This window comes from Oncorhynchus masou, chromosome 5 (assembly GCF_036934945.1).
Source record: "Oncorhynchus masou masou isolate Uvic2021 chromosome 5, UVic_Omas_1.1, whole genome shotgun sequence".
NCBI classification, from domain to species: Eukaryota; Metazoa; Chordata; class Actinopteri; order Salmoniformes; family Salmonidae; genus Oncorhynchus; species Oncorhynchus masou.
In genome coordinates, this window is record NC_088216.1 from 63,799,955 (window position 1) to 64,295,644 (window position 495,690).

The 495,690-nt window shown below is 42.4% G+C and overlaps 5 protein-coding genes and 1 pseudogene across 6 annotated transcripts; 3 read left to right on the forward strand and 3 right to left on the reverse strand.

The window, feature by feature from the left end:
• The first annotated feature begins 69,153 nt into the window (after window positions 1-69,153).
• LOC135540078 (immunoglobulin superfamily member 21-like) lies at window positions 69,154-366,854 on the forward strand. 2 transcript variants are annotated; one of them, XM_064966417.1, is made up of 10 exons: window positions 69,154-69,554; window positions 189,234-189,346; window positions 251,776-251,897; window positions 263,534-263,652; window positions 338,607-338,722; window positions 353,845-354,340; window positions 359,249-359,355; window positions 361,665-361,857; window positions 364,199-364,237; window positions 365,516-366,854. In XM_064966417.1, the coding sequence occupies exons 1-10, from the start codon at window positions 69,416-69,418 to the stop codon at window positions 365,596-365,598; spliced, it is 1,527 nt and encodes a 508-aa protein (XP_064822489.1). In that variant the 5' UTR covers window positions 69,154-69,415; the 3' UTR covers window positions 365,599-366,854. The 2 variants fall into 2 exon arrangements, with proteins under 2 accessions (XP_064822489.1, XP_064822490.1); XM_064966418.1 differs by having other exon boundaries at window positions 359,249-359,334.
• A 5,709-nt stretch (window positions 366,855-372,563) lies between these two features.
• Window positions 372,564-375,582, forward strand: klhdc7a (kelch domain containing 7A). Its single transcript, XM_064966420.1, has one exon. The coding sequence runs from the start codon at window positions 372,695-372,697 to the stop codon at window positions 375,050-375,052; it is 2,358 nt and encodes a 785-aa protein (XP_064822492.1). The 5' UTR covers window positions 372,564-372,694; the 3' UTR covers window positions 375,053-375,582.
• A 1,284-nt stretch (window positions 375,583-376,866) lies between these two features.
• cfap107 (cilia and flagella associated protein 107) lies at window positions 376,867-378,893 on the reverse strand. The gene is made up of 4 exons (XM_064958268.1): window positions 378,762-378,893; window positions 378,044-378,154; window positions 377,658-377,832; window positions 376,867-377,283 (listed from the first exon to the last, which is right to left on the reverse strand). The coding sequence occupies exons 1-4, from the start codon at window positions 378,891-378,893 to the stop codon at window positions 377,003-377,005; spliced, it is 699 nt and encodes a 232-aa protein (XP_064814340.1). The 3' UTR covers window positions 376,867-377,002.
• A 588-nt stretch (window positions 378,894-379,481) lies between these two features.
• Window positions 379,482-382,856, reverse strand: LOC135529651 (arylacetamide deacetylase-like 3; annotated as a pseudogene).
• A 21,495-nt stretch (window positions 382,857-404,351) lies between these two features.
• Window positions 404,352-411,809, forward strand: dhrs3b (dehydrogenase/reductase (SDR family) member 3b). Its single transcript, XM_064966421.1, has 6 exons — window positions 404,352-405,027; window positions 409,738-409,881; window positions 410,245-410,364; window positions 410,781-411,019; window positions 411,113-411,238; window positions 411,332-411,809. The coding sequence occupies exons 1-6, from the start codon at window positions 404,833-404,835 to the stop codon at window positions 411,414-411,416; spliced, it is 909 nt and encodes a 302-aa protein (XP_064822493.1). The 5' UTR covers window positions 404,352-404,832; the 3' UTR covers window positions 411,417-411,809.
• A 33,610-nt stretch (window positions 411,810-445,419) lies between these two features.
• On the reverse strand, window positions 445,420-473,637 carry lrrc38b (leucine rich repeat containing 38b). The gene is made up of 2 exons (XM_064966422.1): window positions 472,050-473,637; window positions 445,420-449,508 (listed from the first exon to the last, which is right to left on the reverse strand). The coding sequence occupies exons 1-2, from the start codon at window positions 472,675-472,677 to the stop codon at window positions 449,261-449,263; spliced, it is 876 nt and encodes a 291-aa protein (XP_064822494.1). The 5' UTR covers window positions 472,678-473,637; the 3' UTR covers window positions 445,420-449,260.
• Between the last annotated feature and the right edge of the window lie 22,053 nt (window positions 473,638-495,690).

Genomic DNA, 495,690 nt, shown 5'->3' on the forward strand with positions numbered 1-495,690 from the left:
AATATATACAAGGGGGTTCTGGTACAGAGTCAATGTGTGGGGGCACCGGTTTGTTGAGGTAGTATGTACATGTGTTTCGAGTTCATTAAAGTGACTATGCATAGACGACGACAGAGAGTGGTGAGGAGAGTGGAGGGGGGGGGGCAATGTGAATAGTCTGGGTAGCCATTTGACTAGATGTTCAGGAGTCTTATGGCTTGGGGGTAGAAGCTGTTTAGAAGCCTCTTGAACCTAGACTTGGCCCTACGGTACCGCTTGCCGTGTGGTTGCAGAGAGAACGGTCTTTGACTAGGGTGGCTGGAGTCTTTGATAACTTTTAGAGCCTTCGTCTGACGTCACCTGGTCCTGGTCCTCTAGGTCCTGGATGGCAGGAAGCAGTACAGTGATGTACTGGGCCGTTCGCACTACCCTCTGTAGTGCCTTGCGGTCGGAGGCCGAGAAGTTGCCATACCAGGCAGTGATGCGACCCGTCAGGATGCTCTCGATGGTGCAGCTGTAGAACCTTTTGAGGATCTGAGAACCCATGCCAAATCTTTTCAGTCTCCTGAGGGGAATAGGTTTTGTCGTGCATGCTTCACGACTGTCATGGTGTGCTTGGACTATGTTAGTTTGAACTCCAAGGAACTTGAAGCTCTCAACCTTCTCCACTGCAGCCTTGTCTATGAGAATGGGTGTGTGCTCGGTCCTCTTTTTCCTGCAGTCCACAATCATCTCCTTTGTCTTGATCATGTTGAGGCAGAGGTCTCTGACCTCCTCCCTATAAGCTGTCTTGTTGTTGTCGGTGGCCTTCCACTGTTGTATCATCGGAAAACTTAATGATGATGTTGGAGTCGTGCCTGGCCGTGCAGTCATGAGTGAACAGGGAGTACAGGAAGGGACTGAGCACGCACCCCTGAGGGGCCCCTGTGTTGAGGATCAGCGTGGCGCTTGTGTTGTTACCTACCCTTACCATCTGGGGGCGGCCCGTCAGGAAGTCCATGGTCTAGTTGCAGAGGGAGGTGTTTAGTCAACAGGGTTCTTAGCTTATTGATGAGCTTTGAGTGCAGTAGAGACTGCATCATCTGTGGATCTGTTGGGGTGGTATGCAAATTGGAGTGGGTCTAGGGTTTCTGGGATGATGGTGTTAAAAGGCTGGTCATGGCTCACATCAACACACTTCATGGCTACAGATGTGAGTGCTACGGGTCGGTAGTCATTTAGGCAGGTTACTAGGAGCGCCGGCTCTGGTTGAGCATTTTCTTGTTTGCTTATGGTGAAATACAGCTCATTCAATGCTATCTTAGTGCCAGCCTCTGACTTTGGTGGTATGTAAACAGCTACAAAGAATATAGATGAAAACTCTCTCAGTAGGTAATGTGGTCTGCAGCTTATCATGAGAAACACTACCTCAGACGAGCAGTAGCTCAAAGACTTCCTTAGATATCATGCACCAGCTGTTGTTTACACACATACGTTGACCACCGCCCCTTGTCTTACCATACACCACTGTTCTATCCTGTCGGTACATCGTATATTTTATTGGGGTGGCAGGTGGCCTAGTGGTTTGAGCATTGGACTAGTAACCGGAAGGTTACAAGATCAAATTCCCGAGCTGACAAGGTTCTGCCCCTGAACAAGGCAGTTAACCCACTGTTCCTAGGCTGTCATTGAAAATAAGAATTTGTTCTTAACTGACTTGTCTAGTTAAATAAAGGTGTAATTAAATTTAAAAAACAGCCAATTGTTATTGTTGTTGGTTAGTCATGACTCCATGAAGCAAAAGTTTTTAATTAAAAACCTCTTTGGGCTAGGGGGCAGTGTTCGGAAGTTTGGATAGACTGACATACCCAAAGTAAACTGCCTGTTACTCAGGCCCAGAAGCTAGGATATGCATATATGTATTTGTGTATTTGATGTAAAACACTTTGAAGCTTCTAAAACTGTTAAAATAATGTATGTGAGTATAACAGAACTGATATGGCAGGCGAAAACCCGTGGAAAATCCATCCAAAAAATGTGTTTGAGCACCCAGGCCATTCCTATGTTGGCCTGTTGAATTTCCAAACAAATAGGACCCAGATTGCAGTACCCATGGCTTCCACTGGATGTTAGTGTTTATAAAAGGTTTCAGGCTTGTTTTTTGTTTTTAAATGAACAAGTAGTTGTAGTTAATCCAAGGTGTCCCTCATTAGGACACTAGTCTTGTGGCGCGCGTGAATGAGGGCGCACTTCGTTATTTATCTCCGGTATTGAACATACTACTTTCCGTCTTAAGTTGTATTGTTTATTTACATATTAGGGTACCTAAGGATTGATTAGAAACGTTGTTTGACTTGTTTGGACGAAGTTTACCGGTAACCATTGGAATTCCTTTGTCTGCATGATGAACGAGTTGAACGGGTGGATTACTGAATCAAACACGCCAACTAAACTGACTTTTTTGGGAAATTAAAATGGACTTTATCAAACAAAACAACCAGTTATTGTCTAGATTGGACCCTTGGGATTGCAAACAGAGGAAGATCTTTAAAAGGTAAGTGATTTATTTTATCGCTATTTGTGATTTTTGTGACGCATCTCCTGGTTTGAAAAATATTTTCTTGCGGGGTGTATGCGGAGCGCTGTCCTCAGACAATCAAACGCTATACTTTCGCCGTAAAGCCTATTGTAAATCGGACAAAGCGGTTCGATTACCAAGATTCTAAGCTAAAGAATCATGTATGACACTTGTATTTTTATGAATGTTTAATATTATGATTTTTGTATTTTGAATTTCGTGCTCTGCAATTTCACCGGATGTTGTTGTTGTGGCACGCTAGCGTGACAGCAAGTCCAGAGAGTTTAATCTTCCCAATAACTTAATAATTGCATGTTTGCGAGCAGAAGGGGAGTGGGGGTTTATTCAATCGCCTCCTACACCTCAGAAGGCAGCCCGCCCTCCGGCCTCTCTTCACCTCCTCTTCAAGCAGATCACTGGGGTCAGAGGGCCTGTTCCCGAGGGAGCCGTATATCCTCCACCTCTGGCTCATCAGAGTCGTGAAAGAAGATGTGATTAGAGAGGGACTCAGTGTTTTAATATCTGTTTTGAGCTGTACTTTAAAAAAAACTGTACTTGCCATTGGGCATGTTGTTAATGTCCCCTCTCTTTTGGCAGACAATATTGAATACCTGTAAGGACGTGAACAAAACATTGGTAATGCAGGTGTCCCTCAGTTCACACAAATACAAGGCCTTGCCCCTGGCAAGTGTGGCTATGGAAATCCACTCAGACCTTCCTTAAGATTAAACAATTGAACTGTCACAGAGTAGACTGTAGAAACAGAGGGACCAATATGGCTACGTCTCATTATGGTGTGGGTTGAGAGGGTTGACCCAGGTTAACCTCCAGCACCTCTCACTGTTGCCCACCATTTCCAGCTGACACTTTAATCAGTGTCACCATGTTAGCAGCAGCTGTAGCACCAGCAGAAAGTCTGGACATAGAAGTTAAGAAACTTGCCTGATGGGGATCATTTCTTCAGTCAGGGGTAAACAACTTAGTACAAAGGGATGCTCCTGCATTTAAATACTTCAAGGAATCATTAATCATTCCTTTTGTATAGAATTCTCTTCTAGCCACCAAGTCCTAACTTGAACCTCTAATAACCTAGTATGAATATTGACTTTTAATTAGTCTCATCCAAATGACTAATGTCAAAAGAAAAATAATCATGTCTACAAAACATGCGACAGATGACTGTGATGTATGACAGATGGCAGTGAAGTGTTTTTATTTTATTTCATTCGATCCAATGAGTGGAACAATATTTCTGTGACTTTTACTCCTTCTGACAGATGTGTCACTGAAACAAACACGGGGGACGAGGCCCAGAGGGAGAGAGCTATGTCTCTGGCTTGACTGACTCATTGATTTCCTTTTTCCTTTTAACCGTTTCATTTTAACTCGCAGGCCCATGCGTTAGCTCCCTTGGTCGCACAATCATTTCTCTGAGTCAATACGATCCATACAGCAGCTCTGTATGGACACCAAGCCTATGTAATTACTGCCCAGAGCCAGATCTATCCAACCATACTCCCTGTGTTCTATCACCTGACTGACGACTGCAGGGGGATCACCAGTCTAGTGGGCCATTACTCATAGAGGTTGGTACTTGTAATAGAGCCAAAGCTCTACAGAGTGGAGAAATCTCATTCTTCAATAAAGGAACATGGATTGATTCCACCAGATGTTGGCAAACTCATGGATCATTCCAACCCAACTCTCCACTTGTGTCTTTTACTTGCCTTCAAATGTTAGGATCCCTTATCTATAGTTTAAATAGTTTGAATTACTTTTGGTTGCCGGGACCAAGACAGATGTTTCAGACAATTTCAAGACCTCGTTTTATTAGAATGGAGACAAGGAAAGGTGTCTTTAAAAATACAGTTCCATACAAGCAGAGATTACAAGCAGAGACCAGAATTGAAAAATGTAAGAAAGTAGATTTATATCTGTGTTTCCAAGATAAATGACAAAGAATGATATATGCCCAAAGAATTCAGCCTGAAAAGGGGACTGTACCCAATGGTGCTTTGATAATTTATTGAATTATTTTGACATAATCAATGGAAATATACACACTGTACGATCTGTATCTCTTTGATCTGCAATGATGTGGAGCCCTTCTTTAAAAGCTCTTAACACTTCCACAGTGATTCCCACATCTTGCATGGTGGTGTGTCACGGGATGCCATATAAATTATATGGACAAGTTACCAATGCAATGGGTGTGAATTAAATTCAAAGATGATATACTAACATGACAAGCAAACAATAGTATGCATTTGTACCGCAAGTAGTATGTATGTACGAATGTACTGTAGCCTACAGTATGTATACCCCTCATCAAAAATCCTTCAATTTTAAATATAGATATTTTAGCCACCCTATCCTGTTATGGTTACAATCCCGATACCGGGATCGATATGACAACTACCAGTGAAAATAGAGGGCGCCAAATTCAAACTACAGAAATCTCATAATTACAATTCCTAAAACATACATGTGTCTTCTATCATTTTAAAGCTTTTCTCGTTGTTAATCCCACCAAAGTATCCAATTTCAAATAGGCTTTTCAGCGAAAGCACTACAAACGATTGTTAGGTCTCCACCAAAACATAATAAGCACAACCATTTTCCAGCAAAATATAGCATTCACAAAAAGCTGAAATAAAGATACAATTAATCACTAGCCTTGAATTATCTTCATCAGATGACACTCATAGGACTTCATGTTACACAATACATGCATGTTTTGTTTGATAGATTTCTTTGATATAAATAGGAACTTTGAGTTTACATTGCTGCGTTAGATTCACTAGTTCCAAAAACATCAAGTGATTTTGCATAGCCATATCATTCAACAGAAATACTCATCATAAATGTAGATGATAATACAAGTCATACACATGGAATTATAGATATACCTCTCCTTAATGCAAACGCTGTGTCAGATTTCAAAAAAACTTTACTGAAAAAAGAAACATATGCAATAATCTGAGACGGCGCTCAAAAGTAAAAACAACACAGCCGCAAAGATCAACATAAACAAGAAATTATATGATAAATATTCCCTTACCTTTGATGATCTACATCAGAAAGTACTCCAGGAATTCCCGGTCCACAATAAATGTTTGTTTTGTTCAAAAATGTCCATTATTTATGTCCAAATACCTTCTTTTGTAATTGCGTTTGGTATACATATCCAAACGCTAATTCTGGTTAGCGTTATATCGGACAAAAACTTCAAAAAGAAATATTACCGGTTGAATAAACATTTCAAACTAAGTACAGAATCAATCATTAGGATGTTTTTAAAACAATAGCTTCAATAAAGTTCCAACCGGAGTATTCTTTCTTGTCTTTGTGAGCATTGGAATGCAAATGACTACCGTGAGGAAAAAGTGGGATCACAAAATGGCTACTTGATGGACATCTGATATATTCTACTCTCATTCATTCCCACAACAACATAGAAGCCTCATTATAATTTCTATTGATGTCAACCATCTAGTGGAACCCCTAGGCAGTGCAATATCATTCATATCTCAAGGGGATGTCATTGGGGACTCTGGTGAATACATACAAGCTCAGATTTCTGACTTCCTGTTTTGATTTCAACTCAGGATTTTGCTTGCCAATATGAGTTCTGTTATACTCACAGACATCATTCAAACAGTTTTAGAAACTTCTGAGTGTTTTCTATCAAATAGTAATAACAATATGCAAATATTAGCAACGATGACGGAGGAGCAGATTGTTTGATATGAGCACCTTTCATACAAGCTACTCAATACTGCCCCTGCAGCCATAAGAAGCTATTATCCATGTTGGTAATTTTGGGGGTGCTCAAGGTGGCCTGTGAACAAATGAAACATTAATGAAATGAGGAAAGCCATCTGCAACCAGATACATTACTCTGGATGGCAGCAGGAATTCCATTCAATCCTGGCAAAGGAGGCTGACACCCATTGTCTGAGCCAAAGAAAAGCGGCATGAACGTTGAATGTGTCAGTGGGGAAAATGACACCCATCAAGGTATTTTTGGCTAGAGGGAGTTTTGACAGTCTGTGTATCTGTAATTGAATAGAAAGGCATTAGTCATTGTAAGCCAAATTCATATCTGATTCCAAAGCATAATTAGACAGATTTAGCATCAATGAAATTGTCTTTTTGTCTTTTTCCTTTTTGTTCATTTATCATTATTTCAGTGTTATTTGTGACGGTGCACTTTGTTAACTGAAAATGTATGTATTTATTTTATCCCTGAGATGTTCTGTGATTCTTATTCTATTCAAAACATTGTGAACACCTGTTCTTTCCATAACATTGACTGACCAGGTAAATCCAGGTGAAAGCTATGATCCCTTATTTATGTCCCTTGTTAATTATATCCACTTCAATCAGTGTAAATGAAGGGGAGGAGACAGGCTAAAGAAGGATTTGTAAGCCTTGAGACAATTGAGACACTGATTGTGTATGTGTGTCATTCAGAGGGTGAATGGGCAAGCCAAAATATTTAAGTGCCTTTGAACGAGGTATGGTAGTACAGTAGTTGCAAGGCACGCCGGATTTTGTCAAGAACTGCAACTCTGCTGGGTTTTTCAAGCTCAACAGTTTCCCTTGTGTATCAAGAATAGTCCACTACCCAAAGGATATCCACCCAACTTGACACAACCATGAGAACCACCGGAGCCAGCATCCCTGTGGAACGCTTTTGACACCTTGTAGTCCATGCCCCAACAAATTTATATGGGGGGGGGGAATTCAACTCTGTGTCACTTTGGCTCAACCGAGACGTGAATAGACCCAATTTTTTTACCATTAAGACATCAAAATGGCATGGCATATAGTCATACAAGACAATATTATCTTGTGTAATTACGTTGACAGCGCAGGTGATAATAAACACATTTTCTGAACATACACTACAGACTAATGTAAATCAAATCTAACACCACTCACACTATGAAAGTATCCTGTGTTTCTGAATGGTGTGTTTTATTGAGGCTTTTTGCAGAAGGCCCACTTTTAAACAATGGTGAGTGGAGGTTATTACTGTATAAGTAGCTTTACAAAACTCACCAAACACAGAATGATCCTGCTTTCACTTATGTGCAATTTAAAAGAGGATTTAGGGAAAATTGTTCATATTGTGTAACTCTGTTTTCTATAGACTTACACTACTGTTCAAAAGTTTGGGGTCACTTAGAAATGTCAATTTTTTTGTCCATTAAAATAACATAAAATTGATCAGAAATACAGTGCAGGCATTGTTAATGTTGTAAATGACTAGCTGGAAACTGCATTTTTTTTGTTGATATTCCATAAGCGTATAGAGCCCCATTATCAGGAACCATCACTCCTGTGTTCCAATGGCACGTTGTGTTAGCTAATCCAAGTATATCATTTTAAAAGGCTAATTTATCATTCGAAAACCCTGTTGCAATTATGTTAGCACAGCTGAAAACTGTTGTTCTGATTGAAGAAGCAATAAAACTGACCTTCTTTAGACTAGTTGAGTATCTGGAGTGTCAGCATTTGTGGGTTTGGTTACAGGCTCAAAATGGCTAGAAACAAAACTTACTTCTGAAACTCGTCAGTCTATTCTTGTTCTGAGAAATGAAGGCTATTCCATGCAAGTAACTGCCAAGAAACTGAAGATCTCGTACAACGCTGTGTACTACTCCCTTCACAGAACAGTGCATACTGACTCTAATCAGAATAGAAATAGGAGTGGGAGGCCCCAGTGCACAACTGAGCAAGACGGCAAGTACATCAGAGTGTCTAGTTTGAGGAAAAGACGCCTAACAAGTCTTCAACTGGGAGCTTCATTAAATAGTACCTTCAAAACACGAGTCTCAACGGCAACAGTGAAGAGGCGACTCCAGGATGCTGGCTTTCTAGCCAGAGTTGCAAAGAAAAAGCCATATCTCAGACTGGCCAATAAAAATACAAGATTAAGATGGGCAAAAGAACACAGACACTGGACAGAGGAATTCTGCCAAGAAGGACAGCATCCTGTAGTCGCCTCTTCACTGTTGACATTGAGACTGGTGATTTGTTGGGTACTATTTAATGAAACTGCCAGTTGAGGACTTAAGAGGTGTCTGTTTTTATATTTGAAGACAATTAGGAGACTTGAGGATATGCAGAACTTTTTGCAGAAATCTGTCTTGTTATGAATAGGCTCATCCCAGCATCTTCATTAATGGGAGCTTTTGCAGCTGACCCTGTTCTTTCAATGGAATCCTATCCAGAAAATAATCAAAAGCCCGAAGACCTGCTGAATGCAGTTAATAGCTTTGTAGTGGCATGAAACCAGAAACGTGAGTGAAAAACTAAAATCAGAAAGTGTTTGTATGACAGCTAGCTAAAGGTGTACTAATTATGCTTAATGAAGACATTGAATATAACGCTATCAGGGTGATTTTCTGAGGAAAGCAAAATAGTGTATGTGTGAAGTTGCAGTAAAAGTGCAAAGGAATACACTTTTGGCACCGTTAGAAAGACACACAAAGGACAATTACACTCATCTCCTTACTTTTTCTGGCAATCAACCTGACAGTCATTTATTAGTAAAAGATACTTTATATCCTTCACCTTTTTAAACACTTGATATAAATGTGTATACAAAGTCCCTTGGGCACTGTATTTCAATTATTTTGTTTGGAAAACTCAGAAATTAACAGTGTAAATACTCTCTCAACCTTTTGAAGTATATTTTCAGGTGACAAACCTACGGTGTCTTTCTTCTCCACTCTTTAGGACATTGAAGTGAACTGTGTCATGCCCTGGTCTGTTTCACCTGTCCTTGTGCTTGTCTCCGCCCCCTCCAGGTGTCACTTATTATCCCTGGTGTATTTATCCCTGTCTTTCCTGTCTCTCTGTGCCAGTTCATCTTGTATGTCAAGTCAACAAGTGTTTTTGTGTCTCATGTCGTGTCTTTGGCATCATTAAACTGAAGAATGTTAGTTTTTCAAATCCATTCTCCGTAACTATTATTACGTGATTAACTAACCAGATAAATGTAATTAACTAGGAAGTCGTGGCACCAAGGAAAATATTCAGATTACAAAGTTATAATTTTCCTAATATTATTTTAAGATATTTTAATATCTGATCAGTTAGTCTCCTAATTAATTCATTATTCTTTACCTCATGCTAGTCTCATTCCAAACGTCGTAAATTGTTGGTTATCTGCACAAACCCAGTCTTCCCTAAGAATCATCCATACATCAATTGTCTCAATCATTTATTTATTAACTAACTAAATAATCACAGAAATGCACACACAAACAAAGTAGATATGGTTACAAGGAAATGATAGGGGATGTGCCTTAGTGGGCTAAACCGGTATGGCGGCTTGCTGGACAAAAGGGAAGTGGGTGTAGACTGAGAAAGGCGGGAATTACGCAAATGAATCACTGCACACTTGATAATTCTAACAATTGAAATGATAATCCTCACTAATTCTGGAATAATTGCAATTAATACATATATTTACGCTCAGTGTGTCGTCGTGATCTCTGTTGGAAAGTTTGTTTCTGTTGGAGAGTTTGTCCAGCCTCTCTCTCTGCCGTGATTAGAATGGATAGTTCAGAGTAACATTCCGAAATGTTGTTATAGATTCGATGTTTCGGTGGTTGTCGTTCCTCGCATTCACATAATTTCTAGCTGCAGACTAGTAATTAGTATCGAAGAGTAGCTCTTATTCTGTCAGATCAATAGTCTGAGTTTAACCACGTGGTATGGTTAAAAGATTCAGCAATCTACTCAAACCTTAACTTGTTATGGCTGCAATCCCCCTATCAGGATAAGTGTCATCAACAACCGCTGAATAGCATAGCGCTACATTCAATAAATATTACTACAAATATTTATATTCATGATATCACAAGTGCAACATAGGAAAACACAGTTTAGCCTTTTGTTAATCCACCTGTCAGTCAGATTTTGAAATTATGCTTTACAGCGAAAGCAATCCAAGCGTTTGTGTAAATTTATCGATCGCACGACAAAACATTAAGTACACTTATAGCATCAGGAAGCTTGGTCACGAGAATCAGAAAAGCAATCGTTTACCTTTGATGATCTTCGGATGTTTTCACTCACGAGACTCCCAGTTACACAAGAAATGTTCCTTTTGTTACATAAAGATAATTTTTATATCCAAAATCCCTCAGTTTATTTGTCGTGTTATGTTCAGAAATCCACAGGAAAGAGCGGTCACGACAACACAGATGAAAATTCCAAATAGTCTCCATAATGTCCACAGAAACATGTCAAACGTTTTTTATAATCAATCCTCAGGTAGTTTTTAAAAGAATCGATAATATGTCAACCGCAAATGTCTTTCACAGTAGGCGAGGGAAAAGCAATACCTATCCAAGCTCTGTTGCGCGAGCAAAATTCATGTGACCACTTGACGCGATGTTATTGTTCTGACTCATTTTTCAAAATAAAAGCCTGAAACTATGTCTGAAGACTGTTGACACCTTGAGGAAACAATAGGAAAAGGAATCTGGTTCATATCCCTTTAAATCCAGCAAAGGGAGGCTATGGAACATGTAGTTTTCAAAATAGAAGCCACTTCCTGTTTTGATTTCCCTTAGGGTTTCGCCTGCAATATGAGTTCTGTTATGCTCACAGACAAGTTTTTGACAGTTTTGGAAACTTTAGAGTGTTTTCTATCCAATACTAATAATAATATGCATATATTAGCAACTGAGACTGAGGAGCTGGCTGTTTACAATGGGCACCTTTTCATCCAAGCTACTCAATACTGCCCCTGCAGCCATATGAAGTTAACTCCCTCTGTGATGAGGTACTGGTCTGAAGGGAATTCTTCCCGTTGGGGGCTATATTTGTAAAACGGGGCTGTGCCATGACTCCAGATTAATGTCTGTGCTCATTGGGCAGGCCAATGATTTAGTTAAACTCCAAAGGGAATTGGAGTTTCCTTCATTAAACATTTAAAATCACATTACATAATTTCACAAATAGTTTAACCTTTACTCATTCCTTTTATACAACAATTAGATGCAAGGTAATGTGGCTGTATTGTCTTTCCTGAGGTCACCAAATTGTACAAAATGGACCAGTTCGTAGCTGGCTACTTCACCGACCGTTTATACCTTCTCCAGAACATGGATATTGTTCAGTTCTCAAGTTCTGTGATGTGGAAGAAGTTCCTTTGTTCTCTCTATGAAAACTCACTCTCTCTTATACTCTGGCCACGAGGAGAGAACTCCTCTAGGAATTTATGACCTGCCTAACAGAGCCTGTTGGTAGAGGGAAGAGAGAGAGACGTGGTGAGAGAGGTAGGGGGATGGAACAGAGAGAGGGGGATGGTACTCACAATCCCCAAAGAGGGCAAAGTCATGACACTCAGCTCCTGCTTTTCCCAGACCCTCCTGGTTTTGACCCTTGCCTGTTCTGACTCTGAGCCCACCTGCCTGACCACTCTGCCTGTCCTGACCTCTAGCCTGCCTATCGTCTTGCACCGTTTGGACTTTGACCTGGTTTATGAACTCTCACCTGTACCCTACCTGCCTTTTGCCTACCCCTTTTTGTTATAATAAATATCCAACCATCTGACTCCTGTGTCTCCATTTGGGTCTCGCCTTGTGCCCTTATGATCTTAGATTCTGCTTCTTTGACAGGAACAACGTTAGGGAATGCTTGGGATGAGAGAACCTCAGATTTCAGCCCAAGCACTTCCTTTGCTTTTCAGGGTATATTGAAATAGATTTAAAACAACACGATAGGGAAGATTTATCAAAAGTTTATACAGGGGACATGGGCGCAAGAATTATAAGCAACATAAAATTTGCTATCAGTAAATACTATCAAATCAGCCTTTCAAAGCACTTCATGGCTACAAATGTGAGTGCTATGGGTAGGTAGTCATTTAGGCAGGTTGCCTTGGTGTTCTTGGGCACAGGGACTTTGGTGGTCTGCTTGAAACATGTTGGTATTAGAGACTCAGTCAGGGACAGGTTAAAATGTCATCGAAGACACTTGCAAGTTGTTCAGCGCATGTTCGGAGTACACAACCTGGTTATCAGTAATTAAAAGTAATTTCCTCTCCATCTTAGATAAGCATGCCAATTCAAAAAATGCAGAACTAAGAACAGATATAACCCTTGGTTCACTCCAGATCTGACTGCCCTTGACCAGCACAAAAACATGCTGTGGCGGACTGCAATAGTGTCGAATAGTCGCCGCAATATGCAACTGTTCAGGGAAGTCAGGAACCAATACACGCAGTCAGTCAGGAAAGCCAAGGCTAGCTTTTTCAAACAGAAATTTGCATCCTGTATCTCTAACTCCAAAAAGTTCTGGGACACTGTAAAGTCCATGGAGAACAAGAGCACCTCCTCCCAGCTGCCCACTGCACTGAGGCTTGGTAACAAGGTCACCAACGATAAATCCATGATAGTCGAAAATTTCAAGAAACATTCCTCAACGGCTGGCCATGCCTTCCTCCTGGCTACTCCAACACCGACCAGCAACTCCACCCCCCCCCCCCCCTCAGCTACTCGCCCAAGCCTGCCCAGCTTCTCCTTTAACCAAATCCAGATAGCAGATGTTCTGAAAGAGCTGCAAAGCCGGGACCAGTAAAAATCAGCTGGGCTAGACAATCAGGACCCTATCCGCCGCCACGGTTGCAACCCCTAATACCAGCCTGTTCAACCTCTTTTTCGTATCGTCCGAAAACCCTAAAAATTGGAAAGCTGCAGCAGTCATCCCCCTCTTCAAAGATGGTGACACCCTAGACCCAAACTGTTACAGACCTATATCCATCCTGCCCTGCCTCTCTAAAGTCTTCGAAAACCAAGTTAATAAACAGATCACTGCCCATTTCAAATCCTACCATACTTTCTCCGCTGTGCAATCCGGTTTCCGAGCCGGTCACGGGTGCACCTCAGCCACGCTCAAGGTACTAAGCGATATCATAACCGCCATCGATAAGAGACAGTACTGTGCAGCCATCTTCATCGACCTAGCCAAGGCTTTCAACTCTGTCAACTCTGTCAATCACCATTTTATTATCGGCAGACTCAATAGCCTTGGTTTTTCTAATGACTGCCTCGCCTGGTGCATCAACTACTTTGCAGACAGAGTTCAGTGTGTCAAATTGGAGGGCATGTTGCCCGGACATCTGGCAGTCTATATGGGGGTACCACAGGGGTCAATTCGGGCAGACTCTTTTCTCTGTATACATCAATGATGTCACTCTGGCAGCAGGCGATTCCCTGATCCCACCTATATGTAGACGACACCATTCTGTATACTTCTGGCCCTTCCTTGGACACTGTGCTAACTAACCTCCAAACGAGCTTCAATGCCATACAACGTGGCCTCCAACTGCTCTTAAATGCTAGTAAAACCAAATGCATGCTTTTCAACCGTTCGCTGTCCGAACCCGCCCGCCCGACTAGCACGGTTCTGACCTAGAATATGTGGACAACTATAAATACCTAGGTGTCTGCTTAGGCTGTAAACTCTCCTTCCAGACTCATATTAAACATCTCAAATCCAAAATCAAATCTAGAATCGGCTTTCTATTTCGCAACAAAGCCTCCTTCACTCACGCTGCCAAACTTACCCTAGTAAAAGTGACTATCCTACCGATCCTCGACTTCGGTGATGTCATCTACAAAATAGCTTCCAATACTCTACTCAGCAAACTGGATGCAGTCTTTCACAGTGCCATCCGTTTTGTTACCAAATCACCTTATACCACCCACCACTGCGACCTGTATGCTCTCACTACATACTCGTCGCCACACCCACTGGCTCCAGGTCATCTATAAGTCTATGCTAGGTAAAGCTCCGCCTTATCTCAGTTCACTGGTCACGATAACAACGCCCACCCGTAGCACACGCTCCAGCAGGTATATCTCACTGATCATCACCAAAGCCAACACATCATTTGGCCGCCTTTCCTTCCAGTTCTCTGCTGCCAGGGACTGGAACGAATTACAAAAATCGCTGAAGTTGGAGACTTTTATTTCCCTCACCAACTTTAAACATCAGCTTTCTGAGCAGCTATCCGATCGCTGCAGCTGTACATATTCCATCTGTAAATAGCCCACCCAATCTATCTACCTCATACCCATACTGTTTTTATTTACTCTTCTGCTCTTTTGTACACCAGTATTTCTGCTTGCACATCATCTGCTCATTTATCACTCCAGTGTTAATCTGCTAAATTGTAATTATTCGCTCCTATGGCCTATTTATTGCCTACCTCATGCCTTTTGCACACACTGTATATAGACTTTCTTTTTTTCTTTTGTTTATTGTGTTATTGGCTTGTTTATTGTTTATTCCATGTGTAACTCTGTTGTTGTCTGTGTCACACTGCTTTGCTTTATCTCGGCCAGGTCGCAGTTGTAAATGAGAACTTGTTCTAAACTACCCTACCTGGTTAAATAAAGGTTAAATAAAAACATTTTAAAAATCAGTCTGCTACTGCACCTTGTGAATGTTGACCTGTTTAAAGGTCTTACTCACATCAGCTATGGAGAGCGTGATCACACAGTCATCCGGAACAGCTGATGCTCTCAGGCATGCTTCAGTGTTGCTTGCCTAAAAGCGAGCATAGAAATTATTTAGCTCGTCTGGTAGGCTTGTGTCACTGGGCAGCTCGCGGCTGTGCTTCCCTTTGTAGTCCGTGATAGTTTGCAAGTGCTGGAGCGTCGGAGCCGGTGTAATCCTCAATGCCATCGAACGAATCCGGGAACATATTCCAGTGTGTGCTAGTAAAACAGTCCTGTAGCTTAGTGTCTGCGTCATCTGACCACTTCCTTATTGAGCAAGTCACTGGTACTTCCTGCTTTAATTTTTGCTTGTGAGGGAGAGATTTGTACTCGTCTCTGTGTGTGGAGTAAAGATGGTCTAGAGTTTTTATTCCTCTGGTTGCACATTTATTGTGCTGGTAGAAATGAGGCAAAACAGATTTAAGTTTCCCTAGTCCCCGGCCACTTGGAGCGCCGCCTCTGGATGAGAATTCTCTTGTTTGCTTATGGCCTTATACAGCTCGTTGTGTGCTGTCTTATTGCCAGCATAGGTTTGTGGTGGTAAATAAACAGCTACAAAAAAATATAGATGAAAACTATTGGTAAATAGTGAGGTCTACAACTTATCATGAGATACTCTACCTCAGGCGAGCAAAACCTTGAGTATCAGTATCTATTATTAAGGTTTTTGCTGCAACAAACACAAGATAATTGAAGGATCTTGATTATTGTGGCGTGTCTGGCATATATATTAGTTATATAGTATGGAATATCTGCAGATCTGTATCGTAGAAACATTTGGTTAAAAATGAGCTTTGGTAAAAACGACATTAGCCATGATTTGGATCTTTTGTAGTGGGAAAACGTGCATTAATTAACCATATACAGGCTTGATGCGGTCATTTGTTGCACACAGATAGAATGCAAATGATAAACAGTTATCAGAAAGAGCCTAATGGACACCACTTGAATACAGTAACACTTACAAATTGTGAAACATGACAAACATGGATCCACTTCACATTTCAATTATTTCTCCCAATTATTGATGCACTTAATATCCAGCTCTCTCATGCTGTCACCTATACTGTAGGAATATATTAACACTACATCTTCAAAGGGTTGTTCTGAACAGAAGTACACAGTACAACAGGTTGGACATTGGCCCAGGATAAGGGGTGTGTATGGAGTAAGAGGATTTTTTAATTTACCTTTATTTAACTAGGCAAGTTAAGAACAAATTCTTATTTTCAAAGACGGCCTAGGAACAGTTGGTTAACTTCCTGCAGAACGACAGATTTGTACCTTGTCAGCTCAGGGGGTTGAACTTATAACCTTCTGGTTACTTGTCCAACGCTCTAACCACGAGACTACCCTGCCTAGATACAGTTAGTTAGAGCATATGGGACTCAGTTCTGAACATTTCTACTTTCAGGGGCCAGTGCTGTGTAAGATATTTTGGATAAGGAATGCATTATGATCAGCTTTGCACAAAAAAGGTTATCTATTGTACTTACTGTAAAGGCATAGATCAAATATGTGATTTAGTGAGTTATTTTTTGTAGATGTTTGCACATTTTGGGGCATAGTAATTAGAAGAGAAAAATGAAGCCAGTGTGTTCTGGCAATTAATAGGTGATTGTGAGAGTCTTTAAAGAGGCTTGTAGCCAATAGGACAGTTGAGTAGTACCAGAATAAAGCCCCATAATTACTAATTAGAAGTCTGGCACACTCAGTCACACCCTCAATCATCCAAAGATTGCATAACTTCCTCTATCTTCCTCAGAACTTCCTCTGCCTTCCAGCAATCACAGTAGATCCCAGTGGAGAGACTGATGCTCATGACAATACCCTGGATGGTGACTATACAATGGCCAGGAAAAGTGGACACAATGACACTGAGGGAGACTTTGTGTGTAGAAGACTAATAGAGACCATGAGTTCATTTTATGTAGCCTAAAGACTGTACGATCTTGGACTGTTTACATATTATTACCTAATACACTAAACATTTGAAGAGTTTAATTCCAAAACACTTTATTACCATTTTCATAAATGCTGGGCTATTAGCTTTTATTGTTTAAAGACATTATGAGTGAGTTTTTTCACTATCTAATCATGTTATGGAGTTCAATGAGAGACATGTATTTGTTTAAAATCTCTCACTTAATGTTTTCCTTTCACACTGTTGTCACGCTCTGGGCGTAGTGGGTGCGAGAGTGTACAGAGTAGTGCACACACGGCGAACATAAGCAACCCCACAAAACAGTGGGCGCACACAAAACAAATGCCCCAAACACGGGGACTCAAACAGTCCGGAGAAAAGCCCACGAACGAAAACACGTCAACCTCAAACGTGCACAGTAGCAACACAAAACAATCCCTCACAAAGAGCAGGCGGGCCTACTGGCTAACATAGCCCGACAAATCAGCCTACACACAAAACAGGTGAAACCAATAAACAGAAAGAGGAATTAGTGGCAGCTAGTAGGTTGGTGACGACGAGCACTGAGCGTCACCCTTACAGGAAGGGGAGCCCCCCCCCGACGCGCTGACATCGGCCTCGAGGGCGACCCGGAGGGCAAGGCGCAGGGCGATCTGGATGGAGGCGATGGAAATCCCCCAACAGTGACGGTCCAAGATGTCCCCCACCGGTACCCAGCACCTGTCCTCTGGGCCGTAACCCTCCCAATCCACATGGTACTGCAGGTCCCTCGTCTGTCCAGAATGGCACATATTGTGTACGCCGGGGACCCCTCGATGTCCAAAGGGGGCGGAGGGACCTCCGGCACCTCACCTTCTTGCACGGGACCAGCTACCACCAGCCTGAGGAGAGACACATGAAACAAGGGGTTAATACAATAATAGAAAGGGAGTTATAATCTGTACCACACCTCGTTTATCCTCCTCAGGACTTTGAAGGGTGCCACACTCTGCGGCCCCAGCTTCCGGCAGGGCAAGCGGAGGGGTAGGTTTCGGGTCGAGAGCCAGACCCTGTCCCCCTGTCAGCACTCCTCTTCTGCCGTCCACCGGCTTACTTGAGGGATTCATGAACGGCTCTCCAGGTCTCCTTGGAGCGCTGCACCCACTCCTCCACCACAGGAGCCTCGGTCTGACTCTGATGTCATGGTGCCAGGACTGGCTGGTAGCCCAACACACACTGAAATGGTGATAGGTTCGTAGAGGAGTGACGGAGTTAGTTCTGGGCCAACTCCGCCTATTGGACGTACCTAGACAACTCCCCTGGCCGGTCCTGGCAATACAACCGCAGAAACCTACCCACCTCCTGGTTCATTCTCTCCACCTGCCCATTACTCTCGGGGTGATAACCGGAGGTCAAGCTGACCGAGACCCCCAGACGCTCCATAAACGCCCGCCATACCCGGGACGTGAACTGGGAACCTCGAGCAGAGACGATGTCCTCTGGCACCCCATAGTGCCGGAAGACATGTGTAAATAGCACCTCAGCAGTCTGTAGGGCTGTAGGGAGACAAGGGCAACGGGAGTAGATGGCAGGACTTAGAAAACCGCTCCACAAGAACCAGGACCGTAGTGTTCCCCTGGGATGGGGGAGATCGGTCAGGAAAGGAAATCCACTGACAGGTGAGACCATGGCCATTGTGGAACGGGGAGGGGCTGTAACTTCCCTCTAGGAAGGTGCCTAGGAGCCTTACTATGGGCGCACACCAAACAGGAAGAGACATAGAACCTAACGTCCCTAGCCAAGGTGGGCCACCAGTACTTCCCCTTGAGACCCTGCACTGTCCTCGCCACACCAGGATGACCCGAAGAGGGTAGTGTGTGAGCCCACCGAATCAATTGATCACGAACACCAAGCAGCACATACTTGCGACCTGTCGGACACTGAGGAGGCGCAGGTTCCACCTGTAACGCCCGCTCGATGTCCGAGTCCACCTCCCATACCACCGGTGCCACCAGTGTAGAGGCTGGAAGGATGGGAGTAGGATCGATGGGCCAATCCTCCGTGTCATAGAGACGGGGCAGCGCGTCGGCCTTCGTGTTCAAGGAGCCTGGTCTATAAGAAATGGTGAACCTGAATCGGGTGAAGAACATGGCCCACCTTGCCTGACGCAGTCTCCTAGCTGCCCGGATATACTCCAGAATCTGGTGGTCGGTCCAGATGAGAAAAGGGTGCCTAGCCCCCACAAGCCAGTGTCTCCAGACCTGCAGGCCCCTTACCACCGCTAACAACTCCTGGTCCCCCACATCATAGTTACGCTCCGCCGGACTGAGCTTCCTCGAAAAGAAAGCACAGGGGCAGAGTTTCAGTGGCGTACCCGAGCGCTGTGATAGCACGGCACCCACCCCAGCCTCGGACGCGTCCACCTCCACTATGAATGCTAAAGAGGGGTCCGGGTGCGCCAACACGGGTGCATCGGTGAACAGCGCCTTCAACATATCGAAGGCTCTGTCAGCCTCTGCCGACCACCACAAACGCACCGGCCCCCCCTTCAGCAGTGAGGTAATGGGGGCCGCTACCTGGCCAAAACTCCGGATAGACAGCTGGAGCATTCTTTAATCCACACAGCATGACGAGGTACTCATAATGACCTGATGTGGTACTAAATACGGTTTTCCACTCGTCTCCATCCCGAATATGCACCAGATCATACGCGCTCCTGAGGTCGAGTTTTGTGAAAAACCGTGCTCTGTGAAATGATTCCACCGCCGTAGCGATGAGAGGTAGAGGGTAACTAAACCCCACCGTGATGGCATGGCATTTAGACCTCCATAATCAATGCATGGTTGCAGACCTCCCTCTTTTTTTTCACAAGAAATAAACTCGAGGAGATGGGTGAAATGGAGGGCCGAATGTACCCCTGTCCCAGAGATTCCGTGACGTATGTCTCCATAGCCAACGTCTCCTCCTGCGACAATGGGTACACATGACTCTTGGGAAGCGCAGCGTTTACCTGGTTAAGAACATCTGCTAAATTACCAAAATATCAAATGTAAATGTTTTATATACATATCTCATATTACTGTAGATATAATGGGATTTGATGTAATTGTATCTGTTGCCAATGGCCTTGAGTCTTCTTGGGTGGACACTTCTAATGTAACTCTATGACAGCACCCAAGGGGCTTGAATTTTTGAGCTCTACCCTTAGATTTGTCTGTGACGTAGTGTCCCCATGAGTGACAGAACACTGAGCCAATCACTCCACAACTAGAGAGCATTACCAATCCCTATGCTTCCTATTTTCCGCTGGCTGTCCCACCACCACAGAAAGCACTGAGCTTGGCTGAAACCTGCATTTTGGAGCTGCCTTACTCAAGAAAGACAAAAAGAGATCATGTTTCTATGCGGCTTTATTTACTCAATGATTATTTGTATATTTTTTGCAAACTGATATGTGACACAATAACATGCAAAACTGGCAACCCCCCCACCTGCCCTGAAAAGATGGGTCGCCACTGCTGTTGATAATGATGTTGCTCCCTCATTAATACTCTAATTAAAAGAAACATTTTCACATACAACGACAGGAATGTTATTAGTCTCATATCACTATGACCTGACATGTACATTTGTAGTAACCTTTGGCCTATTATTGCAACAAACACGTTATTAGAGGTGGTTAAAATTGGAAAGTAACAGATGATACGTACTTGATACTATGCAGGTGTAACTATAATATATGGTGGTAATTCATTGACACGATAAATATAGGCTATCAAGTACTTGACTTTAACTTTGTCACACCTACATCATAACACTATCACTATCGGCAATCATTTTCATCAATTCAATTATTTAAAATATAAAATAATGTTACTTTAGCCATGCATGCACTGCAATGGATGTATATGCTATTTGAAAAATGGGTACAACACAATCCATCTGTCGTATCGATGTAAATCTATCCTAAATCTCTTCATACACTGTTTTACACAAAAGTGTTATTAAGAAATAATAGCATAATGGGTGACATTGCTGTCCAGTTTCATATACAGAGCGTATTATATTGTTAGAAGCCACTTGAAGAGCCATTTAGTAAATGCCAGAAGGCAGCTCTGATTCCTATTTGTCAGCAGGACCTAATAAAAGTGTCACATGCAGTGTTTCTGAGACGTATAGTAGCTTGGTCCCATTAATGACAGTCACTACTGATTTAGCTACTGCAAGCTTCCTAATTAAGCAGGCAGATGATTTTCAGGTGCTCCCCACAACTATGACAGCGGTAGTGGGGCTTTCTGTGGGCATAAGAGAAGGGGATGGAGGCATCCCTCCACACAGTCAGCTCCTTCAGTAACAGTTCTTATTATGCACATGTTATCCTCTAGTTCTGCACTCATTATAGACACCTAAAATGTAAACGCTTTACATATCACATTGACTGTAATTTACACTGTGGTGCTGAATATGACGTAAGGGCAGACTGAGATAAATTAGTATGGGGGCAGCCTGATCACTGGAAATAGACTTTGATTAACCACTCGGAATGAATGTCTAAACTGTTAACTTTTTGAGTTTGTTTCTGTTTAAACCCTGTAACCACACAGAATTTACCCTGTAACCACGCGGAATGAATGTAAAAAATAGACATTCATCCATAAAACGTTGAATTTAAGTCTCAGTTCCACAAATAAGATGCCTTGTTATCCTGATTGTGACCACCTCAGCTGAGGACATGGAAATCTGCTTCAAAACTGAAACAATTTCTCTCTTCCCCATGTCGAAATGGGTAGAATTGCAGGAAATTAGTTGTACAACTGCAAAAAAATATATAGAATACTGATACTACTGACTGGGCTCATTTTGACCATATATTTTTTATCATTGCCCAACAGTGGTTTATAAAATTCTTCAAATTCTTCATAAAAACACCTCAATCCACCTATAGTAATTTGATAGATAGGACCTTTATTTGAATCTAGGTTACTCTGGAGACATAATAAGAAGTCATCCATACCCCCAGAGGGTGGAAGGGGACCTGTATCAGTGATTTTGACCAGATAGACAGGTCATCTGCAAAGATTTAGTTCCCCATGTACCTTGCCCAAGATTGGACCTTTTCTCTACCATGTATCGTATGACTGTACAAAAGCATAATTTGGTGCATATAAAAATATGGCAATTGTATACAAAATATGCCAATGGTTTTCAATAATTGATAAAACTTCATAACTAAAATACACTCTGAATCTACAAAGAGAGCAGTATCAGTGTGTATTCTGTGAAAAGTAGTTATTTTACACTCTTGTAAAAAAAGTTCCAAAATGGTTCTTTGGCTGTACCCATAGGATAACTCTTTTTGATTTCAAGTAGAACCCTTCTTGGTTTCATGTAGAACCCTTTGTGGAAAAAGTTCTACTTAGAAACAAAAAGGTTATCCTATGGGGATACCCAAAGAACCCATTTAAGTTCTAGATAGCACCTTTTGTGGTGTAGAAAAACATATATATACAAATTTGAATCCAGGTTTGTTTGCAGACTTAATATTAAGTTATACATATCCTCAGAAGGTGAGGGAGACCTGTATCAATGATTTTGACCAGAACGACAGATCACCTGCAGAGATTATGTAATTGTTATATATAATTGGCTATAACTAGGTGCGGCCGAGTACAAAATCAAAACAACCTGACATTGTTTTATTTTATTTATTTTTTATTTCACCTTTATTTAACCAGGTAGGCTAGTTGAGAACAAGTTCTCATTTACAACTGTGACTTGGCCAAGATAAAGCACAGCAGTGTGAACAGACAACAACACAGTTACACATGGAGTAAACAATAAACAAGTCAATAACACAGTAGAAAAAAAAGTCTATATACATTGTGTGCAAAAGGCATGAGGAGGTAGGTGAATAATTACAATTTAGCAGATTAACACTGGAGTGAAATGATCAAATGGTCATGTGCAGGTAGAGATACTGGTGTGCAAAAGAGCAGAAAAGTAAATAAATAAAAACAGTATTGGGATGAGGTAGGTAATTTGGGTGGGCTATTTACCGATGGACTATGTACAGCTGCAGCGATCGGTTAGCTGGCCAGATAGCAGATGTATATCGATAGCGGATGACACACAGCTGTACATTTCAATGAAACATGGTGAAGCCCCAAAATAGCCCTTGCTAAAAGCATGTGTTTCAGACATAAGGAAGTGGATGGCTGCAAACTTTCTACTTTTAAACTCGGACAAAACAGAGATGCTTGTTCTAGGTCCCAAGAAACAAAGAGATCTTCTGTTGAATCTGACAATTAATCTTAATGGTTGTACAGTCGTCTCAAATAAAACTGTGAAGGACCTCGGCGTTACTCTGGACCCTGATCTCTCGTTTGAAGAACATATCAAGACCATTTCAAGGACAGCTTTTTTCCATCTACTTAACATTGCAAAAATCAGAAACTTTCTGTCCAAAAATGATGCAGAAAAATTAATCCATGCTTTTGTCACTTCTAGGTTAGACTACTGCAATGCTCTACTTTCCGGCTACCCGGATAAATCACTAAATAAACTTCAGTTAGTGCTAAATACGGCTGCTAGAATCCTGACTAGAACCAAAAAATTTGATCATATTACTCCAGTGCTAGCCTCCCTACACTGGCTTCCTGTCAAAGCAAGGGCCGATTTCAAGGTTTTACTGCTAACCTACAAAGCATTACATGGGCTTGCTCCTACCTATCTCTCTGATTTGGTCCTGCCCTACATACCTACACGTACGCTACGGTCACAAGACGCAGGCCTATTAATTGTCCCTAGAATTTCTAAGCAAACAGCTGGAGGCAGGGCTTTCTCCTATAGAGCTCCATTTTTATGGAACGGTCTGCCTACCCATGTCAGAGACGCAAACTCGGTCTCAACCTTTAAGTTTTTACTGAAGACTCATCTCTTCAGTGGGTCATATGATTGAGTGTAGTCTGGCCCAGGAGTGGGAAGGTGAACGGAAAGGCTCTGGAGCAACGAACCACCCTTGCTGTCTCTGCCTGGCCGGTTCCCCTCTTTCCACTGGGATTCTCTGCCTCTAACCCTATTACAGGGGCTTGGCGCCCCCCCTTGGGTTGTGCCATGGCGGAGATCTTTGCGGGCTATACTCAGCTTTGTCTCAGGATGGTAAGTTGGTGGTTGAAGATATCCCTCTAGTGGTGTGGGGGCTGTGCTTTGGCAAAGTGGGTGGGGTTATATCCTTCCTGTTTGGCCCTGTCCGGGGGTGTCCTTCTCCGGAAGGTGGTGATTGACTCCGCTGTCCTGGCGTCGTGAGGGAATGTACGAAGGGCTATATAAATAAATTTGATTTGATTTGATTTCAGAAATAGAGGGTGCAGATTGTCAAGACCAGCAGATTTGTACGGGTCCAGGTTTTGTAGCTCTTTCAGAACATCTGCTATCTGGATTTGGGTAAAGGAGAAGCTTGGGAGGCTTGGGCGAGTAGCTGCTGTTGGCTGAGGTAGGAGTAGCCAGGAGGAAGGCATGACCAGCCGTTGAGAAATGCTTGTTGAAGTTATCGATTATCATGGATTTATCAGTGGTGACTGTGTTACCTAGCCTCTGTGCAGTGGGCAGCTGGGAGGAGGTGCTCTTGTTCTCCATGGACTTTACAGTGTCCCAGAACATTTTTGAGTTAGAGCTACAAGATGCAAATTTCTGCTTGAAAAAGCTGGCCTTTGCTTTCCTGACTGACTGCGTGTATTGGTTCCTGACTTTCCTGAACAGTTGCATATCATAGGGACTATTCAACGCTATTGCAGTCTGCCACAGGATGTTTTTATGCTGGTCGAGGTCAGTCAGGTCTGGAGTGAACCAAGGGATATATCTGTTCTTAGTTCTGCATTTTTTGAATGGAGCATGCTTATCTAAGATGGTGAGGAAGTTACTTTTAAAGAATGACCATGCATCCTCAACTGACGGGATGAGGTCAATATCCTTCCAGGATACCCGGGCCAGGTCGATTAGAAAGGCCTGCTCGCAGAAGTGTTTTAGGGAGCGTTTGACAGTGATGAGGGGTGGTCGTTTGACTGCGGACCCATAGCGGATGCAGGCAATGAGGCAGTGATCGCTGAGATCCTGATTGAAGACAGCGGAGGTGTATTTGGAGGGCCAGTTGGTCAGGATAACGTCTGTGAGGGTGCCATTGTTTACAGAGTTAGGGTTGTTTAGCTGCAGTCAAAACAGCTCATAAAAGTCTGTCAGTGGTATGAATACCTGTTAGAACTAATACAGAAACCAGCTACCCTCTAAATGTACTCATAATGCTGTACTAGTGTGTATTCTATGGGAAATGTTACATAAATACCAGAATTCCTATAATGTCCTCCAATATTCTATATGTGTAACTTCTTATGGTATTTGGGTTGCTATAACATTTGTGACTCAGGATTTGGGCATGAAGCCTCTTTCCATAGGCCCTACCATTCCCATTGTTCTCTAGAAGTGATGCTAACGCTGGCTGTGGGGTAAGTGAATAAAGAAAACAAAGCCATATTATTGATCATTGTCTCCCAGGATCAATGTATTGAAATACGTTTTGTCAATAATATGAAGTATACTTAAAATGTTGGTGTACTGGCATTTAAATAGCAGTCGTTTTATACCACATAAAATATTTGAAATAACATTATTTACATGTGTAATGATGTTTTTTTTAAAGAAATAAGTTGATATTTTGCTATGATTGTTACTTTTTCCAATAGTTTCCTCTTGGGGCCAGTTGGTAATTGTTAGGGGATTTTATATGAATAATGACTAAATGATGTATACATTTAACATAGAATTCTAACTAACAGAATTCTACCCTGTCTTTCTAGTAGTGGTAAATAATGTTTGTTCATTAGGAAGGGGTTATATGGCATGGACCTAGGAAGAAAGGAATGTATGTGGGTGTAGAAAGAGAATGAAGAGGGGCATTAACCTATGTTTGAACCGACCTGACTGTAACTCTGGAGAGATAAGATAGGACAGGGAGAGCCCCTCCAGAGCTCTAGTATCTGGGGGAGACTGGAACTGTCAGCTGAGTGGTTATAAACTGTGGTGAGACTCATGAGAAAATCACTATGTTGATGTGTATGTATGTGCGTAGGTTAGAATGTTATAAAAGGAACGTATGTGTATGCACGTCAGAGCTCTCGCAAATGAACTTGGATCTGATCAATTGTGAACTGGGAATTCTGTCAGTTTTATTTAAGACCAGAACTTTACAACCTCTGGGTATCAGACAGATAAAGATCATTTGAATTTATGAACATTGATTACAAAATTACTGAACAGTAATCCAAGTATTTACATTATGTTGGTAGTGTGAGGGTTAAAACTGAAATGTTTTTCCAGCCTTCAAGAGGGGGCCACCAAAATGTTTTGTCCCCAAAATGGGGCCCTAAGCATTGAGCAAAGGAAAAATATTAACAAATCATGTGCCTCAGTCCTAAAGGCATTCTTTCATATAGTGGGATTAATGAGTCGCTCCTACTCCCTACACTAGGCTGTGCTGTTCCAGACGGTGGGACTCTGCTCTAACCCATCCCACTAAGCATCGGTGCCACATTTGGCCCAGATACATAGGTGGCCTTAATCTCTGCCCTTAGCTGAGACAGATTAATCCCGACAGTGCTGACATTATCTCCCGTTCTACACAGTGGCACTGGACACTGGAGGACACCCCAGCATCCTCACTTCTCCAAAGCAAAGATCTTCACTGATCCAATTGTGTCCAGAACCCCATGGAGAACCATCCAGCTAGTCCAGAGCCCAGTCCATCGTCAGGGCCTTCGGTTATCAATGACTATTCCAATTGACATTCATAACATATTATAGTAAATCTATTGATTTATTTCAATCCTGTCCAAAACAATCTGATAGTGATCATATATGTTTCATACAATCCAAGACCGTGTGAAAAACAGACAAAGGAAATGATTAGTGTGTATAACCTAGTTGAGGTGGTTCAAGGCTTTTGCTTATCAGAGTTTTACTTGTTTTTCTAATAATGACATGTAAATTATTTCTAAAGCACATACATGTCAGATGTTTGTAGTGGAAGGGAATTTAGTATTGAGTATTGGAGGATCCCCCCTCCTTCTTTTTAAGTACTTTGATCCCATGGGCTGAATCATCCCTACATGAAAAGCTTGTCAAGTGGGCTGATTAAAAGTATTCGGTGATAAATGATTACCTCCCTGTGTGACTTCCTGTGGCAATGATGTGGTTGAAAACAAGGAGCCTGGAGGTGCTGCTGCAGCCGTACTCTGACGAAAGATACATTATAAATAATCTTTATAATTTATAAGCCAGGAGCTGTTTGATGCACCGTGACAGATTGTTATAATAAAGATGGAGCACAGTGGACGGAGCTGCACTGGAAAGCTTGTTTTATTAAAACAAAGCAGGCTCTTCTCCTTTACCATGGTAACAGCAACTTCAAAGCAGACTTCATGCACTTTTAAATAATAAACTATTAGCTTCTGTTCCAGAATTTATTTCCCCTCAATCTGTCAACCACAGAGTGTTTTGCCAGAAATGCAGTAGGCTGTGTGCAGAATGTAAATAAAATAGGCTGAGAATGTACAGTAATGGTGAGCATTTTGAGACCTCATGGCTCTTTTGACCTTTTCCTATCTCAGCACAGTTACACCACCTGGCTTTTAGTGACATTAACAGGATCTTAGAAGGTCAAAGAGTCCATTTTGACTATGGATACAGGTCTTTTAGAAATCTGCCTTGACTGGAATCACTTTCACACTTTCACCACAGTTGTATTATCATCATACTTGGATGTGGCAAAAGGAGACAAGATTTATATTTAAAAATATTTTGCACAGATTCTTGTCAGACATGCTGCTGTTGGTGGTGCACAATGTCCACACTCCATGATCTACTGTATCTCTGTTCACTGAGACTTTCGGCAAAGCAGTACAATCTGTAAATCAAGTGGATTTTAGAACATGCTTTGCTTGCTGCTGGGTCTAGTAATAAAAACACCTCAGCCCACTCCCACCCCAGATGAGCATGCATCTTTATTAACCCCTATAACAGAGACTCACAAACACTGCTGAGGGAGGCCTTCATCTCGTCCTGGCCACACAGCCATTCCTGTCACTGGACTGAGAGATAACCGGCTTTACTAAGCTTGTCCTTTATGTGGATGTCAAAGTATCCATGCAGGGGCCATGACACATCAGTGAGAGTCACTGTAGTCCGCAAATAACCCTGCTTCAGCAGCTAACTGCCTCCAAGAGGGAGCGCTTACACTCCTCAGTTCCTTGGCTAGAGCTCGGCCACCTATGCTGGGTGTTAGAGTACATATAGGAGCCTACAGGAGCAAAATAGAGACATTGAAAAGTCTCCCAGAAAATCACATAGAACATTTTAGGTTTCCCATTCTCTCAATGTCTGGTTAACTTCTAACTTTATATGGAAGCTTCCAGGGAGTTGAAGTTTGCACTTTTAATAAAGTGAATTTTTTTGCAACCAAATCACAATTTCTGATATAAATGGCATGTTATAGAAGAGTATGGGGGCCCCGGAAAAAAAATGAACAAAAGGCTCAAAATCACCCAAATGTGTCCTTTTCGTTTGATCAATGCGCCTTGGCATAGATTCTTAAAGGGTCTGGAACTTCCTGTGTGGAAGCACCCCATGCTTTCAACCTCTCGGCCCCTCATTTATTGAAGTGTTTCCTTTACTTTAGCAGTTCCCTGTAGAATGGAGGGAGAGGTGTCACTCGAGTCGCAACAAAATGGAATATAAAATTGTAGATAAAGTTCAGAATTACACAATTTCATGTGTACAACATTTAAAGACCTTCATCCCTATACTGAGAGCTTTGCGATTTCTAAAATGACATATTTTTATGTTTTTGGAGCCTTTATTCATGTGTTTTTGGTGGGCCCCATATTACATAATGACAACGAGGAAGTGATTTGCTGTTTTAGGAAAGTTTCTCTAAAACGTGAAATCACAAAATTTGTGTCTGGATCCATTCCATTTACATCAAAAATAGAGATCTGGTTGTAAAAAATTAAAACTTCTCCTTTAATCATCTGGTCCAGACGGTACTCATCGATCACCACTCTATCACGTTAAACTCAAGTTGTGGGTGTCAACCCGGACAGTTCTCCATCATTCCATTGTCAAAGTCACAAGCCGGCCACCCGGGATTACATTTATTTAATCAGTTGCTTTATCCTTGGCAAAAGCAGTAGACAAAATCATATTGGAAATTACTGAAAATAACTTACAGTTGAAGTCTGAAGTTTACATACACTTAGGTTGGAGTCATAAAAACACATTTTTCAACCACTCCACAACTTTCTTGTTAACCAACTATAGTTTTGGCAAGTCGGTTAGGACATCTACTTTGTGCATGACGCAAGTAATTTGTCCAACAATTGTTTACAGACAGAATATTTCACTTATATTTCCCTGTATCACAATTCCAATGGGTCATAAGTTAACATACACTAAGTTGACTGTCTCTTTAAACAGCTTGGAAAATTCTAGATAATTATGTCATGGCTTTAGAAGCTTCTGATAGGTTAACTTACATCATTTGAGTCAATTGGAAGTGTACCTGTGGATGTATTTCATGGCCTACCTTCAAACTGCACTGCCTCTTTGCTTGACATCATGGGAAAATCAAAAGATATCCGCCAAGACCTCAGAAAACCAATTGTAGTCCTCCACAAGTCTGGTTCATCCTTGGGAGCAATTGCCAAATGCCTGAAGGTACCACATTCATCTGTACAAACAATAGTCTGCAAGTACATACACTATGGGACCACATAGACATCATACCGCTCAGGAAGGACATCTGTTCTGTTTCCTCGAGATGAATGTACTTTGGTGCGAAAAGTGCAAATCAATTCCAGAACAACAAAAGCCCCTGTGAAGATGCTGGAGGAAACAGGTAAAAAAGTATCTATATCTACAGTAAAAAGAGTACTATATCGACATAACCTGAAAGGCCGCTCAGCAAGGAAGAAGCCACTATTCCAAAACCGCCATAAAAAAATCCAAAATACAGTTTGCAACTGCACATAGGGACAAAGATCATACTTTTTGGAGAAATGTCCTCTGGTCTGATCAAACACAAATAGAACTGTCTGGCCATAATGACCCTCGTTATGTTTGGAGGAAAAAGGTGGAAGCTTGCAAGCTGAAGAACACCATCCCAACCGTGAAGCACGGGGGTGGCAGCATCATGTTTTGCGGGTGCTTTGCTGCAGGAGAGACTGGTGTACTTCACAAAATAGATGGCATCATGAGGATGGAACATTATGTGGATATATTGAAGCACCAGCTCAAGACATCACTCAGGATGTTAAAGCTTGGTTGCAAATGGGTCTTTCAAATGGACAATGACCCCAAGCATACCTCCAAAGTTGTGGCAAAATGGCTTAAGGACATCACAGTCAAGGTATTGGAGTGAACATCACAAAGAAATCCTAAAGAAAATTTGTGGGCAGAACTGAAAAAGCATGTGCGAGCGAGGAGGCCTACAAACCTGACTCAGTTACACCAGCTGTGTCAGGAGGAAGGGGCCAAAATTCACCCAACTTATTATGGGAAGGCTCGCTGAAACGTTTGACCCAAGTTAAACAATTTAAAGGCAATGCTACCAAATACTAATTGAGTGTAAACTTCTGACCCGCTGGGAATGTGATGAAAGGAATAAAAGCTGAAATAAATAATTCTTTCTACTATTATCCTGACATTTCACATTCTTAAAATAAAGTGGTGATCCTAACTGACCTAAGACAGGGACGTTTTACTAGGATTGAATGTCAGGAATTTTGAAAAACTGAGTTTAAATGTATTTGGCTAAGGTTTATGTAAACTTCCGACTTCAACTGTAGCTTTCACTTGCTATGTAAATAATCTTCAGTTTCCAGCACAAACTCCAAGGTTCATATTCAGGTTGTGGGGGAAATGTATACGAGAGCAGCTCATCTCCTCTCCAACAGTTGTAAGTATGCTGATGGTCCAAACCAAACAGCTTATATTGCAAGGTCATCAGACTGTTAAACAGCCATCACTAACATAGAGAGGCTGCTGCCAACATGCAGACTCAAATCACTGCCCACTTTAATTAATGGATTTAATAATGGTATCACTCGTCACTTCAAGTAATACCACTGTAATAATGTTAACATATCCTACATTACTCATCTTATATGTATATACTTTATTTTATACCATCTATTGCTTCTTACCTATGCAGCACGGCCATTGCGCATTCCATATATTTATATGTTCATATTCTTATTCCATCCCCTTACATTGTGTGTATAAGGTAGTCGTGGTGAATTTGTTAGATTACTTGTTAGATATTACTGCACTGTTGGTACCAGAAGCACAAGCATTTCGCTACACATTAACATCTGCTAACCAGGTGTATGTGACCAATTAAATTTGATTTGATCAAATTTGATTTGATTTGAATCTACTCAGGTGCAATAGCAGAGATACTTTTCATTAGAACTGAGATGGTCTCGCTAAGTATAATATAAAACATTGTATCATTCAGATTGCTGATTGAGGATACAGGCATAATGAGAAGAAATAATGACGATGGCATCACTGTTGATTTGCAAAGTACTGGAAGTGGTACTGTGGGTACAGTATACTCTCTGGAGGCAAGGCCTCCCCTGAGCTTGGCGAACCCTTGCATCCTGCAATAAATATTTCAACATTTGGCAGAAAAGGTCAGTTTTAAGGCGTGACTGACATCCGGTTTAAATAAAGTCTCTAAAGTACTGTGACGCATCCAAAGGCTCCCAATGGAGCCTGAATTAAAGAATCCCAAATATTGACTGAATTTATCAATTCAAAATGTAAAGTCATTTACTTTACAAAAGTTACTCTTACTACATTCATCTCCTTTTCTATGTCATTATAAACTATGCATAACAACAGTACATTTTCTAAACCACAGAAGTATAGGTTGTGGGCATTTTAAGTGGGTTAAATTGGCATCTTCCCTGGGCACACCTAGAATTAATCCAATTGAAGGGTTTAGCTACACAGTATTCACTCAAACTTCACCACATTCCACCCACACGCTCGCATACACACATGCTCACATGCACACCAACTCTGTAAAAAGATCCTGTTGTTTTACAGTAACTTACTGGCAGCCCGTTACCTATAAGTTATTGTAAAAAGTGTATTTATGTTACCGTAACGTTTAACAGTAATGTACTGTTAAACCAAAGTTTCTTTGGAATTTTCGGTAACATACTGTTACTTTTTTAAAATGTTTTTTAAAGTTCATGTCATAGGTTGACAGGAGACACAAGGAAGTGTAGTAAATGTGGCGCACCTGTAGCATATTGAGCCAGCTGAAACCGGAAGGGAACTAGGGATAAATAGAAAGGTTATTCCTCATGCTCGGTCTGGTATAGTAGGCAGGGACCGAGAAGCTGAACACTTTGCAGCAACCCTGGATTGGAGAGTGTGAGAGAGGGAGAAGGTTGATTGCCTTCCTGCCTGCCTGCCTGGTGTGAGCTTCAGGTGATAGAAATCTGAACACACTACCAGCACTTTGAAAAGATGAAGTAATTTTACTTTCCTTTGGATATATTTTCCCACATTCCTACCTCCAAAAGGACCAACTTTAGTTTTTCTTTTTTTATTGAACCTATATGTAAGGCAAGTCAATAAAGAACAAATTCTTATTTACAATGACGGCCTACCCCGGGCCAAACCCTAACCCGGATGACACTGGGCCAATCATGGCCGGTTGTGAAACATCCTGGAATTGAACCAGGGTCTTGATGATCCAAGATGGCGTAGCAGTAAGACGTGTCGTGTCCCTTGTCCCGTGTATATTTTGTCTTTTACATATTTTTTCTTCGCATATCTTTTAAAACATTTTGCTAAACCTCAGCTTCCAAATATTCTCCTTCAACCCGCCTCACCCAATGTAGCTATTTTTTTTCCCCTAAAGTATTTAGTATTTATATTTACTTCGGAACCGGAACTCCTCATCTGAAGCTAGCCAGCTAACTACCAGCTATGCTAGTGGTCTTCAGCTAACCTTTAGCTCGGAAAGCTCTCGCCAGTTCGAAAAACGCGACTCTAACCAGAGCATAACGGACCTATTTATTTTTTATCCCCGGATTCCCGCCACAAACGGAACATCTTTCAGTTGGATCTTCACAACTAGTTATTTAGCTAAACCGCAACCCTGGACAATTACTGCTGGCTAGCGCTTCCACCCACTTAGCCTGAAGCTAGCCCCGCCAGAGGACCTGTGCTACCACCGTAGCATACTCCTGGGCTACAATACCTACCACCGTAGCATACTCCTGGGCTACAATTACCCGGACCCACGACCGGTCTATCGATGTTACCACATGAAGAGGAATAAACAGACTCACCCCATCGCGACGTCCCCCAAAGGCTAACTCTCTAGCCCTTGCTATTTCCTTGCTTGCTATTTCGGCCTGCTAACTGCCAGCTTGTTTAGCCCCGGTCCGCTAACTGCTACCTTGTTTAGCCCCGGCCTACTAACTGTTAGCTTGTTAGCACAGGCCTGCTAACCGTCTGAATCACCTCGTCCTAAACACTCACTGGACCCACATTTACTCTCTTATCTCTTTTCGATTTTTAATTTGTTTATACCTTCCGGTAACCTGCCTCACCCAATGTGATACGGAATCGCTATTATTTTTAATTTTTAGAACACACTCAAGAACCTCCAGAAGCTAACTAGCTACAAGCTATTTAGTCATTGTTAGTTTTTTTAACCTGGATAACACTCACTAATCCAGCTTCCCTGCCCCCTGGACACTGATCACTTGGCTACATAGCTGATGCACACTGGACTGTCCATTAATCACGGTACCTCATTCTGCTTGTTTATGTTTTATCTGTCGGCCCCGTTGCCTAGTCAACACCATTTTACCTGCTGTTGTTGTGCTAGCTGATTAGCTGTTGTTGTCTCACCTACTGTTTTAGCTAGCTTTCCCAATTCAACACCTGTGATTACTGTATGCCTCGCTGTATGTCTCTCTCAAATGTCAATATGCCTTGTATACTGTTGTTCAGGTTAGTTATCATTGTTTTAGTTCACAATGGAGCGCCTAGTTCCACTCTTCATACCCCTGATACCTCCTTTGTCCCACCTCCCAAACATGCGGTGACCTCACCCATTACAACGAGCATGTCCAGAGATACAACCTCTCTCATCATCACCCAGTGCCTGGGCTTGCCTCCGCTGTACCCGCACCCCACCATACCCCTGTCTGCGCATTATGCCCTGAATATATTCTACCATGCCCAGAAACCTGCTCCTCTTATTCTCTGTCCCCAATGCTCTAGGCGACCAGTTTTGATAGCCTTTAGCCGCACCCTCATACTACTCCTTCTCTGTTCCGCGGGTGATGTGGAGGTAAACCCAGGCCCTGCATGTCCCCAGGCACCCTCATTTGTTGACTTCTGTGATCGAAAAAGCCTTGGTTTCATGCATGTCAACATCAGAAGCCTCCTCCCTAAGTTTGTTTTACTCACTGCTTTAGCACACTCTGCTAACCCTGATGTCCTTGCCGTGTCTGAGTCCTGGCTCAGGAAGGCAACCAAAAATTCTGAGATTTCCATACCCAACTATAACATCTTCCGTCAAGATAGAACTGCCAAAGGGGGAGGAGTTGCAGTCTACTGCAGAGATAGCCTGCAAAGTAATTTCATACTTTCCAGGTCCATACCCAAACAGTTCGAACTACTAATTTTGAAAATTACTCTCTCCAGAAATAAGTCTCTCACTGTTGCCGCCTGCTACCGACCCCCCTCAGCTCCCAGCTGTGCCCTGGACACCATTTGTGAAATGATCGCCCCCCATCTAGCTTCAGAGTTTGTTCTTTTAGGTGACCTAAACTGGGATATGCTTAACACCCCGGCAGTCCTACAGTCTAAGCTAGTTGCCCTCAATCTCACACAAATCATCAAGGAACCCACCAGGTACAACCCTAACTCTGTAAACAAGGGCACCCTCATAGACGTCATCCTGACCAACTGGCCCTCCAAATACACCTCTGGTCTTCAGCCAGGATCTCAGCGATCACTGCCTCATTGCCTGTATCCGCTACGGAGCCGCAGTCAAACGACCACCCCTCATCACTGTCAAACGCTCCCTAAAACACTTCTGTGAGCAGGCCTTCCTAATCGACCTGGCCTGGGTATCCTGGAAGGACATTGACCTCATCCAGTCAGTTGAGGATGCCTTTTCATTCTTTAAAAGTAACTTCCTCACCATTTTAGATAAGCATGCTCCGTTCAAAAAATGCAGAACCAAGAACAGATACAGCCCTTGGTTCACTCCAGACCTAACTGCCCTCGACCAGCACAAAAACATCCTGTGGCGGACTGCAATAGCATCGAATAGTCCCCGCGATATGCAACTGTTCAGTGAAGTCAGGAACCAATACACGCAGTCAGTCAGGAAAGCTAAGGCCAGCTTCTTCAGGCAGAAGTTTGCATCCTGTAGCTCCAACTCCAAAAAGTTCTGGGACACTGTTAAGTCCATGGAGAACAAGAGCACCTCCTCCCAGCTGCCCACTGCACTGAGGCTAGGTAACATGGTCACCACCGATAAATCCATGATTATCGAAAACTTCAACAAGCATTTCTCAACGGCTGGCCATGCCTTCCGCCTGGCTACTCCAACCTCAGCCAACAGCTCCGCCCCCACCGCAGCTTCTCGCCCAAGCCCTTCCAGGTTCTCTTTTACCCAAATCCAGATAGCAGATGTTCTGAAAGAGCTGCAAAACCTGGACCCGTACAAATCTGCTGGGCTTGACAATCTGGACCCTCTATTTCTGAAACTATCTGCAGCCATTGTCGCAACCCCTATTACCAGCCTGTTCAACCTCTCTTTCATATCGTCTGAGATCCCCAAGGATTGGAAAGCTGCCGCAGTCATCCCCCTCTTCAAAGGGGGAGACACCCTGGACCCAAACTGTTACAGACCTATATCCATCCTGCCCTGCCTATCTAAGGTCTTCGAAAGCCAAGTCAACAAAACAGGTCACTGACCATCTCGAATCCCACCGTACCTTCTCCGCTGTGCAATCTGGTTTCCGAGCCGGTCACGGGTGCACCTCAGCCACACTCAAGGTACTAAACGATATCATAACCGCCATCGATAAAAGACAGTACTGTGCAGCCGTCTTCATCGGCCTTGCCAAGGCTTTCGACTCTGTCAATCATCATATTCTTATCGGCAGACTCAGTATCCTCGGTTTTTCGGATGACTGCCTTGCCTGGTTCACCAATTACTTTGCAGACAGAGTTCAGTGTGTCAAATCGGAGGGCATGCTGTCCGGTCCTCTGGCAGTCTCTATGGGGGTGCCACAGGGTTCAATTCTCGGGCCGACTCTTTTCTCTGTATATATCAATGATGTTGCTCTTGCTGCGGGCGATTCCCTGATCCACCTCTACGCAGACGACACCATTCTATATACTTCCGGCCCGTCCTTGGACACTGTGCTATCTAACCTCCAAACGAGCTTCAATGTCATACAACACTCCTTCCGTGGCCTCCAACTGCTCTTAAACGCCAGTAAAACCAAATGCATGCTTTTCAACCGATTCGCTGCCTGCACCCGCATGCCCGACAAGCATCACCACCCTGGATGGTTCCGACCTTGAATATGTGGACACCTATAAGTACCTAGGTGTCTGGCTAGACTGTAAACTCTCCTTCTAGACTCATCTCAAACATCTCCAATCGAAAATCAAATCAAGAGTCGGCTTTCTATTCCGCAACAAAGCCTCCTTTACTCACGCCGCCAAACTTACCCTAGTAAAACTGACTATCCTACCGATCCTCGACTTCGGCGATGTCATCTACAAAATTGCCTCCAACACTCTACTCAGCAAACTGGATGCAGTTTATCACAGTGCCATCCGTTTTTGTCACTAAAGCACCTTATACCACCCACCACTGCGACTTGTATGCTCTAGTCGGCTGGCCCTCGCTACATATTCGTCGCCAGACCCACTGGCTCCAGGTCATCTACAAGTCCATGCTAGGTAAACCTCCGCCTTATCTCAGTTCACTGGTCACGATGGCAACACCCATCCGTAGCACGCGCTCCAGCAGGTGTATCTCACTGATCATCCCTAAAGCCAACACCTCATTTGGCCGCCTTTCGTTCCAGTACTCTGCTGCCTGTGACTGGAACGAATTGCAAAAATCCCTGAAGTTGGAGACTTTTATCTCCCTCACCAACTTCAAACATGTGCTATCTGAGCAGCTAACCGATCGCTGCAGCTGTACATAGTCTATTGGTAAATAGCCCACCCATTTTCACCTACCTCATCCCCATACTGTTTTTATTTATTTACTTTTCTGCTCTTTTGCACACCAATATCTCTACCTGTACATGACCATCTGATCATTCGCCTACCTCATCATGCCTTTTGCACACAATGTATATAGACTCCCCTTTTTTTGTACTGTGTTATTGACTTGTTAATTGTTTACTCCATGTGTAACTCTGTGTTGTCTGTTCACACTGCTAAGCTTTATCTTGGCCAGGTCGCAGTTGCAAATGAGAACTTGTTCTCAACTAGCCTACCTGGTTAAATAAAGGTGAAATAAAAAAATAAATAAAATAAAACAGTGATGCCTCTAGCACTGAGATGCAGTGCCTTAGACCGCTGCGCCACTCAGGAACCTAACTGGATTGACAGCCATTAAATAATGTAATTTTATTCAACATTCTGGCTTGTAGAGGTCATGAGAGGAAACATTTCTGATTCCAATGCTCATTTCTGCCCGACATAGAATTCAATGCAATTCTACATCAGTTTTCCAAGCAACATCTGATGCAGACAGTCCAACAACTGCAAGATTTACTGATACGGCTACACACCAAGACACAGAAAAGGGATGTGATAATGACCTTATTTGTGTGCTTATGGGGGATCCTCTGCTGGGTTAATTATATTATCTGTTTTGCTGTACCTGACCAACAGGGCTGTAATGGAACAGGTTGAGAGCTTAACGTTCCTTGGTGTCCACATCACCAACAAACTATCATGGTCCAAGCACACCAACACAGTCGTGAAGAGGGCACGACAAAACCCATTTCCCCTCAGGAGACTGAAAAGATTTGGCATGTGTCCTCAGATCCTCAAAAAGATCTACAGTTGCACCATCAAGAGCATCCTGACTGGTTGCATCACTGCCTGGTATGGCAACTGCCTCTCACCGCAAAGCACTAGAGGGTAGTGCATATGGCCCAGTACATCACTGGGGCTAAGCTTCCTGCAGTCCAAGACCTCTATACCAGGCGGTGTCAGAAGAAAGCCCTAAATATTGTCAAAGACTCCAGACACTCTAGTCATAGACTGTTCTCTCTGCTGCCGCATGACAAGCGGTACCGGAGTGCCATGTCTAGGTCCAAAAGGCTTCTCAACAGCTCCTTCCCCCAAGCCATAAGACTCCTGAACAGCTAATCAAATGGCTACCCAGTCTATTTGCATTGCCTCCCCCCTTCTTTTACGCTGCTGCCCCTCTCTGTTTATCATCTATGCATAGTCATCTATGCACCCGCACATTGACTCTGTACTGGTACCCCCTGTATATAGCCTCACTATTGTTATTTTACTGCTGCTCTTTAATTATTTGTTACTTTTATTTCATATTTTTTACTTATGTATTTTTTACTTAACACGTATTTTTCTAAAAACGGCATTGTTGGTTAAGGGCTTGTAAGTAAACATTTCACTGTAAGGTCTACACATGTTGTGTTCGGCACATGTGACAAATAAAATTTGATTTGGTTTGATAACTGAAAGCAACGCCGGTTGACGCAGTTGTTTATGGAGCAGAGGCGGACCTGGACGAGGCCAAAATCAAACTTTATTTGTCACATGCGCCGAATACAACATGTGTAGACCTTACCGTGAAATGCTTACTTACAAGCCCTTAACCAACAGTGCAGTTCAATAAGAGTTAAGAAACTATTTACCAAATAAACAAAAGTAAATGATAAAAAGTAGCACAATATCATAACAATAACGAGGCTATATGCAGGGGATACCAATACCGAGTCAGTGTGCGGGGGTACAGGTTAGTTGAGGTCATTTGTACATGTAGGTAGGGGTGAAGTGACTATGGATAGATAATAAACAGCAAGCAGCAGCAGTGTTCAAAACAAATGTGGGGGGGGGGCAATGTAATAGCCCGGTGGCCATTTGATTAATTGTTCAGCAGTCTTATGACTTGGGGGTAGAAGCTGTTAGGAGCCTTTTGGTCGTAGACTTGGCGCTCTGGTACCCCTTGCCATACAGTAGCAGAGAAGGCAGTCTATGACTTGGTCCAGACCCGGCACAACCTGAGATAATCCACACCAGGGGCCGGAGCTCAAGATTTCTCACTTCTTTATTTATTTTTATACTGAACAAAAATATTTGCGTAAAGTATTGGTCCCATTTCAAGAGCTGAAATAAAAGATCCCAGAAATTTTCGATACACACAAAAAGCTTATTTCTCTCAGATTTTGTGCACAAAATAAAATAAATAAAAGGCCACTCTAAAATGTGCAGTTTTGTCACACAACAGAATGCTACAGATGCCTCAAGTTTTGATGGAGTCTGACATGCTGACTGCAAACCATGTGTAACCATGTCAGCCAAGGACCTCCACTTTTGACTTCTTCACCTGCGGGATTGTCTGAGACCAGCTACCTGGACAGCTGATGAAACTGATGAGTATTTCTGTCTGTAATAAATCCCTTTTGTGGGGAAAAACTAATTCTGATTGGCTGGGCCTGGCTCCCAAGTGGGTGTAAAATCATAGAAATGGTTGCATATTGCATTTATATTTTGGTTCAGAATTTAAAAAAGAATTGGGATACGGTTCTCTTCCACAAGTGTGGCCAGTTGAATGAGAGGGAAGAAAACGTATCCCCATTATCCCTAAAGTGTTTGTCCTGTGTGTCTGTGTGCCTCAAGGGCTTTGTCATTTCTACTGGCAGGGTGGGGTAGGTTACTTTTTAAATGTAATCCTTTCAATTACTAGTTACCTGTCCAAAATGGTCATCAGTGACATAACTTTTGGATTAATCAAACTCAGTAATGTAATCTGATTACTTTCAGTTACTTTTAGAATATTACCATTTGAACGACATCTATTGCAGGATAAATCAATGTTAGAATTTACATAGCTGGCCATAAATGGATGTTGCATTTTACTATATGGGTTGGTTATGTAGACGTCTTCTAACCCACTGCTTTCTACTTCAGGTAATAATACTGTTAAGCTTTATCTTTACATTAAAAAACAAAATATGTCAGATTTCCAGTCATTCCAATTAATTGAATACCACTTGATCTTCAAGAATAGGACTTAGAAATATAGATGAGCCATATTGTTTTACCTGAGCATAACCCAAAAACAAAGGATTTATTAGCCTACTCTGTTGTTTTTTGATGACGTTGTCATGGAGGACTGATTAGGCAGGTTGAGTCTTGTCCTTGAGCCAGAACTGAGGGATTTCCACTAGATGGGCCAGCTGCAAAGTCAAAATTTGCTATATTGTGAAAACAAAATGTGCTTTTTGGTCTTCGTTTAAGGTTAGGGTTAGGCATTATGGTTAGCAGATTGTATGACTTTGTAGCTGTTGAGCTAATAACCACTGCAGTACTGCCTCCTGAACAAGATTCATGGCGAAAAACGGTAACCTGCACTGATTGGGCTCATTGCTTCGAGTTGAAAATGAAATGCTGCTCTCATGGAATGGCATGCTTTGAGGACTAACGTAAAGTGCTATTTGCATGAGAAAATGTATCCCATATGCTGCATTTGCTATAGGCTTATTGTTTATGTTTTTGTTGGTGACCATAATTTGTAAATGTGTAAGTCCATCAGAATAGCACTAGTGTGAGCATGTCTGTTAGGCCTATGGAATGAATCAGCAAGAATTAGATTGAGCAATAAGAGCCTCACTCATGGTGTTCTTAAATTAAAAATGTTTTTGACAGTATGGAGCACAAGACCTCGAAGGAGTTTAGAAGGGAGAACCTCTCTCAAACTTTTATTACATAGAGTGCAAGGAGTGCATTTTCACTGGCTGTCCACTGGTCACTGAAACAATGATTGATAAGCGGCTTAAACTTTTTCAATTCAACCATTATTGGGTTAAAATAAACATAAACATTTGTGAACAGCCATCCAAAACAACAACCATAATCTGTAAGGCGCAAATAGTTAAATGAGAGACCAGCAGTGTGATTCACATCCATGCAATATATAGATTTTAATGATAAGGGATATCTGCACCGCCTGTAGACTACACCACTGCTGTCGTCCCTACCTCCAAGCGTTTATTTAAATTGGATAATCTTTGGATGCTGGCCTTCAGTCGCACCATTGGAAGACATAGAAAAGCCTATATCTGCTCTTTCCCACGATCCATCAAATGCATTTGGTGTGTCATCATCGTGTTCTCTGACTTGTGGTCAGACTCGCTCAGGTGGAACAAACTTAAATTTGGGCCTTTTTTCAATGCTGATTTGAATGTCATTGAGAAAACAGAAAAGTGTCAAAGAAATTGTTTTCGCAAACATCCTTTCTGAATTTAAAAGTAATTGTCATGCCCTGGTCGAAATATATTATGTTAATCTTCATTTATTTGGTCAGGCCAGGGTGTGACATGGGTTATTGTGGTGTGTTTTTGTCTTGGGGTTTTGTGGAGTGTCTAGCATAGTCTATGGCTGCCTGAGGCGGTTCTCAATCAGAGTCAGGTAATTATCGTTGTCTCTGATTGGGAACCATATTTAGGTAGCCATATTCTTTGAGTATTTTCGTGGGTGATTGTTCCTGTCTCTGTGTTTGTAGTCTTCCAGATAGGGCTGTTTTCGGTTTTTGTATGTTTGTTATTTTGTTAGTTTAATCGTGTATAGTTTCCTTATTAAATAAAATGAATCACAACTACGCTGCATTTTGGTCCGCTCCTCCTTCTACAGACGAACGCCGTTACAGAATCACCCACCACAACAGGACCAAGCGGCGTGGTAACAGGCAACAGCCGCAGCAGGAGCAGCGTAACAAGACTTTCTGGACTTGGGAGGAAATCCTCGACGGGAGAGGACCCTGGGCTAAACCAGGGGAGTGTAGCAGCCCCAAGGTGCAGCAAAGAGAGGAGTGGACATGGGAGGATGAATTGTTCGGAGAAGGACCCTGGGATCAGCCTGGAGAATATCGCCGCCCCAAAGAAGAACTGGAGGCGGAGAGAGCTGAGAGGCGCTGGTATGAGGAGAAGCAACAGCGGCAGCAGGAGCAACAATATCGGGACTACACTACTTGGGTGGAAATAGACAGGTGGGCGGTCGACACAGGGAGAGTGCCGGAGCCCGCCTGGGATTCGCTGGAGCAGTGCGAAGAGGGTTATAGGAGAATGGAGTTGGAGAGACAAGCACGGTGGCGCGGAAGGAAGCCCGAGAGTCAGCCCCAAAAATTTCTTGGGGGGGGCTCAGGGAGAGTGTGGCAGAGTCAAGAGTCAGACCTGAGCCAACTCTCCCTGTTTATTGTGAGGAGCCAAGGAGGAGACCAGAACCAGAACCGGTGTTGGAGGTGAGCGAAGCAGAGACTGTGAAGGAGTTAATAATGGGGAAATTGGAGGAGAGAGTAATGAGGGAATTGCTGTGTCGGTGCTTTAAGCATGATATTCGCCTGACGGAGCGTGTCGGGGATTTGATGGCACCTGGGTCAGTGCTCCATACTCGTCCTGAGGTGCGTGTTAGTCGGCTGGTTAAGATGGTGCCAGCCTCACGCACCAGGCCTCCTGTGTACCTTCCTAGCCTTACACGTCCTGTGCCAGCACTGCTCTCAAGATCTCCAGTACGCCTTCACGGTCTAGCCCATCCTGTGCCACCTTCACACACCAGCCCTCCGGTGACAGCTCCCCGCACCAGGCTTCCTGTGCGTGTCCTCGGCCCAGTACCATCAGTGCCAGCGCCACGCATCAGGCCTACAGTACGCCTCGCCTCTCCAGCGCTGCCGGAGCCTTTCTCCTCTCCTGCGCTGCTGGAGTCTCCCGCCTGTTCAGCGCAGCCAGAGCCTTCCTCTACAGCGCTGCTGGAGTCTCCTGCCTGTTCAGGGCAGCCAGAGCTGCCAGTCTGCATGGAGCAGCCAGAGCTGCCAGTCTGCATGGAGCAGCCAGAGCTGTCAGTCTGCATGGAGCAGCCAGAGCTGTCAGTCTGCATGGACAGACGAACGCCGTTACAGTAATTCTAGATGTAATCACCTAGTTTCTTCAAAGTATCTGTAATCTAATTACAATATTTTTGCTGGTAACATAAGGGATTACACTTACCGTTTTTTTGTAATCAGTTACATGTATTCCCCAACCCTGTCTAATGGGCCATTATACTCCCCCCAAAAGCAGTACAGTGGGTCCCACTAAGTCAGTGGTTATTCTGGGGCGGGGCTTTTGTTTGAGAACACCATTGAAACAGTTTTCAGTGACAGAGAACCAGTCAAACAGTTTGCAGTGACCGAGCAAGATCTTTATACCGTTTGCAGTAGATTGTGTTTTTCAGCATATTTATTCCTCTTATCAATCTAATATATATTCATACTTTGTGGGCACAATGATTTCTCCCTGAGCCAGAGTTTTCTATTGTCCTGGAAAGGGTAAAGGTTAGCCAGCGGGGGTGGTATACAGCCGTGGAAGCAGGAGGCCATACATATTTTCTGTAACCCTATTAATTTAGGCAATAAACTACTTTGGTTGTTTTTACCTTTTGTCCTGATCTTCTGTGTGTGTTGGGAACTCAAGGGATAAAGTCCTGCATGGGTGGAGTATTCAGAGTGGTTGCTGCTCTTGAAGTTTCAAACTGTGACACTGACATACACACAGACACACTCACTCATACATGGTATTAATGGTTAATGCCCCATGATGATGATCTCATGTCCTGGTCATACGTTCTCTATACATGCGGAGAGCACTCTGGACATTGAAACAATAACTTTCAGTCTGATAAATCAAATGTTACCCGCTCACCCTGTAGTACAAAGTCCATCTGTAGAATGTATCAATGAAGTTCATTGGATTTACTGCATTTAATCCCAAATGACATCTACAATCTAGAAGGTTGTGTTAAACTCTCAGGTCAGATGCATGATCCATCTGTTGGATTAGAAAAACAAAATCATCCAAGCTGATTATTTTTGTGTCTATTCCCCATCCTAATGAATATTCCGTGGCTATCCTCAACGACTGTGTTCTCTGAGGGGGAACATGGGTGGATAAGGATCTGTACATGAAACACAAATGAATGAAAGTGTAGCGTGACTGTCTCCAGGGCCCTATACCCCCATCTTCAGCATCAACTCTGCCTAAGGGCAAAACAACTGAGAACGGCACACTGAAGTGTGCAGACGAAGGTTACATTTCTTCCAACCTGGTAAACATCCATTACTACTGTATACAACATGGAGGGGGAGTGAGGTGTTCAAGCTCGTTTCCCTGGCATTTAGTGGCCTAAAATCTATCGTATCAACCTGAATGTTTAAATGGCATACGATTGTTAATCTGTTGGAGGAATTGTGTCCCTGTTGTCGTTATACTGTTCCATCTGTCCCTTGGGATGTGTTGTATGTCTAGTAAGCAAGAAATTAGATACCAATCCAGCAAAATACTTTACAATGAATTAACAGCTGAAGATTTGTGTTGTAACTAGCTTACCTTTGAGCCATGTTTGAGTCATGAGTGATTCTAATTTATTGGTCAAAATAATACATTTGGACTTCAAGGACACTATGCAACTTCCTTGATTAAATCATAAATGGTATTCTTCCCCTCAGTGTCACCTGGAATCATACTGAAAACTGAAAACACTCCTATCCACTTCCTGTTTACAGGAATGAATGATACATACAGGAATAGACTGACTGTGGCTGATACTTTGTGGTTTACCATTGCTCATAATGACGTTGACATTAACAATACAATACTAAATTGTCTACCCTGTGTAAGGTTCTGTATTCATGTTCTTGGTCAACCTTGTGTTCTGTTTCGTTGTGTTCTTGAACGTAGCCCTGTTCCTTTGTGTTCTTGAACGTAGCCCTGTCTTTCATTTTGTTCATTGATTTCACCTATGTTAGTTACTCACCTGGTCTCATCAGCTCCTTATTTAGTTCAGTTCATTCTGTTGTGCCTTTGTGAGGTATTGTTTGTTTTGACTATAGCCTTTCCATTCCTAGATTTGAGTCACATTCCTGTTTGCCTACTTGTGTATGACCATTGCCTACCTGTGACCACGATTCCTGCCTTCTGTGAAGGTGAAATAAACACCTGCCACGCTCTGCGCATGAATCTACACCTTTTTCTCCCTGAGTATTTATTACAGAATACCTAATCTAAAAGCAGAATGATTCAGTGGAGCTACAGCGGCGCCTAAACCCAGCAAGAGGAGCATATGGAGGAAATCTAACGTCTTCTCCGCCAGCCTACTCCTCCGATGACAGGTATGTAACCCATAGCCTTCCATTCATATCCATGCCTGGAGAATATGACGGTTCACCTGGGAAATGACAGGGATTTCTGATGCAATGCATTGAGCACAACCCCACTTACTTCGCCACCGACAAGAGCAGGGTGGATTTTGTTGTCTCTACTCGCAGGCAAAGCCCTGGATTGGGCCACCGCCATATGGACTGCCAACAGCACAGAACTCTGATCCGAGACCCATTTCCACATCCTCTTCAAAGAGGTATTTGATCACTCTCCTTCCAGTCGTCCAATACGAGACCTCCAAACAACAAGGACGCAATTCAGCTGCCGATTATGCCCTCGAGTTCCGCACCATGGCTGCAGGGAATGGATGGAGTGAGACTGCTTTACTTACCGTCTACCGATGAGGGCTCAACAGGGAACTTCAGGCGGAGCTGGCCTGTAGAGGTGACCTTCAGGATTTAAATCATTACATTCATATGTCCATCGACCACCTCATCGCCGACCGCCAAAGAACTCTGCCACCCAGGAACCTGAAACCTTCTCTTTCCATGATTCCGTCTCCCGTCTGAGTCTTCCAGAGCCCATGCAGTTGGGCCAAGCTCTTCTCCCGTGTATCGAACGTCAAAGGCTGATCCAAGAAGGGCTCTGCCTATACTGTGGAGGGAAAGATCATCTTCTCAGCCATTTCCCTGTTCGCCCCCCACGAAGAGAAGGGTCCCCTCCGCTGCCATGCAGGTAGGCGTGTCCTTATTTCGAAATATCTCCCCGTCGCAATTCTCCATCCCGGTAGTGATAACGGCGAAGGGGGTTGCTAAGTACGCAGAGGGCTTGATAGATTCGGGAGCAGCAAGTAATTTTATTGAGCACCAGCTAGTACAAGAGCTTGACATTGAGCTAACACCTGTCACCCCATCTACTGGAAGCCCTAGGAACTGCAATCTGGGAGGTATTCCATTGATTTTCCCATAGACAGGAATTTTAAATGGTGTCACTTCCCCCAAAAAAAACAATTTTTTGGGATGGATTCTCCTTGGGGGATTGTGAAGACTGGTTTTTGGCCAAGTTTTAGCCCCTTATCAGAGGCAACCAGGTTTTTGGTAAAAATGTCCAGGTTCTGAGTAAAGTTCATGATGCTGTTGACCTTAAGTGCCCCAGGCACACAAGTGGTGGGTTTGACATAGAAATATGGATGCAGAAAGTAACCCCATAGTGTGTGTGTGTGTGTGTATATATATATATATATATTATACACACAGACACCACTTTTGTTTTTTTTAATTCAATAAATTCTTTATATTTTTAAATTGTACATTATAACATGACATCCAGACAAATTAGCCAACATGGCACACATACAGTCAAATCATATCATAAGCTTCAAAACATCCTTTCAGAAACGTAGCAGTAATGTACATTCCCAAACTGCATGTGAAGCTGTCCCAGTGTCTTTTTGGCATTTCCAACAGAGAATTGTTGGTCAGCACCATCTTATGAAGCCTTGTTGGGGTACAATTAAACCTAGGTATCTTATTGAGTAAGTTCACCTGGCATCGCTTGTCTTCCTCCCTGAGTTGGACAAGATCTTTAACCAGGTATCATCCTCAATATCACACTTAAGGTCAGTTTGAAATATTGTTCTGAGGTTTTTAGTCTTTACTCTGCAGATGATTAAATATTAAGTAAAAAATGGTTGCTTTATGTGTGGGTAATTCCAAATGCTCCGCTATTGGGTTTTTTCCTGGATTTTGTTCATAGCCGGTTATATATTTACAGAAATGTCCCTTGTTTCCCACATCTTTTGTACCAAATCTGAGTATGACATTAAACACCTTAATTGTACATATCACCTACTGTAGAGTATGAATTCCTTTCATTAGCCAATGTTTTTGGTACACAGACTTTTCTATCCGTAGCTTAGGATTGAGTAACCTTGTTTTCGATGTGAAATTCCACATATCTTGTGTACTGTTCTCCACACCTCTTGAGTTTAACAAAATTGGGTTGGGAGTTTAAGGTTACATCCTTATTAAGAGGGGGAGAGAGAGTACTGCAGCGCCAGCTGTGCCATCAGAGTCCCTGGGTTCGCGCCCAGGCTCTGTCACCGGCCGCGACCGGGAGGTCCGTGGGGCGACGCACAATTGGCCTAGCGTCGTTAGGGAGGGCTTGGTCGGTAGGGATGTCCTTGTCTCATCTCCGGCACATTGGTGCGGCTGGCTTCCGGGTTGGATGCGAGCTGTGTTAAGAAGCAGTAGAGCTGTGTTAAGAAGCAGTACGGCTGGCTGGGTTGCGTATCGGAGGACGCATGACTTTCAACTTTCGTCTCTCCCGAGCCCGTATGGGAATTGTAGCGATGAGACAAGATAGTAACTACTACAACAATTGGATACCACAAAATTGGGGAGAAAAAGGGGTAAAAAGAGGGAGAGAGAGAGACTCTGTGGTCCATTACATCCGTTTTGATTAAAAAAATGTTTTTGAATGATATTTGCAGTGCTATGATTAAGAGACATAAGAATTCAGTTGAATTATTTTTTAATTAATGAGGCTTATAATTAAGTCGATGTTCTAAACAAAAATGTAATTCCGCTCCCTCTCAACCACATACCAGTTTACTTAAATAGAAAGTCTTACTTTCATGGCAACTATGAATGCTCTTAGTGCTTACTTAGCAATCACATACATATGCATGTACATACAGTGCGTTAGGGAAGTATTCAGACCCTTTGACTTTTCCACATTTTGTTACGTTACAGCCTTATTCTAAAATGTATAAAATAATTGTTTTGCCTCAATCTATACACAATAACCCATAATGACGAAGTGAAAACATGCTTTAATAATTGTGTGTATCTATATAAAACGTATTTACATAAGTATTCAAACCTTTGCTATGAGCGACGAAAATGAACTCTGGTGCATCCTGTTTCCATTGATCATCCTTGAAATGTTTCTTCTAATTGATTGAAGGCCACGTGTGGTTAATGATTGGAAAGGCACACACCTGTCTATGGTTCCACATTTGACAGTGCATGTCAGAGCAAAAAACCAAGCCATGAGGTCAAAGGAATTGTCAGTAGACAGGATTGTGTCGAGGCACAGATCGGGGGAAGGGTACCCAAAATATTCTGCAGTATTGAAGGACAACTATCTCTACAGCACTCCACCAATCAGGCCTTTATGGTAGAGTGGCCAAACAGAAGCCACTCCTCAGCAAAAGGTACATGACCGCCCGCTTGGAGTTTGTTAAAAGGCACCTAAAGGACTCTCATACAATCAGAAACAGGATTCTCTGGTCTGATGGAGCCAAGACTGATCTCTTTGGCCTGAATACCAAGTGTCACATCTGGAGGCAAAATGGCACCATCCCTAAGGCTATCTCCCTCTCTCAAAGAGTGCAGTGTATAAAGTCAGAACATCTGCCTGCTGTCTCAGCCACTGCTTGTCACCAAGATGGTACCCCAAGCCTCGATCCTAGGCCCTACGTTCTTCTCAATTTACATCAACAACATAGCTCAGGCAGTAGGAAACTCTCTCATCCATTTATATGCAGATGATACAGTCTTATACTCAGCTGGCCCCTCGCCTGATTGTGTGTTAAATGCTCTGCAACAGTTTTCTTAGTGTCCAACAAGCTTTCACAACCCTTAACCTTGTTCTGAACACCTCCAAAACAAAGGTCATGTGGTTTGGTAAGAAGAATGCCCCTCTCCCCACAATTGTGACTACTACCTCTGAGGGGTTTTAGAGCTTTAGGTAGTCACCTCATACAAGTACTTGGGAGTATGGCTAGACAGTACACTGTCCTTCTCTCAGCACGAATCAAAGCTGCAGGCTAAAGATAAATCTAGACTTGGTTTCCTCTTTCATAATCGCTCCTCTTTCACCCCACCTGCCAAATTAACCCTGATTCAGATGACCATCCAACCCATGCTGGATTACAGAGACATCATTTCTAGAATGGCAGTGCTCTCGAACGGCTAGATGTTCTTTACCATTGATGTTCATTCGGCCATGCTCCTGAAAGGACACATCACTGCACTCTATACTCCTCTGTAAACTGGTCATTGCGGTATACCCATCGCAAGACCCACTGGTTGATGCATATTTATAAAACCCTCTTAGGCCTCACACCCCCCCTAATCTCAGATATGTACTGCAGCCCTCATCCTCCACATACAACACCAGTTCTGCCAGTCACATTCATCCCCAAAGCGCACACATTGTCACGCCTTGGTCATTGTATTTTGTGTTTTCGTTATATATTTGGTTAGACCAGGGTGTGACATGGGTTATTGTATTGTATTTTCATATTGGGGTTTTGTAGTAGTTGGGATTGTAGCTGATTAGGGGTGTGTGTGTGTGTGTGTTAATTAGGTTGGCTGCCTGAGGCGGTTCTCAATCAGAGTCAGGTGCTTCTCGTTGTCGCTGATTGGGAACCGTATTTAGGTAGCCTGTTTTTCGCTTTGCATTTCGTGGGTGATTGTTCCTGTCTCTGTGTAGTTTGCACCAGTCAGGCTGTATTAGGTTTCGTTCTGTTTGTTGTTTTTTTTGTATTTATTTAGTTATTCGTGTTAGTTCATTCGTTTTGTCTTCTCTAAATAAACATGAGTAACTTACACGCTGCATTTCGGTCCGACTCTCCTTCAACACACATCCATGGGTGGCTCGTCTTTTCAGTTCGCTGCAAATAGCGACTGGAATGAGCTGCAACAAACACTCAAACTGGACAGTTTTATCTCAACCTCTTCATTCAAAGACTCAATCATGGACACTCTTACTGACAGTTGTGGCTGCTTTGCCTGATGTATTGTTGTCTCTACCTTCTTGCCCTTTGTGCTGTTGTATGTGCCCAATAATGTTTGTATCATGTTTTGTGTTGCTACCATGTTGTCGTCATGTTGTGTTGCTGCCTTGCTATGTTATTGTCTTAGGTCTGTCTCTATGTGATGGTATGTTATCTCTTGTCGTGATGTGTGCTTTGTCCTATATTTATATATTTTTAAATTTGTATTTTTAATCCCAGCTCTCATCCACGCAGGAGGTCTTTTGGTAGGTCATTGTAAATAAGAATTTGTTCTTACTTGCCTAGTTAAATAAAGGTTAAACACCGTAAAATCCATGGAGAATAAGAGCACTTCCTCCCAGCTGCTCACTACACTGAGGCTAGGAAACACTGTCACTACCGATAAATCCACAATAATTGAGAATTTCAATAAGCATTCTTCTACGGCTGGCCATGCTTTGCACAGTAACTCGCCCAAACCTCCCCCACTTCTCCTTCACCCAAATCCAGATAGCTGATGTTCTGAAAGAGCTGCAAAATCTGGACCTCTACAAATCAGCCGTGCTAGACAATCTGGACCCTCTCTTTCTAAAATTATCTGTGGAAATTATTGCAACCCCTATTACTAGCCTGTTTAACCTCTCTTTTGTATCATCTGAGACTCCCATAGATTGGAAAGCTGCCGCGGTCAACCCCCTTTTCAAAGGGGGAGACACCCTAGACCCAAAATGCTACAGACTTATCTATTCTACCCTGCCTTTCTAAGGTCTTTGAAAGCAAAGTTAAACAGATTACAAACCATTTCGAATCTCACCGTACCTTCTCCGCTATGCAATCTGGTTTCAGAGCTGGTCATGGGTGCACCTCAGCCACGCTCAAGGTCCTAAACGATATCATAACCGGCATCGATAAGAAACATTACTGTGCAGCCGTATTTATCAAATTGGCTAAGGCTTTTGACTCTGTCAATTACAACATTCTTATTGGCAGACTCAACAGCCTTGGTTTCTCAAATGATTGCTTCGCTTGGTTCACCAACTACTTCTCCGATAGAGTTCAGTATGTCAAATCGGAGGGCCTGTTGACCGGACGTCTGCCAGTCTCTATGGTGGTGCCACAGGGTTCAATTCTCAGGCCGACTCTCTTCTCTGTATACATCAATGATGTCGCTCTCGCTACTGGTGATTCTTTGATCCCCCTCTACGCAGACGACACCATTCTATATACCTCTGGCCCTTCGTTGGACACTGTGTTAACTAACCTCCAGATGAGCTTCAATGCCATACAACTCTCCTTCCGTGGCCTCGAACTGCTCTTAAATGCAAGTAAAATTACATGCATGCTCTTCAACCGATCGCTGCCCGCACCTGCCCACCCGTCCAGCATCACTACTCTGGACGGTTCTGACTTAGAATATGTTGACAACTACAAATACCTAGGTGTCTGGTTAGACTGGAAACTCTCCTTCTAATAAACATCTCCAATTCAAAATCAAATCTAGAATCATTTACAAAATAGCCTCCAACACTCTACTCAACAAACTGGATGCAGTCTATCACAGTGCCATCCGTTTTGTCACCAAAGCCCCATATACTACCCACCACTGCGACCTGTATGATCTCTTTGGCTGGCCCTCGCTTCATACTCGTTGCCAAACCCACTGGCTCCAGGTCATCTACAAGTCTCTGCTCGGTAAAGCCCCTCCTTATCTCAGCTCACTGGTCACCATAGCATCACCCACCCGTAGCACGCGCTCCAGCAGGTATATCTCACTGGTCACCCCAAAGCCAATTCTTCCTTTGGTCGCCTCTCCTTCCAGTTCTCTGCTGCCAATGACTGGAACAAACTGCAAAAATCTTTGAAGCTGGAGACTCTTACCTCTCTCACTAGCTTTAAGAACCAGCTGCCAGAGCAGCTCACAGATCACTGCACCTGTACATAGCTCATCTGTAAATAGCCCATCCAATCTACCTCATCCCCATACTGTATTTCTTTCTTTTCTTGCTCCTTTGCACCCCAGAATCTCAACTTGCACATTCATCTTCTGCATATCCTACCATTCCAGTGTTTTAATTGCTATATTTTAATTACTTTGCCACCATGGCCTATTTATTGCCTTACCTCTCTTATCCTACCTCATTTGCACATGATGTTAATAGATTTTTCTACTGTATTATTGATTGTATGTTTGTTTATTCCATTTGTTACTCTGTGTTGTTGTATGTGTCAAACTGCTTTGCTTTATCTTGGCCAGGTCGCAGTTGCAAATAAGAACTTGTTCTCAACTAGCCTACCTGGTTAAATAAAGGTGAAATAATTAAAGAAGTAAATAATAATAAATTAGGTAAACATGGTGGTTGCAACATCACGCTGTGGGCATGTGTTTCAGCAGCAGGGACTGGGAGACTTGTCAGGAGGGAGGGAAATATGAACAAAGTACAGAAAGATCCTTGATGAAAACCTGCTCCAGAGCGCTCAGGACCTCAGACTGGGGTGAAGGTTCACCTTCCAACAGGACTCTAAGCACACAGCCAAGACAATGCAGGAGTGGCTTTGGGACAAGTCCATGAATGTCCTAGAGTAGCCCAGTCAGAGCCTGGGCTTGAACCCGGTCTAACATCTCTGGAGAGACCTGTGCAGCGATGCTCCCCTTCCAACTTGACAGAGCTTGAGAGGATCTGCAGAGAAGAATGGGAGAAACTCCCCAAATATATGTGTGTCAAGCTTGTAGCGTCATACCCAAGAAGCCTCGTGACTGTAATTGCTGCTAAAGAAGCTTCAACAAAGTACTGATTAAATGGTTTCAATGCTTATGTAAATGTAATATTTCGTTGTATTTTTTTTTCATTTGCAAAAATGTCTAAACCTGTTTTTGAAATGTAATTATGGGGTATTGGGGTGTGTAGATTTGATGTGGAAGAAAACATTTAATCAATTTTACAGTAAGGCTGTAGCGTAACAAAATGTGGAAAAAGTCAAGGGCTTGTATAGATTTACCCTTTTGAGGGTTCTGTAAGTGCCTGTATAGAGTAATAGATCAAGTTTTTCCTCAAGGATCTCAGTTGTATGCTAACACTATGCTTAGTAGCAAAGTTTTCATTATCAAGCATCTTAGCGCATTACAGGGTGGAAACTACTGTAGAGTTCAAGTCTAAAGAAAGGCGCAACAAGCTATCAGAGCGTGTTATGTTATTACAAAAAGTATGTTGGTAGAATGAATGAATAATCTAATAAAAGCATGAGCTGGCGCGCACACCCAGAGAAAATTATTTTGTGCTTACTAACACCAAATAAACTGTAAGCTTTTAAAGTAAATAGAGTCGCGCACTCTACATATAAACTCCCAGTAATTTATTTCACTCTCTTTATTTTGTGAATAATGCCAAAGTGAAAAGGAGAAATACTTCAGCATGGGTAACAGCGAAACAGACGAAAAATGTAGTCATTCAGACTATAATAGTGTATGTCGGACATTTCGCTTAAAAAATCATAGAAATACATTAAAACTTCCTAGAATTGATTGACACACCCATGAGTCAATCATTTAACATAATAAAAAAAAATCTCAATCAATATCCATCTGTTTAAGATAGTGACATGTTTTTTTTGGTGTGGGCTGCATCTCAATCCGCCCCATCCGCCTATGTCGGCCTTCTGCATCTGGTGGTGGAAAGTGGTAGAGCTACAATGCAGTTTGTCAAAATCACTCCTTCTCACGAAACCGTCTGTAGCTTCTGAACGGTTTGACTAGCATGACTCTATGAGAAGGTAAGACTCTCACGAACACAATGGTGTTGTCCATTTTGTTCTGCGACCCTCACAAGTGTCACAGGACTAGTTTGAAGGTAACCCAATTCTAGTTTTTAAAAATTATTGAAGTTGGAAGTAGTTTTGTGGCCCCCCAAAAAAGGGGTTAAATATTTGTAAAAAAATAAAAATCCTGAGCTTTCTCATACAGTATCTCCTAGATATAGGACAGACACTTCACAATCTTTTTCCTTATGATACATTTTTTGGACTGTCTGTTTTGCAATTTATGAATGTGTATATAAATGCTTTTCTATGGGCTATAGTGTAAAAGGCCAAATTCAATATTTTATCAATCTACAAGGGTCTTAACATTCTAAATCAAATAGCTAAATGAACCATGGTATGACCATTAAAACAACTCCAATGTCAGCATAGACTTTTAGGGGTTAAATCACCAATTTGTTTCTTCCTATAGTAAATAAACGGACCATATAGAGACAGAGTTGAAATTATCACTTTTTCAAAACAGCAACAATGATTGAGTAGATAGTCAAAGACCCCACTTTTCCCGTTTCCTATTTCTAGCATTGTATTTTTTGTTCTGTTATGAGTCATTGGACCTGTTGAGATGAGAGGATGCACATCTATATGGAGAGAGCGCTGTTGGAGTAGGCTCTTAGAGAGAAATTAGCAATCATGGCTTGTCATTGTCTGCCTCTCCTCATTGGGCTGACCTTCCATTGAAGTACCATCTCATCGCTGCACATCAAAAACGAGTGAGGAGCCTGAAGACTGCACCATTTATCATAGAGACTGAAGATCATATTTAAAGTTTGAGGAAGGTATAAAAGTAACCCGGATGAAGGTATAGGCTAACTAGGGTTGAGGCCTCAGTAATTGATGGTCAGATTGAGGCTAAAACACAAATTGGAGTAATTATCATATCAAATGTGTAATACAAAAGTATAAAAGGAAAGTGATTTCAACCACACACAGTTCTATCCCTGCATCACATACCTATTCTAAACATAGGATTCATACATTAAAATGTTCCAACAGCTAATGAAAAGCTAAATAAGTCCTATTTGAATTCCCTAGCAGGGAATTGAGTGATTATGTGCCCTGGCTGAATTTAGCAGAAAACTATGGGAGGTATTTATAATCCAGCCCACGTGAGGGTCTTCTATTCAGTAGGCAACGGCATGAGCTTCCCATGACTTTTCCAATCAGGTCATGGGATGTGTGACAACCCTTATGAGTGGATTAGATATAAGGTAGTGAAGCAGGTTGCAGCAATTAATTGGCAGTATTTTCCGACACACACCATTTTCAACTCCACTCCCCTGCAGAAGAATGTCTCACTGTGAGACACAATGGCTAATTGAGTGAGCCTTCTGATGATAAAGGCATTTCATTGCACACTTACTATCTTTTCAGTGATATTCAATGTGCCATTACGAAAACTCAATTAAGGAGAGAAAAGGGTAATAGGTATGTGAAAAATGAGCAGTCATTAAAAACGTTCACAGCAAACCAGTGGCGTAGAGCAGTTTCGTGGGGCAACCTCTCAAGGTCTGAACAATATATACACTACATAACCAAAAGTATGTGGACACATGCTCGTCGAACATCTCATTCCAAAATCATGGGCATTAAAATGGAGTTGGTCCCCTCTTTTGATGCTATAACAGCCTCCACTCTTCTGGGAAGGCTTTCCATTACATTTTGGAAATGTCCATTTCATCTCAAAGGTGATCGATGTGGTTGAGGTCAGGGCTTTGTGCAGGCCAGTCAAGTTATTCCACACAGATCTTGACTAACCATTTCTTTATCAACCTCGCTTTGTGCACAGGGGCATTGTCATGCTGAAACAAGAAAGGGTCTTCCCCAAACTGTTGCCACAAAGTTGGAAGCACATAATTGTCTAGAATGTCATTGTATGCTGTAGTGTTAAGATTTCCCTTCACTGGAACTAAGAGGCCTAGATCAAACCATGAAATACAGTCCCAGGGGATCTTAGGCTTGTGTGCGGCTGCTCGGCCATGGAAACCCATTTCATGAAGCTCCTGATAAACAGTTCTTGTGCTGACATTGCTTCCAGAGGCAGTTTGGAACTCGGTAGTGAATGTTGCAACCGAGGACAGACTATTTTTACGTGCTACACACTTTATTTATTTTTTTCTTTATTTTTACTATTTTCTACATTGCAGAATAATAGTGAAGACATAACAACTATGAAATAACATATATGGAATCATGTAGAAACCAAAAAAGTGCTAAACAAATCAACACATATTCTATATTTGAGATTATTCAAAGTAGCCACCCTTTGCCTTGATAACAGATATGGAAACTCTTCGCATTCTCTCAACCAGCTTCACCTGGAATGCTTTCCAACAGTCTTGAAGGAGTTCCAACATATGCTGAGAACTTGTTGGTTGCTTTTCCTTCACTCTGCGGTCCAACTCATCCCGAAAAATCTCAATTGGATCGGGTGGTTGTGTAGGCCAGATCATCTGATGCAGTACTCCATCATTCTCCTTCTTGGTCAAAGCCTGGAGGTGTGTTGGGTCATTGTTCTGTCGAAAAACAAATGATAGTCCCACCAAATGCTAACCAGATTGGATGGCGTATCGCTGCTTAGCCATGCTGATTAGCCATGCTTAGCCATGCTGATTAAGTGTGCCTTGAATTCTAAATAAATCACCCACAGTGTCACTAGCAAAGCACCCGCACACCATCACACCTCCTCCTCCATGCTTCATGGTGGGAACTACAAATGCGGAGATCATCCGTTCACCTAATCTGCGTCTCACAAAGCGGTTTGAACCAAAAATCTCAAATTTGGACAGATTTTCACCAGTCTAATGTCCATTATTTGTGTATCTTGGCACAGGCAAGTCTCTCCTTATTATTGGTGTCATTTAGCAGTGGTTTATTTGCAGAAATTTGACCATGAAGGCCTGATTCACACAGTCTCCTCTGAACAGTTGATGTTGAGAAGTGTCTGTTACACGAACTCTGTGAAGCATTTATTTGGGTTGCAACTTCTGAGGCTGGTAACTCTAATGAACGTATCCTCTGCAGCAGAGGTAACTCTGGGTCTTACTTTCCTGTGGCTGTCCTCAAGAGAGCCAGTTTCATCATAGCGCTTGATGTTTTTTGTGACTGCACTTGAAGAAACTTTCAAAGTTCTTGACATTCTGCAGATTGACTGACCTTCATGTCTTAAATTAATGATGGACTGTCGTTTCTCTTTGCTTATTTGAGCTGTTCTTGCCATAATATGGACTTGGTCTTTCACCAAGTAGGCGTATCTTCTGTATATCCTCTGCAGCAGAGGTAACTTTGGGTCTTCCTTTCCTGTGGCGGTCCGCATGAGAGCCAGTTTCATCATAACGCTTGATGGTTTTTGCGACTGCAATTGTAGAGACTTTAAGTTCTTGAAATTTTCCGGATTGACTGACATTCTTAAAGTTATGATGGACTGTTGTTTTTCTTTGCATATTTGAGCTGTTCTTGCCATGATATGGTATTTTACCAAATAGGGATATCTCTGCCTACCACCCATACCATGTCACTATACAACTGATTGGCTCAAACGCATTAAGAAGGAAAGACATTCCACAAATTAACTTTTAACAAGGCACTCCTGTTAATTGAAATCACTTCCAAGTGACTACCTCATGAAGCTGTTTGAGAGAACGCCAAGAGTGTGCAAAGCTGTCAACAAGGCAAAGGGTGGCTACTTTGAAGAATCTCACTTTTGTTGAACACTTTTTTGGTTACTACATAATTCCATATGTGTTATTTGAGATTTTGATGTCTTCACTATTGTTCTACAATGTAGAAAATAGTCCAAATAAAGAAAAACATTTGAATGTGTAGGTTTGTTCAAACTTGACTGATACTGTATGTAATGACCTTGTAACAGGTACAGGTTCAGGTAAGCAAGTACATTCAGGTACTTAGCATTGTTCATTCTGCTTTCCACAAACAGAACCAAATATGTAGTTTATAATGTACTGCATGTACTTGCTTGCAACAGGGAAATTGTGTACATTTTCACTGGGATATACTTTGGTATACTTTGAACAATTCCTGTTTTATATAATTATCGTTTGTTGTTGTTGATGTGTTATTATGGGTGGCTTCATGAGGATAAATCATGATTCTGCTGTTCTGGAATCTGAGGGTTTAAATGCTGCGGATGGAACGATGACCTTTTCATTTGCTCCATACAAGATCGATTACCTGCAAGTTGCTTGACATAGTACAGAAAGTGTAGTTGTTAAAGGCAGTACAGGACCTCAGAGTTAGCAGAATCAACCAACCTCCAAACTCTCTTAACTGGTACAGAGGCCTTTTAAAGTGGGCAATTGGTAACTCCTATTAAGTTATACTGTACTTCGACTCTATTTTGTGATTCCTTCCCCTGTCCATCTCTCCCCCAGCTTTTCTTCACATGCTGTTCTAGGCCCTGGCATTTCAACATGACCCTTGAAAAACATTGGCTAATTAGTTCCCAAGGAAGCCACAATCCATCTTCCTGAGCTAGTGCTGTGTCCACCTCCCCATTCATACTCTCTCAGACTGAAATTAGAATGTCTCAAACTCCAGCCAGGGGCCTCGCAGAGAGAATAGACAAAACATTCTCACCACTGGACACTGAGAAAGCTTCTGGTCAGGTAAGATACCAAAATAAATAGTGTAAAAACAGAGAAATAATAGTAATACTTATATATTGTTTTACAGATATATTGTTATTCTGACCAAATGCTTTATTACAAATACACCACTGAGCGTCAGCTGCAGCCATACATTCTCCTAACAAATCCTATGTTGGTCCATCCCCTATCATAATTTTCCAGGATTCTGTGTCAAATGAAGTAGCACTGGGTCAATATATTTCAATAGCTTTTCAAACTAGTATACCATATAGTATATCCAAAACTGCAGATACAGTAGGCTGGTAGTTATTTTTCCTGGAAGACTTACCCATTGTTCTCATGATTCATGGAATGCCTACCTGTCACGCGCTGGTCGAAGTATTTTGTGTTTGTCTTCATTTATTTGGTCAGGCCAGGGTGTGGCATGGGTTTTTGTATGTGGTGTGTTTGTATTGGGATTGTAGCTTAGTGGGGTGTTCTAGTTAAGTCTATGGCTGTCTGAAGTGGTTCTCAATCAGAGGCAGGTGTTTATCGTTGTCTCTGATTGGGAACCATATTTAGGCAGCCATATTCTTTGAGTGTTTCATGGGTGATTGTCCTTAGTGTCCTGATGTCCTTGTTCTTTGTTTATTTACACCAGTATAGGCTGTTTCGGTTTTCGTTACATTGTTTTGTAGTGTTTGTAATTGATTCGTGTTTTACGTTTGTTTATTAAACATGGATCGCAATCTACACGCCGCATTTTGGTCCGACTCTCCTTCCCACCTAGAAAGCCGTAACAGAATCACCCACCACAACAGGACCAAGCGGCGTGTCAACAGGCAGGAGCAGCAGGAGAAGCAACAGCAGGAGAGGCAGCAATGTCTGGAGTATACGACTTGGGAGGAAATAGACAGGTGGGCGGTTGACCCAGAGAGAGTGCCGGAGCCCGCCTGGGATTCGCTGGAGCAGTGCGAAAAGGGTTATAGAAGAATGGAGTTGGAGAAGCAAGCACGGCGGCGCGGAAGGAAGCCCGAGAATCGGCCCCAAAAATTTCTTGGGGGGGGCTCAGGGAGAGTGTGGCAGAGTCAGGAGTCAGACCTGAGTCAACTCCCCCTGTTTATCGTGAGGAGCCAAGGAGGAGACCAGAACCAGAGCCGGTGTTGGAGGTGAGCGAAGCAGAGACTGTGAAGGAGTTAATGGGGAAATTGGAGGAGAGAGAAATGAGGGAGTTGCTGTGTTGGTGCTTTAAGCATGGAATTCGCCCGACGGAGCGTGTCGGGGATTTGATGGCACCTGGGTCAGCGCTTCATACTCATCCTGAGGTGCGTGTTAGTGGAGCAGCCAGAGCCACCAGTCATGGAGCAGCCAGAGCCACCACGGTCAGCCAGACTCTTCCAAATTCCGCGTGTCAGTCAGCACCACGCATCTCTTCCAGATCTGCCAGTCTCCTGCCTGTTCAGCGCAGCCACTCTTCCAGATCTGCCAGTCAGCCAGACTCTTCCAGATCCGCCAGTCAGCCAGACTCTTCCAGATCCAGACAGCATGGAGCAGCCAGACTCTTCCAGATCAGCCAGTCAGCCAGGAGATCCCCCAGTATGGAGCCTGACTGTTCTGCAGGATCCGTCAGTCTGCCAGGATCCGCCAGTGGAGCAGCCAGAGCTGCCAAGCTGCATGGAGCAGCCAGAGCTGCCAGTCATGGAGCAGCCAGACTGTCTTGCAGATCTGCCAGTCTGCCAGACTGCTTCCAGATCCAGTCTGCAGTCAGTCTGCCATGGAGCTCTTCCAGATCCAGCCAGTCCAGTCTGCAGGATGCCAGAGCTGTCAGTCTGCAAGCCAGACTGCCAGTTCCAGATCCGCCAGTCAGAAGCCACCAGAGCTGCCAGTCTGCATGGAGCAGCCAGAGCCGTCAGTCTGCCAGAGCCGCCAGTCAGCATGGAGCAGCCAGAGCCACCAGTCAGCCAGACTCTTCCAGATCCGCCAGTCAGCCAGAATCTTCCAGATCTGCCAGTCAGCCAGACTCTTCTAGATCTGCCAGTCAGCCAGACTCTTCCAGATCCGCCAGTTAGTTATATGTTACAGTTATATGCTGCTACAAAAATTATGTAATATGAAAGGGAGATAAAGCCCTTGCAAGGGAGATAAAGCCCTTAAATTCAATTAAATTGATATTTATACTGTAGCTAAGAAATAAATACTTAGTGTATGTTGTGTAGTAAGCTTTTAGTAGCACATGTGCCTCTGACTTCACCTCTTAATTTCGCCTAATGTTACTGTTTTGGCTCAATGGTGCACATGTAGCCTTTAACTTGTTTTTGAGAAATGTAATCATTGCATATTGTAAGAGCTTTCATTATCTGGTTATATGCCCCCTTTATTTATCCTACGGTTCTGACTTGGTGTACAGGGAAAACACTGAGAACGGCCCATGTTCTGAATTCTGTCACTGTACATTTCAAAAGCGCTGAACATAAAGATATATTGACTACGCCTGTCCTGTCTCCTTCATTAATGTCTTAATCGAAATTATGGATTTCCTCTTGTCTGCTTGCTGTCCCCTTTTGCCATAGTTTGTACATCTCAATTGTCACTCAATTGGCACTGTTTGTCACCACAATTAATGTATTGTTTAGTGTTGTGTTGTTTAGTGACTTTGCTGGCATGCACCCCACTTAGATTTTTTTTTGCCCCACCAAGATTCACATGCTAAAATCTTCACTGCTTACCATTGACCAAAGCCTACAGTGATTTAGAAAAACATGATATTACTGTTACTGTGTCATTCATACAGTTCGGCAGATACAGGGAGAAATTTATATTTATGAATGCAAAACGACCATGGCCATGTGTTTTTGTAACGCTCGTTGTTGTAAGAATGGTCGGACCAAGATGCAGCATGTGGTAGGTTAATCATATTTATTAATGAAAACCAGCAACAAAACAAGAAAGAGAAAACCAACGAAACGTACAGCCTTGTAGGGCTCAACAGCAACAATACAAAAACAAGATTCCAAACAAAACAGGTGGGAAAAGGCTGCCTAAATATGATCCCCAATCAGAGACAACGATAGACAGCTGCCTCTGATTGGGAACCATACCAGGCCAACATAGAAAAGCAAAAACTAGACTACCCACCCTAGTCACACCCTGACCTAACCAAAACAGAGAATAAAAAGGATCTCTAACGTCAGGGTGTGACAGTCTTGTTACCTGTAATCTGAGAACTTAAAGTGTCCCACTGATCCTCCTGTATTTCCATGAGTAAATGTGACATGCTATAGTAATCTGTATCATTCATTCAATCAATATGATGCTTTGTTTGTCAACATGGCCGTCATCATGTATTTTCAGGTAGACAATTTTACACAACACAATTTTGCTAAAATTCTAAATCTGGAACAGCTCTGTATGTATTTTTCCCCCTTTCTCTCCTGCAGTGCACTATAACTTTTGTTGATTCGTATAGTGTTCTGAGACTGCCTACTGTTTTTGAAAAAGTGGTTCCCTCAAAGCATCACTTACATACAGTACCCCTCATTCATTCCCTTTACAATACAAGAATATCCTCTGCAAAGTACATTTTGTAAATAAAAACAATCAGATCTTAACATGACCACGGTATAATGTGACTTCTGTCCCATTTCCATTTCCATAAATATTTCCTTTATTTGGTTGTAATAACATTGCACAGTATGGGTGCCCATTTAACGTGAAAATAAGCTTTAGGCCTATTAAGTATGGCTTACCATTATCTCAATTTGTCAGTACTGGAAAATTAAAGAAGCATGCAGAATTTGCAGAATGCTTTGTTTGGATTAATGGTGCTGCAGTCCAGTGCACACACATTCATGTGGTTATTACTATCAATAAGAAGCTGAGGGTAGCGGGATAAGTGGGTCTGGTCCCTTTAGCCCATTTAGTCTGATAAAGTCAGGCAGAGACAGCGACAGGGTTATGGATAGAGATTCCATGATGGAAAGCAGAGGAAGATGAAAGAAAATGTAGGTCTGTGATGTAGGCAAGCAACCAATGCTGGCAAAAGGCATTACCTTTTAATGTGCATAGTGGGTGGGGGATCTTCTCCTGTAAGAGCTTACCAACTACATTGTGTCTCAATTGTTGTTTTCAGCATAGTGAAAGAACAACTTAATGTACTGTATGGGTCTACACTGAGTGTACAAAACATTAGGAACACCTTTCTAATATTCAGCTGCACCCCCCTTTGCCCTCAAAACAGCCTCAATTCATCTGTCATGGAATATAAGGTATTGAAAGCGTTCCACAGGTATGCTGGCCCATGGTGACTCCAATGCTTCCCACAGCTGGATGTCCTTTGGGTGGTGGACCATTCTTGATACACGCGGGAAACTGTTGAGCATGAAAAACTCAGCAGCGTTTTAATTCCTGACACACTCAAACTATGTGTAGCCATAAAAGGTGGTTGGATGAATTATCAGCCACAACCTCTTCCCATGATCACTGACTAAAACCCATGGATAGTATGTACTTGGCAAGTTTCACAGTCTTCAACATCTTGAAACAGCAACACTGAGGAAGTTAAACATTTTTTCAAGGGGTCTGTGGCACTATTAGTGGCACCATGGACAGTTCAGCACCATGGACAGTGTCGTGCAATGCATTGCTACTGAACAGATCCAAGTTCATGTACATCACAGCTCAATGCAGCACCACTGAGGAACAGCACTTCTGTCCAGGATTTCTAGAAGCCCACTCATTTCCTTAGTCATAAATCCTCTCTGGGATAGGGTCTAGTTTCCTGAATTTCCGCCTGACTGACGTGCCCAAAGTAATCTGCCTGTTACTCAGGCCCAGAAGCCAGGATATGCATATCATTGGTAGCATTTGAACACTTTGAACACTTTGAAATTTCTAAAACTGTTAAAATAATGTCTGAGACTATAACAGAATTGATATGGCAGGCAAAAATCCAACCAGAATATATTCATTTTGAGGTCCCAGGCTTTTCTAATGGAAAACTATTGTTCCTATGTAAATCCATCTCCCATATTGCAATTTCTATGGCTTCCAATAGATGTCAACAGTCTTTTTTCAAAGTTTCAGGCTTGTGTTTTGAAAAACAAGCAAGAATCTGGAGTTTTGGTGAGAAGAGCACCGGAACAATAGTCTTTCGGCGGGCGAGGGAGAGGGTGTGCGCTTACTAATTTTCCTTTCCTATTGAAGATACTACTTTCCGAATGAAATATTATAGTTTATTACATTTAGAGTACCTGAGGATTAAATAGAAACATTGTTTGACTTGTTTGGACGAAGTTTAGCAGTAGCTTTTTAGACTCCTTTGTCTGCATGTAGAACAAGTGGATTACTGAAACTGATGGTGCCAACTAAATTGGATATAAAGAAGGATTGCAAACAGAGGAAGATCTTCAAAAGTAAGTGATTTATTTAATCGCTTTTTGTGATTTTAAGAAGCCTTTGCTGGTTGAAAAATATGTTGATGTGGGGCGCCATCCTCAGACAATCGCATGGCATGCTTTCGCCATAGAGCCTATTGTAAATCGGACAACCCTGTTAGATAAACAAGAATTTAAGCTTTTTAATTATATAAGATACTTGTATGTTAATGAATGTTTAACATTACAATTATTTATTTGAATTGTGCTCCCTCCAATTTCACCAGATGTTGTTTGGCTGGTGTCCCTCAAGCATTACATTTCAGAAGCTACATTTTGTAATATTCGGAAGAATATTGTCTGAGAAAAGATTTGTACAGTTGTTCTGTCAGGTTTCCGGTCCTGTCTTCTGTCCTTATTGTCCTTGTTCAGCATGTGACACTCCAAGTATGTGAGTGTATCACAAAGTTTGTCTAGGGACACACAATTCTTGTTGTATTTTTCAAATATCAAATAGAGTGCTCAGAAGTAGAGGAAATATCCAACAAATTCATAGAATTTGACTCAGAATTTTGCTTGCGACAAGACAGACATCTGAGAAGACATATGAGCCATGACATTGGGAGAAATAATAGGCAATAAACATAAATCCCCAATAGGGGGATGTTCAGTTCACTTTTCTTAGGTATTTCTCAACTTTAAGGGTTTTCTGTGCCCAGTGCATTTTATTTTGTTGTCCAGTTCAGGATAATTCAATCCATTTGAATGGACAGTGGGCCACTGTTAAGAGGCACTCAGTGAGACTAATGTAAAGTGACCTTCAGGAAAGCTGGTCCGTTGGTCAAAATCCATCTTGTGATCCAGGTTTATTTCTGGCTGGAGCCTTGCTAGTATTATCTTGCAGTGCATTGCGCACATATAGAAGATGTGTCCTACAGTTAGTTATACGCCTGTTGCGCACATATAGTTTAGCAACACAAGTTGTGTAAATACTATGTTTCTAGTGGATCGCGTCTAATAATTTATGACATCTATTTAATAATGTTAACCGCACAACATCAATTTCCTGATGAAATAGCAGTTAGCACCTTGCAAAGATGCATTGGGAACATCTTAAATCTGACCAAACACCCTGTGAGGCATGGTGAAACACATTCAGTTAAAGATTAACAAATGACAATTAAAAAGAATATCAAACCCATCTATGCCTAGCAGCGTTGCAGTTCTTGAGACACTTAAACCAGTGTGCCTGCCCCATTCAAAGGCACTTAAATATTTTGTCATCAAATCATTCAAATCATTCACCCTCTGAATGGCACACGTACACAATTCATGTCTCAATTTTACCGGTCTCCTCCCCTTCATCTACACTGATTGAAGTTGATTTAAGGTAACATCAATAAGGGATCATAGCATTCACCCGGATTCACCTTGTCAGTCTACTGTATGTTATGGAAAGAGCAGGTGTTCCTAATGTTTTTTACACTCAGTGTATATATTGTATCACATCCACTCTGAGCTCAGCTGGCACTGTGAGCTTAACTAAGGGCTCAGTTCAATCAAACCAACATTGTCATTTTTTTGCTTTTTTGCTTTCCCCGTAGACAAATACATTGGTTTTGTTATTATGTTTAAGACACTATAAAAACAGTACATGGACTCCTCTCACATACAGTTGAGACCTTCAGTTGTCAGAGTGAGAAGTGTATGTGTGCAAACAGCTGTTGTGTAAACAAAGGCACTGAGTAAACATTGCTATAGTAAGATTGATTGAATCTGGCCTTAAGAAAGCCCCTCTGCCTTCCTCTCCAACCCCACATGACATCACAAAGAGATACATGTGATCTTGAGAGTCCTCATGTAGGCCAACCCAACCAGGAGGAGTGGGAGGCTGATCCAGTGACACATCCTGTGATTCAGGACTTTAGCATTGTTATTAAGACAATAACATTATGTTACTATAGTACAGCATGTGCTCAAGTGCATCTGTAATTCTTATAGTACCTGTGAATGCTTTTTAAAGATCTAGATCATCCTGTAATATTTCAAATTCCTAGAGGTCTTACAAACTAATTCAGTTGGCCAAAAGGCCACAGCTCAATCAAATATACATGACTATAGCACAATATCTTTCTACAGGTCGTGAGAGGTAGCATGTGAGGTAGCAGCTCTAGGAAATACCTTAAGCTGACATCAAGGTTTTATTGTCTGTACCTATTCAGGCTGCATGACATAAAATGTTGCAGCTCCAGCATGTCTACAGCAGGTTTTAACCTGGTCAACCCCTCAAGCCTGTTCTCGTCCCATTTTCAGAAATCAGCCCTAATCGGTGGGGATGGTAAGGGCACATTTCAATGTGTTTCACACTGGAAGACTTCTGAGTCGACTCCCATGCATAATATCCATGCAATTCTGCCTCAGACAGATATGTGCTGTAATCTCTTTGAAAATGAGCACTTGCACCATATAAGAACCTCAAACCGCTGAGTTTCAGGAATAAGAGGGAGGAAAGGACAGAGCCATATTGTACTGTACACATGCCCTTGCTTTTGAGCATAGAATGTGTTCTTTGGTGCAAAAACCTAACTATTATTATGTTCCAACCAGCAGCAGAATATCATAATTACATTTACAAGACACTCTTATCCAGAGCGACTTACCGTAGTGTGTGAATACATACAGTACTTTTTTTCCATACTGTTCCCCCAAAGCCCTGTCGTTGCAAGCATATTTTTTTTTTTTTTTTACCTTTATTTAACCAGGCAAGTCAGTTAAGAACAAATTCTTATTTTCAATGATGGCCTGGGAACAGTGGGTTAACTGCCTGTTCAGGGGCAGAACAACAGATTTTCCTTGTCAGCTCGGGGGTTTGAGTCCATCGTTTAGCTCAGGGGTTTGAGTCCAACGCTCTAACCACTAGGCTACCCTACGTCCTGCCGCCCCAATGAACTGAGCCATGATGTTCAGAAACCTTGATGTAACTGCTTAAAGAGATTGACTGGGATCTTAAGCACTTACAAATTCGTAACATACCAACTGCACAACAAAAAATTTTGCAGGACGTAACATATCATACAAAATGGATGACGTTGTACACAATTGTGCAACATTTATGCTGACCCGTTTTTGCTCACGAGCGCTACTTTCATAACTACTGGTAAAAAATGGGGCGGCAGGGTAGCCTAGTGGTTAGAGCACTGGACTAGCAACCAAAAGGCTGCAAGCTCAAGTCCCCAAGCTGACAAGGTACAAATCTGTTGTTCTGCCCCTGAACAGGCAGTTAACCCACTGTTCCTAGGCTGTCATTGAAAATAAGAATTTGTTCTTAACTGACTTGCCTAGTAAAATAAAAATTATGCAAAAGCTCTGTACCATCACCTTAAACAGACCCTGGAAACAAATCTTCCTTACTGCAATGTATTTTCCTTTTTTTCTGTCCTGAAGCAAAACAAATGTGATGAGTGGCAAAGGATGGTATGACAGGCTATTGCATGCATGTAGTATACAGTACAAAGTGCATTTTTAGTACACGTGTCAATGAAAACAGAGAATGTCTACCGACGAGTGTAACGTAGTTAAAGATAGATACAAATAAATACTGTGGAAGGTATCTGAGACAAAATAAAAGAGGATTTAGACTCAAGCCTATTTACCTATCTGCCTCTGTGTCAGTCTGACTCTCCCCTGCTGTCCTTCAGTCCACAAATAAAGGAATAAACACCATTTACGGTTTATCGAACCAACGGCATCCCTTTGTGTCCCCTAACTTAATTTCTGTTGGTATGAAACCTGTGCTGGCCACACCATACATGACAACAGTAGAAGATGTGTATCCCCTCGAGACTGCAAACCCCTCTTTGTTCATGGGGCAGGTGCCATATGGCAGGAAGACGTTCAGCTCTGTTGCCTCAATAAATTGTTGTTGACACTGCCCTCTAGAGATGTGTGATAGTGCATTAGTACTGCAGACCTTATCCCAGACAGCAGTCTTCTGCACTGAGGCCAGTTCCTCTACAGCAGTGCAATTAAATGCTCCAAGGAATAAGACTGTCTTTAGCCATTTATGACAAATTTTTCCTTCTATTTTTCTATTTTTTATGTGATCTCTCTCCTTGTTTTATAGGCAAGGTCATTCAAAATACAAATATCTTTATACAATCCACTGACCAAAGAGAATCAAATATGCCACCATTTGCTCCAAATCCATTGTTGTAAGCTACTGCTATTTATCTAAAAATCAGAGTGCATACTTTATACTCAATAATATTGGGGATTACAACCTGGTCTGTGGGTGGAAGGGAACATAGGATAGGATAAACCCTACAAATATTTTGCATTATGTGAACATTGAAGCAACTTCAGGTGTCTGTGTACAGTGAGAAGATAGAATTTCATCTTGATTTGTTCCAGTAGCAACGCTGTCTCTGAGTTCAAAATCTAACTCTGCTGATTTGATGACATTTTGTGAGCACCTGCAGTGAGTGCATAGAGGATAACATATGCATATGACTTATTCAATCTATTGGGGTTGATTTTCAAGAATTGGCCAAAGGGACAAATGCAGACCTTACAATTAAAGTATGTGTGGACACTAAATTCACAATAACATCCATACCTCATTTGTATTTGGTCATGGGACATACTCATGATAAAGAGTAAAGGAGAGAAACTGACATAAGCCTACACTTGCATTAGGAGCTTGGCGCAGGCTACTAAAATGTGAATATTGGGGCAAAGGGTTTAATGTTTTTTTTAATAGAGGGGCAAGGTGCACTTTGGGATTAATTCATAGTTTTTCATGGTGATGACGCTCATGGTTTTGGTGCTATAGTATAGTGCCAGCTAAAGATGCTGAAACTATCCAGGTTCATTGCGTTAATGTACAGTAGAATAAGGCGTTGCAGTATTCAGGAGGTTATAATGATCTTTAAAAACCTTTTCGCTAAAGAAAAACAAAATCCTGCAGAAATAAATCGGTTTAGTGGACAGAATTAGAGGGGAAGGGTTTAGAGCCAGGGTAGGATTAAGGAAAATTGTGTGAAATAAAGAGCGAGTGATCAGGAGTGACTGTGTGTTTGCGTGTGTGCTGGAGGGCGGGGGGATAGAACGCGCGGGTGAGAGAGAAGAGCATTGACTGAGAAGCATAGATTTTCATCCAACCTATATCATTTTTTTCTAATCATCGACTGCACTGCTTAACGTTGATTGTCGAGCAGGAAAATATTTTTCTACGTATTTGAGGAACCGTTTCAGTTGACGATTATTGGTCCTCTTTGCTGTAAATTAAATGTTCTTGGAACGAATTTATCATATTTCTATTTATACTTGAACTGCATCATGAACAGTTTGTGGGCACCTCTCGATCTCACACCTTTGGAATGGTGGGGATTACGCAGCCGACAAATGGGGAGCATGTAAAAGCAGATGGAGTTTGGGATTTATTGCAAAATAAGGGAAAGATGACTGTCTTCTCTTTGTGTCTCCTCTTGTTCGCAGATCTGCTGGATTTAGCCGTTGGTAAGTCATCATTTATGCATAAACACAGTATGTGAGAGTTGAATAAGAAAAAGCCTCTCGCATTTTAAGAATTCGTGAGGTCATAATTTCGGATACACTGTGGAAGGCAGATGGCTGAGTCCATGTACATTTGAAACAGTTTAAATGTTGGCCGCTCATATTATGAACCATAGCATTCAATATGTATGCACATAGAATTTCCTAAACTTTTCCCCATTCCGATAAAGTCAATGGTTTCCTTGAAGACCCTAGAATGGTATTCCTCCGCAGCTTCAGTTTTGACTGCTGGTATCCTCAGATATGGTATCGTTGGGTACTAGGGTTTGGTGATGGAGGAAGTGTGCGTCACACATCATAGTATTTCTTGCAAATGGTCCATAAACTTTACAGTGTGAAATCAAGTAATTATCTTCTTCTTGTTATTTTATTACGATTGTTATCATTACTACTTCAGATCGCTAACAGATTTGCTGTCTATGAGTTCTGGCATTCAACTACCGTTATGTTTCGAGCTCCTCGGCGACTCATATTGAATGCAGCCTTAGCTCAAGTGTTCTCCACAGCCCATGAATACAGCCAGGACCAGACTTCTAATAATAACAAAATATCTGTAGCCTTCTATCTGTGAATGAAGACAATTGATACATTTACTTATCTCCTACATATAATAGTTATAATGGAACTTTAAATGGAACTACTGGAACTTTCTCATAAGATCAAGGCATTGTGTACTGCTGCATATTTTTATAAACAATGTAAGGCTATTCCATGGGCTCCTGGGGTCTTGCATTAGTCTTACATTTAAGATGTAGATCAATAACTTTTATTTAGCCAATCTAGGCTACAGCATAGTCACTGTTAGAGTAGATTTTGGTTATTTGTCTGACACTCAAAGATCTGACCAGATTTTACAGCATTGAAGCACACATTTTTCCGTAAAGCAGCAATATGTAACTTTTTAGGCCACCTGACTAAAGTCACATAGAAATGTGATTTATATATACACTACCGTTCGAACGTTTGATGTCACTTAGAAATTGACTTGATCTGGAAAGAAAATCATTTTTTGTCCATTAAAATAACATCAAATTTATCAGAAATACAGTGTAGACATTGTTCATGTTGTAAATGACTATTATAGCTGGAAATGGCATATTTTTTATGGAATATCTACATAGGCGTACAGAGGCCCATTATCAGCAACCATCACTCCTGTGTTCCAATGGCATGTTGTGTTAGCTAATCCAAGTTTATAATTTTAAAAGGCTAATTGATCATTATTAAACACTTTGGCAATTATGTTGCACAGCTGAAAACTGTTGTTCTGATTAAAGAAGCAAGAAAACTGGCCTTCTTTAGACAAGTTGTGTATCTTGAGCGTGAGCTTTTGTGGGTTTGATTACAGGCTCAAAATGGCCAGAAACAAAGAACTTTCTTCTGAAACTCGTCAGTCTATTCTTGTTCTGAGAAATGAAGGCTATTCCATGCGAGAAATTGTGAAGAAACTGAAGATCTCATACAATACTGTGTACTACTTCGTTCTCAGAACAGCGCAAACTGGCTCTAACCAGAATAGAAAAAGGGGTGGGAGGCCCCAGTGCACAACTGAGCAAGAGGACAAATACATTAGAGTGTCTAGTTTGAGAAACAGATGCCTCACAAGTCCTCAACTGGCAGCTTCATTAAATAGTACCTGCAAAACACCAGTCTCAACGTCAACAGTGAAGCGGCTACTCCGGGATGCGAGTTGCAAAGCCAAAAAGCCATATCTCAGACTGGCCAATGAAAATAAAATATTAAGATGGGCAAAAGAACACAGACACTGGACAACTCTGCCTAGAAGGCCAGAATCCCGGAGTTGCCTCTTCACAGAACACTATTGGCAATCTCTCAACCAGCTTCACCTGGAATTATTTTCCAGCTTTCTTGAAGGAGTTCCCACATATGCTGAGCACTTTTTGGCTGCTTTTCCTTCACTCTGTGGTCCAACTCATCCCAAGCCATCTCCATTTGGGTTTGAGGTTGGGTGATTGTGGAGGCCAGGTCATCTGATGCAGCACTCCATCACTCTCCTCGCCCTTACACAGCCTGGAGGTGTGCTGGGTCATTGTCTTGTTGAAAAACAAATTATAGTCCCGCTAAGCGCTAACCAGATGGGATGGCACTTCGCTGTAGAATGCTGTGGTAGCCATGCTGCTTAAGTGTGCCTTGAATACTAAATAAATCACAGAGAGTGTCACCAGCAACGCACCCCCATAAACTCAAAAATAAACCAAAAATTGGAACCAAAAATAAAACATTTGGACTTATCAGAACAAAGTACAGATTTCCACCGTTCTAATGTCCAGTGCTCGTGTTTCTTGGCCCACGCAAGTCTCTTCTTGTTATTGGTGACCTTTAGTAGTGGTTTCTTTGCAGCAGTTCGACAATGAAGGCCCGATTCACGCAGTCTCCTCTGAACAGTTGATGTTGAGATGTGCCAGTTACTTGAACTCTGTGAAGCATTTATTTGGGCTGCAATCTGAGGTGCAGTTAACTCCAATGAATGTATCATCTGCTGCAGAGGTAACTTTGGGTCTTCCTTTCCAGTGGCGGTCCACATGAGAGCCAGTTTCATCATAACGCTTGATGGTTTTTGCGACTGCACTTGTAGAAACTTTAAGTTCTTGAAATTTTCCGGATTGACTGACATTCTTAAAGTAATGATGGACTGTCATTTCTCTTTGCATATTTGAGCTGTTCTTGCCATCATATGGTATTTTACTAAATAGGGATATCTCTGCATACCACCCATACCTTGTCACTATACAACTGATTGGCTCAAACGCATTAAGAAGAATGAAATTCCACAAATTCACTTTTAACAAGGCACTCCTTTTAATTGAAATGCATTCCAGGTGACTACCTCATGAAACTGGTTGAGATAATGCCAAGAGTGTGCAAAACTGCCAACAAGGCAATGGGTGGCTACTTTGAAGAATCTCAAATATATAATATATTTTGATTTGTTAATCACTTTTTTGGTTACTACATGATTCCATGTGTGCTATTTAATGGTTTTGATGTCTTCACTATTATTCTACAATATAGAAAATAGTCAAATAGAGAAAATCCCTGGAATGACTAGGTGTGTTCAAACTTTTGACTGGTACTGTATATTTAAGATTCTCATTGATAGATCTGGTAGATCTGTTCTTTGTGTGCTATTTCTATGTTTCATTCTTAAATTCAGTTTTTGCTCTTTTACCCTTCGGTTTTGTACACGAGCTTCAAACAGCTGAAAATACAATATTTGGGGTTATGGAAAATATATATTTCACAGCAATTTAGATGGTACAATGATTATCTACACTATACTTGCTTGTTTTATCACATAAACAGAAATAAGTCTAACTATTCTAATTTTAGCAACCAGGAAATGGCATAGCAATTTATGCATAGTGCATCTTTAATACCTAGATGCAATCTATAGGCTGCCCTTTGACTGTCCTATTCCATTCATAAAAGGTTTGAAACATGTAAGAAATTTGAAATACAGTGATTGAGCAGTCTAATCAATTGGTCACTGAATGCAAAGGATGGAGGCAAAATACTATAAGTCATTAGTTTTCATTTGAAGGAAAGGGAATTGAGGTGAAGTGAAAAAATGTGGGCAGAGTAAATTGATTCTGGTGGGTGGAGTGAGGCGAAAAGGTTAAGGAAAGGGAATGCAAATCATCAATGATGCTGCTGCACCTTTAACCAATTGAGGGAGTGAAAGCTTTGACACTTTCCTATTCAACCAAGCATGACACTGATTTTGAAGTTGCATGCAGGGCTACCTCATCAAGACAACATGAGCCTGGCTCATGTCCTCTACATATACCCCCTATGACCTCCTACCCCATGAAAGACCGTCCCACAGTTGGGCGCCATTGTCACGGGTGGGATCGGAACCCTATTCTGCCACATGAGAAAACAACATCATGACCATTAGACCAAGAAGCAACTCCCTCAAGGGCTGAGGGTGATACTAATTTTGAAGTTGCAGGCAGGGCAACCTCATCACGATTTCATTAGCCAGACTCATATCTGCTACAAAATATCAGGGGACAACTCTGTTTCTAGCGAAAGCGTAGTTAGGAATGTCGGGCTAGATCCATGCTGCCCTGAAAATGCAGTGCATATGCCTACATTGCCCACTGCATTCTAAGCAGCATCAACCCTTCACTTCCCACTCCACTCAAGTCAGTGAGCCCTCCATTGACGTTTCACTGACGCTTTCCCAAGGGAGCTCTTATTGTTCGAGGGTGAGAGAACGAGGGGAAGGTGTCATAGTATCTTAGATTATAACAGCCCTTTAGTCTCTCTTGTATTATTTTGTGTGTGTGTGTGTGTGTGTGTGTGTGTCATAACCTGACATTGAAAGAGTAATATTGTTGACAAGGACAGAGTCTGGCCACAATTGTGTAACAATATAAATCAATTATAATAATACAGACATTTATATAGTATTTTTCAATGGATCTAAAAATCTGTACACTGAGAAACACCACATCCAGCACCAATGTATAGCACCTACCTGGGTAATGCATGACAGCCATTTTAAGATACTACTCACCTCACATCAGCTATCACAGTGGAGAGATGAGGGAGAGATGTTCCATTATTAGATGGCCTTGATTATATGAGGGTCCAGGTTGGAAGTTTTCCCACACATGTACTAAAAACACATTCTGTTTTACCCACATAACAATGGACATGGTATAGATACACAGCAATAGTTTCTCATTTAGTGCAGCAGGTAGTCCATCGGTTAAGAGGTTGGGCCAGCAACCTAAAGATTGCTGTTTTGAATCTCTGAGCTGACTAAGTTAAATCTGCCGATGTGCCCTTGAGCAAGGCACTTAACCTTAATTGCTCTGGATAAAAGTGTCTGCTAAATGAGAAACAAATTTAAGAATCTACTCCTTTTGCATTCCAATGCAGCTCTGTCTTCAATGTTTCTTGGCAGCATTGTCCAACTATGGGCATGTGTGTTCTCATTTAAACGTGTTGCTCTCTTTTGTTCTCTGTGAGTCAACTCTGCCAGAGCAGCTGAATGCCTAGTGGTTGTTTATATGTCTAGCTGGGCACTCTTTGTAAGTACCCCCATATGGAGAGATGTTTTTATTCATCTATATGGATGTGCACATTGTGCTGCCACAATGTTGTCTCTTATTGCTGAATCTCAAAAACTTGTATTTAATTACTGTCCCTGTCATGTTTTGAGTCTGTGAATAACACACAAGCCTAAGGATATTTTGTATTGATTTATAACCTGCTGTAATGTATTCCATGTCAATTATTCAGGTCATAGAGCAGAGTTTAACTTTCTACAATGAACTACAGTAGCTAGCCATAATCCTATTTCCCCACATTGCCCTCTCCTCCACAGGGTCAGGGTCTAAATGCAAACAGAATAAAAAATACATGAGAAACCCAATATCATTGCAGAGGACACATTTTGCCAGCATACATTTTACATGAGTGATGCGTTTTTTCATGCTTTATACAATTTCCTATAAATTGTTTGTAAATACCACTAGATAGATTCATTAGATATTGTTTTGTAATATAACATCCTTATTATGTGGATACATGGTCTTGGTAAACCAATATGAAAAGGAAATGAAGTTCAAATCTCAACTCTAAACAGCTGGAAATGGGTTCAAAGGGCAACGTGGGGAGAACAATGTCATGTGTTTTGAATTGAATCAGGAAAAAGGATGTGGTCTCATGATGTGTTGCTGGTGTTATCTGATAGGAACATCTCTCCATTACAGGGATAAGGATAGTAATAATCGCTGTTCAGGCACACCAGGGTCAGAGGGCATAGGGATACTGAACATCATGTGTTATTCCAAGTCCACGACACAAATACTGTGTGGTGGTTAAGCACTGTAGTTGAATTTCGGATCTGTTATAGGCCAATGTGCTGATTTAGTTTTAATCAACCCACATCTCGTGATTGGATAATGAAATATTTGATATTGTAGTTTTACATACATCGTTCTTTTTTGGTTTGGGCTTTTAGTCTGTTTAGTCCCTTTCTAGATCAGTATAAGTCGCTATCTTGGACGTTTACTTTGATGGCTTGCTTCGCTTCATGGCAGGCTGTCCAACATGCAGTGGATCATAACAGTGGGGGGAGATTTAGTGGGGAGTTAAAAAGTTATGTGTTGGAGTTGATCGGAGGCTTTCCTGTTCACTGTCCTCGTCTGCTAGTGACAGCTGGGCTTGACTCACAGGAAGTATGAATAGATATTGGCAGGAAAGTGGGCTGTGGTGGTCCTCCATCAACCAATCACCAGGCTTTATTTCAGCAGTTATATAAAATGATTATGAACAAATCTAAAGCCGACCCTCTGTGTTTTTTAATTTGCATTTTATTTCGCTATTGTGTGGTCAGCGCAGCTACCTTATTCATTTGATATGTGTCTTTTTTACATGCAGGGTCATCAACCATGCATTGTGTTTCCGGAAACATGTTTGAGATAAGAGCGGGCATCTGTTACGAACAATATCCTGAACAATGTTTTAGTAGAGATGTTTGTGTTCCGCCTAGAGTATAGAACAATAATTGCCTGTTGAATTGCCAGTGACTATTGTCCACAGAAAGTTAATTTTGAACTTTTTTAATCTTGCAATTTGGACCTTCTGAAGCCTTGTGACGCCTTAATGTCAAAAGAGGGCTGTACAAATCCACAAAGAACACTGTGACTCACATATTACAACTTTTCTTCAAGATTTTCAACGTTTCCCTCCATGTAAACCTATAGCGTGCAAGTTATTCGGCTGTTATAGAACATCAAACTGACCTTACATTGCCTTTGTAGTATTGTGTAGCTCAATATGCTGTCCCCCAGTTTTGTGTTCTGTCAAATGAAGAAGAGAGAATGAAGAGGAGAGAGGAGGTGGGGCTTGAGCCTTCTTCCTAATTAACTGTAATGTGTTGTTTAGATTCCACCAATACACAATGTTCCACTCTGCTGCTCAATTATGCTGCTCAGCTGCCGTATAAAAACACTAGTATAAACCGGTGTGTACTCATCTGGTTTACTCATTTTCCTATCATCAAATAGACCCTACAGAGTTTGTCTTACATTGCCACACTCAAGAATGTATGCCAGTATTTTTGTATACTCTCTTCTTCAGATAGTGGTATAGTTTGGGAGGAATGGCCTTAATTTAGTTTTTAGTTCCTAATCACAGATTTTTTAAAGATTCATGTCATGATATGGCAATATATGAATCTGTTTTATATTTTATGGCACTATATTGAGCCACATGTTAAGAATAAACTGAGGAAACCACCAAAGCCCAGAGGGTATTTGCATTTGTCAGATCTATTTGCTTTTCAGGTAATGGGTAAACCATGCCTCTAACATTTTGGGACCAGCTTAAAATGCTCTCTTTGTTAAAAACAGTATTTGTAAATCCATTAAAGGAGGAGTTAGCTTTTGTTTCACAACCAAATATAAATTCTTGATGTAAATGGGATGTAATAGAATGGTCCAGACAAAAACATATTTTTTAACTTACCGCAACAAGCGATTAATTTCCTCATCCTCGTTGTGCTGTACATGGGCTCTGAAAAAAAACAATGTGTCATTTTAAAAATGGAAACGGTCTCAGTATAGTGATGCAGGTCTTTGGATGTTGTACACATGAAATTGTGTTTTTTTTGTTGTTGCTTATCTGCAACGTTATATTCCATTTTGTGCAATTTGAGCTGCTTCCCCTATCCAGCTGTTCCATTGTATGGGTAGCCTGCTGCTACAGGTAACTGCAAAAATAAAGGAAACACCAACATAAAGTGTCTTAATAGGGCGTCGGGCCACTATGAGCCGCCGGAACAGCTTTAATGCTCCATGGCATAGATTCTACAAGTGTCTTGAACTTCCTGTGTGGAAGCACCTATTTTCAATTTATTGTTTCTTAGGGTGGCAGCGTAGCCTAGTGGTTAGAGTGTTGGACTAGGAACTGAAAGGATGCAAGTTCAAATCCCCAAGCTGACGTGGTACAAATCTGTTGTTCTACCCCTGAACAAGGCAGTTAACCCACTGTTACTAGGCTGTCATTGAAAATAAGAATTTGTTCTTAACTGAGCTAGTTAAATAAAGGTAAATAAAATAAATATTTTCGCAGTTACATGTAGACTAGATCAAATCAAATCAAATTTTATTTGTCACATACACATGGTTAGCAGATGTTAATGCGAGTGTAGCGAAATGCTTGTGCTTCCAGTTCCGACAATGCAGTAATAACCAACAAGTAATCAAACTAACAATTCCAAAACTAATATCTTATACACAGTGTAAGGGGATAAAGAATATGTACATAAAGATATGAATGAGTGATGGTGCAGAGCAGCATAGGCAAGATACAGTAGATGGTATCGAGTACAGTATATACATATGAGATGAGTATGTAAACAAAGTGGCATAGTTAAAGTGACTAGTGATACATGTATTACATAAGGATGCAGTAGATGATAGAGTACAGTATATACGTATACATAGGAGATGAATAATGTAGGGTATGTAAACATTATATTAGGTAGCATTGTTTAAAGTGGCTAGTGATATATTTTACATCCTTTCCCATCAATTCCCATTATTGAAGTGGCTGGAGTTGAGTCAGTGTGTTGGCAGCAGCCACTCAATGTTAGTGGTTGCTGTTTAACAGTCTGATGGCCTTGAGATAGAAGCTGTCTTTCAGTCGCTCAGTCCCAGCTTTGATGCACCTGTACTGACCTCGCCTTCTGGATGATAGCGGGGTGAACAGGCAGTGGCTCGGGTGGGTGTTGTCCTTGATGATCTTTATGGCTTTCCTGTAACATCGGGTGGTGTAGGTGTCCTGGAGGGCAGGTAGTTTGCCCCCAGTGATACGTTGTGCAGACCTCACTACCCTCTGGAGAGCCTTACGGTTGTGGGCGGAGCAGTTGCCGTACCAGGCGGTGATACAGCCCGCCAGGATGCTCTCGATTGTGCATCTGTAGAAGTTTGTGAGTGTTTTTGGTGACAAGCCAAATTTCTTCAGCCTCCTGAGGTTGAAGAGGCGCTGCTGCGCCTTCTTCACGATGCTGTCTGTGTGAGTGGACCAGTTTAGTTTGTCTGTGATGTGTATGCCGAGGAACTTAAAACTTACTACCCTCTCCACTACTGTTCCATCGATGTGGATAGGGGGGTGTTCCCTCTGCTGTTTCCTGAAGTCCACAATCATCTCCTTAGTTTTGTTGACGTTATTGTCCTGACACCACACTCCGAGGGCCCTCACCTCCTCCCTGTAGGCCGTCTCGTCGTTGTTGGTAATCAAGCCTACCACTGTTGTGTCGTCCGCAAACTTGATGATTGAGTTGGAGGCGTGCGTTGCCGCGCAGTCGTGGGTGAACAGGGAGTACAGGAGAGGGCTCAGAACGCACCCATGTGGGGCCCCAGTGTTGAGGATCAGCGGGGTGGAGAGGTTGTTGCCTACCCTCACCACCTGGGTGCAGCCCGTCAGGAAGTCCAGTACCCAGTTGCACAGGGCGGGGTCGAGACCCAGGGTCTCGAGCTTGATGACGAGCTCGGAGGGTACTATGGTGTTAAATGCCGAGCTGTAGTCGATGAACAGCATTCTCACATAGGTATTCCTCTTGTCCAGATGGGTTAGGGCAGTGTGCAGTGTGGTTGAGATTGCATTGTCTGTGGACCTATTTGGACGGTAAGCAAATTGGAGTGGGTCTAGGGTGTCAGGTAGGGTGGAGCTGATATGGTCCTTGACTAGTCTCTCAAAGCACTTCATAATGACGGAAGTGAGTGCTACGGGGCGGTAGTTGTTTAGCTCAGTTACCTTAGCTTTCTTGGGAACAGGAACAATGGTGGCCCTCTTGAAGCATGTCGGAACAGCAGACTGGTATAGGGATTGATTGAATATGTCCGTAAACACACCAGCCAGCTGGTCTGCGCATGCTCTGATGGCGCGGCTGGGGATGCCGTCTGGGCCTGCAGCCTTGCGAGGGTTAACACATTTAAATGTTTTACTCACCTCGGCTGCAGTGAAGGAGAGACCGAATGTTTCTGTTGCAGGCCGTGTCAGTGGCACTGTATTGTCCTCAAAGCGGGCAAAAAAGTTATTTAGTCTGCCTGGGAGCAAGACATCCTGGTCCGTGACCGAGCTGGATTTCATCTTGTAGTCCGTGATTGACTGTAGACCCTGCCACATATTGTGTCTGAGCCGTTGAATTGAGATACTACTTTGTCTCTATACTGACGCTTAGCTTGTTTGATAGCCTTACGGAGGGAATAGCTGCACTGTTTGTATTCGGTCATGTTACCAGTCACCTTGCTCTGATTAAAAGCAGTGGTTCGCGCTTTCAGTTTCACGCGAATGCTGCCATCAATCCACGGTTTCTGGTTAGGGAATGTTTTAATCGTTGCTATGGGAACGACATCTTCAACGCACGTTCTAATGAACTCGCACACCGAATCAGCGTATTCGTCAATGTTGTTGCCTGACGCAATACGAAACATGTCCCAGTCCACGTGGTGGAAGCAGTCTTGGAGTGTGGAATCAGCTTGGTCGGACCAGCGTTGGACAGACCTCAGCGTGGGAGCTTCTTGTTTTAGTTTCTGTCTGTAGGCAGGGATCAGCAAAATGGAGTCGTGGTCAGCTTTTCCGAAAGAGGGGCGGGGCAGGGCCTTATATGCGTCGCGGAAGTTAGAATAACAGTGATCCAAGGTTTTGCCAGCAACAATGAATGCAGCCTCTGGATGTAAGGATTCCAGTTTGCAAAGAGTCAAATAAAGTTTGTTCAGAGCCATCGATGTGTCTGCTTGGGGGTGAATATATACGGCTGTGATTATAATCGAAGAGAATTCTCTTGGTAGATAATGCGGTCTACATTTGATTGTGAGGAATTCTAAATCAGGTGAACAGAAGGATTTGAGGTCCTGTATGTTTCTGTGATCACACCACGTCTCGTTAGCCATAAGGCATACACCCCCGCCCCTCTTCTTACCAGAAAGGTGTTTGTTTCTGTCGGCGCGATGTGTGGAGAAACCCGCTGGCTGCACTGCATCCGAGAGCGTCTCTCCAGTGAGCCATGTTTCCGTGAAGCAAAGAACGTTACAGTCTCTAATGTCCCTCTGGAATGCTACCCTTGCTCGGATATCATCAACCTTGTTGTCAAGAGACTGGACATTGGCGAGAAGAATGCTAGGAAGTGGGGCACGATGTGCCCGTCTCCGGAGTCTGACCAGAAGACCGCCTCGTTTCCCTCTTTTACGAAGTTGTTTTTTTGGTAACCGGCTGGGATCCATTCCATTGTCCTGGTTGAAAGGCAGAACACAGGATCCGCATCGCGAAAGTCATATTCTTGGTCGTACTGATGGTGAGTTGACGCTGATCTTATATTCAGTAGTTCTTCTCGACTGTATGTAATGAAACCTAAGATGACCTGGGGTACTAATGTAAGAAATAACACGTAAAAAAACAAAAAAACTGCATAGTTTCCTAGGAACGCGAAGCGAGGCGGCCTTCTCTGTCGGCGCCGGAAGTACATGAAGTACATGAAGAGGTATCGCTCGAGTTAAAAAAAGAAAGTAATATAAGGTTGTGGATAAAGTTTTGAATGACACAATTTCATGTGTACAACATGTAAAGACCTGCATCACTATATTGAGAACTTCTCCATTTCCAAAAGGACATATTTGGGTGTTTTTGGAGCATTTGTTCATATTTTTAAAAGCCCCCATACTGCACCTCAAGGATTAGGTAATCCATCTCTGGTTGGGGTAAGTTTCTCAAAAAGATTTGAAATTGCAAACAAAGTGTCTGGACCCTTCTTTAAAGTAACGTTTACATCAACTGTAGAGATTTGGTTGTAAAAAAAAGCTTAATTAACCTTTAACATATTTTATTAACGGAATCCACATAAATGGGTTCTGCATCCAAGATGACTTGTTGCCAAGTTATCTTAGGTCCTAGGGAACACAAAAGGGCTTACATCTCCCCCAATGTGAATAATGCAACAGAATCTGTAGCCATTATGCCAAATTGATCTTCCCTCGCTGCCATAATACCCACCTCTTGTGTAGGGTAGTTGGAAGAAATAAAAGAGAAAGTCCTGGCAGATGAACTTTAAGTGGCCTGTATGGATGCAATGCAGTCTGCCATCCCAGTCAATGGGATCAGTCAATATGATAAAAACTACGATGAGTGGAGATAAGTAAATGCCAGGGGCAAGAGAGTTCAAAAAGCACTGTAACTTCCCTCTCTGCCCTGAAGTCCTGCACTGATTTGAATTGAATTGATTTGATTTTGGACTGTGTTGAAAAGAGCTAGGTTGCTGCTCTGTTTGACTTGTGTGAGATGTTGAAGGTACTCTGATTCCTCTAGAAGCTGTTGGTGCAGAGATAGGTAAACAAAGGATAGGCTTGGCTCTCGGGTTCAAACAGTTAAGCATAATATTTCAAATCAAATCAAATGTTATTTGTCACATGAAATGTTTACTTACAAGAAAATATTTATTAAATAAACTAAAATAAAAAATAAAATAATAAGTAACCCCAAAAAATTACATAACAATATTTGTTGTGGCCTCTTTCCATGATCTCTATAGAGCACATGGTGGAATTTAGAGGTAGGTTCCATCCCTTGATAGAAAAATTGCAAAAATCCTGAGATCTTTGGCAGTATACAATAAGCGTCACCCGTTATAACGTGGTATGTGTGAGTCGTTTGTACATGAAAGCTTTGTGCCTTGCTCAAAGTAGCATAATACCAGTCGCGATTTTAGCATGTAAATCTTGGTGGGGCAAACGAAAAATATGTTTTTAGATGCATACCAGCAAAGTCACTACACAACACAACACTAAAAAATACCTTAATTGCACTATAACGGTGACAAACGGTGCCCACAAACTGTTAAGGCCTACATAAAGCTGTCCCAACATCAGAGCTTTCTTTTCAGCAACATGGAGTGAATCCTTACCACTGCTACACCTGGCTATCAGCGGAGCCTTGTCTGGCTGTGAAACAGTTCATTCAGTCTCATTTACTACCTTTAAAAAAACATAGATGATATGGCTGACTTGCTTAAACAAATGTGGTTTCTACTGACAATTGAGATTTACAAACAATGTCATAAAGGAACGATGACCGGATAAGAGGCAATCCATAATTTCGATTAAGACATTAATGAGCGAGCTAAGACAGATGTAGTCAATATAACAATTTGTTCAGTGCTTTTGAAGGAAAAAGGAAACGGCACACTGCTCGATAGTATCACTGATATTTAATAAGCCTCACGGCCTTTGTCAGAGCTTTTGTGATTTTTTTTCACCCTTATGTAGACCTAGCACCACCCACATCCGTTCCACGCATTGAAAGGGGTTGGAGGCGAAGGAAAAACAAATAAGTGCTACCAAATATAACAATATGCATTTCATAAATATTACAAAAGTGTGTAAATAAGACGTATTAAACACGTCTGTAAAACCACAATGAGGACATAGCAAGTTTTCATGATTCATTGGGTACATCGTACGAAAAACATCAGAATTATCTTAAATAGGGACATAATTCATGTTCAAATTCACAACATAACATACATACATAGGCATTTCATCATTAAGTCCTTTAGGAAATAATGTCTGGAGGGTGAAAATCCCAAAACATTCTCTTTTACTCAGAGTATTATTAATTTCACCTCCCCTGTCTGATATCTTAACTTTCTCTATGCCACAAAATCTAAAGGTAGAAATGTCATGCTTTAGGTCATTAAAATGTACTGTGACTGGATAATCCCTGTCGTTTCTCCTGATTGAACGTTCAGCACTTTTGAAATATACAGCCACAGAATTCAGAACATGGGCCGTTCTTACAGTATTCTTCCTGTACACCAAGTCAGAACCATAGGATAAATAAAGGGGGTATATAAGCAGACAATGAAAGCTCTTACAATATTCGATGACCCCATTTCTCTAAAACAGCCTATAGGCTCATGTGCACCACCAGGTCAGAACAGTAGGCTAAGTTATGAGAGGGAAATGGACCAAATTATTAGGGTAAGGCACGTGGGCTACTAACATCTTACTACACAACATACACTGAGTATAACTTTTTTTAGCTACAGTATACATATCTCCCTGGCATATACAATAATTTATGCAGCAGCATACAATCAATTTCTAGACTCACAGTTGTGCTGTGCTCACTTGAACAGGAAGGTGGCGCGGCAGTCCTTCTTGTGAGGAAACTTTGTCATAAGACTTTGCCATCAAAGTCTGGCATTCTCTGGATTTTTTGTTCTTTCAAGACAACTGGGAACGAGAGAGAGAGAGAGAGAGAGAGAGAGAGAGAGAGAAAAAAGGGTGAATCATGACATCAGTTATCTTCCAGTCGGAGCCCTAGAAAGAGGACCGAGTTCCCAAATTGTAATTCCAAGTTGGGAGACTTTTCAAAACATATTTTCCCAGTCAGAGCTAGTTTTTTTCCTGAGTTCCCTGTTGTCTTGAACTCACTGAAGTCTGAGATTCCCCAGTTATGATTTTCAAGTTGTTTTGAATGTGGCAGAAGTCATGCTGACTTGACAGCATGGCCAAGGTATTCAACATTTTCTGGGCCATGGTGTTGCTTGTGAATATTATCCTTTTTAGCTTGGAAAAGAGACTCTTGAACCCAGATTTGAGTTTTTTTTTAAACCCAGACTCCACCGAATAGCAGGCAGGGGAAACAAAATAGGAATTGCATTTGCAACATTTGCAGTTAGCCACTGATTCCTTGCAAACCACTCATTGCTGAATTTGCATGACGATAACTGCTTGTCTAGCTTGCTAGCTAAGATTTTGAAAGTATGATGTTGACATGATCAGTCCAATCAAAGCTAATAGATATAACCTGATTTGACTTCATTTTATCTGTGGCCAATGATCTTGAGCCTTCTTGGATGGGCACTTCTAATGTAAATCTATGGCACTACCCAAGGGGGACTTGAACTTTCAAGCCTTCCTTGTAGATTTTGCGGTGACGTAGTGTCCCCATGAATGTCAGAACACTGAGCCAATGAGCCAATCACGGCGCAACTAGAGAAGATTACCAACCGCTACGCTGTGTGCAAAGAGTGTGCAAAGTTGGGCTACTTTGAAGAATATAACATATAAAAGACATTTTGATTTGTTTAACAGTTGTTTGGTTACTACATAATTTCATATGCGTTATTTCATAGATTTGATGTCTTCACTATTATACTACAATATAGAAAATAGTACAAATAAAGAAAACCCTGAATGAGTAGGTGTGTCCAAACTTAAGACTGGTATATATATATACACATGCATACACATACATATACACACACACACACACACACACACACACACACACACACACACACACACACACACACACACACAGTGCCTTGCGAAAGTCTTCGGCCCCCTTGAACTTTGCGACCTTTTGCCACATTTCAGGCTTCAAACATAAAGATATAAAACTGTATTTTTTTGTGAAGAATCAACAACAAGTGGGACACAATCATGAAGTGGAACGACATTTATTGGATATTTCAAACTTTTTTAACAAATCAAAAACTGAAAAATTGGGCGTGCAAAATTATTCAGCCCCCTTAAGTTAATACTTTTTAACGCCACCTTTTGCTGTGATTACAGCTGTAAGTCGCTTGGGGTATGTCTCTATCAGTTTTACACATCGAGAGACTGAAATTTTCCCCCATTCCTCCTTGCAAAACAGCTCGAGCTCAGTGAGGTTGGATGGAGAGCATTTGTGAACAGCAGTTTTCAGTTCTTTCCACAGATTCTCGATTGGATTCAGGTCTGGACTTTGACTTGGCCATTCTAACACCTGGATATGTTTATTTTTGAACCATTCCATTGTAGATTTTGCTTTATGTTTTGGATCATTGTCTTGTTGGAAGACAAACCTCTGTCCCAGTCTCAGGTCTTTTGCAGACTCCATCAGGTTTTCTTCCAGAATGGTCCTCTGTATTTGGCTCCATCCATCTTCCCATCAATTTTAACCATCTTCCCTGTCCCTGCTGAAGAAAAGCAGGCCCAAACCATGATGCTGCCACCACCATGTTTGACAGTGGGGATGGTGTGTTCAAGATGATGAGCTGTGTTGCTTTTACGCCAAACATAACGTTTTGCATTGTTGCCAAAAAGTTCAATTTTGGTTTCATCTGACCAGAGCACCTTCTTCCACATGTTTGGTGTGTCTCCCAGGTGGCTTGTGGCAAACTTTAAACAACACTTTTTATGGATATCTTTAAGAAATGGCTTTCTTCTTGCCACTCTTCCATAAAGGCCAGATTTGTGCAATATACAACTGATTGTTGTCCTATGGACAGAGTCTCCCACCTCAGCTGTAGATCTCTGCAGTTCATCCAGAGTGATCATGGTCCTCTTGGCTGCATCTCTGATCAGTCTTCTCCTTGTCTGAGCTGAAAGTTTAGAGGGACGGCCAGGTCTTGGTAGATTTGCAGTGGTCTGATACTCCTTCCATTTCAATATTATCACTTGCACAGTGCTCCTTGGGATGTTTAAAGCTTGGAAAATCTTTTTGTATCCAAATCCGGCTTTAAACTTCTTCACAACAGTATCTCGGACCTGCCTGGTGTGTTCCTTGTTCTTCATGATGCTCTCTGCGCTTTTAACGGACCTCTGAGACTATCACAGTGCAGGTGCATTTATACGGAGACTTGATTACACACAGGTGGATTGTATTTATCATCATTAGTCATTTAGGTCAACATTGGATAATTCAGAGATCCTCACTGAACCTCTGGAGAGAGTTTGCTGCACTAAAAATAAAAGGGGCTGAATAATTTTGCACGTCCAATTTTTCCGTTTTTGATTTGTTAAAAAAGTTTGAAATATCCAATAAATGTCGTTCCACTTCATGATTGTGTCCCACTTGTTGTTGATTCTTCACAAAAAAATACAGTTTTATATCTTTATGTTTGAAGCCTGAAATGTGGCAAAAGGTTGCAAAGTTCAAGGGGGCCGAATACTTTCGCAAGGCACTGTACATACATATATATATATATATATATGAGAGGGAAATGGACCAAATTATTAGCGTAAGGCACGTGGGCTACTAACAGCTTACTACACAACATACACTGAGTATATATTATATATTAGCTAAACAGGTGGGTCCCAAAATGGGTTGTGCTCTGACATCTCTTCATCAGCAATTTCACTGTAGTCTTTCCTCACTGTTTCCTACATCCTAATATGGATTATGTGGTTTTGCTTATTGTGTTCAAACATGGCTGCTGAGTAATAACAATTTCTGTGCCACTGTGTGCCCACATTAGGCCCCTTATTAGAGGCTTGGTAAAGTGTCTCAGCGTACAATAGTGTTCCACTTATATCTGGGTTCATGGTTCATCACAGTGGGCTTAAGCCTCTAAGAATAGCACTCCTAAGCACTGGCGATTTCTCATCTCTGTCAACACCTTAACTCATTCTTATCCTTTTCACTTCTGTCTGCCATTCATACAATGACATTCCTAAAGAGAGCCAGAACATCTGCCTGCCAGGCAGCGCTAGATTTATTCAACGTCACCATGACCTCAGCTTTAAACCGTAGGCTTCTGCTTGTCCTTGATGCGTGCTATATCAAGGTTAGAAATTCACATAATAAAGTATCAACACGGATTCCATTAGCATTTATAAAGTATGTCAAATTTGAGATGATAAGACGAAAGATATGTCTTCACGCTGCGGTGCCTGTTCTAAAAAATGAAATATATAAGGAAGCACAGGCACATTTACTGGCAAAAATATTCTTCAAAGATCATCCTCAATGATTTGGTCTCTGTGGCAGGGAGCGTCTTGCTTGGAGTAATGAGCGTGCACATTTAAATGTCTGAACTGTACTGCTGGTGCTCTCAGCCATTGCAGTCCCAAGCCCTCCCGTGCAATGAACCCAGCAGAACCCTATAAATGTGTGTGCCAGTGTATGCAGGTGCTTTATCTTTCTTCCTCTGCCTTCATCTGACAGTGATACCTGCCAGCACTGACAGTGATACCTGCCATTTTCACCCTATACCATCTGCTAGGACCCCTCCTCCATCCTTGAGGGTCTGTTTCCTTAAGGCCTCCTTAGCTACATACATGTAGGCATGTATCCTTTATCTGCATTTCCATCAACATAGCATTGTTGTCTGCAATAGCCTAAGATTCTACCTGCAAATATTTTTTTATTTGACATGATGTTTGCATAGTGAGGGACTCCAGTTACTTGCATCTTCAGTTACAGTATCTAAACGAGTATTCCCTACAGTGAATGCACCATCTTTGGGTTTCATGAAAGTCCAGCTGTCAGATTAGGTGAGGAAAAAAAGAGGAGAAGCATCCTAATCTGCACTTTGACGTCAGTCTGGATGGGCCAGAGCTGTGCAGGCGGGCGGGGATGAGGGGGGGATTGTGTGGGCTGTGCATTTTATGACAACAGATTATTTCCCATTATTCATGGCAACTTCTTCCCTCTGAACCACAGACAAGGCTTTTTTTCCTGGAGATTGCATTCCTGAGGTGTAACTGTCGAGCGGGAGACAACCAAAAATCATAAAGACGTAATTTAGCCAAATCCTCAGCCACTGGAGGTCTTAGCCAGAGTATTTGGGAAGAGTTCCATTCATCAATTTCATTGCCCCTATATAAGCACTACAGTACATAATCAACACATAACATCTGTAATATAGAACAACATTCACCCAGCTCGCTAAAACCTTTGATCCATCGCAGGACTTGCCACACAAATTCACTGAGTTAATTTCCCATGTCCCCCCCAAAAATAGATCGTAGTGGCACTCGGTTAATAAAAGGCTGCCATGTGTTGGATAATGATAATGTGCATACTCTCAAAGCTTTCTTCAGCTTCTACTGATGTGTCACTACTTTTATAGGACCAGCAATAGTTGTGGAAGTAGATCTAGCGTGGAACACTTTGTAGTAAACATCATTACGTTTTTGAAGTAAATCGATGCAGGTTTATGTGAGTATTTGACAGCATTGCAAACACTGTCCCCCCCCCCCAAAAAAATCAGAATTAAAATATCATCTTCAAATTCCATACCCAGCAACTCAAAAAACAGTCCCTGGGTTAGAGCATCAAAGGAATTTATAGAAAGTTTATACCAAAAAATATATGGAGTTGCATAAATTCACTGCTGGAGATTAACATAAGAGTAAAGACTTGCCCTGCATGACTACAAAATATCTAATAAGTTACCTGTAAACTTTGTCCGAACATTTCAAACAACTTCCTAATCCAACTTTAAGTATTTTAAAACTTAAATAATCCATACATTTTTAAGGTAGTGAAATAAAATGTTGCCCTCTTAGAGATAAATAGATCAATTTAGATTAAATGTCAGGTAAATTGTGTGGCTGAGGTTTTAAAACTTCTTATGGATCAAATCCCACTAGCGGGATCGATTTGACAACATCCGGTGAAATTGCAGAGCGTGAAAATAAAATATAAAAAATATTCTAAATATTAAATTTTTACACATTCACGCGGGACGTGGAACCCACTCTATAAATGTCTTAGTCCCCCCTCCTCGCGTCCTAGGATAGTCCACCTTCGCCGCCGACCATGGCCTAGTAGTCCTCACCCAGAACCCCACTGGACTGAGGGTCAGCTCGGGACTGAGGGGCAGCTCGGGACTGAGGGGCAGCTCGGGACTGAGGGGCAGCTCGGGACTGAGGGGCAGCTCGGGACAGAGGGGCAGCTCGGGACAGAGGCAGCTCGGGACAGGGGCAGCTCAGCACTGAGGGGCAGCTCGGCACTGAGGGGAAGCTCGGGACTGAGAGGCAGCCCAGCACTGAGAGGAAGCTCAGGCAGGTACTTGGCTCTGGCAGATCCTGGCTGGCGGATCTGGAAGAGTCTGGTTGACTGGCGGATCTGGAAGAGTCTGGTTGACTGGCGGATCTGGAAGTCTGGCTGACTGGCGAATCTGGAAGAGACTGGTTGACTGGCAGATCTGGAAGAGTCTGGTTGACTGGCAGATCTGGAAGAGTCTGGCTGACTGGCGGATCTGGAAGTCTGGCTGACTGGCGAATCTGGGCAGACTGGCGGCGCTGGGCAGACTGGCGGCACTGGGCAGACTGGCGGCACTGGCGGCGCTGGGCAGACTGGCGGCGCTGGGCAGACTGGCGGCATGGCGGCGCTGGGCAGACTGGCGGCTCCTTGCAGACTGGCAGCTCTGGCAGCTTCATGCAGACTGGCAGCTCTGGCTGCTTCATGCAGACTGACAGCTCTGGCTGCTCCATGCAGGCTGGCGGCTCTGGCTGCTCCATGCAGGCTGGCAGCTCTGGCTGCTCCATGCAGGCTGGCAGCTCTGGCTGCTCCATGAAGGCTGGCAGCTCTGGCTGCGCTGAACAGGCAGGAGACTCCAGCAGCGCAGGAGAGGAGGAAGGCTCTGGCTGCGCTGAACAGGCGAGGCGCACAGTAGGTCTGATGCGTGGTGCTGGCACTGGTGGTACTGGGCCGAGGACATGCACAGGAAGCCTGGTGCGGGGAGCTGCCACCGGAGGGCTGGGGTGTGGAGGTGGTACTGGGTAGACCGGACCGTGCAGGCGCACTGGAGCTCTTGAGCACCGAGCCTGCCCAACCTTACCTGGCTCGATGCCCATTCTAGCCCGGCCGATACGAGGAGCTGGAATATACCGCACCGGGCTATGCACCCGCACTGGGGACACCGTGCGCACCACTGCATAACACGGTGCCTGCCCGGTCTCTCTAGCCCCCCGGTAAGCACAGGGAGTTTGCACAGGTCTCCTACCTGGCGTAGCCCTACTCCCTGTGAGCCTCCCCCAATAAATTTTTGGGGCTGACTCTCGGGCTTCCTTGCCAACCGTGTTCCCTCATATTGCCTGCTCCTCTCTCCGGCTGCCTCTGCTCTCCTCGCTGCCTCCACCTGTTCCCATGGAAGTCGATCCCTTCCCGCCAGGTTCTCCTCCCATGTGTAGCAACCCTTGCCATCCAATATATCGTCCCATGTCCAATCCTCATTGCGCCGCTGTTGCTGCCTTTGCTGTTTCTCCTGTGGCTCCTGCCTGTTGACACGCTGCTTGGTCCGTTTGTGGTGGGTGATTCTGTAACGGTTTTCATGCGGTGAAGGAGAGTCAGACCAAAATGCAGCGTGTAGATTGCGATCCATGTTTAATCAGCAAACGTAAACACGAATCAATACAAATACTACAAAACAAAGAACGCAATGAACGTAACGAAAACCGAAACAGCCTATACTAGTGTAAACTAACACAGCGACAGGAACAAGGACACTAAGGACAATCACCCACGAAACACACAAAGAATATGGCTGCCTAAATATGGTTCCCAATCAGAGACAACGATAATCACCTGACTCTGATTGAGAACCACCTCAGGCAGCCATAGACTAACGCTAGACATCCCACAAAACCCCAAGACAAAAACACACCACAATAACCCATGTCACACCCTGGCCTGACCGAATAAATGAAGAATAAACATAATATATTTCGACCAGGGCGTGACAAAATTAAAGTTTAACTTGTTAATCTAGCCACCATGTCAGATTTCAAAAACGCTTTACGGCGAAAGCAAACCATGCGATTATCTGAGGACAGTACCCCATCAAACAAACACATGACAATCATATTTCAACCCGCCAGATGCGACACAAAACTCAGAAATAATGATATAATTCATGCCTTACCTTTGAAGAGCTTCTTCTGTTGGCACTCCAATATGTCCCATAAACATCACAAATGGTCCTTTTGTCCAATTAGTTCCATCGTTACATCCCCAAAATGTCCATTTATTTGGCGCATTTGATTGAGAAAAATACCGGTTCCAACTCGCCCTGCATGACTACAAAATGTCTAATAAGTTACCTGTAAACTTTGTCCAAACATTCCAAACAACTTTCCTAATCCAACTTTTAAAACGTAAATAATCGATACATTTTAAGACGGGATAAACTGCATTCAATAGCCGGATAAAATGAAAGTGGAGCGAGCTTCAGGTCACGCCTCCAAACAAAAGAGTACACTTGGCAAAACACCCAAGAAAGGAAATGGCTACTTCTTCATTTCTCAAAATAAAAAATCTCAACCAATTTCTAAAGACTGTTGACATCGAGTGGAAGTTATAGGAACTGCACGCATATTTCTATTAAAACAGGTTTGCCATAGGTAAACCATAGATTTACCTAAAAAAAGAATCCCTGGATGGATTGTGCTTGGGGGTTCGCCTGCCAAATCAGTTCTGTTATAGTAACAGACATTATTCAAACAGTTTTAGATGAGTCAGAGTGTTTTCTATCCGAATCTACTAATAATGTGCATATCTTAGCTTCTGGGCCTAAGTAGCAAGTAGTTTACTGTGGGCACGAATTTCATCCGGATGTGAAAATCCCGCTCCCTATCCCCGAGAGGTAAATAGCACTGTGTGTTTTTTGAGGGAGAAACAGTGGTAGTAATCTGCTCCTCCTCTCAGTTGGTTTACAGTAATTTCCTCAGTTAGACTGACCTATGTTTTCAGATATGCAGATTACCCATGTGACTGCTTGGCTCTATTCTAGGAGACTGGCACATGAGGGAAGGCTCACATTAGTCCTGGTCACAGCTGACTGAACATCACATTCTGCAGGGTTCTGAGACCTTGAACATGTAGCAGCAGCATGCTGGAATGTGAAATGCCAGTTAAAGAATGCGTTAGGATTGTAGATAACCGCATCAGCCATATTGTTTTCTATATTATCCATTCCCCCAGACCACGCTCATGAATATTCATCCACACGTTTCACAGTAATATGAATAAATAATGTATCATATTGTACTGTATATGTTTGTAGCTTTGATCGTATTTTGGGTAATGTTGGTGACGCTACAATAACAACAAGACCACTGTGATAAATAATACTATAATTACAAATAACCTAGTTTATTATTTTGATTCCATTCTATAAAAAAAAGGATGGGCAGCCCTGCACAAAGGAGCATCCAAGCATGATTAATTTCCTGTTAGGCTCACCCTGAGACCTTTTTCTGGATGGAAGAAAGGACCAAAGGTCAGTGCCCCAGATTCCTAGTGTGGCACAGCAGAGATGCTCTACACAATATTAGAGTTTTAACACCCAGTTTCAAATATCTGCCTGAATGTTTGTAAATGCTGCAGAGGCTAAATGTCACAATAGCCAGCAAACTTTAAAATGGCGCCGGAAGTATTGGCAGCAGTTTTACGGGCGCCCAACCAATTGTGCTATTATGTGTTTTTTTTCACGTTATTTGTAACTTATTTTGTACATAATGTTTCTGCAACCGTATCTTACGACAAAAAAGAGCTTCTGGATATCAGGACAGCGATCACTCACCTCAGATTAGACAAAGATTTTTATTTCAACAAGCAAGACGCACAGGACATTATTCGCCAGTGAATGACGACATGGATATTCAGCTAAAGGGATATACGCTGCACCGGCAAGATAGAACAGCATAATTTGGAAACGAGGGGGGTGGTCTGTGCATATTTGTAAACAACAGCTGGTGCACGAAATCTACTGAAGTCTCTAGATTTTTCTCGCCTGAAGTAGAGTATATTGTGACTAATTGCAGGTCACACTACTTGCCTAGAGAGTTTTCAGCTATACTTTTCGTGGCTGTTTATTTACCACCACAGACAGATGCTGGCACTAAGACCGCACTCAGTCAGCTGTATAAGGAAATAAGCAAACAGGAAACCACTCAACCAGAGGTGGCACTCCTAGGGGCCGGAGACTTTAATGCAGGGAAACTTAAATCAGTTCTACCAAATTTCTATCAGCATGTTAAATGTGCAACCTGAAGGAAAAAAATTCTAGATCACCTGTACTCCACACACAGAAATGCGTACAAAGCTCTCCCTCACCCTCCATTTGGTAAATCTGACCACAACTCTATCATCCTGATTCCTGCTTACAAACAAAAATTAAAGCAGGAAGCACCAGTGACTAAGGTCTATAAAAAAGTGGTCAGATGAAGCAGATGCTAAACTACAGGACTGTTTTGCTATCACAGACTAGAACATGTTCCGGGATTCTTCCAATGGCATTGAGGAGTACACCACATCAGTCACTGGCTTTATCAATAAGTGCATCCAGGACGTCGTCCCCACAGTGACTGTACGTACATACCCCAAACCAGAAGCCATGGATTACAGGCAACATTCACGCTGAGCTAAAGGGTACAGCTGCAGCTTTCAATGTGCGGGACTCTAACCCGGAAGCTTACAGGAAATCCTGCTATGCCCTGCGACGAACCATCAAACAGGCAAAGCGTCAATACAGGGCTAAGATTGAATCATACTACCCCTGCTCTGACGCTCTTCTTATGTGGCAGGGCTTACAGACTACAAAGGGAAGCACAGCTGCGAGCTGCCCAGTGACATGAGCCTACCAGATGAGCTAAATCACTTCTATGCTCGCTTCGTGGCAAGCAACACTGAGGCATGCATGAGAACATCAGCTGTTCCGGACGACTGTGTGATCATGCTCTCCGTAGCCGATGTGAGTAATACCTTTAAACAGGTCAACATACACAAGGCTGCGAGGCCAGATGGATTACCAGGGCGTGTGCCCTGGGCATGTGCTGACCAACTGGCACGTGTCTTCACTGACATTTTCAACATGTCCCTGATTGCGTCTGTAATACCAACATGTTTCAAGCAGACCACCAGTGTCCCTGTGCCCAAGAACACGAAGGCAACCTGCCTAAATGACTACAGACCCGTAGGACTCACGTCCATAGCCATGAAGTGCTTTGAAAGGCTGGTCATGGCTCACATCAACACCATTATCCCAGAAACCCTAGACCCACTCCAATTTGCATACCGCCCAAACAGATCAACAGATGATGCAATCTCTATTGCACTCCACTCTGCCCTTTCCCACCTGGACAAAAGGAAGACTTATATGAGAATGCTATTCATGGAATACAGCTCAGCGTTCAACACCATTGTACCCTCAAAGCTCATCACTGAGCTAAGGATCCTGGGACTAAACACCTCCCTCTGCAACTGCATCTTGGACTTCCTGACGGGCCGCCCCCAGGTGGTGAGGGTAGGTAGCAACACATCTGCCACACTGATCCTCAACACTGGAGCCCCCCAGGGGTGCATGCTCAGTCCCCTCCTTTACTCCCTGTTCACCCACGACTGCATGGCCAAGCACGACTCCAACACCATCATTAAGTTTGCAGATGACACAACAGTAGGCCTGATCAACGACAACGATGAGACAACCTATAGGGAGGAGGTCAGAGACCTGGCCGGGTGGTGCCAGAATAACAACCTATCCCTCAATGTAACCAAGACTAAGGAGAATATTGTGGACTACAGGAAAAGGAGGACCGAGCACGCCCCCATTCTCATTGACGGAGTTGTGTGGAGCAGGTTGAGATCTTCAAGTTCCTTGGTGTCCACATCACCAACAAACTAGAATGGTCCAAACACACCAAGACAGTCGTGAAGAGGGCACGACAAAGCCTATTCCCCCTCAGGAAACTAAAATGATTTGCCATGGGTCCTGAGATCCTCAAAAGGTTCTACAGCTGCAACATCGAGAGCATCCTGACTGGTTGCATCACTGCCTGGTACGGCAATTGCTCGGCCTCTGACCACAAGGCACTACAGAGGGTAGTGTGTACGACCCAGTACATCACTGGTGCTAAGCTGCCTACCATCCAGGACCTCTACACCAGGCGGTGTCAGAGGAAGGCCCTAAAATTGTCAAAGACCCCAGCCACCCCAGTCATAGACTGTTCTCTCTACTACCACATGGCCAGCGGTACCGGAGTGCCAAGTCTAGGACAAAAAGGCTTCTCAACAGTTTCTACCCCCAAGCCATAAGACTCATGAACAGGTAATCAAATGGCTACCCAGACTATTTGCATTGTGTGCCCCGCCTAACCCCTGTTTTACGCTGCTGCTACTCTCTGTTTATCATATATGCATAGTCACTTTAACTATACATTCATATACATATGTACATACTACCTCAATTGGGCCGACCAACCAGTGCTGCCGCACATTGGCTATCCGGGCTATCTGCATTGTGTCCCACCACCCACCACCTGCCAACCCTTCTTTATGCTTCTGCTACTCTCTCTCATCATATACAGTGGGGCAAAAAAGTATTTAGTCAGCCACCAATTGTGCAAGTTCACCCACTTAAAAAGATGAGAGAGGCCTGTAATTTTACACTTCAACTATGACAGACAAAATGAGAAGAAAAAAAATCCAGAAAATCACATTGTAGGATTTTTTTATAAATTTATTTGCAAATTATGGTGGAAAATAAGTAATTGGTCAATAACAAAAGTTTATCTCAATACTTTGTTATATACCCTTTTTTTGGCAATGACAGAGGTCAAACGTTTTCTGTAAGTCTTCACAAGGTTTTCACACACTGTTGATGTTATTTTGGCCCATTCCTCCATGCAGATCTCCTCTAGAGCAGTGATGTTTTGGGGCTGTTGCTGGGCAACACGGATGCAGCCGCCACCATGCTTGAAAATATGAAGAGTGGTACTCAGTGATGTGTTGTGTTGGATTTCCCCCAAACATAACACTTTGTATTCAGGATCATAAAATCATCCTTGCCACATTTTTCCAGTTTTACTTTAGTGCCTTATTGCAAACAAGATGCCTGTTTTGGAACATTTTTATTCTGTACAGTCTTCCTTATTTTCACTCTGTTATTTAGGTTAGTATTGTGGAGTAACTTCAAGGTTGTTGATCCATCCACAGTTTTCTCCTATCACAGCCATTAAACTCTGTAACTGTTTTAAAGTCACCATTAGTCTCATGATGAAATCCCTTAGTGGTTTTCTTCCTCTCTGGCAACTGAGTTAGCAAGGACGCCTGTATTTATGTAGTGACTGGGTGTATTGATACACCATCCACAGTGTAATTAATAACTTCACCATGCTCAAAGGGATAGTCACTGTCTGCCTTTTACGTATACTATATATATATATATATATTTATTTTATTTAATTTCACCCCCTTTCTTCTCCCCAATTTTGTGGTATCCAATTGTTAGTTGCTTTTTATATTTTTACCAATCTACCAATAGTGCCCTTCTTTGCGAGGCATTGGAAAACCTCTCGTCTTTATGGTTGAATCTGTGTTTGAAATTCACTGCTCGACTCAGGGACCTTAAAAAGAATTATGTGTGTGGGGTACAGAGATGAGGTAAAAAATCATGACTTAATGACTTTAAAAAATCATGTTATACACTATTATTGCACACAGAGTCCATGCAACTTTTTCTGTGACTTGTTAAGCACATTTTTATTCCTGAACTTTAGGCTTGCCATATCAAAGGGGTGGCAAAACCCACTGATTGATGCTTATTTATAAAACCCTCTTAGGCCTCACTCCCCTCTATCTGAGAAATCTACTGCAGCCCTCATCCTCCACATACAACACCCGTTCTGCCAGTCACATTCTGTTAAAGGTCCCCAAAGCACACACATCCCTGGGTCGCTCGTCTTTTCAGTTTGCTGAACCTGGTGACTAGAACGAGCTGCAACAAACACTCAAACTGGACAGTTTTATCTCAATCTCTTCATTTAAAAACTCAATCATGGACACTCTTACTGACAGTTGTGGCTGCTTTGCGTGATGTATTGCTGTCTCTACCTTCTTACCCTTTGTGCTGTTGTCTGTGCCCAATAATGTTTGTACCCTGTTTTGTGCTGCTACCATGTTGCTGCCATGTTGTGTTGCTACAGTGTTGTTTTCATGTTGTGTTGCTTCCATGCTGTGTTGTCATGTGTTGCTGCCATGCTATGATGTTGTCTTAGGTCTCTCTTTATGTAGTGTTTTGTTGTCTCTTGTCGTGATGTGTGTTTTGTCCTATATTTCATTTGATTTATTTTTATTTTTAATACCAGTCCCAAATCCCCGCAGCAGGCCTTTTGCCCTTTGGTAGGCCGTCTTTGTAAGTAAGAATTTGTTCTTAACTGACTTACCAAGTTAAATAAAGGTTAAATAAATTCAATAATTATTAAAAGGTGGTGAATACTTATTAACTCAAGACATTTCAGCTTTTCATTTTGTATTCATTTGTAAAAATGTCTAAAAGCATAATTCTATTTTGACATTATGGGATATTGTGCATAGGCTCGTGAGACAAAATCATAATTGAATCCATGTTAAATGTAGGATGTAACGCAACAAAATGTGGAAAAAAATCAAGGGATGTGATTACTTTCTGAAGGCACTGTAGGCTCGACCCTAATTTATGTGCTTTCACCAATGGCCCAAGACAATGCCTAAGGGTCAGTACCCCTCCCCCCCTCCACTGTATGCAATTGTCCTCTCAGGAATGTGTTTTTATCGCTATTGTACCCAGTCCACTCCCTTCTCAGGTCATCACACATAGATGATTGATATTTTCTAATTTCCTAGGCTTCTAGGCATCTGGTCTAGTATGCTTCTCTTAGTTAATTATTTGTCTTGTAATTAAGTTTAGAATTTATATGCCTAGAATTATGCTTTGTTAATTGCTTAATCTTATTATGGGTCACTATGAGGTATGTATAATATCATATATATGATGTACGACCACACTACATAGACATCTGTCATCACTGAGAGCCAGGCTATGACGACACCTCCCTCGTCATCGTCCCCTTCCCCAATCTCTCTCTGTACTGTGTGAGGTCCTCGGATGGCCATGTAGGGGCAAGTCTTCGAGGCATGATAATATCGCAATACACCTTAAAATGAAATGCAGCATGTCCCAGCCTTAAGGTATAATCCAGTCAATCCGGAAAATGAAATTCGATCACCGCATATGTGGTTTCCACCGTGTGATGATGATGTGATGGTGTGGGGTGCTTTGCTGGGGACACTGTCTGTGATTTATTTAGAATTCAAGGCACACTTAACCAGCATGGCTAACACAGCATTCTGCAGTGATACGCCATCTCATCTGGTTTGCACTTAGTGGGACTATCATTTGTTTTTCAACAAGACAATGACCGAAAAACACCCCTCCAGGCTGTGTAAGGGCTATTTGACCAAGAGTGAGAGTGATGGTGCTGCTTCAGATAAGCTGACCTTCAATCAACCCAATTGAGATGGTTTGGGATGAGTTGGACCGCAGAGTGAAGGGAAACCAGCCAACAAGTGCTCAGCATATGTGGGAACTCCTTCAAGAGCTGTTGGAAAATCATTCCTCATGAAGTGTAACGGCGTTCTTCTTTAGTAGAAAGAGAGTCGGACCGAAATGCAGCGTGTAAGTTACTCATGTTTATTAGGAAGACAAACGAACGAACTATACACGAATAACTAATAAATTCAAAAACAACAAACAGAACGTGAAACCTATTACAGCCTGACTGGTGCACACTACACAGAGACAGGAACAATCACCCACGAAATACAAGGCGAAAACCAGGCTACCTAAATACGGTTCCCAATCAGCGACAACGAGAATCACCTGACTCTGATTGAGAACCGCCTCAGGCACCAACCTATTTAACACACATACACACCCCTAATCAACTACAATCCCAAACACTACAAACCCCAAAACGAAAATACAATACATAATAACCCCATGTCACACCCTGGTCTGACTAACTAATAAACTAAAACACAAAATACTAAGACCAAGGCGTGACAGAACCCCCCCCCCCCTAAGGTGCGGACTCCCGAACGCACCTCAAAACCATAGGGAGGGTCCGGGTGGGCGTCTGTCCATGGTGGCGGTTCCGGCTCCGGACGTGGACCCCACTTCATAAATGTCATTGTTCCTCCCCTTCGCGTCCATGGATAATCCACCCTAACCGCCGACCCTGGCCGAATAGTCCTCACCCAGAACCCTACATAACAGAGGAGCAGCTCGTGACTGAGGGGCAACTCGGGACTGAGGCAGCTCGGGACTGAGGGGCAGCTCGGGACTGAGGGGCAACTCGGGACTGAGGGGCAGCTCGGGACTGAGGGGCAGCTCGGCACTGAGGGGCAGCTCGGCACTGAGAGGCAGCCCAGCACTGAGATGAAGCCCAGTACTGAGAAAAAGCCCAGTACTGAGATGAAGCCCAGCCAGGCAGTTGAATCCGGCAGATCCAGGCTGACTGGCAGATCCTGGCTGACTGGAGGATCCTGGCTGACTAGCAGATCTGGCAGATCCTGGTTTACTGGCAGATCTGGAAGGGTCTGATTGACTGGCAGATCTGGAAGGGTCTGGTTGACTGGCAGATCTGGAAGAGTCTGGTTGACTGGCAGATCTGGAAGAGTCTGGCTGACTGGCAGATCTGGAAGAGTCTGGTTGACTGGCAGATCTGGAAGAGTCTGGCTGACTGGAAGAGTCTGGCTGACTGGCAGATCTGGAAGAGTCTGGCTGACTGGCAGATCTGGCTGCTCCATGCAGACTAGCAGCTCAGGCTGCTCTATGCAAACTGACAGCTCTGGCTGCTCTATACAGACAGGAGGCTCCGACAGCGCTGTAGAGGAGGAAGGCTCTAGAACCGCTGAACAGACGGGAGACTCCGACAGCGCAGGAGAGGGAGAAAGCGCTGGCTGCGCTGAACAGGCGAGGCGCACTGAAGGCCTGATGCGTGGTGCTGGCACTGGTGGTATTTGGCCGAGGACACGCACAGGAAGCCTAGTGCGGGGAGCTGCTACTGGAGGGCTGGGGTGTGGAGGTGGTTCTGGATAGACCGGACCATGCAGGCGCACTGGAGCTCTTGAGCACCGAGCCTGCCCAACCTTACCTGGTTGAATACTCTCGGTTGCCCTGCCAGTGCTGTGAGGAGAAATAGCCCGCACTGGGCTATGTAGGCGAACCGGAGACACAGAGCGCAAGGCTGGTGCCATGTAAACCGGCCCAAGGTGACGCACTGGAGACCAGATGCATAGAGCCGGCTTCATAGCATTAGACTCGACGCTCAATCTAGCCCGGCAGATACGCGGACCTGAAATATACCGCACCGGGCTATCACCGTGCGCACCACTGCATAACACGGTGCCTGCCGGTCTCTCTAGCCCTCCGGTAAGCACAGGGAGATTGCGCAGGTCTCCTACCTGACGCAGCCATACTCCCTGATACTCCCAGCGCTTTCTCCCTGATACTCCCAGCGCTTTCTCCCTCTCCTGCGCTGTCGGAGTCTCCCGTCTGTTCAGCGGTTCTAGAGCCTTCCTCCTCTACAGCGCTGTCGGAGCCTCCTGTCTGCTACCTAAATACGGTTCCCAATCAGCGACAACGAGAATCACCTGACTCTGATTGAGAACCGCCTCAGGCAGCCAACCTATTTAACACACACACACACCCCTAATCAACTACAATCCCAAACACTACAAACCCCAATACGAAAATACAATACATAATAACCCCATGTCACACCCTGGTCTGACTAACTAATAAACTAAAACACAAAATACTAAGACCAAGGCGTGACATGAAGCTGGTTGAGAGAATGCCAAGAGTATGCAAAGCTGTCATCAAGGCAAGGTGGCTATTTGTTTAACATTTTTTTGGTAACTACATGATTCCATATGTGATATTTCCTAGTTTTGATGTCTTCACTATTCTTATACAGTATAGAAAATAGTAAAAATAAAGAAAAACCCTTGAATGAGTAGGTGTGTCAACTTTTGACTGGTACTGTATATATATTGTGTACAACAGCATTGAATAATTGTGAACCTATTTAGTGAATTTTAACAATTAGAGACCATCCTTATAAAAATACACTATTATATCGACTCGAATAGTCCCTGTTCAAAGTTAGGAGTCCCTTGTCCCTATTCAAAGTTGAATAGTCACTTGTCCCTCTTTTTAACTGAAAGTACAATGTTTCTAGTACTTTTGAAAGTTGTCTTTGCCTTCACAATTTAACTATTTAATTCAATTTAGGGACACTGATCTGAAAGCTTGCTGTTTCATAACTAGACTTCAGTCAGACTTCTTTACTCTTTTAAAAAGCATTTCCATTAGAATAGAAAGCACAGTTTGACTGAGAGGCGTTTTGTGTTTTTATTCTCGGTCTTTGAAGATGGAATTTGGAAATCATGTAATAAATCCTACAGCTGAATGAGAGACGAAAGCTTTCCAGTGTCCTTGCTGAGTCTGATGGAATCATTATTCTACTGATGTTAAGAGCTGCACATTAAACACTTTCACACTGCTGGTGGCTGATTGCTGATATCTCTTTTTAGCTCTACCTCACATCTTTTATGTAGTTTAAGAATATTGCATCTCTGATGTAAATGAACATGGCTCATCCCATACTGTCAGCTCAGTCCAAGCTGCATCACAGAGAGAAAGACAATGTAATTTTTTCTAAACAGAATGGCGTCATAGATGATCTTTAGCGCGGATAAGGAGAAGAGGTCAGGGTGGTTGGATATGTGTGAAATTGCAAATGGAACACATAAAGGACACTGATTAGATCAAAAACCAAGAGGTTGTCAAGGAAGTGGAGGGCTGATATGTGACAATATGTGGGGCTAATTAAGAAGAGAGCAGCGAGGGCAACCCAGAGAGGCTATGGCTCATTTTCTGCTCCTCCATGTTCTAATAAAGGACTGACAGCTTTTGTGATTTACACAATGGTGGCGGTTCTATCCTTTGACAATAACTTTTTTCTTCTGCTTTTGTCATTTTTCATATTACAGAGATACACATTTGTGGACATTTATGGGAAATGTGAACGTATTCCCACTTCTTTTATCTAAGTTATATAATTTATTGTGACATTCATATAGCATATTTAAAATTAGATTGTAGAAGTCGTGATAGGTGAAGGAATCTCACAACCAGCAATCCAGGATTGCATTGTTATTAGTTTTTTTTCAATTTTCTAGACTAGCAAAACAAATGATATGGAAAGAAATGTGATAGGTGGCTATGCCAATCGGTACTGAATATTGACATGTTTCTCTGAGTAAGTCTACTCTGATTGATAACTTTCAGCATTCAGTCAATAATTAGTCAGTGACATGACACTGTTCCCCTAAATTTCAGCTTTACTAAGAAATAAAGAAAATGGACTAATGATTTTGTCTAATGGTGTTATTTGTCACATTCTGACCTTAGTTCCGTTGTTTTGTCTTTGTTTTAGTATGGCCAGGGCGTGAGTTGGGGTGGGCAGTCTATTTTCTTTTTTCTATAATTTGGGATTTCTGTGTTTGGCCTGATATGGTTCTCAATCAGAGGCAGCTGTCAACCATACTTAGGTAGCCTAGTTTCACCTTTGATTTGTGGGTGATTATTTTTCCGTTTCAGTGTTTGCACCATTCGGGACTGTTTCAGTTTTCATTTTGATTCTCTTGTTCTTTTGTATTTTGTATTCATTTTCCATTGAATCACATTATACATACCACGCTGCATTTTGGTCCTACGATCCTTCCTACTACTCCCCCTCAGAGGAGGAAGAAGAAACCCGTTACATTATTAAGGAAAGAGTGTGAGGAAAGTGGGTGTTTTGGTCATACATTGGATGACATGTTAGTTTCTCAATGTATACAGTACATTACATTACTTAAAATAGCTCCTATGGTATGTAACACTGCTACTGTAGCTGTATTTCTATTTCTAAATAAGATATGAATGAACATGAGGTGTATACATTCAGTTTATTAGGTCCACCACCCCACTCATGAAAATGGTTCGTTGTTACAGACAGTGAGTCAAGTGGCCGTGGCTTGCTATATAAAGGAGGCAGACAGGCATCTAGGCATTCAGTCACTGGAAAAACATTGCCTGGTCCGAAGAATCATGGTTCCAGTTGCGTCATGCTGACGGCAGAGTCAGGATTTGGCGTAAGCAGCATGAGTCCATGGCCCTATCCTGCCTGTCAACAGTACAGGCTGTTGTTGGTGGTGTAATGGTGTGGGGCAGGTATTCCTGCCGTCGGGGGTACGCCAAATAAAAATGTGATTCATGTTTAAAAAAATATGAATGTAATCACATTTTCAAACAGTCCATTTATATTTTCCAACGGGGCTATACTTGGGGTGAGGTTTTTTTCTCGCCTGAGTAGCCTCGTTTCACTGCCAAAAATAAAATTAAACTAATCTAGTGTTCCGCAAAATAACAAAACAATGTCAAATACAGGTAGCCTAGTCAAATAATTAACATCCAATCACATTAACCATTACTCTTTCGCAGGAATTCCACTAACTGTCCGTATGTAGCCAAACGCAACTGCTGCTCATTCCGTTTGCTCGAAAATGGATAAATTTTTTAAAAGTAAGGCCAGCGTACATACAGACACATACCAGCTCTACAGGTGTAGTACTGCTGGTAGTAGCAGTACTACACCTGCACCTGTAAATGACACAAGTTGTTCTGCTTCCACGTGCCCCACCAAATGCTAGCATCAGTATTTCTGCATCTGTTGTTAGCCCAGCTAGCATGGAGACTGACAGTTGTGAATCTGATTCAGCCGAAAAGCTACTGCCCCCTTACCCGGGAAAGCACTGAACAACAGACAGGGATGTTGGACCATCGAAGAGGAGCAAATATGATGAGAACTACATTGATTTGGGGTTCACTTATATTGAGAGTAGTGCCTTTTCTCAGCCAGAGTGTGTTATGTGCAAAAGTACTATCTCACAACTCGATGAAACCTTCACTCTTGTGAGAACATTTAGAAACAAAACATGCCAATTTGAAAACTAAGATGACTTTCGAATAGTAAGACATGTATGAAAGTAACAGATACCATTAATAAGAAGGGGCTAGAAGCGTCTCATATGGTGAGCAAACGAGTGGCTAGGACAGGCAAGACCCATACTATTGTGGAGGACTTCTTCTTCCTGCTGCTGCGGATATGGCTAGGACAGTGTTTGGGGAAAAAGACAAAAAAACTATACAGACAATGCTTTCATCAAACAACACTGTTTCACAACGCATCAGTGACATGGCAGGAGATGTTTTGAAACAATTCTAGTCTTGTAGTAGCAGACCGATATAGACGTCTGTCGCGTGGGCGACTAAAAATGCTCACCCATCCCGCCCTCCCCCCTCCACATCAGCGAAATCGCAGCACCCCCACCTGCCAACATCTTCCTGTGGCTTTGACTGAGTGTATATAGACTCGGTCAAAATGGCAGATATTTGCAACCAAATTCCATTTACAATATGTAATGAAGCAACTAAGATTTCATCTGCCCGTATGGCCGAGGACATGCAGTCTGCAGAATAACATCCCTGCTAATATTGAGACTGAGTTGGCAGAGGCAATCATCATGATAAAATAAGTGGAGAGTCTATGAATTACAAAACCCACAGCTCTTTCATCAGGCCTATCTTTAATAGAGCTCTAGCCACATAGACCCCTCGGCAGAAACATATTTTACAGTAATACAGTATGTCTGACATTATGCCTGAAGCTCCCTCAACCTTTATTTGGCTCACATAAATATTGTAAGTAAACACAATTGCCTTGTTCCCTACAACCACTGCATTAGTGGTTATTTTGTCAAAGCCTTGGCCTGGTGCCTTAGGAATAACCAGAGATAGTTAAACTGTAATCTCATATAAATTCCATGTTCCAAGGGCTGTGGTCAGACAAGGCTGTGATCTTCTGTATAAAGTCAGTGGCATGGAAATGGGCAGGTGACTGAGCTCAGACTGTTTCATATTCATTCCTCCAGATGACCTGAGTGCATAGTAAAATGCCCTTGCAGTAACAAGGGAAGGGACACTAACATCATATTGAGACTTTAAAGTCTAAATGTCAGAGGTTTTAGAAATTTCATGCATTTATTGTAATTTAGTTTTTGTTATTTGAGTGATAGGTATAAGGGGTGAGGTCAGATCTGGTAGCATGATATTATGATATTACATTTAGATATGTATATTTAGATACGATAATCTGTGAATGACTATGGAGATTCCTTAGTTTGAGTTGAATTGAAGTGCTACAGCACTAGACAGGACAATTAAAGACCGCCCCCAGGTGTTCTGGTCACTGTAATATATGACCGTGTTTCATGTGAATGCTAAAGTCAAACGGCCAGGGGCAAGCATGAGTGTATTGTTTGAAGCTGACCTTGGCTAGGACTCAACATGTTTGTTGTGTCTGTACCTTCATTGTTTACACCCACTGCACATGTGAGGTTATATAGCAGTTAGAGAGGCTATGTAGATTCTTTGGAATGTATTTTCTGACATTTTAGGAAGGTTTATACCTAAAACCATTTAGGTATTTAATTGCAATCCTAGAGAAGAAATGGTTTCAAAGGGATTCTTTGGCTGTCCCCATAGAATAACCCTTTGGGGTTCAATGTAGAACCCTCTGTGGAAATGGCTTTACATGGAACCCATAGGGTTTCTACCTGGAATCAAAAAGGTTTTACCTAAAACAAAAATGGTTCTTCAAAGGGTTCTCCTATGGGGACAACTGAATAATTATTTTAGGTTCTAGATAGCACCTTTTTTTTCTAAGAGTGTGTTTAACACCATCATTGGCTTGCAGTAAACTTGACTATTATTGTGTCCTATGAGGCCAACAGGGCAGGTGCTTCTATGAATGGAGAGTGGAGGGAGACCAAAGTATATACAGGAAGCCAGCCAAGTCTCCCCACTTGGGTTTATAGTCCTCCTCATAAGTGTGAAATGTCAGCGAAGGTGGGCACCTCCAGTAGGTGTCTCACCACAAGTATTCTTCTTTAAAGTATACCCAGACAATATCAACCTCTTGCAAAGTGTCAGCATTGGACAATCAATACACATTTACAGAGAGAGAGAAACAAATTTTACAGCCATCAGCATGTGTTGGTGTGCTTGTACATCCTGAACATCACTTAAAAGTACCCACTTCCTGTATATCAGGAAAGTTTAGCTCAAGCATCATTTTGACATTGTTGTGCTTTTTTTAGTTTCATATTAGAATTTTTTTAGACAGTGAGAAAGAGAGGGGAGAGAAGAAAGGGAACAAAGAGTAGAGAAAATGGGCACCACAGAATGCAACTCATTTGGGGCAGATACAGTGCATTTGGAAAGTATTCAGACCTCTTGACTTGTTCCACCTTTTTTTTTACGTTACAGCCTTATTGTAAAATGTATTTACATATTTTTTTATTTTAATTGTAATTTATTTTTATTTATTTTTACCCCATTTTCTCCCAAATGTCATGGTATCTAATTGGTAGTTGCAGTCTTGTCTCATCGCTGCAACTCCCGTACGGACTCGGGAGAGGCGAAGTTCGATAATCGTAAGTCCAAAACACAATCCAAACAAGCCGCACTGCTTCTTGGCACAATGCCCACGTAACCGGGAAGCCAGCCGCACCAATGTGTCGGATGAAACACTGTACACCTGGCGACCGTGTCAGCATGCACTGTGCCCAGCGCACCGCAGGAGTCGCTAGTGCGCGATGGGACAAGGACATCCCTGCCAGCCAAACCCTCCCCTAACCCGGACGACGCTGAGCCAATTGTGCGCCGCACCATGGGTCTCCCGGTCACGGCCGGCTGCGACAGAGCCTGGACTCGAACTGGACCACTGCACCATTCGGGATGCCATTATAAAATGTATTAAATTGTTTTTTCCTCCTTATCAAACTACACACAATACCCCATAATGACAAAGCAAAAACAATTTTTTAGACATTTTTTACATTTACATTTTTACAAAGAGCCTGGACTCAAACCCAGAATCTTTGGAGGCACAGCTAGCACTGCGATGCAGTGCTTTGGACCACTGCGCCAACCGGGAGGCAACCTTGTGTATGTAGACCTGTTTAAAGGTCTTACGTCGGCTACAGAGAGTGTGATCGCACAGTCATCCGGAACAGCTGATGGTCTCATGCATGCCTCAGTGTTGCTTGCCTCGAAGCGAGCATAGAAGTGATTTAGCTCATCTGGTAGGCTTATGTCACTGGGCAGCTCGCGGCTGTGCTTCCCTTTGTAGTCTGTAATAGTTTGCAAGCCCTGCCACATAAGATAAGAAAAGCATCAGAGCTGGTGTAGTATGATTCAGTCTTAGCCCTGTATTGACGCTTTGCCTGTTTGATGGTTCGTCTCAGGGCATAGCAGGATTTCTTGTAAGCGTCTGGGTTAGAGTCCCGCACCTTGAAAGCAGTAGGTCTACCCTTTAGCTCAGTGCGAATGTTGCCTGTAATCCATGGCTTCTGGTTGGGGATGGATGCACTTATTGATAAAGCTAGTGACTGATGTGGTGTACTCCTCAATGCCATCAGAAGAATCCCGGAACGTATTCCAGTCTGTGATAGCAAAACAGTCCTCTAGTTTAGCATCTGCTTCATCTGACCACTTTTTTTATAGACCTTAGTCACTGGTGCTTCCTGCTTTAATTTTTGCTTGTAAGCAGGAATCAGGATGATAGAGTTGTGGTCAGATTTACCAAATGGAGGGTGAGGGAGAGCTTTGTACGCGCTTCTGTGTGTGGAGTACAGGTGATCTAGAATTGTTTTCCTTCCTTTCCTGGTTGCACATTTAACATGTTGATGGAAATTTGGTAGAACTGATTTAAGTTTCCCTGCATTAAAGTCTCCGGCCCCTAGGAGCGCCGCCTCTGGGTGAGTGGTTTCCTGTTTGCCTATTTCCTTATACAGCTGACTGAGTGTGGTCTTTGTGCCAGCATCTGTCTGTGGTGGTAAATAAACAGCCATGAAAAGTATAGCTGAAAACTCTCTAGGCAAGTAGTGTGGCCTGCAATTTATAACAATATACTCTAATTCATGCGAGCAAAATCTAGAGACTTCCTTAGATTTCCTGCACCAGCTGTTGTTTACAAATATGCACAGAAAGACCCCCCCCCCCCTCCCCCCGTCTTGCCGAATTGTGCTGTTCTATCTTGTCGGTGCAGCGTATATCCCGCTGGCTGAATATCCATGTCGTCATTCAGCCAGGATTCCGTGAAACATAGGATAATACAGTTTTTGATGTCCCGTAGGATATTCGTGATTGTACCTCGTCTAATTTATTGTCCAATGATTGCACTTCGGTGAGTAGTATTGACAGTAATGGCAGCTTTTCCACTCGCCTTTTCCGGGTCCTGACCAGGCATCCGGCTCTTTGTCCTCTGTACTTCCGTCGCTTCCTCTTGCAAATAACAGGGATGTTGGCCATGTCGGGTGTTTGGAGAATGTCCTGTGCGTCTTGCTTGTGGAAGAAAAAATCTTTCTCTAATCCGAGGTGAGTGATCGCTGTCCTGATATCCAGAAGCTTTTTTTTGCCGTTAGATACGGTTGCAGAAACATTATGTATAAAATAAGTTACAAATAGCGCAAAAACCCCCACATAATAGCACAATTGGTTGGGTGCCTGTAAAACTGCTGCCATTTCCTCCAGTGCCATTTTGTCGGGCCTGAGCGCTCTGGAGTAGGTTTTCAACAATGATCTCTTTGTACTAAGCTCCGTTCATCTTTTCCTCGATCCTGACTAATCTCCCAGTCCCTGTTGCTGAAAAACACCCCCACAGCATGATGCTGCCACCAGCATGGTACACTGTAGGGATGGTGCCAGGTTTCCTCCAGACGTGAATCCTGGCCTTCAGGCCACAAATAGTTCAATCTTAATTTAATCAGACTAGAGAATCTTGTTTCTCATGGTCTGAGAGTCTTTAGGTGCCTTTTGGCAAATTCCATGCAGGCTGTCATGTGCCTTTTACTGAAGAGTGGCTTTCGTCTGGCCACTCTACCATAAAGGCCTGATTGGTGGAGTGCTTAGAGAACCTTCCTTAATCTCCACAAAGGAACTCTGGAGCTCTGTCAGAGTGACTATGGGGTTCTTGATCACCTCCCTGACCAAGGCCCTTCTCCTCCGATTGTTCAGTTAGGCCAGGTGTCCAGCTCTAGGAAGAGTCTTGGTTGTTCTAAATTTCTTACATTTAAGAATGATGGAGGCCACTGTGTTCTTGGTGACCTTCAATGCTGCAGAAATGTTTTGGTACCCTTCCCCAGGTCTGTGCTTTGACACAATCCTGTCTCGGACCTCTGCGGACAATTCTTTCTACCTCATGGCTTGGTTTTTGCTCTGACATGCACTGTCAGCTGTGAGATCTTATATAGACAGGTGTGTGCCTTTCCAAATCATGTCCATTCAAGGATAATCAATGGAAACAGGAAGCTCAATTTCGAGTCTCATAGCAAAGGGTCAGAATGCTTACAGTACCTGTCAGAATTTGGACACATCTATTCATTCAATAGTTTTTCTTTATTTTTACTATATTCTACATTGTAAAATAATAGTGAAGACATCAAAACTTTGAAATAACACATATGGAATCATGTTGTAAAGAAAGAAGTGTTACACAAATTCTTCAAAGGAGCCACCCTTTTTCTAGATAACTGATTTCCACACTCTTGCCATTCTCTCAACCAGTTTCATGAGGTAGTCACCTGGAATGCATTTAAATTAACAGATGTGCCTGGTTAAAAGTTCATGTGTTGAATTTCTTTCCTTCTTATTGCGTTTGAGCCAATCAGTTGTGTTGTGACAAGTTAGTGGTGGTATACAGAAGATAGCCCTATTTGGTAATAGACCAAGTCCATATTATAGTATGAACAGCTCAAATAAGCAAAGAGAAATGACAGTCCATCATTACTTTAAGGCATGAAGGTCAGTCAAGGCGGAAAATTTCAAGAACTTTCAAGCGCTATGATGAAACTGGCTCTCATAAGGACTGCCGCAGGAAAGGGAGACCCAAAGTTACCTCTGGGTCTTCCAGAGCATAAGTTCATTAGAATTAACTGCAGCTAAGATTGCAGCCCAAATAAATGCTTCACAGAGTTCAAGAAACAGACACTTCAGAAAACATGCGAAACGGACATTAGACCGGTGGAAATCTGCTATGCCGTTATGGGGTATTGTGTGTTGATTGAAGAGGAAAGAAATGTATTTAATCAGTTTTAGAATAAGGCTGTAACGTAAAAAAAAATGTGGAAAAAGGCCAGGGGACTGAATACTTTCCGAAGGTAAGAAGACATTCATTCCATAATGAGATATATCCATTTTCAGAAATGTTGGAACATTTACATAAATTAAAACACATTGTGTGAAAGGGATAGAGCTGTTGTTTTTTTCATCTTATCATGACACTTTATTTTATTTTTTATTTTTTTATTTCACCTTTATTTAACCAGGTAGGCTAGTTGAGAACAAGTTCTCATTTGCAACTGCGACCTGGCCAAGATAAAGCTTAGCAGTGTGAACAGACAACACAGAGTTACACATGGAGTAAACAATTAACAAGTCAATAACACAGTACAAAAAAGGGGAGTCTATATACATTGTGTGCAAAAGGCATGAGGAGGTAGGCGAATAATTACAATTTTGCAGATTAGCACTGGAGTGATAAATGATCAGATGGTCATGTACAGGTAGAGATACTGGTGTGCAAAAGAGCAGAAAAGTAAATACATAAAAACAGTGTGGGGATGAGGTAGGTGAAAAAGGGTGGGCTATTTACCAATAGACTATGTACAGCTGCAGCGATCGGTTAGCTGCTCAGATAGCACGTTTGAAGTTGGTGAGGGAAATAAAAGTCTCCAACTTTAGGGATTTTTGCAATTCGTTCCAGTCACAGGCAGCAGAGTACTGGAATGAAAGGCGGCCAAATGAGGTGTTGGCTTTAGGGATGATCAGTAAGATACACCTGCTGGAGCGTGTGCTACGGATGGGTGTTGCCATCGTGACCAGTGAACTGAGATAAGGCGGAGCTTTACCTAGCATGGACTTGTAGATGACCTGGAGCCAGTGGGTCTGGCGACGAATATGTAGCGAGGGCCAGCCGACTAGAGCATACAAGTCGCAGTGGTGGGTGGTATAAGGTGCTTTAGTGACAAAACGGATGGCACTGTGATAAACTGCATCCAGTTTGCTGAGTAGAGTGTTGGAGGCAGTTTTGTAGATGACATCGCCGAAGTCGAGGATCGGTAGGATAGTCAGTTTTACTAGGGTAAGTTTGGCGGCGTGAGTGAAGGAGGCTTTGTTGCGGAATAGAAAGCCGACTCTTGATTTGATTTTCAATTGGAGATGTTTGATATGAGTCTGGAAGGAGAGTTTACAGTCTAGCCAGACACCTAGGTACTTATAGGTGTCCACATATTCAAGGTCGGAACCATCCAGGGTGGTGATGCTCGTCGGGCATGCGGGTGCAGGCAGCGATCGGTTGAAAAGCATGCATTTGGTTTTACTAGCGTTTAAGAGCAGTTGGAGGCCATCGGTTGAAAAGCATGCATTTGGTTTTACTAGCGTTTAAGAGCAGTTGGAGGCCACGGTAGGAGTGTTGTATGGCATTGAAGCTCGTTTGGAGGTTAGATAGCACAGTGTCCAAGGACGGGCCTGAAGTATATAGAATGGTGTCGTCTGCGTAGAGGTGGATCAGGGAATCGCCCGCAGCAACATGGGCTAGTGAAAAGACCAAAATGTTTTTGTTTGAAATATATTGGAAGGTCATTTTATTTTAGAAAGACAAATAATCAAGTTTTGTAAAAAAAAATGCTATATATCTACCCCAAACAACATAATCCAATAGAAAAATTATCCCGATTGGATTTTAAATAGCTACATGTAGAAAGTATTGATACATATGTCTTAGAGGTTGACCGATAAATCGGAATGGACGATTAATTAGGGCCGATTTCAAGTTTTCATAACAATCTGAAATCTGTATTTCTGGAAACCGATTTTGCATTTTTTTTTACACCTTTATTTAATCTTTATTTTACTAGGCAAGTCAGTTAAGAACACATTCTTATTTTCAATGACGGCCTAGGAACATTGGGTTAACTGCCTCGTTCAGGGGCAGAACGACAGATTTTCAGCTCGGGGGATCCAATCTGCAACCTTACAGTTAACTAGTCCAACGCAATAACAACCTGCCTCTCTCTTGTTGCATTCCGTCTGTTATGCGAATGCAGTAAGCCAAGGTAAGTTGCAAGCTAGTTAAACTTATCTTGTAAAAAACAATCAATCAATCAATCATAATCACTAGTTAACTACACATGATTGATGATATTATCTAGCGTGTCCTACGTTGCATATAATCTGACTGAGCATACAATCATACAAGTATCTAAGTATCTAACTGAGCGGTGGTAGGCAGAAGCAGGCGAGTAAACATTAATTCAAACAGCGTTTTGCCAGCAGCTCTTTGGTGTGCGTCAAGCATTGCGCTGTTTATGACTTCAAGCCTATCAACTCCCGAGATGAGGCTGGTGTAACCCAAGTGAAATGGCTAGCTAGTTAGCGGGGTGCGCGCTAATAGTGTTTCAAACGTCACTCGTTCTGAGGCTTGGAGTGGTTGTTCCCCTTGCTCTGCATGGGTAACGTTGCTTCGAGGGTGGCTGTTGTCGATATGTTCCTGGTTTGAGTCCAGGGAGAAGCGAGGAGAGGGACGGAAGCTATACTGTTACACTTGCAATACTAAAGTGCCTATAAGAACATCCAATAGTCAAAGGTTAATGAAATACAAATCGTATAGAGGGAAATATTCCTATAATTCCTATAATAACTACAACCTAAAACTTCTTACCTGGGAATATTGAAGACTCGTGTTAAAAGGAACCACCAGCTTTCATATGTTCTCATGTTCTGAGCAAGGAACTTAAACGTTAGCTTTTTTTATATCGTACATATTGCACTTTTACTTTCTTCTCCAACACTTTGTTTTTGCATTATTTAAACCAAATTGAACACGTTTCATTATTTATTTGAGGCTAAATTGATTTTATTGATGTATTATATTAAGTTAAAATAAGTGTTCATTCAGTATTGTTGTAATTGTCATTATTACAAATAAAGAAAAAGTTTTAAAAATTCGGCCGATTGATCGGTATCGGCTTTTTTGGTCCTCCAATAATCGGTATCGGTATCGGCGTTGAAAAATCATAATCGGTCGACCTCTACATGTGTATGTGACAAACCTCTACATGTGTGTGTGACAAATAAATTTGATTTGATTTGATGTGTGTGTATATATTATTTGTTTCAACTATATTGTTTCAACTATATTGTTTCAACTATATTGTGCAAATTGTGCAAATAGCCTATCATTGTGCAAATAGCCTATCACATATCCAATGTATTGTATCCAGAGTGAACAGTGTATATACATTGTGTGTTTTCTTTTTGGACATTAAAGGCTGCAATGTGTAACATTTGGGGTGACCGGGACGAATTCAGAAAGAAATGTAAATTATAGATCTGTCATTCTCATTGATATCAAGTCTAAGAAGCAGTAGATCTGTTCAATGTGCACTATTTCTATGTGTCCCGTTTTTAAGTTTCTTTTTGACGTCTTTTTCTTTCACTTTTGTACACCAGTTTTAAAAAGCTTAAAATAAAAATATTGCTTTTTAAAATTATATTTCACAGCGCTTTAGATAGTACAATGATTCTGTGGATATTGCTTGTTTTATCACAAACTGAAATTAGGCCAACTATTTTTATTTTACCAACCAACAATGTTTATGGGGACTTTTTTTTACCATTTTTTTACCATTTTTTTTCATTAGCATCAGTCAAGGGAAGGTTTTTGAGTTTATTACAAGGAAAGTATGCCACAATTAATTTACCGGTCAAGGATGGATTGATTCTTACTGTCAGAGTGACCCAATTCTTTGTTTGCGGTCTCCGTATGTTTGCAGTGTTTCCCATCGCTGGATCTTGGCTCTCTCTTTTGAGCTTGTTTAGAAAGTTTAGTCTTTCGGGCCAACAGAAACAAATACTCAACATGACCAAAAGTATGTGGTCACCTGCTTGTCTAACATCTCATTCCAAAATCATGAGCTTTAATATGGAGTTGGTCCCCCCTTTGCTGCTATAACACCCTCCACTCTTCTGGGAAGGCTTTCCGCTAGATGTTGGAATATTGCTGCAGGGACTTGCTTCTATTCAGCCTCAAGAGCATTAGTGAGGTCGGGCACTGATGCTGGGCGATTAGGACTGGCTCGCAGTCTGTGTACCATTTCATCCCAAAGATATTCGATGGGCTCTGTGCAGGCCAGTCAAGTTCTTCCACGCTGATCTCGACAAACCATTTCTGTAAGGACCTGGCATTGTGCATAGGGTCATTGTCATGCTGAAGGGCCTTCCCTAAGCTGTGGCCACGATGTTGGAAGCACAGAATCGTCTAGAATGTCATTGTATGCTGCAGTGTTAAGATTTCTCATCAGTGCAACTAAGGGGGCTGAACCATGAAAACAGCCCCATATCATTATTCCTCCTCCACCAAACTTTATAGTTGGTACTATGCATTCGGGAAGGTAGCGATCTACTGGCATCCGCCAACTGCAGATTTGTCTGTCTGTCTGCCAGATGGTGAAGCGTGATTCATTTCTCCAGAGAATAAGTTTCCACTGCTCCAGAGTCCAATGGTTGGTGAGCGTAACATCACTTCAATGTACGCTTGGCATTGCGCATGGTGATCTTAGGCATGTGTGCGGCTGCTCGGCCATGTAAACCCATTTCATGAAGCTCCCGATGAACAGTTATTGTGCTCACGTTGCTTCCAGAGGCAGTTTGGAACTCAGTAGTGAGTGTTGCAATCGAGGGCAGATGAATTTTACGCACATCACGCTTCAGCCCTTGGCGATCCCGTTCTGTGAGCTTGTATGGTCTACCACTTTGCGGCTGAGCTGTTGTTGCTCCTAGATATTTCCACTTCACAGTAACTGCACTTACAGTTGACCGGGGCAGCTCTAGCAGGCAGAAATTTTACAAACTGACTTGTTGAAAAGGTGGCATTCTATGATTTGGGCTCCTAAGTTAGGCTGCCGTGTGACGCAGCGGTCTTAGGCACTGCATCTCAGTGCTAGAGGCGTCACTACAGACACCTTGGTTTGAATCCAGGCTGTATCACAACCGGCCGTGATTGGGAGTTCCATAGGGCGGCGCACAATTGGCCCAGGGTCATCCAGGTTTAGTCAGTGTAGCCTGTCATTGTAAATAAGAATTTGTTCTTAACTGACCCGCCTAGTTAAATTAAGGTTAAATTATATATTTGTTTTAAATGATGGTGCCACGTTGAAAGCCACTGTGCTTTTAAGTAAGGCCATTCTACTGCCAGTGTTTGTCTATGGAGATTGCATGGCTGTGTGCTCGGTTTTATACACCTGTCAGCAACAGGTTTGGCTGAAATAGTCGAATCCAGTAATTTGAAGGGGTGTCCACATACTGTCGAAGGGATCTATAATAATCAAAAGGTCCACAACACTCAAGAGCTCAAAACTAACGTAACGCTAGGTATCCAGTCCACAAACAGTTGATAGAGATAGCTGCATCTGCATCTGGCTGACTAAGCCAGGGGTTAGCCTAAATTAATAAGATTAGGTTCTGAATACGTACGTAAGTGTGGAAAAAATATTTAGAAAAACCAAACTTTTGACTGAATAGACAAATATAATGGAAATCATTTGCTAAATGCAAATTTTGCGCCCGTTGCTAAAACCATGGAACGTTCCATGCATCTGGACAGTGGATATAGCCAGAGCCATAGAGATCATATTACATTAATAGTATTGTAATTTCTAATTATATTGACAGATAAAAAAATGCAAATGTGAAATATTAGCGTTTATCGCGTTTTGGAATTAAACCCTTTATTTGTCACTCACATGGAGAGTCCAGCTGCATAGCTAACTTTCACTGTGTCTTAGTTAGAAACAGCAGTAAAACAGGTGGGACTGTCTGTTGGTTAACAAGGTCAATCCTTTTTAAAGGGAGTCAAAAGCACTCAAATGTGTCAAGCAGGGAGATCCTAGGCTGTGCGTTCCCTAAACACTGCTGACATACTCATTAAACTCCCTCCTCCACTATACCACTAAAGCCACCCCGGCAACTGGCATGAAGCCAGCAGCCTAATCAAATCCTCTGTGTTCAAGTAAACACTGATAAATTGGATTTTAAGGGCTATTGCATTTCTCATGTCTCCTGAAAGACATTAAATAGAAGATTCACCTCCCCAAAATGTGATAGCACTTTTTTTCAGCTCTGGAGACTGTTGTATGTGTTCAGAGAACAGTTCAGGGCATCTGTCTTGTCCAAAGACTTTGCCAGCCGTGAAAGCAAAGAACAGGTTGAGTTACTTTTGCTCAATCTGGCCACATTACAAGGGACAGTTTGATCGCTCCCCCGTGTTCCACCCTCATAATTCTAACCAGAGTAGGCTTTTCCAATCGACGGGCAGCTACTTGAAATATGAATCTTTCAGTGTTTGTGTGGCGTGTGAACACTACTTATTTTGTCAGGAGAGGCAGTGTGAAAGAAAGGAATAACATTAGAGGTGAATACTATGGGAATTGTATTAGACTGCCAGGGGGCCCGGGAGGCAAAAAAAATAACAAATGTTCTAAATACAGCAAAGAGCATAATTTTGCCAAAGAGAATCAATAATTTCTAAAAAATAACTGTGGATTAAGTTTTATCACAAGCACATACAGGTAGCTGCCAAAATAAAGGGAACACCGACATAAAGTGTCTTAATAGGGTGTTGGGCCACCACGAGCCACCAGAACAGATTCACTGTGCCTTGGCATATATTCTACAAGTGACCCTATACTATGCCAAGAAAAAGTACCCCACATCTTTCCTTTACTCAAGTGTATATAAAATACCAAAGCCTCAAGGTCTATGATTTCTTAATCCGGCCCTGTAGACAGCATAGAAGTAGAAGTAGTAGTGCAAGTAGAAGTAGTAGAAGTCAGTAGAAGTAGTAGTGCAATCTTGACTGAAGGATGGAAGACAACATTTAAACAACAACAGAAAAATAAAAAGTGATTTCTAGTGTGAACTCCAACTATATTAAATGTAAGAAATGAAACCGTAATGAAAACAGTGAATCCTTCCTTTAAATACTCATCATATCCCAGGACATGCTCATACTGTGACAATGTTTTGTTGTTGTTTATAATGCTTCATTTTGAATGCCCACCTCAGAGTGAGTTACCAGACATCTTGCTATGGTAAGCATTGGAAATTCACCTTCGGTCTGTTTTATCAAATGCAGTTCTGCTCTCTCCTTTTTAATATATATACAGTATATTTTTTATACATTTTTTATGCAGGCTGGGTCAGGAAAAAGATCCAACCAAGTAGTATCCCTAATAATAAACCACATATTGAATGTGAATACCGACCATTGGTTAGTGCTGAGCAATTAGTGCTTTTTGAGGTAGGTTAATTTCCAGTTTGATTATTAAAAAATAATCATGTTTTTTGATTTTGGTTTTGGTTATTATTTTAGACTTTAAATGCACTGTGCATTATGTGGGTTGAATGCTGTAACAACACAGAATAAAACAATTAATCCTCCAAATGCCAGCTTCGATGGCATTATCCCTTTTATACAACAGGTTACCAACATATTCAAATAATGATTGACATATTTTAATTGAAAACTTTATTTTGATGAATTTATTCCTACTATTTCATTCTTCCACAAGATATAGTGCCGAAACAAATCTAGGGTTGCTACCCAAGCCGGCTGGTCGTTCGTTCTATTGGTTCAGTTGCCAGAGACGCGACCCAGTTGTTCAGTCTTCTTGTTCTGTATCTATGGACCCAGTCGTTCGTTCTAAATGTTCCATTTCCATACTGGCTGGCAACGTTCTTATCCCTTGCTTGCTAACTAGCCAACTACTGCTAATTTACAGTCACGTCAAACAGTGCAGACAGAATAACAACAGTAGCTGCATTTGTTTAAACTGTTTTCTAGTGACATTTATTTGGATACATCCATAACAATTAACAATTAATTTCCGCTGTTGAAAACTAAAGGTTAGTCTAAAAGAAATGTGAGATAATGTCAAGATCCTTTTTATAGTGGAGATCAAGTTTATAACTTCCCTGCCTGGGCTGACAGTGGATTGCACAGTGAGATGGAGCAGAGTAAATAGGCATTTTAACGTCATAGATTTAGCAGGTGGTAATTTGTGGAATAGATATTGGCTGGAATGCGTTTTTAACCAATCAGCATTCAGGATTAGACCCACTCGTTGGAGAATTTCTCTTAGTCTCCATGTCTTGCTCCGCACAGACCAGACAAGTTTAAGCGACCACGCATGATTATGGTCATTGCAGTTAATTACCATGTTTTCTGCACTAAATTATGTAGAGTATTGCCCTGTTGGAGACTACAACTCACTTCTACATTGCACAGTTCAGGCTTGATCTCCACCTGGCAGAGCCAGAAGAAGACTGGCCACCCCACATAGCCTGGTTCCTCTCTAGGTTTCTTCCTATGTTTTGGCCTTTCTAGGGAGTTTTTCCTAGCCACCGTGCTTCTACACCTGCATTGCTTGCTGTTTGGGGTTTTAGGCTGGGTTTCTGTACAGCACTTTGAGATATCAGCTGATGTACGAAGGGCTATATAAATAAATTTGATGTGATTTGATTTGATTTTGTTTTGATGTGATTTATCTCTACATAAACTGCACATGGAGCTCACAGAAAAGAAACTGAACCATATGGAATTCAAATAATTGAACCGACGTCGGTCATTTAGTTGTTTAAAAAACAAAAAATAACAGGAATTTCAGTTAATCGCTCAGCACTACCATTGGTATTCATCGATGGTAGACATTTGATCTCTGATTGAGTTAGCCAGGCTGTGTCAGTTTGCTGTGCTTGGCTGGGGTGAGTGAGAGAAGAGAGAGGCCTAGAAGGGGAAGACCAAAACAGGGAAGCTACACAGCTGTACATGGTGAATTGATTAAATGCCCGATTAAACGCTAGGCAGAGCAATCTGGCGGCATAATTCAAAGGCATATGCAAGTAATCACGTTTTGTAGATTATTTCCCTCTTGCAAACATGCAAACACACACACACACACAAGTGAGTGTCCACCCCAAGGATACATTTTTATCAACGGCATTGTGTGCCTCAGGTCTCAAATTGCAACAGCACTGAACTGTGGAAAAATTCTCTAATGCACCAATTGCATGCATTGCATATATGCTTAAAGGGTTTAGATGGCACCAGATAATGGAAACACACTGTTGAGAAAAGTTATTAGAAGTTTATATTGATCATTTTTTTCTGGTATGCTTGTTCAGGTGATTTGTTTGTTGAGTTGTCTGATGTAATGAAGCCAGTTTAGAAGTAGACAGCAGGGTTCTGTAGAGATCCACCATATCATCATTATCCCTCATCCTGCAGTCTTTAGACATTGTATTTAAGGACATGCAAAACTGATGAGCTCAGCTCTCCCTGGAGCTGCTAAACTAATAGGAAATCCTATCATTAACTAAATCAATACGCTCCCCAGTTTCTGGAAGGTCATACATCTCATTGTCCAGACTTATTTGGGTACTAAGAGTGAACAAACAGGGCCCTACTTTGGTGTTCAGTGCTTAACCCTTTTTCTTTTATACTTTAAGTGTCCTTTTTCTCTTGGTTATACTATGTTTACTGTATAGCATGTGAATAGCTGTACCAGACTTTTTTGAGGGTAAGTTTGTGTCAAGGTCATGCAAGATCCATGGGAGCAATTTTCTGTTCTTCATCTTCTGTGATGTAGGATTTCATTTGATCACACTTCTGTTGCTGAAAATTTTCCTGTGGCGTAGGAAATGCAGATGAGCTTTGTGATTTACATAAATTCACTGAAAACCCACACTAACACACGGTTATATTAACAGTATTCCACTTTTCATGTAGTCTCATTTTGAACAGCCAATAGCCTAACCACCGATCAAGCAATATTATGGACTAAATCTTAAAATCCTTTTGCTGCAGGATTATTTTGCTGTGACAGTACATGTCAAATTAAGATCCTACATCTGTATACACTCTTCTGCTCAAGATCACCTTTTACTTTGACATCTGTCAGTACACTCTCTCTCTACATTGTGTGAATGAGTATCGCTAAACCAAAATGAGAGAAATTTGCTGCAAATTATCACTCATTGCATTACTATCACATAGAAAATTGAATTAGACTAAGTAGCGGTAACACATGGCTAACATACAATTTAGACAAAATGATCATATTTAATTAGCTAAAGAGTCTTTAAATTTAACAAAGGCCTGTCATCCTCTTGCTGGAGAACAGAGAGGGGAATTCAATGGGTCATCTTTTAACGTTAAAGCTTATTTTTTTCTGCCAAGCCAATCTTGAGACTTGCTTACTAAGCAAAGAACAAATTCATTCTCATTATTGTAAATCATTCAAATCACTGTCTTTAACCTCCTTGAACATATTAAAAACATCTGAATATGTAAGTAATTATTGTTTGTTTTAACACGTTTCTTCCATTTCAGTGTAATCATAAACATAATTGCTTAATAAAACAGTAACAAAATAGCCTAAAATTTTCTCCAACATGCAATCAATGGGATCTTCCATTTTTCATGAGTAGCATAAGTTATATTCTGCTGGAGTAATGGCAATAGGTCTTCTTTGAAAATGATTTGACGAGCACAGGCCGAATCGCCTTTCTCTGATGAGCCTCATAATACATTTGTTTGATCTACAGTATTTCTAATAAGTCTATCTTCCACTGTAAATGTTTTTAAAATGTGTTATTCTGTTGAACTTAGGTTGTGAGAGGGGACTAATACAAATAATGTCATGGTATTTCTGGGAGAATATAGAGATGGTTTTCTCTGAAACACAATAGTTAATGACTCATTATTCCGGTCAGCCACTGAAAATGGATGAGATAGACATTTTATCCTGATTAACGCCCCTAATGGGTTTGCTCATAAAACCAACCTGTTCCTTCAACGATGCATGCTGAATCTGTCTTCTTGTATTTTTTGGTCGATAATGCATATGCTAATCCATCAAGATTGACAGTGATCATTAGAATAATAGGGGAAGCAGATATTTGATATGAACCCTTCTGTTAGCTGTTTCCAGGAGAGTTAAATTGTCTGAGACAGGCAAGCAATGCTGGCTGGAGAAGCCAATAAAGTGGAAGAACTTTCAGTTCGAAACTGATGGACTTTTCTCAGGCCAGTTAGAGTGTATTATATTTTGGGTCAGTATACTGTAGTCTACCTGTGCCTATGCTTCAGTAAGGATAAGCTCCACAGTAAAATCAGCAGAGGCATATTACAACTAATTGTGTTAAGCTCTACTATCTCGGACCTCTACTGACAATTTCTTCGACCACATGGCTTGGTTTTTGCACTGTCAACTGTTGGACCTTATATAGACAGGTGATGGGCTCCAATCAAGTTGTAGAAACATTTCAAGGATGATCAATGGAAACATGATGCACCTGAGCTCAATTTCAAGTCTCACAGCAAAGGGTCTGAATACTTATGTAAATAACGTATTACTGTTTTTAATATTTTATACATTTGCAAACATTTCCAAAAATGTTTTTCACTTTGTCATTATGGGGTATTGTGTGTAGATTGATGAGCAAAAAAAAGTATTAAATCAATTTCAGCATAAGGCTGTCACATAGCAAACTGTGGAAAAAGGGACGGGGTCTGAATACTTTCCCGAATGCACTTTACATCAATGAAAATGTATGCTGTATAAGATTGACAAAATAGTTATAGTTGAATAAACATCACAGAGGGACAAACAATTGAGCAAAAATAATTACAATTATTTAAAATTAACTGAAAATGGAGAGAGACTGATCACTGGCTCCATCAGAATGCCTAGCCTGTAAGTAGCGGAAGACAGGGGGCTGACTGAAGGACAGCCGAGGATAGATGTGGAGGATGGACAGAGGACCAGCTGGAGTGGAGGTCACAGACAGAGGCCCAGCCAGGCACAGGTGTCGAGGGCACGGACAGAGACCCAGCTGGTGGAGTAGCCTGTATAGGAGCGGAGGACTGATGTGGGTAGAGGTGTGGACTGGATGCTGACATGTGGGGTGGGACCTCCAGGTACTCCTTGAAAGTCATCTGATTGGCAGCATGGTTTTTCACATCACTCCTAGCTTGCTGAGTGGCAGATTCTGCATCGATGCCACAAAATACCCAGCATACCCCTGAGCATGTTCAACCACCCACTTGAAGGTCTGCTTCCTGTAAAGGCTAAACTGCATCTCCTGTTAACCCAGCAAGTGCGTTTTATTACTGGGTTGCCACCTCTGGCTGAATTTATCCAGAGACATAGCCCTGGTGCACTCTCCTTTATAACTGAAATGGTAAGTATCCTTACTGTCAAAAATCAAATCAAATTAAATTAAATCTAATGCACGTTTATGAGTTATATACACAGGATACAGTTGGGTGTAAATGGTGCAATGAAATATAAAAATATATTATATAAAAATATAATATCAAACATTAACACAATAAGGCATGTAGTAAACACATATAAAAAGGTTTAAAAGTAGTAGTAAAACTATCAGTAACGGTATGTACTATGAAATGTGCTATGTCAACCAAGTAGATAAATTGAGCAGTAATAAATAATAGCAACAGTGTGTGAGAGAGAGAAAGAGAGAGAGAATGAGAGAGAGAGAGAGAGAGAGAGAGAGAGAGAGAGAGAGAGAGAGAGAGAGAGAGAGAGAGAGAGAAAGAGAAAGAGAAAGGGAGAGAGAGAGAGACTGTGTCTATATATAAGGGCAGCAGCTTTTGTGGGCCAGTAGGTAATGATGCTTTGTGGGTTTCAAGTTGTTAATGTGTTCAGATAGTCCCTGGTTTGAGCCCAAGTTGGGGCAAGGAGAGGGATTGAAGCAATAATGTTAAGAGAGTCAGTGGAAATAGTATCTTAAGGTGCAGGTGAACAACAGGTTGTGCAGGTGGGCAGCTAGGCTTTTCAACAGTCTTATGTCCTGGTGGTGGAGGCTCCGGTATCGTCTGCCAGACAGAAGCAGAGAACAGGCCATGGCTGAAATCCTTAGTGATCTTCCGGGGGGCGGTGCAACTGCCTATACAGGTGGTGATGCAGCCAGACATGATGCTCTCAATGGTGCGTTTGTAGTAACTGGTGTCTTTCAGGAAAAGGCTCTCAAAGGCTCACATCTGGCCACGCCATGTCTGCTGTTGAAATAAGAGGGAAAGTTTATAATGATAAGTATAAGATGTCAATCACAGTGATCAATATGGGGTATTGTGTATAGATTGATGAGGAAAAAAAACAATTTAATACATTTTAGAATAAGTCTGTAATGTAAGGTAAGGGGGTCTAAATACTTTCCGAATGCACGGCCAATTCTTGGGTTCTTTTTGGTTGCAGATGGCGATTATGATTGGTTGTCATTGTCATAACCAGAAGTCACAATTAACATTGATTGTAGAGCCATACCATTTTATGACTGGGATATGTTCACCATTTTACATTGCTTTCATGGTAACTTAAATGAAGGGGGTATACATAAAGCATTCATAACATCTGGCATAAATACTTCATAACATCTTAATAAGTGTTTTATTTTGGCTGGCAACGTTCTTATCTCTTGCTTGCTAGCTAGTCAACTACGGCTAATTTACGGTCACATTAAACAGTGCAGCTGAATTTGCATTTGTGACCGACCGCCTCAAATCGGTCTTATGTAGCAACATTTGAAATTGTGTTTTTTACATTGGATAAAAGTAGAGACTCAGAGCTAGAAAATGGTATATCATACACTGCATTTGAGAACAATGGGAAAGTAATTCTGCTTTGAAAGTTGATACATTTGTAAACACACTTTTGATAAAATAGTTTTGGTATTATTACTGGAGAGCCCTTCTTTGTTTACGCCCATACAGCATCGTTCACACCCTCTTAAGCTTTAGCCACACCCATCTCTTTAAGGGTTGATCCTAGAGTTCTGTACTGACAACAGCAGTCAAGCACCCAAACTAACTTCCTAGCTACTCACAGACACAAACATTACTCGGCCTAGAGGAGCTGGTTATGCTGTTATGTCTTCCAGAGTGTTGGTGACTGCAACTGTGCTGTCAGATTGTCCATTAGTAGAATTCAGAGCGTTTCGCTCTCAGAGCGTTCAGAGCGCACACTGGACGGTCTGGCCGGAGAGTAGGGTTGATCCGAACGTTCTGGCCTCACAACGGCAGTCAAGCACCCAGGCCTGGCATTGGCTAGCTTGCTTGCTACTTCCAGACACAAATGAGAGAACACCCCACTGACCATTTTACTCGCCCTAGCAGAGCTGGTTAGGCTGTTTTATGTTATCCAAAGCATTGGTGACTGTAACTGGCATTCTGAGAACAATACTACACACAGAGCATATACATAATGTTAGCTAGCAAGCCAGCCATCTATCGTCAGCTAGCTAGCTAACAGTAAGCTTTAACTTGCATTGAAAACAATTTTCTGACAAAATTAGAAACGTATAACATCTGAAACTGTAGCTAGACTCTTACCCGTATACATGGAGGAACTCTTCACGGCAGACTGCAACCCCTTTCATTAAATACGACGTCTTGTGTCGTTTCCATTTTGTTTGTACAGCTTGGTTGGCCCATTCTGTTCGGTCACTCAGATTCACACTGACCGTGTGCAATGCCATAAGAATCATCAGATCTTTCTCCCTCTCTGTCACGGATGCCATGGTTGCCCTTCGTTTGAAGATGTAATCCAGAGAGCTGTTTTACACAACAGCCTTCTGTGTTCTCTTTTCGACTCCCTCTGCATTTGCAATCAAACGCCAGAATTGTATTCCTCTACTTATCATACTCTGCTTCTACTAGACATTCCACTGATTTCAAACTTCTTCCGTGACAACAACACTGTTAATCGCTGTTTCTTCCCCATCACTGTCATCAGAAGACTCAACAATGTCTTCTTCAATTAAAATGTTTTTACCTTAATCAGGGATCTGCTCATCGTCTGAATAATTTTAAGACAGAAGATGCTACATCACAGACCAATCTGAAACTCATCTCTCGGCATGTCCAGCCCACTCCTAATCTCAGCCAATCATGGCTAACGAGACGGTTCCTGACATTTTCTGAGGCTAAACCAACTAGGCTCAGAATTTAACAACTTTATTCGTATTTACAGATGGCATTCACGTTTGTTATTAAGGCACATGAAAGTTCAAATGTTCCAGAAGGCATTTCTGCCAAAATAAATGCATTTTGATAAAAATAAAAAATAAAATAACGTTCAAATGGCTCTCCTGTGAAGTCGTTTTCTGAAACCGGTCACAAATGTGCTATCTCGCCAACACAGCTAACACAATCACTTCAAACTGAAGCTGGAAAGACTATAAAATAGTTGCATTTCATTTAGTTGTACCTTTTTTCAATTCACATTTCTTTGTATATAGCCATAAAATTATGCCATCTGATTCATGATTTCAACTGGCTGAGAAACGCTGCCTGCCTGTCTCTCTCATCCTGACTCCCGACACGTTCATTACTATGGCACAGCTGGAGATCGAATTTGAATATTGAAACAATGTTGCAAATGTCAGAGAGGCAGACAGCAAGGTTTATACAAATCTCCGCTGTTGAAAAATACATTTTGGTCTAAAAGAAATGTGAGATAATGTCTTGATGCTTTTTATAGAGGAAATCAAGTTTATAAATTGCCAGGCTGGGCTGATGAGACAGGGGATTGCGCAGTCAGATAGAACAGAGTAAATAGGCCTTTTAACGTCATGGATTTAGCTGGTGGTAACTTGTGGAATAGACACCGGCTGGAATGCATTCAAGATTAGAACCACCAGTTGTATAAAAAGTATTTATGTAACAGCTGTGTCATTTATGAAATAAATGTGGGACAGTGTGTCAGTTTATTTTGCTAACTATTTCAAGTCCTCATAAACCATGCTGTTTTCTGTCATAATGTTATGTTACTGTTTTCATTTGGCAAACTTATAGTATGTTGCAGTCAGTGGAGGATGTTGTAAATGAGCATAGATACTTGAATAACAATAATAACTTTTCAAAATTATAGTCATTAGATACACATGGCTTTGATAAAGTATAGTTGTTCTAATTGCACTCATGGTGATTTATTGTAGGCAATGTATTATTTGAGTTTGTAGATGCATATTTTTTTCTAGAGAGCCCCATACCTCTCATTGTGATGGGTCTGCATTCCCATTCTTTCTTGCCATTTGTCAGTGGATCGTTTGAATTAAATCCTTGTAGCTCCTTTTGAGTGGTTAACCACACGTCCCATGCTGCTTTCTTCAGTGTCAAGCCTTGGGATCATTTTTATAGTGTAATCTGTATGCCTCTTAGGCCTCATACACACGTACTCATACACACGTACACTTTAGTTAAAAAGTCCCACTATACCTTAAAAGGCCCACTCCTACAGTATGTGGGCTACAAACAATACAGAGAGGACCTATAAAGAAGTAAGGTTAATATTTATTCAATCTAATGTAATATTTTTATTGGTGCGTGATATGAAAGCTATCCATTTTGCTTTTAACACTAAAACCGCCTGACTTTTCAGCCTATAAATACCCGCTAGAGAACAGTGCCGGGCATCTCCGTTAGCATATGAATTAGTTGCATATCAACCTGCAAAAATGCAGGTGCAGCAATAATAAGCACAATGCTTTATAAATAGTGCATGAGCAATTATAAAGGATTAATTGCATGAAGAAATATTAGTGGAACTAAAAAATAACAACAACAGTTATTTGTTTAGATAGAGTGATGGGTATGTTTTGTATAATTCTACAAAGTCCTAGAACACAAGTGGCCATTTATCCTTTTTTTTGTTTCCCTTACAATAAAACATTACAGTGTAATCTATTTGATCAACTGTATTTGTAGATTAGATTAGTAATAGAGTTATAGTAATTAATAAAGTCCAGTTGCAGATTATTTTGACAAAGTAGAAACTAAGAAGATAATAATATAATCAGCCAGGTGCACAGGTAAAATCATTTGCTTTATTCCTAAACAAAAGCACCAGTGCGTGAACAATTGTAAAGTATGAATTGCATAAATAAATATTAGTGGAAATATATTCACGACAAGATATAAAAACGGTAATTTGTTGATGGTATTGTGCCCTTATAGGCGTTACCTTTACGCATTAATCGATCTTGTCTTCTCTTTATGTTTTGGGTCCACAGTCAGCACACAGCTTCAGGGCTTTGTGTGAGCAAGCCCCACAAACAAATCGGTTGCACTGCACATAGTTTTCATTAACCTTGTTTCGTGTGCATCTGCCACAGGAGTCGCATAATCTCTCTGAAGTGGTTGCGTGGCATGGTCTCTTAGAAAAAGTACTATGAGATGAAAATGACCCCACATCCATGCTCTTTCCTTCATATGCCCCGCAGACATACAAGAGTGTAATAAATGCTTAGAGATCATCCATAGCCATATCCCACCTACATTTTCCTTTTCTGTGTGCATGAGCAACAGATCGTCGATGTTCTGCAACATCTCCATGTCACATAAACTCATTACTCTACCCAAACCCCGCCATCTCTCCCAGACTCCTGTCTCACTGTAGCAGTTTGGAATCAACGTCTCAGTCAGCTCAGTTACGGTTTTTCTGCGGCGAGGCTCAGGCATCGGTGGTGGAGGCTCGAAGTCAACATCAGTTTCTCGCTTTGGGCCAGTAACCGGAAGGTTAAAAAGGTAAAAATCTGTTGTTCTGCACCTGAGCAAGGCAGTTAACCCACTGTTCCCCGGGCGCCAAAGACGTGGATGTCGATTAAGGCAGCCCCCACCGCACCTCTCTGATTCAGAAGGGTTGGGTTAAATGCGGAAGACACATTTCAGTTGAAGGCATTCAGTTGTACAACTGACTAGGTATCCCCTTTCTTCGTGTACAATTCCACAACTGATAGGCCTAATATTGTCACTCATCAGATTATTGTCAATTTAATCTTGTCTATAGGCTAACTCTTATTATGTGTGAAGTTAGTATCGATATAGTTTAGGCGTAGTTTCGATGGGCCGGCTGTGCAGGCTGACTGGCATCGTTTGTTTCCCGCTCATCAAGTTGGATAGAGTCAAGGATATGTTTTGTATTATTTTAAGGGCTTACTGCAACACGAAGCATGTTTTCATTTCCCTTACAATACATTTGATGATGCCAGCTAATTTAAATTTGATTGTGAATTAACTTGCACAGTGATCGCCCATTCCATCCATTTGTCATTTATTCAGTGGGCTGGCATCTTTTGCTTCGCTGGATAGAGTCAAGGATATGTTTTGCTTTATTCTGAAGGCCTACAGCAACATGTAGCATGTTCTTGTTTCCCTTACAATAAATTTGATTAGTAATATAGTAAATCAAACAGTCTCATAACAGCTTATTTTTACAAAGTAAAACGTAAACGAGAATGGTATCAACTTATTTTCTGCTGATAAATAGGCATAACACAAACGTATTATTACACTATTGTCTTTCTAAATTAAATAAACCTCTTCACCCCCCTTATCATTCAGTTAGGCCTAATTTAAATTCAATAGTGAAGTTAGGTGTACAGTAAGAGTTAGAATTAAAATGCTGATTTTGTCTTAGCAGGATGAACACATATTTTACTTTGCCTACTGATAGAAGACGATATCTATCTCAATGCAGGGCATAAAGCTTACTATGGCCATTAAAACTAGAACCACCATAGGCCAATGGCCATTGACTCTTGATTTTGTCATTAATTCAGCGAGGAGAGAGAGACGCATTACCGCCTGGCTGGGTACCATTGGTACCATCCTACAGCACATTGTCTTGGTGGGTTAAATTAGGAATAGGTGTGAAGAAAAGGCTCTAAATACTTTTCTGTTTGTAACAAAAGAGCAGTGTAAGTTCTAAACATTTAGGAAACGTCAGGGTAGGAAGAGAACATAGCTTTTTTTTGGCAGATTTTTTATTTTTTTACAAAATCAAAAGTCAGTGGTCATTGGCCTATGGTGGTTCCAGTGTTAATGGCCATTGTAAGCGTTATGCCCTGCTTTGAGATAGTATCTATCTTCTATCAGTAGGCAAAGTAAAATATGTGTTTGTCCTGCTAAGACAAAATCAGTATTTGAATAATAGCTCTTACTTACCTGCCCTTCAATTCTACCTCTGCTTAAATTTGAAGTAGTAAAGCCATTTCATAATGCTATGAGTAAATACATGTAACATGCAACACTTTCACCATGGTAGTTCTAATAGCCTAGAGATACACTACAGCGGCACCATGTTCAGCAGGGAAAATTCCTGATCTGAATGGAATATACCCTCTTTTTTTTAGTTTTCCTTAGTTCTGCTTACCTATGCCTTTTTAACATTTGTGGAATTTTTAAAGATTTTTGATAGAGATAACCATGACCATGGTCCTATTCCTATGTAATTATCATTTACATTGACACAAGTCAATTTCAAAGCTCTAATTGGTATAAGCTCATGAAATATTGTGACATGCCTGCACTCAATTTGCTCCTCCCTGCTCTCCTGAATTGACAGTGAGTAATTTATATAAAATCACAAACAATTTGTGACACTTGTCACATCTGATTTACTTGATGGAGGAGGAATTCCAGTCAGCAGTACTCCAATTATCACCCATGACTCTATAGAATAGTATGCCTCATATTTCTATCAGGTCAATTGCTTCTGTCAAGTAGTACAGCGTCTTGTTTTCATGACTCAACAAGAATCTTGGAGAGATGGAAGATGGATTGTCGAAATCCTGTACACGTTGCTCTCTCAATACAAACTTTTGAATCATCTGCTGAAATTAATCGGTTTCTATTAGTATTTTAGAATGTAGTTTCCGATTCAAAAGTGCAGAGCAAACAGTTGCAAAAGTCAGGTATTAACATGGCATAAGCTTTTTTCTTCCTTGCTCCTAGAACATATTTGACAAAAGTTACAGTGTCACCCCACTGTGTCCTAAGGGAATGCATTCAAACTGCAGACTAGAGACTAGAGACAGGAAGATTAAAACACTCTAGCATCGTCAGAAGATTATTTTCAAAATGTATTTTTCTGTCACGTTCTGACCTTTATTTCCTTTGTTTTGTATGTATTTAGTATGGTCAGGGCGTGAGTTGGGGTGGGCAGTCATTTTGTTTTTCTATGATTTGGGTATTTCTATGTTTCGGCCTAGTATGGTTCTCAATCAGAGGCAGGTGTCATTAGTTGTCTCTGATTGAGAATCATACTTAGGTAGCCTGGGTTTCACTGTGTGTTTTGGGTGATTGTTCCTGTCTCTGTGTTTGTTTTCACCAGATAGGCTGTTTAGGTTTTCTCACGTTTATTGTTTTTATTAGTTTATTCATGTATAGTGTCTTTATTAAAGTACCATGAATAACCACCACGCTGCGTTTTGATCCGCCTCTCCTTCAAGTAAAGAAAACTGTTACATTTTCAAGACAAAAAAGTATTGCTCCAAGCCCCTTTCCTTTTCTACCCAGAAAAATATGGAAATTGATTATATTTTATTCAATCTAATATATTAATTTAGTTGTGCTTTGCAAATGTTCCCGTTTTCATAAAAACACATTTTCAAGGGAATCTTGCTCGATCAATGTATTTCACACAATGCAATGGTAACTTAGTGCCAAAGGCAGGGGGTGCATACAAAACAGACACATTCCTTTGGAGGGAACATAGAGGATAGGGTACAGCAGGAGAGTACAAGGTGTCCCTTCAGTTGGGTTTCCACTAGATAACACAGCTTCAAAGTCAGATTCTACAGCCACAGGTTTTTGGTCTTCATTTAAGGTTAGGCATAAGGTTAGCAGTGTGATTAAGGTTAGGGGGAGTGGGGGTGGGAGGGGGATAAAGTTAAAAAGGTGGGCAAAATATTACCTAAGGTCACAGACTACTTAACAATTCAAACTGTGATTGTCTGGTAAACTTAGCTGATTTATTTTACTTAGTAATGCTTTTTAAAACAGTTTTTGAAACTTTCCAAGAATCTCTCTCTTACAGTACTTGACACATAATTTACGACTCTCAAGAAATTGCTTAAAAAAGGCCAAGCATTGCACCATGGTCTCTTTCTCTCCAGCACTGTGTCACATTGTGCTAAACCACCTCATTAAACCATGTAAGTGGAGTGGCTGTCATGGTTGACACAGGTGTGCCTTAGTCCAGGGCTAAATTGTGCTTGTGTTGGCACCCTGTCTGCACCCTGACTGTCACCAATTTTGGAGTGTTGGGGAAAAGAGATGTGAGTGCCAAGCTGACCCTTAAGAATGATCACACCCCCACCATGGCTTGTCAGTCAGGCCAGGATTTGCCGACGTCTGTATTGCTGCCCTAAACTGTGCTCCTCTATGTGGGATGGAGAGAGGCGAGAGGATATGAGGAGATTGATTGGCAGATATTTATGTGTGGTCTCACACCACTGGCTCCCAAAGAGCAGAAACCTAATAGCTCTAGTTAAGTGTGATTTCCTTGGAGAGATGGGGGAAAAAGTATATTTTGGCAAGTGAGTAGATACGTCAAATGACTCAATTAATCAATTCCCGTGCTAAATTGAAGGCATTTAGAATATGTTGTTTCAACATAAAGCTCATGCTGTTGCTCATTATATTTATTTTGCTCCCTGAATCTCAATTATTAGATGGTACACTTCCCATTCATAGCCATAATTCTGTACAGTATACTGTAGCCCTGTCTTGTCTCAATGTAGTACCCAGTATTCTGCAGTTATTGCTGCTTATTTTTGGATTCTTCTTAAATGGGATAGTCAAATGGAGTGTTGTATCCATTTCGAATAAGCAGTTTGGTTTTTCAATGAATTCTGAGTGGCCAGTAATGTATTGCAACAATGTTTCCATCTGACTGCTCTGCAAACAGTGGGGCTACAGATGCTACTTTGCCTGGTGCCTCTCTGAGCTGAGTTTCAACGATCTATTATCTCCTCATTACGTCCATTTGTCCATTTCAGTGTAAACGTTCTGCTCGCCAGACCAGCCCTGCCAGCCTTTTGAAATGTATTGAAAAGTGAAATTATAGAGATTTCAACCCATGGATCAACCTCCATTGTTTCTGTGAAGGCCTTTCAAAACAATGTCTAAACGAATATATTCAGACATTCTGAATACAAGGCCGCACTTAGGCCTAATCTGAACAACTAACCACTTTCACAATTAGCATAAAATACATACTATATTCAACTTGTAATGTTTAAGGTGCCCTGGAATTACTATCGTAAATTCCAATAGTCCCAAGTGCAATATACAATTAGGAGCATTAGGATAATTTTAAAACATTTTATTACAACATGCTTTCATATAGATGGGTTGGTTGATAAGCAACAAAACTATGCACAACTATAGGGCAAAACAGACAGGGTTGGCTTGTTTTGTTCACAACATCCAAACTATATATCGTCTCCAATGTTTATTGATGTTACAGTTGTTGGCTTGCTAGCTAGCGAATTTCTTGCCATATTAGCATTGACATGAAATCAGTCAAAACACCTCAAAACAAGACATGGTATCAACGAGCTGAAACGAGCCACTTACGATTTCCCACATGGGAAATTTTGTTGTTCTTGCCAGCAATCTGGTCATCCAGAATCACAACACAGACTTCTGCCACATAGAAGCGTGCACATTGTTTTAGTGACATAGTCAGCTAACCCATCTATAGGAAACAAAGAAAGTTGTAATTATTCTACATTAATTCCATAAGCATCTGTTGAAGTAGCCTACAAATAATATATCTGCAAGCAATTGCATTGCACCATGCTCTCTAGCTCTAAACAATGATTATTCCATGAGAAGCACAGGACAGCTCTATCCATCATTGAGTTCAGTGTGCCACAGTCTTCCACTACCCCTCTGTTAGGTCTGTTGAATCGAGGTCTCCTTTTTTCTGAAAGCATTATGACTTACTTTGTTATTTGTTCCTATCCGGCCCATTACCCTAGTATTTCATAGCTAGGAAGCAAGTAATAACAAAGATTTCAAAGGAAATCAGTCATAATGGTGAATGTAGTATTTGGTAAGTTAAAATGCAATACCAAATGCAATTTTCTCCTCGTTTTCACAGTAAAAAGTACAGATGTATAAGCCAGGGGTTCTCTAATTGGGGTCTGCAGGGGTTCTTCGGCCAGATCTCAATATATATATATATATATATATATATATATATATATATATATATATATATATATATATATATATATATATATATATATACAGTACCAGTCAGAGTTTTGGACACACCTACTCATTCAAGGGTTTTTCTATATTTGTACTATTTTCCACATTGTATAATAATAGTGAAGACAAACATACTAGGAAATAACACGTGGAATCATGTTGTAACCAAAAAAAAGTGTTAAACAAATTAAAATATATTTTATATTTGAGATTCTTCAAAGTAGTCATCCTTTGCCTTGATAACAGCTTTGCACTGTCACGTCTAATCAAGGTGGGTGGAATCAGGCGCAGAGAGCAGATAGCGATATAAAGTTTATTCTCCGGTGAAACAAAAACAAACAACGGTCAACCCAAAATACAGACAGGGTGAAATATCCAACACAGGATAAAGACTAACCGGAGAATAACAAACAGCAAACACCGACAGACAAAACGAAATGACAAAATAAACAATCCCGCACAAAACATGGGCGGGACAACCTACATTAAATACAGACACTAATTAACTAAACAACACACAGGTGAAACCAATTAGACAAAACCAACAGATACACGAAAAAGGGATCAGTAGTGGCTAATAGGACGGTGACGACGACCGCCGAGCACCGCCCGAATGGGCAGGAGAGCCAACTTCAGCGGAAGTCGTGACATGCACACTCTTGGAATTCTCTCAAACAGCTTCATGAGGTAGTTGCCTGGAATGCATTTCTATTCACAGGTGTGCCTTTTTAAAAGTTAATTTGTGTCATTTCTTTCCTTCATAATGTGTTTTAGCCAATCAGTTGTGTTATGACAAGGTAAGGGAGGTTGTGGAACAAGTCCATAGTATGGCAAGAACATCTCAAATAAGCAAATAGAAAAGACATTAAAACACATTTTGGCCAAGGAATCCGTGGATTAAGTTTAGAGGGTCCAATAAAATACAATACAATAAAGTACAACATTATATTTTTAATCTACATTGTATGTTCTTAACTCTGGGCAACATGGGCCTGGGAGGCTCACAGGGATATTGTTATCCACAGTGCTCCACCAATTATAAATTTTTCAACATAATACTTCTTGTATTTTTTTTAACGTACAGTAAATGCCCTGTAATTTAAAGTTATAATCCTTAGTTGCTACATCCATTTTTTTATATGGAAAACATTGTTAACCTATCATTTTGATATCATGGATGGTCAGTCCTTGTATATTATGTTGTCCATGAATTTGAAAGGTTACATTTCTCCAGGTCCATCCCTCAGGTTTTTGCCAAAACATAGACGTGTACAGTTGCAGAAAGTTTGCTTGAAAACTGCAAAATGTTCTCTTCGAAGCCAAGAGGCAGGCCTTTAAAATGTTCCTTGCCGGGGCACAAGTCTTGGTCCGCCCGGCCATGCAATGCTGAAGTCATAAAATGAGTCTTGTCGTCTGACCACTATGCTGAACTGGCAGGACAGCTCAGGACCTACAACATCTCTCACATCACTGTAGTAGACCAATGAGGCTGTCACACCCTGACCTTAGTTATCTTTGTTTTCTTTATCATTTTGGTTAGGTCAGGGTGTGACGAGGGTGGTATATGTGTTTTACCCTATCTAGGGATTTTGTATGTTTATGGGGTTCCCCGGTCTAGGTTTTTTTATGTCTATGGTTGCCTAGATTGGTTCTCAATCAGAGGCAGCTGTTTATCGTTGTCTCTGATTGGGGACCATATTTAGGTAGCCATATTCCTTGGGTATTTCATGGGTTATTGTCTATGTTATTAGACAATTGTCTATGACACAAGAGGTATGTGGCAGGGTCTACAGTCAATCACGGACTACAAAAAGGAATCCAGCCCAGTCACGGACCAGGATGTCTTGCTCCCAGGCATACTAAATAACTTTTTTGCCCGCTTTGAGGACAATACAGTGCCACTGACACGGCCTGCAACGAAAACATGCAGACTCTCCTTCACTGCCGCCGAGGTGAGTAAAACATTTAAACGTGTTAACCCTCGCAAGGCTGCAGGCCCAGACGGCATCCCCAGCCGCGCCCTCAGAGCATGTGCAGACCAGCTGCCTGGTGTGTTTACGGACATATTCAATCAATCCCTGTACCAGTCTGCTGTTCCCACATGGTTCAAGAGGGCCACCATTGTTCCTGTTCCCAAGAAAGCTAAGGTAACTGAGCTAAATGACTACCGCCCCGTAGCACTCACTTCCGTCATCATGAAGTGCTTTGAGAGACTAGTCAAGGACCATATCAGCTCCACCCTACCTGACACTCTAGACCCACTCCAATTTGCTTACCGCCCAAATAGGTCCACAGATGATGCAATCTCAACCACACTGCACACTGCCCTAACCCATCTGGACAAGAGGAATACCTATGTGAGAATGCTGTTCATCGACTACAGCTCGGCATTTAACACCATAGTACCCTCCAAGCTCGTCATCAAGCTCGAGACCCTGGGTCTCGACCCCGCCCTGTGCAACTGGGTACTGGACTTCCTGACGGGCCGCCCCCAGGTGGTGAGGGTAGGCAACAACATCTTCACCCAACTGATCCTCAACACTGGGGCCCCACAAGGGTGCGTTCTGAGCCCTCTCCTGTACTCCCTGTTCACCCACGACTGCGTGGCCAGGCACACCTCCAACTCAATCATCAAGTTTGCGGACAACACAACAGTGGTAGGCTTGATTACCAACAACGGCGAGACGGCCTACAGGGAGGAGGTGAGGGCCCTCGGAGTGTGGTGTCAGGAAAATAACCTCACACTCAACGTCAACAAAACTAAGGAGATGATTGTGGACTTCAGGAAACAGCAGAGGGAACACCCCCCTATCCACATCGATGGAACAGCAGTGGAGAGGGTAGTAAGTTTTAAGTTCCTCGGCATACACATCACAGACAAACTGAATTGGTCCACCCACACAGACAGCATCGTGAAGAAGGCGCAGCAGCGCCTCTTCAACATCAGGAGGCTGAAGAAATTTGGCTTGTCACCAAAAGCACTCATAAACTTCTACAGATGCACAATCGAGAGCATCCTGGCGGGCTGTATCACCGCCAGGTACGGCAACTGCTCCGCCCACAACCGTAAGGCTCTCCAGAGGGTAGTGAGGTCTGCACAACGCATCACCGGGGGCAAACCACCTGCCCTCCAGGACACCTACACCACCCGATGTTACAGGAAGGCCATAAAGATCATCAAGGACAACAACCACCCGAGCCACTGCCTGTTCACCCCGCTATCATCCAGAAGGCGAGGTCAGTACAGGTGCATCAAAGCTGGGACCGAGAGACTGAAAAACAGCTTCTATCTCAAGGCCATCAGACTGTTAACCTCTTACATCTATGGGGGCGCTATTTCATTTTTGGATGAAAAACGTTCCCGTTTTAAACAAGATATTTTGTCACAAAAAGATGCTCGACTATGCATATAATTGATAGTATTCGAAAGAAAACACTCTGACGTGTCCAGAAATACCAAGATATTCTCTGTTCGTGCCCTAGAACGTGAGCTTCAGGCAAAACCAAGATGAGATGGCATCCAGGAAATGACAAGGATTTTTGAGGCTCTGTTTTCCATTGTCGCCTTATATGGCTGTGAATGCGAGAGGAATGAGCCTGCCCTTTCTGTCGTTTCCCCAAGGTGTCTGCAGCATTGTGACGTATTTGTAGGCAGATCATTGGAAGATTGACCATAAGAGACCACATTTACCAGGTGTCCGCCCGGTGTCCTGCGCCGAAATTGGTGCGCAAAAGTCACCTGCCAGTATTTTTCCATGCGATACAGAGAGGAAAGCAAGCTTCCACGAACTGCATATCAATGAAGAGATATGTGAAAAAACACCTTGAGGATTGATTCCAAACAACGTTTGCCATGTTTCGGTCGATATTATGTAGTTAATCCGGAAAAAGTTTTACGTTGTAGGTGACTGAATTTTCGGTTCGTTTCGGTAGCCAGACGCAATGTAGAAAACGGAACGATTTCTCCTACACACAGACGCTTTCAGGAAAAACTGCGCATTTGGTATGTAACTGAGAGTCTCCTCATTGAAAACATCAGAAGCTCTTCAAAGGTAAATGATTTTATTTATTTGGTTATCTGGTTTTTGTGAAAATGTTGCGTGCTAAATGCTACTCAAAATGCTATGCTAGCTTTGCATACTCTTACACAAATTAGTCAATTTCTATGGTTCAAAAGCATATTTTGAAAGTCTGAGATGACAGTGTTGTTAAGAAAATGCTAAGCTTGAGAGCAGACGCATTATTTTCATTTTATTTGCGATTTTCAGAAATCGTTAATGTTGCGTTATGCTAATGAGCCTGAGGCTTTAGTCACAAACCCGGATCCGGGATGGGGAGTTTCAAGAAGTTAAACAGCAACCACTAACATTGAGTGGCTGCTGCCAACACACTGACTCAACTCCAGCCACTTTAATAATGGGAATTGATGGGAAATGATGTAAAATATATCACTAGCCACTTTAAACAATGCTAACTAATATAAGGCAGGGTAGCCTAGTGGTTAGAGCGTTGGACTAGTAACCGAAAGGTTGCAAGTTTGAATCCCCGAGCTGACAAGGTACAAATCTGTCGTTCTGCCCCTGAACAGGCAGTTAACCCACTGTTCCTAGGCCGTCATTGAAAATAAGAATTTGGGTTAACTGCCTAGTAAAATAAAGGTAAAATAAAAATGTAAAATAAAAATTGTTTACATATCCTACATTATTCAACTCATATGTATACGTATATACTGTACACTATATTATCTACTGCATCTTTATGTAATACATGTATCCCTAGGTACTTTAACTGTGCCACTTTGTTTACATACTCATCTCATATAGTATATACTGTACTCGATACCATCTACTGTATCTTGCCTATGCTGCTCTGTACCATCACTCATTCATATATCTTTATGTACATATTCTTTATCCCCTTACACTTGTGTATTAGACAGTAGTTTTGGAATTGTTAGTTAGATTACTTGTTGGTTATTACTGCATTGTCAGAACTAGAAGCACAAGTATTTCACTACACTCGCATTAACATCTGCTAACCATATGTATGTGACAAATAAAATTTGTATAGTTGCCGTGTCAGCACTTGTTGTTCATAGAGGTTTGTTGTTGTGGTTAGTTTGTTTTAGTGTCCTTCGTGGTCTTCCTTCATTAAAATAAGAATGTATGCTAATCACACTGCGCTTTGGTCTCCTCTTTACGACGAACGTGACAGAATAACCCACCAAAAAAGGTCCACACTGTCGCGCCCTGGTCAAAGTATATTGTCTTTGTCTGCCTTTATTTGGTTAGGCCAGGGTGTGACATGGGTTTTTTGTGGTGTGTTTTGTCTTGGGGTTTTAGTAGGTATTGGGATTGTGGCTTAGTAGGGTTGTCTAGAAAAGTCTATGGTTGCCTTAGGCGGTTCTCAATCAGAGGCAGGTGATTATCGTTGTCTCTGATTGGGAACCATATTTAGGCAGCCATATTCTTTGAGTATTTCGTGGGTGATTGTTCCTGTCTCTGTGTTTGTTGTCACCAGATAGGCTGTATAGGTTTTCACGTTCCGTTTGTTGTTTTTGTATTGTTCGTGTTTTTTCATCGTCATTAAACATGCCTCAAAAATACCACGCTGCATTTTGGTCCGCTTCTCCTTCACCAGACGAGAACCGTTACAGAATCACCCATCACAACAGGACCAAGCGGCGTGGTAACAGGCAACAGCAACAGCAGGAGCAACAAAGAGAGGAATGGACATGGGAGGACAAATTGTTCGGAGAAGGACCCTGGGCTCAGCCTGGAGAATATCGCCGCCCCAAAGAAGAACTGGAGGCAGTGAAAGCGGAGAGGCGCCGGTATGAGGAGGCAGCACGGCGACGCGGTTGGAAGCCCAAGAGTCAGCCCCAAAAATGTCTTGGGGGGGGGGGGCTCAGGGAGAGTGTGGCAGAGTCAGGAGTCAGACCTGAGCCAACTCTCCCTGTTTATCATGAGGAGCCAAGGAGGAGACCAGAACCAGAGCCGGTGTTGGAGGTGAGCGAAGCAGACAATGTGAAGGAGTTAATGGGGAAATTGGAGGAGAGAGAAATGAGGGAGTTGCTGTGTTGGTGCTTTTTGCATGGAATTCGCCCGACGGAGCGTGTCCGGGATTTGATAGCACCTGGGTCAGCGCTCCATACTCGTCCTGAGGTGCGTGTTAGTCGGCTGGTGAAGTTGGTGCCAGCCTCACGCACCAGGCCTCCTGTGCACATCCCTAGCCTTGCACGTCCTGTGCCAGCACTGCTCTCAAGATCTCCAGTACGCCTTCACGGTCTAGCCCATCCTGTGCCACCTCCACACACCCGCCCTCCGGTTGCAGCTCCCCGCACCAGGCTTCCTGTCCGTGTTCTCGGCCCAGTACCACCAGTGCCAGCACCACGCATCATGCCTACAGTGTTCCTCACCTCTACAGCGCTGCCGGAGCCTTCCGCCTCTACAGCGCTGCCGGAGTCTCCTGCCTGTTTAGCGCAGCCAGAGCTGTCAGTCTGCATAGAACAGCTAGAGCTGTCAGTCTGCATGGAGCAGCCAGAGCTGTCAGTCTGCATGGAGCAGCCAGAACTGCCAGTCTGCATTGAGCAGCCAGAGCTGCCAGTCTGCAAGGAGCTGCCAGTCTGCAAGGAGCTGCCAGTCTGCAAGGAGCTGCCAGTCTGCAAGGAGCTGCCAGAGCTGCCAGTCTTCATGGAGCTGCCAGTCTGCAAGGAGCTGCCAGTCTGCAAGGAGCTGCCAGTCTGCAAGAAGCCGCCAGAGCTGCCAGTCAGCATGGAGCAGTCAGAGCCACCAGTCAGCATGGAGCAGCCAGAGCTGCCAGTCAGCATGGAGCAGCCGGAGACGTCAGTCTGCCAGGATCCGCCAGTCAGCCAGACTCTTCCAGATCTGCCAGTCAGCCAGACTCTTCCAGATCTGCCAGTCAGCCAGACTCTTCCAGAACCTCCAGCCAACCAGGATCTGCCAGATCCAACTACCTGCCTGAGCTTCCTCTCAGTGCTGAGCTTCCTCTCAGTGCTGAGCTACCCCTCAGTCCCGAGCTACCCCTCAGTCCCGAGCTACCCCTCAGTCCCGAGCTACCCCTCAGTCCCGAGCTTCCCCTCAGTCCCGAGCTTCCCCTCAGTCCCGAGCTTCCCCTCAGTCCCGAGCTTCCCCTCAGTCCCGAGCTTCCCCTCAGTCCCGAGCTACCCCTCAGTCCCGAGCTACCCCTCAGTCCCGAGCTGCCTCAGTCCTGAGCTGCCTCTCAGTCCCGAGCTGCTCCTCAGTCCAGTGGGGTTCTGGGTGAGGACTACTAGGCCATGGTCGGCGGCGAGGGTGGATTGTGGCTTAGTAGGGTTGTCTAGAAAAGTCTATGGTTGCCTGAGGCGGTTCTCAATCAGAGGCAGGTGATTATCGTTGTCTCTGATTGGGAACCATATTTAGGCAGCCATATTCTTTGAGTATTTCGTGGGTGATTGTTCCTGTCTCTGTGTTTGTTGTCACCAGATAGGCTGTATAGGTTTTCACGTTCCGTTTGTTGTTTTTGTATTGTTCGTGTTTTTTCATTGTCATTAAACATGTCTCAAAAATACCACGCTGCATTTTGGTCAGCTTCTCCTTCACCAGACGAGAATCGTTACACACACGTGAAGATTGGTTGACGAGGAGTCAGGTAGGAGACCTGAGCCAACTCCTCGTGCTTACCGTGGGGAGCGTGTAATTTGTCAGGCACCATGTTATGCAGAGATGTGCACGGTGTCTCCAGTGCACTATTCTAGCCCGGTGCGCTCTATTTCAGCTCCTCGCATTTGCCAGGCTTGAATGGGCATCCAGCCAGGACATATTAAGCCAGCTCTATCTTCTGGATCTCCAATGCATGTCCACGGTCCAGTGTATCCTGATCCTCCTCCCCGCACTCGCCCTGAGGAGTGTGTCACCACCCCAGTACCACCAGTGCCAACACCATGCACCAGGCTTCCTGTGTGCCTTCAGAGCCCAGTACGCCCTGTTACTCCTCCCGACACTTGCCCTGAGGTGTGTGTCCCCAGCCCGGTACCACCAGTTCTGGCACCACCCTCCAGGCCTATAGTGCGCCCCCAGGGTCTAGTACACCCTGTTCCTGCTCCTTGCACTTGCCCTGAGGTGCGTGTCCCCAGCCCGGTACCACCAGTTCCGGCACCACGCACCAGGCCTCCAGTGCGCCTCCAGGGTCTAGTACGCCCTGTTCCTGCTCCCCGCATTCGCCCTGAGGTGCGTGTCACCAGCCCAGTACCACCAGTGCCGGCACCACACACCAGGCCTACAGTGCACCTCGGCAGTCCAGAGTGTCCGGCGACAGTACCCAGTCCAGAGTGTCCGGCGACAGTACCCAGTCCAGAGGGTCTGGCAACTGTACCCAGTCCAGAGTGTCTGGCGACAGTACCCAGTCCAGAGCGTTCAGCGACAGTACCCAGTCCAGAGTGTCCGGCGACAGTACCCAGTCCAGAGGGTCCGGCAACAGTACCCAGTCCAGAGGGTCCGGCGACAGTACCCAGTCCAGAGGGTCCGGCGACAGTACCCAGTCCAGAGGGTCTGGCGACAGTACCCAGTCCAGAGGGTCCGGCGACAGTACCCAGTCCAGAGGGTCCGGCAACAGTACCCAGTCCAGAGCCTCCGGCGACAGTACTTGTATGCAGCTTGTATGCATGGAGGCCTGGCGATGCTAAACCTGTTCATGCTAATTAACTGTCAATTACTGTAAAACCGTCAAACTTTTGCATAACAAGACCCGGCTGAGAAAATGTTATGACAGACACAGCTCTAACTCTGAGTACCTGCTTTCACCCTTTCTTGCACTAACTCCCTTGCAATGATTCTGCACTCAGTATACAAAACAATATGAACACCTTCCTAATATGTGACCGACTGTATCGAATCTGTCTTACATAGCAAAATTTGAAATTGTATTTTTACATTGGATAAAAGTAGAGAAATTGAATATCATACACCACATTTGGGAAAGTAGTTCTGTTTTGAAAGCTGATAACCTGAAACATCACTTAAATTTTTATTTTACCTTGAATATTTTAGGTTTCCTACTGGAGAGCCATTCTTTGTCTACACCCATTCAGCATCGTTCACACCCTCTTAAGCATTAGCCCCACATATCTCTTTAAGGAGTCACGTGAGACCAGTGCTAAACAGTATGGTGAGTACGGTAGTGTACTAAACCACCAAAGATTTCAAGACTAAATGCTTGTTTATGCTATTTCTATCGACATGTCTGTATACAGTTGTCACAGTGACATTATAAACATTATATTGTCGTCCGACATCAAACTTGACATCAAACTTGTCATTGTCGTTATGAAAAAGTATAAACACAAACAAGACAGGCTGCTTGACATCAGCAGCCTGCTGGTCCAAAATAGCATGACTGGTGTATTTTAACACCAATAAACTCATCCATTTAAAAATGTATTTAGTATACACCAATCAATATAGCAAACCAAGCAACTAAAATCAACTTTCTTAACAATGTTTTGGTTAGATTCTAGCTAATGATACATTAGCTGGCTTGCTCGTTCAAATAATGAGTATCATATAGCTGACAACGTCTTAACTTTAGCTAATTTGTATTCAAAATCAACGCACAACAATATTATTTACAAGTTATTTGCAAGCTAACTACAGAAAATAGCTTACGATTGTGAGTGTGACAAAATAAAAGCAGGCCATTCTACCAGAGAATTTTAGAACTTGGACACTGTCTCATTAGCCTAACGTTATATCCTAATTTGACTTTTGTGCAGGTCATGTTGTTCGTCACATTACCGTCTCTGGTAAACACACACTATATCAAATAAAATGTTAGTTTATTTGTCACACAGGATACAGAAAGTGTAAAAGGCACAGTTAAATGGTTACTTGCATAGTGGAGTCTTTTGTTTAGACATGTAGCTAGCTAGTTAACTAGCTAAACAATGAACCATAATCACAACTCATAATGTTACTACCCTGCATTAATCTACAGGTAGCTAAAGCTAACCAACTACGTTCAATGTTAGCTAGCTAGCTAACATTATGCTATAACTAGCAATGTAAATGGCTCTGAGATACGAAGGATATTAGTACACAGATCATACATGTAATGTTAGCGAGCCAGTAAGCCATTCAGCCAGGTAACGTTAGCTAGCTAGCAGTATGCTTTAACTTGCAACAAACAATGTATAATATCTGAAAATGTAGCAAGCTACACTATCTTAGCCGTATACATGGATGAACGCTTTTCGGCCTATTCAGCCCATCCATTATCTCAGCCAATCATGGCTAGCTGGAAGGTTCCTGTCTTTTCAATTTGCTAAACCAACTAGGCTTTTAAAAATATTTATTTTCTCATCAATCTACCCAAAATACCTCATAATGACAAAGAAAAAACAGGTACTTGGTAAAAACAGAAATATCTTATTTACAAAAGTATTCAGACCCTAGCTCAGGTGCATCCTGTTTTCATTGATCATCCTTGAGATGTTTCTGCAATTTGAATAGAGTCCACCTTTGGTAAATTCAATTGATATGACATTATTTGGAAAAGTGCACACCTGTCTATATAAAGTCCCACAGTTGATAGTGCATGTCAGAACCTTCCAAAAGGACAACCATCTCTGCAGCACTCCACCAATCAGGCCTTTATGGTAGAGTGGCCAGACAGAAGCCACTCCTCAGTAAAAGGCACATGACAGCCCACTTGGAGTTTGCCAAAAGGCACCTAAGACCATGAGGACTCCCAAAATGACTCTCAGGCCATGAGAACCAAGATTCAAATCTTTGGCCTGAATGCAAAGCGTCACCTCTGGAGGAAACCTGGCACCATCCCTACAGTGAAGCATGGTGGTGGCAGCATCATGCTGTGGGGATATTTTTCAGCGGCAGGGACTGGGAGACTAGTCAGGGTCAAGGGAAAGATGAATGGAGTAAAATATAGAGATCCTTGATGAAATCCTGCTCCAGAGCGCTCAGGGCCTCAGACTGGGGTGAAGGTTCACCTTCCAACATGACAACGATCCTAAGCACACAGCCAAGACAATGCAGGAGTGGCTTCGGGACAAGTCTCTGAATGTCATTGAGTGCCCTGACTTGACAGCCAGTGCCCTGACTTGAACCCGATCAAACATCTCTGGAGAGACCTGAAAATAGCTGCCAAAAGTGCGTCAACAAAGTACTGAGTAAAGATTCTGAATTCTTATTTAAATGTGATATTTCAGATTTGGATTTGAATAATAAATTAGCAAACATTTCAAAAAATCTGTTTTTTCTTTGTCATTATGGGGTATTGTGTGTAGATTGATGGGGGGAAAAAAGATTTGAATCCATGTTAAAATAGGTCTGTAATGTGGAAAAAGCCAAGGGGTCTGAATACTTTCTGAATGCACTGTACTAGTTTGTTACTAAGGCACATGAAAGTTCACATGTTTCAGAAGGCATTTCTGCCCCAAAACATATTTGCAGTTCTTGACATAATCAAACCGGTGCGCCTGGCAACTACCATACCCGATTCAAAGGCACTTAAATCTTCTGTCTTGCCCACTCATCTTCTGAATGGCACACATACACAATCCATATCTCAATTGTCTTAAAGATTAAAAATCCTTCTCTAACCTGTCTCTTCACCTTCATCTACAGTGATTGAAGTGGATTTAACAAGTGACATCAATAAGGGATTATAGATTTCACCTGGATTCACCTGGTCTGTCTGTCATGGAAAGAGCTGAATGTTTTGTACATTCAGTGAATACACACACACTGGACTCTATCCAACATACTCACACATTCTTGCACTGACATCAACACACACACACACACACACACACACACACACACACACACACACACACACACACACACACACACACACACACACACACACACACACACACACACACACACACACACACACACACACACACACACACACACACACTTAGCATGTGCACACATGCATACTGATGCCACACACACATACTCACACACACAAAATATTTGGCATGGGCTCTCAAAACGTTCTATAGCATCTTGACTGGCTGCATCACTGCTTGATATGGCAATATCACCACCCTCGATAGCATGGGACTACAGAGGGTGGTGCAGACAACCCAGTACATCACTTGGCCTGAGCTATCTGCCATCCAGGACCTCTATATCAGGCGATGTGAAAGAAAGGCCCAGAAAACCGTTAAGACTCCAACCACCCAAGCCATAGACAGTTCTCTCTGCTTCCTAACGGCAAGTGGCACAGGTGCAAGTCTGACACCAACAGACTCCTAAACAGCTTCTATCCCCATGCCATAAGACTGCTAAATAGATAACAAAATAGCTAACACAATGGCTACTATCTGAGTTGAACTTTGTATTTTATTTTTGCACTCTCACAGGGCAATACACACTACCCACACTAATACTCCATCACACAGAAACACTCACTCCATCATTTGCTCACACACACAACATGCACACAGATTTATACTGACTCTACACACACCCGCTCACATGCAATCATCATATATGCTGCTGCTACTCTGTTTATCATATACCCTGATGCCTCGTCACCTTACCCTGATACATACTGTATCTACCTCCATCAATCCAGTATCCCTGCACATTGTAGATATGGTACTGGAACAGACCCTGTATATAGTATGCTTACTTACTTTATTGTGTTCTTATTATTTTTATATCTTGTGTGTTTTGGTTCTGTTAGTATTTTTAGTATTATGTTGTTATTGATTACTGCATTGTTGCGTTTAGCGCTTGCAAGAAAAGCATTTCATTGTACTTGTGCACATGACATTAAAAACTTTAAACTTTAAACATTCCCCACATACGCTGCTGCTACTGTCTATTATCTATCCTGTTGCCTAGTTACTTTACCCCTACCTACTGAATGTACATAGCTACCTCAATTATTAGCTTGTACCCCTGCACATCGACTCTGTACTGGTACTCCCTGAATATAGCCATGTTACTTTTACTTGTTATTGTCATTCGTTATTCACTGTGTGAATAATGTCTTAATTGCATGTTTTAATTCAATGTTTTTTCTTTCTCTTAACTCTACATTATTAGAAATACAATATGATTGTCCTCTCCTGACATTCATAATGGCTAAAGGACACAGTGAGCCTCCAAAGCCCTCCTCCCATGTCGCTTTATGACAGGCTCAGACACTTGGCAATCTGGTGGCACCCAGCTACCTTCACTCCAGTCATTATCTCTAGAAACCCATTCCATTCGACCTTTGCTGTTGATGCACATTACTCACGATAGGGAGAGTCTCCCACACATGGAAACACACCTCAGCACAGGTGAGACGAAGAGGGAGAGGGGGAGAGGAAGGGAGGGAGACAGCAACAAAGAGAGTAATGAGTTAAACAGCTAAGGGGAGTTTGAACACAAACAGAGAACTGAACTCAAGTTAAAAACATTCAAATAAAAACAAAGTGACCGCTGAACGTCTCCACCCCATTGGTAGCGTCCCCCCTGCCTCCTCATTAACATGTAAGTGCACCTTTAATGTGCAGGGGAAGAAATCTGCGTTCCAGACAAGACTAATGAATGTGAGGAGTGTCTCTACGTTTCTCTGTCTGATGCTATAGCCGTGACTCTGTTCATTAGAGAGGGATCCTTGACGTAGATCCTTCAGGGCCCTAAGAGCCAGTCATTATATAATTTAACAAATTACTCATAAAATCATTACCATGGAAACCTATTGAGATTAAACCTCTTTTTGGATCAAGAGCAGGTAATGACGCTATGGAATACATACAGTATTGGGTGAAGCGTCTACAGCTGAGGATGGATATGATCATGATGCACTAATGTCTGTTCCTGCATCTCTCTACACTTCTGGGCAAGGCCTCAGTAACATTTGTCATAAAGAGGAGTCCAAAGCGCAGCGTGATTAGAATACATTCTTTTAATGAAGGAAGACCACAAAGAACACTTAAACTAACCAAAATGACAAAACGAACGTGACGCTATGAACAACGAGTGCAGACACAGGCAACTATACATACACAATAACCCACAAAATACCCAAGGAATATGGCTACCTAAATATGGTCCCCAATCAGAGAAATCGATAAACAGCTGCCTCTGATTGAGAACCATTCTAGGCAACCATAGTATAAAAACACCTAGACTGGAAAACCCCCATAAACATACAAAAACCCTTGACAGGAAAAAAACACATACCACCCTTGTCTCACCCTGACCTAAGCAAAATAAAGAAAACAAAGATAACTAAGGTCAGGGCGTGACAGTACCCCCCCAAAGGTGCGGACTCCCGGCTGCAAACCTAAACATACAGTATATGGGAGGGTCTGGGTGGGCATCTAACTTTGGTGGCGGCTCTGGGTCTGGACGCCGCCGCCCTTCTTTACATTGAGCCCTCCGCCCTTGTAGCACTGACCCGTGGATCCTCGCCGGAGGCTCATTACTGCAGATCGTCACTGGCGATCCCGGGCTGGGGACCATCACTGCATGGATCATCACCGGAGGTTCCGGGCTGGGGACCGTCGCCGGACGCTCTGGACTGGGTACTGTCGCCGGAGGCTCTGGAAAGGGTACTGTCGCCGGATCCTCTGGACTGTGTCCTCCGATACACAACCCAACCAAGCCGCACTGCTTCTTAACACAGCACCATCCAACCTGGAAGCCAGCCGCACCAATGTGTCGGAGGAAACACCGTGCACCTGGCAACCTTGGTTAGCAGGCACTGCGCCCAGCCTGCCACAGGAGTCACAGGTGCGTGATGAGACAAGGATTTCTCTACTGGCCAAACCTTCCCTAACCCGGGCGACGCTAGGCCAATTGTGCGTCGCAGTACAGCGCCCTTAACCACCGCGCCACCCCGGAGGCCCTCGAATTGCCTTACTTAAAAGCTCAGTGACTTTCAACGTGGCACCATCATAGGATGCCACCTTTCCAACAAGTCAGTTCGTCAAATTTCTGCACTGCTAGTGCTGCCCCGGTCAACTGTATGTGCTGTTATTGTGAAGTGTAAACGTCGAGGAGCAACAACGGCTCAGCCATAAAGTAGTACAAGCTCACAGAATGAGACCAACATCAGCACAATAACTGTTCGTCAGAAGCTTCATGAAATGGGTTTCTATGGCCAAGCAGCCACAAAGACACCTAAGATCACCATGCTCAATGCCAAGCGTCGGCTTGTGTAGTGTAAAGCTCACCTCCATTGGATTCTGGAGCAGTGGAAACACGGTCTCTGGAGTGATGAATGACGCTTCACCATCTGGCAGTCCAATGGACGAATCTGGGTTTGGAGGATGCCAGGAGAACGCTACCTGCCCCAATGCATAGTGCCAACTGTAAAGTATGGTGGAGGATAAATAATGGTCTGGTGTTGTTTTTCATGGTTCGGGCTAGGTCTCTTAGTTCCAGTGAAGGGAAATCTTAACAGTCCAGCAATGACATTCTATACAATAGTGTGCTTCCAAATTTGTGGCAACAGTTTGGGGAAGGCCCTTTCCTGTTTTAGCATGACATTGCCCTGTGCACAAAGCGAGATCCATACAGAAATGGTTTGTCAAGATTGGTGTGGAAGAACTTCACTGGCCTGCACAGAGACCTGACCTCAACCCCATCGGACACCTTTGGGATGAATTGGAATGCCAAGTGAGAGCCAGGCCTAATCGCCCAACATCAGTGCCCGACTTAACTAATGCTCTTGTGGCTGAATGGAAGCAAGTCCCTGCATCAATGTTCAAACATCTAGTGGAAAGCTTTCCCAGGAGAGTGGAAGCTGTTATAGCAGCAAAGGGGGGACCAACTCCATATTATTGCCCATGATTTTGGAATGAGATGTTTGACCAGCAGGTGTCTACATACTTTTGGTCATGTTGTGTATTTCACTGCACGACAGGTGATATTCTACCCAAACTCTGTATTTACCTTTATTTAACTAGACAAGTCAGTTAAGAACAAATTCTTATTTTCAATGATGGAACAGTGGGTTAACTACCTGTTCAGGGGCAGAACAACAGATTTGTACTTTGTCAGCTCGGGGATATGAACTTGCAACCTTTCAGATACTAGTCCAATGCTCTAAACACTAGGCTACCCTGCCGCCATGGGCGCTCCAGCCCTGTTCCTGCAGCTACCCAGTGCTTAATTTTGCAAACCATGTTAAATCTGGAACATCGATAGTAACGTGTTTTCATAACTAAACATATTTCATTGAACTATTGACAGACCTGCTTTCTGGAGAAAGGAATGAAGGAGAGAGGGGAGGAGATGGAAACTCACAGTAGTCAAATATTTTGTAGCTAAAGGTCATGTGTCAGCCTCTTAATTTAGAAAATATAAAAAATGCCTTAGTACTAGGCTAGTCAAAAACAAATTCGCTATAATTGTAGGCTAACTCTGAATTTGTTTAATTACAGTGCCTTGCAAAAGTATTCATCCCCCTTGGCGTTTTTCCTATTTTGTTGCATTACAATCTGTAATTTAAATGGATTTTTATTTTTGTATTTCATGTGATGGACACACACAAAATAGGCCAAATTGGTGAAAAAGAAAAAGAAAAAAATTAAAAGAAAAAAAAAACAACGGAAAAGTGGTGCGTGCATATGTATTCACCCCCTTTGCTATGAAACCCCTAAATAAGGTTTGGTGCGACCAAATACCTTCAGAAGACACATAATGAGTTAAATAAAGTCCACCTGCACGCAATCAAAGTGTCACATGATCTCAGTATATACTGTTGAAGTCAGAAGTTTACATATACCTTAGCCAAATACATTTAAACTCTGCTTTTCACAATTCCTGACATTTAATCCAAGTTAGAAATCCCTGTGTTAGATCAGTTAGGATCACCACTTTATTTTAAGAGTGATTTATTTCAGCTTTTATTTCTTTCATCACATCCCCATTGGGTCATAAGTTTACATGAATTCAATTAGTATTTGGTAGCATTGCCATTAAAATGTTTAACTTGGGTCAAGCGTTTTGGGTAGCCTTCCACAAGCTTCCCACAATAAGTTGGGTGAATTTTGGCCCATTCCTCCTGACAGAGCTTGTGTAATTGAGTCAGGTTTGTAGACCTCCTTGCTCAAATTTTCTATAGGATTGAGGTCAAGGCTTTGTGATGGCCATTCCAATACCTTGACTTCGTTGTCCTTAACTCATTTTGCCACAACTTTGGAAGTATACTTGGGGTCATTGTTCATTTGGAAGACCCATTTGCGACCAAGCTTTAACTTCCTGCCGGATGTCTTTAGATGTTGCTTCAATATATCCACATAATTTTCCATCGTCATGATGCCATCTATTTTGTGAAGTGCACCAGTCCGTCCTGCAGCAAAGCACCGCCACAACATGATGCTGCCACCCCCGTGCTTCACGGTTGGGATGGTGTTCTTCAGCTTGCAAGCATCCCCCTTTTTCCTCCAAACATAACATTATGGCCAAACAGTTATATATTTGTTTGATCAGACCAGAGGACATTTCTCCAAAAAGTACAATCTTTGTCCCCATGTGCAGTTGCAAACCGTAGTCTGGATTTTGTTATGGCGGTTTTGGAGCAGTGACTTCTTCCTTGCTGAGCGGCCTTTCAGGTTATGTCTATATAGGACTCGTTTTACTGTGGATATAGATACTTTTAAACCTGTTTCCTCCAGCATCTTCACAAAGTCCTTTGCTGTAGTCCTGGGATTGATTTGCACATTTTGCACCAAAGTATGTTCATCTCTATGACACAGAATGCATCTCCTTCCTGAGCGGTATGACAGCTGTGTGGTCCCATGGTGTTTATACTTACGTACTATTGTTTGTACAGATGAACGTGGTACCTTCAGGATGAACCTGACCTGTGGAGGTCTACAATTTTTTTAGGAGGTCTTGGCTGATTTCTTTAGATTTTCCCATGATGTCAAGCAAAGAGGCACTGAATTTGAAGGTAGGCCTTGAAAAACATCCACAGGCAGACCTCCAATTGACTCAAATTATGTCAATTAGCCTTTCAGAAGCTTCTAAAGCCATGACATCATTTTCTGGAATTTTCCAAGCTGTTTAAAGGCACAGTCATCTTAGCATATATAAATTTCTGACCCACTGGGATTGTGATACAGTGAATTATAAGTGAAATAATCTGTCTGTAAACAATTGTTGTAAAAGTTACTTTCGTCATTCACAAAGTAATGTCCAAACCGACTTGCCAAAACTATAGTTTGTTAACAAGACATTTGTGGAGTGGTTGAAAATGAGTTTTAATGACTCCACCCTAAGTGTATGTAAACTTCCGACTTCAACAGTGTACACCTGTTTCCAACGACCCCAGAGTCTGCAACACCACTAAGCAAGAGGCACCACCAAGCAGCGGCACCATGAAGACCATGGAGTTCTCCAAACAGGTCAGGGACAAAGTTGTGGAAGTACAGATCAGGGTTGGTTTATAAAAAGTTACTGAAACTTTGAACATCCCACGGAGCAGAACTAAATCCATTGTTAAAAAATGGAAAGAATTTGGCACCACAACAAACCTGCCAAGAGAGGGCCGCCCAACAAAACTCACGGACCAGGCAAGGAGTGCATTAATCAGAGAGGCAACAAAAAGACCAAAGATAACCCTGAGGGAGCTGCAAAGCTCCACAGCGGAGATTGGAGTATCTGTCCATAAGACAACTTTAAGTCGGACACTCCAAAGGGTTGGGCTTTACAAAAGAGTGGCCATAAAAAAGTATTTGCTTAAAGAAAAAAACAAGCAAACACGTTTGGTGTTCACCAAAAGGCATGTGGAAGACCCCCCAAACATATGAAAGAAGGTACAGATGAGGTACAGAAGGTCAGATGAGACTAAAATTTTGCTTTTTGGCCATCAAGGAAAACACTATGTCTGGCGCAATTCCAACACCTCACATCACCCCATGAATACCATCCCCACAGTGAAGCATGGTGGTGGCAGCATCATGCTGTGGGGATCTTTTTAATCGTCAGGGACTGGGAAACTAGTCAGAATTGTAAGGAATGATGTAAAATACAGAGAAAGTCTTGAGGGAAACCTGTTTCACTCTTCCAGAGATTTGAGAGTGGGACGGAGGTTCACAATCCAGCAGGACAATGACCAGAAGCATACCGCTAAAGCAACACTTAAGTGGTTTAAGGGGAAATTTAAATGTCTTGGAATGGCCTAGTCAGTCCTCAATCCAGTTAAGAATCTGTGGTATGACTTAAAGATTGCTGTACACCCTCGGAACCCATCTAACTTGAAGGAGCTGGAGCAGTTTTGCCTTGAAGAATGGGCAAAAATCTGCTGGAAAAATGTGTTGGAAAAGGTGGCTCTACAGTCGTGGCCAAGTTTTGAGAATGACACAAATATTAATTTTCACAAAGTCTGCTGCCTCAGTTTGTATGATGGCAATTTGCAAATAATCCAGAATGTTATGAAGAGTGATCAGATGAATTGCAATTCATGACAACAACTTTTCTCGAGAGAGCATCCTGAACGTTTGCATCACGTTTGCATCACTGCGTGGTATAGCAACTGCTCGCGTAGTGCGTACGGCCCAATACATTACTGGGGCCAAGCTTCCTGCCATCCAGGACCTATATACTAGGCGGTGTCAGAGGAAAGCCCAAATAATTGTCAAAGACTCCTGTCACCCAAGTCATAGACTGTTCTCTCTGCTACCTCATGGCAAGCGGTACCGGTGCGCCAAGTCTAGGACCAAAAGGCTCCTTAACAGCTTCTACCCCCAGGCCAAAAGACTGCTGAACAATTAATCAAATGGACACCAGCACTATTTACATTGACCTCCCCCCCATTGGTTTTTACACTGCTGCTACTCGCTGTTTATTATCTACATATGCATAGTCACTTTACCCCTACCTACATGTACAAATTGCCTCGACTAACTTGTACCCCCGCACATTGACTCGATACTGGTACCCCCTGTATATAGCCTCGTTATTGTTTTTTTATTGTGTTACTTTTTATTATTTTTTTACTTTAGTTTATTTGGTAAATATTTTCTTAACTCTTTCTTGAACTGCATTGTTGGCTAAGGGCTTGTAAGTAAGCATTTCACGGCTCATGTGACAAATAAAGTTTGATTTGATTTGATCCCCTTTGTTCTCCAGTGACTGCATGTTCACCAACAAAACAGAGGGCAATGGCAGTCTACAAAACACAAAACAGCAGAATTGGTCAGGACCTCGTAAAACACCAGATATCCGCTACATGTCAAAACAGTCCTGTTTTCCATCCCCTACCTTCAACTCTTCCATTGCTGCATCCATCTTAAGCAGTCCCTTTGTCATTTTCACCTTCACCCATGCACGAAAAATCACCCAGTTCATGCGAGGGTCACACATCTATATACAGCATTTACCTTACAATCTCAATGAGTGACTGACGGCCATATCGGGCAGCTCAGTGTCATCATCTTATACAGCATATGCCTTACTGAGCTAATATTTATTGCATCTGTCTTCCTGTCATTGGTTGACATTGATGCTCCGCTCCTGTGCCACAAAGTAAGATATCCTCTTTTGTCTCCCCCATAGTCTCGTAGGGCTCCCTTGACTGTCATTTTTTTATACTTCCTACTGCTACAAATTTAAAAGTTTAAAAGCCTCAAAGGAGCGTGCGTGTCAGAGGTGAGGAGGAACAGGAGCATCACTTTTCTCCCCCTTTGCCACTACACTGCTCTAAACATTGAAATTCAGCATATTAAAAGTAAATGAGGCGTTGCCACATTATTAGAGGCCCGGACCTGGCAGGTCGCAAAATAATCTATGAAGAACCATGAGTCATTCTGTTGTGTTTGCAGTGAACAAGATTACAATTGATATTTGGGACAGGTGATCTGATTTGTCATTGTGAGGTTGGGGACATCATGGAATAATTATTAGATGAAAAAAATAAGGTGAATAAATGAAATGAGGGCAGATTTGAAACTGGCAGTTTATTTTGTTTAACCCAGATGAAATTTTGTATAGTGACTTTGCAGGCAGGTGGACTGGATAGTGGAAAGAACTAGAGAGAAAACAAAACCTATGTACTGTATCTGTCAGGTCTCTGTCATCTCTCCTAGTATCCCATTGACCTTCACTGGTTATGGATAGTTTGGATGGCACTATCACAAGTTACCACAGATAATCATTATGCTTTCCACCCATAGTCCTCAATGGACATGCCCTCAGGGAGTTGGGACGTCTTGCCATGGAGAAAACTAAATGATGTATTGATCTTAAAAATGTTCTGAGGACTTAAGTACGGATTCACTCATAAAGACAATTAAAGGACCAATTAGAAAATCAATGAAACATGATCCTTGGATATCAGCCTTTTCTGATAAATACCTAATTAGTAAAGTCTCCATCAAAGCAGTGTGTTTGTGTTAGAGTTTCGGAGTTGTGGTTTGGTCCCTGATACCTCCACATTACCAACCCTTTTTCCATACAGACCTTCCCTGGCCTAGCCCAGCCTGTCTACCCTTCACGACTGCCCAGTGGGCCACTGGAGCTGCAAAACTATGGGGCCCTGGGAAGGCTCTCTGAGAGCAGACATTTACACCTGATTGCTCCAGACTTCCTGACAGTAGCCCAAGGCCCCTGTGGGATGGCTGACCTTTTGGAGAGGTTCAGAGCAGTGGTGAGGATGCCTCCCGTGTTCCTTATTTAGGCTGCTTTTGTCAGCAGGAAGCAGAGATTAAACGAGCATCCCAAGTGAACCTGCTGCAGGGACACGCCGTGACAGCAGGGATTTTCATCATTTAGCGTGAGCCCCCTGTTGTGTGCAGGGGCATGGGGCCTGTCTGTTACTGCAAGTGAGTGACTGGCTGACAGGGTAGCTGGAACACAGTGCTTCTGATCTGAGAGGGAGAGGCAGCTGACATTCTGACCTTGCTCACAATTAAAATGTTCTCAGGAACTTAAATTGTTTCTGTGCTCAGACTTCGGTTATTTAGAAGGGACATATTTTTATGGCAGATATGTATTCTTTGAAACAAATTCAATTATTTCTGATACGCCGGAAATAAATAAATAAATAAGCACAAACACAAGCCAAAGAAAATAATGGCAGAGTAACCAAGCGTAGTCAAGCATTTAGCAGCCTCTATCTGTGTGACACATGTACCTGTCCTTCGCTGCTGAAATGCCCTCATCGCACTCCCTACACACAATTATAGTCATCTTAAATGCGTGAAAGTAGCTGTCAAAAATAATATTTTCATTCGATGTTGCTGTAAAGAAAACTTTTAAGCCACACTCACTGAAGTAAAGGACAGAATAACAACCATGTCAGTTTAAGTATGGAATCAGCAATAGGGGGAACAGCGTCACTGGCCTCCCCATCACCGTTGTTATAGTTTCTGTTGCCAAGCTGAGGAGCGTTGCACAGCATCTAAAAATTGTTTAGCAGTACATATTGTGCTCTTCTATCACGCGTGCGTGCAATGATAAACGAGGGGAAAAACTGTGTTTGTTGTTTGCAGTAATTCTTTGTCGTTGTAATATCGTGACCAGACGTGGCTGTTTCACCATTAACGATTCCAGCTTTAAGACATCCAGAGAGAACTCTACTCATTTATATCAAAATCATCATGCAATTATGTGCCTTGCTTGGTCTAAAAATCACCAGCCTATTATATACTGAACAAAAATATAAACATAACATGTAAAGTGTTGGTTCCATGTTTCATGAGCTGAAATAAAAGATCCCAGAAATTCTCCATACGTACAAAGAGCTTATTTCTCTCAAATGTTGTGCACAAATGTGTTTACATCCCTGTTAGTGGGCCACCTGACAGGTGTGGCATATCAACAAGCTGCGTGATCAATACACAGGTGCACCTTTTGCTGGGGACAATAAAAGGCCCCTCTAAAATGTTTTATTTTGTCACACAACACAATGCCACAGATGTCTCAAGTTTTGAGGGAGCGTGCTGACTGCAGAAATGTCCACCAGAGCTGTGGCTGTTGCCACCAATATCCAGCAACTTCTCACAGACATTGAAAAGGAGTGGGGCAGCATTCCATAGGCCAGAATCAACAGCCTAATGAACTCTATGTGAAGAAAATGTGTTGTGCTGCATGAGGCAAATGGTGGTCACACCAGATACTGACTGGTTTTCTGATCCACTCCCCTACCTTTTTTTAAGGTATCTGTGACCAACAGATGCATATCTGTATTCCCAGTCATGTAAAATCCATAGATTAGGGCCTAATTAATTGATTTCAGTTGGTTGATTTCCTTATATGAACTGTAACTCAGTAAAATCTTTGAAATTGTTGCATTTATATTTTTGTTCAGTATATGTTTTTTGTTTGATTGCAACCAGCACTGGCAGCAACATCTACATGCTCTGCCTCACTCTGTTTATAATTATTCTAAATAAGTACACAGGGAGTAGGAACTGTTTTTATTTTGGTCCAAGCATCCACAAATAGAAAATGAATAATACCCAGATTTAGTTTTTTGTCTCAAGGTTGGATTTGATTAAACATTCGTGTTAGTTGTTAGTATACGCATTATGACTCAACCGTCTTGAAATAAATCAGAGAATGGATGATTAATGCTATAGTTTTCAGCCATTGTTTGTTTTATTGCAGGATGCAGGATGCTCCAAAATGTTCGGTTCCATATCAACATGTCAAGGCAACTTGCAATGTGCTTCCTACATGCTTCATATATAATGTATATATGTTTTTGTCTAACTTTCCCAGTATCTTTGCCTGCACATCTTTGTAGTATAAGTGCTATTTTAAGGCTGGCAGTGGTATTTTAAGGCTGGCAGTGAGGCCTCCATAGGGACATAGCTAAGGCTAGTGACAGGGCTAGCCTGTCGACATTCCATTAAACAAGGAGCTTCACAGGAACTGACACAAAATCCCATTAATTATTATAATTAATATATGGTCAAACAAAAATTAAGGTATCCAGAAATCATTATTAGCTATAATAGTAATTTGTTCTCTAATTGGGATTGATTGCCACCTGCGTTGTAAGAGGCACTTCACAAATTGTTCATTTAATTTGCACATTGTTACAGAAATCTCTCTCTCTCTCTCTCTCTCTCTCTCTCTCTCTCTCTCTCTCTCTCTCTGCCAGTAGGATTGTAACACTGGTTGCTTCAGCTTTAGGATTAGCGTGGTTTGATTTTACGGCTACATTGGAAATAAAGATGTCGCGACAGGTTTTATCAGACTCATTCATTCGTGAGTTGTAAAGATGGACATGGATGTTTACTTTGTGGGTGTCTCTGTAGATATACTGTACATGACTACACGAGTCACAATAATCATATTGCTACAGTATAACATCACACCGTTGTTTCGTTATTGCTATAGGGGTGTAACATATAAGCCAGACACTTGGAAATACACAGTGGCATCTCTTCCTGAAACACCCATTACAACTATTGTATATAACTTACTGACACTCACTGTATCAACAAGCTATAACACGGTGAACCAGATAACCACTCTGTGTAATAATGCTAAATGTAAGATTTTCTATGTAGATATAGCACACATAGTGATTTTCATTTTGGTCTTTTCCACTAAGTACAATGCATTCGGAAAGTATTCAGAACGCTTGATATTTTCCACATTTTGTTACCTTACAGCCTCATTCTAAAATGGATTAAATTGTTTTTAAACAAAAAACTGAAATATTACATTTACATAAGTATTCAAACCCTTTACTCAGTACTTTGTTGAAGCACCTTTGGCAACAATTACAGCCTTGAGTCTTCTTAGGTATGACACTACAAGCTTTGCACACCTGTATTTGGGGAGATTCTCCCATTCTTCTCTGCAGATCCTCTCAAGCTCTGTCAGGTTGGATGGGGAGGGTCGCTGCACAGCTATTTTCAGGTCTCTCAAGAGATGTTCGATCGGGTTCAAGTCCGGACTCTGGCTGCACCACTCAAGGACATTCAGTCACTTGTCCCAAAGACACTCCTGTGTTGTCTTGGATGTGTGCTTAGAGTCGTTGTCCTGTCGAAAGGTGAATCTTTGCCCCAGTCAGACATCCTGAGCACTCTGGAGCAGGTTTTCATCAAGGATCTCTTACTTTGCTCTGTTCGTCTTTCCCTTGATCCTGACTAGTCTCCCAGTCCCTGCCTCTGAAACATCCCCACATCCCCGCTGAAACATTACCACAGCATGATGTTGACATCACCGTGGGGATGGTGCCAGGTTTCCTCCAGATGTGACGCTTGGCATTCAGGCCAAATAGTTCATTCTTGGTTTCATCAGACCAGAGAATCTTGTTTCTCATGGTCTGAGCGTTTTTAGGTACCTTTTGGCAAACATCAAGCGAGCTGTCATGTAACTTTTGCTGAGAAGTGGCTTCCATCTGGCCACTCTACCATAAAGGCCTGATTGGTGGAGTACTGCAGAGATGGTTTTCCTTCTCCCATCTCCACAGAGGAACTCTGGAGCTCTGTCAGAGTGACCATCGGGTTCTTGGTCACCTCCCTGACCAAGGCCCTTCTCCCCCGATTCCTCAGTTAGGCCAGGCGTCCAGCTCTAGGAAGAGTCTTGGTGGTTCTAAACTTCTCCCATTTAAGAATGATGAATGCCACTGTGTTCTTGAGGACCTTCAATGCTGCAGACATTTTTTGGTACCCTTCCCCAGATCTGTGCCTCGACACAATCCTGTCTCGGAGCTCTATACGGATAATTCCTTCGACCTCATGACTTGGTTTTAGCTCTGAAATACACTGTCAACTGTGGGACCTTAGACAGATGTGCGCCTTTCCAAATCATGTCCATTTCTAAAAACCTGTTTTCACCTTGTGATTATGGGGTATTGTGTGTAGATTGTTGAGTATTTTTAGTTATTTAATCTATTTTGGAATAAGGCTCTAACTTAACAAAATGTGGAAAAGGTCAAGGGGTCTGAATACTTTTAGAATTCACTGTAGATCAAGCTGTCCAGTGCACCAGATGTACACAGGAAATAAAACGCTAGAGACACACACACAGTACGTCTTCTTTGATCTCATAAACCTGACAGATGTGATTCATCCATTCCTGCTTAGAGCCGTGCATTACTTTCCCCTCTCCTCCTAATGCAGTTTAGCCCAATTAACACAGTGGCTCTTTTACTAACTATGTGAGGGAAGATGTGGGTGTGTTAGAGCTGCAGTTGGCTGAAGCCAAGTGCTGAAGGAGATCCAACATTGAGACACCTCTGTGAATACCAATGGTACCCATTGCTAGGCAAGTGGTGATTGGGGAGTCATCTCTCTCTCTCTCTCTCTCTCTCTCTCTCTCTCTCTCTCTCTCTCTCTCTCTCTCTCTCTCTCCATGCCACTGCTCCATCTTCATGCTAGGTTTGTGAACCAGCAGCACTAAAGAGAAACGAAAAGAGCTGCAGAAGCACTAGATCTAGGATAGAGAAAGGTAATTGAGGTTGGTAAGAATAGGATTGTGGGTCTGACATAGTAAAACAAGTTCCGCCTATTTAGCCCTGCAGAAAAGCGAAAATTAGAACTGTCAGCCAGTGAGATTCCTCCTCTATCTCTTATTGAAACACACTGATGGGTAATATAATGGAGTGATAGTGATCTCTTCTATCTGTTGTCAGATGGTCCACTCTTCAATTGGAAACCTCTGCACTTAGATGCCCAGATTAGAATACAGTCCACTATTACTGTTATCACTGTCTGTTCTCTGTATTTCTATTCCTGTGGATCCCCACAGGATAGAGATGGAGTAGCTCATCTTACAGTCATACTATCACGACTCAGAATATGACCCAGATGCAGACACAGGAGGCAGATTGTTTATAATGGATATTCTGAGAACCAAACTAAGGGGCAGGCAAAGGGCAGGTCGAGGGCAGGCAGAGGTTCGTAATCCAAGGCAGAGTCTATAAGGGACAGAATGGCTGGCAGGCTCAGGGTCAGGTCAGGCAGAAAGGTTGGAACCGGGAAGACTAGAAAATAAGAACTAGAGAACTGGAGAAACGAGAAACACGCTGGTTAAACCTGACAAAACAAGACGAACTAGCAACAGACAGACAGAAAACGTAGGTATAAATACCCAGGGGATAAATAGGAGACACCTTGTGGGGGATGGTGACAAGTAGAGGACAGGTGAAACAAATCAAGGTGTGACACCTACAGTACCTGTGGATCAGGAGGAGGGGGGATAGATATGTAGGTGAAATGACAGCGGAATTATACGTATGACACCAAAGGTAAGGATGGCTGATTAATGTTAGGTATAAATGTAGCCACAGGGTGAAAGTGTTGAAAGATGATCACACCGGTGTCTGTCTAATCAGTGCCGATGCCCTTGTTTCAAGTCAAAGTAGAGGGGACAGCTGTAGGGAGGGGAGGCATCGACGTCCGTCAGATCACTGGGACTCTGACAGTCGGTGGGTGGGGAAAGTCATGCAGGCGATTTGCGTAACCAAGCAGCAGTGATATTGTTGTTACCGTGAAATGTTAATATTGCTGGGTTGCAGGGTTATGATACCTGGTATCACATATTGTGACAAACATGTTTTGTTGTGTGTGACAAGCATATTTGTATGTGACATGCTAACACTTCAGCTACACTACATGTGTTGCCATCAATGTTACATTAATGTGGCGTTCTACCTGCTAAACCAGAAACCAACCAAAATCAACTTTATTTGTCGTTATTTCAATTCACAACATAGAATGAATGTGCGCGTCAGCCATCGAGAATTGAACCTGCATTTTCAGAGCTTGGAAAGATGCCATTGGACACGTGCAGTATAGCAGCTCTCATTGCTTTCAAGGGAATCATTCCCTCAATGTTTGACGGCTGATGGTATCTATATACAGTGGCTCTGGATGTTGAGCAGCAGGGCTGTTAGAAGTATTCTGGTTTGGTTTAGTCTCAGTTATATTGATATGGTAGATCGTCTGTAGGCAACACATCCCTCACGTGGTCCTGTGTGGCTCAGTTGGTAGGGCATTGCGCTTGTTATGCCAGGGTTATGCGTTTGATCCTCACAGATGGCCAAAATTGAAGATGTATGCACTCACTACTCTCAGTTGCTCTGGATAAATTATGAAAATGTTGAGAATCTGTATCCATCATTTAACCACAATGGCTTACAAGAGCAACTTAGATTCATTGTAATCATAAAACACATATAGCCTATTGCAGTGTATAATTATTTAAGTCCAATATCATAATTTGTTATATGTCCTCTAAAACAAAGTTGAAAACAAAATGCACACACAGGAGGAACACAAAATCAAAAACTGAACCATAAAACAAAATGTCACTGAATTTTACCAACAAATTGACTGTGTTGTAAAAATGCATTTTCAGCCATTCTCAGCAAGTTATAGTTACAGTACCTTATACAATGTACTTTACTCCAAAATAACAATGAGAAGAATGGATTGATGAGTTAATATGATTCATATTTTTTTGTCATTGCTTATTTTGCAATTGTTGCTATTTGACCACACTAGTTTCTGTCTTCACATGTGAAGGCCTCCTGCTCTGCACTTTTTGCTGAGGCCTGGAACTTGGTGTGAAGGTCACTGTGTTGGCCACCAGGCAGGGCCTTCCATGTCTTAGAACAGAGAGCAGAGGAGCTGCAGTGGCAAGCTCTAATCCTCTTTAATTTGTTTTCAGATGGGGCTTTGGAAATACCAGCCTGCTCCCTAAGCAGAGATCACATAAGAACGTGGGCAGGGACAGCTGTCTCCTCTACTGGCGGTTTTTAATACAGGTCCGCTTGCCCCTGCCTTCCCCTCCTAATGAATAATTCCAGCCTGGGCTGAGTAGTTACTTTGTGTGTATTTTGCAACCAAGATGAATGCTATTCCCAACACTAAAAAGGCACGGCAGGATTGGTTGTAGTCTGCAGTGTAAGAGAAGTACAGAAGGGGATGAGGGTGGGGTGGTGGGGAATGGTTGTGATCTATCAGTATGCATGTGTGCCTCTGCTCATATCAAAACAAACCCTGTAATTGGGTTTGGGTGTGTCCCTTTCTCCTTCATAGGAAGGCAGAGGTTGAGTTATGAAAAAGACTCTTTGCTCTCCCCACCAGAATGCTTATGTTCCTTGATAGAGGTGATTTGTATCAATGAGCAGAGCATTCTATCTGTGCTCCGCCATGCTATTCTTTTTCTGCGATGTGGATGAGAAGAAGGCATAATTATATTGAAGTGATGAAGCACATCTTGAAAGACAGAGGGGGTTTAAAAGCTTTTGAAACAAAGCAAGCAGGCAGCAGGTTGGCAGCACAGGCAGGAGGCTGGCAGTCTTTTAATCCTCGCCGCAGTGCTGATAAATCGGCACGCGTTTCATTTTTATCCCCCTCACCAGTTTGCCTGGCCCTTGAGTGATGAACAAACCCCCACTCGCCCCTCAGGCCCTTTGATGTAATATCCAAACCCGGATTACCCCCTCTGCCTTGCGACAGATTGGTGGATGGAAGTGGTGGGCTTGCAGGTGCATGGTCCTGTGGTCCACTCTCCTGTACAGACCCAGGCAGCCACTGGATCACTGGGGAGGGGGGCAGGCTCAAAACACAGCCAGAACGTTCCATCACTACCGGACACACCGAGGACACTCCTCCCCTAGCTAACCAAGCACAGCCAATAAGAGCTACCTGGGATCTTTCCCTCCCTTTTCTCCCTCGCTTTCAAACAATCAGAGACAGATTGCCTCAAGTGTTGCATCTGAACTCTGCTTGACCTGTTCATAGTGGGCACAGAAGGAGAGGTTAGTCAAAGCTTTTGTTGTACTGAATGGCCATAAAGACTGTAGTCCAGAGGTCTAATAATAACAGCTCCCATTGTGGTTTGACGATTTAGCTGATTATTTTAATCAGGTGTGTAAGACCTGGGCTGGAATAAAAGCCTTTTCACCCCGTGGCTCTATAGAACACGAATTGTCCACCTCTGTATGAGATTGAAAATGAGACTGAAACAGTAGTGTTGCTCTTTCACCAGACCAAAAGCCAGACCTTTTCAGTCTTTGCAGTCCTTCCTTAACGTTCCACCGTGTTGTTTTTTGTAGTGATCATAGCTGCACAGTTGAATTAGTGATCGCGCCAACTGTTTGATGTCCCTCTATGCAGTACCAACCAGACCCTCATAGAGAATTTCTGCATTTCACTATGATTTGTTTTGTTGGTTTTGCCTGTGAAATAGTCTGCATCCTCGCGCTCTCATTTTGTAAATTGATCCCAGTGCCCCCTAAGCCGTATCATGATTGTGTAGGCGTAGATTGGAGATTATGCGCTCCAGTTCTTCATTACGTCAGGCACAATGTGTCTTTTCTGTCCCCAAATGAAGATGCTGCGAGAGTGGATTAAGATTTTTTTCCAGCGGTGTCTTGTAGCATTGCTTTAATATGAGGGGAAGTACACATGCAGGGCCGTAAGCAAAGAGACAAGGATACAGCTCCAGGGAAGCTTGTTTTGGAGGCCAAGCGAGTTAATAGAAATGCATTATACAGCACAAGGGAGATGAGTACTAACAACACTGCAAACCCGGCAGGGTTCACTCAGGCACAGGCGGGTTGATCTCTTAATTGAGGCCAGTCCCACGACATTGGTGTTTCTATTCTTTTGACAAATCAAGACAAACTGGAAATACATTGTTTTCACCATCAGTAGTGATGTGGTTTTTAACACTAGATAAGTCGGGCCTCGAGGGACCCTCTTTTGAGCCAATGAGCAGTCATTTTGACTCAAACGTTCTAACAGTTTAATAAATACGTGTAATATATGCTATCGGAAACATAATCCTTTGATTCTTTTTATGGTCTTGGGTAACATCAGAATACAAAAAATATATATTTCAAAGAACACAATAGCCTTTTCATTAGTTTCTGTTACTGTAAGCTAGTTGTTGCCATGTGATCACATACAGTACAGTATGTAGGGCATGGAAGTGGTTATTCTTGGAAAAAGTTATATTTTGAAACCTCAGAATCTGTTTTTTTTATACTGTATAGAAATCAAAATGTCTTACCTGCATGTGACTCTGTTGGACGATTTGAAGTAAATTGTTGGCATTGTAAAAAAATGTTTTCTTAAAACGGTTTCTAACACAAATTCAGTTTGTGATATAGAAATTCTTACAACATGTGTGTTAAATAGACTTATTTAGGTAAAGTCAAGGATGGAGGGAGGCATGACTTTAAAAATGGCAGAGATATTTGACTTTAGAATTTAAGTCAAAACGACTCACTCGGCATTTCTCGTGTTAAAGACTACTGCCTGCAGTCATTGGTTGTGACAAATGTGGCCCTTTATGTAGAGTGTGGAATAAAAGGGAAGGAAGTGAGAAGAGCACAGATCGGAGAGATTGCGAATGAACAGTGAAACAGGGTTCACTCCCCTCCATGAAATGGCCTCCTTGTAACAGCAGCAATTCCACTTTGATTGATGGACTCTGCAGTTTATGTTCCTGTATGCGGCATGCGTTCCTCAAATCTTCCCGTTTGACATTCAGAATGGCCATTTGTCTACAATGCCCCCATCTCCTCCCTCGTTTCCTGCCATTTCTCATGACCTGTAGTGATGCCGGGGTCTCCAGATTGAATGCACAAACTGTGATTGATCTCTCAGTGAGTCTCTGGGATACCGTGACAACATGCTCCTTGGATAACCATGACCTGGCTTGTAGATAGGTAGGAAGACTAGATTTATCTGGAAGTGAAGTCCTGTTTACTTTATTAAAAACAGATTGGAATGTCTATTGGCAAGACTGTGGCATTTCATTTTCCCAGGCTCCATCTTGGTTTTAGTTTGATGTGGATTTATTTTCCTAGGGTTGTTCGTAAACTAATGAAAAAGTTAAAATGCTAAACACAAGTGTTAGGTGAGAGAAAAACATGGCGCTGTGGTATGCTGTCATTGTGGTAAGGAAATCCTTGTGACCACTATGCCTGAGAAAAAGGTTTTGATTGAATGTAGTGTAGTGTCGTGTCTTTGGCTTTGCCGGATTAAGTGATATGTCATGCTATTCTATAAAATAATTTCTTCGTCATTAATATTACCTGATTGAGCTAATCATGTAAATGTAATTAACTAGAGAGTCGGGCACCACAAAATAATATTTATAGAGCTGTTATCTTCCGAATAAAATCTTAAAGACCTAGTAATATTTTACATCAATAGCAGTCAATATTAATCGTCATCTTAATTCAGTCTCATCTGAAAGTTGTAAATTCTTAGTTATCTGCACGAACCCTGGCTAACAAGTTGAATCAGCAATACAAAATTGGGTTTAATTATTCATTTACTAAATACCTAACTAATCACACAGAATTACACATACACATATTTAAATCATAACTTGATTACACATTACATCATAAAGGAAAACGTCCCTAGGCGGAACAGATATGACAGCTTGTTACACAAAAGAAAAGGGGCTGGGCTTGAGTGAAAGAGCGGGAAGACTGGTTGTCAATTGGATACGTTATAGTAACGTCGTTGGGTGATAGACGGGATACTCTGTCTGTTCCTTCCTAACCCTCGTTGCATCTGCTGTTGCTAACTCAACGGCTAGGAAGTATCACTTCTGTAGTGAATAAGAGTTGAAAGTTCATACCATTCGCAACCAAAGCTCATGCTGATGTTGGCTTCATTCTGTAGTCATTATCTGAACCATTCTGACATAGGACCGTCGTCCTACATCCTCGTCAAGGGCTTATATAGGAAGGGAGAGGAGGGCGTGTTTGAAAAGTTTTATAGCCCATGTCCCTTCACAGAGGCGGGCCACTGATTGAGCAGCCCTATCTTATGAAAATCCAAATCTCTCATTTTAGAAGCTAAAACAACATTTCATCCCATCACAAATAATTTCATATTCAAACATTTCAATTTAACAACAATTCCATGTGAATCCGATAACTCTGATTTGTAGACTTTCCACTGTAGATTTTATGTCATCTTATCATTGATGAGAATGTCTCAGATAACAACCGAACTGACATCATATTCATTAATAAGTACCACCACATGTCTTCAATTGTTCGGATTACCAGAATATAGTTCATTTCCCCCCACCTACTGATGTTCCCAGAATCTCTATGTCAACCAAGGGTTTTGCAAATCTAACCTCAGTGGGGTAGAGAGAGGAAAAAGTGGGGAAGAGGTATTTATGACTGTCATAAACCTACCCCCCCCCCAGGCCAACATCATGACAGTAGTATACCCATCTTCATCTCTAACATGCTTAATAAAAATGTAATTATGGGACATTGTGATAGGTTTCTTTATTTCTTAGACGAAGCCATTGCCTTTGTTATTCATACAATATTTATGTTCTGTTTCTGCAGCAGATACAGTGATCAAAATAGTAATTTTGTTTTCAAGTCAAGGAAGCAGCCTTTTTGCTCCCCTACCTTTATGAGTTTTGACTGTTTCATCCACTGAGCCAAAATTGCTTGGAAAAATCTTCTGCAAATCAATCTCAGTTTGCCTCATACTGTCTGTCTTTGATTTCCCTGGACTCAATTTTTGTTAATGCAGTCTGTTTCCTTATTTCTTGTACTAAAGGTCCATAAATAGAAATAAACACATTTGCATTGCAATTTTTTTTTCCATGCCACCCTACAGAGGACCTCAACTTTCAACTTGCCTTAGCAGATTATATCATCCATCACAGTTGTGCGTGTCGTTGTGATACAATCTCCAGAAAAAGGCACACAGGCTTAGGGCCCTTTAGTTTTGCACATGTTATGGCTACTCTTTACTCCTCGAATCAGACACAGTCTAAGAGTGATTTGCCCCTTTTGGGAGAAAACATGACTCTCACAGACCCTGGGGAACTCTAGCCCGCCATTAGGGCTGGGAATTGCCAGGGACCTCACAATACAGTATTATACTTAGGTATATACCTATATTATACACCATACTTAGGTGCCAATACGATATGTATTGAGATTCTCATGATTCTACGTGTTGTGATTAAATACTGTGATTTTATTGCGATTTGATGTTCCAAACATATTGCTCACCATATGTCTGCTGCAGAGGGACAAGAGAGAGCAATGAGAAGATGAGTTTTGATCAGTAATGGAAATAAAAGTACTGAAAATAAATTGGCTCTCTATTAAAAAGATGTAGAACAGGCTATGAAGGAAAAATACTGGAGTTTGGGTGCAGGTACAGTACAGCCAACTAGCTCAAAATGAATATTGCGATATTATCAAAACAATACGTTACTCTATATCGTCAAAGATAATATCCTGATATGTAACTGTATCTATTTTTTCCCCCATCACTATACACCATACTAGTGGTCATCCATGACCATGCTCTTGGGAGGCAGGCCTTTGTGAACATAGAGGAAGAGAGGAAGGACAAACAGAAGAGAGAGAGAAAGAGCTGTTGTTTCATTGCACTGTGCCTGGCCTGCTGTGCCATTGGAGGATATGACAGTGCATCCAGGCACTCATGGCTGGGCGGACTGGCGGGCTGTTTCCTTACTGCCCCAGACTCCTTGTGCTGGTGATGGAGAGATAATTCCACTCACCCAGTTGCCTTCAGAATGAGGGCCTGGTGATAGGAGTTCTTCCTGATTGCTATCCTATGAGGCAGCATGGGCCTGTGGGAGTGGGCTGGATTACAGCCGAAGGCGCTGACACTCTCCAAGCTGAAGCGTGTCATTAAACAGTAAATCACTCTGATTGAAAAACGCATCAGCTCCCAGCATCCTGTTTACAAAGCAAGACCTGATCCACAGGCCCAGACTGTGTTCTTCAGCAGCATAAATCAATGACCAGTCATACTCTAGGTTCTCCCACTCAAAGCACTCCTCAACCGAGCCCTTTGGCCATTGATTCAGTGACAAATCATCACATATTGAACCTTATTATTTTGGGGATAAAAATGTACTTTCATCACTCAAGATATAATTCATGGACTCATCATGATTCTCTTGGTGTTTGTAAGTTGTGAGGACCACTCTTAGAAAAAAGGGTTTCAAAAGTGTTATTCAGCTGTCCCCATAGGATAACCCATTTTGGTTCCAGGTAAAACCCTTTTTGGTTCCAGGTCGAACCCAAAAGGCTGGCTATCACAGTCTGGTTCTACTTGGAACCAAAAACATTCTACCTGGAACCAACAAGTGTTCTTCAAAGGGTTCTCCTTGTGGACAGACTAAGAATAATTCTGGTTCTAGATAGCACTTTGTTTCTAGGAGTGTAACATCATGGTTTTTGATTGTGAGTTCAGTTATAATTGGCTGTCAAGAATGCCATTTAGGTTGTTATTGCCACAGGAAAGCAACAATATGGAATCTACATTTAGGCTTTGTAGACACTAACCAGATTCCCATCCAACCATTTCATGTGGATGAATTCTCTAATGCATGAAAAAAGTCAAACGGGCTGATGGAAATGCAGGACTTTTTAAAATACATGTCGACAGTGTCTTTAGTGTTTGAATATAAATTATGCCAGAAATGGCAGTGGAAATGCCTATATGCACAAATATTGATATAATAACCATCATATCAAATTAAACTTGTGTCCTCCCACTACAACTTTGGAAAGCATGCAGTTTCTGTCACACCCTGACCATAGTTTGCTTTGTATGTTTCTATGTTTTGTTTGGTCAGGGTGTGATCTGAGTGGGCATTCTATGTTACATGTCTAGTTTGTCTATTTCTATGTTTGGCCTGATATGGTTCTCAATCAGAGGCAGGTGTTCTCTGATTGGGAACCATATTTAGGTAGCCTGTTTGGTGTTGGGTTTTGTGGGTGATTGTTCCTGTCTCTGTGTTTGCACCAGATAGGGCTGTTTAGGTTTTCTGACGTTTATTGTTTTGTTAGTCTATTCATGTATAGTTTTCTTCATTCTTCATTCATTAAAGAACCATGAATAGAAACCACGCTGCATTTTTGTTACAGTTTCTTAGGCTACAGATTAAATAAGTTATGGTACACTTCACAAGGTGGTGAAGGTGCATGGTGATGAGCTTGATGCGCATTTCCAATAAATGCAGCCCAAACAAATGTAACCATATCACACCTATTTTAGCTTCTCTACACTGGATACGAGTCATTTATAGAACAGATTGTAAAATGTTATCATGCTTGATTCAGTGGCTCCTTTTAAAATCGCCAGAGCCCCTCAGCCCAGAGCTTCCGCCCCTCTTAATACTACTATGAAGATGCCCTTAATGTATGGTTTTAATTCCTTGTCTTTGTTTCTTTATTAGTACTTTAAAATAATTAAATTATGATGTGAAGCACTTTGTTACTTGTGCCGAAAAGTGTTATACAAATAAATGTAATATTATTAGATGGAAACCTAGCTATAGAAGCTTTTAATGTTGCAATAACTACTTTGTGTTCCTTAAAACAGTTTTATCCACATAACCGTTACAATAATGTAACAAATGACAACCACTCAGCTCCGGTAACAACAAAACACTTTCTATAATGCCATAGATTTTTTTTTTTACCACAAATGTATACAGGATTCAGTAACTATTACATGACTGGTGGATTGTGTGTTTTGACGGTTGAAATGTCCATCTTCTGATCTAAAAAAAAAAGAATCCTTCCTGAATTGGAGTTGACTTTCCTTTACTCATGTACAGACAGGGCTGAGAGACGAGGCAATCAACACATGTTCCCAGCATTGCCTTAGCCACCTCTCTACTCAAGAGCTTCAATTGCCACCAATGAGTGTCTCATATTACACATTATCTGATCATATATAGTCTACAACCAAATTTTATATTTATAGATTTACCTATTAAGTTTTTATATTCAGACTTAAGGCCTTGGCTATATAATGAAATACTGTACCTTTTAATTTAACATATGGACCAGAATTACTATTTCGGCTAATTATATGTATGCCTCTCACTATAAGTGAAAAGGTAGGAGTGAACAAAAAAGTAAAATACTTGCTGCTTAGTCATTTTTTCATTGAAGTGGTGAAAACATACAGGGCCCTCTGGGTGCTCTTAACAACAACCTTTGCCAGTTTCTATGCACTGTTAATAGAGTATTAATGCCATATTATACAGTGCTCCTTACCCATCCCTACTCCCTGTTTTTGTGGGTAGGCCAATGTTATACTGTAGTTTAATAGAATACAATTTAGGTGTCGGCTAAACCTCGACAGTAACAATAAATGAAACATGGACCAAATGCATTTCGCTGGTGTCCTGCTGCTATGGTATCACTAGTCGTTGTTCTCAACAAGCTTCATCTTCATAAAACACTATGAACACCCATTCTCTTTTGACGTAGTGAGGGGGATGATAATGCTTAAACGTGTCCCAGACACTACAAATCAGCTCTGTTTGTTTACGCAGATTTAGACACAGAGAGGAGGAGAGCCGGTGGAACACAATCTCGCCTATTCATTTTTCTCATACAGTCAGTTGCACTGACATCTAAGCAAAGGTTGACCATAGCCATAAATCACACAGCACAATAGCAGGACATTTTGGGCCGGCCCATCATTTGGAACGGTTTTGTTTTCTCATCTCAGTTTGGCAAATTGCTGTTATTAAAATGGAAGAATGCATAGTTTGCAGCCCTCATTAGATGTTGTTCTAACAGTGCCTGATGGATTAAGACAAGCCTGAGGCCTCGTCTGCCTCTACAACCAGTTAATATGAGCCAATTAAAGCCATGCACTCTGCAGCCTCTCCACAGTGTTTTATGTGGCCCAACAATTATAACTCAGTCTGCCGATTCATTGCACAAAGCTTTTGATGTTAAGGAGGTGTACACTCACTAACACTACTTTACACTTACTGCAGTTTATTTTTAGCATTTTAGTAAGGGAACTGTGCCGATGGCAGTCGTTCATATCAACCCAGCACCACAGAGGTTCCATGTTAGTATATCTACCCCAGTTGTTCATGTCGATCTTGAGCCACTGCGTTTTAGCCCCTGCCTGAGGAGCCATTATGGTATATTTTCTCTGCTCAGCTGTGTGACATAATCTTATGATAATATCAGTCCAACAGAACTACTGATTCATGTGGTAGAAAGGTAGGGGCAATTGGTGGTGAGCAAGTATCTAGATGCATCTGCTCAGCTTCCTCAGAATATAGGGCTTATGGCACAGGAAGGATCAATATTGTGCAGTGTAAGCAATAAAATAGAATGTAAGCCTCCCTGAGGTGTTCCTACACAGACAGACAGACCTTGTCAGAGCTTACTGGAGACATCCAGCACATGACAAGAAAGACAGATTTCTTCACTGAAACCTGATATTATAAAGTATTTTTGAAAGTAGAGCTCATAACGGATAGTACCTTCCAAAACAAATGTACACTACCCTTCAAAAGTTTGGGGTCACTTTGAAATGTCCTTGTTTTTGAAAGAAAAGCACATTTTATGTCCATTAACATTGATCAGAAATACAGTGTAGACATTGTTAATGTTGTAAATTACTATTGTAGCTGGAAACGGCAGAATATGTACGCCTATCTACATAGGCGTACAGAGGCCCATTATCAGCAACAATCACTCCTGTGTTCCAATGGCACGTTGACACGCCCTGGCCATAGAGGCTTTTTATTCTCTATTTTGGTTAGGGCAGGGTGTGACTAGGGTGTGCGTTCTATGTACTTTTTTCTATATTTTTGTATTTCTTTGTTTTTGGCCGGGTATGGTTCTCAATCAGGGACAGCTGTCTGTCGTTGTCTCTGATTGAGAACCATACTAAGGTAGCTCTTGCCCACATGGTGTAACGGCATTCTTCGTTTGTCGAAAGAGAGTCGGACCGAAATGCAGCGTGTTGGTTACTCATGTTTTTTAATGAAACAAATGACGAATACATGAAAATAACTGAGACAAATACAAAACAACAAAACGGAACGTGAAACCTAATTACAGCCTATCTGGTGAAACTACACAGAGACAGGAACAATCACCCACGAAATACAAGTGAAACCCAGGCTACCTAAATACGGTTCCCTATCAGAGACAACAAGAATCACCTGACTCTGATTGAGAACCGCTTCAGGCAGCCAAACCTAAACTAAACACACCCCTAATCAACCACAATCCCAATGCCTACAAAAACCCCAATACGACAACACAATAACATAAACCCATGTCACACCCTGGCCTGACCAACTTATTAACTAAAACACAAAATACTAAGACCAAGGCGTGACACATGGGTTTTATGGATAGTTATTTTCTGTTTAGTGTTTTTGTTGCACCTTGCAGAACTGTTAGTTTGTTGGTTTGTTGTTTTTGTTTCGAGTATTCATCTTTATTAAAATCATTATGAATATGTACCACGCTGCACTAGAAGGCCAGCATCCCGGAGTCGCCTCTTCACTGTTGACGTTGAGACTGGTGGTTTGCGGGTACTATTTAATGAAGCTGACAGTTGAGGACTTGTGAGGCATCTGTTTCTCAAACTAGACACTAATGTACTTGTCCTCTTGCTCATTTGTGCACCGGGGCCTCCCACTCCTCTTTCTATTCTGGTTAGAGCCAGTTTGCGCTGTTCTGTGAAGGGAGTAGTACACAGATTTGTACGAGATCTTCAGTTTCTTCGCAATTTCTCGCATGGAATAGCCTACATTTCTCAGAACAAGAATAGACTGACGATTTTCAGAAGAAAGTCTTTGTTTCTGTCCCATTTGAGCCTGTAATCGAACCCACAAATGCTGAGATACTCAACTTGTCAGATACTCAACTTGTCTAAAGAAGGCCAGTTTTTTCTTCTTCAATCAGCACAACAGTTTTCAGTTGTGCTAACATAATTGCAAAAGGGTTTTCTAACGATCAATTCGCCTTTGAAAATGATACACTTGGATTAGCTAACAAAACATGCCATTGGAACACAGGAGTAATGGTTGCTGATAATGGGCCTCTGTATGCCTATGTAGATATTCCATCATCCGTTTCCAGGTACAATAGTAATTTAAAACATCAACAATGTCTACACTGTATTTCTGATCAATTTGATGTCATTTTAATGGACATAAAATGTGCTTTTCTTTCAAAAACAAGGACATTTCTAAGTGACCCCAAACTTTTCAACAGTAGTGTAGTTGTCGCCAAAGGGAATAGATTTGCCAAGCTTCATCCTGGTGAATGTCCAAATCCAGCAGCTGCCGCTCTTCAACCAGTACAGCAGACTAAATATGATGCGTATAAGGTAAGCAGAGACTTGAGGGCCCATTGTTGTCCTTGCCATTTGGCAGATACAGTTGTTAAGGGACTCACCAAGTCCTATCCTGTCTGTTACTGTTGTGAGTGGTCGCTCACAACTAGTGACACAAAAAAAGACAACCCTGCTGCATTGTGCAGGGTTCCAAACCTACAAACCGATCACTTACTGCCTAGATTCAACGCTGTCCTCAAAATATAGGGAATAATAATTCAGATACTAATAATATGATCATATTATGCGTCAGCAAAGGCGCAGTTGCCCTGGAGACTAATGAAAGGACCCCTTGAGAAATCCTCCATTGTGATCTCTCTCTCTCTCTCCGTCTCTTTCTCTGTCTCTCTCATTTACTCACTCATTCAATCATTCACTCACTCCCTCTCTCACACTCACTCCTCTCTATCTCTCTCTAAATACTTAGTCGGATCATTCAATCACTGCACCATTTCATTGCTTAGCCCACTGTCTTTCTTCAGCTGAGTGGGTCTGAATGATATGACGCTTTATAGACTTAGTCATATCCATGCATGGCTTGTGGGTGTGGGGAACTGGTGAATCAATGAATCACTGAATCATTTCAGACTGAAATGGGGCAATCATTTTGATGTGGAATCTACAATTAAAATGATTGTGTTTGTTTATACTGTCATTATCTTTAACAGTAGTTAGAGACTATTGAGTAGTGTGGACATTGAAAAAGAGCGACTTTCTGTTTTGGCTGACCTTGCAGAGTTAGACACATAGACACTGTATTACCATACACACACAACAGACACAGAATGGATGTGAGAAGGATTTGGTTATTTGCCTTACAGGAAAATAGGAGCAATGAATATACATATTATGCAATAGATATAACAGGATAATCAAATGGATGCAGAATAAAACAGAATGGAATGGTACTAACAGTAGCACGTGTGGATTAATAATAACACTCATGAAAGGACTGTATAATATAACTAAATATGAAAACAACTATAAACAACTGCAACCAACAGTAACAGTAAAAACATAAAGGTACAATAACAATATTAACTCACTTAACTGCACTCCATCCCACAAGTCCACTCAGAGGATAACTGAGGAGACTGTGGCCTGCACAGTGAGAAGAGCTGTCAGGTGTCCTGCCGCCTGACAACTTGCCCCTTAGCAACCAATCAGGTCCCAGGTCACACAGATCAGAGAGAGTTTGAGAGGCAGGTTTATGGTACCTCTCTAGACTCTCAGTCACAGCTCCTGGGGGATGGGGAGTGGAGTGTGCAGCTTGAAAGGGTTGTGAGGTGCTGATAAGAGTCGACGGCAGTGAATTGATGAATCACTCAACTTCAGCATCTATATCAACAACCTACAAAGGTAAATCTAATCCAGACTGGGCTTTCTGTAATGCAACAGATCCTGCTTCACCCATCCCTCCAAAATCTCCCTGGTCAAGTCCTCCCTCTGTTTGGTGACACTCTACCACCACACCACCAAAACTCTGCTCTCAAAACTGGACAATCTATACTACTCAGCCATCAGATTCAACACTGGAGCCCTCTACCTCACCCACCACTGATCCCTCTACAAGCAGTTTGGTCTACCATCCCTCACAAGCAGATGACACATTCACTGGTTCACCCTCATTTACAAAACCCTTACTGGCAAAGCCACACTCTAACCTCTCTAAACTCCTCTCCATCTCCCATTCCTCCTACCTACAGCATATGCTCTACTAACTACATCTCCCTGTATATCCTCACATTCCACTCCAACTCTGTCTCTACAACATTTCAACACTCTGCTGCTACTGACTAGCAGTGTTGGGATTAGTTACTTGAAAAAGTAATTCATTACATATTACTTGTTACAGTTAACAAAAGTAACATGCTATTTCACAATATTACTTTGTGTGGAAAGTAATGCGTTATATTACTAGTTATATTACTTTGCATTAATTTCATGAAAAACATCTGCCTGCCACAGCAGTCATTATGGAATGAACAACAAAGAAGCTGATTGGCTGACACTGCTATTCCAAAATGGCTTTGGTGGCTACTCCTAGCTAGCATGAGGACGAAAGGGGCAGGTTTCCATGAAAGGTAGCAGTATTTCCAGGTCTTGCAATAGATTTGTAAGTATATTTAAATCAAAACTGTGACTCGGCCACACAAGAACATTCACTGTCTTCTTGGTAAGCAACTCCAGTGTAGATTTGGCCAAATGTTTTAGGTTATTGTCCTGCTGAAATATTAATTAATCTCTGAGTATCTGGTGGAAAGCAGACTGAACCAGGTATTCCTCTAGGATTTTGCCTGTTTTATTATTTATTTATTTATTTAACCTTAATTTAACTCGTTATGTCAGTTAGAACAAATTCTCATTTACAATGGGCCAATTGTGCGCTGCCCTATGGGACTCCCAATAATGTCCGTTTGTGATAAAGCCTGGAATCGAACCAGGGTCTGTAGTGACGCCTCTAGCATTGTGATGCAGTGCCTTAGATTGTGGCGCCACTCGGTCTGTGATTAGTTTCATTCCATTTATTTTTTAGACTGAAACACTCCCCAGATCCTTAACGATTACAAGCATACCCATAACATGATGCAGCCACCACTATGCTTGAAAATATGGAGAGTTGTACTCAGTAATGTGTTGTATTTGTCCCAAAAATACCACTTTTTTATTCAGTACAAAATGTTAATTGCTTTGCCACATTTTTGCTGCATTACTTGAGTGCCTTGTTGCAAACACTATGCATGTTTTGGAATAGTTTTATTCTGTACAGGCTTCCTTCTTTTCACTCTGTCAATTAAGTTAGTATTGTGGAGTAACTACAATTTTGTTGATCCATCCTCAGTTTTCTCCTATCACCTCCATTAGACCCTGTAACTGTTTTAAAGTCACCATTGGCCTCATGGTGAAATCCCTGAGCGGTTTCCTTCCTCTCCGTAAACTGAGTTAGGAAGGACGCCTGTATCATTATGGTGTCTGTGTGTATTGATACACCATCCAAAGTATAATTAGTAATTTAACTATACTCAAAGGGATATTCAATGTCTGCTTTTTTACCCATCTACCAATAGGTGCCCTTCTTTGCAAGGCATTGGAAAACCTCCCCGGTCTTTGTGGTTGAATCTGTGCTTGAAATTCACTGCCTGACTGAGGGACTTTACAGATAATTATATGTGTGGGGTACAGAGATGAGGTAGTCATTAAAAAATCATGTTAAATATTATTATTGCACAATAGTTAGTCCATTCAACTTATTATGTGACTTATTAAGCACATTTACATTTTTGTAAATTAATTTGTAAACATTTCACAAAAGATAATTCCACTTTGACATTATGGGGTATTGTGTGTGTGTGCCAGTGACAAAACATCTCAATATAATCAATTTTAAGTTCAGGCTGTAACTACTTTCTGAAGGCACTGTATATTGTAAGCCAAACATTTGTACAGATTTTCTGTCTTTTCATTCAAAATCTTTCTCTCAAGAACTAAATGAGGAATAAGTCGAGATCGTATCATGGGAACACGCGTCGGGTATTAACACATGCGTTGTTTGACGAAGTAACTGTAAATATATTACCCAATTTGAAAACGTTACATGTTACCTTAATCCACTAGTCATAAAAGTAATCTGATTACGTAACGCATTACTTTTGTTATGCGTTACCCCCAACACTGCCGACTGGAATGAACTCCAACATAATTTAAAACTCAAACAATTAATCTCCGTCCCCAGTTTCAATAACAGTTTACATGACCTGGTTATCCACCCCTGGGACTGCTTTTAGACTCAGTAGCTACTAGTTGTGTCCCCTGTGATTGAATGATATTGTAAATATGTATTTTATTTTTGCATGGAGCTTTTAAGAAATGTCTGTTTTGTATGTATGTTGTCACTTGTCTGCTTTGCTGCACGGTTATTACCCTATCTTGGTTAGGTTATTATTGTAAAAAGAAAATGTATTTTCAATGATTTACCTGGTTAAATAAAGGTATAAAAATATGTCATCGTAACAGACACCGTCCATGTATTTGTAGAAGTGGCAGTTTACTGCTGCAGCATTGGATCTCGCTTCTCCCAGGGACTGTTTGAAATATGAACTTCACTGGCACGAGTGCATAGCCCATGTAATTTGCTCTTTTAAAAATCCATCATCCTTCCCCACCCACTGCCATAAGCCTTTTCTACTGTACCCATGATTATGCCAAGCAATATTAAACAACATCTCTGTTTCCTTCTTTGGTACATGGCCACAGAATTTATTACAATTAATCCCTACAACCATCCTCCTACTAATTTTAGTTTATTATTTGCTACAGAAATAGATATTATGCAATTCAATTATATTGCATATTATTATCTATAGTTACTTACTTATTTATGACGTAGACCTACATAGGAGCACAGGGAGCTATGTATTTCAGTATAATTGCATAATATGTGTTAATAATTGCATTTTAGATTGAAAAGATTCTTGCTCATTTCACCGATGCATTTCCACACTTTTTCCCCAACCGTTTCAATGTGGGCAGTTAATATTTACTTATATGGCAATGCATTATTCATAGAATGGTGAATTTCCACAACCCCCACAACAACGTATGCCATTTAGAGAAGGCATGATAGACTCTTTCCCCTGGTGAGTGACATTGCATCCCACTGAGTCAGTTGACATTTCCAAAGAAGGAAACTTAATTTCCCACAACATATGAGGGTTTGCATCCATATAAAGAGAACTCACAGGGAGGGAGCCAGTACTGTATGAGCCGTGCCTGGGCTCCTCATGTGCTAGAGAGTGATGCGGAGCGTCGGTACTAAGTGGTTGGAATTTGCTCTAAGAGCATCAGCTCATGTTAATGACCTGCAGTCTTGAATTCAGCCGGGCTTATCCATTCAAATCAGCTCCACAGAGAGGCGCTCTGAAGTCTGATGATTAAATTAAGATTCTGTAATAAGCATATGGAGGTGTGGTAAAAAGTAGAGAGCTTACAGTCTTTCCTCAAGATGTAGAGCTCTATCGGTCCATCACAGCTCTCTGTGGTTTCACCTTAAGGGCGTGTTGGCAATGACAAGCAACACACTATCGCAGTTAATGTGTGTAGAATTACATTACACTATGTCAGCGTTAACATATTGTTAATAGCATATGTGTTGATTCTTTGAATGAATTGTATGACACACAGTACTAGTCAAAAGTTTGGACATACCTACTATACTCATTCCAGGGTTTTTCTTTATTTTTACTATTGTATACATTGTAGAATAATAATGAAGACAGCAATACTATGAAATAACACATATGGAATCATGTAATAATCAAAAAAGTGTTAAACAAATCAAAATATATTTTATATTTGAGATTCTTCAAAGTATCCACCCTGTGCTTTGAGGACAGCTTTGAACACTCTTGGCATTTTCTCAACCAGCTTCATGAGGTAATCACCTGGAATGCATTTCAATTAACAGGTGTGCCTTGTTAAAAGTTAATTTGTGGAATTTCTTTCCTTCTTAATGCGTTTGAGCCAATCAGTTGTGTTGTGACAAGGTAGGGGTGGTATACAGAAGACAGCCCTATTTGGTAGAAGTCCATATTATGGCAAGAACAACTCAAATAAACAAAGAGAAATGACAGTCCATCAACTTTAAGACGAATGTCAGTCAATCTGGAAAATGTCAAGAACTTTGAAAGTTTCTACAAGTGCAGTCGCAAAAGTGCACCCTACAAGTGCAATCGCCATTTTACCTGTTGTTGTTGTCTTACCCATTGTTGTCTTTGCTAGCTCTCCCAATCAACACCTGTGATTGATTTATGCCTCGCTTTTTGTCTCTCTCTAATGTCAATATGCCTTGTATACTGTTGTTTAGGATATTTATCATTGTTTTAGTTTACTGCGGAGCCCCTAGTCCCACTCAACATGCCTCAGATACCTCTTTTGTCCCAAGTAAATAAATAAAAACAGTATGGGGATGAGGTAGGTAAAAATGGGTGGCTATTTACCGATAGACTATGTACAGCTGCAGCGATTGGTTAGCTGCTCAGATAGCAGATGTTTGAAGTTGGTGAGGGAGATAAAAGTCTCCAACTTCATTGATTTTTGCAATTCGTTCCAGTCACAGGCAGCATAGAACTTGAACGAAAGGCGGCCAAATGAGGTGTTGGATGATCAGTGAGATACACCTGCTGGAGCGCGTGCTACGGGTGGGTGTTGCCATCGTGACCAGTGAACTGAGATAAGGCGGAGCTTTACCTAGCATGGACTTGTAGATTACCTGGACAAATATGTAGCGAGGGCCAGCTGACTAGGACATACAGGTCGCAGTGGTGGGTGGTATAAGGTGCTTTAGTGACAAAACGGATGGCACTGTGATAAACTGCATCCAGTTTGCTGAGTAGAGTGTTGGAAGCAATTTTGTAGATGACATCGCCGAAGTCGAGGATCGGTAGAATAGTCAGTTTTACTAGGGTAAGTTTGGCGGCATGAGTGAAGGAGGCTTTGTTGCGGAATAGAAAGCCGACTCTAGATTTGATTTTCGATTGGAGATGTTCGATATGAGTCTGGAAGGAGAGTTTACAGTCTAGCCAGACACCTAGGTACTTATAGATGTCCACATATTCAAGGTCGAACCATCCAGGGTGGTGATGCTAGTCAGGTGTGCGGGTGCAGGCAGCGAACGGTTGAAAAGCATGCATTTTGTTTTACTAGCGTTTAAGAGCAGTTGGAGGCCACGGAAGGAGCGTTGTATGGCATTGAAGCTCGTTTGGAGGTTAGATAGCACAGTGTCCAAGGACGGGCCGGAAGTATATAGAATGGTGTCGTCTGCGTAGAGGTGGATCAGGGAATCGCCCGGAGCAAGAGAAACATAATTGATATATACAGAGAAAAGAGTCGGCCCGAGAATTGAACCCTGTGGCACCCCCATAGAGACTGCCAGAGGACCGGACAACATGCCCTCCGATTTGACACACTGAACTCTGTCTGCAAATTAGTTGGTGAACCAGGCAAGGCAGTCATCAGAAAAACCGAGGCTACTGAGTCTGCCGATAAGAATATGGTGATTGACAGAGTCGAAAGCCTTGACAAGGTCGATGAAGACGGCTGCACAGTACTGTCTTTTATCGATGGCGGTTATGATATCGTTTAGTACCTTGAGCGTGGCTGAGGTGCACCCGTGACCGGCTCGGAAACCAGATTGCACAGCGGAGAAGGTACGGTGGGATTCGAGATGGTCAGTGACCTGTTTGTTGACTTGGCTTTCGAAGGCCTTAGATAGGCAGGGCAGGATGGATATAGGTCTGTAGCAGTTTGGGTCCAGGGTGTCTCCCCCCTTCGAAGAGGGGGATGACTGCGGCAGCTTTCCAATCCTTGGGGATCTCAGACGATATGAAAGAGAGGTTGAACAGGCTGGTAATAGGGGTTGCGACAATGGCGGCGGATAGTTTCAGAAATAGAGGGTCCAGATTGTCAAACCCAGCTGATTTGTACGGGTCCAGGTTTTGCAGCTCTTTCAGAACATCTGCTATCTGGATTTGGGTAAAGGAGAACCTGGAGAGGCTTGGGCGAGTAGCTGCGGGGCGGGGGGGGGGCAAATCTCTGCCATACTTTCCAGGTCTATGTTCAAACAGTTCAAGCTTCTAATTTTAAAAAGTTATCTCTCCAGAAGTAAGTCTCTCACTGTTGACGCCTGTTATACACCCCCCTCAGCTCCCAGCTGTGCCCTGGACACGATATGTGAATTGATTGCCCCCATCTATCTTCAGAGTTAATTCTTTTAGGTGACCTAACACCCCGGCAGTCCTACAATCTAAGCTAGATGCCCTCAATCTCACACAAATTTTCAAGGAACCCACCAGGTACAACCCTAAATCCGTAAACATGGCCAACCTCATAATATTATTCTGACCAACTTGCCCTCCAAATTCACCTCTGCTGTTTTCAATCAGGATCTCAGCAATCACTGCCTCATTGCCTGCATCCTCTATGGGTCCGCGGTCAAACGACTACCCCTCATCACTGTCAAACGCTCCGTAAAACACATCTGCGAGCAGGCCTTTCTAATCGACCTTGCCCGGGTATCCTGGAATGATATTGACCTCATTCCGTCAGTAGAGGATGCCTGGTCATTTCTATAAAGCAATTTCCTCACCATCTTAAATAAGCATGCTCCTTTCAAAGAAATGTAGATCTAAGAACAGATATAGCCCCTGGTTCACTCCAGACTTGACTGCCCTCGACCAGCACAAAAACATCCTGTGGCGGACTGCACTAGCATCGAATAGTCCCTGCAATGTGCAACTTTTCAGGGAAGTCAGGAACCAATACACGCAGTCAGTTAGGAAAGCAAAGGCTGGCTTTTTCAAACAGAAATGTGCATCTTGTAGCTCTAACTCCAATAAGTTTTGAGACACTGTAGAATAAGAACACCTCCTCCCAGCTGCCCACTGCACTGAGGCTAGGAAACACGGTCACAACGATAAATCAACGATAATTGAGAATTTAAATTATAATTTCTCTATGGCTGGCCATGCTTTCCTCCTGGCTACCCCAACCCCGGCCAACAGCTCCACACCCCCCGCAGCTACTTGCCCAAGCCTCCCAGCTTCTCCTTCACCCAAATCCAGATAGCAGATGTTCTGAAAGGCTGCAATTCCTGGACCCGTAAAAATAAGCTGGGCTAGACAATCTGGACCCTCTCTTTCTAAAATGACCATTGTTGCAACCCCTATTACCAGTCAACCTCTCTTTCGTATCTTCTGAGATTCCTAAAGATTGTAAAATTGCCGCGGTCATCCCCCTCTTCTAAGGGGGTGACACTCTAGACCCAAACTGTTACAGACCTATATCCATCCTGCCCTGCCTTTCTAAAGTCTTCGTAACAGATTACAGAAACACAGAAACAGATCACTGACCATTTCGAATCCTACCATACCCTCTCCGCTGTGTAATCCGGTTTCCAAGCTGGTCACGAGTGCACCTCAGCCACGCTCAAGGTATTAAACGATATCATAACCGCCATCGATAAAAGACAGTACTGTGCAGCCATCTTCATTGACCTGACCAAGGCTTTCGACTCTGTCAATCAATGTATTCTTATCGGCAGACTCAACAGCCTTGGTTTCTCAAGTGACTGCCTCGCATGGTTCACCTACTTATCAGATAGAGTTCAGTGTGTCAAATCGGAGGGCCTTTTGTCCGGACCTCTGGCAGCCTCTATGGGGGTACCACAGGATTCAATTCTCGGGCCGTATCTTTTCTCTGTATATATCAATGATGTCGCTCTTGCTACTGGTGATTCCTTGATCCACCTCTATGCAGACAACACCATTCTGTATACATCTGGCCCTTCTTTGGACACTGTGTTAACAAACCCCAAATGAGCTTCAATGCCATAAAACACGCATTCCATGGCCTCCAACTGCTCTTAAACACTAGTAAAACTAAATGCATGCTTTTCAACCGATCGCTGCCCGAACCCGCCCGCCCGTCTTGCATCACTACTCTGGACGGTTCTGACTTAGAGTATGTGAACAACTACAAATACGTAGGTGTCTGGCTAGACTGTAAACTCTCCTTCCAGACTCATATTTAACACCTCCAATCCAAAATTAAATCTAGAATCGATTTCCTACTTCGCAACAGAGCCTCCTTCACTTACGCTGCCAAACATACCCTCGTAAAACTGACTATCCTACCGATCCTCGACTCCGGCAATGTCATTCACAAAATAGCCTCCAACACTCTACTCAGCAAACTGGATGCAGTCTATCACGGGGCCATTCGTTTTGTCACCAAAGCCCCATATACCACGCACCACTGTGACCTGTATGATCTCGTCGGCTGGCCCTCACTACATATTTGTTGCCAAACCCACTGGCTCCAGGACATCTATAAGACTTTTCTAGGTAAAGCTCAGCCTTATCTCATCTCACTGGCCACCATAACAGCACCCCCCCCCAGCACGTGCTCCAGTGGGTATATCTCACTGGTCATCCCCAAAGCCAAAACCTTGTTTGGCCGACTTTCCTTCAGTTCTCTGCTGCCAATGATCGGAACTAATTGCAAAAATCGCTGAAGTTGGAGAATTAGATCTCCCTCACTAACTTTAAGCATCAGCTATCTGAGCAGCTTACCGATCACTGCAGCTGTACACAGCCCATCTGTTAATAGCCCATCAACTACCTACCTCATCCCCATATTGTTTTTATTTACTTTTTTGCTATTTTGCACACCAGTATTTGTACTTGCACATCATCATCTGCACATCTATCACTCCGGTGTTAATTTGCTAAATTGTAATTACTTCACTACTCTGGCCTATTTATTTCCTTACCTCCTTACGCCATTTGCACACACTGTATATAGACATTTTCTATTGTGCTATTGACTGTACGTTTGTTTATTCCATGTGAAAATCTGTGTTGTTGTTTGTGTCGCACTGCTTTTCTTTACCTTGGCCAGGTCGCAGTTGAAATGAGAACTTGTTCTCAATGGGCCTACCTGGTTAAATAAAGGTGAAATATGTATATATATTTTTTTTTATTAAAAAAACATCAAGCGTTATGATGAAACTGTCATGGAGACCGCCATAGGAAAGGAAGACCCAAAGTTACCTCTGCTGCAGAGGATAAGTTCATCAGAGTTAACTGCACCTCAGATTGCAGCCCAAGTAAATGCTTCCCGGAGTTCAAGTAACAGACATATCGCAACATCAACTGTTCAGAGGAGACTGCCTGAATCATGCCTTCATGGTCAAATTGCTACAAAGAAACCATTACTAAAGGACACTAATAAGACGAGGAGACTTGCTTGTACCAAGAAACACAAGCAATGGACATTTGTCCTGTGGAAATCTGTCCTTTGGTCTGATGAGTCCAAATTTGAGATTTTTTTGGATCCACCTGCTGTCTCTTTGTGAGACACAGAGTAGGTGAACGGATGATCTCCGCATGTGTGGTTCCCACCATGGAGCATGGAGGAGGAGGTGTGATGGTGTGGGGGTGCTTTGCTGGTGCCACCGTCTGTGATTTATTTAGAATTCAAGGCAGACTTAACTAGCAGACATAACTAGAATCAGCATTCTGCAGCGATATGCTATCCCATTTGGTTTGCACTTAGTGTGACTATCATTTGTTTTTCAACAGGACAATGACCCAGCACACCTCCAGGCTGTGTAAGGGCTATTTGATGAAGAAGGAGAGTGGTGGAGTGCTGCATCAGAGGACCTGGCCTCCACAATCACCTGATCTCAACCCAATTGAGATGGTTTGGGATGATTTGGAACACAGACTGAAGGAAAAGCAGCCAACAAGTGCTCAGCATATGTGGGAAAAGCATTCCTCATGAAGCTGGTTGAGTGAATACCAAGTGTGCCAAGCTGTCATCAAGGCAAAGGGGGGATACTTTGAAGAATCTAAAATCTAAAATATATTTAGATTTTTTTAACACTTTTTTGCTACTACATCATTCCATATGTGTTATTTCATAGTGTTGATGTCTTTACAAGTATTCTACAATGTAGAAATAGCAAAAATAAAGAAAAAACCTTGAATAGTACTGTATATTTAGCAGTTGTCTTTCCATTACAAACATACTACTAGAGACTTTTGAAAACTGAGATTAGTGTTTGTTCCACACCAATTGCATTGATATCCATTGTATCACTTCATGATTACTTATTGTTCAGTTACTGAGAGAGGGAGGTAGAGTAAAAGCTATTCTCAGTGGGAGGGATGGTAGAGGAGCTGAACAGACCTACAACAGCAGTTTTTCAAGTCCCTGAAGTCTGTACAGTAGACTCTCCACTGTGTTGAATTTTCTCATGCTTTGGTTAACTCATTTTTGCCAAACTCAGATGCTGCTGCAGTTCACTTGTGTAGCATATTGTGATTAATTACTAGACTGGCCCTGTCCTAGCCATATTCTTTTAGATTACACCCCTGTACAGACTACAGTAACATGTAACTTACTGTAAGTGATAGGAGTGAAGAAGAGAGCCTCTCCACAATGAGTTTAAGATAGAGGACCCGGTAGCCTAGTTAACTACTGTAGTCTTTGAGCAGCAACAGTCAGAGGACCAGGAGCAAAACATGTAGGTAACAGTGCAGGTGAGAAGTTACAAAACATACAAATGCAGAGTGGTGAGAAAAAGAAAAAACTTGGGCACAAAAGGAAAAATGCCCTAAAATGTTTTTATTTTTTATTTAATCTTTATTTAACCAGGTAAGCTAGTTGAGAACAAGTTCTCATTTACAACTGCGACCTGGCCAAGATAAAGCAAAGCAGTGTGACAGAAACAACAACACAGAGTTGCACATGAAATAAACAAGAGTACAGTCAATAACACAATAGAAAAAAAAGAAAGTCTATACACAGCATGTGCAAATGGAATGAGGAGGTAGGAAATAAATAGGACATAGTAGCAAAGTAATTACAATTTAGCAGATTACCACTGGAGTGATAGATGAGCAGATGATGGTGTGTAAGTAGTGATACTGGTGTGCAAAAGAGCAGAAAAGTAAATAAAAACAATATGGGGATGAGGAAGGTAGATTGGGTGGGCTATTTACAGATGGACTATGTACAGCTGCAGTGATCGGTTAGCCACTCAGATAGCTGATGTTTAAATTTAGTGAGGGAAATGTAAGTCTCCTGAGCAACAATGGAAACCCTCAAACCTCTGTAGCAACATGTTACCTTACCAAGCAGTTCTCCAATTTATGTTTATGCCCTGACCTGGTATAAACCATTAACATCTTGAAATGGGTAGGCAAACATTTTTATGGACAGTGATCATGATTTAAAAGCTTTTGCACATTTCATATAACAATGATTGGCCAATACTCCAGCATAATATTACAGCAGCCATTTTGGAAAGCACGTAGTGTTGAACAACAAGGACCTTGATTGGCTGAGTATCCTTTGTTGTTCAACGTGACGTGCATTCCAAAATGGCCGCTGTTGCTTCTGCTACCTAGCATGAGGATGAAAAAACTGGCAGTATTTAAATCTTCTTGATGTGACTATTTGGGGAATGGGAACATATGGAAGACAGTGCCATGGACTATTTCTGAATTGAGGTATGTTTTCCTGAGCCATAACTTGCTCCTGCTCTGTCTTGCCCTAATCTAAGCAAAAGCCCTCTCCGACCCTATAGTGAGATGTACTTACAATCAAGCAAAGGGTTGGAATCTAGTCTGGCTAGCTGACACCTAACTCAATGTGCTCCTGATTCCTTCAGTGTACCATGCGAGTTGCGGTAGAATACTAAGTCATATACATAAAAAAAAATCCATCACAGATTTAGGATACCATCCTCTACCCGCTACTCAGCCATAATAATGTCAAACCCAAAGCAAGGAATTTTACATTGAGTGTAATCGACTTCAGCCACTAGTGTAGGCCTACACAGTCCCGTGTTCCGGGCTGTAAATCAAGATTTCTGTCTTCGATATTCTGTCATGCATAATGAGACATTTCCTGAACATTGGCATGTTTTCAGAAAGTTACAATATTTTCTGAAGAGTTTGGCAAACACTTTCATGAACAACTACAACATGAAAACATATGTGTAGTTGTTTAATGAGTAATTAAAGACATTACATTACATTTACATTTAAGTCATTTAGCAGACGCTCTTAAAGACAACATTTAGTTTCATTTGAACTGATAATCAAAACATTTCTTAGGCATTTCTTAAGCATTTCAGATCATTAGGAGTAATCACAAGCCATGGTATGAAGGAATGAAGCCATATGTTACTCTTTACTAATTGTCATACTTGTATTGGAAGTTGTTGCTACTTGACAGAGGAAGTTAATTCAATGTCAAACAGTCTGTGTTTCATTATAATTTTATACTGACAAAACTAACTGACAAAACTGGTATATCTAAGAATCTTCAAAGTACGGTATAGCTGAGCAAGGTTTATGTCCTTCAGTGACATTATTTGTTTCAGATTAGCTGTTTCTTTTCTAGTTATCATAACATAATGTAAATTGGAGGCGGTGGGTAGGGGTCACTGAAACAACAAACAAAACATGTGGGGCTATGCACAGGTTGATCATATTTAGTTCAAATTGGTTGTCACTGTGTATCTATTGCAGGGCTCTCCATCTTCCTGGAGCAATATCGTCCTGTAGGTGTTAGCTTCAAGCCTAATCTAGTGCTCCTGATTCTAATAATTAGCTAGTTGATAAATTGAATCAGGTTAGTTACAACTGAGGTTGGAATTGAAAACAGGGAGAGGCCTGATCTATTGGGACCTCAACATTTTGAGAAAACTTTGAATAAATCATGTTGGGCATTCAATTAGAATAGTTTCTGTGGTGTAATCCAGATCTATTTAAAATACATGAATAGTACATGTGTATATCTTACACTGCTTTGAGACCCTTTTCTAATTTATTTCACTTAAAAATGTTGAAGCCAATGAAAATGTATTCCCTATATTAATGAAAAACAAAACATGTCAATACTTTATATAAGCTATTTCTGATCACGCCCCCGAAATACACTCTAAAGTAGGGCTGTTCAATATCAGTCCTGGATGGCCAAAACACTTCTGTTTATCATCCTCTCCTTCTAATACGGGAATAATTCAGACCTGGGACACCAGGTGAGTGCAATTACCAGGTGGAAACAAAAAACATTATGGTTTCAGCCCTCCAGGACCGTAATTAAACAGCCCTGCTAAAACAGTGTTTCTGAACTCCAGTCCTCCAGTACCAGCAACAGTCAAATGTTTTGTTGTAGCCTGGGAAAAGCACACCTGGTTGAACTTGTCAAATAATCATTCAACCCTCAAAGAGTTGGATCAGGTGAGTTTGTCTGGGGCTACAACAGAAATATGTGTTGTTCGGGGTACTCGAGGACTGGAGTTAGGAAACCCTGCTCTAAAGTATAATAATATTTTTTGTTGTTGTCAAACTACACATTTCCATGTTTGAAACAATCATATTAATATGCATGCACTGCTGGTGTTCCATCAACAGAGAACAAAGATTGATCTGACTTTAAACTTGCTAGTATACACTGAATATACCAAACATTATGAACATATTCCTAATATTGAGTTGCCCCCCTGCCTTTTTCCCTGAGAACAGCCTCAATTCATCTGGGCATGGACTCTACAAGTTGTTGAAAGCGTTCCACAGGGATGCTGGCCCATGTTTACTCCAATGCTTCCCACAGCAGCGTCAAGTTGGCTGGATGTCCTTTGGGTGGTGGACCATTCTTGATACATACAGGAAACTGTTGAGCGTAAAAAACCCAGCAGCGTTGCAGTTCTTGACACAAACTGGTACGCCTGGCACCTATTACCATACCCTATTCAAAGGAACTTACATTTTTTGGTCTTTTCTATTCATGCTCTGAATGGTACACATACGCAATCCATGTCTCCATATTCTCAAGGCTAGTAAATCCTTCTTTAAGCTGTCTCCTCCCCTTCATCTACACTAATTGAAGTGGATTTAACAAGCGACATCAATAAGGGATCTTACTTTTAAACTGGATTCACTTGGTCAGCCTATGTCATGGAAAGAGCACGTGTTCTTAATGTTGTATACACTCAATGTATTCATGATATGACATTGCTAACCATACTCATTATATCTTTCTTCTTCCCTATAGGATATCTGACAGTAACCATTGAGCCCCTTCCTCCTGTTGTTGTGGGAGAGACTGTGACCCTGAAGTGCAACTTCAAGACTGATGGAAGACTTCGAGAGATTGTGTGGTACAGGGTGAGTAAAGCTACAAGCTCATACTCTATACTGTATATGCCATGTACACTGGCCCATCAACTCTGATCTGTGTGGCTTAATCACTTTTTGGTGTCAATTACAGTGCATTATGAAATTATTCAGACCACTTCACTTTTTCCACATTTTGTTACTATATGTTACAGCCTTATTTTAAAATGGATTAAATTAAAACATGTCCTTATCAATATACACACAATAACCCATAATTACAAAGTGACAATAGGTCTTCAGAAATGTTTGCTAATTTATTCTAAATAAAAAACAGAAATACCTTATTTGCTTATTAGTATTCAGATCTTTTGTAATGAGACTCGAAATTGGGCTCAGGTGCATCCTGTTTCCATTGATCATCCTTGAGATGTTTCTACAACTTGATTGGACATAATTTGGAAAGGTACATACCTGTCTATATAAGATCTCACAGTTGACAGTGCATGTCAGAGTAAAAACTAAGCCATGAGGTCTAAGATTGTGTCGAGTCAGAGATCTGGGGAAGGGTACCAAAACATGTTTGCTGCATTGAAGGTCCCGAAGAACACGGTGGCCTCCATCCTTAAATGGAAGAAGTTTGTAACCACCAAGACTCCTCCAAGAGCTGGCCGCCCGGCCAAACTAAGCAATCGGGGGAGAAGGGGCTTGGTCAGAGAGGTGACCAATACCTCGATGGTCACTCTGACAGAGCTCCAGAGTTCCTCTGTGGAGATGGGAGAACCTTCCAGAAGAACAACCATCTATGCAGCACTCCATAAATCAGGCCTTTATGGTAGAGTGACCAGATGGAAGCCACTCTTCAGTAAAAGGCACATGTCAGCCCGCTTGGAGTTTGCCAAAAGCTACCTAAAGGACTCTCAGACCATGATGAACCAGATTCTCTTGTCTGATGAAACCAAGGTTGAACACTTTGGCCTGAAGGCCAAGTGTCACGTTTCGAGGCAACCATGCACCGCTCATTACCTGGCCAATACCATCCCTACGGTGAAGCATGGTTGTGTTACAACATCATGGAGTGGGTATGATTTTTCAGCGGCACGGACTGGGAGACGAGTCAGGATTGAGGGAAGCAAAGTACAGAGCGGTCCTTGATGAAAACTGCTCCAGAGCGCTTCGCACCTCAGACTGGGGCGAAGGTTCTCCTTCCAACAGGACAACGACCCTAAGCACACAGCCAAGACTATGCAAGACTTGCTTCGGGACAAGTCTCTGAATATCATTGAGTGGCCCAGCCAGAACCCGGACTTGAACCCGATCGAACAGCTCTGAAGAGATCTGAAAATAGTTCTGCAGCGACCCTCCCCAACCAACCTGACAGAGCTTGAACGGATCTGCAGAGAAGAATGGGAGAAACTCCCCAAATCCAGGTGTGCCAAGCTTATAGTGTCATACCCAAGAAGACTCGAGGCTGTAATTGCTGCCAAAGGTGCTTCAAAGTACTGAGTAAAGGGTCTGAATACTTATGTTAATGTGACATTTGAGTTTGTTTTTTGTTTTTTTACAATAATTTCTGTTTTTGCTCTGTCATTATGGGGTATTGTGTGTAGATTGATAAGAAACACAATTTAAACAATTTTAGAATAAGGCTGTTACATAACAAATGTAGAAAAAGTGAAGGGGTCTGAATACTTTCCGAATGCACTGTATTTAAACATTTTATAAGATGTACAGTACCAGTCAAAAGTTTACATTGTAGAATAACAGGGAAGACATCAAAAGTATGGAATAAAACATATGGAATATTGTAGTAACCAAAAAAGTGTTAAACAAATCAAAATATACGTTATATTCTTCAAAGTAGCCACCCATTGCCTTGATGACAGCTTTGCACACTCATGGCATTCTCTCAACCAGCTTCATGAAGTAGTCACCTGGAATACATTTCAATTAACAGTTGTGCCTTGTTAAAAGTTAAATTGTGGAATTTCATTCCTTCTTAATGCTTTTGAGCCAAACAGTTGTGTTGTGACAAGGTAGGGTTGGTATACAGAATATAGCCCTATTTGGTAAAAGACCAAGTCCATATTATGGCAAGAACAGCTCAAATAAGGAAAGAGAAACATGAATGTCAGTTCATACGGACAATTAAGAACTTTCAAAGTTTTTTTAATTGCAGTCGTAAAAAAACATCAAGCGCTATGATGAAACTGGCTCTCATGAAGACCAACACAGGAAAGGAAGACCCAAAGTTACCTCTGCTGCAGATGATATGTTTATTAGAGTTACCAGGCTCAGAAATTGCAGCCCAAATAAATGCTTCACAGAGTTCAAGTAACATACACATCTCAACATTAACTGTTCAGAGGAGACTGCATGAATCAGGCCTTTATCGTTGAATTACTGCAAAGAAACCACTGCTAAAGGACACCAATAATAAGAAGAGACTTGCTTGGGCCAAGAAACAAGCAATGGACCTTAGACCTGTGGAAATCTGTCCTTTGGTCTGATGAGTCCAAATGTTTTATTTTTGTTTCCAAACCCTGTGTCTTTGTGAGATGCAGAATAGGTGAATGGATGATCTCCGCATTTGTGGTTCTCACCGTGAGCATGGAGGAGGAGGTGTGATGGTGTGGGGATGCTTTGCTGGTGACACTGTCAGTGATTTATTTAGAATTCAAAGCAAACTTGGCAACATAACTTCCACAGCATTCTGCAGCTATACGCCATCCCATCTGGTTTGCGCTGAGTGGGACAATAATTTGTTTTTCATTGGACAATGACCCAACACATCTCCAGGCTGTGTAAGGGCTATTTGACCAAGAAGGAGAGTGATGGAGTGCTGCATCAGATGACATGGCCTCCACAATCACCCAACCTCAACCAAATTGAGATGGTTTGGGTCAAGTTGGACCACAGAGTGAAGGAAAAGCAGCCATCAAGTGCTCATTATATGTGGGAACTCCTTCAAGACTGTTGGAAAAGCATTCCAGGTGAAGCTTCATGTTTAATAACAACTTCATGTTTATTAACAAAGCATTTTCTAAATTCAAACGAACCACCTGAAACTAGACATGGACGTTTAGAAGACATTGGTTGTCTTATCGCAAAGTTAAGGTCGGTTGATAGTACCTACAGTATTCCAAACAGTACCTAACCTGTAACGGCTAATGGAGCATCACATAAGCCCATTACAATCTGCTAGCTAGTTATTGCCATGTCTTAATGGTTCACAGCTGGTCACTCTGCAGTTATCACAGCCCCAGTTGGTGGACTAAACTGCATAAATGTTCAAGATAATTAAGTACAGTATGTCAGAGAAAGAATGTCTTTGTCTCAGCCCCTCAAGCTCTAATGCTCGGGTCTATAATGTTGCTGTTGCTTTGTGGATAATGTGTACCAAAACTATGCCCAGATATTTTGCATAAAATGGAAACTAATGTGACGTTAATAGGCAGATGATGATAGATCAGAGGCTGGGTTTTGTCTACTGAAACAATGGTGTTCAAAAGAGGTCACATAGAAGCACTTGGATGGATATCAATGAAGCAACAGCTGTCAGCTCACGGCCTGATTATTTAATTTACCCTAAACTCCCCAATTAATCTCTGTTAAGGGTTATACAAGTATGCATGATGAAATATGCTTTCTTTATTCTGTGGAATGCTGCAGTCATAGACAGTATCCTGACTGATATGTGAGTAGAACATGAGCCAGTTTAGTTTATATGGAGTCCTTACCTTGTTGGGCTTGTAAGCTTCGTGCTCTCAAGGACTAGCCTACAATAATGTTTAATATTGGTGCAGATATGAATGCAAAGTATTTGAAGTAATTCACTGTCTCTTGATCATAGCAATGCCTTATACAGAGAACATGTCTGCCCTTTGGGGAAATGGATTTGGAAGAGGACATTTAATATAATTCAACAATAGATAATTTTTTATGGAGTCCTCACTATCATTTTTGCCAGGCAGGAACTAGACTGTTATGGTATGCTGCTGTAGTATAAAACAAACTCCATAGAGAGCAAGGCTGTCCACATCAAGTATTGGATAGTGAGGAAAATGCAGAGGTTGTAGAGAGAAACCAGCCTTATCTCTCTTGTGCCCACTGCTCGATGCAACCGCGAATAAATTATAAATCAATTATCCACACTCAGCTGCCAAAGTCTCTTTAATCTCTGCCTTTTATTTAACTAAACTGTCGACTTCTCATTTCTCCCCCACATTCAAATGGAAGTGGGGTTGATACCCACCTGGGGAATCATCATATCTAATCGAAGTCTGGCCAACGAAACTGAAGCTGAATGAACTAAAGATCTCAGCTAGCCACTCATTCATTACCAGGTTGCCCTTATCTTAACAGATTCTGTTTGAGGATTCTGTAATGCACACCAGCGCCAGACTGCTCCTTGAAATCTTGCATATCCTTAGTATGGCTAAGGCCTAGCGTAGTCCCTCAAGATAATTAAGATTGCTATTGAGAGGCTTTCAAGCTGGCCTAGTAGAGACTTAGTGGGCAGCATATCGGAATGTAGAAAGATGTCAAACATAGTCACCTAAAAAAGCTCAAACTAGTATTCAAAACTTGTTCGTTTTACATTTTGAACAATCTCTATGTGTGGCATTTGACATAGCCCTGATAACAAAGATAATCATACAAATCACAGTCAGACAACCTGGATAAACTGATGGAGGTTCAATATGCCTCTTCTAAGTTCAATTTTCTGCATGCCTCTTTTCATAGTTCGGGAATGTATTATTGTTTACTTACACCTTACGAAGAAGCTATCCAGATCAGTGCAGTGCCTAATATCTCCCTGGAAGTTACAGCAGATTTCCATCTTACTGTATGTCAACACTGTGTTTATGTTAGGGACTTATCTGTGAGAGGAGAAGTAATCCCCTGAATTACACAAAGATCAGTTCATTGGGAAGAAACCCATTTGGGCCTAAAGTAATTTGGGGGTAAATATTGGAAGATAAAGACTACTCCAACATCCAAGATTGAAATGTGGTTTTGTGATCATTTTCATTCTTGTTTCACCAATACCAATAATGCAAAAAGGCTCATTATAAAAAAATTATCAAAAGTAGGATCGGAAGAATCTCCGATTCCACATTTATATTGGTCATGGTGAGCTAGACCAGTGAAGAGGAAAATACTGTAGGAAAAAACCCCAGATGGACTATAATACTAGAGAGGGCTTACTCACCATGAGTGTTTTTCCCATCTATTGGATGTTTAAATGTATTAGTCAGATCAGACCACTATGCTCCATAAGCAAACACATAAAAGCATCTCAAGTGTATGTGATATTCCACTGAGGGCCACATGAATGCTTTTATTTTGCAGTGGGTTCTGGCAGACCATGGATTAGGCACTGTGGATATGTAATACCATCAAACTGTCCTCAACATTGTAATAGCATTTCATGATAGGGTTACAAATAGAGTGGAGGAGAGAATCTCTATCAGCTCTGAAACCATTCTGAACATGTGCAGTAGGGACATGGAGGGATAAGATGCTGGTTGGGGAGGCCTGTGGAGACTTATCCTCACTGAGACGTGTGGCAGCTCACCTCATGCTGTGCTTGTTCTGATTATGTCACTATAATGAAGAGATACCCATGGCTCTCTCCCTATGGGGACCTCAGCAGTGTTGATGGTGACAGTGCAGGGTTTCCGCTTGGCTGCCTGTTGAGTGCCATTCTGCATTACGCTTAATTCTCCCTCGTTTAACCTCCCTCTCTCTCCCCGATTCCCCTCTCTCATTACTACATCCCTCCTCCCACTTTGACAGCACTCTTATGGGATCATCTCTCTGGCCAACATAGTCAGCAGAGCCCAGTGCCCTAAACATGGGCAATTTACCACGGACCTGTCGCTAAGCTCATCCGTTTGAATTAATGCTATCTCACACATAGGGTCCACATGGTTCGGGCAGGTTAACCTCAGCCTCTTTCATTATAATTCCTCAGGACCAGCTGTCTTCATCCTGCTCTTTGTCAGTTTGAGCTCTATTCTCACCTCATAGAAGAGATTGAAGATACTGTTAAGAAAGGATGGAACTAATAGTGTTATCATGGAGATATATATTTCGTTTTTTTGCTTTCAACAGTCAGATTATTGATATTGCAAGACACCTGTGATGTTTAAGTTCAAGTTAATGATCTGAATGTGTCATTAGCCATTGAGAATTTGCTGGAATTTATATAATTCATCTGAGCCTCTTGATTAAGTTGAATTGTAGAGTATTGATGTGAGCATTTGGTTAGACACATGATATTCTTCCACTTGAATAGATCACATGGGCTCTCATGCAGAAATGATTGTTGATTGACAAGTGGAGATTGCATAGAGAGAGAGAGGGATTTAAAGGGGAGATGTGCTGCACTTCAAAATAGAGGTAGGCTTACTTTCAATAATAGCCTATCTCAGATTTTCAATACTGCAAGGCTTTGATGTTTGCTATCACTTTATCAGTAAACTGTAATGGGAGTAGCACTTATTTGTCAACTAGGCTTATTTGCTGTGGAATCCATTTTCCTTTTCACTGATTTTGCTTTTGTTCTGTGTAATGCATTACAGTCTCCCACTTGGGACTATTAGACAATGAGAGCTCATTTATTTGTGAGAGGTAGCCTAGCATATATTTGTAGGATATATGAGAAGAATCTTGGTAGGAATAATATTTAACTCTACTAAATACAGTGTTATGAGCATGAGCAATGAACCTATAATGACCAAATAAGTAAACAAAGGAATACAAAGCCACCATTATCCATGAACTCATTTTCAAATGTGATATAGGAACAATACAGTACCTCCCCCTCAATAACATTCCCTCTCATGACTTTCCAACCTTTTGTTGGTAAATGTTAGCTAACTGCTTGTACATCTTTCAAAAATGGAAACATGCATGTAGCGGAGAAGTTTCCTGAAAATATATATTATTAAAATACATTGTTTCAGTCCTGCAGTTTGGTTTCCTTAGAACAGGTATTCCCAAACTGGGGTTCACGCAATGGCGTCGGGGTAAGCCAAATAAAAATGTGAAAAACATTTCTTCTTTTTTTTAATAAAAATTTTACTTTTTTTTCCTTCACATTTTAAAATCGTCCATTTATATTTTACAGCAGTGCTAAACATTTGGTTGAGTTTTTTTCTTGCCTGAGTAGCCTCATTTCACTGCCAAAAATAAAATTAAACCATCTAGTGTTCAGTGAAATAACAGCGCAATGTCAAATACAGGTAGCCTAGTCAAATAATTAACATCCAATCACATTAACCATTACTCTCTTGCGTGAATTCCACTAACGATCCGTATGTAGCCACGTGACCGGTCTGGAGTGGGCTACAGTACTACATACAGTAAGAGCAAAATAATCATAATAAAATAAAATAATAAAAACCTTAGTGTAACAACAGTTTTAGTAAGTAATACTGAAGTTGTGCACAATTATGAATGTCTATTTAGGTTTATGTTGCCCATTCATTGTCAGTTAGAGACACAGTAGAACAGTAGAAAGCATAATCAGTGCTCTAACTCCCCCTTGCACTGGTCTGGAGCAATGAAGTGGTGACGCAGGGTACCGTACTAAACCACAAATTACCTCCATGTCCCGCAGCATAATAACAAATATTTTAGTGGAGCAACCACTGTATACTGCAGCATCCACGAGAGGCTCTTGCTGCCAAGGGAATGCCTGAAAGCTTGAAAGACGTTTTGGACACTAAAGTGAAAATGGCTTTAGTCACGATCCGGGATGGGGAGTTTCAAGAGGTTTTAAAGCAAGGCCCCTAAACTCTCGTGTATTTTCTGCACTATGCAATGATATGGGCAGCGACCATGTAACGCTTTTACAACATACTGTGCGCTGGTTATCAAGAGGCAAAGTATTGACAGATTTTTTGGAATTGAGAGACGAGCTTAAAGTTTTCTTTACTAACCATCCTTTTCACTTGTCTGACCTCTTGCATGATGACGAGTTTCTCACACGACTGGCCTATCTGGCTGATGTTTTTCTCACCTGAATGATCTGAATCTAGGACTATATTCAATGTGTGGAACAAAATTGAGGCTATGATTAAGAAGTTGGAGCTCTTCTCTGTCTGCATTAACAAGGACAACACACAGATATTTCCATCATTGTCTGACTCAAGCTTATGGACACTGTCAAATGTGATATAGCGAAGTACCTGAGTGAGCAATTACGCAGATACTTTCCCGAAACAGATGACACAAACAACTGGATTCATTATCCCTTTCATGCCCTGCCTCCAGTCCACTTACCGATATCTGAACAAGAGAGCCTCATCAAAATTGCAACAAACGGTTCTGTGAAAATTTAATTTAATCAGAAGCCACTGCCAGATTTCTGGATTGGGCTGCGCTCAGAGTATCCTGCCTTGGCAAGTCTTGCTGTTAAGACACTGATGCCTTTTGCAACCACATACCTATGTGAGAATGGATTCTCAGCCCTCACTAGCATGAACACTAAATACAGGCACATACTGTGTGTGGAAAATGATTTAAGACTGCGACTCTCTCCAATACATCCCAACATTGCAGTTATGTGTATCCTTTCAGGCACACCCTTCTCATTAACCTGTGGTGAGTTATTCATCATTTTCAATGAACAAATAAGGTTTTATATGTAAGATGATTAAATAAAGAGGAAAATTATTGATTATTATTATATTATTATTTGTACCCTGGTCCTATTAGAGCTCTTTGTCACTTCCCACGGTTGTGACAAAAACTCACACTCATTCTTATGTTTAATAAATGTATCGTAGTGTGTGTGTGGCAGGCTTACAATGATGGCAAAAAACACCAAGATTTGAGAGTGCGCTGACTCTGGTGCTATAGAGGGGGTACGCAGCTGGAGGTAGAATGTTTGAAATGGTACGGAACTATGAAAAGTTTGGGAACCACTGCCTTAAAGGAAAAGCTTGTCTTTAAAATTGTGAAAGTTTATTTTTTATCTGTAACACACTGTGATGTGATTCCTGCGGTCTAAGCTGGTACATAAAAGCAATTGTGGAATGATGATGAGAATGAGACAGTTGCTGCCCACACAGACTCTCCCTGCACCTCATCTTATTCTAATATCCTTTACTGAATTTTGTTTTTACAGTTTGCTTCGAGTGACAATGCATATTGTTGCCACAGGTTTGCCACAGATTAAAAAATAATATTCAGATAATTGTTTGCCAGAAAAAAACTCTGGCAAACTGTTTGGCAACAATAATATGTATTGCCACTATTGCTAAACAGTTGAACGCCAGAGGTTTTTTTCTGGCAAACAATTCTCTGAAGATTCTTTTTTAATCTGTGGCAAACCTGTGGCAGCAATATTATGTATTGCCACTATTGCTAAAGATTTGCTGCAAATCCCCACTAGTGGCAAACATTTACAAACATCTGGCAACACTTTGTGGCACACTATTTAGTGCCAGAAACTTAGGGGAAGTTTGCAGCAGCAACTTCATTTTGGTAAGGGACACACTTACAATGTCTTTGGGTGTGCATCAAGCTTAACTTGTGGCCTACATTTCTCTACAAATCGCATTAACGCTGTTGACACAGAAAAAGCACAAGATCATGGGTATGCAAATGACGTTTCTCTTGGAAGTAGTACAACACCAGAAGTTGGAGGAGGTTATTGGAGTGCATTGTGTCAGGGCTAAATCTATAGCTGGCTGGGCTATACAGTCCAGAGTCAGAGGGATTTGTCCAGATACATGTAACTATACATACCTTTGAACAGGGATAGGATGGCTGGTATAATACTTGACCAAGAAGTAGTGTTTTTCTTTCTACGGTAATCCTGTTTCCTGACTGCGGAGAGATGAGGGAGGCGTCACATTCCAAATCCGAGTCGGAAAAACTCAGGGACTGGGTTGCCCAGGCAACAGGAATATGTGAGCACAGTAAAGAGCTCTTTGTGTACACACAGCACACTCCTGTGGGGGGTTTGTGTGCTCAACTTTCTGCTGCTTTAAACCCCCAAGTGTAATTATGTCATTGTGAAAATGGCTCGGCTTGTTGGAGTATCTCGATTGTATGTAAATATATATATAAATATATACAATATATATATATATATATACAGCATACTGTACAATATTTGATGAATCTGAATAATGTGTAGCAGCAAAAAATGTAACTTGAATCTTAACGCAGACCGCATACCACGGGTATGACAAACATTTATTTTTACTGGTCTAATTATGTTGGTAACCAGTGTATAATAGCAATAAAGCACTTTGGGGATTGTGGTATATGGCCAATATTCCACGGCTAAGGGCTGTATCCAGGCACTTCGTGTTGCGTCGGGCGTAACAATAGTCCTTAATCGTGGTATATTGGCCATGTACTACAAAAGTATGTGGACACCCCTTCAAAATAGAGGATTTGGCTATTTCAGCCTCACACGTTGCTGGCAGGTGTATAAAATTGAACACGCCACCATGCACTCTCCATAGACAAACATTGACAGTAGAATTGCCTTACTGAAGAGCTCAGTGACTTTCAACATGGCACCGTCATAGGATGCCACCTTTCCAAAAAGTCAGTTTGTCAAATTTCTGCCCTGCTAGAGCTGCCCTGTCAACTGTAAGTGCTGTTATTGTGAAGTGGAAACGTCTAGGAGCAACAACGGCTCAGTGGTTGGCCACACAAGCTCACAGAACGAGATCGCTGAGTCCCCCCCCCCACAATTTTTTGTTGTTGTCTGTCCTTTGTTGCAATACGCACTACCGAGTTCCAAACTGCCTCTGGAAGTAACATCAGCACAATAACTGTTCGTCGGGAGCTTCATGAAATGGGTTTCCATGGCCAAGCAGCCACACACAAGCCTAAGATCACCATGCGCAATGCCAAGTGTCAGCTGGAGTGGTGTAAAGGTCGCTGCCATTGGACTCTGTAGCAGTAGAAACACTTTTTCTGGAGTGATGAATCATGCTTCACCATCTGGCAGTCCGACAAACTAATCTGGGTTTGGTGGATGCCAGAAGAATGCTACCTGCCCGAATGCATAGTGCCAACTATAACATTTGGTGGAGGTGGAATAATGGTCTTGGGCTGTTTTTCAGGGTTCGGGCTAGTTCCAGTGAAGGGACATCTTAACGCTACGGCATACAATAACATTCTAGACAATTCTTCTGTGACGCACATAAAGCCCTCCCCTGCCCTCCCCCTTCCAGACAAACTAAACAACTTCTTTGATCGCTTAGAGGACAACACAGTGCCACTGCACGGCCCGTTACCAAAACCTGCGGGCTCTCCTTCATTGCAGCCAATGTGAGGAAAACATTTAAACGTGTTAACCCTCGCAAGGCTGCCGGCCCAAACGGTATCCCCAGCCGCATCCTCAGAGCATGCGCAGACCAGCAGGCTGGTGTGTTTACGGACATATTCAATTAATCCTTATCCCAGTCTGCAGTTCACACATGCTTCAAGAGGGCCACCGTTTTTCCTGTTCCCAAGAAAGCGAAGGTAACTGAGCTAAATGACTATCGCCCCGTAGCACTCACTTCTGTCATCATGAAGTGCCTTGAGAGACTAGTCAAGGACCATATCACCTCCACTCCACCTGACACCCTAGACCACTCCAATTTGCTTACCGCCCTAATAGGTCCACAGACGACACAATCGAAATCACACTGCACACTGCCCTAACCCATCTGGACAAGAGGAATACCTATGTAAGAATGCTGTTCATCAACTACAGCTCAGCATTTAACACCATAGTACCCTCCAATCTCGTCATTAAGCTCGAGACCCTGGGTCTTGACCCCGCCCTGTGCAACTGGGTCCTGGACTTCCTGACGGGACGCCCCCATGGGGTGAGGGTAGGTAACAACATCTCCACCCCGCTGATCCTCAACACAGGGACACCACAAGGGTGCGTTCTCAGCCCTCTCCTGTGAGTTCAATCATGAAGTTTGCGGACGACACTACAGTGGTAGGCTTGATTACCAACAACGATGAGACGGCCTTGGGAATATCCTCACACTCAATGTCAACAAAACAAAGCAGATGATCGTGGACTTCAGGAAACAGCAGAGGGAGCAGCCCCTATTCCACATCGACGGGACAGTAGTGGAGAAGGTGGAAAGTTAAGTTCCTTGGCGTACACATCACGGACAAAATGAAATGGTTCACCCACACAGACAGTGTGGTGAAGAAGGCGCAGCAGTGCCTCTTCAACCTCAGGAGGCCCAAAAACACTCACAAACATTTACAGATGCACAATCGAGAGCATCCTGTCGGGCTGTTTCACCATCTGGTACGGCAACTGCTCCGCCCACAACCGTAAGGCTCTCCAGAGGGTAGTGAGGTCTGCAAAACGCATCACCGGGGGCAAACTATCTGCCCTTCAGGACACCTACACCACCTGATGTAACAAGAAGGCCAAAAAGATCATCAAGGACAACAACCACCCGAGCCACTGCCTGTTCACCCCGCTATCATCCAGAAGGCGAGGTCAGTACAGGTGCATCAAAGCGGGGACCAAGAGACTGAAAATCATCTTCTATCTCAAGGCTATCAGACTGTTAAACAGCCATCACTAACATTGAGTGGCTGCTGCGGACATACTGACTCATCTCTAGCCACTTTAATAATGACAAATGTATGTAATAAATGTATCACTAGCCACTTTAAACAATGCCACAATATATAATGTTTACATACCCTACATTACTCATCTCATATGTATATACTGTACTCCATTCCATCTACTGCGCATTGCCTATGCCTTTCGGCCATCGCTCATTCATATACAACTATTTGTTGTTGATTCTTCACAAAAGAATACAGTTTTATATCTTTATGTTTGAGGCCTGAAATGTGGCAAAAGGTTGCAAAGTTCAAGGGGGCCGAATACTTTCGCAAGGCACTGTACTTGTTAGATATTACTGCATGGTCGGAACTAGAAGCACAGGCATTCGCTACGCTCGCATTGACATCTGCTAACCATGTGTATGTGACAAGTAAATTTGATTTGTGCTTCCAACTTTGTGGCAATAGTTTGGGGAAGACCCTTTCCTGTTTCAGAATGACAATGCCCACGTGCACAAAGCTAGGTCCACACAGAAATGGTTTGTTCCTTGTGGAAGATCTTGACTGACCTGCACAGAACCTTGAACCTAACCTCTTCGAACACATTTGGGATGAATTGGAATACCTACTGCGAGCCAGGCCAAATCGCCCAACATCAGTGCCCGACCTTTCTAATGCTCTTGTGGCTGAATGGAAGCAAGTCCCAGCAACAATGTTCCAACATCTAGTGGAAGGCCTTCCCAGAAGAGTGGAGGCTGTTATAGCAACATAGAGGGGACCAACTCCATATTAATGTCCATGATTATGGAATGAGATGTTTGACAAGCAGGTGTCCACATACGGTTGGTCATACACTGTATATATACACTGAGTATACCAAACATTGCAGAACAGCCTCAGTTCGTCGGGGCATGGACTTTATAAGGTGTTGAATGTGTTTCAGAGGGATGCTGGCCCATGTTGACTCCGAAGCTTCCCACAGTTGTGTCAAGTTGGCTGGATGTCCTTTGGGTGGTACACCATTCAAAATACATGGGAAATTGTTGAGCTTGAAAAACCCAGCAGTTTAGCAGTTCTACATCACCTACTACCATACCCCATTCAAAGGCACTTACATGTTTTGTCTTGCCCATTCACCCTCTGACACAAGGGTACACAATCCATGTCTCAGTTGTCCCAAGGTTTAAAAATCCTTATTTAACCTGTCTCCATCTACACTGATTGAAGTGCATTTTACAAGTGACATCAATAAGAAAACATAGCTTTCACCTGGATTCAGCTGGTCAGTCTATGTGAATGTTTTGTATACTCAGTGTACAGTATATTATTTTATTACCAGGTGGTGCTTTGGCCCTTCTTTGAAGCTCTTGTGCTGGTAGCCATGACCATTGGACAGATCTACTACCTGAACAGATTTTTTGAAAGTGGCACACCTTTGAAAGAATTTGATGAATCTGAATAATGTGTAGCAGCTAAAAATGTATCTTCTTTCTAAACGCAGCACCATTCCCACACACAGATATATATATATATAGATTATTCAGTGTAATGACACGTTACTGTACCTATTTGAATATGTCCTATTCATGTTCAGGTACAGCAATGTTGTAAATGCGATTTATTTAGATATCATCCACAACCATGCAGATCAATTCGACGGATGGTGAGAACTCTTTTAGAAAAGACCAATAGCCATTTGTTCCAGTTGGTAGTTTCGCTCAACATGTGTGCTGAAATCCATGACTCTTTTGGTGGTTCACTGATTCATTTTTGTCTGAAGTTGGCCCACTGGAGCCATATACAGCGCACTGATGATGAATCTTGCAATCAATGATCCAAGTAATTGTTTGACATCCTCAGACATTTACAGACAATTTAGCAATTGTGTATTAGACTTTCATTTTCAGAGATGCACTGTTGTTATATTATGTTGATAATGGGGTCATTGTCCACTCAGATATTTGGGACCTCAAGCACCTCTAATTTCATCCACTGAAGATCGAACATATATAGTGATTCCCGTTGACATAATACTACTTACTAATGAGGCCTAGCCTTGGTATTCCTTTCCACTCACAGCCCCTGTCATCCCGTATACAGGTTAAAAATGGCAGATTGCGTCACTGATAAGCACCTAAATTGGAACACAGTGGCTATATAGGAACATGCTATACATGACATCAGAGCTCAGGTTCTCTGCCTCACAGCTCTTTATGGGTTTTGACTGACAGCCATTATAAACATGAAGATGCCCACATCCCTCCCGCTAATTGGGCTACAAAAAAAATAAAAAGTATGCTTGCTTCAGTTCCTAAATGGCAAAAAAACACCTTATATTTGAAGGCTCTTTCCTTGAGTCATAAAAGTGCATTGAAATTACTTAGGAACTGTGCACAGTGTGTGGCCACTTGGAAACAACAGTTAGACCTCTCACCTTATAATATATATTTTTAAATCTTGCACCTACTCCAAATTTTCAATGAATATTGTTATCATGTGACCACAGTATTTTCGGATTTCGTTATTGACAAATGCAGTGAAAAGTATAGTAAATGTAAAATGCACATACAATCAACACTGTAATGTTTGGATTCAGTCTTGTGTCAGGTGAACTGTTGTGTCCTAACTTTTGGTCTGATATTTTCCCCATAATCCCCAGTGTTCTCTTTCAATTGCTACAGTGGTCATTCATTTGCTTTTAATAGTTATTCTGTTAGAAAATTAAAATTTTCTATCTGTAAAAATAAATAAAAAATAAATACTGAACACAAGGATGTCATATAGGCCAATTTCCACATGTGTAAAGGGTTCATATTTTCTGGAAAATACAGTTTGGTCTAGTTAGAAAGGCAGTGCAACAAGGATACATGATCTATGTTTCCAAAAGAAAAGGACATTTTAGACGTCCATGGGGAGTTTTAGTATTACAGTACACTCCGGATAGATGCAGGGTCAGCCATAGTATTACAGCAACCCTGGAGTAAATTAGGCTTAAGTGCCTTGCTCAAGGCCACATTGACAGTTTATTTCACCTTGGGTATATTCAAACCAGCAACCTTTTGGTTACTGGCCCAATGCTCAAGTCGCTAGGATACCTGATGTCAGGTCTGTTGTAATATTTTCCTGGTAATTATATGAGCGTGCATAATTGAAATAGGACCATGGTATAAGGGAATGTATGAAACAGTGCTGATGTCCAATCAGTGCCTTTGCTGTTGAGTGTTATCCCTGGGTGTTGCATAATAGGAATACATTTGTCATCTTATTTCTGCAGTGATGCAGTCATGCTTTTGGTCTGAGACCATGGAATTGATGGTATTTCAACAAAAATAACTATTTTAACATGTTCCCGGCTTTCAGTATACTTTACAGGAAAATAGCAAACGTACTGAAACAATAATAGAGTTGACAGCCTGTTCCTGACAAAGGCCTCTGTCATCATCTCAATCAGTCTCTGGCTCTGTGGTGAATCGGGCCCCAAGGGGAGAGTGGCGATAAGGTGATATGGATCACTGCATCACAACCTTCCCTTTTGAGGATGTCACCATGGCAAATAAGCCATCGGTTCTACATTGCATTATAATTACACACTCTGCTGTCAGAAAACTGCAAGATGTGCCATTTTTTACTCACAATGCTTTAAAGACAGAGAAGACATTACCTCAGTATGTTTGAAATGTAATTGGAGTGAAAGCATGGTATTGTCACACTTTTATCAGTGAATAAGTAACATCTCCTCACATTAATTTCCTTTAGATCACCCAAGTATCTGACATCATCTAGGGATACCACCATTTTACAAGTATACTTACTATATCTAATTCAATATGTAATACCTAAATGAGCATTATCCTAATTTGAAGGCTCATTGAAACATACTTTACCTGTTTGCAAGATTCCCTTTGATCCTTACACTACTCTCCATTTCAATATTTACAATTGATATAATTTCTCCCATGATGCAATGCAGCATTTCCATGAATTAGAGTGGTGCAGACGACAGACCAACTGTTGTATTCCATTCCTTAGTAGCTTTTGTTATCTAATGATGCTGAAGGAAGGCATGACACTCCTCTCCACAGAAACATAAAGCTCTGCTAACTTTTAGAGGGCTTGGACATCGACAATCTCCAAAGTAAAACCACAGCAGATTTTCTAAATCCATTTTGGTATCACAGAATGATCAAAGATGAAAGTGATTACTTAGCGATTAGGAGTGGATCAGGGATTGATTGTGACATTTGCATTAGAGGGGGAAGAGATTTCCATGCCAGCAGAGTCTTAGCTGTAGTCTGTTCATAAATACAACAAAGTGAGTTCCTTTGGAAACATTGGAAAGATGAAAGAGGGACTGGTTCTAAGAATGAATGCCAAACACCAAAACTGAAGTGTGTGTGTGTGTGTTTGTGTGTATCTGTGTGTGTGCAGCAGAGTCCACAGTATATAGAAATGTTAGAAATGTTACACTAATTTACAGTAGATCAGTAATTTAATATCAAGCTAGAAGATGGAGATTTCAGAAGACCACTTACAGTGGGCGAGGCAGAGGGAGACATGATGCCGTTGCTTAAACTTAACATTTGCCATCAAAGGCTTTGGGAAATCACAATTTGCACTTTGCCACTTTAGAGGGATAGGGAGATTGGTGTTGTCAGCGATTTGGGCTCTTTGTTGTTTTTAAAGGCCGTTTACCATGGTTATCATGCTGAGACCTCCATTTCTGCTTTCATGAAGGACCAGCAGGGGAGAGAAGGCTGAATAGCCAGTATTGTAAGAAATAGCGTATGATGTGGTTCAGCTGGTTCATACGGACAGGATAACAACACTAAATGGTTGTTACCACCATTTAATCCACCCCACACCTCAGATATGCCATTTTGGTGGAATTTTTGTGTGTGTTTATATCAGTGGGAGATGAGTTTCTATCTAAAGAAGTTTCAAACCCAAGTGTTTGGTAACTAAACAAAAAATAAATGTAAATGCAATATGTAAAGTGTTGGTCCCATGTTTCAGTGGGCTGAAATAAATGATCCCAGAAATGTTCCATACGCACAGAAATTGTGTTTCTCTCAAATTTTGTGCACAAATTTGTTTGCAGCCCTGTTAGTGAGCATTTTTTCTTTGCCAAGAAAATACATCCACCTGACAGGTTTGGCATATCAAGAAGCTGATTAAACAGCATGATAATTACACAGGTGGACCTTGTGTTGGGGACAATAAAAGACCGCTCTAAACTGTACAGTTTTGCTACAGATATTTCAAGTTTTGAGGGAGCGTGCAATTGGCATGCTGACTGCAGGAATGTTCACCAGAACTGTTGCTACATGTAATGTTAATTTCTCTACCATAAGCCATCTCCAATGTCATTTTAGAGAATTTGGCATTACATCTAACCTGCCTCACAACCGCAGACCATGTGTATGGTGATGTGTGGGTGAGCGGTTTGCTGATGTCAATGTTGTGAACAGAGTGCCTTGTGGTGGCATTAGGGTTATGGTATGGGCAGGCATAAGCTACGGACAATGAACACAATTGTATTTTATCAGTGGCAATTTGAATGCACAGAGATACCGTAAAGAGATTCTGAGGAATTGTCGTGCCATTTATCCCCCACCATCAACCCCTTGTTTCACCATGATAATGCATAGCTCCATGTCGCAAGGATCTGTACACAATTCCTGAAAGCTGAAAATGTCCCCGTTCATCCATAGCATGCATACTCATGTGTACGACAGTGTGTACTAGTTCCCACAAATATCCAGCAACTTTGCACAGCCATTGAAGTGGAACAACATTCCACAAGTCACAATCATTTTTGTGATTTACTTTCGGTTTTGTAAACCAGCTTCAAACAGTTGAAAATACAATCTTTTTGTTTATTGAAAATATATTTCACAGCGGTTTAGATGGTCCCATGATTATTGCTTGTTTTTTCACATTAACTGAAATTAGGCAAACTATTGAAATTTTAGCAACCAGGAAATGGAGGAGCAATTTCTCCATATTGCACCTTTAAGTCAAGTGTTTTTGACATTCAGGAATTGATCATTGTAGCTGAGGTCCAACCATAACTGGTGAGGTGAACCATCATCTCTTCCTGGTTAGTCCCCCACCCTCCATAGAATAGTTTGGGATAAATAGTCCCTGCTACCTCTGACAGTTCACTGATAACCGGGTCAGGCTTGTAGCCCAGGAGAAACAATTAAAGAAACCCCTCTACTCCAGTGGGTATAATGCTTGTGGAGAGAGAGAGGTTTTATAATAGATTTTTGTCTGTGTAAAATGAGACGATGACCTCTAGGTCCAAGGCGCTCAAAGAAATTGTTGCAGTGGGGGCAGTGTACTCCCTGTGGGGTTCAAGGAAATTCATTCAGGAAGCCACTCTCTACAATAGCATTAGACATGTTACCAGATATATGACAGCTACTATTCATGCTCGATATCACTAGACAGCTGTAGAGAATGTTGCAGATTGCCTCCATCCAGACGTGGACATTTGCGAGCAGGCGGCTAGACACTTGTAAATGCCATTGACTTAGTTGGCTTTAAGAGCTGAATTAAGTCTAGCCATCATAACGGTTTGCAATTTAAGAATGTAAGGTTATCCACCACTCATGCCCCTCACCACTCATGCACTGACTGTATCAACTCTTCTACTTTATAAGAGTTTCACTCTCTGGGGTTGTTCATGTCTCTTTTAATCTGGCCCTGCCCATCCCCAATGGGTGTATCTCTTGTGGCCTTTCTTTGAAATAATCCTGTTGCTGCCTTATCCGACCTTTACAGTTTCCTCAACTATTTATTTGATTCACTTTTTAATACCCCCTTATCAAACCAAAGTGTATTTGTCACGTGCGCCGAATACAACGGGTGTAATCCTTACAGTGAAATGCTTACTTACAGGCTCTAACCAATATTGCAAAAAAGGTGTTAGGTGAACAATAGGTAGGTAAAGAAATTAAAACAACAGTAAAAAGACAGGCTATAAACAGTAGCGAGGCTATAAAAGTAGCGAGGCTACATACAGACACCGGTTAGTCAGGCTGATTGAGGTAATATGGACATGTAGATATGGAAAAGAGACGATGCATATATGATGAACAAAGAGTAGCAGTAGCGTAAAAAAGGGGGTGGTGGGTGGCGGGTGGTGGGACACAATGCAGATAGAACAGTTAGCCAATGTGTGGGTGCACTGGTTGGTCGGGCCAATTGAGGTAGTATGTACATGCAGTGGGGCAAAAAAGTATTTAGTCAGCCACCAATTGTGCAAGTTCTCCCACTTAAAAAGATGAGAGAGGCCTGTCATTTTCATCATAGGTACACTTCAACTATGACAGACAAAATGAGAAAACAAATCCAGAAAATCACATTGTAGGATTTTTAATGAATTTATTTGCAAATTATGGTGGAAAATAAGTATTTGGTCACGTACAAACAAGCAATATTCCTGGCTCTCACAGACCTGTAACTTCTTCTTTAAGAGGCTCCTTTGTCCTCCACTTGTTACCTGTATTAATGGCACCTGTTTGAACTTGTTATCAGTATTAAAGACACCTGTTCACAACCTCAAACAGTCACACTCCAAACTCCACTATGGCCAAGACCAAAGAGCTGTCAAAGGATACCAGAAACAAAATAGTAGACCTGCACCAGGCTGGGAAGACTGAATCTGCAATTGTTAAGCAGCTTGGTTTGAAGAAATCAACTGTGGGAGCAATTATTAGGAAATGGAAGACATACAAGTCCCCTGATAATCTCCCTCGATCTGGGGCTCGATGCAAGATCTCACCCCGTGGGGTCAAAATGATCACAAGAACGGTGAGCAAAAATCCCAGAACCACACGGGGGGACCTAGTGAATGACCTGCAGAGTGAATGACCTGCAGAGAGCTGGGACCAAAGTAACAAAGCCTACCATCAGTAACACACTACGCCGCCAGGGACTCAAATCCTGCAGTGCCAGACGTGTCCCCCTGCTTAACCTCTAGCGTCGAGCAATCCCGTATCCGGGAGCATAATCATAGCCTCAATCTCATTAGCATAACGCAACGTTAACTATTCATGAAAATCGCAAATGAAATGAAATAAATATATTGGCTCACAAGCTTAGCCTTTTGTTAACAACACTGTCATCTCAGATTTTCAAAATATGCTTTTCAACCATAGCTACACAAGCATTTGTGTAAGAGTACTGATAGCTAGCATAGCATTAAGCCTAGCATTCAGCAGGCAACATTTTCACAAAAACAAGAAAAGCATTCAAATAAAATCATTGACCTTTGAAGAACTTCGGATGTTTTCAATGAGGAGACTCTCAGTTAGATAGCAAATGTTCAGTTTTTCCAAAAATATTATTTGTGTAGGAGAAAGCCAAAAGTTTGGCTAAGAAAAAAAACGAAAATTCAGTCATTACAACGCCAAACTTTTTCCAAAATAACTCCATAATATCGACAGAAACATGGCAAACATTGTTTAGAATCAATCCTCAAGGTGTTTTTCACATATCTATTCGATGATAAATCATTTGTGGCAGTTGCCTTTCTCCTCTGAACCTAATGGAAAAGTGGACGCAGCTGGAGATGGTGCAATAATTTCGACGGAGGACCCCAAGCGGACACCTGGTAAATGTAGTCTCTTATGGTCAATCTTCCAATGATATGCCTACAAATACGTCACAATGCTGCAGACACCTTGGGGAAACGACAGAAAGTGTAGGCTCATTCCTGGCGCATTCACAGCCATATAAGGAGACATTGGAACACAGCGCATTCAAAATCTGGGGCATTTCCTGTATGAAATTGAATCTTGGTTTCGCCTGTAGCATTAGTTCTGGGGCACTCACAGACAATATCTTTGCAGTTTTGGAAACGTCAGAGTGTTTTCTTTCCAAAGATGTCAATTATATGCATAGTCGAGCATCTTTTCGTGACAAAATATCTTGTTTAAAATGGGAACGTTTTTTTTATCCAAAAATTAAAAGAGCGCCCCCTATATCGAAGAAGTGAAGCCAGTACATGTCCAGGCCTGTCTGACGTTTGCTAGAGAGTATTTGGATGATCCAGAAGAAGATTGGGAGAATGTCATATGGTCAGATGAAACCATAATAGAAGGTCTCTGACCTCCTCCCTATAGGCTGTCTCGTCGTTGTCGGTGATCAGGCCTACCACTGTTGTGTCGTCTGCAAACTTAATGATGGTGTTGGAGTCGTGCCTGGCCATGCAGTCGGCGGTGAACAGGGAGTATAGGAGGGGACTGAGAACGCACCTCTGCGGGGCTCCAGTGTTGAGGATCAGCGTGGCGATGTGTTGCTACCTACCCTGACCAACTGGGGGCAGCCCGTCAGGAAGTCCAGGATCCAGTTGCAGAGTGAGGTGTTTAGTTCCAGGATCCTTAGCTTAGTGATGAGCTTTGATGCCACTATGGTGTTGAACGCTGGGCTGTAGTTAATGAATAGCATTCTCACATAAGTGTTCATTTTGTCCAGGTGGGAAAGGGCAATGTGGAGTGCAATAGAGATTGCATCATCTGTGGATCTGTTTTCTTTGGGCGGAATGCAAATTGGAGTGGGTCTAGGGTTTCTGGGATAATATTGTTGATGTGAGCCATGACCAACATTTCAAAGCACTTCATGGTTACGGACGTGAGTGCTACGGATCTGTAGTCATTTAGGCAGGTTGCCTTTGTGTTCTTGGGCACAGGGACTATGGTGGTCTGCTTGAAACATGTTGGTATTACAGACTCAATCAGGGACATGTTGAAAATGTCAGTGAAGACACCTGCCAGTTGGTCAGCACATGCCCGGAGCACACGTACCGGGGGCACGTCCCGTCTGGCCCCACAGCCTTGTGTATGTTGACCTGTTTAAATGTCTTACTCACGTCGGCTACGGAGAGCGTGATCACACAGTCGCCCGGAACAGCTGATGCTCTCATTCATGCCTCAGTGTTGCTTGCCTCGAAACGAGCATAGAAGTGATTTAGCTCATCTGGTAGGCTCGTGTCATTGGGCAGCTCGCGGCTGTGCTTCGCTTTGTAGTCTGTAATAGTTTGCAAGCCCTACCACATAAGACAAGCATCGGAGCCAGTGTAGTATGATTTAATCTTAGCCATGTATTGACTCTTTGCCTGTTTGATGGTTCGTCGCAGGGCATGGCAGGATTTCTTGTAAGCTTCTGGGTTAGAGTCCTGCACCTTGAAAGCGGTAGCTCTAGCCTTTAGCTCAGTGCAAGTGTTGCCTGTAATCCATGGCTTCTGGTTGGGGTATGTAAGTACAGTCACTGTGGGGATGATGTCCTCGATGCAGTTATTGATAAAGCCAGTGACTGATGTGGTGTACTCCTCAATGCCATCGGAAGAATCCCGGAACATGTTCCAGTTTGTGATTGCAAAACAGTCCTATTGTTTAGTATCTGCTTCAACTGACCACTTTTTTATAGATCAAGTCACTGGTGCTTCATGCTTTAATTTTTGCTTGTAAGCAGGAATCAGGAGGATAGAGTTGTGGTCGGATTTACCAAATGGAGGGCGAGGGAGAGCTTTGTACGCGTCTGTGTGTGTGGAGTTCAGGTGATCTCAAAAATGTTCCCCTCTGGTTGCACATTTAAAATTTGGTAGAACTGATTTAAGTTTAAATTCTCCGGCCACTAGGAGCGCTGCCTCTGGGTGAGTGGTTTCCTGTTTGCTTATTTCCTTATACAGCTGACTGGGTGCAGTCTTAGTGCCAGCATCTGTCTGTGGTGGTAAATAAACAGCTACGAAAAGTATAGCTGAAAACTCTCTAGGCATGTAGTGTGGCCTGCAATTTATCACTATATACTCTACTTCAGGCCAGCAAAATCTAGAGACGTCCTTAGATTTCATGCACCAGATTTTGTTTACAAATATGCACAGACCACCCCCCCTTGTCTTACCAGAGTGTGCTGTTCTATCTTGCCTGGTACAGCGTATATCCCTCTAGCTGAATACCCATGTCGTCATTCAGCCACGATTCCGTGAAACATAGAATATTGCAGTTTTTGAAGTCCCGTTGGATAGGATATTTGTGATCGTACCTCGTCTAATTTATTGTCCAATGATAGCACGTTGGCAAGTAGTATTGACGGTAACGGCAGCTTTCCCAGTCGCCTTTTCCGGGTCCTGACCAGGCATCCGGCTCTTTGTCCTCTGTACCTGCGTCGTTTCATCTTGCAAATAACAGGGATGTCGGCCCTGTGGGGTGTTTGGAGAATGTCCTGTGCGTCTTGCTTGTTGAAATAAAAATCTTTGTCTAATCCGAGGTGAGTGATCGCTGTCCTGATATCCAGAAGCTCTTTTTTTGCCGTAAGATACGGTTGCAGAAACATTATGTACAAAATAAGTTACAAATAACGCGAGAAAAACACATAATTACACAATTGGTTGGGCAGTAAAACTACTGCCATTCCTTCCCGCGCCATTTAAAAAAAAAACTCTTCAATAATGTGACTTTTAGAGCCAAAATGTATCAATAGTTACTCAATATGCTATTGTGTAACGTGACTCAAAGGCAAAACATATATTTTTTTACTATATTGGCATAGTTTTTATATTATTTTTGCTTTACACATTTGCCTTAGTGTTTAAACCAACATCTAATTCCTCCTAATCTATGCACGAGCTATACCACAACCATTTAACAGAGGAATTGCCTGCCTCCATCTACAATAACTAGGGATAATGTGAATGAGTGAATGAGTGAATGAGCCACATTAAGCACCAAAGCACGTGTGAAATGGACAAAATGACAGCATAGAGTATTCAGAGATGTACCGTTGTATTCATCTTTTTTTCTCAATGGACACCATTATAGTATAACGATTTTCTCCAAGATTGTGTCACTGGTTTTATTCTGTTTGTGTCGGCATGTGTGTGTCAGTGTGTGCTTGTGTGTGCATCTGTAATGTGAATAATTTGTCAGGCCTTTTGGATCATTACATTGTTCTACATATGTGCACAGACAGCCAATATGTTTAACATAACATAACTGATCTTGACTAGCTTTCAACCATTTATATGGATGGCTATGCTCTGTCCTGTTGTGTAAATGTTTTATCCCTGTTAGCCATGAATCATTGCCTGGCTGGCCCCTTTGGTAGTTGAGGGCGTGAGGAAACAACATGACAAATGCCATGACAATTAGAAAAACATATCCACTGGGCCAGCGGAAATCTTCCAATTTGGTTCCTGTGTTTGGCTGTTGCAAGCAAATTCCAGCCTGACAAATGGAGAGAGACACATATCTCAGCTTCTCCTTTGGGCTAGAGCAGACCAGAGTAATATTCCGAAGGTCAAATGTATCCATTGTAGAACTACCACCGTATTCAGGTAATGTTGTGTATTATAAAGAAGCAATATTATATATTCAAGGACCATTTTGTTTGGAACAGTAAATCCAATATTATTTATTGAATGAAGTATCCAAATCTTTCTGGTATGTGATAGTGGTGATGTTGTTCCCCTGTACTGATGTGATCCAGAATATTAGCCACACTTTCAAACAAAGATGTTTATGGAATTTAAGCTTCCATGGCCTCTCTCCCCTGCTGATGTAGCTTATGTTCACTCGTTTATGATCGATCAGTCACTGAGACAAAGTGTTATGTTAGTGTTCCCATTACAACGTCACTGAAGTATTGACAAGCTGCTTGCCCGCTCTGTATTTCTCACCCTGGTATTGGTGATTGGTACAAGGGCCGTCATGAACCTTTTAGGTAAAGTTAGAGTCACCCAGTAAAATACAACTTGAGGAAAAGTCTACAAGTATTTGGTTTATATACTTTATTTTATTTTTGGCAGTGAAACGAGACAACTCAGACAAGAAAAAATCCTCACCCAAATGTATAGCCCCATTGGAAATTATAAATGTTGTTTGAAAATGTGAAGATTATATATATATATATATATATATATATATATATATATATATATATATATATATAAAATGTGAATCCAATTTTTATTTGGCGTACCCGCGACGGCATTGCTTGTACCGTTGGGGGTACCCCAGTTGGGAATATCTGCCATAATGTATTATTACAGCCAAGGTGCAATTTAAATGTTGGCCACTAGATGGCAGCAGTGTATGTGCAAAGTTTTAGACTGATCCAATGAACCATTGTATTTCTGATCAAAATGTTGTATCAAGACTGCCCAAATGTGCCTAATTGGTTTATCAATATATTTTCAAGTTCATAACTGTGCACTCTGCTCAAACAATGTTATGGTATTTTTTCACTGTAATAGCTACTGTAAATTGGACAGTGCGGGTAGATTAACAACATTTTAAGCTTTCAGCCATTATCAGATATGTCTATGTCCTGTGGAACGTTTTTGTTACTTACAACCTCATGCTAATCACATTAGCCTATGTTAGCTCAACAGTAACGGGGGACACACTGATCCTGTAGAGGTTAAACATCCTAGTATTCAGCGAAATAACAACACAATGTCAATACAGGTAGCCTAGTCAAATAATTTACACCCAATCACATTAACCGTTACTTTCTCACAGGAATTCCACTAACGGTCTGTATGTAGCCAAACGTAGCTGTTGCTCATTCCGTTTGCTTGAAAATGGATGAATGATATGAAAAAAAAGTAAGGCCCGCGTCCATACAGACACATACCAGGTCTACTGGTAGTACTGCTACTATCAGCAGTACTACACCTGCACCTGTCGACAACACAAGTTGTTCTGCTTCCAATGCCAGCATCAGTAATTCTACATTTGTTGTTAACCCAGCGAGGATGGACACTGACAGTTGTGAATCTGATTCAGCCAAAGAGCTACTGCCCCCTTACACAGGAAAGCACTGAACAACAGAGGGACTTTGGATCATCGAAGAGGCGCAAATATGATGAGAACTACATTGATTTGGGGTTCACTTATATTGATAGTAGTGCTTTTCCTCAGCCACAGTGTGTTATCTTCTTTGGGATAGGGGGCAGCATTTTCACTTTTGGATAAATAGCGTACCCAAATTCAACTTCCTGCTACTCAGCCCCAGAATATAAGATATGTATATTATTAGTAGATTTGGATAGAAAACACTCTGAAGTTTCTAAAACTGTTTCAATCAAGCGTCCCACCTATCCGAGAGAGGTTTAAATGTGCAAAAGTACTATCTCACAACTCGATGAACCCTTCACTCTTGTGCAGACATTTAGAAACAAAATGTGTACATTTGAAAACTAAGCCACAGGAGTTTTATGAGCGAGAGTTAAGATGACTTTCGAGTAGTAAGACATGTATAAAAGCAACAGATTGTCACGCCCTGACCTTAGTTTGCTTTGTTTTCTTTATTATTTTGATTAGGTCAGGGTGTGACAAGGGTGATATATGTGTTTTTGTATTGTCTAGGGGTTTTTGTAAGTCTATGGGTTTTCACTAGTCTAGGTATTTATATGTCTATGATTGCCTGGATTGGTTCTCAATTAGAGGCAGCTGTTTATCGTTGTCTCTGATTGGGAACCATATTTAGGCAGCCATATTCCTTAGGTTATTTCATGGGTCAATGCCTATGTCTAGTTGCCTGTGTCTGCACAGTTATATTATAGCTTCACGTTAATTTTGTTTAGTGTCTGTCTTTATTAAAAGTAACATGTATCCATATCACGCTGCGCCTTGGTCTCCTCCATTCAACGAACGTGACACAGATACCATTAATAAGAAGTGGCTAGAAGCTTCTTATATGGTGAGCTACCGAGTGGCTCGGACAGGCTAGCCCCATACTATTGTGGAGGACTTTATTATTCCTGCTGCCATGAATATGGCTTGGACAATGCTTGGGGGAAAAAATATACAGACAATGCCTTCATCAAACAACACTGTTTCACAACTCATCAGTCATATGGCAGGAGATGTTTTGAAACAATTACTGCTTCGGATACAAGTCATTGAATTCTAGGCGTTACAGCTGGATGTGACAACAGACCTGGCATGGCACAGCTGCTAGTATATGTCCATTATGTTTATGGGGGGTCCATTAAGGAAGACATCCTCTTCTACAAACCACTGGAAAACAGGACAACAGGATAGGATATTTTTAAAGTACTGGACAGCTTTGTGACATCAAATAGACTTTGGTGGTAAAGATGTGTTGGTATCTGTACTGATGGCGCAAAAAACATCAAATAGACTTTGGTGGTAAAGATGTGTTGGTATCTGTACTGATGGCGCAATATGTTTTCAAAACTACATGAATTCATTTGGATTATTTCCAGGGATACACAACATTCTGAAATTTATGTAGATATCTTTGTTTTGAAAGAAAACTATATTTCCCTTGACAGCATGATGCTGAATGTAAAAATGGCTTAACTTACACCACTCTCCCCTACGTAGCTCAGTAACATTTCTTGTTGACAAATTAAGTCTGTGTTGAAACAAAAATACTAATAATCTGGATACGTTTGGCAGTGTATATTAGCTTTTTTTACGAGGAAGGATTACATTTTCTGTGATGCCACATGGCTCAGCATGCCTCAGTCATTAGCTTGGTGAGGAAAAGGGTTTAACCAGACCATAGATAATCCCAGTTGAGATGCATGTCTGCAAAGACAGCCTGGAATCACAGTATCTCTCCATAATTATGATGAAGACCATGCAATGAAGGGATCTTTTGGAGTTCTAGCAGATTCCGAAGGCTATACCTTTGAAATATAAAGAGAAAGGAGAAATGCAAGCTTTGGGGTTTTCTACCATTACAGCTGGGTGGTAGTTGCACAATGCCTTAAAGTAGACAATACAGTATTAACTTTGTGTTTGGAGTTATGGAGTTCTTCAACCCACAATCAGGTTATAAAAGCAATGATGCTAATAGCTCTTGTTAATTATTCTTATCTGAGCCAATGACACTCAAACAACATATTAAAAGCATCAAACAATGTTTAAATTACCTCTCTTCTTCACTAAGACTCATCACTGAGAGCGAGTTTGGAGTGTGTGCAGTTAAGGATAGGACCTGATAGGACCTATTAAATGGCACTCTGGAGAGCTACCTTAAGAGGGCTCATGTCTCTGTATTCCAGGCCTTGACAGTTTCATTGCATCTATAAAAATGCATCAATTGGCAATATTCTAATGCTCCACCCAAAAGCAAAGCTCAGAGGATGTACTGGCATTTAAAGCCACTGTATTTCACAGTTGATTGGCTCTGTGAATTAGCAAAGCTCTAAAAAAACAAATGTTCACCACTTTTAATGCCAAGAAGACTCCAGAGATGTGCAATAACCAGACTGCATTCTTGCATAAAATGTGCATGTAAAATGTCTAAATCCAAAATCAAATGGGGTCTTACTGTATTTACACAATCCTAATAATTGTCTATCTACAAGCCTCTTCCCTCTAACTATTCTCCAGGTTGTTGCTGTAGATGAGAAGGTGTTCTCAGTCAACTTACATGGTAAAATAAGGGTAAAATGAAAATAATGGCACCCAAATGAAGACCAGCCTTATAGACTGATTGATGGGTATAGCATGCAGAGAATGTGATAAGCTACACTCAGTGTACAAAACATGCTCTTTTCATGACATCGACTGACCAGGGTGATCCAGGTGAAAGCTATGATCCCTTATAGATGTCACCTGTTAAATCCACGTCATTCAGTGAAGATGAAGGGGAGGAGACAGGTTAAAGACAGATTGTGTATGTGTGCCATTCAGAGGGTGAATGGGCAAGACAAAAGCTTGAAAGAAGTTCCTTCGAACAGGGTATGGTAGTAGCTGCCATGCACACCATTTTTGCGTGTGTCAAGAACTGCAGCCCTGCTAGGTTTTTCATGCTCAACAGTTTCCCATGTGTATCAAAAATGGTCAGCACCCAAAGGACATCCAGCCAACTTGACACAACTGTGGGAAGCACTGGAGTCAACATGGGCCAGCATCCTTTTCGAATGCTTTTGACAGAAACCTTGTAGTCCATGCCCAATGAATTGAGGCTGTTCTGAGAGCAATAAGTGGTGCAACTGAATATTAGGAAGGTGTTCCTAATGTTTTGTACACTCAGTGTATATCCTTTACTGGGTGGGTGTCCCATAACTGGGACGGTTGCTGCTAACGTGCGCTAATGTTTCTAATTTAATTTTACCTTTATTTTACTAGGCAAGTCAGTTAAGAACAAATTCTTATTTTCAATGACGGCCTAGGAACAGTGGGTTAACTGCCTGTTCAGGGGCAGAACGACAGATTTGTACCTTGTCAGCTCGGGGATTTGAACTTGCAACCTTTCAGTCCAACGCTCTAACCACTAGGCTACCCTGCCGCCCCATGTGACTAGAATGATGTTGTATACAACAGCCAACTTTCAGGGACATAGACATGTCTTATATTTGCAGAAAGCTTAAATTCTTGTTAATCTAACTGTACAGTACAATTAACAGTAGCTATTACAGTGAAAACATACCATGCTATTGTTTGAGGAGATTGCACAACAACCAAAAACTTTTATCACGGCAACTGGTTTGATGCATTCACCTCTGAAGGTAAATAATGTATTAACATCCTGTAATCTTGCTCTGATTTGTAAAAAAATTAAAAATGTTTTTTTTTTGGTTTGTATTATCTTTTACCAGATCTAATGTATTATATTCTCCTACATTAATTTCCCATTTCCACACACTTCAAAGTATTTACTTTCAAATGGTATCAAGACTATACATATCCTTGCTTCAGGTCGTGAGCAACAGGCAGTTAGATTTGGTTATGTCATTTTGGGAGAAAAATGAAAAAAAAGGTTCAATCCTTAAGATGATATTATGCTGTGTAAGAGAATCGTGAATCACAGAGTCTAATAAAGACATCATATGTTGGCTTACCAGGCCACAATTTGTCAGAAATTAAAGGCCAACATAAATGAACTCCATTTCTCTTTAAAACATAGTTTTGTTACATATCTGGGTATATTGCTTGCCATTCGTTGATATAAATAGATATTATGCATATAATTAATCAAAGAAGCAATTGTAGAGTCTGACGAATGGAAACCAGAAGCCTTCCCTATGGTTTCGAGAAACAGAGTCGAACAAAATCAAGGCTAAAAGCAGGCTTTCATCTTAACTAGAACACTCTATTGTTTCATTTTATTTATATATTTAATATTAGTTTTTTTCTGAAGAGGGGGATTCTTATTTACTAAATAATACTGTAGCAGCAGGAAACTTGGTCTAAATATATACACAGATTGTACATAACATTAAGAACACCTGCTTTTTCAATGCGACATTTTCAACACGACAGAAAAATGGTCTAATTCATGCACTTATCAAGAGAACAACCCTGGTATTCCCTACTGCGTCTGACCTGGCGGACTTACTAAACACAAATGCTTTGTTTGTAAAAGATGTTGGAGTGTCCCCCTGGCTATCGATAAATAAATAAATATAACAAAATAAAAAACTACAGTTTAGTTGGCTTCATATAAGTAATTTTCCATTATTATTCCACAATTTTACATTTACTTTTGATACAAGTATAATTTTGCAATTACATTTACTTTCGATATTTAAAAAATGGTGGAGGTGGTTTCTACTGACACTTCAAATGTACAAACTATGGCATAAGGGAACAAGGAGCTGATAAGAGGCAATCCGTAATTTTGATTAAGACATTAATGAGCGAGTTCAGCACTGAGTGTGTTCAGCACTTTTGAAATGCACAGAACATGGACTGCTCTTACAGTATTTTCCCTGTACACCAAGTCAGAACCGTAAGATAAATAAAGGGGGCATATAAGCAGACAATGAAACCTCTTACAATATTAGATGATGACATTTCTCAGAAACAGGTTATAGGCTACATGTGCAGCACCACCGAGTCAGAACAGTAACATTAGGCAAAATGAAGAGGTGAAAATAGACCAAATAATTAGGGTGAGGCTACTATGGGCTACTAACAGCTTACTACACAACATACATAGTATTACTTTCTTAGCTACAGTATACATATCTCCCTTTCATATTACATCATTTATTCAGCAGCATAAAATACATTTTTGGACTCACCTTGGCTTGTGATGTGCTCACTTAAACATAAAGGTGGTGCGACGGTCCTTTGTGGGCAAATTTTGTCATCCAACTTTGTCATCAAAGTCTGGCATTCTATGGATTTATGGTGGGAACTCAGAAAAAAACACACAGCCACTCCATTGAATAGCAGGCTATAGGTTGCTTTGCAATGCTTACAGTTAGCCACTGATCCCTTCCAAACGACTCAGTGTTGAATTTGCGATTTCCAACTTGTTGTGTAATCTTTATGTCCAATGGCCGATGAGCACCGATACATTTTATCTACAATTTCTCTTCCACAGACAGTGCTGAACTAGGCTGAAAGACCTGCATTCTAGCGCTGCCTTACTCAAGAAAACAAAAAAGAGACCATGTGTGTATGCGGCTTTATTACTGTACCTCAATTAAGTTGAATGACGGGTCGCCACTGCAGAGGTGGCACAAACAAACAAACCAAGGCCTCTCCAAACACCTCTGCCATCTGGAGATATGAAAGACAGGCATGGGTGGACATGCTGCTTCTCTTCCTCCTACTACACTAGGCCATAATGAATGGCCAGGTGAGGAGTGAGGGGACCAGGTAAAGTAGCTGACATGGGTTGGGTTTACATATACTAGAGAGTACTACAGAGTGTCCTACAGTGTCTAGATATATGATCTCTCCAGATAGAGAGTGAACCTAATCCTACCTGATCTCTGTGCTGTGCTCCCTCTTTGAGGTCGTGTGAGATAGGCCCAGGTCTCTGGGGTTAACCCTTCTCCCTCAGCTCATCAGAGGTGTGCTTATTTATAGGCTATAGCTGCATCAGCAGCCGTGGGAGAGAATACAGCGAGCTAGCCACAGTAATAGCACAGGCTCAGTGGTGACCCATCATTCAGGGAAGGTGGGGCAGAGACCCACCTGTTTTGAGCCCCACATTTTTTTTGCTAAAAAGGGGGGGTTGCATGTTTTGCATGTTATTATGGCAATAATAAGTGTCACATATCCTTTTGCAAACAATGTAAAAAATAAATATATCATTGAGTTAATAAAGCTGCATACAAACATGGTCTCTTTTTTGAGTAAGGCAGCTCCAAAATGCAGTTGTTTCAGCCTAGCTCAGTGCTTTCTTTGGTGGTGGGGCAGCCAGCAGAAAATACAGAGCGTAGCGGTTGGTAATGTTCTCTAGTTGCTCTGTGATTGGCTCACTTTTCTGTCACTCATGGGGACACTACATCACCACTAAATCTAAGGGTAGAGCTTGAAAATGTAATCCCATTGGGTGCTGCCATAGAGTTACATTAGAAATGCCCATCCAAGAAGGCTCAAGGTCATTAGCCACAGATAAAATGACGTCAAATAATGCTATATCTAGAGTACTGTAGCTTTGATTGGACTGATCATGTCAACATCATACTTTCAAAATCTTAGCTAGCAGTAATCATCATGAATCAAGATGACAATCTCCTGGCAAATCCTTTTATTTCATTGTCATAAGAAGAGAAATAGTGAAGAGAAATTATAAATAAAACATATCTGTGGTCATCGTCCATTGGACATAAAGATTACATAATTAAGTTGGAAATCGCAAATTCAACAAAGAGTCATTTGGAAGGAATCAGTGGCTAACTGCAAGCATTGCAAAGCAATCACTAGACTTATATTCAGCAGAGTGGGTGTGTGGTCCCAAGTCTGTGTTTAAGGGATTCTTTCCTAAGCTTAAAATGATAAACATTCAACATTGGCCATGCTGTCAATCCAGCATGATTTATGCCACGCTCAAAACAACTTACCTTGGGAACTGGGAAATCTGACTTCAATGAGTTCAAGACAACTGGGAACTCAGGAAAAAACAACCTCCGACTGGGAAAATATTTTTTGAACGGTCATTCAACTCGGAATTGTACGTCTGGAACTCTAGCCTCTTTCTAGAGCTACGACCGGAAGATCACTGACATCATCATGATTTGACTTTGTTTTTATTCTGAGTTCCCAGTTGTCTTGAATGCACCACATTTCCAGAGAATGACAGATTTGATGACAAAGTTGGATGACAATCTTGGCCCACGAAGGACCGCTGCGCCACCTTACTTTCTGTTCAAGTGAGCACAGCACAACAGGGTGAGTCCAAAAATATATTTTATGCTGCTGCATAAACTATGTAATATGCCAGGGAGAGAAATATACTGTAGTTAAGAAAGTAATAATACGTGTATGTTGTTTAGTAAACTGTTAGTAGCCCATGTGCCTCACCCTATCCATTTCGCCTACTGTTCTGACTTTGTGGTGCACATGTAGCCTGTAACCTGTTTTAAGGAAATGTAATAATATAATATTCTAAGAGCTTTCAATGTCTGCTAAAATACCCCCTTTATTTATCCTACGGTTCTGACTTGGTGTACAGGGAGAATTCTGTAAGAATGGCCCATGTTCTGTGTTCTGTCGCTGTACATTTCAGAAGTGCTGAACAAGTAGTTATATTGACTATGTCTGTCCTAGCTCACTCATTAATGGCTTAATCGAAATTACGGATTGCCTCTCATCTGCTTGTCGTCCCCATTATGCATCCCACCCTGTAGTGCCCACTTTGGTAACCATGAAGGCTGGCCATGGCTTTAATCAACACCATCATACCCGGAAACCCTAGACCCATTCCAACTCGCATACCGCTCCAACACATCCACAGATGACATAATTGCACTCCACACTGCCCTTTCCCACCTGGACAAAATGAACAACTATGTGAGAATGCTGTTAATTTACTCCAGCTCAGTGTTCAACACCATAGTGCCCACAAAGCTCATCACGAAGCTAAGGACCCTGGCACTAAACACCTCCCAAAACCTCTCCCTCAATGTGAGCAAGACAAAAGAGCTGATCGTGGACTATAGTAAAAGGAGGGTCGAGCAGGCCCTTATTAACATCGACGGGACTGAAGTGGAGCGGGTCGAGAGTTTCAATGTTCCTTGGTGTCCAAATCACCAATGAACTATCATGGTCAAAACACACCAAGACAGTTGTGAAGAGGGCTTGACAACACCTTTTCCCCCTCAGGAGACTTGGTTTGGGTCCCCAGATCCTCAAAAAAAGATTTGGCATGGGTCCCCAGATCCTCAAAAAGTTCTACATCTGCACCATCAAGAGCATCCTGACCGGTTGCATCACCGCGTGGTAAGACAACTGCTCGGCATCTGACCGTAAGGCACTACAGAGAGTAGTGCGTATGGTCCAGTACATCACTGGTGTCAAGCTTCCTGAGACCCAAGTGTGTGATTACTACCTCTGAGGGTTTAGAGCTTGAGGAAGTCATCTCATACAAGTACTTGGGAATTTGACTAGATGGTACACTGTCCTTCTCTCAGCACATATCAAAGCTGTAGGCTAAAGTTAAATCTAGACCTGGTTTCCTCTAACGTAATCACTCCTCTTTCACCCCAGCTGCCAAACTAACCCTGATTCAGTTGACAATCCTACACATGCTATATTATGGAGACATAATTTATAGATTGGCAGGTAAGTGTGCTCTCGAGCGGCTAGATGTTCTTTACCATTCGGCCATCAGATTTGCCACCAATGCTCCTTATAGGACACATCATTGCACTCTATACTCCTCTGTAAACTGGTTATCTCCGTATACCCATTGCAAGACCCACTGGTTGCTGCTTATTTATAAAACCGTCTTAGGCCTCACTCCCCCCTAATCTGAGATATCTACTGCAGCCCTCATCCTCCACATACAACACCCGTTCTGCCAGTCACATTCTGTTAAAGGTCCGCAAAGCACACACATCCCTGAGTCGCTCGTCTTTTCAATTCGCTGCAAATAGCGACTGGAACAAGCAGCAACAAACACTCAAACTGGACAGTTTTATCTTAATCTCTTCATTCAAAGACTCAATCATGGACACTCTTACTGACAGTTGTGGCTGCTTTGCGTGATGTATTGTTGTCTCTACCTTACCCGTTGTGCTGTTGTCTGTGCCCAACAATGTTTGTACCGTGTTTTGAGCTGCTACCATGTTGTTGTCATGTTGTGTTGCTGCCATGCTATGTTGTCTGAGGTCTCTCTTTATGTTGTGTTGTGTCTTCTCTCTTGTCGTGATGTGTGTTTTGTCCTATATTTTTATTTAATTTATTTAAATTTTTATCCCAGCAGGAGGCATTTTGCCTTTTGGTAGGCCATCATTTTAAATAAGAATTGGTGCTTAACTCACTTGCCTAGTTAAATAAATATTAAATAAATAAATATAGCCTCTGCATTGTTATGTCATTTTCTTGTGTAAATATTTTCCTAATTATATTTCTTAATCTGCATTGTTGGATAAAAGCATGGAAGTAAGCATGCCACGGTAACGTCTACACATGTGGTATTCGATGCATGTGACAAATAAAATTTGGTTTGATTTGGGGACCAAATTATTTTTTATTTTTTTTGCCCTACCAAGATTTACATGCCAAAATCACCACTGCTCAGGCTATTGGGAGGAGTCTAAACCAGAACACTGCCTCAGGTCAATCTGGCATCCTTTCACATCAATCATACAGTATCCTCTACTGCTGTTAGCTTAGGTGTGAGCTAGTATATATTGAAAGGATCACTTACAGTCTGGGTATATTTCACATGATAGTGTCCATTTACACCGATTCTCACTTGGCATCTATAAATCTGCAGGAGGTGGAGCAATAGTAGCGTCTTAATCAAAGTATCTGGATAAATTGTCAGTTAGTTGTGAATAATGAATGGGGATAAGACACAAAGCAGTCATAACAACTATTGAGCTCCATTGAGCTGTTCAACTGAAGCCTCAAAGGGGGTGAGGCTGGGTAAACCAGAAGCTACACTAAACAAAGAAAACAACCAGTATAACAACACAAGCTATATTCTATGAATCAATTGTAATGACAAAACATGTCAGTTAAGCAAGGCAGAAGAGCATAACCTTGTTGACAGTCAGTGGTGACACCTGTCAACACAACATGCTGCAGTGCGCTGTCCACTGAACCAGTTAACATGTAGTGTGCTGAAATGCTTTATTCAGAACATGTGCTGCTGGGAAATTAATCCTGGAAGTAAACAGCATGCAGTTGTAGTCATCCAGCCTAGTTAGTGCTAAACTGTACTGGACTGTCTACTGCCTGTGGCCCCCTGCTGGGCCCTAAGTGTCACACAGCTTGTTTAAGGGGATTTCACGCTCCAGATAACACACTCCAATCCTACCTGCCTCTCTCCCTTCTCGCCAACCTCCCTCCTCTCCAACCTCCCTCCCTCCCTCTCTCTCTCTGTCACTGCTCCCAGCAGGGAGGAGGATATGCTAATTCAACCAGGGCTTTCATAGATGACGCACACATGTTCTTCCATCCACATAGATGTCAGAGGCCATACTCTACCATTCTGAATGAGATGGTCTGTGTTTTGACAGATAACGTGGCTTTAGCGGTGCGGTAGTTCAGTCATGTCACACATGAACTAAGAAAGGCAATCTGATGCACAATCACATTGCAGTCCTTTATTCCATACAGAGCCAACTACTTTAACTGACGTTGTTCAAGGCAATGTGAAGAAACATGAGCGTGATTGCTTGGGACCCCTTAGTGTGAGAATATATACCAGCCATAGATGCCTATTATTGTGGTGGATATTATCTGTGTCACATTCTCTCTGCACGCTATTACTCATTTTCATCACAATATATCAGAGTAGTACTGGTTTGGTAGTATTGGCTAAGGTTTGAGCTGGCAGATTGGCATGCAGGGATTAAAGCTGTGGTTTCATGAATCTGTGTCGTCAAAAAAGGAAGAGCCGAGCCTTGTTTGCCACCCTGTGTCGGCGAGGCCAAGGTAGGCTGGAGAAAGCAGGGTGAGGGTCAACCTACGTACGTCAGGGAATTACTTCAGGCATTTAAACAATGCACAAGGGCCTACTAAAAGTGGCCATCTACAGCCATCCCAGACAAGGCCATTGAGAAGTGGTTATTAATGCTGTCAGTGAGAGGGAGACAGGCTGACTATGGCCTGACAGTTAGTGGATGATGAGATCAAAGCACACCAGACCAGACGGAGAGTGCTGCTCTGGATCAGATATTATGTCTGTGCGTCTGCTGAAGAACAATGTGAACCATACCCTTCACTCAGGAAACAGCACTTGGTTTTAAAATGAAATCCGAGCCAAAGTTGGCACTAACAGTGCTCTAGCTATAGAAGGGAAAACACATAACACGAAACGAGTTACAAATAGCTCCCACAGCTCGCAAAACCTTATTTCTTCCATCCCATGTACATTGTAAAGAGAGGGTTGGATAAGGACAGTATACTGCTGCAAATATAGTGAGTAATACAGGTTTTAGTGCTATTTAGCAGACAGGAAATGTAGCCTTGGTTCATTACTAAGAGAACACTCTCCCACTATTATGAATGACTTTCTTTGGGGATCCAAGCCAGGGTTTTTAACAAATGCCTCAGCAACTCTTACAAAAAGTAATATTTAAGATACACCAGTGGGTCAGGAACAATAACATGAAGGTGGAAAAGCAAGAAAGCTTGACATAACTGCAGAAGTGAATGATATGTTGTGCAATACAGCGCTTCTATCTGGAAACAAAGGGGATAATCAAAGACAGGTGGATAATAAATGCAGATCCATGGCAAGGTGTCAACATCATTATGTGCACTTGTCCTTAATCTGTTTGATCAATGAGCACTAAGTGAACACAGAACTACAAACTCACGCCTTCCTCTAACTTGGACTTAATCATCAGATAGTCAGTGGACATCTTCTCTCTCATCCCCACGTACGTTGACATTGATCCAAGATGGCGTAGCAGTCAGACATCTTGTCCTGTCGTGTCCATTGTATATATTGTTTTTACATATTTTTCTTTTAAAATATTTTGCTAAACCTCAACATCTAAATATTCTGCAGCAACCCGCCTCACCCAATGTAGCGTGGATCTGCTTTTTTTTCTTCTAAAGTATTTATATTTACTTCGGATCTGGAACCCCTCAACTGAAGCTAGCCAGCTAACTACCACTTATCAGTCAGCAAACCATTGCTAGCGGTCATCAGCCAACCTTTAGCTTGGAAAGCTCTCGCCAGTTCGAACTCTCGCCAGTTCTAACCAGAGCATAACGGACCTATTATTTTTATCCCCGGATTCCCACAGCAAACGGAACATTTTCATCTGGATCTTCACAACTAGCTAACCGCAACCCCGGATGACTACTCCTGGCTAGCGTTTCCATCCACTTAGCTTGAAGCTAGCCCGGCCAGAGCTCCTGTGCTACCACCGAAGCATACTCCTAGGCTACAATATCCGGACCCACGGCCGGTCTATCGATGTCACCGCATGAAGAGGCATAAACAGACTTAACCCCATCGCGACGTCCCCCAAAGGCTAACTTTCTAGCCCTTGCTATCTGCTTGCTTGCTAATTTGGCCTGCTAACTGCTAGCCTGTCTACTAACAGCTAGCTTCTTTAGCCCCGGTCTGCTAACTGCTAGCTTGTTTAGCCCCGGCCTACTAACTGTTAGCTTGTTAGCACAAACCTGCTAACTGTCTCAATCGCCGTGTCCCCAGCTAGCCCAACCACTCACGGGACCGATATTTATTTTCAATCTCTTTTTGATTTTTTTTTCCGGTAACCTGCCTCACCCAATGTGATACGGAATCGCTATTATTTTAAATTTTTAGAACACATTCAAGAACCTCCAGAAGCTAACTAGCTACAAGCTATTTAGTCATTGTTAGCCACTGCTAGCGGCTTTTACCTTCTGCACAGCCAGCCAGTTTTTTAAAAAGTTTAAAATAAATAAATAACTGTCTCTCCACAACAATGCCGGATTCCTGCCATAATCCCTGGACCACTACTTCTGATCTTCACAGCTAGCTTGCACGCAGTACCGAAGCTATCCCTGAGGCCCACTTCCCGGCCTACTCAGCTGTTCACCCGAACCACACTCATACGCGGCTCGAGCCCAGTACTCCACCGGACACTTGCTGTAAACTTGGCTACATAGCTGATGCCTGCTGGACACTGTGATCACTTGGCTACATAGCTGATGCCTGCTGGGTTGTCCATTAATCACGGTACTCCATTCTGTTTGTTTATGTTTTTCTCTGTCGGCCCCAGCCACACTCAGGCTCTGTGTGTAGTTAATCCGACCCTCTCTGCCTAGTCGACGCATTTTACCTGCTGTTGTTGTGCTAGCTGATTAGCTGTTGTTGTCTCACCTGCTGTTTTAGCTAGCTCTCCCAATCAACACCTGCGATTACTGTATGCCTCGCTGTATGTCTCTCTCATATGTCAATATGCCTTGTATACTGTTGTTCAGGTTAGTTATCATTGTTTTAGTTTACAATGGAGCCCCTAGTTCCACTCTTCATACCTCTGATACCTCCTTTGTCCCACCTCCCACACATGCAGTGACCTCAACCATTACAACCAGCATGTCCAGAGATACAACCTCTCTTATCATCACCCAGTGCCTGGGCTTACCTCTGCTGTACCCGCACCCCACCATACCCCTGTCTGCGCATTATGCGCTGAATATATTCTACAATGCCCAGAAATCTGCTCCTTTTATTTTGATAGCCTCTAGCCGCACCCTCATACTACTCCTCTGTTCCGCGGGTGATGTTGAGGTAAACCCAGGCCCTGCATGTCTCCAGGCACCCTCATTCGTTGACTTCTGTGATCGAAAAAGCCTTGGTTTCATGCATGTCAACATCAGAAGCCTCCTCCCTAAGTTTATTTTACTCACTGCTTTAGCACATTTTGCTAACCCTGATATCTTTGCTGTGTCTGAATCCTGGCTTAGTAAGGCCACCAAAAATTCTGAGATTTCCATACCCAACTATAACATTTTCCATCAAGATAAAACTGCCAAAGGGGGAGGAGTTGCAGTCTACTGCAGAGATAGCCTGCAAAGTAATGTCATACTTTCCAGGTACATACCCAAACAGTTCGAACTACTAATTTTAAAAATTACTCTCTCCAGAAATAAGTCTCTCACTGTTGCCGCCTGCTACAGACCCCCTCAGCTCCCAGCTGTGCCCTGGGAGCTGAGGGAGTTTGTTCTGTTAGGCGACCTAAACTGGGATATGCATAACACCCTGGCAGTCCTACAATCTAAGCTAGATGCCCTCAATCTCACACAAATCATCAAGGAACCCACCAGGTACAACCCTAAATCTGTAAACAAGGGCACCCTCATAGACGTCATCCTGACCAACTGGCCCTCCAAATACACCTCCGCTGTCTTCAACCAGGATCTCAGCGATCACTGCCTCATTGCCTGTATCCGCTACGGATCCGCAGTCAAATGACCACCCCTCATCACTGTCAAACGCTCCCTAAAACACTTCTGCGAGCAGGCCTTTCTAATCAACCTGGCCCGGGGATCCTGGAAGAATATTGACCTCATACCGTCAGTTGAGGATGCCTGGTCATTCTTTAAAAGTAACTTCCTCACCATTTTAGATAAGCATGCTCCGTTTAAAAAATGGAGAACTAAGAACAGATATAGCCCTTGGTTCACTCCAGACCTGACTGCCCTCGACCAGCACAAAAACATCCTGTGGCGGACTGCAATAGCATTGAATAGTCCCCACAATATACAACTGTTCAGGGAAGTCAGGAACTAATACACGCAGTCAGTCAGGAAAGCCAAGGCCAGCTTCTTCAGGCAGAAATTTGCATCCTGTAGCTCTCCAACTCCAAAAAGTTCTGGGACACTGTAAAGTCCATGGAGAACAAGAGCACCTCCTCCCAGCTGCCCACTGCACTGAGGCTAGGTAACACGGTCACCACCAATTAAATCCATGATTATCGAAAACTTCAACAAGCATTTCTCAACGGCTGGCCATGCCTTCCTCATGGCTACTCCAAAATCGTCCAACAGCTCCGCTCCCCCCCCCCCGCAGCTACTCGCCCAAGCCTCTCCAGGTTCTCCTTTACCCAAATCCACATAGCAGATGTTCTGAAAGAGCTGCAAACCCTGGACCCGTACAATTCAGCTGGGCTTGACAATCTGGACCCTCTATTTCTGAAACTACCCGCCGCCATTGTCGCAACCCCTATTACCAGCGTGTTCAACCTCTCTTTCATATCGTCTGAGATCCCCAAGGATTGGAAAGCTGCCGCAGTCATCCCCCTCTTCAAAGTGGGGGGCACCCTGGACCCAAACTATTACAGACCTATATCCATCCTGCCCTGCCTATCTAAGGTCTTCGAAAGCCAAGTCAACAAACAGGTCACTGACCATCTCGAATCCCACCGTACCTTCTCCGCTGTGCAATCTGGTTTCCGAGCCGGTCACGGGTGCACCACAGCCACACTCAAGGTATTAAACGATATCATAACCGCCATCGATAAAAGACAGTACTGTGCAACCATCTTCATCGACCTGGCCAAGGCTTTCGACTCTGTCAATCACCATATTCTTATCGGCTGCCTCGGTTTTTCTAATGACTGCCTTGCCTGGTTCACCAACTACTTTGCAGACTGAGTTCAGTGTGTCAAATCGGAGGGCATGTTGTCCGGTCCTCTGCCAGTCTCTATGGGGGTGCCACAGGGTTCAATTCTTGGGCCGACTCTTTTCTCTGTATATATCAATGATGTAGCTCTTGCTGCGGGTGATTCCCTGATCCACCTCTACGCAGACGACACCATTCTGTATACTTCCGGCCCTTCCTTGGACACTGTGCTATCTAACCTCCAAACGAGCTTCAACGCCATACAACACTCCTTCCGTGGCCTCCAACTGCTCTTAAACGCTAGTAAAACCAAATGCATGCTTTTCAACCGTTCGCTGCCTGCACCCGCACGCCCGACTAGCATCACCACCCTGGATGGTTCCGACCTAGAATATGTGGACATCTATAAGTACCTAGGTGTCAAACATCTCCAGTCTAAAATCAAATCTAGAGTCGGCTTTCTATTCCGCAACAAAGCCTCCTTCACTCACGCCGCCAAACTTACCCTAGTAAAACTGACTATCCTACGGATCCTCGACTTCGGCGATGTCATCTACAAAATAGCTTCCAATACTCTACTCAGCAAACTGGATGCAGTTTATCACAGTGCCGTCCATTTTGTTGCTAAAGCACCTTATACCACCCACCACTGCGACCTGTATGCTCTCGTCGGCTGGCCCTCGCTACATATTCGTCGCCAGACCCACTGGCTCCAGGTCATCTACAAGTCCATGCTAGGTAAAGCTTCGCCTTATCTCCGTTCACTGGTCACGATGGCAACACCCACCCGTAGCATGCACTCCAGCAGGAGTATCTCACTGATCATCCCTAAAGCCAATGCCTCATTTGGCCGCCTTTCGTTCCAGTTCTCTGCTGCCTGTGACTGGAACGAATTGCAAAAATCACTGAAGTTGGAGACTTTTATCTCCCTCACCAACTTCAAACATCTGCTATCTGAGCAGCTAACCGATCGCTGCAGCTGTACATAGTCTATTGGTAAATAGCCCACCCAATTTACCTACCTCATCCCCATACTGTATATATTTATTTACTTTTCTGCTCTTTTGCACACCAGTATCTCTACCTGTACATGACCATCTGATCATTTATCACTCCAGTGTTAATCTGCAAAATTGTAATTATTCGCCTACCTCCTCATGCCTTTTGCACACAATGTATATAGAATCTCTTTTTTTTACTACTGTGTTATTGACTTGTTAATTGTTTACTCCATGTGTAACTCTGTGTTGTCTGTTCACACTGCTAAGCTTTATCTTGGCCAGGTCGCAGTTGTAAATGAGAACTTGTTCTCAACTAGCCTACCTGGTTAAATAAAGGTGAAATAACTAAATAAAAAATAAACGTACAACACCAATGAGGAAACTAGAGGACTCCACCTATGGAGTCAACACATTACGCACTGGGGTTAAATTATGTCACAGAGAAACCATCAGGTACCATTTAAGTTGAACTAAGTATCCTAGCTGTGTTTTTTTTATTCATCACATAGGTTTATAAGCAATCTCTCCCATTTTCCTCCTCACACTGCAGATTGGTGTGGGCACACAAGGGCGAGCAAGCTGGAAGACAGATGGTTTAAAAGACATCAGGGCCACTGTGGCGCTATGCAGTCCCTAACCACCACCCTTTATTCCTTATACCCTCTAGATAGCTGCAGTCACCATCTGTAACTGTTGATAGCACAATATTAAAATTATGTTATTTATTGCATTGGAAGAAGAGCAGGTTGTCAATTATTTAAACACAAATTTGGTGTTTAATGCTTATGCATTTAACGTGTAACTACTGTACCAATGACTAAATAACTATTTGAGCTCTTCAATATAAACCTGCAGAGGATAAAGACTAAATAAAATGCATTCTGCCTATAATTCATTACAGCATGGTAAATGTAATATACAAAATGCATTTGAAGAGAAAAAAAAGCAATTCCCAAGTTAATTATGAATTTCATCTGTTGCAGCCATTTTGGGTTCCACCTATTAAAAGACAGTATTGCCTCCCCTATGGGAAGCTTATCAGTAATCCAGTGGAGGGATTTTGCTTTTAATTTCTGGTGATGAGGTGTCAGGCAGGTTACTGGGGATTAACATACAGATTTGCACCAATCCTTCTTCACATTCCCCATGCAACCACTGCAAATGGATCCTTCCTGGGTTGGGGAAATATTCATCAATCTGCAATGCATTCTGCTCATTTCATGCTTAAATACATCAACTTTCTAATCCCTAATGTGGCATAGGAGCTTTTTCCATTTTGAATAAGACATGATTGAGTTAAATTGAGGAAGCAGACAGTGACACACATTATTTACTAGTAATGCCGATTTTCAGGGTGACTTTGTCTCCCCCGTTGAACTGATTGCAGCACTGTTAATTATGAAACAAAAATCCTCATTCAATATTAAATTGTTATATTTTTCTAATTTTAACCACACGTCTAATCGGATATTCCATTGTTTATCTTTTTGTCATGCGGTTTTGACTGAAGAGCTTTGACGATATGGCGATTTTCTATCACAGGTAGGTGCACTCCTAAGAGACTTGTGCTTTAAAATGAGATGTAATGGTGTGATCTTAACATTACTGTCTGGAAGTTTGTCTACCTAGTGTTTCACGCCAGAATACAGCACTGATGAACACTAGTATCTGTATGTGTTCATCCTCTGTAAACTCTGTTCCATTTTTATAATCCCTCCAGGACATGATGCAAGTTGAGTTTTCACATTTCAAAATAGTTAATTAACTAGAACACTGGCTGTTCCCTGAGAACCTCCCCTTAATGCAATTAATAACTTTAATCCTCCTGGTTTGTATCTGCTCTGGTAGAGAGAAAAATATGCCAAAATGTTGTTTGTGTCTTGCTTTGAAACAGTCACATTGCACTTTACCAAAGAGCTCAACCTGTCAGGGAGCCCAGCTTTCCATTCCACATTTCATCCAGGACAGCTACCCATCATTTCTTAATTAAAAGGATGGTTCTCAAATAACAAGAGGCTAATGAATGATATTGGCACCGAGTAGTCAGAGTAGCCATTCAGAGGACACAAAACTCTGAATTGCCTATGACATAACAAGCAAACCAAATCAAGGCGGGTAAATTATTATTATTAGCAGGAGAAACTTGGATACCTTGCAGAGTTTATAATGACCCATAAAACAATAACAGAATAGGCTTATTTACTACATTATTTATTAATACTTTCAATGCCTTGAAAGAAAGCTGCTTAACAGTAAGTAAACGTTGCTATTAACACTACATTTAGTGCATGATAAACACATGCAATGCAAAACAAACATATCCCTTGGAAAATTATTCTTCAATAATCTGATTATGTCCGGTATCTGGAATAAATATCACAGGCTAGGGATAGACGAGATGGGGGAAGATACATAGTTATTCAATGACTGCAAGGTGAATTAATTTACCATATTGTATGACTGTATGTGATTTGAAGTGAAGGATTCTCAGCAGGTAAGCTTGGTTTGTGGAGTAAAACATCATACACTCACAATGTGAGCCACTGATGGACAGTGGGAGTGAGCTCAGCCATGGCATTGGTGCAACACACACACACCCACAATCAAACACACACACCTGACTAGCAGTTAGAGTGCTGGGCCAGTAACTGAAAGGTTGCTAGTTCGAATCCCTGAGTTGACAAGGTGAAACATCTGCCAATGTTCTCTTGAGCAAAACCCCTAATTGCTCTGGTGTTGCAGTTAATAATGGCAGACCCTGGCTGTGACCCCACTCTCAGGGGACGTTGGGATATGCAATAAACACATTTCCAAGTCACATGTGTATAATACACACATTTAGGTGTGAAATAGGACAAAAATAAGCACCCACCAAATTATTATTATTAAACACACACACACAGCTCTTCCATAAATGAAGCACCCCTAAGCCTCTGAAGTAGAAGATATTGCTTATCTAAATGAAATAATTTCCCACTACAGTCATGAGGACTGTGTTGACATTAAAGGCCTGCTAAAGTGGCAGCCATGCTTTTGCAGAGGCGACACATTTTGCACGGCCCTGGTGTGGTAGTCCAAAGAGGTAAGATTCAGAGCACAGGGTGGAAGGAAAACCGCATCAGAACTGCACCCCCAGGCACCAGATATGTTTGTCCTTGCACCATTTGTCTGCTGTGATGGACAGGGATTCCAATCCCATCTGCGCCCCACTGTGAGAGGAGACTGAACAGGACAGGATGACTTATCCGATAGGACTGGGGAGACTGGGCAGCCATTTGATCTCTGCCCTCTCCCTGTAGGGCACATTCTTACTGCACAGAGACATCATATCTAATGATGAGCACCAGGCAGTAACCTCTCCACTGATGCCAGATCACAGTTCACACTTTACAAGCTGGATCGTCGAACACACCACTAACACCGCCAACATCACATCACTACCTCCCCCCTCCTGCTCACACTGAGATGTGCAGTTTATGGGGTCTCATTCAACAGGGCTCTTTAAAAGGGACTGGTGTTACGAGTCACTGTAGAGACGTAGTCTAATGGCTTCCAATTTGAGAGAAAAAGCAGGGAGAAAACAATGAGTGTGTCCATGGTGTTAATGTTTACTTGCTTGTGGTGATGAGAACAGAAAACATGGCCTTGATTTAAAAGAGTCTCACAGCTAAAGGGGGAAAAGCATGAAAGTGTGGTGGACGACTTGTTACCGTCTAGGGACCAGAGAAATATGAACTGTGTTTGAGTGGTGTTTTGGTCGTCTGGTGAGGACTGAGGGGACTTCAAGGCCCTGTGATCGAGCGGCACTGGCTAATGAAGCGAGAGACAACAGCATCATATTGCAGAGAGGGTGCAGGGTGTAAATAGGACAGAGGAAAAGTCTCTCTCTCCGTCTCACTCTCATTCCCTCACTGTCTCCTCCACACATCTCCTCTCATTAATCTGTTTCCAAGTCTGCTGCAAGCAAGAGCTGTCAAATGAAAGTGTGAAAAAAGCCATTGTTTCCTTACTGAAGGAGCCCTTGGGAAAAGATTCCAGAGCAGTCGAATCACAGACTGCAACTGCAAAAACCCACATGAGGCGGCAGGGGGGAAATAGCGTGTCTGTCATCTGAAAAAATGCATTATATTTTTACTATTACATGAGGTTAGATGTCCTCAATGTAGAGCACACATTTGGTGCAGTGATTTTTGTCTGTAAATAGATGGTTTCTTGCACATACTGTAACAGCCCATATCGGCTCAGGGCACTGACAATTGTGCATTTTACAGCTTTCAGATCTTCAAAGCTTAAAAGGTAGCTATGGTTCAGATGTGGGGTAGGGAAAGCATGAAAGCTAGAAGCATCCTAACATTCCCCATGGGAGGTCTAACAGACTAAACATGGAACAAAACTGTCAGACAATGTTACCATAAATAAAGCCCCACAACCATTAAACTCATACCTGCAACTCATAAGGAGAGCGACATTATTTTATAAACTGCCTGATGAGATACACTACCGGTCAAAAGTTTTTGAACACCTACTCATTCAAGGATTTTTCTTTATTTTTTCTATTTTCTACATTATAGAATAATAGTGAAGACATCAAAACTATGAAATAACACATATGGAATCATGTAGTAGTAGTAGTAGTAGTAAGCAAAAAAGTGATAAACAAATCAAAATATATTTTATATTTGAGATGCTTCAAATAGCCACCCTTTTCCTTGATGACTCTTGGCATTCTCTCAACCAGCTTCATGAGGTAGTCACCTGGAATGCATTTCAATTAACAAGTGTGCCTTCTTAAAAGTTAATTTGTGGAATCAGTTGTGTTGTGTCAAGGCAGGTGGTTTATACAGAAGATAGCCCTATTTGGTAAAAGACCAAGTCCATATTATGGCAAGAACAGCTCAAATAAGGAAAGCGAAATGACAGTCCATCATTACTTTAAGACATGAAAGGTAAGTCAATCCGGGAAATTACAAGAACTTTTAAAGTTTCTTCAAGTGCAGTCGCAAAAACCATCAAGCGCTATGATGAAACTGGATCTCATGAGGACCACCACAGGAATGGAAGACCCAGAGTTACCTCTGCTGGAGAGGGTAAGTTAATTAGTTACCAGCCTCAGAAATTGAAGCCCAAATAAATGCTTCAGAGAGCTCAAGTGTCAGACTGTGTGAATCAGGCCTTCATGATCAAATTGCTGCAAAGAAACCACAACTAAAGCACACCAACATGAAAAAGAGACTTGCTTGGGCCAAGAAACACAAGCAATGGACATTAGACAGGTGGAAGGGCTTGACTCCTTTGGCCCTTTGGTCTGGAGTCCAAATTGGAGATTTTTGGTTCCGCCGTGTCTTTGTGAGACGTGGTGTGGGTGAATGGATGATCTCTGCATGTATTCTGCAGCGAAGCGTCAGCCCATCTGGTATGGGCTTAGTGGGACTATCATTTGTTTTTCAACAGGACAATGACACAACACACCTCCAGGCTGTGTAAGGGCTATTTTACCAAGAAGTAGAGTGATGGAGTGCTGCATCAGATGACCTGGCCTCCACAATCCCCCAACTTCAACCAAATTGAGATGGTTTGGGATGAGTCAGACCGCAGAGTGTAGGAAAAGCCAACAAGTGCTCAGCGTATGTGGGAACTCCTTCAAGACTGTTGGAAAAGCATTCCAGGTGAAGCTGGTTGAGAGAATGCTAAGAGTGTGCAAAGCTGTCGTCAAGGCAAAGGGTGGCTATTTGAAGAATCTCAAATCTCAAATATATTTGTTTAAATCTCAGCCCTAAGAAGTTAACACTTTTTTGGTTACTACATGATTCCATATGTGTTATTTCATAGTTTTGATGACTTCACTATTATTTTACAATGAGGAAAACTCAAGTTCTTAAACTTATGAATGGTAGTATATGTCCTTGATGAAATTGGAGACATTGATGTTTGTCTAAATGCATGTTATTGTAAGAGGTCTTGGGTCTAGTGTTTTGCACCTCTAAGTGCAACTGGATTAATGTTGGTCTTGCTGTGGTCAGGCTGAGAAAAAAATACCCATTAATTTCAACAGTGAAATGGGATAAACAGCATTGCCTAAAAAGGTAACCCTTCTCTACATCATCCTATGTTTGTATGGTTGAGTAGGTAAGGAAATAATGTATTTTGTAGGCGGACCACAATGCTGAATGGGTTCTAAGAGAGGCATTGGGATAAAAGGATGTTCAAACGGCATGCCTGTTTCTCGGATCACAGATTCCTGACCTTTGTGAGCTAAAGGAGAAATGCTTTGTTTTGTTGACGGGCAATTGAAGAGGTCTTATAAATATTCCATGACTAAAACCATTTCTTGCAGTAACTGATCAGTTATCTGTTTTTACAAGAATTTAGGTTTGATGAGAAGACTTAAAACAAGGCTACAAATAGCCATGAAAACCAGAATCTGTGAGAGGGTGTCACAAAGCTTGATGCTTATACAGTCACACTGAGCTGGGATAAGGAGGCTCCATTAAATACACCTTATCCTTTTTCTCGCCCCATAACTTTCCAGATATGCTTACATCAGTTAGTTGCATCACATTCAACAGACTAAGTCAGAACAGAATGAAATAAGAGTAAGCTGCTTATTATGTCCTTGTCCTTGTAGAAAACCCTTAGAAAAAGATAAAAAGATGAGAAAAAAGACGAACAAAGATGTCAGAGGTTGAGAAACCTCCTTCATCTCCTAAAGGGTGCTGACATGTTTTGTGAATATCAGACACAGTAACAGCTTCATGGTGAAATGTGTCTTTAAAATTATATCAAAGAGACAATATTTAAAAATACATTTTTTTATTAACCCAAAACAAAGTTTTTGCTTTTGATGTACTCCCCTAAGCTCAGAAGGGTCACAAGGGTTTTGTGTTTATAAAAATGATACAGCGGGCTGTTGAGTGGTTTTGGTAGAAGTTTTCATGTCTCCAAGGCCAAAGTTACTGAAACATTAAAAAGCAAAACTGTATGATAGATAATAAAAGATTAATTATGCAAAAAGCTAACGCTCCATATTTGTCAGTTGTTGTTTACATGTGGATTTTTGACTACAATGGTGGAGCTTGCAGGCAGATATATCAATTCTAGCTGAACAACAGAATCTGCCGAGCAATAACTATTTTGTCAAGAGGCCCCGGGGGGAGGGAGGCAATGGTTAGACCACATACAGTACACAACCACATCCACATATCCAATCAGATGTCTTGTTTTATTCAAAAGCGTGTCAGCTAAGGGCTAGGGACGTCAGAGCACTCTATCAACGCATCACAGCTGCTTTACATCTCAGTCTATCTTTCTGTGACTGTTCTCAACTTAATTCATCAGGGCTTTTACTCTGCAGGCATACATTTCCTCACTGATTTATACTGATAGGAAGGATAAGAGCTTGTCTCAGAGCTATCTTAACAGCTTTTAAAAGGTACATGACAGGTGACAGATTTATCTGATGCTATAAATTTCGACTGATGTACGTGTATCGCTGCCTTTTATGGGACTATTTGAATAAGGTCATTTAGGCCTACACAACATGCCTTTTTAAATACTTTAACTGCACTCCTGAGGATGCTCGTCCTTCCGCATGGGAATCAGGATGTGGACTAGGCACTCTAAATCAAAATGATATGTTGACTACAATTACAGGAGCAATAAAATAAAGTGTATGCAAGCCAAATAAGATTTACTCTCTCCAAAATAACTTGCTTTGGAGCATCATAACCAGTATTTATATGGTAAAGCACTTCCAAATGAGATCATATTCAGGGGTTACAATTGTGTTAAATACTTTGAAAACATAATTGTCTGACTTCTCACAATTATTCCTAACGCAATATAAAATAGCCGCTTGATCGCTTCTATCTGCAACACATTAGAAGAGAGGTCAACATTTAAAATCAAATGATAAGAGAGAATAGATAACCAAGCTGTTAAATTCACTTCAATGTGGTTGTGTGTTGGTCTTGATATCAATGCCATGTAACATTATAAGTAAGTTAGTGCAGCAGCCTAGGACTCAGGAGTCAACTCAACTCCCGCAGTCTATCTGTGAGTGATTAACCGCATGAGTGTACATGTCACTACTGCTATGTCAACGATGCATCCAACTAGATTACAACATGCAACTTTTAATTGAGAAAACTGCTGAAATTACAATCACAGATGTCTTACACAACTCCTCCTTAAATCTCATTCATGCTTCCCAGTGAGTCCCTGAAGAGCGTTTCATTCAAGAAAAATTATTCAAAGCAACAGTGGCAGCTAATCAGACCTGAGGAATCCTGAAGCTATCTTTTGATGTTGTTCTCAATCATAATAGGATAGAGTACTGTAACAGGCTGGCTGTAAAAGATAATCGCTGCAGTGAAAAAAGTAGCCATGGACCTTTGATTCTAACTTGGGCTTATTTTTACTCCTTAATACTGTATGCCTTAAGCAAGTCAGCCATATCAGCTATGTTTTTTTTAAAGGCACTAAACGAGTCTAAATGAATTGTTTCGCTGCTAGACAAGGCTCCGCTGATAGCCAGGTGTAGCGGTGGTAAGGATTCACTCCATTGTGCTGGATAGAAAGCTCTGTAGGCCCTAACAGTTTGTGGGCACTGCTTGTTGCCGTTATAGTGCAATTAATGTATTGTTTAGTGTTGTGTAGTGTCTTTGCTGGCAAGCATCTAAAAAACGTTTTTGAATTTGCCCACCAAGATTTACATGCTAAAATCGCCACTGCACCTCTGTAAAGCACAGCCTGGAATCAACAAAGCAACTGAAGCAAAGCCTTGCCTCCCCAAACTGTGCTTTTCTAACATCAAAGAGTGCTCATCTCCCTCTTACCTTCACCCTCACTCTTGCGCAACTACTTTGCCACCATCTCTCTCTCTACCTCGCTCCCTCTCTCTCTCCTCAAAGCTGTCCCTTCTCTAGGAACATGGTCGTTCCACCGATGTGTGTGCTTTGTGAGAGGTGTCATTTTGCCTGTGCATCCAGGTTCCTAATTAAGAAGTGAATTCATTGAGGGCTAGAAAAAGAGAGGGTGCCACATGACCACCTGTCTGAGGCAGCAATCGTCTCGCTAGTACTTGTAGATCCAGACAACCTGGATCTGATACCTGCATAATTTGACACATTATTCAGGGGGAAGACATGAACAATTGTACTGTCTATTGGATTAGATGGACTGTGAAAATGTCCAGTTAACAGACCTCAGGCTTTTTGAGAGTGTCCTATAACTCAGCGCCAGGGACAGTATCTATCTACAATAGATAAGTGCTTTGGTAAGTGCTTTGTTTTTTTTTGCACTTTCTGCCTAAGCACGTTATGGTAGTTATTCAGGTTTGTACAAAAGTACTTTCTATGCAGTGAATGAGGTACTTGTTGCCATGGATGACCAAGTAGGAAACAAGAGACACACATAATTTGGGTTTTTATTCCAAATGATGACAGTAGAAGATAAACCAAAAGGTGTGTTAAAATAAACAAATATAAACTGAATTGAAAAAACAAACTCTCCTAAAGCTTGAAACTCTAGGGGCGCAATTTCATTTTTGGATGAAAAACGTTCCCGTTTTAAACAAGATATGCAGGCTTCCACGAACTGCATATCAATGAAGAGATATGTGAAAAAACACCTTGAGGATTGATTCTAAACAACGTTTGCCATGTTTCAGTCGATATTATGGAGTTAATTCGGAAAAAGTTTGACGTTTTGGTGACTGAATTTTCGGTTCGTTTCGGTAGCCAAATGTGATGTACAAAACGGAGCGATTTCTCCTACACAAAGATTCTTTCAGGAAAAACTGAACATTTGCTATGCAACTGAGAGTCTCCTCATTGAAAACATCCGAAGCTCTTCAAAGGTAAATTATTTTATTTATTTGGTTATCTGGTTTTTGTGAAAATGTTGCGTGCTAAATGCTACTCAAAATGCTAAGCTAGCTTAGCATACTCTTACACAAATTAGTGATTTGCTATGGTTCAAAAGCATATTTTGAAAATCTGAGATGACAGTGTTGTTAAGAAAAGGCTAAGCTTGAGAGCAGGTGCATTATTTTCCTTTTATTTGCGATTTTCAGAAATCGTTAACGTTGCGTTATGCTAATGAGCCTGAGGCTTTATTCACGATCCCGGATCCGGGGTGGGGAGTATCAAGAGGTTAAAAAAGATCTGAAGTAAAAAAGTATAGACATTTAAAAGTCATTCAGAGCATTCTCAGACGACATTGCGTGAAGGAACACTAAGTAAAGCTAGTTTTTTCCCACTCTTTATGGAAACCCTAACGAGTCATAAACTGCATGACAGTATGTGGTTTTTTCCTCGTCGAACATTTAATTCCAAAATCATGGGCATTAATATGGAGTTGGTCCACCCTTTGCTGCTATAACAGCCTCCACTCTTCTGGAAAGGCTTTCCACTAGATGTTGGAACATTGCTGCAGGGACTTCCATTCAGCCACAAGCGCATTAGTGGGGTCAGGCACTGATGTTAGGCGATTAGGCCTGGCTCACAGTCGACGTTCCAATTCATCCCAGACGTGTTCGATGGAGTTGAGGTCAGGGCTCTGTGCAGGCCAGTCAAGTTCTTCCACACCGATCTTGACAAACCATTTCTTTATGGGCTTCACTTTGTGCACGGGGGCATTGTCATGCTGATACAGGAAGGGGCCGTCTCCAAACTGTTGCCACAAAGTTGGAAGCACAGAATTGTCTAGAATGTCATTGTATGCTCTAGTGTTAAGATTTCCCTTCACAGGAACTAAGGGGCCTAGCCCGAGGTATGAAAAACAGCCCCAGACCATTATTCCTCCTCAACCAAACTTTACAGTTGGCATTATGTATTGGGGCAGGTAGTGTTCTCCTGGCATCCATCAAAACCAGATTTGTCCATTGGACTACCAGATTGGTAAGTGTGATTCATCACTCCAGAGAACGCATTTCCACTGCTCCAGCGTCCAATGACAGAGAGCTTTACACCGCTCCAGCTGACGCTTGGCATTGGGCATAGTGATCTTAGCCTTGTGTGTGGCTGCTCGTCCATGGAAACCCATTTCATGAAGCTCCCGATGAACAGTTGTTGTGCTGATGTTGCTTCCAGAGTCAGTTTGGAACTCAGTAGTGAGTTTTGCAACTGAGAACAGATGATTTTCGCTCTTCAGAACTCGGCGGTCTTGTTCTGTGAGCTTGTGTGGCCGAGCCGTTGTTGCTCCTAGATGTTTCCACTTCACAACAGCAAATACAGTCAACCAGAACAGCTCTAGCAGGGAAGAAATTTGACTTGTTGGAAAGGTGGTATCATGTTTAAAGTCACTGAGCTCTTCAGTTATGCCATTTTTTTATTTTATTAACTAGGCAAGTCAGTTAAGAACAAATTCTTATTTTCAATGACGGCCTAGGAACAGTGGGCTAACTGCCTGTTCATGGGCAGAATGACAGATTTTTACCTTGTCAGCTGGGGGACTTGAACTTGCAACCTTTTGGTTACTATTCCAACACTCTAACCACTAGGCTACCCTGCCGCCCCATTCTACTGCCAATGTTTGTTTATGATTGCATGGCTTTGTGCTCGATTTTATACACCTGTCAGCAACGGGTGTGGCTGAAATAGCCTAATCCACTAATATTTACAATTTTTATTTTACTAGGAAAGTCAGTTAAGAACAAATTCTTATTTTCAATGACGGCCTAGGAACAGTGGGTTAACTGCCTGTTCAGGGGCAGAACGACAGATTTGTACCTTGTCAGCTCGGGGATTCGAACTTGCAACCTTTCGGTTACAAGTCCAACGCTCCAACCACTAGGCTACCCTGTCCACATACTTTTGTATATATTGTGTACCTAACTGCCCCAGTAGCTTTCCATAGTCCCCTACATACACCACGGTGCACTCTGTCCATTGTGCTGTCACAGCGCAGCGAAGATACAGATTTTGTGCCAACCTGTCACTCAATCATTTGAACCTTTTTAGATATTTTTATCAAGGGACATAAAACTAAAACTGAGGGGCACAAGTTTCAACTTAGGGGGCTGAGCCCCCTTTTGTCCCCTTTTGGAGCCGGGCCGGTTTTGCAAACCATTCATTTTCAAAGAACATGATCATGATACATCGTTTCAGGTTATTCTAAATACACTAAGTTATTTCAGCATTAACAGTGCACAATATCAATGTTTGAAAAGTACTTTGCTATTTCAACATGTGACGGAAACATTTTTTTTCCTGCAATGAACAGATCTGTGGCACTTTCCACACTCCTCCGGAAACATACTTTAACAACGGAATTCCAGAACACAACTGGCTTACATGCTGCCGACATGGGGCACGGAGGTAAACAGAAGACATTACCTAGAACTTTGACTGTTTGTAGATAAGGATATTAGTTCAACTGTAACGTTAGATGACACCAGTGGCTGTTTCAACGTGAACTGTAATGTTGCGACTGTAATTGTGCATTTCTGCAAAACAGTTATGGGATAAAAGAAGGATAAGGATATTTTAGGCAGGGTTTTTTACTGTGCGGTCCACGGTACAGCCGTCACACTTGTCATTGATTTGAACTTGTCATTTAACTGTTATATCTCAAACACACATTCAACATATCAACATCATTCACTTACAATTTTCCATGCTTTGTTGTAAAGTGATGTCAGACAAAAATGTATCTTACAGTTTTTCTGAAAGGTCCATTACAATGACTACAATCCAGGCACAGAGCAGGTTGGTGGGAAAGCACCATTTTCCAACACGGCTTTGCTTTTAGCGGCTGACCTTTTGCTGTTGCCTCTCCCTGTAAACCTCGGAACGATGCCACCTCGCTGGTGTGTCTCTACATCCCTGAATTGACATTTAAAAGAGGAACAGATGGCTATAATAATCTTCGGCCCTTGAGTGTGGTGCCAAAGCATTCCTTGGGCAAAGTGGTGTCTCTCAAGGAAAGTCTGTTTGTGGCCAAGCCAAGTAAACACTTTGTGCCTGTGGGTGGTCATGGTCTCTATCCTCACCAGTAGGTCCTGAATCCTTTCACTGATTACACCTCCCTGCAATTAATCTTCCATAGCAATGAAAATGTGATGTCACCCACCTTTGTTACAGCAGACAAAAATGTATTCCACTAATACCGCCTACAAATGTTATACATATCCTAAAAAACACAATATTTGTTGTTCCAGTACTTCTACCTCTGTGTTTGCCGGGACGACACACCCTGAATGTAATTGATTGCTACATACAGTACATTCAGTCTGAAACTGCCATCCTAGAAGTTGTTTATGTGAGTATCAAAGTCTATAACGTCATCATGTAGACCCGGCTCTGGCTCAACCCATCGGTTTATGGGACCAATCAGAATGGTCAGAATGTGTTCCATTCTAGTAATTGTCAGGGAGGGAGGCAAATCTAGACTCATCCTGAAGAAGAAACATCAGTTGGCCGGAGTGGTGTGGATTGGTAACCAAGCAATCCCTGTGCACCTCTTAGTAACTGCCTGAGGTATTTAGCGCCTTTCCCCAGAGACAGAGAAGTGATGTGAGTTGTTCCACAGTCATTTATGGGACACCAGAATTGTTTGCTCAAATGAAAGTAATTACGCAGTACTGTCCCCTCGTGAAGTGTTATGTACATTATGCAGTAACTAATCACAATATGCATAGGCCTTATTTACTTCCGAAAGGATTGGATTACAGATAGGATTTTAATTTGATCACTCTGTTGCAGGAGAACTTTATTTGAGGTTAAAAAGGCTTCTGAAGTTTACACATTACTGACTTGATTTTCCCTTACGCGAAATCTATCAACCCCTACAAAAATGTCGAATAATTATAATCTACATAATAATTCACGTTTCCTGTTGCTGCAGGATTATTTTCCTTCTGTAGAAAACTGACTAAAATTAAGATCTTACATCTGTATGAAGCGGATGAGATCATCTTCAGATCGAAGGGAAGAAAGATCCCCGACCCACCAACAATGTCCTTCTTCAAAACGGCATTAGCGGCTCTATTAAAATCCTGTCACCTTTTTTCTTTACGTCTGTCTGTCGCGCTGAAGAGAAGAGAAATCACAGTCATTCAAATGCTAAGTGACTTCCTCTCCCCTGTGAATATTAGAGAGGAGAGCGGTGCTCCATCATTTACTCTGCAGCCCACAAAAAAGAGAAGGGGATGCAAAATGAGACTATGGTGCTTTGAATATATCCCCCACCTCCGCAATATCTCATCACAAGCCATTACCTCCGACTGCTTGACACCTACAGAACGCTGCAGAGTGACAGTCTTCATTAAGACTCAGCTATATACATGGGCATATACCTAAAGCTACATAAGTGAGTGTCACATTGATTTCATCACATTGGCAGTTTTCAAAATTAGTTTGAAAGGCTCCTAATCACCATTTTTAGGCAGAAAAAACACCTTATAGTGGCAGCAAATGGTTCAATGAGATATTTTTTTTCAAGGTACTAGCTACCATGGTACAAAAATGAACCCGTGGTAGTACAATGAAACAAAATACCATGGTTTTATACTAGCTGTAACGTAATTTGTCCTCCTCTAACGAGGAGTCGTCAAGATCGGACCAGTGCGCAGCGTGGTGTGTCCATGTTAATATTTAATAAATCAACTGAACACTGACTAACAAAACAACAAAGTGAAAGAACGAAACGACAACGAAACAGTCCTGTCTGGTGAAGACAAAAAAACAGAAAATAATCACCCACAAAACACAGGTGGGAAAAGGCTACCCCAGTATGATTCTCAATCAGAAACAACGAACGACACCTGCCTGATTAAAAACCATACCAGGCCAGACACATAACCACAATATAGAAAAAATAACATAGACTACCCACCCCAACTCACGCCCTGACCAATCTAAAACAAAGACATAACAAAGGAACTAAGGTCAGAATGTGACAGTACCCCTCACAAAGGTGCGAACTCCGGCCGCAAAACCTGAACCTATAGGGGAGGGTCTGGGTGGGCGTCTGTCCGCGGTGGCGGCTCTGGCGCGGGACGTGGACCCCACTCCACCATAGTCTCGGCCCACTTAAGTGGCGCCTTGGGAGCGGCGACCCTTGCCGCCGACCTCGGACTGGGGAACCTTGCCGCGGGTCTTAAATGGACAGGAGATTCCGGCAGCACCGGACAAGTGGGAGACTCCAGCAGCGTCGGAGTGAAAGGCGATTCCGGCAGCTCCGGAGTGAAGGGCGATTCCGGCAGCACCGTAGTGAAGTGCGGCTCTGGCAGCTCCTGACTGACGGGCGGCTCTGGCAGCTCCTGACTGACGGGCGGCTCTGGCAACTCCTGACTGACGGGCGGCTCTGGCAACTCCTGACTGACGGGCGGCTCTGGCAGCTCCTGACTGACGGGCGGCTCTGGAAGCTCCTGACTGACGGGCGGCTCTGGCAGCTCAGGACAGACGGGCGGCTCTGGCAGCTCCTGACTGACGGGCGGCTCTGGCAGCTCAGGACAGACGGGCGGCTCTGGCAGCTCAGGACAGACGGATTCTGATTCGGATTCTGTAACGTGATTCGTCGGAGTAGGAGTAGTCAAGATCGGACCAATGCGCAGCGTTGTATGTGTCCATGTTAATATTTAATAAATAAACTGAACACTGAATAACAAAACAACAAAGTGAAAGAACGAAACGACAACTAAACAGTCCTGGTGAAGACACAAAACAGAAAATAATCACCCACAAAACACAGGTGGGAAAAGGCTACCTAAGTTCTCAATCAGAGACAACGAACGACACCTGCCTCTGATTGAGAACCATACCAGGCCAAACACATAACCACAACATAGAAAAAATAACATAGACCCCCCACCCCAACTCACACCCTGACCAAACTAAAACAAAGACATAACAAAGGAACTAAGGTCAGAACGTGAAACTAGCAGCATGTCGTTATGAAACATGAAAGCATGGTAGTTGTTTACAATGTATTATGATGGTCTGTGTCCCACCGTTTTTCAGGTAAAGTGACCAAAAATTATTAATTTATGGTACTCACATAATGCAACATTAACTACTTGTTCTGCAATTGCAAGGCGTAGGGCTAGTACCCTCTTAAACCAATTTAGCTAATAGTGAAAAACCCCAACACACATGGTCTAGTAGTGTGGTGTACCCTCACCTTGGGACATGGATAAGGGTATGGTGAGAAGAATGAAGGGATTCTGAAACCTTAAACTAACTATTTTAAATCGTCAAGGCTTCATTCTTCCCACCATACCCTAAAAACTGCATTGAAGAGAGAAGCACCATATAAACTAACTATTTTAAATCTTCATCTGGTGCTTCTCTCTTCAATACAGTTTTTAGTTGTCTCTCACTCATTCATCGGGCTTGGCTACTCTTATAAAATTCTAAATAGTCAACATACAACAACAAAAAACATTTTTAAAAAGGTATTAATTATCATCTTATCGCATAGATATTGCACGAATAAACCCTAACCTAGAGTGCAGTCTGGCACTCCAGATTGAATTTACGAACACACCCAATGTTTCCCTTTGTTTACACTCTGTGTGAACGTGTAGTGATCCTGTCACCATGACGACAGGCTAGCTTGACTGGCTCTAACTTTAGCCAACGTTAGCTTCTATGCTAACAAATACTAAATATTAATGAAACTATCAAAACATCATCAAAATAACAATTATACCATTACACTCCGCTTAACTTGGTGTTTAATATGTTATGCTTTATAACTCGCTCACCCTGATGATAACGTTTAAAATATTTTGTATATCTGGCACTTTTCACTTCATTTTTCAGGTGGCTTGGCTCTCTCATTCAACTGACTCACTGGCTAGGCAGTATAGCGTGAGAGCCCCTGTAGAGTGATGAGTGTGAAGCAACAACTAGAGCGAGTGGCTCCCTCTGCTGGCCCGAAACAAGCACAACATCCCTTGACTATAACTACTGGAAATGATTGCAAAATGCCAAAAATTAGGCTACCATATATATTCATTCTCCCACATTTCAGATTGGCAAGCCAGGGAAACCAAACATGAGCAAAAGTATTATCCCTTTTTGGTTTCCCGGCAGGGTAGCCTAGTGGTTAGAGCGTTGGACTAGTAACCGGAAGTTCAAACCCCCGAGCTGACAAGGTACAAATCTGTCGTTCTGCCCCTGAACAGGCAGTTAACCCACTGTTCCCAGGCCGTCATTGAAAATAAGAATGTGTTCTTAACTGACTTGCCTGGTTAAATAAAGGTAAAATTTAAAAAATAAATTTCTTTGATGTTACAGACAAACTAGGACCAATAATAGTAGTCTGCCTCTGACTTTATCAGAAACTTTCCCATACTGGTATATAAATTAATCAATATAATCTTAACCAACCTCTTTTGACCTTTGGGTGTTTATTTATTTAACGCATTATACTGCCATTGTGCTATGGTAACGCACAATTAATAAAGATGGTACCATATGATATTTTTTGTTACCATGGATCATAATTGTCCATTACCATGCTAGAATGTATAATGCAGGTTAAAACCATTGTATTTCCATGCTCCACATCTTACCATGTTGAAAGATTTGGCAATACCGTGGTATTATTTAGGTGCTTGTCAGTACCATCATAATTCAAAGCTAAAATCATGGTACATTTCCATGATTCAGACTATACCATGGTATAAGTGCAAGTACAGTGCCTTGCGAAAGTATTCGGCCCCCTTGAACTTTGCGACCTTTTGCCACATTTCAGGCTTCAAACATGAAGAATCAACAACAAGTGGGACACAATCATGAAGTGGAACGACATTTATTGGATATTTCAAACTTTTTTAACAAATCAAAAACTGAACAATTGGGCGTGCAAAATTATTCAGCCCCTTTACTTTCAGTGCAGCAAACTCTCTCCAGAAGTTCAGTGAGGATCTCTGAATGATCCAATGTTGACCTAAATGACTAATGATGATAAATACAATCCACCTGTGTGTAATCAAGTCTCCGTATAAATGCACCTGCACTGTGATAGTCTCGGTGGTCCGTTAAAAGCTCAGATAGCATCATGAAGAACAAGGAACACACCAGGCAGGTCCGAGTTACTGTTGTGAAGAAGTTTAAAGACGGATTTGGATACAAAAAGATTTCCCAAGCTTTAAACATCCCAAGGAGCACTGTGCAAGCGATAATATTGAAATGGAAGGAGTATCAGACCACTGCAAATCTACCAAGACCTGGCCGTCCCTCTAAACTTTCAGCTCATACAAGGAGAAGACTGATCAGAGATGCAGCCAAGAGGCCCATGATCACTCTGGATGAACTGCAGAGATCTACAGCTGAGGTGGGAGACTCTGTCCATAGGACAACAATCAGTTGTATATTGCACAAATCTGGCCTTTATGGAAGAGTGGCAAGAAGAAAGCCATTTCTTAAAGATATCCATAAAAAGTGTTGTTTAAAGTTTGCCACAAGCCACCTGGGAGACACACCAAACATGTGGAAGAAGGTGCTCTGGTCAGATGAAACCAAAATGGAACTTTTTGGCAACAATGCAAAACGTTATGTTTGGCGTAAAAGCAACACAGCTCATCACCCTGAACACACCATACCCACTGTCAAACATGGTGGTGGCAGCATCACGGTTTGGGCCTGCTTTTCTTCAGCAGGGACAGGGAAGATGGTTAAAATTGATGGGAAGATGGATGGAGCCAAATACAGGACCATTCTGGAAGAAAACCTGATGGAGTCTGCAAAAGACCTGAGACTGGGACGGAGATGTGTCTTCCAACAAGACAATGATCCAAAACATAAAGCAAAATCTACAATGGAATGGTTCAAAAATAAACATATCCAGGTGTTAGAATGGCCAAGTCAAAGTCCAGACCTGAATCCAATCGAGAATCTGTGGAAAGAACTGAAAACTGCTGTTCACAAATGCTCTCCATCCAACCTCACTGAGCTCAAGCTGTTTTGCAAGGAGGAATGGGAAAAAGTTTCAGTCTCTCGATGTGCAAAACTGATAGAGACATACCCCAAGCAACTTACAGCTGTAATCACAGCAAAAGGTGGCGCTACAAAGTATTATCTTAAGGGGGCTGAATAATTTTGCACGCCCAATTTTTCCGTTTTTGATTTGTTAAAGAAGTTTGAAATATCCAATAAATGTCGCTCCACTTCATGATTGTGTCCCACTTGTTGTTGATTCTTCACAAAAAAATACAGTTTTATATCTTTTTGTTTGAAGCCTGAAATGTGGCAAAAGGTCGCAAAGTTCAAGGGGGCCGAATACTTTCGCAAGGCACGGTACCATAGTGTTACCATGGTATGAATGAAAGTACCATAGTAGTACCATGGTACATTTTTGTAAGTGTACTGAATGTGCCTTTTTCAAGCAGTGTTCTGGCTGGTGGTACCAACGTACCTTTCACATATAGAAATATCCGTTCCATATATAGACCGTATTTTGCTAATGCTTTCTATTTTTGCTTGACAGGTCACAGACGGGGGCACCATTAAGCAGAAAATTTTCACCTACGATGCTATGTTTAATACCAATTACTCGCATATGGAGGACTATCGCAAACGAGAAGACCTTGTGTACCAATCTACGGTCCGGTAAGCATCACAACCAATCACTTCTACATTGAATGTTTAAATGTAATCTTCTCCAATTTAGTTTGTTGCCCTGCTACGTTGTACACTATAAGCCTATTTAACCTACAGTATATCCCAAGAAACTCCCCATGTTGCTAGGAATTAGTGAGCAGAGGTTTTGCTAGTTCCTTCATACCATCTGTTGCGGATGATACTGGGACTGGATGTGATGACCCCGATGGAGGGTCAACACCATCATCGTCCTGGCAGGGAGAAGGAGGGAGGGGACGAGAGGTGGTGAGACTACTCCGCCACTCTGCTGCTCAGGATGTAGATTTCATTGTTGAGCTCTGTCTGAACAGCTGGCCAGGTCAATCATTATTCCCACTACAGAGCTGCTTATTTTCCAGGTAGTGTGGTTCTCCTTTATTTTCCAGGTAGGGTGGTTCACCTTAGGCACAGCTTGGGGCAGCACTACTGCATGCGGGGCTGTGCTCCATACCTCCTTCACCACCATCCGTCACCATACAGACCCTACCCGATCCCAGAATATAGAGCCCTTCTGTTTATGCATGAGCAAGGTTTGCAGAGTACAAGAGATGGATGGAGCGAGAGGAATCATCTGGCTCTGGTTGGGTAGATGACATGTCTGAGGAGTCCTGGGTACTCACTTCCTTTATCCCGAGCCTGAACAATACGGCTGGAATCTGCTCCCCTCTCCCCCAACCATCTCCCTCCCTCTCCCCTCCCTTTCCCCCTACCCCAACCATCTCCCTCCCTCTCCCCCAACCATCTCCCTTCCTCTCGCCCTCCCTCTGCCGCTACCCCAACCATCTCCCTCCACCCCAACCATCTCTCTCCCTCTCCCGTACCTTCTCCCACAACCATCTACCTCCCTCTCCCCCACCTATCTCCCTCTCCTCCCATGCATTCTCTCCTCTTGCTTTCATTGCCTCCCTCCATCCCTCTCTCATATTGGCACTCATACTTTGTATAGAGGAGTAATAGAAGCCATTAAGCCAACACACTGCATCATCTAGTACCTCTTATCTCCCCTCCCTCTTCTCCCCCTTCTCTCCCGCATCCCTCTTCTCTCCTCCCTCCTTTTCCCTCTACCCCCTTCTCTCCCCCCTCCCTCTTCTCTACCCCCCTCTTCTCTACCCCCTCCCTCTTCTTCCCACTCCCTCTTCTCTACCCCCTCCCTCTTCTTCCCCCTCCCTCTTCTCTTCCACCATCTTCTCTATCCCCCAGTCCCTCTTCTCTCCTCCTCCCTCCTCTCTCCCTTCTTCTCTCCCCATCCCTCTTCTCTCTCCCCCTCTCCCCCTTCCCTCTCCCCCCACCCTCCCTCTCCTCACTCCCTCTTCTCTCCGCCCTTCCCTTTTCTCTCTCCACCATTCCCAACCTCTCTCATATGTATCTTTTATTTCTGAGCTACTGAGCATTTCCCGGCTGAGTATGATGTGCTCAGACAATCCAACAGTACTTTCAGGGGAGTAGTCATCATTGGAATGGACTATTTTACACATGTACTCATACAAGGACAAGTGCGCACGCGCACACACACACACACACTCATTAGGATTTGAATCGACAGTCGCAGCATGAGGAACAGTTGGACAGTACCTGCTCTGACCTGTCTGTCTGGCAGAGTGCTTAGCCGGCGTTAGTCAAGCAGAGAGGTAAAAGGGCTACAGCCATAGTCACCCAAGACCAGTCAATCCTCCCTGATGTATCCCATGCCTTCCTCCATGGCAGAACACAGAGTTCAACAGCAGAGAGGGATGCAGAGCTCTGATATTTCACATAATCTCAAATATCCACCTGAGAGAGGTAAATGTTCTCTACAAAGTCCTGGCATGTGACCACAAATGAAAGCTGTAATATTGTGAATATCACAGAAAGCCCTATATTCTCATTGAATGCCCTGTCATTTTTTCTTAATACGTTGTTAAATATCAGGAATGTGCTGTGCTTGTAGTGTCAATATTACCGAGGTAGATTTGCAAATAGAAAGGGAGGTGATTTTTTTCCTGTCTTTTTTATTTTTATCAACTGCCCCTGGGCTTAGAAGTAGACAGCTAGCTGTTTGACAGATGACAGTGATACAGGCCATAACTCATCCTTACCTTGACGGCTCTTTGATGAAAAACAAAAAAGATGGGAGAAGATTAACCCTAATTGCTCCTATAAGTCTCTCTGGATAAGAGTGTCTGCTAAATGACTAAAATGTTAATGTAAATGTAAGATAAATGGCAATTACTATATATATATATATATATAAACAATTAAGCTACATTCAAAATGCCAAATTCAAGCATTGTCTCTTCATTTGCACAGCATTTGACAGTTTATGTAACACTGTCATGGTTATAGATTCAAGCTTTGAACAATGAAAAACCAGTCAAAGTGCTCTTCATATACAGTGTATTCGTCAAGTAGTCAGACCCCTTGACCTTTTCCACCTTGTGTTACTTTATAGCATTATTCTAAAATTGATTAAATACATTTTTTTACCCTCATCAATCTACACACAATATCCCATGAAAACCAAGCAAAAACAGGTTCTTAGACTTACAACTTAAAAATATTTTTAAAAGAAAATGAAGTATCACTTTGACATTCAGATCCTTTACTCAGTACTTTGTTGAAGTACCTTTGGCAGTGATTATAGCCTCAAGTCTTCTTGGGTATGATGCTACAAGCTTGGCACACCTGTAGTTGGGAAGTTTCTCCAATTCTTCTCTGCAGATCCTCTCAACCTCTGTCAGGTTGGATGGGGAGTTTCCCTACAAAGCTATTTCAAGGTCTCTCCAGAGATGTTCGATCGGGTTCAATTCCGGGCTCTGGCTGGGCCACTCAAGGACATTCAGAGACTTGTCCAAAAGCCACTCTTGCTTTGTCTTGGCTGTGTGTTTAGGGTCATGATCTTGTTGGAAGGTGAACCTTTGCCCCAGACTGAGGTCCTGAGCTACCTGGATCAGGTTTTCATCAAGGAACTTTCTGTACTTTGCTCCGTTCATCTTTCTCTTGATCCTGACTAGTCTCCCGGGCCCTGCTGCCAATAAACATCCCCACAGCATGATGCTGCCACCATTATGCTTCACTACAGGGATGGTGCCTGGTTTCCTCCAGACATAACACTTGGCATTCAGGCTAAAGATTTCAAGTTGGTTTCATCAGACCAGAGAATCTTGTTTCTCATGGTTTGAGTGTCCTTAAGGTACCTTTGGCAAACTCCAAATGGGCTGTTATGTGCCTTTTACTGAGGAGTGGCTTTCGTCTGGCCACTCCACCATAAAGGCCTGATTGGTGGATTGCTGCATAGATGGTTGTCCTTCTGGAAGGTGCTCCCATCTCCACAGAGGAACTCTGAAGCTCTGTCAGTGTGACCATTGGGTTCTTGGTTACCTCCCTGACCAATGACCTCCCCTGATTGGACAGCCAAACTGTTGGGTTCTTCTATTTAAGAGTGATGGAGGCTACTGTGTTCTTGGGGACCTACAACGCTGCAGAAATGTTCTGGTAACCTTCCCCAGATCTGTGCCTCTACACAATCCTTTCTCTGAGCTCTACGGACAATTCCTTCAACCTCATGGCTTGGTGTTTGCTCTGACATGCACTGTCAACTATGGGACCTTATATAGACAGGTGTGTATATTTCAAAATCATAACCAATCATTTGAATTTACTACAGGTGGACTCCAATCAAGTTGTAGACTAATCTAAAAAATTATCAATGGAAACAGGATGCACCTGAGCTCAATTTCGAGTCTCATAGCAAAGGGCTTGAATACTAATGTAAATAAGCTATTTCTGTATTTTATTTTTAAAACATTTGCAAACATTTCAAAATACTTGTTTTCGCTTTGTCATTATGGGGTATTGTGTGTGGATTGATGAGGAACCTTTTTAATTTAATCCATTTTAGAATAAGGCTGTAATGTAACAAATTATGGAAAAAGTCAATGGGTCTGAATACTTTGCTAACACACCGTAGCTGTAGCCTCAATATCCTCCTGTGTGAGATTGCTTCATGCAGAAATATTACCACTTCCATGTCAAAGTCAGATTAGGGTTGCAAAGAAGCAGTATACTACTGTAAACTTTCTGAGTTTACCAGTAAATTACCAGAAGTTTGGTAATTGTCAAGGAATATATAAAATGTTATCAGATTATATCTGTTTGCTTTTTTGGGTACTTCAGATAATCACAGGTGTCTGTAATTTATCAAATCAAAATGTTTGTCAAATCAAATTATTTCTGTCCCTCTATGTTTGCATTATCACAACTGAAATACAGTTGAAGTTGGAAGTTGACATACACCTTTTACATTTAAACTCAGTTTTTCACAATTCCTGACATTTAATCCTAGTAAAAAGTCAATGTCTTAGGTCAGTTAGGATCACCACTTTATTTTAAGAATGTGAATTGTCAGAATAATAGTAGAGAGAATGATTTATTTCTGCTTTTATTTCAATGTAAACTTCTGACCCACTGGAATTGTGATACAGTGAATTATACGTGAAATAATGTCTGTAAACAACTGTTGGAAAAATGACTTGTGTCCTGCACAAAGTAGATGTCCTAACCGACTTGCCAAAACTATAGTTTGTTAACAAGAAATTTGTGGAGTGGTTAAAAAATTAGTTTTAAAACCTCTTTGGGAAAGGCGTGCTGCTAGCGGGACACCTCGACAACATCTGGTGAAATTGCAGAATTATAAATATTTAACTTTCATAAAATCACAAGTGTAATACATCAAAATAAAGCTTACCTTCTTGTTAATCCAGCCGAGTTGAAAACAGCAGGTCTCGGACAGGTGGCACGTCCGGTGAACAGGTCAGGGTTCCATAGCCGCAGGCAGAACAGTTGAAACTGGAGCAGCAGCACGGCCAGGTGGACTGGGGACAGCAAAGAGTCATCAGGCCAGGTAGTCCTGAGGCATGGTCCTACGGCTCAGGTCCTCCGAGAGAGCGAAAGAGAGAATTAGAAAGAGCATACTTAAATTCACACAGGACACCGGATAAGACAGGAGAAGTACTCCAGATATAACAAATAGACCCTAGCCCCCCGACACATAAACTACCACAGCATAAATACTGGAGAGATCAGGAGACACTGTGGCCCCATCCAATGATACCCCCAGACAGGGCTAAACAGGAAGGATATAACCCCACCCACTTTGCCAAAGCACAGCCCCCACACCACAAGAGGGATATCTTCAACCACCAACTTACCATCCTGAGACAAGGCCGAGTGTAGCCCACAAAGATCTCTGCCACGGCACAACCCAAGGGGGGGTGGGTGCCAACCCAGACAGGAAGATCACATCAGTGACTTAACCCACTGAAGTGACGCACCCCTCCCAGGGACGGCATGGAAGAACACCAGTAAGCCAGTGACTCAGCCCCTGTAAGTTTAATGTGCCTTTATACATCTTTGAAAATTCCAGAAAATTATGTCATGGCTTTAGAAGCTTCTGTTAGGCTAATTGACTTAATTTGAGTCAATTGGAGGTGTGCTTGTGGATGTATTTCAAGGCTTACCTTCAAACTCAGTGCCTCTTTGCTTGACATCATGGGGATATCAAAAGAAATCCACAAGTCTGGTTCATACTTGGGAGCAATTTCCAAGCGCCTGAAGGTACCACGTTTATCTGTACAAACAATAGTACTCAAGTGTAAACACCATGGGACCACACAGCCGTTTTACCGCTCAGGAAGGAGACGTTCTGTCTCCTAGAGATGAACGTACTTTGGTGCGAAAAGTGCAAATCAATCCCAGAACAACAGCAAAGGACCTTGTGAAGATGATGGAGGAAACAGGTACAAAAGTATCTATATCCACAGTAAAATGAGTTCTATATCGACATATCCTGAAAGGCAGCTCAGCAAGGAAGAAGCCACTGCTCCAATACCGCCATAGAAAAGGACACCATCCCAACCGTGAAGTACGGGGGTGGCAGCATCATGTTGTTGGGGTGCTTTGCTGCAAGAGGGTCTGGTGCACTACACAAAATAGATTACATCATGAGGAAGGAAAATTGAGGATATATTGAAGCAACATCTCAAGACATCAGTCAGGAAGTTGACGCTTGTTCGCAAATGAGTCTTCCAAAATGGAATCTTGTTTTTGTATGGTTGCTTTTGAGCCCTACAAGGCTGTACGTTTGTTTGTTTTTCTTTATTGTTTTTGTTACTGGTTCTCATTCAAATAAATCACGATGACCCCAAATCACGCTGCGCCTTGGTCCACTCCTTATAACAATCGTTACAGAAGATCCCACCACAAACGGACCAAGCAGTGTGGCCAGGAGGAGAAGACATTCTGATCTTGGGAGGAGATAATGGCATGAGACGAAAGCCTTCCATGGAAGCAGACGCAGGAGGATCAACGGCGACTCCGAGGTTCACGACCATGACGGAAGCCCGAGAGGCAGCCCCCCAATTTTTGGGGGGACACGGGTTGGTGGGCAAAGCCGAGGGGCGAATATGAGAGCTAAAAGGAATATTGGGATAGACTGAACGATGAGTAATGTTAGATAGTTGAGGGGAGTGATGGTGGATGTTGAGGTAGAGTGGATGTGTCTGGAGCAAGACAGTCTCTGTGAGGAGCGTGGAACAAGTCAGGCACCATGTTTTGCGGAGATACGCAATTTGTCTCCAGTGCGCATCCACAGCCTGGTGCGTTCTGTGCCAGCTCCTCGCATTTGCCATGCGAAAGTGAGATTCCAGCCAGGACGGGTTGTGCCGGCTCAGCGCTCCTGGTCGCCAGTACTCCTCCTTGGTCCAGGATATCCTGCGCCAGCTCTACGCACTGTGTCGCCGGTGCGCCTTCACTGCCCAGTGCGTCCTGTGCCAGCGCCCCACACTTGCCGGGCTAAAGTGAGCATCCAGCCAGGACGCGTTGTGCCAGCTCTACGCACCAGACCTCCAGTGCACCTTCACAGCCCAGTATATCCTGCGCCGGCCATATGTATTGTGTCTCCAGTGCGCCTCCACAGTCCAGTACATCCTGTGTCTCCTCCCTGCACTCGCCCTGAGGTGCATGTCATCAGCCCGGTGCCACCTGCACCGGTCCCACGCATCTGGCCTCCAGTGCTCCTCCACAGTCCAGTATGTCCTGTGCCTCCTCCCTGCAACCACCCTGAGGTGCATGTCATCAGCCCGGTGCCACCTGCACCGGTCCCACGCATCAGGCCTCCAGTGCGCCTCCACAGTCCAGTACGTCCTGTGCCTCCTCCCTGCAACCACCCTGAGGTGCATGTCATCAGCCCGGTGCCACCTGCACCGGTCCCACGCATCAGGCCTCCAGTGCGCCTCCACAGTCCAGAGCTTTCGGGGGACAGTTTCCAGTCCAGAGCTTCCGGCAAAAGTTCCCAATGTTACCTCAATTGCGATAGATTACGTGTTAATTATAACATTACAAAATATTCTGGCAATTTTGGTAAATTACCAGTAGCTTTGCAACCCTCCATGTGACTTTCCCATACTACTGAGGGAAAATAAGTTGTTGAAGGTGTTTAAAAATGTAATCCATCAGTGTGAATATTTAATAGGAGTCACAATGTTAGACATACAACCTTTTCCCCATTCCTAAATTTGAAGGGCAAGTCCCGCTGTCATTCTTCAACAGGCTTCACAGAAAGACTCTCACTCAGGAAAATAAATCAGTGTTGTGAGGCTTCTCTGTGACCCTTTGCCACTGTTTCACCTATCTTTCCATGCCTTGCACCATCTTGTCTAAGAGTTGTCAGAATCTTCCTCTGTTTTTGTGTGGGTTAGGCTCCAGACAACCATCCAGGCCTATGGATAACAACAATATACAGCTTTGTGTGTAAACACAGGCTTGGGACAGACCAGCATACACATAGTGGCCTACAAAGCCACCCCCCTCTCACAGCACAGAGAATCACAGTGTTCACATCAATGGCATTGTGTTTAAAATAGGACTTTCCTCTCCAGAGGAAACACTGGAGACACAGTGTGCCTCTGCCTTACTGCCTTACACACCTTTCTAGTCTCTTCATATATTTGTCCTCTAGGCTAACAGTCTCTGTTTCTCATATACTTACATCAGACAATCCTCCCCCTAGCCAACCTTAATGCACGGATACAAGGCTCCTGCACTTAAGGGTAAGAAGAGCACAGCGAAGCAGAAGCCCAGTTCCTGACACCACGTTAGCTGATTTGCTGCAGAGATTGTCTAGCTGAGCTAACAGGGACCACTCTGTGCAGTGTTCTGTCAGGATGACTCTCTCTCTCACCTCCCTGTCCCTGTAACACAGCACAGCTTCCAGGCATGGACAGCACAGGAAGGGCTGCAAGAAGAAAACACAGAGTTAAACAGAATAGTCATTACTCCCCAGGGAGGATTGATCTCTCTCTCTCTTACTCTCACTCTCTCTCTCTTCCTCTCCCTTTCTTTGCTGTTCTGCTGCTCTTCTGAGTGGCCTCATTGCCATTGATCCTATCCGTGTGTGTGTGTGTGTGTGTGTGTGTCTGTGTGCGTGTGCGTGTGCGTGTGTGTGTGTGTGTGTGTACATGGGTGTTTCTATATTGTGAACAGCATGTAGTATGTTGTTTTGACTGTACTGTGAGAGAGTCATTTTTTTTTCTGCTGAGTCACTTAATGATACTATTTCTAATGACAACAATGTGTGACTAATGACACTATTTTGATTCCCTGAACTTCTAAGTTTCACGGTAAACTACTTCTTAGAGTTTCAGTGACAAAAGACACACACACACACACACACACACACACGCACAGATTGTATTGCAGCCCCTCACCTTCGTGTGGTTTAGTGTTAATCAGCTTTTTATTAGTTGCTGATTAATGAGCCATGACAGGGTGGAGGAATTCGGGAAATACTTTTAAAAAAAACACTGTACCCATAATGCAGTGTCAGTTGTGTTTGAGAGAGACAGACAAACCAAGAGACAGACAGACAAAAAGAAAGATAAAAGGAGAGACAAAAGGAACAGAGAGACAGACAAACAGACAGACGGAAAAGAGAGACAGACGGGACAGACAGACAAACAGACAGACAGACAGACAGACAGACAGACAGACAGACAGACAGACAGACAGACAGACAGACAGACAGACAGACAGAGACAGGAAAAGAGAGAGAGACAGATGGAATATAGAGAGAGACAGACAAACAGATGGAAAAAAGAGAGACAGAGAGAGAGATAAGGAACGAGACATAGAAAGACAAAGAGAATAAGGGATGTGCTGGACTGGAGTCACATGGCAGTTGGCTGGCACAGCTAGTGGAGCCAAGACACTAAGAGGGATGCAAGGATAATGCCAACATAGGTACCACTGGTGCCAGGGCTCTCATCAAATCGTCATAATCACAGTTTGTCAAAGTGCCCTCAGAACTAGAATTAGTGTGTGAAACTGCATGCTACTCCAAAAGGAAAAAGTATTTTTTTGTGGTCAACATTGTTATTACATCAGGATTAATTTGTGAAACAAATTCCAGTGGAAGGAACATCTGGTCAGGATCCAGAGCACTTTGTGACATCGGCTGATGTAAAAAGGGCTTTATAAATACATTTGATTGATTGATGTGATCTGACATGCTGGAAAAATGAGTGGCTGAATGAGAGCAATGTGTGTGAGATGCACAGTGGACTCCCATTTTGCCCCCATTCAATATAAATGAGCTTGCTGTCAGTCAATCATTGTGTGACTATCATGTTGGTGAAGTGTTTTGAAGCTGGAGACCATTGTTGAATTCAACATTAAAACAGCCATGTCATGTAAGAGATTAGGTATAGGATTAGAAATGCATAGTTTATGGTAGAATGTGACTGCCACTGAGTCTCTATCAGTCAGCATCAGCAACCGTTGACCCATGGGGCCTCTCCATAGTGATTGTGGACGTGTGCTCTATACAGGCTGAGGGTGGGAAGGGTGCACGATGGCCCCACACAGGGTTGACTGTTCTCCAACAGTATTATCTAATTTTACCCCCCCACACTGCTGAACTCATCAGAGCTACGGTGCTCTGAGTGCCCTGCCGCTGTTCCAACAGAGGTCTCCCTCTGAAACAGCCGGGCGGCAAGGACAATTGTTCCCGTTTTGTAGAAATGAATCACAGGGCCTATATGCGTCTGGTGGTGTCTCACTTTGATTATCGCTGTTGACACATTAGGCGGAAACAGAATACAGATTGAGCTCACAGGCCTTTCAAAAATGGCCGTTTCCTGGTAATCTGCTGGCTGCCTGAATAATTTGCTGTCCTTCATTTCTCCAAACTAACATGGAGGCGTTGCTCCTGAAAAAAGAATTACGTTTTGGTCAAATTATTGCTTCATGAATTTCAACAAGAGAACAAAAATGTTGTATTCTGACATGTGCATGTCTGTTGTTCACCTCCTTTCGACATCATTCACTAGGGACAAAAGCAGGAACACTATGAAGGACAGTCATGCAATTTGCAAGTGGAATGAATTAACTGAATTCCACTTCAATATTGATTTCTACTTCAATATGTCCAAACTATTTCCTGTCTGAGAAAATAATGTATTATGAAATAAAATCAATGTACACTACCGGTCAAAAGTTTTAGTGCACCTTCTCATTCAAGGGTTTTTCTTTATTTTTACAATTTTCTATATTCTAGAATAATAGTGAAGACTTCAACACTTTGAAATAACACATATGCAATCAAGTAGTAACCAAAAAAGTGTTAAACGAATCAAAATAATATTTTAAATTTGAGATTCTTCAAATTAGCCACCCTTTGCCTTGATGACAGCTTTGCACACTTTTGGCATTCTCTCAATCAGCTTCACCTGGAATGCTTTTCCAACAGTCTTGAAGGAGCTGATTAGATGTTGGTTGATTTTCCTTCATTCTGCTGTCCCACTCATCCCAAACTGTCTCAATTTGGTTGAGGTCGGGGGATTGTGGAGGCCAGGTCATCTGATGCAGCCTGGAGGTGTGTTGGGTCATTGTCCTGTTGCAAAACAAATGATAGTCCCACTAAGCCCTAACCAGATGGGATGGCTTATCACTGCAGAATGCTGTGGTAGCCATTATGGTTAAGTGTACCTTGAATTGTAAATAAATCATAGACAGTGTCACCAGCAAAGCACCCCCACACCATAACTCCTCCATGGTTTACGTTGGGAAATACACATGCGGAGATCATCCGTTCACCCACAACGCGTCTCACAAAGACACAGCGATTGGAATCAAAAATCTCAGACCAAAGGACAAATTTCCACCTGTCTAATGTCCTTAGCTTGTGTTTCTTGGCCCAAGCAAGTACCTTCTTCTTATTGGTGTCCTTTAGTAGTGGTTTGTTTGTAGCAATTCGACCATGAAATCCTGATTCATGCAGTCTCCTCTGAATTGTTGAGATGTGTCTGTTACTTGCGCTATGTGAAGCATTTATTTTGGCTGTAATTTCTAAGGCTGGTAACTATAATTAACTTAACTATTCTCTGCAGCAGAGGTAACTCTGTCTTCCATTTCTGTGACGGTCCTCATGAGAGCCAGTTTCATCGTAGCGCTTGATGATTTTTGCGACTGCACTTTGCTGTGAGTAGGTGTTCTAAAACTTTTGACCGGTAGTGTAAATGTTTTTATTATTGTGTGTGTTTTTACTTAAGTTTTTTTCTGTCATGTCTCTGCAGGCTCCCGGAGGTTCGGATCTCGGACAATGGGCCTTATGAGTGCCACGTGGGCATCTACGACCGAGCAACGAGAGAAAAGGTGGTCTTGGCATCGGGAAATGTCTTTCTCACCGTTATGTGTAAGTAATTTATACTCTGTAGTCAGCCCGTGACTGTGCATATGCAAAAATGTTTAGCTCTGTTCTACTCTGACGTTCTGCAACATTAATCAACATGTTCTGTTCTGTGGAAATACATTAAAGCAGCAAAAAATGACAAGAAATCTACCTCAGCACTTCTTGTGAGTGAAGGTAGCAGACAGACAGCCATGAGAGTAGTTGGACAGGCTGGAGGAAATGTCAAATAGGTTCAAGTTGACATGCACTACTGATACACACTACGGACAGTTGTACTACAGAACTGAATGCAGTTCTAAAAATGTAGAACTGTCAAGTTTTGACAAAGAAGAAGAATCATCAGGTTTAAGCTAATAATCATAATCATCATCATTACCCTTAGCTCCCCTTCTCTGACTTGTAGTGAACATTTCTCATATGGTGTGCTCAGCAAGTTTGATGGTTGACACTCTGTCTCAGTGTGATAATGAGTGTATGTGTCAGCAGAGGCCCTGTTTGTTTGGAGATTGGACTATATCAAACTGTAACACAATTTCACCTACCCCTACTGAACCCCAAGTTCCCTACTAACAGAATACATGACTGCCAAAAAAGAAAGACAAAATAACCTGAACCTTTCCCCTCTCTAATGCCGCCTCTGAGAACACTGTGAAGACCAGGATTTGAACCTGTCCTCCCATCCTCTCTCTGTATAATTACAAACCCATTTCACTGCTATTTTGGAGAATGACGTGTTTCTTCTTCTTCCCATGTTTCTGCCAGTGACCTGAGGAGCTGCTTTTCTCACTCACTCTTTGGCATAATTGTTGGTGTAACTTTCTCTAATGACAGCTGGCTCACTGGCATTTAAAGTCCGGCAGCAAGACTTCTTATGTACAGCCTATCGCTATTATTAGTTAACAGTAATATTTCTCAGACAAACAGAAGACAAAGAAAAACACAAAGACATGGTTAGACCATTAGCATATTTTGTTCATTTGCCATATTGCCAATGGCTGTTGACATTAAGCTGCAGGTTTACTCAAAGACTACTTCTGGTTCTCATAGCTCCATCGCTGACCTTCACTTTCCCAGAATGACATAAAACCATTCAATAAACCTGAGATACCAAACCGGATTGACTCTTCACAGACGTCAATGAACAGATCTTTATCAATGGGAGAGGATTCAGCCCAAGTGAACCCCTTAATCGTTTAGGAGTGGTGGTGGTGGTGGAGAAATATGAATGATACAGCCAGGGGAAAGTGTGAGGACTATCAGCTGGGTGTTAAATCTCCACTGGTGGAGGAGAAGAAGAATGGCCTCTGGCATTGTGGCTAATTGCCGTCTAAACTGAAACAGAATTATTCATAACCTATTAGTGTGCCAAGTTCACTTGGAAGTGAGAAAAAAAGGAGAAGGGAGAAAGAAAGAAAATGAGAGGAAAAAGTTAATTAATAGGAGGCAGTACATGGAGAGTATTTCAATTTCTTAAAGGGCTTCATAAATAAGAATTATCATTTTAATGAATTCCCTGCCAAGAAATGAAATCACTCAGTTTCAGAAGGCCAAACCTCGAACTCTTGGTACCTCTGCCACTATCTTTCACTCTGGGAACATTTGAGATGTCTTTGCTTTCATCCTCAACTGCTTAAATTCACAGTGGTTTGGTGATGCCTCAAGGCATGGGAGACCTCTGCCTTGAGGAATATTAAGGCAATGCTATTATAGCCAATGGTGACAGTTTTCTACTAAAACTACATCTCAAAGATATGCAAAAGAAAAGAACATTTGTTTTCTGGTGTCTTTTTTCTCCAATGGAGTGAAAAGTTTCACTGGCTAGAGAGCGCTGGAGAACACATTTGAGTTCTATATCCCTGAAAATCGGAAGCATCCAGTTGTTGGCATTGACAACTACGCTAAAGCAATGTGGAAAAACAATATTCAACAAATAGGGAGTTTTCGGCCCCGCCCGCCCTTCTGGAATCCTCTTTATCAAGGTTAAGGATCCGGATCACATTCAGCTGCTCACACTCCCCCTCCCTTTACGTTTCTCTCTTGACTCACCTGGTCCTGGAGTGCTGCAGGCACTTCTTGTATTTTAATTTAACCAACCTAGAAGACCACATGTGTTGAATTTGGTCAATCACTGAACTGATCAATTAGCTCAGTTGGTCAGTTGTGGTGCCTAGTTGGAACAAAATGCTGCAGTACCTGTGGCACTCCAGGATTTCCTACCTCTGATGTAGTCCATCTCTACCTCATATTTCTGAACAGCTGAAATAAAACCCTGTGGCAATTTGAACGAACGTTCTCAAAAATAATTATTGAAGGCTATACAACCTTCTTTGTCATATGTAAAGTATAAATGGAGTTGCACAAGCAGGACGCAGCCCTTAGACCTCCTGAGTGGGGCAGCGGTCTATGGCAGGGCATTGCAGTGCTAGAGCCGTCTCTACAGACGCCTCTAGCACTTTGTTCATTCCCAGGCTGTATCACAACTGGCTGTGATCGGGATCAATTGTGTGGCGCACAATTGGCCCAGCGTCATCCAGGTTAGGGGAGGGTTTGGCCGGGGAGGTAGGCCATCATAGTAAACAAGTATTTGTTCGTAGCTGACTTGCCTAGTTAAATAAAATTAAAATAAAGACATTGCATTGGCACAAAAACAAACAGTGTTTTGTGTGATGATGTAAGTTAATCTTTATAGTTGCTGCCATATTGTAGGCACTAGTTCCTGAAAAAATGATGTACAGTAACTCAACACTGGAGTTTAGCATTAGGGCAAAAAAAACAATGTGCGTTTTAACCACACACAGGCCCTACTAACTTCTATTTAACTTCTCAATGAACATGCAAGTACCTTACTTATAGGCTACCGAGCTGGTCTAGGCAGCCCGAGCATGTATATTGGAAGAGCACCCTTAGTGGAGTCGACAACAACCGGATGTTCCGATTTTCAGGGGAAATGGAAGAAGAGCCTGTGATGCAAAGTCCGCTTTTGGATGTTAACATGGCGACACGGCAACTTACAGTGCCTTACAAAAATATTCATCCCCCTTGGCATTCTCCTATTTTGTTGCATTACAGCCTGTAATTTAAATTGATTTTTATTTGGATATCATGTAATGGACATACACAAAATAGTCCAAATTAGTGAAGAGAAAAAAATAAAAAAAACACTTAAAAAAATGTAAATTAAAAAACAGAAAGTGGTGCGTTCATATGTATTCACCATTTTTGCTATGAAGCCCCTAAATAAGATATGGTGCAACCCATTCATTTCAAGTCACATAATTAGTTAAATAAAGTGCACCTGTGTGCAATCTAAGTGTCACATGATCTCTCACATGATCTCAGTATATATACACCTGTTCTGAAAGGCCCCAGAGTCTGCAATACCACTCAGCAAGGGGCACCACCAAGCAAGCAGCACCATGAAGATCAAGGAGCTCTCCAAACAGGTCAGGGACAAAGTTGTGGAGAAGTACAGATCAGGGTTGTGTTATAAAAAATATCTGAAACTTATCTGACGGAGCACCATTAAATCCATTACTAAAAAATGGAAAGAATATGGCACCACAACAAACCGGTCCTCCACCAAAACTCACGGACCAGGCAAGGAGGGCATTAATCAGAGAGGCAAGAAAGAGACCAAAGATAACCCTGAAGGAGCTGCAAACCACCACAGCAGAGATTGGAGTATCTGTCCAAAGGACCATTTTAAGCTGTACACTCCACAGAGCTGGGCTTTACGGAAGGGTGGCCAGAAAAAATAAAAAAATAAATAAGCAAGCACATTTGGTGTTCGCCAAAAGGCATGTGGGAGACTCTTCAAACATACGAAAGAAGGTACTCTGGCCAGATGAGACAAAAATGTTGCTTTTTGGCCATCAAGGAAAACGCTATGTCTGGCGCAAATCCAACACCTCATCACTCCGTGAACAACACCCCCACGGTGAAGCATGGTGGTGGCAGCATCATGCTGTGGGTATGTTTTTCATTTGCAGGGACTGGGAAACTGGTCATACTTGAAGGAATGATGGATGATGCTAAATACAGGGAAATTCTTGAGGGAAACCTGTTCCAGTCTTCCAGAGATTTGAGGCTGGGACAGAGGTTCACCTTCCAGGAGGACAATGACCCTAAGCATTCTGCTAAAGCAACACTCGCATGGTTTAAGGGGAAACATTTAAATGTCTTGGGATGGCCTAGTCAAGGTCCAGACCTCAATCCAATTGAGAATCTATGGTATGACATAAAGATTGCTGTACACAAACAGAACCCATCCAACTTAAAGGAGCTGGAGCGGTTTTGCTTTGAAGAATGGACAAAAATCCCAGTAGCTAGCTGTGCCAAGCTTATAGAGACATACCCCAATAGACTTGCAGCTGTAAATGCTGCAAAAGGTGTATCTACAAAGTATAGACTTTGGGGGGGTGAATAATTATGTACGCACAAGTTATTTTTTTGTCTTATTTGTTGTTTGTTTCACAATAAAACATATTTTGCATCTTCAAAGTGGTAGGCATGTTGTGTAAATCAGATGATACAACCCCCCCCCAAAATACATTTTAATTCCAAGTTATAAGGCAACAAATCAAAATCAAATGTATTTATATAACCCTTCTTACATCAGCTGATATATCAAAGAGCTGTACAGAAACCCAGCCTAAAATCCCAAACAGCAAGCAATGCAGGTGTAGAAGCACGGTGGTTTGGAAAAACCAGAAAGGCCAAAACCTAGGAAGAAACCTAGAGAGGAATCGGGCTATGAGGGTTGGCCAGTCCTCTTCTGGCTGTGCCGGGTGGAGATTATAACAGAACATGGCCAAGATGTTCAAATGTTCATAAATGACCAGCATGGTCAAATAACAATAATCACAGTAGTTGTCGAGGGTTCAGCAAGTCAGCACATCAGGGGTAAATGTCAGTTGGCTTTTCATAGTCGATCATTGAGAGTATCTCTACTGCTCCTGCTGTCTCTAGAGAGTTGAAAACAGCAGGTCTGGGACAGGTAGCCCGTCCAGTGAACAGGTCAGGGTTCCATAGCCGCAGGCAGAACAGTTGAAACTGGAGCAGCAGCACGGCCAGGTGGACTGGAGACAGCAAGGAGTCATCAGGCCAGGTAGTCCTGAGGCATGGTCCTACGGCTCAGGTCCTCCGAGAGAGAGAGAGAAAGAAAGATAGAATTAGAGCGAGCAATTCACACAGGACACTGGATAAGACAGTAGAAATACTCCAGATATAACAGACTGACCCTAGCCCCCCGACACAAACTATTGCAGCATAAATACTGGAGGCTGAGACAGGAGGGGTCAGGAGACACTGTGGCCCCATCCGATGATACCCCCGGACAGGGCCAAACAGGCAGGATATAACCCCAGCCACAAAATGGGAACAATGCCAAGGGAGGTGAATACTTTTGCAAGCCACTGTAATTCCTTCTCCACATTTACTGGATTGATTGAACAGTGCAGAAGAGAACCTCTCCCCCCATTTTTTTTTATTGACCAGAATGTGGAGGATCTTGTTTCAGGGGTTCCTTTTACGCCTGCTACATTACGTTACCTGAGCGGTAAGCATAATCTGACAACAGACGAGTTAATTTAGCATCGCTCGTGCCGGTGCTCTATTATTCCTTATGTCTTTTTCAACTGCTGCTTTAGACTGCCTACTATTTGTGATGAGAATCTTCAAAAAACGTGGAAAAAAATATTGTCACCCTTGCACTTTTTTCATATAATCACCATTTCTTCGAAACAACTGTTGAAATTAATACAGTTGAAGTCATAACTTTACATACACTTTGGTTGGAGTCAATAAAACTCGTTTTTCAACCACTCCACAAATTTCTTGTTAACAAACTATAGTTTTGGCCAGTCGGTTAGGACATCTAGTTTGTGCATGAAACAAGTAATTTTTCCAACAATTGTTTACAGACAGATTATTCCACTTATAACTAGATGTGTCACAATTCCAGTGGGTCAGAAGGTTACATCCACTAAGTTGACTGTGCCTTTTAACAGCATGGAAAATTCCAGATAATTATGTCATGGCTTTAGGAGCTTCTGATAGGCTAATTGATATTATTTGAGTAATTTGGAGGTGTACCTGTGGATGTATTTCAAGGAGTACATTCAAACTCAGTGCATCTTTCCTTGACATCATGGCAAATGAAAAGAAATCAGCCAAGACCTCAGAAAATAAATTGTAGAGCTCGACAAGTCTGGTTCATCCTTGGGAGCAATTTCCAATCGTCTGAAGGTACTACGTTCATCTGTATAAACAATAGTATGCAAGTAATAACACTATGGGACAACGCAGCTGTCATACCACTCAGGAAGGAGACGCGTTCTGTCTCCTAGAGATGAACATATTTTGGTGCGAAAAGTGCAAATCAATCCCAGAACAACAGCAAAGGACCTTGTGAAGATTCTGGAGGAAACAGGTGCAAAAGTATCTATATCCTATATTGACATATCCTGAAAGGCCGCACAGCAAGGAAGAAGCCACTGCTCAAATACCGCCATAAAGCCAGACTACGGTTTGCAACTGCACATGGGGACAAAATTTGTACATGGTCTGATGAAAAAAAATTTGAACTGTTTGGCCATCGTTATGTTTGGAGGGAAAAGGAGGCTTTCAAGCTGAAGAACACCATCCCAACCGTGAAGCATGATGGTGGCAGCATCATGTTGTGGGGGTGCTTTGCTGCAGGAGGGACTGGTGCACTTCACAAAATAGATGGCATCATGAGGCAGGACAATTACGTGGATATATTGAAGCAACATCTCAAGACATCAGTCAGGAAGTTAAACCTTTGTTGCAAATGGGTCTTCCAAATGGACAATGACCTCAAGCATACTTCCAAAGTTGTGGCAAAATGGCTTAAGGACAACAAAGTCACCTCCCGGGTGGCGCAGTGGTTAAGGGTGCTGTACTGCAGCACCAGCTGTGCCATCAGAGACTCTGGGTTCGAGCCCAGGCTCTGTTGTAACCGGCCACGACCGGGAGGTCCGTGGGGTGACGCACAATTGGCCTAGCGTCGTCCGGTTTAGGGAGGGCTTGGTCGGTAGGGATGTCCTTGTCTCATCGCGCACCAGCGACGCCTGTGGCGGGCCGGGCGCAGTGCCCACTAACCAAGGTTGCATCGCTACAACTCCCGTACGGGCTCGGGAGAGACGAAGGTTGAAAGTCATGCGTCCTCCAATACACAACCCAACCTAGCTGCACTGCTTCTTAACACAGCGCGCATCCAACCCGGAAGCCAGCTGCACCAATGTGTCGGAGGAAACACCGTGCCTTTGAGTGCCCCAGAACAGATGCTACAGGCAAAACCAAGATAAAACTTCAACCAGGAAATGAGCAGGATTTTTGAGGCTCTGTTTTTCATTGTCTCCTTATATGGCTGTGAATGCGCAAGGAATGAGCCTGCCCGATCTATCGTTTCCCCAAGGTTTCTGCAGCATTGTGACGTATTTGTAGGCATATCATTGGAAGATTGACCATAAGAGACTACATTTGCCAGGTGTCCGCCCGGTGTCCTCCGTCGAAATTGGTGCGTCATCTTCAACTGCACGTCTTTTTCCAAGCGATTCACCGGAGAAAGGAGACTACCACGAACGATATATCAATGAAGAGATATGTGAAAAACACATTGAGGATTGATTCTAAACAGCGTTTGCCGTGTTTCAGTCGATATTATGGAGTTAATTTGGAAAACAGTTCGCCGTTTTGATGACTGTTTTCTTTTGGTACCCAAACGTGATGTACAAAACGGAGCTATTTCTCCTACACAAAGAATCTTTCAGGAAAAACTGAACATTTGCTATGTAACTGAGAGTCTCCTCATTGAAAACATCCGAAGTTCTTCAAAAGTAAATGATTATATTTGAATCCTTTTCCGGTTTTTGTGCAAATGTTGCCCGCTAAATGCTACGCTAAGTGCTACGCTAGCTATCACAAATGCTTGTTTTGCTATGGTTCAAAAGCATATTTTGAAAATCTGAGAGGACAGTGTTGTTAAGAAAAGGCTAAGCTTGAGAGCTAGCACATTAATTTAATTTCATTTGCGATTTTCATAAATAGTTAACGTTACGTTATGCTAAAGAGCTTGAGGCTATAACTGGATACAGGTTTTTTTCATAGCAAACGTGAACAAAACGGAGCGATTTGTCCTACACAAATAATATTTTTTTGAAAAACTGAACATTTGCTATCTAACTGAGAGTCTCCTCATTGAAAACATCTGAAGTTCTTCATGAAAAACAGAGCCTCAAAAATCCTGCTCATTTCCTGTTTGAAGTTTCATCTTGGTTTCGCCTGTAGCATCAGTTCTGGGGCACTCACAGATAATATCTTTGCCGTTTTGGAAACGTCAGTGTTTTCTTTCCAAAGCTGTCAATTATATGCATAGTCGAGCATCTTTTTGTGACAAAATATTGCGCTTAAAACGGGCACGTTTTTTTATCCAATAATGAAATAGCGCCCCTATAGATTCAAGAGGTTAAGGCCCATGCCACTGTAGCCAACCTCACTGGACATGGTCGCAAGAGAAAACTTGATGGAAAATCGCAGCAAAGTATTTTTTTGAATGGTAGAGAATGCACCTCGATCAACTGCCACACAGATTCAAGCTGACCTTCAGACACAAGGTATGACAATTTCAACTCGCATCATCCGTCGCCAACTCAATGAAAGGGGGTTATATGGTAGGAGACCACCACTGCTGAGAGAGAGACAGAAAGCTTGACTGCAATTTGGCAAAACACACCTGAACATGCTAAAAATCCTTCTGGGAGTATGTCCTGTGGACAGATGAGACCAAATTATGGCTTTTTGGTAAAGCACACCATCTCTACATTTACAGAAAACAAAATGAAACCTTCAATGAAAAGAACACCTTCCCTACAGTCAAACATGGAGGAGATTCAGTGATGTTTTGGGGTTGCTTTGCTGCCTCTGGCACGGGGTGCCTTGAACGTGTGCATGTCATCATGAAATCAGGAGAATCCCAAGGCAATTTGGAGCGCAATGTCGCACCCAGTGTCAGAAAGCTGGGTCTCAGTCGAAGGTCATAGATCTTTCAGTAGGACAATGAGCCCAAACACACTTCAAAAAGCTACCAGGAATGGTTCAAGACAAAATGCTGGACTGTTCTGAAGTAGCCAGCAATGAGTCCAGATCTACTGTAAATCCCATTGAAAACTTGTGTAGAGATCTGAAAACAGCAGTTTGGAGAAGGCACCCTTCAAATCTGGGAGAACTGGAACAGTTTGCACAAAAGAAGTGGGCCAAACTGCTAGTACAGAAAAAAAAACTGTGAAAATCAGTAGCGGGGTATATACAGTAGGGAGGCTATAACAGTAGGGAGGCTATATACAGTAGGGAGGCTATATACAGTAGGGAGGCTATATACAGTAGGGATGCTATATACAGTAGGGAGGCTATATACAGTAGGGAGGCTATATACAGTAGGGAGGCTATATACAATAGCGAGGCTATATACAGTAGGGAGGCTATATACAGTAGGGAGGCTATAAACAGTAGGGAGGCTATATACAGTAGCGAGGCTATATACAGTAGCGAGGCTATATACAGTAGGGAGGCTATATACAGTAGGGAGGCTATATACAGTAGGGAGGCTATATATAGTAGCTAGGCTATATACAGTAGGGAGGCTATATACAGTAGCGAGGCTATATACAGTAGGGAGGCTATATACAGTAGGGAGGCTACATACAGTAGGGGGGCTATATACAGTAGGGAGGCTATATACAGTAGCGAGGCTATATACAGTAGGGAGGCTATATACAGTAGGGAGGCTATATACAGTAGGGAGGCTATAGACAGTAGCGAGGCTATAGAAGTAGGGAGGCTATATACAGTAGGGAGGCTATATACAGTAGGGAGTCTATATACAGTAGGGAGGCTATATACAGTAGGGAGGCTATATACAGTAGGGAGGCTATATACAGTAGGGAGTCTATATACAGTAGGGAGGCTATATACAGTAGGGAGGCTATATACAGTAGGGAGGCTATATACAGTAGCGAGGCTATAGAAGTAGGGAGGCTATATACAGTAGGGAGGCTATATACAGTAGGGAGGCAATATACAGTAGGGAGGCTATATACAGTAGGGAGGCTATATACAGTAGGGAGGCTATATACAGTAGGGAGGCTATATACAGTAGTGAGGCTATATACAGTAGGGAGGCTATATACAGTAGGGAGGCTATATAGAGTAGGGAGACTATATACAGTAGGGAGGCTATATACAGTAGGGAGGCTATATACAGTAGCGAGGCTATATACAGTAGGGAGGCTATATACAGTAGCGAGGCTATATACAGTAGGGAGGCTATATACAGTAGGGGGGCTATATACAGTAGCGAGGCTATATACAGTAGGGAAACTATATACAGTAGCGAGGCTATATACAGTAGCGAGGCTATAGATGTAGGGAGGCTATATACAGTAGGGAGGCTATATACAGTAGGGAGGCTATATACAGTAGGGAGGCTATATACAGTAGGGAGGCTATATACAGTAGGGAGGCTATAGAAGTAGGGGGGCTATATACAGTAGGGAGGCTATATACAGTAGGGAGGCTATAGAAGTAGGGAGGCTATATACAGTAGGGAGTATATAGAAGTAGGGAGGCTATATACAGTAGGGAGGCTATAGAAGTAGGGAGGCTATATACAGTAGCGAGGCTATGGAAGTAGGGAGGCTATATACAGTAGCGAGGCTATATACAGTAGCAAGGCTATATACAGTAGGGAGGCTATATACAGTAGGGAGGCTATGTACAGTGGCGAGGCTATATACAGTAGGGAGGCTATATACAGTATTGAGGCTCTAGAAGTAGGGAGGCTATATACAGTAGGGAGGCTATATACAGTAGGGAGGCTATATACAGTAGGGAGGCTATAGAAGTAGGGAGGCTATATACAGTAGGGAGGCTATATACAGTAGGGAGGCTATATACAGTAGGGAGGCTATAGAAGTAGGGAGGCTATATACAGTAGGGAGGCTATATACAGTAGGGAGGCTATATACAGTAGGGAGGCTATATACAGTAGGGAGGCTATAGAAGTAAGGAGGCTATATACACTAGGGAGGCTATATACAGTAGGGAGGCTATATACAGTAGGGAGGCTATATAGAGTAGCGAGGCTATAGAAGTAGGGAGGCTATATACAGTAGGGAGGCTATATACAGTAGTGAGGCTATATACAGTAGGTAGGCTATATACAGTAGGGAGGCTATATACAGTAGCGAGGCTATATACAGTAGCGAGGCTATAGAAGTAGCGAGGCTACATACAGACACCGGTTAGTCAGGCTGATCGAGGTAGTATGTACATGAATATATGGTTATTTGACTATGCATAGGTAGCCTAGTGGTTAGAGCGTTAGTTTCCTAAGGGGGAATAGGCTTTGTCGTGCCCTCTTCACGATTGTCTTGATGTGTTTGGACCATTCTAGTTTGTTGGTGATGTGGACACCAAGGAACTTGAAGCTCTCAACCTGCTCCACTACTGCCCCGTTGATGAGAATGGGGTTGTGCTCGGTCCTCCTTTTCCTGTAGTCCACAATCATCTCCTTCATCTTGGTTACATTGACGGATAGGTTGTTATACTGGCACCATCCGGCCACGTCTCTGTGCAATAGAGATTGCATCATCTGTGGATCTGTTTGGGCGGAATGCAAATTGGAGTGGGTCTAGGGTTTCTGAGATAATGGTGTTGTTTTGAGCCATTACCAGCCTTTCAAAGCACTTCATGGCTACTGATGTGAGTGCTACAGGTCTGTGGTCATTGAGGCAGGTTACCTTAGTGTTCTTGGGCACAGGTACTATGGTGTTCTGCTTGAAACATGTTGGTAATACAGACTCAATCAGGGACATGTTGAAAATGTCAGTGAAGACACCTGCCAGTTGGTCAGCACATGCCCGGAGCACATGTCTTATGGCCCCACAGCCTTGTGTATGTTGACCTGTTTAAAGGTTTTACTCACGCCGGCTACAGAGAGCGTGATCACACAGTCATCCGGAACAGCTGATGCTCTCATGCATGCCTCAGTGTTGCTTGCCTCGAAGCGAGCATAGAAGTGATTTAGCTCGTCTGGTAGGCTCGTGTCACTAGGCAGCTCACGGCTGTGCTTCCCTTTGTAGTCTGTAATAGTTTGCAAGCCCTGCCACGTAAGTTGAGCTTCGGAGCCGGTGTAGTATGATTCAACTTAGCCCTGTATTGACGCTTTGCCTGTTTGATGGTGAGTCGCAGGGCATAGCAGTATTTCTTGTAAGCTTCCGGGTTAGAGTCCCGCACCTTGAAAGCGGCAGCTCTGCCCTTTAGCTCAGTGCGAATGTTGCCTGTACTCCATGGCTTCTGGTTGGGGTATGTACGTACAGTCACTGTGGGGACAACGTCCTCAATGCTCTTATTGATAAAGCCAGTGACTGATGTGGTATACTCCTCATTGCCATCCGAAGAATCCTTCAATTGATCACAATATACTCTACTTCAGGCGATCACAATCTAGAGACTTCCTCAGATTCCGTGCACCAGCTGTTGTTTACAAATATGCACAGACCGCCCCCCCCCCTTATATGGATCCATATATTTATATGTACATATAAATATATGGATTTGTGATGGCCGAGCGGCATAGGCAATGTGCAATAGATGGTATTAATATTTAACATTTAACATTTAAGTCATTTGGCAGACGCTCTTATCCAGAGCGACTTACAAATTGGTGAATTCACCTTATGACATCCAGTGGAACAGCCACTTTACAATAGTGCATCTAAATCATTTAAGGGGGGGGGGTGAGAAGGATTACTTTATCCTATCCTAGGTATTCCTTAAAGAGGTGGGGTTTCAGGTGTCTCCGGAAGGTGGTGATTGACTCCGCTGTCCTGGCGTCGTGAGGGAGTTTGTTCCACCATTGGGGGGCCAGAGCAGCGAACAGTTTTGACTGGGCTGAGCGGGAACTGTACTTCCTCAGTGGTAGGGAGGCGAGCAGGCCAGAGGTGGATGAACGCAGTGCCCTTGTTTGGGTGTAGGGCCTGATCAGAGCCTGGAGGTACTGCGGTGCCGTTCCCCTCACAGCTCCGTAGGCAAGCACCATGGTCTTGTAGCGGATGCGAGCTTCAAATGGAAGCCAGTGGAGAGAGCGGAGGAGCGGGGTGACGTGAGAGAACTTGGGAAGGTTGAACACCAGACGGGCTGCGGCGTTCTGGATGAGTTGTAGGGGTTTAATGGCACAGGCAGGGAGCCCAGCCAACAGCGAGTTGCAGTAATCCAGACGGGAGATGACAAGTGCCTGGATTAGGACCTGCGCCGCTTCCTGTGTGAGGCAGGGTCGTACTCTGTCGGATGTTGTAGAGCATGAACCTACAGGAATGGGCCACCGCCTTGATGTTAGTTGAGAACGACAGGGTGTTGTCCAGGATCACGCCAAGGTTCTTAGCGCTCTGGGAGGAGGACACAATGGAGTTGTCAACCGTGATGGCGAGATCATGGAACGGGCAGTCCTTCCCCGGGAGGAAGAGCAGCTCCGTCTTGCCGAGGTTCAGCTTGAGGTGGTGATCCGTCATCCACACTGATATGTCTGCCAGACATGCAGAGATGCGATTCGCCACCTGGTCATCAGAAGGGGGAAAGGAGAAGATTAATTGTGTGTCGGTATAAAATATAGTATATGCATTTGATATGAGTAATGTAAGATATGTAAACATTATTAAAGTGGCATTGTTTAAAGTGACTCATGATCCATTTATTAAAATGGCCAGTGATTGGATCTCAATGTAGCAGCAGCCTATTTGAGTTAGTGATTGCTGTCTAGCAGTCTGATGGCCTTGAGATAGAAGCTGTTTTTCAGTCTCTCGTTCCCAGCTTTGATGCACCTGTACTGACCTCGCCTTCTGGATGATAGCGGTGTGAACAGGCAGTGGCTCGGGTGGTTGTAGTCCTTGATGATCTTTTTGGCCTTCCTGTGACATCGGGTACGTAACGTCAGTGTCCGTGACGTGGCTGGTTTTCTTTTTGTAGTCCGTGATTTCCTGTAGACCCTGTCACATATGTCCCATATCTGAGCCGTTTGAATTGTAACTCCACTTTTCCCTGTATTGGCATGTTGATTGTTTGATTGCCTTGTGGAGGGAATAACTACACTGTTTATATTAAGCCATATTCCCAGATCTTTTTCCATGGTTAAATGCGGTGGTTCGCGCTTTCAGTATTGCGCGAATGCCGCCATCCATCCATGGTTCCTGGTTAAGGTAGGTTTTAATAGTGACAGTGGGTACAACATCTCCAATGCACCTCTTTATCAACTCACTCACCGAGTCAGCGTATGTCATTGTTGTTCTCTGAGGCTGAACGGAACATATTCCAGTCTGCGTGACCAAAACAATCTTGAAGCGTGGCTTCCGATTGGTCAGACCAGCGTTTAATGGTTCTCGTTGCTGTTACATCCTGTTTGAGTTTCTGCCTATAAGACGGGAATAGCAAGATGGCGTCGTGGTCGGATTTTCCCAAAGGAAGGTTGATGGAAGGCTTTGTATGCATCGCGGAAGTTAGAGTAGCAGTAGTCGAGTGTATTACCCCTGTGTGTAGTGCAATCAATATGCTGATAGAATTTAGGTAACCTTATTCTCAAATTTGCTTTGTTAAAAATCCCCAGCTACAATAAATGCATCCTCAGGATATATGGTTTCCAGTTAACATAGTCCAGTGAAGTTCCTTGATGGCCATCTTGGTGTCTTCTTGAGGGGGAATGTTCACAGTTGTGACTATAACTGACGAGAATTCTCATTGTAGGTAAAATGGTCGGCATTTGATTGTAAGGAATTAAAGGTCGGGAGAGCAGAAGGACTTGAGTTCCTGTATGTTGTTATAATTTCACCATGAGTCATTAATCATGAAGCATACACCCCCACACTTCCTCTTCCCAGAGAGGTGTTTTTCTCTGTCGGTGTGATGCATGGAGAAGCCCGGTGGCTGAACCGATTCCGACAACATATCTCGAGAGAGACATCTTTCCGTGAAACAGAGAATGTTACTGTCTCTGATGTCTCTCTGGAAGGCAACCCTTGCTTGAATTTCATCTGCCTTGATGTCAAGAGACTGTAGATTGGCGAGTAGTATACTCAGGAGTGGTGGGCGATGTGTACGTCTTCGGAGTCTGACCAGGAGGCCGCACCATCTGCCCCTTCTGCGGTGCCTTTGTCTTGGGTCAGCTACTGGGATTAGATCTATTGTCCTGGGTGGTGGTCCAAACAGAGGATCCGCTTCAGGAAAGGCGTATTCCTGGTCATAATGTTGGTAAATTGACGTTGCTCCTATATCCAATAGTTCTTCCCGGCAGTTTGTAATTAGACTTAAGATTTCCTGGGGTAACAATGTAAGAAATAATACATTAAAAAAACAAAATGCTGCATAGTTTCCTAAGAACTCGAAGTGAGGCAACCATCTCTGTAATAATGAAAATATGTAATACATTGTTATTTTTACATGTTAGTAACCATTTTATAAAAGCATGCAAGTCAGTGCTATATAATGAATACAGTCACAGGTAAATGGGTTGATTGGCCTCTGCATCGCGTTGGGCCGAACAACACCATTTACCTGTGACTGCATTCATTATATAGCACAGCGTCTTGTGCCTTATTGCTTTGTCATGAAATTAAAAACATGTCCTATTTGCCAGTTATTCCTGGCTATATGCTCTGATCTCGCCAAACTCATTAGAGGGTCATAATGTATCATATTCATTGCTACAGCTTCTACCTCTTTGTCCACTTTACTGGTTGGCTGGTGATCTGTCACATATTGGGCATAAAGCTTTGATTCAGTACATGTGTTTCTCACATCTATTTCTCTACTGAGTCCATAGTTCCTGTGCCAATGTAGCCTACCTGCTATCAGGGACAGTTTAACACCAATGCAAGTGACCTTGAAACAACTCTGTTCTAGTTGAACTCACTTGAGCAAATCATGAGTCCAAGAGCTGGGGTTTGAAATGGAAATACGAGAACCCTTGGGCACTGTAGATATTTAGCTGTGAGACATCTGCCAATTCATTTTGAATTCATCTCTATTGTCCAGCTTTTAATAACTAATTAATTATGAGGTAGAGAAGTCATTTAGTATACATATGATACGAAAAGGTCATTTTTGATGTGAGAAGTACAGAAATACAGTGATCGGGTTGGTTTTGATGTATTCACTGCACCCGAGGTGCAGTTTACTGACTGCTAACCACAAAAGATTATGGAATTTCTCTTTACTAGAGTTCCAGTGATATATCTATCTCCTGTACATCACATGCAAAGGTCATAATTCCAGACATTAAAATTCCAGACAAAATGAAAAAATCAATAGCTCTTTTCCCAATTGTAGAAATAGAGTCATCATTTGTTATTACCTAAAGTGATTCCTCTGTGACATTTCAAAGATTAGGAGTAGTAATTTGTATCTTAGAGATCAGATTGACCTTGGCAGAGAAACCTTGAGAGCCATATTAAGACAACAGTCTGTTGTTCTATTGCCCTCCAGTGTTTCAAGTGTTGGCTATAAAACCTATCAGCTGACTGAATGTCAGGCTTAGATTCACCTTCCTGATAAAGAGCATCTTGGGCGGCATGCGACGCATTTAAACGCCATGTCACGTAATCCCAGAAATCCTTTGTTATAACCTTTGCATGGCGCAAAGATGTAATTTAGAGGATACCCTTCATGAGGCAGCAGGGCTGGTATTTATATACCCAGGAACACTGAGATGAGCTCTAAGGTGTATAGGGACTAATTACTCTCTCATCCCATAAAACTGGGATTTGCTTCAATAATGGATGCCCAACTTTAATTAAGCGCTGTGTATATTTAGCTGCTCGTTTATAAACGGCTGGGATTAATGACGTACCAGCCATGCCCAAACACAGCAACGCCTGCAGACACAGCAATGAGGGTTAGCAGTCGGAATTTGGTGATAGGGCGGTGACGGGTTTTGATGGATGGCTATGGGGCGGCTGTTCCCCTTGTGCCCCATACTTGTTACGAGAGGGTAGAGCACCCCTAGCCTATGCCTGACGTAGGTAAGAACTGGAACACAATGGGCTAATCATCATCAGATCCTGACAAGGACGCCGTTTACGCCAGATTCATCACATGCATTAGGAAGTGCGTGAATTACTGTGCCTAAGGTCACCAGCACACAGAGTGTCCTTGATGTGATTATCCATTACTCTCTCTCTGATCTGTCCTCTTCCCTTCTATAATACATCCTCCTCTCAACCCATTTAACTAATCCGGTACCAACGTTCCTCAGGTCTGTGTTTCGTCTGTATCATATTTTAATGAGAGTCACACAAATGCCCCTCCGCGTGGCATATGGTTTGGCTATTTATGCCCCGGTCTTTGTTTTTGCTTCAGTTTAAGAGAGACATACTACCCAGTCTCCACCAAGATAATTTTGTTCTGACATAAATAGTTCCTTCTGATCAAGTGACCACCCCCAACAGTCACTGTGCTCTGATAGGGAGCAACTTATAGCAAGGCACCATTATAATAGGTTGGCTTGGAGCGCTCATTGTAAAAATAGACTGAAATGTATTAAAAAATTTATTGAATTATTTAATGTCTGTGTCTCTCTGAGCTAAAACCTAGGGTGATAATATAGGGGAAAATAAACAACCCATTGACTTCCTCTAGGTTTTCCTCTCCAAAATTGAACTGGCAGTATGCACATCAGTTAAGAAAAAATAAATACTTTTTGCCTTCTTTTTTAAAATGATTTTAGCTTTCTGAAGTTTTAAGACATAAAAACATGTCTGGTTTATGTTGATGTGAAGCCTTAAACATTTTCTGTGAAATGCTGTATGATTCATGCAATTATGAAGCAGCGTTTTGAACCTTTATCTGAAAAAGTGTGGGCTGCTGTGTTTTTTTGCCAATTAATTCCAAATGGGACAAATAGTAATTACCCTAAAGAAAATCAGAAATACTGTTTGTGTTGTCATGGAGCACTTCTATACATACACACATTTATATTTGTACAGGTGCCGTTTTGACATCAAGCAGAACCCAAGGCAACATTTTGTCAGATTGCTACCAACTCACTCACTGACTCACCCCTATTGCGCCAATGTAGGATAGCAACAAAGGAAGTCTTTGGCCGTCTTCTCCAATGGGCCTCAGCTGTTGGGATGTTCTGTCATCAGACAGCATTCACACTAATGTTGACAGAGATTACACTAGATCTTGACCTGGACCTCTGTCAAGGTTTTTACTTGACTTCAAAACTACCCTTCATCTTTTTTAAAGGGTACACTTATGTTTTGCTAACCCTGGTTATATGTTCTTGTAGTTTTTACTTCCTTGTTAAAAGAAATTGTACATAGACTCAAGGTCCTCCTCAGGTCATACTTTCTCTGTTGATGATTTGCAGAATTGTTTGTAAAAATAGCCAGTTCATGTCCTTTCCAAGTCCCAAGGTTTTCTTAATGGAATAAGGTCACCAATCATCATAATTTTATTAGCCAATTAGCAGGACTTAGCGTAATATCCGACCAGTCAGTCTAATAGTTTCCATTCTGATGACCAACCTGTTTTTCCCTCCTGCTTATTCTACCTCCTTAGAAGAAATTGCTTTTCTTTCTGATGTTTATTGATGTTTACCACGTGCTACACGGCTCAGTGGTACTCATTTACGCTGGTTAGAACACTCCCAGGAGCAACAATCAGGTCTTTTCAGCTCCTTCTTTTCCTGAAACCAGCTAGTTTATTGCTGGTCAATGGTTGATAACGTAACTTCTTTTTTTATGCCGATTATAAACTCAGCAAAAAAAGAAACGTCCTCTCACTGTCAACTGTGTTTATTTTCAGCAGACTTAACATGTGAAAATAGTTGTATGAACGTAAAAAAAGATTTAAACAACTGAGACATAAACTGAATAAGTTCCACAGACATGTGACTAACAGAAATTGAATAATGTTTCCCTGAACAAAGGGGGGGTCAAAAGCAAAAGTAACAGTGTGGCCACCACCAGCTGCATTAAGTACTGCAGTGCATCTCCTCCTCATGGACTGCACCAGATTTGCCAGTTCTTGCTGTGAGATGTTACCCCACTCTTCTACCAAGGCACATTTCTGGGGGGAATGGCCCTGGCCTTCACCCTCCGATCCAACAGGTCCCAGACGTGCTCAAAGGAATTGAGATCTGGGCTCTTCGCTGGCCATGGCCGAACACTGACATTCCTGTCTTGCAGGAAATCACACACAGAACGAGCAGTATTGCTGGTGGCATTGTCATGCTGGAGGGTCATGTCAGGATGAGCCTGCAGGAAAGGTACCACATGAGGGAGGAGGATGTCTTCCCTGTAATGCACAGCATTGAGATTGCCTGCAATGACAACATGCTCAGTCCGATGATGCTGTGACACACCACCCCAGACCATGACGGACCCTCCACCTCCAAATCTATTCCGCTCCAGAGTACTGGCCTCAGTGTAACGCTCATTCCTTCGATGATAAACGCGAATCCGACCATCACCCCTGGTGAAACAAAACCGCGACTCGTCAGTGAAGAGCATTTTTTGCCTGTCCTGTCTGGTCCAGCGACGGTGGGTTTGTGCCCATAGGCAATGTTGTTGCCGGTGATGTCTGGTGAGGACCTGCCTTACAACAGGTCTACAAGCCCTCAGTTCAGCCTCTCAGCCTATTGTGGACAGTCTGAGCACTGATGGAGGGATTGTGTGTTCCTGGTGTAACTAGGGTAGTTGTTGTTGCCATCCTGTACCTGTCCCGCAGGTGTGATGTTCGGATGTACCGATCCTGTGTAGGTGTCATTACACGTGGTCTGTCACTGCGAGGACAATCAGCTGTCTGTCCTGTCTCCCTGTAGCGCTGTCTTAGAACTCTCACAGTATGGACATTAGAATTTATTGTCCTGGCCACATCTGCAGTCCTAATGCCTCCTTGCAGCATACCTAAGGAATGTTCATGCAGATGAGCAGGGACCCTGGGCATATTTCTTTTTGTATTTTTCAGAGTCCGTAGAAAGGCCTCTTTAGTGTCCTAAGTTTTCATAACTGTGACCTTAATTGCCTACCGTCTGTAAGCTGTTAGTGTTTTAACAACCGTTCCGCAGGTACATGTTCATTAATTGTTTATGGTTCATTGAACAAGCATGGGAAACAGTGTTTAAACCCTTTACAATGAAGATCTGTGAAGTTATTTGGATTTTTACGAATTATCCTTGAAAGACAGGGTTCTACAAAAAGGGATGTTTCTTTTTTTGCTGAGTTGATATCAAAGTTTGATGTTACTCATGTTGTTGCAGTTAGATTTTGAACCCTTCTACGATGTGCAGCTATATGTGTCACGTCTAATCAAGGTGGGTGGAATCAGGCGCAGAGAGCAGATAGCGATATGAAAGTTTTATTCTCCGGTGAACAATAAACACGGTCAACCCAATACACACAGGGTGAAATAATCCAACACAGGATAAAAGACGAACCGGAGAATAAGAACACAAGAACACCGACAGACATAGATGACAAAATAAACAATCCCGCACAAAACAAGGGCGGGACAACCTACATTATATACAGACACTAATTAACTAAACAACACACAGGTGAAACCAATCAGACAAAACCAACAGATACACGAAAAGGGATCGGTAGTGGCTAGTAGGACGGTGACGACGACCGCCGAGCACCGCCTGAACGGGCAGGAGAGCCAACCTCGGCAGAAGTCGTGACAATATGTCTGTGTTTGAATATAATAACTTTAAATTATTCTGCATCTACGTTATAAGCGCCTTGAGCTTTCCCATTTCCCGATGGTATTGATCATTTATTGTTGTTAGTGGGTTTGTGTTGATGTCAGGACTGTATAGGAAGTCTTGACACACTGACATCAAAACCAATGTCAATATCTTTTATTTATTTTTATTTATTTTGTAAGTCAATCTCTTGACTAGTCTAGTAGTTTTGGAAATGATAGGAACACAAAGAAATTGATTAACACAACCACTCAAAACCAGCACCAAGTGTATGTGTGCTTCTCCATACTAAATATACATTGAGATGAGGGACCCTGCAGGCACATAAATGGTTTGCTTGTATTCTCATGTAATGTGTGGAAGTGTCCTGAGTAGGACTTGCTGTGTGTTCTCCCCCATGCATAGCTATTGTTTAACAGCAGAGATTTAGACTGGGCAGCCTTGTGGAAAAAACACCATTATATTCACAGCATGAGCCCAACGACGCAGAATCCTGAAACTACCCTGTGTTAATCACAGATAAACTCCCTAACCCCCCCTGCTACAGAACCCCTGTTATGACAGAGACATGTCAATGGAGGAAGTAATATAAGTAGCATGTTATATGTTACTTTAAAGTATAGTCACTGTAGAGTTATTGTGTTATCTTACATGTGTATAACTACACTCTTAGGAAAAAAAGTGTTTTCTAGTAGTCTTGCACGGTGTACCAGTACCACGGTAATATCACTGTACCAAAACATCATGATTGTAACGGCTTTCTTCCAACTCCTCCTCTGACGAAGAGGTGGAACAAGGATCGGACCAAAATGCAACGTGGTTCGTTCGATACATCTTTAATAAAGAAGAACACGAACAATACAAAACAACAAACGTCGAAAACCGAAACAGCCCTGACTGGTGCAACAAACACAGAGACAGGAACAATCACCCACAAACACACAGTGAAACCCAGGCTACCTAAATATGGTTCCCAATCAGAGACAACGATAATCACCTGACTCTGATTGAGAACCGCCTCAGGCAGCCATAGACTAATCTATACACCCCACACAACCCCAAGACGAAACACACTACAAATAAACCCATGTCACACCCTGGCCTGACCCAATACATGAAGATAACATAATAAATATAGACCAGGGCGTGACAGAACACCCCCCCTAAGGTGCGGACTCCCGGACGCACAACAATAACAATAGGGAGGATCCGGGTGGGCGTCTGTCCATGGTGGCGGCTCCGGCTCGGGACGTGGAACCCACTCTATGAATGTCTTAGTCCCCCCTCCTCCCGTCCTAGGATTGTCCACCCTCACCGCCGACCATGGCCTAGTAGTCCTCACCCAGAACCCCACTGGACTGAGGGGCAGCTCGGGACAGAGGGGCAGCTCGGGACAGAGGGGCAGCTCGGGACAGAGGAAGCCCAGCACTGAGAGGAAGCCGAACACTGAGAGGACGCCCAGCACTGAGAGGAAGCCCAGCCAGCTAGTTGAATCCGGCAGATCCTGGCTGGCTGGCAGATCTGGAAGAGTCTGGCTGACTGGCAGATCTGGAAGAGTCTGGCTGACTGGCAGATCCGGAAGAGTCTGGCTGACTGGCAGATCCGGAAGAGTCTGGCTGACTGGCAGATCCGGAAGAGTCTGGCTGACTGGCAGATCCGGAAGAGTCTGGCTGACTGGCAGATCCGGAGGAGTCTGGCTGACTGGCAGATCCGGAAGAGTCTGGCTGACTGGCAGATCCGGAAGAGTCTGGCTGACTGGCAGATCCGGACTGGCAGATCCGGAGGAGTCTGGCTGACTGGCAGATCCGGAGGAGTCTGGCTGACTGGCAGATCCGGAAGAGTCTGGCTGACTGGCAGATCCGGAAGAGTCTGGCTGACTGGCAGATCCGGAGGAGTCTGGCTGACTGGCAGATCCGGAGGAGTCTGGCTGACTGGCAGATCCGGAGGAGTCTGGCTGACTGGCAGATCCGGAAGAGTCTGGCTGACTGGCAGATCCGGAAGAGTCTGGCTGACTGGCAGATCCGGAAGGCAGATCTGGCTGACTGGCAGATCCGGAAGAGTCTGGCTGACTGGCAGATCCGGAAGAGTCTGGCTGACTGGCAGACCCGGAAGAGTCTGGCTGACTGGCAGACCCGGAAGAGTCTGGCTGACTGGCAGAGAGAGTCTGGCTGACTGGCAGACCCGGAAGAGTCTGGCTGACTGGCAGACCCGGAAGAGTCTGGCTGACTGGCAGATCCGGAAGAGTCTGGCTGACTGGCAGACCCGGAAGAGTCTGGCTGACTGGCAGACCCGGAAGAGTCTGGCTGACTGGCAGACCCGGAAGAGTCTGGCTGACTGGCAGACCCTGGCTGACTGGCAGATCCGAGTCTGGCTGACTGGCAGATCCGGAAGAGTCTGGCTGACTGGCAGACCCGGAGGAGTCTGGCTGACTGGCAGATCCGGAGGAGTCTGGCTGACTGGCAGATCCGGAAGAGTCTGGCTGACTGGCAGATCCGGAAGAGTCTGGCTGACTGGCAGATCCGGAAGAGTCTGGCTGACTGGCAGATCCGGAAGAGTCTGGCTGACTGGCAGATCCGGAGGAGTCTGGCTGACTGGCAGATCCGGAGGAGTCTGGCTGACTGGCAGATCCGGAGGAGTCTGGCTGACTGGCAGATCCGGAAGAGTCTGGCTGACTGGCAGATCCGGAAGAGTCTGGCTGACTGGCGGATCCTGGCAGACTGACGGCTCTGGCTGCTCCACGCTGACTGGCGGCTCTGGCTGCTCCATGCAGATTGACAGCTCTGGCGGCTTCTTGCAGACTGACAGCTCTGGCTGCTCCATGCAGACTAACAGCTCTGGCAGCTCCTTGCAGACTGGCAGCTCCTTGCAGACTGGCAGCGCCTTGCAGACTGGAAGCTCCATGCAGACTGGCAGCTCCATGCAGACTGGCAGCTCTGGCTGCTCCATGCAGACTGGCAGCTCTGGCTGCTTCATGCAGACTGGCAGCTCTGGCTGCTCCATGCAGACTGACATCTCTGGCTGCTCCATGCAGACTGGCAGCTCTGGCTGCTCCATGCAGACTGACATCTCTGGCTGCTCCATGCAGACTGGCAGCTCTGGCTGCTCCATGCAGACTGACAGCTCTGGCTGCTCCATGCAGACTGGCAGCTCTGGCTGTGCTAAACGGGCAGGAGACTCCGGCAACGCTGTAGAGGCGGAAGGCTCTGGCAGCGCTAAACAGGCGGGAGGCTCCAGCAACACAGGAGAGGAGGAACGCTCCGGCAGCGCTGGAGAGGCGAGGCGCACAGTAGGTCTGATGCGTGGTGCTGGCACTGGTGGTACTGGGCCGAGGACACGCACAGGAAGCCTGGTGCGGGGAGCTGCCACCGGAGCGCTGGGGTGTGGAGATGGTACTGGGTAGACCGGACCGTGCAGGCGCACTGGAGCTCTTGAGCACCGAGCCTGCCCAACCTTACCTGGTTGAATACTCCCGGTCGCTCTGCCAGTGCGGCATGGTGGAATAGCCCGCACTGGGTTATGCAGGCGAAATGGGGATACCGAGCGTAAGGCTGGTGCCATGTAAACTGGCCCAAGGAGACGCACTGGGGACCAGATGCGTAGAGCCGGCTTCATGGCATTTGGCTCGACGCTCAATCTAGCCCGGCCGATACGCGGAGCTGGAATAGAACGCACCGGGCTATGCACCCGCACTGGAGACACCGTGCGCACCACAGCATAACACAGTGCCTGCCCGGTCTCTCCAGCCCCTGGTAAGCACAGGGAGTTTGCGCAGGTCTCCTACCTGGCGTAGCCATACTCCCTGTTAGCCCCCCCACCAATACATTTTTGGGGCTGACTCCCGGGCTTCCTATCGCGCCGCCGTGCTTGCTTCAACAACTCCATTTTTCTATACCCCTCTTCGCACTGCTCCAGCGAATCCCAGGCGGGCTCGGGCACTCCTCCTGGGTCGGCCGCCCACCTGTCTATTTCTTCCCACGTAGTGTAGTCCAGAAACTGTTCCCATGTCCTTTCCTCATTGCGCCGCTGTTGCTGACTTTGTTACTTCTCCTGTAGCTCCTGCCCGTTGACACGTTGCTTGGTCCGTTTGTGGTGGGTGATTCTGTAACGGCTTTCTTCCAACTCCTCCTCTGACGAAGAGGTGGAACAAGGATCGGACCAAAATGCAACGTGGTTCGTTCGATACATCTTTAATAAAGAAGAACACGAACAATACAAAACAACAAACGTCGAAAACCGAAACAGCCCTGACTGGTGCAACAAACACAGAGACAGGAACAATCACCCACAAACACACAGTGAAACCCAGGCTACCTAAATATGGTTCCCATTCAGAGACAACGATAATCACCTGACTCTGATTGAGAACCACCTCAGGCAGCCATAGACTAATCTATACACCCCACACAACCCCAAGACGAAACACACTACAAATAAACCCATGTCACACCCTGGCCTGACCCAATACATGAAGATAACATAATAAATATAGACCAGGGCGTGACAATGATACTGATGATACCAACATTTTTGAATACCATAGTACCGTTTCATATGATACTACCAACTTTTTCAGCCCTAACGATCTAGGGAACCTGCTGGTGCCTGTTATAAAATGTTTATAAAGTCAGTTTTGTTTATAATTTAAGCAACAGCCACTAGTCTCTTGTATGGGCAGGTCCAATAATATCCACTTCACTTTCATGCACATATCACCTGTGGCAGCTGTAATCAGCCATCAGCATCATCTACCAGCCTTCATTCACCTGCTTCTCTCCATCCACTCTTCATGCACGTCTATTCCTCTGTCAGTTTTACAAAATATAATTTAGCCATGATGGCGAACTGGGATGCAGACCGACCCTGATGAGTCTTCTGTTGTTAGATTTGCACATTTATTACATTGAAGCAGCGGGCAAAGCGAGCAATGTTGATACATTGTAGAATTGCATCGCTTGTTATAACCAAGAGCACAGACCAGCCTGCGTAGACTTTGCAAGTTCAATGCATTGCAGACTCAGGGTGTCAGAAAGGGAAATGTAGCAACAATTCATGACAGGCATGCTTTCAGCTTTATAGAAATGAAAATGGCTTGTCTATAGCTTCAACGGTTAAAAATAATTGACCCATACAGTTGAAGTCGGAAGTTTGCATACACTTAGGTTGGAGTCATTTAAACTCGTTTTTCAACCACTCCACAAGTTTCTTGTTAACAAACTATAGTTTTGGCAAGTCGTTTAGGACATCTACTTGGTGCATGACACAAGTAATTTTTCCAATATCTGTTTACAGACAGATTATTTAACTTATAATTCACTATATCACAATTCCAGTGGGTCAGAAGTTTACATACACTAAGTTGACTGCCTTTTAACAGTTTTAGAAGCTTCTGATAGACCAATTGACATCATTTGAGTCAATTGGAGGGGTACTTGTGGATGTATTTCAAACCCTACCTTCAAACTCAGTGCCTCTTTACTTGATATCATGGGAAAATTAAAAGAAATCAGCCAAGACCTCAGAAAAAAAATGTAGACCTCCACAAGTCTGGTTCATCCTTGGGAGCAATTTCCAAATGACTGAAGGTGCCGCGTTCATCTGTACAAACAATAGTACGCAAGAATAAACACCATGGACGACGCAGCCATAAGACCATGTCTCCTAGGGATGAACGTACTTTGGTGCGAAAAGTGCAAATCAATCGCAGAACAACAGCAACGGACCTTGTGAAGATGCTGGAGGAAAAAGGTACAAAAGTATCTATATCCATAGTAAAACGAGTCCTACCGTGAGGGAAAAAATGTATTTGATCCTCTGCTGATTTTCTACATTTGTTCACTGACGAAGAAATGATCAGTCTATAATTTTAATGGTAGGTTTATTTGAACAGTGAGAGACAGAATAACAAAATTCAGAAAAACGCATGTCAAAAATGTTATAAATTGATTTGCATTTTCATGAGGGAAATAAGTATTTGACCCCTCTGCAAAACATGACTTAGTACATGGAGGCAAAACCCTTGTTGGCAATCACAGAGCTCAGACGTTTCTTACGGTTGGCCACCAGGTTTGCACACATCTAAGGAGGGATTTTGTCCCACTCCTCTTTGCAGATCTTCTCCAAGTCATTAAGGTTTCATGGCTGACGTTTGGCAACTCAAACATTCAGCTCCCTCCACAGATTTTGTTTGGGATTAAGGTCTGGAGACTGGCTAGGCCAGTCCAGGACCTTAACAACTTCTTAGGGATAGGGGGCAGCATTTTCACTTTTGGATAAATAGCGTGCACAATTTCAACTTCCTGCTACTCATGCCAGGAATATATTATATGCATGTAATTAATAGGTGGGGATAGAAAACCGTTTCTAAAACCGTTTCAATCATGTCTGTGACTATAACAGAATTTATGTAGCAGGCAAAACCCCGAGGAATAACTGTTCAGATTGTTTTTTTTTCTTTTGCCTCTGACCATTCCCTCAGTTGTCTTTGCCAAGGGATATTTGATAGCGATCATTTTACAGTTCCTACGAATTCCACAGTATGTCACCAGTCTTTGGAATTGGGTTGAAGTCAATGCAACGAAGAAGAAGCACATCCTGGAACAACGTTACACTGTTGAGAGTTACGCAAGATGAAAAAAGGTGCATGGTTTGTTTACTTGCTCTATTGAATACAGATTGCCCCGTCTACACTTTGATCGATTATTAACGTTTAAAAATACCTAAAGTTGTATGACAAAAATAGTTTTAAATATTTTGGCAAAGTTTATAGGCAACCTTTGAAATGTTTTGTAGTGACGTGTTTTGGCAAGCTGTTTTTTTTCGGATCAAACGTGCTTTATAAATGGACATTTTGGGTATACATGGACGGAATTCATCGGAAAAAAAGGACCAATTGTGATGTTTATGGGACATATTGGAGTGCCAACAAAGAAGCTTGTCAAAGGTAATGCATGTTTTATATTTTATTTCAGTGTTTTGTGTAGCGCCTGCTACGCTAGTTCTTTTGTTTACTACTGATTCAGATGGGTGCATGCATCAGATAACAGCTTCTCATGCTTTCGCCAAAAAGCATTTTTAAAATCTGACATGTTGGCTGGATTCACAACGAGTGAAGCTTTAATTAAATATCTTACATGTGTGATTTAATGAAAGCTTGAATATTATAGAATTTTATTGGAATCTGGTGCTCTGCATTTCTCCAGGCAATTGGCCAGTTGAGACACTAGCGTCTCCATATCCTCTCTAGGGTATGTGGGACGCTAGCGTCCCATCTGGCCAACATCCAGTGAGGTTGCAGAGCGCCAAATTCAATTACAGAAATGCTCATTATAAGAATTCAGAAAACAAAACATATTTTACATAGGTTTAAAGATTAAGTTCTTGTTAAACCAACCACACTGTCATATTTATAAAATGCTTTTCGGCGAAAGCATACCTAGCCCAGAACATACCTAGCCCAGAACATAGCCCAGTTGACAAATTATTACAAACAGTAACCAGCCAAGCAGAAGTGTTACAAAACTCAGAAATAGAGATACAATTAATCCCTTACCTTTGATCATCTTCATATGGTGGCAATCATAAGACATTAATTTACTCAATAAATGTTCCTTTTGTTCGATGAAGTCTCTATATCCAAAAACATCACTTTTGTTAGCTCGTTTTCTTCATTAATCCACAGGCTCAAACTCAAAACAATCAGACAAAAAAATCCAAATTGTATCTGTAAAGTTCATAGAAACATGTCAAACGATGTTTATATTCAATCCTCAGGTTGTTTTTTAGCCTAAATGATCTTTGTCAACATAAAAGGTAAACAAGAAATGCACATGCGCCTGAAAAAGCTCTGCGACACGTTAGAGTCCACTCGGTCAGACTGGTCTTACTCCCTCATTTAGAAGAATACAAGCCTGAAACGATTTCTAAGACTCTTGACATCTAGTGGAAGGCATAGGAACTGCAAATGGAGTCCTAAGTCAATGGATACTGTAATGGCATTGAATAGAAAACTACAAAACCAACAACAAAAACCTACTTCCTGAATAGATTTTTCTCATGTCTTTGCCTGCTAAATCAGTTCTGTTATACTCACATACACTATTATTTTATTTACAGTTTTGGAAACTTTGGAGTGTTTTATATCCAAATCTACCAGTTATATGCATGTCACATCTTCTGGGCCCGAGTAGCAGGCCATTTAATTTGGGCATGCTTTTCATCCAAAATTCCGAATGCTGCCCCCTACCCTAGAGAGGTTAAATAATTTGTCCACCCTGGTATCACGACACTACTCGGTATCGTGAAACTTGGCCATGTGTCGTATCGTTTGTAAAATGTTGGTATCATGACAACACTACTATCTAGAACATTAAAGGGTTATTCGGCTGTCCCCATAGGAGAACCCTTTAAAGAACCCTTTTTGGTTCCAGTTAAAACTAATGTGGGTTCCATGTATAACCCTTACCACAGAATGTTCAACATGGAACCTAAAAGAGTTCTACCAAGAACCAAAAAGGCTTATCCTATAGTCCCAGATGGTATTACATAGAACATTGCGGCCCCGCCTGCCTGTGGGGAAAACAAACTATGGTTGTCTTGGTTACACCATTGACTCACAGCAAATACTTTTACCTTTTTAAAATACTTTTATAATAAATCATTTTCATGTTGCCTGGTTGTTTTAGTCAATTACAAATCTACATTTAAGAAAAGTACAACATGTCCAAAGACTACTTTTCAACATTGCCTGCTCCCAAATCTGCTCAAGGATTCTCACAACCACAGAATGGCGTCGACAGAGATGGTTGCCTCACTTCGAGTTCTTAGGAAACTATGCAGTATTTTTTTTTTATATATTATTTCTTACATTGTTACCCCAGGAAATCTTAAGTCTTATTACATACAGCCGGGAAGAACTATTGGGTATAAGAGCAACGTCAATTTACCAAAATCAAGACCAGGAATACGACTTTCCCGAAGCGGATCCTCTATTCAGACCACCACCCAGGACAATGGATTTAATCCCAGTAGCTGACCCAAAACAAAAGCGCCGCAGAAGGGGCAGATGGAGCGGCCTCCTGGTCAGGCTCCATAGACGTGCACATCGCCCACCGCTCCCAAGTATACTACTCGCCAATGTGCAGTCTCTTGACAACAAGGTAGGCGAAATTCGAGCAATGGTTGCCTTCCAGAGAGACATCATAGTCTGTAAGATTCTCTGTTTCACGGAAACATGTCTCTCTCGGGATATGTTGTCGGAATCAGTTCAGCCACCGAACTTCACACTATGACTATTTAAACTGGAAACTATATATCCGTAGGCTGCATTTATTGTAGCTGGGGATTTTAACAAAGGACATTTGAGAAAAGGCTACCTAAATTCTATCAGTATATTGATTGCACAACTCGCAGGGCTAATACTCTTGATCACTGCTACTCTAACTTCTGCGATGCATACAAAGCCCTCCCCCACCCTCCCTTTGGGAAATCTGACCATGACTCCATCTTGCTCGTCCCGTCTTATAGGCAGAAACTCAAACAGGATGTACCAGTGACGAGAACCATTCAACGCTGGTCTGACCAATCGGAAGCCATGCTTCAAGATTGTTTTAATCACGCGGACTGGAATATGTTCCGGTCAGCCTCAGAGAACAACATTGACCTATACGCTGACTCGGTGAGTGTGTTTATTAAGAGGTGCATTGGAGAAGTTGTACCCACTATGACTATTAAAACCTACACTAACCAGAAACCTTGGATGGATGGCGGATTTCGCGCAAAATTGAAAGCGCGATCCATCGCATTTAACCATGGAAAGAGGATTCCGCGAGTGCTAGCTGACTGTACTACAGACACCTGACATCATCGTGGGAAAGACTCATTGTTATCTTTTCGTAAAACAACTGGTTGCAGTAAAGAGCCAACCTGGATACTAAGGAGATGCTGAGGGAAATTGACGAGTACCAACAGCTTTACGGTATGGAGGAACAGTATACTCCATCATGGAAAGATGCAACCACCTCACAAAATAACTTTAACCTCTCTAGGGTATGTGGGACGCTAGCGTCCCACTTGGCCAACATCCAGTGAGATTGCAGAGCGCCAAATTCAAATACATACTCATTATAAAATTTCAGAAAAGATACAACTATTAAACATAGGTTTGAAGATTAACTTCTTGTAAATCCAACCACGGTGTCAGATTTAAAAAATGCTTAATGGCGAAAGCATACCTTACAATTATTTGAGAACATTGCCCAGCAGACAAATCATAACAAACAGTAACCAGCCAAGTTGAAGAGTTACACAAGTCAGAAATAGAGATAACATTAATCACTTACCTTTGATGATCTTCATATTTTTGCACTCAGAAGACATTAATTTATTCAATAAATGTTCCTTTTGTTCAATAAAGTCTCTCTTTATATCCGAAAACCTCCGTTTTGTTCGCAATTCTTCAGGAATCCACAGGCTCAAACGCAGTCACAACAGGCAGACAAAAAATCCAAATTGTATCCATAAAGTTCATAGAAACATGTCAAACGATGTTTATATTCAATCCTCAGGTTGGTTTTAGGCTAAATAATCTATAATATTTCAACCGGACAATAACGTTGTCAATATAAAAGGTAAACAAGAAAGGTACTCTGGTCGCGCGCATGAAAAAGCTCTGTGACATGGCAGGGTCCACTCATTCAGACTGCTCTTACTCCCTCATTTTTCAGAATACAAACCTGAAAAAAAATTCTAAAGACTGTTGACGTCTAGTAGAAGGCATAGGAACTGCAATTTGAGTCCTAAGTCAATGGATACTGAAATGGCATTGAATAGAAAACTACAAAAAAAAGAATCCTACTTCCTGAATAGATTTTTCTCAGGTTTTCGCCTGCCAAATCAGTTCTGTTATACTCACAGACATTATTTTAACTGTTTTGAAAATGTTAGAGTGTTTTCTATCCAAATCTACTAATTATATGCTTATCCTATCTTCTTGTCCTGAGTAGAAGGCAGTTTAATTTGGGCATGCTTTTCATCCAAAATTCCAAATTCTGCCCCCTACCCTAGAGAAGTTACCCCTACAAAAAAGGAGAAACAGATTCATCTACAGACACGGACAACTTCCTTACCATTGAAGTAGAGGCTAGTGCTCTGGCTGGAATCTATGCAACACTGGAAAAGTTGTGTGAGGAGGTAGCAGGGCTGGGGGGAGTTTGTAATTCAGCCCGAGTGAAATTCTCACGCTCCAAGGAGAAAACAAGGCACTCAGAGCCAAGGTAAAAATCCACAATTCCAACATGGATTGTCTACTCAGGAAAACAGGGTGATGAAGAAGTTGCTACTAGACATACAAAGCATGCGTGAAAATCATTTTTTTTCTAGGATTCCTGAGGACGCATCCAATAATCCAGAGGGCACGATCAGAGAATTCATGCAATCTGCCTTGAAACTTCCTATAGAGACTGAAAACAAGGTTACTTTCCACTGAGTACAGAGACTTAGAGCTCGGAGTGACAAAACCAAGGGACCCCGACCGATCATTGCAAAATGAGAACACTACCAACAAAAGGAGCTGATCAAAAGCAGAGAAAGGGAGCTTAAAGGGACCAAATTCGGTCTCAATGACTAATTTCCAAGGAAGATAAACAAACGTCATAAGAGACTGTATCTGGTACAAAGGCAACAAAGGGAGAAGGGTAAGCATGCCTTTATCATTGTGGACAAACTCTTTGTAGATGAACATCTATTCCGAGACAGCTCCATAACACCATGGCTGTTCTAAATTCTACAGGGACTTCAGGTTACGATAAAAATAAACTATGGAAACTGTAAAATTATCTGAACATTATGAAGTGGATATAAACACACACGTACTCAATTACATGCTCGCTTACACATACAGACTTATACATACACACACATACCTGATCTCGCTCTCTTCTCTCACACTTCCCTTTCTCTCTATTGTTGAGAACTGTTTTATAATTGAATGTGTTTATTGTTTGCCTATCGTTTATATATGTTTACAACAAGCAAGGGGAAGATATCAGAATAGGGGCATTGGGGAATAATAACATATTGTACGGAATACATTTGTACTGTAGTGAAGCCATCTCTAGAGTAATGCAAGGTCTCTTTCATGATCATGTGAAACGTCAATTGCTATGGAAATGCTGGGATGTGATTTTCAATGATGTTAAAGGTAATTATGATGCAACTATGACAGTGATACGATATGGATTTCTCTCGAATCTCGCCGAAGATGGTGCCTCTTCCTGTTCGCTCAGCGGTCGTCGTCGCCGGCCTATTAGCTGCCATCGATTCCCTTTCCGTTTGTTTCTGTTTATTGGGTTTAATTGGGTACACCTGTTTTGAGTTAGTGTTGTTTGTAGGCAATTTAACTTCTTGCGTCGAGCAATCCCGTATCCGGGAGCGTAATCATAGCCTCAAGCTCATTACCATAACACAACGTTAACTATTCATGAAAATCACAAATGAAATGAAATAAATATATTGGCTCACAAGCTTAGTCTTTTGTTAACAACACTGTCATCTCAGATTTTCAAAAAATGCTTTTCAACCATAGCTACACAAGCATTTGTGTAAGAGTATTGATAGTTAGCATAGCATTAAACCTAGCATTCTACAGGCAACATTTTCACAAAAACAAGAAAAGCATTCAAATAAAATAATTTTCCTTTGAAGAACTTTGGATGTTTTCAATGAAGAGACTCTTAGTTAGATAGCAAATTTTCATTTTTTCCCAAAATATTATTTGTGTAGACGAAATAGCTCCGTTTTGTTCATCAGGTTTGACAAAAAATGAAACCGGAAAATGCAGTCACTTACAACGCCAAACTTTTTCCAAATTAGCTCCATAATATCGACAGAAACATGGCAAACGTTGTTTAGAATCAATCCTCAAGGTGTTTTTCACATATCTATTCGATAAGCAGTTGGCTTCTCATCAGAAGCAAATGGAAAAATACTGCAGCTGGAGATTATGCAATAATTGCGACGGAGGACACCAAGCGACCACCTGGTAGATGTAGTCGCTTATGGTCAATCTTCCAATGATATGCCTACAAATACATCACAATACTGCAGACACCTTGGGGAAAATGTGGAAAACGTAAGCTGACTCCTAGCTCCTTCACAGCCATATAAGGAGTCATTGCCATGAGGCAGTTTCAAAATATGGGGCACTTCCTGATTGGATTTTTATCTGTTTTTTTTCTGTAACATCAGTTCTGTGGCACTCACAGACAATATCTTTGCAGTTTTGGAAACATCAGAGTGTTTTCTTTCCAAAGCTGTCAATTATATGCATAGTCGAGCATCTTTTCGTGACAGAATATCTTGTTTAAAACGGGAACGTTTTTCATCCAAAAATTAAAATAGCGTCCCCTATATCCAAGAAGTTAATTAACAAAAAATTTGATCTGAATGTGCAAATATTCAGGAATGATTTGCAAGGAAGGTGGATCCTTTTGAATAGGAAAGTGGACAAAAAAGAGTTTTGGCTCATTAATCTATATGGTCCAAATCAGGATGATCCAAACTTCTTCATAAACATTTATACCAATTTATTGAACTTACAGGCAACAAATGATCAAAGCATTATGGTAGGAGACTATAACACAGTGTTAAGTATCTCAATGAACCGTAAAGGTAATCACTCTACAAACTATCATCACTGTGCCTGATGGGGCTATGGGAAATACTGCCCCCTTTGGATGAATTGTGTGCCCAAAGTAAACTTTAAAAAAACTGTAAAAATAAATGTAACACAGCGTTTGCATTAAGAAGAAGTGTATCTTTCTAAATATATGTAGAACATGTATATTTAGTCAAAGTTTATGATGTTTATTGCTGTTATCTGGCGTTAGCTGCCGGAGATATTTATAATTCCTCCGGTCATTTCTGCTGCATTTTTTGAACATGGCTCAATGTAAATGGAGATTTATGGATATAAATTGCATATTATTGAAAAAAACATAAATGTACTGTGTAACATGTACTATTACTGTCATCTGATGAAGATTTTCAAAAGGTTAGTGAATTATTTTTATTTTAATCCTGCGTTTGTGATTGTGCTATTTTGCATAGCCATGTGGCTACATATTGTATGTTTTCCTAGTGGTTGTTTAACATAAATATGTGCTATGTTTTCGCTGTAAAACATTTTAAAATTCTGACATGCTGGGTAGATGAACAAGGTGTTTATCTTTCATTTAAGCTATTGGACTTGTTAATGTGTGGAGGTTAAATATTTTTAAGAATATTTTTGCTTTCCCTGCGCCACCGTTTGGGCTGAAGGGGGGGGGGGGTTCCTAGTTGGGAACCCGTAGCCCCATATGGTTAGGAAATCACAAATATTAAGGACACATTAGAAATAGTGGATATTTTGAGACTAAAAAACCCTGACCTAGTAAGATATACATGGAGGAGACTTAATCAAGCTTGGCGTCTTGATTAGGAGACAGAATGTGATCGACTCATCATCTAATTGGCATTCACATAACTCTTATAGATTTTCCACATGGACGGGGATATTGGAAATTTACTGGAAGTTTACTGGAGGACGACTTATCTTTAACTAAGACAAAATGATTTATAACTGAATTTTCCAGTATAATGTAGGTTCAGCAAATCACCTTATTGTTTGGGATACCTTTAAATGTACCTTTAAGGGGTCATTCAATTCAATATTCATCAATAGTAAAAAAGCCGTTTCTGGCTAAAGAGACAAGACTAACAAAATAAATACATGAACTAATAGTACAGGTAGATAGCAAATAAAATGATTCTACAGAAATACAAAATCAGTTAGAGGGAAAACAAAAAGAACTTGAGGAACGTATTCAAGAACGATCAAATGTAATCTATTACAAAAATAAAGCAAACTGGAGGGAATATGGAGAAAAATGCACAAAATTCTTCCTGAATCTCCAATACAGGAACGCTAACAAAAATAATTTGCAGAAACTCGTTACTGAAGATGGAGTCATCTATGATTCTCCAAATTATATTTTACAAGAGGAAGCTAATTATTTTAGGAAGATGTTCTCTTTCCGTCTCTTCCTCTCCCACTGAATGAGGATTACGTTAAGGAATTCTTTCCAAGTAATATAACAATGGAAAATTAACAAATGTACAGAAAGATCGGTGCAAAGGCCAAATTACAGAGGAAGAAACTTTTGAGGCTATTAAATCCTTTCAGTCCAGAAAAATCCCAGGGCTTGATGGCATACCAGTAGCGGTATATCAAGCCTTTTTTTTAATAATAAAAGCTCCATTGTTAGATTGTTTTAAACTACTCCTATAGAAATGGTGGTCTGTTAGGTACTCAGCACGAATGTCTGATTTCTCTCTTATCAAAACAAGACCCTGATGACATATATAAAGTCTATCTAAAAAACTGGAGGCCCCTTACACTTCAATGTCGTGATGCAAAAATACTAGCGAAATGCAAAGCACTTTACCAGGTATTGTTCATCCTGATCAGACAGGTTTTTTACATGGACGATACATTGGAGATAATATATGACAACTACTACAAATAATAGAACATCATGAAACATCTAAGAAGCCAGGCCTGGTATTTGTAACAACATTTAAAAAAAGCATTTGATAAAGACTGAATTTTATTTATAAATGCCTGGATTTTTTCAATTTCGGTAATTATCTTATGATATGGGTAAAAATAATGTTTAGCAACCCCAGGTGTAAAATAGTGAATAACGACTACTTCTCAGAGAGTTTTGAATTGTCAAGGGGAGTTAAACAAGGGTGTCCGCTGTCACCATATCAATTCGTTATGGCCATTGAAATGCTCGCTATTAAAATCAGATCCAATGACAACATTAGAGGATTTGAAATCCAAGGCCTAAAAGCAAAGGTGTCCATGTATGCCGATGACTCAAGTTTTATATTACGTCTGCAAGCCAGATCCCCGCAATGTCTCGTTGAAGATCTGGATACAGTGCCTTGCAAAAGTATTCATCCTCCTTGGCATTTTTCCTATTTTGTTGCATTACAACCTGTAATTTAAATTGATTATTATTTGGATTTCATGTAATGGACATACACAAATTAGTCCAAATTGGTGAAGTGAAATGAAAAAAAAAATCTTATTTCAAAACATTTAAAATATAAAAATATGGAAAAGTGGTGCGTACATCTGTATTCACCTCCTTGGCTATGTAGCCCCTAAATAAGATCTGGTGCAACCAATTACCTTCAGACGTCACATAATTAGTTAAGGAAAGTCCAATCTAAGTGTCACATGATCTGTCACATGATCTCAGTATATTTGTACCTGTTCTGAAAGGCCCCAGAGTCTGCAACACCACTAAGCAAGGGGTACCACCAAGCAAGCGGCACCATGAAGACCACGGAGCTCTCCAAACAGGTCAGGGACAAAGTTGTGGAGATGTACAGATCAGGGTTGGGTTATAAAATAATATCCGAAACTTTGAACATCCTACGGAGCACCATTAAATCCATTATTAAAAAATGCATGGCACCACAACAAACCTGCCAAGAGAGGGCCGACCACCAAAACTCACTGACCAGGCAAGGAGGGCATTAATCAGAGAGGCAGCAAAGAGACCAAAGATAACCCAGAAGGAGCTGCAAAGCTCCACAGTGGATATTGGAGTATCTGTCCAAAGGACCACTAAGCCGTACACTCCACAGAGCTGGGCGTTACGGAAGAGTGGCCAGAAAAAAGCCATTGCTTAAAGAAAAAAAATAAGCAAACACGTTTGGTGTTCGCCAAAAGACATGTGGGAGACTCCCCAAACATATGGAAGAAGGTACTCTGGTCAGATAAGACTAAAATGTTGCCTTTTGTCCATCAAAGAAAATGCTGTGTCTGGTGCAAACCCAACACCTCTCATCACCCTGAGTGAAGCATGGTGGTGGCAGAATCCTGCTGTGGGAATGTTTTTCATTTGCAGGGACTGGGAAACTCATCAGAAGTGATAGAATGATGGATAGTGCTAAATACAGGGAAATTCTTGAGGGAAACCTGTTTCAGTCTTTCAGAGATTTGAGACTGAGACAGAGGTTCACCTTCCAATGACCCTAAGCATACTGCTAAAGCAACACTCGAGTGGTTTAAGGGGAACCATTTAAATATCTTGGAATGGTCTAGTCAAAGTCCAGACCTCAATCCAATTGAGAATCTGTGGTATGACTCAAAGATTGCTGTACACCAGCAGAACTCATCCAACTTGAAGCAGCAGGAGCAGTTATACCTTGAAGAATGGGCAAAAATCCCAGTTGCTAGATGTGCCAAGCTTATAGAGACATACCCCAAGAGACTTGCAGCTGTAATTGCTGCATAAGGTTTCTGTACAAAGTATTGTCTTTGGGGTGGTGAATAATAATGCACGCGCAAGTTTTCTTTTTGGGGGTCTTATTTGTTGTTTGTTTCACCCCCCCAAAATATTTTGCATCTTCAAAGTGGTAGGCATGTTTTAATTCCAGGTTGTAAGGCAACAAAATAGTAAAAATGCCAAAGGGGTGAATACTTTCTCAAGCCACTGTAACGTTTCGGTACTCTCTGGACTAACTTTTACATTCTAACTTTTACACTTCCCTGCAGTTTACCTATAGTATGGGCTGATGGTAGGGCCTCCCGGGTGGCGCACAGCATCGCAGTGCTAGCTGAGCCACCAGAGACCCTGGGTTCAAGCCCAGGCTCTGTTGCACCCAGCTGCAACCGGGAGGTCCATGGGGCGATGCACAATTGGCCCTGCCTATTCCCGAAGATTTGTTTTTCAAATCATAAGAGCAAAAAATGTTTTGCTTTATCTGGGATGCTAAACTAGACCAAATAAAATGTGCCTATTTGTACAATGAATATGAATTTGGTGGGTTGAGATTATTAAATATAAAAGCACTAAACACCTCTAAAAGCTTCACTTATTCCAAAGTTGTACTTGAACCCTAAATGGCTCTCAAGTACATTACTAAGAAAAGCTCATCCAATGTTTAAAAATGGCCTTTTTGCCTTTGTGCAGATTGCCATGTTTCATTTTCGATTAATTGAAAATTATACTTTTTTCAAAGTATCTCTCTTTTTCAAACAAGCATTGCAGAGCTGGCTACAATTTCATTTTCATCCCCCTGAAAAGATATATCAACTATTACAACAAATATTATGGCTGAACTCAAATGTGCTGGTTGATAAAATACCTGTATTTATGAGAAAGATGTTTGAAAGGGGTATTTTGTTCTTAAATTATATTGTAAATTGGAAGGGTAGAGTTATGTCCTTCAAGGAGTTATCAGAATTATATGGGAAGGTCTGCTCAATCCAAGAGTACAACCAATTGATTACATCATTACCCCAAAAATGGAGGAGGCAGGTGGCAGCGAGAGGAGGGAGGGAACTGGTCTGTCTGCCCATATAAAGGATTAAAACTGGCAGAGGAATAAAAAAGCCTAAATAGGAAAGTATACCAGTTTCATTTGAGGACCAAGATGTTGACAACTGTGCCATACAGATTGCAAAATAGTTGGGAAGAGATTTTTGATGTACCGATTCCATGGTACAGGGAGTATGAGTTGATATTTAAAACAAAGCCAGATTCAAGACTTCGTGCTTTTCAGATAAAATGATTATATAGAATTCTTGCCACCAACCAAATGTTGAATATTTGGGGCATAAAATCATCGAGCTCTGCAGATTTTGTTGTGAGGATACAGAAACAATAGACCATTTATTTTGGTATTGCCCTCAGGTAGCCTGTTTCTGGTCTCAGGTTCAGGAATGGCTGAAAATGCATAGCATTGATCTAAAATTGACTAAATAAATAAATCTAACATAATAAAACATAATAATAAACTAAATAAAACATAATAATAAACATAACATAATACATTTGAATGACACTGAGGGCCAGTGTTTTTACAACTAATGTCGGTTTGCCTGAGGCTGATGCCATGCAGGTATTTGTACACATGCATATACACATACTCTCATTCAAAAAAATGCATACAAGAACATACATACATATAATGGGCCAGACATGCACACAAACATGTACAGTTGGCATTACTGTTATGATTTCAGTTGTCCTTGATGTTCTTTGTTTTAAATAGAATGTCCATAGATTTTTCTATTGTGTTATTTTTCAATTGTGTTATTGACTGTACGTTTGTTTATGTGTAACTCTGTGACGTTGTTTTTGTCGCACTGCATTGCTTTATCTTGGCCAGGTCGCAGTTGAAAATGAGAACTTGTTTTCAACTGTCCGACCTGGTTTTAAATAAAAGGTGAAATGAAATTTAAAAAATAAAAATCTTATATGTTTTTTTGCATTGTTGTTTGCTGTTTTCTTCTGTCTTTTCCTTTTTTCTCTTCAGTTCATTCGCTTGGTTGTTGGTGCATTGGTAGGTTCTTGGAGGTGGGGACTGGAATTAATTTTATTTTTTATTTTTCTTCTTGGGGGGGATTGTGGGAGGTGTCTCGAATGGTTGAGGGACAGTTATTGGGGAACTGTGGGGAGAGGGTTCGGGTTCACTTTTTTTGGCCTGGTGGGAGATCTGTCAACGTGCCCTTGAGCAGGACATTGAACCTGGATGCTTCTGAGTTCTGACTTCTGAATGGGAGTCTGTTGGATGACTGGTATGATGTAGTTGTTGAGTGGCTTCACTGCAAGTATATTGTATGTTTCGGATATTCCCCAAAAGATAAAAAACAATAACAAAGAATATATATATTTTTTTAAATAACATGGAAAGAGGTCTGAAAATATGGCTGAGTATAAACAGTCTAGTTATTCCCTCCGCAAGGGAATCAAACAAGCGAAATGCCGGTACAGGGACAAGGTGGAGTCATAATTCAACGGCTGAAACATAAGACATATGTGGCAGGGTCTACAGGAAATCACAGACTACAAAAACAGCCAATGTCACGCTTCCAGACAAATAAACACCTTCTTTGCCCGCTTTGAGGATAACACAGTGCCACCGTCGCGGCTCGCTAGCAAAGACTGCGCCTCCCCCTCTCCTTCTCCGTGGCTGATGCGGGTAAAACATTTAAACTTGTTAACCCTTGCAATGCTGCTGGCCCAGACAAAATCCCTAGCCGTGTCCTCAGAGCATGCGCAGACCAGCTGGCTGGTGTGTTTACAGACATATTCAATCGCTCCCTATCCCCATCTGTTGTCCCCACATGCTTCAAGATGGCTACCATTGTTCCTGTACCCAAGCAGGTAAAGATAAAAACTAAATGACTACCGCCTCGTAGCACTCACTTCTGTCATCTTGAAGTGCTTTGAGAGGCTGGTCAAGGATCATATCATCGCCACCTTACCCACCACCCTAGACTCACTTCAGTTTGCATACAGCCCCAACAGGTCCACAGATGACGCAATCGCCATCACACTGCACACTGCTCTATCCCATCTGGAAAAAAAATATGTATATGTAAGAATGCTGTTCATTGACTACAACTCAGCATTCAACACCATAGTACCATCCACGCTCATCATCAAGCTGGAGGCCCTGGGTCTCAACCACACCCCGTGCAACTTGGTCCTGGACTTTCTGACAGGTCGCCCCCAGGTGGTGAAGGTAGGAAACAACATCTCCAATTCACTGACCCTCAACACTAGGGCCCCACAAGTGTGTGTGCTCAGCCCTCTCCTGTTCTCCCTGTTCACCCATGACAGCGTGGCCATGCACGCCTCCAAGTCAATAATTAAGTTTGCAGACGACACAACAGTAGTGGGCCTGATCACCAAAAACGACGAGACAGTCTACAGGGAGGAGGTGAGGGCACTCGGAGTGTGGTGTCAGGAAAACAACCTCTCACTCAATGTCAACAAAACAAAAGAGATGATCATGGACTTCAGGAAACAGCAGAGAGAGCACCCCCCTATCCACATCGAAGGGACAGCAGTGGAGAAGTTGGAAAGTTTTAAGTTCCTGGGCATACACATCACAGACAAACTGAAATGGTCCACCCACACAGACAATGTGGTGAAGAAGGCGCAACAACACCTCTTCATCCTCAGGACACTGAATAAATTTGGCTTGTCACCCAAAACCCTGACAAACTTTTACAGATGCACAATCGAGAGCATCCTGTTGGGCTGTATCACCGCTGGGTACGGCAACTGCACCACCCACATCCGCAGGGCTCTCCAGAAGGTGGTGCGGTCTGCACAACACATCACCGGGGGCAAACTACCTGCCCTCCATGACACCTACAGCACAAGATGTCACAGGAAGGCCAAAAAGATCATCAAGGACAACAACCACCTGAGTCACTGCCTGTTCACACCGCTATCATCAAGAAGGCGAGGTCAGTACAGGTGCATCAAAGCAGGGACCGAGAGATTGAAAACAGCTTCTATCTCAAGGCCATCAGACTGCTAAACTGCAATCCCTAACTCAGAGAGACTGCTGCCTATATTGAGACCCAATCACTGGCCACTTTAATAAATGGATCACAATGCCACTTTAAATATTGCCAATTTAATAATGTTTACATATCTGACATTACTCATATCACATGTGTATACTATATTTTTTACCATCTACTGCACCTTGCATATGCCGCTCGGCCATTGCTCATCCATATACTTATAAGTACATATTCTCATTCACCCCTTTATATGTGTGTGTATTAGGTAGTTGTTGGGAAATTGTTAGATTACTTGTTAGATATTACTGCGCTGTCGGAACTAGAATCGCAACATTTCCCTACACTCGTATTAACATCTGCTAACCATGTGTATGTGACCAATTAGATTTGATTTGACATGGATAGTGTAGGGCTTCCCCCATGCTCCTTTTCATTACGACGCCACGTTAGCCACGTGAGGGAATGCTAACTACCAACCAGAACATTAATCAAGCCAAGACCAACAACACAAACAGACTGACTATAAAGCTACAAGTAGTGAGTGGAGTTACAAATGGACTATACTAAACGAATGAAAAGTATTACCTGTGATGACACACATGTGTAACCTACTTCTTCTAGGCTTTATTTCCCTACATGGGAACATGTTTGTTTTTCCCAATTTGTGGGCATGGTCAAGGGGAATTCCTTCTTTTGACATGAATACCGACTCGAAGTATGGGGACAGCCGAAGATCCCTTTCGGAATTCTTTTTTCTAAGAGTGTAGTTATTAAGAGTGTGAACCTTATGATTTCAAACAAAAGGATCGGAACCACATTCTTGTTCTCACAGTCCATTACAAAATCAAGACATTATTAACTCTTATTAATTACTGGTGACTTTTATTAACACTGGTGATGCACATATTCATGCACACATAGAGCCACAGCAAGTAACTTTCAGCAAAGTTTTAGGGGAGTACAGTTCAAAAACTCTCAAAGTATTCATATTCAAATAGCTCCCATACTCTTTAAAAAAATACCTTAAAACATAACCTTGTGATGTCTTTCATGATGCGTGTCTTTTCTTTTTTCCTGAATAGCGCTCCTCCCTTCATCCTGCTCTCTGTGTGTGTGTCTGATGTGTGTCTGATATTGTGAACAGTCCTCCCCTGACGTCTCTTCACTGTGAAGTTTGGGCCTAATTCCTAGTGTGCCTCCCTCACTTCCATCCCAGGATGTCTCTATCACTGCCTCTCCTCCTCCCCAGAGAGACACTGATTGTACCTGAGGCTGAGAAAACATATACATTTTGTTCATATGACCTTTTCTCTCCTTTTTTATTGGAAGGCTTTATGTCACCTTGCATAATAACTTTCCCTTTCCCCCAAACCACCTCCTCTAGAAATAGTTCCTGACATTACAAGTTTGTAGTACTGAGTCATTAGTGCCTTTTGAGGTCCGTTTTGGTAAAAAAAAAAATATCACGGTTTTCGATTTTGGTTTCAATTTATTCTTTAAATCTTTAAATGAATTATGAAATATGTACTTTAAATTATTTTAGAGCTTTTTAATAAAAATTCTGAAGACAAATATCGAGATCATTCAATTGCCAAAACATTGAAATATTCCATTGTCTCTAACCACAATAAATTAATTAATCAAATCAAAGTGTATTTGTCACATGCACTGAATACAGGTGTAGTTGTAGTAGACCTTACCGTGAAATACTTATTTACACTCCCTTAACCAACAAGGCAGTTTTAAGAAAATAGTAAAAAAATATTTACTAAATAAACAAAAAATATAATAATAATAAAGTAACAATAAAATAACAATAATGTGGCTTTAGGGGGGGGATGCTACAAGTACTGGGTCGATGTGCGGCGGTACAGGTTAGTCAAGGTAATTTGTACATGTAGGTAGGGGTAAAGTGACAATGCATAGATAATAAACAGCGAGAAGCAGCAGTGTAAAAACAAAGTAAATGTAAATAGTATTTATGGCTTGGAGGTAGAAGCTGTTAATAAGGAGCCTTTTGGACCTAAACTTGGCGCTCCTGTACCACTTGCCGTGCATCAGTAGATAGAACAGTCTATGTGTGACTGGAGACTTTGACAATTTTTTGGGCTTCCTCTGACTCGCCTGGTATATACAGTACCTTGCGAAAGTATTCGACCCCCTTGAACTTTGCAACCTTTTGCCACATTTCAGGCTTCAAACATAAAGATGTAAAACTGTATTTTTTGTGAAGAATCAACAACAAGTGGGACACAATCATGAAGTGGAACGACATTTTTTGCATATGTCAAACTTTTTTAACAAATCAAAAACTGAAAAATTGGGCGTGCAAAATTATTCAGCCCCTTTACTTTCAGTGCAGCAAACTCTCTCCAGAAGTTCTGTGAGGATCTCTGAATGATCCAATGTTGACCTAAATGACTAATGATGATAAATACAATCCACCTGTGTGTAATCAAGTCTCCGTATGAATGCACCTGCACTGTGATAGTCTCAGAGGTCCGTTAAAAGCGCAGAGGGCATCATGAAGAACAAGGAACACACCAGGCAGGTCCGAGATACTGTTGTGAAGAAGTTTAAAGCCGGATTTGGATACAAAAAGATTTCCCAAGCTTTTAACATCCCAAGGAGCACTGTGCAAGCGATAATATTGAAATGGAAGGAGTATCAGACCACTGCAAATCTACCAAGACCTGGCCTTCCCTCTAAACTTTCAGCTCATACAAGGAGAATACTGATCAGAGATGCAGCCAAGAGGCCCATGATCACTCTGGATGAACTGCAGAGATCTACAGCTGAGGTGGGAGACTCTGTCCATAGGACAACAATCAGTCGTATATTGCACAAATCTGGCCTTTATGGAAGAGTGGCAAGAAGAAAGCCATTTCTTAAAGATATCCATAAAAAGTGTCGTTTAAAGTTTGCCACAAGCCACCTGGGAGACACACCAAACATGTGGAAGAAGGTGCTCTGGTCATATGAAACCAAAATAGAACTTTTTGGCAACAATGCAAAACGTTATGTTTGGCGTAGAAGCAACACAGCTCATCACCCTGAACACACCATCCCCACTGTCAAACATGGTGGTGGCAGCATCATGGTTTGGGCCTGCTTTTCTTCAGCAGGGACAGGGAAGATGGTTAAAATTGATGGGAAGATGGATGAAGCCAAATACAGGACCAGTCTGGAAGAAAACCTGATGGAGTCTGCAAAAGACCCGACACTGGGACGGAGATTTGTCTTCCAACAAGACAATGATCCAAAACATAAAGCAAAATCTACAATGGAATGGTTCAAAAATAAACATATCCAGGTGTTAGAATGGCCAAGTCAAAGTCCAGACCTGAATCCAATCGAGAATCTGTGGAAAGAACTGAAAACTGCTGTTCACAAATGCTCTCTAACCAAACTCACTGAGCTCGAGCTGTTTTGCAAGGAGGAATAGGAAAAAATGTCAGTCTCTCGATGTGCAAAACTGATAGAGACATACCCCAAGTGACTTACAGCTGTAATCGCAGCAAAAGGTGGCGCTACAAAGTATTAACTTAAGGGGGCTGAATAATTTTGCACGCCCAATTTTTCAGTTTTTGATATGTTAAAAAAGTTTGAAATATCCAATAAATGTCGTTCCACTTCATGATTGTGTCCCACTTGTTGTTGATTCTTCACAAAAAAATACAGTCTTATATCTTTATGTTTGAAGCCTGAAATGTGGCAAAAGGTCGCAAAGTTCAAGGGGGCCGAATACTTTCGCAAGGCACTGTAGGTCATGGATGGCAGGAAGCTTGGCCTCAGTGATGTACTGGGCTGTACGCATTACCCTCTGTAGCGCCTTACGGTCAGATGCCGAGGAGTTGCCATACCAGGCGATGATGCAACCCATCAGGATGCTCTTAATGGTGCAGCTGTAGAACTTTTTGAGGATCTGGGGACCCATGCCAAATCTTTTCAGTCTCCTGAGGGTGAACAGGAGTTGTCGTGTCCTCTTCATGACTTTCTTGGTGTGTTTGGACCATGATAGTTTGTTGGTAATGTGGACACCAAGGAATCTGATACTCTAGACCTGCTCCACTACAGCCCCGTCGATGTGAATGAGGGCGTGTTTGCACCTCCTTTTCCTGTACTCCATAATCATCTCCTTTGTCTTGCTCACGTTGAGGGAGAGGTTGTTGTCCTGGCACCACACTGCCACACTGGCTCTCATTGTTGTTGGTGATCAAGCCTACCACCGTTGTGTGGTCAGCAAACTTAATGATGGTGTTAGAGTCGTGCCTGGCCACCAGTTGTAAGCGAACATAGAGTACAGGAGGGGACTAAGTACACACCCCTGAGGGGCCACCGTGTTTAGGATCAGCGTGCCAGATATGTTGTTCCCTACATTTACTACCTCGGGTCGTCAGGAACAACAGGATTCAGTTGCAGAGGGTGGTGTTTAGTCTCAGGCTCCTTAGTGATGAGCTTTGTAGGCTCTGTGGTGTTTAATGCTGAGCTGTAGTCATTGAACAGCATTCTCAAATAGGTGTTCCTTTTGTCCAGGTGGGAAAGGGCAGTGTGGAGTCAATAGAATCATCTGTTTGGGAGGTATGCGAATTAGAGTTTCCAGGATGATGGTGTTGATGTGAGTCATGACCAGCCTTTCAAAGCACTTCATGGCTACCGACATGAGTGCTACGATGCGGTAGTCAATTAGGCAGGTTACCTTCGCTTTCTTGGGCATAGGGACTATGGTGTTCTGCTTGAAACATGTAGGTATTACAGACTCAGTCAGGGAGAGGTTGAAAATGTCAGTGAAGACAATTGCCAGTTGGTCCGGGTTTGTTCTGAGTACACGTCCAGATAATCCGTCTGGCTCTGCGGCCTTGTGAATGTTGACCTGTTTATAAAGGTCTTGCTCACATCGGCTACAGAGAGCGTGATCACACAGTCATAACATTTACATTTAAGTCATTTAGCAGACGCTCTTATCCAGAGCGACTTACAAATTGGTGAATTCACCTTCTGACATCCAGTGGAACAGCCACTTTACAATAGTGCATCTAAATCATTAAGAGGGGGGGGTGAGAAGGATTACTTATCCTATCCTAGGTAGTCCTTGAAGAGGTGGGGTTTCAGGTGTCTCCGGAAGGTGGTGATTGACTCCGCTGTCCTGGCGTCGTGAGGGAGTTTGTTCCACCATTGGGGGGCCAGAGCAGCGAACAGTTTTGACTGGGCTGAGCGGGAACTGTACTTCCTCAATGGTAGGGAGGCGAGCAGGCCAGAGGTGGATGAACGCAGTGCCCTTGCTTGGGTGTAGGGCCTGATCAGAGCCTGGAGGTACTGCGGTGCCGTTCCCCTCACAGCTCCGTAGGCAAGCACCATGGTCTTGTAGCGGATGCGAGCTTCAACTGGAAGCCAGTGGAGAGAGCGGAGGAGCGGGGTGACGTGAGAGAACTTGGGAAGGTTGAACACCAGACGGGCTGCGGCGTTCTGGATGAGTTGTAGGGGTTTAATGGCACAGGCAGGGAGCCCAGCCAGCAGCGAGTTGCAGTAATCCAGACGGGAGATGACAAGTGCCTGGATTAGGACCTGCGCCGCTTCCTGTGTGAGGCAGGGTCGTACTCTGCGGATGTTGTAGAGCATGAACCTACAGGAACGGGCCACCGCCATGATGTTGGTTGAGAACGACAGGGTGTTGTCCAGGATCACGCCAAGGTTCTTAGCGCTCTGGGAGGAGGACACAATGGAGTTGTCAACCGTGATGGCGAGATCATGGAACGGGCAGTCCTTCCCCGGGAGGAAGAGCAGCTCCGTCTTGCCGAGGTTCAGCTTGAGGTGGTGATCCGTCATCCACACTGATATGTCTGCCAGACATGCAGAGATGCGATTCGCCACCTGGTCATCAGAAGGGGGAAAGGAGAAGATTAATTGTGTGTCGTCTGCATAGCAATGATAGGAGAGACCATGTGAGGTTATGACAGAGCCAAGTGACTTGGTGTATAGCGAGAATAGGAGAGGGCCTAGAACAGAGCCCTGGGGGACACCAGTGGTGAGAGCGCGTGGCGAGGAGACAGATTCTCGCCACGCCACCTGGTAGGAGCGACCTGTCAGGTAGGACGCAATCCAAGCGTGGGCCGCGCCGGAGATGCCCAACTCGGAGAGGGTGGAGAGCAGGATCTGATGGTTCACAGTATCGAAGGCAGCCGATAGGTCTAGAAGGATGAGAGCAGAGGAGAGAGAGTAAGCTTTAGCAGTGCGGAGCGCCTCCGTGATGCAGAGAAGAGCAGTCTCAGTTGAATGGCTAGTCTTGAAACCTGACTGATTTGGATCAAGAAGGTCATTCTGAGAGAGATAGCGGGAGAGCTGGCCAAGGACGGCACGTTCAAGAGTTTTGGAGAGAAAAGAAAGAAGGGATACTGGTCTGTAGTTGTTGACATCGGAGGGATCGAGTGTAGGTTTCTTCAGAAGGGGTGCAACTCTCGCTCTCTTGAAGACGGAAGGGACGTAGCCAGCGGTCAGGGATGAGTTGATGAGCGAGGTGAGGTAAGGGAGAAGGTCCCCGGAAATGGTCTGGAGGAGAGAGGAGGGGATAGGGTCGAGCGGGCAGGTTGTTGGGCGGCCGGCCGTCACAAGAAGCGAGATTTCATCTGGAGAGAGAGGGGAGAAAGAGGTCAGAGCACAGGGTAGGGCAGTGTGAGCAGAACCAGCGGTGTCGTTTGACTTAGCAAACGAGGATCGGATGTCGTCGACCTTCTTTTCAAAATGGTTGACGAAGTCATCTGCAGAGAGGGAGGAGGGGGGGGAGGGGGAGGAGGATTCAGGAGGGAGGAGAAGGTGGCAAAGAGCTTCCTAGGGTTAGAGGCAGATGCTTGGAATTTAGAGTGGTAGAAAGTGGCTTTAGCAGCAGAGACAGAGGAGGAAAATGTAGAGAGGAGGGAGTGAAAGGATGCCAGGTCCGCAGGGAGGCGGGGTTTTCCTCCATTTCCGCTCGGCTGCCCGGAGCTCTGTTCTGTGAGCTCGCAATGAGTCATCGAGCCACGGAGCGGGAGGGGAGGACCGAGCCGGCCTGGAGGATAGGGGACATAGAGAGTCAAAGGATGCAGAAAGGGAAGAGAGGAGGGTTGAGGAGGCAGAGTCAGGAGAAAGGTTGGAGAAGGTATGAGCAGAGGGAAGAGATGAAAGGATGGAAGAGGAAAGAGTAGCGGGGGAGAGAGAGCGAAGGTTGGGACGGCGCGATACCATCCAAGTAGGGGCAGTGTGGGAAGTGTTGGATGAGAGCGAGAGGGAAAAGGATACAAGGTAGTGGTCGGAGACTTGGAGGGGAGTTGCAGTGAGGTTAGTGGAAGAACAGCATCTAGTAAAGATGAGGTCGAGCGTATTGCCTGCCTTGTGAGTAGAGGGGGAAGGTGAGAGGGTGAGGTCAAAAGAGGAGAGGAGTGGAAAGAAGGAGGCAGAGAGGAATGAGTCAAAGGTAGACGTGGGGAGGTTAAAGTCGCCCAGGACTGTGAGAGGTGAGCCGTCCTCAGGAAAGGAGCTTATCAAGGCATCAAGCTCATTGATGAACTCTCCGAGGGAACCTGGAGGGCGATAAATGATAAGAATGTTAAGCTTGAAAGGGCTGGTAACTGTGACAGCATGGAATTCAAAGGAGGCGATAGATAGATGGGTAAGGGGAGAGAGAGAGAATGACCACTTGGGAGAGATGAGGATCCCGGTGCCACCACCCCGCTGACCAGAAGCTCTCGGGGTGTGCGAGAACACGTGGGCGGACGAAGAGAGAGCAGTAGGAGTAGCAGTGTTATCTGTGGTGATCCATGTTTCCGTCAGTGCCAGGAAGTCGAGGGACTGGAGGGAGGCATAGGCTGAGATGAACTCTGCCTTGTTGGCCGCAGATCGGCAGTTCCAGAGGCTACCGGAGACCAGGAACTCCACGTGGGTCGTGCGCGCTGGGACCACCAGATTAGGGTGGCCGCTGCCACGCGTGTGGAGCGTTTGTATGGTCTGTGCAGAGAGGAGAGAACAGGGATAGATAGACACATAGTTAACAGGGTACAGAAGAGGCTACGCTAATGCAAAGGAGATTGGAATGACAAGTGGACTACACGTCTCGAATGTTCAGAAAGTTAAGCTTACGTAGCAAGAATCTTATTGACTAAAATGAATACTGCTGGAGTAGGCTAGCTGGTAGTGGCTGCAATGTTGACACTACACTAATCAAGTCGTTCCGTCGAGTGTAATAGTTTCTACAGTGCTGCTATTCGGGGGCTAGCTGGCTAGCTAGCAAGGTTGATTGCGTTCCGTTACATTAAAAGAACGACAATAGCTGGCTGGCTAACCTAGAAAATCGCTCTAGGCTACACAATTGTCTTAGATACAAAGACGGCTATGTAGCTAGCTAGCTACGATCAAACAAAACAAACCGTTGTACTGTAATAGTTACTACAGTGCTGCTATTCGGGGGCTAGCTGGCTAGCTACGTTAGAAGAACGACAATAGCTGGCCAGCTAACCTAGAAAATCGCTCTAGGCTACACAATTGTCTTAGATACAAAGACGGCTATGTAGCTAGCTAGCTACGATCAAACAAAACAAACCGTTGTACTGTAATAGTCATCTGGAACAGCTTGTGCTCTTATGCATGCTTCAGTGTTGCTTGCCTCGAAGCGAGCATAAAAGGCATTTAGCCCGTCTGGTAGGCTCGTGTCACTGTGCAACTCGTGGGTGGGTTTCTCTATGTAGTCCGCAATAGTTTGCAAGCCCTTCCACATCCGACGAGCTTCAGAGACAGTTTATTATGATTCAATCTTAGTCCTGTGTTGATGCTTTGCCTGTTTGATGGTTTGTCTGAGGCCATAGCAGGATTTCTTATCATCGTCCGGATTAGAGTCCCGCTCCTTGAAAGCAGGAACTCTATCCTTTAGCTCAGTACGGATGTGCATGTAATCCATGGCTTCTGGTTGAAATATGTACGATATCCTCAATGTACTTATTGATGAAGCTGTTGACTGAGGTAGTATACTCCTCAATGCCATTGGATGAATGCCGGAACGTATTCCAGTCTGTGCTAGCAAAGTCCTGTAGCGTAGCAACCGCGTCATATGACCACTTCCGTATTGAGCGAGTCATTGGTACTTCCTGCTTTAGTTTTGGCTTGTAAACAGGAATCAGGAGGATAGAATTTTGGTCAGAATTTCCAAATGGAGGGCGAGCTTTGTTAGCATCTCTGTGTGTGGTGTAAAGGTGGTCTAGAGTTTTTTTTTCGCCTTTGGATGCTCATGTGACATGCTGGTAGAAATGAGATAAAACAAATTTAAGTTTGCTTGCATTAAAGTCACTGGCCACTAGGAGCACCGCTTCTGGATGAGCATGTTCTTGTTTGCTTATGGCCTCTTAAGTGTGGTCTTAGTTCCAGCATCAGTTTGTGGTGGTAAATAGATGGCTTGGGCCTTGTCTGGGAGCAACATTATATTCTTCTCGTCCGACTCATTAACCTCTTACATCTATGGGGGCGCTATTTCATTTTTGGATGAAAAACGTTCCCGTTTTAAACAAGATATTTTGTCACAAAAAGATGCTCGACTATGCATATAATTGATAGCATTCGAAAGAAAACACTCTGACGTGTCCAGAAATACCAAGATATTCTCTGTGCGTGCCCTAGAACGTGAGCTTCAGGCAAAACCAAGATGAGATGGCATCCAGGAAATGACAAGGATTTTTGAGGCTCTGTTTTCCATTGTCTCCTTATATGGCTGTGAATGCGAGAGGAATGAGCCTGCCCTTTCTGTCGTTTCCCCAAGGTGTCTGCAGCATTGTGACGTATTTGTAGGCAGATCATTGGAAGATTGACCATAAGAGACCACATTTACCAGGTGTCCGCCCGGTGTCCTGCGCCGAAATTGGTGCGCAAAAGTCACCTGCCAGTATTTTTCCATGCGATACAGAGAGAAAAGCAAGCTTCCACGAACTGCATATCAATGAAGAGATATGTGAAAAAACACCTTGAGGATTGATTCCAAACAACGTTTGCCATGTTTCGGTTGATATTATGTAGTTAATCCGGAAAAAGTTTTACGTTGTAGGTGACTGAATTTTCAGTTCGTTTCGGTAGCCAGACGCAATGTAGAAAACGGAACGATTTCTCCTACACACAGACGCTTTCAGGAAAAACTGCGCATTTGGTATGTAACTGAGAGTCTCCTCATTGAAAACATCAGAAGCTCTTCAAAGGTAAATTATTTTATTTATTTGGTTATCTGGTTTTTGTGAAAATGTTGCGTGCTAAATGCTACTCAAAATGCTATGCTAGCTTTGCATACTCTTACACAAATTAGTCAATTTCTATGGTTCAAAAGCATATTTTGAAAATCTGAGATGACAGTGTTGTTAAGAAAAGGCTAAGCTTGAGAGCAGACGCATTATTTTCATTTTATTTGCGATTTTCAGAAATCGTTAACGTTGCGTTATGCTAATGAGCCTGAGGCTTTAGTCACAAACCCGGATCCGGGATGGGGAGTTTCAAGAAGTTAAAGAAAAAATCTTTGTCCAGTTCGAGGTAAGAAATCTCTGTTCTGATATCCAGAAGCTCTTTTCAGTCATAGGAGATGGTAGCATCAACATTATGTGGAAAATAAGTTACAATTTACAATTTAGCAATTAACACTGGAGTGAAAGATGTGCAGATGAGGATGTGTAAGTAGAAATACTGGTATGCAAAAGAGCAGAAAAACAGAAAACAACTATAAGGATGAGGTTGGTAGTTGGATGGGCTATTTACAGATGGGCTGTGGACAGCTGCAGTAATTGATAAGCTGCTCTGACAGCTGATGCTTAAAGTTAGTGAGGGAGATATAAGTCTCCAACTTCAGTGATTTTTGCAATTCGTTCCAGTTATTGGCAGCAGAGAACTGGAAGGAAAAGCGGCCAAAGTAGGTGTTGGCTTTGGGGATGACAAGTGAAATATACCTGCTGGAGCGTGTGCTACGGGTGGGTGTTGCTGTGGTGACCAGTGAGCTGAGATAAGGCAGAGCTTTACCTAGCAAAGACTTATAGATGACCTGGAACCAATGGGTTTGGCGACGAATATGTAGTGAGGACCAGCCAACAAGAGCATACAGGTCGCAGTGGTGGGTAGTATATGGGGCTTTGGTGACAAAACGGATGGCACTGTGATAGACCGCATCCAATTTGCTGAGTAGAGTGTTGGATGCTATTTTGTAAATGATATCGCCAAAGTCGAGGATCGGTAGGATAGTTAGTTTTACGAGGGTATGTTTGGCTGCATGAGTGAAGGAAGATTTGTTGCGAAATAGGAAGCCAATTCTAGATTTAATTTTGGATTGGAGATGCTTAGTATGACTCTGGAATGAGAGTTCACAGTCTAGTCAGACACCTAGATATTTATAGTTGTCCACATATTCTAAGTCAGAACCGTCCAGAGTCGTGATGCTAATTATCTAATGATTCTGTTTCCTGGAGGCAAAATCTGCAGAGCTGGGATGGTTGAATCTATATGTATATATACACTGCTCAAAAGAATAAAGTGAACACTAAAATAACACATCCTAGATCGAAATGAATTAAATATTCTTATTAAATACTTTTTTTTACATAGTTGAATGTGCTGACAACAAAATCACACAAAAATGATCAATGGAAATCAAATGTATCAACCCATGGAGGTCTGGATTTGGAGTCACACTCAAAATGAAAGTGGAAAACCACACTACAGGCTGATCCAACTTCGATGTAATGTCCTTAAAACAAGTCAAAATGAGGCTCAGTAGTGTGTGTGGCCTCCACGTGCCTGTATGACCTCCCTACAACGCCTGGGCATGCTCCTGATGAGGTGGCGGATGGTCTCCTGAGGGATCTCCTCCCAGAGCTGGACTAAAGCATCTGCCAACTCCTGGACAGTCTGTGGTGCAATGTGGCGTTGGTGGATGGAGCGAGACATGATGTCCCAGATGTGCTCAATTGGATTCAGGTCTGGGGAACGGGCGGGCCAGTCCATAGCATCAATGCCTTCCTCTTGCAGGAACTGCTGACACACTCCAGCCACATGAGGTCTAGCATTGTCTTGCATTGGGAGGAACCCAGGGCCAACCGCACCAGCATATGGTCTCACAAGGGGTCTGAGGATCTCATCTCGGTACCTAATGGCAGTCAGGCTACCTCTGGCGAGCACATGGAGGGCTGTGCGGCCCGCCAAAGAAATGCCACCCCACACCATGACTGACCCACCGCCAAACCGGTCATGCTGGAGGATGTTGCAGGCAGCAGAACGTTCTCCACGGCATCTGCAGACTCTGTCACATCTGTCACATGTGCTCAGTGTGAACCTGCTTTCATCTGTGAAGAGCACAGGGCGCCAGTGGCAAATTTGCCAATCTTGGTGTTCCCTGGCAAATGCCAAACGTCCTGCACTGTGTTGGGCTGTAAGCATAACCCCCACCTGTGGACGTTGGGCCCTCATACCACTCTCATGGAGTCTGTTTCTGACCGTTTGAGCAGACACATGCACATTTGTGGCCTGCTGGAGATCATTTTCCAGGGCTCTGGCAGTGCTCCTCCTTCTCCTCCTTGCACAAAGGCAGAGGTAGCGGTCCTGCTGCTGGGTTGTTGCCCTCCTACGGCCTCCTCCATGTCTCCTGATGTACTGGCCTGTCTCCTGGTAGCACCTCCATGCTCTGGACACTACGCTGACAGACACAGCAAACCTTCTTGCCACAGCTCGCATTGATGTGCCATCCTGGATGCCATCCTGGATGAGCTGCACTACCTGAGCCACTTGTGTGGGTTGTAGACTCCGTCTTATGCTACCACTAGAGTGAAAGCACCACCAGCATTCAAAAGTGACCAAAACATCAGCCAGGAAGTATAGGAACTGAGAAGTGGTCTGTGGTCACCACCTGCAGAACCACTCCTTTATTGGGGGTGTCTTGCTAATTGCCTATAATTTCCACCTGTTGTCTATTCCATTTGCACAACAGCGTGTGAAATGTATTGTCAATCAGTGTTGCTTCCTGAGTGGACAGTTTGATTTCACAGAAGTGTGATTGACTTGGAGTTACATTGTGTTGTTTAAGTGTTCCCTTTAATTTTAGTTGAAGTGTACCTATGATGAAAATTACATGCCTCTCATCTTTTTAAGTGGGAGAACTTGCACAATTGGTGGCTGACTAAATAATTTTTTGCCCCACTGTATATTTTTGTTAGCTGCATGTGTGACTCCACCAGTCCTATTTATTGTATCATTTAAAAAGATTGTACAGATTTTTCCAAAAATAATGTTTTTTATTTTTATCAATTAGTATCTTTGAGTTAAATTATTTGTTCTGTCTTTTCTGGTGGATTAAACTCAAATTGCAACCAATTTTCATATAACCAAAAGTGAGAGGTTGTAATCTGAATAAAGGGTAAAAGGCCATTCTTGAACATGGTGTGAAACATTCTTACTAATCTGCTTGAGAACCATTTCGGATTGACTGAATGACTGAAGCCTTTAGTGAGAGGTATGTTTAAATATTTAACAATTTCTACCCTCTGAATTCATAAATAGGCCCGTTTAATTTTGTCTGGATTGCCGTTCTAAAAAATAAATAAAAAAAAGAATATTTTTTGCTCATATAATTTAAAAAAGGCAAGGCCATAAGCAAAATAGGTAAACTGGGATATGACTAAAGAGTTAATCAGGGTGCTTTTTGGACAAATAGACAGGTATTTTCCTTTCCATGGTAGCAAGTTCTTATCTATTTATGCTAACTTTCTATAAAAATGTGTTGTAGTGAGATCATTTCTTGCTTTTGGAATATGAATGCTGAGTATGTCCACTTCAACGTCAGAAATTACACGGTAATGTAAAAGTTACATTTTTTTTGTGATCCAACACGTAATATAGTACACTCATCATCATTTGGTTGTAATCCATAGAGGTTGTAAAACTAATCCAGATCATCTATGAGGCTGGGGAGGCAACCAAATTGTGGATTTAAAAGAAAACATGAATCATCAGCGTACAATGGCACCTTTGTTTTTATACCCTGGATCTCTAGCCCCTCATATTATTGTTGGATCTGATTTTAATAGCTAACATTTCTATGGCTATAATAAATAGATATGCAGAGAGTGGACAACCTTGTTTTACCCCTCTTGACAGTTTAATATATTCTGAGAAGTAGCCATTACTATGTTACACCTAGGGTTACTATTCATATCTTTAACCCATTGTATAAGTTATTCTCCAATTTAGAAATATTTCAGGCATTTATATATAAATTCCAGTCATACTTTATCAAAAGTCTTTTCAAAGTCAGTTAGGAATACCAGGCCACGTTTCCCAGATTTTTCATAGAGTTCTATTGTTTTCAGTACTTGTCTTGTAAACTCAGCAAGAAAGAAACGTCCCCTTTTCAGGATCCTGTCTTTCAAAGATAATTTGTAAAAATCCAATTAACTTCACAGATCTTCTTGTAAAGGGTTTAAACACTGTTTCCCATGCTTGTTCAATGAACCATAAATAATTAATGAACATGCACCTGTGGAACAGTCATTAAGACACTAACAGCTTACAGACAATAGGCAATTAAGGTCACAGTTATGAAAACTTAGGACACTAAGGAGGCCTTTCTACTGACTCTGAAAAACACTAACAACAAAAAATGCACAGGGTCCCTGCTCATCTGAGTGAACGTGCCTTAGGCATGCTGCAAGGAGACATGGGAACTGCAGATGTGGCCAGGAAAATAAATTGCAATGTCTGTACTGTGAGATGCCTAAAACAGCGCTACAGAGAGACAGAATGGACAGCTGATCATCCTAACATGTGTAACAACACCTGCACAGGATCGACACACCTGAACATCACACCTGCGGGACAGGTACAGGATGGCAACAACAGCTTCCCAACAATCTCTCCATCAGTCAGTGCTCAGACTCTCAGAGAGGCTGGACTGAGGGCTTGTAGGCCTGTTGTAAGGCAGGTCCTCACCAAACATCACCAGTAACAACATCACCTATGGGCACAAACCCACCGTCGCTGGACCAGACAGGACTGGCAAAAAGTGCTCTTCACTGACAAGTTGCGGTTTTGTCTCACCAGGGGTGATGGTTGGATTCGTGTTTATCGTCGAAGGAATGAGCGTTACACCGAGGCCTGTACTCTGAAGCGGGATTGATTTGGAGGGTCCGTCATGGTCTGGGGCAGTGTGTAACAGCATCATCGGACTGAGCTTGTTGTCATTGCAGGCAATCTCAATGCTGTGCATTACAGGGAAGACATCCTCCTCCCTCATGTGGTACCCTTCCTGCAGGCTCATCCTGACATGACCCTCCAGCATGACAATGCCACGAGCCATGCAGCTCATTCTGTGCGTGATTTCCTGCAAGACAGGAATGTCAGTGTTCTGCCATGTCCAGCGAAGAGCCCAGATCTCAATCGCATTGAGCATGTCTGGGACCCCCCAGAAATGTCCAGGAAGTTGCAGGTGCCTTGGTGGAAGAATGGGGTGACATCTCACAGCAAGAACTGGCAAATCTGATGCAGTCCATAAGGAGGAGATGCACTGCAATACTATACAGCTAGTGGCCACACCAGTTACTGCCTGTTACTTTTGATTTGTTCAGGGACACATTATTCAATTTCTGTTAGTCACATGTTCATACAAATATTTTCACATGTTAAGTTTGCTGAAAATAAACTTATTTTTTTGCTGAGTTTAGTATCTCCAATGTATCATCCATGTAAAGAAAAAAACTGTCTGATTAGGATGAATCATATCCGAAAATAACTTTTTAATTCTATGTGCTATGCATTTTGCTAGAATTTTTGCATCACAACACTGAAATGTAAGGGGGCCTCCAAATTTTTGAAATGGACTGGATCTTTATATTTAGCACTTTGGTCCTGTTTCAGTAATAATGAAATCCAACTTTCTTGTAATTAATTACCACGTTTTCTTCACTGAACTAGTTTGAATATTTGCCTATTGAAAACTACAACTCCTTACAGCGCCACACAGTTTGTTTTCGATTTGATTTCTCTCATGCTTTATAGGATTTCTCTCTGAAGAAACGGTGCGTTGATAAATACGTTGGTCAATTAGTTGTTTAATAATATATATTTTTTAAACGTTTAATCGCTCAGTTCTACAAGTTCAACAAAATTGTACATTGTCAGGAAATGTCTTAATTTGTTATTGACCGATTCCAGAGATAAATCCAACCATGTGATATTGTTGTGTTGGCATTAGAATGTGGTGTGGTAGGTTTTCATTGGGTGGGTCTTTACGTGGCACTGCCAGCACAACTATATGATAGTAGGGGCATAGTTGAGGGCATAACTATTACTAACTTTTGTGGTAATAGTTTGTAATCAGATGTTCACTTCCTTGTCCCTGTCAAACATCCTGAGCTTGTAAGTGTTACTTGGTATGGCCCATCTGAGAGGGAAAAGTGGCAGACATTTTGGAGCGTTGCTGAGCGCCCCTTCACGGTATTCTTAGCTTTTAGAGATTCCACATTCATCTCTGTTGGCTGCACTAAAGGCAGCCCATGAGCATGTATCGAGTGGATTTCTTCCCACTATGCCCATTTATCTAATCTTGAATACAAAATAGGTGAGGGAAGCGAAAGGGGGGAAATGAGAAAGGGAAATTCAGCCTGGATTTGGGACCTTTCTTTTCTCCTCTGGAATGCACCAAGTTAGGCTACGAGTAGTGGCTGTGGGTCGGCAGATCTTTTAATTCCCTAAATGGAAAAGCCATGTACAAGATGTCTGGACTGTAACTGCCAAGCCGTGCTGGAGTGAGAGATTTGTAATGACTCCTCATGGGAGAACAACCCTGCGGCCTTTTATCTATCACATTCATGTCGTTCATGTGTAGCCTTTCACTACAACTTGCACAAACTCTGTCACTTATAGTGAGCTTAGCAGGAAATGTCAATGAGCAACCATTTGCATGTACTTATGAATGATAATTACTGTTAGTGCATTATTAATGTGCTGTATGGTACATTACAACCATAAGAACATGATATAGTGGTTTTAAAGAGTTGTCTGCATGCCACAAATCCACACTTGACCAAATATTGAATAACAAATGTGCTTTGTAATATTCTTGCATAACCATAAGTCTGAAAATCTCTATTTATTTTATTATACCATATTATAGTTGATTTATGGCATTGTAAAATACATATGATTTCTGTTTCTGTTTGAGAATTGAAATACCTTCACCCACATGTTGATACCAAAAGTTTATGAGGTGCAGAAATGAAGGTAGCTTTATACTGAGCCAAGGTACCTCCTAAATCAGATTACGGCATAATGGAAAGTAGGTGCAGAATATCTGCAGCCTCAAGTGTGTCAAAGTCAATATGTTTGTCAGATTGCCCCTGAACAGTAACCCGACTCCATAAATGATATCGTGTTCTATGTAATGAAGACTCTTAAACTTGGCACTTGCTGTGACTTTGCCCGAGAGCATATTCTCACTTGTTCTAACCTATTGTGACTGAATGACTGTTGAATAGAAAAAGGCTCACAACCTGATTTACAATTATAGCCAGGCTATTTCTGTTAGGACGTGAGAGGTTGTCTCTGTCCTGGCTTTCTGCTCTACTGATCTGAAGAGAAATACATGGAGTAATCCATTAAATGGTCCTGTTTTTTTCTTTCTCCAAACAGAATATCATGAATTTGACAGACCATGTTCAATAAAATCAAGGAGAGGTGAAGATTACCATTTATCATGTATTTAATGTTAACCTTTAAACCAGAGTAGCTAATATTATGCATTTGAAAGTTTTAGATGACAAATCAAAAAGTCAATTTCATTTCCAGTCTGCAATTCTCCTCATAGCTTAATGATTTATTGTCATCATCTTTTGACAGGTAATTACATAGCAGATTTATATCTAGCTTGATTTCACAGACACTTGAGAATCATCCATATATTATTAATGGCATGACTTTAGTCCTACTGCTAAGTGACAGATGACACAATGTTAATGTATCAGCCAGGTTTTGGTGTAATTTATTAAGACATACTATATAGACATAAATGGACGTATGAAGAATCCTCATCCACACAGTTGTCCGCATGGGTGTTCACTGTGGTCCATGAAACTAGGAATGTTTTTAGATTCAATTGCTAGCAATGTGAATGGCACCTTTAGCCTTGTGTGGCAATCTGTTTGTTTTGGTATGATCTGACCTAAGAGGCTGGACTGAATCATCAGAGAATGAACCTGACTATATCAGTGACCAAACATAAGGGAAGTGGCTCATTATCTAAAGAAAGTCAAACCCAAATTACACGTCGTTCTCTGAAGCTCTCTTCTGATGACTCATGTCAACTCGAGAGGTATAATTTCCTTGTTCCATTTGTAATGCATGAGAGGATGATGGTAATTATTCCTTTGATACATTATCCCCTTGAAAAGAACAAACAAAGTGGACTGCGTGAGAAAGTCAGGCCTGGCCTGTGTTGACCCCATAGTGAGTAGAGGAGTAGCATCTAATGAGTGACAAATGATTACATTTAATCAAATCAAATCACATTTTTAATGGTCACATACACATGGTTAGCAAATGTTATTGCGAGTGTAGCGAAATGCTTATTCTTCTAGATCCGACAGTGCAGCATTATCTAACAGGTAATATCTAACAATTCCACTACAAAACCTAATATCTAACAAATTTAAAAGACACACAACCCCCCAACAACTCTACCGCCGCCAAGGTGCATCAGAGCAATCTGGCATCCTAATGGCATGTTGTATCAGAGATAGACCCGGGACTGTAGCCAGCCTTTAATCACAACCACTGACAGACAGGTTCATATGGAGGCATGTCAATGCAAATTCATGACCTTCTGATCAAACACAGTGTATTTATTCTTTTAGCTTTATTTTACTAGGCAAGTCAGTTAAGAACAAATTCTTATTTTCAATGACAGCCTAGGAACAGTGGGTTAACTGCCTGTTCAGGGGCAGAATGACAGATTTGTACCTTGTCAGCTTGGGGATTTGAACTTGCAACCTTTCGGTTACTAGTCCAATGCTCTAACCACTAGGCTACCCTGTATACTCTTTGTAGTACATCATGTAATTTCTAGTCTCAACCTATTGTCACCAGGAAGTAAAAGTGGCCTTGAATCCTCAATCTAATGTAATACTTTCTCTGTGAAAGGTTAAGGTCACATGGTGTTCAATGTCCTTTTGTTTGGTTCTGTCCTCTCCTACTGCCTCTCCTACTGCCATAGGTTGTCTTCTATAGCAGTAAGGGGAGTAAAGTGTGGACACATCCATTTGTCTGTCTGACAAGCTTACATACTAAACTCCTATGTGATTTAAAAATCTATATATATTTGGCACCAACTGAGGGTGTGGATATAAAGTGGTAATCGCACAGAGGATGTGCTGGTGACCACTGTTCCTGATATTACACTGATGTTTTATTATTCAAAGGATGTCAGTATTGCCTACAAGAACAGGACTTGATGTGGCTCAGAATATAAGCAGAGACTCGTGTAATGAAGCTTTTGCTCCATCTCAGAATACATCAAAGAGCCTTTATCATGTCTCATACTTTATACACACACACAGGCACACACACAAATGCACATATCACATAGGAATGTAATTTAGTGAGATTTTCCTGTGATTTCATTCACAACACATTTTTACCTGCTCAACATCTCATTGCTTTTCGTCTCCATTGCTTTTTTACTATTATAGCATTGCCAATACTACCATAGCCACTGGGTTTATCACAATAAAAGGCTCACTTGGGAGATTAAATTCTGAAGTAGTTGAGCAATGAAAGGCACCCTTGAAACAAAGTGTCTCATGTCCAGAGGCAAACGTTACAGATTCAATTTAGGATGTTTGGCAATCTGCTGAGAGTGAAACATCTCAAGTGGAAAATGGAAATGTTTTTGATTGAGAAGGGGTTGATGATGACAAAATCCCTTCATTTGTTTCCTTTCATTAATTCCCCTGTGTTGGCTTCTTCTAAAACATATCAGCAACAAAGATACTTGGGAATAATTATTTGTTCTTTCCTTGTTTCCTGTTTTTCTAAGAGGTCCAGAATTTCAGTTAGTAGGCCTAAATAAACAGAGCCTCTCTCAGGCCCCAACACAATGTGCTATTTGCATCATAACAAGCCCCTCCCAATACCACTACAGCATCCTTGTGAAATACTCTGGATACAGATGGAAAATATCCCCATGAATGGATTTCATGAATGGATTTCCATGCTTATGAATTAATTCCCATGCACATTTTATGTTGTAACCCCCATCCATCCCTACACTAGATGTAGGCAACATTGCCCCCAACTTAACCCAGAAACATGCAGATCTAACCAGATATAGAGCTTCTCAGGGTGGAATATGTATTTTTGGCAAAGAAATAAATGTAGCCATTCGGGAATTGAGAAAGAGTAAAGCTGAACTCTTTTTTTTAATAACTACAATAATTATTATAATTATTGTTATTATATTAATAATTTCCATTTCATATCCTGATTACAAAAAGAAGGTAGCTGTAACGGCGTTCTTCTTTTGTTGAAGGAGAGTCGGACCGAAATGCAGCGTGTAAGTTACTCATGTTTATTAGGAAGACAAACGAATGAACTATACACGAATAACTAATAAGTACAAAAACAACAAACAGAACGTGAAACCTATTACAGCCTGACTGGTGCACACTACACAGAGACAGGAACAATCACCCACGAAATACAAGGCGAAAACCAGGCTATCGGTTCCCAATCAGATTGACTCTGATTGAGAACCGCCTCAGAAACCTATTTAACACAAACACACACCCCTAATCAACTACAATCCCAAACACTACAAACCCCAATACGAAAATACAATACATAATAACCCCATGTCACACCCTGGTCTGACTAACTAATAAACTAAAACACAAAATACTAAGACCAAGGCGTGACAGTAGCTTCCAGGCTGAACAGTCTGATGTTATGCAAGAGGGGGAGTGCTGGATCTAAAGTGAACAGTTGATTTGCAGACAGATAGGCACACTCTCTTCACATTGCTGTGGTTTATTTGACAGATTGCCGATGCATACAGATGTAGGATCTTAATTTGATCACTATTTTGTTGCTGAGAATATTCCTGCAAAATTTCCAATTTGACATTTCCGACTGGATTTCCCCTAATAAAAAGTGTATCAACCCTTACAAAAATGTACATTAATTATAATCCACATCATAATTGATAATTACTGTTGTTGCAGGATTATTTTCTTGCTGTAGCAAACTGGATACAATTAGGATCCTACATCTGTATCTTAGGCTATTAATCGATTTGATAAATGTATCTCTCTCCATTGCAGGTATTCCTATGGATTTTATTAAAATATGTATGAAAATATGAACACTGTACGTCTGTTTTTGGCTTCAGTGCATCCATTATTCCATAATATAATCAATGAGAAAACATAGTGTAATTTTTACTTTTTATGGCTGCATGGGCAGTATTGAGTAGCTTGGATGAAAAGGTGCCCATTGTAAACGGCCAGCTCCTCAGTCTCAGTTGCTAATATATGCATATTATTATTAGTATTGGATAGAAAACACTCTAAAGTTTCCAAAACTATCCAAATATTGTCTGTGAGTATAACAGAACTGATATTGCAGGTGAAACCCTGAGGAAAATCAAAACAGGAAGTGGCTTCTATTATGAAAACTCCATGTTCCATAGCCTCCCTTTGCTGGATTTAAAAGGATATGAACCAGATTCCGTTTCTTATCGCTTCCTCAAGGTGTCAGCAGTTTTCAGACATAGTTTCAGGCTTTTATTTTGAAAAATGAGCCAGAACGATAACATCGCGTCAAGTGGTCACATGAGTTTTGCTCGCGAAACAGCATTTGGACAGCCATTGTTTTCCCCTCTCTTACTGTGAAAAACATTTGCGGTTGATATATTATCGATTATATATTTTTAAAACAACCTGAGGATTGATTATAAAAAACGTTTGACATGTTTCTGTAGACATTATGGAAACTATTTGGAATTTTTGTCTGCATTGTCATTACCACTCTTTCCTGTGGATTTCTGAACATAACGCGACAAACAAACAGGTATTTTGGACATAAAAAATTATCTTTATGGAACAAACTGAACATTTGCTGTGTAACTGGGAGTCTCGTGAGTGAAAACATCCGAAGATCATCAAAGGTAAACGATTAATTTGATTGCTTTTCTGATTTTCGTGACCAAGCTGCCTGATGCTAAGTGTACTTAATGTTTTGTAGTGCGATTGATAAATTTACACAAATGCTTGGATTGCTTTCGCTGAAAAGCATCATTTTAAAATCTGACACGACCGGTGGATTAACAAAAGGCTAGGCTGTGTTTTCCTATATTGCACTTGTGATTTCATGAATATAAATATTTGTATTAATATTTATTGAATGTAGCGCTATGCTATTCAGCGGTTGTTGATGACACTTATCCCGATATCGTGATTGCAGCCATAACAAGTTTTAGAAGAGAAATACTGTAAGAGGAAGCAGTCGCTAGAAGTTAAGTATACAGTAGGCTACTGCATGGAGGCTGTACAGTATATAGAAAACATTTCTTTATTCACATCTCTGAAAGGAATAGGTTAAGTCAGAGGAAAAAACAAGCAAAGGCCAAGCTTAGAAGGTCTAACTATATTAGTGAATTCTAAAGTGTAAATATTTTATATGCCATTTATTTCACTGGTCTTTGAGGTTGTTTCACACAGCTCTTTGGTTATTGTGGGCAACCAGTGAGAGGTAGAATTGGCAGAGTTTCCAATCAGTGTTGCCAACATCACCTACGGGGACTTCACCCCCTTATATGCTTTACACACACACATACATGCACACGCACACACACTCACACACACGCCCACAAACAAAATGGGAAATCTTAAGCCACTTTTCCATTATCATTAAATTAATTATTGGCTTACAGAGGGGAAACAACGTTTGTGGTCCACTACTGTTGAGGCAGTTACACAGACATCCACTCAAAAAGCTTTTTAATATTACCTTCTCCCTATTTCACTTACTAAACTACCAAAGATTTTCATACTATGTTTTTTAAACAGGTTCTTGGGGTACAATATTCCTAGTTTTGAAAATAACTCTTCCCACTGAGAACAAACTGGTTGAATCAACGTTGTTTCAATGTAATTTGTCATCGTATTGTGACATGGAATCTACGTGGAAAAATAATGAACATAAACTGTTGTTTTGGGGGTGGAAGGTGTCGTAATTGCAACTAATTTTCAACATAGACAAACCTTGTATAAAATATGTTCATTTTTTACCTTTGAAACAAAGTCAGATCTTTAACGTTATATCCGCTACTAGAAAAAAACAGGGCTGGGCAGCACCTCCTACTGGAGAGTTGATCTAACTGCTATTCATTTGGTCTCCCATCCAGGGTTCCAAGCCCAGCATAGCTTTGATATTTGTCACTGACTACTACCAATGTGCTATTGTTAGAATGATTATTGAGAGATCTCTTAATGACTAAATATAGTCACTGTTGCTATCAAAGTCATTCCAACAGAACAAATTAAATATAACCATACTCTATAAGTCATATGCCATCAATTATACTATTTAGGCCTATATTTGTTATTATTTTTTACCTTTATTTAACTAGGCAAGTCAGTTAAGAACAAATTCTTATTTACAATGACGGCCTACCAAAAGGCAAAAGACCTCCTGCAGGGACGGGGGCCTGGGATTACAATTTTTAAATAAATACAATATAAATATAGGACAAAGCACACATCACAACAAGAGAGACAACACAACATTACATAAAAGAGATACCTAAGACAACAACATAGCAAGGCAGCAACACTTAAGAACACAGCATGGTAGCAACACAACATAGCAACAACATGGTAGCAGCACAAAATATGGTACAAACATTATTGGGCACAGACAACATTACAAAGGGCAAGAAGGTAGAGACAACAATACATCACACAGAAGAGCCACAACTGTCAGTAAGAGTGTCCATGATTGAGTGTTTGAATGAAGAGATTGAATCAATATAGCATTTGCAAAGTCATCAAGAGATATTGTTTCAATTTATTCCAGGATTAAACTAAAAATGGACAGTACAAATCGGCCTAGGATTTCAAGCTTTGGTTTATTTCAAATGTATTCTTCAAGTCAATCATTATATGTTGGATCCACTTCTCCATCTCAACCCAGAATCAAAGTTAAAGAATAGGACTAAATCAAATACAGTATATTTACTTTAAAGTGCATTTAATGTTTGATTAGATTAAGTCCTATTCTTTAACTTTGATTATTGGTTGAGCTGGAGACGTGAATCCAACATCTTTATTTTTACTTCGTAGACAAACTGGAATTAAAGCCAGACTAAGTTAGGGGCACAAAATATACAATATTTCCTTCAAATGTTGATATTTGGTTGTGTTGACAACCAAACACAATTTAACATTAATTTTGCAATACAGTAAATAGCCTTTTAACTTGTCGACAAGTTAACATATTATATGTTGGATTCATGCATCCAACTAACCCAAAAATAATAGTTAAAGAATAGTATTAAACCAGTGGCTCAGATGAAATAATCAAACCACTAGATATACTTTCTATGTTGGTATTTGGTTGCATTACTAACCAAACACAATTTAATATTACTTTTAGCCTAAAGTTAAGACTATTTTACAAACTAATGTCACAGTATTTATTCAACCTTAAAATGGGTAACACATCCATGGCCACAGGTTACCCTACAGTGACTATACACGTATTCTAATGTCATCATAGAAAGAGTGCATGTTCAAGATAGCATGCAAATATCACAGGTCGGTGGAGAGCTTCACAAAAATCTTCACAATTTCTTATAATAATCTGTGCAGAATGTCGAACAGCATTGCTCACTTGCACTATGTATTTACACAATAATCTCAACTGCAATCCTGGTCATTTGATTGTGCTATTGGATGAAGCACAGTGATAACACCTCTCTGGCACCAGTGGGACGGTAGCGTCCCACCTGGCCAACAGCCAGTGAAATTGCAGAGCGCTAAAATTCTAAATACACCATTTGTAATATTAACATTTCTTGTAAATACATGTGTCTTACATCATTTCAAAGCTTAACATCTTATTAATCCAGCCGCTGTGTCAGATTTCAAGAAGGCTTTACGTCAAAAGCAAACCATGCGATTGTCTGAGGAGAGCACCCAGCTAACAAAAGTATTACTAGCATTTTCCAACCAAGCATTAGCATCACAAAAGTCAGAAATAACAATAAAATAAATCTCTTACCTTTGAAAATATTCCTCGTTGGCAATGCCAATTGTCCTAGCTCCACAGTGAATGTTAGTTTTGTTTGATAAAATCCATTTTTATAGCCTAACATGAAACATTTGTAAAACGCTTGCGTCGTGATTCCCGTCTCATTCAACTTTGGATGAAACATTCATGGTAAATACACACACTAAACACACGTTTATCCAGTCATGGTTGGTTTCATTGCAATCCTCTGTTTGGTAGTAACACAATCACACTTGGTGGCTCTTTTCCTGGGACGTATTGCCCGAAACAAACCGATTTGAAGACACCAATCAATGACCTCATTGCTCACCAATGGTAGGAGTGGTCTATCTTCGATTGACTGTATTATGGCCCAATGACCACTGCTCATCTTGAAATCTAGCTTGGAAGATAGCCAATGAGCTGAGGTAAACGGCAATATGTAATGGTTATACTTTCGAAGACCAGCCTTTGTTGTAAACTCTGGCGTAAAGGAGGTTCATTCCCCATTGATAATCCTACTTGACGGAGCCACGAGTGTTACGCATAGCAGTACATAGATGAGCATTTTCAGCAATTCTATATATTTAAATTATGGCGAATAAATCAGGAAAAGCGAAAACAAAGTCTAGATATACAGATGTTACCCAAATTATAAAATAAATTGATAGGATACTACAATGTTCTCCACAAGACCATGAAATGGTACAAGACATTTGTCTATCATTTCATTGACATTGCTATGGTGAATGCCTTCATCCTCCAGAAGGAAATGGCCAAGAGCTGTGGACAGCCCACCATCTCACAGCTAGCCTTCAGGGAGCTGCTCATCCAGGAGCTTGCTAGCTACAGCAAGTCCACTGTAGCACCTTCTGTCCCCTCTACCTCTGTCCCTTCTGCTCCAACCAGTGGTGTTCACCTGCCCAGATTCATATCTGCAGGCATGTGCCTCAGGGCAAAAAGGGCACAGTAGGGAGACGTCGTTGTGCCCTTTGTCACAGGAAATGCCCCATCACCTGCACCACCTGTTTAGTAAGCCTCTGCTTTACAGCAGAAAGAGACTGCTATGGGCCATGGCAACAGCAGCACAATATTGTGTAGAGGACTGAGGGTCTTCACAATATTGTAAATAGAAAATATGTAAATAGTTACCCTTGTTATTTTATTTTTTAAATATGTTTTATATATATTTTTGGGGTGTGTGTGTTAGAATAGCATTTATGTATTTTGTATATAATTCTTTCCTTCAAAATGTATCACTGTACCAATTCGGCCACTTGGGTACATTTGGGTACATTTGTGTGGGATACCTGGGTGACTTCATGCTCAATGTCATGTAGCTCGCTCATTTCTGAAGTTATCTGTCTAAAACTTTGCTCAGCTATTGTTGCCATCTTATGTTCTTCATTCAAATCATCCTCAGCATACTATCTGTATGTTTGGCTGTTCTTAGTCATTTGAAAGATGATGCAGCAACAATAAAAACAGAAAACGTGTGTTTATTTCCATGTATTTTCTTCTACCAGATCTATTGTGTTATATTCTCCTACATTCAATTCACATTTCCACAAAATTCAGAGTGTTTCCTTTCAAATGATACCAAGAATATGCATATCCTTGCTTCTGGGCCTGAGCTACAGGCAGTTAGATTAGGGTATGTCTTTAGGCGGAAATTGAGAAGAAGGGGGCTACCGTGGTATAAATACAAAATATCTGACATTGTATTCCCATTTGAACTTTGTTGTGCTTTCAAATGGTAATAACATATTGGGAATTCAACAAACTTCTGGCTGACTTTTTTAATAGGTGAATAAAGGTTGAATCTCATTGATCAACTTATCACCCAATTTCTATGTTGAAATGATGTGGTGTGCCAAATGGTTGGTTGCATGGTCATCCATCTGTCATTGTTATGAGTTCATGTCTGTTCCCCATCAAACCCCCAGGCATTGTCAGTTTGAAATATGAATTCCTCGGCCTGTCTGTCCTCGAAGGCTGTGTATACTACTTGCCGACAGTTGGGGAGCTTGTGGCTGTCTAGCTGAGGGCATTTGATGTAGACTCTTTCAAATACTTCTTTAGAGATTGCTCATATGGTCAGGGGCCAATGGTGGAGAATTAAATGATGGATACTCCACTGCCTCGTCTGAATCTCTTTGGCCTCGTATAACTTTATGGCCCCATTTTTCCCTGCTTGGTCGGTAAATTAGGTGTCATAAAGAAAGCATCTGAACCAGGCATTACAATCACACTGATCAACCAATTTGTCTGTGACACACCAGGCACCAGGGAGCCCTAAAGGAGCCGGCAGGCCTGGGCCCTGTAAATTACCCACAAGAGAAGGGGACTGGGCCAGAGGTAAATGGGGGCCAAGTCAAAGCAGATTGCATAGCTTCCTCCAACCCTCCCCACCCGAAAAGGAAAATAGACTTTAGGGATGAGGGTGCCAGTCAAAGCATTACTGACACTGTGCCGGGTAGTGGGGGCCCATCTCCCACTCTACGCTTTACACCAAAAAACCTTTCCCTTTTGTCCCTACTGAACCCAGCCTTAGAGCCGTGCTAGAGAAATCCTCTCTTATGTCCCCCATGTCCTCATTATATGCACAGGGCTCTAAGTCCATGGCTGGTTTTTACCCTCGGAGAGCTGCAGGCACGGGAGAGTGGAGTGACAGTAAAGCTATACACAGCCATGACATATCTTATTGCCTATCGTATGGGACCAGAGGGAGAAAACAGAGCATCTCTCAATTGAGCTTAAATGCGCAAATCGCTCCCTAGTGAAAGAAAGCCTTCCTTTGTAAAAGTTTCTGCACATTTTTGGGGGGAAACTTTGGAAAGTTTTGCTCTGAAGGGCTAAGACTAATCAGTCCAAGGTGGCATATTTAAGAAACAATGGATAAAAAAAATTATAATAAGTCTATAGAGCTTTCTTTCTCTGACAGAGACATCGCCACCACGATATGTCCAAACACTGCAGACAGCAGGTAGGACCAGGCTGACAGCAATGAATATCTATGAAACCATATGCACACATGCACTCAGAAGCTACTATGTATGTGTGCATGCTGCATTTTCAGCCGCGTTTGGTTTGATTAATGGACTTTCTAACTGAGGAACTTGTTCAAAGTGACACAAGCTTTTGTCTGTGTGTCATCCTCTTCCTGACAGTCACCAGAGTTGAAGGAGTCCCTCATCCCCTTCCTCCTGCTCCTTGTTCCTGTTTGGTTAGCGGTGGGACAACGCGATAAGAGCTGACAGCCCAGTAATGATGAATGAAAATGAAAGGGACGGGGGGTAAATGTAAATGCTGAAAGCACAATGGAAAAGTGATTAAAAAGCATTTCAGTGTCTTTTATCTCCTGGTACTGCTTTCAAAGGAGCAGTCTTAGGTCTTAGAGCCTCTCGCCAGCACTTATTTCAACGTGTCTCTTACCCCCTAGAGAGGACTTGGCTTTGATTGTTTTTTAGGCTGCCTTCCATCTTCTGCCTTCAATCGTATCCCTTCCAAGTGGGCGACTTCTCAAACTTCTGTAAGCAAGCAGTTTGGCAAAGTCGTCTCCTGTCATTGACTCACTTAGCCCCACTCTATCTAGGCTACATTGTGCTTTCACATTGAGAGAGTGACTGTCGGTGTGGAGGCAGACTACACTACATGAGTTTTCTTAGATCTTAAGTGAATAGTAGGTGCCATGTAAAGAACTAGTGTCAGTTATTAGAAAATAGCTTTTGCTGTTTGTTGATCGGTTACAATAGCCAATTACCTGTAACATGAACTCCTGTCTATGCTTCATTGTCTGCTATAGTGATGCTTTCACCATCTAAGCGGCTCCCCCACACACGGTGCTGTGAGAATAAATGTATTTCTATAGAGACACATTGTAACATGTATATGGAATGGAATATGAGTATTTTTGCCTTCCCTTTGACTCAAAGTGTTAAGAATGTTATCTCTGAATCTGTGTGAAAGTATAGAGATATTTATTTTTTCTGTATGCCTTACCTCGTTTTTGTGTCAGAGGAAGGTCTGACACCAGATGCAAGTATTACGTTGTGTCAGTTTGCTAAATTAATAATGGATGCAGCCTTTCTTTTGGGGTCGAAAGTGTTTTCATTCCGGTGGGTTGTTCCCACTGAAAATTCATCATCAAATTAATATTGTACATTGTCTTTGTATGTCTCACTCCTCCCTCTGTTCCTTTTCATGGTGGTGTTATATTTAAACCTGCAAGCACAGCTCAATGTTCCTATTGCAGTCTGTTCTGTAGACCAGCAGTAGAAGCATGGTCTGTGGCACGGGGGAATGAAGCGCTTCCCCTCCATTTAGGGTTCACCTAGATCTCTCAAATCACCTGCAAATCTCTCTGTGACATACATGCATGATTTATTAGCAGGTATGAGTAATGTGCATGTATCCATATTAAATCTTCAGAGGAATTAAAAGAAAAAGTTTCTAAGTCTACAATAATAGCTTTACGCAAGGGTTGCATTTTAGCATCAATTGCCACTTGCCACTTGTATGTTACTTAAATTCAATTATATGGAAACTTGGGACATGCTATGGAATGTGGAGACAAAATGATGATCTACTCAAAATTCAGTGTCAATAATAGATCATGTTTAATCACATAATGATACAATATTCAGGCTGCTACTTGGAGTCAGAATGCCCTATATGCTGACAAGTAGATCATCACCATCAATGACAGAGAGCTGTTGAGGTTGATTTGTCAAAAAGGTAATCTGAATATGATTTTGATCAAGACACGTAGGACAATGCCTCTAACAATCTCTTGGCAGACTGAAACAAATGAAAGGTCATGCAGACATTTGGACTGATTACTCTGGGACTGATTATTTGGACTGATTACTCTTGAGCACATGACTAAAAAGTACAATTCCATTAAATAGTTATTACAAAATTACTTTCAGTGAAAAGGAGCCAAGAATGACCTAGGGACCTTCTCCTTTTGTCCTTTCTCCCCCAAACCCTTGAGACCTGTGCGCTGAGTAAAAGGAGATGTTGGGATGCTGCCTTGTTCACACAACTGTCTCCAGAGCACTAATTCCCTTAATTATCAGGCCTGGGAGAGAAGTCCCCAGTGAGCTCTGTTAAATGTGGTTCTGCTCTACACACTCTCCAATCCAATTTGCTGTTATTTTTTTAAAAGAGAGCAGGGTAATGGTGCTTGAGGGTGTAGAGCAAGAGGGAGGAGGGAGAGGGGGGCTTGGACTGTTAGTGGTATGAACTGTTCTGTAGTTGAGCTGACTGAGAAAGGAAAATAAATGGTTTCCACTTTAATTTTAGATTTCTTTAGTGTATAGATGTAGGAGAAAGGGCTGCATCTTTGAAGGCTGGCCTTGGCGGAGCAATTGAATGCAGAGCAGAGTTTTACCATACAAACACTTTCAAATGTAGTGTTTGATAAGATGAATATCTTGGACTTGAGAGCCTCCGTCTTTTGATTCTCCTCCCAGGCCTCCTCTCAAACGTAGTCTCAAATATGTCCTTCCCGGCTTTGCCTTTGTATGTAATGCAGTGATAGAGATGGCTACGGAGGCTGTAGAAGTCAGGATGTACAGATACAAAGTAATGCAGCTCGTGTCACTGCATAGCAATTGAATATGACGCTTTACAGAGAAGAAGCTGTCAAAGACATTGACATCCTCTTCAAAGTGTCAAGGATTTTTCTTACACAACGCAATTTTCTTACACAATTTCTTACACAGGGATGTAGTTTTTTTGTATGAAATCAGTTAATCAATGTTTACGTGTGCCGAGGAAACTTAGCTGCTATGGATTTTGCACATGCCACATCTTTTTACATGAAGTAAATATTCTACCATGCATTAGAGAATCCCAGTTTCATTCTGAAAACAGAAGGTGTGCTTAGGAATTGTGAAATGCAGAAAAAGGTTAACAATTACGCCAGAACTGATGAGGTGGTGAAATGATGAAAATTCATTATACAAAGTGTGAATTCATAATGTTCCACAAATGGTGCAAAAAACATAGGAATGTAATGAAATAGAGTATGTAAGGCCAATATCACATCTAACATCTAATAAACTTCCTGCTCTCAATTTAAAAAGTTGTCAGAGGCAGAGACTTGCCAAGTAGACTACTGGCTTTGCATCTCATTGAACAAAGCATGTTAATTACCAGTTTTTCTCAAATATCATTCTGTAATGCAATGCAGCCTTTTGCTTTGGTGAAGTCAATGGTGCTCTGGCAGTGGATAACAGTTTCGCTGCTGTACATTTAACGTAAGGCTCTGAGCTCGAGCCGTCTGGGCCTGTGATGCCTCTGAGAGCTAATCATACCCGTTTCAGACAGACCTCTGTTAGACAGCTAATGGAGTGTTCTAAGGTTAGTTTTCAGCCATACGTCCCCCATCAATAAGCAATTAAGAGGTGTGGAAACAAGAAGGCGCTCAGGCCATCAGACATTTTCCCCCCTTCGTTTTAATCAATTAATCGCTTTGGCATGTCTGCTTGAAACCCCCCAAATAGATTTAGATATAAAAGTTACACATGAAACGGCTCTATTCCCAGGCCAGTATCGCTGATGTAGGATATTTTTAAGCGCGTCTTGTCAATTGAGAGATTCATGGTGGAACTCCCACTGGGCTCTCGTTTAACCCCTTCTCCTGGTTTCACACACTGTTTTTCTTTCCTATAAAGGCTCAGAGAAGCCAAACGGACCAGACATATTCTGCTTCCTCTATGCCGGGTGTGAAGGCAAATTCACAGGAAATGTTTCATGTGATAATATAGCAGGCAGAATATCTAATGCCAGCCTTGAGGATGCAGCAACTGGGAAAGTCTGAAACATTCAGAGTAGCAAGGAATTTAGATGTCAACACTTTTTTCTATCTTTCATCCTCCTCAACTGATGTTGTCACTGTGACCGCCATCTGCATTTTCATATTGTTCATCCATTTATTCAACTCACCCTCTTTTCACACTCCTGGTCATCCACTCCTATATCTCCCTTGATGGTTTTATTATTGATCTACACATTCAGTGAGGGACCGCTGTTTGAGGAATTTGCTTTCAAAAGACCAGCGCTAGTGTAGTGTAACATGGATTGCATGTTAAGCATCTGAATTTATGTGAAGGGGCTATATTTCCTGTTCACTTAGCTTAACTCCCATTGCTCTTCTCTGCTGTAAAGTGGTGCTCACATGTTTTCATATTTCTGTGACATGCTTGCAGGTTTCCCTTGAGAGAGCCAGGCAATGGGCTGCTAATACTGTATGATATGCATGAGCTCTGCTCCATATTTTTAACCAGCCCCATTAGACTGGCATGAAACCCAGGGGATCCTGAACACAGCATAGGGCCCTGGCCAACAGCCCTGCTTTATGACACAAACAATCCTGAGCACACAGTGTCAAGGATAATGAGTTTAACGTTTATAATAGTCGTATAATTAGTCATTTTTAGTACATTTTTAGCTGTCATGTGTTGTTGCCTAACCTGTCCCTTTCTCTTTCCAAAGCTCCTCCAAACAACATCTCAGTTACGGCAGAGAACTGTCCAGCTCCATTCAGCCGGTACCAGGCCCAGAACTTCACTCTACTGTGCACTGCAAAGGGAGGCAAACCTGCCCCTTCGGTGAGTCATACATTTATGCACATGAACATGCTGTTCAGTGCATATACAGTCCAGTATATAGGACAACTCACGCTGTTAACAATATTTAATGTACACATGAAAGGTTCCAGTCATGTGTAGCCCACTGCATGTATAAATATAAATAATCTCTTCATTCATCCCCTTCTACAACTAGCCTACGGCATGTATAAATAATCTCTTCAATCATCCCCTTCTACAACTAGCCCACTGCATGTATAAATAATCTCTTCAATCATCCCCTTCTACAACTAGCCTACGGCATGTATAAATAATCTCTTCAATCATCCCCTTCTACAACTAGCCCACTGCATGTATAAATAATCTCTTCAATCATCCCCTTCTACAACTAGCCCACTGCATGTATAAATAATCTCTTCAATCATCCCCTTCTACAACTAGCCCACTGCATGTATAAATAATCTCTTCAATCATCCCCTTCTACAACTAGCCCACTGCATGTATAAATAATCTCTTCAATCATCCCCTTCTACAACTAGCCCACGGCATGTATAAATAATCTCTTCAATCATCCCCTTCTACAACTAGTCCACTGCATGTATAAATAATCTCTTCAATCATCCCCTTCTACAACTAGCCCAAGGCATGTATAAATAATCTCTTCAATCATCCCCTTCTACAACTAGTCCACTGCATGTATAAAACATCTCTTCAATCATCCCCTTCTACAACTAGCCCACTGCTGTATTTTGTGGTATAAAGACTTGGACATAATTGTTCATTGTTTTCTGAAAGGTATTGTTGAAAAAATAGGAGATAAAGTACACTCAACAAAAATGTTAACGCAACATGCCAACAATTTCAAAGATTTTACCGAGTTACAGTTCATATAAGGAAATCAGTTAGTTGAAATGAATTTATTAGTCCCTAATCTATGGATTTAACATGACTGGGAATACAGATATGCATCTGTTGTCCACAGATCCCTTTAAAAAAGGCAGGAGCGTGGATCAGAAAACCAGTCAGTATCTGGTATGAACACCATTTGCCTCATGCAGCGTGACACATCTCCTTCACATAGAATTTATCAGGCTGTTGATTGTGGCCTGTGGAATGTTGTCCCACTCCTCTTCAATTGCTGTGTGAAGTTGATGGATATTGGCGGGAAATGAAACACGCTGTTGTTCACGTCCATTCAGAGCATTTATTAACATGTCTGGTGAGTATGCAGGCCATTATCATGTGGAAACATGAGGTGATGAGTGGCACAACAATGGCCCTCAGTATCTCATCATGTTATCTCTGTGCATATTGCCATCGATAAAATGCAATTGTGTTCGTTGTCCGTAGCGTATGCCTGCCCATACCATAACCCCACTTCCACCATGGGGCACTCGGTTCACAATATTGACAACAGCAAACTGCTCGCCCACACGATGCCATACACGCTGTCTGCCATTTGCCAGGTACAGTTGAAACGGGGATTCATCCATGAAGAGCACACTTCTCCAGTGTGCAAGTGGCCATCGAAGGTGAGTATTTGCCCACTGAAGTCAGTTACGACGCCGAACTGCAGTCAGGTCAAGACCCTGGTGAGGATGATGAGCATGCAGATGAGCTTCCCTGAGACAGTTTGTGCAGAAATTCTTTGGTTGTGCAAACCCACAGTTTCATCAGCTGTCCGGGTGGCTGGTCTCAGACAAAGAAGCTGGATGTGGAGGTCCTGGGCTGGCATGGTTACTGTAATATTTGTGTTGTGGAGAAATGACCAGGCAGGAGACGGGAGTACAGTTAGTTTTCGTTTAGTCAAAAACCCCTCGAGCTCTACAGTTCTCGGCATTCCAGTGCGCATGTGCATTTCCTATTAGGTGTAATAACGTAACACTGCCGAAATGCATTACTGCTTAGTAACAGCACAGTAACTAATATTAACAGATGTAGATCCCAGATACTACAATCCTCCCCCATAGTGTTTAACTCCTAGAGAACAAGGTAAATATGTTAGGTAACTACTAATTCAATATCTGAACAATGCATTCTTAAACATTTTTCAACTACTGGGTTGAAGCAGACTTTTCAGAGCCCAGCACAAATCCAGGGGATTATTCTGCCCCAAAGATGGAGTTTGTGTCCTAATAACTAACCCAGGTAATGTCCTTTTTCTTTCCTTTTATCTAAGACATATTAAAGTGTTTGTTTTGCTGTCCGTTACCTCCTTAACCAGCTCAACTCACAGGTCAAGCTTTTGAGGTGCCCTTCGCTGTCGAATAGGATATCTCCGCTCCTCCTGGGCTTCCTGTGGTGGGCCAGGTTCGGGTGGAAGGTCAGGCTCTGTCTCTCCCGTACGTCCACAGTCAGGAGAATAGTCCTGGGGGTCGTTATTGTTCCTGTTCTCTCGGCATGTTTCTGCTGGGGCGTTGGACCGTAGCAGATGATCCACATGAACGTTGACCTGGCGATGACCAATTTGGACTTGGTAAGTCAAAGGTCCTCTGCGTTGCAAGATCACACCTGAGTTCCACAGGCTCTTGGGGTGTCTGAAATCACGTACCATCACTCTCTCTTCCTCTTTGAATTCTCTGACAGTTTTTGAGTGTCTGTCATGAGCTTTCTTCTGCTGTAGCTGGTGCTTTGCCACAGTGCTTGACAAGTCTGGTTTCAACAATGTCAGGCGGGTACGTGGTTGGCGTTTCAGAAACAGTTCAGCTGGTGTACATTCCGTTACTGTGTGTGGTGTGTTACGGTAAGTAAACAGGAACCGGGGAAGCCTTTGGTGGATGGGCACAGACTGAACCTCGAGTCTAGTCCAGGCCTTCTTAAAGGTTTGCACGGCACTCTCCACTGCTCCGTTTGGTGCCGGATGGTAAGGTGGTGACAGGATGTGCCTTACTCCGTTGTTCTTGAGAAACATTTCAAAATCGTTTGAGGTGAACTGGAGGGCATTGTCCGATACGAGCTCCTTGACTAGTCCAAAGGATGCAAACAGGTGTCTGAGAAGATTGATGGTCTTCTCAGCTGTGGTCAGTTGAGTAGGGAACACTTCCATCCACTTGGAATGGACATCGACGACAACAAGGAAATGTTGCTTGTCAATTTCGGCGTAATCCACATGGATGCGTTCCCAAGGTGTAGCAGCCCAGGACCATGGATGAAGAAGTGCAGCAGCAGGCTTGTTGCGAACAGCTTCACAAGGTGAACAGTGGCCTACATGCTGTTGAATGTCCTGATCCAGTCCAGGCCACCACAGATAACTGCGAGCGAGTGCTTTCATTCGAGTGATCCCTGGATGTCCCTCATGCAGGTCAGATAGAGTCCGTGATGCAAATGCATGTGAACATGTGAGATGACGGCTCCTACTCCGTATGGAGATGCATCACACGCGAGTCTCAGCTTCATCTCTGTGTTATAGTGGGCAAGCCACTTGCTCTTTAGCAGACGCTGTTTACAGGTCTTGAATGCTTCTTCGCATTGTGGGGACCAATTCCACTTTGTATCGGCCTGCAGCAGTTGGTGAAATGGATGCAACAATGTGGACAAGTTTGCCACAAACTTTCCGTAATAGTTCAGGAGCCCCAAAAATGACCTCAGCTCTGAGATATTTGTGGGTGCTGGTGCGTTAACGATTGCTTCCACCTTGCTGTTGGTTGGGTGCAGGCCTTGTGCATCAATCTTGTATCCGAGATACTCCACTGAGTCCTGGAGGAACTCACACTTGCTGCGTTTCATTCTCACTCCGTATTTCTCCAGTCTTGACATCACTTTGTCCAGCACTACAGGGTGCTCTCCAATGGTTGGTGCTGACACGAGGATGTCGTCCATGAAGCACACAACATGGTCTATACCGTCCAAGATCTGATCCATTGTTTGTTGGAATATCACTGGAGCTGTCGAGATTCCATAGGCCAACCGATTGAATCTGAATAGCCCCTTGTGTGTATTGATGATCAGATACTGTTCTGACTCCGGATCCAGCTTCATTTGCTGATAAGCGAATGCCAGGTCCAGCTTACTGAAAACCTTCCCACCAGCCAGAGTGGCAAACAGATCTTCAGCGTTTGGTAGTGGATATTCCTCTGGTAGTATGCAGTGATTTACTGTGACCTTGTAGTCACCGCACATTCTGACGGTCTTGTCTTTCTTTGGGACTACAACAATCGGAGCGGCCCAGTCGCTCCTCGCTACTTTCGTGATTATGTTATTCTTCTGTAGGCGGTCCAATTCCTTCTCTACTGCTTCCTTAAGAGCATAGGGAACTGGACGTGGTTTGTGAAAGATAGGCTTGGTTCCTTCTTGCACTCTGACTTTTGCTGTGAAGTTTTGTATTTCACCGTAGCCATCTTTGAAAAGTTCTTTGTGCTTCTCCAGCATGTTAGTGAGTGTAGCCTGACTCACTGGTTTGTCATTTTTCAGACTGAAGATTTCTCCCCAGTTCAACTTGATCTTTTGTGGCCAGTTTCTGCCTAGCAAGGCTGATTTTTCTCCTTTAACAATGACAAGCGGTAGCGTCCACTCCTTCCCCTCATACCGGACTGGTACCTGAATCTGCCCTAACACAGGAATAGTGTATGAAGAAAGGCGGATGGACGCTGGCTGAAGAAGGCACTCTTTTAGTTTTTCTTTGTAGAGTCTCTCTGGAACCAGGGATACAGACGCTCCGGTGTCCAGCTGCATTTTTACTGGTTTTCCCGCAAACTCCATGTTGAGATAGATTCCATCTTTTAGTTGTTGAGCTGTGTACACTGTGAACAGTTCCAATACTGATTCAGTTGTACCTTCCTCGTCTTGTGCTGCGTCTGACACTTTGTGCGCTCCTGCTGTGCGTTTCGAGGCTTTACACACTCTCTGTAAATGTCCAACCTTTCCACAATTGTGGCACTTTTCCTTTTGGAATCGACATTCACTGTGCTGATGATTATCTCCCCCACATCTGTAGCAACTTGGCTTAGACCTTTGAGATGTGGGCTGCTTTGTTCTTGTGTAACCTTGAGGACGGGACTGAAAGAAGTGTGACTTTTGTGAGCTTTTTTCACCACGTGCATCACTGACCTTGTGAACACCTTTCTGACGTTCTGCATGTCCCGATAGCTCAATAGTATCCCTGTGGGCAAGCTCGAGTCCAAGTGCTATATCACAGGCTTTCTTAAAGGTCAGGTCCTTCTCTGACAGGAGCCTTCTGTGATATGCTTCACCTGTGAGACCACATACAAACTTGTCTCGGAGAGCATCATCAAGAAATTGTGCAAACTCACATGTACTTGCCAGCCTTTTCAAAGCAAGGATGTAGTCAGCCACGGTTTCCCCTTGACTCTGGTGACGTTGGTAAAATCTGAAACGTTCTGCAATGAGAATTGGCTTAGGCTTGAAATACCTTGAAAGAGTTTCAGTCAGTTCTGCATAGTTCAACTCCACTGCTTTCATTGGTTCAATGAGACCTTTCAGCAATCCATACTCAGTTGGACCCAAAACACTGAGAAATACGTCTGCTTTCTTTCCATCTTTGATTTCATTTGCAGCCAGCCAACGCTCAAAACGCTCCAAATTGGAATCAAAATCCTCTTTTGTAGCCTCAAACTCTGGTACTCGACCAATGGTTGCCATTTTCACAGTTAATTGTTCAGTTTCCTTATATTCCTTAATTTTCTGAATATTCATCTACTTCTTCACTTCAGAAGTTTCTGCAATTACTTCATTCACTGCACTCATTTGTATTAATGTACACACCGTGTTACGTCCCTTCTTCCTTTTTTTTCTTGACAATATTTCTCCACTGAGATCGCCTAATTTCAATGGGTCACCTGATCACCTGTGTAATGATCATGCTGTTTAATCAGCTTCTTGATAAGTCACACCTGTTAGGTGGATGGATTATCTTGATGAAGGAGAAATGCTCACTTACAGGGATTTAAACACATTTCTGCACAACATTTGAGAGAAATAAGCTTTTTGTGCATATGGAACATTTCTGGGATGTTTTATTTCAGCTCATAGAACATGGGACAAACACTTTACATGTATATATTTTTGTTCTGTGTAGTTGTAGAAGGGGATGATTGAAGAGATTATTTTCTATGGAAAAGTTTGACTTGTGAATCATAATTTATATAAATAAACCAGGCAATGTAGTCATTATAGAGACTATTTAAAACAAAAATCAAACATGGACATACGGGCGGACAGAGTTTGGATCATTAATCTTATCACAAAGTGACTAATTAGTAATGATTGTACCAGGAATTTCCATTAGACACCCTGCTATTCCCTAAACCTTTTGAGATAGCAGACAAGGTAGTAGAGATAGCTGAAGCCACATGCTTCTCTGTCTTCTGGCCTATGAGCCTACGAACACTGCTTGAGTGGCGCCACTCGCTGTTCGTCCCCACTGGGCCATTAATCATTTAATTATGAACCCAGTGAGAGGTGAATACAAGGTGAACATGATTTCCGTCTCTCAGGTACTGACTGACCACCTATATAAAGCCCCATGAGTGCGTTCCATGGCCTGCCTGACACTCTGCTATAATGATCCCACAGCTGGTTTTAAGTCATTACAGTCCTGCTCTGCTGGACTTCTCTCCTAACCTTGAAGGAGGAAATGAGATAGATCTGAAAGACCATCTCTCCAAATATATGTATGCCTGTAGTCTTTCCATTAGACTCCCTGAGTAGCTCTGGTCATGCAGAGAATCAACTCATGCAGTGGGGTAGTCATTTGGTTTCAAAGATGGGTGTCAGTGGATCTGGTCAGGAGTTTTATGAATCATCAAATCACTGATGATTCTACGAGTGGATTTGGTCAGACTGTAATCTTCTGTCTAAATACATATAGAAGGTAATATAGAGGGTACATGTCACATAAGGAGACAGATTGTGGTGATGGCCCTGCGATAGACTAGTGTCCTGTCCAGCATTTATACTTGTACATCTAGCCGCCGCACACTAGAGGCTTTCAAGAAATAGACCTGGGGCTTTCTCATCCAGACCCGATGTGCATGAATACATTTTTTAAGTATAGATAATCGTTCCTAATGGATGCGAGGACAGCTAGACACGATCTGAGCCGAGCAAGGGAAGCAGCAGAAAAGTAAATTCTATAAACTACTTTATGAACCGGAGCTGATAAAGCGTGAGGGACTGGAGGTACAGAGAGGTGACGCTCTAGCAGGGACCGTGCTGTGTGTGTAGGCTTTGGTGAGTGTGAGCGAGTGAGAAAGAATGGGAAACAAGGAGGAGGGAGAGACGAGAGATAGCAACCAACCGTGCCGACTCACGCTATAGTAGAATAATAGCTGCCAAAACTAGATTATTTTTCATCCAATATGATTAGGTAGTACCTGTCTTGACTGCATCAAACTGAGAGAAGCTACATAGCTAGCTAGGCTAATTCCTACATCTGCATTGCTTGCTGTTTGGGGTTTTAGGCTGGGTTTCTGTACAGAACTTTTAGATATTAGCTGATGGAAGAAGAGCTATATAAATACATTTGATTTGATTTAAAAAAATAAATTATTACTAAACCAGCACGATCAGGGACTCAGTTCAAAAACACTTAGAGGTTTGAGCATTAAATTCATGTTAGGTTACGTGAGGTAACAAAAGAAGCAACCTTTCTGGATGAAGATTGAGTGGTCGGAGTGGGCAGTTTAGATGTATGATTAAGAAACTGGTTGACAAGGAGAGTTGTCTCCAAGGAAATGGAACAAGTAACTATATATTTACATGAAGTACTGAATGAAAGTGTGTCTGTGTTTGTAACTTGACCATGCTATGATTCTAAATATTAGAGGATACAGTACTTTTGTTGACTCCAGAAGAAGTTTTAATGCCTCTGTGGAGAGCTAATCACCCTGCCAGGGTTGCCCAGTGCTGTAGGACTAAATCTAAACCCAGTAAACAAATTCTGACATTGTTCTACAGATATATTTTATGACTCCCCAATCCTGCACATTTCTCTTTTTCATCTCCTTGGAGATATAGTGCTGTGGTCCTTAACCAGTGGAGGACAACATTAATTTAATAAAAAGTTAAGTCAGAAGAAATCGTTTTGGATTTATTTCAAGAGACACTCGCCAGCATAGTAAATCCCATGTTTGCAGACTTTTTAGTTGCAAATACGTATACAACATACTACATAGTGATTCATCAACCAGTAGTCTTTATTTGTAACATGTCATTAACCAAAGTATAGAGCATAATGGAATTGTATTCTCGTTATGTCATTAATTGTTGTTACTTGAAGTTATGGTATTATGAAACCCCATTATTAGCTGTATAAGGATCTGCTCCAGCAGCACTACTGTATTGGCCTGGGTTTTGTGAATGCAACTTCAAACGCCATTCTGCCTTTTGATGAAACGCATTTGCTCTTTGTCAGTGCTGTTGCCTGGGAGCTTGTTACAAAATGAGCTGTTTTGGGCTCTGTTTGCTATTTTCCTAGTCTTAAATGCTTTTCTAAGTCTTTATCAATGCATGTTGTGTGTTTATACATGCACCATTTAACAGAGGTCAACAGTGTTTTGGTTACCATACAGACTTTCACATTGCAGCTTACGTGATCAGCCATCATTTGTTTCTGGGTGGGAGTTTTTTAGGTTCGCTTGTAAGTGTAATCAATGGCTGCCATGTCATACAAGAGCTGTGCACTGGGTTGTGAACGTCCATTCCTTTCTTTCACCAGTTATTCACCAGAAAGATTCATTTGTCAGCTTTGAAGAAACTATACAAGCAACAAGAGTGTTGTTGCTTCGCTAGGTACTGTAAAAAGTGTATCATCTTCAATTTTAGATACTTTTGATTAGGCTATCATATAGCATTAATAGTTATCTTGTGACAGGCATTACAGCATCCTCAGAGCACAAGTAACTACTGATTGAAAAGAGGAAGGATAATGACAGCTAATTATGAGAGATGATTAAGTCGTAGCTACTATTGTTTAATCTCTCTCTTTCTCCGTCTTTCCCTCCCTCTCTCTCTCCTCTCTCTCTCTCTCTCTCTTTCTCTCTATCTCTCTCTCTCTTTCTCTCTCTCTCTCTCTTTCTCTCTCTCTGAGTCACACTGTCACCATGTACTGCCTTGTCCCTCTGATTGTGTCAACATTAAGGTGTATTTGGGCCATTGGGGGAAGAGAAAGGGTTATTGTTACGCTTCCAAATGAGCTTTGGAACCAAGGTGCTAGGGCGAAGGGGTTAAGGCTGGCAGTATCTGAAGTGCAGGTGCTTTTCATCACTGTCTATTCACAGGCGGATTGCAGAGCCTACCTCGTGCCGCACCAGCTTAATTTCGCTAACACCAAGGCATTGTGCTTGGGCGGGCGTTCAGAATTACATCTTTGTTTGTTTGTCGAAGCTCTCTCGAATCCGAATGGAGCTGGTGGTGTGTGCTCTGGCTCTATTGTCTGAACACATTGGACCCTGATGCATTTGGGGATGTAGAACAGAGGCGTGATTGATAATCACTTTATTCCACTATAAAGGACCATGCATAAAGACCACTGAAAACCACAAATAGCTTCTCATTACAACACAGCTACCACTGCCCACTGTCTAAATTACAGCCAGCAGCAAGACTCATATGCAGACACCAAAAGAAGTAGCCAGCCTAAAGACATCTCTATTACAATGGGCTTTAATTGCCTCTACTATGCTGATTAAAGTGGCAATAACAAAAAAATAAAGCTAAGGGATGGGGCTGGAGAAATGTGATAGTTTTGATGCTCTATAGTGTTTGTTTACATTTACGTTGTTTACAAACATTGGAGAAAAACAATCTTATATTTTGAGTTCTGATGGGCTCATGAGGTATTTATAGGTTATAGTCTTCAATAATCAATGGACATAGCAACTTCTGGCTGCCCCTTTAAGCCTGGTGAAAACGGAGGATCAGGTATTTCAGGTATTTCAGGTAAATTGATCAGTTTGACTATCAGGATGAATATCAGGATGTCAATTTCAATTGATTTTACCGAAAGTATATTCACAAATTCAAAGGAAAATTCAATTGATCAGTGTATTGTTGTCTTAATGTGAGAGGATTTCATAATCCATGAAATGTAACAAACGGTATTCTTCCCATTGTAAATTATGCATAGTAAACCAATACAATACTGACTAATTACTATTCAATGATTTAACCTACTTTTAAAGTGTTCTATCTTCCAGAAAGTACTCACTATCATTTATATACAGTGGGGTCCATATTCATTGGCACCCTTAATAAAGATAAGCAAAAAATAGATGGATCTTCCAGCAAGAGAATTATCCCAAGCATTAATCAAAATCCACAAAGAAATGGTTATTCGACCACAAAATCAACATTTTGTTTGTTTTGAAGAGGGCAGTCCATAAGTGGAAGGATATCAAGGATCTGGAAAGATTGTGTATGGAGGAATGGTCTAAGAGCCTTCCAAACGTGTTCTCCAATCTCATAAAACATTTTAGAATGTCGTTATCCTCGCAAGTGGAGGGTGCGAGACTATTGAAAACAGGGGTGCCAATAATTTTGACCCCAGTCTTTTTTCAATAGATTTGTTTTACAAAATCTCTTCCTCAGAATATAATGTAAAAAAAAATAGCATACAATATAGCTCATTATATGTATACATTTTTGTCTCATCTTTATCAAGGGATCCAATAATTCTGGACCCCACTGTATGTGTATGAATGATCCTGAATTATTGAGTAGTAACATAAAGTACTGGGATTATATAGACATCCACAATGATGGTCTCTCACTGGCACCTGAGGTCCATATGAAACAACTCTTCCAGACCTTATACAAGATATCCTTTTACTGGTTTGAATAACATGCAATTATTATTTAAGTACAAAACAACCTCAAAGCAACAGTTTTCTCTGTCAAAATATATTTCTAAAGAAAACAGTAAATAAATAAATTGCACAGTAGAGTTGTATGAATCCTTCTGACTTACAATTGGTACAGCACTCACTTCATTGTTTGGGAAAGTAAGAGAGATAGTGCCCCACACTGGTCAGCAGTGCATACAACAGATGTGACTTCACCAAATGTGCCACTGCTTCAGCAAATCTTGAGATATTTTTCTAAATAGGAAGGACACATCCTAGAGCTTGATTTTGTTATATGTTCTGGATAAAAGCAAGGTGCTTTGTGGATTCAAGCTTTTTCAAATGTCAAGGCAGCCATTCATCCTGGACTGAGAGTTGGTATTTTATGTAAACCTCCAATAATGTTGATATGTTACATTTGGTATGGTTACTTAAGACTGAAGGTTACGTAGCCCTTTCCACTCACAGCCCTTGTTATCCCCTATACAGTTTGAAAATCATACAATAAAACTGTGCACTTCACATTTCCTTATTTGAAAACTCATGTAATTTACAGTATTAACATGTATGATTGCGATGTTTGATCCACAGTTACAGGGATGACATGCGTTATACCCTGGATTATCCTGAACAGAGTTCCTTATGGTTTTTGCTGCGGAACAAGCACTTAAATGCACTCATGACTCCATTCTATGTGCAGAAAAATTACAATCTGTTTGTCTGAAATACCTTTTGAAAGTCTAACACTGTATTTTATATCTTATCTAGCCATGTTGGCAATAAAATATGTTTTCGAATGATGCCCGTCTGACCCAGATTGTGATTTCTAATGGTACGTTTACAGTAATTGTTTAATGGTGGGGACGCAGGGCTGTGTTTCAAACAAAAACCTAAAAACGTGCTTGCTTCAGTTCCTCAATGGCAAAGCTAAGAGTGCTCAAAAAAATCACCTTGCTCGGCCTCCGAACGCAAGGCACTACAGAGGGTAGTGCTTATGGCCCAGTACATCACTGGGGCTAAGCTACCTGCCATCCAGGACCTCTACACCAGGAGGTGTCAGAGGAAGGCACTAAAAATTGTCAAAGAGCCCAGCCACCCCAGTCATAGACTGTTCTCTCTACTACCGCATGGCAAGCGGTACTGGAGTGCCAAGTCTAGGACAAAAAGGCTTCTCAACAGTTTTTACCCCCAAGCCATAAGACTCCTGAACAGGTAATCAAATGGCTAACCGGACTATTTACATTTTGTTCCCCCCAACCCCTCTTTTACTCTGCTGCTACTCTCTGTTCATCATCTATGCATAGTCACATAACCATATCTACATGTACATACTACCTCAATCAGCCTGACTAACCGGTGTCTGTATATAGCCTCGCTACTGTTATTTTTCACAGTTTTTTTCTGTTTTTTTATTTCTTTACTTACCTGTTGTTCACCTAATACCTTTTTTGCACTATTGGTTAGAGCCTGTAAGTAAGCATTTCACTGTAAGGTCTACACCTGTTGTATTCGGCGCACGTGACAAATAAACTTTGATTTGATTTGATTCGTTCTATATTGACTCTTTGCCTGTTTGATGGTTTGTCGGAGGGTATAGCAGGATTTCTTATAAGCTTCCGGGTTAGAGTCCCACTCCTTGAAAGCAGCAGCTCTACCCTTTAGCTCAGTGCGAATGTTGCCTGTAATCCGTGGCTTCTGGTTGGGGTATGTACTGTTACGTACAGTCACTGTGGGGACGACATCCTCGATGCACTTATTGATAAAGCCAGTGACTGATGTGGTGTACTCCTCAATGCCATCGGAATAATCCCAGAACATATTCCAGTCTGTGATAGCAAAACAGTCCTGTAGTTTAGCATCTGCTTCATCTGACCACTTTTTTATAGACCGAGTCACTGGTGCTTCCTGCTTAAATTTAGCTTGTAAACAGGAATCAGGACGATAGAGTTATGGTCAGATTTGCCAAATGGAGGGCGAGGGAGAGCTTTGTACGCGTCTCTGTGTGTGGAATAGAGGTGGTCTGGAATTTGTTTACCTCTGGTTGCCCATTTAACATGTTCATAGAAATTCGGTAAAACTGATTTAAGTTTCCCTGCGTTAAAGTCACCAGCCACTTGGATCGCCGCCTCTGGGTGAGCGTTTTCCTGTTTGCTTAAGGCGGAATACAGCTCATTGAGTGCGGTTTTAGTTCCAACCTCGCTCGTGGTGGTATGTAGACAGCTATGAAAGAAACTGATGAAAACACTCTGGGTAAAAAGTGAGGTCTGCAGCTTATCATAAGATACTCCACCTCAGGTGAGCAAAGCTTTGAGACTTCCTTGGATATTGTGCACCAACTGTTGTTTACATAAATGCATTGGCCCCCGGCCCGTGTCTTACAAGATGCGGCTGTTCAGTCTTGCCAGTGTATAACCTACCAGAGTGTATAACCTACCAGCTCTATGTTCTTAATGTCGTCGTTCATCCACAACTCGGTAAAGCATAAAATATTACAGTTTTTAATTTCCTGTTGGTAGGATTTACGTGATTTCAGTTCGTCCTATCTATTTACTAGCGATTGAACATTAGGGCAGATTAGCCACTCATCGCCTGGTCCTCACAAGGAACCCTGATCTTTCGCCTCGGAATCGCCGTTTCCTTCTCCAGCGAATCACGGGGATTGGGGCCTGGTCGGGTGTCAACAGTATATCCCTCGCGTCCGACTCATTGAAGAAAAACTCTTCATCCAGAAGTAGGAATACATCTTGTAGTGTATTCAAGGTTGAAAAAGGCTTCTAAAGTTTGTACTTTCCACTTTAAAATGTCAGTCTTGATTTGCTCTAACAAAACATGTATCAACCCCTACAAAAAATCTCTAATTATAATTGAAATGTCCTTTTGCTTCAAGATTGTTTTCCTGCTGTGAGAAACAGGTCAAATTAAAGATCCTACTTCTGTAGGCATACACAGTACATGGGAAGTCAACATAGCACGGATCAGTTGATTTATATTTAGGCTCTCAACATAGAAAACTGTATTTGTGTGACAGCTGTATACAATATACACTGTAGTACTACTGTATTATCATGTTACTAGCAGGGATACATGCACTGTTGTGTTAAACAAGGAGATACAGTACACCGTATGGAGGAGTCATTTAAATCCCTTGTTCATTGTTCAATCAATAGCTATGTACTGTACTGTCTATGATGCGATGTAGCTAAAAGCCTATAAACCTGAAAGTGTTGCGTTCATGTTAGGGGGAGTGCTGGTCGTCTGTTCTCTCCCTATTGGTATCTGTTCATATGGAGCCATAGAGTGTCAGCCCCCAGGAGCATGGCCTTACGTCACACTGGTTTACACTCATTACTGCTATTTACCCAGCAGAGTGAACAGCCCCTGAGGTGGCATCAAATCAAAGCATGCCTCAGCAATCTCTTTTTACAGAAAAGCCAAACAATGGAGTGAAATGTATATTAGGCTAATAATACTTTTGTAAATTGATTCCAAATGTGCAAAGGTCCCCTAACGGACTGCGAGTCACATTTTTCTTTTCGAATAAATAAAGAAAATAGAACATCTAAAATCACAGTATGAGTAGGGAGCTTCACAACTATCAATGCCACGGGCACTAGTTCTGCATCCTGATGTTAAAGCTAATATCTGGAGGTTATGTGTTGAAATGGGAGCTTGAATTCCCTGTCAAGAGATTTACCAGCCAGGGATCTTAAATGCCCCCATGAAATAGTGAGGAAACTCCTGTAATATGACAGAAAAGCCTGGCTGAACACCAGGACCGGGCAAAGCTCTGACACATCTCCTCTTCAGCAGCTCACTGGTGACTGAGTACCTACAGCCCATGATCACCACTTGAAGCTGTAATAAGAATACTGGAAGGGATATAATTCAACCCATATCTCTCCTTCTCTTTTTCCTTTTTTGTCTCTCTCCATCTCCCCCTCTCTCTCCCCCCTCTCTCTCTCTCTCTCTCTCTCTCTCTCTCCCTCCCTTTCTATTTCCCTCGCTCTCTCTCCCCCTGTTTTTTTCTCTCTCAATTCTCTCCCTCTCTCCCTTTCTATTTCTCTCTCTCGCTTTCCCCTTTTTCTCTCTCGCTTTCCCCTTTTTCTCTCTCGCTTTCCCCTTTTTGTCTCTCTCTCTCTCTTTCTCACTTTCCCTTTGTTCTCTCTCTCTCTCTCTCTCTCTCTCTCTCTCTCTCTCCCTTCTATTTCTCTCTCTCGCTTTCCCCTTTTTCTCTCTCGCTTTCCCCTTTTTCTCTCTTGCTTTCCCCTTTTTGTCTCTCTCTTTCTCTCTCACTTTCCCTTTGTTCTCTCTCTCTCTCTCTCTCTCTCTCTCTCTCTCTCTCAGGTGTACTTTAAGCGAGATGGAGAGTTGATAGAGGTGATTTCCTACATCCACCCCTCAGCTGTTGCAGAGGATGGCGGTGGCTCAGCGGGGGTGCGGGGTGCCAGGCCGCTCATCAGCAGGGACCTGGACGACACCAAGCTGCAGAGGTCCCTTTCCTTGTTGGATCCAGAGGGGCGGCCAGGCCGCCTGTTCACCGAGAGCCCTGAGCGTGGTCGTAACACGGGCCAGCACACACAGGGCCAGCAGCAGCAGCCCAGCCCTGCCACGGAGGTCATTCCAGAGACTGTGGTGAGCCGGGAGTTCCCCCGTTGGGTGCAGAGCACTGACCCACTCTACTACTTCAGCCACACCCACATCCCCCAGAGTGATGGCTCTGTGCTGGTGCAGGCCAGACTCACCTGGACCCTTAACCCCCAGCTGGACAATGATGCCATGTTCAGCTGTGAGGTCAAGCACCCAGCACTCTCCATGCCCATGCAGACAGAGGTCACACTGGGTGAGTACAACACAGACATACCCCTCCCCTAACTCACTCCTCTCCCCTTCTCTCCTTGACTCCCCAAAGTCTTATTCAATCTCTGCTTTACTCAAGCCTCCTTATGTCTCCCTCGCAAATCTACTCCGAACATCACTGATTTCCATTTGATGCTTAATTGTGTTACAGCTGAGCAGATTGCGAGTTTAGAGTGAAATGCAAAACTCAGTAGTGACTGACGGTGCAATTCATTGAGCCGTCTGTTGCTAGATTGAGTTAACTCACAACCGTTATTGAAAAAGTCAACCTGAATAAGGGAAGCCAAATGAGAATTTAAACACAACCAGCCACGTGATGTCAATATAGAGGCGACTCTGTGTACCCCCACATCTGACACAAATCACTGCCTCACATATGCACTAAATATGATGACATAATCTCAACAAATGTCCTGTATTGGAGGAGGTTTCTTTACTTTCGTTTCAAGGATAAACGAGGGAATGTGACTGTGGGATTATTTGTTTGTAGTTGATTCTACAAATAATCAAAGTGAAGAAAATATACACTGAGTATACCAAACATGAGGAACACCTTCCTAATATTGAGTTGCCCCCTCCCCTTTTGCCCTCAGAACAGCCTCAATTCGTCGAGGCATGGACTCTACAAGGTGTCAAAAGCATTCCACAGCGATGCTGGCCAATGTTGACTCCAAAGCTTCCCACAGTTGTGTTAAATTGTCTGGATGTTCTTTGTGTGGTGGACCATTCTTGATACACACGGGAAACTGTTGAGAGTGAAAAACCCAGCAGCGTTGCACTTCTTTACTCAAACCGTTGAACCTGGCGCTACCTGCTACCATATTCAAAGGCACTTACATTTTTTATCTTGTCAATTCACCCTCTGAATGGCACACATGCACAATCCATGTCTCAAGGCTTAAAATTCCTTCTCCTCCTGCTAGTGTCGCTTTCCTACTGTGTTGTATTGATAGACACGAGGGCGGCACTCGTTGCTCACCCTTTAGCTTTTCATAGTGTTTCTGTTGTTAGAGCAGCAACAACAGCGGAGCGAGAAAAATACTCAACCAACATGGAATGACCAGTGTTTAGGGTCTATAAAGGATTTACCAACCATGGCTGACAAGTGGCTATGTGCCAGGGAAAGAGACAGCGTAATGCTTAAGAGCTTGCATAGTGCAAATAATAAATGTTTAACCTGTTTATATTTTTACTCTCATATATTAACGCTCCAATGCCAAGCAGGAATATAACACATAGGAATAAGAACGTTATCATGAAAAGATTAATAAGGATCTACTGATGTAGGATCATAATTTGATCACCCTGTTGCAGGATAACTTTCCTGCTATGCCTTAATTTAAAAACTTGTAGTGTATTTGATGTTTAAAAAGGCTTCTGAAGTTTGTAATTTCCAGACTTTATTTTCCCTTAAGAAAAATGTCAACCTCTACAAAAATATCCATTAATTATAATCAATTAATTCAAATGTCCTGTTTCTACAGGATTATTTTTCTGCTGTAGCAAACTGGTTCAAATTAAGATCCTACACCTGTATTATCTGTCTTCTCAAGACAAATAGCTGGAGTGTTGATTGAAACAGGCTCTTCTTTACCATTGTTACATGTTGATGGTAAAAAATACTCGGCCCAGAGAAAGCCTTGCTAACTGTCAATGCCTTTCATATGTTCACAAGGATTTTCCTATGCTGCAATTCAAGCCATTCAATTATCAGCAGCTTTGTTATTTAAAGAGATGGAAAGAGCTTCTCCAGATATTCCTCCTCAACACCCTGAGAACAGAGAACAGAAAATGTGCATTAGTTGATTTTAATTGGAGCACACTTGAAATTCATAGCATTCATAAACCTGCTTGGAGCAGATTCAAACTGGAGTGGTATGAGTGAGAGCTCTTGGGGTAGGCTATGCAACAATAGACAGTACAGGTGTTGAGGTAGCAAATGTATGTCACCACTTCAAAACATTATTTCTTATATCCTTATATCCTGGTAGAATGTGATCATCTAAAATGGGACACATTTTAAATCCATCCCTCAGATTGGGCAGAACTCGTCTTCTGATTATACAGTTAAAGCCAGCTAATTGCTCCTGGGATGTGTCACCCACTCCCTTACACTGGCCTTCCAAGGTGTATTTGGTCAGTCTTTGCACTGCCCATAAGTAATAAATATTTCACTGATTTAATATTGCCACATGAGACAGAGCGACAATCTGACAACCGACCAATGTTGTATTACATTTCATGAATATTCACAAGCTGCTCTGTGCTCGCCTTACAAATGGGTTTGGGCTGAGGTCTTGGGAACCTCTCAGAATGAGCAACACCTCTGTGGGTTTCTCACCTGGGCCTCTCCAATCCAGAATTTATGATCTCAGCACATCTGAATAATTAAAAGTACTCTTTTTATTTGCATGGTCTATTATTTATCAGCATGAAAAGACTGGAGGAATTATAATTTCATATACAGTGCTGAGAAATGATCCACGGCTGCATACACCAGTCATTTCCTCGCCAGACTGATAATCAGAGAGCAGATGCTCTGTGTGTTGGTCTGTGCGGTGTGTGTGCATGCTTGCATCTTTGCGTGTGTGTCTCTATGTTCACCTGCGTCTCATCTCCATATTTATCCCACTTTCATCTTGCTGTTGTATAAAGTCCAATCCAAGCTGGGGGTTGGATGTGTGCATTGAATTATACAGTGTTGGATTGATGATGACCCAATGATCCTACAGTCACCCTTTTTAAATTGTTGGTTCTGTCTTCGCTCTCTCTACCACACAGTCAAACCACTCAACCAGCCAATACTGCAGGTTCTCTGTCTATTTTAGAGTTCTCTGCAGTCATCCAAACCTGGATAGTCAGAGGCCAGGCCTGCTGATGTTTGGCTGGATCACAAAGCTCACCTGATGCAGCGAGCGCTGTTGTTTACTGAGGGCACTGTGTGTGCACTGACCCATCCCACAGTGCTAACAGTTCCATGCTGTAAAGTGAGGAGGTTGGGTTGCTGGCCGACGTCTTGGGAGACCAAGACTTATTTCCTTATGAGGCCCTCCTGGGTGCCGCAGTATGTCAGTCACATTGCATGCTGTCCTAATCAAAAGTGATGACGTGGGACACCAACTGTCGTTGTTGGAGTGGATCCCAGAAATCAGCCATCATCCTCTTGGCGGTGCCAGCAAGCACTGTGACGCCATGAAACCAATACTGAAAATACCCTTGAGACGGCAAGTGGGAGGTGGGATGCAGGCAGCGTGGCAATCACACTCCCATGATAACTGGCAAAGTGACATCTTCATCATGGACTTGAGACCACTTAAAGCAAAATACTGTTATTTTGATGTGTATGATAAGCTTGGTTCAATGTCGTATCTTTCATTTATGGGGCGATGATTGTTATGGCTACTTTAGGCCTAATACAATAGAGGTGCTCGACTATAGTTCTGCCCAGTTCCTTCAGATATATTATTCTTACACATTTAGCTAGCCCAAGATTCATTCCCCCATTTCATTTCAACATAGTAACTGAAGTGAGTCACTGTTGTCATTGTGTTGACAAGCTCTTAATCTCTCATGTGTATCGCTAGTCTTGCGTCTGTCTCCCCACTCCGTGCTCTACATCATGATGCCTCCAGCTGATTCATGTCTCTGGAAGAGAGCAACAGAAAGATAAGGATGGAGATCCTGTTATCTAAAAGGGTCCCCTGACTTGATATATGTGTGCAATGCGTATTTCCAATCCCCATTTCAAATGTGACAGAGGAACTCTTATTCCATTAGGCAGATGCAGGGTAGGATTCAGTAACTTCCCACTTCCCAAGAAAAGAGATGCTTCATTCGGTTCGACCAACACTTTATGACTTGATTTATGGGTGAAATTGAGGTAATTTATCTATTTTAATTTTAATTTTTGTTTCACTCATCAATTGAAACAAGCACTTGATTTATATTGAAAAGTGTGAATTTGAATTATTGTAAGGTTCCTGAATAACTACACTTGTGCGTGCATCTCTGACCAACCAAATCGCATCACTTGTATTTGGTTCATTGTCTAACATTTGGGATCACAGCGTTCTATATGGTTATCAGAGGGAAATTGTTAATCAACTCAAACAATGCAGAACCAGTTCAAACAGATCCCATTTAACCCACGATGATGTGGCCACATCACCACGAAATGACTCTCTGTCCTCCTGCTACGGTGCTGTACAGTACATCAACAAGGTTACATACAATAGATTAACAGATGACACTAAATCTTAAATCATTTGCAAATCACTCAATGTCTTCATTCAATCTCTGCTCCATACACAATCCAAAGGCCCCTCTGAAAGTGAAGAATATGGAAGCTTCCATTTCCCCTCCCCTGAAACATCCATTGTTTCAGTAGGAACATAATGGATATCATCTGAGGACTCCTGTCTGTACCAAGACAAGGTTCTCTGAGTGTTCCTTATCTCGCTGCCTCCACACTCCTCATGGGGAGCTCCGATTCTCCTCCAGTAATGACTATCTATCCAATTTAGTCCCCTCTCTCCAAGGGGAAATAAATCCACCATTGTCCTAGCTGTTGATGAAAGGACATGGAGGTACCTAGCCTCTTGCACCATGACCTTAATTGACAGGAAATTGTATTCGCCTCTCTCTCCCTCTCTACCCCTCTCCAAAATAAAAAGGTGCCTCCTGGATTTACTTGACATGCCACTGGGATGACACTGCTTTGTTGATCTCCTCTCTTCCTTTCTTTCTTTCTTTCTTTCTTTCTTTCTTTCTTTCTTTCTTTCTTTCTTTCTCTCTCTCTCTCTCTCTCTCTCTCTCTCTCTCTCTCTCTCTCTCTCTCTCTCTCTCTCTCTCTCTCTCTCTCTCTCTCTCTCTCTCTCTCTCTCTCTCCCAGCGGCTCCTAAGGGCCCCAAGCTTTTGATGACCCCCACCAGGGCAAAGGTAGGGGACACGGTGCGCATCACTGTGCAAGGATTCCAGGTAGGCGCTGGGGTTCCTGGGGTAAGTGCATGGGGGTTTATGAAACCGGAGAGCCATGTCAGTTTGGGATAGGAGGGGACAGGGGAGATGTGCAGTTAAGCCTGACGAGTTTTCTGATATAGTGACCATTCTTACAGGGTGAGGGATATACCATATGTCTTCTCGGTCTAAGGCTAGCATACTGTTTGTTGTTCTGTGGAAAAAAATGTAGAAAAAGTGCAATATTGGAAAATGTGACTGGTTTGAATTTTTGGGGGGAATATTCTTATCTTTTCACATTTCAGTTTCACTGTTGCGTACTGTCTATGCCTCAAGGCATTAAACTATTTCAATGAAAAATGAATAACCCTTTTCAAATCTGTTTGTTTATGGATACCTCCAATTCTCTGATGTTATGTTGTTTTCTTAAGTCTATCTCCTTAAGCCAACAGGCATCCATGTCAAGCTGTTAGAGGATTCCTCAGCAGAGCAGAGTGAGGGTTTGTTCCTGCTAGAGCATTCCAGTTAGGAGTTTTTTTTATATACTATCATCCTCTGTCAAAAAAAGACAATCTTTCCTGCAGTGTGAATGGTATTTAGCTGATCCCCATCTCAGTGACAGGGACAGGGATGACACAGTGGTGGCGCCGGTAGAGAGGATAAGGTCAATCCTGATAGGCCATGCTAATGAACCAGCACACCAATCGCCTTTGTTACTGTTCATTCACTGCTTCATGAATTTCTGGACATGATAGCACTGTTTGTTTTCATAAGGTGTCTGTTTGTCATTGTTTTGTTCTGGTTTGCTACTTTTGAATTGAAGAGGATCTAATCATGGCACTGATCCGGTGCCTTTAAGTTTAGTGTAGTGCAGCAGGCTGAAACCTGGGCAGATGTATGTGAGTATCTCCACCCACTCATCTCATGGTATATGAAGTTGTCCTTTGAATAGTGTTAAGAATGGTCACTATAAACAGGCTTGACTGGGACGTACAGCCAATTGGGCCCTTCGGAAGCAGATTCCAAAGTAAATCTCCCTTATCCTTCACTGGACCAAGGCTCTGAGGTTTCACCAGTAGATAAGATTTAGTGCTAAATATTTGACCTCTTTTGGCTTCTCATAGTGTGATAAAAAAAGATATCAGTATCCCCTACGGTTTATAGTATCAGAATAATGCATAATCACAAAGTGTGGGGTTTTGCCTTTCTTTCCATTGATTTGCTTAGTCCCCAATCTGTGTTAATACACATGAAAATGAGAAAGGCCCTGACTCTTTCATTGGGGCTCGTCTTTTTAATTTGGTTTCTTTAAGGCCGTTGGGGATATATGACAGGAAGGTCTCACTCGGACCTTTCAATGTTTTTTTTTATCTTGGTGTGACCTTATGCCCTGAGACTATCCCGGATCAACAAAACCCTTTCGCTTCTGTCATCATGTGAATTCGGGGGTTCAATAACTTTTATCAGCTCAGTCGTTTTTTGAAAGGTGACACAAATCACACCAGCTTAGTCAGAACGATGACAAACCAGCTCATCAAGGCAGATATTCAGTTCATTAAAGCATTTCTATGGGTCACACAAGGTGACAAGAGTCAAGTCGTCGTAGATTCGTGAAAAGGGCTGGGATGTCACATTTTTAATTGCTAAAAGAAAATCTAGTCAGATTATCACTAACAGTTAGTTTATCTTAATGGAATTTCATTCTGTTGCATCACACTTTTCTTCAGGAATAGATGTCAACCGTTTGTCAATCTCTTTGTGCCCTTTCACCCAAGATGATTGACGGCAACATATTTGTCCCTCAGTCCAGCAGTGCAGACTAGATGAAACAGTATAGTTCCCTAGCCAGTTCTTCTTTGACCATGTGTGGAGTGATCATCACTCCTGATGATGTGTTGTTCCCTTTGAATAACCTTTGAGCACCACAACCCCTCATACCACTCTCTCTACTTAACGCCCTCTCCTCCCCTGCTGACGTGTTCTCCAGCTGACTTGATTCTGATAACATGTCTGTTTCCAGCAGATGGCAGAAAAGGCATCCAGAGGACAGCAGGAAGGCTTCTTCTCTGAGGGAGAATAGCCCTCTTAATAACCATGACAACCCTTTTGAAAAGGGAAATATTTTAAAACTGTGTGGGGAACTCTCTGAAGAGGCATGAGAATGAGAAACATTTTGTAAATGTAGTGTTGATTATTAATGCATGCTGTTAACTCACCATTGCGTTTGGGGGAAATAGAGTGTGTATTATTCATGTAGCCTTTGTTCTTAATCTCTTGGCTGGGACTTATCTCTTTTTCCCCTCTTGTCCCTCCCTCCCTTCCTCACACACACTGTGGTGGTCTGTTGATAGAATGAGGCATTCCCTGAGCCCCTCTTCACCTGGACCCGGGTCGGGGGCCGTCTGCTGGACGGGAGTGCTGAGTGGGATGGGAAGGAGCTGATTCTGGAGAGAGTGCCAGCCGAACTCAACGGCTCCATGTACCGCTGCACGGCCCAGAATCCCCTGGGCTCCACGGACACGCACACTCGCCTCATCGTCTTTGGTACGTGTCCAAACTCATCACCATATTCTCCTAGAGAGCATAGCAGAAAATCAAAAACTTAACACTAATTCTTATTCATGGGATATTTTATTCCCACTATTCAAAGGAATATCTTTATTCAAATTTCAAACACCATTAAATTTGTGTTTCAACAGTTAATATTATTCATCCACATACTGTAAAGTGTTAAGCGTCGCTTTTATGTAAAAAAAAAAAAGAAGAGATTTGTGGCCATTTTTAGATATGAATTATCTATGCAAACTAAGTGCATGATTAATAAGTGATTGTATCACTAAATGGCTCAACAATGCCTCTCCAGCAAAGGCTGATTTACATAAGTGAGTAATGCCTCTCATCTGGGTGAGTAAAAATCCAACAGCCATTAGAATCCCACAAGCAGCGTGTATTGTACCCATTTTCTCCAACACTGACTACTACTAATCACACGAGAGGCCCATAATATAATAAATAATATTTTTTGTTGACAGTGTCATCCCACCTCTTTGTTCAACGACCCACCACGTGCAAGCTAGATCAGTCTTTTCATGATGTGCTATTTATCGCAGTCCCAGTTTGCTTTAGTTGATGTGGGAGTTGGACTGCTTGCTGACTATTACTCTTGTACTGTATGTCCTGCTGCCCTGGACGTGTTTACCCTTGAGCCCTTTGGAATTACAACTGATCAGGGGCCTGTCAATCATAGCTGCTCTACTTTAATCAAATCTGCTGCTCCGAGGATGAATGACTTCTCCTATGTATTATATATTCTCTACTCTCATTTTAGAGATAACTGCTGTGCAAGAGATGGAACTGATATACACTGAATGTACAAAACATTAAGAACACCTGCTCTTCATATGAGATAGACTGGCCAGGGGAATCCAGTTTAAAGCTATTATTCCTTATTGGTGTCACTTGTTAAGTCCACTTCAATCAGTGTAGATGAAGGGGAGGAGACAAGTTAAAGAAGGACGTTTAAGCCTTGAGAATATTGAGACATTGTGTGTGCCATTCAGAGGGTGAATTGGCAAGACAAAAGATTTAAGTGCCTTTGAACAGGGTATGATAGTAGGTGACAGGCTCAGCAGTTTGAGTGTGTAAAGAATTGCAACGCTGCTGAATTTTTCACACTCATCAGTTTCCCGTGTGTATCAAGAATGGTCCACCACCCAAAGGACATCCAGACAATTTGACACAACTGTGAGAAGCATTGGAGTCAACATGGGCCAGTATCCCTGTGGAACGCGTTCGATACCTTGTAGAGACTGTTCTGGGGTCAAAGGGGGTGCAAGTCAATATTAGGCATGTCTTCCTAATGTTTGGTACACCCAGTGTAAATTGTAGTCTAAATGCATTCATATGTTCAAGGGCTAGTGTCCAGGGTTAACATATTCACAGGACATGGTAATCTGCTAACATTGCTATAATGTAACTAAGAAACGATCTGTCCATGATTTATAAATCCCCACCTTGACATCCTTCCGTGAGCACGATTTAGAAAATGTCAGAAATGTACAAATTGTTGGAAGGGCTCAAAGAGCCTCCTTCTAGGGAAACTGCCACTTTGGGAAGGTGTTACCTTGGGGAGCGTTTTGGTAGAAAGAGCACTAATGCTTATTTAACACCCGGATGCCCGATCAGTTGTCATCGGCTATGTGTGGAGTGTAGGCTATCTGTCTACGTCTATATCCTAGATAGCTTCCACTCATACTTAGGGGAGCTAAATGGTGATTGAGTGACCATGGCACCATCCCCCGTGGCCTTGAAATGAGACACTTTTCTCTCCATGGGCAGGGTGGATATTTGGAGCTCTGCTCACTTGGCTAACTGTTCATTATACATCATCAGGTATAATAGAGTATAAGGATGGGATGCTATTGAGACTCTCCACTGGCAGAAAGCAGTACTCATATCATAATGATGAACATCTCCAAGCACCTTAGATATAATACCCTCAGTGATTACACTGAAGTGACTGAGCAGTGAAGAGGCGGGCTGTCACAAACCCACTGATTTCTCTCTGTCTTTGTGGACTGAGTGGGGAAATCACATGTGGATGCTGAAAGACCAGCAGTTTGGGTGAGTTTGTTAGAATAGGAGCTCTGCTGTTACCTTCTTATCGGACCACTGTTCTAACTGCTGCTCTGGCTTGTTCTGTCAGAGTACCCAATGTTCACAGCTCTATTAATACAGACTCACCAGGGGGATGTTATTTTACATGAGCTTTAGGAACAGCTCTCTATTTTCTCCTCATCTCACTTATTTTGCCTCTCTCTCTCTCTCTCTCTCTCTCTCTCTCTCTCTCTCTCTCTCTCCGTTTCCCCTTCATGTCTCTCAACAGAAAATCCGGCCATGATGAAAAACATTCAGAATCCGAACAGTAAGTATGGCAGCTATGAAGACGATTGACAGAGAAAGTTTCTATTGTTGTCTTTTAAAAAGCATGTCTACTGTTTGTTTGCTTCTCACACATTTCCCAAGATGTAGTTGAAGACATCTGCAATGACAAGCATACAATTTGTATCCAAAATGGCACAGTAACAAAGGACTTCTAGCTACTTCTTGGTTAGCGTTTGATGTATAAGCAAACTGATGACAGGTGTAGACATGTCTATCATTCTATCATACAACACAAGGGAACAGATTAACCAGAAATCTCTCCCCTCTATGTTCAGATACAATCATGTTTCAGTCACCATCCACTTTTATCACTTTGTGAGAACTGCGAGATTAGAGTTGTATCATACCCAGTGTGAGGCCTCATTTGCAGCACCTCAGATTATCATATGTAAAGATAAGGGATTATCAGAGGAAGCCCATAGGTATATGAGGGCTCTCTCTCAGTCTCTTTCTGCTGCTCTGCTTGCCGTATCTTACGGATGTATATTTGAATATGCAAATGGCAAGCACAGGGGCAGGTGTGCCACAGCAAGGACAGAATCAGGTCAACGTGGAAGCCACCGATCGCGGTGCGAGGCAGTGCGAGGCACAGACATGACTCGCATGCAAGTCAAATCGGTGTAGAACATGGCCCAAGAGGTCGCTGCACACATGTCTGAACGCTCAGTGGCTGATCGGCCCACTCCTCCCCCTGAGTGTGTGGGAAGATCACCCTATCAGTCAGTCAGAACAGGGGCTACAGCAGAGCAACAAACCAAGCTCCTCTTCCATCTCTGTCAGAGCTTCAATGCTCTGGCTGTCCTAACAAATGTTTTAGAATATTGATGATAATGGAAATTAACTGAGGGATAGAGACACAAGGGAAGGAGTGAAGGCAGTGGCCATAGTAGTTGTTTTTATTGCAATCCTACTTAAACAACTGGAGAACATGAGGCTATTTCAAGTGTAGTTCTATCAGCAATATCATTTTTAGTGGAGAATGGGTTAAACTGCCATAAAAGCAAAGAGACAGAATTGCCAATTGTCCTTGTATTGAATGCCGTTACCAGGGGATAACATCGGACCAAATCTGCTCTGTCAGTACATGATTTGGTTTAATTTAGTTTAACATTATGGCATAGAGGGTGAAAACAAATATCAATGTTTTAATTGAAATTCAAGTCTGCTTTGTCTTAATTATTTAGATTTAGTTTAGTTTGTGTGTGTGATTGGATATTATAAATAGTGATTTGACTATGTCTTCCTCTGGCCCTTGCAGATGGAACCCCTCGCGTGGATGTGCTTGGACCTATATGGATGGTGCTGGCCCTGGTCCTCACAGTGACTGTGGAACTGACGTGAAACCTTCCAGCCAACACACACAATGCACACATACACGATTCACACACACACACACACACACACACACACACACACACACACACACACACACACACACACACACACACACACACACACACACACACACACACACACACACACACACACACACACACACCCAAGCCCCTCCAACACACACCCACACCACACACACAGTCCTGCAAGCCTTTCCAGTCATCCAACAGGCCCTCCATGCGTCAGTCTTTCAGGAACCAGGGCCACCACCCGATGGCCCTCCACTCTGTTTTTGTAATGAAATAATAACCAAGATTATAATATAAAGAAAACAGCATAACGTACTGAACATGAGAATAACCACCTCCAGTATAACCCTTCCCCACACCTTCTTTTTTGTTTATTGTCCCACCTCTGCCTGTTGATCAATATAAATCAGTTGCTAAAAAAGGGGGAAAAGCATTTGGGTTTGTTTTGATATGTTCAAACATTGCAGGAGTTGACTGTGGAGAGAGACATGAACCGACCGGTGTTGGCAGGCCCACCACATTGACCCCACCCAATTGTCCCATTCATTGGGCTGTGCTGTACCCAATCTTTAAACTACAGATGAACAACTGGAAACGAAATACTCAATGAGAACATTGTTTTTTATTGCTAATCGGTTGTTGTTTTTTTCGGATGGCTTGGAATGTGCAATAGGACTAAACGCAAAGAGAAAATGGATAATCTTCTTTTTGAGTGTATTTTGTGTACATCCGCGTAAATATTGAAGATAATCAGAGGTTTTATGGGTTCAGGTTAGGAATGGTTGATGAAGAGTTGTGAGGGTTTGCAGCAGCTCACAGCCTTTGTTTGTATTTTCTCATCCTTTCTTGCTGTTTCAAGAGATAATCCTATAGGCTGTCAGGACAGAATCGTCTTTAAATGAGGATAGAAAAAACAATGCAAGTACAGTATCTTACATTATGTCCGCCGTTCGGGGTTGTGGTGCATGTGACGTTTGACAATTCTTTCTCCTTTTCGTGTGTTGCAGTGCTCAACATCTCATTGTCACTGGCCTGTAATCCAGTTATTTACTTGTTGCATACTATCTTAAGTGACCTGCGTTGTGTACAATATGTAACTCTTCCCCCTGACATCTACTAGTAGGGTCATGTTATCCACCATTCCAGGAAGATGCTCACCCGACGCAGAGTGTAAACAGGGTTGTTGCATTTGTTTCATATCACCTGTATTAAAATGGAGAGATTATCAAATCATTTGGTTTGACTTTACTTCTACAACCTAACTGTGTTTAAAATTACATGCAGTAAACTACCTTATTGTCTTTACCATGGAAGATAGATAAACCTACTTAATTCATTCTTAATTCTAATGTCCTACTTAATCACATCTTGGATAACAGGATGTCAATATACATACAAAACCGTTAGAATAATCCCATCCCTGAATAATGAGGAATCTAATGTATACAGTAACGGTTACAGTAAACGTTAGTTACTCTAGTTTGAGGTCATGGTTAAGTGTATATGGATGAATTTGGCTGGAATATTTGATGATCCTTCCAGACATTTTTACCTCCAGAATATCCCTTGGGCCATCTTTTCTTTACAGAACATCTCTACTAAAGCTGGCGATTAACACACAATTTAGCTGCCCTTCACAACTTTTCAAATCTGTCTTGGCCTTGTCTGAAAGACTCCAGTTTTTGGAAATAATTAGTTTGGAATATACAGCATTCTGACATTGCCATTAACCCCTTTCTACTGCTCTGTATGTTTGTCTATGCTCCACTGTCACACTGTGAGGGGTTTGCTTACTGCAAAAGAATCCTGCGTCAAATTCTGGAGAATTGCAATTTAAACTATTTTAGATACACCGTGTATTAAAGGATTAAGGCTTAAACCAGCAGAGAGGTAAGAGGGGAGATTTTTAGGGCTTAATAGAACGGATAGAGCCATGAGGATGGGGTCGTCTCACCTTGCTAAATTACAATCAGGGGCGGATTGGCCATCTGGCAATTCTGGCAAATGGGTGGTCTGGTGAAATTTACACACAGAAATATTTTTTATATATAAATAAATAAAAAGTGACACGGCTGGCAGACCCATGGGTCTGTTAAGATTTCTTTTTAAGATGTTTGCGCAATTTCTCTGTTATACTCATCTATAATGAGCCTTTGACTGATCAGTCGGCATTGGCCGGCCCCGGTTTTGTGATAGGCTAAGCTGAGGTCACGCAACATTTAAAGTCAAACGTGACGTCAGCATGAGACATGCTCCAACTCTGTTATCAGTTAAGACATTCAAGATCATGGATCATATAAAAATATAAGGGGGCCTATAAATTTAGAAAGAGCAAATTCTACATTTTCACCTCACTCAGAACTTCCTATTTTTTGGGCGGCTAAAACCATAATTTGGTCAAACAGTAAAGTTCATTATTCTCATGATTCCTGTAATGAAACTGTCTGCTCTGCCATTGTGCTTGTTTTGCTGGGGCCTGCTGCTGTGATGAGCGAGCCACTCTCCTCTCCCCCATGCACTAGAGAGAAAAATGGGATCTGATTCTATAACAAAAACACAGCTTTGGAAGTTATGTCCCCTTTTTTCCTGTCGAAGCGAGGATGGTATCAGATTTCTGTAGGTATGGTTGAGAAACACTATACTGTAATGCCCAATGTTATGTTTCAGCACGGAGAACCGGGACGGAAGAAACACTTTTTTTTCTTTCCCATTTACTCAGAAATTGATAGAGCTAGGGCCACCATATTTTATGACAAACGCATATATGTCCTCTACCTTTAGAAAGTGTAATTTCATTTCTAGGTTAATTGAGTTGAAACAAAATAAGTCAAAAACTGAACTATCGCAAATGTACTTTTGTACCTACCGGTGGGGCTGAAGAACCACAGGCTTGGGATGGAAGTAACGGCAGGCGAGAAGTGCATGTTTATTATTTGTAATGCTCATTACTTTCAACAAATGTACTATAATCCATCATTTCATGTTTGTGTTGATTCAATAAATTAGGTTATAGATTTGATATTTAAGAAAATGAACCATGAGTCACAATGCAATTTTCCAACCACAATATGTTGCCTTATAATATTCATCAGACTAAAATGGATCACATAATAGCTATATTAACCATAATGTTCTCATCTCACTTACTTCCGCACCACCCCTCTCTCTTGTAACTTCTCCCTGGCTAGCATCCAAGACTACAAAGAATTTCAAACTTAAGCTGTCATTTAGTCACTAGTATTGGTTAAGACAATAAAATGTGTTTGTAACCTTAAAAAATGAAACACAACTACAACAACAAAAAAACACTTCCAGATCTTTTTTTTTTCTTTTTTTTTCGCTCAATAAAATTGCCGGAGAGCACAGATATGAGGGCTTGTGTGGATAAAATGCCAGAGACCAATTCTTGTCCCAGTCCGCCCTTGAGTACAATGCACATTCAATTGTTTTAGAGATGAGGGCTGAGTAGCTAGGGAACAGTATGAGGGGAGGATATGAATGATAAATTGTAACTATCTTTTCAGTATTGTGTATTTGGATTCAAGAGGCACGTCATACTTTTCTTGTTCTTTTTTTAGAAAACAGCTCCAAAAGCTATGATGAATGCATTAGGAAATGTGTATATTGTCTATAATTTTACTGCCTAAGTAAAATGCACATCATTACTTTGTTTACAAAATGATAAAGTCTGTGAGTTCAGGATATACTAATTTGTTTTCCTGATCATGTTTTTTAGAGTCCACCTGAGGAAATGATGTATCCAGTCTCTAACTTACAAAAAGTACATATGTACAGTGCATTCGGAATGTATTCAGACCCCTTGACCTTTTCCACATTTTGTTACGTTACTGCCTTATTCTAAAATTGATTAAATCAGGGGGTTTTCACCCATTAACGTACACACAATATCCAATAATGACAAAGCAAAAACAGTTTTTTAGAAATGTTTGCAAATGTAATAAAATAAACAAAATGTAAATACCACATTTACATAGGTATCCAAAACCCTTTACTCAGTACTTTGTTGAAGCACCTTTGGCAACAATTACAGCCTCGAGTCTTCTTGGGTATGACGCTACAAGCTTGGCACACCTGTTTTTGGGGAGTTTCTCCCATTCTTCTCTGCAGATCCTCTCAAGCTATGTCAGGTTGGAAGGGGAGCGTCACTACACAGCTATTTTCAGGTCTCTCCAGAGATGTTAGATCGGGTTCAAGTATTTGCTCTGGCTGGGCCACTCAAGGACATTCAGTGATTTGTCCCGAAGCCACTCCTGCGTTGTCTTGGCTGTGTGTTTAGGGTCGTTGTCCTGTTGGAAGGTGAACCTTCTCCCCAGTCAGAGGTCCTGGGTGCTCTGGAGCAGGTTTTCATCAAGGATCTCTCTGTAGTTTGCTTCGTTCATCATTCTCTCGATCTTGACTAGTCTCCAAGTCCCTGCCACTGAAAAACATCCCCACAGTATGATGCTGCCACCACCATGCTTCACCATAGGGATGGTGCCAGGTTTCCTTCAGACGTGACACTTGGCATTCAGGACAAAGTGTTCAATCTTGGTTTCATCAGACCAAAGAATCTTGTTTCTCATGGTCTGAGAGTGCCTTTGGCAAACTCCAATTAGGCTGTTGTGCCTTTTACTGAGGAGTGGCTGAGGAGTGGCCACTCTACCATAAAGGTCTGATTGTTAGAGTGTTGCAGAGATGGTTGTCCTTCTGGAAGGTTCTCCCATTTCCACAGAGCTTTGTTAGACTGACCATCTGATTCTTGGTCACCTCCTTGACCAAGGCCCTTCTCCCCCGATAGCTCTGTTTTGCAGGGCAGCTCTAGAAAGAGTTTTGGTGGTTCCAAACTTCTTCCATTTAAGAATCACTGTTTTCTTGCTGCAGCAATGTTTTGGTACCCTTGGTTTTTGCTCTGACATGCAGTGTAAACTGTTGGACCTTATATAGACAGGTGTGTGCTATTTCAAATCATGTCCAATCAATTGCATTTACCACAGGTCGACTCCAATCAAGTTGTAGAAACATCTCAAGGATGATTAATGGAAACAGGATGCATCTGAGCTCAATTTCAAGTCTCATAGCAAAGGGTCTAAATACTTATGTAAATAATGTTTTTTTAATACATTTTCAAAAATGTCTAAAAACCTGTTTCTGCTTTGTCATTATGGGGTATAGTGGGTAGATTGATGAAGAATTTTTTTTTTCATCCATTTTTAGAATAAGGCTGTAACATAACAAAATGTGGAAAAAGGGAAGGGTCTGAATAATTGCTGAATGCACTCTATGTGGATGTTCATTGAAGGCCCATTTATGATAAAAGAGATAGTGGACCAAATAAAAGCACACATCCTGGCTCTATTGTGTTTGTGTCGTGTTCCGGATATTTGTAGGGCATGCATATCTGATGGCCAACAGAGGAGATCGATGTAATCATGCTTGTAATGTATGCAATATATATTTTTCACATGTACATAACAAAATACACATATACACATCAATTGCTTTATCTTTTCACACGTCAGTGCTAAACTTGTAATCAGAAAAGCCTTGTGGTAATTACGTCCTCTGATAGTCATGTATAGCTATCGAGTTCACTTTCCCCTCATCCTACCTTATCTTAATCTATAACACACTCCACCTATCCTCCAAAAAGAACCCTCACGGTTATATGGTTCACCATAAATAGTTATGGCTGTTTAAACTGTTTACATTTCCCATTTCCTGTCCATATCTTATCACAATATCATTTCACAAGAGGAGAAGAGGTGAAAGTGTCTCCATACAACACTGCACATGCTGGCAATAATTTTGTTCTGCAGTGCTCCTGAATGGTACACCTGAGATGGCGGAGGCAGTGAGGAGAATGAGCTGCCTTTGTGTGACACCAGTGAATTATTCACGACTAACCTCGCCGGCTGAATCCAGATCCCTTTATGGGCATCTGGAGCCTATGCTATCAGATGGCCAAATAGTGTCTATGTCACAGAGGACACCAGTCAAATGGCTTCCTGCAGGACACACCTCCCTGAGATCATCGCATCGCTGCCGCCCCAGCTCTTTGTTATGACCCTGGCCTCGGTCAAGCGTGTCGTTATCGGCAACACAAATTACAATTTGACAGCTTAACTGCAGTGACTGAGTGACAGGACTCAGGCATGACAGAGATGTATGTATTGTGTGTCAACGCAGTCTATAAATATAAATATGGATGATAGATGGAGATTCATACAGTCAACATTCCTTTGTGGCATTGAGGCTCTGTCTTACAGTACGTGTTCATAACGGTGTGTGATAGAAATGCACTTACCCAGTCATTGTTTTTAGAAGTCTGTGCTTAAATGTATAGTTCATTTCTATAAGAACATGATCCCTGGCCTCTTTTCCTGTTGTAGCTGAGCCAAAACCAATGTGTTGTATAGTGTGTTGTATAGTGAAAGATATTTCATCTTTAGTTTTGACTGTGCAAACAACTGTATCCTGGTCATGATGTCCTTAAATGTGACCAATCAGCCCACGCCTTAGTCAAACCACGTCTTCAGCAGACAGTAGCCTGTCATGTGTTTGAACTGGATCATTATTTTCTTGTTGACATAGGTCTGAAATAGAGACTTATGATCCAGGCCACTCCTACAAATACAGTCATGTAAACGTTAGGCTCAACAGCACTATAGTCTGAATTTGTGTTTAACCTTGTGGTGATATAGTTTCCAAATTGTTCAAACACTTAATTAAACCACTCAGTAAACAACATGATAAACTCATCTTGTGATGAGACAACAAATGTAAATATGTACACTGGAACTATCTAAGTATGACTGTTCTCTACGACATAGTGAAGGCCAGAGCAAACATGATCACCTGTTGCAGGTGGAATGTGACTGCTGCCCCGCCCCAGCAGCGAGAGATGCAAATAGTGTTGGTATCAGTTTACAAGTTATCCAGAGAGAAGAGAGAGAACAGACACAGTCATCAGACCTCTACAGCCTGTAGGTTACCAGCTACCATTGGCTAAGATGCACTGAAAAGAAATACCGAGACAAAAAGGTTGTTCACCTTGGCAACTCCTCCGTTTAGTCATGCCCATAGCAGATCTGCTGGGTGTCCAGTTCGACATGCAACTGCTGGGGAAGCTGACGTGTTCCGTGGCCGCTGTTCTGCTCATCTCCTGGGCTTACAGGTTCTACAGCTCCAGGGGTACAGCAGCTAAACCCCAGCTCTATGTGAGGCCTCCTCCAGACAGACCCACTGAAGCACCCATTGGAACCTGTCTGAACTGCAAGATGGAACTACGAGCTCCAAGCACAGCCAAACATGACACAAGAAGTGATGGGGACAAACAGCCTGGTCACTCACAGAGTGATGACCTGACACCTGACAAGACCAATACAGGGACAGGGGAAGGAGAAGTGACCAAGATTGAAGAAGCAGGCAAGTTCACAAACACTAAGGAAATCGCTGCATTGCAGGAGGAATCGAATGTAGAGGAGGACAACAGCTTGGAGATGGAGGAAGATTTCCCCGTGTTTGTTGAGGAGGCTGAGATTAAGACCAATAATTGTATGTTTGGATCCATCTTGAAACTCCCTGATCTTAATGACAGTGGGCTGGCCAGCCCATCAGGCCGTCGATCCCCTTGCTTTCTGCAGAGGCTGGAGGGCAGTGTGGGGCTGGGTGTCGGCAGAGAGCTGCGGCAGGACCTGGGGTTTCAGGGGGCCTACTCCAGCTTTCTCTCCAAGGCAGAGATCACAGTGGAGGATGCCAACCTTGTGATGGAAGGACCTGGGGACCAGAGCATTGTGCGGGGAAAGATCTATGAATACTTTGTGGAATCTTCCTCGCACTCCATCACAGACTCCATATTGGGTCAGTTTGATGGGAATTCACTGGACTCACAGTCTGTGAAATTTGTAAGCCGTGGCAGCAGCCTCACTGAGCCTCCCTCGTCCCTAAGCCCCATCATCATGCGTGATCTGGTTTTGCCACAGAGTCCTGATGAGAGGCCATTCTCCCCAGTTAGTCCGGAGCCCACATCTCCCATCAAGCCGGGTCTCATACGCAAGGAGAGCTACCTCACAGCGGCTGAACATTCAGAACTCCTGATCACCTCTCTGATACCCAGAGCCTCGACCCAGCTGAGGCCCCACTCTCAGGCCTATTCATCAGGAGATCCCAGCCCTGTCAGTCCCCTCAGTCCCACAACAGACACCAGGGGCCCCAGTGCATGGGAGAAGCCCAGCCTAGAAACCATAGCAGGGGCTAGATTTGTAAATCTGCCTCAAGAAAACATGGGCAGCTCAGAGTTGGAGAACTTAAAGGCCAAACTTGATTTGGGCAACTGCATGGAGGTTCTGGAGCTGTCTAAGAAGCATGGGCAGGCCCCTCTGCAGCAGGCAGCCCTCAGAGTGATGTCTGACAACTACCTCCAGGTCCTCAGGGACCCAGGTCTGTATGGGATGCTGAGAGCAGGCGAGCGGGATGAGATTCAGAAACAGCGCATGAGAGGAAGGCAGTTCTTAGTGGCAGCCAACATGGTCCCTCAGGACTGGGTGGGGAGTAGTCCTCAAGGGACAAAAACAGAGCAGCGAGCCACCAACAAGCCATCCAGTGGTCTCTACTGCTATGATGATTATATAGACAGCTGGCACCCATTGTGTCCCATCCCGCAGGAAGTCATCTCCAAAGGCTGTGCCGTGTGCACTATGGACAACTACTTATTTGTAGCAGTGGGGGGCTGCCAGCAGGGCGCAGACAGAGAGATGAAACCTTCCAAGAGAGTGTTCTGCTACAACCCTGTAACGTCCATTTGGAAAGAGATCAGTCCTATGAATGAGTCCAGGCCCCACTGCAAACTGGCAGCCCTGCAGGGCTGCATCTATGCCATCGGAGGGGAGTGTCTATCTACCGTAGAGCGCTATGACCCCCGCTCTGACAGATGGACTTTTGTGGCCCCACTGCCCAATGATACATTTGCTGTGGCCCATCATGTCACGGTGTGCAATGGGGAACTCTTTGTTCTAGGGGGAACACTGAGATACACACTGTTGCGCTACAACCCAAAAACCAATGTGTGGAGGAAAAGCGCAATAACGGGAAGCAAAATGAGGACCACCGAGATAGTGGGAGTAGGAAACTTTCTGTATCGATTTGATGTGAACCCACAGCTAGGCATCAGTGTGTACCGCTACCACACCGTGGCACGACTATGGTATGAATGCTGCACCAAACGCCTCGCCCACTGCCCTGCCTTTCAGTGTGTTGTTGTGGACGATACCATCTACTGCATATGCCACCAGTTCACCATGAGGTTCCTGGCTGATGAGATCTCTCCGTGCTTCATAGCGGATGATTTGAGTGTCCTCACTGCCTCTAAGGGCATCCTTTTCCCCTTTGTACTCTCACTTCCTGATAAGAAAGCTCTCCAGACCAGTGTGTGACCAGGAATGACAGAGCAGTGAGGGATTATCTCGTGTTTTTATGCACCCAGGCCATTTTCATTGCTGAGAGTGTCCTACTGGGAAGCACAGCTGTCTTAATCAGAGGCAATGAAAGTAAAATATTAACGCCATTAATGGTAATTAGACTACTGCTTGTTTAGATTTATTCAGGGTGTACTGCCATAGAAACTCCATGTTTTTGTGAAAGCAGCTTGTTCTTTTCATTTCCCTCCTCCCTTACACTACCGAGTTACTTCTAAATCATGCAAATATAAAAATAATTAATAAACAAGTCTTAAGTTAATTCACTCAACCATAATGCTTTGAAGTACTGGGTTGATATGATAATAATCCATCACAGCGGGCATCTGTGTAGGGTACAAACATTACTCACACAGGACTGGACTCAATACAATTATCCACAGTTGGTCTGTAAATATGACATGATGTAGAAGGTTGTGACAGAGCATAATGTACTGTATGTGAGCTTCAATAAACAAAAGTCAATGCTACTTTTGAATCTCTTCTAAGATTGGAGTATAGTATTCGCCTGTTTTCTTCTGCTGTTGTTTTCAACATTGTTGATATTAGAAGTTATTAATGCACCAACATAATGAATGACTGTGATGAAAGTACTCTTGATTTTATAAACAAATATTTATCGTTACATTTGTACAATACTAATCAGCAGAAGAAAGAAATATGCAAAAATAATAAAAAACTGAAAGCAGTTTGTTCAGCATTGTGTTGGCATTTAAGTCATGTTGTTGAATCATGATTTAAATGAAATATGTTTTCCTTCCAGACAGTGACTGATTTTCAATGATAAGTCATCATCAATTTAACAAACAGAGCTCTGCTGTGTGATGTGTCGTGTCTGACTGCAGAGTAAATCAATGAATTTGTAGGATGATAGATGTGGAGGTTAATTGATGTGTTGCATAATTACATCAACAATATACATGTTTGAATGAATGTTTAAATGTCTAATAGTTTTTTCATTCAAATCGAGTTGTCTCACTAAGAATAATTGAGTGGCATGACACCCTTGTCTGGGATTCCATTGTGTGACATGTTGCTATAGCGCCATCATGTGGTCTGACTAACCAAACATACAAATGAGTAAATGATAACACATGATCTACCCACATTTTCTGACTCACACAAAAATCAACTTGAGTATTGAAATGAGTAATGGAGAGGCGGGCAGAGGGATGCACTAGCTGAGGCAGCAGGAGAATAGAGACACAGATGGTTGACCATCAAACACATAAGCATCTTTTATTCCTCCTAATTAAACACTTTGATTCCCTGTAATTAAACACCTAATGGAATGGGAGTTAGACAGGTCCCCTCAGAGTTTGCCTTGCATCACTCATTGCTCCTGATATGGACACCCAGGTCAGCTCTGACATCAACACTCTCTTTGATTTCCAAAGCATCTAGGCTAGGGTATTTGGTATTTTGGTATTTTATTAGGATCCCCATTAGCTGTTGCGAAGGCAGCAGCTACTTTTCCTGTGTCTACACAAAACATAAAACATGACATAATACAAAACATTAATAGACAAGAACGGCAAATAGCGAAACAGTGAATTGAAAACATTAAGTGCAAGGAAAATAATTAGCATGTGATTATCCTAAATGTTCAGATGTGTTTTGCGGACACTCCTTCGCTTCCTGCACACACACACACACACACACACACACACACACACACACACACACACACACACACACACACACACACACACACACACACACACACACACACACACACACACACACACACACACAGCCTAGATTTCAAGAGATTATAATGAGACTCCTGTTTAATTTTCTACATATTTTGATATCCCATATGTTCTGCTTCATTTAAATTTTCATGCCTTGGAGCACGGAGTATTGAAACAGCGTGTGAGGCGCCATCTCAGGGCCCGAGCTCTGTGTCTACACAACAGACAGGGGAGGGAGGAGGCTGGCGGAGACTGAGTTGTCTGGGACCTGTCTGCAGGGCCGTTGTTTCAGATCCATGTCCTTGTTGATTCGATTGGCAGGATGGCGCTTACTGGAGTGGCCTCGTGGCACACTGGCGAAGCGGGGCTGGCAGAAAGCACTGAGTGGGTACTTCTGGTACGCTGACCTATACACACTCAGCGCAGGGAGGGGGGACTGCTGCTGGTCCAGACGGACCTGTCTAGACTCCACCAGGCCAAAGTTAGTTGGAGGTGCTGGAAGGGAGAAGGGAGGGAGAGAGAGAGAGGGCTCAGCTGTTATAGTGCTGCAGTCATTAATTATATCTGTGACAGATTTGGAACAATCCAAGGCCATTTATTCTGCCTGAACTTTAATTGTTGAACACTGCATCTTTGTTCTTCCCGGTTTTTCTTTACTTGAGACTAGTTTGTAATTACAGCTGACATTTTTCCACAGTCAAGTAAATACAAGCTTTTTATAATTCAAACATACTGCGCAATGATTTTTTACCATATACAAGTGGGTTTGTCAAACCAAGGTGCTGTGTTCCGTATGGGTTTTGCACTCAAAACTTGGTGGAACCAATGCTTTAGAAAGGGGTTATTCTAATGTTGACTTCCTTTCTTACCCAAGCTTGGGTGGTCAGACTTCTCTGGCGTCCACGCCAGCCTGTCTGGATGCCAGGAGCGCAAGGGAGGCAGGGTGGAGGTGCCCTGGCGCCCATACATCTCATCATAGAGGGTGACCAGGTAATGGGAGGGCAGCGTGCCATGGTGGGAGAGAAGCAGCTTAGCGGGAAGGCCCTGGAACGCAACGCAACCCACTATTCTACTGGCCATCCATTGCTTTAAAAACAATGGCAGATTGCACACTGTTTCTTTGATTGATTAGCTCATTACCTCTGGGGATACGAATAATCTAGGTTTAGATTTTGTTCTAACAGACTTTTAGGCCTAACTTGACTGGCATTTTGCTAATGCTAATGATATCATGATCCTGCTGTGTAAGACTGACCTCAGCTTTCCGCAGCGCCTCTCGTCTGAGGATGACGTCTGGCCGGTGGTCCCACTGTGGCTGGTAGTCTGCACGGTTGGTGCTGTTGGCTGTCTTACACTCTCGAGTGAACTGTCTTGGACAGACAGGGTAAATAGACAGGAAGAGGAGGAGGGTGTGAGAGGTGGAGAGGAGGGATTGCTCAGCCACTTAAGCATGAGCTCAGTAAAGCTCACACTTCACCATCGATCCATGCTGTTGTACAGTATTTCTAAAGACATCCCTCTAGTCAGATCCTGAAGCAGCAGCCCGCGGCCCTGCCTGGCGTCAATGCAATTAGACTGCCTCTTGAGTCTCTCACACTGGGAGTCTGTGCTGATGTAGCTTAACTGAAGCCCTCTAATTATTTTTGTATAGATTTGCAAACCGACAGAGAAGCAGCAGAACCATTGGAAACCAGCCATTGAACTAGTTTGTTGAAGATCTTTGGCTACAGAAAGCAGGAGGTACAGCACATTCTCACACTCAGTGCAGGTTTTTCTTGTGAGAATCTCATTTGGATCGAAAGGAAAGGCTGCTGTACCCATGCTTTGCTGTAATTAAAACTCTTAATAATGACTTTTGATGACTCTTGCCAAATGTTGCATTATTTGATGAATTAGCAACATTCATCACAGGCAATGCATGATAGCAACAGCAATTAATTGAAAATCCCAAAATAAATGATTAAAAACCATACCTGAAACTTCTCTTCCACCCAGTTGCCAATAAGAACCTTGTTTGCATACTTCTGCTCTATTCTCCAGCCAGGTTGGGTCCATTTATCATAACTCTTTTCCTGATTTCCCATAGTGTATGTGGCACTGCACATGGTGTCACATACGTCTGATTAAGAGCTGGTTTGGTCCTAATATTAGAGCATAGTTAGATCAAACAGAACGGATGATGGTGCATTTCACCTGCTCTCATTGTGACATAGGAAGAGGAAGCTCGGTTGCTATGGATACAGCAAACATTCTGTGACTGAAACAGAATAGTGGAACAGTAGTGGAGGCAAACTGAAGGCAAATGACCTGCATTATGATAACACTTGGTGCAGTACTTTAGAATGGTGCTGTATTTTTGAATGTCAGAGAATTCTGCAGCAGTTAGCATATAGCTCATACATGCAATACACATCTTCATTTAAATCATAATGAACAGAATTGGATACATCTTTCTGTAGAAATGAAAATGAATGACTTGACAGATTAAAATAAGAGTAAAACATGTTCTAAATTGTGTAGGAGTTTATTAGCTTTGCCTGTAAACAGAACAAAGTCACTTGCCAGGAACATGAAAAATCTAATCTCAAAATAATCTCTAGATAATTTTAATCCAAACACCAAACATTAACATTGATTTGATCAGTTTAGTGTTTCTCAAAGTGTTTTTACGTAGTTTAAAGTTCTATCACAGCCCATGTTGCAGATGGGAAAGTTAACCAGCCTATTTTTTTTATTCCATTAGTCTAAGGAAGCGGTCTGGCATGTGATGCCACGTGACTTCCAGTTCCAGGTCCAGCAGCCACTTCCTGTACAGGATCCCAACATCCCTCAGCATGTCGTAAACACAGGTCAGGATAAAGGCCGGTGGGGTCAGACGAATAACAGTGTCATCCTCCAGGAGCGGGGACACCGGATCCAGACGGTCTTTGATTTTGTGGTACACCTCTCTGTTGTAATCAACGCTGAGTGTACATGCTGGCGGTGGCACCGCACCCTACACTCAGGAGGGAGGTGTTCTGGGGAGAACCACTCCTTGAAGGCCAGCCTCATCTCAGCAGGGATGTGGTTCCCCTGCAGCACATCCTGGCACACTGACGTGTCCCCGTTGAGATACTGCAGGAAGTAGAATGCCATCCGGCCACAGAACAATATGGGCACAGCATGATTCTGCTGGTATGAAGGCAGGTTGAAATCTGCCATCTGCAAAACTGGGTAGATGAGGACCTGGACACAGGGAGACAGCAGATGTCCATTCTTTCTCTTGGCCAGACGCTGTCACAGTATGGCTGCCAGGTTTCCCCCAGCACTATCACCCCCGACTGCCACTCTTCATGGGTCCACCCCGAACTCTGCCTCTGCCACAGACAGGAAGTGACACATTGCAGTTTCAGTCATCCAGCTGAGTGGGATACTGATATTCAGGGATAAGCCGGTATCGAAAGAGGTTAGAAAAAGGAGCAACATGACTTTGACAACTTCACAGCCCTTTTCACTGTATTGATCTGCTTTGGAAGCACATTTTGAGTCAGTGAGTCAGAAAGTAAAAGTTACCCAACAGAAACCACTGTGGTTTCAGCCTCTTTGGCAATGTGGCTGCAGACCTCATCTGCAGTATTTGATCACAAGAAACAGAACATTAGTGTTAGACTAGAGTAAACAGAGAATGAAGCTTTTCTTTTTTTATATAAGCAGGCCCCTATTGTAAGATAAATAAGCAACATTATCTAGACATCAGGTTTTTCTTAGGTCATCTACAAGTCTATGCTAGGTAAAGCTCCGCCTTATCTCAGTTCACTGATCATGATGGCAACACCCACCCGTAGCACACGCTCCAGCAGGTGTTTCTCACTGATCATCCCTAAAGCCAAAACCTCATTTGGCCGCCTTTCCTTCCAGTTCTCTGCTGCCTGTGACTGGAAGGAATTGCAAAAATCTCCGAAGTTGGAGACTTTTATCTCCCTCACCAACTTTAAACATTTGCTATCTGAGCAGCTAACCGATTGCTGCAGCTGTACATAGTCAATCGTTATATAGCCCACCCAATTTACCTACCTCATCCCCATCCTGTTTTTATTTTATTTACTTTTCTGCTCTTTTGCACACCAGTATCTCTACCTGCACATGTTCATCTGATCATTTATCACTCCAGTGTTAATCTGCTAAATTGTAATTATTCACTCCTATGGCCTATTTATTGCCTACCTCCTCATGCCTTTTGCACACAATGTATATAGAGTATTTTATTCTACTATGTTATTGACTTGTTTATTGTTTACTCCATGTGTAACTCTGTGTTGTTGTCTGTTCACACTGCTATGCTTTATCTTGGCCAGGTCGCAGTTGCAAATGAGAAATGGTTCTCATCTAGCCTACCTGGTTAAATAAAGGTGAAATATATATATTTTTTTAATAACCTAAAGCCCATCCTCCACCATGATATACACCAGGCCCTTCCTCAGGCCCAGTGAGCCAGCTATGGGCTAATACACTCTGACTGGCACCTCAGAGAAGGTGAGTTCCGTCACATGTAGTATAGGGGGAACTGGTCTCCAGGAACCGTCTTCTGAACCACCTGGGGAACCTGGCCCGATGACAGACGAACTTAGATATAAGGTCAACATGAACCATTGTGAAGTGAAATATTTTCCAATTGCCACAATAAAGCTTTGCTTTTCTTGTTGCTTGCACACTAAGCAACAATGAATGCAACAACATAATGAATAACCAGTGACACAGTTAAGGTTTACCAGAAGGTGGACTACAGTACAGTACTGTGAAAACTCTGCTTGAGTGTCCTTACCCGAACAATGACTTTGACTTTTTGTCATTTATTGTTCTCTTATCAACACCATTGAAGTTTATCAGCGGTTAGTGTACATTGAAAGGAAAAACATATTTTAAAAGAGCTGAGTTCTCTTTTTAATAGTATTCAAGTACGAGGATGTTTTTCTTTTCACCAAGGAATACATTAAATAAATTATTTTTTCAGACTTGAACGTGATTTGACTGGAGAAAACATCAAATAATAAGCACTAACAATTCCATAGATAGATACACACCACAATTGCTATGCCAACAAACATGCCATGAACTACATGTAGTTTCCCTCGATTTGCAACCCCTTGAGGAATGTCTGAATTCATCAGCTCAGAACACAGTAGACCAATTACCAGGCTGAAATTAAGGCAGCAAGGCCAATTATTAAAATTGCAGTGATGATGTCCATGGTGCTTCTAGTGTGATCCCAGGTAGGCTACAGTAGAAATAGTCATTAGGTATGCATGTTTTATCCAGCTGCTTTGGGTTTATTTGCCCCTCCTACATCTTTGTGTACACCCTGCTCTGACCTTGTTCTATCTAATTGACTTTGAGTGGCAGTAACAAAGGGACATTCATTATTTTATTCCATGTATTTTATGGACTTTCACATTTATTGTGAAGCAGAGGATCTGAACTTTCACTGTTCATCTGTAGATGGCAGTGATGGCTTGAGTGACAGCAGACCATGTTCCCAAGTCTAGACTGGCAACAAAATGCATGGTATTTGGAATTGAAAACATATAAATGTGTTGTTGTTTACAAAACAATTGATGTTCATTATAATTCAGAATTAAATATAAAATATATACGGTACCAGTCAAAAGTTTGGACACACATCTTCAGTTCAAGGGATTTTCTTTGTGTTTACTATTTTCTACACTGTAGAATAATAGTGAAGACATCAAAACTAGGAAAAAACATATATGGAATAAAGTAGTAACCCAAAAAGTTTTAGATTTTATGTTCTTCAAAGTTGCCACCCTTTTCATTGATGACAGCTTTGCATATTCTCTCAACCAGCTTCATGAGGAATGCTTTTCCAACAGTCTTGAAGGAGTTCCCACATGTGCTGAGCACTTGTTGGCTGTTATTCCTTCACTCTGTGGTCCAATTCATCCCAAACCATCTTAATTGGGTTGAGGTCGGGTGATTGTTGAGGTCGGGTTACTGGCCAAATAGCCCTTACACAGCCTGGAGGTGTGTTTGGTATGGGATGGCGTATCGCTGCAGAATGCTGTGGTAGCCATGTTGATTAAGTGTGCCTTGAATGGAACCAAAAATCCTTAAATTAAGTGTGCCTTAAATGGAACCAAAAATCTCAAATTTAGATTAATCAGAGCAAAGGATAGATGTCCACTGGTCTAATGTCCATTGCTCATGTTTCTTGGCCCAAGCAAGTCCCTGATTCTTATTGGTGTCCTTTAGTAGTGGTTTCTTTGCAGAAATTTGACCATGAAGGCCTGATTCACGCAGTCTCCTCTGAACAGTTGATGTTGAGATGTGTCTGTTACTTGAATGCTGTGAAGCATTTATTTGAGCACCCCTACCATGTCACAACACAACTGATTGGGTCAAACACATTAAGAAGGAAATAAATTCCACAAATTAACTTTTAACAAGGCACACCTGTTAATTGAAATGCATTCCAGACGACCTGTCACGCTCTGACCTTAGAGAGCTTTTTATGTATCGATTTTGGGTTGGTCAGGGTGTGATTTGGGTGGGCATTCTATGTTCATTTTTCCATGTTTTTTATTTCTTTGTTTTGGCCGGGTATGGTTCTCAATCATGGACAGCTGTCTATCGTTGTCTCTGATTTGAAACCATACTTAGGCAGCCCTTTTCCCACCTGTCTTTGTGGGTAGTTGTCTTTGTTTGTTGGCACTATTGCCTTTAGCTTCATGGTTGTTTTTGGATTGTTTATTGTTTTTGTAGGCGTCATATAAATAAAGGAATACGTACGCTCACCACGCTGCACCTTGGTCCTCTTCATTCAACGGCCGTGACACTACCTCATAATATAAAACATATTTTGATTTGTTTAACACGTTTTCTGTTACCTCATGATTCCATTTGTGTCATTTCATAGTTTATATGTCATTACTATTATTCTACAATGTAGAAAATAGTAAAAATAAAAACTTGAATGAGTAGGGGTGTCCAGACTTTTGACTAGTACTGTATATATCTCTTATTTCAATGCCTTGTGATTTGTAATTCTGTGAAATGTGCAAGAAAATGACAGCAACTGGAGCTGTGTTCTAGGACTAGCCAACCTTTTAGCTGTCAGAGTCTCAGCCTTCTGAGAATCTGAACCCAGTACAAAGCTCGCATTGTGAAGCTGTTCTTTCAACCAACCCATCACAGTTTCAGCAGCTATACCCAGTAAAAGTGACAAGGCCTGCGCCAAAAATAACATACTGGAATCTTGTCGTCAGCCCATGAATTCACTGGATTTGTTTAGAAGGTATTTATACAGGTCTCTATTTGCCACCTTGACAAGTTTCTGGGACTGACCCATTTCTGTATTGTCACAGAGAAAGATGTTTTTCAAGTGATATATCAATACATCAGGGGTCTTCACAGTCCCCCATCTTCATTGTGAATACAATTAACTTTTATCACATGAAGTAGTATGTAATTATGTCTGCCAGAATTATATAACCTAAAAGCTCATGGGAGTTTTACTTATTCTAACGTAGCAGGCGTAAAGGAAATACCTGAAACTAGATCTCCTACATACTTTTCAGAGGAGGTTCTCTTCTGCACTGTTCAACGAATCCAGTAAATGTAGAGGAGTTAAGATGGAGTGTCGCCTTGTTAACATCCAAAAGCGGAAGTTGCATCACAGGCTCTCTTTGCATTTCACTTGAAAACCGGAATTATCGTCTGGCGCTGTTTTTCAATGTTCAGGCCAGGCCCCTTAGCTCCTGTGAAGGGAAATCTTAATGGTACAGCATACAATGACATTCTAGACTATTCTGTGCTTCCGTGCACAAAGCGAGGTCCATACAGAAATGGTTTGTCGAGATCAGTGTGGAAGAACTTGACTGGCCTGCACAGAGCCCTGACCTCAACCCCATCAAACATCTTTGGTGTGAATTGGAACGCTGACTGCGAGCCAGGCCTAATCGCCCAACATCAGTGCCTGACCTCACAAATGCACTTGTGGCTGAATGGAAGCAAGTCCCTGCATAAATGTCTCAACATCTAGTGGAAAGCCTTCCCAGAAGAGTGGAGGCCGTTATAACAGCAAAGGCAGGACCAACTCCATATCAGTGACTATATCAATCAAAAAGTGGTCATATGAAGCAGATGCTAAGCTACAGGACTATTTTGCTAGCACAGACTGGAATATGTTCCGGGATTGCTCCGATGGCACTGAGAATTTCTGCAACATACACCACATCAGTCATTGGCATCATCAATGAGTGCATCGATGACATCATCCCCACAGTGACCGTACGTACAGTGGGGAGAACAAGTATTTGATACACTGCCGATTTTGCAGGTTTCCCTACTTACAAAGCATGTAGAGGTCTGTACTTTTTATCATAGGTACACTTCATCTGTGAGAGACGGAATCTAAAACCATAATCCAGAAAATCACATTGTATGATTGTTATGAAATTCATTTGCATTTTACTGCATGACATAAGTATTTGATCACCTACCAACCAGTAAGAATTCCGGCTCTCACAGACCTGTTAGATTTTCTTTAAGAAGCCCTCCTGTTCTCCACTCATTACCTGTATTAACTGCCCCTGTTTGAACTCACCTGTCCACACACTCAATCAAACAGACTCCAACCTCTCCAAAATGGCCAAGACCAGAGAGCTGTGTAAGGACATCAGGGATAAAATTGTAGACCTGCACAAGGCTGAGATGGGCTACAGGACAATAGGCAAGCAGCTTGGTGAGAAGGCAACAACTGTTGCCGCAATTATTAGACAATGGAAGAAGTTCAAGATGATGGTCAATCGCCCTCAGTCTGGGGCTTCATGCAAGATCTCACCTCGTGGGGCATCAATGATCATGAGGAAGGTGAGGGATCAACCCAGAACTACTGGGCAGGACCTGGTCAATGACCTGAAGAGAGCTGGGACCAGTCTCAAAGAAAACCATTAGTAACACACTACGCCGTCATAGATTAAAATCCTGCAGCGCACGCAAGGTCCCCCTGCTCAAGCCAGCGCATGTCCAGGCCCGTCTGAAGTTTGCCAATCTGGATTATCTGGATTATCCAGAGGAGGAATGGGAGAAGGTCATGTGGTCTGATGAGACAAAAATAGTTTTTGGTCTAAACTCCACTCTCCGTGTTTGGAAGAAGAAGGATGAGTACAACCCCAAGAACACCATCCCAACCGTGAAGCATGGAGGTGGAAACATCATTCTTTGGGGATGCTTTTCTACAAAGGGGACAGGACGACTGCACCGTATTGAGGGGAGGATGGATGGGGCCATGTATTGCGAGATCTTGGCCAACAACCTCCTTCCCTCAGTAAGAGCATTGAAGATGGGTCGTGGCTGGGTCTTCGAGCATGACCCAGGGCAACTAAGGAGCGGCTCCGTAAGAAGCATCTCAAGGTCCTGGACTGGCCTAGCCAGTCTCCAGACCTGAACCCAATAGAAAATCTTTGGAAGGAGCTGAAAGTCCGTATTGCCCAGCGACAGCCCCGAAACCTGAAGGATCTGAAGAAGGTCTGTATGGAGGAGTGGGCCAAAATCCCTGCTGCAGTGTGTGCAAACCTTGTCAAGAACTACAGGAAACGTATGATCTCTGTAATTGCAAACAAAGGTTTCTGTACCAAATATTAAGTTCTGCTTTTCTGATGTATCAAATACTTATGTCATGCAATAAAATGCAAATGAATTACTTAAAAATCATACAATGTGATTTTCTGGATTTTTAGATTCTGTCTCTCACAGTTGAAGTGTACCTATGATAAAAAAAATACAGACCTCTACATGCTTTGTAAGCAGGAAAACCTAAAAATTGGCAGTATATCAAATACTTGTACTCCCCACTGTACATACCCCAACCAGAAGCAATGGAATACAGGCAGCATCTGCACTGAGCTAAAGGCTAGAGCTGCCACTTTCAAGGAGCGGGAATCTAACCGAGAAGCTTACAAGAAATCCAGCTATGCCCTCCGACGATCCATCATAGTCAAAGCGTCAATACAGGATTAAGATTGAGTCGCACTACACCGGCTCTGACGCTCGTCGGATGTGGCAGGGCTTGCAAACCATTACAGACTACAAAGGGAAGCACAGCCGAGAGCTGCCCAGTGACACGAGCCTACCCGACTAATGCTATCACAGTGCAGGTGCATTTATACGGAGACTTGATTACACACAGGTGGATTGTATTTATCATCATTAGTCATTTAGGTCAACATTGGATCATTCAGAGATCCTCACTGAACTTCTGGAGAGAGTTTTCTGCACTGAAAGTAAAGGGGCTGAATCATTTTGCACGCCCAATTTTTTAGTTTTTGATTTGTTAAAAACGTTTGAAATATCCAATAAATGTCGTTCCACTTCATGATTGTGTCCCACTTGTTGTTGATTCTTCACAAAAAAATACAGTTTTATATCTTTATGTTTGAAGCCTGAAATGTGGCAAAAGGTCGCAAAGTTCAAGGGGGCCGGATACTTTCGCAAGGCACTGTATGTGAGAATGCTATTCATTGACTACAGCTCAGTGTTCAACACCATAATGCCCTCAAAGCTCATCAATAAGCGAAGGACCCTGGGACTAAACACCTCCCTCTGCAACTGGATCCTGGACTTCCTGACAGGCCGCCCCCAGGTGGTAAGGGTAGGTAACAACACATCCGCCACGCTGATCCTCAAAACACGGGCCCCTCAGGGGTGCTGTGTTCACTGTGTTCTTGGGGACCTTCAATGTTGCAGACATGTTTTGGTACCCTTCCCCAGATCTGTGCCTCGACACAATCCTGTCTTGGAGCTCTATGGACAATTCCTTTGACCTCATTGCTTGGTTGTTGCTCTGACATGCACTGTCAACTGTGAGATCTTATAAAGACAGGTGTATGCCTTTCAAAATCATCTCCAATGAACGTTTCAAGGATGATCAATGGAAACAGGATGCACCTAAGCTGAATTCAAGTCTCATAGCAAAGAGTCTGAATACCTATGTAAATAAGGTAATTCATTTTTTTAAATATAAATTATCCAACATTTAAAAAAACATGTTTTCACTTTGTCATTGTGGGGTATTGCGTGTTTATGGGGTACAGTGCATTTCCAAATGCATGGAGAGTAGGGCTGGGGAGTATACCATATTTTAGGTATACTGGTATTGATTCACGGACCGGTTTGGGTCTTTAGTTTACCTTCTATAACAGTATTTGAAAGTATGGTTTGTTAAATGTGATACGCCATATTTAACGTCCATTTTTACAGTTTTACTTCTCTACTTGAGTCGATCTTTCTCCGCTCTCTCCATGCCGCTTCCCACAGACCTAGTCCCGCCCCTGTCACTCAAGGAGCGTATTTGTTGTTCCTCAACCACGAGACACTTGTGTTCAGTCTGCATGGTCAATGCATCACATGCAACAATGTTGATGACAACAATGCTGTTTTCACTTTGCTTCTTCATATAAATCCAGTAGCGTTCTATAATTACACTATTAGTTTGTGTTGCTTACATCTGCAAACAGCTAGTTTGTATTTTCTTAGCAACTTATGCCTAAATATTGTTAGCCGCTAAATCGCTAGCTAGCTAATAAATGTACTGAGTCAGAGCAAACATAAGTCGTTATACAACCTGATAATACCAGTGATGATGTAGACCTAAATCAGCATGTTGTTTGTGCAACAGTACAAAGAGGAATACAAGAAGCATTAATATGTTCGCTACATGAAGTCGCTAATAGAAAACAGCCAATGTAGCCAAAGATTACAGGGTCCCCTAGGAAACAATTATCAACACTTTGGTTCCTACCCTATCACAATAACTCCTCCCAGGCATTTTCATTCGTTTTCATATCAAACAACACTATTCAATGTGCCCACTGTCATATTCTAACTGTAGAATTAGAATAACCATTCTATTTCCATGATTCCAACATTTCACCCTTGTTTTGCTCTAAATCATATGTCAAATTGCAATTGCAACATTTGGTTCAAAATAAGGCTTTGACACTGCGTGGAAATGATCTCAAATGAGGGTTGAAGTTGAATTGAACAGTATAAAACAATCAGAATAGAGAATGACCCATTGAAATCACTTAGAATATATGTGTTGCCACCCTGAGGTACTGCACTACTTATAAAGCGAATTTAGAAATATTATAATTTAAAAACATAGAATACTGTCAAATAACGTCATACCGTAATTATTTTTTTTCAAATGTGATATGATATTTTGGCCATATCACCCAGTACTAATGGAGTATAATGTATTTACTGTTTTAGTCACATTTTCAAGTACTGGTGACAAATCATGAATTCAGATTCTTGCATAGATTGTAATGGATACATATGATGTGTGTAAAATACTTTTTTGAAGGTTGTACTGATTAGAAGGAGATAATGCTAAACAATTTGCCAGCGATGTCTGGCGCCATGTTTGTTGACATCATACAATGCATTCTGGTTGTCACGTAAAATGTTACAACAAATCGAGATGAAGGGATGGTTCACTCGACTGAATTCTGGTGTTTTCAAGATAACTGAGAACTCAGAAAAATATCAAATCAAATCAAATTGTATTTGTCACATACACATGGTTAGCAGATGTTAATGCGAGTGTAGTGAAATGCTTGTGCTTCTAGTTCCGACAATGCAGTAATAACCAACAAGTAATCTAACTAACAATTCCTAAACTACTGTCTTATACACAGTGTAAGGGGATAAAGAATATGTACATAAGGATATATGAATGAGTGATGGTACAGAGCAGCATAGGCAAGATACTGCGCCTTCTTCACGATGCTGTCTGTGTGAGTGGACCAATTGCGTTTGTCTGTAATGTGTATGCCGAGGAACTTAAAACTTGCTACTCTCTCCACTACTGTTCCATCGATGTGGATAGGGGGGTGTTCCCTCTGCTGTTTCCTGAAGTCCACAATCATCTCCTTAGTTTTGTTGACGTTGAGTGTGAGGTTATTTTCCTGACACCACACTCCGAGGGCCCTCACCTCCTCCCTGTAGGCCGTCTCGTCGTTGTTGGTAATCAAGCCTACCACTGTTGTGTCGTCCGCAAACTTGATGATTGAGTTGGAGGCGTGCGTGGCCACGCAGTCGTGGGTGAACAGGGAGTACAGGAGAGGGCTCAGAACGCACCCTTGTGGGGCCCCAGTGTTGAGGATCAGCGGGGAGGAGATGTTGTTACCTACCCTCACCACCTGGGGGCGGCCCGTCAGGAAGTCCAGTACCCAGTTGCACAGGGCGGGGTCGAGACCCAGGGTCTCGAGCTTGAGGACGAGCTTGGAGGGTACTATGGTGTTGAATGCCGAGCTGTAGTCGATGAACAGCATTCTCACATAGGTATTCCTCTTGTCCAGATGGGTTAGGGCAGTGTGCAGTGTGGTTGAGATTGCATCGTCTGTGGACCTATTTGGGCGGTAAGCAAATTGGAGTGGGTCTAGGGTGTCAGGTAGGGTGGAGGTGATATGGTCCTTGACTAGTCTCTCAAAGCACTTCCTGATGACGGAAGTGAGTGCTACGGGGCGGTAGTCGTTTAGCTCAGTTACCTTAGCTTTCTTGGGAACAGGAACAATGGTGGCCCTCTTGAAGCATGTGGGAACAGCAGACTGGTATAGGGATTGATTGAATATGTCCGTAAACACACCAGCCAGCTGGTCTGCGCATGCTCTGAGGGCGCGGCTGGGGATGCCGTCTGGGCCTGCAGCCTTGCGAGGGTTAACACATTTAAATATTTTACTCACCTCGGCTGCAGTGAAGGAGAGACCGCATGTTTCCGTTGCAGGCCGTGTCAGTGGCACTGTATTGTCCTCAAAGCGGGCAAAAAAGTTATTTAGTCTGCCTGGGAGCAAGACATCCTGGTCCATGACTGGGCTGGATTTCTTCCTGTAGTCCGTGATTGACTGTAGACCCTGCCACATGCCTCTTGTTTCTGAGCCGTTGAATTGAGATTCTACTTTGTCTCTGTACTAACGCTTAGCTTGTTTGATAGCCTTGCGGAGGGAATAGCTGCACTGTTTGTACTCGGTCATGTTACCAGACACCTTGCCCTGATTAAAAGCAGTGGTTCGCGCTTTCAGTTTCACGCGAATGCTGCCATCAATCCACGGTTTCTGGTTAGGGAATGTTTTAATCGTTGCTATGGGAACGACATCTTCAACGCACGTTCTAATGAACTCGCACACCAAATCAGCGTATTCGTCAATGTTGTTATCTGACGCAATACGAAACATGTCCCAGTCCACGTGATAGAAGCAGTCTTGGAGTGTGGAGTCAGCTTGGTCGGACCAGCGTTGGACAGACCTCAGCGTGGGAGCTTCTTGTTTTAGTTTTTGTCTGTAGGCAGGTATCAGCAAAATGGAGTCGTGTTCAGCTTTTCTGAAAGGGGGGCGGGGCAGGGCCTTATATGCGTCGCGGAAGTTAGAGTAACAGTGATCCAAGGTTTTTCCACCCCTGGTTGTGCAATCGATATGCTGATAACATTTAGGGTGTCTTGTTTTCAGATTAGCCTTGTTAAAATCCCCAGCAACAATGAATGCAGCCTCCGGAAAAATGGTTTCCAGTTTGCAAAGAGTTAAATAAAGTTCATTCAGAGCCATCGATGTGTCTGCTTGGGGGGGATATATACGGCTGTGATTATAATCGAAGAGAATTTTCTTGGTAGATAATGCGGTATACATTTGATTGTGAGGATTTGAGTTCCTGTATGTTTCTTTCATCGCACCATGTCTCGTTAGCCATAAGGCATACGCCCCCACCCCTCTTCTTACCAGAAAGGTGTTTGTTTCTGTCGGCGCGATGCGTGGAGAAACCCGTTGGCTGCACCGCTTCGGATAGCGTCTCTCCAGTGAGCCATGTTTCCGTGAAGCACAGAACGTTACAGTCTCTGATGTCCCTCTGGAATGCTACCCTTGCTCGGATTTCATCAACCTTGTTGTCAAGAGACTGGACATTGGCAAGAAGAATGCTAGGGAGTGGTGCACGGTGTGCCCGTCTCCGTAGTCTGACCAGAAGACCGCCTCGTTTCCCTCTTTTTCGGAGTCGTTTTTTTGGGTCGCTGCATGCGATCCATTCCGTTGTCCTGTTTGTAAGGCAGAAAAACAGGATCCGCGTCGCGAAAAGCATATTCTTGGACGCGCTAAATGTAAATGGTGTTCCCCTGGATGTCAGTGAATGTTTTGTAAGCTGGACGTACTGATGGTGAGTTGACGCTGATCTTATATACAGTAGTTCTTCTCGACTGTATGTAATGAAACCTAAGATGACCTGGGGTACTAATGTAAGGAATAACACGTAAAAAAAACAAAAAACTGCATAGTTTCCTAGGAACGCGAAGCGAGGCGGCCATCTCTGTCAGCGCCGGAAGTATATACAAGGTCAGATCATGACGTCATTGATCTACATGTCGGAAAAACGGAGCTCTAAAAAGAGGCCCGAGTTTCCAAGTTGGAATTCTGAGTTGGATGACTGTTCAAAACTATTTTTCCCAGTTGTCTTGAAAGCACTAATGTTGGAAGTCAGAGATGTCCGAGTGCCCAGTTGTTTTGAATGTGGCATCAGATTGTAACTATGGTACCTCATGTTGCCAGCTCAGACCCCATTTTCCAGGAGTTTTATTTTTATTTAGCTTATAAACGTCCCCTTTGTTTGCCACCATTTATTGATAAATCACCTATCATAGAAATATTTACTGCAATATTTCCCCTTGGCAATGGGCGCAAACAACTTTGACTTTGTTTATTTGCGTCTTATAGTGAATGGCATTCTGGGATTAGGGAGTTTTCTCTTGTCAAACATTAAAAAAACATGGCTGCCTTTATAAAGAATTTAGCTGCTGTTAGCTTAGCTGACACGCATCTCTGTTCTAAACAATATTATATTTCTCCCTTGTGCTTACCACGGATGTGGTACATTGTAAGCAAGTCTAGCAATTAGGTCACTAACTTATATTTAGTTTTTTTGTCAGCGCAACCTGCTATTTAGACTGGTTTATGGAATGAGTTTGGATGTGGAAATATTCCATTTGATACTTGGATGATGAAGTTCCCATTTATCTTTTACAAAAAAAAGGTGAAATTGAGGAATAAAGTTGTGAAGACCTTTATTTCCAATCACCACAAAACATTATTTAGATGCTTTTCAGACAACAATACTGTATAGACCCATTTGTTGCATCATACGTTCTGTTGCTACTGTTCCAATCACATATTTGTGATGGTACGCTGAAGGGACCACTCAATAATGATCACAAATATGCGATTGTACGGTTCAAAGGGTTAGGGCTACAACCTATAGGAATCCCCACCCAGTTGACTACTTTAAAATGGCAGAAGCATAGTGGAAGCTCTCAATGGCGCTGACCATGCTAAAATGGCATTTTGGCCATGAGTGGCCTATATCATTCTCTATGAGTTTAACGTTACTTGCGTACCTAGTAAGCTATACATGGATGTTATTTGTTGAAGCTAACCCTACATAGAGATGTTGTGTCTCTGGTAGGCTAACATTATCTATGTCTTTCATGAACAAGGAAACTAGCTTACGTTAGCTAACTATATCGAAATAATGTTATGATTTTTTTGGTTTAATGTTTGGCTACAAAGTTGGAGGTAGAAACCCAATGTTACACATGTCTCCAGCAAGTGAAGGTCTCCAAAGTGACTTCCAATGAAAAGGTAAAGCTAAATACTATGTTGTTTTCTTGGTTTTCAGTTCTTTTAGCAAATGTTTAACGATGTAAATTGTCCTCCGACCGAAAAAACTTTGTCTTTGAAGATTTATTTCCAAATGTTGTGCGCTTGAGCACTATCTTTAGAAATCATACTTCAGAAGCACCGATGAGCAACCGCTTCATCAAGGCTTAGATTTGACACTTAAGGACCACTTGAGTGCTCAAAGTGTCTTTCTTTCTTTTTTTTAGCTAACGTTAGCTACCGTTACTTTTATTTTGGTGTTCTGCAGTAGCTCTAATTTGCCAATGTCGAGGTATAAACGGTACCTCTGGGACCATAGTGTCTATGTCAACTATAATATATCGATTAAGCGATGTAAGTAACGTTAGCTAGTTAGCTTGCCTAACCTTTGCCTCTAATATCTCTGAATAAAATGATTATTTGTTGTAGGAGAACTGCATGGATGCTCAATTGAACTTGGACCAGTATGATGTGGATGAAAATAGCCAGGAAACATTTGACCCAATAGGTTTGCACAGGTTTGCTAGTAGTGCTGACACAGTCTCCTCTACTTTGTTTCAGGGGAACCTTGTGAATGCCCAACTGAACTTGTACCATGACGAAGGAATAAAACGTGAGAAGCAGGTAGGATCAGCTAATCATCATGGCCTTTCCCTCAAAAGCCTTAAGTTTGCTGACACAATATGTCCTCATTTGTTTCAGGGGAACCTCAGGAATACTGGACTAGACTTGGACCATGATGAAGACATGGATGATGATGGCCAGGTAGGTTGAATTGTTGCTCCGACTGACCTCATGTATATCTTCTTATGGATTTACAAAAACTACAAAATTGCTTGAAAATAATTAAACAGATGTCTAGCGAGGCTATCCTTTCACATACATATCAATATGCCATCTTATGCAATGGAGAGCATGTTTTCTATATTATTTAGATAACAGAATATAAATGCTTACTTAGTCTCACACTATTCTTGACATAATTTAATATCAGGCAACATTTGAAGATACGGACACTGCTGAAGACCCCTCAGATGAAAGAGAGCAAGAGGCATATGGAAGACCGCTCTTTGACAGATCAAGCCTTACTGTTGGTGGGGCTATTGTTCTAATCATGTGTTTTGTTGTATGATTCCAATCTGTCATGGCTTGCTCTGCAAGGGCTGCTTACGTTGCTCTCTGCATTGAAGCCAAACTCTAACCTGCTTACCACAAAGTACCTGTTCATAAGTCTTCAAAGTATGTAAGGGTATAGTGGAGTTTCATTTTGTTTGACCTGAATGTTCTACACTTAGGTTCTAACTGTAATGCTACGTGCAGTTCTTGCCATACAGAGACAAGGTCGAACACACTATAAAAAAGTGTTTTCATTGTAATTCCAATGAAGCAACAACTGCGTGATATGTTTGAGAATAGCAATCTGTTGGATCTTATCACATAATCTGAGGAAAACATTGAAGGCATTTATGTTGTTAAACAATGCAAAACTATTGAAGCATTATCTGATGCAAACAATATTTAATTGACATAAAATTCTGATGGTGAATCGGTTTTCAAATCTCCAAGCTGTCCATATGGCCAATACACTTTGTTATTAATGAGTTGCCCTTTAAGATCTATCATGCAGTAAGATATAATGCAATAAGAAATTGTGTTAAAGGTGCATCCCCTCTGTTGCTTATTGACTCATTTGACATTGTCAATGGCTTCCTCTTAGGTGTTACTAAGTACATGAACAACTTGTGGTTTGACTCTTTACATCATATATCCCCATGGTACATTGGTAGAGAAGTTGGTGACGTTGACAATCGCTTGAATAGTGTAATGCTTATAAAGAGTGTCACCAGAACTCCAAGGTCATTATCTGAAAGAGCACTTTGTAAAGATTCTGAATGGAGGAACTGGCTTTTGTTTTACTCACTCATTAGTGTTAATGGTGTTGTGTCTTTGGCTGTGCCGGATTAATTGATATGACATGCTATTCTATAAAATAATTTCTCCGTAATTAATATCACCTGATTGAGCTAATCATGTAAATGTAATTAACTACAGAGTCAGGCACCGCAAAATAATATTTATAGAGCTGTTCTCTTCCGAATAAACCCCTAAAGACCTAGTAATATTTTACATCAATAGCCGTCAATATCAATTATTGTCTTAATTCAGTCTCATCTGGAAGTTGTAAATTATTTTATCTGGACGAACCCTGGCTAACAATTTGAATCAGCAATACAAAATTGGGTTTAATTGTTTATTTACTAAATACCTAACGAATCACACATACACATAATTAAATCAGAACTTGATTACAAATGACGTCATAAAGGAAAATGTCCCTAGCGGGCGGAACAGATATGACACCTTGTTACACAAAGGAAAAGGGGCTGGGTTGAGTGAAAGAGCGGGAAGACGGGGACAAAGGTGAAGCTGTGCTATTGTAAATACATAAATATCTTATGCATTCTAAATGACCGCCCATTTGGAAAAGGAAAATGCAATAAATATTTACTCTGACCTGCGCTTCAGTAGGTTGGTGGTAGATGGAAGACCGTGTTGCCAAACCGAGTCCTCTGTCCTTTGAAGAATGTCTCTGGTAGTCAATTGGATAAGTTGTAGTAACGTCGTTGTGTGATAGACGGGATACTCTGTCTGTTCCTTCCTAACCCTCGTTTGCAGCTGCTGTTGCTAACTCAACGACTAAGAGGTATCACTTCTGTAGTGAATAAGAGTTCAAAGTTCATACCATTCGCAACCAAAGCTCACGCTGATGTTGGCTTCATTCTGTAGTTATTATCTGAACCATTCTGACATAGGACCGTCGACCTCACATCCTCGGAACAGGAAGTTATGTTTTCGTCAAGGGCTTATATAGGAAGAGAGAGGAGGATGTGTTTGAAAAGTTTATAGCCCTTGTCCCTTCACAGGGGAGGGCCACTGATTGAGCAGAGCCCTATCTTATGAAAACCCAAATGTTACATTTTAGAAGCTAAAATCACATTGCATCCCATCACAAATAATTCCCTATTCAAACATTTACATTGAACAACAATTCCGTGTGAATCTGATAACTCTGATGTGTAGACTTTCCACTGTAGAGTTTATGTCATCTTATCATTGTTGAAAATGTCTCAGATGAAGACTCAACTGACATCATATTCATTAAGTACCACCGCATATGTTCAATTGTTCAGATTCCCAGAATATAGTTCATTTCCCCCCACCTAGTGACGTTCCCAGAATCGCTATGTTAACCAAGTGTTTTGCAAATGTAACCTCAGTAGGGTAGAGAGAGGAAAAAGGGGGGAAGAGGTATTTATGACTGTCATAAACCTACCCCCCAGGCCAACGTCATGACAATGGTATTCTTCCAATGATCTATCTCAGGCACTTTCTAGTTGAAGGTATTGGTTTGCTGCTTCTAGAATAAAGAAGTCCAAATGACCTGTTGAGAGCAAATTAATTGTTGACAACCTTTTTCACAAAGACTCAGATTTATATGCTATGAATCACATGACCTTTCATATTCATCAAATTCTTCATATTACAGAGTCGGTGGAGAACTGGGGTCCCTTGTGGGTCACATCAAACTTTATGTTTGAAACTGGGAACCACACATTACTAAACTTATAGTTATAGGCACCCAGTGTGTACCTCAGCAAATTGCTAAGACATTTGTCATCTTCCGACAACTACCACTTTTAAAAAGAACATCTCAAAGAGGGACACAGTGTCAGTGATTTAAAAAAAAATCTATTAAGGGCTTCTCTTAGTTAAAAATGCTGAGAAATTCAATGATTCTGTCACCTTGATTCTGACGAACCTTGTCTATTCAACAAGCTCTAGAGGTTGCTAATGTCAATGTTGTCCCAGACCAACTGATGTTCTATTCCACGGCAGTTGTTAAGCAGTTGCTAACTACCTTTATGGAAATATATTGTATTGTTAATTGTAAAAAATAAAAAATAAAATACAGATTTTTTTTATTGATTTGTTTTTCATATTTTAAAATCATGTGAAATGATGTCAATATCACACTTGTCAGGGCCTGAAACTCAGGTTATAAAGTTTTTTTTATTCCATATTCACAAAAATGTCCAAATTAAATTAACTGCTCTCTGTTACCATCTATGGAAGCATATAGTAGCTGTCGAAATTCAATTTGAATTGGATAATGATAATTTGATAATAATGATAAATCAATATCACCAATATCACCACCGACTAGTAAGTTGCTCTGGATAGGAGTGTCTGCTAATTGACAAAAATGTAAATGTAATTTACATTTCAAATTGAATTTCAACACTATTGGATGCATGCTCATATACTAAAATAAATTAATTATGCCCTAGTCTATGGATTTCACATGACTGGGAATGCAGATATACATCTGTTAGTTAAAAAAAAAGTAGGGACCACAATTTGCCTCATGCAGCACGATACATGTCCTTCGCATAGAGTTGATCAGCTTGTTCAATGGCTGTGCGAAGTTATTGGATATTGGCGGGAACTGGAACACGCTGTTGTACATGTCGATCCAGAGCATCCAAAACATGCTCAATGGGTGACATGTCTGGTGATTGTACAGGCCATGTAAGATACTGGGACATTTTCAGCTTCCAGGAATTGTGTACAGATCCTTGCGACATGCATTTTCAGCGGAAACATGAGGTGATGGCAGCGGATAAATAGCACAACAATGGGCCTCAGGATCTCGTCACAGTATGTCTGTGCATTCAAATTCCCATCGATATAATGCAATTGTGTTCGTTGTCCGTAGCTTTTGCCTGCCCATACCATAACCCCACCACCACCATGGGGCACTCTGTTCACAACGTTGACATCAGCAAATCACTGGCACACACGACGTCATACATGCTACGCTGTCTTCCATCTGCCCGGTACAGTTGAAACCAGAATTCATCTGTGAAGATCACACTTCTCCAGCATGCCAGTGGCCATCGAAGATGAGCATTTGCCCACTAAAGTCAGTTACGACGCCGAACGGCCGTCATGTCAATACCCTGGACAACGACCACGCAGATGAGCTTGTCTGAGATGGTTTATGACAGTTTGTGCAGAAATTCTTTGGTTGTGCAAACACTCAGTTTCAGTCTTAGACGATCCCGCAGGTAAAGAAGCCGGATGTGGAGGTCCTGGGCGGATAAGACAGGTGAACTACTCCAGGTATAACAGACTGACCCTAGCCCCCCGACACATAAACTATTGCAGCATAAATATTGGAGGCTGAGACAGGAGGGGTCGGGAGACACTGTGGCCCTGTCCGACGACACCCACGGACAGGGCCAAACAGGCAGGATATAACCGCACCTACTTTTCCAAAGCACAGCCCCCACACCACTAGAGGGATATCTTCAAACCACCAAACTACTATCTTGAGACAAGGCCAAATATAGCCCACGAAGATCTCCCTATGGCACAAACCCAAGGGTGGCGCCAACCAGGACAGGAAGATCATGTCAGTGACTCAACCCACTCAAGTGACACACTCCTCCTAGGGACAGCATGGAAGAGCACCAGTAAGCCAGTGACTCTGTCCCCATAATAGAGTTTGAGACAGAGAATCCCAATGGAGAGAGAGGAACCGCAGAGACGGTGGTTAGTCGCTCCAGTGCCTTTCCATTCACCTTCACACCCCTGGGCCAAGCTACACTCAATCATAAGACCTACTGAAGAGATACGTCTTCAATAAAGACTTAAAGGTTGAGACTGTGTACACGTCTCTCGCATGGATAGGCAGACCATTCCATAACAATGGAGCTCTATAGGAGAAAGCCCTGCCTCCAGCTGTTTGCTTAGAAATTCTATGGACAGTAAGGAGGCCTGCATCTTGTGACCGTAGCGTACGTGTAGGTATGTACGGCAGGATCAAATCGGAAAGATAGATAGGAGCAAGCTCATGTAAAGCTTTGTAGGTTAGCAGTATAACCTTGATATCAGCCCTAGCCTTAGCCTTAACAGGAAGCCTATGTAGAGAGGCTAGCACTGTAGTAATATGATAAATTTTTTGGTTTCTAGTCAAGATTCTAGCAGCTGTGTTTAGCACTAACTGAAGGTTATGTAGTGCTTTATCCAGGTAGCTGGAAAGTAGAGCATTGCTGTCGTCTAATCTGGAAGTGACAAAAGCATGGATTAGTATTTCTGCATCATTTTTGGACAGAAAGTTTCTGATTTTTGCAATGTTACGTAGATGGGAAAAAATCTGTCCTTGAAACAGTCTTAATATGTCCGTCAAAAGAGAGATCAGGGTCCAGAGTAACACCGACGTCCTTCACAGTTTTATTTGAGATGACTGTACAACCATCAAGATTTATTGTCAGATCCAAAAGAAGATCTCTTTGTGTCATGTTGCCTAAACAGTCTATGACTGTCATACACCCTTTTAGTTTTTGTTGTACTAGGCTACCTGGCTAAAATGCTTGATTGCTAGCCTAACTTTCCTTCATGGTTAACATTAGCGTAACGTTTCTACATCTAGCTACATGTTGAACTTCCATCCTCTCAGGCCAGGGCCACAATGTATGAATTCATGGTTGGATCAGAATTGCCGTTATAATCATTGGCCAGTATTGAGAATTAAGTTAAAACAAAATTCCAAATCCCATGACTAATTTAGGAAAGAGACAATTTTAGCTAGCAACCTAGCCACCGGAGGACAACAACAAAACAGGATACAACAATTAAAATGTTCTTCTAATGTGTTGTGATTGGTCTGAAGCCAAATCCAAACGGGTTTCCCTTGAGACTGTTTTTTGGTGCGCCAGGACCATTCACAGGTGAGCTCACTCAGTTTATCTCAACGCTGATTGGCTACTATTATATACTTTTTCATCAAGGGAGGCCAAATGCCTGCTGGTTTCCTTGCATTTAATGCTACGGGTGGAAACAATGTCATACTCTTTTTGACCAGACATCATAGATGGGCTACAAATACAGAGACAAAGGGGTGGTAAGATTGTCACGTTCTGACCTTAGTTCCTTTGTTTTGTCTTTTGTCTTTTGTTTTAGTATGGTCAGGGCGTGAGTTGGGTGGGTTGTCTATGCTCGTTTTTCTATGATTTTCTATTTCTGTGTTTGGACTAGTATGGTTCTCAATCAGAGGCAGATGTCAATCGTTGTCCCTGATTGAGAACCATATTTAGGTAGCCTGTTTTCGATTGTGTTTGGTGGGTGGTTATTTTCAGTCTTTGTGTGTCTGCACCAGACAGAACTGTTTTGGTTGTTTCTTTGTTACTCAGTGTTCAGTTTTTTTCATTAAATAATAATAATAAAAATAACACTTACCATGCTGCACTTTGGTCCTCACCTTCTTCACAAGACAGTCGTTACAGAGATAGATTCAGCCTCTTGTGAATTGAAAGAAATTTATGAAACACAGAGATGACAGAAATTATTTTGTATGTTGTTTTTTTGTCATTTTTAAGGGGAAGCCTGGCTTCCCTTGGAATTAAAAATTAAACAGGTACCTGTTAGAGGACCACAAACCACTATTACGCTCTTTTAAAAAAGGGTTCCAAAAGGGTTGTTTGGCTCTCCCCATTTTGGTTCCAGGTAGAAAGGGTTCTATATGGAACCCCAAAAGGTTCCATATCAAACGGGTTCTTGAAAGGGTCCTCGTATGGGCACAGCTGAAGAACCCATTTATGTTCTAGATGTTTTAATTTATTCTAAGAGTGAAGGATATACTCATAGGAAACCCTGTTATGGGTAATTGTAAATTGTGGGGTACGATCAGGGTCGTATTCATTAAGGCAAACCATAGAAAATCATTTCACAACAGAAAACAAAAAGTAAAAAGTGTTTCTTATTGAACAAGTTCATGTAGTGTCTCTGTTTTAGTCAGTTTTCTTCTGTTTGGTGCTTAATTCAGCATCTAGTCCACATTGGTTCAACTTAATTTCATAGAGATATAGATTATTTAGATGAAATAGAAAACAATTCCTTATAGTGTAAGTGTGTGTTTTGACACACCGTGAAGTAGGCGGTCTACCCCAGTATGATGAGCTGGATGTTCCATCCATATCTGACAAAGGCAATAAAAAAGAGGAATATGGAGTACTGAATATGTTGATGTCCAGTACTGATAGCAGCAGAATACCCAGTTGACTCAAGCTGCTCTTAGAGCAGCAATATCTAGTTGACGCTGTTCTGTTTGAAGAAATGCCCCCTGTATACTCATGCTGTTCCTAAAACAGCAACACAAATTGATGACACGGTACAGTTCTGCGTTTAAGCCGCATTAGAACCAGTTGACTCAAATTGCTCTTAAAGCAGCAAAAGCAGGACACATGGGATATCTAGTCAGTTGCACAACTAACTGGATTCAGCTGATATTTGTCTTCTGCATTTATTAACGTGACCCCTGTGAATCAGAGAGATGTGGGGGCTGCCTTAAACAACATCCTCCGTCACTGGCGTCTGAGGAGAAGTTGTTGTGGGCAGAATGGCAGAATTCCTGAAATTTAATCCTAGTAAATATTCCCTGTTTTAGGTCAGTTAGGATCACCACTTTATTTTTAGAATGTGAAATGTCAGAATAACAGTAGAGAAAATGATTTATTTCAGCTTTTATTTCTTTCATCACATTCCCAGTGGGTCAGAAGTTTACATACACTCAATTAGTATTTGGTAGCATTGCCTTTAAATTGTTTAACTTGGGTCTAACGTTTCAGGTAGCCTTCCACAAGCTGCCCACAATAAATTGGGTGAATTTTGGCCCATTCCTCCTGACAGAGCTGGTGTAAATGAGTCAGGTGGTTAGGCCTCTTTGCTCGCACGTGCTTTTTAAGTTCTTCCCACAAATTTTCTATACGTTTGAGGTCAGGGCTTTGTGATGGCCACTCCAATACTTTGTTGTCCTTAAAAGCCATTTTGCCACAACTTTGGAAGTGTGCTTGGGGTCCTTGTCCATTTGGAAGACCAAGCTTTAACTTCCTGACTAATGTCTTGAGATGTTGCTTCAATATATCCACCTAATTTTCCATCCTCATGATGCCATCTATTTTGTGAAGTGCACCAGTCCCTCCTGTAGCAAAGCAACCCCACAACATGATGCTGCCACCCCCGTGCTTCACGGTTGGGATGGTGTTCTTCGGGTTGCAAGCCCCCCCCTTTTTTCTCCAAACATAACGATGGTCATTATGGCCAAACAGTTATATTTTTGTTTCATCAGACCAGAGGACATTTCTCCAAAAAGCACGATCTTTGTCCCCATGTGCAGTTGTAAACCGTAGTCTGGCTTTTTTATGGCGGTTTTGGAGCAGTGGCTTCTTCCTTGCTGAGTGGCCTTTCAGGTTATGTCGATATACTCGTTTTACTGTGGATATAGATACTTATGTACCTGTTTCCTCCAGCATCTTCACAAGGTCCTTTGCTGTTGTTCTGGGATTGATTTGCACTTTTCGCACCAAAGTATGCTCATCTCTAGGAGACAGAATGCGTTTCCTTCCTGAGCGGCATGTTGGCTGCGTGGTCCCATGGTGTTTATTCGTGCATACTGTTTGTACAGATGAATGTGGTACCTTCAGGCATTTGGAATTTGCTCCCAAGGATGAACCAGACTTGTGGAGGTATACAATTTTTTTCTGAGGTCTTGGCTGATTTCTTTTGATTTTCCCATGATGTCAAGCAAAGAGGCACTGAGTTTGAAGTTAGGCCTTAAAATACATCCACAGGTACACCTCAAATTATGCCAATTAGCCTATCTGAAGCTTCTAAAGCCATTACATACTTTTCTTGAATTTTCCAAGGTGTTTAAAGGCACAGTCAACTTAGTGAATGTAAACTTCTGACACACTGTAATTGTGAGAAAGTGTATTATAAGTGAAATAATCTGTCTGTAACAATTGTTGGAAAATGACATGTGTCATGAACAATGTAGATGCCTTAACCGACTTGCCAAAACTATAGTTTGTTAACAAGAAATTTGTGGAGTGGTTGAAAAACAAGTTTTAATGACTCCAACCTAACTGAATGTAAACTTCTGACTTCAAATGTAATTTAGGACATGTCCAAAATAAGTGGGTCATAGTCCCCTCATCCTATTTGTTCCTCTCGCAGTTGTGAGGTGTCTGGGAATATTTTATGCAGTATAACTTTTGAGTAATGTAACCTGTGTATCACCTTAAACTGAACAGGGTTGTGTCTGGCATTCACTGAACTGTGGTTTATATTCTGGAGAGCTTCTACCCAGTCCTACTCATCTGAGTATTCTGAACCAAGTTCCTGCTCCCAAGCCTTTTTAATAGTGTCTGTGGATGCCTCAATGTGGGCCTGTAGCACATCATAAAGTCTAGGATTGTTTGGCTTCATGTCATACTGTGGGATATGTGTCCTGAATAAATTCCTGATTTGGAGGTATCTGAAAGAATCTGCTGCTGGCATGTTAATGTATTTGGTTTCTTTGCTGCATGCTCCTGCAGAATTTTGTGCTTCCTATTTTCCCTTCACTTTTTTCCACCAAATATTTTCAAATCCAGTCACTTGACACATCTACTCCCCGCCAGCTCTCAGTTTCAGAGATTGTGTGTGTGCTCACAACCTGGATACTGCAACCAACCCCTTAAACCAGTTTGGGTGAATGTTGCCTCATCAAAGTGCCATCAAAGTAATCCAAGTAAATTATCAAAGCAGGTTATGCCACTTCTAAAGTGCATGAGAAACGTATCCAACTATTACTTATCAGAGTGGGAGCAACTGAAATATGCCTTCACAGCAGTGGTGGCCAACGTTTCTCGGGGGTGGGGAGTGAGACAACCATTCACAGCCGACACAGTCAATAAATATATTCCTCACCAGTCAACCTGTCAATCAGGATTAATGGTCTTTAAAAAACTCCCTTCAGATGGCAGGCCTTTCCAGCACTGCGAGAACGGGTAGTCAGAGCTCTATAAATTAAGCTGCCAGAGTCAGAGGCGGTAACGTCTAAAGGAAGGAACACAACACACTTGTTGTAGACGATTCCGTAGCGCATGCCTTTGGAGACACTCGCGCCTTCTTTAGGTTACTCGTGTTCAGTTTTGTTAAAAGTAACAAAGTACTACCGGTGTAAAGAGGTATTGAATCAAATAACAGTTTTGCCAGTATTCTGAATAAATCGAGAAACATGCTTGAGCTCCGTATATTGACGAGCTTATCAATTGTAGGACATTTTGACATCAAGTGTTGCAGTAGCCTACTTTAGTCTGCTATTAGTTTTAACCCGATAATTACCTAAAAACCTAATATTGAACTCTGCTCTGCCAAGGACATCGCGATTGGAGGATATCGTTACTGAACTTGTGTTTCTGTGTTCGAAAGTTGTTCTGAGAATTTAGGTTACTGTACAAGAAGTAACATGGATTTTAAGTGTTTGGGCTGTATGGTGCTGTTCCCCATCCACATTCTATACTACATATTGAAAGCAAGCGTGTGCTTACTGCAACCAAGTAGACGGAGAACCCTGACCAAGGAGGTGGTGCTGATCACAGGCGGGGGGCGAGGTATTGGTCGTCACCTGGCTCAAGAGTTTGCCAAGCAGGGCGCTAAAAAGGTAAATTAAACAGATGCATGCGTTTAGTTTCTCAAACTTTTGTTTTTATTATGCAACTTGTTGCGCATTAAAGGTGAGTGGGTCTACTTAGCCTAGACAATAGGAGTACTCAAAATAGCCAGTATTAGCCCACACCTGTGCAGATTTTCATATCTTTTGAATTAATTATATGGTTATAACAACGACTGGGTTCATACCCTGTACCTCTGAACACCTCCAGTGCTATACATAGTCTTATTTACACACATTTCTTGACAAAACTATGATTTTTTATTGACGTAATACTGCCCCACCCCCATCCTCCTTTACCAAAATCTCCATATGTTTGCCTAGGTACATTGTGAGGGCAAAGACATCAGTTTGCCTATGTGTTACTCCAATCTATTGTTTCTTCCAATATGAATGCAGGGTGTCATGACCTTAGGAGTAAATGGGCCATTGAGATTGCAGGACAGTTTTGGTACAAGTTGCACAACAGAGTAGGTCAACCAGAGGGCATGTCTGCAGAAATCGATGGTCCCCCTCTGACCGTTTGACCGCTGCCATAATATAGTGAAGAACAGAATTATATTTGTTCAGCCAAAACTCTGGAATAGGAGTTATGGCTGAACATGTATAGTGGATGAGATCAGGCATCATTAATGTCCAGAAGAAAGTTGTATTGGTTTATGACTGCCAGCAGAACTGATCAATTGATAACAAAAACCCTACTATGGATTTGGGATGAATGTGTGCTTCTTTTTTCTACTTGAAACTCTCTGAAGAAACATGTTTGAAAGCTAATCACATAATCCTCACAGAATAAGTGTTGTTGTTCATCTGGGACCAGCAAAGGAACACTTACCTATGCCAAGTGCCAACATAAAACATCACATTGCCAGAATAAAACAGATTCAGATGTGTTTTTCAAGCTAACCAGAAAGGCAGAAATTACCTTACATTGAGTTCATTAGTGAGGTGAAATGAAGCCTACAGAGGAAGGTGACATGTTTTAGCTGCCTCGCCCATCCTAAACATTCACCATCCAGCCAGGGGTCTTATAAATAGCCTGTCTCCACTCCCATCCCCCTCCCTAACAAGGAGCAGTCACTTAGGTTTGAAATACCTCGGTGACTACATTGACAGTCCCCGCCAAGCCTCCACTACTGGTCAGATTACCCACTATTCCTATTATAACTTCCTTCAAACATTACACATCTGAGTGCATAGTGAGCCACCGTGGTGTTCTGTTTGCTCTCATGTGTAATGGACAGAGTCCAGTCCATTTTACACCTCTTGGACACACAGATTGAGACATAATCATGTCACAAGGATTTCATATGAATACCACATCCCCCTTTTACAAATCAAAATCAAATCAAAAGATAGTTGCATGTTCGCCATGTAACTTAGACCAATAATGACTAGCTTTATGAATTGCCATATTTCAAACGACAGAGTCGTAGTTGTTATTTAAGTAATAAGGCCCAAGGGGGTGTGGTATACAGCCAATATACCATGGCTAAGGGCGGGTCTTTAAGCACGACCCAACACGGAGTGCCTGGATATTGGTCATATACCACAAACCCCAGAGGTGCCTTATTGCTATTATAAATGTAATTAGAGCAGTAAAAATACATGTCAGCATTCATGCCTCAAACGAACCGGTTTATAATTGCTGTTCTTTTATGTGGCCTTTTCCTCGTGTAAAATTGCAGCTTATTACTGTCTGAGCTAAAAAAATAAAAATAAAACATTTTAAGTTAAAGTGCTTTGGCCTCGCTCATCATCCTTCCATCAACATCTTCTCATGGAAGAACCCGGAGGAAACCTGTGGCTTTTAAAAGCTATCATTTGCTTCTTCACAACAAAGGGGGGTCAGTTCTGAAACTCAATATTTTGATCATAATAATGTGAACATGTGGAAGAAGTACAATTTAGAAAACTAAGAGATAATGCAATCTTTCTCAGCCCTGGCTTCTCATCTGGAGAACTGGGAACATATGCCTCTACCCAGGTTGATTAGTTGAAGCACTATATAGTGTGTCTTTGTGTGTGTGCTTGTGTGTGTGTTTGTGCTTGTGTGTGTGCGTGTGTGTGCAGGAAGCACGCTGCTCCCAGCTGGGTATTGCCCTGCAACTGACCCTGCTATCTCTGCACTAATTAGACAGCAGCAGGACAGGCGACTGCCTCCTGAACTCCCAAAGCCCTCTCTCCCTGTTTGCCCCTATCCTCTACAGCTGCTGTGAAGAGAAGGGTTCATGCCCATCTTTGAACCCAGGTTTCCCCTTGTGAAATATAATTGTGTTGTGGTGTAGGCATGTGATGGCCACACCGCCAGTTCATCATTGCACCCTGACACATCAGCCCTCTGTAATGGCGAAGACTTACTGTCCTTGAATAGACCATCAGTTTTACACAATTGGTGAATGTTGTTTAATCTGGTCAGATATGGCACTTCAGAGTAATCACTGGTTTATCAGAGATACTTAGTCACCTGATGTGAGGGAATTTAGAATTAGTTTTACCTCGACACGTAGGCATCCTAAACTGATAGCTCTAGATTTAACTGGCCATTCTTTGTGTTGTCACTGGCAGATAAGCATAATGAATTAAATAACAGGAAAACACAGTGTGAATACTGTTAGGATGAAATCCTATAAAAGGCTTTCAGTCATTTTACTAGACCCACTTGCCACTTGTCCATCTCTTCTGATTACTAAAATAGGCTGGCAAAGGAAGCAAACAAAAATGCAAACAAAGACCCATCCAGTGGAAAGACAACCATGTTGAAGTCTTGGAACTGATAGAAACTACATGTCATGCAGATTGTGATCCTCCCACTCAAATGAATGAAGGCCCCAAAGCAAACGTTTCACTTTAAAGTCTCATTCGCTTAGTGCTTCCATTATGTAAATCACAGACAGCTGATCAGATTGCCCTAGATGTGGTGTTGCAGTAAAACAAGACAGATAGCAGCAAAACCTTAGGCAACCTTTGGAAAGCTATGCATGTTTGAGAGGTTGAGATATACTATCCTCCTATTAATTCCTAAAGAAATATGTGCTTATAGCCCCTGGCTGTCACTGTGCTCTTCTCCATCGGGACAAGGATGTCACTGTGACCTGTACTTGTGTTTAAGTGATCTTCCCTATTAGAATTAGGATTGTTATAGTTGCACAACATTGATATCATACTGTAAGGGTGGGTGAAAGACATGCACGTTCTTGCACACACCCAGACACACACAAACACACACATACACACAGGATCACTTTCTTTCTGCTCAAATATTAACCTGGGTCACAGGCAACCAGCCAAGCGCTACATTTGGCCCCCTCAGTACTTCACACACTCACTGTTTTCAGACTCCCTGACCAGAAATGACTGGGCTCATGTGTCCAACAGGCTGTGTAATCTCTTTGAGAATGTGTGTTTGAGAGATGAGGAGGGCTCGACACCTTATTTCATTACCTTTCCCTGACCCCAAAGACTGACAGATCTAAATGCCCAATCGCTGCCCCCCACCTCCATCCTACCCCATGTTCTCTGCTCTAATGACTGAGCTTCATTTAGCCTCACCAGGCTGATGAAGAGACAGTTCATTCATACTGCAACTCCACCCACTTTATCTCACTCTAAAACTATTTGTTGCACCTAAAAATGGCCTCTCTGTTCTATGAATTAAATGAACATTTCAACCAAATGATGTCTTCTCATCTTTTTGGACCAAATGCTGCAAACATGAAATGTCTATGCACTTATTGAGAGCATGAGTTGTTGGTATAGTTATTTGGTTTTGGCTACCCATTGTTAGGTTCTGAGCAAAGAGAGTAAAAACTCAAAACGGACGACTAGTAAAAGCTCAAACCAAGGTTTACTCAACCCACTGGGTGCTTTAGCTGCAGACACAACATACAAGTCACACAAGCACATATTTATACCTTTTGACTAGGAGTCACCTCTTTGTATGTCTAAGATAAACATCCTTCTCTGTTGTTAGGCAGAAACTCAGTAGGTTCCTCTTACTGGTATTGTCATGGTCCTCCCTAAGTTTAGAACCTTCATAATCCTTGAAGTGTGTGTGTGTGTGTGTGTGTGTGTGTGTGTGTGTGTGTGTGTGTGTGTGTGTGTGTGAGATAGGACAGTATTTCCATTAGACGGTCTTCGGGGTGGGCCCCTCTGGCCCCCCTCCCAGAGGTTTGTTGACCGTATTTCGAGTTGAGTTCCACATCCTTCCTTGTCCTAGTTCCACAGCAACTGGCCTGCGTTATCAGGAACTGAGACTAGACTGTTGCTCTTTGCCTCCTTCCTTAAGAATATTAATATCCATGTTTAATAACATGTTCCATAATACATTTTCTGTCTCAGTAACTTTTCATACACAAAGTCCCTGTTCACCCTTCATTGAGCCCCAACATATACATTTATTTTACATGTAAAGTAATCAATAAGTTCTAGTATGGCAACATGAATAAGTATATTTCAAGCCAGAATCCAACACCATTAAACTTATTTTAGTCACGTTTTTCTCAGGATTTGGACAACAATAAATGTACAGATCGCTGATTGTTAAAAAGCTAAATATCACTATTCAAGCAGCTGAGTTACTTGTTCGCCTTCTATTCAGAGCATATTACATAGAGTATAACACAACTTCATTGTCAGTCATTTTCTAACCCTATTTTGTAACCCATGGCTAGTTTACCTTCAATATGTTTCCTTTCTTAGGTGATCCTGTGGGGCCGCACAGAGAAGTGTCTGAAAGAGACATGCGAAGAGATCTCCCAATCAGGAACAGAGTGCCACTACTTTCTGTGCGACGTGGCCAATCGGGAGGAGGTTTACAAGCAGGCCAAGGTGGTCAGAGAGAAGGTATGCTGTTTACAGTAGATCCATAGTAAATCCAATGAGCAATTTTTATCCCACACAAATAAAAAAAGTTGTTTTGAGCCAGTGAAACGCTCACAGGTCAAGGTTTCTATCACTGCTGTTTACTTCCCTCGACAGAACTGGCAGGGGTTCATAGCTCCTTAATTCCTCTTCACCATATGACATATAGATTACACCTCAATTGCAATGTCTGGATAAGATAAGAGTGTTGAATATGACTGTCTGTCAGCTCTACGACATAACTTCATATGAAAAGAAAGTAGGTAGAAAGTGGATAACTTCTTTAATAGGAGAAATAGAAACGCTGTCTTGTTTTTTACGTTTGTTATGTTATTCTTTTCCCAGGTGGGAGATGTTACGATCCTGGTGAATAACGCTGCAGTGGTCCATGGGAAAAGTCTGATGGACTGCGACGATGACGCTCTTTTGAAATCTCAACACATCAACACAATGGGGCAGTTCTGGGTAAGTGTTGTTGAGGTTTAGGAAGAGAGGTGTGTTTTTTTTTTATAGATATATCAATCTTATCATTCTCCACAAGTGCTTTTAGTGGCCAATAACCCTGCATGTTGACAGAGGTGGGCGCCCAGCAGGCATGTCCGTCTCAGCTTCATTTACATGAGTGTAGTGGTATTTCCAAATGATAGGCTTACTGCTTCAGCCCCTAGGTAGAAAACCAGAAGGCCTATGGCACTCTGTTTGAATATAGATCAAACTGTCAGGTTGTGTGCAGACAGAAATGCAATCATCAGCTAAAAATAAATGTATACTCAATCTGTGGCTCCACTCGGGCCTGCTTCCCCTGTGTGTCTCTATTTCATGTCTTTAACGGCACATTTTCTCCCATATCCGCCCTCCCTCCCTTTTTCTCCCCCATCCAGACTACAAAGGCCTTCCTGCCACGGATGCTGGAGCTCCAGCATGGCCACGTAGTCTGTATAAACTCCATCCTCTCCCAATCGCCCATCCCTGGGGCCATAGATTACTGCACCTCCAAGGCCTCCTCCCTGGCCTTCATGGAGAGCCTGACTCTGGGCCTGCTGGACTGTCCCGGGGTGGGTTGCACCACCGTGCTCCCCTTCCACACCAACACTGAGATGTTCCAGGGTATGAGAGTCAGGTGAGCAACATGGTTCTTCACACCCTAGTTTAGATGAAACCATGTATTGTAGTTACTGCATACCTAATCTTGCTGGTTTTTCTGGTCCTGTAGGTTTCCAGCGCTCTTCCCTCCGCTCAAGCCAGAGACAGTTGCTGAAAGGACTGTGGATGCAGTCAGGACTAACACAGCCTACCTTTACATGCCCTGGACCATGCATGCTCTCGTTGTCCTCAAAAGGTAATGCCTCATGTCATTTTGACCAATTCAAAGTACACACATGTTTTTCACTCATAGGTAACCCCCTATCTCTGTATTTTCTCCACACCCTAGCTTTATGCCACAGGCTGCACTTGAAGAGATCCACAAGTTTTCTGGAACCTATACCTGCATGAATACATTCAAAGGGAGGACATAAACACAAATGATCCTGAATGTCAATACATATCAGAGGAACCTCATTAACGCCAGAGGATGTTGAAGGGAAGTATACATGGGCTACAGGACATTGGGAAACAATGAAAGCCTTTTGAAAGTATGCAGCAAAGTGTCATGGGGACTTCAGCATGTATCGTTGCTTCGGCAGGTAACTTTACTTACAAGCTGCTGGAACTTATCCTGGTCACATTCTTGATCTCCTGTGTGTAGTTGGACGGACTTAATACCATTCACACATTGAACATAAGCCATGCAAAACTTACCTGGATCAACAGCCTTTTTCCACAAGTCATTTTTTTGATTATCCTTTCTTTATCCTACCAATAATGTGTCTTTGAATGGAATCACATTAATAAAATACTTTTTCAGAGAACCAAGTGTCTCTTTGTGCATGTAGACTGGAAAATGTCTACTGAGTGGTCTACACAGCCGAGTTAACCGGATGGTAGAGATTGATAACATAGTTATGCAAACCATGAGATCTTTGACCATGCCAGGATGTGTTGACAAAACAGCAAATGAGCAACATTCATTGGAAGGCAAGACAAATCCATACACTGCCCACTTATACACTAAGAAGAAGAGGGCCGGGATTAAATCCAAAACGCCGTTAAATGGCATTTGACATTTAAAGGCAATTTCCAAGCCGACATCTGTAGCGTTGACCATAAATGCGCTAACATTGCCTTTAAAAGTAGTGTTGACGACTAGAGTGCTCGGATTGAATCCCAGCCACAAGTTGTTGCATGCTGGAAAATAGTTAATAGTTAAACCATTCATCTTTTATTGAATAATTGAAAACATGGTTTAAAAAGGCCTTGCGAGATGTATCCCTGATATCATCAAAGAGAACCTTGTAAATTACAGTACGTGTGGTGTCGGGGAAAACCTGATTTAGAAGGACAAGCTTTCATCTTCCAGAGTGGAGGTATTTAATGGTTACTAAATAGGCCTTGGTTATCTTTATGACATTGACATGCTGTACTGTATCATCAGGGGAAAAATGGACAGTTATCTTTGCCCTCCTTGCTGTGTGAGAGAGACCCTTCCTCTAGTTAAAGTGATGCTCTGAAATGTTCTATAATTTCAGCTAGTAGTTTTGAATGTGGTGCTCACAAGACAAGACGGGTCCCCGTTTTTGTGTACAATGTCATGCACTTGTGTACTTACAATTTGTATGATATGTTACGAATCCAATTCATACAATATGTTACACATTTGTTGTGCTTAAGATCCTGGACTGCATCTTTAATAAAGTGATCTATAGTATAGTGCACAGATAAACACCCAGAGCTGTGTTGCTGCTTTGCCTTCTGTCTGAGCAGAAGGCAAAGCAAGCGCACACACAAAGCCCCAGGCCAACCAATAAGAGAACTGTAAAAACAGGGAAAGTGTCTACCCTTTGGCTGCCAGACAAGACTCATAAACATTCATTTGAATCCCAGCGAACCATAAATACCCTACTGTGTGCTCAAGATAGGGCCGTTCATTATGATTAGTAGGTGACCCGCACCGCACTGGTCAGAGGGAGAGAGAATGTGCTCTGCTGGGAGAACCTGAGCCTCTGTTAAGGGCCTGTTTTTCCATTCCCTGACTGGGCTATAGTTGTTGCTAAAGAAGAGGGAGAAGACTGAGGCATGTTGAGACTGAACTAGGTTGATGAGGGAGCTATGTAGTGCAAGTATGATGGAAGAGAGCAAGGTTAGCCAAATGGTGGATAAATCAGAGGGAGGCTTGGGAAGATACACACAAACACAAACAGTCTTTGAGCCTGAGGTACCAGGCACAGGTGGAATAGGGTAGAGGTGTTGATGCATAGAGAGAACTACAGTACATGTCACACTGTCTTATTGGCCTCACCAAGAACAACGGCACACTCAGAACATTCTGGCATGAAGTAACAAAGAAATTAGATGCAGATATATGTAGGGTAACAACATTTTCAGTAATATTAAGGGATTTGAGCTGAGGAAGAATCTATTGTCTTCGATTGATCTCATTAAAGCATATGTTTTAATCGAAGACAGGCATGGTCCACTGTCCTCTAAATTCTCTCAACTTTCTTTCCCCATCAGCAATCAGAAACTATTGTTGCATTGCTCTTAAGTGAACTGTAATAATCTGCCATCTTTGTGCTTCATTTTAAAGCTGCAAGCCTGAGTGTACTTTCCTACAGAGGTACAGAGGTGCTCGGAATCCCCCTCCAATGACCTATTAAATACGTTATACGCCTTTGGCTCTGGAGTCCATTTAGCTAGGAGTGCAGTGATGCCGAATGCATGTACAATTCTGGGCAGTGTAGCATTCTGTCGTCTCTCACTTCATCTAATCCCCTGACTCTGACTTTCTTGGCCGTTGGTTCCTCACAGCCTGATATTGGGGCATTGCAGCATTAGCAAAGCTCTAGGCAAACAAACTATTGATAAGTGCTAGGAGGACAGAGAGGAATGGAATTATCCTGCAATAAACATTCTGACAATACAGTCATTGTATTCCAATGAGAGAAACAAATGTCTCATTTGATTGCATCACCATATCAGAGGAAGGCCCTAGCCACCCTAGTTATAGACTGTTTTCTCTGCTACCGCGCGGCTAGTGGTACCAGAGTGCCAAGTCTATGTCCAAAAGGCTTCTTAACAGCTTCTACCCCCAAGCCATAAACTAATCAAATGGCTACCCGGACTATTTGCATTGACCCCCCCCCCCAACCCCCCGCCCCCTCACCCCCATTTTTACGCTGCTGCTACTCTGTTATTATTACTATAATGGTCATTATTACCATGGTCATTTTACCTACATGTACATATTACCTCAATTACCTTGACTAACCTGTGCCCCCACACATTGACTCTCTACCGGTACCCCTGTATATAGCCTCGTTACTGTTATTTTATTGTTACTCTTTAATTATTATTTTTCTTCTTTTTTTTGTAAATACTTTCTTAACACTTATTTTTCTTAAAACTGCATTGTTGGTTAAGGGCTTGTAAGTAAGCATTTCACTGTTGTATTCAGTGGATGTGACAAATACAATCTTATTTGAAATATGTCCCAAAATTTCTCTGTTCGTTTTTTGTTAGCATTCTTGCCAGTTCATCCATCAAGAGGCAGGTTGGTTGTGTGATAAAAGGGTCAGTACTAACCCCCAGCAAGGGGCCCGCCTCCACGGCTCGGTTGGCCTGTCAAACAACAAGAAATATTGAGCAGCAGGGGTTAGAGGTCAAAGGACCAGTGAGCTCAGAGGGTGTTAAGGGCAAGTAAATGCCTTTGGTTATAGCTGTGGTAAAACACACACTGTGGCTGTAGTGTTTGTGTACACTGAATGTGACCTGGAAAGCCAAGCAACTCTACAGCTTCATGATTGTCAAATGTGATTGCTTTTCATTGATTTACTACTACTACTAAACATTGAGTTATTTGAAAATGATAAATGTTAATTAAAAAATTCAAGATATCTAATTATTTTCTTTATACTACGAGCTGACTGAAATGGGACCAATTCAATATTAAAAGCTTTGAAATGAGACCTACTGAGTAGTGTAATTTATTATTGGATGCTGGCCACACAACACCGTACAGGTCTCCTAACAATCTGTGCAGAACACCATATCTTCCTATGATCTTTGGGGGGTAAAGGTTTCGGAGCCGCACTGCATACTTCCTCTCCTCCTATCTCTTGTTTTTCATTAAGGTTCATTTCTGGAACAGCGTATCGCGTCGACACATCTGATCAGGAACAACAACAGTGCCACGGAGATCACAGAGAGCGCCATGCACATCTGACAAGGAATTGCATAACGGAGTCTCGTGAAATAAACGTATTGCTTTCAAGCATCTCTCTGCTGTGTTGAAACAGACTGATACTGGCATAAAAGGCCTGGATTCAGTCCATCAATGGTTACCATTTGTTTCTGTTTTTCTACCCTAATTTTGGATGAAATGTGTTCATCTTTTCTGATCTTAGCTTAAGGTATGATCTTCTAAAGGTCCAATACGATTGGATTCAACCTGGGTAGGGGCTAGTGTACATGTGACCTTGAATGTTATGCTATTGAACATTGACAGTTAACTAGAGAAAGTGGGAGGTAAGCGCTCGGGGGAAAACAAAGCAAAGCTGTCTTTTCAGAAAGAGGAGAAGGCAAACAGTCAGAGGTTGTGTGTGGGTGTGTGTGGGTGAAACACAGTTCACACTGTGGATGGGCTGGGGATATTTATAAAGCCCACCAGGAATCACGTCAGGAGGTTAGGCTGAAAAATGTTGTTCCCAGATGGACTGTCTCAGGCGGATAATTTATTACTGAACTGCTTCCTCATAGGTTACGCAATGGTGCCACAGCTCCACTGAACTCTGCTGTCAGATCAGACTATCCTCTCCCTGCTGCCCTGCCAGCAGCCTGCCTTGATCAAGGTGAATCACAAGTGGGTCAAGGGGAAGAATCCTCATCTCAGTGCCCCAGGCATAAAAGGAGACCAGCTTAAAAAGCTTATGCACTTTCTCCAAAACACGCCATCCAAATCACAACTGAGTGAGACACCAGATGTGAACTTTTGTGTGGACTTTTCTTGCCATTTGTTACTATTAACAGGAACGTCTGCTGGAATAAAGAGGATGGTATAGTCAAACTGCACTTTCATTGTTGGCTTGGCTTGGAAAACCTCTCAAACATTGGCCTCTCTAGTCCAAGGCCTGAGAGCTAGTCATATAGTTTGGAGGCGGCCTTTGTGAACTACACCTGAACCCATCTAAATGGAAACAGCCCAAATACACAGAGTGCGTCATGATGAAAGCATTTCCCTAAAGAGAGGAGAGGATGTGGGTTATCAAGCAGTGCAGGAGAGAAGAATAGCTATTTCCCAGAGGAGTGAGTCAGCATGCAGCTAAGATAGCTTTCTCAGCAGCAAAACCACTGTGGAAATACACAATGATTATAGTGGTGATAATCAACCCACTTTGATCACCTTGGTACAGAACTTGAGGTTCCTTCCTTCCTTCCACCATTTGGACAGTCCACGTTGGTGCACATTGCTGCAGCTACTGCTGCAAAGTAGTTAGGCTAGCATTCCCATATCCCCTTTAAATACAGAGAGGATAGGGTAGGAGAATATAGCTGAGCAGCTATCAGGCAACATACAGGAAAATGGAATCCAAAAGTGGATATTAATTGTTCTCCAAAACCCGTGCACTAACAAATGAATGCACATTTATAAGCTCCTGCATTAAAGAACACCCACACAAAGGCTGAGAGCTTACAATCTGTGGGTGGTCAAAACAGAGCAGCCATGTGCATCCTCCTACACATGATGGTCCACTGACCATGGAGTGGGACAATGAACACATACACACACACACAGTCTGTGCCTCACAGTGAAGCTGAAAAGATCAATTGTCTGCTCAACACCTCAGAGTTGAAAGGTTGGCTGTGGAGGCCGTAATTAGCCTTCAAAGGGACAAATTAATCTTTTTCCAAACAGCTTTGGGCATGTTTGAGTTGGGCCCTGGAAGACCTTATCATGTTATCCTGAACATTCTGAATACAGGTTAGTCTGCACCACTAATGAGAAGCCATTCTAATTGGAGGACGCCTCCCACAGCTTGGCCAATGGGATTCGGTTTTTAGAGCACTTATTATTTCACATTAGAGATGATTTTTGTTCAAGCCATTTAATTTAGTGACAACATTATATGCAATAATGATGGCATAGCAGTCATCATCCCAAGATGGCATAGCAGTCAGACATCCTTTGTCCTTATCTTGTCGTGTCCCGTATATATATATATATATATATATATATATATATATATATATTTACACCTTTCTTCTCATATCTTTTAGATATTTTCTTTTCCAAAAACTCTACTTCAAAACACTCTCCTGCAACCCGCCTCACCAATTAAAGAACTAACAAAAAAACTGCATTATTTACCTCAAATCTGAAATCCACAATAGAAGCTAGCCAGAAGCTAACCAGAAGCTAGCCAGAAGCTAGCCAGTTCACTGGCCAACGTTAGTATTCAGCTAACCACGGTTTGTGGTCATCAGCTATACTTTAGTTCGGAAATCTATCGCCGGTTTTGTACAACGCGACTCAGACCAGAACATACCGGACCTATTTTTTTCTCCATATCCCCGGATTTCAACCGCAAGCTCTGGACATTTACACCTGGATCTCGCAGCTAGCTAGCTGCTATGAGTGTGACTACTGGCTGACGTCGATCCAGGAGCAAACATCAATTATTCCGGAGCTAGCCAGCTGAAGAGTTCCATCAGCCACTCCTGGACTACAATCACCTATCCGGACCCGTTTTACTGCCAATGCGGAGCCCCACCGGGCCTTAACTACTGGACTACCGACGTTATCTGCACGAGGGAGTTATCCAACTGGGCCCTCGGTCGCGACGTTACCTGAACGCACATCTGTGGCCCGCTAAACGTTAGCTGTCTTATCGGCTGCTATCTGAATAGGTCTATTCGGACAATTTTTCTTGGGTCACTATAACTATATCTATTTTGCCAATTGGATTGATCCCCTCTACCACACGGAAACCCACTAATCTACCGACGGAAATGCATGAGGTGGCTAAAAACAGTCCTCCATCCTATGCTAGCTTGCTACCGATGGTCCGGCCAGCTGTCTGGATCGCCATGACCCCAACCAACCTCACTACTCACTTGGACCCTTATGATCACTTGACGAAGCATGCCTCTCCTTAATGTCAATAGGCCTTTTCCATTGCTGTTCTGGCTAGTGTTTATTGGCTTATTTCACTGTAAAGCCTCTAGCCCTGCTCACTATACCTTATCCAACCTTTCAGTTCCACCACCCACACATGCGATGACATCACCTGGTTTCAGTGATGTTTCTAGAGACAATATCTCTCTCATCATCACTCAATACCTAGGTTTACCTCCACTGTATTCATATCCTACCATACTTTTGTCTGTACATTATAACTTGAAGCTATTTTATCGCCCCCAGAAACGTCCTTTTACTCTCTGTTCTAGACGACCAATTCTCATAGTTTTTAGCCATACCCTTATCCTACTCCTCCTCTGCTCCTCTGGCGATGTAGAGGTGAATCCAGGCCCTGCAGTGCCTAGTTCCACTCCTATTCCCCAGGAGCTCTTTTTTAATTACTTCTGTAACCGTAATAGCCTTGGTTTCATGCATGTTAACATTAGAAGCCTCCTCCCTAAGTTTGTTTTATTCACTGCTTTAGCACACTCTGCCAACCTGTATGTTCTAGCCATGTCTGAATCCTGGCTAAGGAAGACCACCAAAAATTCAGAAATTTTCATCCTTAACTACAACATTTTCAGACAAGATAGAACGGCCAAAGGGGGTGGTGTTGCAATCTACTGCAAAGACAGCCTGCAGAGTTCTGTCCTACTATCCAGGTCTGTACGCAAACAATTTGAACTTCGACTTTTAAAAATCCACCTCTCTAAAAACAAGTCTCTCACGGTTGCCGCCTGCTATAGACCACCCTCTGCCCCCAGCTGTGCTCTGGACACCATATGTGAATTGATTGCCCCCTATATAGCTCCAGAGCTCGTGCTGCTAGGCGACCTAAACTGGAAAATGCTTAACACCCCAGCCATCCTACAATCTAAGCTTGATGCCCTCAATCTCACACAAATTATCAATGAACCTACCAGGTACCTCCCCAAAGCCGTAAACACGGGCACCCTCATAGATATCATCCTAACCAACTTGCCCTCTAAATACACCTCTGCTCTTTTCAACCAAGATCTCAGCGATCACTGCCTCATTGCCTGCATCGGTAATGGGTCAGTGGTCAAATGACCTCCACTCATCACTGTCAAACGCTCCTTGAAACACTTCAGTGAGCAGGCCTTTCTAATCGACCTGGCCGGTGAAGGATATTGATCTCATCCCATCAGTAGAAAATGTTTGGTTATTTAAAAAAAATGCCTTCCTCACCATCTTAAATAAGCATGCCCCATTCAAGAAATTTAGAACCAGGAACAGATATAGCCCTTGGTTCTCTCCAAACCTGACTGCCCTTAACCAACACAAAAACATCCTATGGCGTTCTGCATTAGCATCGAACAGCCCCCGTGATATGCAACTTTTCAGGGAAGCTGGAAACCTATATACACAGGCAGTTAGAAAAGCCAAGGCTAGCTTCTTCAAGCAGAAATTTTCTTCCTGCAACACTAACTCAAAAAAGTTCTGGGACACTGTAAAGTCCATGAAGAATAAGAACACCTCCTCCCAGCTGCCCACTGCACTGAAGTTAGGAAACACTGTCCCCACCGATAAATCCGCTATTTCAAGTCCCACCATACCTTCAGAGCTGGTCATGGGTGCACCTCAGCCACGCTCAAGGTCCTAAACGATATCTTAACCACCATCGATAAGAAACAATACTGTGCAGCCGTATTCATTGACCTGGCCAAGGCTTTCGACTCTGTCAATCACCACATCCTCATCGGCAGACTCGACAGCCTTGGTTTCTCAAATGATTGCCTCGCCTGGTTCACCAACTACTTCTCTGATAGAGTTCAGTGTGTCAAATCGGAGGGTCTGCTGTCTGGGCCTCTGGCAGTCTCTATGGGGGTGCCACAGGGTTCAATTCTTGTACCGACTCTCTTCTCTGTATACATCAATGATGTCACTCGTGCTGCTGGTGAGTCTCTGATCCACCTCTACGCAGACGACACCATCCTGTATACTTCTGGCCCTTCTTTGGACACTGTGTTAAAAACCCTACAGGCGAGCTTCAATGCCATACAATTCTCCTTCCATGGCCTCCAATTGCTCTTAAATACAAGTAAAACTAAATGCATGCTCTTCCACCGATTGCTGCCTGCACCTGCCCGCCTGTCCAACATCACTACTCTGGACGGCTCTGACTTAGAATATGTGGACAACTACAAATACCTAGGTGTCTGGTTAGACTGTAACCTCTCCTTCCGGACCCACATCAAACATATCTCATCCAAAGTTAAATCTAGAATTGGCTTCCTATTTTGCAACAAAGCATCCTTCACTCATGCTGCCACACATACCCTTGTAAAACTGACCATCCTACCAATCCTCAACTTCGGCGATGTCATTTACAAAATAGCCTCCAATTCCCTACTCAACAAATTGGATGCAGTCCATCACAGTGACATCCTTTTTGTCACCAAAGCCTCATATACTACCCACCACTGCGACCTGTACACTCTCGTTGGCTGGCCCTCGCTTCATACTCGTCGCCAAACCCACTGGCTCCAGGTCATCTACAAGACCCTGCTAGGTAAAGTCCCCCCTTATCTCAGCTCGCTGGTCACCATAGCAGCACCCACGTGTAGCACACGCTCCAGCAGGTATATCTCTCTGGTCACCCCCAAAACCCATTCTTCCTTTGGCCGCCTCTCCTTCCAGTTTTCTGCTGCCAATGACTGGAACGAACTAAAAAATCTCTAAAACTGGAAACCCTTTTCTCCCTCACTAGCTTTATGAACCAGCTGCCAGAGCAGCTCACATATTACTGCACTTGTACATAGCCTATCTCAAATTTAGCCCAAACAACTACCTCTTTCCCTACTGTATTTACTTATTTATTTTGCTCCTTTGCACCCCATTATTTCTATCTCTACTTTGCACATTCTTCCACTGCAAATCTACCATTCCAGTGTTTTACTTGCAATGCTGTGTTTACTTCGCCACCATGGCCTTTTTTTGCCTTTACTTCCCTTATCTCACCTCACTTGCTCACATTGTATATAGACTTACTTTTCTACTGTATTATTGACTGTATGTTTGTTTTACTCCATGTGTAACACTTTGTTGTTGTATGTGTCGAACTGCTTTGCTTTATCTTGGCCAGGTCGTAATTGTAAATGAGAACTTGTTCTCAACTTGTCTACCTGGTTAAATAAATGTGAAATAAAAATAAAATAAATAAAAAATCTTAATGTTGTCTCTGAGGTCAGATAATACACCCAGATCTACAGAGTTTTTACAGGGATAAAGCCCAAATTAATGATGCACTGTAACGATGTGCGCTGAGAGTCAGGAAGCAAGTTCAGGGAGTGAGTGTTTTAATAAATAAACACAACATAATACAAAACAAGAAACTCGAACAGCACACAGACATGGAACAGAAACATAAACAATGACGCCTGGGGAAGGAAACAAAGGGAATGACATATGTAGGACAGGCAATCAAGGAAGTGATGGTGTCTAGGTGTGTCATAATGCGCGTAATGATGGTGACAGGTGTGCGCCATAACGAACAGCCTGGTGACCTAGAGGCCGGAGAGGGAGCACAGGTGACATGCACATCACGGTAATATACACTCTTAGAAAAAAAGGTGCTATCTAGAATCTAAAAGGGCTCTTTGGCTGTCCCCATAGGGGAACCATTTGAAGAAGCTTTTTGGTTTCAGGTAGAACCCTTTTGGTTTCCATGTAGAAAAAAACTTTCCACAGAGGTTTCTACATGGAACCAAAACGGGTTCTACCGGAAACCAAAAAGGGTTCTCCTATGGGAATAGCCGAAGAACCCTTTTGGAACCCTTTTTTCTAAGAGTGTACAGTAGGTTGAAACAATCTGATCTGGATTTGATATTCACTCAAATACAAACAAATTATCCTCAACTCTTTATGAGACAGTAATCAACCAGTTGTACTGTATGGCAAATTAAGAATTTCCACCCATGTGGACCTGTCCCAATCTAACTTGCCAGTGGGATGAGTTTGTGTCCATAGCTTCATAACTACTCTGACTGACATTTCTTTACTGAGCCTGAGCCAGGCTGGGATGAGCCAGACTGGACTGGGATTGAACTTAGTCGTGGAATTCCAACATCTGGCTTGTATCTGCAACTTACGGTCATTTGGATGCAGTTGATGGTTTCCAGTAGATTCACAAAGGCTGAATTGTTCTGGGTTTTGGGCCTTGTCTGCCTCAGGCTCCAAGGGCGCGGTGCTCTGGCGCCTGACAGCCACAGCTGGGCCCGCTTGTCAAATACTCTTGTGACAGAGGAGAGGAACGACTTATCCCTCGCCTGAGAATGAGGAGAGTATGTGCAGGTCATCATATGATGGATAGGCCTCTGAGACAGATGGGATATCCAAGATATTTCACACCAACAGTGCAGTTATTGTAAAACAATGGTTTGCCAAAGGTTTGGGCCTGAAATCATGCCTTTCCAACAATGCAAACATATTTTGCTGATTGTGCCTATTGAGCACAGCCAAATGAAATCACTATGCAGCACAACTTTTAAAGGCACTCATAATGATGAAAACTTCCTGTACTCATCTTAGCCACACTCTAGCCCCTCCTCCCTCAGCACAGACCCACAATACACTGTCAGTTTGACAGTTGGGTTCAACACCAGGTCAAGCTCTGGGTTTGACAGTGGGCCAACCAGTCTTCAACGGGAGTTCAGCAGACAGTTTTCCACAAAGAGCTCGCTCACACAGAGGGGATTCTGGCTTATTGGCCCTTCCTATTTAACCATCCTGGCTAGAATTAGTGCCATCTCTCTTGCAGTTCAAACCATTTGGCTGTTTTTACAGGCCACAGACACAAATATAATTTACAGTATTATAGTGTCAAAGAAATTCCTTTTTCCTGTTGCAAACAGTTCCGTCTAGTGTGCAGAGTTTATGAGATCATGCTGCCCTTTTTATATTTATCATGTATCATCCCTCAGCGACAATCTGTGTGATTCATTGAGATGTTAGCAACATGTTATCTGTATAATTTGTGGGACAATGTGGGGCAATTTTTTACGTGTATAAGTATGTACACATGCATGTTTGTATTTCAGACTGAATTTTTCAAAGTTAACCAGAATGATTATAAGGTTTCTATGTTTATCTGTGTTTGTCTGTCTATGCTGAGCTCATGTTTGTGTGAGTGTGTGCTGGGTGCAGTGCACGTACAGTATTGCTGTGTTCCTGTGTATGTGCTGGTGTGCAATGCTGGTTGGGCTGGTTGACCGGGGAGCGCTGACTGAGGGACATGGATCCTGCACATTGAGTGTGTGAACTCTGGCTGAACCCTCGGGTGTACTGTTACAGGCACGCTCTAACAACCTCGCCCCGATGACCCGGCTCGCGACTGCACAGTTCACAGGGAGGTCCTCTCCTCACGCACAGCCTTTTTTCTCGCCCCTCTCCCTCTCCCTCCCACTCCCCACCCCCTTTCAGCTCCCTCAACACCCTCCTTCACCTCTCTATCCTCCCTCACGCCTAAACCTCCGTGCTCTGTTCTGTTCCTCACTCCCTTTCTTTTCCCTTTTTCTCTCTCCACCATGTCAACAAGACAGGAACAGTCTCTCTGTTGGCACCTCAGGAAGACGGCTCCTATAGACATGCAAATGCAGAACAAATTGCTTTACATACCAGCCACCTTGTGTTATAACTCAACCACACAGTTCAGACTCATAAAACACGTTTCAGCAAGTTCATGTTACTGACATAGACAAAATGACTTGAAGTTTGTATTCTGTATTTTGATATTGAGAAATGTGCATTGCTGTTATGATGCATACTAAGGACAGAATTACTGTAATATACAGTAGATATGCCTAAACTGGAACCAGATGAATGTGAAACTTCCTGCTGCCTGGACATTGTCTATATGAATCTCAATGGCACCACCTTTATAGGCTCACCCATTCATACCAGGTGTTTATATCAAGAGGCATTTCATAAGAGAAACTGAACTCCTATCTGCAAAGAGTCAATGTTCACTATTGTTACAGTAAACCCTACTCTGTAATGCCCGGGGTGTAGTGGAGGAAGAAGTCAGGCGCAGGAAACAGAGAGTTCAGGGTAGCGATACTTTTAATTCACCACACAGGTGAAACCGACGCCAACCCAAACAAATGCCCCAAAACACAGGGAACTAAACAGTACAGAAGATACACACATACACGGACAACCGTGACCTACAGTCATGCACAAAATGTACACAGAGAATAACACGAAACAAAACAGTCCTGTCTGGTGACATACACATAGACAGAAAACAATCACCCACACCACACAGGTGGGAAAAGGCTACCTAAGTATGATTCTCAATCAGAGACAACTAACGACACCTGCCTCTGATTGAGAACCATACCAGGCCAAACACAAAAACAGCACATAGAAAAAGGAACTTAGACAACCCACCCAACTCACGCCCTGACCATACTAAAACAAAGACATAACAAAAGAACTAAGGTCAGAACGTGACATACTCCTTCAGCATGTGTAGGCCATGTCACACTGCTGAATACAGTGGTGTATATTTTGTTCTCTATGCATCAACCAAAGTTTTCCAAATCTACTTTACAACCTATAGATGTTTGAAAGAGACAGAACATTTGATGACATTTCAATATGATCAAATGTATTCTACAATGCAATGTAATCACATATTTTAACTGGACACAACTGACCCAGATGATATATACGCTCTATTTCCCAGGTTGGAGCTTTAATGCTTTATTTAATTTGATTTATTTAACCTTTATTTAACTAGTCAATTCAGTTAAGAACAAATTCTTATTTACAATGACAGCCTACCCCAGCCAAACCCTCCCCTAACCTGATCATAGTCTTATGAAGCAAAACTATGGAAAACAACAAAAACTACTTTAAATGGACTACAATGACAGTATAACCACATTTCCCAGCCTTTAGGACCAAAACAACCAAGGGCTGTGATGTTGAAATTACCTATGACTCATTGACCAAGAGAAAAGCAACGTCATCTTATCCTGAGCAATCAACATGCATGGGGACTCTGACCTGTGTGTTCAGACCTGCTCTTTTTCTACAGAATGAACATATTTTTGAATGTCTCAGTCACTGCTAATGTAAGCAACAGGGAGGCGGGGCGGCATGTAGCCTAGAGGTTAGAGCGTTGAGCCAGTAACCAAAAGGTTGCTAGATTGATTCCCAGAACTGACAAGGTAAAAATGTTTGCCCCGACCCTGAACAAGGCAGTTAACCCACTATTCCTAGGCTGTCATTGTAAATAAGAATTTGCCTAGTTAAATAAAGGTAAAATAATGATACCAAATGGCAGCAGTTGTAAAAGTTACTGCTGAGAAGCATTTTATTATGCAGTATTATATTGCCATATCCACACATCTTATGTATTCATAGAGCATTTTTAAAATGTGCAATAATGGTTGAAAAGTACTATAATTGGCCGGGGGGAAAAAGCAGGTTGGAAAACCTGTCAACTCTCTACCGACAGTATGCCCAGAATCCATTGTGTCTCCTGGTGGCCATATGAGGTGATTGGTGATTAACAAACACTTCATAAATCTACAAGTCTTCAATCTCTTTCAATATGTGACGTGTCCTGTCATATAGCTTAACCCTCCGATCCCTGATCAGCCCATCGCTCAACTCATTAACTCCCTGACAACCTTTCCCCACTCCCCTGGTAGAGCCTTTACTCTTAACATAATGGGAGGGACCACTTATCCACTCAAAGGACACATGCTGGGCTGTCTGTGTAAACTGCCTGATTAGTTGGCTACCTCTGGGCCCTGACTCATTGTTGGTTCTGTGAGTGACGAATGATAGACTGTCTCTCATTTGTCTAAATCAAAGACCTCTAGAGTCTCTGTGTCCATCTGTAACAGTCATGTCTCCACCTGCACCACCTGTCATTCCCTTTCAATATTACCCTCTTAGAAAAAAGGGTTCCAAAAGGATTCTTGGGCTGTCCCCATAGGAGAACCCTTATCGACTCCAGGTAGAATCCCTTTTTGGTTCCAGGTAGAACCCTTTTGGGCTTCATGTAGAACCCTCTGTTTGAAGGGCTCTGCATGGGACTCAAAAGGGTTCTACCTGAAACCAAAAAGGGTTCTTCAAAGGGGTCTCCTCTGAGGACAGCTCCCATCAGCAACATCCTGTGTCCTTTGCTTTCAGGATTTTTAACATTTTTAATTTCACCTTTATTTAACCAGGTAGGCCAGTTGAGAACAAGTTCTCATTTACAACTGCTACCTGGCCAAGGTAAAGCAAAGCCGTGCAACAAAAACAACACAGAGTTACACATAAACAAACGTACAGTCAATAACAGAAAATAGAAGCAATAGAGAACAAAAGAGGGTAAACTAAGGTAAACTAATTTCCTGTATTATCAAATAATTTCAGCCAAAATAAACTTTACCCCCCCCATCCTACTTTTCCCATGTCAGTACAATATGGCTCCTGTATAAGGATAGTTTCAGCTTTTCTATTGCGAGTAACTGGAACCTTTACTGAGGGGGGACAGGAATGGGAGCTTTGGAAACAGACTCTTATGTGTCAAGCAGATATTTATTGGTTGTGGTGGCTCCCCACCCTCTTGACCCCCAGCGTGACCCTCCCTTACCCAGGGTGAGCCCCCATCCCTCACACAGCCCAGAGGACTCCTGCTGGAAATGGGTTTGTGTTACAGGGCCCCTGGGGGACTCCCTGCCGGGGCTGGAGGCTGTCAAGAGCAGGCCCCCTCAGCCTCGGACAGCTCCTCCACTCTCACAGAGTCAGCGAGGGAAAGACGTGAACTTGGGATGACCCCACCAAGCAATGTCCCCATTGGGTTCATCCTCAGGCCACAGCTCCAGTTCCTCTCACCCCTATGTTTTCTTGCTCTTCTCTTTTTTTGGCTTGTTTTTCCAACTAGGCCAGTACATTTTCTAGAGTAGAATCGAACCCCCTCCTCCACCTCCACCACCACCACCCCCCACACCCCCACTCCATGTCACCTAGTTAGCTCTCTTTACTCCTCTCTTAGGAAGACGAGAGCCCTTTCAAGTTTATAGCCCCTCCACTCCACTTCCTTACCCCCACATCCTGATGGTGAGGGGATTGTGAGTGCATGTGGAGCAGTGGAGGCTGCTGAAGGGAGGACGGACCATAATAATGGCTGGAACAGAGCAAATGGAATGGCATCACATCAAACACATGGAAACCATGTGTTTGATGTATTTGATACCATTCCACCTATTCGTCTCCAGCCATTACCACGAGCCCGTCCTCCCCAATTAAGGTGCCACCACCGTCCTGTGATGTGGAGTGTGTGTCTGTGCATGCTTGTATGCCTGCATGTGTACATGCAAGAAAGGGGAGAGAAGAGAGGGAGAGAGATAGCTGGATGTTAAATAGTGAGGTTTGAGGAACGAGGTGTTAGTCCATTCCAGCTGTTTACCATAGATCTCAAATAAGTGATGCAGCATGGAGTAGTTTTAGTCTTGCTAACACAGGTGATGCAAGATATATGGATTCATCAAAACAGTAAAACATAGTGTTGTTATAGGGGCATTATAAAGGAACTGGAATGGTAATACACACAATTCATAAACATGCCACAAGTGGATTAGGAGGTATTGTAAAAGTTGATCAATGCTGTCTTTGTTTCATTAGTAGTATCTAAGGATTGTAGCAGTTTCCCCTTTCCTCACTCATGACTTATCGGTGTAAACGCAAGTAAAACTGGGAGAAACCTGGGAATAGCTGGAGAATCTAAACTGCAGTGCAGTACTGAGTGTTACAATCCCCATAGCAGACAAGCAAATAAAGTAGCATACTTTTCTATTTAGGCCAAGAAGCCATAAGCCCAGAGACTGAGAGGCTGGTTGGATGCGAGCAAGCAGCAGTTGGCAAAGTGGAGCAGTGGGCTGGGATGGGCTGGCCTTTTCACATCAATTAGATAGAATAGAGTCCATGACCCTAGGCATCCTCACCTTAGTCTTCCTCATTTATAAAATTAGTGAGGAAGCTAGATTGATTTATAGATCTTAAAATTCCTTCCTGAAAATTGGATTTCTAAATGTTTTATTTATTTTTATTTCACCTTTATTTAACCAGGTAGGCAAGTTGAGAACAAGTTCTCATTTACAATTGTGACCTGGCCAAGATAAAGCAAAGCTGTTCGACACATACAACGACACAGAGTTACACATGGAATAAAACAAACATACAGTCAATAATACAGTATAAACAAGTCTATATACGATGTGAGCAAATGAGGTGAGATAAGGGAAGTAAAGGCAAAAAAAGGCCATGGTGGCAAAGTAAATAAACACTGGAATGGTAGATTTGCAGTGGAAGAATGTGCAAAGTAGAAATAAAAATAATGGGTTGCAAAGGAGCAAAATAAATAAATAAATAAATAAAATAAAATAAATACAGTAGGGAAAGAGGTAGTTGTTTGGCCTAAATTATAGGTAGGCTATGTACAGGTGCAGTAATCTGTGAGCTGCTCTGACAGCTGGTGCTTAAAGTTAGTGAGGGAGATAAGTGTTTCCAGTTTCAGAGATTTTTGTAGTTCGTTCCAGTCATTGGCAGCAGAGAACTGGAAGGAGAGGCGGCCAAAGAAAGAATTGGCTTTGGGGGTGACCAGAGAGATATACCTGCTGGAGCGCGTGCTACAGGTGGGTGATGCTATGGTGACCAGCGAGCTGAGATAAGGGGGTCTTTACCTAGCAGGGTCTTGTAGATGACATGGAGCCAGTGGGTTTGGCGACGAGTATGAAGCGAGGGCCAGCCAACGAGAGCGTACAGGTCGCAATGGTGGGTAGTATATGGGGCTTTGGTGACAAAACGGATGGCACTGTGATAGACTGCATCCAATTTGTTGAGTAGGGTATTGGAGGCTATTTTGTAAATTACATCGCCGAAGTCGAGGAAAGGTAGGATGGTCAGTTTTACAAGGGTATGTTTGGCAGCATGAGAGAAGGATGCTTTGTTGCGAAATAGGAAGCCAATTCTAGATTTAACTTTGGATTGGAGATGTTTGATGTGGGTCTGGAAGGAGAGTTTACAGTCTAACCAGACACCTAGGTATTTGTAGTTGTCCACGTATTCTAAGTCAGAGCCGTCCAGAGTAGTGATGTTGGACAGGCGGGCAGGTGCAGGCAGCGATCAGTTGAAGAGCATGCATTTAGTTTTACTTGTATTTAAGAGCAATTGGAGGCCACGAAAGGAGAGTTGTATGGCATTGAAGCATGCCTGGAGGGTTGTTAACTCTTGAAACTCCCCATCCCGGATCCGGGATCGTGACTAAAGCCTCAGGCTCATTAGCATAACGCAACGTTAACGATTTCTGAAAATCGCAAATAAAATGAAAATAATGCGCCTGCTCTCAAGCTTAGCCTTTTCTTAACAACACTGTCATCTCAGATTTTCAAAATATGCTTTTGAACCATAGAAATTGACTAATTTGTGTAAGAGTATGCAAAGCTAGCTTAGCATTTTGAGTAGCATTTAGCACGCAACATTTTCACAAAAACCAGATAACCAAATAAATAAAATCATTTACCTTTGAAGAGCTTCTGATGTTTTCAATGAGGAGACTCTCAGTTACATACCAAATGCGCAGTTTTTCCTGAAAGCGTCTGTGTGTAGGAGAAATCGTTCCGTTTTGTACATCGCATCTGGCTACCGAAACGAACCGAAAATTCAGTCACCTACAACGTCAAACTTTTTCCGAATTAACTACATAATATCGACCGAAACATGGCAAACGTTGTTTGGAATCAATCCTCAAGGTGTTTTTTCACATATCTCTTCATTGATATATCGTTCGTGGAAGCTTGCATTCTTCTCTAAATTCCATGGAAAAATACTTGCAGCTGACTTTTGCGCACCAATTTCGGCGCAGGACACCGGGCGGACACCTGGTAAATGTGGTCTCTTATGGTCAATCTTCCAATGATCTGCCTACAAATACGTCACAATGCTGCAGACACCTTGGGGAAACGACAGAAAGGGCAGACTTACTCCTCTCGCATTCACAGTCATATAAGGAGACAATGGAAAACAGAGCCTCAAAAATCCTGCTCATTTCCTGGATGCCGTCTCATCTTGGTTTTGCCTGAAGCTCACGTTCTAGGGCACGCACAGAAAATATCTTGGTAGTTCTGGACACGTCAGAGTGTTTTCTTTCGAAAGCTATCAATTATATGCATAGTCGAGCATCTTTTTGTGACAAAATATCTTGTTTAAAACGGGAACGTTTTTCATCCAAAAATGAAATAGCGCCCCCAGAGCATCAAGAGGTTAACACAGTGTCCAAAGAAGGGCCAGAAGTATACAGAATGGTGTTGTCTGCGTAGAGGTGGATCAGAGACTCACCAGCAGCAAGAGCGACATCATTGATGTATACAGAGAAGAGAGTCGGTCCAAGAACTGAACCCTGTGGCACCCCCATAGAGACTGCCAGAGGTCCGGTCAACAGACCCTCCGATTTGACACACTGAACTCTATCAGAGAAGTAGTTGGTGAACCAGGCGAGGCAATCATTTGAGAAACCAAGGCTGCCGAGTCTGCCAATGAGGATGTGGTGATTGACAGAGTCGAAAGCCTTGGCCAGATCAATGAATACGGCTGCACAGTAATGTGTCTTATCGATGGCGGTTAAAATATTGTTTAGGACCTTGAGCGTGGCTGAGGTGCACCCATGACCAGCTCTGAAACCAGATTGCATAGCAGAGAGGGTATGGTGAGATTCAAAATGGTCGGTAATCTGTTTGTTGACTTTGCTTTCGAAGACCTTTGAAAAGCTGGGTAGGATAGATATAGGTCTGTAGCAGTTTTGGTCAAGAGTGTCCCCCCCTTTGAAGAGGGGGATGACCGCAGCTGCTTTCCAATCTTTGGGAATCTCAGACGACACGAAAGAGAGGTTGAACAGGCTAGTAATAGGGGTGGCAACAATTTTGGCAGATAAATTTAGAAAGAAAGGGTCCAGATTGTCTAGCCCGGCTGATTTGTAGGGGTCCAGGTTTTGCAGCTCTTTCAGAACATCAGCTGACTGGATTTGGGAGAAGGAGAAATGGGGAAGGCTTGGGCGAGTTGCTGTGGGGGGTGCAGTGCTGTTGACTGGGGTAGGGGTAGCATGGCCAGCCGTAGAAAAATGCTTATTGAAATTCTCAATTATAGTGGAATTATCAGTGGTAACAGTGTTTCCTATCTTCAGTGCAGTGGGCAACTGGGAGAAGGTGTTCTTATTCTCCATGCACTTTACAGTGTCCCAGAACTTTTTGGAGTTATTGTTGCAGGAAGCAAATTTCTGCTTGAAAAAGCTAGCCATGGCTTTTCTAACTGCCTGTGCATAATGGTTTCCAGCTTCCCTGAAAAGCTGCATATCACGGGGGATGTTTGATGCTTATACAGAACGCCATAGGCTGTTTTTGTGTTGGTTAAGGGCAGTCAGGTCTGGGGAGAACCAAGGGCTATATCTGTTCCTGGTTCTAAATTTCTTGAATGGGGCATGCTTATTTAAGATGGTGAGGAAGGCATTTGAAAAAAATAACCAGGCATCCTCTACTGACGGGATGAGATCAATATCCTTCCAGGATACCCAGGCCAGGTCGATTAGAAAGGGCTGCTCGCTGAAGTGTTTCAGGGAGCGTTTGACAGTGATGAGTGGAGGTTGTTTGACCGCTGACCCATTACGGATGTAGGCAATGAGACAGTGATCGCTGAGATCTTGGTTGAAGACAGCAGAGGAGTATTTAGAGGGCATGTTGGTTAGGATGACATCTATGAGGGTGCCCGTGTTTACGGCTTTGGGGAGGTACCTGGTAGGTTAATTGATCATTTGTGTGAGATTGAGGGCATCAAGCTTAGATTGTAGGATGGCTGGGGTGTTAAGCATTTTTGGTGGTCTTCCTAAGCCAGGATTCAGACACAGCTAGAACATCCAGGTTGGCAGAGTGTGCTAAAGCAGTGAATAAAATAAACTTAGGGAGGAGGCTTCTAATGTTAACATGCATGAAACCAAGGCTATTACGGTTACAGAAGTCATCAAAAGAGAGCGCCTGGGGAATAGGAGTGGAGCTTGGCACAAAATAAGGAATTGTAAGATGGGAGACCAATTTCTTGTCTGGAAGTTTTATTTTTCCCCTTCAAAAAGCAGGGAGAACATGGTGTGTTTGAAGGAAATAAGTGAATTTCTCACAAAATTAAATAGATGGCTGTATTGTATTGGAAACACATACGGAATAAAGGTTTTTCCTGTAAGAGCAAAAAAAGATCTAATTTTCGATGACTCTCTCTACTTGATAGCCTATTGTTAAAATTTACGTCATCAAGGAATTCTAGAAATGTACATAAAAAAACACAGTTTTCAACATACTGTAGTTGTCAGCATAATTTTTTTACTAATCTAGCTTGAACTAAAACATAAATATTGCGTACTTTTGTTTTATGCTCTATACCATTTATGTTTACATAGTCAATCCATGAGAGATTATTTTTTGACTAAACAATTTACAATGGATCAAACGTCTGCTGCGCAACTGACACAAGAAATGGGAAAATGTGTTTTTTGCTCCCTCTTGTGGTATGATGGTAGAGGCACAACTGTTTGAGTTGCATTACAAGTGTCAGCGACCTGACAAGACGTGTCATTAACTGGACTGCACAAAATGGCTGCATCATAATAGTAAATTGTGGTAGGATTGCTATTTTTCCTAGATAGTGACAAAAGTATAGACCATGTTGGTACTATAATCAGAGAATACACATTAAATTATCTAGTGTGTGTTGGTGGAGTGGATAATACTTTAATCTCAGATGAATCTCTCAGCCAGGTCAAAGAGTCCCATTATACACATCACTGGAAGCCTGTAACAATTTCCTTCATTGTGTCATTAGAGGGTAAATGGGAGAAACATGAGGACTCAGGAGGACAAAGGCAAGCCAAGTCTCCACCACCCTCAATGGGGCGGAGTAAATCAGAAACATCCGGTTTTCAAGGATACAGTATCTTCAACCTAGCTTCCTTTTACCCTGAAATCGGAAGTGGGTACGCTGCTCAGGCATTTCTTTTAAGTCTGCTAAACTAGTTTGTCTCCACATTCTAATTGATAGATAAAACATGGATTTTCATGCGAACTTGCCTATTCTGCTTTTACATACACATTATATTTGAAATTGTGTGTATTCCTTTGGAGGGACTGAATCCAAACCTGGAGCTGTAATTGTTCTATGATCATTCTGTAAACACAAGTACTGAAACATTACAATTCACCATATGCCATTCCTTCAATGCCACAGTGCCCTCCAGTGGTGGAAATGAACACTGCCTTTTAACAACCAAGCTCCAGGCTAAAGCTAACCCCTTATGTCTAATGGAAATTCTCTTATACAACATGGCAATTATTATCTACATGAATCAAGAAGCAAACATGCTTTCATAATTGAGTATAATTTGGTTGGGCATTTAATTCTCCATTTTGCAGTGCATCAGTGTTGGGGAGTATACTTCATCTATATAACTACTAGTTGACTATATTTTTCAAGTAACGTGATGGTATAGTTGACATAATTTCAAAATCATGTTCCTAATTTGGTATACATCTAGGATACCTGTATCGTTGTTTTAGCTTAGTAGCTTCAGAGTAGTGTAGTGCAGTCCTAGTACTAGATCACTAGATGGCAATCTACTACCTGCTACTGTAAATCACCTCTGTTGTGCAAAACTGCAAAGAGATGGCACTCTAAATGTGGTATGATTACTAATCACATTTCATTTCTCAATGTCATCATAATAAATGTCATGTCATAGCCTATAAACACATGCTGCAGATTATGTTTATGCAATATTTACATAATGATAATATCTAAATTCTCACATAAGCATGATTCACTTATGGTAGATGATTGTCTGAACATAATATATTACTCTGACATGTAAGTATTTGATATATTTTACACATGGACTTTGCATGTCTGAGATTGGTACTTATGACTGAGACTTGACCTTCACTAGGAGGTATCCATCAGTGAACAAATAAAAAACTGTTCCCTCAACTTTTCACACCAATAATAACACACGTCTGTTATTGATGTTTCAATCGGGATCCACACCCACCATGTCATACCCTCCCTCTTTTTCCCCAAACTCTCAGCCAACACACTAGTAAAGTCAGGGGAGTAAAACAGTTTGGGGATGACATACATTTCTGTAGTAAATCGTCTTTTTATGCATTATCCACTTTGCCATATCAAAACAAAGTCCTGTCTTGCGAAATGTAGACTCATAGCTTGTCATATCCTTATTATGATGTGATGTGACAACCAATTCAGTTGAGTCAGTCAGTGCCTTGCTTATATGGCTCTGCTGCACACATGCTTTAGATTGAACAAACTCTGACAACTAGTGTAGTATACTCACATACAGTAAGAGAGATCTATAGAAATGCTACCTAAAAGAGTCTTTCTCTGAACCGTAGACAGCCATATCATTTACAGGTATGTCTATGGTTGTGAGTAACAATCTTTGCCTTTGCACTGTTTCATTCCTATGTTGTATTCAATAAACATGAGAGCTCAACATTTACATAACCTAACATAACCTAATGGCCACTACTCAATGACATTGCAACATTGTGATGGCTTAAACTACATTGATTAATCTGTATTTGCACACAGACCTATCTATGAGCTTCAACATGGTCACTTTGAAATTATTACGCTACCTTTCCCATTCTCGTCACAAATCAAGACATCTTGACGTTATGCATTTTTTGTGGGGGGGGGGGGATTAGCCCATGCACTCACAGGGGATGTGCCATTCTGCATTATTCTCTGATTTGAGAGGACAGTCCGGGAACCAAGTTGCTCTGTTACTGTTGACAGAGAACAGAGTAGGACCAGTGCCAGAGACTGTGTGCCACAGTGTGACGCCCTTCCTAAAGGTGCTGTATCTTAATTTGAGGTAGTTTCACAAAGCAGGAAAATAATCCTGCAGCAACAGGACATGTGAATTGTTATGTGGATTATAATTAATGGGTTTTCTTTAGGGGTTGATACATTTTTTGTTTGGGCAAATCAAGTCAAAAATATTTAAGTGGAAATTACAAACTTTTAGAAGCCTTTTTAAACCTTGAATACACTACAAGTTTGCATTTCCTGCTGTTTCCTAGAACGACAGGATGATCCAATTAAGATACAGCATCTGTAAATACATTAATGAATAATTGAATATGTCGGCACAAATACCATCTGAAAGGAGGGCATGACATGCTAAAAGCCAATGACGAGGTAGGAAGGGAGAAAGAGGGAGATAGAAAGAATGTGTGAGAGGGAGACAGAGAGAGAAACACTGTGTAGATCCGGTTATTTCTCACTTCTGCCTCTTTTGACCTTCTTGAAACATGACCTCTTAATGGACTCTTTATGCTCTCTAAAACATTCAGTGTCTCACAACTTTACCGTTGGAGCACGCAAACTATCCATCTGTGCAAAATATGAAGATTAAAAATTTAAATATAATCTGATAGATTCAGATAATTTAGGATTGATGGTGGGGAGTGGTATGGAAGTGGACATCTGAACAAAACAACCAATAGCAGCACAGAATATTGTCAATTCTGATTTCACAGCCAGTCAGAAAAGATAACTATTGTGCTGTCTCCTTCCGAAAGGACAACTTGTCCTGTCTGCCTAAGGGCAGCTGGCTGGGGATACTGAACACACATCCAGTGTCTCTGTCTCTCACATTATTACCTTGGAATTAGTCTCATTATTGGCTCTAAACTGAAATGACCCCCCTGACAGAATAATTAGGGGAAGTATTGTTCTCTATGTCCCTCTCGCCAAGGTCTGAATGTTAAACTTCCCAAAGATTGCGGTTTCCCTCCTCTCTGATAGCTCTGGATGTATATATGCTAATTCTAACAACCATACAAGTCCTACAACTATATAATAAATCATACAGAAAGTCAAAATCCACCTCATAACATTCTCATAATACATTGGCAGCTGAAGTTAGTGAATCATATTATCCCTGAATGAGATAGTAGGAAACAGCAGGATGAGTTGCTGCCATCGCTTTGTTGTCACATTGCTCATTTCTGGAAACACAGAAATGCTTTCAACACTGTAATATTACAGTTTTTCAGGGAAAAGTCTACACAGTTGGTAAATAATCACCACCCCCCCCAACCAGTCTTGTGTTGGCACTCCCTCCTGCCAATCCCAGCCATGCCTGTGGTCATGGTGATGGAGACTACCATCTGCTTCAACCCTCCACATTTGGACCTCTGGAGCCACTCCCCTACACCCCCTTTATAGGCTGGAGCCCCTCCCCTACACCCCCTTTATAGGCTGGAGACCCTCCCCTACACCCCATCTACACCCTCCCCTGCACCCCCTTTATAGGCTGGAGCACCTCCCATACACCCCCTTTATAGGCTGGAGCCCCTCCCCTACACCCCATCTACACCCTCCCCTGCACCCCCTTTATAGGCTGGAGCCCCTCCCCTGCACCCCTGTTATAGTCTGGAGCCCCTCCCCTACACCCCCTTTATAGGCTGGAGCCCCTCCCCTGCACCGCCTTTATAGGCTGGAGTCCCTACCCTCCACCCCCTTTATAGGCTGGAGCCCCTCCCCTGCACCCCCTTTATAGGCTGGAGTCCCTACCCTACACCCCCTTTATAGACTGGAGCCCCTCCCCTACACCCCCTTTATAGGCTGGAGCCCCTCCCCTACACCCCATCTACACCCTCCCCTGCACCCCCTTTATAGGCTGGAGCACCTCCCCTACACCCCTTTTATAGGCTGGAGCCCCTCCCCTACACCCCCGTTATAGTCTGGAGCCCCTCCCCTACACCCCCTTTATAGGCTGGAGCCCCTCCCCTGCACCCCCTTTATAGGCTGGAGACCCTCCCCTACACCCCATCTACTCCCTCCCCTGCACCCCCTTTATAGGCTGGAGCCCCTCCCCTGCACCCCCGTTATAGTCTGGAGCCCCTCCCCTACACCCCCTTTATAAGCTGGAGCCCCTCCCCTGCACCCCCTTTATAGGCTGGAGTCCCTACCCTACACGCCCTTTATAGGCTGGAGCCCCTCCCCTGCACCCCCTTTATAGGCTGGAGTCCCTACCCTACACCCCCTTTATAGACTGGAGCACCTCCCCTACACCCCCTTTATAGGCTGGAGCCCCTCCCCTACACCCCATCTACACCATCCCCTGCACACCCTTTATAGGCTGGAGCCCCTCCCCTACACCTCCTTTATAGGCTGGAGACCCTCCCCTACACCCCCTTTATAGGCTGGAGACCCTCCCCTACACCCCATCTACACCCTCCCCTGCACCCCCTTTATAGGCTGGAGCCCCTCCCCTACACCCCCTTTATAGGCTGGAGCCCCTCCCCTGCACCCCCTTTATAGGCTGGAGTCCCTACCCTACACCCCCTTTATAGACTGGAGCCCCTCCCCTACACCCCCTTTATAGACTGGAGCCCCTCCCCTACACCCCCTTTATAGGCTGGAGCCCCTCCACTACACCCCCATCTACACCCTCCCCTGCACCACCTTTATAGGCTGGAGCCCCTCCCCTACACCCCATCTACACCCACCCCTACCCCTCCTTTATAGGCTGGAGCCCCTCCCCTACACCACCTTTATAGGCTGGAGCCCCTCCCCTACACCCCATCTACACCCACCCCTACACCTCCTTTATAGGGTGGAGCCCCTCCCCTACACCACCTTTATAGGCTGGAGCCCCTCGACTACACCCCCTTTATAGGCTGGAGCCCCTCCCCTACACCACCACTATAAGCTCCATCAGCACAGGGCAGATTTATGGAGAGATACAGATGCAAATAAAGATTGACCATGTTTAATACTGTAATGTTATTGAAGTCATGTTTAACCTGCATGGAAAGCATAAGCCGAATTGGTTGATAAAAACAACACGAATACATAATTTCACTTGAATTGATTCTTTATGTAAATCACTTATTGATTGTGGCATCATAACCTATTTTTTATAGCTACGCAGACAGTGGTCTTCTCAAACAAAATCCTGTTGTCCTTTGGTGGCTCGCTTCGGTCCATTATTCTAGACCCTTGTGTCCACCCCCTACAGTACTTCCCTTTCCAGGCCCAAATTACAAAGCATTAATTGCACTTGACTCATGTGGATTCGGTGAAGTAGTACAAACACGGCTGACCTTTTCCAGGTAACTGTTCTCTCTTCACCTCATTGTGAGTGTATCCCAGGGCTGGAGTCCAGACAAACAGTGAAGGTTTGCTTCAGAGGGGCTAGAGGGATACACATGTCAATTAATTAGAATTCATACAGGGAGAGGGAGAGAGAGAGAGAGAGAGAGAGAGAGAGAGAGAGAGAGAGGGAGAGAGAGAGAGGGAGATGGAGAGAGAGAGAGAGGAGAGAGAGGGGGGAGAGGGAGAGAGAGAGAGAGAGGGAGAGTGAGAGAGAGAGAGGGAGAGAGAGAGGGAGAGGGAGAGAGAGAGGGAGAGAGAGAGGGAGAGGGAGAGAGAGAGAGGGAGAGAAAGAGGGAGAGAGAGAGAGGGAGAGAGAGAGAGAGAGGGGAGGAGAAAGAGAGCGAGAGCAAGAGAGAGAGAGAGAGAGAGAGAGAGAGAGAGAGGGAGGGCTCTTGGGTAAACAGAAGGGGCGGTCCAGTGATTGAAGCGGAGAAACTGACAAATATACTCTGGCTCCAAGTCATCTCCAACCTCATATTGCTTATATAGTTCATATTGACTTTGCAATTTATTGCTGGCTCAACGCAATGTCTCTTCAAAGTTTAAGTAGGCCATACGGAAACCTATATATATTTATAGTATGTCACTATAACAGTGTGTTCACTGTTCAGCTTGATGTATCTTGTTGGGTACTTTATATGATATCATAGTTTTTCACAACAAATGACTTTTCAGGACTATGCAATTAATCAACGGTTTAATGGGGTTAAAGCCCTCAAATAAAGGTTTATGTTATATAACAACTGCCTCAAGACAAAACACTAAGGAGTCACTTTGCTCCCTTCACTCACCTTGTTAACTTTAGATGGCCTTAACTACAGACAGAAGGCTCATTTATACCTGGTACTAACATGCGTCCTTTATCCTGATATTGTCCTTATCTTATCCTGATCTTGTCTGTTTACACTTATAAGATCATATCACAATCAGATCACAATACGCCTTTTAATCATCTACACCTGTTCTAAAAGTATGGGCACAATGATAATGTGGACAAGATCAGGACAAAAGACACCTGTAAATGGGGCTTAATATCACTTACTTATCAGTGTCTTGGTGGTATTTTGTATAAAGGAGTGTGATAGGAATTTCAATAATGGGTAATAAATTGACCTCATTAAGGGCTCTATTCAATCTGTGTCAGAGGAAGGCCCAAGAAATTGTCAAAGACTCCAGTCACCCAAGTTATAGACGGTTCTCTCTGCTACCACACGGCCAGCGGTACCGGCGTGCCAAGCCCAGGACCAAAAGGCTCCTTAAAAACGTCTTCCCCCAAGCCATAAGACTGCTGAACAACTAATCAAATGGCCACCTGGACTATTGAAATTAACCCCCTCCCCCCCTTTCTTTTTACACTGCTGCTACTCGCTGTTTGTTATCTATGCATATTCACTTTACAGATTACCTCGACTAACCTGTGCCCACGCACATTGACTTGGTACCAGTACTGTATATAGCCTCGTTGTTGTTATGTACATTTGTTGTGTTATTTATTGATTGAATCTATTTTTTTTAACTTCAGTTTATTTATTTATTGAACTGTATTGTTGGTTAAGGGCTTGTAAGTAAACATTTCACGGAAAGGCCTATTGTTTTGGTGCATGTGACAAGTAAAATTTGATTTGTTTTGATCTAAAGTTCAGCTTTACAGAGTGATTTACATTTAAAGGCAATGTTCCATGCCCTCTTGTTCTATAGTTCACAGTGCATCTCTTTTACTGTGCTACATGTGACTTCCACACAGGTGGAATTTAAAGCTAATCCCTAATTTATTTTTGATGGGGTGAAAGGGTCGAGTTGCTATTCTGTGTAATTACCATTCCCTATGTCTAGAAGCAGACAAAATACTGTCTGTTTTAGTGCAATGGATATGCAGTTAGCCAACTGAATGCTTGGATGCTCATCACTAAGTCTTCCTCCCAAAGACTGAGGCATGTGTGTTGCTATTCTTAGATTTTTATATTTAAAGCTAATCCCTAATTTCTTTTTGATGGGGTGAAAGGGTCGAGTTGCTATTCTGTGTAATTACCATTCCCTATGTCTAGAAGCAGACAAGATACTGTCTGTTTTAGTGCAATGGATATGCAGTTAGCCAACTGAATGCTTGGATGCTCATCACTAAGTCTTCCTCCCAAAGACTGAGGCATGTGTGTTGCTATTCTTAGATTTTTATGGTCAGACAGCTAGAGATGTATCTCTGTCAATGTCCCTTATACAAGTTGTTAACGTGACACAGACACAAATCAGGACAGATTATGAGGCTGTGATATGACACTTTAGCTTCTCAGGGGCTGTCAATCATTATATGGTCAAATACAGTTGATGTCGGAAGTTAACATACACTTAATTCGGAGTCATTAAAACTCGTTTTTCAACCACTCCACAAATGTCTTGTTAACAAACTGTAGTTTTGGCAAGTCGGTTAGGACATCTACTTTGTGCATGACACAAGTAATATTTCCAACAATTGTTTACAGACAGATTATTTGACTTATAATTCACTGTATTACAATTCCAGTGGGTCAGAAGTTTACATACACTAAGTTGACTGTGCCTTTAAACAGCTTGGAAAATTCATGAAAATTATGTCATGGCTTTTGAAGCTTCTGAGGCTAATTGACATAATTTGAGTCAATTGGAGGTGTACCTTTGGATGTATTTCAAAGCCTACCTTCAAACTCAGTGCCTCTATGCTTGACATCATGAGGAAATCAAACGAAATCAGCCAAGACCTCAGAAAAAAAATTGCAAACCTCCACAAGTCTGGTTCATCCTTGAGCGCAATTTCCAAACACCTGAAGGTACCACGCACATCTGTACAAACAATAGTACGCAAGTATTAACACCAAGGGACCACACAGCCGGTATACCGCTCAGGAAGGAGATGCGTTCTCCTATAGATGAACGTACTTTGGTGTGAAAAGTGCAAATCAATTCCAGAACAACAGCAAAGGACCTTTTTTATTTGATTTAACCTGTATTTAACCAGTTAGGCCAGTTGAGAACAAGTTCTCATTTACAACTGCGACCTGGCCAAGATAAAGCAAAGCAGTGCAACACTAACAACAACACATGGAATAAACAAACATAAAGTCAATAATAAAATATAAAAAGTCTATATACAGTGTGTGCAAATGAGGTAGGATAAGGGAGGTAAGGCAATAGATAGGCCATAGTGGCAAAATAATTACAATATAGCAATTAAACACTGGAGTGATAGATGTGCAGAAGATGAGTGTGCAAGTAGAAATACTGGGGTGGAAATTAGCAAAATAATTAACAGTAAGGGGATGAGGTAGTTGCATGGGCTATTTACAGATGGGCTATGTACAGGTGCAGTGATTTGTGAGCTGCTCCGACAGCTGGTGTTTAAAGTGAGTGAGGGAGATATGAGTCTCCAGCTTCAGTGAATTTTGCAGTTCGTTTCAGTCATTGGCAGCAGAGAACTGGAAGGAAAGGCGGCCAAAGTAGGAATTGGCTTTGGGGGTGACCAGTGAAATATACCTGCTGGAGTGCATGCTACGGATGGGTGCTGCTATGGTGACCAGTGAGCTGAGATGAGGCAGGGCTTTACCTAGCAAAGACTTATAGATGACCTTGTGGCAGCATCATGTTGTGGGGGTGCTTTGCTTCAGGAGGGACTGGTGCACTTCACAAAATAGATGGCATCATGAGGCAGGGAAAATTATGTGGATATATTGAAGCAACATCTCAAGACATCAGTCAGGAGGTTAAAGCTTGGTCGCAAACGGGTCTTCCAAATGGACAATGACCCCAAGCATACTTACAAAGTTGTGGCAAAATGGCTTAAGGACAACAAAGTCAAGGTATTGGTGTCACGTTCTGACCTTAGTTCCTTTATTTTGTCTTTGTGTTAGTTTGGTCAGGGCGTGAGTTGGGGTGGGTAGTCTATGTTCTTTTTTCTATGTTGTATTTCTGTGTTTGGCCTGGTATGGTTCTCATTCAGAGGCAGCTGTCGATCGTTGTCTCTGATTTAGAAAAATACTTAGGTAGCCTGTTTTCCCCATTTTAGTTGTGGGTGTCTATTTTCTGTTTAGTGTTTTTCGTCCCCTTACAGGACTGTCCGTTTGTCGTTTTTGTTGTTTTGTTCAGTTGTTTTATTAAAATAATGGACACTTATTGGTCCTCCTCTTCTTCCTCCAACGACAACCATTACAATTGGAGTGTCCAACACAAAGCCCTGAACTCAATCCTATAGAAAATCTGTGGGCAGAACTGAAAAAGCATGTGTGAGCAAGGAGGCCTACAAACCTGACTCAGTTACACCTGCTCTGTCAGGAGGAATGGGCCAAAATTCATCCAACTTATTGTGGGAAGCTTGTGGAAGGCTACCCAAAACATTTGACCCAAGTTAAACAATTTATGTACATTTCTGACCCACTGGGAATGTGATGAAAAAAGTTAAAGCTGAATTAAGTAATTTCTGACATTTCACATTCTTAAAATAAATTGGTGATACTAATTGACCTAAGACAGGGAATTTTTACTAGGTTTAAATGTCAGGAATTGTGAAAACCTGAGTTTAAATGTATTTGGCTAAGGTGTATGTAAACTTCCCACTTCAACTGTATATAGATCTCGGGATCGACCAACATTTTATGGCCCTTGCAGAGCAGGGGGAACAACTACTTCAAGGTCTCAGAGCGAGTGACATCACCGATTCAAACGCTATTAGCGCGCACCCCACCAACTCGCTAGCCATTTCACACCTGTTACATTAGGTGAAGCTAAGTATGAGGGGTGGCTCCTTTTACCACAGCAACCTGACCCTCCTCCATCACCTCCAATCCCATTGTGGGCCAGAAGGCCCAAACCTTCCTTTCACAGTGTTATCTGACTTTCTCTTTATTAAGCTGCTGAGTTTCCTGTTTTAGTTTCCAGGTCATAGGATGGATGACTGTGACTCGGACTGTTGGCAGCTTAGTCACTTCCAGTTCATACAGTATGAGGGGGTGAAAACTTGTAGTATCAATTATACAGAATTTTATCAACTGCAATAATTTTCCATCTGAGAGACTCCGTTTTCAAGGTCATACAGAGAATATGTGCTGTGCATATACTTGGAGGGACAATATAATATGTATGACATTGCAAGATTGCGTAAAATGACTGAAAACACAGAGATGATTGGATGTAAAATAATCTGTAATCTGAAATGAAGGAGGAGTATCTATTGGTATGTGTGGAATAGAGGTCACTAGTGGCAGAAATACATCATCCTTAATCTTGAAGGACATACTACTGTTTCTCTAATGCCAATATGGGGCCAAAAAAGGCTGATTCCAAAAAAGAGTCAATGAAAAAATTACCTTAGAAACCCTATTAGATCATATTATATTGTAGAGGAGTCAGAGTTGTAGGAGGAATAGCAGAGGAGGCTGGTGGGAGGAGCCATAGGAGAATGGTCTGACTATAATAGCTGGAATGGACTATATGGAATGATACCAAACACATCAAACACAACAATGTGTTTGACACCATTCCATTGATTCTATTCCATACAATACAATGAGCCCATCTTCCTATAGCCAATCCCACCAGCCTCCTCTGAGGAATAGTAGTTGGAGGAAGGAGTCAGAGATCAGTTCACAGGGGCGTAGTGATTAGATGCCAGGTCCAGTTAGTTCAGTGGGAGAGGGAAATGCAAGGCAGAGATGCTGAGGGCCATGCTTCTCCACATCTCTCCCTCTCCCCTCTCCGTTCCCTCCTTGCCTTCCAAGAGCACCGGCCTCTGGCTGTGTAGCCATGACAACCAAATGAGGTAAATGGTTGCAGGAAAATACTCATCATCAACACCACCCTCCCCGGGCTCTGTTCATTGGCTCACTCTCAGGTGATAAACCCACTCCATACTATTAATGCCCCTTCCTCGCTCTTTGAGTATGGATTTCCCAGAGATGATTTTCTCTCTAACAAACACTCCCCCTGCTAAGTCTCTAGTTGGGGTTATGTCCTCTTTGCCTATATGGAAATCTTGTTTCAGTAAGATCACTCTCCAGTCCTGATCTTTGCTTGAAGACATCCCCTGATTAACACTATAGTACATAACAGTGAGGTACCTGTGTTTGTGGCAGAACATGTAGAAATCTTCAAAGGAAGAAACACAAGCCTTTGTATTACCAATGAATAAAATGGTTTCCCCTAAAAGACACAGATGTGAGGCCTGATTTCAGCCAACTGACATGCCTTTACGACTTATGCTCACCTGAGCAATCGCAGCAACGCTGTCAGATGTGAAAGTGAACAATTTACATATGTGCCATTCATTTGGAATAGTGCATTTCCTTTTGTGTGTTGAACTTTGCCTCATAATATGTTTGTATAATTACAGTACATCAACCTTTTTCCTCACAAATTTTTTAAGATTATATCAATACCAACCAGCTCAAATCCAGAGGAGAGAGAGATACAAGGACTTCTTAAAGTCTCTTACTTCTGTATATATCAGTCTTGCCAAAAATAGAACAGCATTTGCATACGCACTTTGTGCTAACAGTGTGTGGTAGATATCGAAGCATGCAGTTACTACAGATATGTTCACTGCAGAACACAGGAGGGCTCAGGGACTGACTGAGCCCATCAAACAAACCATTATCGGTCTTCCTTCCTGGAAATAATAACATGTACTAGCTCATTATCATCACAAGTTTAGTTTGTGAAAGTTAACGTGGAGCAGTGAGTTGAGAGTTGACCAAATTCAGTTACTGTAGTTATTCTATTTTTGTATTTTGCTGTATCCAGTGATCACAACAGGGCAAGAGAGTGTACCTCAGTGTGTTATAAAAGAGTGGTGTGAGATTCTATGACCATGTATGCCTGTGAGTGTGTGTGTGTGTTGTGTTGTGTTGTGTTGTGTTGTGTGTGTGTGTGTGTGTGTGTGTGTGTGTGTGTGTGTGTGTGTGTGTGTGTGTGTGTGTGTGTGTGTGTGTGTGTGTGTGTGTGTGTGTGTGTGTGTGTGTGTGTGTGTGAAAAAACAAGACAGATAATAATTTCAAAAATGCACTTTTTTTGTTTTTTTTGTTTTTTGCACACATACATTATACATCCTGCTCTGACAATGTTGCTCATAGCTTTTTTTGTTGGAATTACAAATTTAGCAAAAAAAAATGTGCAAAGAACATCATTTTTCAAAATGCTGCCAACTGATTGCATATAGCCTACTGTCAGATCTATGCCAAATTTGATTGGATATGCCATTTGAAGTGTGACTTATTACCAGGTAATAATGTATCAATGCATGTCAAAGATGAAGAGGATGTCCTGGCCATGTATATATATGCTAATGATTTATGTGGTTGACACAATATGACCTTTTCACAGCTCTTTTGAGAATAATGCAATGACCTGGTCAAAATAGTATGTCCCTATGTGTGAAGGCTTACAGGTCTGGCAACAGAAATACAGAAGAAGCCTAATTGACTTTCTTTCCTATGATTTGAAACAGTTTTAACGCTGACAACCCAATGGTACTATCTTTATGCCATGGATTCAGACAGCTCACCAAGGTCACACCATATGTTTCCAAACATGCTAATTGTTTTTAACAGCCTTGATTCAACGTTTAACTTTTTAAACATAAAGGGGAGTGACATCATCTTATTTTAAGTCAAGAAAAACATACAACAGTATCCATCAGCGACACGTGTTCTTCAAGGATATAGAACCATTGTCAAGGTGAACTGGCACAGACAGCCAGGAGACCTCCCATGTGATATGTGCAGACACAGAAGAGTTGCATCCCATAGACTTTAATAGAAAAATATACATATGAATCTGGAAAGCAGAAATAAAAGCTAGGGTTACATGCTTTGTTCGTATCTAACGATAAATGAATTAATAACTTACAAATTATCAAATTAATTAAATAAACGGCATGCTGAAAATTGCTCCAAGCGAACTAAAATATTTGTCATATAATTTCACTGTAACTACATAGTAGTTAGAAGTTATTTGTTGTACTTACTTGTATTTCTGTGTCTTTTAGGACCTGAACTTCCATTATGCTAAGACATATTTGTTATTGCACATGGTTGCTTATTCATGGTAAAACCAATACCTGTCACATTACCCACTGTGATGGATGATTAGTCAGGATAATTCATTTCCTTTATACTGAATATTGTGAATGACACATGCTTGACAATTCATAGATTGCTATTATTGTTACTTCATACTCAATGCTATGTTCACAGGAAACTGCATAAACAGACATGTATTTATCTCAGTGTCTTCGTTATGGTTATATGTTTCAATGTTATGCTACACATACTGTATGATGGTCATATGAAAGGTTAACTGAAGCATTTAATCATTTCTCAAACAATAATAAGCAATTCATGTAGCTGTCCATCCGATGCAGCGTTGCCAAGAAAATCTATTAACTTGGTCTCCTCTGTAGTCATTGACAACCAGTGTTTAATATGCATCCAACACTGATGATAGATAACATCATATTTAGGGTATGAGAAACTATAATCTGTGGGCTGTAATATAAACTAGAATATTCCATGAAAAGTATATCTTCGTGGTTCATTTATTGCTCAAACTATCCCATTGAAAATGTTGGATGAAATCCAACACTAAACAATATACAGAACATAACGAGCAACCAAGGATAGTATCTGAGAGCTCTGAAGTATCCCTTTTATATGACATCTCTGTGCATCAACTGTATGGTGTACATTGATTCCAAGACATGTAAGGCCACATTTGTCTTATTCTTTTCCCCACATCACTCGAAAACGCTGCATTATATTTGGCCCTGTTCATAATGTAATTCCTCCCCAAAAATATTTGTCATTCATAAATGCTCTCTCTTTTTTAATAGAAAGAATCCAAGTGTACTTTTTTTCCACTGTGGATGTTATTCTTTGCTCTGCTTTTTGCATTTTGCAGTTTGACATCCTCTCGTGAATATACCGTTTTTTTTAACCATAGCTTTAAATGTATTTTGTTCTTGCCATGTGAGGGGAAACCAACTAGCTTAAATGATACCTTTGACTAAGCAAGCTAATCAAGGCTTAAAGCAAATTGCAATCTGCATGAAGACCATAAGTGATTTTACAGTTACATCAATTCAATGTTATTTGGCTATACTGTGGATTCCTTTTTATTAAGGACCAACACTACAACACTGTACACTACACAATCCACATGGAAGTCCCTAATGCCCATTTCCTCTAAACCTAATCTTTGGCAGATATAGGCAACACTAGTCCACTCAGTGGAGTTAGGGGCCAAACTCAGGTACAACGGTCACCATTTAAAGTGTAGTATTTGACACATCAATTCTATTTTGGTTCTACACCTATAATTATCATTGTTTATTAGATTATATGTATGGCATTTTACACAATTTACAATTCTCAATCTAGGGAACATGTATCATCTGGAAGATGTAAATCTTTTTCTAAAATGTTGTTTACTATATTTCCATTGATACATACATCTGTGGATATATACTGTTCCTTCACAGAACACTCATTTTACCCCTCCTGCTGCACTTAATCAGTATTGCATTCTGCAACAGCAAAACCATTTTTGCAGAACACTAGTTAACCTGTGAGGCAGTCCCAAAATAAAACATATTGAACTCCATGAGAAGGCAGGACATTCCATTATACTGGACGTAGTAGCTCGGGGAGTGGCATTGGGTGCGGTCGGCTCGTCTGTGTGGCTGAACATTTTAGCGGCCCCCATCTTGATGGTGTACAGACATTTTAGCATTTTTAAGCCAATTTACTGCAATTCAAATAAAAAATCCCTTGAGCTGAGAGAAATCTTAGCAGATTTAAAGCGAATTTCCTGCAATTCTATTCAATTTTGCCTTGGCTAATGCTGTGTTCTAATGCTCGAACATAATAACAAAATCAACACGGCTAAATGCATTGTTTTTGAAGTGTTCAATTCTCCCTGACTGCCTAGCTTTTGGTGATTGTTAGTTCTCAAAGTGTATATTTAAAACATATATATATATATATAAAGCTTTATTATCTTTTTTGCATACTTTATATCTGGTTTTAGTAATTTAAGTTTACACTGAAAGTGTTTTTCAATCTGTTTTGGCCCAAAACAACGCTTTAGGTGACCCGCCCAAGGATTACAATGGCAATCTAAGGCCCTCGTTCAATATGAGACGTACTGTATCCTTCAACAAACATTTTCACTTAGCCAATACTCAATACTCATTTTGGGCTCTAAGAGCCTGCGGCTACTTATAGCTACTTCATTTCAAAATAAATCACAGTTTAATGACTCGGTATGAACATCTGTAAGATGTAAAAATGTCAAACCAAATGTAAATAGTTTCTGAAAATCTGTATTACTTGCTTTTATGTTATGTCTAATACTGTCTTTGTTTGGATATGTCTTTGTTTGGATCTAGGCTGGGCACTGAAAAGCTAACTGCAAAGTATGCAACTCTTTATAAATGTATTATTTCTTCTACATCTTGGTGTTCCTATCAAATCATCAACCACCAGTGAATTTGTGTGCATTAAAGAGCTATTCAGTATGCTTTTAAAGAGCAACCACAGCACACTGTCAACACCATAGACATAGAGAATGATCTATTCTATCTGTGACTATAACTCATTGGGACATGTTTATATATTTCCCACACATGCAGAGAGAACAGCATCTGCAGTATCAGGGCTTTTGGAAAACCCCACAAATCAATGCAAAATGTGTCACTCAATCCCTCTATTCCTCTCCCAGTTCTCCACCTGTGTGAGGCGGAAGGTTGGGCAGCATGTTGGGCAGCAGCCTGGTCTCACGGTAGGGCCAGATGAGGTGTCAGTTCATGCGCGCTCTGGGACACAGTCAGTCTCACTCCTCACTCTCCTCCTCATCTCCCTTAGTGGTTTTGCTTGTGCGCTGGAAACAGTGGACAATGGAGGCCAGGAAGAAGCTGGTCATGATGGCCACTACGGACACAGAGATGCCAGAAAATATGATGATGAGTAAGTCTGTTAAGGTAAGGGTGATCTGACACTCCCGGAAGCTGTCCTGTGATAGCTGGCTCAGGGACACCCGTCTGCCGTCCATGGGTAATGTACACTCCATGCCCTCCACTCCTACAAGGGGACATGGAAGAGGAATAGGATTAGGACCACACAGAAACCCCAGACATAGTCCCCATTATCACATTATCATTATGTAAAACAAACTGTCCCCTCTAGCAGAAACAACTATATTAACCTTCACAAATAACAGCAATTCTAACTATCAAGATATTGACCTCAAGATGCAATAATAACATATATAGAGTTTTTGTTATTCCAATACTCATTTTATTACGTCTTATTTACTAAATGGAAAGTCTGGATTGGTTTCAAATTCTATGAATTATGATCCTTGGCAGTAAATAGAAGACAATTAACCAAACAAATCACTTGGATTAACCTCTGTTTTTTATTTACAGCATTGTCTGGGACAACCAGAGATAAGGAGCACATTCACTGAACTCATCTCAAGATGTAACCATAATAAATTGGTCTGTCATGCTCGCCAGTGCTAAGTCACTTTGACATATCGTTTACAATGACAAAAACGACAACACGTTGTGGATTTCAAGGTTAGTTTCCACTCATCCCATTTTGAGGACAGAACAAACCATGGGTATTTTTCCATCGTAATGTCATTAGTCTTAATTCTGAGTCCCAAGGTGACATGAGCTGTGGATCATAGCCTCACTGAACCAATTTGTTAACATTGAGTAAATATTTGAAGTGCCGTTGACATGCCCTGTGCTGTGCTGATGGGATAACATTATGTGAGATGAGAGAGCTGGCTAGATTACAGGCTGTAGTAGTTCCACCGATTTTACCTATGCATATGGAAGGCTTTGAGGTCTGCGCTGTGTGAGAGAGATTTTCAGGTGGTTTGGCTATATAATTCCCAAAGCTGAACAGATACAAAATGGAATGATGTATTCTGGCAACTTCAAACACCCTTATAATACTACAGTATGTACTTTCAATCCAGGACTAAATTGCCAGCTGAGCTAATACTGCATTCATTTATCTACTACCTCATTGATTTTTATGCTGTCTAGAATAGAAATGAAAGTAATGAACAAACAAGCCTCTTGACATTGCCTGCTGCAATAATGTTGTTTGAAAACACTGCGAGGTTAAACAGCTGATGAATTGGTCAAATTAGCTCCTGTATAGTGTTCTGCATTACAATCATGGCTGTTTAGCTTGTAGAGAAACATATCTGACTCAAGTCCACATGATGAAGAGAATTGATTTGATAGATAGTGGCTTTTTTGATTGAAAGGCATGTTTATAGTTGTCTTACACATGAGCTCTGCAGGGCACTGGTTAGTCCCCGACACTAACACTCTTATTGACTTCTGACCTCTACATTCATCACTGTACAGCTGACCACATCCCTTTCTTCCCATAACATTGTTTCATAGTTACAGTACAGGCCATTGTCAACACAGTGCATGACAACACCTAGCAAAGGTATAAAATGAGAACATTTTTCTACTCGAACAAGGCTGGCCGCTTGGGAGGACAACCGCATACAGTAAATAAATTGGCTCTTTACACTGGGATGAAAAAGCTAGACATAGCAATGAAAATGTTAACTCACAGGTGGGCAGAGAGAAAGCCTATTGGAGGTGGGCCACATGCCAAAGCATGCATGCATATATGTTTTCTCAGTCTCTCACAAACACACACACACAGCTCATTATGTTCTGCTGTCAACATTACAATACACTCTGCTTTAGGACTTGCCATCCATGCAGTGTGGAATGCGGCTGGTTTTCTCATATTTTTTTAATAAATGTAAGGTGTCAAAGGAATATGTTACAGTTGATCTGCAGAGTTGTCCTATGGAGTTATTCAAGGAAGGAAAGAGAGGAAGGCTCACTTGATTATCTTACCTAGTTATTTTCTGATTATCTCATTTTGCTATTTTGTAGCTTTGGCAAGTATGTGTGTTTCCCATCCCAGTTCGCTCCTCTCCCTTTAGGTTTTACAGACGCTCTCCACCCCATAGCTGCAATCCTTCTAATTTATTGTACCCTGCGTGCACAACCCATGTGGAATTCCTAGTCTCCAGCAGCGTTTGGAACTGCTGATCTGCTGTCAATAAGGCTCAGTTCATCTCAGTCTATGTTGCCCTTTTTGGCCCTGATGGAGACATGTATTTTCCCAGAGAACACCACTCCAGCTGCTCTCTCGTCATCTGACCATGTGTTTGCTCATAATCTGGGAGCATCTGGTGGCACAGGGCTAATTATTTTCTTCTAAGGGAGTGACCGTTATTTATAATGAGGGTTAAATGGAGAAAATCGGACCTCTCTGAAATTAAAATGAATGGCCCTCTCATTAACAAAATATATTTCACCTCCCTGAAAAAAAGCAAGTGACCTTCCCCTATACCCAAAATAATGAATGAAAGTGGATAGTAGAGAACGTGTCTACCTTTACTCTCACTTTCTGTACAGACCAGTGCCTTGCCTTAGATATGTCGTTTTAGAAACTGTTCTTCATCATGTAAGCATTACATGGCAAGGCAGGAAACTTGATAGTGCGCAGGGCTGGTGGACGGAAGGTTGTGGGTTTGAAGACCATCGTGGACAAGAGGAGAAAGATCTCCTTTATAGTAAAAGTATTGCATGAATCTACCATCGTATTTGCATGTCAGATAATTAAAACATTTTTTTACATTCTACACCATTATTCATATTTTTTTATAAATCAAATTCCACACAAGAATGGACAGAGAGATAGGCGTATGTGTTCATCTCATCATATTTCTGTGGGGTTTGACACTCTTATGTAGGTTTCATAACCAGAAAAGAATACAATAAATGTCTAAACAGGTGTAAATATTGGTTTAGACAGTGTTATGACCATATTATGACAGGTTATGACAAGTTATGCCAGCTGTTATGACATATTATGACATGGTTATGACCTGTTACGACATGTTATGACACTGGGTGTCAAGTAAAGTGTTACCTTAGTTTCCTTCCACTGTATTTTAGAGCTTGTTTCTAGCATAAAGCATTGTGGACCAAAGCACTGTTATAGATCACTTTATATAATCAGATCTGTTTTATTTTCTTAAAAATCTTAAATAACTCTCACGGCACCCCCAACCTATTTTCCCACTCGCACTGGCTTTGCTGATAAATACTTTGTTGAGGGAAAATGTACATGATACGATTGTGATGTGTTGTTGTCTCACCTGGCTATCTTAAGATGAATGCACTAATTGTAAGCCACTCTTGATAAGAGCATCTGCTAAATCATTTAAATGTAAAATATCCACTAATTTAAAATCATTGCTGTTACGAATAAACTTTGAAGTGCATGACAACATCATACACCTAACCATACTGTTAGCTTTTTCACTACAGTATAAATGTGCACCACCTATACATTATAGGCTTCCCATGTTACAAAACAGGTATAACATGGGATTGCATGGTCAGATGGAAAGTTCATCTGGACAACCCAAGAAAGTTTATAAAGAGGCTGCATATAAATTCCACTCAAAGTTGAGAGGAGTCGGATATAGTCTTGGGATCCTTTACATTGCTAAAACCAGCTGTATTGGCAACTTCAATAAGAGATGAATGGCCTCTGCTTTTCACACGGAACTTTGCATTGCAAACTCATGACCCAGGAGACCCAGCCTTAGGCTCTGAGATGGGCCTGTCTCTAGTAATTCTGCCCCAGCATCTCCCTACACTTTGATTAATGAGATTGGAGAGCAAAGTTTGCCTGCAGAGTCCTGTTGGAGTTACTGTATTTACGATATCCTGCTCCTAGTGGGGTACGACGACAGGCCCTATTTTCCTCTGGCACTAAATGAATCCCTGCTTAGGTGACAGCAGATATTTATTTTTACCTTGTGCTGATTATCTTGTGGTTAACACATTATTTTTACAGATACATTATGCAGGAGGCCACAGACACTTGTTCGGTATGTGGAAATGACTGAAAAAGGGTGAAATCGGTTTAAACTGAAAACAATGGGCCTTGATTCTTGTGGAAATGGCGCAGTTTCATGCTATTACCATTTCTTTAATAGAGAACAAATAGGTTATATAACGCACTATGGTCCACCCACAGTTTTCTCCCCCCAAATGGAGAGAGTTCTTCAGTGAGCAGAGCCTTGGATTAGGGCCACTGTGCCTCCGGTCATATGCAGTTTTAGTGTAATTTACATACGCTAAGGGCTCTATTCAAGTGCTACAGATTCCACAATAGAAATGTAAAGGTATTTTCCGATTTAGCCGACATATGCAGCATTTAACTTGAATACAGTCTCTGATAAAGCAGGAATATTGCCTATAAATATCAAACACGTTGAAAAGCTTAACTTCCGCGATGCGGATTGAATAGAGCCCGAAGCTTCAGTGAACACCTGTTACACAAATCCTCCTGATTATATAATTCTGACATGAGAATTCTCACTGGGACTCTCTCCAAAATACTGTCTGTCTACCAGACAAACATCCTAGTTTGATTTCCTACACATGACAGACAGGTTCCTCAGTCCCTGTCACAGACTCTGTAGTTTCTCTTGACAGACTGTTTGGTTCTGGGTGCTGGGACGTGGCATCTACAATTCTTTTGAAATCTAAGAGGTTCTTTAATTGGATGGAAGACTGCAGATGTGTCCCTTAGCACACAGCAAATTGGCCAGTGTTAACGAGTGTTGATTTTTCAGTGTTGATTCAAGCGTTATGAACACTGTAAATTATTCAATTAATATCCCCGGTGTTGGTGTTAATAACCAGTGTTAAAGCAAAACCACACCCATCATTATCATATGCAGGTAGATTTTTTAAATTGTTTGTTTCAATATATATGTTTTTGCAGGGTTATTCCAGTGTAGATGTTTAATGTAGTCTCATATTTTAGTCTTCCCAACCCTGGCAGTCTTTCTGAATGCAGGTTGCAGTTTTAAACAATTGTACATCCCCCCCACTTCGGTTGGATTCCAAAAGGAATTATACTGAAAGGAAATATGAAACTATTTAAAATATTTTACTAAGTTACAGTTAATATAAGGAAATCAGTTAATTGAAATAAATTAACTTGGCCATAATCTATGGATTTTACATGAATGGGCAGGAGCGCAGCCATGGGTGGGTCTGGGAGGGCATGCTAATTTCACGTTCCCTCAAAACTTGAGACATCTGTGGCATTGTGGTGTGTGACAAAACTGCACATTTTAGAGTTTCATTGTATTGTCTCCAGCACAAGAGGCACCTGTGTAATGATCATGCTGTTTAATCTGCTTCTTGATATGCCACACATGTCAGGTGGATGGATTATCTTGGCAAAGGAGAAATGTTCACTAACAGGGATGTAAACAAATTAAAACACATGATCTTATTTCAGCTCATGAAACATGGGACCAAAACTTTACATGTTGCATTTATTTTTTTGTTCAGTATACAGTACATATCACTTAATGTGACTTGCATGCCTGGTATGGCCAGTAAAACGATGAGTTTCAGGGCACTTTATTAGGATAAAACTAGGCCCATCAAGCGTTATGATGAAACTGTCTCTCATGAGGACTGCCACAGGAAAGGGAGACCCAGAGTTACCTTTTCTGCAGAGGAAAGGTTCATTAGACTTAATTTGTCTCAGAAATTGCAACCCAAATAAATGCTTCACATAGTTCAAGTAACAGACACATTCAACATCAACTGTTCAGAGGAGACTTCCTGAATCAGGCCTTCATGGTCGAATTGCTGCAAAAGCCCTCTTCTTAAGGATACCAATAAGAAGAAGAGAACTGCTTGGGCCAAGAAACACAAGCAATGGACGTTAGACCGGTGGAAATCTGTCCTTTGGTTTGATGAGTCCAAATTTGAGATTTTTGTTTCCAACCGCCGTGTCTTTGTGAGATGCAGAGTAGGTGAACGCATGATCTCTGCATGTCTGGTTCCCACCGTGAAGCATGGAGGAGGAGGTGTGATGGTGTGGGGGTGTTTTGCTGTTGACACTGTCTGTGATTTATTTAGAATTCAAGGCACACTTAACCAGCATGGCTACCATAGCATTCTCCACCGATACACCATCCCATCTGGTTTGCGCTTAGTCGGACTATCATTTGTTTGTCAACAGGACAAGAAAGAAAGTGATGGAGTGCTGCATCAGATGACCTGGTCTCCACAATCACATGAGTTTCAACCCAATTGAGATGGTTTGGGATGAGTTGGACCACGGAGTGCAGGAAAAGCAGCCAACAAGTGCTCAGCATACGTGGGAACACCTTCAAGACTGTTGGAAAAGCATTCCAGGTGAAGCTGGTTGAGAGAATGTCAAGCTGTCATCAAGGCAAAGAGTGGCTACTTCGAAGAATCTAAAATCTAAAATATATTTTGATTTGTTTAAAACTGTTTGGTTACTACCTTATTTCATATGTGTTTTTTCATAGTTGTAATGTCTTCACTATTATTCTACAATGTAGAAAATAGTACAAAATAAAGAAAAACCTTTTGTAGGTGTTTTCAAACTTTTGACTGGTACTGTAAATGGGCAACGTAATGTTTGGAGTCATAGAATATGATGCAGCTAGAAACCAGTCAGGTTTGCCAGGAGGCACAGGTATGGGAAACCATATGGATAGGTTACAGCTAGTGTCTGCTCTTGAGGGATTACAATCAGGATTACAGGCAGCCTTGGGGATAGGCTGTCCTTTTGTAACCCACTCCCTGTCTCCTGAGGGATTTATCGAGCTGACTGTCGTAGGCTGATATTGGAGGCTTGTATCGACTCCCACTTCAACACCACAGTGACTGTAGTGATTGATTCCACTCTCGATACCAGAGAAGTGAGAATCATTAGATGGACCCATGGAATAAAGGCACAAGTATCGTAATTTCCCATTAAACTATGGAATGGGCTTTGTGATTTGGTAACTTTTTAGGTATGTTTTTTGAATTTCCAGGTATTGTATTACTATATTTACAAGCAGATCAAGTGGTTGCAGGTGAATAATAGCAAGGCCCTTGCTTTATGGTAGCCTTAAGTATTGGGTGCATAAGCATCCGCCAAATCCCTAATTTGAGCCTGCCTGATTGTAAAGCAGACAGAAAGAGACATAATCACACAGACAGAGAGAGGGGGAAATTACTCAAAGAAATCTGAGAAAAAGAAGGACAGAGAGTCCGAGGGAGAGAGAGAGTGAGAAGAGACAAAAGGAGATGGGATAGAGAGTCTGAATGCACAAATTGACAACCCTTCATGTGACAGCGAGGCCAAGGGTGAATCATTCAAATCATGAAGGGATTTCCTTATGCACAGGGACTCAGTGATCTCATAGTTAAATGGAGATTCTCTCAGCACAAACATTTAGCATGGCTCATTCAAAACACACATGCGCACACAAGAACAGACACAAGGCCCACAACTGTATAGAGCACTGGTTAGATCCTTCTTTGGTGAGAATAATACACTTTCCATTTAGACATCAATTACTCACATAGCACCTTTTGATTGCTTGCTAACCTATACACTTCAATGTCAGCTTGCATTCATTTTTCAACATTAAATAAACATTAAATGAGGCCAAGGTCAAATACACTCTCTTCTCAAGTAAGGAATGGATCAACATTTACAAAATGGGTACCTGGAGGAAAATGGGGGAGTGTCGTGATTTTTCGATTTCAGTTAAATGGAGGGTTTAGAAATTTTTAAATCGAGTCCAGGGCAGAGTCATGTAATTTGTAAATGACGAAATATCAATATTTAAATTTTTTGAATTAGTTGCTTATTAGGCTATATATTGATGTGTGTACGATGCCGCCCCTTATCTCAAATGATCCAGAGTCTATGTGACCCAATTCAGGAAACTAGGCGTATGTCACAAGAATTGGTCTGCCATATAGAAGGCTTCTGTCTATTTGAGTTTCTCACTCTGTGTTGGTAATCCTGTCGAAAGCGACATTGAATGTTTTTTTTATTGTGTATTGGAGCTGCATAAGTGTTGCTCTCTATTTCCTGATCAAGTTTTGAAATCAGTGAAATTAGAGTATGATAGCTAGACAAAACACCTGTTTACAGATTGCATCTTCAAACTGAGGGCAATCCTGGTATGGCTTCCTGACAGGGAGACATGTCCATCATGCATGATGACGTATAAAGAAAGCGCAGAGTTAGCTAGCTACGTTTTCAGATATTACACATTTCTAATTTTGACAGAAAGTGGTTTAATTTCAAGCAAAAGTGTACTGTTAGCTAGTTACAGTGGGGCAAAAAATATTTAGTCAGCCACCAATTGTGTAAGTTCTCCCACTTAAAAAGTTGAGAGAGGCCTGGAATTTTCATCATAGGTACACTTCAACTACGACAGACAAAATGAGAAAAAAAAATCCATAAAATCACATTGTAGGATTTTTAATGTATTCATTTGCAGATTATGGTGGAAAATAAGTATTTGGTCAATAACAAAGGTTTATCTAAATACTTTGTTATATACCCTTTGTAGGCATGACAGAGGTCAAATGTTTTCTGTAAGTCTTCACAAGGTTTTCACATACGTTGCTGGTATTTTGGCCCATTCCTCCCCGTCGACTCCTGGTTTTAACTTAACCACCCTGACACGGAGGTAGGCTATTTAAAAGTGCCTGGTGGGTGTAGGAATTGGCCGACAAATCTATGGATGTAGCACCCTATAGACTAATTTTGTCTGTCAAACAGGTAGGCCTAACTATTATTTCTTAAATAGTAAGAAATAGTCTCCCGAATGGCGCAGCGGTCTAAGGCGCGGCGCCACTACAGACACGGGTTCGATCTCGGGCCGTATCACAAACAGCAGTGATTGGGAGTCCCATAGGGTGGCGCATAATTGTTGTCCGTGTTAGGAGAGGATTTGGCCGGGGGGAATTTACTTGGCTCATTGCGCTCTAGTGACTCATTGTGGCGGGCCGGGTGTCTGCAGGCTGACCCCCGGTCATCAGTTGAACAGTGTTTCTTCTGACACATTGGTGCGGCTGGCTTCCGGGTTAAGCGGGTGGGTGTTAAGATGTGCTGTTTGGCGGGTCATGTTTCCGAGGATGCATGACTCGACCTTAGCCTTCCGAGCCCATTGGGCAGTGGCAGCAATGAGACAATATCTACATTTTGGGTAAAATACAAAAAAAATGTAATAGGAAGAAATTGCTACAACAGAAAGCCCTCTTTTTATTTTGACGGGGTATGAAAGGGTATTCCTTAGGCCTACATTTTATTGAAGAAAATGGCAAAACGTACAGGCCTACCCCTTGTTAGCTTAAAATATTTTTTATTTTTTATTTTATTTCACATTTATTTAACCAGGTAGGCTAGTTGAGAACAAGTGCTCATTTACAACTGCAACCTCGCCAAGATAAAGCATAGCAGTGTGAACAGACAACAACACAGAGTTACACATGGAGTAAACAATAAACAAGTCAATAACACAGTAGAAAAAAAGAAAAAAATTGTCTATATACATTGTGTGCAAAAGGCATGAGGAGGTAGGCGAATAATTACAATTTTGCAGATTAACACTGGAGTGATAAATGATCAGATGGTCATGTGCAGGTAGAGATACTGGTGTGCAAAAGAGCAGAAAGGTAAATAAATAAAAACAGTATGGGGATGAGGTAGGTAAATTGGGTGGGCTATTTACCGATGGACGATGTACAGCTGCAGTGATCGGTTAGCTGCTCAGATAGCAGATGTTTAAAGTTGGTAAGGGAGATAAAAGTCTCCAACTTCAGCAATTTTTGCAATTCGTTCCAGTCACGGGCAGCAGAGAACTGGAAGGAAAGGCGGCCAAATGAGGTGTTGGCTTTAGGGATGATCAGTGAGATACACCTGCTGGAGCGCGTGCTACTGGAGCATACAGGTCGCAGTGGTGGGTGGTATAAGGTGCTTTAGTAACAAAATGGATGGCACTGTGATAAACTGCATCCAGTTTGCTGAGTAGAGTTTTGGAAGCTATTTTGTAGATGGCATCGCCGAAGTCGAGGATCGGTAGGATAGTCAGTTTTACTAGGGTAAGTTTGGCGGCGTGAGTGAAGGAGGCTTTGTTGCGGAATAGAACGCCATCACTCAATTTGATTTTAGATTGGAGATGTTTGATATGAGTCTGGAAGGAGAGTTTACAGTCTAGCCAGACACCTAGGTACTTATAGATGTCCACATATTCTAGGTCGGAACCATCTAGGGTGGTGATGCTAGTCGGGCGTGCGGGGGCAGGCAGCGAACGGTTGAAAAGCATGCATTTGGTTTTACTAGCGTTTAAGAGCAGTTGGAGGCCACGGAAGGAGTGTTGTATGGCATTGAAGCTCGTTTGGAGGTGAGATAGCACAGTGTACAAGGAAGGGCCAGAAGTATACAGAATGGTGTCGTCTGCGTAGAGATGGATCAGGGAATCGCCCGCAGCAAGAGCAACATAATTGATATATACAGAGAAAAGAGTCGGCCAGAGAATTGATCCCTGTGGCACCCCACATAGAGACTGCCGGAGGACCGGACAACATGCCCTCCGATTTGACACACTGAACTCTGTCTGCAAAGTAGTTGGTGAACCAGGCAAGGCAATCATTAGAAAAACCGAGGCTACTGAGTCTGCCGATAAGAATATGGTGATTGACAGAGTCGAAAGCCTTGGCCAGGTCGATGAAGACGGCTGCACAGTACTGTCTTTTATCGACGGCGGTTATGATATCGTTTAGTACCTTGAGCGTGGCAAACCAGCTCGGTAACCAGATTGCACAGAGGAGAAGGTATGGTGGGATTCGAGATGTTCAGTGATCTGTTTGTTGACTTGACTTTCGAAGACCTTAGATAGGCAGGGCAGGATAGATATAGGTCTGTAACTGTTTGGGTCCAGGGTGTCTCCCCCTTTGAAGAGGGGGATTGACTGCGGCAGCTTTCCAATCCTTGGGGATCTCAGACGATATGAAAGAGAGGTTGAACAGGCTGGTAATAGGGGTTGCGACATTGGCGGCGGATAGTTTCAGAAGTAGAGGGTCCAGATTGTCAAGCCCAGCTGATTTGTACGGGTTCAGGTTTTGCAGCTCTTTCAGAACATCTGCTATGTGGATTTGGGTTAAGGAGAAGCTGGGGAGGCTTGGGCGAGTAGCTGCGGGGGGGGGCGGAGCTGTTGGCCGAGGTTGGAGTAGCCAGGAGGAAGGCATGGCCAGCCGTTGAGAAATGGTTGTTGAAGTTTTCAATTATCATGGATATGTCGGTGGTGACCGTGTTACCTAGCCTGAGTGCAGTGGGCAGCTGGGAGGAGGTGCTCTTGTTCTCCATGGACTTTACAGTGTCCCAGAACTGCTGGAGGCGACAAAGGCGGGGAGGCGCTGGTATGAGGAGGCAGCACGGCGACGTGGATGGAAGCCCGAGACCGGGCAGGCACCGTGTTATGCTGTGGAGCGCACGGTGTCTCCAGTGCGGGTGCATAGCCCGGTGCGGTACATACCAGCCCCTTGTATCGGCCGGGCTAGAGTATGCATCGAGCCAAGTGTTATGAAGCCGGCTCTACGCATCTGGTCTCCAGTGCAACTTCTTGGGCCGGCTTCCATGGCAACAGCCTTGCGCACAATGTCCCCGGTTCGCCTGCATAGCCCAGTGCAGGCTATTCCACCTCACCGCACTGGCAGGGTGACCGGGAGTATTCAGCCAGGTAAGGTTGGGCAGGCTCGCTGCTCAAGAGCTCCAGCGCGCCTGCACGGTCCGGTCTATCCAGTACCACCTCCACGCACCAGTCCTCCGGTGGCAGCTCCCCGCACAAGGCTTCCTGGGCATGTCCTTGGCCCAGTACCACCAGTGCCAGCACCACGCATCAGGCCTTCAGTGCGCGTCGCCTGTCCAGCGCTGCCAGAGCCTTCCTCCTCTCCAGCGCTGCCAGAGTCTCCCGCCTGTCCAGCGCTGTCAGAGCCTTCCTCCTCTACAGCGCTGCCGGAGTCTCCCGCCTGTTCAGTGCTGCCAGAGTCTCCCGCCTGTTCAGCGCTGCCGGAGTCTCCCGCCTGACCAGCACTGCCAGAGCTGCCAGAGCTGCCAGTATGCAAGGAGCCGCCAAAGCTGCCAGTCTGCATGGAGCCGCCAGAGCTGCCAGTCTGCAAGGAGCCGCCAGAGCTGCCAGTCTGCAAGGAGCCGCCAGAGCTGCCAGTCTGCAAGGAGCCGCCAGAGCTGCCAGTCTGCATGGAGCCGCCAGAGCCGCCAGTCAGCATGGAGCCGCCAGAGCCGCCAGTCAGCCAGGATCTGCCAGAGCCATCAACCTGCCTGAGCTTCCTCTCAGTCTTGAGCTACCCCTCAGTCTTGAGCTACCCCTCAGTCCCGAGCTACCCCTCAGTCCCGAGCTACCCCTCAGTCCCGAGCTACCTCAGTCCCGAGCTGTCCCTCAGTCCAGAGCTGCCCCTCAGTCCAGTGGGGCCCTTGGTTAGGGTTACTAGGCCAAGGTCGGCGGCGAGGGTTGCCAATCTAAGGACGCAATGTAAGCGGACTAAGACTTTGTTGGAGTGGGGTCCACGTCCCGCGCCGGAGCCGCCACCGTGGACAGACGCCCACGCGGACCCTTTCCTATGGGTATAGGTGTGAGGCCGGGAGTCCGCACCCTGGAGGGGGGGGATTCTGTCACGCCCTGGCCTTAGTATTTTGTGTTTTCTTAATTATTTTGGTCAGGCCAGGGTGTGACATGGGTTATTTATGTGGTGTGTTTTTGTCTTGGGGATTTTGTAGGTAATGGGATTGTCGTATAGTAAAGTTGTCTAGGTAAGTCTATGGTTGCCTGGAGTGGTTCTCAGGCAGGTGTTTATCGTTGTCTCTGATTCGGAAAAATATTTAGGCAGTCATATTCTTTGAGTGTTTCATGGGTGATTGTTCCTGTCTCTGTGTTTGTTTGCACCAGATAGGGCTGTTCAGGTTTTCACGTTACGTTTCTTGTTTTGTATCGTCATTATCTTTATTAAAGATGTATGAAGATAACCACGCTGCATTTTGGTCCGATCCCTGTAGTGTAGTGACACCTCTAGCACACTGAGATGCAGTGCCTTAGACTGCTATGCCACTCGGGAGCCCCTTTTGAAAGTACCATACTCATATTCCTAATGACATCTCAGATTTAATTATTTGCAAACAGGGACAGTTTCATTGCAAACAAGACTTATTGATTTGGCATTGGAGAAATATGATAAGATAAACACATAGGCCTATCTCTCTGTCCATTCTCAGCTCATCATTTCGGTAATTTGTGTGGTATTTAAAAACATTCTGCTAATATGTAAAATTACATTTTTATAAAAGACAATAACATTTTCTTGGATCTGCAAATACGATAGATTTGTGTAATGCTTTTACTATAAAGGTGATATTTCCACCCCTACTGTCACGCCCTGGTCTATATTTATTATGTTTATCTTCATTTATTGGGTCAGGCCAGGGTGTGACATGGGTTTATTTGTGGTGTGTTTCTTCTTGGGGTTGTGTGGGGTGTATAGCATAGTCTATGGCTGCCTGAGGCGGTTCTCAATCAGAGTCAGGTGATTATTGTTGTCTCTGATATGGAACCATATTTAGGTAGCCATATTCTTTGAGTGTTTTCGTGGGTGATTGTTCCTGTCTCTGTGTCTTCACCAGATGGGACTGTTTATGGTTTTCACGTTCCGTTTGTTGTTTTTGTATTGTTTGTGTTTTTTCGTTCTTCATTACACATGTCTAAAAAATACCACGCTGCATTTTGGTCCGCTCCTCCTTCAACAGAAGAAAGCCGTTACAGAATCACCCACCACAACAAGACCAAGCGGCATGGTAACATGCGAGGACGAATTGTTCGGAGAAGGACCCTGGGATCAGCCTGGAGAATATCGCCGCCCCAAAGAAGAACTGGAGGCGGAGAGAGCTGAGAGGCGCTGGTATGAGGAGGCAGCGCGGCGACGCGGATGGAAGCCTGTGAGTCAGCCCCAAAAATTTCTTGGGGGGGAGACTCAGGGAGAGTGTGGCAGAGTCAGGAGTCAGACCTGAGCCCACTCTCCCTGTTTATCATGAGGAGCCAAGGAGGAGACCAGAACCAGAGCCGGTGTTGGAGGTGAGCGAAGCAGAGACTGTGAAGGAGTTAATGGGGAAATTGGAGGAGAGAGAAATGAGGGAGTTGTGTTGGTGCTTTTTGCATGGAACGTGTCAGGGATTTGATGGCACCTGGGTCAGTGCTCCATACTCGTCCTGAGTTGCTTGTTAGTCGGCTGGTGAAGTTGGTGCCAGCCTCACGCACCAGGCCTCCTGTGCACATCCCTAGCCTTGCACGTCCTGTGCCAACACTGCTCTCAAGATCTCCAGTACGCCTTCACGGTCTAGCCCATCCTGTGCCACCTCCACACACCAGCCCTCCGGTGGCAGCTCCCAGCACCAGGCTTCCTTGTGCGTGTTCTCGGCCCAGTACCACCAGTGCCAGCACCACGCATCAGGCCTACAGTGCGCCTCGCCTCTCCAGCGCTACCGGAGCCTTTCTCCTCTCCTGCGCTGCCGGAGCCTTTCTCCTCTCCTGCGCTGCCAGAGTCTCTCGCCTGTTCAGCGCTGCCGGAGCCTTTCTCCTCTACAGCGATACCAGAGTCTACCGCCTGTTCAGCGCAGCCAGAGCCTTCCTCCTCTCCTGCGCTGCTGGAGTCTCCCGCCTGTTTAGCGCAGCCAGAGCCTTCCTCCTCTACAGCGCTGCTGGAGTCTCCCGCCTGTTTAGTGCAGCCCGAGATGTCAGTCTGCATGGAGCAGCCAGAGCTGTCAGTCTGCATGGAGCAGCCAGAGCTGTCAGTCTGCATGGAGCAGCCAGAGCTCAGTCCGCATGGAGCAGCCAGAACTGTCAGTCTACATGGAGCAGCCAGTGCTGTCAGTCTACATGGAGCAGCCAGAGCTGTCAGTCTGCATGGAGCAGCTGGAGATACCAGTCTGCATGGAGCTGTCAGTCTGCAAGGAGATGCCAGTCTAGAAAGAGCTGTCAGTCTGCAAGGAGCTGTCAGTCTGCAAGGAGCTGTCAGTCTGCAAGGAGCTGTCAGTCTGCATGGAGCCGCCAGTCTGCATGGAGCAGCCAGAGCTGTCAGTCTGCAAGAAGCCGCCAGAGCTGTCAGTCTACATGGAGCTGCCAGACCCGCCAGTCAGTATGGAGCAGCCAGATCCGTCAGTCAGCCAGACTCTTCCAGATCTGCCAGTCAACCAGATTCTTCCAGATCTGCCAGTCAACCAGATTCTTCCAGATCTGCCAGTCAACCAGACTCTTCCAGATCTGCCACTCAGCCAGGATCTGCCAGAACTGTCAACCAGCCAGGATCTTCCGGATCCAAATACCTGGCTGAGCTTCCTCTCAGTGCTGGGCTTCCTCTCAGTGCTGGGCTTCCTCTCAGTGCCGGGCTTCCTCTCAGTGCCGGGCTTCCACTCAGTCCCGAGCTTCCTCTCAGTGCTGAGCTGTCTCTGCCCCGAGCTGCCCCTCTGTCCCGAGCTGCCCCTCTGTCCCGAGCTGCGCCTCTGTCCCGAGCTGCCCCTCTGTCCCGAGCTGCCCCTCAGTTCCGAGCTGCCCCTCAGTCCAGTGGGATTCTGGGTGAGGACTACTAGGCCATGGTCGGCGGCGAAGGTGGACTATCCTAGGACGCGAGGAGGGGGGACAAAGACATTTATAGAGTGGGTTCCACGTCCCACGCCGGAGCCGGAGCCGCCACCATGGACAGACGCCCACCCGGACCCTCCCTATTGTTTTGATGTGCGTCCGGGAGTCCGCTCCTTAGGGGGTGGGGTTCTGTCACACCCTGGTCTATTTTTATTATGTTTATCTTCATTTATTGGGTCAGGCCAGGGTGTGACATGGGTTTATTTGTGGTGTGTTTCGTCTTGGGGATGTGTGGGGTGTATAGCATAGTCTATGGCTGCCTGAGGCGGTTCTCAATCAGAGTCAGGTGATTATCGTTGTCTCTGATTGGGAACCATATTTAGGTAGCCATATTCTTTGAGTGTTTTCGTGGGTGATTGTTCCTGTCTCTGTGTCTTCACCAGATGGGACTGTTTATGGTTTTCACGTTCCGTTTGTTGTTTTTGTATTGTTCCTGTTTTTTCGTTCTTCATTAAACATGTCTAAAAAATACCACGCTGCATTTTGGTCCGCTCCTCCTTCAACAGAAGAAAGCCATTACACCTACTCTTGTCCACTGTGGTCTGTGAACCCACAACCTTCCGGCTGGAAGCCCTGTGTGATATCAAAATTCCTGCTTTGCCATGAAATGCTTACAGGACAAAGAACAGTTTCTAAAACGCCATATCTAAGTCCAAGAAGTGAGGGTAAACGGTAGGCATGTTCTCTGCTATGCACTTTATGTTTTAATTATTATTTTCTGTGAAATATATTTTGCTGAAGGGAGGGCCATCCATTTTCATTTCAGACAGGTCCAATTTTCTCAATGTAACCCTCATTATATATAATGTTCACTCCCTAACTGGAATAATACATTTTCCCTTATATCCATGCCCGAGGCAAAGACCGTTGATAATTGTGTAATGTAATGTAATGCAATGCTAACTCCATACTGTATATGCGACAGTGATGTGGAGAGCTAGTGAATTCACAGTGGCGTCATACTTAGAGAGCTGCTCATACAGTGTGGTGGAAGCTCTCTGGGAAGTAACCTAATAGGCTGTGAAGGAAAATTCAGGCTTTGATCCTGTCACATGAGCAGTGGATCATGAATGGTGTTGATAGCTGTGACACATTAGGCCTCAGACACTGGCCCAAGGGACCCATGGGAGCTGCTATGCCCTGTCCTGCCCTGTCTGTGTCTGTGGCTCCTGTTACCCGGCTGGCTACTGTGCTATAGAACTGTGTTGCTCTAAATGATGCAAGGCCTTTGTTCATCCTTAACCCAAGAGCACTGGAGACAGGAGTGGATCATGTTTGCACTTATTCCCCTAATGAAACATTTAGGTTCCTGATTAGTGGCACACAGGCAGACCTGCGTACAGGAACGTCTCCTTAGAGGAGTGGACTGACAAACATCTGACTACACAGACTGAATCCTTGGCAGGTTTATGGAGAGAGGTTGTCAATTGATATGCAAGGTGGGTCATCATGACACATGATTCAGATTAAGAACCGTCATTATTCATTTTACAACAGTCACGATGATTTCAAATACATTATGAACAGGTATAGCTACAGTATATATGTGTCTTACGCATTTGTCCATTTTGTAAAACAGTCATCTGGACAGCAACACTTTTAATCCATAAAAGCCCAGGATTTTAGGCATTTACAACCCACTCAGCACAGTGACCCAATCACAGTTATGCAAACAGAGATATGCTAGTATGTAGTGCAGTGGACTGGTATCTAGCACATGGGAAATTAGCATGAGAGAACAGGCACAAAATGGCTCCAGAGCATGTCTACACTGCTGCTGCTAGACAGGGTCTAATCCATGATAAAATCATATCCACAACGAGAAACAACAGGATTAGGACAGAGGGAGTTTCCTGTATGGTAATTTGGGAATGATTTGACAGATACGGATAGAGGAATGTGTCCATGTTTTAATTATTCCATGTTTCCATGTCTATTCTGGAAACATAAACTGTCTGTTGATGCGGTTTGTGAATCCATCCTAACCACTACCATTTTATCTCTGAATTAAAGGGTAACATTACTCTATGACAAATCATACACCTAAGGATGATACTGATCATGGTTCTGTGAAGGGTTGATACATATTCAGGAGCTTTTCAAATCAACCTCATTCTATAAATGACTGTTCATCTGTCACTGCAGGAATAGTGGTGGTCAATAGCTCCAACCCCAAACACGCACGCACACATGCACACACAAAAATCACCAATCATGAATCAGGTCATTTCATAATACTCTGAGAATATTTAGGGTGGTTTGAAGTGTTCACGCCAACGCATACCAACAATTCAGCAATACCAACTTAGTATTGTTAGCAGCGTGTAGGTGCGTCTGACTCTATAATTTGTCCTTGGGAACAGTTTCTGTAGGTGTGGTTCACAACAATTCCTTTACGATGTGAGCAGTTGAGAAGAGACTGGTTAGATCGTGCACAGATTTTCAGCAAACCTGTACAAGGATTATTTCTCTTCTGATATCCCAGACCCATGGGAAATTACATCGACTTGAAAAGGCCTCTGGAGCTGCAGCCAGGGACTTCAAATCAGAAGTTCTCCTTTTGCCTTCAGATTTACAGCTTTGTTGACTTCATGTATATGCATCAGCAACATTTCTTATTTTTAATGAGCACAGAGGCAGTTCCAGAACACTGTGCCCCTGTGCTCTATGAATTGCTAAATTGCAAATGCATTCAGCAGTATATATCACGCATATTCCCAATTCTGACACAAACTGCAAAGTGTTTTTCAGGTCTACCGCAACATAAAGTACAGTGGGGCAAAAAAGTATTTAGTCAGCCACCAAATGTGCAAGTTCTACCACTTAAAAAGATGAGAGAGGCCTGTAATTTTCATCATAGGTACACTTTAACTATGACAGACAAAATGAGAAAAATAATCCAGAAAATCACATTGTATGATTTTTAATGAATTTATTTGCAAATTATGGTGGAAAATAAGTATTTGGTCAATAACAAAAGCTTTATCTCAATACTTTGTTATATACCCTTTGTTGGCAAGGACAGAGGTCAAACATTTTCTGTAAGTCTTCACAAGGTTTTCACACACTGTTGCTGGTATTTTTGCCCATTCCTCCATGCAGATCTCCTCTAGAGCCGTGATGTTTTGGGGCTGTTGCTGAGCAACACGGACTTTCAACTCCCTCCAAAGATTTTCTATGGGGATCTAGAGACTGGCTAGGCCACTCCAGGACCTTGAAATGCTTCTTATGAAGCCACTCCTTCGTTGCCCGGGCGGTGTGTTTGGGATCATTGTCATGCTGAAAGACCCAGCCATGTTTCATCTTCAATGTCCTTGCTGATGGAAGGAGGTTTTCACTCAAAATCTCACGATACATGGCCCCATTGATTCTTTCCTTTACACGGATCAGTCGTCCTGGTCCCTTGGCAGAAAAACAGCCCCAAAGCATGATGTTTCCACCCCCATGCTTCACAGTGGGTATGATGTTCTTTGGATGCAACTCAGCAATCTTTGTCCTCCAAACATGACGAGTTGAGTTTTTACCAAAAAGTTCTATTTTGGTTTCATCTGACCATATGACATTCTCCCAATCTTCTTCTGGATCATCCAAATGCTCTCTAGCAAACTTCAGATGGACCTGGACATGTACTGGCTTAAGCAGGGGGACACGTCTGGCACTGCAGTATTTGGGTCCCTGGTGGCGTAGTGTGTTACTGATGGTAGGCTTTGTTTACTTTGGTCCTAGCTCTCTGCAGGTCATTCACTAGGTCCCCCCGTGTGGTTCTTGGATTTTTGCTCACCGTTCTTGTGATCATTTTGACCACACGGGATGAGATCTTGCGTGGAGCCCCAGATCGAGGGAGATTATCAGTGGTCTTGTATGTCTTCCATTTCCTAATAATTGCTCCCACAGTTGATTTCTTCAAACCAAGCTGCTTACCTATTGCAGATTCAGTCTTCCCAGCCTGGTGCAGGTCTACAATTTTGTTTCTGTTGTCTTTTGACAGCTCTTTGGTCTTGGCCATAGTGGAGTTTGGAATGTGACTGTTTGAGGTTGTGGACAGGTGTCTTTTATACTGATAACTGGTTCAAACATGTGCCATTAATACAGGTAACGAGTGGAGGACAGAGGAGCCTCTAAAAGAAGAAGTTACAGGTCTGTGAGAGCCAGAAATCTTGCTTGTTTGTAGGTGACCAAATACTTATTTTCCACCATAATTTGCAAATAAATTCATTAAAAACCCTACAATGTGATTTTCTATATTTTTTTTCTGATATTGTCTGTCACAGTTGAAGTGTACCTATGATGAAAATTACAGGCCTCTCTCATCTTTTTAAGTTGGAGAACTTGCACAATTGGTGGCTGACTAAATACTTTTTTGCCCCACTGTATGTGTGTGAGTGCCCACTGGACAAAAATTTCAACAAGTCATTTCAACTAAGGAAATCTATGTGATGACGTTGAATCAATGTGAAAAACTGATTGGATTAACAAAAAGCCATCAACATAAGGGCTTTTCATACTTTCCTTTACCAAACTTCTAACCTAAATCCAATGACATGGTGAAATGTTTTGTTAATTTCTCGTTGAATTCACGTCAGTTGGCAACTCAACCAAATGTAAATCAAAACTAGATGTTTAACTGACGTCTGTGCCCAGTGGGTGTGGTTGATGACGCTAAATAGAAAAGGTCACTATATTTTTTATCTTTGGCAGGTGGTTTTGACCAGTCTTATGCAAAAGCCTCCTGGCCAGGTCACACAGTAAACACGCACTGGGTTGAATGTAAGTGCCTTACATGAGGTGAGAAGCTTCACTGCTAACTCTATTTGGGAGTGCATCTCTCGGCCCAGTTGGCAGATATGCCAGAGGGGTTGGCACGCTGGGACCATGGCCTCTTGTTCACTGTTGCTGATGTGTGCTTGGCCAGCGTCTCTAATAGAATTCATTACAGCCTGCAGTAGACAACACTGAGGACCAGTGACGAATGCATTTGCAGTCTCTTACCACGGGAGATCGAGGTATTCCTGACAATTTATCAAGTTCTCTTTCTCACACAGCCCCAACTTTTTGTGGTTGCTTTATTATTGAGAAGTAGGAGGGAGAGGAAGAGGGATGGCAATTACATGCTAATGCACAAACTAAACGTGTGAGGATGTTTTTGTTAGTTGTCAGCAATTTGCAATGTCCACCCACTGCTTGCATAGGGTAGAAAATATGATTAGAAATATTATTTGTCTCCACACAAGCCTCTATAAAACATAACTACTGTTGCCCTTGCATTCTTATGATTAAAGAAGAACAACCAAGTAAGGTTATGTCAACATGATGTCCATATCTACAGAGTAATGTATCACACATATATAATGGAAAGGATCCCTGGGCTATTGTCAGCTTTACCCAGTTTGCCTGAATTATATATTGTATATCTGAGTTCATCTAAGTAATCATTTCTCCATCAAACCCAGTAAGGAAATCATATTTGCAATAGGATACAGATACAGTAACATGAGATGGGTCAATGTTTGTCATTACAATGTGTTGATGTCCCATATTTATGTAGATCATCATGTTACAGCATTCTCCCCTGTGAAACGACCTTGGCTTGGAGACAGTGACAGCTGTGCATGCTTATTTATGTACTTTGTCTTTGGTTCATATGCCGACTTAACGTATTCATGATGTTTTATGCTGTGAGGCTTTACCTTTGAACTGAATACAGTACACATATTTACATTCACAGTGTGAAACATATCATTTGGGGTATCTAAATTCAGCACACCTGAACTATTGGACCATAATATTCTAACAACAAAGTGTCCTACATGTTTGTGGTTCTATATAGTATTATCTGGTGGGCTATACACAGTCTTGCTTGAATGATTATTATGAATAGACATCAACAGATATATAAGGACAATATTTGCATTTTCAAGGACAATATCTAAATACTATTCAAATGTGATGTCAAGCAAACAACATGTGGCTCGTTAGTTTATCTAAATACAACAAATGGTGATTGGAGTAATGTGGAGTCAAATCTGAAAGTTGTAAAATATGAATCTATTGGATTGGATAGTTGGCTACTGTGTATCCTGTAGCCTGAGGTTTGTTACGTTTCTACCTTGAAAAGAGTGGAAGAAATGCATATCTCTACAATTAAGCTTTGTTTCCCTCTGCATTATAAACACATGAATCCCACAACAATAGCTGCTGGGATCGGATGTTCAGTCTAATCATCACCATGTAAGCAGACGTTACCCTTTGTGTGATACACACTCCTGTGGGAGAATTGTAATCCCCTTTGTCTTTTGTTGTTTTTCCTATTTGTGTGCCGTGCACACATTCTGAGAGTGTCCCTGAGACACACAGAGAGAGAGGGGGCCCACGCCAACACATCAGTGCCGTAACGTTACCTAACTCCCCCAGGCAGAAACACAATAGTAAAAGACTGGATGGGCTCCAGCTTCCACCACCAGGAAGGAGAGAGGGAGGGCGAGCTTGGTTACAGTGGTCATACAAACAGCACTCACTAATTGATTGATTTAGTGAAACATTGATAGACCACTGGCCTGAGGGAAGAGGCAGGTGTTTGGCTTGGACAGTACACTACACACACAACCATGGTAACATAAATCTCATGCTCAAGCAAAATTGTAAACGTGAGGTGTTGACTTTCTGTTGTTGTGTTTGTTTTGCTGATGTGGATGAAGCTGCAGACATTCTGTAGTGAAATGTATCTGAGACCATCCCCCTGAAGGTTTCCCCCTAGAGCTCGTCTTTCATTGTCTTTCATTACTCTCCCTGGTACTGTGGGTTATGGCAGGAAAAGAAAGAGGGAGACAAAATTAGAGCAGAGGAAGGGGTTCCTCTTTCTACTGGGAAAATATAAATAGAACACACAGCAATGGCATGGCAGAGGATTTGCTGAGATAATATCATCTTAATGTTGCATGACTTTCCTTTATTTAGGCCAAGCCAGCTGTAAGTAAACTAACATCCCCCTGATGAAGACACTTACCATTTGGAAGCTTTTGACTGTTTTCCTCCAGCCATCCAAACAGGTTGGCAAAGTTGCAGTTGCACACCCAAGGGTTGCCCTCCAGTCTCACCACCCGTAAAGAGGGCAACTGGCTCAGCGCCCCCACCTGAAGGCCAGACAGGGCGTTACGCTCCAGCTCCAGTTCACGCAGGGAGGTGAGGCCCAGGAATGCATCCTCGTTGACCCTGCTCAGATAGGGGTTATTGCCCAGGCGAAGTTTGATCAGGCTACGGGACTGCCCAAAGGTCCCCGAGGGGATCTCGGTCAGGTTGTTGCTGCCCAAGTCCAGAAACACCAGCCTGGAAGAGGTGCTGAGGGTGCCCGGCTCGATGTGGGACAAAGAGTTGTTCCGTAGGTCCAGGTAGACCAGGTCACTGTAGAGCACTAGGAAGTCAGAGGGAATGCGGGGGATACAGTTGTCAGAGAGAAGGAGCCTGCGGACGTCCAAGGGGATCTCATCAGGAAGACGGGTGAGTCCACGGCCGCTGCAGTCCACAGTGTGGGGGTCCGGGCATAGGCAGCTCGCTGGACAGTTTTCCCCCTGAGCCCGTAGGACAGAGGACAGCAAGACGAGGAGAGGCTGGAGCCAGCAGACACATGGCAACATGGTCAAGGGGGTAAGAGCAGAGAGGGGCAGAGGAGGCTTGGGGTGAGAAAGAATGGGCAGGGGTGTCGGGAAAGAGAAGCGGGGGTGAGGGTCAGAGGGCGGGAGATTAGGAAAGGGGAGGGGAAGGGGAGAACGAGAGGGAAAAGGGGGGATCAATCCCTGTGCAGGAGCATCCTGCCGTTCTTGAGATTAAAATCTGAGACAGCTCCGGCATCAGGCAGCGAGAGAGCAGCGTCGAACGCTGTGTTCCGAGATATCATGTAGCAAGCATCCTGGATGGAATAGAGCACTGCTGGCTTTGAAGAAGCTAGGGGAGGGAGATGGCAAGAAGTGGGAGGGAGAGAGCGAAAGAGAGTGAGCGAGCGAGATAGAGGGAGAAAGAAAGAGATCTTAGCAGAAAGATTAGGGTGGTTTAGCAAAGGTAAATAGAAACTAATAGAAGCAAAGCAGGAATAGAGAGAAACTGGGGGTACAGAGAGGGGGAGGGGGGCTAAGGAGGGGGCTCTGTCCTCCGAGTTAACCCACAGTCGATCTTGGGGGATTGACTGAGGAGGACGCCTGGGTCTCTGAAACAAAAGGATACACGCCGGGGTAAGTCAGTCTCAGGCAGATCAAGTGAAGAGGGAAATTGTTACATCCCTCCATTTGTCACAATGTTGCAAATATCGGAGAGACAGACAGCAAGGTTTATTGCGTGGGAATGCCTGTCGATCTGATCTGCCTGCTAATCTAAAAGGATATACAATCCAACAGTAACACGGTTGAAGTGTATGCAAGGTTTTTTATTCCTTCTCTACCTCCCTGTGCTCTGCAACTCGCCAGCAGAGCAGAGCTCGACAAAACACTCCCCAGCTGGGTCCCGACGCTCTGTTGCTATTGAGAGAGAATCCAAATGTCCGTGGAGAAGTCATATTCATGCAGATGACAATCCTGAATTTAGCACAGTAGCAGTCAATTGAATGTCTGTCAGTCTGTCTCAGAATGTGCCAGGGTTTATCTCATGCCCTCCTCATTGCTATGAAGGAGGCGTGCCTTTAGCATGTTGACAAAACATGATGTCACTTCCTAGTGTGAAAATATTTGGATTGTTTCACTAAGATTTTTTTTATTTTTTAAATCACAATAATTTCTATTATTGATTGTCATGACTTTAGCAAATAAATGAATAATTAAATGTATGATTAATTAATATATATATAAATATTGATATTACAAAATATTTTGTATCATTATGTATTGCTTTTTTAATTTGTATTTTGCATATTTTATGGTTTAACCTTTTGATATCATAGACTAGTATAAAGGGCTTTATATAATGGCTTTGTTGAATACTTGTTTCTGATTGGCTTGAAGGGCATTCTAGAGAATGCATTATTTCCCTTTACACAAAGGGTGGGTCTAATCCTGAATGCTGATTGGTTAAAACCGCATTCCAGCAGATGTCTATTCCACAAGTTACCACCGGCTAAATCTTTGACATTAAAATGCCTTTTTACTCTGACTGCGCAACCCACTGTCTCATCAGCTCAGCCAGGCAATTTATAAACTTTATCTCCACTATAAAAATCATCTAGACAGTATCTCACATTTCTTTTAGAATAACATTTAGTTTTCAACAGCAGAGATTTGTATAAACCTTGCTGTCTGTCTCTCCAACATTTGCAACATTTTGGATGCAGTAATTGCAGAAGAACTACAGTTATACTGCACTCTGACTGCACTTTTTTTTGTAAGGGAGGCAGGCAGCTTTCCTCAGCCAGTCGAAATCATGAATCAGCACTGTTTTATCAAATAACTATCAATAAAAAACAGGTACACGAATTAAGTGCAGCAATTATATATATCTTTTTTACCCATTCATTATTTTCCATAGAACCCTTACATAATCAATGAAACAATACAAAAATGACATCCAGGTTAAAAATTATTTATATCTGCATAATGAATGTCGCTTTGTTTTATTTGTCCTCCCTCAAACAGAATATCTCTCCTACAGTCTTAATCCCCGAGTCTCTGAGAATGACGAGACAATGCATTGATGGACAGCCTCACAATAACATCACCATTTTCAAGAAGATCTTGTCCGAAGGTGACAGACAGCGCTACACAACCCGCCTACGCTACAGTCAGACAGATGCTTCATTATTATCACGGAAAATGGAATAAGTCTCAACTGTGACCTTTTCAAAAACTGCACATATAACCTTCGCCCTTGTTTGCACTGCGAGCCAAACGTCAGCACTTTAAGTCAGCTCAGGTTATACAACAATCCTTTTGATGCACTGTCACAGTAGATTGCACTACAACTGCCTGATGGGAACAAATACCTTTTTTTCATACAGCCACCGAGCACATGTGTCTACAATCTATATCCTTAATAGTAAAACTCAAGTGACCAGTGACTGCGTCTCAAACCACAACAGTGGAACAGGTTTAAAATCAGAATCTCAATTAGATTTCCCCAATGGGATCTGTATCAACAGGCACATGGAATTAGACCAAGGTTGTAGCACAGGGACAGAGTGGAGGAGTCCTGAGAGACGTGGAGGGAGATGGAGTAGTAAAAGGCTCTGTATGATGGGATGTAATGGGAGAATATGGAGTACATTTCAATGGGTAAATAGAAGCCCCGCCTGCCTGAGCCGTTATTACCAGTAGTGACCTTCTATAGTAATTCGCAACCTCGGCATCACAACATAAGAACGTGTGTCTGTATTTACAGAATACATTGTGTTTGGCAATGCAAACAGCTCCAGTTGTCAGTGAATAACAGCATTGCACCTACATTATACCTTGTCATCCTTAAACCAATGTCTCACATCCCCGCTTTAGGGTGTGAGCTGAAGTGAGTTCTTTTCGCTAGAAAGCATACCTGTGATATCGCTCAGGGCAGGAGAGCAGCTTCTTCATCAAAATAACGTCATATTTTCGACCTATTCCAGCACAATGATAGAGCGTTTCATATTGTGCTCTGCAAGGGAAAAGCACATCTCTATTATACCCTAACTGCCAGGTTTCATTACTAGACTTGTGACGTATGTGTTGACTGGCCAGGTAGAGGATCTACGAGCAGCATTACTCAGCCTGGGGTCGGCTAACCATCTCTGTATTTACAGGCAAGCCAGACATTGCATATTAATAGCGCTTTGGTTCTTTGTTGGATTTAGCGCCGCTATGATATAAAACCTGTTAGTTATAACACTAACAGGTTTTATATCATAGACACGGAATTAGCTGACTCGCTGTTGCCTTTTTTGTTTTGTTTTGAACCAGCAATTTAATTATAGACAGACTCAAGACTCAAAGTAATATATTCTTCTAAATTGTGGAATCCAAACACTGTAGGCTGTATGAGTGTAATTTCCAACTGTCATTTATTTTTAATCAACATGTTTAATTACTATATTCATGACTGTGTTTAAGACATCCCTTCCCCCCTTCCTGTTGTGGCATGTTTGTGCCAGCTGAGTAATTGCCAAGCAGCTCAGAATGAAATGGACTGAGAACAGAGAGATTTGGTTAAAATGGAGAGGTTTCCAAATTGAAATGTATGTGGAGCACCACTCTTAGCAGGTATGACGGCCTCCAACTCCCTGACGAGAGCTGTTCAGTCGGAAACGGTTATCTTGTGTAAATTTAGGTCTGCTGGCTGTCTCAGTGCGTAAGAGCCAGAGTGAGTAATAGGAAACTTTGAAGGGTTGATTTAGGTTTGAAATGATTAACGATTACCATAATATGTCAGTATAATTAGCACTAGGTATAAACAACACCATCAAAGTGGTCATTGAGGCCCATCTCTTCTCTCTTTCTCAGTGTGAAAATGGAGGTGGAGTATGATAACTAGAGAATGATGGGACGGGGCTTGAAGATCTTTATATCGGCTGACAGACAGAGGGAGATGCTGGAGTGTATTTGGGGCAAGTCTACGCTAAAGCACAAATAGGCCATTCACATTCTGCGGATATAATTTGGCAAAGTCCCTACTTACTTTTCACACTATGAGTTGAATACTATTCCAACCTCATTGTATCTCTGTATTATGCTGTGTGTGCCTTGACCATAGGATGATTCAGGATGATTCAGGAAATACCTTTTGTGTAACATCCTCAATGGCTTCAAACCCCACTCCAAACCTAAAAGATGTGAGAGGCTATTTAGTCTGTCAAAAATAAAGGCTGCGTGAAACACCACTTTCCTGACAGCTGTTAGCACAAACCGATCCCTCAGTATTTAGACCAATATCGAGTCACTGAGGTGTTCAAAGTAGTGTAAATTTAACCTGAGAGAAAAATATAAGCTCGAGCTTCAGCTATCACTGACCTTGTCTGCGAGCACCAACATTGATCCAGGTTTACCTCGCTGCTCGTCCTGGGGGATTCGTTTTGAGAAATAACAATCCGTGTGGATATCAAGAACCTTGCCATTAATGTCAGCCACATCTGTGCTACTGAAGACTAAATGTATCATTGCTATTGCTGCTTATGCAGATAAATGAATCCCAAGCCAGATATATTAAAACAGAGGCTGTCTTGAGATGGGTGAAAACAATATGTGGTTGTCTGTACTGAATACAAAACATCATGTGAAAATACAATCTTGTCCATACCTGATCAAGGGCATTTTCACATTGACAAATCGTTGTATCTCTAGGAATGTGTAGTTCAGCATCTCCCAACAATGACATCTCACTATACTTCTCACTATCCAAGGATTAGACCAGAGGTGGTGCTTGAAGGGATCTTCAATCAGTCACACACCAATCAAAGCCCTCCTCCACTCCACTCAAAATTAGTGGATAATGACTGCACATCCTCCCTCTCAACCTATAAACTGTAAAGCAGATTGCAGAGCAGGGAGTAGTTAGTAGGGAGTAGTGAGTAGGGAGTAGCGAGTAGCGAGTAGTGGGTAGGGAGTAGGGAGTAGGGAGTAGTGGGTAGCGAGTAGTGGGTATGGAGTAGGGAGTAGTGAGTAGGGAGTAGTGAGTAGGGAGTAGCGAGTAGGGAGTAGCGAGTAGTGGGTAGGGAGTAGGGAGTAGTGGGTAGTGAGTAGTGGGTAGGGAGTAGCGAGTAGCGAGTAGTGGGTAGGGAGTAGGGAGTAGTGGGTAGGGAGTAGGGAGTAGGGAGTAGCGGGTAGCGTGTGGAGAGGGACAGGATAGGAAACCCCAGCTAAAGGGGGAAGGCAACTGAGTGTCATCAGGGTTATATAACCCCAGCACTGAGCACAGCCCAGCGTGCTGAGTTAGTAAGTGTGGGGCTGAGGCAGGAGGGCCTTCATTCCCCATGGTTAACCACTGTGAGATGCTCTCCACCTGCAATTAAAGCAGGGCACATCAATAAATGATGAATGTCAAGTGCAACTTGTTATTTGGCTTTGCTGGTGCCCCATGCTGGGTCTTTGCTATTACGGCGGCGTGGGGGGGGGGGGGGTGGAGTAAGGAGGAACAAGGACAGGAGGTAGGGGTTTCATAGGCACCACACAGCAAATGTCACCTTCCTTAGAACACTTCTGGGAATGTAACGGACAGACATTCAAGATGCAGGAGCAGCTGTCGCGTCTTAAGCTATCTGTTGGCATTTGGGAATCTGGTATGCTTGCCCTGTGCCAGGCCAGGAAGGGAGGCAGGAGAGAGGGGTGGTCTGTCAGGCAAGGGCACAGTGGACAGAGAACCCCGGGCACATCTGACTCCCCATCATGGTGTTATGAGCCAGAATCACCCTGATATAACTTGTGTCCTCAGCAGTGTCTGGACAAGCTACCCCTGGTTGGCTGTCTGTCACTGTGGTAGACCCCACACAACCTAAAGCAGAACACAACAGAGGAATAAGGAACACCACAAACTGCCTGTGACCCCTCATCTCCTTAACTAACATGCAATAAGATATTGAGATTTGAACACACTGCCTGCAAAAAGTAATGATTGTGAGTATTTGACTTGCGTGACTAGTGATCCTTGTGGCTGTGTGGTTCCTTCTTAAACAGATTAGCTAGCCAGCCACAGGCGTGGGAGACGACAACCCAGCACCAGTTATTAAGCTGATTGTTTCAGGCTCTTTATGATGAATGCAGTCAAAGTCTCTTGATCTCGGCCTGCTCTTTCAGATTGCTGATAGAAGAATATCCAGTCCAGTGCATCCCAGAATCTAAATCGTATTAGTCTATGCATACCAGCACCTCCAATCAGATGGTTCAATGACTCAACAATGCTTTCCCATGTTACTTTAACCTGAAATCTTGAGCTGTAGATAAAGTAAAAACATGATATGTGCTAAGTGTTACATTTCACTGGTGCCTTGAATCTGTTTTCTAACATACATAAATTATACTATATTGTTCTATGTTGATCTGTTGTTTTGAGCGCCAGGTATAACAGTTCTTGTTACATCACAGTCTAGATGATAGATGTGTGTACACATCTATTTACAAGTATAATTCATGAGAATATGGTGAAAAGGCACACCATCTGGTACATCCAGGACACCAGTCAAGTGAAAGCAGGATCAGATGTTTATTGTAGTGCCAGTTTGACACACGCTGTACATTTCTCACTGATTTCCTACGGATTTGTGGGAGAGTATTATATGCACTATCATCCATTTGGTGAGCCGTAAAGATTATACCATATTCTATATGACTGGAACCTCTCTGACTTATGCGCTCTTAGATTGTATAGTGTGATGACATTTAAGAGCTGCTGCTATGTCACAGGGCAGAATAAAAGAGCAAAGACATTATTTATGCCTGCCTCAGTTATTTGTCAGAATACTGCATTGGATCAGTATCAATGTAGCTTCCCCTTTGTATTTTATAGCTACTGTACAACACACATTGTTCAATATCAATATTGCAGCTAAATGAACCACCAGTGTGTCTGGTTGTGTGAATACTGCAAGTATGCATGTGGGATCTGTTGGCAGTGCCTTTTGGACGGCTCTGCAATATCTAATCTGTCATTGCTCATCCTTTTTTTTATTTTTTTATTTTACCTTTATTTAACCAGGCAAGTCAGTTAAGAACAAATTCTTATTTTCAATGACGGCCTGGGAACAGTGGGTCAACTGCCTGTTCAGGGGCAGAACGGCAGAGGCCTCTGCAGAACCTGCAGAGGTCACAGCCCCTGTCAGGTGGGCGTGCAAGCATGATGAAATGTACATTAAAGACCTATAATTAAACGGTTATCTGAGAAGGGTGTGGGTAGGTTGGTAAGAGCAATGTTAAGGTCCTGTGTTCAATTCCCACAGGGATCACATACACATGCTGAAAAATATATAGTCACTATACTGTCAATCGCCTTGGATAAAAGCTTCTGCTAAGTGGCGTAAATTAATATTATTATATTACATTACTCTTTTCAGAATAATTAACTGCTCAATGAACCGGAAGGTGGCTTTCTGTTGATCTCTAAATCAACTGTAACTTCAAATAAAATATATTTTGGTATAAATCATGTTATAATATAACTGTGATTTTTTTCATGCTTGGTAAACTTTTTTTGATGTTGTTGTGTACATGTACATGCCCTTCCAGCTCTACCTACCCAAGTAAACTGCTGAATAAGACAACTGTCTGATACTGCCATACAGCTCCTAAACTGATTTAGCAGGTTTTGAGTGCACATGAATATGCCCATGTTTAAGTCTTGCTGAGTCACAGCATTCTATCAATCATAACACTCTCATGACTTGTTCAATATATAGTATCTTCTGGGAAAATAATGCTTGAGTTCATGCGTATTACAGCAAAAGCTCTGTCACACAAGAAAACTGAGACTGTGTAAGAATAATTGTGGTCCCCAGGACTCCATCAAGAGGTCCTGATCCTTTTATAATCAGTGGCCATGGCAGATGTTAGTCAGGGGAAGCTCCCGACACGCATACATCCCTATAATACATCCCTGTAACCTCAGGACGAGCAGTGAGTAACCAGGGCTTTCTAAGTGTGTCATCTCTCAGCATGTCTAGTACTGGGAGTGGGTGGAGATAGTGACTCTAGTCACCCTACAGGAACCCTGAAAACAGCCAGAAGTAATACTGTACCATACGGGGGAGAGGACAGCGTATATCTACAACATTCCTTGCTCTCAACTCTGTCACGCTGTTTGCCACTAGTGGAAGTGTGCACAGCTCGCCTGTCAAAGGCCAACACACAACTACCTTTCTTTGCCAACTGCCAGGGCAGATGAGACAGTTAGTTTGGGAGGGTAGTATTACCCCTACACAACAGAAAGTACCTCTCACTCCCACTCAGCTGTTCTATTGGTGGATGTGTTTATGTGGTGATGATGTTTTAACTTTGGCCTCGGGCGTCAACGTTTCTCTAATTTTCTCCTCACTGTATTTTGTTACCATCTGCACATGGTGTCAGCACGAACTGAACGTTTTCCGCAATGTCACAGTAACCCCGTCGGTAAGGTAATGTGTAATGTCAATCATGGGGTGTTTTTACTTCTCTCTCCCTGAAATAATTGTTTTTTTGAAATATGCAGTGAAAATAATTTGTTATTTTCAACAATGAAGGTTGTACAGATCACATTGACCCCTTCTCCTGGAGTATGAAAAGATTTGCCAATGGTCCCCAGAACCTCAAAAAGTTCTACAGCTGCACCATCGAGAGTTGCATCACCGCCTGGTATGGCAACAGCTCGGCATCTGACTGTAAGGCACTATGGAGGGTAGTGCGTACGGCCCAGTACATCACTGGGGCCAAGCTTCCTGCCATCCAGGACCTCTATACCAGGCGGTGTCAGAGGAAGGCCCCAAGAATTGTTAAAGACTCCAGTCACCAAAGTCATAGACTGTTCTCTCTGCTACTGCACAGGAGCGCCAAGTCTAGGACCAAAAGCCACCACCCCCCCATTTGTTTTTACACTGCTGCTACTCACTGTTTATTATCTGCATAGTCACTTAACCCCTACCTAGAGTGTACAAATTACCTCGACTAACCTGTACCCCCACACATTGACTCGGTACTGGTACCCCCTTTATATAGTCTCATTATTGTTGTTTTATTGTGCTACTTTTAATTATTTATTTGTTAAATATTTTCTTAATTCTTTCTTGAACTGCATTGTTGATTAAGTTAAAGGGCTTGTAAGTAAGCATTTCACTGTTGTATTCGGCACATAAATAAAGTTTGATTTGATTTCATGTGATGGCTTACTTTGCATTACAGTGTTTCTAGGGATGGTCACTGTGCTGGGTGGGTGTGTGGCAGGCAATCACCTTTATGCATCTTTTTATGATGGTAGTATACTTCAATCAGAGTCCCTGTAGTTTCTTTAACCTGCATGAGTTGGCCACAATGCCAAGTCATCCTTCATTTCTTCGAACAATGGGAAATAGACAGAATTAGAGAGAACCCAAGGACAGCTCTACTCCCATTGCCCTCTGGATCGGTGGACCTCACCCCTGGCATGAAAAGGAACAGGAAGTCTACATCTGATTAAATCTAAGAGGTATCGAAGGGTTTTATGGAGAACATTCAGTACAACTGTCGGTATCTCATTTCAACTCAAACCATCAAGAGGTTGCAATAACTTCTGGTAATTAGTCACATTAAAGCAAGGGTACTGTGGATCAGTGACATAACGTTTAATGACACCGTGTCCAACTGGAAGGACAGACTGACTGACTGACCCCCCCCAACAGCAATCCTGGAGGCCCAAGCTTTAGCTGTATCAAATTTCGAATTTGACTGCCCCCAGAAGTCTCACCTGGGGAGTGCTTGGTCCAGATTGGACCACTCTAAAGACAGGACTTCTAACAGCTCTATGGCCGCTGTCTTCCTGTTTTGACAACCCCAATACAAATCACTGCTATTAAACCAGTTAAAAGTCAGATGCTCCATGTCAAAGCCGCTACATTTGAGGTCAAGAGTATTAGTCATCAGCCAACACATCCATCCGCCAAGCCCTATCTCTATACATGCACTTATTTCAACAAGCTTGACTATTACGTAAGCTGCATTCATGTATATCTCATTAAATGAGCCCTGAGTTAAGTGTCATACTATCTCTACATTTTCCTGTTCATCCAAGCACACAAAATGGAAAAGGAAAGAACATTTCAAAGGAGAAACTATATAGGGATGCAAACATGGCATTGGCAACCATTTTACAAGGCACACGGCTTCACACGGCTTTACACGCACACACACACACACACACACACACACACACACACACACACACACACACACACACACACACACACACACACACAGAAATACAGAGAGAGATAGAAAGAAAAAAAGAAACATATATATAGAGAGAGAGGGGAAGAGAGAGCGAGACAAACAAACACACATCGGCATTTCTGATGTGTGCCACTACCTGACAAAAGGGTCAAGAGGTCCAGCTGAGAAATGGCTTAAAATGATGACATCTTTAGCATTATGCCACCAGTGATGCAGGCAGAGGGCACGCAGGGTAGCACTGCAGGGTGGAGGGACAGAAATAACAGCACTCTGTAAACATCATCATCCCCTCCAGCAACACAGTCACAGAGCGCTCTGCCACTCTGTCTCACTGTGACCATCCCCATCAGAACACATAGCTCTTCAGCATTACAATGGACATGTGACATGTGACGTGCTGAAAAAAAAGTGCTATCTAGAACCTAAAAGGGTTCTTTGAGTGTTCCCATAGGAGAACCCTTTGAAGAACCCTTTTTGGTTCCATGTAGAACCCTATTGGGTTCCATGTAGAATCCTTACCCAGACGGTTCTCAATGGAACCCAAAATACTTCAACCTGGAACCAAAAAGGGTTCTTCTTTGGGACAGCCGAAGAACCCTTTTGGAACCCTTTTTGTAAGAGTGTATATCTCACTCAGATAGAATATATCAATCCCCTTATCAAAGGCACATTAACTTTGAAGCAGCTAATGAAAAAACGTGTTCTCGACCATGGCAAGTTGAAGCAGGAAGATAGTTGCTACGGAGATAAGTCCTCTGAGCGCGAGGTGTGACCTACACGTCACTGATTTATTCCTCCCTCTATCCCCATTCCCCTCAATCCCTCTTTCACCAGCGTCACAGGTCATGTGACTAGGGTACAACACCAGCCACACTCCGTCACTGCCTGCTGTCAAAGAGGACAAAGACAGTGACATTGCTTTTTTTCAAAGTCATCCCTTCACATACGACGAGTGGGAGAAAATATTTCTGAGTGACACCAAAGACATCTACCTCCTGTTCGCAGCAAGACAGCAAGTGTAAGAACGTTCTGTTAGCACATGCCATGGCCAGCATCCTTCCACACACACACATATACACACACAAACACAGAAAGACACTTGTGAAGAAACGTTATGACATTTGAGCTGTGTATGGCATGTCACAACGTCCCCAAGCGGGTCTGAAAGCCACATCTGAGCAGGTGATGGATAGATTCAGTCCAGGGTGACATTCAGAGAGTCTGTCCCTGTGAGTGGATTAAAAACGCACCCACACACACATACTATAATAACTTGCACACAACCATACATATTTGTCTTGCCTTTTACTCCGACCCACAATCACATCTTTAAGGTAGAATATCAGTGTGTCCAGGAAGTCTAACCCAGAAATGCATAATATTTCCCTCACAGTGTAACAGTAACTCAGTGACGTTAAAAATAGGTTAATGAGGTGAGGCAGGAGTTACTCAATCAGTTATCACAACTAGCAGATAGCTGATGTCTCCCAGATGAAAAATACTGTTGTATACTATGGTATTAATAATACAGTATTAACAGAATTGTTTTTGCGGCATTTAAGTCTGCAAACCAACCATCTCATCTGCTCAGGCAGTTATCAAAGAAAGGTAGTTGTTTGTTGGCCGTTGACTAGTCAAGATAGAGTCCCAGGTTGACAGGCGCACTATGCACACTTCCACAAGTGGCAAACAATGTGACAGAGTTGAGGGCAAGGAAAGTTGTAGATATAAGCTGTTCTCTCCTCCGTATAGTACAGTATGACTTCGCGCTGTATTCAGGGTTCCTGTAGGGCAGTAGTTCCCAAACTTGTTATTGTCCCGTACCCTTCAAACATTCAACCTCCAGCTACGTACCCCCCCTTGTACCAGGGTCAGCACACTCTCAAATGTTGTTTTTTGCCATCCTTGTAAGCCTGCCACACACACACTATACCAGGGCGCCCAACGTTCTTCCTGGAGATCTACTGTCCTGTAGGTTTTCAGTCCAACCCTAATTTACCATATCTGATTCAGTTAGTTAAGGTCTTGTTGAGAAGCTAATAATTAGAATCAGGTGTGTAAAATTAGGGTTGGACTGAAAACCTACAGGACGGTAGATCTCCAGGAAGAAGGTTGGGCATCCCTGCACTATACAATACATTTATTAAACATAATAATGAGTATGAGTTTTTGTCACAACCCAGCTTGTGGCTCTTTATTTAACCATCTTACATATATAACTGTATTTGTTCATCGAAAATGGTGAATAACTCACCGCAGGTTAATGAGAAGGGTCTGCTTGAAAGGATGCACACACCTCTGCAATGTTGGGTTGTATTGGAGAGAGTCTCAGTCGTAAATCATTTTCCACACACAGTCTGTGCCTGTATTTAGTTTTCATGCTAGTGAGGGCCGAAAATCCACTCTCACATAGATATGTGGTTGCACAGGGCATCAGGGTCTTAACAGCTCGATTTGCCAAGGCAGGATACTCTGAGCGCAGCCCAATCCAGAAATCTGGCAGTGGCTTCTGATTAAATAAAACATTTACAGAACTTGTTGCAATTTCGATGAGGCTCTCTTGTTCAGATATCTGTAAGTGGACTGGAGGCAGGGCATGAAAGGGATAACGAATCCAGTTGTTTGTGCCATCCGTTTGGGGAAAGTACCTACGTAATTGTGCACCCAACTCACCAAAGTGCTTCGCTATATCACATTTGAAGCTTGAGTTCATTTGCACAGAAAAAATCATACAACCATACATATTTGTCTTGACCTGTGTGTTGTCCTTGTTAATGCAGACAGTGACAAGCTCTGACTTTTTAATCATAGCCTCAATTTTGTCCCGCACATTGAGTATAGTTGCGGAGAGTCCCTGTAATCCTAGATTCAGATCATTCAGGCAAGAAAAAACATCAGCCAGATAGGCCAGTCATGTGAGAAACTCGTCATCATGCAAGTGGTCAGACAAGTGAAAAGGATGGTTAGTAAAGAAAACTTTACTAACCAAGCTCGTCTCTCAATTCCAAAAAACATGTAAATACTTGATAACCAGCGCACTTCTATATGTTGTAAAAGTGTTACATGGTTGCTGCCCATATCATTGCATAGTGCAGAAAATACACAAGAGTTCAAGGGCCTTGCTTTAACAAAGTTAATCATTTTCACTGTAGTGTCCAAAACGTCTTTCAAGCTGTCAGGCATTCCCTTGGCAGCAAGAGCCCCTCGGTGGATGCTGCAGTGTACCCAAGTGGAGTCAGGAGCAACTGCTTGCATTCACATTACCACTCCACTATGTCTCCCTGTCATGGCTTTGCACCATCAGTACAGATACCAACATGAGCAGCAGCTACATTTGGCTACATACGGACCGTTAGTGGAATTCCCGCTAGAGAGTAACGGTTAATGTAATTGGATGTTAAATATTTGACTAGGCTACCTGTATTTGACATTGTGTTGTTATTTCGCTGAACACTAGATGGTTTAATTAATATTTTCGGCAGTGAAACGGGGATACTCAGGCAAGAATAAAACTCACCAAATGTATAGCCCCGTTGGAAAATATAAATGGACCGTTTGAAAATGAGAAGAAATGTAAAAAATAAATAAATGTATATATATATTTTTAATGTGAATCACATTTTTATTTGGCGTACCCCCGACGGCATTGCAAGTACCCCTGGGGGTACGCGTACCCCAGTTTGGGAATACTTGCTGTCGGGTGACTAGAGTCACTATCTCCACCCACTCCCAGCACTAAACACTCTGAGAGATGACACATTTAGAAAGCCCTGGTTACTTACTGCTCGTCCTGAGGTTACAGGTATGTATTGCAGACCGTAGTAAGCGCTGTAGTATGCGCTATAGTGTTTTTACAGACATTACTGTAGTATATACTATAGTGTTGCTCCATCAGTCTGCTGTTCCTTCTCACTGCAGTCTCATTGAGCAGGCCTGATGGAGACGATAGAATTCTAGTTACTTGGATTTGCCTTTAGGATCCAAGGAGCCAATGTATGAAGCACCTTGCAATTATTAATTCACCTCCTTATCATCCCTCATACAACCATCCTTCCAGACAAATGTCACCAAGAGATGCAATAGTTTCTCACTAACAGAATCAAGATTACTGTAGGTGTGTGCATGCGCATGTGTGTGTGTGTGTCTTTGGGCATGTGTGTGTCTATGTGGGTGTATTTCTGAGAGAAGGGACATATGATTATGAGTTAGATTGAAGCTGGAAGATAGAGGCAGCGAGATAGCAAGGGCAGAGAGGAGAACTTCCCTGGAAACTTCTCCCTTTGCCCAGATCAGTCAAAGCAATTCAATCCATCACCTCCCCTCATCTCTTCTCCACCGCCTGTCTCTGTCTCCATTCTGTCCTTAGGGTGTGATGGATGGAGCAAGCTAGGCATGCTGTTTGTTCCTGTTCGTTACAGGCAAAGAGGGAGGAAGACCCCTCCTCCTTCCTCCGCCCTGCTCCAGCACCTATGGCCCTTGGTAAGTCCTCATCACATCCCCCCACCCTCCCCTCCACCCCATCCTCTTTTTTAATGAGCTTGCTGACAATTATCCTTGCTGGAAAGGTCCTCTGGGCCAACAGCCTCTCCTCATCAACCTACTTTCTTCCCATTTGTTCTGTTTAGTAGGAGAAGCATGGTTACTTTTTCATACAACAGTTATTAAGGTACCATGTTTTTAGGTATTATTATGTTGTTCTGTTTTCCCTGCATGGTTTCACAGAGTTAAGCTAACATGAACAGTATGATTTGTTTTGTGAGCTTGATACTACTCAAGATGGGCTAGTCCATGGGAGAATCTCAATTGCATACTTTTCGCATCCTCTCTCCTCAAAACCCATTGGATGAGAAAGCCAGAGGTCCCACCCTTTGACCTTCTCCTTCAATGGGTTTTGAGAATGAGGCGAGGAGAAAAGAGAGAGGACACGAGGAGTATGCTATTGAAATTCTCACCATGGACCAATTTATGGGCAGTGGATATCTCAACATTGCTGATCAAATACATGATTATCAGCTGGGCAGCTTAAAGATTGAGATAATAAATCATATTTTCACACCCGATAATCTGATCTCCACCTTATATAACCTAGAACAACTTCACCAAAATCCTTCACCTGTGGTCAAGGATGCCCAGATGGGTGGCTTGATGTCACTGTTATATTTATAATGATTTCTAATCAATCACCTGGCTGTACTCAATAATAATAACAAGTAATAATAATAATCGCCCAGGCCATTTTATATCAGAGGAGAGGAAATGTGACCTGTGACCTTTGTCAAATCATAGACAGGTACAATAATCTACTGGGACTTCAGGATGCAGCTCACTGCCTCCTAAAATATTCTACCAGTGTCAGCACATGTCCGGGGGGAATAGGAGTTGAGGGGAGATATTACTTGGGTGGCTTGACATTTATCTGCCATGTTGATTGATGTCCCCCATGCCTTTCCACGTTTCCTTCAAGCCCAATGTTAGCTTCATTTTGTTTGCTGACAAATTTCATCAGATCAAACTTGACAATAGCAGGTAAACTGTGAAATGTTCTTGATAAGCAATTAAATCAGAAACGGTTGTCTCTGCAATTTTGCTAAATGGAGTCAAGTTGCAAGATGTCTGCATTTTAATAGACATACCTTTGCTTAGAGAGAGAGAGAGAGAGAGAGAGAGAGGGAGAGAGAGAGAGAGAGAGAGAGAGAGAGAGAAAGAGAGAAATAGTGAGAGAGAGAGAGAGAGAGAGAGACTGAGAGCAAGAGAGAGAGACTAAGGAGGGCCTACAGCAGCACCTTCTGCACAGATTCAGTCAGACCTGGGCCCTGACAGTAAGGACCTGGGCCCCAGTCCACCTGGCCGTGCTGCTGCTCCAGTTTCAACTGTTCTGCCTTATTATTATTATTCGACCATGCTGGTCATTTATGAACATTTGAACATCTTGGCCATGTTCTGTTATAATCTCCACCCGGCATAGCCAGAAGAGGACTGGCCACCCCACATATGCTCTCTCTAATTCTCTTTCTTTCTCTCTCTCGGAGGACCTGAGCCCTAGGACCATGCCCCAGGACTACCTGACATGATGACTCCTTGCTGTCCCCAGTCCACCTGGCCGTGCCGCTGCTCCAGTTTCAACTGTTCTTCCTTATTATTATTATTCGACCATGCTGGTCATTTATGAACATTTGAACATCTTGGCCATGTTCTGTTATAATCTCCACCCGGCACAGCCAGAATTTGACTGGCCACCCCACATAGCCTGGTTCCTCTCTAGGTTTCTTCCTAGGTTTTGGCCTTTCTAGGGAGTTTTTCCTAGCCACTGTGCTTCTACACCTGCATTGCTTGCTGTTTGGGGTTTTAGGCTGGGTTTCTGTACAGCACTTTGAGATATCAGCTGATGTACGAAGAGCTATATAAATAAATTTGATTTGTTTTGATTATTTACAGTCTGATGGCCTTGAGATAGAAGTTGTTTTTCAGTCTCTTGGTCCCAGCTTTGATGCACCTGTACTGACCTCGCCTTCTGGATGATAGCGGGGTGAACAGGCAGTGGCTCAGGTGGTTGTTGTCCTTGATGATCTTTTTGGCCTTCCTGTGACATCGGGTGGTGTAGGTGTCCTGGAGGGCAGGTAGTTTGCCCCTTGGTGATGCATTGTGCAGACCTCACTACCCTCTGGAGAGCCTTACGGTTCTGGGTGGAGCAGTTGCTGTATGAGTTTGTGAGTGTTTATGGTGACAAGCCATATTTCTTCAGCCTCCTGAGGTTGAAGAGGCGCTGTTGAGCCTTCTTCACCACACTGTCTGTGTGGGTGGACCATTTCAGTTGATCCGTGATGTGTATGCCGAGGAACTTAAAACTTTCCACCTTCTCCACTACTGTCCCGTCGATGTGGATAGGGGGGTGTTCCCTCTACTCTTTCCTGAAGTCCACGATCATCTCCTTTGTTTATGTTGAGTGCAAGGTTCTTTTTATGACACCACACTCTGAGGGCCCTCACCTCCTCTCTGTAGGCCATCTCGTCGTTGTTGGTAATCAAACCTACCACTGTAGTGTCGTCTGCAAACTTGATGATTGAGTTGGAGGCGTGCATGGCCACACAGTCATGGGTGAACAGGGAGTACAGGAGAGGGCTGAGAATGCACCCTTGTGGTGCCCCAGTGTTGAGGATCAGCGGGGTGGGGATGTTGTTTCCTACACTCAGCACCTGGGGGCGTCCTGTCAGAAAGTTGAGGACCCAGTTGCACAGGGCAGGGTCGAGACCCAGGCTCTCGAGCTTAATGACGAGTTTGGAGGGTATTATGGTATTAAATGCTGAGCTATGGTCGATGAACAGCATTCTTACATAGGTATTCCTCTTGTCCAGATGGGTTAGGGCAGTGTGATTGTGATTGCTTCATCTGTGGACCTATTGGGGCGGTAAGCAAATTGGAGTGGGTCTATGGTGTCATGTAGGGTGGAGGTGATATGATCCTTGACTAGTCTCTCAAAGCACTTCATGATGACAGGAAAGAAAGAAAGGAAAGAACTAACAAAACAGAGCAAACTGGAATGCTATTTGGCCCTAAACCGAGCAGAATACCTGACCACTGTGACTGACCCAAAATTAATTTAAATCTTTGACTATGTACAGACTCAGTGACCAGAGTCTTGCTATTGGCTTTCAAGAGAAGACAGGCACAAAATTGAGGTGGAAGCTGAACTGCACTTCCTAACTTCTTGCCAAATGTATGACCATATTAGAGACACATATTTACAGGTTACACAGGCTTACAAAGAATTCGAAAAACAAATCCAATTTTGAATAACTCCCACAAGCATTTCGCTACACTCGCATTAACATCTGCTAACCATGTGTATGTGACAAATAACATTTTATTTGATGATTGGGTGAAATATCACAGTGTGCAATCACAGCAGCAAGATACAGTATGTGACCTGTTGCAACAAGAAAAGGGCAACCTGTGAAGTACAAACACCATTGTAAATACAACCTATGTTTATGTTTATTTTCCATTTTGTAATTAAACTATTTGCACACCATTGCAACACTGTATATAGACAATATGACTTTTGGAACGTCTTTTAGAACTATTCTTTTGGAATTTTTGTGAGTGTAATGTTTACTGTTATTTTTGATTGTTTATTTCACTTTTGTTTATTTTCTATTTCACTTGCTTTGGCAATGTAAAATTATTTTCCCCATGCAAATAAAGTCTCTTATATTGAAATTGAATTGAGAGAGTGAGCAGGTAGAGTTGGAATATACTGCCACCTTGTGCTCTACCACTGTACGGTTTCAGGCCTGTAATGTACAATGAACCTCTAGAATCTAATTAAATGAAAAATTTACATTAGCTACAAATTGGGGTATAATAATCTGAAGATAAATTGAGGTATAATTATAAGAGGTTATATTAATCAGATCGGAAAACTCACATCTTTGGTTTGAGGGACCTTTTTAAGGTTTTGCAAATAACCCTTAACACCCAATCACAATGGAAATGTCATTGTGCAAAATGGTATTCAGCATTCTCTGGATCTGTGAGCAACAAAAGTTCAACATTCACATTCTTCTACCATGTATGTCAAGCCATCTACACATACAATTTGATGCATATGTTCAATCCATTTTTTGTATGTACCACATAGAATGTGCTGCAACTGCCTCTGCAACGCAATGCTGCAAAGCAAACAGCATTCCATTGGAAATTAATGTACTTATGGTGTACCAAAATGCAATGTTGCTGTTGGTGTGATCGAGGAGTAACCCTAGCTTCATGCCCACACCCTGGCTCAACCCTAATCCTAGCCATAACCCTAACCATAGTCTTGGCTCAACCAAATCAAATCAAATGTATTTATATAGCCCTTCTTACATCAGCTGATATCTCAAAGTCCTGTACAGAAACCCAGCCTAAAACCCCACACAGCAAGCAATGCAGGTGTAGAAGCATGGTGGCTAGGAAAAACACCATAGAAAGGCCAAAACCTAGGAAGAAACCTAGAGAGGAACCAGGCTATGAGGGGTGGCCAGTCCTCTTCTGGCTGTGCCGGGTGGAGATTGTACAGAACATGGCCAAGATGTTCATAAATGACCAGCATGGTCAATTAATAATAATCACAGTAGTTGTCGAGGATGCAACAGGTCAGCACCTCATGAGTAAATGTCAGTTGGCTTTTCATATCCGATCATTGAGAGTATCTCTATCGCTCCTGCTTGAGAACAGCAGGTCTGGGACAAGGTAGCACGTCCGGGGAACAGGTCAGGGTTACATAGCCGCAGGCAGAACAGTTGAAACTGGAGCAGCAGCACGGCCAGGTGGGCTGGGGACAGTAAGGAGTCATCATGCCAGGTAGTCCTGGGGCATGTTCCTAGGGCTCAGGTGCCCTGAGAGAGAGAAAGAAAGAAAGAGAGAAAGAAAGAGAGAATTAGAGAGAGCATACTTAAATTCACACAGGACACCGCATAAGACAGGAGCAATACTCCAGATATAACAGACTAACCATAGCCCCCCGACACATAAACTACTGCAGCATAAATACTGGAGGCTGAGACAGGAGGAGTCAAATCCGTAATTTAACTCTTGAGGAATCCCATATTCAGGTTCAAGATGGCAGTGGGCAAACTACAATTGAAAGTTTAGTTTTTTTGATGACATTTGGTCTAATTTCCAAGACATTGAAGGCATGCCACCAGCACAAGAGTTTGCATCCTGTCTCCAGAAAATCCATTGTGGGTTTACTTAAACAAGTATGTAATTTATTTTTTTGTATTATTATTATTTTTAAATATATATTACTTTAAAACACACATTTGTACAGCAAACTTCAGGAGAGGAAACAAAATAATATGTTTTTTCAGCCATTTAGCATTATGTTGGTTGAAAAGGAATTTGAGTATTTGCGGCTTATCTATGACTCATTAGTTACCAGACAAGCAATGCTGAACCTCTGCAACTAGATGGAGTGCAAACCTCTCTTTTCAAAAGAGCAGGAATCTTACACACTAAGCAATAAGTATTACAGTGATTGGATAAGACATTATATTCCTCAGTCAAATCCCTTGTTCACCACTAACATGGGTCTGACCTTGCATTTCACACTCAACTAAATCACAAAATCCACTTTTCCCTATTATTTGCATTCAACCAACTAGAGCGGGCAGAAAATGGCATCGGTCTGTAAATATGCTAAGCAGAGTCTGAGATTGGCCAGGCTGTGTCAGGTTGTCAGTGTGTGTTACTGTACCAGTAAGGTCTCAGAGTTCAGTGTTTATATAAGTCCTGTCGCACACCCAGCAGGTCAGACTCCCTCAGTCCTGTCACCTCCAGAGTGCCTCCCTCTCAATTATGCATTAAGTCTCCTCATCCATCCTCCTCAACACACCCACACCCTGCTGCGCTCTAACCAGAGCAAGGCCTCTTCCCCTTCCCCTCACACTGGACAAATGTTGTCTACACCAAGTCTGATGTTCAGTGCTACAGGCTTTCCATGACCCAACAACACAGCATGAGTTTTACTGTAGGAGATGGTTGAACTGAAGGGGATAAGTATGGTGCACATGAAACAGCTTTCTCTGAGAGGCCAGATGTTTCTGTGTGACTTGAAAATGCTCTGTGTGTATTTGGATGTTTGAATTTAAGGTTGAAAGTGCTGAGCTCCCGGCTCAAACAAAACTCTGTTTCAGCAGAGGCATTGAATCTGGGCTGTGGCGGTCTTGAAATTTTGTCAGCATGTAATTCTCATTCAAATAACTGCCGGTCTCATGGTAATTTACGTTAACTGTCCCGGGGTAATATTGCCGTGTTACTGCTTTTTTTCAAGCAAATGTTTTATTTAGGGAGGATGCTAGCACACTCGTTTGGCTAGCCAACTTTGGCGACCCGACAGCCAAACGTGCTAGGCCCTGATCTGGCTATGCCATAGGCTGTGGGCAATAGCTAATTTAGAAAAAAGAGATTTGCTTATAATTCACATGGCATTGTTTTATATAATTGTATGGTAAGAAGGATACAATTGAACATAGCGGAATAAACTATAAATTATATTTTTCACAAATGACTGAGGGAGTGCGCACATTCTACTATTATGTGTTGAGCGGTTAACAAAGTAATAATTTACTTAATTTTGAGTTATTTATGCAACGTTAGTTGTGATACAAACCTTAGGGTATATGTTTTGATTTCTAATACATTCTGAGGCTGCATGATGCGACTCTAATAATGATTTAAAAAAGTAGAATAAAAGGCATGCGCACTAATGTTTTTTTTTTGCTCAGGCAGTACACACTTCATTAGTCTCTTATTCACAATTTGACAAGCACTTGATAATATTCTCACCCATCAGACCATTCTAAATGTAATCCTGTCTTTACATATAGCCTACTAATGCATGTGTGGAATATACATTTAAAAAAAAATCTGTACTACAGACCCGTCGATGAGAATGGGGCGTGCTCGGCCCTCCTTTTCCTGTAGTCCACAATCATCTCCTTAGTCTTGGTTACGTTGAGGGATAGGTTGTTATTCTGGCACCACCCGGCCAGGTCTCTGACCTCCTCCCTATAGGCTGTCTCGACTTTGTCGGTGATCAGGCTCTGTTGTGTCATCTGCAAACATAATGATGGTGTTGGAGTCGTGCCTGGATATGCAGTCGTGGGTGAACAGGGAGTACAGGAGGGGACTGTGCACGCACCCTTGAGGGGCTTCAGTGTTGAGGATCAGCGTGGCAGATGTGTTGCTACCTACCCTCACCACCTGGGGGCGGCCCGTCAGGAAGTCAAGGATCCAGTTGCAGAGGGAGGTGTTTAGTCCCAGGAAATCATCATTTTCTAATTAGTTCTATTTTATTCCATGATATTGTTGTTACAAAACATATTTGTGTTGACTGTGATAAGGGCATGGGAATGTAAGACAATCTGCTAAGTTAAACTAACACATTAGGTATGCATTGTTCACCTCATGATCTTCAAACAAAAGTTCTGTCCAAACTTTAGTTTCTAAAAGTGAATTCAAAAGCACTGTGGAATGACTGTATAGACTAATAGGGCATTTGTATTCATTCTTAGGCTACCTGGCTTGCTCCTGACTGAGTTAGAGTTAGTATGTTGTTTAATAATCTATTAAAATGCCGGCTATAGAAGGTTGTAGTGCAGATATCCACTATGCATCTGAGTCATGTCTTTCCCCAGCATTTTCCAACTTATTTCTAGCATGAAGAAATGTGGACTAAAGCATTGTTATAGATCACTTTACATCATCAGGTCCATTTAATGTATTTATATTCTTAATCTATCAAGGGGTAGGCCTATGCTTTCAGCCATTTTCTTTAACATTCCCTCACATTCCTCCTCATTTTCTAGCTCTGGTTTTAACGTAACACACCAAGCTCTTCTTTCCCATGACACAGAGATTTAAGGAGTGTGTGGTGACAGAAAGAATCTGTGGATAGTAGACTATAATTTCCTCTATCAAACAGCCTGCCTCTTATTTATTGAAAGGGAAGAAATAGGCTCCAACACAACGCCCTCCTGTTGATAGTAGCCTAAAGTCAAATTACAATAAAAACTTTAAATTAATTAGGCTTTTTCGAATTAGCCTACTTGAAGCACCCGTGTACTGTCCATCTCCACGGCTGCCGTTTTAGAGTAATGTAAGTTATGTAAATTACTTGAATATGGCTTATTGTGAGGTCAATAATTCTGATAAATAGCTTCATTATGGGCAACAAAACATAATGTTTTTATAAAAAGAAATGATAGCAGTAGCAAGCTTACCTCCAGTCCTCCTCTCTTTCTCAAACTGAACAGGAGATCAGTAAGCCTAGTCCGTGTG

What these genes read in the sequence shown, in the direction of transcription:
- LOC135540078 (XM_064966417.1), top strand. Translation starts at nt 69,416, where the DNA reads ATGGTGGGGATTACGCAGCCGACAAATGGGGAGCATGTAAAAGCAGAT. An exon ending in GTGTACCAATCTACGGTCCG is followed by an intron (nt 251,898 to 263,533) that starts GTAAGCATCACA and finishes ATGTCTCTGCAG; the next exon opens with GCTCCCGGAGGTTCGGATCT. An exon ending in TAGGCGCTGGGGTTCCTGGG is followed by an intron (nt 359,356 to 361,664) that starts GTAAGTGCATGG and finishes GTCTGTTGATAG; the next exon opens with AATGAGGCATTCCCTGAGCC.
- klhdc7a (XM_064966420.1), top strand. Translation starts at nt 372,695, where the DNA reads ATGCCCATAGCAGATCTGCTGGGTGTCCAGTTCGACATGCAACTGCTG.
- cfap107 (XM_064958268.1), bottom strand. Translation starts at nt 378,893, where the DNA reads ATGTGCAGTGCCACATACACTATGGGAAATCAGGAAAAGAGTTATGAT. An exon ending in GGGTGGAAGAGAAGTTTCAG is followed by an intron (nt 378,155 to 378,761) that starts GTATGGTTTTTA and finishes TGTCCAAGACAG; the next exon opens with TTCACTCGAGAGTGTAAGAC. An exon ending in AGGCGCTGCGGAAAGCTGAG is followed by an intron (nt 377,833 to 378,043) that starts GTCAGTCTTACA and finishes GTTGCGTTCCAG; the next exon opens with GGCCTTCCCGCTAAGCTGCT.
- dhrs3b (XM_064966421.1), top strand. Translation starts at nt 404,833, where the DNA reads ATGGATTTTAAGTGTTTGGGCTGTATGGTGCTGTTCCCCATCCACATT. An exon ending in CCAAGGTGGTCAGAGAGAAG is followed by an intron (nt 409,882 to 410,244) that starts GTATGCTGTTTA and finishes TTCTTTTCCCAG; the next exon opens with GTGGGAGATGTTACGATCCT. An exon ending in GCTCTCGTTGTCCTCAAAAG is followed by an intron (nt 411,239 to 411,331) that starts GTAATGCCTCAT and finishes TCCACACCCTAG; the next exon opens with CTTTATGCCACAGGCTGCAC.
- lrrc38b (XM_064966422.1), bottom strand. Translation starts at nt 472,677, where the DNA reads ATGTTGCCATGTGTCTGCTGGCTCCAGCCTCTCCTCGTCTTGCTGTCC. An exon ending in CAGTCAAAAGCTTCCAAATG is followed by an intron (nt 449,509 to 472,049) that starts GTAAGTGTCTTC and finishes GTCCCCTTGTAG; the next exon opens with GAGTGGAGGGCATGGAGTGT.